Source organism: Bufo bufo, chromosome 6, assembly GCF_905171765.1.
Source record: "Bufo bufo chromosome 6, aBufBuf1.1, whole genome shotgun sequence".
Classification (NCBI taxonomy): domain Eukaryota; kingdom Metazoa; phylum Chordata; class Amphibia; order Anura; family Bufonidae; genus Bufo; species Bufo bufo.
The window spans coordinates 189,614,375-190,191,090 of record NC_053394.1 but is presented as its reverse complement, the minus strand read 5'-3'; the positions used below and the strand labels follow the sequence as shown (position 1 = coordinate 190,191,090).

The window sequence follows — 576,716 nt, the reverse complement described above, 5'->3', positions numbered from 1 at the left end:
TACCTTTCTGAGGCCAAGAGATTGACACCACGTCAGGCCAGATGGGCTCTGTTCTTGTCACGTTTTAATTACGTGGTCTCCTACCTACCCGGTTCCAAGAACATCAGGGCGGATGTCCTATCACGGCAGTACTCCGAGCTGTCCAGGGAGGAGTCGATTCCGACTTCGGTCATACCTCCGAATCAGATCCTGGCCGCCATTCGCACCAGCCTGACCTCTCCCCTGGGTGAGCAGATTTTGGCGGCTCAATCTGGTGCTCCCTCTGGGAGACCCAACGGCAGATGTTTTGTGCCTGAGGAGTTGCGCACTCGGTTGTTGCGAACCTACCATAACTCCAAGACCGCGGGGCATCCTGGAAAGAATCAGCTGTCCTGGGCTGTTTCACGTCTGTTCTGGTGGCCTTCCCTACGTTCCGACATCGCCGCATATGTAGCGGCATGCTCCGTTTGTGCCCAGAGTAAGTCCCCTCGGCACCTTCCGTTGGGCCTTCTGCAACCCATAGCCACCGGGGAGCGCCCATGGTCACACCTGGGGATGGATTTCATTGTGGACCTCCCTGCATCCCGAGGCCATACGGTCATTCTCATGATTGTGGATCGGTTTTCCAAAATGTGCCACTGTGTTCCTCTCAAGAAGTTACCCTCTGCACAAGAGTTGGCCACGATTTTTGCCAGGGAGGTCTTCCGGTTGCACGGTTTGCCCAAGGAGATTGTGTCGGATCGGGGGAGTCAGTTTGTGTCCAGGTTCTGGCGCGCCTTTTGCTCCCAGTTGGGGATTCATCTCTCCTTCTCCTCGGCCTACCACCCTCAGTCCAATGGGGCCGCAGAACGATCCAATCAGGCCTTGGAGCAATTCCTTCGTTGCTATGTCTCCGATCACCAAGACAATTGGGTTGACCTTCTGCCTTGGGCTGAGTTTGCCAGGAACACGGCGGTGAACTCTTCCTCTGGGACGTCTCCCTTCATGGCCAATTATGGGTTCCAACCTGCCGTGTTACCGGAGGTATTCTCTCCCCAGGATATTCCGGCGGTGGAGGATCACCTTTCCGTCCTACGTGCTTCTTGGGTACAGATCCAGAAGTCCCTTGAGGCCTCTGCGCAGCGCCAGAGACTCCAGGCTGATCGCAGACGAGCGCCTGCTCCTTCCTACCAGGTCGGAGACTGTGTATGGTTGTCCACCCGCAACCTCAACCTTCGAGTGCCCACTCCCAAGCTGGCGCCTCGCTTTGTTGGTCCCTTCCGAGTGCTTCGCAGGGTAAACCCGGTAGCCTATGCCCTTGCGCTTCCTCCTGGCATGCGGATCTCTAACGTGTTTCATGTCTCCCTGTTGAAGCCACTGGTGTGTAATCGTTTCACTTCCTCGGTTCCTCGGCCTCGTCCGGTCCGAGTGGGCAATCATGAGGAGTATGAGGTGAGCAATATCCTGGACTCACGCCTGGTCCGCGGTCGGGTGCAGTTTTTGGTCCATTGGCGTGGTTATGGTCCAGAGGAGCGTTCCTGGGTTCCCTCCGCAGATGTCCATGCTCCTGCCTTGCTCCAAGCCTTCCACGCACGCTTCCCTCAGAAACCGTTTTTTGCTCCGCGGAGGAGGGGCCCTTGAGGGGGAGGTACTGTCATGGTCTTACCTTCTTGCTGTTCTCCTTCGTTTGACATGTGCTGGCGGCCATCTTGGTTTCTGGGTTTCTTGTAGCCTTCCACCCTGCGGCTCCTCCTTCCCACTGGGAGGAGCTGGATGCCTAGCTCATATATATAGGAGGTCTGTGGCTTCAGTTCCTTGCTTGGTCCTTGTGTGTTCACATGCTTCTAAGACTGCTGCTGCTTCTGGTTCCTGATCCTGGTTTCGTCTGACTACCCTGCTGGTTCCTGATCCTGGCTTCGTCTGACTACCCTGCTGGTTCCTGATCCTGGTTTCGTCTGACTACCCTGCTGGTTCCTGATCCTGGCTTCGTCTGACTACCCTGCTGGTTCTTGATCCTGGCTTCGTCTGACTACCCTTCTGGTTCCTGATCTCTGGCCTCTCTAAGACTCTGCTTCGGTTTTCACCATTCGTTTGGACTTTTGCTTTACAGCTTTATTTTCAATAAAGCCTTCTTATTTTCACTTATCTCTTGTTGTACGTCTGGTTCATGGTTCCGTGACATTAGGACCAAGCCATGAGTTCTGACGGTACAGGGCCATCCTCGCTACCCATGCTGGTTGCCAGACTTGATCAGCAGGATCACCTGTTGGGTCGGTTCGCTGTGGCGTTGCAAACCCTGCTTGAACGCACGGCTCATTTCGCTCCCGTTGCCGATGGGTCGGTTGTCGCTCCTACTGCCACTCCGGTTGTTGCGCCAGAGTCTACCCCGACACCTGTTGTTGCGCCTGCGGTGTTTCGGGGTATGACCGGTTCTGCCCCTCTTCCCCAGCGCTTTGGGGGAGAGCCAACTCAGTGCCGAGGTTTCCTTAACCAGGTGGGCATTTATTTCGAGTTGCTGCCACATGCCTTTCCTACTGAGAGATCAAAGGTGGGCTTCTTGATCTCGCTGCTCTCGGACAAGGCCTTGGCCTGGGCCAGCCCTTTATGGGAGAACAACAATCCGGTGGTTGCCGAGTTTTCCGGTTTTGTTGCTTCTCTTCGGAAGGTATTCGATGTGCCGGCTCGTGCTGCCTCTGCTGCGAAGCTCCTTATGTCCATCAGACAGGGTTCACGATCCGTAGCTGAATACGCCATTGAGTTTCGTACCCTGGCAGCAGAGGTGGGCTGGAATAATGAGGCTCTGGTCGCTGCTTTCTCTCATGGTCTCTCGGATGCCTTGAAGGATGAGGTTGCAGCTAAGGACCTACCAGTGGAGCTCGAGTCTCTTATTTCTTTCATGATTTTGATTGACACCAGACTCAGGGAGAGACCTTCCTTTAAGGAGAGCCTGCGGAGGTCTTCTAACAGATTGGCGCCTACGTTTGCTGTCCCACCCGTGCCTCCCTCTCCTCCCACGCCTCCTGGGGATGACTTGTCTGGGGGTGAACCCATGCAGCTGGGGTTTGCTCGCCTGTCCGAGGGGGAGAGGGTACTCCGGAGACGCGAGGGTCGATGCATGTACTGTGGTCTCGGTGGGCATTTTCGGTTGACATGTCCGAACCGTCCGGGAAACGCTCGTACCTGAGATCCTGTCGGGGGCAGATCTTGGGTGGAGTCTCCTCGTCCCCGGTTTCCCGTGTTGACAAACCACTGATCACTGTTGTCCTCTCCTGGGTCGGGGGCTCGGTGACGACCCAGGCGTTGGTGGACTCTGGTGCTGGTGGTTTGTTCATTGATAGTGTGTTCGCTGCCGCCAATTCCATTCCTCTGCAGGCTCGAGGTTCCCCACTGGCTCTTGAGGCGATAGACGGCAGACCCCTTCTGTCGTCACACGTGACTCATGAGACCCTTCCAGTGGGGATAGCCATTGGTGCCGTTCACAGAGAGTCGGTCTGTCTCCAGGTTATTTCGTCTCCACACTACTCGGTGGTCTTGGGGTACCCCTGGCTCCAGAAGCATAATCCGACTTTCGATTGGAGATCGTCCGAGATCCTCTTGTGGTCACCGCAGTGTGGGGCTAGTTGCATCCATGGGTCTGTCAAGTTCCTGTGTACTTCCTCTGACTCTCTGTTGCCTCCTGAATACGAGGAGTACCGGGATGTATTCGATAAGGTGCGCGCGGTTGCCCTACCTCCGTACCGCCCATACGATTGTGCCATAGAGTTACAACCTGGTGCCGTTCCTCCTCGTGGCAAAGTCTATCCACTGTCGGTAGCGGAGAATGAGGCCATGGAGGAGTACGTGAGGGAGGCGCTTTCACGCGGACACATTCGCAAATCCTCGTCCCCGGCAGGGGCTGGATTTTTCTTTGTGAAAAAGAAGGGCGGTGAGTTGAGGCCTTGCATCGATTACAGGGGTCTCAATCGCATCACGATCAAGAACACTTACCCGATACCCTTGATTTCCGAGCTGTTCGATCGCCTTAAAGGGGCCACGGTCTTTACCAAACTCGACCTGAGGGCGGCATATAACCTGGTAAGGATCAAGGCGGGCGATGAGTGGAAGACCGCGTTTAACACCAGGACCGGTCATTATGAATCCTTGGTTATGCCCTTTGGGTTGTGCAATGCGCCCGCAGTCTTTCAGGAATTCATCAACGATGTTTTCCGTGACCTGTTGCAGCAGTGTGTGGTGGTCTATTTGGATGACATCTTGGTATATTCTGAATCCATGGAGGCCCACATTCTGGATGTCAGACGAGTGTTGCAACGGTTACGAGAGAACAAGCTGTTCGGTAAGCTTGAGAAATGCGAATTTCACCGATCCCAGGTAACCTTCTTAGGTTACATCATTTCCGCTGAGGGGTTCTCCATGGATCCTGAGAAGGTTTCGGCTGTCTTACAGTGGCCCCAGCCCAGTGGTCTTCGTTCCCTGCAGCGCTTTTTGGGCTTCGCCAATTATTATCGGAAGTTCATCAGGGACTTTTCCATGCTGGCCAAGCCTCTCACGGATCTGACCAGGAAGGGCAGTAATTCCCAGGTCTGGCCGCTCGAGGCCATCCGAGCTTTTGAGGCCCTAAAGTCCGCTTTTGTGTCGGCTCCGATTCTGTCGCATCCCAACCCTGGGTTGCCCTTTGTCCTCGAGGTGGACGCGTCTGAGACGGGAGTAGGCGCCCTTCTGTCTCAGCGTAGAACACCAGAGGGTCCTCTGCTTCCTTGTGGGTTTTACTCCCGGAAACTGTCTTCCGCGGAGTGCAACTATGCAACTATCAGATTGGTGACAGGGAGTTATTGGCCATCGTGCAGGCCCTTAAAGAATGGAGGCACTTGCTCGAGGGTTCGGTGGTTCCGGTTCTCATCCTGACGGACCATAAGAATCTGACCTACCTTTCTGAGGCCAAGAGATTGACACCACGTCAGGCCAGATGGGCTCTGTTCTTGTCACGTTTTAATTACGTGGTCTCCTACCTACCCGGTTCCAAGAACATCAGGGCGGATGTCCTATCACGGCAGTACTCCGAGCTGTCCAGGGAGGAGTCGATTCCGACTTCGGTCATACCTCCGAATCAGATCCTGGCCGCCATTCGCACCAGCCTGACCTCTCCCCTGGGTGAGCAGATTTTGGCGGCTCAATCTGGTGCTCCCTCTGGGAGACCCAACGGCAGATGTTTTGTGCCTGAGGAGTTGCGCACTCGGTTGTTGCGAACCTACCATAACTCCAAGACCGCGGGGCATCCTGGAAAGAATCAGCTGTCCTGGGCTGTTTCACGTCTGTTCTGGTGGCCTTCCCTACGTTCCGACATCGCCGCATATGTAGCGGCATGCTCCGTTTGTGCCCAGAGTAAGTCCCCTCGGCACCTTCCGTTGGGCCTTCTGCAACCCATAGCCACCGGGGAGCGCCCATGGTCACACCTGGGGATGGATTTCATTGTGGACCTCCCTGCATCCCGAGGCCATACGGTCATTCTCATGATTGTGGATCGGTTTTCCAAAATGTGCCACTGTGTTCCTCTCAAGAAGTTACCCTCTGCACAAGAGTTGGCCACGATTTTTGCCAGGGAGGTCTTCCGGTTGCACGGTTTGCCCAAGGAGATTGTGTCGGATCGGGGGAGTCAGTTTGTGTCCAGGTTCTGGCGCGCCTTTTGCTCCCAGTTGGGGATTCATCTCTCCTTCTCCTCGGCCTACCACCCTCAGTCCAATGGGGCCGCAGAACGATCCAATCAGGCCTTGGAGCAATTCCTTCGTTGCTATGTCTCCGATCACCAAGACAATTGGGTTGACCTTCTGCCTTGGGCTGAGTTTGCCAGGAACACGGCGGTGAACTCTTCCTCTGGGACGTCTCCCTTCATGGCCAATTATGGGTTCCAACCTGCCGTGTTACCGGAGGTATTCTCTCCCCAGGATATTCCGGCGGTGGAGGATCACCTTTCCGTCCTACGTGCTTCTTGGGTACAGATCCAGAAGTCCCTTGAGGCCTCTGCGCAGCGCCAGAGACTCCAGGCTGATCGCAGACGAGCGCCTGCTCCTTCCTACCAGGTCGGAGACTGTGTATGGTTGTCCACCCGCAACCTCAACCTTCGAGTGCCCACTCCCAAGCTGGCGCCTCGCTTTGTTGGTCCCTTCCGAGTGCTTCGCAGGGTAAACCCGGTAGCCTATGCCCTTGCGCTTCCTCCTGGCATGCGGATCTCTAACGTGTTTCATGTCTCCCTGTTGAAGCCACTGGTGTGTAATCGTTTCACTTCCTCGGTTCCTCGGCCTCGTCCGGTCCGAGTGGGCAATCATGAGGAGTATGAGGTGAGCAATATCCTGGACTCACGCCTGGTCCGCGGTCGGGTGCAGTTTTTGGTCCATTGGCGTGGTTATGGTCCAGAGGAGCGTTCCTGGGTTCCCTCCGCAGATGTCCATGCTCCTGCCTTGCTCCGAGCCTTCCACGCACGCTTCCCTCAGAAACCGTTTTTTGCTCCGCGGAGGAGGGGCCCTTGAGGGGGAGGTACTGTCATGGTCTTACCTTCTTGCTGTTCTCCTTCGTTTGACATGTGCTGGCGGCCATCTTGGTTTCTGGGTTTCTTGTAGCCTTCCACCCTGCGGCTCCTCCTTCCCACTGGGAGGAGCTGGATGCCTAGCTCATATATATAGGAGGTCTGTGGCTTCAGTTCCTTGCTTGGTCCTCCTGTGTTCACATGCTTCTAAGACTGCTGCTGCTTCTGGTTCCTGATCCTGGTTTCGTCTGACTACCCTGCTGGTTCCTGATCCTGGCTTCGTCTGACTACCCTGCTGGTTCCTGATCCTGGTTTCGTCTGACTACCCTGCTGGTTCCTGATCCTGGCTTCGTCTGACTACCCTGCTGGTTCCTGATCCTGGCTTCGTCTGACTACCCTTCTGGTTCCTGATCTCTGGCCTCTCTAAGACTCTGCTTCGGTTTTCACCATTCGTTTGGACTTTTGCTTTACAGCTTTATTTTCAATAAAGCCTTCTTATTTTCACTTATCTCTTGTTGTACGTCTGGTTCATGGTTCCGTGACATTAGGACCAAGCCATGAGTTCTGACGGTACAGGGCCATCCTCGCTACCCATGCTGGTTGCCAGACTTGATCAGCAGGATCACCTGTTGGGTCGGTTCGCTGTGGCGTTGCAAACCCTGCTTGAACGCACGGCTCATTTCGCTCCCGTTGCCGATGGGTCGGTTGTCGCTCCTACTGCCGCTCCGGTTGTTGCGCCAGAGTCTACCCCGACACCTGTTGTTGCGCCTGCGGTGTTTCGGGGGTATGACCGGTTCTGCCCCTCTTCCCCAGCGCTTTGGGGGAGAGCCAACTCAGTGCCGAGGTTTCCTTAACCAGGTGGGCATTTATTTCGAGTTGCTGCCACATGCCTTTCCTACTGAGAGATCAAAGGTGGGCTTCTTGATCTCGCTGCTCTCGGACAAGGCCTTGGCCTGGGCCAGCCCTTTATGGGAGAACAACAATCCGGTGGTTGCCGAGTTTTCCGGTTTTGTTGCTTCTCTTCGGAAGGTATTCGATGTGCCGGCTCGTGCTGCCTCTGCTGCGAAGCTCCTTATGTCCATCAGACAGGGTTCACGATCCGTAGCTGAATACGCCATTGAGTTTCGTACCCTGGCAGCAGAGGTGGGCTGGAATAATGAGGCTCTGGTCGCTGCTTTCTCTCATGGTCTCTCGGATGCCTTGAAGGATGAGGTTGCAGCTAAGGACCTACCAGTGGAGCTCGAGTCTCTTATTTCTTTCATGATTTTGATTGACACCAGACTCAGGGAGAGACCTTCCTTTAAGGAGAGCCTGCGGAGGTCTTCTAACAGATTGGCGCCTACGTTTGCTGTCCCACCCGTGCCTCCCTCTCCTCCCACGCCTCCTGGGGATGACTTGTCTGGGGGTGAACCCATGCAGCTGGGGTTTGCTCGCCTGTCCGAGGGGGAGAGGGTACTCCGGAGACGCGAGGGTCGATGCATGTACTGTGGTCTCGGTGGGCATTTTCGGTTGACATGTCCGAACCGTCCGGGAAACGCTCGTACCTGAGATCCTGTCGGGGGCAGATCTTGGGTGGAGTCTCCTCGTCCCCGGTTTCCCGTGTTGACAAACCACTGATCACTGTTGTCCTCTCCTGGGTCGGGGGCTCGGTGACGACCCAGGCGTTGGTGGACTCTGGTGCTGGTGGTTTGTTCATTGATAGTGTGTTCGCTGCCGCCAATTCCATTCCTCTGCAGGCTCGAGGTTCCCCACTGGCTCTTGAGGCGATAGACGGCAGACCCCTTCTGTCGTCACACGTGACTCATGAGACCCTTCCAGTGGGGATAGCCATTGGTGCCGTTCACAGAGAGTCGGTCTGTCTCCAGGTTATTTCGTCTCCACACTACTCGGTGGTCTTGGGGTACCCCTGGCTCCAGAAGCATAATCCGACTTTCGATTGGAGATCGTCCGAGATCCTCTTGTGGTCACCGCAGTGTGGGGCTAGTTGCATCCATGGGTCTGTCAAGTTGCTGTGTACTTCCTCTGACTCTCTGTTGCCTCCTGAATACGAGGAGTACCGGGATGTATTCGATAAGGTGCGCGCGGTTGCCCTACCTCCGTACCGCCCATACGATTGTGCCATAGAGTTACAACCTGGTGCCGTTCCTCCTCGTGGCAAAGTCTATCCACTGTCGGTAGCGGAGAATGAGGCCATGGAGGAGTACGTGAGGGAGGCGCTTTCACGCGGACACATTCGCAAATCCTCGTCCCCGGCAGGGGCTGGATTTTTCTTTGTGAAAAAGAAGGGCGGTGAGTTGAGGCCTTGCATCGATTACAGGGGTCTCAATCGCATCACGATCAAGAACACTTACCCGATACCCTTGATTTCCGAGCTGTTCGATCGCCTTAAAGGGGCCACGGTCTTTACCAAACTCGACCTGAGGGCGGCATATAACCTGGTAAGGATCAAGGCGGGCGATGAGTGGAAGACCGCGTTTAACACCAGGACCGGTCATTATGAATCCTTGGTTATGCCCTTTGGGTTGTGCAATGCGCCCGCAGTCTTTCAGGAATTCATCAACGATGTTTTCCGTGACCTGTTGCAGCAGTGTGTGGTGGTCTATTTGGATGACATCTTGGTATATTCTGAATCCATGGAGGCCCACATTCTGGATGTCAGACGAGTGTTGCAACGGTTACGAGAGAACAAGCTGTTCGGTAAGCTTGAGAAATGCGAATTTCACCGATCCCAGGTAACCTTCTTAGGTTACATCATTTCCGCTGAGGGGTTCTCCATGGATCCTGAGAAGGTTTCGGCTGTCTTACAGTGGCCCCAGCCCAGTGGTCTTCGTTCCCTGCAGCGCTTTTTGGGCTTCGCCAATTATTATCGGAAGTTCATCAGGGACTTTTCCATGCTGGCCAAGCCTCTCACGGATCTGACCAGGAAGGGCAGTAATTCCCAGGTCTGGCCGCTCGAGGCCATCCAAGCTTTTGAGGCCCTAAAGTCCGCTTTTGTGTCGGCTCCGATTCTGTCGCATCCCAACCCTGGGTTGCCCTTTGTCCTCGAGGTGGACGCGTCTGAGACGGGAGTAGGCGCCCTTCTGTCTCAGCGTAGAACACCAGAGGGTCCTCTGCTTCCTTGTGGGTTTTACTCCCGGAAACTGTCTTCCGCGGAGTGCAACTATGCAACTATCAGATTGGTGACAGGGAGTTATTGGCCATCGTGCAGGCCCTTAAAGAATGGAGGCACTTGCTCGAGGGTTCGGTGGTTCCGGTTCTCATCCTGACGGACCATAAGAATCTGACCTACCTTTCTGAGGCCAAGAGATTGACACCACGTCAGGCCAGATGGGCTCTGTTCTTGTCACGTTTTAATTACGTGGTCTCCTACCTACCCGGTTCCAAGAACATCAGGGCGGATGTCCTATCACGGCAGTACTCCGAGCTGTCCAGGGAGGAGTCGATTCCGACTTCGGTCATACCTCCGAATCAGATCCTGGCCGCCATTCGCACCAGCCTGACCTCTCCCCTGGGTGAGCAGATTTTGGCGGCTCAATCTGGTGCTCCCTCTGGGAGACCCAACGGCAGATGTTTTGTGCCTGAGGAGTTGCGCACTCGGTTGTTGCGAACCTACCATAACTCCAAGACCGCGGGGCATCCTGGAAAGAATCAGCTGTCCTGGGCTGTTTCACGTCTGTTCTGGTGGCCTTCCCTACGTTCCGACATCGCCGCATATGTAGCGGCATGCTCCGTTTGTGCCCAGAGTAAGTCCCCTCGGCACCTTCCGTTGGGCCTTCTGCAACCCATAGCCACCGGGGAGCGCCCATGGTCACACCTGGGGATGGATTTCATTGTGGACCTCCCTGCATCCCGAGGCCATACGGTCATTCTCATGATTGTGGATCGGTTTTCCAAAATGTGCCACTGTGTTCCTCTCAAGAAGTTACCCTCTGCACAAGAGTTGGCCACGATTTTTGCCAGGGAGGTCTTCCGGTTGCACGGTTTGCCCAAGGAGATTGTGTCGGATCGGGGGAGTCAGTTTGTGTCCAGGTTCTGGCGCGCCTTTTGCTCCCAGTTGGGGATTCATCTCTCCTTCTCCTCGGCCTACCACCCTCAGTCCAATGGGGCCGCAGAACGATCCAATCAGGCCTTGGAGCAATTCCTTCGTTGCTATGTCTCCGATCACCAAGACAATTGGGTTGACCTTCTGCCTTGGGCTGAGTTTGCCAGGAACACGGCGGTGAACTCTTCCTCTGGGACGTCTCCCTTCATGGCCAATTATGGGTTCCAACCTGCCGTGTTACCGGAGGTATTCTCTCCCCAGGATATTCCGGCGGTGGAGGATCACCTTTCCGTCCTACGTGCTTCTGGGTACAGATCCAGAAGTCCCTTGAGGCCTCTGCGCAGCGCCAGAGACTCCAGGCTGATCGCAGACGAGCGCCTGCTCCTTCCTACCAGGTCGGAGACTGTGTATGGTTGTCCACCCGCAACCTCAACCTTCGAGTGCCCACTCCCAAGCTGGCGCCTCGCTTTGTTGGTCCCTTCCGAGTGCTTCGCAGGGTAAACCCGGTAGCCTATGCCCTTGCGCTTCCTCCTGGCATGCGGATCTCTAACGTGTTTCATGTCTCCCTGTTGAAGCCACTGGTGTGTAATCGTTTCACTTCCTCGGTTCCTCGGCCTCGTCCGGTCCGAGTGGGCAATCATGAGGAGTATGAGGTGAGCAATATCCTGGACTCACGCCTGGTCCGCGGTCGGGTGCATTTTTTGGTCCATTGGCGTGGTTATGGTCCAGAGGAGCGTTCCTGGGTTCCCTCCGCAGATGTCCATGCTCCTGCCTTGCTCCGAGCCTTCCACGCACGCTTCCCTCAGAAACCGTTTTTTGCTCCGCGGAGGAGGGGCCCTTGAGGGGGAGGTACTGTCATGGTCTTACCTTCTTGCTGTTCTCCTTCGTTTGACATGTGCTGGCGGCCATCTTGGTTTCTGGGTTTCTTGTAGCCTTCCACCCTGCGGCTCCTCCTTCCCACTGGGAGGAGCTGGATGCCTAGCTCATATATATAGGAGGTCTGTGGCTTCAGTTCCTTGCTTGGTCCTCCTGTGTTCACATGCTTCTAAGACTGCTGCTGCTTCTGGTTCCTGATCCTGGTTTCGTCTGACTACCCTGCTGGTTCCTGATCCTGGCTTCGTCTGACTACCCTGCTGGTTCCTGATCCTGGTTTCGTCTGACTACCCTGCTGGTTCCTGATCCTGGCTTCGTCTGACTACCCTGCTGGTTCCTGATCCTGGCTTCGTCTGACTACCCTTCTGGTTCCTGATCTCTGGCCTCTCTAAGACTCTGCTTCGGTTTTCACCATTCGTTTGGACTTTTGCTTTACAGCTTTATTTTCAATAAAGCCTTCTTATTTTCACTTATCTCTTGTTGTACGTCTGGTTCATGGTTCCGTGACATTAGGACCAAGCCATGAGTTCTGACGGTACAGGGCCATCCTCGCTACCCATGCTGGTTGCCAGACTTGATCAGCAGGATCACCTGTTGGGTCGGTTCGCTGTGGCGTTGCAAACCCTGCTTGAACGCACGGCTCATTTCGCTCCCGTTGCCGATGGGTCGGTTGTCGCTCCTACTGCCGCTCCGGTTGTTGCGCCAGAGTCTACCCCGACACCTGTTGTTGCGCCTGCGGTGTTTCGGGGTATGACCGGTTCTGCCCCTCTTCCCCAGCGCTTTGGGGGAGAGCCAACTCAGTGCCGAGGTTTCCTTAACCAGGTGGGCATTTATTTCGAGTTGCTGCCACATGCCTTTCCTACTGAGAGATCAAAGGTGGGCTTCTTGATCTCGCTGCTCTCGGACAAGGCCTTGGCCTGGGCCAGCTCTTTATGGGAGAACAACAATCCGGTGGTTGCCGAGTTTTCCGGTTTTGTTGCTTCTCTTCGGAAGGTATTCGATGTGCCGGCTCGTGCTGCCTCTGCTGCGAAGCTCCTTATGTCCATCAGACAGGGTTCACGATCCGTAGCTGAATACGCCATTGAGTTTCGTACCCTGGCAGCAGAGGTGGGCTGGAATAATGAGGCTCTGGTCGCTGCTTTCTCTCATGGTCTCTCGGATGCCTTGAAGGATGAGGTTGCAGCTAAGGACCTACCAGTGGAGCTCGAGTCTCTTATTTCTTTCATGATTTTGATTGACACCAGACTCAGGGAGAGACCTTCCTTTAAGGAGAGCCTGCGGAGGTCTTCTAACAGATTGGCGCCTACGTTTGCTGTCCCACCCGTGCCTCCCTCTCCTCCCATGCCTCCTGGGGATGACTTGTCTGGGGGTGAACCCATGCAGCTGGGGTTTGCTCGCCTGTCCGAGGGGGAGAGGGTACTCCGGAGACGCGAGGGTCGATGCATGTACTGTGGTCTCGGTGGGCATTTTCGGTTGACATGTCCGAACCGTCCGGGAAACGCTCGTACCTGAGATCCTGTCGGGGGCAGATCTTGGGTGGAGTCTCCTCGTCCCCGGTTTCCCGTGTTGACAAACCACTGATCACTGTTGTCCTCTCCTGGGTCGGGGGCTCGGTGACGACCCAGGCGTTGGTGGACTCTGGTGCTGGTGGTTTGTTCATTGATAGTGTGTTCGCTGCCGCCAATTCCATTCCTCTGCAGGCTCGAGGTTCCCCACTGGCTCTTGAGGCGATAGACGGCAGACCCCTTCTGTCGTCACACGTGACTCATGAGACCCTTCCAGTGGGGATAGCCATTGGTGCCGTTCACAGAGAGTCGGTCTGTCTCCAGGTTATTTCGTCTCCACACTACTCGGTGGTCTTGGGGTACCCCTGGCTCCAGAAGCATAATCCGACTTTCGATTGGAGATCGTCCGAGATCCTCTTGTGGTCACCGCAGTGTGGGGCTAGTTGCATCCATGGGTCTGTCAAGTTGCTGTGTACTTCCTCTGACTCTCTGTTGCCTCCTGAATACGAGGAGTACCGGGATGTATTCGATAAGGTGCGCGCGGTTGCCCTACCTCCGTACCGCCCATACGATTGTGCCATAGAGTTACAACCTGGTGCCGTTCCTCCTCGTGGCAAAGTCTATCCACTGTCGGTAGCGGAGAATGAGGCCATGGAGGAGTACGTGAGGGAGGCGCTTTCACGCGGACACATTCGCAAATCCTCGTCCCCGGCAGGGGCTGGATTTTTCTTTGTGAAAAAGAAGGGCGGTGAGTTGAGGCCTTGCATCGATTACAGGGGTCTCAATCGCATCACGATCAAGAACACTTACCCGATACCCTTGATTTCCGAGCTGTTCGATCGCCTTAAAGGGGCCACGGTCTTTACCAAACTCGACCTGAGGGCGGCATATAACCTGGTAAGGATCAAGGCGGGTGATGAGTGGAAGACCGCGTTTAACACCAGGACCGGTCATTATGAATCCTTGGTTATGCCCTTTGGGTTGTGCAATGCGCCCGCAGTCTTTCAGGAATTCATCAACGATGTTTTCCGTGACCTGTTGCAGCAGTGTGTGGTGGTCTATTTGGATGACATCTTGGTATATTCTGAATCCATGGAGGCCCACATTCTGGATGTCAGACGAGTGTTGCAACGGTTACGAGAGAACAAGCTGTTCGGTAAGCTTGAGAAATGCGAATTTCACCGATCCCAGGTAACCTTCTTAGGTTACATCATTTCCGCTGAGGGGTTCTCCATGGATCCTGAGAAGGTTTCGGCTGTCTTACAGTGGCCCCAGCCCAGTGGTCTTCGTTCCCTGCAGCGCTTTTTGGGCTTCGCCAATTATTATCGGAAGTTCATCAGGGACTTTTCCATGCTGGCCAAGCCTCTCACGGATCTGACCAGGAAGGGCAGTAATTCCCAGGTCTGGCCGCTCGAGGCCATCCGAGCTTTTGAGGCCCTAAAGTCCGCTTTTGTGTCGGCTCCTATTCTGTCGCATCCCAACCCTGGGTTGCCCTTTGTCCTCGAGGTGGACACGTCTGAGACGGGAGTAGGCGCCCTTCTGTCTCAGCGTAGAACACCAGAGGGTCCTCTGCTTCCTTGTGGGTTTTACTCCCGGAAACTGTCTTCCGCGGAGTGCAACTATCAGATTGGTGACAGGGAGTTATTGGCCATCGTGCAGGCCCTTAAAGAATGGAGGCACTTGCTCGAGGGTTCGGTGGTTCCGGTTCTCATCCTGACGGACCATAAGAATCTGACCTACCTTTCTGAGGCCAAGAGATTGACACCACGTCAGGCCAGATGGGCTCTGTTCTTGTCACGTTTTAATTACGTGGTCTCCTACCTACCCGGTTCCAAGAACATCAGGGCGGATGTCCTATCACGGCAGTACTCCGAGCTGTCCAGGGAGGAGTCGATTCCGACTTCGGTCATACCTCCGAATCAGATCCTGGCCGCCATTCGCACCAGCCTGACCTCTCCCCTGGGTGAGCAGATTTTGGCGGCTCAATCTGGTGCTCCCTCTGGGAGACCCAACGGCAGATGTTTTGTGCCTGAGGAGTTGCGCACTCGGTTGTTGCGAACCTACCATAACTCCAAGACCGCGGGGCATCCTGGAAAGAATCAGCTGTCCTGGGCTGTTTCACGTCTGTTCTGGTGGCCTTCCCTACGTTCCGACATCGCCGCATATGTAGCGGCATGCTCCGTTTGTGCCCAGAGTAAGTCCCCTCGGCACCTTCCGTTGGGCCTTCTGCAACCCATAGCCACCGGGGAGCGCCCATGGTCACACCTGGGGATGGATTTCATTGTGGACCTCCCTGCATCCCGAGGCCATACGGTCATTCTCATGATTGTGGATCGGTTTTCCAAAATGTGCCACTGTGTTCCTCTCAAGAAGTTACCCTCTGCACAAGAGTTGGCCACGATTTTTGCCAGGGAGGTCTTCCGGTTGCACGGTTTGCCCAAGGAGATTGTGTCGGATCGGGGGAGTCAGTTTGTGTCCAGGTTCTGGCGCGCCTTTTGCTCCCAGTTGGGGATTCATCTCTCCTTCTCCTCGGCCTACCACCCTCAGTCCAATGGGGCCGCAGAACGATCCAATCAGGCCTTGGAGCAATTCCTTCGTTGCTATGTCTCCGATCACCAAGACAATTGGGTTGACCTTCTGCCTTGGGCTGAGTTTGCCAGGAACACGGCGGTGAACTCTTCCTCTGGGACGTCTCCCTTCATGGCCAATTATGGGTTCCAACCTGCCGTGTTACCGGAGGTATTCTCTCCCCAGGATATTCCGGCGGTGGAGGATCACCTTTCCGTCCTACGTGCTTCTTGGGTACAGATCCAGAAGTCCCTTGAGGCCTCTGCGCAGCGCCAGAGACTCCAGGCTGATCGCAGACGAGCGCCTGCTCCTTCCTACCAGGTCGGAGACCGTGTATGGTTGTCCACCCGCAACCTCAACCTTCGAGTGCCCACTCCCAAGCTGGCGCCTCGCTTTGTTGGTCCCTTCCGAGTGCTTCGCAGGGTAAACCCGGTAGCCTATGCCCTTGCGCTTCCTCCTGGCATGCGGATCTCTAACGTGTTTCATGTCTCCCTGTTGAAGCCACTGGTGTGTAATCGTTTCACTTCCTCGGTTCCTCGGCCTCGTCCGGTCCGAGTGGGCAATCATGAGGAGTATGAGGTGAGCAATATCCTGGACTCACGCCTGGTCCGCGGTCGGGTGCAGTTTTTGGTCCATTGGCGTGGTTATGGTCCAGAGGAGCGTTCCTGGGTTCCCTCCGCAGATGTCCATGCTCCTGCCTTGCTCCGAGCCTTCCACGCACGCTTCCCTCAGAAACCGTTTTTTGCTCCGCGGAGGAGGGGCCCTTGAGGGGCAGGTACTGTCATGGTCTTACCTTCTTGCTGTTCTCCTTCGTTTGACATGTGCTGGCGGCCATCTTGGTTTCTGGGTTTCTTGTAGCCTTCCACCCTGCGGCTCCTCCTTCCCACTGGGAGGAGCTGGATGCCTAGCTCATATATATAGGAGGTCTGTGGCTTCAGTTCCTTGCTTGGTCCTCCTGTGTTCACATGCTTCTAAGACTGCTGCTGCTTCTGGTTCCTGATCCTGGTTTCGTCTGACTACCCTGCTGGTTCCTGATCCTGGCTTCGTCTGACTACCCTGCTGGTTCCTGATCCTGGTTTCGTCTGACTACCCTGCTGGTTCCTTATCCTGGCTTCGTCTGACTACCCTGCTGGTTCCTGATCCTGGCTTCGTCTGACTACCCTTCTGGTTCCTGATCTCTGGCCTCTCTAAGACTCTGCTTCGGTTTTCACCATTCGTTTGGACTTTTGCTTTACAGCTTTATTTTCAATAAAGCCTTCTTATTTTCACTTATCTCTTGTTGTACGTCTGGTTCATGGTTCCGTGACATTAGGACCAAGCCATGAGTTCTGACGGTACAGGGCCATCCTCGCTACCCATGCTGGTTGCCAGACTTGATCAGCAGGATCACCTGTTGGGTCGGTTCGCTGTGGCGTTGCAAACCCTGCTTGAACGCACGGCTCATTTCGCTCCCGTTGCCGATGGGTCGGTTGTCGCTCCTACTGCCGCTCCGGTTGTTGCGCCAGAGTCTACCCCGACACCTGTTGTTGCGCCTGCGGTGTTTCGGGGTATGACCGGTTCTGCCCCTCTTCCCCAGCGCTTTGGGGGAGAGCCAACTCAGTGCCGAGGTTTCCTTAACCAGGTGGGCATTTATTTCGAGTTGCTGCCACATGCCTTTCCTACTGAGAGATCAAAGGTGGGCTTCTTGATCTCGCTGCTCTCGGACAAGGCCTTGGCCTGGGCCAGCCCTTTATGGGAGAACAACAATCCGGTGGTTGCCGAGTTTTCCGGTTTTGTTGCTTCTCTTCGGAAGGTATTCGATGTGCCGGCTCGTGCTGCCTCTGCTGCGAAGCTCCTTATGTCCATCAGACAGGGTTCACGATCCGTAGCTGAATACGCCATTGAGTTTCGTACCCTGGCAGCAGAGGTGGGCTGGAATAATGAGGCTCTGGTCGCTGCTTTCTCTCATGGTCTCTCGGATGCCTTGAAGGATGAGGTTGCAGCTAAGGACCTACCAGTGGAGCTCGAGTCTCTTATTTCTTTCATGATTTTGATTGACACCAGACTCAGGGAGAGACCTTCCTTTAAGGAGAGCCTGCGGAGGTCTTCTAACAGATTGGCGCCTACGTTTGCTGTCCCACCCGTGCCTCCCTCTCCTCCCACGCCTCCTGGGGATGACTTGTCTGGGGGTGAACCCATGCAGCTGGGGTTTGCTCGCCTGTCCGAGGGGGAGAGGGTACTCCGGAGACGCGAGGGTCGATGCATGTACTGTGGTCTCGGTGGGCATTTTCGGTTGACATGTCCGAACCGTCCGGGAAACGCTCGTACCTGAGATCCTGTCGGGGGCAGATCTTGGGTGGAGTCTCCTCGTCCCCGGTTTCCCGTGTTGACAAACCACTGATCACTGTTGTCCTCTCCTGGGTCGGGGGCTCGGTGACGACCCAGGCGTTGGTGGACTCTGGTGCTGGTGGTTTGTTCATTGATAGTGTGTTCGCTGCCGCCAATTCCATTCCTCTGCAGGCTCGAGGTTCCCCACTGGCTCTTGAGGCGATAGACGGCAGACCCCTTCTGTCGTCACACGTGACTCATGAGACCCTTCCAGTGGGGATAGCCATTGGTGCCGTTCACAGAGAGTCGGTCTGTCTCCAGGTTATTTCGTCTCCACACTACTCGGTGGTCTTGGGGTACCCCTGGCTCCAGAAGCATAATCCGACTTTCGATTGGAGATCGTCCGAGATCCTCTTGTGGTCACCGCAGTGTGGGGCTAGTTGCATCCATGGGTCTGTCAAGTTGCTGTGTACTTCCTCTGACTCTCTGTTGCCTCCTGAATACGAGGAGTACCGGGATGTATTCGATAAGGTGCGCGCGGTTGCCCTACCTCCGTACCGCCCATACGATTGTGCCATAGAGTTACAACCTGGTGCCGTTCCTCCTCGTGGCAAAGTCTATCCACTGTCGGTAGCGGAGAATGAGGCCATGGAGGAGTACGTGAGGGAGGCGCTTTCACGCGGACACATTCGCAAATCCTCGTCCCCGGCAGGGGCTGGATTTTTCTTTGTGAAAAAGAAGGGCGGTGAGTTGAGGCCTTGCATCGATTACAGGGGGTCTCAATCGCATCACGATCAAGAACACTTACCCGATACCCTTGATTTCCGAGCTGTTCGATCGCCTTAAAGGGGCCACGGTCTTTACCAAACTCGACCTGAGGGCGGCATATAACCTGGTAAGGATCAAGGCGGGCGATGAGTGGAAGACCGCGTTTAACACCAGGACCGGTCATTATGAATCCTTGGTTATGCCCTTTGGGTTGTGCAATGCGCCTGCAGTCTTTCAGGAATTCATCAACGATGTTTTCCGTGACCTGTTGCAGCAGTGTGTGGTGGTCTATTTGGATGACATCTTGGTATATTCTGAATCCATGGAGGCCCACATTCTGGATGTCAGACGAGTGTTGCAACGGTTACGAGAGAACAAGCTGTTCGGTAAGCTTGAGAAATGCGAATTTCACCGATCCCAGGTAACCTTCTTAGGTTACATCATTTCCGCTGAGGGGTTCTCCATGGATCCTGAGAAGGTTTCGGCTGTCTTACAGTGGCCCCAGCCCAGTGGTCTTCGTTCCCTGCAGCGCTTTTTGGGCTTCGCCAATTATTATCGGAAGTTCATCAGGGACTTTTCCATGCTGGCCAAGCCTCTCACGGATCTGACCAGGAAGGGCAGTAATTCCCAGGTCTGGCCGCTCGAGGCCATCCGAGCTTTTGAGGCCCTAAAGTCCGCTTTTGTGTCGGCTCCTATTCTGTCGCATCCCAACCCTGGGTTGCCCTTTGTCCTCGAGGTGGACACGTCTGAGACGGGAGTAGGCGCCCTTCTGTCTCAGCGTAGAACACCAGAGGGTCCTCTGCTTCCTTGTGGGTTTTACTCCCGGAAACTGTCTTCCGCGGAGTGCAACTATCAGATTGGTGACAGGGAGTTATTGGCCATCGTGCAGGCCCTTAAAGAATGGAGGCACTTGCTCGAGGGTTCGGTGGTTCCGGTTCTCATCCTGACGGACCATAAGAATCTGACCTACCTTTCTGAGGCCAAGAGATTGACACCACGTCAGGCCAGATGGGCTCTGTTCTTGTCACGTTTTAATTACGTGGTCTCCTACCTACCCGGTTCCAAGAACATCAGGGCGGATGTCCTATCACGGCAGTACTCCGAGCTGTCCAGGGAGGAGTCGATTCCGACTTCGGTCATACCTCCGAATCAGATCCTGATTTTGGCGGCTCAATCTGGTGCTCCCTCTGGGAGACCCAACGGCAGATGTTTTGTGCCTGAGGAGTTGCGCACTCGGTTGTTGCGAACCTACCATAACTCCAAGACCGCGGGGCATCCTGGAAAGAATCAGCTGTCCTGGGCTGTTTCACGTCTGTTCTGGTGGCCTTCCCTACGTTCCGACATCGCCGCATATGTAGCGGCATGCTCCGTTTGTGCCCAGAGTAAGTCCCCTCGGCACCTTCCGTTGGGCCTTCTGCAACCCATAGCCACCGGGGAGCGCCCATGGTCACACCTGGGGATGGATTTCATTGTGGACCTCCCTGCATCCCGAGGCCATACGGTCATTCTCATGATTGTGGATCGGTTTTCCAAAATGTGCCACTGTGTTCCTCTCAAGAAGTTACCCTCTGCACAAGAGTTGGCCACGATTTTTGCCAGGGAGGTCTTCCGGTTGCACGGTTTGCCCAAGGAGATTGTGTCGGATCGGGGGAGTCAGTTTGTGTCCAGGTTCTGGCGCGCCTTTTGCTCCCAGTTGGGGATTCATCTCTCCTTCTCCTCGGCCTACCACCCTCAGTCCAATGGGGCCGCAGAACGATCCAATCAGGCCTTGGAGCAATTCCTTCGTTGCTATGTCTCCGATCACCAAGACAATTGGGTTGACCTTCTGCCTTGGGCTGAGTTTGCCAGGAACACGGCGGTGAACTCTTCCTCTGGGACGTCTCCCTTCATGGCCAATTATGGGTTCCAACCTGCCGTGTTACCGGAGGTATTCTCTCCCCAGGATATTCCGGCGGTGGAGGATCACCTTTCCGTCCTACGTGCTTCTTGGGTACAGATCCAGAAGTCCCTTGAGGCCTCTGCGCAGCGCCAGAGACTCCAGGCTGATCGCAGACGAGCGCCTGCTCCTTCCTACCAGGTCGGAGACCGTGTATGGTTGTCCACCCGCAACCTCAACCTTCGAGTGCCCACTCCCAAGCTGGCGCCTCGCTTTGTTGGTCCCTTCCGAGTGCTTCGCAGGGTAAACCCGGTAGCCTATGCCCTTGCGCTTCCTCCTGGCATGCGGATCTCTAACGTGTTTCATGTCTCCCTGTTGAAGCCACTGGTGTGTAATCGTTTCACTTCCTCGGTTCCTCGGCCTCGTCCGGTCCGAGTGGGCAATCATGAGGAGTATGAGGTGAGCAATATCCTGGACTCACGCCTGGTCCGCGGTCGGGTGCAGTTTTTGGTCCATTGGCGTGGTTATGGTCCAGAGGAGCGTTCCTGGGTTCCCTCCGCAGATGTCCATGCTCCTGCCTTGCTCCGAGCCTTCCACGCACGCTTCCCTCAGAAACCGTTTTTTGCTCCGCGGAGGAAGGGCCCTTGAGGGGCAGGTACTGTCATGGTCTTACCTTCTTGCTGTTCTCCTTCGTTTGACATGTGCTGGCGGCCATCTTGGTTTCTGGGTTTCTTGTAGCCTTCCACCCTGCGGCTCCTCCTTCCCACTGGGAGGAGCTGGATGCCTAGCTCATATATATAGGAGGTCTGTGGCTTCAGTTCCTTGCTTGGTCCTCCTGTGTTCACATGCTTCTAAGACTGCTGCTGCTTCTGGTTCCTGATCCTGGTTTCGTCTGACTACCCTGCTGGTTCCTGATCCTGGCTTCGTCTGACTACCCTGCTGGTTCCTGATCCTGGTTTCGTCTGACTACCCTGCTGGTTCCTTATCCTGGCTTCGTCTGACTACCCTGCTGGTTCCTGATCCTGGCTTCGTCTGACTACCCTTCTGGTTCCTGATCTCTGGCCTCTCTAAGACTCTGCTTCGGTTTTCACCATTCGTTTGGACTTTTGCTTTACAGCTTTATTTTCAATAAAGCCTTCTTATTTTCACTTATCTCTTGTTGTACGTCTGGTTCATGGTTCCGTGACATTAGGACCAAGCCATGAGTTCTGACGGTACAGGGCCATCCTCGCTACCCATGCTGGTTGCCAGACTTGATCAGCAGGATCACCTGTTGGGTCGGTTCGCTGTGGCGTTGCAAACCCTGCTTGAACGCACGGCTCATTTCGCTCCCGTTGCCGATGGGTCGGTTGTCGCTCCTACTGCCGCTCCGGTTGTTGCGCCAGAGTCTACCCCGACACCTGTTGTTGCGCCTGCGGTGTTTCGGGGTATGACCGGTTCTGCCCCTCTTCACCAGCGCTTTGGGGGAGAGCCAACTCAGTGCCGAGGTTTCCTTAACCAGGTGGACATTTATTTCGAGTTGCTGCCACATGCCTTTCCTACTGAGAGATCAAAGGTGGGCTTCTTGATCTCGCTGCTCTCGGACAAGGCCTTGGCCTGGGCCAGCCCTTTATGGGAGAACAACAATCCGGTGGTTGCCGAGTTTTCCGGTTTTGTTGCTTCTCTTCGGAAGGTATTCGATGTGCCGGCTCGTGCTGCCTCTGCTGCGAAGCTCCTTATGTCCATCAGACAGGGTTCACGATCCGTAGCTGAATACGCCATTGAGTTTCGTACCCTGGCAGCAGAGGTGGGCTGGAATAATGAGGCTCTGGTCGCTGCTTTCTCTCATGGTCTCTCGGATGCCTTGAAGGATGAGGTTGCAGCTAAGGACCTACCAGTGGAGCTCGAGTCTCTTATTTCTTTCATGATTTTGATTGACACCAGACTCAGGGAGAGACCTTCCTTTAAGGAGAGCCTGCGGAGGTCTTCTAACAGATTGGCGCCTACGTTTGCTGTCCCACCCGTGCCTCCCTCTCCTCCCACGCCTCCTGGGGATGACTTGTCTGGGGGTGAACCCATGCAGCTGGGGTTTGCTCGCCTGTCCGAGGGGGAGAGGGTACTCCGGAGACGCGAGGGTCGATGCATGTACTGTGGTCTCGGTGGGCATTTTCGGTTGACATGTCCGAACCGTCCGGGAAACGCTCGTACCTGAGATCCTGTCGGGGGCAGATCTTGGGTGGAGTCTCCTCGTCCCCGGTTTCCCGTGTTGACAAACCACTGATCACTGTTGTCCTCTCCTGGGTCGGGGGCTCGGTGACGACCCAGGCGTTGGTGGACTCTGGTGCTGGTGGTTTGTTCATTGATAGTGTGTTCGCTGCCGCCAATTCCATTCCTCTGCAGGCTCGAGGTTCCCCACTGGCTCTTGAGGCGATAGACGGCAGACCCCTTCTGTCGTCACACGTGACTCATGAGACCCTTCCAGTGGGGATAGCCATTGGTGCCGTTCACAGAGAGTCGGTCTGTCTCCAGGTTATTTCGTCTCCACACTACTCGGTGGTCTTGGGGTACCCCTGGCTCCAGAAGCATAATCCGACTTTCGATTGGAGATCGTCCGAGATCCTCTTGTGGTCACCGCAGTGTGGGGCTAGTTGCATCCATGGGTCTGTCAAGTTGCTGTGTACTTCCTCTGACTCTCTGTTGCCTCCTGAATACGAGGAGTACCGGGATGTATTCGATAAGGTGCGCGCGGTTGCCCTACCTCCGTACCGCCCATACGATTGTGCCATAGAGTTACAACCTGGTGCCGTTCCTCCTCGTGGCAAAGTCTATCCACTGTCGGTAGCGGAGAATGAGGCCATGGAGGAGTACGTGAGGGAGGCGCTTTCACGCGGACACATTCGCAAATCCTCGTCCCCGGCAGGGGCTGGATTTTTCTTTGTGAAAAAGAAGGGCGGTGAGTTGAGGCCTTGCATCGATTACAGGGGTCTCAATCGCATCACGATCAAGAACACTTACCCGATACCCTTGATTTCCGAGCTGTTCGATCGCCTTAAAGGGGCCACGGTCTTTACCAAACTCGACCTGAGGGCGGCATATAACCTGGTAAGGATCAAGGCGGGCGATGAGTGGAAGACCGCGTTTAACACCAGGACCGGTCATTATGAATCCTTGGTTATGCCCTTTGGGTTGTGCAATGCGCCTGCAGTCTTTCAGGAATTCATCAACGATGTTTTCCGTGACCTGTTGCAGCAGTGTGTGGTGGTCTATTTGGATGACATCTTGGTATATTCTGAATCCATGGAGGCCCACATTCTGGATGTCAGACGAGTGTTGCAACGGTTACGAGAGAACAAGCTGTTCGGTAAGCTTGAGAAATGCGAATTTCACCGATCCCAGGTAACCTTCTTAGGTTACATCATTTCCGCTGAGGGGTTCTCCATGGATCCTGAGAAGGTTTCGGCTGTCTTACAGTGGCCCCAGCCCAGTGGTCTTCGTTCCCTGCAGCGCTTTTTGGGCTTCGCCAATTATTATCGGAAGTTCATCAGGGACTTTTCCATGCTGGCCAAGCCTCTCACGGATCTGACCAGGAAGGGCAGTAATTCCCAGGTCTGGCCGCTCGAGGCCATCCGAGCTTTTGAGGCCCTAAAGTCCGCTTTTGTGTCGGCTCCTATTCTGTCGCATCCCAACCCTGGGTTGCCCTTTGTCCTCGAGGTGGACACGTCTGAGACGGGAGTAGGCGCCCTTCTGTCTCAGCGTAGAACACCAGAGGGTCCTCTGCTTCCTTGTGGGTTTTACTCCCGGAAACTGTCTTCCGCGGAGTGCAACTATCAGATTGGTGACAGGGAGTTATTGGCCATCGTGCAGGCCCTTAAAGAATGGAGGCACTTGCTCGAGGGTTCGGTGGTTCCGGTTCTCATCCTGACGGACCATAAGAATCTGACCTACCTTTCTGAGGCCAAGAGATTGACACCACGTCAGGCCAGATGGGCTCTGTTCTTGTCACGTTTTAATTACGTGGTCTCCTACCTACCCGGTTCCAAGAACATCAGGGCGGATGTCCTATCACGGCAGTACTCCGAGCTGTCCAGGGAGGAGTCGATTCCGACTTCGGTCATACCTCCGAATCAGATCCTGGCCGCCATTCGCACCAGCCTGACCTCTCCCCTGGGTGAGCAGATTTTGGCGGCTCAATCTGGTGCTCCCTCTGGGAGACCCAACGGCAGATGTTTTGTGCCTGAGGAGTTGCGCACTCGGTTGTTGCGAACCTACCATAACTCCAAGACCGCGGGGCATCCTGGAAAGAATCAGCTGTCCTGGGCTGTTTCACGTCTGTTCTGGTGGCCTTCCCTACGTTCCGACATCGCCGCATATGTAGCGGCATGCTCCGTTTGTGCCCAGAGTAAGTCCCCTCGGCACCTTCCGTTGGGCCTTCTGCAACCCATAGCCACCGGGGAGCGCCCATGGTCACACCTGGGGATGGATTTCATTGTGGACCTCCCTGCATCCCGAGGCCATACGGTCATTCTCATGATTGTGGATCGGTTTTCCAAAATGTGCCACTGTGTTCCTCTCAAGAAGTTACCCTCTGCACAAGAGTTGGCCACGATTTTTGCCAGGGAGGTCTTCCGGTTGCACGGTTTGCCCAAGGAGATTGTGTCGGATCGGGGGAGTCAGTTTGTGTCCAGGTTCTGGCGCGCCTTTTGCTCCCAGTTGGGGATTCATCTCTCCTTCTCCTCGGCCTACCACCCTCAGTCCAATGGGGCCGCAGAACGATCCAATCAGGCCTTGGAGCAATTCCTTCGTTGCTATGTCTCCGATCACCAAGACAATTGGGTTGACCTTCTGCCTTGGGCTGAGTTTGCCAGGAACACGGCGGTGAACTCTTCCTCTGGGACGTCTCCCTTCATGGCCAATTATGGGTTCCAACCTGCCGTGTTACCGGAGGTATTCTCTCCCCAGGATATTCCGGCGGTGGAGGATCACCTTTCCGTCCTACGTGCTTCTTGGGTACAGATCCAGAAGTCCCTTGAGGCCTCTGCGCAGCGCCAGAGACTCCAGGCTGATCGCAGACGAGCGCCTGCTCCTTCCTACCAGGTCGGAGACCGTGTATGGTTGTCCACCCGCAACCTCAACCTTCGAGTGCCCACTCCCAAGCTGGCGCCTCGCTTTGTTGGTCCCTTCCGAGTGCTTCGCAGGGTAAACCCGGTAGCCTATGCCCTTGCGCTTCCTCCTGGCATGCGGATCTCTAACGTGTTTCATGTCTCCCTGTTGAAGCCACTGGTGTGTAATCGTTTCACTTCCTCGGTTCCTCGGCCTCGTCCGGTCCGAGTGGGCAATCATGAGGAGTATGAGGTGAGCAATATCCTGGACTCACGCCTGGTCCGCGGTCGGGTGCAGTTTTTGGTCCATTGGCGTGGTTATGGTCCAGAGGAGCGTTCCTGGGTTCCCTCCGCAGATGTCCATGCTCCTGCCTTGCTCCGAGCCTTCCACGCACGCTTCCCTCAGAAACCGTTTTTTGCTCCGCGGAGGAGGGGCCCTTGAGGGGGAGGTACTGTCATGGTCTTACCTTCTTGCTGTTCTCCTTCGTTTGACATGTGCTGGCGGCCATCTTGGTTTCTGGGTTTCTTGTAGCCTTCCACCCTGCGGCTCCTCCTTCCCACTGGGAGGAGCTGGATGCCTAGCTCATATATATAGGAGGTCTGTGGCTTCAGTTCCTTGCTTGGTCCTCCTGTGTTCACATGCTTCTAAGACTGCTGCTGCTTCTGGTTCCTGATCCTGGTTTCGTCTGACTACCCTGCTGGTTCCTGATCCTGGCTTCGTCTGACTACCCTGCTGGTTCCTGATCCTGGTTTCGTCTGACTACCCTGCTGGTTCCTGATCCTGGCTTCGTCTGACTACCCTGCTGGTTCCTGATCCTGGCTTCGTCTGACTACCCTTCTGGTTCCTGATCTCTGGCCTCTCTAAGACTCTGCTTCGGTTTTCACCATTCGTTTGGACTTTTGCTTTACAGCTTTATTTTCAATAAAGCCTTCTTATTTTCACTTATCTCTTGTTGTACGTCTGGTTCATGGTTCCGTGACACTCTGGCTTCATTAGACACGGCCAAAGCCTTTGACACACTGGAGTGGTTGTATCTGATGAAAGCAATGGGAAAGTTTGGCTTTGGACCTGCAATGGATCTGCAATGGATTATGCAATGGATCCGGATAATTTATAAAAGCCCCAGGGCCAATATCCTAGTAAACGGTACGACCTCTGCTTACTTTAATCTGCAGAGGGGTACGAGGCAAGGATGTCCTCTCTCCCCTCTCTTGTTTGCAATTGCCATTGAACATCTGGCCCTCCGTATCTGCCAAGATCAAACATATACAGGAGTTGAGCTGGGGGGGAGAGAGGACAGAGTAGGCCTGTATGCAGATTACCTCATATTGTTTATCAGCAGGATGGATGTCTCTCTGCCACGGGCGATCACTATTATAGAATTATTTGGAAAATTCTCCGGGCTGCATATCAACTGGACCAAGTCGGCCCTAATGCCATTATGGAGCTCTGACTGGCCCAATGTTTACCATAATCTTAGGATAGTAGACCATTTTAAATACCTAGGGATTTTTATTACTAGAGAGCCAAGGGAGGCCTATACCAAAAATATCGCCCCTTTAGAATTTATTTTCTCTACCAAATTCAAAGTTTGGAAAACCCTGCCTATATCCATTATGGGAAGGATCAACCTGATAAAAATGATCCTTTTACCCAAAGGGTTATATTTGTTAGAACATGCTTGCACTCCAATACCTCAGAGTTTTTTCGACCGCCTTCACTCCCTAATGGTCCAATTTATATGGGGTAAAGCCAGACATAAACTCGCCTTAAATACTCTGCAGCGATCCAGGATACAAGGAGGCGCAGCACTACCAGACTTCCATTTGTACTTTCTTGCAGGTCAGTTAAGGTTCCTAGCTAGTTGGGTAAATGGGGAATCCCTTATGAACATGGAATATTATATACAGCAATATCTGGAGTTATCCAGTCTATGGCCAGTGCCGGAAAAGGCTGAATCATTGTCTGGGAAATTGCTACAGATTCACAGGTTGGCACAACAGGTTTGGAGAGACACCAAATTGCGTCAATACCAAGACTGGGCAGATGATATACCCTTGTGGGATAATCCATTACTCCCCCACTTACAAGCCATAGAGGGGACTCACATCTGGTTATCTTCAGGGATTACTGCGCTGCGAGACTTATATCAGAATGGAATTTTATGTTCCTTCTCCCAAATCCAAGAGAAATTTGGTCTAGAGCGTACCCAATTTTTTAAATATTTGCAGATCAGACACGCCTTACAGGAACAGTTTAGGGACCGGAATAAGGCCATCTCCTCCTACCCCTTAATCGGGGTTATAAAGTCACAAGGACCTAGGGGTATAATATCAGCTCTCTATACTTACCTGTTAGGTTTGCAGATGTCATCACAGCCCATATTAGCCGAGGCCAAATGGAAAAGGAACATTCCCCATCTTACTGCAGAGGAATGGACGGATGCGATGGAGGCTGTCACTCGTGTGTCAATAACAGACTCATCCAATTGTTTATGTTGCACCGTAGCTATTTAACTCCTACCAGACTGCATAAGATGGGGAGAATGTCCCAGCCTAATTGTCTTAGATGCTCTTATAATAATGCTGACTTCTGGCACATGATGTGGGAATGTAACCATATCAGATCATATTGGCGAGATATACTTAGAGTACTTTCATCATTGGGTATGGGCCCAATACCACTATGTCCCAAGATATGTCTGTTGGGTATTTTGGACAATGATGGGTGGACACACTACAATAAAATACTCCTAAGAGAATCCCTGTGTAACGGACCGTTTCCGCAGACAAGGGGTTAAAATCCGTTTAGGCGATGTGCCCCTTTCTGAGAGACAGGCACAGCTACTGCAGAACACCAACTCCCGAACTGGATACAAAGTAGCACTCCAAACTGGAACCTCACGAATAGCTGCTAGTAGACGAACAGGAAAAGCATACAATCCTGGCAATCGGTCTTCTAACAGCATACAGTGAATCCCCCCAATAACGAGACAAGGCTCCGTTTTGAGGGTCAAGCAGTGGTCTGACTGTACTTGAAGTACAGCCTCTTTTATTCACAAAAAACAAACATAGTACTGCCCACAGGGGTTTGAAATACAACCAATCAGTAATTAACAACACATACAACATAACTACAGCAACCAATCGTTCACGCCCCCAGAGGACCAGAATGAAGACTGGGACATATGACAACATATCCCCACAATGCATCATGATCTCCTCCCCTCTGTCTGGAGACAACCTGAGGAGCAATCCAATTATCTCTCAGAACAAAGGGAGATCACCAATACACATGTAGATACAACAGGACAGACATCACCATTTAAACACACAATGGGACAATGGCACAATAGAAACACACCCAGCATTTTCCTCCCAAGCTGACAAGTTACAATTATTATAGATTGTTACAACTTTGTGAGTTTACATTGGCCATACATATAACTTACATTAATTCAAACAGTATAACGTGGGGACAAACTTATCCAAAATTCACTTGAATCGGTTCAGGGGTTTAAAAGTTAGTATATGGCCCATAATCCAGGGGCAAGAGGCCAGCAGCCAGTCCTCTCCAAAACACCGTGGCGAGGTTGGTTTCGCCACACATCCCCCCCCCCAGGGAAGACTAACCAGATACCTGACCTCACGCCGGTCGGTACCTGAGTTAGTCTGGCAGCCCACCCACAACCCAATACTGGACCTGTTGAATTTAGTAGCCTGTCTCTGTCCAGTGAGTCCACCCAGGTTAGGTTGGAAGCTGGTACTCCTGGTCTCTGTGTTGCTCCCTGGCTTGGAGTGGAGGTTGCTTTGTGGGCAGGTATCAGCAGTACTCTGCCCTGGTGCCAGCGCTGCCACGGAAGAAGCCTGGTTTGAGCCTGGTTGTTGGAGGGGGAGACCGACTGTCTCTACCCCCTGTGCTGTAAGTGCAGAGACCACGGTCCCATCTGCACTGTTGTGGGGCTTACTGTCTCCCCCTGGTGCGTTAAGCTGCCGCTGGGGAGAGGGGGTAACGAGCTCCTCTCCCATACATACTTCCAGCCGCTGGGGAGGGCGACCGACCGTCTCCGCTCCCAATACAGTGTCCTGCTGCTGGGGAAAGGAGACTGGGCTCTCTATTCCCTGCTGGACACTCTGCCGCTGGGGGACAGGACCGACTGTCTCTGCCCCCTGAAACTCCGCCTGCCGCTGGGGAATGGAGACTGGGCTCCCAATTCCCAAAAAATCATGCTGCTGCTGGGGGACAGGAACAACTACCTCTGCCCCCTGTAACTCCGCCTGCCGCTGAGGAGGGAGGACGCTGCTCTCCTCTCCCTGCACTTCACACTGCCGCTGGGGAATGGAGACTGGGCTCCCAATTCCCTGCAATTCACACTGCCGCTGGGGAATGGAGACTGGGTCTGTCACCTTACTGTCCTGCTGAGCCTTCTCACTGGCGTGGAACAGCTGCTGGTAGCCCTGTTCCAGCTCCATCTCCCGGGTCACCAGGTGGACCAGGTCCTGCTCAATCTCATGAGTGTCGTCCCAGTCATACCTGCTCTCCCTCCATTCCAAGAGATCATGGAACCGGGCTTGTGTAGGGCTCCCAAACTCCAGCTCTGAAAAGGTCTCCCATAACAAGCCAGGACCATCAAACTCCTCTCCCTCCGGCTTGTCATGCTCAGCTGTCCTGGGTAGGTACTGTGCCCCATACCACCAGAGCGCCTGGTAGGCATCTTCCAGCCACAGCTCTCGCCATGCTAGGAGTTCCAATTCCTTTACCCATTCCTCCCGGGGCTGCTCTCCCAGGAAGGGCATCCGCAGGGCTACTCGCTTCTGCAACCGCTGGTCTTCCGTGGGGAGTCTCTCGTCCTGCATATACTCCACAATACCCAGTACCTGGTACCAGATGCCTTTGCGGACTGCATCTCGGTCATCCATGACACCCTCATCGTACTCCACTGCTGTTTCCATTCTGGTGCTGTCAGGGTCGCTGTACTGGGACATGCGTTGCCCTCAAATTGTAATTCCAGGGAATGATGTTTCTTTGTAGCTGTCCTTCTGGCTGTAGGAACGATCCCGCTGCTTGCCACCAATGTAACGGACCGTTTCAGCAGACAAGGGGTTAAAATCCGTTTAGGCGATAAGCCCCTTTCTGAGAGACAGGCACAGCTACTGCAGGACACCAACCTCCCGAACTGGATACAAAATAGCACTCCAAACTGGAACCTCACGAATAGCTGCTAGCAGACGAACAGGAAAAGCATCCAATCCTGGCAATCGGTCTTCTAACAGCATACAGTGAATCCCCCCAATAACGAGACAAGGCTCCGTTTTGAGGGTCAAGCAGTGGTCTGACTGTACTTGAAGTACAGCCTCTTTTATTCACAAAAAACAAACATAGTACTGCCCACAGGGGTTTGAAATACAACCAATCAGTAATTAACAACACATACAACATAACTACAGCAACCAATCGTTCACGCCCCCAGAGGACCAGAATGAAGACTGGGACATATGACAACATATCCCCACAATGCATCATGATCTCCTCCCCTCTGTCTGGAGACAACCTGAGGAGCAATCCAATTATCTCTCAGAACAAAGGGAGATCACCAATACACATGTAGATACAACAGGACAGACATCACCATTTAAACACACAATGGGACAATGGCACAATAGAAACACACCCAGCATTTTCCTCCCAAGCTGACAAGTTACAATTATTATAGATTGTTACAACTTTGTGAGTTTACATTGGCCATACATATAACTTACATTAATTCAAACAGTATAACGTGGGGACAAACTTATCCAAAATTCACTTGAATCGGTTCAGGGGTTTAAAAGTTAGTATATGGCCCATAATCCAGGGGCAAGAGGCCAGCAGCCAGTCCTCTCCAAAACACCGTGGCGAGGTTGGTTTCGCCACACCCTGTTTCTAGCCCGCAAAGTAATTGCCCTTAAATGGATGGCGGATGAACTTCCTACAATAGGAATTTGGAAAAGACTAGTGAACCAGATCATCCCTTTTGAAAATGTACTGTATATGAACAGAAAGTGTCCTGATAAATTTCAGAAAGTATGGGGACTATAGTATGATTCTAATTTGACCACCTCGCCCGGATCTGCGGTTTCTATAGACCCTTGAATGTGATATAATTAACAAACCTCACACGCTTTTCATGTTTTTTTAGCTCAATTTATTACTTTGAGTGTCTGCATTACACATGTGAAGAAGTTTGGCATGACCGTCTTTATTTTACTCTATTGTATTTCCATCAGGGAGAATGTCGAAATACATGATATTGTATGATGTATGAGATTATCTTGTATACATTTGTCTGTACCATGAACGTGCCTTGTTACTCTTTTTCAATAAAACGAGTTAAAAAATATATACCATGGAACACAGTGAAGACAGTCATCATCAAGTGGAGAAAATATGGCAGAACAGTGACATTACCAAGAACTGGACGTTCCTCTAAAATTGATGAAAAGACAAGAATAAAACTGGTCTGGGAGGCTACCAAGAGGCCTACAGCAACATTAATGAAGCTGCAGGAATATATGGCAAGTACTGGCTGTGTGTACATTTTGCAAAAACACATCTGAAGTCTCCCAAAAGCATGAGGGAAAAGGTGTTATTGTCTGATGAAACCAAGGTTGAACTTTTTGGCCATAATTCCAAAAGATATGTTTGGTGCAAAAACAACACTGCACATCACCAAAAGAACACCATAACCACACTGAAGCATGGTTGTGGCAGCATATGCTTTGGGGCTGTTTTTCTTAAGCTGGAACTGGGGCCTTAGTTAAGATAGAGGGAATTATGAACAGTTCCAAATACCATTAAATATTGGCACAAAACCTTCAGGCTTCTGCTAGAAAGCTGAACATGAAGAGGAACTTCATCTTTCAGCATGACAACGACCCAAAGCATACATCCAAATCAACAAAGGAATGGCTTCACCAGAAGAAGATTAAAGTTTTGGAATGGCCCAGCCAGAGCCTAGACCTGAATCCGATTGAAAATCTGTGGGGTGATCTGAAGAGGGCTGTGCACAGGAGATGCCCTTGCAATCTGACAAATTTGGAGTGTTTTTGCAAAGAAGAATGGGCAAATCTTGCCAAGTAAAAATGTGCCATGCTGATAGACTCATACCCAAAAAAACTGTGCTGTAATAAAATCAAAAGGTGATTCAACAAAGTATTAGTATAAGGGTGTGCACACTTATGCAAGCATATTATTTTATTTTTATATTTTTTCTTCCCTCTACCTAATAGATTTTAGTTTGTTTTTCAATTGAGTTGTACAGTTTATAGGTCACATTAAAGGTGGAAAAAGTTCTGAAATTATTTATCTTTGTCTCATTTTTTTACAACACAGAAACCTGACATTTTAACAGGGGTGTGTAGACTTTTTATATCCACTATATATATATATACAGTTACAAGAAAAAGTATGTGAACCCTTTGAAATTATATGGATTTCTGCACAAATTGGTCATAAAATGTGATCTGATCTTCATCTAAGTCACAACAATAGACAATCACAGTCTGCTTAAACTAATAACACACAAAGAATTAAATGTTACCATGTTTTTATTGAACACACCATGCAAACATTCACAGTGCAGGTGGAAAAAGTATGTGAACCCTTGGATTTAAGGTTGAACCTCCTTTGGCAGCAATAACTTCAACCAAACGTTTCCAATAGTTGCAGATCAAATGTGCACAACGGTCAGGAGTAATTCTTGACCATTCCTCTTTACAGAACTGTTTCAGTTAAGCAATATTCTTGGGATGTCTGGTGTAAATCGCTTTTTATAGGTCATGCCACAGCATCCAAATCGGGTTGAGGTCAGGACTCTCACTGGGCCACTCCAGAAGGCGTATTTTCTTCTGTTTAAGCCATTCTGTTGTTGTTTTACTTCTATGCTTTGGGTCGTTGTCCTGTTGCAACACCCATCTTCTGTTGAGCTTCAGCTGGTGGACAGATGGCCTTAAGTTATCCTGCAAAATGTCTTGATAAACTTGGGAATTCATTTTTCCTTCGATGATAGCAATCCGTCCAGGCCCTGAAGCAGTCCCAAACCATGATGCCCCCACCACCATACTTCACAGTTGGGATGAGGTTTTGATGTTGGTGTGCTGTGCCTCTTTTTCTCCACACATAGTGTTGTGTGTTTCTTCCAAACAACTCAACTTTGGTTTCATCTGTCCACAGAATATTTTGCTAGTACTGCTGTGCTGTAGGTGCTCTTGTGCAAACTGTAAATGTGCAGCAATGTTTTTTTTGGACAGCAGTGGCTTCCTCTGTGGTATCCTCCCATGAAATCCATTTTTGTTTAGTGTTTTACGTATCGTAGATTCGCTAACAGGGATGTTAGCATATGCCAGAGACTTTTGTAAGTCTTTAGCTGACACTCTAGGATTCTTCTTCACCTCGTTGAGCAGTCTGCGCTGTGCTCTTGCAGTAATCTTTACAGGATGGCCACTCTTAGGGAGAGTAGCAGCAGTGCTGAACTTTCTCCATTTATAGACAATTTGTCTTACCGTGGACTGATGAACAGCAAGGCATTTGAATATACTTTTATAACCCTTCCCAGCTTTATGCAAGTCAACAATTCTTAATCGTAGGTCTTCTGAGAGCTCTTTTGTGCGAGGCATCATTCACATCAGGCAATGCTTCTTGTGAAAAGCAGACCAAGAACTGGTGTGTAATTTTGATAGGGCAGGGCAGCTGTTACCAACACCTCCAATCTCATCTCATTGATTGGACTCCAGTTGGCTGACACCTCACTCCAATTAGCTCTTGGAGATGTCATTAGTCTAGGGGTTCACATACTTTTTCCACCTGCACTGTGAATGTTTACATGGTGTGTTCAATAAAAACATGGTAACATTTAATTCTTTGTGTTTTATTAGTTTAAGCAGACTGTGATTGTCTATTGTTATGACTTAGATGAAGATCAGATCACATTTTATGACCAATTTGTGCAGAAATTCATATCATTCCAAAGGGTTCACATACTTTTTCTTGCAACTGCATATCATTTTTTGTTGTTTTATTTTTGTTTTGTTTGTGGAGGCCCCAAAACATTGGGAAATAGCAAAGAAAATGCACAAACTGCGCTGGAGTATAACAATGGCTGGGTGCGGCCAGTATAACTCTCTACTCTGGCCAAGGTATGAACAAGTCCTGTGGGATCCATGCCTGGTTCATTTTAATGAACGTGAGCTTGTCCTTGTTGGCTGTGGACAGACGGATGGGCTTGTCCGTGATCATACCACCTGCCGCGCTAAACACACGTTCGGCCAATACACTTTCCGCAGGGAAGGGCAGCACTTAAAAGGCGTAAAGGGCAAGCTCAGGCCATGTGCCCAATTTAGAGACCCAGAAGTTAAATGGGGCAGACCCATCAGTCAGTACGTGCAGACGTGTGGACACGTACTGTTCCACCGTTTTGCTGAAACACTGCCTCCTGCTAATATGTTCCATATCAGATGGTGGTGCTGGATATTGTGGCGTGCAGACAAAGATTTTCCACATTTCGGCCATGCTAACCCTTCCTTCTGATGTGCTGACGGTGCCCCTGCTGCATTGGTGACTTCCTCCTCCTCCTCTACCTCGTGTTTCCACTGAGCCCCCGCTGTCAGGTGGGAATGCCATCAGTAGTGCCTCCACCAGCATTCGCGCATCTTCCATTCTCGCTCCACTGATGGAAGTAAGGACGGCACATTGTCCTTGTGGTGGGGATCCAGCAGGATGGCCACCCAGCAATCAGCACAAGTTAGAATGTGGGCAACTCGTCTGTCATTGCGCAGGCACTGCAGCATGTAGTTGCTCATGTGTGCCAGGCTGCCCAGAGGCAACGACAAGCTGTCCTCGGTGGGAGGTGTATCGTCTGTGTCCTCTGTATCCCCCCAGCCATGCTCCAGTGAGCTGATTTGGGTGCCACCCTGCTATGAACGGGGACTCTGCTCCAAAACTGTGCCCTGGCTGGACAGCTGGGTACCGGACCGCTGTTGGTGCAGGAACCCACTTTCTGAGCCACCTGTGGACGACTGGCCTGATAACCATGGGAATGATCCCTGTTCCTCTTCCTCCTGTTCCACATCCTCATCCATCAGCGCCTGAGGCTTTTTTCAAGGAGACATAAAAGTAGGATAATAAGGCTGATGACGGCATCATCACTACTGGCCATGTTGGTGGAGTACTTGAAGCAGCGCAACACAGCACACAAGTCCCGCATGGAGGCCCACTCGTTGGTGGTGAAATGGTACTGTTCCGCAGAGTGACTCAACCGTGCATGCTGCAGCTGAAACTCCACTATCGCCTGTTGCTGCTCGCAGAGTCTCCCCAGCATGTGCAAGGTGGAGTTCCGTCTTGTGGGTACATCACATATGAGGCAGTAAGCGGGAAGGCTGAAGTTACGCTGCAGTGCAGACAGGCAAGCAGCAGGGTCAGAACGCCAAAAGTGCGCACAGGCAGCCCTCACTTTTTGCAGCAGCTCTGACATATCAGGGAAATTCTTCAGGAACCTCTGCACCACCAAGTTCAGCACATGCTCCAGGCACGGGATATGCAATTTCGCCTGTTGCCACAGACCACCAGGCCAGGCTTAACGCTCAGCACCACCAACCACTCATCAGTCTGTTTTTTCATGCCGGCCCACAGCTCCTGCGCGGTATGGGGTCTTTCCCCCAAACATATGAGTTTCAGAACAGCTTGCTGTAGTTTCCCCCTGGCAGTGCTGAAGTTGGTGGTGCAGGTGTTGCGCTGATGTGATGAAGAGCCGGTAGAGGAAGAACCGGAGGAGGAAGCGGAGTAGGCGGCAACAGGAGGTACCGAGAAACATCCAGCAATCCTCGGTGGCGGTAGGACAAGCGCCAAAAGGCTGTCCACCTCAGGTCCAGCTGCCACTACATTTACCCAGTGTGCAGTTAGGGAGATATAACGTCCCTGCCCCTACTGGTTCACGTGTCGGTGGTTATGTGGACCTTACCACTGATGGCGTTGCGCAGTGCACACCTGATTTTTCCCACCACTTGTCTGTGCATGGCCCGCCAGGAAAAGTAGTGGCGGCTGGGAACCATGTACCATTCTGCTGCGGTCATGGCATTTTTAATACCCTCCATCTCCACCAGACAGAATGGCAGCATTTCAAAGGGCAGGAATTTTTAAATGCTGGCATTCAGGGCCAGGGTTTTGGGGGGTACTTCCTCTTGCTCTCCAGTGTTTGGGGGGTGGACAGCTGAACGCTTCCATAGGGCAGTGTGGAGATGCTCGGTGACGGTGGGGTTGCTGCCACATCCTCTGTTTGCGGAGTGGCAGGTGTCACTGTGGCGGGGAGGAACATGCCAAGACGGCAGCAGTACGAGGGAGCAGGAGGAGCCAGAAGGAGACAATCTCTGTCACTTCTGGGGCAGGGCTAGGTGGGTGGCCCACCAAAACTCCACTATCAGAGTCATCAAAAAGCATAAGTGACTGCTGCATGACTTGGGGCTCAGACTGCTTGGCTGATGTGAAAGGAGTTGAGGTGGAAGATGGATGCCCATGGGCCCCCGCTGCAAACTCTGCTCTTTCAGCAGTGGACTAGGTTGAAGACAATGTGAAGGAACTGAAGGCACTCTCAGCCATCCAATATACTACCGCCTCGACTTGTTTTGGCCTCACCATTCTTAGCCTACAAAATGACACAGAATGTCCTGTCGCCTGCGTGCACCAGAGGAAGGTGTTTCATTTGGGCGCGTACCTGGCACAGATCGATGATGTCCTCTCCCAGCAGCAAGACCTCCACCAACACCAACAGCACCACGACTACGGCCACGTGCCCTAGTTGATGTTCTCCTCATTTTGTTACAGTCACCCACAAAATTGGCTGACAAACGAACAATTGAATATCCATGTCACGGATGCAAAAGAGGTGTTTAGCACAAAAAAACAATAGGTAAGGCTCACCGACCCAATTAACTATTATATATCTCTGTGACGGTGGCAAGTACAGTGCTTTTTCACTCAAAAAAATAGGTAGGTCTTACCGACCCAATCAACCGGCTGATTAACTATTATATATTTCCCTGTGACGGTGGCAAGTACAGTGTTTTAAACACAAAAAAAGGTAGGTCTCACTGACCCAGTTAAAAGGCTGATTAACTATTATATATCCCTGTGACGGTGGCAACTACAGTGTTTTTTCACAAAAAAAATAATTAAAAAAAATAGGTAGGTCTCACTGACTCAATTAACCGGCTGAGTAACTATTATATTTCCCTGTGACGGTGGCAAGTACAGTGTGTTATTACAAAAAAAATATATAGGTAGGTCTCACCAACCCAATTAACAAGCTGATTTACAATTATATTTCGCTATGACAGTGGCAAGTAAAGGTTTTTTCACCATAAAAAATAGGTATGTCTCACCCACACAATTAACAGACTGATTAACTATTATATTTCCTTGTCACTGGTGCAAAGGAGTAGGATTGCACCGACAAAAATGCCAACAGGTCACCCTCAGACTGAACAGCACGATGAAGTATGGTATTTCTGCCTCACTGGTGCAAAGGAGCTTTATTGCACCCATCAATAATGCCTACAGTTCACCAGCACACTTATTAAAAATAATAAAAACCTAACACTCTCCCTGCCTGCAGCAGCATCCTGTTCTTACCCTAGTAAGAGCAGAATGGCGGTGCACCATGTGAACCAGCATTTATGCATGCATGATCACATGGTGCGCCGGCCAACCACAGCCATCCTAGAGATATGCCCCCATTGAATGTGATGGGAAAACCCCTTTAAGCGCTTGTTGAATGGCTGCACTGAAGCCTTTCAACAAGCTTTACTTGAACTACGAACAACTAACCCGGACACGGACTTTGGTGCCAAAATCCATGTTTGGTTTGGTACACGGACACCAAAATGTCCGGTAGGGTCCCAAACGTGGCGGTCCCTGTTTGCTCATCGCTACTCCTGACCTTTTGGTATGTCTGGAATAAACATGTTACATACAGTGGGATGCGAAAGTTTGGGCAACCTTGTTAATCGTCATGATTTTCCTGTATAAATCGTTGGTTGTTACAATAAAGTGTCAGTTAAATATATCATATAGGAGACACACACAGTGATATTTGAAAAGTGAAATGAAGTTTATTGGATTTACAGAAAGTGTGCTATAATTGTTTAAACAAAATTAGGCAGGTGCATAAATTTGGGAACCACAAAAAATAAATGAAATCAATATTTAGTAGATCCTCCTTTTGCAGAAATTACAGCCTCTAAAATCTTCCTGTAGGTTCCAATGAGAGTCTGGATTCTGTTTGAAGGTATTTTGGACCATTCCTCTTTACAAAACATCTTTAGTTCATTCAGGTTTGATGGCTTCCGAGCATGGACAGCTCTCTTTAAGTCACACCACAGATTTTCAATTATATTCAGGTCTGGGGACTGAGTTAGCCATTCCAGAACGTTGTACTTGTTCCTCTGCATAAATGCCTTAGCGGATTTTGAGCAGTGTTTAGGGTCGTTGTCTTGTTGAAAGATCCAGCCCTGGCGCAGCTTCAGCTTTGTCATTGATTCCTGGACATTGGTCTCCAGAATCTGCTGATACTGAGTGGAATCCATGCGTCCCTCAACTTTGACAAGATTCCCAGTCCCTGCACTGGCCACACAGCCCCACAGCATGATGGAACCACCACCATATTTTACTGTTGGTAGCAGGTGTTTTTCTTGGAATGCTGTGTTCTTTTTCCTCCATGCATAATGCCCCTTGTTATGGCAAAATAACTCAATTTTAGTTTCATCAGTCCAGAGCACCTTATTCCAAAATGAAGCTGGCTTGTCCAAATGTGCTTTAGCCCACCTCAAGCGGCACTTTTTGTGCTGTGGGCGGAGAAAAGGCTTCCTCTGCATCACTCTCGCATACAGCATCTCCTTGTATAAAGTGCGCCGAATGGTTGAACGATGCACAGTGACTCCATCTGCAGCAAGATGATGTTGTAGGTCTTTGGTGCTGGTCTGTGGGTTGACTCTGAATGTTCTCACCATTCGTCGCTTCTGTCTATCCGAGATTTTTCTTGGTCTGCCACTTCGAGCCTTAACTTGAACTGAGCCTGTCGTCTTCCATTTCCTCAATATGTTTTTAGCTGTGGAAACAGACAGCTGAAATCTCTGAGACAGCTTTCTGTATCCTTCCCCTAAACCATGATGGTGAACAATCTTTGTCTTCAGGTCATTTCAGAGATGTTTTGAGACCCCCATGTTGCTACTCTTCAGAGAAAATTAAAAGAGGAGGGAAACTTACAATTGACCCCCTTAAATACTCTTTCTCATAATTGGATTCACCTGTGTATGTAGGTCAGGGGTCACTGAGCTTACCAAGCCAATTTGAGTTCCAATAATTAGTTCTAAAGGTTGTGGAATCAATAAAATGACAACAGTGCCCAAATTTATGCACCTGCCTAATGTTGTTTAAACAATTATAGCACACTTTCTGTAAATCCAATTAACTTCATTTCACTTCTCAAATATCACTGTGTGTGTCTCCTATATGATATATTTAACTGACATTTTTTATCGTAACAACCAATGATTTATACAGGAAAATCATGATGATTAACAAGGTTGCCCAAACTTTCGCATCCCACTGTAGTTACATAGTTGTTAAGGTTGGAAAAAGACAAAAGTCCATCGAGTCCAACCTGTAATCCTGCTATATCAATCCCTGGATCAATGTCCATTTTCCTTTTAAAAAGGGGTTGGGCCAAAGGGAAAGGGTGTGTAGAACAAGATTGCTATACATTGTCATAAGCCTCAATGTTATTTTGAATTAAAAAGTAATCTAAACCTTTTTTGAAACCATGTACTGTATTTGCTGTGACCAGCTCCTGCAGCAGGCTATTCCAGAGATTCACAGATCTTACTGTAAAGAATGCTTGTCTCCTCTTATGACTGAATCTTTTTTTCTCTAGTTGTAGGGAGTGGCCCCTTTTTTTTTGAGGGGGTTTAACACAGAATATCTTCCCTTTAAATTTTTTGTATGGTCCGCTTATATAGTTGTACAGGTTAATCATGTCCCCCCTTAGACATCTTTTTTTTCAAAGCTAAACAAATTCGGTTAATTTAATCTTTGCTCATAACTAACATCTTCCGGGCCTTTTATGAGTTTAGTTGCTCTCCTCTGCATCCTTTTTATAGGCTGGTGCCCAGAACTTAAGTGCGTATTCCAGTTGAGGCTGCACCAACGCTTTGTATAGTGGCAATATTACATCCCTGTCCCGTGAGTCCATAGCTCTTTTAATACAAGACAAAATTATGTTGGCCTTAGAGGCAGCTGACTGGCATTGCATGCTGTTATTCAGTCTATGATCTACTAATACACCCAGATCCTTCTCAACAAGTGACTCACTCAGTTTTACTCCCCCTAGGACATATGCTGCATGCAGAATATTAGAGCTGAGTCCTGACGAAGCAGTAACACGCGAAACACACATCGAGGTACGGGGGTTGGACCACTGACATTGGTCCTCCTTTGGTATGGCATTTTTTCTTGATTTATTAATGTTCTGTTCGTATTTGTTTTGAAGTATGCTCAGGCATGATTACATGTATAGCTGTATTAGGGTCATGGTCATGCAGACTTCATAATAGATTTTAGATTTCGATATACTATATGTCTTTCATCACTATAATGCCATTAGTAATGATAGTATCGATTTTTTTATTACAATATATACACTCACCTAAAGAATTATTAGGAACACCTGTTCTATTTCTCATTAATGCAATTATCTAGTCAACCAATCACATGGCAGTTGCTTCAATGTATTTAGGGGGGTGGTCCTGGGCAAGACAATCTCCTGAACTCCAAACTGAATGTCAGAATGGGAAAGAAAGGTGATTTAAGCAATTTTGAGCGTGGCATGGTTGTTGGTGCCAGACTGGCCGGTCTGAGTATTTCACAATCTGCTCAGTTACTGGGATTTTCACGCACAACCATTTCTAGGGTTTACAAAGAATGGTGTGAAAAGGGAAAAACATCCAGTATGCGGCAGTCCTGTGGGCAAAAATGCCTTGTGGATGCTAGAGGTCAGAGGAGAATGGGCCGACTGATTCAAGCTGATAGAAGAGCAACGTTGACTGAAATAACCACTCGTTACAACCGAGGTATGCAGCAAAGCATTTTTGAAGCCACAACACGCACAACCTTGAGGCGGATGGGCTACAACAGCAGAAGACTGCACGGGGTACCACTCATCTCCACTACAAATAGGAAAAAGAGGCTACAATTTGCACGAGCTCACCAAAATTGGACTGTTGAAGACTGGAAAAATGTTGCCTGGTCTGATGAGTCTCGATTTCTGTTGAGACATTCAAATGGTAGAGTCCTGAATTTGGCGTAAACAGAATGAGAACATGTATCCATCCTCTGATGGCTACTTCCAGCAGGATAATGCACCATGTCACAAAGCTCTAATCATTTCAAATTGGTTTCTTGAACATGACAATGAGTTCACTGTACTAAAATGGCCCCCACAGTCACCAGATCTCAACCCAATAGAGCATCTTTGGGATGTGGTGGAACGGGAGCTTCGTGCCCTGGATGTGCATCCCTCAAATTTCCATCAACTGCAAGATGCTATCCTATCAATATGGGCCAACATTTCTAAAGAATGCTATCAGCACCTCGTTGAATCAATGCCACGTAGAATTAAGGCAGTTCTGAAGGCAAAAGGGGGTCCAATACCGTATTAGTATGGTGTTCCTAATAATTCTATAGGTGAGTGTATGTTGGAGGAACTTGTGGTGGTTCCACCCTGTGTTGGTATTCTCATCTCCTTAACTTTTGGGGTTACTTGGATTATTTTATTGTTTATTTAATAAATAATTGATTTTATGGGGAAACAGTTCTTTAGCTCAGTTGCAATTTATTTGTTTTGATGAAAAATAGACACAGCACTATTAATCCCATCCTCTATGTCAGTGGTGCCCAACCATTTTTCGTCTGAGGGCTGCACTAGACCTGGTATAAATTTTGCGGGCCGGAACCAGGTAGCTTTGCCAGAAAGAAATGCAAACCCAGTGAGGGGGCACGTGTGAGCATTACTAAGTAGAGGGCACATATCTGGCATAACTACTGTAAGGAGGGCACATATCAGGGCTTAACTACTGTGTCGGGATTCGAACCCGTGACCAGCCACATCCCAGGCGGTAGCCCTGCTTACTAGGCTACCGTCCTCTCTGGACATTACTCCCTGAAACCTATTATGTAACCTCAGTCTTGCCAAGCCTTGCTCATCACCCTTGATTCCCCACACCTGGTACTTCCCTATATAAGTCCACCCCTTGCACTCTAGCTTGCTGATTATTGAGCTCCTGAGCCTTGATCAAGCTTCTCCTCATCTGCTGCTCTTGCTACAACTGGAAGTCCACTGCTGACCAGGAATTGCCTACCGACTACTCTTCTGCTTGTCCCTACCTACTGAACTGCTACCACCGTTGCCATCCGGATTGTCTGACTACGCTTACTGCCGCCTGCCGTGACCCACCGCCTGCCTACCGACTACTCTTCTGCTTGTCCCTACCTACTGAACTGCTACCACCGTTGCCATCCGGATTGTCTGACCACGCTTACTGCCGCCTGCCCTGACCCACCGCCTGCCTACCGACTACGCCTCTGCCAGACTTCCTGCACCTACCTGCCTGCGGTCCTTGCCACTAGGCTCCACTCCTACCTCCAGCCAGCGGTCCTCTGACTCAGGTGAGCCTGTAGGACTGTTACATACTGTGAGGGGGCACGAGTGAGCATTACTACTGTGAAGAGGGCACATATCTGGCATAACTACTGTGAGGGGGCACATATCTGGGCATAACTACTGTGAGGGGGCACATATCTGGGCATAACTACTGTGAGGGGCACATATCTGGGCATAACTACTGTGAGGGGGCACATATTTGGGCATAACTACTGTGAGGGGGCACATATCTGGGCATAACTACTGTGAGGGGGCACATATCTGGGCATAACTACTGTGAGGGGGCACATATCAGGGTATAACTACTGTGAGGAGGGCACATATCAGGGCATAACTACTGTGAAGAGGGCACATATCTGGGCATAACTACTGTGAGGGGGAACATATCTGGGCATAACTACTGTGAGGGGGAACATATCTGGGCATAACTACTGTGAGGGGGCATGTGTGAGCATTACGTCTGTAAAGAGGGCACATATCTTGGCATTATTACTGTGAGGGGGCACATATCTGGGCATAACTACTGTGAGGGGGCATGTGTGAGCATTGTCTGTGAAGAGGGCACATATCTTGGCATTATTACTGTGAGGGGGCACATATCTGGGCATATCTACTGTGAGGGGGCATGTGTGAGCATTACTACTGTGAAGAGTGCACATATCTTGGCATTATTACTGTGAGGGGGCATGTGATGTATACATATGTGTAATGTATGTGGTGCAGTATGTGATGATCACACACTGCACTACATACATTACACACATGTATACATCACATACTGCACTGTCACCATCTTCTGCAGGTCTACCTTGATGTCTGGTCTATAGGCTTCAGTCAGATCCTCCACCGCCATGCTTGCGCCGTGTGCCCAACACCAACAGGACCTGGCCATTCCTCCTTTCATCTCCCGCCGGCTTCTCCTACAGCAGGGCGCTCTATCGCTCCAGTGCCCGCCCAATCTTTCCAATCAGGGGCGTAGCTAGAAATGACTGGGCCCCATAGCAAAAAAAAATTATGGGCCCCCCCTCCCAGATTTCCCACCCCCACATACCTATCGGACCTCCCACCCCTTCCAGAGCTCCCACCCAAACACCCCTCCAGGACCTCCCACCCCAACATCCCCACACCCCTCCTTAGATCCCCCTAAGTGTCATCCACAGATCCCCCCCTCAGTGTCATCCACAGATCCCCCCCTCAGTGTCATCCACAGATCCCCCCCTCAGTGTCATCCACAGATCCCCCCCTCAGTGTCATCCACAGATCCCCCCCTCAGTGTCATCCACAGATCCCCCCCTCAGTGTCATCCACAGATCCCCCCCTCAGTGTCATCCACAGATCCCCCCCTCAGTGTCATCCACAGATCCCCCCCTCAGTGTCATCCACAGATCCCCCCTCAGTGTCATCCACAGATCCCCCCCTCAGTGTCATCCACAGATCCCCCCTCAGTGTCATCCACAGATATCCCCCCTCAGTGTCATCCACAGATATCCCCCCTCAGTGTCATCCACAGATATCCCCCCTCAGTGTCATCCACAGATATCCCCCCTCAGTGTCATCCACAGATATCCCCCCTCAGTGTCATCCACAGATATCCCCCCTCAGTGTCATCCACAGATATCCCCCCTCAGTGTCATCCACAGATATCCCCCCTCAGTGTCATCCACAGATATCCCCCCTCAGTGTCATCCACAGATATCCCCCCTCAGTGTCATCCACAGATATCCCCCCTCAGTGTCATCCACAGATATCCCCCCTCAGTGTCATCCACAGATATCCCCCCTCAGTGTCATCCACAGATATCCCCCCTCAGTGTCATCCACAGATATCCCCCCTCAGTGTCATCCACAGATATCCCCCCTCAGTGTCATCCACAGATATCCCCCCTCAGTGTCATCCACAGATATCCCCCCTCAGTGTCATCCACAGATATCCCCCCTCAGTGTCATCCACAGATATCCCCCCTCAGTGTCATCCACAGATATCCCCCCTCAGTGTCATCCACAGATATCCCCCCTCAGTGTCATCCACAGATATCCCCCCTCAGTGTCATCCTGTCACGGAACCATGAACCAGACGTACAACAAGAGATAAGTGAAAATAAGAAGGCTTTATTGAAAATAAAGCTGTAAAGCAAAAGTCCAAACGGATGGTGAAACCGAGCAGAGTCTTTGCGAAGCCAGAGGTCAGGAACCAGAAGGGTAGTCAGACGAAGCCAGGATCAGGAACCAGCAGGGTAGTCAGACGAAGCCAGGATCAGGAACCAGCAGGGTAGTCAGACGAAGCCAGGATCAGGAACCAGCAGGGTAGTCAGACGAAGCCAGGATCAGGAACCAGAAGCAGCAGCAGTCTTAGAAGCATGTGAACACAAGAGGACCAAGCAAGGAACTGAAGCCACAGACCTCCTATATATATGAGCTAGGCATCCAGCTCCTCCCAGGGGAAGGAGGAGCCGCAGGGTGGAAGGCTACAAGAAACCCAGGACCCAAGATGGCCGCCAGCACATGTCAAACGAAGGAGAGCAGCAAGCAGGTAAGACCATGACAGTACCTCCCCCTCAAGGGCCCCTCCTCCGCGGAGCACAAAACGGTTTCTGAGGGAAGCGTGCGTGGAAGGCTCGGAGCAAGGCAGGAGCATGGACATCTGCGGAGGGAACCCAGGAACGCTCCTCTGGACCATAACCACGCCAATGGACCAAAAACTGCAACCGACCGCGGACCAGGCGTGAGTCCAGGATATTGCTCACCTCATATTCCTCACGATTGCCCACTTGGACCGGACGAGGCCGAGGAACCGAGGAAGTGAAACGATTACACACCAGTGGCTTCAACAGGGAGACATGAAACACGTTGGAGATCCGCATGCCAGGAGGAAGCGCAAGGGCATAGGCTACCGGGTTTACCCTGCGAAGCACTCGGAAGGGACCAACAAAGCGAGGCGCCAGCTTGGGAGTGGGCACTCGAAGGTTGAGGTTGCGGGTGGACAACCATACACGGTCTCCGACCTGGTAGGAAGGAGCAGGCGCTCGTCTGCGATCAGCCTGGAATCTCTGGCGCTGCGCAGAGACCTCAAGGGACTTCTGGATCTGTACCCAAGAAGCACGTAGGACGGAAAGGTGATCCTCCACAGCCGGAATATCCTGGGGAGAGAATACCTCCGGTAACACGGCAGGTTGGAACCCATAATTGGCCATGAAGGGAGACGTCCCAGAGGAAGAGTTCACCGCCGTGTTCCTGGCAAACTCAGCCCAAGGCAGGAGGTCAACCCAATTGTCTTGGTGATCGGAGACATAGCAACGAAGGAATTGCTCCAAGGCCTGATTGGATCGTTCTGCGGCCCCATTGGACTGAGGGTGGTAGGCCGAGGAGAAGGAGAGATGAATCCCCAACTGGGAGCAAAAGGCGCGCCAGAACCTGGACACAAACTGACTCCCCCGATCCGACACAATCTCCTTAGGCAAACCGTGCAACCGGAAGACCTCCCTGGCAAAAATCGTGGCCAACTCTTGTGCAGAGGGTAACTTCTTGAGAGGAACACAGTGGCACATTTTGGAAAACCGATCCACAATCATGAGAATGACCGTATGGCCTCGGGATGCAGGGAGGTCCACAATGAAATCCATCCCCAGGTGTGACCATGGGCGCTCCCCGGTGGCTATGGGTTGCAGAAGGCCCAACGGAAGGTGCCGAGGGGACTTACTCTGGGCACAAACGGAGCATGCCGCTACATATGCGGCGATGTCGGAACGTAGGGAAGGCCACCAGAACAGACGTGAAACAGCCCAGGACAGCTGATTCTTTCCAGGATGCCCCGCGGTCTTGGAGTTATGGTAGGTTCGCAACAACCGAGTGCGCAACTCCTCAGGCACAAAACATCTGCCGTTGGGTCTCCCAGAGGGAGCACCAGATTGAGCCGCCAAAATCTGCTCACCCAGGGGAGAGGTCAGGCTGGTGCGAATGGCGGCCAGGATCTGATTCGGAGGTATGACCGAAGTCGGAATCGACTCCTCCCTGGACAGCTCGGAGTACTGCCGTGATAAGGCATCCGCCCTGATGTTCTTGGAACCGGGTAGGTAGGAGACCACGTAATTAAAACGTGACAAGAACAGAGCCCATCTGGCCTGACGTGGTGTCAATCTCTTGGCCTCAGAAAGGTAGGTCAGATTCTTGTGGTCCGTCAGGATGAGAACCGGAACCACCGAACCCTCGAGCAAGTGCCTCCATTCTTTAAGGGCCTGCACGATGGCCAATAACTCCCTGTCACCAATCTGATAGTTGCACTCCGCGGAAGACAGTTTCCGGGAGTAAAACCCACAAGGAAGCAGAGGACCCTCTGGAGTTCTACGCTGAGACAGAAGGGCGCCTACTCCCGTCTCAGACGCGTCCACCTCGAGGACAAAGGGCAACCCAGGGTTGGGATGCGACAGAATCGGAGCCGACACAAAGGCGGACTTTAGGGCCTCAAAAGCTCGGATGGCCTCGAGCGGCCAGACCTGGGAATTACTGCCCTTCCTGGTCAGATCCGTGAGAGGCTTGGCCAGCATGGAAAAGTCCCTGATGAACTTCCGATAATAATTGGCGAAGCCCAAAAAGCGCTGCAGGGAACGAAGACCACTGGGCTGGGGCCACTGTAAGACAGCCGAAACCTTCTCAGGATCCATGGAGAACCCCTCAGCGGAAATGATGTAACCTAAGAAGGTTACCTGGGATCGGTGAAATTCGCATTTCTCAAGCTTACCGAACAGCTTGTTCTCTCGTAACCGTTGCAACACTCGTCTGACATCCAGAATGTGGGCCTCCATGGATTCAGAATATACCAAGATGTCATCCAAATAGACTACCACACACTGCTGCAACAGGTCACGGAAAACATCGTTGATGAATTCCTGAAAGACTGCGGGCGCATTGCACAACCCAAAGGGCATAACCAAGGATTCGTAATGACCGGTCCTGGTGTTAAACGCGGTCTTCCACTCATCGCCCGCCTTGATCCTTACCAGGTTATATGCCGCCCTCAGGTCGAGTTTGGTAAAGACCGTGGCTCCTTTAAGGCGATCGAACAGCTCGGAAATCAAGGGTATCGGGTAAGCGTTCTTGATCGTGATGCGATTGAGACCCCTGTAATCGATGCAAGGCCTCAACTCACCGCCCTTCTTTTTCACAAAGAAAAATCCAGCCCCTGCCGGGGACGAAGATTTGCGAATGTGTCCGCGTGAAAGCGCCTCCCTCACGTACTCCTCCATGGCCTCATTCTCCGCTACCGACAGTGGATAGACTTTGCCACGAGGAGGAACGGCACCAGATTGTAACTCTATGGCACAATCGTATGGGCGGTGCGGAGGTAGGGCAACCGCGCGCACCTTATCGAATACATCCCGGTACTCCTCGTATTCAGGAGGCAACAGAGAGTCCGAGGAAGTACACAGCAACTTGACAGACCCATGGATGCAACTAGCCCCACACTGCGGTGACCACGAGAGGATCTCGACCGATCTCCAATCGAAAGTCGGATTATGCTTCTGGAGCCAGGGGTACCCCAAGACCACCGAGTAGTGTGGAGACGAAATAACCTGGAGGCAGACCGACTCTCTGTGAACGGCACCAATGGCTATCCCCACTGGAAGGGTCTCATGAGTCACGTGTGGCGGCAGAAGGGGTCTGCCGTCTATCGCCTCAAGAGCCAGTGGGGAACCTCGAGCCTGCAGAGGAATGGAATTGGCGGCAGCGAACACACTATCAATGAACAAACCACCAGCACCAGAGTCCACCAACGCCTGGGTCGTCACCGAGCCCCCGACCCAGGAGAGGACAACAGTGATCAGTGGTTTGTCAACACGGGAAACCGGGGACGAGGAGACTCCACCCAAGATCTGCCCCCGACAGGATCTCAGGGTACGAGCGTTTCCCGGACGGTTCGGACATGCCAACCGAAAATGCCCACCGAGACCACAGTACATGCATCGGCCCTCGCGTCTCCGGAGTGCCCTCTCCCCCTCGGACAGGCGAGCAAACCCCAGCTGCATGGGTTCACCCCCAGACAAGTCATCCCCAGGAGGCGTGGGAGGAGAGGGAGGCACGGGTGGGACAGCAAACGTAGGCACCAATCTGTTAGAAGACCTCCGCAGGTTCTCCTTAAAGGAAGGTCTCTCCCTGAGTCTGGTGTCAATCAAAATCAGGAAAGAAATAAGAGACTCGAGCTCAACTGGTAGGTCCTTAGCTGCAACCTCATCCTTCAAGGCATCCGAGAGACCATGAGAGAAAGCAGCGACCAGAGCCTCATTATTCCAGCCCACCTCTGCTGCCAGGGTACGAAACTCAATGGCGTATTCAGCTACGGATCGTGAACCCTGTCTGATGGACATAAGGAGCTTCGCAGCAGAGGCAGCACGAGCCGGCACATCGAATACCTTCCGAAGAGAAGCAACAAAACCGGAAAACTCGGCAACCACCGGATTGTTGTTCTCCCATAAAGGGCTGGCCCAGGCCAAGGCCTTGTCCGAGAGCAGCGAGATCAAGAAGCCCACCTTTGATCTCTCAGTAGGAAAGGCATGTGGCAGCAACTCGAAATAAATGCCCACCTGGTTAAGGAAACCTCGGCACTGAGTTGGCTCTCCCCCAAAGCGCTGTGGAAGAGGGGCAGAACCGGTCATACCCCGAAACACCGCAGGCGCAACAACAGGTGTCGGGGTAGACTCTGGCGCAACAACCGGAGCGGCAGTAGGAGCGAGCCCAGGAGCGACAACCGACCCATCGGCAACGGGAGCGAAATGAGCCGTGCGTTCAAGCAGGGTTTGCAACGCCACAGCGAACCGACCCAACAGGTGATCCTGCTGATCAAGTCTGGCAACCAGCGTGGGTAGCGAGGATGGCCCTGTACCGTCAGAATTCATGGCTTGGTCCTAATGTCACGGAACCATGAACCAGACGTACAACAAGAGATAAGTGAAAATAAGAAGGCTTTATTGAAAATAAAGCTGTAAAGCAAAAGTCCAAACGGATGGTGAAACCGAGCAGAGTCTTTGCGAAGCCAGAGGTCAGGAACCAGAAGGGTAGTCAGACGAAGCCAGGATCAGGAACCAGCAGGGTAGTCAGACGAAGCCAGGATCAGGAACCAGCAGGGTAGTCAGACGAAGCCAGGATCAGGAACCAGCAGGGTAGTCAGACGAAGCCAGGATCAGGAACCAGAAGCAGCAGCAGTCTTAGAAGCATGTGAACACAAGAGGACCAAGCAAGGAACTGAAGCCACAGACCTCCTATATATATGAGCTAGGCATCCAGCTCCTCCCAGGGGAAGGAGGAGCCGCAGGGTGGAAGGCTACAAGAAACCCAGGACCCAAGATGGCCGCCAGCACATGTCAAACGAAGGAGAGCAGCAAGCAGGTAAGACCATGACACATCCACAGATATCCCCCCTCAGTGTCATCCACAGATATCCCCCCTCAGTGTCATCCACAGATATCCCCCCTCAGTGTCATCCACAGATATCCCCCCTCAGTGTCATCCACAGATATCCCCCCTCAGTGTCATCCACAGATATCCCCCCTCAGTGTCATCCACAGATATCCCCCCTCAGTGTCATCCACAGATATCCCCCCTCAGTGTCATCCACAGATATCCCCCCTCAGTGTCATCCACAGATATCCCCCCTCAGTGTCATCCACAGATATCCCCCCTCAGTGTCATCCACAGATATCCCCCCTCAGTGTCATCCACAGATATCCCCCCTCAGTGTCATCCACAGATATCCCCCCTCAGTGTCATCCACAGATATCCCCCCTCAGTGTCATCCACAGATATCCCCCCTCAGTGTCATCCACAGATATCCCCCCTCAGTGTCATCCACAGATATCCCCCCTCAGTGTCATCCACAGATATCCCCCCTCAGTGTCATCCACAGATATCCCCCCTCAGTGTCATCCACAGATATCCCCCCTCAGTGTCATCCACAGATATCCCCCCTCAGTGTCATCCACAGATATCCCCCCTCAGTGTCATCCACAGATATCCCCCCTCAGTGTCATCCACAGATATCCCCCCTCAGTGTCATCCACAGATATCCCCCCTCAGTGTCATCCACAGATATCCCCCCTCAGTGTCATCCACAGATATCCCCCCTCAGTGTCATCCACAGATATCCCCCCTCAGTGTCATCCACAGATATCCCCCCTCAGTGTCATCCACAGATATCCCCCCTCAGTGTCATCCACAGATATCCCCCCCTCAGTGTCATCCACAGATATCCCCCCCTCAGTGTCTGTCACCGCCAGATCTCTGAGAAGCTCTGACAGACGTTCTTCAGTACCTCTTGCATGATGTTCTTTTGTTTTGGTTTCGCTTTGTCATCTCTTTTCCTTCTCCTAGCTGTCATCTATCTGCACTGATTGCTTCCTTTTATATCCCCTCCCATACTGCCTCACTTTGCGGTTTATACTACTTCCTGGATTGTGCTCACTGCTAGATGCTGCAACTGCTGGTTCCTAAGATAAGTCTTTTCCTTTATTTGTGTTTCCTGCTGACTTGATTCTAGGTGATCCTGACTCCCTCCGTATTAAGTGCAGGGAGCCGGTGGTCGTGTCCCCTCACTACTAAAGGGTTTTCAGGTGTCATACAGTCTAGGTACGAGGGCATGCAATTATCTATCATAAAGATCTTTGCATGGGCTGAGCAGTCAGGGAGAGCTCTAGGGCTTTTATAGGGCTCACCCACATGTTCCTTAATTTGGGATCAAGTCAGTCGGAAGTTATTTATAACTTCCAGCTTTCTGCAACACCATCCGTGACATTATAAAACGCCAAAACCGTCTTAAGCATGGATCCGGTTTCAGCCTTGATTGACTGCATGCAGGGTCTTTCACTGGAGGTAGCAGATATCCGTAAAACTGTCTCTCAGTTTCAGGTGACCGGTTCTGCTTGCATTCATGGAGTTTGTTCCGAGCCTAAGATCATGCTTCCGGATACGTTCTCCGGAGGTAGTGAGAATTTTGTTTGTTTTAGAGAGGCTTGCAAACTCAATTTTCGCCTACTTCCCAATTCCTGTGGTGATGAGGAACAGAGGGTGGAGATCATCATCTCGCTGCTCAGGGATAACGCTCAGTCTTGGGCTTTTTCGCTGCCGGTGGGGGCACGGCCCCTCCGATCGGTGGATGAATTTTTTGTAGCCCTGGGTCAGATATATGATGACCCGGATCGTATTGCTCTGGCTGAATCTAAACTGTGTCTTTTATGCCAGGGTAAACAGTCCGCAGAGATTTATTGTTCAGAATTTCAGAGATGGGCAGCTGATACTGGTTGGAATGATGCTGCACTCCGAAGTCAATTTTGCCATGGTCTTTCGGAGGGATTGAAAGATGCATTTGCCTTTCATGAGAGATCTGCCTCATTGGAGTCCGCCATGTCTCAAGCTGCTCGTATTGACAGGCGTCTTAGAGAGAGAGGAGAGATCACTCCTTCCTGTCATATTCAGTCCAAGAACAGTGGGGCGGTCTTATTCAGTGCGCAGGGGCCTCAGTCTCTCTCAATCCCCTCTGAGCAGGAGCCCATGCAGCTGGGTTTGTTTGCCTCTGATAGTAGAGGATTCAGCTCTAAGAGGAGGGTTTGTTTCTGTTGTGGAGGTATAAATCATTTGGCAAATGTTTGCCCCTCTAGGAGATTCAGGGAGTTTTCTGAGGGTAATAAAGAAACAAAAAGAAGAAAAACCCTCTAAAAACTTTCCATCTGTTACTATTGGCAAGGTTGATGCGGAAATTGAAGGTTTTCCATTTGCTTGTAGTTCCCGTTTTGTCCTACCTGCCAGGGTGGCGCTAGATAGCAGTGGAGCAGCTGTCAATCTCATTGATAATCAATTTGCTATAACACATAGTTTCCAGGTATGTACTTTGGGAAACGATATACCTGTTTTTGCTATCGATTCCGCTCCACTTTCTCAAAAATCATTAAAGGGCATAGTTCACAATATCCGTTTGACTGTGGGTGATGCTCATGTTGAGGATGTGTCATGTTTCGTCCTAAGCGGATTACCTACTCCTCTAGTGTTGGGGCTACCCTGGCTCACTAAACATAACCCCACCATTGATTGGCAAGCAAGGCAAATAAATGGTTGGAGTGACTTTTGCAGAGAGAATTGCCTCACGGCGTCTTTCAGAGGTTTCTACCAAGACTGTACCATCTTTTCTCTCTGAATTTTCGGATGTGTTTTCAGAGAGTGGTGTCCAGGAGCTACCCTCTCACCGGGAGTATGATTGCCCTATTAATCTCATCCCAGGCGCCAAGCTGCCTAAATCACGTTTATACAATCTCTCCCAACCTGGAAGGGTCGCTATGCGTACTTATATCTCTGAGAGCCTGAGAAAGGGACACATCCAACCCTCGAAGTTACCTGTTGCCGCTGTTTTTTTTTTTTTGTTAAGAAAAAAGATGGTTCTTTAAGACCATGTCTGGATTTCAGGGAGCTGAATGGTATCACAATTCGTGACCCTTATCCGCTTTCTCTGATCCCGGACCTGTTTAACCAGATTGTTGGGGCTAAAGTTTTTTCTAAGTTGGATTTAAGAGGGGCATACAACCTGGTCAGGGAAGGGGACGAATGGAAGACGGCCTTCAATACCCCTGAGGGCCATTTCGAGAATTTGGTTATGCCCTTTGGTTTGATGAATGCTCCAGCCGTCTTCCAACATTTTGTGAACAGCATTTTTTATCATTTAATGGGGGAATTTGTACTAGTGTATCTAGATGACATTTTGATTTTTTCTCCTGATTTCAAAACTCATAGGGACCACCTACGTCAGGTCTTGCTCATTCTGCGGGAGAATAAATTGTACGCTAAACTGGAAAACTGGGTTTTCTTCTCTCCGCTTCTGGTTTTCGCATGGACCCTGAGAAGGTCCGCGCTGTGCTTGATTGGGAGCTTCCTGAGAATCAGAAGGCGCTGATGCGGTTTTTGGGTTTTGCCAATTATTACAGGAAGTTCATTTTGAATTATTCCTCTGTTGTTAAGCCACTCACTGATATGACTAAAAAGGGGGTAGATTTTTCCTCCTGGTCAGTAGATGCGCTAAAGGCCTTTTCTAGTATCAAAGAGAGTTTTGCTTCCACTCCCATCTTGGTACAACCTGATGTCTCTCTGCCTTTCATTGTTGAGGTGGACGCTTCTGAGGTGGGTGTGGGTGCGGTCTTGTCTCAGGGTCCCTCTCCTGCCAAATGGCGACCGTGTGCCTTTTTCTTAAAGAAGCTCTCCTCCGCAGAGAGAAATTACGATGTGGGAGATAGGGAGTTGTTGGCCATCAAATTAGCTTTTGAGGAATGGCGCCATTGGCTAGAGGGAGCCAGACACCCTATTACCGTGTTTACCGACCATAAGAATCTGGCCTACTTGGAGTCAGCCAAGCGTCTGAACGCGAGACAGGCCAGATGGTCTTTATTCTTTTCTAGGTTTAATTTTGTTGTCAAGTTCCGCCCTGGGGTTAAAAATGTGAAGGCTGATGCCCTGTCACATTGTTTTCCGGGAAGGGGGAACTTTGAAGACCTGGGTCCTATTTTGGCTGAAGTGGTGGTCGTCTCTGCTCTTTATCCTGATTTGGAGGCAGAGGTTCACGCAGCCCAGGCAAAGGCTCCTGATCTTTGTCCTCCTGGGAGGTTGTCTGTGCCTCTCGCTTTACGACACAAGGTTTTTAAGGAGCACCACGATACTGTCCTGCTGGGCACCCGGGGAGTAGAGCCACAGTGGATCTCATTGCTCGGAGATTCTGGTGGCCGGCTCTTCGTAAGACGGTTGAGGGTTTTGTGTCAGCCTGCGAGACCTGCGCTCGTGCCAAGGTCCCTCATTCACGGCCATCGGGTCCTCTCCTCCCGTTACCCATTCCTTCCCGTCCTTGGACGCATCTGTCCATGGACTTCATTACGGACCTGCCTCGTTCCTCGGGGGAAGACTGTGACTCTGGTAGTAGTAGACCGTTTTAGTAAGATGGCGCATTTCATTCCTTTTCCTGGGTTACCCAATGCTAAAACGCTGGCGCAAGCATTTGTTGATCACATTGTCAAATTGCATGGCATTCCTTCAGACATAGTCTCTGATAGGGGCACGCAGTTTGTTTCCAGATTCTGGAAGGCCTTCTGTTCTCGCTTGGGGGTTCGGTTGTCGTTCTCTTCTGCTTTCCACCCGCAGTCGAATGGCCAGACGGAACGCGTCAATCAGAATCTGGAGACATATCTGCACTGTTTTGTGACAGAGAATCAGGAGGATTGGTGTTCTTTTTTGTCCCTTGCTGAGTTTGCTTTAAATAACAGTCGCCAGGAGTCCTCGGATAAGTCGCCATTTTTTGGTGCATATGGGTTTCATCCGCAGTTTGGGACATTCTCTGGAGAGGGGTCTTCTGGTTTACCTGATGAGGAGAGATTTTCCTCGTCTTTGTCATTTATTTGGCAAAAGATTCAGGGTAATCTGAAGAGGATGAGTAAGAGATATAAGCGTGTGGCGGATAAGAGACGTGTGCCTGGTCCGGACCTGAATGTGGGTGATCTGGTTTGGTTGTTGTTGTGGAAATTTTATTATGCAGACATTTTACTTTAGGATGTGTGTGTGTTTTTATAGTTTGTCATCTGTCTCCCTGTGTCTGATTTAGCCAAGGAGCGCTCTAGCAGAGGGTACTTTGGCTGAATCGGGACCAGTGGCAAAACCGTCAGTATGAAAACCTTCTCATTGGCTTGGAGACATGTATTAAGGCATTTGCCTGGATTTGTGGGAGGGGCTGAGGTCCGCCTCCAGCCTATTTAGGGCACCCCCCTTACCTGGCTCCTGCATCGTCTGAGCTTTGTGAGAGGAAGTCGCTTGTTGGAGTTCTGAGGAATTTACCTGCGAGCCGCTGATTTTCTGAGAGCTTTCGTCGCCGTCTGGTTCTGGTTTTGGAGCATTGCTGTTCTTTTCCCAGCTTCACTCGGTTCACTGTTGGTCGCGTTTGCCCGTCAAACTGTGAGTTATTTCGTGCGGGTCAGCAGGGCCTCACGTTTGCCCCTGTACCGGTTCATCTCATTTCATCAATGCGCACCAATGTCACGGTTTTCATTCAAGTCACCAGCATTCATTTCTGTCACACCTGTTTCATGCGTATTCATTCACAAACCGCACCACCATTCGGGTCAACAGCTCTGGCAGCATGCGGCCAATGGTTCCTGGATTAAATCCCCCTTTTCTGTTGTTCTTTTCACACACGCTGCACCCATGTCACGGCTTCTCGCAGCAATCACCAGCAGCTCATTGCTCATGCCTATTCTGGCGTCTCCCCACAGGACCGTCACTCCGGTCAGCTCCCTGATGGTTCCAGCCCCATTCCCCATTTCTGGGTTTCACCCCTCAAACATCCAACATTCATGCCCTCCTCCCCCCCTCCCTCCCCTCCTCGCATTTCATGTACACAGCACAGGGGCCAGCTGCGGTACACCCGGCACACCCACCATTCATGTCAAACTTCACTGGGCTTGCCGCGGCGCGGACATCCCCTCCCCACCGCCTCCTGCCTGTTTGCTGCTCCTCCTGCCGCGCGGCCGATGGCGCCCGGCCGCGTCCTGGGGCCAAGTCTGCGCATGCGCGGCCGGGGTTCTGCGCATGCGCGGCGATTTCGTCGGCGCATGCGCGGTGCCCCGGCGGCCGTGGGGGGACTCCGGACGAATGGGTTCAAAAATAAATGGCTTTCATTTTATTTATTTTTTTCATATGCTCCAAAATGTCACTCTTTACAAACAGTCACATATCTTCCAGCATGATCCACATGATTCACTTTCACTTCACCAACAACGTTCATGGCCCCCCCCGGTCATTTACGTGCGCAGTCACGGGGGGCAGCGGCGGTGCAACCTGCACACCCCCTATTCATTTCACCTCCACTGGGCTTACCGCTGCCCTGACATCCCCTCCCCACCACCTCCTGCCTGGTTACCGCTCCTCCTGCCGCGCGGCCGATGGCGCCCGACCGCGTCCTGGTGCCTGGTCTGCGCATGCGCGGCCGGGGTTCTGCGCATGCGCGGCGATTCTGTCGGCGCGTGCGCGGTGTCCCGGCGGCCGTGCGCGCCGCATCTGTTGCGGGGGTCCGCCGTCGGACGGCAGGGAGCCTTCCAGCACGCCCCTCCAGTCATATAACACCCCAGCAGCCCCAACAACAACAAAAAATAAATAAAAATAATCAATAATAATGGAAGCACTGGGGGGAGGAGTTATCGTTTGGTCATCCGAAAAAAAAAATATATATATATTATAATTTGTTGCATCATAATAAATAAATAGGTGGGAATTGCAGGGACACGGTCCAAAATGTTCCATTAAATTGCAGGCACGCGCTTTCCGCCTGGGCATGGCCACACGGCACGCACTGGTCTCTTTTCACACCAGGCGCAAGCTGTCATTTCATGAACAACCGCCATGATCCCCCCGGTCATGTATACAGTCATGTGAAAAAATTAGGACACCCTTTGAAAGCATGTGGTTTTTTGTAACATTTTTAATAAATGGTTATTTCATCTCCGTTTCAACAATACAGAGAGATTAAAGTAATCCGACTAAACAAAGAAAACTGAAGAAAAGTCTTTTCAAGATCTTCTGTAAATGTCATTCTACAAAAATGCCTATTCTAACTGAGGAAAAAGATAGGACACCCTTGCCCCTAATAGCGAGTGTTACCTCCTTTGGCTGAAATAACTGCAGTGAGACGGTTCTTGTAGCCATCTACCAGTCTTCGACATCGGTCTGAGGAAATTTTACCCCACTCCTCAATGCAGAACTTTTTCAGCTGTGAGATGTTTGAGGGGTTTCTTGCACGTACAGCCCTTTTCAAGTCACCCCACAGCATCTCAATGGGATTCAAATCTGGACTTTGACTTGGCCATTCCAGGACTCTCCGTTTCTTCTTTTTCAGCCAATCTTTGGTTGATTTACTAGTATGTTTTGGGTCATTGTCATGTTGCATGGTCCAGTTCCGCTTCAGCTTTAATTTTCTAACTGATGGTCTCACATGTTCTTCAAGCACCTTCTGATACACAGTAGAATTCATCGTGGATTCTATGATGGTGAGCTGACCAGGTCCTGCTGCAGCAAAGCAGCCCCAAACCATGACACTTCCACCTCCATGCTTCACAGTTGGTATGAGGTTCTTTTCTTGGAATGCTGTGTTTGGTTTACGCCAAACATGTCCTCTGCTGTTGTGTCCAAATAATTCAATTTTGGACTCATCTGTCCAAAGAACATTATTCCAGAAGTCCTGGTCTTTGTCAACTTTATCGCTGGCAAATGTCAGTCTGGCCTCGATGTTTCTCTTGGAAAGCAAAGGTTTCCTCCTTGCACACCTCCCATGCAAGTTAAACTTGTACAGTCTCTTTCTGATTGTAGAGGCATGTACTTCTACATCAACAGTAGCCAGAGCCTGCTGTAGTTCTCGAGATGACACTTTAGGGTTTTTGGATACCTCTTTTAGCATCTTGCGGTCTGCTCTTGGGGTGAACTTGCTGGGGCGACCAGTCCTGGGCATGTTGGCAGTTGTTTTGAAAGCCCTCCACTTGTAGACTATCTTCCGGACAGTGGAATGGCTGATTTCAAAATCTTTTGAGATCTTTTTAAATCCCTTCCCAGACTCATAGGCTGCTACAATCTTTTTTCTGAAGTCCTCTGACAGCTCTTTTGCTCTCACCATGGTGCTCACTCTCACTTCAACAGTCAGGAGCACACCAAACTAAATGTCTGAGGTTTAAATAGGGCAAGCCTCATTCAACATGCAGAGTAACGATCTACTAATTATGTGCACCTGGTGTGATATACCTGTGTGAGATCTGAGCCAATTTAAGAGGGAATACATGTGAGGGTGTCCTATCTTTTTCCTCAGTTAGAATAGGCATTTTTGTAGAATGACATTTACAGAAGATCTTGAAAAGACTTTTCTTCAGTTTTCTTTGTTTAGTTGGATTACTTTAATCTCTCTGTATTGTTGAAACGGAGATGAAATAACCATTTATTAAAAATGTTACAAAAAACCACATGCTTTCAAAGGGTGTCCTAATTTTTTCACATGACTGTATGTACCATATGCATTTGCACATTTCATCACACTATGTTATGTCTACCCTCCCCCTTATTTTTTTAGGCGGTCAACCTATACTGTATTTTACACTACCGTGTATCCGGAGAATTTTTGTTGGTACTAGGTACGTTCACCTGCTCATTTTACCAAAATCTTCCTTACATTTCGGATGGTCCCGTTAGGGTCAGCGTGCTGGCTTTAGGGGCACTATCATCCCACTAGGTACTCCCCCCCCCTTCTTTGGCTTCGCCGGCAGTTAGTGGTCCCGCGAGGCCGTCACCCCGCCTCAAACGTACAGAGGCACCTGCCCAACGCGCCACCTCGTTAGTAAGCCGCCTCGCATGTTGCATAGAGAGGGCCTCACCTGTCACTCCCTTCCCCTAGTCCTGTCTTACAGTCACCGAGAGGCCAACGCTCCTGCCGCTACCACGAGTGGCCTCATTATCCCCTCGCGCCAAATCATAGGTAGAGCCTCTCAAAGCCGCTTGGCAATTAGCAGGGCTTCATCTGTCACCAGGCAAGTGTAATTTTTTCGCCGTTCGGCCTAGCTAGCCAGCACGATCCTGCGTGGCCTCAAACTAATCAACTTTTTTATTGTAGTATGTCGCTGGATGGGTTAGAAAACTTCTCCCTACCTGGCACCCCTGCTAGATCTGTCACTGCTCCTCCGGGAGACGATCTAGCCAGTCCAGCGTCCATCCGGTCCTGGACAATTCCACGCATCACGGCGGAGTTGAGGAAACGGCATGTCCCCTTCCCCGCCACGGCAAGGAAAGCGGAGCTGTTCCGGCTGCTACGCGCATCAACCAATAATAGGGATGCGGGGGAAGGACCCAGCCAGTCCGGCACCGGGGATATCCATGCCATGCTGGCCTCTCTGATGACATCTATGTCAACAGTCAACACCAGGTTGGAGAGGCTAGAATCGGTCACCACGACCCTTTCCTTGGCAGGTCCGCCACCGGCGGCATCACCGGCACCGGCCGGTTTACCGGTGATCACGCCGTCCATTAGCATGGAGGACCAGGAAGTCAACCCGGCGCATATGATTCCTGAGCACTTGAAACGGGATATCCTGGAAGGTAAGGATGTAAACCTGGCCTCCCTTCTGATTGCCTCCCAGGACGTGGTTGAAAACACGACTTACGCCTATGACGAGGTGTCAGTTGTGGTCAAGTCCAGGGATGCCCGGCTCAATAGGAAATTGACCATTCCCGAATTCGTGTTGGCCTTCGGAATCTATAGAGAGGTCATCTGTGCGGTCCACACCAACAGAAGGGAGGAATTCGACCTCTACTTACACAAACTGGTGGACTTGGGCAACAAATACGGAGGGTCAGCGTTTTATGACTATCACAGGTCTTTTTCGGCGAAGGTGGCGGGGGCTTTCTCCCAGTACGGAGTCCGCTCCAACTGGGCGAGGATCAACACGGTCATATTCTGTCGCCACTTCGCAGGCCTTAGGACCCCAGCCTGTGCGCACTGCTCCTCCACGGCCCACACCACCAATTTCTGCCCGAACACGTCGGTCAGACAGGGCCTCTCCCAGGCAGCTGGTCCCTCCGGGGTCCCGGAAAGACTGGCCCGGGACAAACTGGGTCGGCCGATCAAATTTCTAGGCAAATCCATGATTTGCAATAATTTCAATGAGGGGTCCTGTAATTATAACGGGTGTAAGTTGTTACATATATGCACCAAATGTTTCCGGGCACATGCCAAGTCCATGTGTCCAAATAAAATGTTTACAAAACCGTATCTAACAACCATCAACATGCCAGTTTTTACCGCGCTCATGTCGCAACACCCCTCCAGGCATCTTTCAGATTTCCTCGTTTCAGGGTTGACAGAAGGATTCCACACGGGCATCCTGTATATGCCAACTGGCACCCTGGAATGTCCCAATCTTCTATCCGCTCTACACAACCCCACCGCCATTAACGCCCTCATAGCCCAAGAAGTAACGGAGGGTTTTGTGCTAGGTTCGGTCAAGACTCCCCCATTCGCCACATGGCGCACCAACCCCATTGGCATCGTCACTGGGAAATCTTCCCAGAAACAGAGGCTCATCATCGACCTATCGGCGCCTCACGGGACAGGCAACCCCAGTCTCAACTCCCTCATTCCCTCGGAGGAATTCTCTCTGCAGTACACCACTATAGATCACGCCATCACGGCCATCAGTCAAGCAGGGGTGGGGGCGTGGCTCAGCAAAACCGACATCGCCAACGCCTTCAAATTACTACCGATTCACCCTACACTGTGGCACCTGCACGGCATCAAGTGGTCAGGGGATTATTATTTTTTCTCCCGATTGACCTTCGGGTCCAAAAGCAGCCCGGCCATCTTCGACGTGTTTGCAGAAGCATTATGCTGGTTGCTATTGAATGTAGCAAGATGCCCGCTGGTTTTACATTACCTTGATGACTTCCTATTGGTGGAAGGAAACACTTCCCCTCCTTCCAGCCTCAGAGCCACCATCAAGCTGTTCAAGGAACTGGGGGTCCCCCTCTCCACCAAGAAGACAGAGGGGCCGGACACGATCATCACCTTCCTGGGTATCCAGTTGGATTCAGCTTCAATGCAAGCCAGTTTGCCGTCCGGGAAAATCCAGGACATTCTCACCCACATAGACGGCTATCTTCAACTCGGCACCTGCAACCGCAGAGAACTACAGTCCCTGCTGGGCTCCCTGAACTTTGCCATGCGCATCATACCCCAGGGTCGCTCATTTATTTCACGGCTTCTGCACCTCTTCCCCTTGTTCCTACACGACTCGCACAGATTGGATGCCCACGCTGCGGCTGATCTGGGAATGTGGAGGAGATTTCTGTCCACCTGGAATGGCAGGAGCTTGTTTCTCCCTCAGCTATCGGACTCTTCCCCCTCTATCTGGTCAGATGCGGCATCTACCACAGGCTTTGCGGCCATATTTGGGGACGATTGGCTGTGGGGCAGCTGGCCTCCTGAGGTCCGGGGTCTGGAGGGATTCTCCACTACCTCAGCGCTTTTTGAGATCTATCCCATCGTAGCGGCTGCCATGGCGTGGGGTCATTTATGGGCAAATCTGGCGGTCCGCTGCTACTCAGACAACCAAGCAACCTGCCAGATCATCAACAAAGGTCGTTCTAAATCCCTCACAATCATGAGGTTCATGCGAAGACTTACTTGGCTGGCCGCCTGCAATAATTTTTTCTTGCATTGTTTCCATGTCCCGGGGGTGTGCAATTCGGCTGCTGACAATTTATCTCGCTTCAAATTTCAGGCATTTCATCAGGATCTCCCATCAGCATCACCCACTGCCTCCAGCACCCCGTCATTTCAGCAACTCATTCTGGACTAGAGGCCATCATGCGGCATGGCCAGTCTTTGTCCCACTTTTCACTATCAGTTAATACACATAGTACATACAACAGAGCGTTCACGCTATTCAACAGATTCCTGGTAGAACACAACATCACGCACCCTTTCATCATGACGTCTGTTTTGGGATTTGCTTCTTTCTGCCACCTCAAACTCAAAATGTCATACAACACCATCAAACTATATCTTACTGGCATTCAACATCATATGCTAATCTTGCACCCTAACTACACCAGCTTCATGGCCTACCACCAAATCAAAACAATACTCAGAGGCATTCAGAAGACGGAACCCGCACGTCCAGCCCAGAGGCTGCCCATCAACAGTCATGTTTTCAAAGCATTATCCGACTTGCTGGACGCCACGCCTTTTGATACAAATACCAACGCTGTCATCAAAACGGCAATTTACCTAGCCTTCTACGGGTTCCTGAGGCCCGGGGAATTCACTACAACCTCCACGTCCCAAACCTCACCTTGTCTTCTTGTCTCCCACTTATCTAAACACCTGGATCACTACGTCCTGACCTTACCTCACTCCAAGAGTAGTCAGCATTCACCCGTCAACATCTCATATTACCCCACGCACAACAAATGGTGTCCGGTGAGGGTTCTGGACACCTACAGTCAGCTTCACAAGTTCCTACCCTCTCAACCGCTACTCCAACTTCATGGGTCGGTGCTCACCACGACCACCTTCATGATCCATGTCAGGTCATTTCTCACCCAACTGGGCCTCAACGCTGCCAACTACTCAGGGCACTCCTTTCGCATCGGAGCTGCATCCAAGGCCTCCAGTGCCAACATCCCTACTCATGTCATCAAGAAATTGGGGCGCTGGAAGTCATCCGCTTACGCACGATACATTCCCAATCCAGCGCAAGAATTGAGAGTGGCTTTCCAAAGCATGACGGGTTGAGCTATTCATGTATTTATTGGCTACAAATAAACGGGTTTATTTCCATTTTTGCCCTCTTCTTTCTTAGGCCTACCTCATCCTCGGTTTCGGCACACCACAACCGACTGCATTTCTTTCCCTGCATTCCAGGGTTCTTCACTGTACTACCGTAAGCACCTAACACAAGTATTAAGGCATTTGCCTGGATTTGTGGGAGGGGCTGAGGTCCGCCTCCAGCCTATTTAGGGCACCCCCCTTACCTGGCTCCTGCACCGTCTGAGGTATGAGCTTTGTCCCTCCCACCACTCCACTCATTTACAACTCATTTCTTTTATGTCTTTTCCTTGGGTGGGCCCTCTTCTTTCTTAGGCCTACCTCATCCTCGGTTTCGGCACACCACAACCGACTGCATTTCTTTCCCTGCATTCCAGGGTTCTTCACTGTACTACCGTAAGCACCTAACACAAATCTGCTTTTAAGACATGCATATCTGCCTTGTCGGTATACTAGTACCGTATACTGACAATAGCCGTAGCAATGCCTCGCAGATAATTTCAAACCTATGGGAACCAATAGAATGATCTTTATTAGATACTGATCACCTTTGAGCAGTATTGAATGAGGTCCATGCTGACAGTGATGGGGGGTGGGCGGCCATCTGGCTGATCAGACAATGGACATGACTCATCCTTCCTTATACAGGGATGGGGCGTGTGCATTATCTGCCCGGCCACATTGATTGCCCCGCCCTGTCCTTTGACATCACTTCCTGCATCCTTGTCTTGGGCCAGCCCCTTTTACACCTTTTGTTAGTAAATAAAGGTGAGCAGACTGAGAAGGGCGGAAGGAGTTGCTCAGAATTTTCAACCAAGATGGTAACGCCTGGGTTTGTCTCTGACTGGGGCTGAGAGAAGGGATTCACCTTTTTCCTTACACAAACTTTGATGCGAGCGGATTACAACTATTAATTTTTTTTCTACAACATTGTCTACTAAGAATATCAAATTGAAGGTTCCCTCCTGGAAGTTGGGTCCTAAGTTTATTGGGCCTTACAAAATCTTGTCCGTCATCAATCCTGTTGCCTTCCGCCTTGATCTTCCTCAGACTTGGAAGATCCATAATGTTTTTCACAAGTCCCTATTAAAACCTTATGTCCAACCCACTGTACCCTCCTCTTTGCCTCCTCCTCCGATTGTTGTTGATGGTAATCTTGAATTTCAGGTCTCTAGGATTGTGGATTCTCGCATTATCCGTGGTTCTCTCCAGTACCTCGTTCATTGGGAGGGTTATGGTCCTGAGGAGAGGATGTGGGTCCCAGTGGCGGACATTAAGGCCACTCGTCTTATCAGGGCTTTCCATAGGTCTCATCCTGAGAAGGTGGGCTCTGAGTGTCCGGAGTCCACTCGTAGAGGGAGGGGTACTGTCACCGCCAGATCTCTGAGAAGCTCTGACAGACGTTCTTCAGTACCTCTTGCATGATGTTCTTTTGTTTTGGTTTCGCTTTATCATCTCTTTTCCTTCTCCCAGCTGTCATCTATCTGCACTGATTGCTTCCCTTTATATCCCCTCCCATACTGCCTCACTTTGCGGTTTATACTACTTCCTGGATTGTGCTCACTGCTAGATGCTGCAACTGCTGGTTCCTCAGATAAGTCTTTTCCTTTATTTGTGTTTTCCTGCTGGCTTGATTCTAGGTGACCCTGACTCCCTCCGTATTAAGTGTAGGAAGCCGGTGGTCGTGTCCCCTCACTACTATAGGGTTTTCAGGTGTCATACAGTCTAGGTACGAGGGCATGCAATTATCTATCATAAAGATCTTTGCATGGGCAGAGCAGTCACGGAGAGCACTAGGGCTTTTATAGGGCTCACCCACATGTTCCTTAGTTTGGGATCAAGTCAGTCGAATGTTATTTATAACTTCCAGTTTTCTGCAACACCATCCGTGACGGTGTCATCCACAGATATCCCCCTCAGTGTCATCCACAGATATCCCCCCTCAGTGTCATCCACAGATATCCCCCCTCAGTGTCATCCACAGATATCCCCCCTCAGTGTCATCCACAGATATCCCCCCTCAGTGTCATCCACAGATATCCCCCCTCAGTGTCATCCACAGATATCCCCCCTCAGTGTCATCCACAGATATCCCCCCTCAGTGTCATCCACAGATATCCCCCCTCAGTGTCATCCACAGATATCCCCCCTCAGTGTCATCCACAGATATCCCCCCTCAGTGTCATCCACAGATATCCCCCCTCAGTGTCATCCACAGATATCCCCCCTCAGTGTCATCCACAGATATCCCCCCTCAGTGTCATCCACAGATATCCCCCCTCAGTGTCATCCACAGATATCCCCCCTCAGTGTCATCCACAGATATCCCCCCTCAGTGTCATCCACAGATATCCCCCCTCAGTGTCATCCACAGATATCCCCCCTCAGTGTCATCCACAGATATCCCCCCTCAGTGTCATCCACAGATATCCCCCCTCAGTGTCATCCACAGATATCCCCCCTCAGTGTCATCCACAGATATCCCCCCTCAGTGTCATCCACAGATATCCCCCCTCAGTGTCATCCACAGATATGTTATCCCCCTCAGTGTCATCCACAGATCTCCTCCCCACCCAGAGCCGCTTCCTAGGTAATTTATTCACTGCACTTGCCTCCGTGAAATTGAAGAGAAGCGCTGTAATCTCACACAGGCGCAATGGCAGAGGCCAGGAAGACGGTGCATGCGCACTTTGATGCCTCTGTCAGTGCGCCTGTGCGAGATTACGGCGCTTCTCTTCAATTTCACAGAGGCAAGTGCAGTGAATAAATTAGCTAGGAGGCGGCGCTGGGCGGGGAGATTGCAGGCACAGGCAGCATCGCTTTGCTGCCTGTGCAGTTCGCAGCGCGCCCTGTGCTGATAAAGTCTTGTTACTGCGCGGGCCGCATGACACTGCTTCGCGGGCTGCATTTGGCCCACGGCCCGTAGGTTGGGCATCACTGCTCTATGTCATTAATGAATACGTTAAATAATAGCGAACCCAGCACAGAACCTTGGGTACACCACTTATAACCGGGGACCATTCAGAATAGGAATCATTGACCACAACTCTTTGGATATGAAGAGCCAATAAACCACTTGACCTCAATTTACCCATTAGTCGTCTGTGTGGGACAGTATCAAACGCCTTTACAAAGTCCAAAAACTGAATATCGACAGTCTTACCTCTGTCCAGGCTTCTATTCACCTCCTCATAAAAACAAATCAGGTTAGTTTGACAGCTTCTGTTCTTAGTAAAAACATATTGGCTGTCACTTATATTATTGACAGTTACATAATCCTGTATATAGTCCCGTAGAAGGCTCTGAAGCATTTTTCCCACTATGGATGTTAAGCTTACAGGCCTATAATTTCCTGGTGAAGACCTAGCACCCATTTTGAAAATGGGCACCACATTCGTCTCGTGCCAGTCTCTTGGTACAATGCCTGTCATTAAAGAATCTGTAAATAATTTGAACAAAGGCAAAGCAATAACTGAACTAAGCTCCTTTAGAACTCTAGGGTGTAATCCATGTGGACCTAGGGCCTTGTTCACTTTAATTTTTTTTTGCATATTAAGGACCATATCTACAGTCAGCCAGAGTTGTTATTTGAGGTATTTACACCAGTGGCACCACCCTCTTCTTTTGTACATACAGAGCTAAAAAAAACATTTAGGAGCTCTGCCTTCTCTCGATCCCCAGTGACCAACACCCGGTTACCATCATTTAGGGGTCTTATATGTTCTGACCTTGTTTTCTTGCATTTATGTATTTGAAGAATGTTTTGGGGTTGTTATTACTTTCTTTGGCCACCTGTATTCATTGTGTATTTTTGCTGAATTTATTACCCCCTTACATAATTTATTTAGTTCTTTATACTTTTTAAAGGCTACAGCTGACCCCTCCGATTTGTATTTCTTAAAGGCCCTCTTTTTGTCATTTATTGCACTTTTTACACTATTTATAAGCCATGCGGGGTTTAATTTTATTCGCTTGTACTTGTTACCTCTAGGAATGTATTTAACAATATACTTATCCAAAGTAGATTTAACCCCTTCAGGACCAGGCCATTTTTAGCAAATCTGACATGTGTCACTTTATGTGGTGATAACTTTAAAATGCTTTTACTTATCCAGGCCATTCTTATCCTGTTTTCTCATCACATATTGTACTTCATGACAGTCATAAATTTGAGTCAATATATTTCACCTTTATTTATGAAAAAACCCCAAATTTCAATTTCTCTACTAATAGATAGTAATACTTCCAAAAATAGTTATTACTTTACATTCCCCATATGTCTACTTCATGTTTGCATCATTTGGAAAATGAAATTTAATTTTTTTGGGACGTTCGAAGGCTTAGAAGTTTAGAAGCAAATCTTAAAATTGTGAAGAAAATTTCCAAAACTCAATTTTTTCAGGACCAGTTCAGTTATAAAGTCACTTTCTGGGGCTTACATATTAGAAACCACCCATAAATCACCCCATTTTAGAAACTACACCCCTCAAGCCATTCAAAACTGATTTTACAAACTTTGTTAACCCTTTAGGTGCCCCGCGAGAATAAAAGGAAAATGGGAATAAAATTTCAAAATTTCACTTTTTTGTAGCAGAATTTTCATCTATTGTTTCTGCAACACATCAAGGGTTAACAACCAAACAAAACTCCAACAAACAAAAGATTACCTTGAATCCGGAGTTTACAGAAATACCCCATTTGTGCTAAAAAACTGATGTATGGGCGCACAACAGGCTTCAGAGTGGAAGGAGCACCATATGGCTCTTGGAGAGCGGATTTAGCTGGAATGGTAATTGGGAGCTATGTGGCATATGAAGACACCCTGAGGTGGCCCTACAGTGAAAACCCCTAAAAAGTGACCCCATTCCGGAAACTACACCCCTCAAGTAATATTTCAAGGTGTGTAGTGAGCACTTTGACCCATCAGGCGTTTCACAGAATTAGGAAACCCTTGGCTGTGAAAAGGAAAAATTTATTTTTTTTCACAAAAAAGTTGCTTTACTCCCACATTTTTCACTTTCCCAAAGGGTAACAAGATAAAATGCACCCCACATTTTGTTCTCCATTTCCCCCCTAATACGGCAACACCCCATATGTGCTAAAAAAAATTATGTATGGGAGCACAGCAGGCTTCAAAGTGGAAGGAGCACCATATGCCTTTTGGAGAGCGGATTTAACTGGAATGGTAATTGGGAGCTATGTCGCATATGAAGACACCATGAGGAGGCCCTACAGTGGAAACCCCAAAAAAGTGACCCCATTCTGTAAACTTCACCCCTCAAGGAATATTTTAAGGTGTGTAGTGAGTACTTTGACCCATCAGGAGTTTCACAGAATTAGGAAACACTTGGCTGTCAAAAAGGAAAAATTACAAAATTTTCCAGAAAAAGTTGCTTTACACCCACATTTTTCACTTTCACAAGGGGTAACAGGACAAAATTCACCCCCATTTTGTTCCCCATTTCCCCCCGAATACGGCAACATCCCATATGTGCTCAGAAAATGATGTATGGGAGCACAGCAAGCTTCAGAGTGGAAGGAGCACATTATGGCTTTTGAAGAGCGGATTTAGCTGGAATGGTAATTAGGAGCTATGTCGCATATGAAGACACCCTGAGGTGGCCCTACAGAGGAAACCCCCAAATAGTGACCCCACTAGACCCCTCAACGAATATTTCAATGTGTGTAGTGAGCACTTTGACCCATCAGGAGTTTCACAGAATTAAAAAACACTTGGCTGTGAATAGGAAAAATTTCTATTGTTTCCATAAAAAGTTGCTTTACACCCACATTTTTCACTTTCCCAAGGGGCAACAGGACAAAATGCACCCCACATTTTGTTCCCCATTTCCCCTTTAATATGGCAACACCCCATATGTGCTTAAAAAAAATCATGTATGGGTGCACAGCAGGGCTCTAGAATCAAACAGCAAAATATGGATTTTGCTGACCTGAATTGGCAGGCATTGATTTTAGGTAGCATGTCACATTTAACAGATTCTTGAGGTCCCCAGAAATTAAAAACCCCAAAATGTTTGGAAAGAGCACCCCGGTACGAACATTTTAAGTGGTAGAAAGGGTACTTTTCAGCAAACAGGTGTCTCACAGAAGGAACACATGTTAAAGGATTTCAAAGCACACATTTGTGAAAAAAAAATTACTAGCAGACCCCAATTTTTTTTCACAAGGGGTTAAAGGAGAAAATGCACCACAGTATGTGTTCCTGATTTTCTCCACATTCAGGAAACACCCCATATGTGCTTGTAGCCTGCTGTATGGGCGCACAGTAGGGCTCTAGAGGCAAAGTGCAAAATATACTTTTTGCAAGCTTGAATAAACAGACATGGATTTTAGGTGCCATGTCACATTTGAAAGATTCTTAAGGTCCCCAGAAATTAAAAACCCCAAGAAGTGACCCCATTTTGGAAAGAGCACCCACGTACAAACATTTCAAGGGGTTGTCTCACAGAGAAGAATATGTAGTGGTTGTTGGAAATTGGATATGCAAGCGAGGTGGACTAAATCAGAGATGCAGTGGATATAAAAAGTCTACACACCCCTGTTAAAATGTGAGGTTTCTGTGCTGTAAAAAAATGAGACAAAGATAAATCATTTCAGAACTTTTTCCACCTTTTAATGTGACCTATAAACTGTACTGCTCAATTGAAAAACAAACTGAAATCTTTTAGGTTAAGGGAAGGGAAGAAAAACACTAAAATAATGTGGTTGCATAATTGTGCACACCCTCTTATAACTGGGGATGTAGCTGTGTTCAGAATGAAGCAATCACATTCAAAATAATGTTAAATAGGAGTCAGCATACACCTGCCATCATTTAAAGTGCCTCTGATTAACCCAAAATAAAGTTCAGCTGCTCTAGTTGGTCTTTCCTGAAATTTTCTTAGTCGCATTCCACAGCAAAAGCCATAGTCCACAGAGAGCTTCCAAAGCATCAGAGGGATCTCATTGTTAAAAGGTATCAGTCAGGAGAAGGGTACAAAAGAATTTAGATATACCATGGAACACAGTGAAGACAGTCATCATCAAGTGGAGAAAATATGGCACAACAGTGACATTACCAAGAACTGGACGTCCCTCCAAAATTTATGAAAAGACAAGAAGAAAACTGGTCTGGGAGGCTACCAAGAGGCCTACAGCAACATTAAAGGAGCTGCAGGAATATCTGGCAAATACTGGCTGTGTGGTACATGTGACAACAATCTCCCGTATTCTTCATATGTCTGGGCTATGGGGTAGAGTGGCCAGACAAAAGCCTTTTCTTACAAAGAAAAACATCCAAGCCAGGCTACATTTTGCAAAAACACATCTGAAGTCTCCCAAAAGCATGTGGGAAAAGGTGTTATGGTCTGATGAAACCAAGGTTGAACTTTTTGGCCATAATTCCAAAAGATATGTTTGGCGCAAAAACAACACTGCACATCATTAAAAGAACACGATACCCACAGTGAAGCATGGTGGTGGCAGCCATGCTTTTCTTCAGCTGGAACTGGGGCTTTAGTTAAGCTAGAGGGAATTATGAACAGTTCCAAATACCAGTCAATATTGGCACAAAACCTTCAGGCTTCTGCTAGAAAGCATGACAACGACCCAAAGCATACATCCAGATCAACAAAGGAATGGCTTCACTAGAAGAAGATTAAAGTTTTGGAATGGCCCAGCCAGAGCCCAGACCTGAATCTGGTTGAAAATCTGTGGGGTGATCTGAAGAGGGCTGTGCACAGGAGATGCCCTCGCAATCTGACAGATTTGGAGTGTTTTTGCAAAGAAGAGTGGGCAAATCTTGCCAAGTCAAAATGTGCCATGCTGATAGACTCATACCCCAAAAGACTGAGTGCTGTAATAAAATCAAAAGGTGCTTCAACAAAGTATTAATTTAAACGTGTGCACACTTATGCAACCATTTTATTTTATTTTTATATTTTTTCTTCCCTCTATCTAAAAGATTTCAGTTGGTTTTTCAATTGCGTTGTACAGTTTATAAGTCACATTAAAGGTGGAAAAAGTTCTGAAATGATTTATCTTTGTCTCATTTTTTTTACATCACAGAAACCTGACATTTTAACAGGGGTGTGTAGACTTTTTATATCCACTGTATAAAGTGGAAATATTACAGGGAGCATAAAGGATGAAATAAAATTTATACTCCATGGATGAGTGGTAGATTTTAAAACACATATACAGAGTGCCTGGTCTATTTCTCTCTATTTTTTACCCATTTACCTGTGGCTGGGTGGGCCACTTAGACCAAGAGCACCTGATCCACATTGTCTAGCTGAAGTGATCCACAGATATTTTCTCCTGTTTCACTTTCCTTCCACCCTTTCTGATGAGCTCCTCGGCAGACAATATGGATATATGGAGTCATATTGGGATGAAAAAACATAAAGTGGATACATTTGATTTTGATGTAACACAGAACCATACGGATTCAGTGTCCGGGGTCTTTGGAGAGTTGGAGACCCTGTTACAAAAACAACTGCGGTGGGAGATAAAATCTCTCACACAATATATCAAAAATGGGAATATTCCCAAGGGTCTACAGCTCTCCAAGACCCCGGCACAGGATCTATGTGAAGACAGATTCAATATGGAATGGAATCAATTATTGAAAAATCAGTCTGTTGCATTAATAGAATTAATCATTAGAAGACGGATACAGATACTGGACGATTTATCCAACAAAATTATGGAAATTAAAGGGAAAGTTGAGACATTTCCCAAAAATGAAGAATATAATACTTGGCAACAAAAAATATGTAGGAGTATGGACGGACTAGAACAGGAAATTATCGATAAAAAAATGAAAAAGTATGGTAAACGACATATGATAAACAATAGGGCACATACAGAAACTATTTCACTAGTAGAGAAGGATGAATCTCCCACACAGCATTCAAAAGTGAAGGTAAAAACTAAACACAGAGAAACACATAAAGAGACCCACAAGGAAACAAGAGATAAAGTCAAAGATAGGAACAACACTAACCCAGACATTAGCGTTCAAACGTCAAATAAATATTACGTTTTGGGTAGGGAGCCTTTTTTAGATTACACCCCCCCCCATCACCGAACACGCGGCACCGAGCCCAATACTCTCCCAGAAGAATACCTCGCTTAGACCATCTAAATCCCCCAGTCCAGCACACATACAATTTGAGGAACAAACCAACAACACAGGATTGGGATTATGGAGAGACACCACACAGCTTAGCACCCAATCACAATTCCTATCGGAGATACAACAGGACACCAGAGAGATCACACAGGACACCAGAAAGACCCCACAATTGGACACAAAATCATCAAGAATTAAGAGGAAAACAAGAAGGGCACAAAGAAAGAAGACACAAACACAAATATTAGACACAGAATTATTATCACAAAGTTCTATAATTAATTTAAGTAAAATAAACCTGACATCACCCCAAGTTTCACTATTGACCAAAGGTCTCAAGTTTGCTCCAAGCTCATGTTTGAGTAAATTTGACACCTTATGTGGGAGTTGAAAAATTTGTGAGGAAAATCTGCCTCAAGAAATATTTCTTAAAAAATCCTATTAATACCAATGCCCAGGTGACATCAAGTTTTATCCATACAGAACTAAGGGCCAAATCGACGAAATATCCCAGAAATGAAATTAGTTCTGAAATAGAGGTCTTTAGGAAAAATGTAGAACGGGATCTTAGATCTATGAACAATGGGAATAAAAATAAAAATAGATCAAACCTTTCTAATCAGGAAATTGCGGCCATTAAGCTATTCCAGAAAAATGAAACAATCACAATCCGACCCGCGGACAAAGGCGGAGCTATAGTGATTTTAAATACAGAGGATTATAAAAGAGAATGCTATAGACAGCTAACAGATATGGAGATCTATACTAAACTGACCAAGGACCCAATAAATGAATTTTATCCACAACTGGTGAAATTATGTGAGAAAGGCGCACGGACGAACATCCTATTGGAGAGTGACGTGAATTTCATATTAAATACAAAATGCAGGCTTCCGGTTTTTTATTATTTACCGAAGGTGCACAAATGCCTGCCAAATCCTCCAGGCCGCTCGATAATTTCGGGGATTAATTCTTTGACGGCAAACCTCTCACAATATGTGGATCGTCAGTTGCAGCCCATAGTTAAGGACACCAAATTTTATTTAAAAGATACCACACAAATTATCAAAATTTTAGAAAATTTCACAGTAGACCAGAGTTGCACATTGGTCACGTTAGATGTCCAATCCTTATATACATAAATAAAACATGAACAAGGATTGGAGGCATTGACATCTCAATTGCATAAAAGTGGCAGACTTAAATCTACACAGATAGATTACATATCGGAAGCTGCCAATTTTATACTTAAACATAATTATTTCACCTTTGATGCGGAATTTTTTCTACAAAAGTCTGGTACCGCGATGGGCACCAGCTTCGCCCCCAGCTATGCTAACTTATTTATGTCGGATTGGGAGGATGAGCACATCTGGGGGCGGATCTGGTGCTCTGGACGCGGTATATAGACTACGTTGTTTTTATATGGAGAGGATCAGACTCAGCATTGAATGTGTTTTTATCTGAGATCAACCATAATAACCTGAACCTCCATTTTACATCCAATATTAGCAAAACCCATATTGAATTTTTAGATTTGAATATTGATGTCAATGCAGATAAGTTGATTTGTAGCACCTACCACAAGCCAACAGCCAAGAATAATTTTATTATACATTCTAGCTGCCACCTACCTAGGTGGCTGCTGAATGTTCCCACCAGCCAATTCAGACGCCTCAAAAGAAACTGTACAATTAACGATACATTTATGAAAGACTGGAGGGGAGGTGATCTGGTAAAAAAGATGTCCAGATTAGAATCAAAATTGATATTTGATTTTGGCTCACTGGCACCAAACGGGTTAAATGCGGATTGGGAACTATTTGTTTTTTTGTTAGTGTCCTTTTTCCCGACACGGTTGGGGTGTTATATCACCCTTCCCCCCCCCCCCCCCCCCCCCCCCGTGCTAGGGGTGTCTACAAAGGACATTCATTAAAGAACCCATTAGTTCCCATACCCAGAGGCCAAACTGAGGAACTATTGTTGTATATGTAGAGATGATACTGCACACATTGGTGACCTATTTGATATTTCTGACTTATTTGACATTTATTGAATATATCTGCACCACTTCTATTCATATTGGGTTCCATATTGAATCAAAAATATAATTCAATATAAATAAAAACAATAATATATATATAAAAAAATAAAAACATAATACTAAATTGTATAGCAAATTTACATAAATCGCATCATGGAATATTTGGATTTTATATTTACAACTGTGACTTTGTTATAGTTGCGCCATATTTTTAGCTATATTAAAGATGAAATGGACATTGTAGTGTAACTGCATACACTTTTATTGTATAATTGATGTTTTTATTATCTATTTTAGTGGTATTCAATATATTTTATATCTTTTAAACATCCATTGTGTTTTTTATTGCATTTAAGCAGCTTTGACATAGAAAACGCATTTTGACAATATAAACCGCTTGGGAAATGCATAGAAACCGCACCTTAATAAATCCGGGTTTTATATCCACCCGTGGAACATTGTTATTCCGGTCCGGTTCTTGATACTCATCTTAATATAAAAGAAGGAGGGGAAATACTGCAAGGTTACCACTGATGAAAGGGCACACCCCAGAAACGCGTATGGGCTACACCTTGCACCGGCATGCTGGCAAAGAGTCTCCCCTGGACTTGAATTAAATTTCGGAACTACAAAATAACTCTGACGCATTGTCCCACGGAGCGTACAACTCGCTGATGATACAGGACACAGTCAGCTGATATCCGCTAGACCATCAAGTTGGCGTCCAGAGAAGTGAAACGACCAGACTAAGGTAACAGTGTATTAGCAACTACAAATAGGTGGGACGCCACCACGAACGCTTACTGCATTTACCTGCTGGTCTTCCGGTCATATTGAAAAGACTGGTAACCCACCTGTCTATACTGGCATAGAGAGCTAGAAGCGGAATTACACATATTTAAATAGTCCTTTGGATTTGGAATCACCTATAAAGTCTCCTGCGACTTTCTGCTGCTATCAGTTGACATTACCATTCAAATGGACGTATAAACGCATATTCAGTTTGCGGTTTCTGGTTGGACTTTAACAGCACTGTTACTGGATTGCTGTTTGAACTTTTACCATTGCTGCGATTATTCTACATTGTTGCTATATTTATCTAACATCGGATACTGTTGCTAGTTTTTTGGTACCATTGCTGCTACATTTTATGACATATTGTTGTTTAATAGTTTATGCTGCTTTTAACAATTGATTTTATGTGTATCAAATAAAAATCTCATCTTTGACAACATATACAGAGTGCCTGGTCTATTTCTCTGCAGATTTTAAAACACTCCTGCATGCACAGGCCGTGTTTTTCAGGGCAGGTTTCACAGTGGTAAATGGTGTCTCTCCTTATCCCCCTTTTGGAACACATCCTGCACCCTTGCTGTTTGGGGGACTTGACCTGAAAATGTTGCCCTGGTACGACACGGACATCATGAGTTCCAGAAGTACTGGGACCCTCCCCGGCCTTGGTTTGAAAAATTAGGGCCTTGATAACCACCTATTGGAACTGAAGGAAAGTTCCTGTATGGCCTGCTGTCACGCCGATGACAGGTTTGAGAAGGTCTGAAAGAATATCTGCACATTAGTTATCTGACAGCCTCTTTTGGTTTCACTTTGTGTGTTGCTGGTAAGTCCACACCCCCTGTTCAGGTGTGGATCATGTGACCTTCACCTCCCCCTATTTAGTCTGACTTTACCCATCACTCCTTGCTCTGGATAGCTTTATTTGTTTTTTGGAAGAGCTGGAGTGTGGTTCGTGGTGAAGTCCTGTTCGTCCATCATCCATCAGCCTCAGAAGTTAAGTGTTCTGCTTGTTGTGTTTTGTATTCCCCCCCACCTTTGTTGTTTACTAGGCCTCAGCGAGACGCTGGTTCCTTCACCAGGGAAGGAGCGGGTTGTCTCTGCCCGGTCATTACTATTAGGGCAACTGAGGGCCACCAGGGTTTTCTAGGTTCCTGTGTATGGGCATCTCTACCATCGAGAGGTGCCCATACAGATAGGAGTTAGGGCCAGGAGCAGAGTTTTATAGGTGGTGACCCTTTTCCCTCCCTAGCGGTGAGGCCTAGTGTCTTTTCGCTTCCTTCTTGTTGTCCTTTGGTGTTCTCCCCTACAACATCCGTGACACCTGCAGACTGAAATATCACGTACGCATTACATTTTGCCATCTGTACAATGTGTACGGCTAGATTTTTGTACCACACTTTTGTTTTTCGTGTGGCACTGTAGGACTTCAGAAGTTGATCTGAAAGATCCACCCCTCACATGTGCCTGTTGTAGTCCAGGATACAAACTGGTTTGGGGGTAGTGGTTGTAGTACCTCGTACAGGAGCAGGGGAGCGTTAGTGTGAATGGAGGTCAGTACAAGGACATCCCTCTTGTCCTTGCACTTAACCACCAGCATGTTCTCATGGTGGAGAGCCCTACTTTCACCCATTCTCAGTGGTTGCCCTACCAGGGATCTAGGGAGGCCTCTTTGATTTTTGCACACTGTGCCGCAAGCCACAGTACCTCTGGCAGTTAAGGACTTGAATAGAGGTATGCTGGTATAATAGTTATCCAGATAGAGGTGGTAACCCTTATCCAGCAGTGGGTGAAGTAAGTCCCACACAATCTTTCCACTAACTTATAGGATGGGGGGGCATTCTGGGGGTTCTATCCAGGAATCTTTCCCTTTGTAAATGTGGAACTTGTGGGTATACCCGGAGCTACTCTCACAAAGTTTGTAAATATTTTTGAAATACCTTGCCCGTTTGCTAGGCAGGTACTGGCGGAATCTAATCCTCCCTTTGAAGAGTAATAGGGACTCATCTACACATACATTTTTATCTGGGTTGTTATACCTTAGCAAACTTGGTGCTAAAGTGGTCAATGACAGGTCTAACTTTGAACAGACGGTCAAATGTTGGTCGTTTTGGGGTGGGCACTGTGAATTGTCGTTGTAGTGTAGGAATTTCCTAATTGACTCAAATCGCTTCCTGGGTCATGGTGTTACTGTAAATTGGAGTCTGGTAGAAAATGTCCGAACTCCATGTGAGGGCACTCTTTGCGCGCCGATTCACAGCACAGTCGACGGCCTCTAGAGCACAGTCGACGGCGATGTAGGTGAGGAGCGGCGGCGTCCAGGAGCAGGAGAGGTAAGTGTTTTTTTTTGTTTTGTGTTCTATGACTGATGAGAGGCATGACAATGGAAACTTGGCAATGGAGGCTGATATGGGGGCTGAAATATGGCCATGGGGGCTGATATAAGGGATAAAATATGGCAATGGGGCCTGATAATGAGGGCTGAAATATGGCAATGGAGGCAGAAACATGGCAATGGAGGCTGATATGGGGGATGAAATATGGCCATGGGGGCTGATATAAGGGCTGAAATGTGGCAATGGGGCCTAATGATGAGGGCTTAAATATATGGCAATGCGGCCTGAAATATGGCAATGGGAGCTATTATGGAGGGTGAAATATGGCAATGGTGGCTGATGAGAGGTATATGGGGGCTGATGAGAGGCATGGGGGCTGATATGGGGGCTCATGAGAGGCATAGGGCTCTTATCTGCGGCCTGATTGGGGGTCATTCACATTGGAGGCTGAGCTGAGGTCTGATTGGGAGCCTAATCTGAGGTCTTATTGGGGTCTTAACATTGGGGGTCTGATTGGGGCTGTCATCTGAGGTCTGATTAACATTGGGGATCTGACTGGTGATCTGACCTGAGGTCTAATGAAAATATTTTTTTTCTTATTGTCCTCCTCTAAAACCTATGTGCGTTTTATGGGCCGGTGCGTCTTATAGGGCAAAAAATACGTGTGTGTGTGTGTGTGTGTGTATATATATATATATATATATATATATATATATATATATATATATAGAGAGAGACGGAAGAAGTCGGACTGCACTCCAAGATGATAGTGAAAATAAGCGATTTATTCACCCATAAAAATGGCACAACTTGCCATTTTTATGGGTGAATAAATCGCTTATTTTCACTATGATCTTGGAGTGCAGTCCGACTTCTTCCGTCTCTACAAATACTTGGGATATTGCCGCTATCCTGTGCTGGACGTTGCACCCATACTGTGGTTGGTGCTCCCGCTGGAGTTTCTTCTTTCTCTATATATATATATATATAACTAACTACCACTAACTGCAGTTTTCACACAAATAAAAAAAATTAAATAAATGTGCAGATGTAAATGAGCACACTACTGATTGGTGCTCTATAAACACCAATAAATGACTCACAGAGGTGAGTACCCGTGCCAAGCCTGCACGTGAAGTAAAACACCAAAAAAGGAAATGGGGCCAGCACAAATAGAAATGAATATAACCTTTATTGCAGTCTCAACACGAGACCGGATATGGTAAAATAAAAGTAAAAAACAATACTGTGGTGGGTATGGGACACACAGGAAGAAAAGCAACACCACTAGTAATGGACATTGTAACGGGGTTCCGAAGGTACACTCGGTCCCCCATTAGCCGCAGACCTGCTGCTTAGCTTTGGGAACGAGGATCTGTGTTTTACCTCGTTCCCAGGGCGGCTTTACTAGCTGGGTGGCTCCCTGCTCCTAAGTCTGCCTTGAGCGCCGAGCTGATCACTTGGTGCTCGACTGGTTGGTCTGTCGGTCATGTGACGCTGGCCACGTCACATGACCCTCACTCCCTATAAATACAGGCAGCCTGCTGGCCACAGGTTGCCTGTTAATTTAGGTTCCAACTGTGATTTGGTCTTTCCTGGCGTACTTACATCCTGCTGAATTCCTGACGATCCTCTGCCTGCTCCTTGTGTACTTTGCTGCTCTCCTGGTATTCTGGCCCCGGCCTCCTCCTGACGATCCTCTGCTGACTCCTTTGGTACTTCACGTCTCTCCTGGTATTTATGACCCCGGCTTCTCCTGACAATTCTCTGCTTGCTCCATTTGTACTTTGTAGCTTTCCTGGTATTGACTCGGTCCGTTCACGTCCTGTTGTTTGTCTGTCTGTCATCCCTGCACTTATTCCAAGTTAGGGATTGCCGTCCAGTTGTCGCCTGTCATTAGGACTCGCGAGGCAAGTAGGCAGGGCCAGGGGTAAGGGTGGAGCGCAGTGGTCACTTCCCTCCCCCCTGTGTGTGTGTGTACGCGACCATTACAGATATATATAAATATAAATATCAATCTAGCTATCCAGGCTGGTAGAATCATATAAATATAACATAGTATATAAATAAATAACAAAGGCCGGATACCCAAAATAGCAGGCAAAATCACAGATCATGAAACCGGATGGAGATCCAAAAGCAGTACAAAAATGTATAAAGTGCCGAGATAGAAGTACAAGAATCGGATTGATGAAACATCCACAATAAAGCTATGACATTAAATACCTGAGTGGTGAACTGGACAACCCCAACGCACGTTTCGCGTCAGCTTCTTCAGGGGGAAAGATGTGTGTATAGGAATAGCTAATAGGGCAGCTTATATAGCCAAATATTTTAATAAGATAGGGGACAGCTGGGCAAGGCATGTGTGGCCACACAAGGAAGGGAGGCGAATGCGCTCCAGCATGGGACGCATCGCCTCACTTCCGGTAATCGGGTGGAACGCAAATGCGTCGTGGAACGCAAATGCGTCGTGGAACGCAAGGCGTCGCTTCCGGTATATCGGAGCAAGGAAAAGAGGCTGTGCTTATCACCGGACCTAAAGAAATGTGTATGTACTAGTGAAATGAAGTATAGTAAGGTGGGGGCAGCCACAAAGTGGTGACACAGTGATGAACAAATATCAAAATGAGAATTAATAATTGGACGGACCGGAGTGCTGCCCGGGCGTGGAACGCAAAAGGCGATCACATGACCCGTGGAACGCACCGGACGTCAGATAAAAGTACAGTGCATAAAAACCAAACATATAGATGTGTCAGGAACCATCCAAAATACACACATAACTGATGGTACAGGTAATGTGTTAACGAAGACATTATATGGAAACGAAGACATATAATAATAGTGAGAGAAAAGTGTATCTCATATGTATTAACATCGACATTTATAAACATGAGGTCATAAAGGACCTGTGTGACGTGAATTAAGACAGCAGTGAGAATATCATAAAAACTATAAATATATAGGTATATTAATAGGAATAGATGGTCAAGGTGAAAGTAGTCAGTAACGCCAGCATACGAAATCCATAATGAGTCCTTCTCCAGATAAGGGGGGGGGGAATAGAAGGGAGGAAAGGGGAGGAAAAAGGGGGGGAAGGGGGAGGGGGGGTGGTAATGTATACTGTGGCCACACCTAGATGACTGACAGAGAAAAGAAGAGAAACATAATTAAAAACAGGAATACACAAAAAGTATATAAAATATATATAAAACTATATATAGCAGTCTAACCCAAGGTTATATCCAACCAGAAAGACCTAAAAGCATCCATGCATGGAGAGGCACCAAATGGTACCCTTCTAAGGCATGAAATAAACACATATATATACACAGAGCACCGGGAACACACAAAATATAATCAAGTGAAAGATGAGGAATGTCGCACCTACAGTGAGAGTGTTATGACAGTAGAAAATTATTACAAAAAGGGGGCATAGCTGAGTCCCTCGTTAAGGCCATGTGGAGTAACAGTATTAAAGCAAACCTGTCACCATGATTTTGCGCATAGAGCTGGGGACATGGGCTGCTAGATGGCCACTAGCACATCTGCAGTACCCAGGTCCCATAGCTCTCCGCGCTTTTATTGTGTTAAAAAAACGTTTTGAGTGATATGCAAATTACCTGATATGAGTCCTGTAGCCGGAGATGAGTCAAGCGGAAAGGAGCCCAGCACCGCCCCGCGTCCTCCGAATCTCCTCCTTGCCGGCTGACGTCACAGAGCTGGAGCGCCGAAATCTCGCGATGTGCGAGCTAGCGCAGAGTCGGCATCATGTTCATTCCCTGTGCTGGCATCAGCACAGGGAACGAACTACGCATGCGCTAGCTCGCGCATCGCGAGATTTCGGCGCTCCAGCTCTGTGACGTCAGCCGGCAAGGAGGAGATTCGGAGGACGCGGGGCGGTGCTGGGCTCCTTTCCGCTTGACTCATCTCCGGCTACAGGACTCATATCAGGTAATTTGCATATCACTCAAAACGTTTTTTTAACACAATAAAAGCGCGGAGAGCTATGGGACCTGGGTACTGCAGATGTGCTAGTGGCCATCTAGCAGCCCATGTCCCCAGCTCTATGTGCAAAATCATGGTGACAGGTTCGCTTTAGGCTGGAAAATTCACTTAGCCTCACGTTGGGCTAATAACCGCTTCCAGTTACCACCCCTACTACCCACAAAGACCCTATCAATGCCCCTTACCTTGAGGAGAGAGCCATCGCAAGCATGGTGAGTCTTAAAATGGCGTGGAATCGTCTTCAGGTAGGTATCATCCTCCTCATTTGCCGCAGACAATATCCCCAGGACATGCTCTCTTGTTCGGCGCTTCAATTCGCGTGAAGTGAGCTCCACGTATAGAAGGCCACAAGGACAGCTTGCCACATATACCACCCCAATGGTGTTGCAGGTGATCGTGTGGGTAATTTGAATGGTCTTGTGGCCTGTGGAGTCAGAGAAGGTGGTAGTGGTGAGAATATTGGCACATGCCACACAGTTTCCACAGGGACGGCAACCCCATTTCGGGCCCTTAGACACAAATAGTCTAGAAGGGGTGATAGCCTGGTAATGGCTATGTACCAAAACGTCTCGGATATTGCTATCTCGTCGAAAGGTAAGAGAGGGTCTGGGTGGGAGATGATGTTTCAAAATTGGATCCATGTACAGAATATTCCAATGTGCTCTCAGTGATTTTAACACTGCATTATGACCAGAGTTAAATGTGGTTATAAAACGTACCGTGCTGTTTTTGGACTGCTTTGACCCCTTAGGACGTTGCTGTAGAAGATCGTCTCTCCCAGATCGCCTAGCTCTAAAATAACCTTTCTTCAGTGAGGATTCGCTATAGCCCTGTTCCCTGAATCTTCTGGTCAACTCCTGTGCACGTTTCTCAAACAGGTCATCATTAGAGCAGATTCGCCTCAGGCGTAAAAATTGTCCCGTGGGGATGCCTTCAATCAATTTCCTTGGGTGAGCAGATCCGGCATGTAGGAGACTGTTGACCGAAGTGGGTTTCCGATGAAGATCGGTGTAGATGTATCCATCCTGATCCACTTGGAGAAGGACATCAAGGAAATCCATATCCTTACGGTCGGATTTATACGTGAGGTGGATGTTCAGCTGGTTCTTATTTAGATCAGTCATAAAGGAATCCAATTCTCCAGTCGTACCCTGCCAGATCAAGAGCACATCATCGATGTAACGGTTCCACATATGTACCCTATCGATAAAAGGAACGGGGTCAGTGAGGAAAAGGCCCCTCTCCCACAGCCCCAGGAAAAGGTTAGCGTAGGACGGCACACACGCCGCCCCCATGGCCGTTCCCTGGAGCTGCAGGTAGAAGGAACCCTTAAACATAAAGAAATTATGCCTGAGGGCAAAATCCAAAATAAAAGAGGCATAGTCACCTTCAACATCCGACATGGCCAAGAACTGGGCAACAGCTGTCATACCGTCCTCGTGACAGATGGAAGTGTAAAGTGATTCTACGTCACACGTTACGATTAACATATCCTCCTCCAGCTGTATACCATTCAATTTCCGCAGAATGTCACCAGTGTCTTTAAGATAAGAGGGAAGACTCTCAACCAGGGGTCGTAGAACATGATCCACTAGTCTGCATATTGGCTCGCACATGTTATTATTACCTGCCACAATGGGGCGGCCTGGAGGGGTGGACAGCTGCTTATGAAATTTGAGCAACAAATAAAAAGTCGGTATTGTAGGGCAGGTTACGAGTAGACAATTGAACTCCTTTTGGCTGATGGTGCCACGGTCAAAGGCCGAACGTAGTATTTTGCCTAGAGCATCCTGGAAAGAGTTGAGAGGGTTAAAGGTAAGTTTCTTATAACACACAGTGTTCTTTAACTGGTGAAAAGCCTCCCTCTCATACAGTCTGATTGGCCAAACCACCACATTACCCCCTTTTTAGAGGGTTTTATAATCAAATCCTTCATGTTGCTCAGTTGTTTAACTGCCAAACGTAAGTCACCATTCAAGTTCCCATAACGAAACCTTGTGGAGGTTTTATTCAGGTCATCAGTCACCAATTTGACAAAAATGTCTATGTTCGGAAACATAGACACAGGGGGAAATTTCTTGGATTTGGGTATCAGAGTGCTCGGCAGTCTACTTACTGGGGTAAGATCCTGGTCATCCAGCAGGTCACATAGGTCCTGTAGGGCTCTATGTTCATTCACCAAGGGTGTCAAGAGATGGTCTCCATCCTTATGAAAAATCCTTTTAAAAAACTGATTTCTGGCAAATAGATTGAGATCTTTTATCGCTGTGAAGACATCAAATTTAGTAGTTGGAACAAAATTGAGCCCCAGACTCAGGACATCTAACTGTGCATCAGTGAGATTGGTATCTGAAAGATTTATTACCTGAGCTCTAGACGGGCCGGAGTCTCCTGTGCGGTATCTTTTATTAATTTTCTGGTTATTCGGCAAATCCTTACGTTTACCCCCATATCTCGTGGGGCGGGAGCTAGCCACATCATCACCTCTAGCCCCTTCGGCATCGGTTGAAGCATAAGAAGAGACAGAGACGCTTCTACTGCGAGATATCGTTTTAAACTGCTTCCATCGATAGACGTGTTTTTGTTCATAGTCCTGGCAATCCCTCTGGAATTTACTAGCCTTCTGTTCCTTTATTTGTTTCTCCCACAAATCATGGGTGTTCTCCATCTCATGTTTGAAAGCCTCTAGATCCGTGCTGCTGAGTGTCTGTTTCAGTTGGGCGTCGACCACAGTCAATTCTTTCTCCACCTCGGTCAACCTAGTCTCATTGGCTGATATCAAAAGTTTCAGAAAGGTGATGGAGCAAACATTGCAAGCCTACTCCCAACTCGCATTTAATTGCTCTACCTCCAGACCATAGGAAGGAAATACTTGAACCCGAAGGCCCTGTGGGATTAAATTCTTGGATATGTACTGTTCCATGGAGGTCTTATTCCACAAAATACGTAACCGCTTATGTGACAAATTCCTAAATGCATTCTTAGCATCACGTGTGTTCCTTTGGTGATCGAACTCCTGTGTGCTCTCTCCACCACAATTAAAAATGGCTTTCGCCTGGGACCTCCAGGAGGCTCCCCGGGCTAGAAAATCCATAGTAGAAAAGTCTGCAAAGATAAGACAAATAAATGCCCGCAGATAATCAATAAACACTAATAAATGACTCACAGAGGTGAGTACCCGTGCCAAGCCTGCACGTGAAGTAAAACACCAGAAAAGGAAATGGGGCCAGCACAAATAGAAATTAATATAACCTTTACTGCAGTCTCAACACGAGACCGGATATGGTAAAATACAAGTAAAAAACAATACTGTGGTGGGTATGGGACACACAGGAAGAAAATCAACACCACTAGTAATGGACATATATATAAATATAAATATCAATCTAGATATCCAGGCTGGTAGAATCATATAAATATAACATAGTATATAAATAAATAACAAAGGCCGGATACCCAAAATAGCAGGCAAAATCACAGATCATGAAACCGGATGGAGATCCAAAAGCAATACAAAAATTTATAAAGTGCAAAGTGCCGAGATAGAAGTACAAGAATCGGATTGATGAAACATCCACAATAAAGCTATGACATTAAATACCTGAGTGGTGAACTGGATAACCCCAACGCACGTTTCGCGTCAGCTTCTTCAGGGGGAAAGATGTGTGTATAGGGATAGCTAATAGGGCAGCTTATATAGCCAAATATTTTAATAAGATAGGGGACAGCTGGGCAAGGCATGTGTGGCCACACAAGGAAGGGAGGCGAATGCGCTCCAGCATGGGACGCATCGCCTCACTTCCGGTAATCGGGTGGAACGCAAATGTGTTGTGGAACGCAAGGCGTCACTTCCGGTATATCGGAGCAAGGAAAAGAGGCTGTGCTTATCACCGGATCTAAAGAAATGTGTATGTACTAGTGAAATGAAGTATAGTAAGGTGGGGGCAGCCACAAAGTGGTGACACAGTGATGAACAAATATCAAAATGAGAATTAATAATCGGACGGACCGGAGTGCTGCCCGGGCGTGGAACGCAAAAGGCGATCACATGACCCGTGGAGCGCACCAGACATCAGATAAAAGTACAGTGCATAAAAACCAAACATATAGATGTGTCAGGAACCATCCAAAATACACACATAACTGATGGTAATGTGTTAACAAAGACCTTATATAGAAACGAAGACATATAATATTACTGAGAGAAAAGTGTATCTCATATGTATTAACATCGACATTTATAAACATGAGGTCATAAATGACCGGTGTGACGTGAATTAAGACAGCAGTGAGAATATCATAAAAACTATAAATATAGGTATATAAATAGGAATAGATGGTCAAGGTGAAAGTAGTCAGTAACGCCAGCATACAAAATCAATACGAATAACCTTTCTTCAGTGAGGATTCGCTATAGCCCCATTCCCTGAATCTTCTGGTCAACTCCTGTGCACGTTTCTCAAACAGGTCATCATTAGAGCAGATTCGCCTCAGGCGTAAAAATTGTCCTGTGGGGATGCCTTCAATCAATTTCCTTGGGTGAGCAGATTTGGCATGTAGGAGATTGTTGACCGAAGTGGGTTTCCGATGAAGATCGGTGTAGATGTATCCATCCTGATCCACTTGGAGAAGGACATCAAGGAAATCCATATCCTTACGGCCGGATTTATACGTGAGGTGGATGTTTAGCTGGTTCTTATTTAGATCAGTCATAAAGGAATCCAATTCTCCAGTCGTACCCTGCCAGATCAAGAGCACATCATCGATGTAACGGTTCCACATATGTACCCTATCGATAAAAGGAACGGGGTCAATGAGGAAAAGGCCCCTCTCCCACAGCCCCATGAAAAGGTTAGCGTAGGACGGTGCACACGCCGCCCCCATGGCCGTTCCCTGGATCTGCAGGTAAAAGGAACCCTTAAACATAAAGAAATTATGCCTGTGGGCAAAATCCAAAATTTGTTAAATAAAAGAGGCATAGTCACCTTCAACATCCGACATGGCCAAGAACTGGGCAACAGCTGTCATACCGTCCTCGTGACAGATGGAAGTGTAAAGTGATTCTTTGATCGGTGCTCTGCAGCTCGCACACAGATCATGCGTGCGTGCAAAAACTGTAGTATAAAAACTCACTACAGTGTTGGCAAAAATTGGCAAAAAAATCAACACAGATGTGAAAAAACAAACAAAAACCAGAATAATAATCCCCAGGTGCTGGTCAGGCAGGTATGCACTGAACAGCACTTGGCGGTCACAGCTCTCACGCATGAAAAAGCGGTGCAGAGATGGAAAATTGTAAAAAAATAAAATAAAAAGACCAAAAAAAGCGCATGGACCAAAGGACTCCCTCTATCTCCCATTGGCACCCCGCAAATGCGATCGCGGGGTGCCAATGTGTGTGAAGGCTGCCTGGGGTCTGATGTAGGCCCCAGACCTCTCTGGTGCAGCCTGCTGGTCAATGTTAGAATAGCATTGCCATTACAATGCAATGCACTATAGGGATAGTGCATTGGATTTTAAAAGCAATCAAAAACTATAAAAAATCTTGATGTACTTTCCGCTAAGCATCCGAATGCACGGATCTCGTAGGTTGAATACAAACAGATGAGATCTTACATATCTTCCGAAGGGGAGCAGTGTTCCTTTGGAACCTCATTGACAGAAATGGAAAAATTATTTAATCTCTCTTCTCCACAATTGTACCAGATCCTATTAGAAGGACAACAAAAGGATATCCCGAACATTATCAGGGGATGGGAAAAAGAGATAGGCGCATCATTGGGAAAAAACGAGCAACAAAAAGCATTTTTGTTCACACATAAATTATCTATGGCATGCTCGGCGCAAGAAAAAGATTATAAGATTATGTCCCGCTGGTATAGGTACCCGGTCCGGCTGCACAGAATTTTTCCAACGGTCCCTGATTCGTGTTGGCGTTGCAACACAGACCGACACAATGCTTCACATTTGGTGGAGTTGTCGTCTAATCAAACCGTTTTGGGAAAAAATCTTCGAAATATAAAACCTTGTCTCTAAGAACACCGTGACTAATTCTCCAAGGGTGGCGCTCCTCTCCATCCTCCCAGGCACTATTGCTTCTAAAAAAAAGACATCTTAAGATTTTGTATTACAGCAGCTAGATCAGTAATTCCCAGACATTGGCGTTCCCCCGTGGTACCGACTCTGAGAGAGTGGTATCAAGAAATGCAACTTATTGCTAGAATGGAAGAGATCTCTGCTGATTTGTCCAATACGTCTCCCAAATATTATAACATATGGTCAAATTGGATTGATTCTCAAGACTCACCAGAATTTTTGGCCCTAATTGTTTCTTGAGACCTTAAGCTTCCCCATAATAAGCCATGAAATACACTAATTATGACATTGTGGGGCTTTTTTTTTTGGGGGGGGGGGGGTTTGTTCCCTTCCTCCCCCTCCCTTTATCGCCTTACTTCAATGTCACAGTTCCCTTCTGTACCTCCTTTCTTTCCTGTACATATACTGTATGTCTTACATGGAAAGAATATCATACTGTTCTCATGACGGTTTGAAATTTACTGATATGATTCTTTTGACCTGTCTATACCGACAGATGACTGTTTCTTTATTTGTACAATATTTGAAATGACTCAATAAACATTGTTTAAACATAAAAACTATAAAAAAAAAGAATTTATTCAATAAAAAAAAATCCCATAAAATTACTTTTTAATGAAAAAAATTGAAAAAATAAAAAAAATTCCCCATATGTTTTGTATTGCCGCTTCTGTAACGACCCAGACTACATCAATAATATGTAAATTACCCCCTATGGTGAAAGCCGTAAAAAAATATATTTTTTAAAAAAAATACAGATGCTCGGATGCAGACCCAAACAACGGCCGTGTGCATGAGGCCTAAGGATAGTGTAGAAAGTAGGAATAGTTATGTACAGATTATGTACAAATAAGTTAAGTATACAGGTGTTTATATTGCTATATAGAAAGCAAATATACAGATGTACTATGGACAGATATACAAATGTGCTGATTAGGGCTGCAGCTAACGATTATTTGAATAATCGATTAGTTGTCGATAATTTCATCGATTAATCGGGAAAAAACCAAAATGACAAGAAAAAGGGGTTTATATGATTTTACTTGAAAAATTATGTTCAAAGGCCATATTAAAACAAATTTCGGAGTTATATAATTATAAAAATGTTGCCTTACAATGTAAAAAAGACATGTCCACATGGTCAGGGCTGAGGCTAGCTCTCTTCTTACACGCTATGTTGCCTGTAGTAGAGAAGAGGCGTTCCGATGATGTGGATGTACTTGGGATAGACAAGTATGATCTTGCAAGTTTAACTTTTATGGGGGATCTGTAGATGACACACTGTTATGGGGGATCTGTGGATGACACACTGTTATGGGGGATCTGTGGATGACACACTTTTATGGGGGATCTGTGGATGACACACTTTTATGGAGGGGATCTGTGGATGGCACTGCTATGGGGAGGGGGATCTGTGCACTGCAATGGCAGTGGCACTGTTATTGGGAGGGCGATCTGTGGATGGCACTGTTATGGGGAGGGCGATGTGTGGATGACATTGCTATGGGGGGATCTGTGGATGACAGTATATAGCATCTTATGCTATATGTGTCGTCCACAGATCTCCCCATAACAGTGTCTCCTGAGTCCCAATACACCGGCCCCGCTGCTCACAGCAATATCTAAAGAGTATTCCTTAATCGTTACCCTGCAGTAACTTTTACTTAAACTTTAAATCAGAGCTATGAATTGATCTTAAATACCTTACAAAATCAAATACAATGAAGCTCCAGTAACAGGCAGAGCGGGCAGCGGCATAACGTCACTCATTCACATGACGCGCCTGCTCCGCCCACTTTATGAATGACGCAGGTGGAGCAGGCGTGTCACATGAGTAAGTGACGTTACGCCGCCACCCGCTCTGCCTGTTACTGGAGCTTCATTGTAAGGTAAAATAAAGATGCGCTGATTTAAAGTAAACCACCTGCCCGCATTGCAGCGAATGGGTGATTATTCAATATTATCGAATATTATCGATAAAGTTGATTAGTCGTTGCAGCCCTAGTGCTGATGTATACATATTGTAGGAAAGCGCAAGGGGCCGTCATTGACGGAAGATATGTGTCACTGAGGTTCCTGGCTTCGGTGAGGTAAGAGCCGGTAATTTTAAGTGTCAGCGACAGCCAGGCTGGGTTTTGGTAAGGGATATAAAACCCAGCCAGCAGTCTCAGCTGGTGTGGATTATCCTCCATCTGACAGTGGAGGTTTGCCAGTCTCTGTGTTGGGGCCTGAGAATTTGGGCCGTTATTAAGGCCTGCTATCTTGTTTGGATGAAAGCATGTGGACTTATGTTTCACCCAAGGACTTATGTGTTGCTGCCTGGTGTGAACAAATACCAGACTCAAGGTGACAGTTTTTTCCTTGAAACCGACTTTTTGTTGTCACTTTCCTTATGTGTGAATAAAACACTGAACTATTTAAGTTAAAGACGTTGTCGTTGCCTCTATACTGCGTTCGCAAGCCTGTCTACCAGAGCAAATCTCCACAATTGGTGTCAGATGCGGGCAAACGCAGTGAGGCAGGCCTAAAGGGCGAATTTTTTAGTTTTTCCCCGCCACAAGTGCATGTCCTACATTAAGCCAGCAAAGTTACGACTAGTGTTGAGCGAACTTGTGTTTTAAGTTCTGCGTCCAAAGTTCGATTTTTCGATAACCCCAACCTTGGACGCAGAACTTAAAACACAAGTTCGCTCAACACTAGTTACGATCCGTGTCCCCTGACAAAATGGAGGTGGTCGTGAAAGACCTCGTGGAGGCTAACTTGCAGCAGCGGGAGGCTATCAAGCAGCAACAAGAAACTAACCAGCTGCTATTACAACATGTAAAGGCATTGCAAGCGGCAGGAGCGTCCCAGAACATCCACAATGCCCGGAAAGCTGTCCGCGTGGCGATTCCTAAGACAGACGGGATTCGAAAAGGTGGCCGTGAGGGAAAAGTTACCCCGAGACCAGTGTGCTGAGGTCGTCGTTCCGTTCCTGGAGTCTGGTCCCCAGCAAGTATTTTTTGATCTCCCCGATGATCAAGCGACCGACTACCGGACAGTAAAAGGTGAGATCCTGGCGAGACTCGGGGTGAATGTATTGGTCCGGGCCCAGCGGGTGCATCAGTGGGATTTTAACCCGGCTAAACCTGCCAGACCACAATATTATGATCTGCTGCACCGATTGCAAAAATGGCTGCAGCCTGACATATTGACTCCCACTGCTATGTTGGATCGGCTGTTGGCAGATGTGTTTTGGAGGGCTTTGCCGTACCCTCTCCAGCACTGGATCGGCCAAGGGTCTCCGGATAATGCCTTGGAGATGATCGACCTGGTGGAGCGCTACGAGGCCACCAGAAATCTGCAGGGGGGTTCTATTGGGAGGGGGCCAGTTAAACCTTGGAAATCTCCCCTCCAAACCCGGCGGCTGGTGCCAGCCAAACCTGCCCAGGACGTACCCCCTGCAGACCCAGTTCCAGTGGTCTGCTGGCGGTGTCACAAGCCTGGAAACATAAGAGCCGACATGGAAACCAACCCATGGAAACCAACAATGGCTACCACCACTCATTGTATACCAGGCAGCTGTGCGCCACAGGAACCTCTGAGACTGTAGACAATAGTCACCTGTGCCAGGTGGAAGTGGGGGACACTGGCGGTGGCACTGCTGGATTCAGGGAGCCTGGTGTCCTTGGTAAGAGCTGCCCTGGTGCGGCCCGCCGAGTATACTGTCCAAAAAGTCAGCGTTGTCTGCATTCATGGGGACTTAAAGGACTATACCACCACCCTGGTCTCTCTGTCAACGGTGGCCGGCAGGTGGACGCATGAGGTGGCCATCACCACAAAGTTACCATATGAGTTAATAATTGGGAGAGACTTCCCCGTTTTCCCGGCACTATGGCCGGATACGAAAGTTACCGATACCCGGGAGACAGATGTAACCCTAGCAGAGTGGGTGCCACAACTTTACCTTATGAACTAATAATAGGGAGAGACTTTCCGGGCTTCCCGGCCCTGTGGCCGGCTGTGAAAGTTGTTGATGCCCCTGAGTCAGGGGTAACTTCAGCAGAGTGGCCCGGCTCGGGTGGGAGACCAGAGCCCTGGGAACCTGAGTCAGAAGGGCCAGCAGTAGGAGTGGCCGCCACTTAGATGGAAGAGGGGGAGACAACCCCGCTAAGTGTGATGGTGGGAGACGTGGAGGACTTGCCACCGGGTCCTGGGCTGGCAGACCTCAATGTCTCTGGGGATAATTTTGGTAAAGCACAGCACCAGGACCTGACTCTGTCTCGAGCCTGGGAAAATGTGGTAATAGTTGAGGGTGAGGCGCAACAAATGGAGGCCGAGTCTATGTTCCCCCATTTTGTAGTTCAACAGGAGATGCTGTACCGGATAAATCAATTACGGGGTGAAAATATTGAACAGCTGGTGGTGCCCAAGGCGTATTGCAAGCTCGTGTTGGAGTTAGCCCACCAACATGTTCTTGGGGGACACCTGGGCCAGCAGAAAATGCAGGACCGGATTCTACAGTGGTTCTACTGGACCAGTGTGTTCAGAGAGGTGGAAGAGTATTGCAAGTCTTGCCCAACGTGCCAGATAACTAGCCCCCAGCCACATTTCCATAGTCCCCTGGTCCCCCCTCGATTATTGAGGTTCCATTCGAGCAGATCGCTATGGATCTCATAGGTCCAGTACCGAAGTCTGCTAGAGGACACCAACACATCTTGGTCATCCTCGACTACGCCACTCGGTACCCGGAGGTGGTGCCACTGCGTCATACATCAGCCAAACTCATAGCTAAGGAGTTAATGGAGATGTTTTCCCGAGTGGGTCTGCCTAAAGAGGTTCTGACTGACCAAGGGACCTGTTTATGTCCAAGGTCATGAGAGAACTCTGTAAGTTGCTCCACATAAAACAGCTGTAGACGTCTGTCTATCACCCGCAAATGGAAGGCCTAGTGGAGAGGTTTAATCAAACATAAAAATATATGTTAAAGGGCTTCCGGTTCCGGCGCTGCCATGTGAAGTAGCAGCGCTCGGAGCTCCCACTTGCCGCCGACTATACTGACCATTTTATAGCGTGGTGAGACATCTGATACCCCCAAGGGACGTGAGGCGAGTGACTCTGTTTCACTCCTAGCCGCCGATGGATCGCTACCTCCTACGGAGCGGTCAGAAATCTGCAGACACGCACCAGACAACCTCTCAGAGCGCAGCTAAGATGGCGGATAGCCAGTCGCTGCTATTTCAAGAAGAGAGCTCTCAGAACTCGCAGGGTGCAGGAACGCTAATGGGAAGCTCTGACCCCCTGGATTACAAAAAGCTGGCCATAGAAGTGGCGGTGCGCATTATGCCAGACATCCAAAAGACTTTGGAGACCACCATAATGGCCTCGTTCAATTCTCTAAGAGAGGAGGTCAGCCAGACCAGTCTTCAGGTCGGAAACTTAGAAAGGGAGCTGTGCTCTCTCCAGCAACAAGTTGGGGACTCAACAGCAGGCTCTGGATTACTTGATTTCAAAGGTTGATGACCTAGAGAACAGGTCCCGCCGTAATAACCTGAGGGTGGTGGGATTACCTGAATCCATCAAACAGCCAGGGCTCCTAGATCTATGCGAATGAGAACTGCCAGAAGCCCTGGGTTTAAACTTCTTCTGCAGGGTGGAACGTGCCCACAGGGTAGGCCCAGACAAAGCCTTGAACAAGGACACCACTGCAACGTCTCCTCGTAATGGAGATGAAAGACCGTGCCAAGTTATATTCAAACTCTTGGACTTTAACGATAAGGTGGCCATGCTGTGCAGTTTTCGCAGGGGCAGCACCCAATTACCCTCAGAGGTTACAGAATACTACTATTCGAGGACTTTTCGACGGAGGTTGCGAAAAAACGCAAGGCTTTCAGCCGTATCTGCACCAAGCTTTACCATCAGAACATTCGCTTCCAACTTATGTTTCCGGCGGTGTTGAGGATCCACCGTGCACAGGGAAGCTCAATTACCTTTCGCTCCCATTTTGAGGCGGAAAAGGCTATCAGCGGGATTATCAGCTCGGAGCAACGGGAGGCTGCCTCCTCTCCTCAAAGATCTTCTCCAAAGGTGCCCGCGGGACCCATGGAGAAGCCGTTCGCGAACCGGCCCAAGGAGACGTTCCAGAAGTAAAAGATGAAGCTACCAAGACTTCAGCATGAGTGAACCTGGGGACTACTGCGTTAACCTCTGAAATGTGGTAGTAGCACTCTAGCTCATATGAGATTTGTATTGTCTCATGATACCTACAGGAGTGATATTCTTGTATGTAGTCAGGATGTTGTTTTTCTAGTCTACATGTGATAGTAAAGTTAACCTCACTAGTTGTTATACCTACTAGGCGGTGCTTTAGGGAGTTCCGCCATGGCAGAAAAAAGAGAAGTCAACACCTAGATTTAGGATAGGCAAAAGTCATCTAGCCTAAGTGCCTGGCGGGTATCACCTGCAGTATCTACAGGCAGTGTTTCTGTCAGTTATTTAGTTTATTGTGTTCTCCACCTCTTTCCTCCCCTCCTCCCTCCCTACTCACCAGTTGCTCTCTCTGCTCGGGGATCCGGGGTCTCTGGAGCTATAATGAAGATTATCTCCTGGAACGTTAAGGGTCTGTGCTCACCGCAGAAACGTTCCAAAATTTTGCGACATCTAAAACGCCTACAGCCCGATATAGTTCTCCTCTAGGAGACCCATCTTGATGAAAAAGACTTCTTTCGTCTAAAGAAGTTCTGGGTAGGCTCTGTGTACGGATCCTCGGCCAGAGAGCGCAGGGCAGGAGTACTTACACTGCTCCACAAACAGAATCTCATGATAGTGAGGGTAGATGGCATAGGTTGTAGGTTGAATTCGAAGGAACCTCATATAGCATTCACAATGTTTATGCTCCGTGTGATAACAATGCACATTTTTACGCTCTTCTAGAGAACAGATTGCATGCGGATGGTACTCCCAATAGGGTTGTAGGTGGTTATTTTAACTCAGTTGCCTCTGTTCTAGAAGACCGGAAAAGAGCTGAAGGGTTTAAAGGTTCGCTAAGGCTTTCTGATAAGGTATTACAACCTTTTTTGGCCTCCACAGGTCTACATGACACATGGCATTCCCTACACATGTCCTCTAGGGTGATATCCTCCGAGATCCATGAGTTACTCAACTCTGATCACTCACCTATCTCCATATTCTTGCAGAATACTTACCCTATAGGGACTGATTTTCTATGGCGTTTTCCCTCGTTCCTTGCCCAGGATGACAACTTCAAAGATATTCTACGAGGTTGGTGGCTGGAGTTCCAGGGTGATAATCCTCGGGGTGCGTCAGATGTTTCAATCCATTGGGAAACTGCCAAAGCGGTTTTGAGAGGATGGATAATCAGCTATGTGAGTAATTTGCGTAAAGTGGTTGCCCAGCAGTATCAGGAAGCTAGAATTTTCTTCAGACAGCCACGACTAAGCTCAAGGATATATGGCTGGCAGCTAGAAATAATTTTGAATTGCTGCTTGATAGGCGGGAGGCCATGTATCGCTCAGAGTACCAGACTGATCTTTTTCGTTTTGGGAACAAGTCTGGCAAAATGCTTACAAATTTAGCCAGGGTTAGAAGGGCCCCCACAATCATCACGTCATTAAGAGATGAGGGTGGAGCATTGCAGACGAACCCTAAATTAATTAACAAGTTGCTAGGGAAGTACTATGAAAGTCTCTATCGGGACACCCCAGGGGAGGGAGAGGAGGGTAACTGCTTCTTATCCAAGATTAAGCTCCCATCCCTGACAGCGTCACAGCAGGAGATCCTAAACGCTGAAATATCTGCTGAGGAGATTCTATACACCATAAGATCGTTACATAACGGGAAAGCGCCAGGACCTGATGGGTTTTCGGGAGAGTTCTATAAGGCGTTACAGGAACATAACGTCCTCACCCTAGTGGAATATTTTAATCACCTTCTGCGTACGGGTAATTTTCCCGCCCATGTCAATGTGGCCTACATTAAATTGATATTGAAGCCTAATAAGGATCCGCAGGACCCGGGCTCCTATCACCCGATCTCACTCATCAATCAGGACCTCAAGCTTTTAACCAAGATCTTGGCGGATAGATTGAGCATCCTGATGCCCACCTTGATAGGTCCCTCGCAAGTAGGTTTTATAAAAGGACGTTCGGGGGTGGCCAACATCAGAAAGGTACTAGCTACCTTGGATTGGGTCCGGCTCCGCCATCAGCCAGACACAGCTCCCATATTACTAACCTTGGACGCGGAAAAAGCGTTTGACTCACTTCGATGGGATTGGCTGGGGTCGGTGCTTGACAAATTCAAGATCTTTGGGGACATCCGCACCTTCTTACAGGGGCTTTACAAGAGTCCAGATGCACGCGTTTATACGGGAGGGTTTCTATCTCACACTTTCCCCCTCCAGAGAGGGACCAGACAGGGGTGCCTGCTCTCCCCTCTACTTTTTGACTTAGCCATTGAGCCTCTGGCCAGATTCCTAGAGGACTCTAAGCTTTATTCGAGAATCACAGTAGGGAAAAAGGAGGTCAAGATGGCGTTATACGCGGATGACCTACTGCTTTTCATGTCTAATCCCCAGCAGCATTTGGGACCTTTGATGGATCTTCTCCATCTTTTTGGATTTTTCTCAGGCTATAAAATAAACTCCTCTAAAAGTGAGGTCCTGGAGCTACACACTGCAAATTCCCCTCATCTTTGGCCTTCTCGTGGTCTTGTCTTCAACAACGGTAAAAAGACATATTACTTATCTAGGGTTGAAGATAGGTAGGCTCCCTGGTTCATTGTATCAGCTTAATTACCCACCCCTTATCGCGAAAATAATATCTGAATTGAAAAGATGGCACTCGCTTCCCTTGTCCTTGTTAGGGAGATGCCAGCTCATCAAAATGATGAGTTTCTCCAAATTACTCTATCCCCTCCAAACACTCCCGATCCTACTGAAACATGCCGACGTAAATAATTTAAATAGAGCGTTTACGACTTTTTTGTGGTCTGGCCGACGACCTCGCATCTCCCTTTCAAAGCTCATGCTCTGGAAACCGGAGGGAGGGGTGAAATTCCCAAACATTAGAGGGTACAATCTCTCATGCCTTCTGAGACATATTTCAGATTGGGTGCACCACACTGATCATTTCTCTAATAGAGAACTAGAGAAGAATCTAGTGGCCCCGTGGAATTTGGTGGCATGCCTCCACTCGAATCTGGCCGCGCTTCCTAGGGACATCAAAACCTCAGTATTGATAAGGGACACGATCGCAGCTTGGAAGGCGATAAGGAAGTCTTTTGGTCTATCCCATTCAATCTCCAAGCTAATGCAATTGTGGGAACATCCAGAGTTCCCTCAGGGGTACCAGACAGGACTTTCGGAGCTTTGGGTATCCAGGGGGGTGGTCGGGGCGAAACATCTGATGCACCGAGAGGAGAAACGATGGTTGACCCCTTCAGAACTGAAAGAAAAATATGCCTTACCAGATTCTCATTTCTTGTTAATTATGCAGACCCTGGGCTTCTGTAAGCGGAGATTAAGAGACTTATCGAGGGAGGCAGTTACGAATCCCTTCGATGATATTCTTAATTATTCACCTCAAACAGTGTCGCTCTCAAGGTTATACAGGGCACTTTCTGGGAATCTGACGAAAGCCAAGCCTTCCCATTTCGGAGATGGGAACATATTACAATGGATGATGAGATCGGGGTAAAAATCTTAGAGGGCTGGAGCAAAGTCTGCCAGTGCGTGATAAACGAAACGTGGCGAGAAACGTATTTTAAAATGATGCACCACGCAATATATGGATTTAATTTTCCAGCCTCTCCCCGATTTCCGGATTGCATCACTCATTGTCCCAATTGTAACATGCAGGCAACTGACTTTTGGCATGGCATATGGACGTGTGCCAAGGTATGTTACTTCTGGGATAGTGTGTTATCCTATATCAAGAAACACTGGTCCTTGGACTTACCTTTGGAGTCACAGGCCTTAGTGTTTCATTACATACGCCTCGAAAAGAAACAGTCCGGTCACACTACCAAGATCCCGATTATTATACATTCTATATTACTGGTAGCTAAGTGAGTTCTACTGCAACGATGGTTAGTCAATACTATGCCAGACATTGAGGTTGTGATTTCTAAACTGAAGGTCCTGATGGGATTTGAGAGAGTGGAGGCAGTAAGACACAAGGAATGTTCAGCCTCAAAATTTTTCCACAAATGGCAGACCTTTATTGGGGCCCATCTTAATCCTGCAGACATTATTGAGTTAGTCAAACCTTTCCAGTATACATCATGGTATCTCAAATCCTCTCTACGAGGCACCTTAGGTCCTCTAGCAGTGTAGCTCCACCCACCCTACCTCACTTTCTTCCCTTTCTCCTCTTTCCTTCCCCTCCCCTTTATGTTTTTGATATACACTCACCTAAAGAATTATTAGGAACACCTGTTCTATTTCTCATTAATGCAATTATCTAGTCAACCAATCACATGGCAGTTGCTTCAATGCATTTAGGGGTGTGGTCCTGGTCAAGACAATCTCCTGAACTCCAAACTGAATGTCAGAATGGGAAAGAAATTTTAAGCAATTTTGAGCGTGGCATGGTTGTTGGTGCCAGACGGGCCGGTCTGAGTATTTCACAATCTGCTCAGTTACTGGGATTTTCATGCACAACCATTTCTAGGGTTTACAAAGAATGGTGTGAAAAGGGAAAAACATCCAGTATGCGGCAGTCCTGTGGGCAAAAATGCCTTGTGGATGCTAGAGGTCAGAGGAGAATGGGCCGACTGCTTCAAGCTGATAGAAGAGCAACGTTGGCTGAAATAACCACTCGTTACAACCGAGGTATGCAGCAAAGCATTTGTGAAGCCACAACATGCACAACCTTGAGGCGGATAGGCTACAACAGCAGAAGACCCCACTGGGTACCACTCATCTCCACTACAAATAGGAAAAAGAGGCTACAATTTGCACGAGCTCACCAAAATTGGACTGTTGAAGACTGGAAAAATGTTGCCTGGTCTGATGAGTCTCGATTTCTGTTGAGACATTCAAATGGTAGAGTCCAAATTTGGCGTAAACAGAATGAGAACATGTATCCATCCTCTGATGGCTACTTCCAGCAGGATAATGCACCATGTCACAAAGCTCAAATCATTTCAAATTGGTTTCTTGAACATGACAATGAGTTCACTGTACTAAAATGGCCCCCACAGTCACCAGATCTCAACCCAATAGAGCATCTTTGGGATGTGGTGGAATGGGAGCTTCGTGCCCTGGATGTGCATCCCTCAAATCTCCATCAACTGCAAGATGCTATCCTATCAATATGGGCCAACATTTCTAAAGAATGCTATCAGCACCTCGTTGAATCAATGCCACGTAGAATTAAGGCAGTTCTGAAGGCAAAAGGGGGTCCAACACCGTATTAGTATGGTGTTCCTAATAATTCTTTAGGTGAGTGTATGTTTATAATGGTGGCTCATATGTATGAAAAAGCATGACCTGACAAGATTTAGGAGACTTATGGTCAACTACACACTGTACCGATCTTATTTCTAGTACTTGATTTATTGTCATATATGTCTTGCTTTCATATGGTTAGGTATGGCCACCTGATTGATTTCCTCTCAATAAAAAGAATTTAATAAATATATATATACAGTACAGACCAAAAGTTTGGACACACCTTCTCATTCAAAGAGTTTTCTTTATTTTCATGACTATGAAGGCATCAAAACTATGAATTAACACATGTGGAATTATATACATAACAAACAATTGTTTCACACTTGTTTGTTATGTATATAATTCCACATGTGTTAATTCATAGTTTTGATGCCTTCAGTGTGAATCTACAATTTTCATAGTCATGAAAATAAAGAAAACTCTTTGAATGAGAAGGTGTGTCCAAACTTTTGGTCTGTACTGTATATGTTAAAAAGAGTGGTGTCAAAGGATGGGAGGGACTGGGATCTTCTTCTGCCCTATCTAAGGTTCAAAGTGCGAGAGGTGCCCCAGGCCTCTACTGGGTTCTCGCCCTTAGAACTGCTATACGACAGACACCCTCGCGGTCTGTTGGACGTGGCCAAAGAGGTGTGGGAACAACAACCCACACCGCACAAAAGTGTTGTTGAGTATGTCACCCAGATGCAAGGACGGATGGAAAAAGTGTTACCTCTGGTTAGGGAGCATATGGAGGCAGCGCAATGAGCCCAGAGTAGGGTCTATAATTGGCAGGCTTGGGTCCGGAACTTTAACCCGGGTGATCGGGTATTGGTACTGGTACCAACCATAGACAGTAAGTTCATAGCTAGGTAGCAGGGGCCCTACGAGGTACTTGGAGAGGTAGATTACAAGGTACATCAGCCGGTGAGGCGAAAGCTGGAGCAGGTGTTCCATGTAAATCTGCTCAAACCCTGGAAAGAAATGGGAAACCTGTAAGGAAGACAGCCCACGTCCGGGGTTTCTAGGGGAAGCGTATTCGGTCCCTCTGTCGGGAAGCGGCTGCCAAAGTGAAAATTGCTGACAGCCTCTCCTCTAAATAGGCCCAGGAAGCCAGGGAGTTAGTCGGAACACGGATGTGTTCTCGGACCTTCCTGGACGCACTTCCATAATCCGACATGACATTATCACTGAGCCTCAGGCAAAAGTCTGGTTAAAACCATACCGGGTACCTGAGGCTCGGTGAAAGGTCATCGTGGAGGAAGTGCAGCTAATGCTACAGCTAGGTGTCATCTAGGAGTCCGATAGTCTTAATACCCAAGCCGGATGGGACATTGCGCTTCTGTAACGACTTCGGCAAACTGAATAAGGTGTCCAAGTTTGACGCATATCCCATACCCCGAGTAGATGAGCTTATTGAGAAGTTAGGCCAAGCCCGGTATTTTTCTGTGTTTGACCTCACCAAAGGGTACTGGCAGGTACCCTTGACGGAGGCTGCCAAGGAAAAAATGGCTTTCATGACGCCAGAGGGGCTGTATCAGTACAAGGTATTACCCTTTGGTCTACATGGCGCTCCCGCCACATTTCAAAGGCTAATGGACATTGTACTCCATCCACATCGTTGGTACGCTTCGGCGTACCTGGACGATATCGTTATCCACAGCACCGACTGGGAAAGTCACCTACCTAAAGCACAGGCTGTAGTGGACTCCCTTAGGAAGGCTGGCTTAACCACTAACCCAAAAAAGTGCGCGATAGGGTTAGAAGACACCAAGTCCCTGGGGTATGTAATTGGGCGCAGAATTATTAAACCTCAGGTAAACAAAATTGAGGCAATTCGGAATTGACCATGACCTGTCACTACTCGACAAGTAAAGTCGTACCTGGGAATGGTGGGATACTATATGAGGTTTGTACCCCACTTTGCTACAGTCACTGCAACATTGACAAGCCTTTTGAAGGGACTCAAGTCAATGACGGTCCAGTGGAACGAGCAGGCGGAAAAGGCTTTCTCCACTCTGAAGTCAGCCCTGTGTGGGTCCCCGGTGTTGGTTATGCCCGACTTCAAAACGGAGTTTGTGATACAGACATATGCCTCTGAAGTAGACCTCGGAGCTGTACTCTCTTAGGACATCAACGGGGAGGAACATCCCGTTGTTTTCCTGATCCGCAAACTTACCCCAACCGAGACTAGGTACAATATAGTGGAGAAAGAGTGCCTGGCCATCAAGTGGGCACTTGAGTCTCTCCGCTATTATTTGTTGGGGAGAAAGTTCCGTCTGGTCACCGACCACTCCCCTCTCAAGTGGATGAGCCAAGCCAAAGAGAGGAATTTTCGGGTCACCAGGTGGTTTTGGTCTCTATAGAACTTAAAGTTTTCCGTGGAACATAGGGCAGGCAGGTTACAGGGAAATGCAGATGCCCTGTCCCCGGTACACTGTCTGGCGTGTGTTCACCACCTCAGGGTTGAACAAAGGGACCTATGTAGGAAAACGCAAGGGGCCGTCATTGACAGAAGATATGTGTCACTGAGGTTCCTGGCTTCGGTGAGGTAAGAGCCGGTAATTTAAAGTGTCAGCGGCAGCTAGTGCTGACTGACACTATTGGTTATTTAGTGTGGCTGTAAAGCCGATCTGGGCCGGCTCTTACTGGGAGCAGCCAAAGTGCAGGGTGGGTGGCTTCTCCCCACGTTCAAGGCCGGGATTTGGTTAGGGATATAAAACCCAGCCAGCAGTCTCAGCTGGTGTGGATTATCCTCCATCTGACAGTGGAGTTGCCAATCTCTGTGTTGTTTGGATCAAAGCACATGGACTTCTGTTTCACCCAAGGACTTATGTGTTGCTGCCTGGTGTGAACAAACACCAGACTGAAGGTGACAGTTTTTTCCTTGAAACTGACTTTTTGTTGTCACTTTCCTAATGTTTGAATAAAACACTGAACTTTTTAAGTTAAAGACGTTGTCGTTGCCTCTATACTACATTTGCAAGCCTGTCTACCAGAGCAAATCCCCACAATATATACAGATGAACTGTTGTATATTGCTATACAGACTGCAAATATACAGATGTACTATGAACCAGTATACAGATATACTATGAACAAGTATACAGATGTGCTACATATTGAGGGGACTCGCTCAGGTAGACAGGATTAGCGGACGTAGTATATAGGTAACAACAAGTTCTTTGGATCAAACAGTTCAGTGTTTTATTCACAATTTAGGCAAGTGACAAAGCAAGCAGTCATATTCAAACAAAGTCACCTTACGGTGTTGGTGGTAATTCACACCATGCGGCAATTCTGCCTCAAAGAGTTGTTGCTGATACGCCAAACAGGTAGCAAGCCTTCATCCAGACAGAGGGCTCCCAGATCCCAACACACAGACATGGCTTCTGAGCTCAGCTGCCTATTTATGGACAGCCAGGATGTCACGGATGGGGTTGCAGAAAGCTGGAACTTATAAATAAACATCCGACTGGCTTGATCCCAAACTAAGGAGCATATGGGTGAGCCCAAACCCCTAGAGCTCTCCCTGACTGCTATGCCTATGCAAACGTCTTTATGGTAGACGAGTGCATGCCCATGTACCTTATACTATGTGACACCTGAAAACCCTATAATAGTGAGGGGACACGACCACCGGCTCCCTGCACTTAATACGGACGGAGTCAGGGTCACCTACAATCAAGCCAGCAAGGAAACACAAATAAAGGAAACAGACTTATCTGAGGAATCAGGAGAAGCAGCCTCCAGCAGTGAACAACTCATCCAGGAAGAAGTATAAACCGCAGTATGGGAGGAAATATAAAGGGAGACAATAAGTGCAAATAGGTGACAGCTGTGAGAAGGAAAGGAGATGACAAAGTGAAACCAAAACAAAGAACGTCATGCAAGAGGTAGCGAAGAACGTCTAACAGACCGTCTCACAGAGCTGGCGGTGACAGTACCCCTCCCTCTACGGGTGGACTCCGGACACTCAGAGCCCACCTTCTCAGGATGAGACCTATGGAAAGCCCATAACCCATAGGTCCATAACCCTCCCAATGAACGAGGTACTGGAGAGAACCGCGGATAATGCGAGAATCCACAATCCTAGAGACCTGAAATTCAAGATTACCATCAACAACAATCGGAGGAGGAGGCAAAGAGGAGGGTACAGTGGGTTAGACATAAGGTTTTAATAGGGACCTGTGAAAAACATTATGGATCTTCCATGTCTGAGGAAGATCAAGACGGAAGGCAACGGGATTGATGACGGACAAGATCTTGTAAGGCCCAATAAACCTAGGACCCAACTTCCAGGAGGGAACCTTCAGTTTGATATTCTTTGTAGACAACGACACCAGATCCCCCCACATTCAGGTGCGGACCAGGCACACGTCTCTTATCCACCACACGCTTATATCTCTCATTCATCCTCTTCAGATTATCCTGAATCTTTTGCCAAATAAATGACAAAGACGAGGAAAATCTCTCCTCATCAGGTAAACCAGAAGACCCCTCTCCAGAGAATGTCCCAAACTGCGGATGAAACCCATATGCACCAAAAAATGGTGACTTATCAGAGGACTCCTGGAGATGGTTATTTAAAGCAAACTCAGCAAGGGACAAAAAGAACACCAATCCTCCTGATTCTCCGCCAAAAAACAGCGCAGATATGTCTCCAGATTCTGATTGACGCGTTCCGTCTGACCATTCGACTGCGGGTGAAAAGCAGAAGAGAACGACAACCGAACCCCCAAGCGAGAACAAAAGGCCTTCCAGAATCTGGAAACAAATTGCGTGCCCCTATCAGAAACGATGTCTGAAGGAATGCCATGCAATTTAACAATGTGATCAACAAACGCTTGCGCCAGCGTCTTAGCATTGGGTAACCCAGGAAAGGGAATGAAATGCGCCATTTTGCTAAAACGGTCCACTACTACCAGAATCACAGTCTTCCCCGAGGAACGAGGCAGGTCCGTAATGAAGTCCATGGACAGATGCATCCAAGGACAGGAAGGAATGGGTAACGGGAGGAGAGAACCCGATGGCCGTGAATGAGGGACCTTGGCACGAGCGCAGGTCTCGCAGGCTGCCACAAAACCCTCAACCGTCTTACGAAGAGCCGGCCACCAGAATCTCCGAGCAATGAGATCCACTGTGGCTCTGCTCCCCGGGTGCCCAGCAAGGACAGTATCATGGTGCTCCTTAAAAACCTTGTGTCATAAAGCGAGAGGCACAAACAACCTCCCAGGGGGACAAAGATCAGGAGCCTCTGCCTGGGCTGCCTGAACCTCTGCCTCCAAATCAGGATAAAGAGCAGAGACGACCACCCCTTCAGCCAAAATGGGACCCGGGTCTTCAAAGTACCCCCCTCCCGGAAAACAACGTGACAGGGCATCCGCCTTCACATTTTTAACGCCAGGGCGGAACGTAACAACAAAATTAAACCTAGAAAAGAACAAAGACTTATCTGGTAAGATAAGACCGCACCCACACCCACCCTCAGAAGCATCGACCTAAACAATAAAAGGTAGAGAGACATCAGGTTGTACCAAAATGGGAGCGGAAGCAAAACTCTCTTTGATACTAGAAAAGGCTTTAAGCGCATCTACCGACCACAAAGAAAAATCTACCCCCTTTTTAGTCATATCAGTGAGTGGCTTAACAACAGAGGAATATTTCAAAATGAAATTTCTGTAATAATTGGCAAAACCCAAAAACTGCATCAGCGCCTTCTGATTCTCAGGAAGCTCCCAATCAAGCACAGCGCTGACCTTCTCAGGGTCCATGCGAAAACCAGAAGCGGAGAGAATTAAACCAAGAAATTGAATCTCCGGAGCCGCAAACACACATTTTTCCAGTTTAATGTACAATTTATTATCCCGCAGAATTAGCAAGACCTGACGTAGGTGGTCTCGATGAGTCTTAAAATCAGGAGAAAAAATCAAAATGTCATCCAGATACACCAGTACAAATTTCCCCATTAAATGATGAAAAATGCTGTTCACAAAATGTTGGAAGACGGCCGGAGCATTCATCAAACCAAAGAGCATAACCAAATTCTCGAAATGACCCTCAGGGGTATTGAAGGCCGTCTTCCATTCGTCCCCTTCCCTGACCCTGACTAGGTTGTATGCCCCTCTTAAATCCAACTTAGAAAAAACCTTAGCCCCAACAATCTGGTTAAACAGGTCCGGGATCAGAGGAAGCGGATATGGGTCACGAATCGTGATACGGTTCAGCTCCCTGAAATCAAGACAAGGTCTTAAAGAACCATCTTTTTTCTTAACAAAAAAAAACCCAGCGGCAACAGGTGACTTCGAGGGTCGGATGTGTCCCTTTCTCAGGCTCTCAGAGATATAAGTACGCATAGCGACTCTTTCAGGTTGGGTATAGATTGTATAAACGTGATTTTGGCAGTTTGGCGCCTGGGAAGAGATTAATAGGGCAGTCGTACTCTCGGTGCGGGGGCAACTCCTGGACACCACTCTCGGAAAACACATCCGAAAATTCAGAGAGAAAAGATGCCACAGTCTTGGTAGAAACCTCTGCAAAACTCACTCCAACTATTTATTTGCCTTGCTTGCTAATCAATGGTGGGGTTATGTTTAGTGAGCCAGGGTAGCCCCAACACTAGAGGAGTAGGTAATCCGCTTAAGACGAAACATGACATATCCTCAACATGAGCGTCACCCACAGTCAAACGGATATTGTGAACTATGCCCTTTAACGATCTTTGAGAAAGTGGAGCGGAATCGATAGCAAAAACAGGTATATCCTTTTCCAAAGTGCATACCTGGAAACCATGCGTTATTGCAAATTGATTATCAATGAGATTGACAGCTGCTCCACTATCTACAAAAATCTCACAAACAATGTTCTTGCTGTCTAGCGCCACCCTGGCAGGTAAGTGAAAACGGGAACTACAAGTAAATGGCAAACCTTCAATTTCCACGAGGCTGGTCTCTCATGAAAAGCAAATGCATCTTTCAATCTTTCCGAAAGACCATGGCAAAATTGACTTCGGAGTGCAGCATTATTCCAACCAGTATCAGCTGCCCATCTCCGAAATTCTGAACAATATATCTCTGCGGACTGTTTACCCTGGCATAAAAGACGCAGTTTAGATTTAGCCAGAGCAATACGATCCGGGTCATCATATATCTGCCCCAGGGCTACAAAAAATGAATCCACCGATCGGAGGGGCCGTGCCCCGACCGGCAGCGAAAAGGCCCAAGACTGAGCGTTATCCCTGAGCAGCGAGATGATGATCCCCACCCTCTGCTCCTCATCACCAGAGGAATGGGGAAGTAGGCGAAAATGGAGTTTGCAAGCCTCTCTAAAGTGAACAAAATTCTCACTACCCCCGGAGAACATATCCGGAAGCGAGATCTTAGGCTCGGAACAAACTCCATAAACGCAAGCAGAACCGGTCACCTGAAACTGAGACACAGTTTTACAGAGATCTGCTACCTCCAGTGAAAGACCTTGCATGCGGTCAATCAAGGCTGAAACCGGATCCATGCTTAAGACGGTTATGGCGGTTTATAATGTCACGGATGGTGTTGCAGAAAGCTGGAACTTATAAATAAACATCCGACTGGCTTGATCCCAAACTAAGGAGCATATGGGTGAGCCCTATAAAACCCCTAGAGCTCTCCCTGACTGCTATGCCCATGCAAAGGTCTTTATGGTAGACGAGTGCATGCCCACGTACCTTATACTATGTGACACCTGAAAACCCTATAATAATGAGGGGACACGACCACCGGCTCCCTGCACTTAATACGGACGGAGTCAGGGTCACCTACAATCAAACCAGCAAGGAAACACAAATAAAGGAAACAGACTTATCTGAGGAATCAGGAGAAGCAGCCTCCAGCAGTGAACAACTCATCCAGGAAGAAGTATAAACCGCAAAGTGAGGCAGTATGGGAGGAAATATAAAGGGAGACAATCAGTGCAAATAGGTGACAGCTGGGAGAAGGAAAGGAGATGACAAAGTGAAACCAAAACAAAGAACGTCATGCAAGAGGTAGCGAAGAACGTCTAACAGACCTTCTCACAGAGCTGGCGGTGACACAGGTGCTGCCAAAACCCGGACTGGCACTTAAAATCCGGTCCGGTATTTGACCTCACCTGGCTGTAACTCAGCCCAGCAGCACATGCTGGGAGAAAAATACCTGTTTTCCCAGACCAAATCTCTCATTGTGTCACAATACATACAAATTTACAGTATAGTTCAGTGAGGGACTGGGTTCAGTAGGGTGACATCTGTGGGGAAGAAACTGTTCCTAAACCTGCTGTTTTTAGTCTGAAGGGTCCGGTGGCGCCTTCTGGAAGGAAGGAGCTGGAAGAGTTTATTGGCAGGATGAGAGGAGTCCCTAAGAATGATGCGTGCCCTGCGTAGACATCTCTTCTTGTGAACAGCAGGAAGTGGAGTCCCTTTAATGCGTTGGGCGGTTTTCACTACCCATTGCAGTGCCTTGTGGTCAGCAACAGAGCAATTCCCATACCAGACTGTAACACAGTTGTTCAGGATGCTCTCTATCGTATCGCACAGCGATAGAAGTTACCCAGTATGTCAGCAGATGGTTTTTCTTCAGTATCAAAAAAGAGACACTGATGTACCTTCTTGACCAGGCTGGAGATGTTGGTTGCCCAGGACACGTTCTCAGAGATGTAGGTCCCAGGAACTTAAAGCTGGAAACCCGATCAACCCCCATGTGATTTATGAGGATGGGGTCATGGGTGTCTCTCTTCTCCTTCCTGAAGTCCACAATGAGCTCTTTTGTTTTGCTGGTATTCAGGAGCAGGTTATTGTCAGCGCACCATACAGCTAGGTGCTTTACCTCTTCCCTATAGTCAGACTCATCGTTGTCAGTGATGAGACCAATCACCGTGGTGTCACCTGCAAACTTGATGATGGAATTGGATCTATATCTAGGCCTACAGTCATAGGTGAAAAGGGAGTAGATGAACGGGCTCAGCACACAGCCCTGTGGAGTGCCACTGTTGGGTGTGATGGTGTTGGAACAGTTATTTCCTGACCTAACATGCTGGGGTCTGTTGGTCAGAAAGTCCATTATCCAATTACAAATAGAGTTGCTGATTCCAAGATCCCCAAGTTTAGTGATCAACTTGGAGGGAATTACTGTATTGAATGCAGAGCTGAAATCAACAAACAGCATTCTTGCATAAGTATTCTTCTTGTCCAGGTGTGAGAGTACACAGTGAAGCGCTGTAGATACAGCATCCTCTGTACTCTTATTACTTCGATAGGCAAATTGGTGAGTATTCAGTGTGGGGGCAAGCAGAACTTTAGGTGTGCCAGGACCAGTCGCTCAAAGCACTTCATAACTATAGGTGTGAGTGATACAGGGCGATAGTCGTTCAGGCACATTGATAATGAGTGTTTCGGCACTGAAACAATAGAGGTGGTTTTAAAGCAAGCTGGTACTACTGCCTGGACAAGCGACAGGTTGAAGATGTTAGTAAAGACCCCTGCAAGCTGTTCAGCACATGCTCGAAGCACACATCCAGGAATGCCGTCAGGGCCAGCAGCCTTGCGAGCGTTGATACTGCTCAGTGCGTTATGGACATCTATTATGGTGAGAGTGAAGGTATGGCAGTCATCAGTGGGTAGGGTTTTGGCAAACTTTTCCTTATTGTCCTTATCAAAACGTAGCGTAGAAGACATTTAGCTCATTGAGGGAGGACACAGTCATGGCTGTCTGTGTGGAATTGCTGAGCTTATAGTAAGAGATGGCCTGAATGCCCTGCCACATGCGTCGTGGGTCAGAGTTGACAAAGTGTTCCTCCATCTTCAGCTTGTAGCTGTGCTTGGCCTTCTTGATGCCCCTCTTTAGATCTGCCCTGGACGTACTGTAGGCCCTTGAGCGTCACCTGATCTGAAGGCAATATTACGTGCCTTTAGCAGAAGCCGCATTTCCTTGTTTCTGATTTGGGCACATTATGATCTGCTTTTCTGTGGTAACATTGACAATTGTGGTGTTGATGTATTCCAGTACTGAATACTAAATAAGCCTAAACCAGATGTAGAAAATGATGAATGAGACGGGCCTGAGAGCCCCTCCCCTTACCTGTCAGGCCCACTTTTATACCTGACATAAGCGGGGGAAAGTCGCAAATTGCACCTGAAATCTGCGCCTGAAATACGCCTAATATAGGCATATTTCCGGTTTATAAATGATCCCCATAATGACATCTCATAAAATAGCTATTACTTTACACTTCTTAATATCTACTTTACACTGGCGAGCAAAAGGGTAACAATGTTTTGAACTTTTGACTTCCATGCCCAATATCTCACCGTCCACTACAGCTTCGAATGTGAGACTACCATCATTTTATGGACAATCATCTTGGCTATCTCATATATAAATTGGACTTGCAACTATTTAGCATAAGATCAGTTATGCAAATTCTTGTCATGTAACTGCATTGTTACTGTTTTGTACCTGGTGGTGGAACAATCTTTTCCTTGTATAGTACAAATTAAAACCTGTTCTCACATTCCCTAATAACTCAGTGTGCTATTAGGTTGATTTGCAAGTGAAAGGTCACTGGTTCCAATCCAGGAGCAGTCATAAAGAAGATTTCCCAAGAAAAAAGAAACAGCCTCATCCAGCTCATCGATAGTGGTATCTTGGCCAAGAAAATTGCCAAACTGCATCATGTGAGTGCCATGACAGTTGGAAGTCCGTTCATCCATGCCAAAGCCAAGAGGTGGACGTTCAGTCAAAATATTAATAACAATTCGGCTCATCACAAGGTCTAAGTTCTGGTGTGTGTGACAACCACCCGCCAATCCCGTTGTACTATGCCACAGTTGCCATACAGGTCTCGTCCACTAGAGACTTCAGAAGGTGAATCCACTGTGAGCACAGTAAACGTTTAAGATTGGTTGGTGTGCCCATACATGATACAAACGCGATTGTATGTACAATCGGTAAAATAAAATTATCGATTTCGCACAGGAAATCAACTTATTTGCTGCCACCACCACTGCTGCCACAAAGTATTTAATCGGAGCGAAGAGACCCCGGCTAGCTAATCCTAAAGGGAAGAAACGGTTATTTGCAACCTAGCTAACAAATCAACAATTTATAAAAAAAGAAAATGTAGTATGTCTCTTCTGAGGACAGAGTTCTTAGCGTAGACCAAATAATCAGGTAACAAGGGCAAAACTGGAACAATTAAATCGTTATTATATAAACTATACACAGAAATATACATTAAAACTGATAGGTAAATATACCTGCTAGTCGAACAGATTGTTGGATAGAAATAAGTAAGAGATGAAAGGGAATAGAATGTCAATAAGTTAAAAATTACCGTGGTAGAGTCCAGCAAAAGATAAAGTCTTTGCAAGGAATAATCCAAGATGGCGGGGTGCCCGTGTCCAGCGGGCGGTCGTGATGTTATTCGACTTCAGATGGTAGATGAAGGACCAGGACCTGAGTGGGTTGCTGTGTTTTGCCCACTATGGTAGCTGTGAGTGGCTATGACACGCACAAGTCCAGCCTTGTGTAATTGGAACAGGGGGCAATTCTTGCCCCAAATAGAGGAAATCTAGCAGAATCCTTGCTTTGCCAGTTTCTCCGTAACCATAGGTCAAATTAAGAAATAGAATTCATAATTATAATCAGTAGAACATTATGAATCATCTGATACCAAATATGACTGGAAGACAATACTGTGTGCCTGAGAACCTTTATATCTCGAAGAGGGTATCTCCGATTTGCTTGCGGATTTCCTGGAAGGTGTGTTAGAATAACCTAAACCATTTCGAGATTGTTTGTTCATTCTGTATTTTCCTAACCCATGAAATATGAAAAAAATATGGGGAAAATATGCAATCTATGGATTGGAGGTGACTTTAAGGTCATCTCCCTTCTTGTACCAACCAGCTGCGTGATAAGGATCTGGAATTCTTCTCTGAAGTTTCTGACCAGGCTTAGGGTGTTAAGACCCTTGCTGTGCTGGGCCGGTCAGACTATAGAGAGGCACTTTTATGGGGTTTTGTCAAGACCATATCAAATTGATAGATGTATAACCCGGCATGGGGTCAGGAAGAATCTTTGGCAAGGATTTGCTAATTTACCTTTGCTCTGTGTGCTGTAAATGAAAGTTTCAACTCTTTGTGTGAATGAGAGGGCTCTTGTGATTTTTTGTAATTTTAAAACAGGATGGATTATTCGTATTGCCGAGATTGCGAAGCATCACAGTGTGACAAACACAGCAGTGGAGGTGGCTCATATGCTTCAATGCAAGCACTCTGCGGCACGCATTACACAAGTCTGGAATGGTGGCACAAAAAAAGGAGAAGAAGCCTCGATTTCAATATCGTCATAAGAAGCGTCGGCTTGAGTTTGCAAAAAAGTATGAACAGTAGAAGATTAGAAATGGGTGATTTGGAACATGGGTGCAAATGGGTCTAGAAGAAAGGGGCTAATGGACTGAGAAATTGAAGGAACTGTCACGTTCGGTGGAGGAAACCTGATGATATGGGGTTGTTTCACAGCCAAAGGCGTTGGATACTTCACCAAGATCGATGGTGGTCTCAATGCACATCTATATGTAAGTACAAGACGAGTTACTTCGTACACTCGAGTACTATGGGTATGAAAAGAACAACATAGTGTTCCAGCAGTACAACGACACGAAGTATTCGTCGAGATTGGCAAAAAAATGGTTCAATGACAATAAAGTAGAGGTGCTGGATTGGCCCCACAGTCCCCAGACCTCAACCCAATAGAACACTTGTGGGTATTGTTGAAGAAAAAGCTGTGGGGCACATTTATTAGAACCAGCGTTTTAGCTCCATAGAAGTTATGAAGAGGAACAGGAGTTCAGCGCATCCAGTGCCAGTTCTAACTGTAAGACAGCTTCCGAGTAGGGTTGAGCAAACCCGAACTGTTAAGTTCGGGTTCGTACCGAACTTAAGGATTTTTGGACCCCGGATACGAACATTTCTGTAAAAGTTTGGGTTCGGTGTTCGGCGATTTCTTGGCGCTTCTTGAAAGGCTGCAGAGCAGCCAATCAACAAGCGTTTAACTGTGCGCCTACTAATGGCATGGCTGTGATTGGCCAGTGCAGCATGTGACCCAGCCTCTATATAAGCTGGAGTCACGTAGCGCTGCACGTCACTCTGCTGTGCTTAGTGTAGGGATAGGATGCTGCTGCTGTGAGGGAGAAAATAGGACAGAATCTTTAATCAGAACTCCAATTGAACTCAGCGATCTACATAGATTTTGTTGTGTGGGTGCAGTGCACAATCTTTTTACCCTGCCTGAGTCCAGTGACAGAGAAAAAGAACTTTTATCCGTCTGTTAGGTGGGCTGCGGCGGCCATTTTATGAAAGATCAGTGCACCAGCACTGCATATGTGCTTTTGTGACATTCAAGCTTGAAATACTGCAATAATAATCTGGTTTTAAAAAAACAACCTTTTTTGGCAATTGTCACGAGGGTATCGAGAACCACGCTTGACTCCGTTATACCCGGGGTCAGGAAGTCGCAGCGGTTGGCTGCACGCTCTATTTAAGATAGGGCTGTTTTCCTTATGGTAGCTTTCTGGGTTTGCTTTGCAAACCCTTTTGGCTCACTCAGGGATCCGTAGCTCCTTCTCCTCAGCTGTTCCTTGTCCAGCACTCCCAGACCTCCTTATATTCCTCTCTCACACTTCTCTGGTTGCCAGAGATAGAGCTTCCTGCCTGGACATCTATTCTGACCTTCTGGAGCTGTGTTGCTGCGTTCACTGGTAGTTGGTCCAGAACGCTACCCTCCGGATCCCTGTTGGACCTTTTTGGTTTATTGTGGTCGCCCACCTGGGTGTATGTGTTTGTCTGTCCTCTCCCTGGTGTTTCCCTCTTAGTGATAGTGGTGCTGACTAGCGATCCCACCGGCCTGTTCACTATCTAGGGCTCATATTAGGGAAAGCCAGGGTTTAGGCACGTGATCGCCGCACGGGTGAGGAACCTGTCTAGGGACGTCAGGGCAGTCAGGTGCCAGCCGCAAGGTGAGTTAGGGGTCACCACCTTTCCCTCTCCCTTGGGCAGGGCTTTCCCTGTTTTCCTCCCTGTGCGTGACGTCGGTCATTACATTATCTCTGGCCCTTATTTTGTGTAGGTAAAAAAAAAATATATATATATATTATAAAAAAAATATATATATTTTTTTTTTCCTACTTAGAATCCAGTATGGATCAAATTGCTGCTCTGTCCAAGCAATTTCATGGCCTGTCTTTGGAGGTGGTAGGATTGAAGGCGTCGGTCCTCCAGCAACAGCAGCAATTACAACTGACTGCAAGCCCAGCGGTTGCTACTGGTAACCAGGTTGATGCGGAACCCAAGGTCCCTCTCCCTGACAGATTTTCTGGGGGAAGGGACAAGTTTTTGACATTCCGTGAGGCCTGTAAGTTATATTTTAAACTGCGCCCTTACTCCTCTGGTAATGAAGATCAGCGGGTGGGGGTTGTTATTTCCCTGCTGCAGGGGGATCCGCAGTCCTGGGCGTTCTCTTTACCTACTGATTCCCAGGCTCTTCGGTCAGTGGATGAGTTTTTCGGGGCCTTGGGTCTCATATATGACGACCCTGACCGAGTCGCACTGGCTGAATCAAGATTACGGAGACTCTTACAAGGAGAGCGGCCGGTAGAGGAGTATTGCTCTGAATTCCGTAGGTGGGCTACGGATACCCAATGGAACGACCCGGCTCTCAGGAGTCAGTTATGCTCTGGGTTATCCGAAAGGGTTAAGGATGTGCTTGCATTATATGAGACCCCCTTTTCCCTTGATGCGGTTATGTCCCTTTCTATCAGAATAGATAGATGCCTTAGGGACAGGTTGAAAAAACCGGAGCAATTGGTAACCCCTCTCAAGCAGCAGTTAGTCTGTACGGACTTAGACGAGCCTATGCAGCTAGGAGGAACTACTCGTCAGGTCCGTGCTCCTGAGGCTCGCCGTAGGCGTGGGGTTTGTTTTTTTTGTGGGGAGAGGGGTCATTTCATTAATGTCTGTCCTTTTTGGTGATAAGACGGAGACTATTTCTTTCTAGACAGTGGAGCAGGGGTAAATTTGATAGATGCCCATTTTGCCCGCACTTTGGGTTTGTCTCTCTGTACTTTACAGAGACCCATTCCCATATTCGCTATTGATTCTGCTCCCCTGTCTCAGAGAAACCTCACCCACATTGTTCATAATTTACACCTTCGGGTAGGGGACCACCATAACGAGATGCTTTCAGGTTATGTTCTGGAGGGGCTTCCCACTCCGGTAGTGCTGGGTCTTCCCTGGTTGGTAGCGCACAATCCAGTGGTGGATTGGCAGGCCAAGGAGATATTGAAGTGGAGTGAGCAGTGCAGAGAAAATTGCTTAAATAGCAATTGCTTAGTCGCCTCCATAACTGCCCTACCTACATTTATTTCGGATTTTGAGGATGTTTTTTCTGAAAAGGGTTGTCAGAAGTTACCACCTCATCGTCCTAATGATTGCCCGGTTAACCTTATTCCCGGCGCAAAATTACCCAAGACCAGGTTATATAATCTTTCGGGTCCAGAGAGACAAGCCATGAAAGATTATATCTCCGAGAGCTTGGCTAAGGGACACATCAGACCCTCCTCTTCACCCGTGGCTGCAGGGTTTTTCTTCGTTAAAAAGAAAGATGGGGGCCTGCGTCCATGCTTAGATTTTCGCGAATTAAATCAGATAACCATCCGAGACCCATACCCTCTTCCTCTCATTCCTGACCTGTTTAATCAGATTGTGGGTGCTAGGTGGTTCTCCAAACTTGATCTTAGGGGGGCCTACAATCTGATTCGTATTAAGGAGGGGGATGAGTGGAAGACAGCGTTTAACACCCCTGAGGGGCATTATGAAAATCTAGTTATGCCTTTCGGTCTGACCAATGCTCCTGCCGTCTTTCAACATTTCGTTAATGACATTTTTAGTCATCTAATCGGCAGGTTTGTGGTAATATACCTAGATGATATTTTAATTTATTCGTCTGATCTGAAAACACATGAGGTGCATGTCAGACAAGTACTGCAGGTCCTACGGACGAATGAATTATATGCTAAAATTGAAAAATGTGTCTTCACCGTTCAGGAGATACAATTCCTGGGTTATTTTTTATCTGCTTCAGGTTTCCGTATGGATCCTAGGAAGGTCCAGGCAATTTTAGATTGGGATCTTCCTGAGAACCTCAAAGCACTACAACGGTTCTTGGGCTTCGCGAATTTCTATAGGAAATTCATTAAAAATTATTCACTTATTGTAAAACCGCTTACTGACATGACTAGGAAGGGGACTGATTTTTCTAAATGGTCTGACGCCGCTAAAGTTGCTTTTTTCTCTCTAAAAGAGAGGTTTACCTCAGCACCTGTACTAGTCCAACCTGATGTCTCTCAGCCTTTTATTGTTGAAGTAGATGCGTCAGAGGTGGGAGTGGGGGCGGTGCTGTCTCAGGGTCCGTCTCCTGGCAAATGGCGTCCTTGTGCTTTCTTTTCTAAAAAACTATCTGCAGCAGAAAAGAACTACGATATTGGCAATAGGGAACTATTAGCTATTAAACTTGCGTTTGAGGAGTGGCGTCACTTCTTAGAGGGGGCAGTCCACCCCGTCACTGTGATTACGGACCACAAAAATCTTCTGTACCTCGAATCAGCTAAGCGTCTCACCCCTAGACAGGCTAGGTGGTCGCTATTTTTTACCAGGTTTAACTTTGTGATTACCTATCGTCCTGGGGCAAAGAACACCAAGGCTGATGCACTATCTCGTTGTTTCCCTGGAGGGGGTAATGTGAGTGATCCGGTACCCATTCTTCAAAGAGGAGTGGTTGTTTCTGCGGTACACTCTGTTTTGTAGGGGAAGGTGTTAGAGGCCCAGGGGGACGCCCCGGTCTCTTGCCCCTCAGAGAAATTGTTTGTACCGTTGAACTTACGTTTCGAATTAGTAAAGGAACATCATAATTCGGCACTTGCTGGGCACCCGGGTAGTAAAGCAACCTTGGAGCTATTGTCTCGTCGTTTTTGGTGGCCAAGGTTGCGTCAGGATGTATTGGATTTTGTGTCTTCTTGTTCTACCTGTGCGCGCGCAAAAGTTTCACATACACGTCCTGCAGGGTCTCTATTACCACTCGTCATTCCCAATAGACCGTGGACACATCTGTCAATGGATTTTATCACTGACTTACCTTTGTCTGCGGGTAAAACAGTTATTTTGGTAGTAGTGGACAGGTTTAGCAAAATGGTACACTTCATTGCGTTACCCGCACTACCTAATGCTAAGACTCTTGCTCAGGTATTCGTCAGTGAAATCGTGAAGCTTCACGGGGTCCCCTCCGATGTTGTTTCGGATCGGGGTACCCAGTTTATTTCTAAATTTTGGAAAGCTTTTTGTTCCCGTTTGGGGGTACACTTGTCCTTTTCCTCAGCTTTCCATCCTCAGTCGAATGGACAGACTGAGCGTACCAACCAAAACCTTGAGACATATCTAAGATGTTTTGTGTCTGAAAACCAAGAGTTGTGGTCATCATATTTACCGTTAGCTGAGTTTGCCATAAATAATCGTCGTCAGGAATCCACTGGCAAGTCACCATTTCTTGGTGCATATGGTTTTCATCCCCAATTCTGTACTTTCAAAGAGGGGGGGTCTTCTGGGGTTCCCGAAGAGGAACGGTTTTCGTCATCTCTTTCATCGGTATGGCAGAAGGTGCAAGCTAACTTGAAAAATATGGGAGGTAAATACAAATGCATGGCTGATAAGAGACGGTCGCCAGGTCCGGACCTAGGAGTGAATGACTATGTGTGGTTGTCTACTAGGAATATTAAATTGAAGGTTCCCTCTTGGAAACTGGGTCCTAGGTTTATTGGCCCTTACAAAATTGTAGCCATCATCAACCCCGTGGCTTTTCGCCTGGAGTTACCTGAGACTTTTAAAATTCATAATGTTTTTCATAAGTCGTTACTCAAAAAATATGTTCCACCTCTAGAACCATCACCGCTGCCACCCCCTCCTGTTGTCGTGGATGTTAATCTAGAATTTCAGATATCCAAAATTGTTAATTCTCGTCGGGTCCGCCGCTCTCTTCAATATCTGGTGCATTGGAGAGGTTACGGTCCCGAGGAAAGAATGTGGGTTCCTGCGTCTGAGGTAAACGCCGACAGGTTAGTTCGGGTTTTTCATGCCTCTCATCCTGAGAGACCTGGTCCTGAGTGTCCGGAGGCCCCTCGTAGAGAGGGGGGTACTGTCACGAGGGTATCGAGAACCACGCTTGACTCCGTTATACCCGGGGTCAGGAAGTCGCAGCGGTTGGCTGCACGCTCTATTTAAGATAGGGCTGTTTTCCTTATGGTAGCTTTCTGGGTTTGCTTTGCAAACCCTTTTGGCTCACTCAGGGATCCGTAGCTCCTTCTCCTCAGCTGTTCCTTGTCCAGCACTCCCAGACCTCCTTATATTCCTCTCTCACACTTCTCTGGTTGCCAGAGATAGAGCTTCCTGCCTGGACATCTATTCTGACCTTCTGGAGCTGTGTTGCTGCGTTCACTGGTAGTTGGTCCAGAACGCTACCCTCCGGATCCCTGTTGGACCTTTTTGGTTTATTGTGGTCGCCCACCTGGGTGTATGTGTTTGTCTGTTTTGTCTGTCCTCTCCCTGGTGTTTCCCTCTTAGTGATAGTGGTGCGGACTAGCGATCCCACCGGCCTGTTCACTATCTAGGGCTCATATTAGGGAAAGCCAGGGTTTAGGCACGTGATCGCCGCACGGGTGAGGAATCCGTCTAGGGACGTCAGGGCAGTCAGGTGCCAGCCGCAAGGTGAGTTAGGGGTCACCACCTTTCCCTCTCCCTTGGGCAGGGCTTTACCTGTTTTCCTCCCTGTGCGTGACGTCGGTCATTACAGCAATATCCTACATCTGGTGCCTTTGCAGCATTAGTCAGTGTGCAATTTAAGCTAGAAATACAGCTATAATTTTCTGGGTTCTAAAAAACACCCTTTTTGGGCAAAATACTTAATATTGCAGCCTTTGCTGCATCTTTAATTGTTAAAAACAAGCTTGAAATACTTCAATAATTTTCTGGCTTTGAAAAAACACCCATTTTTGGCAATACCCTCCATCTGGGGCCTCTGCCGCATTAGTCAGTGTGCAATTTAAGCTAAAAATACAGCTATAATTTTCTGGGTTTTAAAAAACACCCTTTGTGGGCAAAATATACAATTTTACAGCCCTTGCTGCATCTGCACGTGTGAAATTCAAGCGTTATATACTGCTGTCATATTCTGTTAGTAAAAAAACACCCTTTTTGGGCAAAATACTTAATATTGCAGCCTTTGATGCATCTGTCATTGTGAGATACACCCTTTAGATACTATAGTTCTATTCTGCTATTATAAAAACACCCATTTTGGGCAAAAATCTTAAATTGCGGCCTAGTCTGAATTTGTACGTGTGAGATACACCATTTAGATACTGTGGTTCTGTTCTGCTATTAGAAAAACACCCATTTAGGGCAAAAAACATAATTTTGCAGCCTTTGCTGCATATGTCATTGTGAGATACACCCTTTAGATACTGTTGTTCTATTCTGCTATTATAAAATCACCCATTTTGGGCAAAAATCTTAAATTGCAGCCTAGTCTGCATCTGTACGTGTGAGATACACCATTTAGATACTGTTGTTCTATTCTGCTATTAGAAAAACACCCCTTTTGGGCAAGATCCTAAATTTGAGAAACATGAGGAGAGCGTCAAATAAGGGACATGGCCCCGGTCGTGGTGCTGCAGGTGGAGCTCCTGTTGCAGAGAGAGGACGTGGTCGATCTGTGCTACACGCACAAGTGAAAAACCTTCCTCGGGTGCGAGTAGGTGACAGAACCTGCAGCCGTATTTGGTCAGGCCTAATGCGGCTCTACGAATGGTGAGGCCAGAACAAGTACAGGCGATAGTAGATTGGGTTGCTGACAGTGCCTCCAGTTCCTTCACATTGTCTCCCACCCAGTCTCCTGCTGAAAGATCAGAGTTGGCACCTGCAGGTGATGTCCATCAGTCTTTTACCTCACCCCCTTGCAAATCAGCAAAGCAGTCTGAGCCCCAAGTCATGCAGCAGTCTCTTCTGCTTTTTGATGACTCTGTTAGCAGGGTTTCCCAGGGCCATCCACCTAGTCCTGCCCCAGAAGTAGAAGAGATTGAGTGCACCGAGGCCCAACCACTTATGTTACAAGATGAGTACATGGGAGGACCATCGCAGCACGTCTCGGATAATGACGAAACACAGGTGCCAACTGCTGGGGCTTTCGAAAGTGTGCAGACTGACAAGGAGGGCAGGGGTGAAGACTGGGTGGAAGATGATGTGGAGGACGATGAGGTCCTCGACCCCACATGGAATCAGGGTCATGCGAGCGACCTGTGTAGTTCGGAGGAAGAGGCCGTAGTCGCACAGAGCCACCAGCACAGCAGAAGAGGGAGCAGGGTGCAAAAGCGGAGCGGCCGTCCCCTAGACAGTACGCCTGCTACTGCCCACCGCAGCAAGGGACCGAGCACACCAAAGCCAGCTCCAAGGAGTCCCCTGGCGTGGCAGTTCTTAAGACAATGTGCTGACGACAAGAAATGAGTGGTTTGCACACTGTGCAATCAGAGCCTGAAGCGAGGCATAAACATTCTCAACCTCAGCACAACCTGCATGACCAGGCATCTAAGTGCAAAGCACGAGCTGCAGTGGAGTAGACACCTCAAAAACCAAGAAAGGTCTCTGGCTCCTCCTGCTTCTTCTTCTGCTGCAGTCTCGGCCTCTTCATCCACCTCTGGAGTGACAGTGCCACCTGCCACCCCGCAAACAGAGGATCTGCCAGCAACACCACCATCTGGGTCACCAAGCATCTCCACAATGTCCCACGGAAGCGTTCAGCTCTCCATCTCCCAAACACTAGAGCAGAAGAGGAAGTACCCCCCTACCCACCCGCGATCCCTGGCCCTGAATGCCAGCATTTCAAAATGACTGGCCTTTGAAATGCTGTCATTCCGTCTGGTGGAGACGGAGAGTTTTAAAAGCCTTATGGCGGTGGCTGTCCCACAGTACATCGTGCCCAGCCACCACTACTTTTCCAGGCGTGCCATCCCTTCCATGCACAACCAAGTGGGGGACAAAATCAGGTGTGCACTGCGCAACGCCATCTGTGGCAAGGTGCACCTCACTACGGATATGTGGACCAGCAAGCACGGTCAGGAACTTTATATCTCCATAACAGCACACTGGGTAAATGCAGTGGCGGCTGGGCCTGAGGCGGATAGCAGTTTGCCGCATGTCCTTCCACCACCGAGGATTGCAGGGCGCTTCAGTTTGACTCCTGTTGCTTTCTCCTCCTCCTCCTCCGCTTCCTCATCCTCTACCGGCATAGACATGTATACCGGCCTTAACCAGCCATTGTTATACTACAGCGTAATTGCTCATTCTTGTATTTTGGATATTTCACACTCTTTTGGAGTGTACCCTAATAAAAAATTATAATAATTAAAAAAAAATTTAACCAAAAACCAGTGTTGGCTACCTCGTCTTCCTCCACCGCTGCTTCCACCTACACCGCTACGTCCACCGCCTACTCAAACTCCTACTCCATAAATCAAATTATAATTTTTTTGTACGTATTTTATTTTATGTCATTTCACTAATTTGTCTGTTAAATTTTCGGGTGAAATTCACCAATTGTTAGGTGTGATATGCCACTGCTATACCTAGTAGACATGTAAAAAAAAAACACAAATTTGTCTGTTACATTTTCGGGTGAAATTCACCAATTTTTGGGTGTGATATACCACTGCTCTACCTAGTAGACAGGTAAAAAAAAATCACTAATTTGTCTGTTACATTTTCGTGTGACATTCAACAATTTTTGGCTGTGATAGACCCCTGCTCTACCTAGTAGACAGGTTAATAAATTTGTAATATAGTGGGACCGCGCTGCTCCTCGTTCACACAGAGCGTTTTTTCACGAATGCAGGTATTCACTTTATCTGGCCCAAGACAGACACCCTTCAGTTGGATGGCAATGTACTTCTACGCAGATTGAAACTCAGCATATCTATGCTGAATCTTCGTAGGCTCCTCTGCAAGATGTCATAAACCGCACAATAGTGAGAGTACCTCCGGCACAGTTAAAATATTCTGCTTTATTATACTCACAGAAATAAAATGATTTTTCAGCATCTCAATACAGCAATAGTCTTTCGCACAGCCTGACCCGGGTTTCACATATAGCTTCGTCAGGGGCGAGAATCTACCACACCTAGGGTAGGTGGATATTTAACCCCCTTTCCCCCATGTTACACAGCTGCTGATTACATTACCCATCCAATTAAAAAAAGGAGTTCTCCAAAGATGCTCATATTACAAATAAAACACAAATAAAAGCACATTCTATTCCTATTCCAAAAATCCACATACAAAATATTGCAATTGTAAAGCTTTTTCATGCTGACTTCCCCCACTGGGACTTGTAATACAAACACGGCTGGGTCGACCAATGACTGACTTCCAAGCACTTCATTCATAAAGTCAAACATCCATGTCGATCCCCCCCCTCCCTACTGGACAGTCAATTACTCTACACTTTCACTGCTCCGGTGCACTACACTGTCAATATTTAAAGTAAATTCAAACTAAACAGGGCTTGAGATGGAATTCAATGTTCATCCCTTTAGGTTGAAGGGTACTTAGTTTATATATCCATTCGATCTCTCTTCTAATAATTTGCATAACTGGATCCCCACCCCGCCAATGAGGCTTGACTAATTCCACTCCCATGAATTTTAGACCCTGAGGATTCTTTTCATGGTGCTCCTTAACCACCTCAGCCCCCAGTGCTTAAACACCCTGAAAGACCAGGCCACTTTTTACACTTCTGACCTACACTACTTTCACCGTTTATTGCTCGGTCATGCAACTTACCACCCAAATGAATTTTACCTCCTTTTCTTCTCACTAATAGAGCTTTCATTTGGTGGTATTTCATTGCTGCTGACATTTTTACTTTTTTTGTAATTAATCGAAATTTAACGATTTTTTGGCAAAAAAATGACATTTTTCACTTTCAGTTGTAAAATTTTGCAAAAAAAAACGAGATCCATATATAAATTTTGCTCTAAATTTATTGTTCTACATGTCTTTGATAAAAAAAAAATGTTTGGGTAAAAAAAAAAATGGTTTAGGTAAAGATGAATTTCCGCTTTTTGAAGCAGCTCTGACTTTCTGAGCACCTGTCATGTTTCCTGAGGTTCTACAATGGCCAGACAGTACAAACACCCCACAAATGACCCCATTTCTGAAAGTACACACCCTAAGGTATTCGCTGATGGGCATAGTGAGTTCATAGAACTTTTTATTTTTTGTCACAAGTTAGCGGAAAATGATGATTTTTTTTTTTTTTTCTTACAAAGTCTCATATTCCACTAACTTGTGACAAAAAATAAAAAGTTCTATGAACTCACTATGCCCATCACGAAATACCTTGGGGTCTCTTCTTTCCAAAATGGGGTCACTTGTGGGGTAGTTATACTGCCCTGGCATTCTAGGGGCCCAAATGTGTGGTAAGGAGTTTGAAATCAAATTCTGTAAAAAATGACCAGTGAAATCCGAAAGGTGCTCTTTGGAATATGGGCCCCTTTGCCTACCTAGGCTGCAAAAAAGTGTCACACATCTGGTATCTCTGTATTCAGGAGAAGTTGAGGAATGTGTTTTGGGGTGTCTTTTTACATATACCCATGCTGGGTGAGAGAAATATCTTGGTCAAATGCCAACTTTGTATAAAAAAATTAGAAAAGTTGTCTTTTGCCAAGATATTTCTCTCACCCAGCATGGGTATATGTAAAATGACACCCCAAAACACATTCCCCAACTTCTCCTGAGTACGGAGATACCAGATGTGTGACACTTTTTTGCAGCCTAGGTGTGCAAAGGGGCCCATATTCCAAAGAGCACCTTTCGGATTTCACAGGTCATTTACCTACTTACCACACATTAGGGCCCCTGGAAAATGCCAGGGCAGTATAACTACCCCACAAGTGACCCCATTTTGGAAAGAAGACACCCCAAGGTATTCCGTGAGGGGCATGGCGAGTTCCTAGAATTTTTTATTTTTTGTCACAAGTTAGTGGAAAATGATGATTTTTTATTTTTTTTTTCATAAAAAAGTCTCATATTCCACTAACTTGTGACAAAAAATAAAAACTTCCATGAACTCACTATGCCCATCAGCGAATACCTTGGGGTCTCTTCTTTCCAAAATGGGGTCACTTGTGGGGTAGTTATACTGCCCTGGCATTCTAGGGGCCCAAATGTGTGGTAAGGAGTTTGAAATCAAATTCTGTAAAAAATGACCAGTGAAATCCGAAAGGTGCTCTTTGGAATATGGGCCCCTTTGCCCACCTAGGCTGCAAAAAAGTGTCACACGTGGTATCTCCGTATTCAGGAGAAGTTGAGGAATGTGTTTTGGGGTGTCTTTTTAAATATACCCATGCTGGGTGAGATAAATATCTTGGTCAAATGCCAACTTTGTATAAAAAAAAATGGGAAAAGTTGTCTTTTGCCAAGATATTTCTCTCACCCAGCATGGGTATATGTAAAATGACACCCCAAAACACATTCCCCAACTTCTCCTGAGTACGGAGATACCAGATGTGTGACACTTTTTTGCAGCCTAGGTGGGCAAAGGGGCCCATATTCCAAAGAGCACCTTTCGGATTTCACTGGTCATTTTTTACAGAATTTGATTTCAAACTCCTTACCACACATTTGGGCCCCTAGAATGCCAGGGCAGTATAACTACCCCACAAGTGACCCCATTTTGGAAAGAAGAGACCCCAAGGTATTCGCTGATGGGCATAGTGAGTTAGTGGAATATGAGACTTTGTATGAAAAAAAAAAAAAAAAAAAAATCATCATTTTCCACTAACTTGTGACAAAAAATAAAAAATTCTAGGAACTCGCCATGCCCCTCACGGAATACCTTGGGGTGTCTTCTTTCCAAAATGGGGTCACTTGTGGGGTAGTTATACTGCCCTGGCATTTTCCAGGGGCCCTAATGTGTGGTAAGTAGGTAAATGACCTGTGAAATCCGAAAGGTGCTCTTTGGAATATGGGCCCCTTTGCCCACCTAGGCTGCAAAAAAGTGTCACACATCTGGTATCTCCGTACTCAGGAGAAGTTGGGGAATGTGTTTTGGGGTGTCATTTTACATATACCCATGCTGGGTGAGAGAAATATCTTGGCAAAAGACAACTTTTCCCATTTTTTTATACAAAGTTGGCATTTGACCAAGATATTTATCTCACCCAGCATGGGTATATGTAAAATGACACCCCAAAACACATTCCCCAACTTCTCCTGAGTACGGCGATACCAGATGTGTGACACTTTTTTGCAGCCTAGGTGGGCAAAGGTGCCCAAATTCCTTTTAGGAGGGTATTTTTAGACATTTGGATACCAGACTTCTTCTCACGCTTTGGGGCCCCTAGAATGCCAGGGCAGTATAAATACCCCACATGTGACCCCATTTTGGAAAGAAGACACCCCAAGGTATTCAATGAGGGGCATGGCGAGTTCATAGAATTTTTTTTTTTTTGGCACAAGTTAGCGGAAATTGATATTTTTATTTTTTTCTCACAAAGTCTCCCTTTCCGCTAACTTGGGACAAAAATTTCAATCTTTCATGGACTCAATATGCCCCTCACGGAATACCTGGGGGTGTCTTCTTTCCGAAATTGGTCACATGTGGGGTATTTATACTGCCCTGGCATTCTAGGGGCCCTAAAGCGTGAGAAGAAGTCTGGAATATAAATGTCTAAAAAATTTTACGCATTTGGATTCCGTGAGGGGTATGGTGAGTTCATGTGAGATTTTAGTTTTTGACACAAGTTAGTGGAATATGAGACTTTGTAAGAAAAAAAAATAATAATTCCGCTAACTTGGGCCAAAAAAATGTCTGAATGGAGCCTTACAGAGGGGTGATCAATGACAGGGGGGTGATCAATGACAGGGGGGGTGATCAATGACAGGGGTGGTGATCAATGACAGGGGGGTGATCAGAGAGTCTATATGGGGTGATCACCCCCCTGTCATTGATCACCCCCCTGTAAGGCTCCATTCAGATGTCCGTATGTGTTTTGCGGATCCGATCCATGTATCCGTGGATCCGTAAAAATCATACGGACATCTGAATGCAGCATGACAGGGGGGGGGGGGTGATCAATGACAGGGGGGGGTGATCAATGACAGGGGGGTGATCAGGGAGTCTATATGGGGTGATCACCCCCCCTGGAAGGCTCCAGGGAGACGCCTGTATGTGTTTTGCGGATCCGATCCATCTATCAGTGGATCCGTAAAAATCATGCGGACATCTGAATGGAGCTTTACGGGGGTTGATCAATGACAGGGGTGTAATCAATGACAGGGGGGTGATCAGGGAGTCTATATGGGGTGATAACCACAGTCATTGATCACGCCCCTGTAAGGCTTCATTCAGAAGTCCGTATGCGTTTTGCGGATCTGATTCATCTATCAGTGGATCCGTAAAAATCATGCGGACATCTGAATGGAGCTTTACAGGGGGTGGATCAATGACAGGGGTGTAATCAATGACAGGGGGTGATCAGGGAGTCTATATGGGGTGATCACCACAGTCATTGATCACGCCCCTGTAAGGCTTCATTCAGACGTCCGTATGCGTTTTGCGGATCCGATCCATCTATCAGTGGATCTGTAAAAATCATGCGGACATCTGAATGGAGCTTTACAGGGGGTTGATCAATGACAGGGGTGTAATCAATGACAGGGGGGTGATCAGGGAGTCTATATGGGGTGATAACCACAGTCATTGATCACGCCCCTGTAAGGCTTCATTCAGACGTCCGTATGCGTTTTGTGGATCCGATCCATGTATCAGTGGATCCGTAAAAATCATGCGGACATCTGAATGGAGCTTTACAGGGGGTTGATCAATGACAGGGGGGTAATCAATGACAGGGGGGTGATCAGGGAGTCTATATGGGGTGATCAGGGGTGATCAGGGGCTAATAAGGGGTTAATAAGTGACGGGGGGGTGTAGTGTAGTGTAGTGGTGCTTGGTGCTACTTTACTGAGCTACCTGTGTCCTCTGGTGGTCGATCCAAACAAAGGGGACCACCAGAGGACCAGGTAGCAGGTACACTGCGTGCAGAATTATTAGGCAAATGAGTATTTTGACCACATCATCCTCTTTATGCATGTTGTCCTACTCCAAGCTGTATAGGCTCGAAAGCCTACTACCAATTAAGCATATTAGGTGATGTGCATCTCTGTAATGAGAAGGGGTGTGGTCTAATGACATCAACACCCTATATTAGGTGTGCATAATTATTAGGCAACTTCCTTTCCTTTGGCAAAATGGGTCAAAAGAAGGACTTGACAGGCTCAGAAAAGTCAAAAATAGTGAGATATCTTGCAGAGGGATGCAGCACTCTTAAAATTGCAAAGCTTCTGAAGCGAGAAGCGTGTGGAAAAACCAAGGCGCAAAATAACTGCCCATGAACTGAGAAAAGTCAAGCGTGCAGCTGCCAAGATGCCACTTGCCACCAGTTTGGCCATATTTCAGAGCTGCAACATCACTGGAGTGCCCAAAAGCACAAGGTGTGCAATACTCAGAGACATGGCCAAGGTAAGAAAGGCTGAAAGAAGACCACCACTGAACAAGACACACAAGCTGAAACGTCAAGACTGATTTTTCTAAGGTTTTATGGACTGATGAAATGAGAGTGAGTCTTGATGGGCCAGATGGATGGGCCCGTGGCTGGATTGGTAAAGGGCAGAGAGCTCCAGTCCGACTCAGACGCCAGCAAGGTGGAGGTGGAGTACTGGTTTGGGCTGGTATCATCAAAAATGAGCTTGTGGGGCCTTTTCGGGTTGAGGATGGAGTCAAGCTCAACTCCCAGTCCTACTGCCAGTTTCTGGAAGACACCTTCTTCAAGCAGTGGTACAGGAAGAAGTCTGCATCCTTCAAGAAAAACATGATTTTCATGCAGGACAATGCTCCATCACACGCGTCCAAGTACTCCACAGCGTGGCTGGCAAGAAAGGGTATAAAAGAAGAAAATCTAATGACATGGCCTCCTTGTTCACCTGATCTGAACCCCATTGAGAACCTGTGGTCCATCATCAAATGTGAGATTTACAAGGAGGGAAAACAGTACACCTCTCTGAACAGTGTCTGGGAGGCTGTGGTTGCTGCTGCACGCAATGTTGATGGTGAACAGATCAAAACACTGACAGAATCCATGGATGGCAGGCTTTTGAGTGTCCTTGCAAAGAAAGGTGGCTATATTGGTCACTGATTTGTTTTTGTTTTGTTTTTGAATGTCAGAAATGTATATTTGTGAATGTTGAGATGTTATATTGGTTTCACTGGTAAAAATAAATAATTGAAATGGGTATATATTTGTTTTTTGTTAAGTTGCCTAATAATTATGCACAGTAATAGTCACCTGCACACACAGATATCCCCCTAAAATAGCTATAACTAAAAACAAACTAAAAACTACTTCCAAAAATATTCAGCTTTGATATTAATGAGTTTTTTGGGTTCATTGAGAACATGGTTGTTGTTCAATAATAAAATTAATCCTCAAAAATACAACTTGCCTAATAATTCTGCACTCCCTGTATATTAGACGCTGTTATCAAAACAGCGTCTAATATACCTGTTAGGGGTTAAAAAAAACACATCTCCAGCCTGCCAGCGAACGATCGCCACTGGCAGGCTGGAGATCAACTCTCTTACCTTCCGTTCCTGTGAGCGCGCGCGCCTGTGTGCGCGCGTTCACAGGAAATCTCGCGTCTCGCGAGATGACGCGTAGATGCGTGATTGTGCGCAGCGCTGCCACCTCCGGAACGCGATCCTGCGTTAGGCGGTCCGGAGGTGGTTAAAGTGCATAGAGACACTATGTGTAGTTAGACCTTTTTTGACATTCCGGATATGCTCCTGCATTCTAACTTCCAGTTTCCTGAGGGTTCTTCCCACGTACTGGAGGCCACAAGGGCACTCCAGTACGTATATAACCCCCTCATTCTTACAGGACAGACCCCCCTTCACTTTAAACTCTTGTCCACTTACTGTGGATTTCACTACCCCCACATGCTGCGTTCTCTCTTTCAAAATTAAATTTTTGCAGCCTATACAAAAGCCGCACCAGGTGAATTTATGCGTGTCACTCTTTTTGGGGACAGTCGAAATTGCGCTGTGCACTAGACGTGTGTTTAGATTAGGAGCCTTCTTATATATGATCTCTGGCCTCCTAGGTATCTCTTTCCCAAGGATGGGGTCATTCTTCAGTATTGCCCAATTTCTTTTGATCGCATTTTTCAAAAACCCTGCATCGGCATTGTATTGTGTCATGAACATGAAGCGGAAATCCCTATCTTTCTTATTCCTCCCTCTATTTTGCAAACTTCCAAATTATTTTGGCACTCTTCCAACTTCTCCTCCTCATACCCTTTTTCCACAAACCTTTCTTTAATCACTTTGCTCTGCTTTCTATAATCTTCTACTTTTGTACAGTTGCGTGCTATTCTTTTGAACTGACCTTTTGGGATGTTATTTAGCCATACATCATGATGGCGGCTGGTCCTGTCAATATATGCATTCACGTCTGTTTCCTTGAAGTAAGTTCTCGTGGTCAACTTTACATTTTCCAAGGAAATACAAAGGTCTAGGAAATTAACCTCCACATTGCTTATAATACTGGTAAAGTGCAAATTCCAGCTATTCTCATTCAAGTTCTGGATGAGTGCTTCCAGCCCCCTTTTCTCTCCCACCCAGATTAAAAGGCAGTCGTCGATGAATCTCCTCCATACCCGCAATTCACCTCCATAAATTTTCTTTTCTAGTATCGGGTTGATGTTCTCCTCCTCCCACGCCCCCATAAAGATGTTTGCAAAACTGGGGGCGAATTTTGCCCCCATTGCAGTTCCGGTGCATTGGACATAGAAGCTCCCATCAAACCAGAAGTAGTTGTGGTCTAAGCAATACTCCACACACCTCAAAATAAATGTACCTTGTATGTCTGTCATTAATGGGTCCTTCAACACCTGGTTCTCTATAGCTTTCAGTCCTAAGGCCTTCGGTATCACGGTATATAATGATGTCACATCGACTGTCGCCAGCCATACATCATCTTGATGCATATCAAATTTTTGTATCAGATCTAATACACTACCCGTATCCTTCAAATATGAAGGAATTCGTGTGACATACATTTGTAGATGAAAATCTATATACTCTGTGATCCTGCTTGTGAGGGAGTTGATACCCGAAACTATAGGCCTGCCTGGGGGTTTAGAGAGACACTTATGTATTTTTGGTAGGTGGTATATCACCGGGGTTACTGGATATTTTACAGTTAGGTACTCAAATTCTTTCTTATTTAAGATGTCATCCCTTAGGCCATCTTTTAATAATACATCCAATTTCTTCTTATATTCTTTCGTGGGGTCACTCTTTAATTTCCTATATGTGGTCTCATCTGCCAACAATCTATGCATTTCCATCTCATACTTATCCTCATCCATTACAACTACCCCCCCCCCCCCCCCCCCCTTTATCTGCACGTTTTATTAAAATCAGGGGTTAGCTTCCAGATCTTGCAAGGCTTTTTTCTCCTTAAACGAAAGGTTATTATATTTCTTTTTACTCTCTATCTTATCTACCGTATTTTTCGCCCCATAAGACGCACTTTTTCTCCCCCCAAAGTGGGGGGAAAATGCCCCTGCGTCTTATGGGGCAAATACTGGCAGTTTTACATCGCAAGCTGCGATGTACGAGCAAGCGGGGACTCGGGGAGGGACTGGGAGGAGGAGCTGGGGGCCGGCAATAGCGGCGGGGCGGTGCAGTCAGTGTACTATAGCCCCTCCCCGCCGCTCCGGTATACTAATATAAGATGTCTTATTCAATTAATAGTTATTAAACATGCCCCCTCACACCTAATAGTACCTTACATCCTAACAGCTTCAGTAGAATGCAGGCAGGCAGGCCGGGCGGGCGGCAGCGTAACTCCCTGATGTCATGTGCCTGCACCGCCTACTTTATGAATGAAGCAGGCGGTGCAGGCAAGTGACGTCAGTGAGTGACGCGCCGGCCGCCCGCCCTGCCTGCCTGCATTGTACTGAAGCGGTTAGGATGTAAGGTACTATTAGGAGTGAGGGGGCATGTTTAATAACTATTAATTGAATAAGACATCTTATATTTGTATACTGGAGCGGCGGCGGGGGGGGGGATCTGTGGATGACATTTTTATGGGGACATCTGTGGATGGCACAGTTATGGGCTGGGGGGGTCTGTGGATGGCACTGTTATGGGCTGGGGGGGGGTCTGTGGATGGCACTGTTATGGGCTGGGGGGGTCTGTGGATGGCACTGTTATGGGCTGGGGGGGTCTGTGGATGGCACATATATAACAGTGCCACCCACAGATCCCCCCTCTAACAGTGCCATCCACAGATCCCCCTGTAACAGTGCCAGCCACAGACCCCTCTGTAACAGTGCAAGCCACAGATCCCCCCATAACAGTGTCCGTCACAGATCCCCCCCATAACAGTGTCCGTCATCCACAGATCCCCCCATAACAGTGTCCGTCATCCACAGATCCCCCCATAACAGTGTCCGTCATCCACAGATCCCCCCATAACAGTGTCCGTCATCCACAGATCCCCCCATAACAGGGTCCGTCATCCACAGATTCCCCCATAACAGTGTCCGTCATCCACAGATCCCCAGTAATAGTGCCACCCACAGACCACCATTAGTTCCAAACCCACCAAACACACAGCACACCTTTTGGTTAAAAATATTTTTTTTCTTATTTTCCTCCCCAAAAACCTAGGTCTTATGGGCCGCACCTAGGTGTGTCTTAGGGCGAAAAATACGGTAACTCATTCAAAAGTCCTCTTTTAAAGGCCTCTATACACTCATTACTGGTGTTTTTCGGGAAGAATTTAGATTTTTCCCGAAGTTGGATGTGAATTATCTCCTTTTCATTACTTGCGTCTTTTGCGGACGCACCCAATGATGTATTTACTGCATTTTTCAAGGGGGCACTCAGATTGCTCATGCAATATTTCGCAATGTTCAGTTTTTTCACAAATCTATGTATATTAAGGAAAGTCTCAAATTTATTTAACTGTTTCGTAGGTGCAAATTTTAATCCCCTCCCTAATATTTGTTTTTCTTCCTCTGATAGGTTGTATGAACTCAAATTAAAGATGCCTCTTATTGTCCCCTGATTTTTTTGGGGTCTGGACTTATTTTTTCTCTTTCCATTTCCTATCCTACCTCTATGTGATTTCTTTTTTGTGGGGTCATCGTTATATTCCTTTCGGGCTCTTGCTTCCCCATCATATTCCTTTGTACTCCTTTTAGAGCCTGATGTGGAAAATTTTGATTATTGGGTATAGTTTTTCTTTCCTGTGCCTCCATTTGCGGGGATTCGTCCCTAACTCCGTAATTCTGTGGTTTATATCTCTCTTCCGTGTAGTATCTACTACGTCCGGAATACTGGTCAGAGTGGTAGTTGTGGTACCTACAATATCCTCCCTCTCCCCTATAGTTTTCATTTCCTCTATATTTCCCATAATATGGGGGTCGTCTCCCTGGTGATTGATAATATCCTTCCTGTCTGTTCCTATTCCACCAGTTATTCGAGTTCCCCTGTCTTCTGGCATTTTCATTTTGGTAATGATAGTCATTGGTGTAGCCTCCGTATCTATTTGCTCTATAATTTCCTCCTTGCTGGTAAGTTCCTTTATAGTTATTTTTATTCCTCCCATAGGGTTCAAAAGTGCCATTTTTCCTCTCTGTGCGATTGCCCTGATTTGGCAAACCTGAATCAGCGGTTCCTGCCTGCATTTCACTAGAAACTATGTTCTCTCTGTTTTTATTTTTCCATTTATACACTCTGTTGTTTTCATATTCCTCACACACTTCAACAAACTTCTTCTGTTTTTTCATTCGAATATCACTCTCATTCTTTACAACCATCTGCTTATATTTAATGCTCAAATCCTCATATTCCTTTTTATTCCCAATTTTAAAGGGCTGAATTTTATGTTGAAGTGTTTCTATGGTCTTATTGATCTGTTTCAGTTTGTTTCTGCGTATATTTATAATAAATCGCAATACCTTCAGGCCACACTCATTCATTAATTGTTCCTATTCCAATAAATCCCTCTTATCCTCAGAGTTCAGGGGTAACTGCCATAGTAGACCATCTGGGATTTTGCAATCAGCCAGATAGCGTTCTAATGATGCAACATCCCATATGGTTCTAACCTCCCTAATCAGCTCTTTTTCCAACTCTGCAAACAGACTCATTAGACCCTTATCTTCGTCTTCAACACATTTCACTGATAAAAAATCTTACATCACACTTAAAGTTTGCTCGGAAATCAAAAATGTCCATCTTATAGAAACATAGAAACATAGAATGTGTCGGCAGATAAGAACCATTTGGCCCATCTAGTCTGCCCAATATACTGAATACTATGGATAGCCCCCGGCCCTATCTTATATGAAGGATGGCCTTATGCCTATCCCATGCATGCTTAAACCCCTTCACTGTATTTGCAGCTACCACTTCTGCAGGAAGGCTATTCCATGCATCCACTACTCTCTCAGTAAAGTAATACTTCCTTATATTACTTTTAAACCTTTGCCCCTCTAATTTAAAACTGTGTCCTCTTGTGGTAGTTTTTCTTCTTTTAAATATGCTCTCTTCCTTTACCGAGTTGATTCCCTTTATGTATTTAAAAGTTTCTATCATATCCCCTCTGTCTGTTCTTTCTTCCAAGCTATACATATTAAGGTCCTTTAACCTTTCCTGGTAAGTTTTATCCTGCAATCCATGTACTAGTTTAGTAGCTCTTCTCTGAACTCTCTCTAGAGTATCTATATCCTTCTGGAGATATGGCCTCCAGTACTGCGCACAATACTCCAAGTGAGGTCTCACCAGTGTTCTGTACAGCGGCATAAGCACTTCACTCTTTCTACTGCTTATACCTCTCCCTATACATCCAAGCATTCTGCTGGCATTTCGTGCTGCTCTATTACATTGTCTTCCCACCTTTAAGTCTTCTGAAATAATTACTCCTAAATCCCTTTCCTCAGATACTGAGGTCAGGACTGTGTCAAATATTCTATATTCTGCCCTTGGGTTTTTACGCCCCAGGTGCATTATCTTCACCCTTGCGACTCAAAACCCACAAAAATAAATGCAGTAAATAAGGTAAAATGAGTCACTAGGTTTAAATGGTACTTGCGCTGCTGGTCTCCCGGAATGAAGTAGGACCGCGCTGCTCCTCGTTCACACAGAGCGTTTTTCCACGAATGCAGGTATTCACTTTATCTGCCCAAGACAGACAGTTGGATCACAGTGTACTTCTACGCAGATTAAAACTCAGCATATCTATGCTGAATCTTCGTAGGCTCCTCTGCAAGATGTCATAAACCGCACAATAGTGAGAGTACCTCCGGCACAGTTAAAATATTCTGCTTTATTATACTCACAGAAATAAAATAAATGTCACTAATATTTCTGTTACATTCTTGGGTGACATTTTCCAATTTTTATCAAAATCATAAATCACAGCAATGGGTTTCTTTCATTGATTTTATTTTCAATGGATATGCGGCAAAAAGTTGTGCAAATGTTTTCGGCCGTGTCTGGCCTTCGTCAGGCACTATGAAAGTTACAATAGGGCATTTTTAGTAAAAAATTCATTTCAGATAAATTACATCATTGATTCTCGGTCCAAGACCTCATCCAAGGGAGGTCAATGGCTGCAATGGGATGAAGCGGAAATGTGGGACAAGTTATTAAAGCAGAAGGATCGAATGAAAGGGCCAAATAAAGACGAATTTTAGAAATTTAAGTCTCTGTCACCTATGCAGAGCAGGGGGTTTTCATCGCCAGAAATGGGTTAATGTCAACCACTAATGGAACTGATTTTTTAAAAAAATTTCGGTCCCTGTCACCTATGCAGATCAGGGGTTTATTCACGGCAAAAATTTTTAAATGTTTTGTACCAAACTTTGTGGCTGTTCTGCTTTTTTATGTTGTAGATAGGGTTCCCAGCCCCGTTATCATCAAAATCATAAATTACAGCAATGGGTTAGTTTCATTGATTTTATTTTCAATGGATATGCGGCAAAAAGTTGTGCAAGCGTTTTCGGCCGTGTCTGGCCTTCGTCAGGCACTATGAAAGTTACAATAGGGCATTTTTAGTAAAAAATTCATTTCAGATCAATTACATCATTAATTCTCGGTACATATTCATGATATACATATATATTGTAAGCATGTAGTGGGTGACATCATAGATGGTAGGTATGTGTCACTGAGGCTGCTACGCTCAGTGATGTAAATCCCGGAGGTAAGTAGTGACCAGTGGTGGTAGATCACTGAGTTGGTGGTAGCTGGAATTTGGGTCCGGGATTTAGGAGTGACTGAAGAGCTTGGGTGGGAAGGTCACTCCCATACTCCATCTCGGGTGTTACCGCCACACACACAGGTGTGATGGTGATTTTAAAAAGGACACTCTGCCAGAGAGCAGGGTGTGTGGATGGTGGTCTGAGAGGAAGACTACTGAACCAAACCTCTTGGCAGTGAGGATTTGCTGGGAGAAAACTGCAGCTGGTGAGAAGCCTGTATCATTGTGTTTTGTTATTTCATTTGGACTGTTCTGTTATTTGAAGAAAGCAAGCCTGTACTGTGCTGTGTGCCTAATAAACCCTGAAAAGAGACTGTTTGACTGGTCCCGTCTCACATATGGTGGAGGATGCGGGCAATTGGTTGCTAGGAGCAACGACATGAAAACCTGTCAGTGGTGAATGTCGTGGGTTAAGGCAGCAGCAGGATTGCAACAAGAATCTGTTGAAATGGAGGAGCTCCTCAAGCAGATGGTGCAGAGCAATCTGCAGCAGCAGCAGGCACTGGAGCAGCAGCAAAGAGCCCATGCAGAGGCTTTACAGGCTCAACGGCAGGCTAATGCGCAGCAACACGAGACTAACCGTCTATTGACTGAGCAAATTGCGGCCCTCAGAGATGCTGTGACAGCACCACAAGTGGTGCATATGGCTGGGCAAGCTTCAGGTGGTGTGCGGAAAACTGTGCAGTCTGCTTTACAGAGAATGACAAATGAGGACGACGTGGAGGCTTATTTAACTGTCTTTGAACGTATTGCAGACAGAGAGAAACTGCCTGTAGATCAGTGGGCTGAGGTGCTGGCTCCATACAGGGAGTGCAGAATTATTAGGCAAGTTGCATTTTTGAGGATTAATTTTATTATTGAACAACAACCATGTTCTCAATGAACCCAAAAAACTCATTAATATCAAAGCTGAATATTTTTGGAAGTAGTTTTTAGTTTGTTTTTAGTTTTAGCTATTTTAGGGGGATATCTGTGTGTGCAGGTGACTATTACTGTGCATAATTATTAGGCAACTTAACAAAAAACAAATATATACCCATTTCAATTATTTATTTTTACCAGTGAAACCAATATAACATCTCAACATTCACAAATATACATTTCTGACATTCAAAAACAAAACAAAAACAAATCAGTGACCAATATAGCCACCTTTCTTTGCAAGGACACTCAAAAGCCTGCCATCCATGGATTCTGTCAGTGTTTTGATCTGTTCACCATCAACATTGCGTGCAGCAGCAACCACAGCCTCCCAGACACTGTTCAGAGAGGTGTACTGTTTTCCCTCCTTGTAAATCTCACATTTGATGATGGACCACAGGTTCTCAATGGGGTTCAGATCAGGTGAACAAGGAGGCCATGTCATTAGATTTTCTTCTTTTATACCCTTTCTTGCCAGCCACGCTGTGGAGTACTTGGACGCGTGTGATGGAGCATTGTCCTGCATGAAAATCATGTTTTTCTTGAAGGATGCAGACTTCTTCCTGTACCACTGCTTGAAGAAGGTGTCTTCCAGAAACTGGCAGTAGGACTGGGAGTTGAGCTTGACTCCATCCTCAACCCGAAAAGGCCCCACAAGCTCATCTTTGATGATACCAGCCCAAACCAGTACTCCACCTCCACCTTGCTGGCGTCTGAGTCAGACTGGAGCTCTCTGCCCTTTACCAATCCAGCCACGGGCCCATCCATCTGGCCCATCAAGACTCACTCTCATTTCATCAGTCCATAAAACCTTAGAAAAATCAGTCTTGAGATATTTCTTGGCCCAGTCTTGACGTTTCAGCTTGTGTGTCTTGTTCAGTGGTGGTCTTCTTTCAGCCTTTCTTACTTTGGCCATGTCTCTGAGTATTGCACACCTTGTGCTTTTGGGCACTCCAGTGATGTTGCAGCTCTGAAATATGGCCAAACTGGTGGCAAGTGGCATCTTGGCAGCTGCACGCTTGACTTTTCTCAGTTCATGGGCAGTTATTTTGCGCCTTGGTTTTTCCACACGCTTCTTGCGACCCTGTTGACTATTTTGAATGAAACGCTTGATTGTTCGATGATCACGCTTCAGAAGCTTTGCAATTTTAAGAGTGCTGCATCCCTCTGCAAGATATCTCACTATTTTGACTTTTCTGAGCCTGTCAAGTCCTTCTTTTGACCCATTTTGCCAAAGGAAAGGAAGTTGCCTAATAATTATGCACACCTAATATAGGGTGTTGATGTCATTAGACCACACCCCTTCTCATTACAGAGATGCACATCACCTAATATGCTTAATTGGTAGTAGGCTTTCGAGCCTATACAGCTTGGAGTAAGACAACATGCATAAAGAGGATGATGTGGTCAAAATACTAATTTGCCTAATAATTCTGCACGCAGTGTATTTGACTGGGGAGCCGCAGAAAGCATACTATGACCTGACCTTACAGGATTCGAGAGACTACCGCAAATTAAAAGCGGAAATACTGGCTCGCATGGGAGTCAGTCCTGCACTCCAGGCCCAGCGGGTACAACAGTGGATCTTTTGCCAGGACAAACCACCGAGGTCACAGATGTTTGATCTGTTCCACTTGGTACAGAAGTGGTTGCAACCAGAGTCGTCGTCCCCAGAGCAGATGGTGGAAAAAGTGGTAATGGATCGTTACCTGCACTCTCTTCCCGGGCCAGTACAACGCTGGGTGGCCCAGGGAGATCCCCAGAATGCTGACCAGCTGATAAACCTGGTTGAGAGGTACACTGCAGCGGAGAACCTCCTTGCAGGAGCTGAGAAAATAAAAATTACTCCCGGCAACCCCAAGGTTTATGCGGAACCCAGTAGGAGGGGGTTTAAACCCAGGGGAGAGCGGGGACAAGTGCCTGTGGAAACGAAAAAAGAATCACCAGAAACTGGTTCTAGACCTCCACCCCGCCGTCTTGTTTGTTGGAGGTGTCATAACCTGGGGCACATTGCAGCTCACTGTCCCATGACAAATGAACGTATGGATTGTGACATGGCACGACGGTGCTCCCTGTTTGCCCATCCCGCCTGCAGTGCCATTCAATACCAGGCAACCGGGCCTCATATGTGCCAGGTGACTGTCAATGCTAGCCCTGTGACTGCACTACTAGACTCAGGAAGCCTGGTTACACTTGTTAGAGAAAATCTTGTTCCCATATTGCCGGCACTTGGACAGGGCATGGGGGTGATGTGTGTGCATGGGGATGTTAAGAACTATCCAGTTGCTCAGGTCACCATAGCCACTGAATGTGGGACTGTATTGCATACGGTGGGCATGGTGAAGAACTTATTGCATGCCATGATAATAGGGCGGGATCTTCCGTTGTTTTGGGAACTGTGGGGTAAAATGTCACCCAAACAAGTAAAATTTGCACCTGCTTATGATGTGTCTCATGTTGAGGAAATCACAAACCAGGCTATGCCTAGTGAACCAGCTGAGGTAGTTGAGGGATTTCCGCTATCTGTCTTGGTGGGAGACGAGAGTGAGACCGTAGAATCTGAGCAGACCATACCTGTTCTGGATATCCCGCAAGGGAATTTTGGGACGGCCCAGGCGCAAGACCCCACTCTAAAAGGGGCTTTAGCAAATGTGACTGTTCTAAATGGTGTCCCCCAAGAGCCGTGTGCTGACCACAGGTATCCGTATTTTGAAATGCACAATGACCTCTTATATCGGGTTACCAAAGCTCACAATGAGGTGATAGAACAGTTAGTGGTTCCCGGGCCCTATAGAAAAATGGTCCTAGAAATGGCTCATACTCATGTGTTAGGGGGTCACCTAGGTACAGATAAAACCCGCGAACAAATATTTCAGAGGTTCTATTGGCCGGGGTGTTATAAAGAAATAGACGAATACTGCAAATCCTGCCCTACATGCCAATTAAAGGCCCCGCGGTCTCATTTTAAAAGTCCGTTGGTGCCACTTCCTATTATTGAGATACCATTTGAAAGGATCGCCATGGACTTAGTGGGACCGTTAGACAAATCAGCTAGGGGACACCAGTATATTCTAGTAGTGCTGGATTATGCTACCCGGTATCCAGAGGCCGTGCCGTTACGAAACTCCTCCGCTAAAACTATTGCTCGGGAGTTGTTTCATATATGCACGAGAGTGGGACTCCCCAAAGAAATCTTGACTGACCAAGGGACCCCATTTATGTCCAGGGTCATGCTCGAGCTGTGTAAACTACTGAAAATTAAACAGTTAAAAACTTCAGTGTACCATCCCCAAACTGATGGCCTCGTAGAAAGGTTCAATAAAACCTTGAAAGCCATGTTGAAAAAGGCCATTGAGAAAGATGGCAAGGATTGGGATTGTTTGTTGCCATATCTGTTGTTTTCAATCCGGGAAGTTCCTCGTCCCCAAAGACAGGAAACTAAAGAGTTGTTGCAACGTAATACGGACATATTCTCTAGCTTACCAGGTTGCATTAATGTGGTGGAACATGATGTCATCACTGAACCCCACATAAGGGTTAAAGTAAAACCGTATCGCATCCCAGAAGCCCGTAGACAAGCAGTCTCAGAGGAGGTTCAGAGAATGTTACAATTAGGGGTAATTGAAAGGTCCAAAAGCGAATGGTCTAGCCCAATTGTGTTGGTCCCAAAACCAAATGGAAGCTGGCGCTTTTGTAATGACTTTCGGAAACTTAATGAAGTTTCCAATATGGATGCTTACCCTATGCCTAGGGTGGATGAACTGGTTGAAAGGTTGGGTCCCGCCAGGTATATAACCACATTAGACCTCACCAAAGGGTATTGGCAAATACCATTAGCAAAAGAGGCCCGAGAGAAAACAGCCTTTTCTACGTCAGAGGGATGTTTCCACTATGTGAGGATGCCATTTGGGTTGAAAGGGGCCCCTGCTACATTTCAAAGGGCAATGGATGACATTTTGCTTCCCCACAGGGAATATGCAGCAGCCTACTTAGATGACATTGTTATCTACAGCCTGGATTGGAAAAGCCATTTAAGTAAAGTCCAGGCCGTTCTAGACTCACTCAGAGAAGCAGGGTTTACAGCCAACCCAGAGAAGTGTGCAATAGGTATGGAGCAGGCCAAATACTTGGGTTATGTTGTGGGAAGAGGCATGATTAAACCCCAGGCCAACAAGGTAGAAGCCATACAGAGTTGGCCCCGGCCTCTTACAAAAAAACAAGTGCAGGCCTTCTTAGGGATAGTCGGGTATTACCGGCGATTTGTCCCCAACTTTGTCAGTATTGCTGCTCCTTTGTCTGACCTCACGAAAGGGAAAAAGTCAGTTATGGTTCAGTGGTCCCCGGAGGCAGAAAAGGCGTTTGTAGAACTAAAGTCCGTTCTTTGTAGGCAACCAGTGCTAATAGCGCCAGATTTCTCCAAGGAATTTATAGTACAGACAGATGCATCAGAGGTGGGACTAGGGGCTGTTATGTCCCAGGAGGTTAACAGAGAAGAGCATCCTGTCATGTATCTAAGTAGGAAACTGAACCCCTGTGAGAGGAATTACTCGATTGTGGAACGGGAATGTCTGGCAATAAAATGGGCCCTAGGGTCCCTAAGGTATTACCTGCTAGGCAGAAAGTTCAGACTCGTCTCAGACCATGCCCCACTGAAGTGGATGAGTCAAAACAAGGGAAATAATGCTAGGGTAACAAGGTGGTTCCTGGCATCACAGGATTTTGACTATGTGGTGGAACACAGGCCAGGCAAATTGCACATCAATGCAGATGCCCTGTCAAGAGTCGATTGTTTGGTTATGGAAGGTGCCAAGCCCCCCGACTTTAGGCAGAGGGGGGGGGATATGTAAGCATGTAGTGACCAGTGGTGGTAGATCACTACGCTCAGTGATGTAAATCCCGGAGGTAAGTAGTGACCAGTGGTGGTAGATCACTGAGTTGGTGGTAGCTGGAATTTGGGTCCGGGATTTAGGAGTGACTGAAGAGCTTGGGTGGGAAGGTCACTCCCATACTCCATCTCGGGTGTTACCGCCACACACACAGGTGTGATGGTGATTTGAAAAAGGACACTCTGCCAGAGAGCAGGGTGTGTGGATGGTGGTCTGAGAGGAAGACTACTGAACCAAACCTCTTGGCAGTGAGGATTTGCTGGGAGAAAACTGCAGCTGGTGAGAAGCCTGTATTACTGTGTTTTGTTATTTCATTTGGACTGTTCTGTTATTTGAAGAAAGCAAGCCTGTACTGTGCTGTGTGCCTAATAAACCCTGAAAAGAGACTGTTTGACTGGTCCCGTCTCACAATATGAAAAACAAACAATAGCCGTCCTTTGATTATGCAGTCAATTTCATATCGATTACAATAGTATAAATATCTGGTTATTGGTTAAGGAATGGAGAATATTCCACTGTTTATGAATCTTACTTCTACCTGGTCAATTATCAGGATATTGCAATTGCTGACATTACATTTTAATATTTTTATATATATTTTTATTATATTTTTATATTAGTGCACTTAGATACATCATGTGTCATTCGATCCTATACTAATCTTATCACAAAAGCTGAAATCCTCAGTCTTATCATAATTCACAGATATACATGACAAATTGTACTTCAAGAGTGACCCTTATAATAGTATTTTTCCACCATAATACTTTCATTATAAAACAGGATTATCATGTAGCTAGTGGCTACTTACCTGTGCCGCTGGAGGTAAACGAGGGAAGATGCTGGTGCAATAGTTGCAGCCTATGGCTGCCGAAATGTGCATATACGCATAAACGCCATTCCGGTCTCTGCTCTTTTAAAGGAGCCTTAAGACCGGCATGTAGTGGCGGGGTGGGCGGGATCTGCAGGCCTGTTCACGCTAAGAAGTGAAGTGGAACGCACCGCTAGTGTCTCGGTGCGTTCCACCGGCCAGAAGTGACGCCAATGGGGAGGAGCGCACCGCTAGTATCACGGTGCGTTCCACCAGCCGGAAGTGACGTCGATGGGTGGAGCGCATCGCTGGTGTCGCGGTGCGCTTCACAGGCCGGAAGAAGGTGGGGCAGGCTTGCGTTCCACTAGATTCTTATGGCAATGTGTCACTTCTGGAAGGAAGGTAGCTAATTGGTAAATGATTGGTAAAATTACAAGCGAATTTGGCTTTAGATATATAGAAGTGGCTAATGGACTCTATTGCTATTTGGCTTATAGGTATATGTTAGATCTGAATATAAATATGACTCTAAAAAGAATAATAAAAAAGGATACCCCCTGCGGCACTGGGTGTAGTTTAGTATTCAGGGAACCTGGGGGAATTAAGAAAAGATAATATTAGAATATTATAGAATATTATCAAGTATCATAGTCCTTATGATAATAAATCATCCTGGTCAAGTGGTGGTGGAGACTCTCGAGTGTGATATTGTCAAGTGATTGAAACGTGTTTATGATCTAATGTTTCGAAAGAGAAAGAGCACGAAAGGGGAAGAAAAATCCATGTGGTTACAGTCCGGGTATAAATTTTTATTAGATAAAGGCTTATACCTCGTATTCCCTGTTAAGTCCCTGTTATAGCTTGCTGCTTTTCCAAGACTGCTTACCAAGAGCTGATTTACAAGAGCATTGAGATATTCAGGAGACCAACTTAGTCTAACTCAGAGTTTTTCCACTGTAGCAGAACTTCAGTGGTGTTTCTGGTCAATACTCAGACACTGTGTTTCAAGAGAGGTGAGAAATTTGCTAGACACAGGATCTCTATTGTCTGATTGCAAATGAGCATAGGCAAGTAAGGTGTTAATTTGCTGTTGGGGGAGGAGCCTTTGTGGGAGGGTGTGTATATATACCCACACAGTATTAGCTTGCTAATTATAGCTTGCTGCTTTTCCAAGACTGCTTACCAAGAGCTGATTTACAAGAGCATTGAGATATTCAGGAGACCAACTTAGTCTAACTCAGAGTTTTTCCACTGTAGCAGAACTTCAGTGGTGTTTCTGGTCAATACTCAGACACTGTGTTTCAAGAGAGGTAAGGAATTTGCTAGACACAGGATCTCTATTGTCTGATTGCAAATGAGCATAGGCAAGTAAGGTGTTAATTTGCTGTTGGGGGAGGAGCCTTTGTGGGAGGGTGTGTATATATACCCACACAGTATTAGCTTGCTAATTATAGCTTGCTGCTTTTCCAAGACTGCTTACCAAGAGCTGATTTACAAGAGCATTGAGATATTCAGGAGACCAACTTAGTCTAACTCAGAGTTTTTCCACTGTAGCAGAACTTCAGTGGTGTTTCTGGTCAATACTCAGACACTGTGTTTCAAGAGAGGTAAGGAATTTGCTAGACACAGGATCTCTATTGTCTGATTGCAAATGAGCATAGGCAAGTAAGGTGTTAATTTGCTGTTGGGGGAGGAGCCTTTGTGGGAGGGTGTGTATATATACCCACACAGTATTAGCTTGCTAATTATAGCTTGCTGCTTTTCCAAGACTGCTTACCAAGAGCTGATTTACAAGAGCATTGAGATATTCAGGAGACCAACTTAGTCTAACTCAGAGTTTTTCCACTGTAGCAGAACTTCAGTGGTGTTTCTGGTCAATACTCAGACGCTGTGTTTCAAGAGAGGTAAGGAATTTGCTAGACACAGGATCTCTATTGTCTGATTGCAAATGAGCATAGGCAAGTAAGGTGTTAATTTGCTGTTGGGGGAGGAGCCTTTGTGGGAGGGTGTGTATATATACCCACACAGTATTAGCTTGCTAATTATAGCTTGCTGCTTTTCCAAGACTGCTTACCAAGAGCTGATTTACAAGAGCATTGAGATATTCAGGAGACCAACTTAGTCTAACTCAGAGTTTTTCCACTGTAGCAGAACTTCAGTGGTGTTTCTGGTCAATACTCAGACACTGTGTTTCAAGAGAGGTAAGGAATTTGCTAGACACAGGATCTCTATTGTCTGATTGCAAATGAGCATAGGCAAGTAAGGTGTTAATTTGCTGTTGGGGGAGGAGCCTTTGTGGGAGGGTGTGTATATATACCCACACAGTATTAGCTTGCTAATTATAGCTTGCTGCTTTTCCAAGACTGCTTACCAAGAGCTGATTTACAAGAGCATTGAGATATTCAGGAGACCAACTTAGTCTAACTCAGAGTTTTTCCACTGTAGCAGAACTTCAGTGGTGTTTCTGGTCAATACTCAGACACTGTGTTTCAAGAGAGGTAAGGAATTTGCTAGACACAGGATCTCTATTGTCTGATTGCAAATGAGCATAGGCAAGTAAGGTGTTAATTTGCTGTTGGGGGAGGAGCCTTTGTGGGAGGGTGTGTATATATACCCACACAGTATTAGCTTGCTAATTATAGCTTGCTGCTTTTCCAAGACTGCTTACCAAGAGCTGATTTACAAGAGCATTGAGATATTCAGGAGACCAACTTAGTCTAACTCAGAGTTTTTCCACTGTAGCAGAACTTCAGTGGTGTTTCTGGTCAATACTCAGACACTGTGTTTCAAGAGAGGTAAGGAATTTGCTAGACACAGGATCTCTATTGTCTGATTGCAAATGAGCATAGGCAAGTAAGGTGTTAATTTGCTGTTGGGGGAGGAGCCTTTGTGGGAGGGTGTGTATATATACCCACACAGTATTAGCTTGCTAATTATAGCTTGCTGCTTTTCCAAGACTGCTTACCAAGAGCTGATTTACAAGAGCATTGAGATATTCAGGAGACCAACTTAGTCTAACTCAGAGTTTTTCCACTGTAGCAGAACTTCAGTGGTGTTTCTGGTCAATACTCAGACACTGTGTTTCAAGAGAGGTAAGGAATTTGCTAGACACAGGATCTCTATTGTCTGATTGCAAATGAGCATAGGCAAGTAAGGTGTTAATTTGCTGTTGGGGGAGGAGCCTTTGTGGGAGGGTGTGTATATATACCCACACAGTATTAGCTTGCTGCTTTTCCAAGACTGCTTACCAAGAGCTGATTTACAAGAGCATTGAGATATTCAGGAGACCAACTTAGTCTAACTCAGAGTTTTTCCACTGTAGCAGAACTTCAGTGGTGTTTCTGGTCAATACTCAGACACTGTGTTTCAAGAGAGGTAAGGAATTTGCTAGACACAGGATCTCTATTGTCTGATTGCAAATGAGCATAGGCAAGTAAGGTGTTAATTTGCCGTTGGGGGAGGAGCCTTTGTGGGAGGGTGTGTATATATACCCACACAGTATTAGCTTGCTAATTATAGCTTGCTGCTTTTCCAAGACTGCTTACCAAGAGCTGATTTACAAGAGCATTGAGATATTCAGGAGACCAACTTAGTCTAACTCAGAGTTTTTCCACTGTAGCAGAACTTCAGTGGTGTTTCTGGTCAATACTCAGACACTGTGTTTCAAGAGAGGTAAGGAATTTGCTAGACACAGGATCTCTATTGTCTGATTGCAAATGAGCATAGGCAAGTAAGGTGTTAATTTGCCGTTGGGGGAGGAGCCTTTGTGGGAGGGTGTGTATATATACCCACACAGTATTAGCTTGCTAATTATAGCTTGCTGCTTTTCCAAGACTGCTTACCAAGAGCTGATTTACAAGAGCATTGAGATATTCAGGAGACCAACTTAGTCTAACTCAGAGTTTTTCCACTGTAGCAGAACTTCAGTGGTGTTTCTGGTCAATACTCAGACACTGTGTTTCAAGAGAGGTAAGGAATTTGCTAGACACAGGATCTCTATTGTCTGATTGCAAATGAGCATAGGCAAGTAAGGTGTTAATTTGCTGTTGGGGGAGGAGCCTTTGTGGGAGGGTGTGTATATATACCCACACAGTATTAGCTTGCTAATTATAGCTTGCTGCTTTTCCAAGACTGCTTACCAAGAGCTGATTTACAAGAGCATTGAGATATTCAGGAGACCAACTTAGTCTAACTCAGAGTTTTTCCACTGTAGCAGAACTTCAGTGGTGTTTCTGGTCAATACTCAGACACTGTGTTTCAAGAGAGGTAAGGAATTTGCTAGACACAGGATCTCTATTGTCTGATTGCAAATGAGCATAGGCAAGTAAGGTGTTAATTTGCTGTTGGGGGAGGAGCCTTTGTGGGAGGGTGTGTATATATACCCACACAGTATTAGCTTGCGAATTATAGCTTGCTGCTTTTCCAAGACTGCTTACCAAGAGCTGATTTACAAGAGCATTGAGATATTCAGGAGACCAACTTAGTCTAACTCAGAGTTTTTCCACTGTAGCAGAACTTCAGTGGTGTTTCTGGTCAATACTCAGACACTGTGTTTCAAGAGAGGTAAGGAATTTGCTAGACACAGGATCTCTATTGTCTGATTGCAAATGAGCATAGGCAAGTAAGGTGTTAATTTGCTGTTGGGGGAGGAGCCTTTGTGGGAGGGTGTGTATATATACCCACACAGTATTAGCTTGCTAATTATAGCTTGCTGCTTTTCCAAGACTGCTTACCAAGAGCTGATTTACAAGAGCATTGAGATATTCAGGAGACCAACTTAGTCTAACTCAGAGTTTTTCCACTGTAGCAGAACTTCAGTGGTGTTTCTGGTCAATACTCAGACACTGTGTTTCAAGAGAGGTAAGGAATTTGCTAGACACAGGATCTCTATTGTCTGATTGCAAATGAGCATAGGCAAGTAAGGTGTTAATTTGCTGTTGGGGGAGGAGCCTTTGTGGGAGGGTGTGTATATATACCCACACAGTATTAGCTTGCTAATTATAGCTTGCTGCTTTTCCAAGACTGCTTACCAAGAGCTGATTTACAAGAGCATTGAGATATTCAGGAGACCAACTTAGTCTAACTCAGAGTTTTTCCACTGTAGCAGAACTTCAGTGGTGTTTCTGGTCAATACTCAGACACTGTGTTTCAAGAGAGGTAAGGAATTTGCTAGACACAGGATCTCTATTGTCTGATTGCAAATGAGCATAGGCAAGTAAGGTGTTAATTTGCTGTTGGGGGAGGAGCCTTTGTGGGAGGGTGTGTATATATACCCACACAGTATTAGCTTGCTAATTATAGCTTGCTGCTTTTCCAAGACTGCTTACCAAGAGCTGATTTACAAGAGCATTGAGATATTCAGGAGACCAACTTAGTCTAACTCAGAGTTTTTCCACTGTAGCAGAACTTCAGTGGTGTTTCTGGTCAATACTCAGACACTGTGTTTCAAGAGAGGTAAGGAATTTGCTAGACACAGGATCTCTATTGTCTGATTGCAAATGAGCATAGGCAAGTAAGGTGTTAATTTGCTGTTGGGGGAGGAGCCTTTGTGGGAGGGTGTGTATATATACCCACACAGTATTAGCTTGCTAATTATAGCTTGCTGCTTTTCCAAGACTGCTTACCAAGAGCTGATTTACAAGAGCATTGAGATATTCAGGAGACCAACTTAGTCTAACTCAGAGTTTTTCCACTGTAGCAGAACTTCAGTGGTGTTTCTGGTCAATACTCAGACACTGTGTTTCAAGAGAGGTAAGGAATTTGCTAGACACAGGATCTCTATTGTCTGATTGCAAATGAGCATAGGCAAGTAAGGTGTTAATTTGCTGTTGGGGGAGGAGCCTTTGTGGGAGGGTGTGTATATGTACCCACACAGTATTAGCTTGCTAATTATAGCTTGCTGCTTTTCCAAGACTGCTTACCAAGAGCTGATTTACAAGAGCATTGAGATATTCAGGAGAGCAACTTAGTCTAACTCAGAGTTTTTCCACTGTAGCAGAACTTCAGTGGTGTTACTGGTCAATACTCAGACACTGTGTTTCAAGAGAGGTAAGGAATTTGCTAGACACAGGATCTCTATTGTCTGATTGCAAATGAGCATAGGCAAGTAAGGTGTTAATTTGCTGTTGGGGGAGGAGCCTTTGTGGGAGGGTGTGTATATATACCCACACAGTATTAGCTTGCTAATTATAGCTTGCTGCTTTTCCAAGACTGCCCACCAAGAGCTGATTTACAAGAGCATTGAGATATTCAGGAGACCAACTTAGTCTAGCTCAGAGTTTTTCCACTGTAGCAGAACTTCAGTGGTGTTTCTGGTCAATACTCAGACACTGTGTTTCAAGAGAGGTAAGGAATTTGCTAGACACAGGATCTCTATTGTCTGATTGCAAATGAGCATAGGCAAGTAAGGTGTTAATTTGCTGTTGGGGGAGGAGCCTTTGTGGGAGGGTGTGTATATATACCCACACAGTATTAGCTTGCTAATTATAGCTTGCTGCTTTTCTAAGACTGCTTACCAAGAGCTGATTTACAAGAGCATTGAGATATTCAGGAGACCAACTTAGTCTAACTCAGAGTTTTTCCACTGTAGCAGAACTTCAGTGGTGTTTCTGGTCAATACTCAGACACTGTGTTTCAAGAGAGGTAAGGAATTTGCTAGACACAGGATCTCTATTGTCTGATTGCAAATGAGCATAGGCAAGTAAGGTGTTAATTTGCTGTTGGGGGAGGAGCCTTTGTGGGAGGGTGTGTATATATACCCACACAGTATTAGCTTGCTAATTATAGCTTGCTGCTTTTCCAAGACTGCTTACCAAGAGCTGATTTACAAGAGCATTGAGATATTCAGGAGACCAACTTAGTCTAACTCAGAGTTTTTCCACTGTAGCAGAACTTCAGTGGTGTTTCTGGTCAATACTCAGACACTGTGTTTCAAGAGAGGTAAGGAATTTGCTAGACACAGGATCTCTATTGTCTGATTGCAAATGAGCATAGGCAAGTAAGGTGTTAATTTGCTGTTGGGGGAGGAGCCTTTGTGGGAGGGTGTGTATATACAGTGGCGGAAATAATTATTTAACCCCTCACTGATTTTGTAAGTTTGTCCAATGACAAAGAAATGAAAAGTCTCAGAACAGTATCATTTCAATGGTAGGTTTATTGTAACAGTGGCAGATAGCACATCAAAAGGAAAATCGAAAAAATAACTTTAAATAAAAGATAGCAACTGATTTGCATTTTATTGAGTGAAATAAGTATTTGAACCCTCTAACAAAAAAAGACTTAATACTTGGTGGAAAAACCCTTGTTTGCAAGCACAGAGGTCAAACGTTTCTTGTAATTGATGACCAAGTTTGCGCACATTTTAGGAGGAATGTTGGTCCACTCCTCTTTGCAGATCATCTCTAAATCCCTAAGGTTTCGAGGCTGTCTCTGTGCAACTCTGAGCTTGAGCTCCCTCCATAGGTTTTCGATTGGATTAAGGTCCGGAGACTGACTAGGCCACTCCATGACCTTAATGTGCTTCTTCTTGAGCCACTCCTTTGTTGCCTTTGCTGTATGTTTTGGGTCATTGTCGTGCTGGAACACCCATCCACGACCCATTTTCAGTTTCCTGGCAGAGGGAAGGAGGTTGTCGCTCAGGATTTCACGATACATGGCTCCGTCCATTTTCCCGTTTATGCGAATAAGTTGTCCTGTGCCCTTAGCAGAAAAACACCCCCAAAGCAAAATGTTTCCACCCCCATGCTTGACGGTGGGGACGGTGTTTTGGGGGTCATAGGCAGCATTTTTCTTCCTCCAAACACAGCGAGTTGAGTTAATGCCAAAGAGCTCTATTTTGGTCTCATCAGACCACAGCACCTTCTCCCAGTCACTCTCTGAATCATTCAGGTGTTCATTGGCAAACTTCAGACGGGCCTGCACATGTGCCTTCCTGAGCAGGGGGACCTTGCGAGCCCTGCAGGATTTTAATCCATTGCGGTGTAATGTGTTTCCAATGGTTTTCTTGGTGACTGTGGTCCCTGCTAATTTGAGGTCATTAACTAACTCCTCCCGTGTAGTTCTAGGATGCTTTTTCACCTTTCTCAGAACCATTGACACCCCACGAGGTGAGATCTTGCGTGGAGCCCCAGAGCGAGGTCGATTGATGGTCATTTTGTGCTCCTTCCATTTTCGAACAATCGCACCAACAGTTGTCACCTTCTCTCCCAGCTTCTTGCTAATGGTTTTGTAGCCCATTCCAGCCTTGTGCAGGTCTACAATTTTGTCTCTGACATCCTTGGACAGCTCTTTGGTCTTTCCCATGTTGGAGAGTTTGGAGTCTGCTTGATTGATTGATTCTGTGGACAGGTGTCTTTTATACAGGTGACTAGTTAAGACAGGTGTCCTTAATGAGGGTGACTAATTGAGTAGAAGTGTCTAACCACTCTGTGGGAGCCAGAACTCTTAATGGTTGGTAGGGGTTCAAATACTTATTTCACTCAATGAAATGCAAATCAGTTGCTATCTTTTATTTAAAGTTATTTTTTCGATTTTCCTTTTGATGTGCTATCTGCCACTGTTACAATAAACCTACCATTGAAATGATACTGTTCTGAGACTTTTCATTTCTTTGTCATTGGACAAACTTACAAAATCAGTGAGGGGTCAAATAATTATTTCCGCCACTGTATACCCACACAGTATTAGCTTGCTAATTATAGCTTGCTGCTTTTCCAAGACTGCTTACCAAGAGCTGATTTACAAGAGCATTGAGATATTCAGGAGACCAACTTAGTCTAACTCAGAGTTTTTCCACTGTAGCAGAACTTCAGTGGTGTTTCTGGTCAATACTCAGACACTGTGTTTCAAGAGAGGTAAGGAATTTGCTAGACACAGGATCTCTATTGTCTGATTGCAAATGAGCATAGGCAAGTAAGGTGTTAATTTGCTGTTGGGGGAGGAGCCTTTGTGGGAGGGTGTGTATATATACCCACACAGTATTAGCTTGCTAATTATAGCTTGCTGCTTTTCCAAGACTGCTTACCAAGAGCTGATTTACAAGAGCATTGAGATATTCAGGAGACCAACTTAGTCTAACTCAGAGTTTTTCCACTGTAGCAGAACTTCAGTGGTGTTTCTGGTCAATACTCAGACACTGTGTTTCAAGAGAGGTAAGGAATTTGCTAGACACAGGATCTCTATTGTCTGATTGCAAATGAGCATAGGCAAGTAAGGTGTTAATTTGCTGTTGGGGGAGGAGCCTTTGTGGGAGGGTGTGTATATATACCCACACAGTATTAGCTTGCTAATTATAGCTTGCTGCTTTTCCAAGACTGCTTACCAAGAGCTGATTTACAAGAGCATTGAGATATTCAGGAGACCAACTTAGTCTAACTCAGAGTTTTTCCACTGTAGCAGAACTTCAGTGGTGTTTCTGGTCAATACTCAGACACTGTGTTTCAAGAGAGGTAAGGAATTTGCTAGACACAGGATCTCTATTGTCTGATTGCAAATGAGCATAGGCAAGTAAGGTGTTAATTTGCTGTTGGGGGAGGAGCCTTTGTGGGAGGGTGTGTATATATACCCACACAGTATTAGCTTGTTAATTATAGCTTGCTGCTTTTCCAAGACTGCTTACCAAGAGCTGATTTACAAGAGCATTGAGATATTCAGGAGACCAACTTAGTCTAACTCAGAGTTTTTCCACTGTAGCAGAACTTCAGTGGTGTTTCTGGTCAATACTCAGACACTGTGTTTCAAGAGAGGTAAGGAATTTGCTAGACACAGGATCTCTATTGTCTGATTGCAAATGAGCATAGGCAAGTAAGGTGTTAATTTGCTGTTGGGGGAGGAGCCTTTGTGGGAGGGTGTGTATATATACCCACACAGTATTAGCTTGCTAATTATAGCTTGCTGCTTTTCCAAGACTGCTTACCAAGAGCTGATTTACAAGAGCATTGAGATATTCAGGAGACCAACTTAGTCTAACTCAGAGTTTTTCCACTGTAGCAGAACTTCAGTGGTGTTTCTGGTCAATACTCAGACACTGTGTTTCAAGAGAGGTAAGGAATTTGCTAGACACAGGATCTCTATTGTCTGATTGCAAATGAGCATAGGCAAGTAAGGTGTTAATTTGCTGTTGGGGGAGGAGCCTTTGTGGGAGGGTGTGTATATATACCCACACAGTATTAGCTTGCTAATTATAGCTTGCTGCTTTTCCAAGACTGCTTACCAAGAGCTGATTTACAAGAGCATTGAGATATTCAGGAGACCAACTTAGTCTAACTCAGAGTTTTTTCACTGTAGCAGAACTTCAGTGGTGTTTCTGGTCAATACTCAGACACTGTGTTTCAAGAGAGGTAAGGAATTTGCTAGACACAGGATCTCTATTGTCTGATTGCAAATGAGCATAGGCAAGTAAGGTGTTAATTTGCTGTTGGGGGAGGAGCCTTTGTGGGAGGGTGTGTATATATACCCACACAGTATTAGCTTGCTAATTATAGCTTGCTGCTTTTCCAAGACTGCTTACCAAGAGCTGATTTACAAGAGCATTGAGATATTCAGGAGACCAACTTAGTCTAACTCAGAGTTTTTCCACTGTAGCAGAACTTCAGTGGTGTTTCTGGTCAATACTCAGACACTGTGTTTCAAGAGAGGTAAGGAATTGGCTAGACACAGGATCTCTATTGTCTGATTGCAAATGAGCATAGGCAAGTAAGGTGTTAATTTGCTGTTGGGGGAGGAGCCTTTGTGGGAGGGTGTGTATATATACCCACACAGTATTAGCTTGCTGCTTTTCCAAGACTGCTTACCAAGAGCTGATTTACAAGAGCATTGAGATATTCAGGAGACCAACTTAGTCTAACTCAGAGTTTTTCCACTGTAGCAGAACTTCAGTGGTGTTTCTGGTCAATACTCAGACACTGTGTTTCAAGAGAGGTAAGGAATTTGCTAGACACAGGATCTCTATTGTCTGATTGCAAATGAGCATAGGCAAGTAAGGTGTTAATTTGCCGTTGGGGGAGGAGCCTTTGTGGGAGGGTGTGTATATATACCCACACAGTATTAGCTTGCTAATTATAGCTTGCTGCTTTTCCAAGACTGCTTACCAAGAGCTGATTTACAAGAGCATTGAGATATTCAGGAGACCAACTTAGTCTAACTCAGAGTTTTTCCACTGTAGCAGAACTTCAGTGGTGTTTCTGGTCAATACTCAGACACTGTGTTTCAAGAGAGGTAAGGAATTTGCTAGACACAGGATCTCTATTGTCTGATTGCAAATGAGCATAGGCAAGTAAGGTGTTAATTTGCTGTTGGGGGAGGAGCCTTTGTGGGAGGGTGTGTATATATACCCACACAGTATTAGCTTGCTAATTATAGCTTGCTGCTTTTCCAAGACTGCTTACCAAGAGCTGATTTACAAGAGCATTGAGATATTCAGGAGACCAACTTAGTCTAACTCAGAGTTTTTCCACTGTAGCAGAACTTCAGTGGTGTTTCTGGTCAATACTCAGACACTGTGTTTCAAGAGAGGTAAGGAATTTGCTAGACACAGGATCTCTATTGTCTGATTGCAAATGAGCATAGGCAAGTAAGGTGTTAATTTGCTGTTGGGGGAGGAGCCTTTGTGGGAGGGTGTGTATATATACCCACACAGTATTAGCTTGCTAATTATAGCTTGCTGCTTTTCCAAGACTGCTTACCAAGAGCTGATTTACAAGAGCATTGAGATATTCAGGAGACCAACTTAGTCTAACTCAGAGTTTTTCCACTGTAGCAGAACTTCAGTGGTGTTTCTGGTAAATACTCAGACACTGTGTTTCAAGAGAGGTAAGGAATTTGCTAGACACAGGATCTCTATTGTCTGATTGCAAATGAGCATAGGCAAGTAAGGTGTTAATTTGCTGTTGGGGGAGGAGCCTTTGTGGGAGGGTGTGTATATATACCCACACAGTATTAGCTTGCTAATTATAGCTTGCTGCTTTTCCAAGACTGCTTACCAAGAGCTGATTTACAAGAGCATTGAGATATTCAGGAGACCAACTTAGTCTAACTCAGAGTTTTTCCACTGTAGCAGAACTTCAGTGGTGTTTCTGGTCAATACTCAGACACTGTGTTTCAAGAGAGGTAAGGAATTTGCTAGACACAGGATCTCTATTGTCTGATTGCAAATGAGCATAGGCAAGTAAGGTGTTAATTTGCTGTTGGGGGAGGAGCCTTTGTGGGAGGGTGTGTATATATACCCACACAGTATTAGCTTGTTAATTATAGCTTGCTGCTTTTCCAAGACTGCTTACCAAGAGCTGATTTACAAGAGCATTGAGATATTCAGGAGACCAACTTAGTCTAACTCAGAGTTTTTCCACTGTAGCAGAACTTCAGTGGTGTTTCTGGTCAATACTCAGACACTGTGTTTCAAGAGAGGTAAGGAATTTGCTAGACACAGGATCTCTATTGTCTGATTGCAAATGAGCATAGGCAAGTAAGGTGTTAATTTGCTGTTGGGGGAGGAGCCTTTGTGGGAGGGTGTGTATATATACCCACACAGTATTAGCTTGCTAATTATAGCTTGCTGCTTTTCCAAGACTGCTTACCAAGAGCTGATTTACAAGAGCATTGAGATATTCAGGAGACCAACTTAGTCTAACTCAGAGTTTTTTCACTGTAGCAGAACTTCAGTGGTGTTTCTGGTCAATACTCAGACACTGTGTTTCAAGAGAGGTAAGGAATTTGCTAGACACAGGATCTCTATTGTCTGATTGCAAATGAGCATAGGCAAGTAAGGTGTTAATTTGCTGTTGGGGGAGGAGCCTTTGTGGGAGGGTGTGTATATACCCACACAGTATTAGCTTGCTAATTATAGCTTGCTGCTTTTCCAAGACTGCTTACCAAGAGCTGATTTACAAGAGCATTGAGATATTCAGGAGACCAACTTAGTCTAACTCAGAGTTTTTCCACTGTAGCAGAACTTCAGTGGTGTTTCTGGTCAATACTCAGACACTGTGTTTCAAGAGAGGTAAGGAATTTGCTAGACACAGGATCTCTATTGTCTGATTGCAAATGAGCATAGGCAAGTAAGGTGTTAATTTGCTGTTGGGGGAGGAGCCTTTGTGGGAGGGTGTGTATATATACCCACACAGTATTAGCTTGCTAATTATAGCTTGCTGCTTTTCCAAGACTGCTTACCAAGAGCTGATTTACAAGAGCATTGAGATATTCAGGAGACCAACTTAGTCTAACTCAGAGTTTTTCCACTGTAGCAGAACTTCAGTGGTGTTTCTGGTCAATACTCAGACACTGTGTTTCAAGAGAGGTAAGGAATTTGCTAGACACAGGATCTCTATTGTCTGATTGCAAATGAGCATAGGCAAGTAAGGTGTTAATTTGCTGTTGGGGGAGGAGCCTTTGTGGGAGGGTGTGTATATACAGTGGCGGAAATAATTATTTAACCCCTCACTGATTTTGTAAGTTTGTCCAATGACAAAGAAATGAAAAGTCTCAGAACAGTATCATTTCAATGGTAGGTTTATTGTAACAGTGGCAGATAGCACATCAAAAGGAAAATCGAAAAAATAACTTTAAATAAAAGATAGCAACTGATTTGCATTTCATTGAGTGAAATAAGTATTTGAACCCTCTAACAAAAAAAGACTTAATACTTGGTGGAAAAACCCTTGTTTGCAAGCACAGAGGTCAAACGTTTCTTGTAATTGATGACCAAGTTTGCGCACATTTTAGGAGGAATGTTGGTCCACTCCTCTTTGCAGATCATCTCTAAATCCCTAAGGTTTCGAGGCTGTCTCTGTGCAACTCTGAGCTTGAGCTCCCTCCATAGGTTTTCGATTGGATTAAGGTCCGGAGACTGACTAGGCCACTCCATGACCTTAATGTGCTTCTTCTTGAGCCACTCCTTTGTTGCCTTTGCTGTATGTTTTGGGTCATTGTCGTGCTGGAACACCCATCCACGACCCATTTTCAGTTTCCTGGCAGAGGGAAGGAGGTTGTCGCTCAGGATTTCACGATACATGGCTCCGTCCATTTTCCCGTTTATGCGAATAAGTTGTCCTGTGCCCTTAGCAGAAAAACACCCCCAAAGCAAAATGTTTCCACCCCCATGCTTGACGGTGGGGACGGTGTTTTGGGGGTCATAGGCAGCATTTTTCTTCCTCCAAACACAGCGAGTTGAGTTAATGCCAAAGAGCTCTATTTTGGTCTCATCAGACCACAGCACCTTCTCCCAGTCACTCTCTGAATCATTCAGGTGTTCATTGGCAAACTTCAGACGGGCCTGCACATGTGCCTTCCTGAGCAGGGGGACCTTGCGAGCCCTGCAGGATTTTAATCCATTGCGGTGTAATGTGTTTCCAATGGTTTTCTTGGTGACTGTGGTCCCTGCTAATTTGAGGTCATTAACTAACTCCTCCCGTGTAGTTCTAGGATGCTTTTTCACCTTTCTCAGAACCATTGACACCCCACGAGGTGAGATCTTGCGTGGAGCCCCAGAGCGAGGTCGATTGATGGTCATTTTGTGCTCCTTCCATTTTCGAACAATCGCACCAACAGTTGTCACCTTCTCTCCCAGCTTCTTGCTAATGGTTTTGTAGCCCATTCCAGCCTTGTGCAGGTCTACAATTTTGTCTCTGACATCCTTGGACAGCTCTTTGGTCTTTCCCATGTTGGAGAGTTTGGAGTCTGCTTGATTGATTGATTCTGTGGACAGGTGTCTTTTATACAGGTGACTAGTTAAGACAGGTGTCCTTAATGAGGGTGACTAATTGAGTAGAAGTGTCTAACCACTCTGTGGGAGCCAGAACTCTTAATGGTTGGTAGGGGTTCAAATACTTATTTCACTCAATGAAATGCAAATCAGTTGCTATCTTTTATTTAAAGTTATTTTTTCGATTTTCCTTTTGATGTGCTATCTGCCACTGTTACAATAAACCTACCATTGAAATGATACTGTTCTGAGACTTTTCATTTCTTTGTCATTGGACAAACTTACAAAATCAGTGAGGGGTCAAATAATTATTTCCGCCACTGTATACCCACACAGTATTAGCTTGCTAATTATAGCTTGCTGCTTTTCCAAGACTGCTTACCAAGAGCTGATTTACAAGAGCATTGAGATATTCAGGAGACCAACTTAGTCTAACTCAGAGTTTTTCCACTGTAGCAGAACTTCAGTGGTGTTTCTGGTCAATACTCAGACACTGTGTTTCAAGAGAGGTAAGGAATTTGCTAGACACAGGATCTCTATTGTCTGATTGCAAATGAGCATAGGTAAGTAAGGTGTTAATTTGCTGTTGGGGGAGGAGCCTTTGTGGGAGGGTGTGTATATATACCCACACAGTATTAGCTTGCTAATTATAGCTTGCTGCTTTTCTAAGACTGCTTACCAAGAGCTGATTTACAAGAGCATTGAGATATTCAGGAGACCAACTTAGTCTAACTCAGAGTTTTTCCACTGTAGCAGAACTTCAGTGGTGTTTCTGGTCAATACTCAGACACTGTGTTTCAAGAGAGGTAAGGAATTTGCTAGACACAGGATCTCTATTGTCTGATTGCAAATGAGCATAGGCAAGTAAGGTGTTAATTTGCTGTTGGGGGAGGAGCCTTTGTGGGAGGGTGTGTATATATACCCACACAGTATTAGCTTGCTAATTATAGCTTGCTGCTTTTCCAAGACTGCTTACCAAGAGCTGATTTACAAGAGCATTGAGATATTCAGGAGACCAACTTAGTCTAACTCAGAGTTTTTCCACTGTAGCAGAACTTCAGTGGTGTTTCTGGTCAATACTCAGACACTGTGTTTCAAGAGAGGTAAGGAATTTGCTAGACACAGGATCTCTATTGTCTGATTGCAAATGAGCATAGGCAAGTAAGGTGTTAATTTGCTGTTGGGGGAGGAGCCTTTGTGGGAGGGTGTGTATATATACCCACACAGTATTAGCTTGCTAATTATAGCTTGCTGCTTTTCCAAGACTGCTTACCAAGAGCTGATTTACAAGAGCATTGAGATATTCAGGAGACCAACTTAGTCTAACTCAGAGTTTTTCCACTGTAGCAGAACTTCAGTGGTGTTTCTGGTCAATACTCAGACACTGTGTTTCAAGAGAGGTAAGGAATTTGCTAGACACAGGATCTCTATTGTCTGATTGCAAATGAGCATAGGCAAGTAAGGTGTTAATTTGCCGTTGGGGGAGGAGCCTTTGTGGGAGGGTGTGTATATATACCCACACAGTATTAGCTTGCTAATTATAGCTTTCTGCTTTTCCAAGACTGCTTACCAAGAGCTGATTTACAAGAGCATTGAGATATTCAGGAGACCAACTTAGTCTAACTCAGAGTTTTTCCACTGTAGCAGAACTTCAGTGGTGTTTCTGGTCAATACTCAGACACTGTGTTTCAAGAGAGGTAAGGAATTTGCTAGACACAGGATCTCTATTGTCTGATTGCAAATGAGCATAGGCAAGTAAGGTGTTAATTTGCTGTTGGGGGAGGAGCCTTTGTGGGAGGGTGTGTATATATACCCACACAGTAATAGCTTGCTGCTTTTCCAAGACTGCTTACCAAGAGCTGATTTACAAGAGCATTGAGATATTCAGGAGACCAACTTAGTCTAACTCAGAGTTTTTCCACTGTAGCAGAACTTCAGTGGTGTTTCTGGTCAATACTCAGACACTGTGTTTCAAGAGAGGTAAGGAATTTGCTAGACACAGGATCTCTATTGTCTGATTGCAAATGAGCATAGGCAAGTAAGGTGTTAATTTGCTGTTGGGGGAGGAGCCTTTGTGGGAGGGTGTGTATATATACCCACACAGTATTAGCTTGCTAATTATAGCTTGCTGCTCTTCCAAGACTGCTTACCAAGAGCTGATTTACAAGAGCATTGAGATATTCAGGAGACCAACTTAGTCTAACTCAGAGTTTTTCCACTGTAGCAGAACTTCAGTGGTGTTTCTGGTCAATACTCAGACACTGTGTTTCAAGAGAGGTAAGGAATTTGCTAGACACAGGATCTCTATTGTCTGATTGCAAATGAGCATAGGCAAGTAAGGTGTTAATTTGCTGTTGGGGGAGGAGCCTTTGTGGGAGGGTGTGTATATACACTGCGTGCAGAATTATTAGGCAAATTAGTATTTTGACCACATCATCCTCTTTATGCATGTTGTCTTACTCCAAGCTGTATAGGCTCGAAAACCTACTACCAATTAAGCATATTAGGTGATGTGCATCTCTGTAATGAGAAGGGGTGTGGTCTAATGACATCAACACCCTATATCAGGAGTGCATAATTATTAGGCAACTTCCTTTCCTTTGGCAAAATGGGTCAAAAGAAGGACTTGACAGGCTCAGAAAAGTCAAAAATAGTGAGATATCTTGCAGAGGGATGCAGCACTCTTAAAATTGCAAAGCTTCTGAAGCGTGATCATCGAACAATCAAGCGTTTCATTCAAAATAGTCAACAGGGTCGCAAGATGCGTGTGGAAAAACCAAGGCGCAAAATAACTGCCCATGAACTGAGAAAAGTCAAGCGTGCAGCTGCCAAGATGCCACTTGCCACCAGTTTGGCCATATTTCAGAGCTGCAACATCACTGGAGTGCCCAAAAGCACAAGGTGTGCAATACTCAGAGACATGGCCAAGGTAAGAAAGGCTGAAAGACGACCACCACTGAACAAGACACACAAGCTGAAACGTCAAGACTGGGCCAAGAAATATCTCAAGACTGATTTTTCTAAGGTTTTATGGACTGATGAAATGAGAGTGAGTCTTGATGGGCCAGATGGATGGGCCGTGGCTGGATTGGTAAAGGGCAGAGAGCTCCAGTCCGACTCAGACGTCAGCAAGGTGGAGGTGGAGTACTGGTTTGGGCTGGTATCATCAAAGATTAGCTTGTGGGGCCTTTTCAAATTGAGGATGGAGTCAAGCTCAACTCCCAGTCCTACTGCCAGTTTCTGGAAGACACCTTCTTCAAGCAGTGATACAGGAAGAAGTCTGCATCCTTCAAGAAAAACATGATTTTCATGCAGGACAATGCTCCATCACACGCGTCCAAGTACTCCACAGCGTGGCTGGCAAGAAAGGGTATAAAAGAAGAAAATCTAATGACATGGCCTCCTTGTACACCTGATCTGAACCCCATTGAGAACCTGTGGTCCATCATCAAATGTGAGATTTACAAGGAGGGAAAACAGTACACCTCTCTGAACAGTGTCTGGGAGGCTGTGGTTGCTGCTGCACGCAATGTTGATGGTGAACAGATCAAAACACTGACAGAATCCATGGATGGCAGGCTTTTGAGTGTCCTTGCAAAGAAAGGTGGCTATATTGGTCACTGAATTGTTTTTGTTTTGTTCTTGAATGTCAGAAATGTATATTTGTGAATGTTGAGATGTTATATTGGTTTCACTGGTAAAAATAAATAATTGAAATGGGTATATATTAGTTTTTTGTTAAGTTGCCTAATAATTATGCACAGTAATAGTCACCTGCACACACAGATATCCCCCTAAAATAGCTAAAACTAAAAACAAACTAAAAACTACTTCCAAAAATATTCATATTTGATATTAATGAGTTTTTTGGGTTCATTGAGAACATGGTTGTTGTTCAATAATAAAATTAATCCTCAAAAATACAACTTGCCTAATAATTCTGCACTCCCTGTATACCCACACAGTATTAGCTTGCTAATTATAGCTTGCTGCTTTTCCAAGACTGCTTACCAAGAGCTGATTTACAAGAGCATTGAGCATTGAGAACTAAATTAAAAACAAAGGACGGAAGGTATGTAGAAGAGAATAAAGGGCTAGCCGACTGCCTTAATGAATACTTCTGTTCAGTTTTTACAAAAGAAAAAGGAGAAGGACCTCCACTAGAAAGAATGACTATTAAATCGTTTGATGCATGTATCTTTACAGAGGAAGATGTTCTAAGTTTGCTGTCTAAGGTGAAGACAGATAAGTCACAGGGGCCTGATGAGATACACTAAAAAATTATTAAAAGAGCTTAGTGGTGAGCTGGCAAAACCGTTAACAGATTTATTTAACCAATCATTAGTAACAGGAGTCGTCCCGGAAGATTGGAAATTGGCAAATGTCGTGCCCATTCACAAGAAAGGTAGTAGGGAGGAATCGAGCAACTATAGACCAGTGAGTCTGACATCAATAGTAGGCAAATTAATGGAAACCCTATTAAAGGATAGGATTGTGGAACATCTAAAATCCCATGGATTGCAAGATGAAAAACAACATGGGTTTACTTCAGGGAGATCATGTCAAACAAATCTTATAGATTTTTTTGACTGGGTGAATAAAATAATAGACGGTGGAGGTGCAGTAGACATCGCATATCTAGATTTTAGTAAGGCTTTTGACACTGTCCCACATAGAAGACTTATCAATAAACTGCAGTCATTGAGCATGGACTCCCATATTGTTGAGTGGATTAGGCAGTGGCTGAGTGACAGACAACAGAGGGTTGTAGTCAATGGAGAACATTCAAAACAAGGTAATGTTACCAGTGGGGTTCCACAGGGATCTGTACTGGGACCGATTTTGTTTAATATCTTCATAAGTGATATTGCAAAAGGCCTCGCTGGTAAGGTTTGTCTTTTTGCTGATGACACAAAGATATGTAACAGGGTTGATGTTCCTGGAGGGAAACGCCAAATGGAAAAGGATTTAGGAAAACTAGAAGAATGGTCAGAACTCTGGAAACTGAAATTTAATGTGGATAAGTGCAAGATAATGCACCTGGGGCGTAAAAACCCAAGGGCAGAATATAGAATATTTGACACAGTCCTGACCTCAGTATCTGAGGAAAGGGATTTAGGAGTAATTATTTCAGAAGACTTAAAGGTGGGAAGACAATGTAATAGAGCAGCACGAAATGCCAGCAGAATGCTTGGATGTATATGGAGAGGTATAAGCAGTAGAAAGAGTGAAGTGCTTATGCCGCTGTACAGAACACTGGTGAGACCTCACTTGGAGTATTGTGCGCAGTACTGGAGGCCATATCTCCAGAAGGATATAGATACTCTAGAGAGAGTTCAGAGAAGAGCTACTAAACTAGTACATGGATTGCAGGATAAAACTTACCAGGAAAGGTTAAAGGACCTTAATATGTATAGCTTGGAAGAAAGAAGAGACAGAGGGGATATGATAGAAACTTTTAAATACATAAAGGGAATCAACTCGGTAAAGGAAGAGAGCATATTTAAAAGAAGAAAAACTACCACAAGAGGACACAGTTTTAAATTAGAGGGGCAAAGGTTTAAAAGTAATATAAGGAAGTATTACTTTACTGAGAGAGTAGTGGATGCATGGAATAGCCTTCCTGCAGAAGTGGTAGCTGCAAATACAGTGAAGGGGTTTAAGCATGCATGGGATAGGCATAAGGCCATCCTTCATATAAGATAGGGCCGGGGGCTATCCATAGTATTCAGTATATTGGGCAGACTAGATGGGCCAAATGGTTCTTATCTGCCGACACATTCTATGTTTCTATGTTTCTATGTTTCTATATTCAGGAGACCAACTTAGTCTAACTCAGAGTTTTTCCACTGTAGCAGAACTTCAGTGGTGTTTCTGGTCAATACTCAGACACTGTGTTTCAAGAGAGGTAAGGAATTTGCTAGACACAGGATCTCTATTGTCTGATTGCAAATGAGCATAGGCAAGTAAGGTGTTAATTTGCTGTTGGGGGAGGAGCCTTTGTTCCCCCCGGAACAATGCCAGAAGAGGCCAGTAGCACAAAGGTTAAGGAATGACAAGCTCAGAGTCTTGTCTACAAATGCTCGCAGTCTAGGGAATAAGATCAATGAACTTGAGGCTATAATGGCATCTGAGAATATAGATGTAGTGGCTGTTACTGAGACGTGGTTCAAGGGGAGTAATGACTGGGATATATCAATACCAGGGTTCTCTCTATACAGGAAAGACAGAGAAGGCAAGAAGGGGGGAGGGGTGGCCCTGTATGTGAAAGATAACATAAAATCTAATTTGATACAAGTTAGCGAGAACAATTTAGAGTCAGTTTGGGTTACCGTGCAGCTTGATAATCATAAGGTAACTCGTGTAGGTGTGATATATAGACCACCTAGCCAAGTCAAAGAATTAGATGATCTACTAGTTGAGGAAATAGCTAAAATGACATTGAAGGGGGAAGTTATCATTATGGGAGACTTCAATCTTCCAGATGTAAACTGGAAAACCAAAATAGCTAGTTCTGCCAGGAGTACAGATATTCTAAATTCCCTACTGGGATTATCTCTACAACAAGTAGTGGAGGAGCCAACCCGGAAGGAGGCCATTTTAGATTTAGTATTCACAAATGGGAATTTGGTATCTGATATTACTGTAGGGGAAAGCTTGGGATCTAGTGATCACCAGTCAGTGTGGTTTACTATAAGTACAGTGACTGAGTCACACCACACAAAAACAAAAGTTTTAGATTTTAGAAAAACAGACTTTTCTAAAATTAGATTAGTGGTATACAAGTCCCTATCAGACTGGAACAGTTTCATTGGAGTCCAGGAGAAATGGGACTACTTAAAAGTGGCACTATTGAAGGCAACAGAAAATTGCATTAGGCTTGTCAGTAAAAGCAAAAAAAGGAAGAGACCACTGTGGTACTCAGCAGAAGTGGCCAAAATCATTAAAAACAAAAAGATAGCATTTAGGAATTATAAAAAAAAACAAAACGAGGATGACAGACAAATTTATAAGATTAGGCAGAGAGAGGCCAAACAAGTTATAAGAGCTTCCAAAGCACAGGCAGAAGAGAAATTAGCTCAGTCAGGGAAAAAAGGCGAGAAGGCATTCTTCAGATACATAAATGAAAAAAGGAAACTAAAACAAGGAATTACCAAATTAAAAACAAAAGAAGGAAGGTATATAGAAGAAGATAAAGAACTAGCTGACTGCCTCAATGAATATTTCTGTTCAGTTTTTACAAAGGAAAATGAAGGAGAAGGACCTCAGTTAGGAAAGAAGACTAATGAATCTTTTGATGCATGTGTCTTTACAGAGGAAGAGGTTCTAAGTCAGCTGTCTAAAATTAATACAAATAAGTCACAGGGGCCTGATGGGATACACCCAAAGCTATTAAAAGAGCTCAGCGTTGAACTAGCAAAACCATTAACAGATTTATTTAACCAATCGCTGGCAACAGGAGTCGTCCCAGAAGATTGGAAATTAGCAAATGTTGTGCCCATTCACAAGAAAGGTAGTAGGGAGGAATCGGGCAACTATAGGCCAGTAAGCCTGACATCAATAGTGGGGAAATTAATGGAAACCATACTTAAGGAGAGGATTGTGGAACATCTAAAATCCCATGGATTGAAAGATGAAAAACAGCATGGGTTTACTTCAGGGAGATCATGTCAAACTAATCTTATTGATTTTTTCGATTGGGTGACTAAAATAATAGATGGAGGAGGTGCAGTAGACATCGCTTATCTAGACTTTAGTAAGGCTTTTGATACTGTCCCACATAGAAAGCTTATCAATAAAGTGCAGTCTTTGGGCTTGGACTCCCATATTGTTGAATGGATTAGGCAGTGGCTGAGGGACAGGCAACAGAGGGTTGTAGTCAATGGAGTATATTCAGACCAAGGTCTTGTTACCAGTGGGGTACCTCAGGGATCTGTTCTGGGACCCATATTGTTTAATATCTTTATCAGCGAAATTGCAGAAGGCCTCGATGGTAAGGTGTGTCTTTTTGCTGATGACACAAAGATTTGTAACAGGGTTGATGTTCCTGGAGGGATACACCAAATGGAAAAGGACTTAGGAAAACTAGAGGAATGGTCAAAAATATGGCAACTAAAATTTAATGTTGATAAGTGCAAGATAATGCACCTGGGACGTAAAAACCCAAGAGCAGAATATAAAATCAGTGATACAGTCCTAACCTCAGTATCTGAGGAAAGGGATTTAGGGGTCATTATTTCAGAAGACTTAAAGGTAGGCAGACAATGTCATAGAGCAGCGGGAAATGCTAGCAGAATGCTTGGGTGTATAGGGAGAGGAATTACCAGTAGAAAGAGGGAGGTGCTCATGCCGCTCTACAGAGCACTAGTGAGACCTCATTTGGAGTATTGTGCTCAGTACTGGAGACCATATCTCCAGAAGGATATTGATACTTTGGAGAGAGTTCAGAGAAGAGCTACTAAACTGGTACATGGATTGCAGGATAAAACTTACCAGGAAAGATTAAAGTAGGGATCGACCGATATTGATTTTTTAGGGCCGATACCGATACCGATAATTTGTGAACTTTCAGGCCGATAGCCGATAATTTATACCGATATTCTGGGAATTTTCATTTTTGAGAAAAAAAAAAATTCCTACACAAATCTGCTGAAAATTAATATGTTTATTGTTAATGTGTATTTTTTTTGTTTATTGTTAATGTGTATTTTTTTTTTATAAATCTTTTTCATTTATACTTAATATTTTTGTGTTTTTTTTTTACTAACTTTTAACCCCCTTAGGGACTAGAACCTTTGTCCTATTCACCCTGATAGATCTCTATCAGGGTGAATAGGATCTCACACTGTCCCTGCTGCTCTGTGCATAGTGCACACAGCAGCATGGAGCTGAACATGGCAGCCAGGGCTTCAATAGCGTCCTGGCTGCCATGGTAACCGATCGGAGCCCCAGGCTTACACAGCTGGGGCTCCGATCGGAGGAGCAGGGGAGAGGGGATCCTGTGGCCACTGCCACTAATGATTAATACTGGGTGGGGGGGGGGGGGCGCACTGCGCCACCAATGTTTTTACTATTGGCCGGGATTGGGATGGGGGTGGGGGGCGCACTGCGCCACCAATGATTAATACTGGGGGGCTTGGGGGGGCGCACTGCGCCACCAATGAAGATAAGTCTCTCGATCATTCATATACAGGAGGCGGGAGCTGGCTGCTGAATCACATAGCCGGCTCCCGACCTCTATCAGCGGTAGCTGCGATCCGCGGCACCTGAGGAGTTAACTACCGCGGACCGCAGCTATTGCTCATAGAGGTCGGGAGCCGGCTATGTGATTCTGCAGCCAGCTCCCGCCTCCTGTATATATGAATGAATGAAAGGCTTATCTTCATTGGTGGCGCAGCGGCCACAGCCCCTCCCCTCCTCTTATGTTCTATCCCCTCATTGGCGGCAGCGGCAGCAGCAGCACAGGGGGAGGAGACGCTGCTTCCTTCTCCCCTGTGCTGCGGAGGGAACACAGAGAGCGCTGTCAGCAGCGCGTTCTGTGTTCCCCATACGTTATCGGTATATCGGCAAAATTGATGCCGATACCGATAACGTTCAAAATCCTCAATATCGGCCGATAATATCGGCCAAACCGATAATCGGTCGATCCCTAGATTAAAGGACCTTAACATGTATAGCTTGGAAGAAAGACGAGACAGAGGGGATATGATAGAAACTTTTAAATACATAAAGGGAATCAACAAGGTAAAAGAGGAGAGAATATTTAAAAGAAGAAAAACTGCTACAAGAGGACATAGTTTTAAATTAGAGGGGCAAAGGTTTAAAAGTAATATCAGGAAGTATTACTTTACTGAGAGAGTAGTGGATGCATGGAATAGCCTTCCTGCAGAAGTGGTAGCTGCAAATACAGTGGAGGAGTTTAAGCATGCATGGGATAGGCATAAGGCCATCCCTTATATAAGATAGGGCCAGGGGCTATCCATAGTATTTAGTATATTGGGCAGACTGGATGGGCCGAATGGTTCTTATCTGCCGACACATTCTATGTTTCTATGTTTCTAAGTCCTTTTGGCGTCATGGTTTGCAAGGTATGGATCCAGAACGCCTCCTTATGTTTCAGCGTCTTGGATCGATCACCGCCTCTTCTTGATGTTGGAATATATTCAATTATTTAAAATTTTAATTGGGAGATCCTATGCTGTGCCTCATTGAAGTGGTATGGGAGTGGTAGCAGTAGATTTTGACGGCGTAATGTTGATTTGTGTTGACAAATTCTATCTCTTATTGTTTGTGTCGTTTCCCCCACATACATGAGGCCGCAGGGGCATTTGATGGTGTACACTACGAAATCAGTGTCACATGTGAAGTAACCCTGGATTTTGAAGGATTTGCTTGTATGGGGATGGGATATAGATGATCCTCTTTGTACATTTGTGCACTGTGCACAGTGTAGACATGGAAAGGTGCCTGTTCTCCGTGTATGTAAGTGGGTTTGTCTTGGTGGGAGTTTGGATGGTCCTATATCTGCTCTAACAAGGAGGTCTCTGAGGTTTTTTGGCCTTTGGTTGCATGGGAGTATCGGATTTTTAAATTCGTCTACCTCGGGATATGCTTTATGTAGAAGGGGCCAGTGAGATTTGATTATATTAACTACTTTCCTGGTGCTGGGGTGAAACTTGTGGACAAAGGGAATGCGCTTTCCTACCGGAATTCGTTTAACTTTGGTGTCTGGTGTTTTCAGTGTATTTTGGGGATAGCCTCTTTCTCTGAACCTATTTTTCATTTCTGTTTCCTCGTTTCTTTCTTATGGTGGGATCTGTCACTATGGATTGTGCGCGTCTAAGTTAGGACCCAGGGAGTGCTTTCATTGTGGTGGAAGGATGGAAACTGGTGAAGTGTAATAGGTTGTTTCTGTCCGTGGGTTTACGGAAGAGATCAGTGCTGAGATGTCCCGAAGGGTCTACGTGTACCATTGTGTCCAGAAAGCTGATTGATGTTTTGTCATAATGCAGAGTAAAGTCTAGTTCCGGGTAAATGTTGTTGAGATATTCATGGAATTGTGTGCACCAGCATTTATATCCGGACGGTAACCACTCAGAATGCATTAGGGCAGTACGGATGCATTCGGGGCCGCTTGTGAGCCCCTTCAAACGGAGCTCACAAGCGGACACCCGAACGCTAGTGTGAAAGTAGCCCTAGTAGCCACTAGCTACATGATAATCCTGTTTTATAATGAAAGTATTATGGTGGAAAATTACTATTATAAGGGTCACTCTTGAAGTACAATTTGTCATGTATATCTGTGAATTATGATAAGGCCTCATGCACACGACCGTTGTTGTGTTCAGTGTCCGTTGTTCCGTTTTCCGTGATTTTCTGCGGACCCATTGACTTTCAATGGGTCCTTGGAAAACTCAAATAATGCACCGTTTGTCATCCGCGTCCGTGATCCGTGTTTCCAGTTTGTCCAAAAAATATGACCTGTCCTATTTTTTTCACGGACAACGGTTCGCGGACCTATTCAAGTCAATGGGTCCGTGAAAAAACACGGAGGCACACAAGATTGTCATCCGCGTCCATTTTTTTCCTATCATTTGCAAGGAAAACTTGACTTAGATTTTTTTTTCACTTTCCTTCATGACTGGTGATCCTCCAAAAATCAAGGAAGACACACGGAAACAAAAACGGAAACGGATCACGGAACAACGGAACCCTATTTTGCGGAACGGAACAGAACAACGGTCGTGTGCATGAGGCCTAAGGCCTCTTTCACACTTGCGTTGTCCGGATCCGGCGTGTACTCCACTTGCCGGAATTACACGCCGCATCCGGAAAAACGCAAGTGTACTGAAAGCATTTGAAGACGGAGCCGTCTTCAAAATGCTTTCAGTGTTACTATGGCAGCCAGGACGCTATTAAAGTCCTGGTTGCCATAGTAGGAGTGGGGAGCGGGGGAGCGGTATACTTACAGTCCGTGCGGCTCCCGGGGCGCTCCAGAATGACGTCAGAGCGCCCCATGCGCATGGATGACGTGATCCATGCGATCGGGCCGCCCTGACGTCACTCTGGAGCGCCCCGGGAGCCGCACGGACGGTAAGTATGCTGCTCCCCCGCTCCCCGCTACACTTTACCATGGCTGCCAGGACTTTAGCGTCCCGGCAGCCATGGTAACCATTCAGAAAAAGCTAAAAGTCGGGTCCGGCAATGCGCCGAAACGACGTTTACTGTAGCTTAAGGCCGGATCCGGATCAATGCCTTTCAATGGGCATTAATTCCGGATCCGGCCTTGCGGCAAGTCTTCAGGATTTTTGGCCGGAGCAAAAAGCGCAGCATGCTGCGGTATTTTCTCCGGCCAAAAAACGTTCCGTTCCGGAACTGAAGACATCCTGATGCATCCTGAACGGATTTCACTCCATTCAGAATGCATTAGGATAAAACTGATCAGGATTCTTCCGGCATAGAGCCCCGACGACGGAACTCTATGCCGGAAGAAAAGAACGCAGGTGTGAAAGAGCCCTAAGACTGAGGATTTCAGCTTTTGTGATAAGATTAGTATAGGATCGAATGACACATGATGTATCTAAGTGCACTAATATAAAAATATAATAAAAATATATATAAAAATATTAAAATGTAATGTCAGCAATTGCAATATCCTGATAATTGACTAGGTAGAAGTAAGATTCATAAACAGTGGAATATTCTCCATTCCTTAACCAATAACCAGATATTTATACCATTGTAATCGATATGAAATTGACTGCATAATCAAAGGACAGCTATTGTTTGTTTTTCATATATATGTATATCATGAATATGTACCGAGAATCAATGATGTAATTGATCTGAAATGAATTTTTTACTAAAAATGCCCTATTGTAACTTTCATAGTGCCTGACGAAGGCCAGACACGGCCGAAAACGCTTGCACAACTTTTTGCCGCATATCCATTGAAAATAAAATCAATGAAACTAACCCATTGCTGTGATTTATGATTTTGATGATAACGGGGCTGGGAACCCTATCTACAGCATAAAAAAGCAGAACAGCCACAAAGTTTGGTACAAAACATTTTACAATTTTTGCCGTGAATAAACCCCTGATCTGCATAGGTGACAGGGACCGAAATTTTAAAAAAAAATCAGTTCCATTAGTGGTTGACATTAACCCATTTCTGGCGATGAAAACCCCCTGCTCTGCATAGGTGACAGAGACTTAAATTTCTAAAATTCGTCTTTATTTGGCCCTTTCATTCGATCCTTCTGCTTTAATAACTTGTCCCACATTTCCGCTTCATCCCATTGCAGCCATTGACCTCCCTTGGATGAGGTCTCCCTTTCTCACGCTCCCTCTCTGGCGTGGAACCCTGATTCGCCGATAACCGTGATCAACATGGTAGGCTCAGAAAAGAACATCGAAAGTTGATAGAGAAGATATCCAAATGGATCGTGGACGTCACAGGGACGTGCGATCAGGCAGAAGTTATCTAGAGTCAACAAAGCGGCAGAAGGGCCTCTCCTGGTTAATGTTTCCAAATCCAAAATACCCCAGTGACATTCCCTATAATTTTTTATTAATCATTCAAATAACAGGGCATCTTAAGAGTCCTGTATTGTTATTTATCGTCACTACCTCCCCGAGTCGCGCGCCACCTCTTTAACTTGGAAGCTTATGCTTCAATACTTTGTCCCACATTTCCGCTCGATTACATTTAATTTCAACCATTGACCTCCCTTGGATGTGGTATCCCTTTCTCAGGGTCCCTCTCCGGCCTGGAACCCTGATTCCCCGCCACCCGTGATCACCATGGTAGGCGCATAAAAGAACATGGAAAGTTGATAGAGAAGATATCCAATTGGATCGTGGACATCACGGGCAAGTGCGACATGGTGGAGCAGTATGTGTGCCCACGCCTACACGTACTGAATGATGGGTCTGCCCCCTTCAACTTCTGGGTCTCCAAATTGGGCACATGGCCTGAGCTTGCCCTTTACGCCTTGGAGGTGCTGGCCTGCCCTGCAGCCAGTGTATTGTTTGAACGTGTGTTTAACACGACTGGAGGGGGTAACCACAGGTTATATTTCCCAATGTTTTGGGGTGTACCCTAATTTAAAAAAATTAAAATAAATTTAAAACCAAAAAGCAGTGTAGGCTACCTCCTCCACCGCCGCTTCCAGTTACACCGCCACATCCACCGCCTCCTCAACCTCCTACTCCATATGGACCTCATCCTCCTAGATCAAGATTATTATTATTTTTACATATTTTATGTTATTTAAAGTAATTTCCCTATCCACATTTGTTTGCAGAGCACTTGCCATGCTCTTAACCACATTTTGATGCCATTTGCACCCCTTTAGCCCTTTCCATGACATTTTTACAGCCGCTTTAGTGCTCAAAAGTTCGGGTCCCCATTGACTTCAATGGGGTTCGGGGTCAAGTTTGGGTCCCGAACTCGAACTTTTTTGTGAAGTTCGGCCGAACCCGTCTAACCCAAACATCCAGGTGTCTGCTTAACTCTACTTCCGAGCTGTCTTACATTGAGACCATTTTCTATGCCTAAAACAGGCTCAGAAAAAGATGAATGAGTCGGGCCTACCGGCTCGGCCCCGCCAAGCCCATAATTTTACATTTGTAAGAAGATCTATGGCACACCAAAAATTCTTTTTAAGTGATGATTTAATTCATACTGTGTATATTCACATCATTTTGTACATGTTTTTCATCCAGAATCAACAATCGACTTAAAAGATTTTTTTGCTAATTCAATATTACACTTTTTTGGGGCAAGCTTCCAAGAAATTGGGAGTTCATCTGAGGGGGTAGATCATGTGATTTTTATAGAGCAGGTTATTACGGATGCAACAATACCGAATATGTCTAGTTTTTTTAAATGTACCGTATTTTTCGCTTTAGAAGACACACTTTCCCCCCCCCAAAAGTGGGGGGGAAAATGGCCGTGCGTCTTATAAAGCGGATACTTCACTGGCTGCTATGCTGCACAGCGCGGCCAGCGAAGTATCAGTGTGAAGGGAGGAGGCGGGGACACTCATGGCGGGGCCCGGTGCAGTGACTCTACTCTAATACACCGGGCCCCGCAACTGTTAAGTACATTCAATCCGATCCATATCTTAATGTATACCGCACTGTTCTGTACTTACTGTAGTACCGTATGTATAGCATTAAGACGGCGCAGTCCGGCAGCTCCCTCGGTCATGCGCCGCCTGCCGCAGATCCCTCCTCATGCGCCGCCTGCCTGTTCATGCATAAAGTGAGATAAGCAGGCAGGCGGCGCATGAGGAGGGAGCTGCGGCAGTCGGCGCATGACCGAGGGAGCTGCCGGTCTGCGCCGTCCTAATGCTATACATACGGTACTACAGGAAGTACAGAACAGTGCAGTATACATTAAAGGGGTTCTGCACTTTCATTTAACTGATGATCTATCCTCTGGATAGATCATCAGCTTCTGATCGGCGGGGGTATGACACCCGGGACCCCCGCCGATCAGCTGTTTGAGAAGGCAGCGGCGCTCCAGCAGCGGCGCGGACTTCTCACTGTTAACCTCCGGGCTGCCGGCCATTCAAGTGAAAAGAGCTTAGCCCCGCCCACGCTAGTTGATACTAGTCATGACGTCAGTGGGCCGCCCGCCCGGAGGTAAACAGTGAGAAGGCCGCGCCGCTGCCTTCTCAAACAGCTGATCGGCGGGGGTCCCGGGTGTCATACCCCCGCCGATCAGAAGCTGATGATCTATCCAGAGGATAGATCATCAGTTAAATGAAAGTGCAGAACCCCTTTAAGATATGGATCGGATTGAATGTGCTTAACAGCTGCGGGGCCCGGTGTATTAGAGTAGAATCACTGCACCGGGCCCCGCCATGAGTGTCTCCGCCTCCTCCCTCCACACTGATGCATCTGATGGGGGATCTGTAGATGACACTTATGGGGATCTGTGGATGACATAAGTGTCATCCACAGAGCCCCAACAGTGTCATCCACAGATCCACCATCAGTGTCATCCACAGATCCCCCATCAGTGTAATCCACAGATCCCACATCAGTGTAATCCACAGATCCACCATCAGTGTAATCCACAGATCCCCCATCAGTGTCATCCACAGATCCCCCATCAGTGTCATCCACAGATCCCCATCAGTGTCATCCACAGATCCCCCCATAACAGTGCATCATCTACAGATCCCCCATAACAGTGCGTCATCCAGGAGCTGGGGGCCGGCAATTGCGGCGGGGCCGGTGAAGTCACTGTACTCCGGCCCTGCCGCTCCAGTGCTGCACTATACAAATATAAAATGTCTCATTCAATTAAAAGTGATTAAACATGCGCCCCCCCCCCACTTTTAATATTACCGTACACCCTAACAGCTTCTGTAGAATGCAGGCAGGCAGGCCGGGCGGGCGGCAGCGTAATTCCCTGATGTCACGTGCCTGCGCCTCCTACTTTATGAATGAAGCAGGCGGCGCAGGCACGTGACGTGCCTGCGTTGTACAGAAGCTGTTAGGGTGTACGGTAATATTAGGAGTGAGGTGGCATGTTTAATCACTTTTAATTGAATGAGACATTTTATATTTGTATACTGGAGCGGGGGGGGGAATCTGTGGATGACAGTTTTATGGGGGACATCTGTGGATGGCACTGTTAAGGGGTGGGGGGTCTGTGGATGGCACTGTTATGGGCTGGGGGGTCTGTGGATGGCACTGTTATGGGGTGGGAGGTCTGTGGATGGCACATATATAACAGTGCCAGCCACAGATCCCCCATAACAGTGTCAGCCACAGATCCCTCCCTGTAACAGTATCCTTCACAGATCCCCCCCCATAACAGTGTCCATCACAGATCCCCCCATACCAGTGCATCATCTACAGATCCCCCCATAACAGTGCGTCATCCACAGATCCCCCCATAATAGTGCGTCATCCACAGATCCCCCATAACAGTGCGTCATCCACAGATCCCCCATAACAGTGCGTCATCCACAGATCCCCCATAACAGTGTCCTTCACAGATCCCCCATAACAGTGTCCTTCACAGATCCCCCCAAAACAGCATCCTTCACAGATCCCCCATAATAGTGCCATCCACAGATCCCCAGTAATAGTGCCATCCACAGACCACCATTAGTTCCAAACCCACCAAAAGCACACCTTTTGGTTCAAAATTTTTTATCTTCTTATTTTCCTCCCCAAAAACCCTTGGTGCGTCTATGGGCCGGTGCATCTTATAGGGCGAAAAATACGGTATGTCTATTTTAAAAATTTTTTATTAAAAACTGCTTGATGAAGTGAAAGGGCCCTTTTTTTTTTTTACTGTAAACTTTTATTTTTTGCTTATTTTTATTTTCAATACAGGGACTTAAATATTTCAGGATGTGATCCCTGTTTTAATGTAGTAAAATACATGCTGTATTGTATTACATTAACCCCTTAAGGACACATGACGTACCGGTACGGCATGTTTCCCGAGTCCTTAAGGACACATGATGTACCAGTACGTCATGGCTTTAAATAGCGATGCCGGCGCCGCGGGGGTTAATCGGAACGGGATGCCGGCTGAAATCATTCAGCCGGCATCCTGTAACAATGCAGGGGGGGGTCATTTGACCCCCCCGCATCGACGATCGCAGAAAACCGCAGGTCAATTCAGACCTGCGGTTTTCTGCATTTCCGGTCCATTCGGGTGTCCTGTGACCCGATGAACCGGAAAAAGACTGCGATCGGTGGCGTAATTATACACCACCTATCGCAGTCCGAGGATTTGGAGAGGTGGTGCTGGCCCTGGTGCTGAACACTGCTGTCCAGGGTGCTGATTGGTGCAGGGGAGAGAGGCGCGAGATTCAAACTTCCTGCGCTCCTCTCTCCCCTCCTCTTCCTGTCCAGCACCCTGACCGTGCAGCATCGTCCAGCACCAGCTCCTGTGTCCCCCTAATCGCCATCCATCACCCTCCTGCACCCATCGCCACCCAGGTAGGTTAGGGTCAGTGAGGGAGAGGCACCTTTAGGCAGGGATAGAAGGGAAAAGTTAGAAAAAAAAAAAAAAAGCACATTTATTCTAAACTTTTTTGTTTCAGCTTTCAGACCCCAGACCCCCCCCTGCCACTTGCCCCCCCGCATCCCCCCCCCCCCCCGCCCCCCCCCCCCCCGACCACATGCTAGGGGTCCCACATGCTACGGATCCTGTGGCCCACCCTAGTACGAGCCGCCCTGGGGTTCGTAATGGTTTCCCGGCCCACCAAATAAGCCCACCGGAGCCCCCTGCCGATGAACTTAGCTGGTGTCCCCCAGTGGACTTTGAGCCCGAGATTCCGGATTTTGCTGGCAATCCAGGAATCCAGATTCCCACAGTGGGGTTTACTGAAATTGACTTTTTTTGTTTTTTTTTCAGTAACCCACTGGTGAATCTGATGGTGGAGCAGACGAATCTGTACGCCCAACAGTTCGTCGCTCAAAACCCGGGCTCATTTTTGGCTAGACCCGGTGGCTGGACGCCGGTCAGTGCAGCCGAGATGAGGACATTTTGGGGCCTCGTGCTGCATATGGGTCTAGTGCAAAAACCCAGTGTCAGGCAATACTGGAGTGGGGACATATTCTACCAGACCCCACTGTACAGTACGGCCATGACACGCTCCCGGTTTGAGGCCATCCGGAAATGTCTGCATTATTCCGATAATGCAGCATGTCCCCCCGAAGTGATCCTGCCTATGACCGGCTGTATAAGATACGGCCGGTCATCGATCACTTTGGGGCCACATTTCAGCAGGCCTACGTACCTGGAAGGGAGGTCGCGGTTGATGAGTCTCTCGTTGCGTTCAAGGGGAGACTCAGTTTCCGCCAATACATTCCCACAAAGCGGGCGAGGTATGGCGTGAAGCTATACAAAATTTGTGAGAGTACCTTACAAATTTCGTGTGTACGAGGGGCGAGATTCCCGGATTCAACCCCCAGAATGTCCCCCCACTCTGGGTGTTACCGGGAAACTCGTGTGGGACCTTATGTACCCACTGCTGGATAAGGGTTACCACTTGTACGTGGACAACTTTTATACTAGCATTCCCTTGTTCAGGTCCCTTGCCGCCAGATCCACGTTCGCTTGTGGGACCGTGTGGAAAAATCAACGCGGCCTCCCTGCCCACCCCCTCCAGGTACCTATCCCCAGGGGTGAGACCCGTGCCCTTACCAGTGGAAGCCTGTTGCTGGTCAGGTATAAGGACAAGAGGGATGTCCTTATGCTGTCCACAATCCACGGTAACAGCACCACCCCCGTCTCTGTGCGAGGTACCGCGGCAACGGTCCTCAAGCCTGATTGTATCGTCGACTACAATCGGTATATGGGAGGAGTTGATCTCTCTGATCAAGTCCTCAAGCCATATAATGCCATGCGCAAAACCCGGGCATGGTACAAAAAATTTGCGGTCTACTTGGTACAGGTTGCCATGTACAACTCTTTTGTACTATCCCGAAGCGCTGGCAGCACAGGGACATTCCTCTAATTCTATGAGGCAGTCCTCAAGGCCCTGATCTTTTCGGACCGGGAAAGAGCAGGCCGGAGTACCTCGGGAACTGGAGGCGCCCGGATCGTCCCTGACCAACACTTTCCAGGTGTGGTCCCCCATACTGGAAAGAAGGGACGAACCCAAAAAAGATGCAGAGTGTGTCACAAGAGGGGGATACGGAAGGACACCACTACTCAGTGCGACACGTGCCCCGATCATCCGGGCCTCTGCGTTATCGATTGCTTCAGGGAGTATCACACTTCCATGGAGTACTAAATTTTTATAATCTCCAACAGTCCCCTAGAGAACATAAAAAACTATGTCTCTCAGACTTTGGAGACACAGAAACAATTTTTTTCCCCCCAAAAAATATTAGTTTTAGTGCAGGCATCCTCAAACTGCGGCACTCCAGATGTTGTAAAACTACAACTCCCAGCATGCCCAGACAACCTACAGCCATCAGCAGGGCATGGTGGGAATTGTAGTTTTACAACATCTGGAGGGCCGCAGTTTTAGGATGCCTGCTTAGTATCTCCAAAGGCTGAGAGCCATAAATATTGGGCATCGTCGCGTGCGTAAAAGTCGTCGCTATAAAAATAACATTTGACCAAACCCCTCGGATGAACAGCGTTAAAAATATAAAATAAAAACAGTGCCAAAACACCCATTTTTGGGCAAAATTTCCATTTGAATCCTTTTTTTTCCAGTAATAAAGCAAGGGTTAACAGCCAAAAAAACTCAATATTTATGGCCCTGATTCTGTAGTTTGCAGAAACACCCCATATGTGGTTGTAAATGGCTATATAGCCGCACGGCAGGGCATAGAACGAAGGGAACTCCATATGGTTTCTGGAAGGCAGATTTTGATGGACATTTATTTTTTTTGACACCATGTCCCATTAGAAGCCCCCCCTGATGTAGCCTAGACTAGAAACTCCAAAAAAGTGACCCCATCTAAGAAACTACACCCCTCAAGGTATTCAAAAGTTACTTTATAAACTTTGTTAACCCTTTAGGTGTTCCACAAAACTAAATAGCGAATGTAGAAAAATTTGAGAATTTTATTTTTTTGTTACCTTGCCTCAAAAAAGTGTAATATAGAGCAACCAAAAATCATATTTACCCCTAAAATAGTCCCAAAACAACAACCACCTTATCCCGTAGTTTCCTAGATGGGGTCACTTTTATGGAGTTTCTACTCTAGGGGTGCATCAGGGGGCTTGAAAGGGTACATGGTGTAAATAAACCAGTCCAGCAAAATCTGCCTTCCAAAAACCATATGGCGTTCCCCTTCTTCTATGTCCTGCCGTTTAGCCAAATAGTACCCAGTTTTGAATACCTTGAGGGGTGTACTTTCTTAGATGGAGTCACTTTTTTGAAATTTCTATTCTAGGGGTGCAACAGGGGGCTTCAAATGGGACATGGTATAAACAAAACCAGTCCTGCAAAATCTGCCTTCCAAAACCCATATGGCGTTCCCCTCTTTCTACGTGCTCCCGTTTGGCCAAACAGTAGTTTATGACCACATATGGGGTGTTTTTGCAAACTACAGAATCAGGGCAACCCATATTGAGTTTTGTTTGGCTGTTAACCCTTACTTTATTGCTGGAAAAAATGGGTTAAAATGGAAAATTTTCCAAAAAATAGAAATTTCTAAATTGTTTCTCCATCTGCCATTAACTCTTGTGGAACACCTAAAGGGTTAACAAAGTTTGTAAACCCAGTTTTGAATACCTTGAGGGGTGTACTTTCTTAGATGGAGTAATTTTTTTGGAATTTCTATTCTAGGGGTGCAAGGGGGGGATTGAAATGGGACATGGTATAAACAAAACCAGTCCTGCAAAATCTGCCTTCCAAAACCTATATGGCGTTCCCCTCTTTCTATGTCCTCCCGTTTGGCCAAACAGTAGTTTACGACCACATATGGGGTGTTTTTGCAAACTACAGAATCAGGGCAACCCATTTTGAGTTTTGTTTGGCTGTTAACCCTTACTTTATTGCTGTAAAAAATAGGTTAAAATGGAAAATCTTCCAAAAAATAGAAATTTCTAAATTGTTTCTCCATCTGTCATTAACTCTTGTGGAACACCTAAAGGGTTAACAAAGTTTGTAAACCCAGTTTTGAATACCTTGAGGGGTGTACTTTTTTAGATGGAGTCACTTTTTTGGAATTTCTATTCTAGGGGTGCAAGGGGGGGCTTGAAATGGGACATGGTATAAACAAAACCAGTCCTGCAAAATCTGCCTTCCAAAACCTATATGGCGTTCCCCTCTTTCTACGACCACATATGGGGTGTTTCTGCAAACGACAGAATCAGGGCAACCCATTTTTAATTTTGTTTGGCAGGTAACCCTTGTTTTTTTCCTGGAAAAAATTGATTATATTGGAAAATTTTCCAAAAAAATCTAAATTCTAAAAATTTATGTCCATTTGCCATGAAGTCTTGTGGAAGACCTAAAGGGTTAACAAAGTTTGTAAAAACAGTTTTGAATACCTTGAGGGGTGTATTTTTGGGTGGTTTCTATTATGTAAGCCTCACAAAGTGACTTCAAACCTGAACTGGTCCATAAAAAGTGGGATTTTGAAGATTTCTGAAAATTTCAAAATTTGCTTCTAAACTTCTAAGCCTTGTAACATCCCCAAAAAATAAAATATCATTCCCAAAATGCTACAAACATGAAGTAGACATATGGGGAATGTAAATTCATCACAATTTTTGGGGGTATTACTATGTATTACAGAAGTAGAGAAACTGAAACGTTGAAATTTGCAAATTTTTCAAAATTTTTGGTAAATATGGTATTTTTTTATGCAAAAAATTAACTTTTTTGACCCAATTTTAGCAGTGTCATGAAGTACAATATGTGACGAAAAAACAGTCTCAGAACGGCCTGGGTAAGTCAAAGCGTTTTATAGTTATCAGCACTTAAAGTGACACTGGTCAGATTTGCAAAAAATGGCCTGGTCCTTAAGGTGAAATAGGGCTGTGTCCTTAAGGGGTTAAAGGTAGTCTGTCATCAAAGTTTCACCTTTTTAACCCTTTCCATAGCTTTCTAGCAGCCTTACAGTTAATTAAAACGTTACCTTTATGAGCAATCCTGGACTTATAAAACCGACAAAAAACATCTTAGTAGCATATGCAAATGAGGGCTCGCAATTGCCCAGGGGCGGCGTTACCCTCGTAGGTGCCCAGCTAGCTCAGCCTTATCGTCGCTTCCCCCCGCCCATCCTTTCCCTCTGACCGCCCATCTACTTACTTCTTGTTTCGCCGAGATCCCGCGCCTGCGCACTCAGTCCGTCGGCCGGCGCATGCGCACTGCGATGCCCATTCCTTTTACGGCATCACAGTAATTAATGCGCATGCCCCGGCTAACGGCGCGAAAACACCACAAAGGAGGCGGTCCACTGGCGCATGCGCATTAATTACTGTGATGCTGTACAAGGAATGGGCATCACAGTGCGCATGCGCCGGCCGACGGACTGAGTGCGCAGGTGCGGGATCTCGGCGAAACAAGAAGTAAGTAGATGGGCGGTCAGAGGGAAAGGATGGGCGGGCAGAGGGAAAGAATGGGCGGGGGGGAAGCGATGATAAGGCTGAGCTAGCTGGGCACCTACGAGGGTAACGCCGCCCCTGGGCACTTGCGAGCCCTCATTTGCATATGCTACTAAGATGTTTTTTGCCGGTTTTATTAGTCCAGGATTGCTCATAAAGGTAACGTTTTTATTAACTGTAAGTCTGCTAGAAAGCTATGGGAAGGGTTAAAAAGGTGAAACTTTGATGACAGACTCCCTTTAACAGTCAGTGTAATACACTGACGGTGTGCCTGTGAGATCCAGCCTGGGGTTGCCATCGTCCCTGTCATTGCAGTGCCTCTGCGATCCTCTTATGTGCCGCGGTCAGCGTTGATTGCGGACTATTGTGTTGAGCGAAGTCGCTTTGGTCAAAACTTTGTTTGAATGCTGTACAGAGATCCGTCTCAGTACAGCATTCAAATGTTTGGGTTCCGCCAAGGTGAAATTCGTTATCACCGAAGTCAAGCGAGACTTTGTTGAATAACTTCGGACATCGATTATTCAACTTGAAAACAATTTTAAAACTGAGATCCGAAGTAGACTTCCAACTTTTGATTGGTATTTCATATGTATCATGCTTGGTTATGGCGTTATATTTATGTATAGTGGTTGCTCAAGTTACAATATTTATTGGTTCCAGGACGACCATTGTATGTTCAAACCATTAAAACTTGAGAAATCTGTTCCAAAGCCCCAAAATGTCATCCAAGATAAGAAAATTTAAGAAAAATAAGCAGATAGCTAAGACAGATTAAACAAGTCCTTAAATATAACAGGAATAGCTGGTAACTAGCAACTAATACAGCTATTTTACCACAGTAGTGCCTTGATTGGTTGGGTCTGAGTCTGAGACATTGCATGTTGAGTCTAATTTCAACTTACGATGGTTCAGAAAATACCATTGTATGTTGAAAATATTGTATCCTGAGGCCATTATACCTTGAAGGATCACTGTACTGGTATGGCACCATATCTATACCACCACTGTTTCTTAAATTGTACATTAGCCACTCCCCTAAAAGGCCACTCCTATTTTGCCACACAAGTATCACCCTATGAAGGAGTCTCCTAGGTTGACATTTCTATCATGTCTGTATGCTTATGATGAGTGGACATTAATGCAACAATTGACATTGTGACTAATGGAAAACCATACCGGTTGGACAATCCTGGATTTTGGCAGCTCTTGGTACTGGGATGGTTGAGGCATGCCCTGATTTCAACTGCATGTGCTCTGTTCATCAGGTTATAAAGGGCTAGATGAGCATTACTTTTTAAAATTGTATTAACACTACAGGGGCTTCAATACTTTAAGTGGTGCACTAAAGGGACAGCACTACTGTGTGGGTGTTAGTTATGGAGCATTCTACTGAGTGGGGGCACTAATGGAGGCATAAGTACTGTGTGGAGGCACAATGGGGGTTAGGCGTGTATAGACATGTATTAGGCAGCATTTGAGAGATGGCTTAGTGTAAAAAGAAAAAATTGGTGCTAGGAGTTTTAGACGGAAGAAATCTGAAAATGTATCATCTAAATAGACACACATGCAGACGTCTGACATTAATATATCAAAAAGTACATTTTGGCAGGATATATTTCATCTACTGAAATAAGTAAGATGAGTCTTGCACAACACAGTTGGGGAGATTTCGTTGCCCATAGCAACCAATCGGCTACCATCTTTCATTTTCCAAAGGAGCTCTGAAAAATGAAAGGTGACAGGCTTAGTTGCCCATAGTAACCGATCAGATGTTTTCCTTTACCCCTGTTTTGACAAATCTTCACATTCATGGTGTGCTGCATCTCCTAGACCAGTGATGTCGAACCTTTTAGATGCCGAGTGCCCAAACTGCAACCAAAAACCCACTTATTTATCATAAAGTGCCAACACGGCAATTTAACCTGAATACTATAGTTCAATATAGTATATATTCCATGTACTTTATCATTTAGCTATTAAAGCCTGCCTACATTCAGTGCCCTGCCTGTGCTGTTCATAGTGCGCCCTGCGCTGATGAATGGCAGGAAAAGTCTAAGGCATATTGGTACACCATAGACTTTTTTCACAGTGCGGGTGCCCACAGAGAGGGCTCCGAGTGCCGCCTCTGGCACCCGTGCCATAGGTTCGCCATCACTGTCCTAGGCTGACCACTGACCAGACACAAAGTGACTATATAATGGTCATTTATAATACAGTCAGTCTCTAGGTGATCGCAGGGCTATTGCAGTGTAATCACAAGATGATGTGAATGCACTGCAATAGCCCAGCAATCAGACAGACACTGACTGTATTATAAATTACTATGATTCAGTTTGCCGGGGAGATGCATCCGACTCACGGACGGTTTCCCGGGGCAACCACAGTTGTGTAAATCAGCCCTAATGCTTGCAAACAGTTAAAGGGGTATTCTGGTTGTTTAAAGATATCCACTAGCAGAGCGGCATGACGTGAAGACGCTGACGTGCCGCGCTCCTGCACCTCCCCCTCTCCTGTGAACCATGAGCCGCGGCATCTGAAAGGCAGCGCCGGACAACATCTTGCCTTTATCGGGCGTCCTGGAACCGAAGTAAGGGTTTGAGATGGCTGGGATCCCTGCGCTCCTTGCCGGCGTCTGGACACAGGATCAGTCGTGCTGAGCTGGCGGCCGTGCTAAGCTGGCAAGGTATATCTTTATGAGTGGTGCGGTGCTGTCTCCTTAGAGGCTGGAGGCCGTAGATGACATTGTGCGCTCGACGGGTGGCGGAGGAAGAGAAGAGGAGAAACCACAGGTACCTTCTTGTCCTCAGGTGGCCTCAGAGTGTGGCATAATCCGGATCCCCCAGTGCCGAGAGCGCTGATAAATTATAAAGCTTTTGGAAGAAGCAGCCGTAGTCGAAAAGGGCCCCAGCAGCAATATATATTACACGAGGAGACGGTGGAGAGGTGAAGGCAACTGGTGGCAAAAGGTGGAGGGGGTTAAAAGATAAGCGGCACCGCAGGAATACCTGGGATTTCGGTGCTCTGTTTAAAAAGCTTTCAAATATCCGCAAATATCTGGTATGATCCTGAAAGAGGGGGGAAGTAGAGGGGACTAACACCTGCTGAAACAGCATACAAGACTGGGGGATATAGACAAATAATAAATAAATAAAAATTGGGTCATCCTCAGCATACATCTGTTAGCCCCCGTGGACATACGTACATGTGTATTATATCCCATGTACTGGGACTATTCTACCCTTACTTTTAGGAGTGCAAGCGCATTTACAGTTTAGTGGCTTGGGGACTGGAAAGATCTGCCGGAGCGCATATTTACTCTATTCTTATTTGTCTAGTGACTGGAAAGTGACTGGAAAGAGTGGGACAGAACCACCAAAAATTCTTTTTTTTTTTTTTTTCCCCCTTTTTCTTGTCCGTTGAATGCAAACACAATGTGACGAATTCTTGAATGCACTTTATATTCATACGCATCCAGAAGAACTTCGGACTATATTATGCATTTTTCTCTTCCACTTTAGCAACTGCATTTATGTTTATATTTATGTACTAAGTATCTAGATGGACTGCTGAATGTGCCTTTTTCTGTGGAGGAGGGCACCGCTTGTCGGATATATACGTAATCGGATGAACCGCGGATTTTATTACGTATCTTCTCTCCACCTCAGCAACTTATATTTAAGTGTTATGTATTGATTTTTTTTTATGATATATTTTTTTTTTTCTTTCTCTGTGTTTTGTGAGATTGCCCTCGGTTCCTGTTGGGGGGGTTGTAGTCATGCCTCCAAAGGGTGTAAACCGAAGATCTGTTGGTACCTCCTCGCCGGGGGGGAGGGGGGGAAGGGCAACAGTGCAACAACTAGCATGGAGAAATATCTTAGATCGCCCCCAAAAATTAAGAGCTCTTTGCGGGGTAATAAGGAAAGTCAAAAGGATAGTGGAGAAGTGCCGGTTTCTGAGGAACATAGGGGGGTGGAAAGGAGTGTGGGTAGTGGAGAGGGGATGGAGGGAAGAATCAACTTGGTAGACAATAAGCTTGAGGAAATCCTGGGTGCGGTGCAAAAAACTAACCACAGTCTGGAGGAGCTGACCCTAAAGATCGCCTCAGTACAGGTGGACCTCTCCTTTATAAAGGAGGATATGAATAAAGTCAGGGAAAAAGTAAAAGAGCTGCAGATATCCTCTGGAATCATGAAAAAGGATCTAGAAGGAGTAAAAAAAAGAGTGGAAGGGATAGATGGGGAAAAAAAAACCTTCTAGAGAGAATTACTACAATGGAAGATATGTCCAGGAGGTCAAACATTAGAATAGTGGGATTCCCTGAGGGAGTGGAAGGAGAGGATACAACGGGGTTTATCCAACAGTGGCTGCAGGACAGTTTTAAAGATAATATCCTATCTCAATGGTTCTCAGTGGAAAGAGCCCATAGAATACCAGGGAGACCCACCTTAAAAGGGGGCCCCCCGAGGGCAATCCTTGCTAAAATACAAAGTGCTAAGGACAGAGATGCAATAATGAGAACTAAAAGGAAGCTGCAGACAATGGAGTTTGACGGTAATAACATAGCGATATACCCAGATTACTCTAGAGCCACTCAGACAAAAAGGCGTGAGTTCAAAGAAGTGAAGAAGAGATTAGCCGACGCTCAGATACAATATTCCCTGTTGTATCCTACTAAGCTTCGTATAATATACCGCGACCAGGCTAGGTTTTTCGGCTCTCCAGAGGAGGTAGTGGAGTGGCTGGACGCTAAAGGAATAGGAACATGAAAGGCAACAGATTGGTTCGGGGGGAATGGGGTAGGTGTAACGGTCGCGTACACACACACACAGGGGGAGGGAAGTGACCACTGCGCTCCACCCTTACCCCTGGCCCTGCCTACTTGCCTCGCGAGTCCTAATGACAGGGGACAACTGGACGGCAATCCCTAACTTGGAGTAAGTGCAGGGATGACAGACAGACAAACAACAGGACGTGAACGGACCGAGTCAATACCAGGAAAGCTGCAAAGTACAAATGGAGCAAGCAGAGAATTGTCAGGAGAAGCCGGGGTCATAAATACCAGGAGAGCAGAGAAGTACAAGAGGAGTCCTAAGAGAGTAGTCAGGTGGGAGCCGAGGTCACAATACCAGGACGGATGCGCAGTACAGGAGGATCAGGCAAAAGGATGGTCAAGGAACAGGATCAGGTAAGTATTCAGCAGTCCAACAAATAGCCAGGAACCTAGAAATTAACAGGCAACCTGTAGCCAGCAGGCTGCCTGTATTTATAGTGGGGAGTGAGGGTCATGTGACGTGGCCAGCGTCACATGACCGACAGACCAACCAGTCGAGCACCGAGTGATCAGCTCGGCGCTCAAGGCAGACTTAGGAGCAAGGAGCCACCCAGCTAGTAAAGCCGCCCTGGGAATGAGTTCAAACACAGAACCTCATTCCAAAAGCTAAGCAACAGTTCTGCGGGCAATGGGGGACCGAGTACACCTTCGGAACCCCGTGACAGTAGGGGTGGGAAGGGGTCGAGTGTAAGAGGTGGGGGAAATGTTGTCTTGGGAGCTCTAGTAGGGTTTAAGGTGAAGGAAAAGCAAGCGACAGATCTGAATGAGTAGTATTATGACATGGAATGTACAGGGCCTTGGAGACAGGGTAAAGAGGGTAATGGTTTTTGATAACGTTACTAGATATCTTCCGGCTATAGTAGGATTAATGGAGACACATAGTACAAAAGATAAGATAAATCTTTTAAATAAGAAGTGGGCCCGGTATCAATATCATTCATGCTTCTCTACGTACTCATCCGGAGTTAGTGTATACATTCATCATAAAGTAGATTACCTTCCATTTGACCAGAAAATAGATGAGAGGGGTAGATATGTATTCCTTCATTGTCAGTGGAATGGTATAATATGCATCCTGGCTTTTGTGTATATACCCCCCCCCCCCCCTTTCTCCTTAACGGTTATTCATAGACTGGTGGAGTATGCAGAGTTAAGGGGCAAATGCCCCATAGTAATAATGGGGGATCTTAATAATGTTATGAACGACGAGTTAGATAGATACTCTGTGATCCCAAAGGATAAACAAGCGACTGGGCGACAATCATTGCTGGGGAAAATATCGCAGGAACTTTCACTAATAGATGTATGGAGATATCTCTATGGTGATAAGCCAGGGTTTTCCTGTTTTAGTCGGGGAAATAAAATAATGTCCAGAATAGATTTGGCATTAGTTAGTTCAGAACTAGTAAACAAGATATCCAGCATGAGGTACGAAGCAAATAGCATCTCAGACCATTCCCCCGTTTGCCTGCTGTTTAAAACAAACTTAAGACGAACAAGCCGTGAGTTTCGCCTGAACCCACATTGGCTGAACTTAATTAAGGAGGAAGATGATATTAGGGTGGATATAGAGGAGTTCTGGAAATATAATTTGGGATCAACAGGGTTAGGTTATGTTTGGGATGCCTTTAAAGCATTTCTACGTGGCATTCTGGTAAGCAAAATTAAGGGTTTGAAAAGGGGTTTTGTAAAACAGGAGAGAGAGCTGATAGATAAGATAAAAGAAATAGAAGTAGAACTCATGACTAAGAAAATCCCTGAATTAATAGGCCAATTGGATCAGGCTAAAAGTGCACTGAGGAACTATCTGATGGATAAAGCACAACAAAAAGTGTTCTTTGAGGGGGAACGATACTTTAGGGAATCTGGGAAGTCGGGGAGATTGTTGTCCTCACTTATACAGAGCCAAGGGGGGGGGGGGGGGGGGGGGGGGGGGGGGGGTAACAGGATTGATAGTGTTGAGAGGAGAGATGGGGGGATGGCATCCAGCCAGGGATAGAGCTTGAGTTTACTGAATACTATGGGGACCTTTACTCCTCGGAGGGAGGGGGGAGGGCTGAAGAACTCGGACTCTTCCTGGAGGGAGTGCCGATCCCCAGACTCTCGGAGGAGGAGAGGGACTGGTTGAATGGCCCCATTGAAGTGGAGGAATTACGGGAGACATTGAAAACTATTCAGGGGAACTCCAGTCCTGGGTTGGATGGTCTGCCTTTTGAGATATATAGAAGATATGGAGATGTCATACTTCCAGTGTTAGTGCAGGTCTTAAATGAGTCAATGGACAGGGGCGAACTTCCGTCCTCCCTCTCGGAAGCTGTAATAAGTCTGATAGGTAAAAAGGGTAAGGACGAGAAAAAGGTGGATTCGTATCGCCCCATCTCTCTTCTCAACACTGATTTTAAAATATGTGCTAAATTACTGGCAAACCGCCTAAGAAAAGTTATTGAGAAGTTAATACACCCGGACCAATCAGGGTTTGTACCCAAACGCCAGGCTCAGTCGAATATTCGACGAACATTACTGAACATTCAGATGGGTGGGGAGGGTGCTCATTCCATCCTGTCCTTGGACGCTGAGAAAGCGTTTGACAGGGTGGAATGGGCATACCTCTGGAAGGTTATGCATGAGTTTAATCTGGGAGAAAAATTCATTAGATGGGTACAGCTTCTATATAATAACTCGAAAGTCAGGGTAAAAATTAATGGAGTAATATCAGAATCGATACCTTTGCAGAGGGGAACCCGTCAGGGGTGTCCACTCTCCCCATTATTGTTCGCCATATTTGTTGAGCCGCTGGCTTGTAAGGTCCGAGCAGATGATAAAATAAGGGGGTTTGGGGGAAATGGTGCACTGGATAAGATATGCCTTTACGCTGATGATATCTTGTTTTTTGTGGAAGGGGGGGGTACCAATGGTACTGTACCTGATGGAAATAGTAAATCAGTTTGGTCTTATTTCCGGCTTTAGGGTGAACTGGACAAAGTCGTATTGCTCCCAATTGGCCAGGAAATCGGGCTGGAGGAAATAAATCTTAAAGTCCTGAAACCCACGGAGTCGTTTGAATATCTAGGTATCAAAGTTAGCTCGAGGATACAGGAGTATCTAGAACTCAATATTGAGCCTCTTTTAAAAAGGGTTAGGGAAAAAACAAGTACCTGGCAAAAATTGTTAATCCGACAAGTGGATCGAATCGCGATTATAAAGATGGTTCTGCTACCACAGATTCTGTATGTTATTTCCTCCTGCCCAGTTTGGATAGGGGACCACTTTTTCAATTCGTTAGAGGGAGTGATAAATGACCTTATTTGGGGGAGAAAAAGGGTCAGGCTGAAACAAAAATACTTATGGCTAGATGAGGAAGATGGCGGCCTGTCCGTTCCGTGTTTTCGGGGTTATTACTATGCATCCCAGCTTCAGTGGTTAATGATGGAGGATGATAGACTGCGTCGTTTTTTTGGAAGGGGAATTAGGAGGTCTCCAATATAACATCATTAGTACTCTAGAAACTGGAGTGATAAAAATAAAGGGTAGGCAGTGCCCAATTAGTAATATGATACACCTAGTTTGGGTTAATGTTAAAAAATGATTAGGAATAAATCACACATTAAAATTTTCCCCCATTTGGGGAAATCTAAATTTAAAAGAATTTTGGAAGTTTGAAGATTTTGTATTTTGGGATAAAAAGGGTATTAGGTTTGTGCCCCAGATGGTGGTGGAAGGACAGTTGAAGACACTAGAGGAAATGGGTCTAAGTATAGATAAAGATTGCCTCACATGGTTTAGATATGCTAGATTAAAACATGCATTTGATAAAACTGAGAATAGCGAATATTTTATCACGAAACACTCAGATTTTGCTATCAGGGAATTGGGAGCAAAGTATCAATCTCACAGATTTATAAAAAAATTAAGAAGGGATTAGGGGGGGTGACTAGATTTAATAGTGAAAAGAAATGGGCACAAGAGGTGGAACCCCCAACGCTGGAATGGAGAAGTATTTATAAAAATGTAAAAAGGAGTACCATCTCCAGTAGCTTCCGATTGACGCAGTTTTTTATCCTCCATAGGACCTATATTACCCCCAGGGTATTGAGTAAGATGTACAAAACAGGGGAGGCAAAATGTTGGAAGTGCGGAGAGGAGAGAGCTGATTTTGTGCATTTGATTTGGTTCTGCTCGATTGTACAGGGGTATTGGACCCAAGTTTTTCAGGACCTTGGAAGAAAGATAGGGAAACCCGCACCTCTGGAGATCAGGGTAGCAGTACTGGGAGATATTAGAAGAATTGGGGCGGATAAAGAAAGTGAAAGGAAATGGGAAAAAGGGTTAATGCTGGCACGTGTTGTACTGGCTAGAGGATGGGGAGCGGACAGCCCGCCAAGTGTGGTAGAGTGGAAAAATGTATGTGAAAGGGTGCATAGATACGAGAAAGCTAGCCAGGTGAAACCGGTGGGTAACTAGGAGCAGAAAGAAGTAAAAGGAAAAAAAAAGGGGGGAGTATATATAAATTTTTGAAAAGAGGTCATGGAAAGGAAATACCTCGAAGATACTCCCAAGACAACCAAGAGGGTGGAGGTGAGGGTGGCGGGAGGGTGGGGGAGGGGATGGGACGGGGGGGGGGGGGGGGGTAAAAGGTTTTTCTTTTTCTGTGTTTCTGTATTTATTGCGAAGCAAATGTAAAATGGGTGGGGAAAATTTCTCTCCTTGCGATCCTTTGTAGCGCATGATGGTGTATATTTGTATATCTGCAGTGTCTATCCCCTATCTTTGTCTTGTTTTAATGAGAAGAAGAAAATGAAATGATAAATAAATATAAATAAAAAAAAAAAAAAGATATCCACTATCCTACCGCTGGGACTAGGGTGGCCACAGGCTTTACTCCATAAAGCCGGACACCACAAGCCTCGCCCCCGTTGCAAGCAAAAAAAAAGGGATGGGGTGAAGAACTGGAAGAAAGGAAGGTGAGCTGGGGGCAGCCTCAGCCAACCATGTCCGCGGGCTCTACTGACTGGGGGTTAGGGTACTTTCACACAAGTGTTAGAAGAATCCGTCAGGCAGTTCTGTTGCCGGAACTGCCTGCTGGATCCAGAAATCCGTATGCAAATTGAGATCATTTGTTTCCGGATCCGTATCTCCGGTGTCATCCGGAAAAACAGATCCGGTATTTATTTTTTTCTAATTTTTAAAGGTCTGCGTATGCGCTGACTGGAAAACCGGGTCCGTCAATGTGGCAATTTCCTGAACACTTGGTACAGGATTCGGCATTAATACATTTCAATGGAAATTAATTCCGGATACGGCATTCCAGCAAGTGTTCTGGAATTTTGGCCGGAGAAAATAAGGGACGAAACTGAAGACATCCTAATGCATACTGAACGGATTACTTTCAATTCAGAATGCATTAGGATGAAACTGATGCGTTTTTTCCGGTATTGAGCCCCTATGACGGAACTCAATACCGGAAAACTTTAACGCTAGTGTGAAAGTACCCTTAGAGAAACCTCAGTCAGTTTGTTAGATGCAGCTCACGCTCAGACAGCGCAATGCTGCTGTATGAACGTGAGCTACTGAGAAAGGAAGACATCCCTGCGTCCCTCCAGGCCTTGCACTCGACCGAGAGCTATAAAACCGGACTGTCTGACCTAAAACCATACGTCTGGCCACCCTAGCTGGGACCCCAACCAATCACAAGAACAGGTGCCCTGCAGCCACCCTGAAATGACAGGAGTGGCCCAGTCGGTCATGCGTGCAGCTGCTCCATTAATTTCTATGGGAATTCCAGAGATAGCAGAGCACTGTATTCTATCTCCATAAGAGAACTTTCACACTTGCGTTGTTGGATTCCGGCAGGCAGTTCCGCCGCCGGAACTGCCTACCGGATCCGGCAATCTGTATGGAAACGGATACCATTTGTACACGGATCCGGATCCGTCTCACAAATGCATTGCAATACCGGATCCGTCTCTCCGGTTGTCATCCGGAAAAACGGATCCGGTATTCATCTTTTTCTCCTCTGCAAAACCGGATCTGTTTTTCTGGAACACTTAGGGCCGGATCCGGCATTAATGTATTTCAATGGAAAATAATTCCGGATCCGACAATTGTTCCGTAATTTTGGAACCGTACAGTGACTGAACTGAAGACATCCTGATGCATACTGAACGGATTGCTCTCTATTCAGAATGCATTAGGATAAAACCGATCAGTTTTTTTCTGGTATTGAGCCCCTAGGACGGAACTCAATACCGGAAAAGTCTAACGCAAGTGTGAAAGTACCCTTAATCCCATAGAAATTAATAGAAAAAAGCCACGCACACGCCAGACCAGCCACTCCGATCACTTTGGGGGGCTGCAGGGGGTACGAGTCCCAGCTGGACTCACACTGATCTAATAGTTATCCCCTACCTTGTGGATAGGAGACAACTTCTAACAACCTGAAATTATTTAATACCCCTAAACAAAACAGCTTTGTCATAATGGAGAATTGTATTGATAATAAACTCCATGCGCCCTAAGGACTTTGTGATGTTACAGGGTCACGTGACATGCTAAAGTCACGTGGGTTTGAAGCGCTAGGATAGTTTCTACACCCGATACGCTGTGGTAATAAAGATTAGTAATATTATACAAACATAAAAACAACCAACCCTATTGATGGTGTTTAAGGCGAGGTGCGTGGTCACTTTCAAATTGAAGCTTTGCATGTCATATGACATCATGACGTCACAAAGTCCTTAGGCGCATAGCGTTTACACACTGCCATCAATAAAGTTACGATCATTGAACTTTTCAGCAAAGCGAGGTTCCGGTTTGCGTCAGACGCAGATCACCTTGGCAACAGAGCGAGCACGCTAGTCATGCGCCTCCAGAGCTAAAGTACCAGTGGACGCGCACGGCTTGTAGTATAGCCAATCAGAGAACGAAGAGGTAGGAAACGCGCTGGTCTTGGCAACCAATCAGGATAGAGAATTGGGAAGAGGAGGGAGTCCGTGAGCGCGCATCGCGGAGAAAGGGCGGAGGGTCCAAGAGTGGGATATCAAGAGGGTGTGAGACATGCTACGGTGTCAGGTAAGAACGGGAATTGTGGAGGCTTGTGTTGGGACTTTTGTATCCTAGCACCCAGACAAAAGGTTGACGGGGACAGTCAAAGTATTGTCTATTCCCAGCAATGGGGATTCATAAGAAATGCACCACCTTCTATCAGTGGGACCAGGTGCTCAGAAGGGAACATGTAACCTGAGATAGGACTGGGTGCAGGGCTCTGTGCGACCAGAATTGAAGAGCCCAGGCCAGGTATCAGTCCAGCTGATTTTTCACATCTCTCTTCCATTGCTGATGGATTCTGGGTTGGAAACAGTGGAGCGCCAGCTTGCTTGGTTGTTTCCAGAATACCAGGTACCTAGGGCTGGCGCTTATGGTGCTGCCACACATTGCAGCTGTGATGTGTTTTGAATGCAGCAAAAGCCATACAAACTGCTCTCTGGTTTTTGCAACAACATACCTTTTGGTTATAGTAAGCTTTCTTTCAGCAAATCACAAGCAGCAAAACTGACAGTAATTACAAAAGTTACATTAAAGTAATCTAAAGGGTGAATGGTTGCTCCTGCCAATTAGCCTGTATAAATATGCTGCTGATCACCCGATTGTGCAGGCACCCCTGATCTGCTGCTCAGAAGCCATGATTCTGTATGAGGACAAGGGATAGCAATAGTGATCCCTTGTCCTCGTATTGTTACGGAGATCATGTATGCATTTAAGTGCACGGTCTCCTTCACTGAACGAGCAGCCGACTGTCCGGAAGGAATGCTTTCTTGCCACCGATCCACCACGTAGTCGGCCTGTGTGAATCCAACTTTGCTAATGTATTGTGAATCCTGACAGCTTATTCGGTGAAGGAGACCGCTGTAGTTACATGAAAAATGAATCAAGCCAGCAAAGGAGGCGATAAGATAACCCTTATAGTCCCACCATGGGGAAATTCACAGTATTACAGCATCACAGAGAATGCAAAAACTCCAGCATAAAGGCTTTACAGTGACAGTATATTACAGATGTAAAAAAAAATAAGGGATCTAGATATCACTTGGGGTGAAGTAGTCGGTTACTGATGGTACTGCCCAATGCTATCACCATATCATGTATGCCATACATTGTATGGGATGGGAGTTATTCTCCAGCATGGAGATCAGCTTGGATAGTATCCTTCTCTCACCTACAGGGGCTCCCCAGGATGGAGCTGGCCTTCCTAATCAGTTTGTCAAGTCTCTTCCTGGTTGAGATGCTGATACTTTTAGACCCAGATCGATATGATACCGGGATTCGCTATTTTCCAATACTAGGCTGTGCTTGTGCTAGTATCAGTTGGAGAACCCTCTGCGTCTGGAGGAAAGAAGTTTTGTACACAAACATATGAGGATTCTTTACGGTAAGAGCAGTGAGACTATGGAACTCTCTGCCCGAGGAGGTGGTGATGATGAGTACAGGGGCCTGGATGTATTTCTGGAGTGTATTAATATTACAGGCTATAGCCACTAGAGAGGGGTCGTTGATCCAGGGAGTTATTCTGATTGCCTGATTGGAGTCGGGAAGGAATTTTTTTTCTACCTCATGATTTTATTTTATTTTTTTACTTTGGTCTGGATCAACTTGCAGGATAACAGGCCGAACTGGATGGACAGATGTCTTTTTTCAGCCTTATAAACTGTTGCTATTAGAGAGTTCGGTATAGAAGGTGGATGATGGCGTCCACCCCAATGCCAGGCTTATAAGCAAACTAGAGGGGATCCACAGATAAGCTCACTAGTGGGCAGAGACCTTCATCAAGTAGGACAGACACAATAAATTAGTAAGGGTCTTGTAATAACTTTATGTATATGATGAATGCTATTTAGTGAGACAACCCCTTTACGTCTGCTGTGTTTTTCCCCTTGCTGGAAGAAAACGCACAATGACTTCTATGTATTGGCGCTGTCATTTTGTGGTCCCCAATGCACAGGCGCTATCCGTGCGGCTGCTGGGACGGATCCAGACCCATTCAGCTTGAATGGGTCTGTGATCCGTCCGCACCAGAGAAAAATAGAAGAAGTCATAGAATAGAACAGTTCAAGTGAATGGGTCAGCATCCATGACCATGCGGTGAGCAGACGGCCAATGACCATATAATGCGGACCCGCTGTTTGCGAGCAGCAATACGGGCCATGGCTGGCAACGGCCATGTGCATGAGGCCTAAGAGCCATGGAGTAGCATGAGGATACATAGTATAAAGGACGGGAGAGATCACAGGAGAGATGAGAACTGATTTTCTATCACTACTAGAACAGCCTTCTTATCATTGATTTTAATAAATAAGAGCCTTAGATTTATAGAACATAAAATATATTTATGATTAACATTTCTAAACTTTTCTAAATTTATATGAAAGTTAGAGTTGCACAATATTAATAACTGACATTATTCTGGAGTCAGTAACTTTTCTACCGATTCCACCCAAAACTAATTCTACTGACTCCATAGGCCTGCTATACCATGCTGTCTGCAGATTGCACTGTTTTTCATGGTAACAGATTCTCTCTCAGGCCTCCTGCACACGATTCGCAATACATGGGCACCGTTCCGTGGCCATTCCGCATCACGGATGTGGACCCAATTCACTTCAATGGGTCCGCAAATCCAGAGATGTGGATCGAAAGCACGTAATGGAACCCTACGGGAGCACTACGGAGTGCTTCCGTGGGATTTCGTCCTGTACTTCCTTTCCGCAAAAAGATAGAGCATGTCCTATCTTTTTGCGGAACGACCGGATCGCGGACCCATTAAAGTGAATGGGTCTGCCATCCGCTGAGGCTGCCCGACGGATAATGTTTGTGCATTGCGGGCTGCAGCATGACCATGTGGCGCACACGTTTGTGTGCAGGAGGCCTAAAGCAATATCCCTATGCTGGTCTGACTGCTCTGGCAATAATCGCTTAGTTCTATCACTCTCCTCCCTAGTGCTCCTGCTCGGTGCCTGTATTGCAGACTGTAAACGGCTGGTCCGCAATATATGGACCCATTCAATTCAAGGCTGGTGCCGTGCATTTATTGTGGACCGCAGCACAAGCACTGAGCATGTACACCCGTACGCATGAGCCTTTAAGGCATTGCAATTGGCCTGCCAGAATCCTACTCCGTCCTAATGAGGGGCAATCATCCAAAATCAGCTCTCTGTGGAAGGATATTTGGCATGGCTATTTTCTTTTGTCATGTTCCGAGTCTTGCTCAAATGTCGGACTTTGACTCGTAGGGAGCCACTTCCAGAAGTTGACGCTAGAGAGATGGTTCTCTTTCCCTGGGAGATGCCTCTTTGCATATACTTTTCCATGGAGCACTGCTAAAGTCTCCATACACAGCTGGTCTCTTTAACCCCTTCAAGCAACAGCCAGTTTGGACCAAATGCCGAAGCACCATTTTTCAAATCTTACGTGTGTCAGTTTACCTGGTATTAAAGAGGGTATCCCATGACTAATGTAAAAAATGAAAATCAGACATCATATAGTACAGTGTTGGCGAACCTATGGCACGGGTGCCAGAGGTGGCACTCAGAGCCCTCTCTGTGGGCACCCACACCATGGAAAAAGTCTATGGTGTACCAATATGCCTTAGACTTTTCCTGCCATTCATCAGTGCAGGGCACACTATGACCAGCACAGGCAGCGCATTGAATGTAGGCAGGCTATTATAGCTAAATGATAAAGTACATGGAAGATATACTATATTGGACTGTTTGTATTCAGGGTAAATTGCCGTGTTGGCACTTTACGATAAATAAGTGGGTTTTGGGTTACAGTTTGGGCACTCGGTCTTAAAAAGGTTAACCATCACTGATATAGTACATGACAACCTCTTTCTAACAAAGCTAGAACCAGCCCTGTACCTCACATGGATCCAGCAATCTCCCTATTCATTGCTCTGCTATATTTATATCAAGCTGGCAGCTCAAGGGGAGTGTCTTCTCTGCTGCAGCTCAGGGGGCGTGTCCATGGTCTCCCTATCACAACTCAGGCAGTTGAAGGATGAAACTGAGCATGTGTGGCCATCTCAGTGAGCAGGACATAGAAATAAGAAGAAAAACTAACAGGTGGGGCTATACAGATACATTTTATTGACTAACTCAGTGGCTATGCTAAATTTTTAATTACATGCAATTATAAAAGTATTCAGCTCCAGGTGCTGGTTTTAAAACTGTAGAATATTTGTCATGGGACAACCCCTTTAACTCCTTAAGGACTCAGGACGTACCGGTACGTCCTAACTTTAAATCGCGATTGCGGCGGGGGTTAATCGCAACAGGATGTCCGCTGAAATCATTCAGCGGGCATCCTGTCACAACGCAGGGGGGGGGGGGTCCCGTGGCACCCCCCCCCCGTGTCGGCGATCGTCGCAAACCGCAAGTCAATTCAGACCTGCGGCTTTTACCTTTTATCTGGCGGACGGCGGTGCCATCAGGTCCCCATGTGGCTGTAGGGGGGACCCGATGGCATGGAAGGCAGCGCGATGTCTAAGGAAGGCATCGCGCTGCCTTCCGTTGACGAGCCTGTGAGATCCAGCCCCCTGGATCTCACAGGCCGGAAGCTGTATGAGTAATACACACAGTATTACTCATACAGCCAATGCAAAAAAAAGTAAACATATTGGGTATCGCCGCGTCCGTATCGACCGGCTCTATAAAAATATCACATGACCTAACCCCTCAGATAAACACTGTAAAAAATAAAAACTGTGCTAAATAAACCATTTTTTGTCACCTTACATCACAAAAAGTGTAATAGCAAGCGATCAAAAAGTCACACTCACCCCAAAATAGTGCCAATAAAACACTAAAACATGATTTTTTTTTTGCTTCAAAAAAGAAATCATTGTGTTAAACTTACATAAATAAAAAAAAAAGTATACATATTGGGTATCGCCGCATCCGTGACAACCTGGTCTATAAAAATATCACATGATCTAACCTGTCAGATGAATGTTGTAAATAACAAAACATAAAAACGGTGCCAAAACAGCTACCGGTATTTCTTGTTACCTTGCCCCACAAAAAGTGTAATATAGAGCAACGAAAAATCATATGTACCCTAAACTAGTACCAACAATACTGCCACCCTATCCCGTAGTTTCTAAAATGGGGTCACTTTTTTGGAGTTTCTACTCTAGGGGTGCATCAGGGGGGCTTCAAATGGGACATGGTGTCAAAAGAAACCAGTCCAGCAAAACCTGCCTTCCAAAAACCGTATGGCATTCCTTTCCTTCTGCGCCCTGCCGTGTGCCCGTACAGCGGTTTACGACAACATATGGGGTGTTTCTGTAAACGACAGAATCAGGGCCATAAATATTGAGTTTTGTTTGGCTGTTAACCCTTGCTTTGTAACTGGAAAAAAATTATAAAAATGGAAAATCTGCCAAAAAAGTGAAATTTTTAAATTGTATCTCTATTTTCCATTAATTCTTGTGGAACACCTAAAGGGTTAACGACGTTGGTAAAATCTGTTTTGAATACCTTGAGGGGTGTAGTTTCTAGAATGGGGTCCTTTTTGGGTGGTTTCTATTATGTAAACCTCGCAAAGTGACTTCAGACCTGAACTGGTCCCTAAAAATTGAGTTTTTGAAAGTTTCTCAAAAATTTCAAGATTTGCTTCTAAACTTCTAAGCCTTGTAACATCCCCAAAAAATAAAATATCATTCCCAAAATGATCCAAACATTAAGTAGACATATGGGGAATGTAAAGTAACAACTATTTTTGGAGGTATTACTATGTATTATAAAAGTAGAGAAATTGAAACTTGGAAATTTGCAATTTTTGACAAAATTTTGCTAAATTTGGTATTTTTTTTATAAATAAAATTTTTTTTTTAAAATTTTATTTTACCAGTGTCATGAAGTTCAATATGTACTATTTTTTTTTTTTTTCTCCCAGGCTGTGAGATCTGCGCTGCGATTGGTCAGCGCTACAGCCTAGGAGAAGGAGACGCCCACAGAACAAGGGCAGACACCGCCTACTATAACCAAGTCCCCCGAACATACCGGAGGACATAACGGGAGAACGGAGCGGCACCCAGGGATAATAGGAAGTGCAGTGAGATCCCTGGGCGCTGCTGTATATGTCATGATACTTAGTTCACAATGTCAGGATCGGTGAAAGGTCCTCTTTAAGGGGTTAAGACAGATAGTGATACATCATTTTGTAATTGTCATTTTATTTTTTAGGAGGTTGGGGTTAGAAGCAAATTTTAAAATTTTTAAGAAAATTTCCAAAAGCCACTTTTTTTTTTTTCAGTTATGAAGTCACTTTGTGGGGATTACATGGTAGAAACCACCTCTCAAGTTATTTAAAACTGATTTTGCAAACTTTGTTAAGCCTTTAGGTGTTCCTCAAGAATTTAAAGCAAAATGGAGTGCAAATTTTAATTTTTTGTTTGTGCAGATTTTCCATTTTATCAATTTTCCTGTAACACAGCGAGGGTTAACAGCCAAACAAACCACAATATTTATTAGGCCTCTTGCACACAACCGTATGCACTCCGAGATATGCGGTCTGTGAGTGGGCCATATGTCCCGGAGCGGCATTGAACAGGAGCACACAGCATTGTAGATTACAATGATGCTGTGGACGTGCCCAGCATCATTGTAATCTATGATGCTGTGTGCTCCCGTGCCCACGATCAATGCCGCTCCGGGACATATGGCCTGCTCACGGACCGTATGTCTTGGAGGGCATACAGTTGTGTGCAAGAGGCCTTACCCTGATTCTGTAGCTTGCAGAAACGCCCCATATGTGGTCGTAACCTCCTGTATGGGCACACGACAGGTTGCAGAAGAAAACGAGCGCCATATTGTTTTACGGAGGGCAGATTTTGCTGGAATGGTTTTCAGGGGCTATGTCACATTTGAAGAGACCCTGAGGTACCTCTAGAAAGAAAACCCCAAAAAGTGACCCTATTTTGAAAATTACACCCCTCAAGGAATAAATCTAGAAGTAGGGTTGTATTGATACCAAAATTTTGATTCAGTTTCAATACCATAAAAGAGTATTCGGTATTCGATACCACGCAAAAAAAGAAACACCAAAAAAGGCAGCGTGCACTCTGCATTTTATGGAACGTCCGGCCCATAATAGAACAGTCCTATCCTATTTTTTTGGGGGACAAGGTGACTATAAAATGTCGCATCTCGTTTTTTTTTTTTTTTTCTTTTACGACGTTCACCTCTTGGGGGAGATTTTTTTAATAGTTTGGACTTTTCTGACGTGGCGATGTGTAATATGTTTATGGTTTATATATTTTATATGTAAAATTGGGAAAGGAGGTGATTTATACTTAATATTTTGGTGTGTGTTTTTTTTTTTTTTTTTTTTTAAATCCCCCTCCTCTCCTCCTCTCTCCTCTCATTGGTGGCAGCGGCAGCACAGGGTGGTGGGAGGGACTGCTTCCTTCTCCCTGTGCTGCTGAGGGAACATGGCATGCGATGAGAGCAGAGCACTCCATGTTCTCTGATACTAGGCTGCGCAGTAGCACAGCCTAGTATCTGTAAATTCCAAATCCCGGTATCGAACCGATACCGGGACAAAAGTATTGATAATTCGATACCCGAGACAACCCTATCTAGGAGTGAAGTGAATGCTTTGACCTAACAAGCGTTTCATAGAATTTTGAAACATATGGTTGTGAAAATGAAGAATTAACTTTTATTTCCAGTATAATGTTGCTTTAGCCCCAAATTTTTCTTTTTCACAAGGGGTTACAGGAAAAAAATAAATATATAATTCGTTATGCATTTTTTCCTGAATACGGCAACACCATATATGTGGTCGTAAACCGCTCTTTGGGGGCACGGCAGCATTCAGAAGGGAAGGAGCGGCATCGGATTTTCTAACGTGTAATTTGCTGTAATAGTTTTTAGGGGCCATAACATTTTTTAATTTTTCACCGATGTAGCTGTGTGAGGGCTTATTTATTTTTCCATTTTGTCCACCATGACGGCTACACATGAGATTGACCCCTTGACCTCTGTAGGGGCAGGAACAGAGTTTAAAAGGCCACCACCCACTCTCACCCTCAGTGTTTCCTGTCCCTGAGAGCCAGGCTATGAGCTGAGCGCTGCGATTGGCCAGCGCTACAGCATAGGAGAAGGAGACCGCGGCAGGTTCCCCTGGGTGGAGCCTAACTATAAACATACCGGAGGCTATAACCGGAGAACGGAGCGGCGCCCGGGGATAACAGTAAGAGCAGGGGGATCCCTGGGCGCCGCTCTACACGTCTGTATAGTCAGTTTAGATACTTTATTCTGGTGAAAGGTCTTCTTTAAGTCTAAATTGTTGTGCAGAAGAGAGGGAGACTCCCAATGCCTCTGACTTGTCCATGTTGATCTTGAAGTTTGACAATTTACCAAACTGTTGGAAGATGTTCAAAACCTCAGTCATAGCATCAACTGGGTCAGTCAGCATAAGGAGCAAATCATCGGCGAATGCCGCCATCTTATGGGCGTACATACCAATGTCAAACGCCTTCTCCGCATCAGTCCCCAGTAGTACCAATGGGGTCCGATTTCTCTTAGCATGGCAAACGGCATGGACCACCCTACTGACATTGTGCCTCCCTTCCCGTCCCGGGACAAACCCCACTTGCTCTTCTCCCACAAACTCAGGCAGCAGTTTAGAGATCCTTGCACTAAGCAGCTTGGCCCACCACTTTAAATCAGTGTTGAGCAAGGAGATGGGTCTATAGCTCCCACAAACTTCTTGATCTTTCCCCTCTTTATGTATTACCGTAATATGTGCTGCCTGAGCCTGCGGGGGCAGAGTTTCACCTCGGAGCAAAGAATTGCACATTTGAACAAAATGAGGAATAAGTATATCTTTAAACTTTTTATAATCAGCAATGGGGAATCCATCCGGTCCTGGGCTTTTCCCAGATGGGATGGTGTTCAGAACTTGGGTCACCTCCTCTGCTGAAAAGGGCTTGAGTAGCTCCAGACTATTCACCTCCGAAATGGATGGGATCTTAGTGGAACTTAAAAAGTCCTTAATCTGTAGAGCCATATCAGGGCCAGGGCTGCTATCTTCATCTTGTACAGGGATTCATAGAATTTACAGAACTCCTTTGCTATGGCTGGTGTGTTTGTGAGTCTATTCCCGTCTGAGGATTTTATCGCCTGGATAAAGGACTTATCTCTCTGGAATTTTAACAGGGCGGTCCTTAGTTTGGAGCTTTTATTACCATGAAGATAATGTTTAAAGCGCAAAGCCTGTAATATTTTTGCTGTTTTAACATTAAGGAGATCTTTCACCTGTCTACGTAGGGAGATACGGGATTTGTATACCTCTTCAGACTGTGACTTCTTGTGTAGACTCTCAAGTGTGGATATTTGCAACAATAAAGAGTTCAGCTCCTTTAGGCTAGTTTCACACTTGCGGCAGGACGGATCCGACATGCTGTTTAGCATGTCGGATCCGTCCTGTGGCTGTTCGCCGTGCCCCCGCTCCGTCCCCATTGACTATAATGGGGATGGGGGCGGAGCTCCGGCGCAGCACGGCGGTGCACGGAGAAAGCCGCCGGACTAAAAAACCTGACATGCAGTAATTTTAGTCCGGCGGCCTTAAGCCGTGCACCGCCGTGCTGCGCCGGAGCTCCGCCCCCATCCCCATTATAGTCAATGGGGACGGAGCGGCGGCCCGGGGGCACGGCGAAACAGCCGCAGGACGGATCCGACATGGTGAACAGCCTGTCGGATCCGTCCTGCCGCAAGTGTGAAAATACCCTTAGTCTATGTCTCTTTATCCTGGTGCCCAGGCTAATAAGATCTCCTCTAATTACCTCTTTGTGGGCTTCCCACAGAATGGAGCTTGACACCTGTCCTGAGTCATTATTCAAAAAATAATCTCTCAGTTTTTGTGAGATTAACTGACTGTGCATGTTTAGCATCATCTATTAGGGTGGTGTTTAACCGCCAAGTCCAGGATCTACGTGACAAATCCGCAAACTTCAACACTTATACTAATGGGTGCATGATCAGAAATGACCACACTGTCTATCTTGGCGTCCGTAACTAACGGGAGTGCTTGGTTAGATAGGAAGATATAATCCAATCTCTGATACGAATCATGTACTCTGGAGTGGAACGTATAATCCTTATCCTCTGGATGTAATAACCTCCAGACATCTGACACCCCCAGATCAGACAATGCAAGATGAAGTTTGCGGAGTTGCTTAACCGACATGTTCCTGGCCCTAGATGTGGTATCTTTCCTAGGGTCAAAGATCATGTTCAGATCTCCCCCTATGATCAATAAACCTTCCGCAAAGGGTTTCAGGGTCTCAAGCGTATGTAAAAGCCATCTAATCTGGTTACAGTTGGGGGCATACAGGTTCGCCATACTAATGGTCAAGTTAAGAATCTTCCCTTTAACCAGGAGGTACCTGCCCTCTGGATCTGCGATTTTTGCTGACCTTTGGAACGGAACATTCTTCCCAACACCTATAGCTACTCCTCTCGAGGCCGATGAATGGGACGCATGATACCATAAGGGAAAATGTTTGCTGACTACATTAGGTATACACACATGTATGAAGTGAGTCTCCTATATAAAGGCGACGACAACATGCTCTTTTCTTAAGGTGTGGTATAACTGGCTTCTCTTTTGAGGTATATTAACACCATTGACATTAAGGGAGTAAACCTTCACTTCAGCCATATCCACATATACATCTGTCTAGGTGGTTAGATTTACTGTAGATGGCAAGTAAGACAGGACATAAACAATAACAATCAAGAATGCCTATAAACAAAACGGGTGGGCTACAGGGCCCAATGGCGTCTCGTGACGCTATGAAGCACACGCTGGCCAAATAATCAAGGCCAGTGGGGGGGAACATGTGTGGAGAGGCCGCGGGGACTCACCTCCATTCACCCGGCCTATCAAACTGGAAAAGAATACCCGTATTAACATCTCATAACATTATGTGAATACAAAGGGTTAAAAGGGTTAAAACGTGGTGATTAGCGGCAAGCCCCTGGTTGAGGAAGGTAGCTCCTGTACCTCGACAGTAACCGCAAACATATTTAAGGTGTCCCACAATGAAGACACACAGTGGACATTTTTAGTGCAATGAACCTCTCTTGTAGGGTCAAAGTCCTGCTCCTCAGGTGGTCCTCTTCCTTGGCGAGCGACCCTTGATAGCTGTCTGCCACTGCAGGTTCTGCGGAAGCTGAGGCAGGTCTGGCGGGAAGGACGTCGGTAGCCATGATGGGATCTCTAGTGGTTCCATCTGCAGCGCATCCCACATCTTGGGCAAATCTTCCGGTGCCCGTACAGTAAGTGGTCGACCCTCAATAGTGGTTAATCCAAAAGGGAAGAGCCATTTCACAGGGAGCTTCCTCTCCCTTTAAAGCATTAGTCAGCGGACGGAAGGCTCTCCTTTTAGCCAGCGTACTGGCCGCCAATTCCTGAAACAATAGGATCTTATGCTCTTCCAGCAAGAGGTCTCCCGCCTCTCTCGCTGCTTTGAGTAAAGCCGCCGTGTCCAGGTAGTTCAGGAGAGCACACACCACATCTCTGGGTGGTTCTGTGGCTGGCGGTTTCGGTCGCAGGGCTCTATGAGCTCTTTCGATAACAATGGCGTCTGCGCGTTCTTTGCCTATAAGCATTTCAAACACCGACTCAGGGATCCCTCTCAGACGGATGTTCTTCCGTCGTCCCCTGTTCTCTTGGTCTTCCAAGTATAAGAATGCATTATTCACCTGCTTACAGACCGAGGCAAGCTGAGATTGCATCCCCACACTGTGTTGCGGCATGAGGGTATGCGATTCCTCTAAGGCCTCAACTCTGTGACCCATATGCAGGACTTCTGTTTTAATGTCCGACAGCTCTTTTAGGACTGGCGACAAAGCTTTGTCCAGCGATTGGGCTAGCGACTCCATCAGAGTCGTCTTCCCGCTCATCCACTGTTGGCGCGGATCGCGCTGTCTTCCCTCGCTCCGACTGAGAAGAGATCTTCTTTCTGAGGTACTTGTTCATGTCGCTCTGTGAGCTTTTCAGTTTCGTGGTACTCTCCACTTCCCCTCTCCTTTTCTCTACCGATTTTCCCCATAATTGCAACGGATAGCTTTGGAATAGGCTGTAAGACCGGGGTTATGGGGAGGAGCTCAGACGCACACGTCCTCCACCATGCTCAGCCGGCTCCGCCCCCCCATTTTATACTTTGCAGTGTAAGGCTTGCATGCTTTTCGGCCTTGAAGCTCCAGGTGGCTTTTTATTGTGCTGTCACTACAGTCCAGTCTGAAGGCAGCAGCTTATAGAGCAGGGGGAGCTGAGCAGAATAATATGTAGTATTGTGGGAAAATATTAAGTAAAATTTGTGATTTATGCCTCTAAATCTCTGCTGTTTATGACCACCTATATACTGAGGAGTGTTTCTCTGTGCAAGTGTCTACAGAGATGGCTGGCGGTCACTGATAGCTGAACAAGGGGCGGTCTTAAAGAGGACCTTTCACTAGAATAAAAAATCTAAACTAAGCATACAGACATGGAGAGCGGCACCCAGGGATCTCCCTGCACTTACTATTATCCCTGGGCGCCGCTCCGTTCTCCCGGTATAGGCTCCGGTATCTTCATGTTCGGCTCAACTGGGTGGAGCCTGCCGGCGTCTCCTTCTCCCAGGCTGTAGTACTGGCCAATCGCAGCGCTCAGCTCATAGCCTGAGTTTTTTTTTTCTCTCTTTAAATATAGAAAGAGAAAAAATATTAATGTATAATTTACTGAATATCTCTCTGCTTTTGAGGCAGCATATCACTGGTGACTTAAAAGCACTATGCATCTCAGCACTTGGTGACTGCTTTCTAACTGCAAATGGTCTGCCAATTCGTAGCTTAGATGCTCCGCTTCCTAAACATTTTAACTTTGCAATAATGCTGCTCAAAGATCATTGTGAAATAACAAGAAAGGTAGAAATGTCACAAACTAATTTTTTCTTTGCAGTGGTTTCATTCTGTTACATTAAAGTGGTTGTCCAACCCCTATAATGAACCATGAACCCCCCCCCCCCCTCCCCCATGCCTGGGCATTTCATATAGGTTATACTTATCACGGCCCCCTCTACGCTCTTGATCCCCGCGCAACCGCCACTGCATCACCCCGTCATGTGGATCCGAACATCTGGGGATTTTGGGGGGGGGGGGGGGGGGGCTGTGTGGTTGCGGGTGACGCTACAGAGGCTTGTCCCTGTCCCGGCCTCCTATTGGATGACACCCGTGGAGCTAAACCGTGAGCAGGCTGCGAGGGGTCTGTCTTGAAAACCGCACAACAAAAACCTTCGGCCTCATGCACTGGGGCTCGGCGTCCCTTTGAAACGGGAGGTGGTTTCAGCGCAAATTCGTCCCCATTGTCATTGAATTCTCGCCGAAACACATGTCCAAAATCCTCAGTGTGAATGGACCTTAACTGTGATGGGATAAAATGCATTGGTATGCATAGTTTATGCAAGTGCATTATAAAAACACGGTCCCCTTGTGAGAGTGGGGGAAAAAAAAGGTTAATAAAGTTTGTGGTCAGAACCTATGCGAGTAGGAGTCGCCCAGCCGCCACCCCCCCCCCCCCCCCCCCCTCTCAATGGCCTGTGGTGTGCCTTGGCCTTACCAGGTCAGTATGCCTAAAAGGGGGCAAAAACCAACTGATAATTGAAGGACTGGCCTGACCTGTTACTCTGCCAACTTGCTGAAAGCTCGGACCAGCTCTGCCTGTGGCTCCGGGATGTATCGGACAAAGCATCCCGAACTCCAGCGCCCCAAGTGTTTGATGTGCGCTGGGACCCCCTGATTGGAAGCCACGGATGCTGCCCCGATGCGGAAGGAATGCCCCGAGAATTGTGCAGGATTCAACCCTATGTCGGTCAACAGGATGCGGATGTGCTTGACAAACTGGCTGGATGTCAGCGGACCGATGGGTAATGGGAGTAAGGGGTCAGTGGAGATGTGGAGACTAAGAGCCAGAAAGAGATTGTCCAAGACTGTCACTGGACACCATGCGTTTGCGGTCTGGAAGAACTTGACTAAGTGGCCGGGACCCACCTGCCTGGTTTTATCGTGAGGCAACTGCAACTGAAAGCTACTACCCACCTTGACTAAATCTCCCTTGCGGAGAGCCACCGCCCCCTGTCTAGCCTGTGTCACCTCCCCTGGTCTCAAAAACCCGTAGAATGCTAAATACATAGCTGATTTAATCACTAGACTGGGAAGGACTCTGAATGGTGACAGTGAAAGAACTTCCGACAGTCTGCAAAATATGTCCCCCGTGATAGGCCGACGGATCGACTTGACCGTGATCTGACTCTTCTGTATACCCCTGAGGACGACCTTGATTGGGTGAGCCGCAAATATGGAAGGTCTGTCCATCTCTTGAAGTGCCAAAAAATGCTGCACCCCCGCCAAATATACCCTTATCGTATTGTAGGATAGGGCCAGAACTGAGTGACATTACGACACAAAGGCCAACATGTACTTGACCCACTTCCGGTTCCGGCGCGCACATGTAAGGAGGTGAGCAGAGAGAGCTCCGTCTCCCCAGACACTAACAGCGGGTGTTGCCGAGACCTGGGGCTTCATCACCCCGACTATACATCTCCCCATCATAGAGGGAGGTAAATGGAGAAGTTTATAGTGCGAAACGGCACCCCGCTGACCAGCTCGCCTCTCCCGCCGCGCGACCTAGGTGAACTCCAGAGAGGCAAGATGGCGGACGCTAGGAAGATGATTACTCGCTCGTCCTCACAAACTTCCCAGCCACAAGATGCGGAGGAGCTAATGCTCACACAGCTGGAAGGGGCTCAACAGGCTGGCGATTTAGAATCTTCTTGCAAAGAAATGGCAATAGAGGTAGCAAAATTATTGGCGCCAGATATAAAGGCCACCCTGGAAGCTACGATCTCCACCTCTCTAAAGCAACTGCAGGCCACAGTTAACCAGCACTCGGAGCAAGTGCAAGAACTTGAACAAAGAATGGGACTTGTGGAAGACGAGCTGGAGAGAGTTCATACCCAGCTCAGAGACATTACACATTCTAACAAAGCGCTCCGAGACAAAGTTGAGGACCTAGAAAACAGGTCCCGCAGAAGTAATCTGCGTATACTCGGCTTACCGGGGAATATCCCGGCGCATCAACTATCTCGGATCTGCTCAGACGAGCTACCACAGGCTCTGGGACTCCAGGCTCCAGCAACGGTCGAGAGAGCGCACAGAGTTGGTCCACCGCAAGATTCTGGTGAATCCGAACCGCAAAGGAGACCTAGAACGACCATAGTAAAGTACCTGAAGTACACAGACAAAGAGGCCGTCCTGTCCAAATATAGAAGACTCAAGCAGCCGCTCAAAATACGTGGCCATCAGATTTTAATCTTTGGGGACTATTCCATGGAGGTCTCCAAGAAAAGGAGAGCCTTCTCACAAATATGCACCCAGCTGGTGAATAAGAAAGTGAAGTTCGCCCTGATTTATCCGGCGGTTTTGAGAGTGTTCAGGGCGGATGGAGGAGTGGACACTTATCTTTCACCCTCGGATGCAGCAGATGCCCTGGAGAGCTGCAATATACCAAGGGACTTAGCCACAAGATCGCCTAACAGTGGAACTGAGTCGCCAAGAGAAGGACGTTTCGATAAGGCAAGAAGCGCATGGTCAACTGCTCTACCTGTAACATCTCCGAGACGAAGACGAAACCCTGCTTCCAGCCCGGACTGGGGATAACCGCAATGAGTTTTATCTAGTTAGCGGGGAACCTCTGATCTTCACTGTGGTTGGCGACTCATGTTTGTAAAGATCTTAGTAAGAAATCTATGGGGTTTTCTCTTTTCATGTATTGATCGAGTCTAGTGGAGGGGAGGTTAGTAGGCGAGTTTAATATAATATGTTTGCATTATGTCTGGGGGGAGGCGGTCGGAATTAGAAGAAGTGGTTGTAAGAAATGGACTCTGGGCTAGAAGCAGGCAGCAGTCTAACCCAGGTCGGTGCGAAAAAAGAGGAGTCTACAAAAAATTTGCTGCTCTGGTTCAGTGCTCTCAAAGTTCTAAGGGGAGAGAGCGTTTATATGTTTACTGGGGTTATGTTGGGAAGGGAGTTTATGTTTATTATGCCATCTAATTGCTTGATCTGCCATGTCATTAACGGGCTTTATGGGGGGTTGTACGCCGGGAACCGGCCTCCCAGAGGTGCTTCTTCATTACTAACATCATATATCCAGCTCAAATGATCAAATTGGTATCTTGGAATGTCAGAGGGCTGAGGTCCCCTCATAAAAGAATAATGGTTCTGCGCCACCTTAAGAGATTGCAGGCTGATATAGCCTTGATTCAGGAGACGCACCTTGGGGAGACAGATTTTTGGCGGATGAAGCGCATGTGGGTGGGACAGGTATATGGATCTCCCTCAGATGGAAGAAAAGCAGGTGTGATGGTGTTAATCCATAAGAATCTTAGATGTGAGGTTCTATCGACAGATGGGGATGATAAAGGTAGACTTTTGAAACTCGACCTAGATACCGATGTAGGTAGGTTAACATTGTTTAATATATATGGACCTAATGCTATGCAAGCTAGTTTTTTTTCAGAACTGGAAATGAAAGTGACGCAGGAAAGTTGTGACATAATGGTAGTAATGGGAGACCTTAATGCAGTGCATAACATCCAGGAAGACTGCAGGAGAGTAGGGGCAGTGGATGTGCAGAGACGAGGAAATACTGTCCAGAGATTGACACTTAACTCCTTTTTGCAATCCACTGCCCTGAAAGATGTTTGGAGACACCTAAACCCGACAGAGCGTGAGTTTACACATTTTTCGCCCGCTCATCAGTCATGGTCCAGAATAGATTATGCACTTGTCTCACCAGGACTGATGAGGAGGGTGAAGGGAGCAGAGATACTAGATATTCTAATATCAGATCATGCCCCAGTATCCCTTTCCCTTCTGGAAAATATCCCCAGAGGCACAGATTATATTTGGCGCATGCCCAGTTATCTAGCCGCAGATGAAGATTTTCTCCTACAGCTGAAAGGGTGGTGGTGGGAATTTACAGAAACTAATAGAGAACACAGAGATAATTATACCCTTTTCTGGGACACAGCCAAAGCAGTGATCAGGGGGCGAGTAATTTCATACGTCGCAGTTAAAAAGAAAAATCTAGCTCAAAAAATGAATGCAGCAACAGAGGAGGTGAGACGCACATATACGGCTTTCCTAACTAACCCAACAGAGGCTAATAAAACCCAATGGGTCACGGCTAAGCACAACTATGATTTCTATGTTGAACAAAATACAAAACTGACTGGGGATTATAAAAAGTCGCACTTATTCAAGTATGGGAATAAGGCAGGGAAGATGCTATCAAATCTAGCCAGGCCTTATGTGCCTAACACCATTATTAAGAGCCTAATAGATGCGTCGGGACGTAGGGTTACAGACCCGAAAAGTATAGTGGATTGTTTTGGGCAATTCTATACCGCTTTATACAGTCAAACAGAGGGTGATGCTAAATTAGCAGAGGATCTCATATCTAAGGTCTCGTTACCGCGTCTGACAGATGAAATGCGCGCCCACCTTAATGAGCAGATCACGGAGGACGAGGTTAAATCTACCATTAAATCCCTTCTACGCGGGAAAGCCCCGGGTCCGGACGGATTTGGAGCAGATTTTTATAAAGGTCTCAAAGAAGAAATCTCCCCTTTTTTAACATCGCTCTTCAATAGTTGTCTAGGGGGTCAAGATATCATGAAATCTGGGAACATGGCACATATCAAACTCATCCCCAAACCAGGCAGAGATACGGATCAGCCCGCCTCATACCGACCAATCTCTTTAATTAACCAAGACCTTAAAATACTGACTAAACTATTAACTAATAGATTGGCACAACATATGCCATACCTACTGTAATAGGGCCGCACCAGGTAGGTTTTATAAAAAACAGAGCGGCAGTGACTAACATCAGATCTGTTTTGGTGGCGCAGGACTATGTCCATAATGGCCCTGAATGTTTGGGAGGGAGCCCTGCCTTGTTATCTGTCGACGCGGAGAAGGCTTTCGACACTGTAGACTGGAAGTGGTTGTGGAGATCTATGACTGCTTTCGGAGTAGAGGGACCTTTTAAATCTTTAGTGGAGAACATCTATCAGAGCCCGCAGGCTCAGGTTAGCTTGCCCGGCTTTCTGTCGGCCCCTTTCCGGCTTGGCAGAGGTACAAGGCAGGGCTGCCCTTTGTCTCCCCTCTTGTTCAATCTGGCCCTAGAACCCCTGGTACAATACCTGATTCAGTCGGACACTTTTAAAGGGATCCGGATAGGTAGGAAAGAACTTAAACTGGTTTGCTTTGCAGACGACATATTGCTATTTATAAACTCCCCGCATCTATGTCTTAAAAAAATATTTGACACCTTTCAGTATTTTGGGGGAACCACGGGATATAAAATAAATGTAACTAAGAGCCAATTACTATTCTTAACTAAGGAAAGGTCTCAAGTCCAACTGGAGCGAGACCTTTGCAATGTTGAAGTGGTACCACAATATCTAACATATCTAGGTATCAAGGTAGGGCGTCACCCATCCTCGCTGTATAAACTAAATTATGATCCCCTAATAAGGAAAATAGAAACGGAGCTAGATAAATGGACTAAATTACCGCTTTCTCTTTTTGGGAGAGCTTACCTTCTAAAAATGGTTAGTTTTGCGAGACTGTTATATCCTATTCAGACCATACCCCTCCTGCTGACACATATTGATGTCAATAGGATCCAAAGAGCGTTTGTGCGGTTCCTTTGGCAGGGAAAACGGCCCAGAATAGCATATGACAAACTTTGCCTCACTAAGTGGGAAGGAGGGCTCCAGATGCCATCCATCAGAAGATATAACTTGGCCTCGCTATTTAGACATGCTAGGGATTGGCTAAAGGGCTCCTCGTATTTCTCCAACACCCCTTTGGAAAGTGAACTGGTCGCACCTTGGGACCTAGTAGCCCTACTACACACGAGTCCGAGATCTCCCTAAACCGTTCAAAAAATATGTAGTCCTGAGAGATACTCTGGCTGCATGGCGAGGTATACGTAAATCATATAAATTACCCATGTATATTACTCCCTATATGTCTTTGTGGAATCTCCCGGCATTTCCGGAGGGTAGGCAATCTGGCCTTTTCAAAGTATGGAAAAGTAAAGGGATCCTCACATTAAAACAATTACTGAATGAAGGAGGAACTGAACTTCTCACGTGGCCTGAGGTCCAATCCAAGTATCAAATCCCAGCCTCCCACTTTTTGTCATATAAACAGATACACTCATTCTGCAGGGCTCAATCAGTAAAACTAGGAGACCCTGAAAGTTTGAACTGGTTTGGGGCCCTGGTGGGAACCCAGGATCACTCTCTATCTGACCTGTATAGAAGAATGCAGAACATTCTTTCTACCCCATTAGGAGATAAAGTATATAAGAGGTGGGAGGAAGAACTAGGAGAGGATTCAGTCACTCCTAAGTTGAGGGAAGGGATGGAGAAAGTGAGACAAGCAATTACAAGTGAAACCTGGAGGGAGATGCACTTTAGAATCCTTCATAAAGCTACGTACGCCTTTGATCTACCTTATAGGGACGCACCTGCGCATTATTTAAGATGGTGCCCGAAATGTTCACAGCAAAAGGCTAACTTACTACACGGGTTATGGCATTGTACTAGTTTGAAGTCATTGTGGGAGGAATCTGTCGAGTATATCCAACAGGTGTGGAGAATAAGACCGCAACTGTCACCTTTGCATTGCATCTTCCACTATATACCACTGGATGAGAGGGGAGAAATATCCCATTCCACTCATATTAAGGGGGTACACTTGTTCCTTTTTAGCAGTGGTAAAAACCATACTCAGACATTGGATATATCCCACAGTTCCTACTTTCCATGAAGCACTGGGGATGATGAAATATGTCATGTATTTGGATAGATTAGATGTAGAGCGTAGCAAAGAGAAATCTGCAAAACAGTTTTTCCACACCTGGGGAAGGTTTATTGCTCATTCATTGACATCAGCAGAAATATCGGAAGTGGTTATGCCTTTCATACATACAAGATGGTACCTAGAAGGGAAACTGAAGGGCACTTTAGGTAAACTAGAGGTGGTTTAGAGAGAGAAAATACTAATATGTAATACTATAATTGCATACGAACATGAAGCACTTTGTCCGGAAGTCTCAACCTGAAATACTGTCATGGCATAGGGAGTTGGGAAACAGTTGGGAGGGAGGGGGAGGATTTGTTGGGGGGGGGGGGTTAAAAATAAAAAATTCGGAGAATGCATATGCTAGTTAACTGCTGGACGGCTGTCTAACATGTTTATGATCTTGCAAGATGATATATATGATGTTCACATGCCTGCGTGCATGGATATTCTATGCAATTTATGTACTTGTATACTGCATATTCTTTTCCGAAATAAAAATTGTTTTTAAAAAAAACAAAAAACCATGTACTTGACCTGACCAGTGTCACCCCTAGGACACGTCAACTGAAACTTGGAGAAAACCACCCACGGTCGGTGGTACGCCCTCAACGTACTGGCCGACAACGATTTTGTAATGAGCGAACTGGCGACCACCATCAGAGATTCTAATCCAATACCAGCAGCCGCCAGTCCGGTACCGGGGTGCCCACTGAGTCTGCTTCTGGATTCTGTAAGAAAAAGAGTGAAAAATCAAAACGAGACAAAGCATCGGCTGCGACATTGCTCACCCCATCCAAAAACAGGGCGTGAAAATGAAACCCCTGCTCCAGAGCTATCCATGTCAATCTGCGCATGAAAGAAATGATGAGTAAAGATTTGGAGCTGCCCTTGTTTATGATCTCTGCAGTCGCCATGTTGTCAGTGTGGAAAACTACCGTGTGACCCGACCATCTGTGCCCCCAAACTATGGCAGCTGCTATGATAGGATAGATCTCAAACAATGCCGACGTCGGAAAAAACCCCGGCATCTGTAGTACCTCCATGGGTCATGAGCCGGCCAACCAATGTGAGCCAAATATGGCAGCGAAACCTCCCGAGGCTGCCGCATCGGCAAATACGTGTGGGGAATCGATGGTGGCCCTCGGAATGAACATGGAAATGCCATTCCACCCACTGAGAAATCTGTCCCACATGAGCAGATCTGCCCGGGCGTTGGCATTAAGATGAACTGATGCGTCCAAATCACTGGTTTCTTGCAGTAAGACTAACAATCTTGCAATAAACGATCTACCCTGAGGAATGGTCCTCATGGCAAAGTTTAACATGCCCAACAGAGACTGTAACTCTCTCTCTTGGTGCAAACCTGAGAAATGACCAAGGAACGGACACCTGACTTGATCCTGTCGAGTTTCTCTTGGGGCAGACTAGCCGACATCTCGTGAATTTAAGGAGATCCCTAAAAACGTGATGACTTGCGCAGGCCCTTCTGTTTTGTGGTCAGCCACCGGAATGTTTAACTCCTTGAAAACTTGCAAAAGAACTTTCAAGTCAACAGGCGCCTGTGAGGGGCTTTCAATCAACAAAAAATCGTCAAGGTAATGAATGATGTTCTGGCAACCCCGTACTTCCAACAGAATCCACTCCAGCACCTGCGCTAACTTGTCAAACAGACTGGGGCTGCTTTTGGAACCAAACGTCAATTTGGTGGCAAAATAATATACACTGCTCAAAATAATAAAGGGAACACTTAAACAACACAATGTAACTCCAAGTCAATCACACTTCTGTGAAATCAAACTGTCCACTTAGGAAGCAACGCTGAGTGACAATCAATTTCACATGCTGTTGTGCAAATGGGATAGACAACAGGTGGAAATTATAGGCAATTAGCAAGACACCCCCAATAAAGGAGTGGTTCTGCAGGTGGTGACCACAGACACTTCGCAGTTCCTATGCTTCCTGGCTGATGTTTTGGTCACTTTTGAATGCTGGCGGTGCTTTCACTCTAGTGGTAGCATGAGACGGAGTCTACAACCCACACAAGTGTCTCAGGTAGTGCAGCTTATCCAGGATGGCACATCAATGCGAGCTGTGGCAAAAAGGTTTGCTGTGTCTGTCAGCGTAGTGTCCAGAGCATGGAGGCGCTACCAGGAGACAGGCCAGTACATCAGGAGACGTGGAGGAGGCCGTAGGAGGGCAACAACCCAGCAGCAGGACCGCTACCTCCGCCTTTGTGCAAGGAGGAACAGGAGGAGCACTGCCAGAGCCCTGCAAAATGACCTTCAGCAGGCCACAAATGTGCATGTGTCTGCTCAAACTGTTAGAAACGGACTCCATGAGGGTGATATGAGGGCCCGACGTCCACAGGTGGGGCTTGTGCTTACAGCCCAACATCGTGCAGGACGTTTGGCATTTGCCAGAGAACACCAAGATTGGCAAATTCGCCACTGGCGCCCTGTGCTCTTCTCAGATGAAAGCAGGTTCACGCTGAGCACATGTGACAGAGTCTTGAGACGCCGTGGAGAACGTTCTGCTGCCTGCAACATCCTCCAGCATGACCGGTTTGGCATTGTGTCAGTAATGGTTTGGGGTGGCATTTCTTTGGAGGGCCGCCCAGCCCTCCATGTGCTCGCCAGAGGTAGCCTGACTGCCATTAGGTACTGAGATGAGATCCTCAGACCCCTTGTGAGACCATATGCTGGTGCGGTTGGCCCTGGGTTCCTCCTAATGCAATACAATGCTAGACCTCATGTGGCTGGAGTGTGTCAGCAGTTCCTGCAAGACGAAGGCATTGATGCTATGGACTGGCCCGCCTGTTCCCCAGACCTGAATCCAATTGAGCACATCTGGGACATCATGTCTCGCTCTATCCACCAACGTCACGTTGCACCACAGACTGTCCAGGAGTTGGCAGATGCTTTAGTCCAGGTCTGGGAGGAGATCCCTCAGGAGACTGTCCGCCACCTCATCAGGAGCATGCACAGGCGTTGTAGGGAGGTCATACAGGCACGTGGAGGCCACACACACTACTGAGCCTCATGACTTGTTTTAAGGACATTACATCAAAGTTGGATCAGCCTGTAGTGTGTTTTTCCACTTTAATTTTGAGTGTGACTCCAAATCCAGACCTCCATGGGTTGAAAAATTTGATTTCCATTTTTTTATTTTTTTTGTGTGTGATTTTGTTGTCAGCACATTCAACTATGTAAAGAACAAAGTATTTCAGAAGAATATTTCATTAATTCAGATCTAGGATGTTATTTTTGTGTTCCCTTTATTTTTTTTGATCAGTGTATATCATCACATCTAAGTTCCCAATGAGGGAGGGGATGTATCTCGCCATTTGGCTGCCACTAATACTCTTGCAGCTGCAAGCAAATGTGAAATAAGACGTTTAATCATACCTGAACACTTCACTTTGTCCATTAAGTTCAATAGACAAATCTGTGGAGATGGTTGTACAGGATTCTTACATATCCTTATGATTGTTGAGCAGATCTGTTCCCAATAGTCTCCAATTATCTTGCATTCCCACCAGATATGAAAAAAGGTACCTATTTCTCTTTTGCATCTCCAGCATCTCTCACTAACCTCAGGATACATTTTATGTAGAATATCTGGCGTATAATACCATCTGGTAAGTATTTTAAAATAGTTTTCTTGCAATCTCACGCAAGTCGATATCTTTGGAGTCATTGAGACACCTAATTAGTGATCTATCTCCCCTATCCAAGCTCAAGTCCGATTCCCATTTCACTAGATATGGGTTAATCTCTGAGCTTGTAAAGGTAAGTATCATGGAGTACAATATAGAGATTTTTTTTTAACAGGTTCCTGTTTCTGGAGGGCTATTTTCTCAAACCTAGTTGGGTCTGTCTTATGTAGTGGGGGTCAATGGTTGTAAGTAGTCTCTTATATATGATCTTTGTAAAAAAGACAAAGAAGAAATACTTTCCCCTCTATCCCACTCCTCTCCCAATGCACCCCATGTATCTAATAAGTCCACCACTGGTGTGGTAATAGCTTTAGCCTTTTCAGGTAAAGTTTGTGTACATTGTAGGGATGCATCTTGCAAAATATCTTCGTTGTGTCAAAGGGGAAATTGCAGAAGTGAGAAAGTGAATACTCAATTTTTGTCTCCATAGCCGTATCGTATTTTTAGTAATGGGGTTTCCAATACATGTCTCAGTTGTATACTTTCCATGCAGCAGTAGAGGCCGTATTGCAGATTGGCTAATGGCAAACTCAGATTGAATATCCAGTGTGTCACCTTTGTAGCGTAGCCATTCCAGGCATCTCATTCCGTGAACCGCCAAATAATAACCATAAAAGTCTGGTACCCCCATACCTCCTTGTTTGATAGGCAAAGAAGTGTATTGTTTTGTAAGTCTGGGTCTTTTTTTATTCCACAAGAACTTGGATAGTGTTGACTCTATTTTGGTGAAAAAGGGGCGATGGAGGGGAATAGGGAGGGTTTGGAGAAGATATAAAACTTTGGGTAGTATAATGGTTTTAATTAGGGGTGCACCGAAATTCCGGCAGCCGAAAATATCGGCCGAAAATGCACCTAATCCACTTCGGCCGATATTGTTACATATCGGCTGAAAATATGGGGTGTGGGATTTGTCACCCACCATCTGCGGGCGGGCGCTGGGCGGGCGGTTTACTTTGTCACTGCATCTTTATTTTACCTTACAATCGTGAGGCTCCAGTAACTAACAACTCTGCAGGCAGAGCGGAGGCCGGCGTAACGTCACTTACTCACGTGACGCGCCTGCTCCGCCTCCTTCATTCATAAAGTGGGCGGAGCAGGTGCGTCACGTGAGTAAGTGACGTTACGCCGCCCTCCGCTCTGCCTGCAGAGTTGTTACTGGAGCGTGACGATTGTAAGGTAAAATAAAGATGCAGTGAGTAATGCTGTGAGCAGCAGGGCCGGGGCTGTTATGGGTAGGGGGATCGGTCTATGGCACTGCTATGGGGAGGGGGGATCTGTGCACTGTTATGGGGAAAGGGATCTGTGCACTGTTATGGGGAAAGGGATCTGTGCACTGTTATGGGGAAAGGGATCTGTGCACTGTTATGGGGAAAGGGATCTGTGCACTGTTATGCCCATAACAGTGCACATATCCCCTCCCCCTCTCCATAACAGCGCCACCCACAGATCCCCCTCTCCATAACAGCGCCACCCACAGATCCCCCTCTCCATAACAGCGCCACCCACAGATCCCCCTCTCCATAACAGCGCCACCCACAGATCCCCCTCTCCATAACAGCGCCACCCACAGATCCCCCTCTCCATAACAGCGCCACCCACAGATCCCCCTCTCCATAACAGCGCCACCCACAGATCCCCCTCTCCATAACAGCGCCACCCACAGATCCCCCTCTCCATAACAGCGCCACCCACAGATCCCCCTCTCCATAACAGCGCCACCCACAGATCCCCCTCTCCATAACAGCGCCACCCACAGATCCCCCTCTCCATAACAGCGCCACCCACAGATCCCCCTCTCCATAACAGCGCCACCCACAGATCCCCCTCTCCATAACAGCGCCACCCACAGATCCCCCTCTCCATAACAGCGCCACCCACAGATCCCCCTCTCCATAACAGCGCCACCCACAGATCCCCCTCTCCATAACAGCGCCACCCACAGATCCCCCTCTCCATAACAGCGCCACCCACAGATCCCCCTCTCCATAACAGCGCCACCCACAGATCCCCCTCTCCATAACAGCGCCACCCACAGATCCCCCTCTCCATAACAGCGCCACCCACAGATCCCCCTCTCCATAACAGCGCCACCCACAGATCCCCCTCTCCATAACAGCGCCACCCACAGATCCCCCTCTCCATAACAGCGCCACCCACAGATCCCCCTCTCCATAACAGCGCCACCCACAGATCCCCCTCTCCATAACAGCGCCACCCACAGATCCCCCTCTCCATAACAGCGCCACCCACAGATCCCCCTCTCCATAACAGCGCCACCCACAGATCCCCCTCTCCATAACAGCGCCACCCACAGATCCCCCTCTCCATAACAGCGCCACCCACAGATCCCCCTCTCCATAACAGCGCCACCCACAGATCCCCCTCTCCATAACAGCGCCACCCACAGATCCCCCTCTCCATCACAGCGCCACCCACAGATCCCCCTCTCCATAACAGCGCCACCCACAGATCCCCCTCTCCATAACAGCGCCACCCACAGATCCCCCTCTCCATAACAGCGCCACCCACAGATCCCCCTCTCCATAACAGCGCCACCCACAGATCCCCCTCTCCATAACAGCGCCACCCACAGATCCCCCTCTCCATAACAGCGCCACCCACAGATCCCCCTCTCCATAACAGCGCCACCCACAGATCCCCCTCTCCATAACAGCGCCACCCACAGATCCCCCTCTCCATAACAGCGCCACCCACAGATCCCCCTCTCCATAACAGCGCCACCCACAGATCCCCCTCTCCATAACAGCGCCACCCACAGATCCCCCTCTCCATAACAGCGCCACCCACAGATCCCCCTCTCCATAACAGCGCCACCCACAGATCCCCCTCTCCATAACAGCGCCACCCACAGATCCCCCTCTCCATAACAGCGCCACCCACAGATCCCCCTCTCCATAACAGCGCCACCCACAGATCCCCCTCTCCATAACAGCGCCACCCACAGATCCCCCTCTCCATAACAGCGCCACCCACAGATCCCCCTCTCCATAACAGCGCCACCCACAGATCCCCCTCTCCATAACAGCGCCACCCACAGATCCCCCTCTCCATAACAGCGCCACCCACAGATCCCCCTCTCCATAACAGCGCCACCCACAGATCCCCCTCTCCATAACAGCGCCACCCACAGATCCCCCTCTCCATAACAGCGCCACCCACAGATCCCCCTCTCCATAACAGCGCCACCCACAGATGAATTTCATTCATGAAAAAGAATTATTAATAAAATCATTTAAAAAAAAAGTATTTTAAAAGTATTTGGGCAAAAAGGCAGTTTCGGTTTCGGTCAAGGGCATCCTGAATTTTCGGTTTCGGACCAGAATTTTCATTTCGGTGCACCCCTAGTTTTAATTAATGAGCGTCTGCCAAACCAGGATGTAAATGGCGTCTAGCGTATGTCTAATTTCATCAGATAGACCTCTATAGTTCTCATCATATATCCGAATAGGATCTGATGTAAGTTTAATACCCAAAAACTTCATGCTAGTGGCCGACCATTGATACGGGGTATTAAGATCCAAGCCTTTCTGGCTCCGGGTATCCAATGTCACATTTAAAACTTGAGACTTTGTGGGATTAATCAAGAAGTTAGCTCCCCAAAAAGTTCAAATAATGACTGTATAGCCGTAAATGCTTCATTTGGATTTGTAATTAGTACCAAGAGGTCATCAGCAAATGCTGCTAACTGGTGCTGAACCCCTTGTAGCTCAATACCCCGTATTCTATCGTCCTGCCTTATAGCCTGAAATAAGCACTATCAAGACAAATAATAAGGGCGATAACGGACAACCCTGTCTTGTCCCATTGGAAATTTGCAGAGGGGGAGAGAGTGTACCATTAACCACCACCTTAGCAGATGGCTTGGAATACATAGCCATGATAGCGTTGACAAAGTCTGTAGGGATTTTAAACTTCATCAAGGCCTTCTGCATAAACCAATCTATACGGTCAAACGCTTTTTCGGCTTCTGTCCCCAATAGCAATAAAGGTACAGATCGGCTACGTGCGTATGCAATGATGTTGATAAGGCGAGTAGTGTTCATTCTACCCTCTCTCCCCGCTACAAACCCAACTTGTTCGCTATTTATAAGATTTGGTAATAATGGTTTTAGCCTAAGTGCCAAAATTTTGGCAAAGATTTTTAAATCATTATTTAATAGGGATATGGGGCTATAACAAGCGCAGCTTGTCTCATCCTTTCCCTCTTTAGGGATAATAGTGATGTGAGCCATCAACATCTGTTCTGGCAATGGATTCCCTCTGAATGTGTCATTGCATAATGTCAAAAATTGGGGAAGCAGAACATTTTGGAATTTACGGTAATAGATCATTGGGAGGCCATCAGGGCCCGGACTCTTATGCATTGGGATTGATTTGGCTACTTCTATTATCTCCTGTAATGTAACAGGTTTGAGTAGAGAGGCTATCTGTTGGTTCCCCAATGTAGGAAGTTCCAGAGATGCTAACCAATCATCAATCCTTTTTGATCTCTGATCTCTATCCTGTGGTGTATCACTAAACCGGAGATTATAAAGTGCCTCATAAAATTCTTTGAACCGTATCGCTATTTCTTCTGTATTCCTAGCTAATGAGGATGTCGTTGTGCGAATCTTTTGTATGTATGATTTACCTTTCCTCTTTTTAATCTGTGCGAGTAAAAATTTTGAAGCTTTATCCCCATGCGCATAATATTTAAATCGCGGCAGAGAGAAAAAGCTTTGCTGTTTTTTGGTTCAGAATATTTTTGAGGGATGAGCGTGCTAGATTCAACTGTATCAGATCTTCCTCAGAACGGGTTTCTTTATGAGAAGTTTCCAAAGACTGTATTTTCTTTGTTGGGGATAACACCTGTTCTTCTCTTTTCTTTTTAAGGAATGAACCTAGACTTATAAAGTGACCTCTTATTACAGCCTTATGGGCCTCCCAAATCACTCCTTGTGCAACATCTAGAGTTACATTTAGCTGGAAATCCCAGAAGATTTTGATTAGTATTGCTTATGGGGTTATGTTTGTTTTGTGTCTAAGGGGTCTTCCAGGAAGACCTCCAGATCTAAAGAGAGGGGGTGTGTGGTTTGTAAAAAGAAGCTACCCTCTGCATGGGCGAAACCCCTTTGTCAAGGATGTGTCAGCAAGTTAATGGAGGAGGAAGCTCCATCCTTGATGAGCAGTATTAAGCAGATGATCAGGGATGAGGTCAAAGAGTCGGTTAGCGGATTGATTAAATGTCACCCCTGTACTTCTGGTGCTGCTTCTAAAGATTCCCCCTCCAGTGACATTCTATCTGGGTTGGAGGCCGCTGGGAAACTGCTTTTTCATACTGAAAACACTAACTCCCTAGTTAAGGCAGTCAGAACTACTATGGGTTTGGATGATCAACTACCTCAGCAATTGGTGCAGGACTCTGTTTGAAGGCCTGGGTCCTAGAAAGAGGAAGGTGTTTGATGTACATAAGAACATTCAGGCTATAATCGCCAGTGAATGGAAAAGACCAGATAGGAAGTTTTTCGTTCCTTCCTCTGTTAAACGGAAATATCCATTTGATGAAGAGGTCTAAACCCCCTGGGATAGGGCCCCAAAGCTGGATGCTTCCGTAGCTAACATGTCCAGAAAAAATTCTCTACCCTTTTGAGGTTCCCTTAAGGACCCAATGGACAGAAGGGCAGAGGTTTACTTAAAGAAAAATTGTGGGGCTTTTAAACCTGCTATTGCCGCTACCTCTGTCGCTAGGTCCCTAAAGGTGTGGATGGGAAAGTTAGAGTCCCACATTAAAGGAGGTACCGCTAGGGAACAGTTGCTTACCTCTTTCCCCATTATAAACAACGCCCTAGATTTCCTGGCTAATGCCTCTGCGGATTCCTTAAGATTCTCCGCCAGGGCTTATCCAACTCTGCCCATAGGGCTATTTGGTTAAAGGGCTGGAATGGAGACTCTTCCTCTAAGGCTAAGCTTTGCGCTATCCCATGTCAGGGTGAGTTTTTGTTTGGCCCAGTCCTTGACGACCTTTCAGAAAAAGCTTCCGTCAGGGGAAAAAAGGGTTTCCCTCAGCTAGTCAAACCCCTAGGAGATATTTCCGTTCTAGATTTAATAAAAAAGGGTTTAAAGGGAAGGAAAGAGCAAAGCAGTTTTCTGCTGCCACTAGAAAGAATAAGGGGTTTCTTTTTTTTTTCCGGGTCTGATGCCTCTAAGAAACAATCCCAATGAGGCCAGGCCTCCTGTCAGAGGCCGTCTGTATCTGTTTACACATCGGTAGCAGAAAATTTCTGATCGTGCTTGGATAAATTCGGTGGTAAGGGAAGGCATAACGTTAAATTTTCAAAGCATACCAAAGCAGTCTGCTATCATTAGAGGTTCTCTCTCTAATAGAGAAAAAAGTATTGATAAAAATCCCAGAGCAGGAAGTGACAAAAGGGTTTTACTCTCCCCTGTTTCCTGTCAAGAAACCAAATGGTTCATTTCGGACTATAATAAACCTAAAGTGCTTAAATCAGTATCTGGTGTACGAGAGGTTTCGTATAGAGTCCATTAGGTCAGCAGTAAGCAATCTTTTCCCGAACTGCTTTAAGGCCACTGTGGACGTGAGGGATGCATATTTCCATGTCCCTGTCCATCCCGGCCATCAGAAGTTTCTGAGAGTAGCAATCCAATCGGATCAGGAAGTACTTAATCTTCAATTTCAGGCCTTACCCTTTGGGCTTTTGCAGGCTCTGAGCGTGTTTACAAAAATCGTGGCAGAAATGATGGCCCATGTGAGGAAGAAAGAGGTAGTAGTAGTAGTAGTAGTTTCTTCCACTGTCCCAATGGCATCGGGCCCTTCAGAGACAGATTGCCTGGTTGAAGGAAGTTCTAAAAGACCTAGGATGGGAGATAAATCTAGAAAAGTCCAGTTTATGTCCAAGTCAGAGGTGCAACTTCCTAGGGATGATTTTAGACTCTAGAGCCCAGAAGAGTCGGTTACCCCTTCAGAAGGCCTTACTGATCAAGTCCAGGGTCCAACACATTCACTCACACTCGTCTCTCACCCTAAGAGAGGCCATGTCTGTGTTGGGCCTCATGACGGCTGCAATTCCAGGAGTAGAATGGGCCCAATATCATTCAAGGATTCTACAACTTCAGATTCTACAACTTCAGATTCTACAGAAATGGGACAGATGTATACTCTCACTGGACTCAGAGATATCTCTATCTCCTCGGACTCTGAGCTCCCTGAGGTTGTGGATGAATTTAGAGAACCTTCAAAAAGGGGTTCCGTGGATCAGAGAAGCGGTTCTTCCTTTGACTACAGATGAGAGTCCATCCTGTTAGGGAGCCCATGTGGATTCCCTTCTGTTGCAGGGGAGCTGGGACAGCAGAGCCTTATCCCAGTCTCACAATTTCAGGGAATTAAATGCAATCAGGTTAGCCCTAATACAGAGCCTTCCCGTTATCAGGGGCAGAAATGTAAAGATCTACTCGGACAACACAACTGCCGTAGCATATATTAATCACCAGGGAGGTACAAGAGCTCATGTCCCTTACCCATCAGATATTCAGTCTGGCAGAGGCTTCTCTATCTTCTTTCTGCGGTGTATCTCAGGGGCTCGGACAATGTAAAAGCGGACTAACTCAGTCGTCACCACCTAAGCCAGGGGGAGTGGTCCCTAGATCAGAGGGTTTTCAATAGGGATCGACCGATTATCGGTTTTACCGATTATTCAGGATTTTGAAAGTTTAAATGCATCTATTTTGCTGATTATCCCGATAACGAATCGGGAACACGGATCGCGCTGCTGTCCGCGCGATCCGTGTTCCCTCAGCAGCACCGGGGAGAAGGAAGCAGTGCCTCCCTCCCCCCCTGTGCTGCTGCTGCCACCAAAGAGGAGGGAGGACAAGGGGAGGGGCTGTGGCCACTGCGCCACCAATGAAGATAACTTTCTCATTTAATTCATATACAGGAATCGGGAGCTGGCTGCAGAATCACATAGCCGGCTCCCGACCTCTGACAAGTAGCTGCGATCTGCGGTAGTTAACCCCTCAGGTGCCGCTCCTCAGGGGTTAACTGCCGCGGATCGCAGCTACCGCTCATAAAGGTCGGGAGCCGGCTATGTGATTCTGCAGCCAGCTCCCGCCTCCTGTATATAAATTAGAGAGTTATCTTCATCGCCGCCCCCCAGTATTAATCATTGGTGGTGACGCAGTGCGCCCCCTCACCCCCACCCCAGTATTAAAAACATAGGTGGCGCAGTGCGCCCCCCCCCCCCCCCCACCCAAGCCCCCCAGTATTAATCATTGGTGGCAGTGGCCACAGGGTCCCCTCTCCCCTCCTCCTCAGTGGCAGTTCCCATCGGAGCCCTAGCATTGTAAGCCTGGGGCTCCGATTGGTTACCATAGCAGCCAGGACGCTATTGAAGCCCTGTCTGCCATAGTCAGCTATCTTGCTGCTGTGTGCACAAAGCAAAGAGCAGCAGGGATAGTGTGAGGTCCTATTCACCCTGATAAAGCTCTATCAGGGTAAATACACTGCTCAAAAAAATAAAGGGAACACAAAAATAACACATCCTAGATGTGAATTAATTAAATATTCTTCTGAAATACTTTGTTCTTTACATAGTTGAATGTGCTGACAACAAAATCACACAAAAATTAAAAGATGGAAATCAAATTTTTCAACCCATGGAGGTCTGGATTTGGAGTCACCCTCAAAATTAAAGTGGAAAAACACACTACAGGCTGATCTAACTTTGATGTAATGTCCTTAAAACAAGTCAAAATGAGGCTCAGTAGTGTGTGTGGCCTCCACGTGCCTGTATGACCTCCCTACAACGCCTGTGCATGCTCCTGATGAGCTGGCGGACGGTCTCCTGAGGGATCTCCTCCCAGACCTGGACTAAAGCATCTGCCAACTCCTGGACAGTCTGTGGTGCAACGTGACGTTGGTGGATAGAGCGAGACATGATGTCCCAGATGTGCTCAATTGGATTCAGGTCTGGGGAACGGGTGGGCCAGTCCATAGCATCAATGCCTTCGTCTTGCAGGAACTGCTGACACACTCCAGCCACATGAGGTCTAGCATTGTCTTGCATAAGGAGGAAGCCAGGGCCAACCGCACCAGCATATGGTCTCACAAGGGGTCTGAGGATCTCATCTCAGTACCTAATGGCAGTCAGGCTACCTCTGGCGAGCACATGGAGGGCTGTGCGGCCCTCCAAAAAAAATGCCACCCCACACCATTACTGACCCAATGCCAAACCGGTCATGCTGGAGCATGTTGCAGGCAGCAGAACGTTCTCCACGGCGTCTCCAGACTCTGTCACGTCTGTCACATGTGCTCATTATGAACCTGCTTTCATCTGTGAAGAGCACAGGGCGCCAGTGGCGAATTTGCCAATCTTGGTGTTCTCTGGCAAATGCCAAACGTCCTGCACGGTGTTGGGCTGTAAGCCCAACCCCCACCTGTGGACGTCGGGCCCTCATATCACCCTCATGGAGTCTGTTTCTGACCGTTTGAGCAGACACATGCACATTTGTGGCCTGCTGGAGGTCATTTTGCAGGGCTCTGGCAGTGCTCCTCCTGTTCCTCCTTGCACAAAGGCGGAGGTAGCGGTTCTGCTGCTGGGTTGTTGCCCTCCTACGGCCTCCTCCACGTCTCCTGATGTACTGGCCTGTCTCCTGGTAGCGCCTCCATGCTCTGGACACTACGCTGACAGACACAGCAAACCTTCTTGCCACAGCTCGCATTGATGTGCCATCCTGGATAAGCTGCACTACCTGAGCCACTTGTGTGGGTTGTAGACTCCGTCTCATGCTACCACTAGAGTGAAAGCACCGCCAGCATTCAAAAGTGACCAAAACATCAGCCAGGAAGCATAGGAACTGCGAAGTGTCTGTGGTCACCACCTGCAGAACCACTCCTTTATTGGGGGTGTCTTGCTAATTGCCTATAATTTCCACCTGTTGTCTATCCCATTTGCACAACAGCATGTGAAATTGATTGTCACTCAGTGTTGCTTCCTAAGTGGACAGTTTGATTTCACAGAAGTGTGATTGACTTGGAGTTACATTGTGTTGTTTAAGTGTTCCCTTTATTTTTTTGAGCAGTGTAAGACAAAGGGTTATAGCCCCTAAGGGGGCTAAAAGTTAATATATATTTTTATATATATATATATATATATATATATATATATATATATATAATTTTTTTTTTTTTACTAAGTATAAATTAAAGAAAGATTTATAAAAATAAAAAATACACGTTAACAATAAACCTATTCATTTTCAGCAGATTTGTGTAGGAATTTTTTTATTTTTTTTTCAAAAATGAAAATTCACAAAATATCGGTATAAATTATTGGCTATCGGCCTGAAAGTTAACAGATTATCGGTATCGGCTCTAAAAAATCAATATCGGTCGATCCCTAGTTTTCAAAGAAATGGATCAGCCAGCACTCACCCTGTGCATGCCGCACGGGATAGGAGCAGTCTCCACTAATAGTATAGAAGAAATCCCAGCAGTCGTGTCTTGATAGTATGATGTTTTTTTAATGCATCAAATCGATATGTCCTACACCCAGGACGCGTTTCGCAAGCATGCCTTCATCGACAGGTAAAAATGAACTCAAATGATACAGGTGTATATATAGAGAAATGATACAAGGTACCGCCTCTCATGACATCATGCCCACGAGGGCGGAAACTAATCAAACAATCACTAGATACAATTAACTCAGCAATATATGTAGAAGGACAATGAGAACAAATGAATCAAAATAACCTAAGTGAATGTGTATCAAAATACCATCTTGTCAGATGTGGGGTCCTTCAATGGACTGTGGATGTCTGAAAATAATAGTAATGAGATCATAAATCTTATGAATAAATCACCTCTCAAATATGCATGATCTCATAGTCCCTGTTTAGGCCCCTCGGATACAAAGTGTCCAACGTATGGATCCATTAAGCCTCTCGACGTCGTAATAATCTCTTAATATCTCCACCTCTCCTTGGTCTTTTAACCACCTCCGCTCCCCTAGCTTAAACCCCCTTAATGACCAGACCACTTTTTACAATTCTGCACTACACTACTTTCACGGTTTATTGTTCGGTCATACAACTTACCACCCAAATGAATTTTACCTCCTTTTCTTCTCACTAATAGAGCTTTCATTTGGTGGTATTTCATTGCTGCTGACATTTTTTTGTTTTTCTGATATTGATCAAAATAGTCCGCAATTTTCTCAAAAAAAGTGTGTTTTTAACTTTTTTTCTGGTAAAATTGTTCAAATATAATTACATTTCTATACAAGTTTGTCAGAATTTATTGTGCTACATGTCTTTGATAAAAAAAATCCAATAAGTGTATATTTATTGGTTTGCGCAAAAGTTATAGCGTTTACAAACTATGGTACAAAAATGTGAATTTCCGCATTTTGAAGCAGCTCTGACTTTCTGAGCACCTGTCATGTTTCTTGAGGTGCTAGAATGCCAGGATAGTATAAATACCCCCCAAATGACCCCATTTTAGAAAGAAGACACCCCAAAGTTTTCGCGGAGGGGCATGGTGAGTTCATGTATGATTTAATTTTTTTTCACAAGTTAGCGGAAAATGACACTTTCTGAGGAAACAAAATAAATAATAAAGTTTCCATTTCTGCTAACTTCTGGGAAAAAAATAAAAAATCTCCCACAGACTCACTATGCCCCTCAGTGAATACCTTGGGGTGTCTACTTTCCGAAATGGTGTCATTTGTGGGGTGTGTTTACTGTTCTGGCATTTTGGGCAGGGCTAAATTGTGAGCAACCCTGTTAAGCCTAAAGGTACTCGTTGGACTTTCGGTGCCTTTGCGCATCTTGGCTGCAAAAAAGTGTCACACATGTGGTATCGCCGTACTCAGGAGAAGTAGGGCAATGTGTTTTGGGGTGTATTTTTACAAATACCCATGCTGAGTGAGAGAAATATCTCTGTAAAAGACAACTTTTCCCTTTTTTTTTTTTTTTATATATATTTTTTTTTATACAAAGTTGTCATTTTACAGAGATTTCTCTCACCCAGCATGGGTATATGTAAAAATACACCCCAAAACACATTGCCCTACTTCTCCTGAGTACGGCGATACCACATGTGTGACACTTTTTTGCAGCCTAGGTGCACAAAGGGGCCCAAATTTCTTCGAGTATCTTTAGGATTTCACAGGGCATTTTTTACGCATTTGGATTCCAAACTACTTCTCACGCTTTAGGTCCCCTAAAATGCCAGGCCAGTATAAATACCCCACAAGTGACCCCATTTTGGAAAGAAGACACCCCAAGGTATTCCGTGAGGGGTATGGTGAGTTCATGTAAAATTTTATTTTTTGTCACAAGTTAGTGGAATATGAGACTTTATATAAATAAATTTATTTTTTTATATATATATATATATATATATATATATATATATATATATATATATATATAATTATATTGTGAGACAGTGACAGGTCTCACGCAGGTTAGAGGCAAGGAAGGGGTGGATAGTGCGGTCCACGCCCCTATTCCACCACAGGTGAGACCAGCTGGAGGTACTCAGCCTGGCAGAAAGCACCTCCCAGAGTGTCAGCAAGGGGGGAGTGTGTTACCTGTGGACAGAGGCCTGGAGGCTCTGTGTGGTCCAAGCCAGGAGGGCTGAGAGACCACTATTCCCCATGTGTGCTGAGACACTGGACTGGAGACAGTGGGCGTACTGTGCTCTATACAGCCAGGAGGCTGTGGGACATTGGCTGAGAAAGCCGCTTGTGTTCACAGGGTGTGAACTGTGACTTTAGGTGAGTCAGGTTATTATGTTTAGTTAGAGCCCAGCCGGGCAGGTGTTTATTTTGTACCATTTATGTTTGGTTTGCTGAGGAGCCAAATAAAGTGATGTTTGGACCTGAAACTTGGTGTCTGGTGACGATACTTGTGGGAATCACCCCCGGAGAAGAGCTAACCCCCCCCACTAGATATATAGATATATAGATAGATAGATATAGATATATATATCTATCTAAAAAATAAATACATTTTATTTATATAAAGTCTCATATTCCACTAACTTGTGACAATTTTTTTTTTTACATGAACTCACCATACCCCTTACGGAATACCTTGGGGTGTCTTCTTTCCAAAATGGGGTCACTTGTGGGGTATTTATACTGGCCTGGCATTTTAGGGGACCTAAAGCGTGAGAAGTAGTTTGGAATCCAAATGCGTAAAAAATGCCCTGTGAAATCATAAAGGTACTCATTTGGAATTTGTGCCCCTTTGTGCACCTAGGCTGCAAAAAAGTGTCACACATGTGGTATCGCCGTACTCAGAAGAAGTAGGGCAATGTGTTTTGGGGTGTATTTTTACATATACCCATGCTGGGTGAGAGAAATATCTCTGTAAAAGACAACTTTTCACATTTTTAAAAAAAAAATTTTTTATACAAAGTTGTCATTTTACAGAGATCTTTCTCTCATTCAGCATGGGTATATGTAAAAAGACACCCCAAAACACATTGCCCTACTTCTCCTGAGTACGGCGATACCACATGTGTGACACTTTTTTGCAGCCTAGGTGCGCAAAGGGGCACAAATTCCAATGAGTACCTTTAGGATTTCACAGGGCATTTTTACGCATTTGGATTCCAAACTACTTCTCACGCTTTAGGTCCCCTAAAATGCCAGGCCAGTATAAATACCCCACAAGTGACCCCATTTTGGAAAGAAGACACCCCAAGGTATTCCGTGAGGGGTATGGTGAGTTCATGTAAAACGCATACGGACATCTGAATGGAGCCTTACAGGGGGGTGATCAGGGAGTCTATATGGGGTGATGGGGTTAATAAGGGGTTAATAAGTGACAGGGGGGGTGTAGTGTGGTGATTGGTGCTACTTACAGAGCTTCCTGTGTCCTCTGGTGGTCGATCCAAGCAAAGGGACCACCAGAGGACCAGGTAGTAGGTATATTAGACGCTGTTAACAAAACAGCGTCTAATATACCTTTTTGGGGTTAAAAAAATCGCATCTACAGCCTGCCAGCGAATGATCGCTGCTGGCAGGCTGTACATCAACTTCTTAGCTGCGCGTTCACGCGAAATCTCGCCTCTCACAAGATGACGAGTAGATGCGTCAAGGAGGAATAACCCGGCCGCACGCAGGACGCATCCCTGCGTTAGGCGGTCGGGAGGTGGTTAATCTGTTCAAGTATCTGAAATCTAAGCTGGGCTATAGTATGTTTGCACTGATCAAAATGAAACGGGATGGGTAACATAAGGTTTTTTGTTCTAATTGTTGACTTGTATTTTCCAATGCGATCCCTAATTGTTTGTCGTCTCCCCAATATATAACAAGCCACAAGGACATTTTATTAAATAAACCACATTAGTGGATTCACAGGTGAAAAAACCCTCTATTATTATTTTTTTCAGACAGTCCATTGAAGGACCCCACATCTGACAAGTTATTTTGATTCATTTGTTCTCATTGCCCTTCTACATATATTGCTCAGTTAATTGTATCTAGCAGTGGCGACTCTAGGAACAATATATAGGGGGGGCACAAAGATACCACAGTCAAAAAAGAGGGGGGGGGGGCAAAAACAAAATAAGTATATAAAAATAAGATTACAAAATACGAGAGAATTGCGGTATGCAGGGATAAATTTATAATAAAACAATTTACTTACAAAAGAAGATATTCAGTCGTCTGCTGTGCCGTCCTCTGCTTGCTTCCGTGGATTCTTTCCCCTTCTTTCTGTCTCTCGTCAGTGCGCAGGTGTACTGTTATGGTGGATCTGTGGAAGACGCACTGTTATGGGGGCATCTTAGATGACACTTAGGCCTCATGCAAACGACCGTTGTTCCGTTTTCCGTGTGACTTTCAATGGGTCCGTGGAAAAATCGGAAAATGCACCGTTTTGCAGCCGCATCCGTGATCCGGGTTTCCTGTCCGTCAAAAAAAATAAGACCTGTCCTATTTTTTTTGACGGACAACGGTTCACGGACCCATTCAAGTCAATGGGTCCGTGAAAGAACACTGATGCACACAAGATTGGCGTCCGTGATCCGTGGCCGTAGGTTACTTTCATACAGACGGATTCGAAGATCCGTCTGCATAAAAGCTTCGTGAAAACTCAAATCCGACAGTATATTCTAACACAGAGGCGTTCCCATAGTGATGGGGACGCTTCTAGTTAGAATATACTACGAACTGTGTACATGACTGCCCCCTGCTACCTGGCAGCACCCGATCTCTTACAGGGGGCTGTGATCCGCACAATTAACCCTTCAGGTGCTGCACCTGAGGGGTTAATTGTGCATATCATAGCCCCCTATAAGAGTTTAGGGGCTGCCAGGCAGGAGGGGGCAGACCCCCCTCCCTCCACAGTTTGAATATCATTGGTGGCCAGTGTGCGCCCCCCCCCCCCGCCCCCCCTATAGTAATATCATTGGTGGCCAGTGTGCGCCCCCCCCCATCATTGGTGGCAGCGGAGATTCCGATCGGAGTGCCAGTTTAATCGCTCTGGGGCTCCAATCGGTAACCATGGCAACCAGCACACTACTGCAGGCCTGGTTGCCATGGTAACTTAGCAATATTACAATATTAGAAGCATCATAATTACCTGCTGGCTGCTGCGCTGTCTGTGTCCGGCCGGGAGCTCCTCCTACTAGTAAGTGACAGGTCTGTGCGGCGCATTGCTTAATGATCTGTCACTTACCAGTAGGAGGAGCTCCCGGCCGGACACAGACAGCGCAGCAGCCAGCAGGTAAGTATGATGCTTCTAATATTGTAATATTACTAAGTAACCATGGCAACCAGGCCTGCACACTGGCCACCAATGATAATACAATAGAGGGGGGGAGGGGGCCGACGGAGGCCGCACACTGGCCACCAATTAAATTACAATAGAGGGGGGGAGGGGGGCTGACGGAGGCCGCACACTGGCCACCAATGATATTCAAACTGGGGAGGGAGTGGGGTCTGCCCCCTGCTGCCTGGCAGCCCCTGATCTCTTACAGGGGGCTATGATACGCACAATTAACCCCTTCAGGTGCGGCACCTGAAGGGTTAATTGTGCTGATCACAGCCCCCTGTAAAAGATCGGGTGCTGCCAGGCAGCAGGGGGCAGTCATGTACACAGTTTGTAGTATATTCTAACTAGAAGCGTCCCCATCACCATGGGAACGCCTCTGTGTTAGAATATACTGTCGGATATGAGTTTCACGATGTAACTCAAATTTGATGGTATATTCTAACAGAGAGGCGTTCCCATGGTGATGGGGACGCTTCAAGTTAAAATATACCATCGGATTGGAGAAAACTCCGATCCTATGGTATATTGACTCCTGACTTTACATTGAAAGTCAATAGGGGACTGATCCGTTTGAAATTGCACCATATTGTGTCAACGTCAAACGGATCCGTCCCCATTGACTTGCATTGTAATTCAGGACGGATCCGTTTGGCTCCGCACGGCCAGACGGACACCAAAACGACTGTTTTTTCATGTCCGTGGATCCTCCAAAAATCAAGGAAGACTCACGGACGAAAAAACGGTCACGGATCACAGACCAACGGAACCCTGTTTTGCGGACCGTGAAAAAATACGGTTGTGTGCATGAGGCCTTATTATGCCTCTCATTAGCCCTCTTTATGCCTCTCATCACTCCAATATCAGCCCCTATGCGTCTCATTAGCCCCCATTATAAGCCCTTATGCCTCATTAGCCCCCATGCCTCTCATTTGCCCCCATATCAGCCCTTAGTGGTGAGCTGGCAAAACCGTTTACAGATTTATTCAACCAATTAGTAACAGGAGTCGTCCCGGAGGATTGGAAATTGGCAAATGTCGTGCCCATTCACAAGAAAGGTAGTAGGGAGGAATCGAGCAACTATAGACCAGTGAGTCTGACATCAATAGTAGGCAAATTAATGGAAACCCTATTAAAGGATAGGATTGTGGAACATCTAAAATCCCATGGATTGCAAGATGAAAAACAACATGGGTTTACTTCAGGGAGATCATGTCAAACAAATCTTTATAGATTTTTTTTGACTGGGTGACTAAAATAATAGACGGTGGAGGTGCAGTAGACATCGCATATCTAGATTTTAGTAAGGCTTTTGACACTATCCCACATAGAAGACTTATCAATAAACTGCAGTCATTGAGCATGGACTCCCATATTGTTGAGTGGATTAGGCAGTGGCTGAGTGACAGACAACAGAGGGTTGTAGTCAATGGAGAACATTCAAAACAAGTTCATGTTACCAGTGGGGTTCCACAGGGATCTGTACTGGGACCAATTTTGTTTAATATCTTCATAAGTGATATTGCAAAAGGCCTCGATGGTAAGGTTTGTCTTTTTGCTGATGACACAAAGATATGTAACAGGGTTGATGTTCCTGGAGGGAAACGCCAAATGGAAAAGGATTTAGGAAAACTAGAAGAATGGTCAGAACTCTGGCAACTGAAATTTAATGTGGATAAGTGCAAGATAATGCACCTGGGGCGTAAAAACCCAAGGGCAGAATATAGAATATTTGACACAGTCCTGACCTCAGTATCTGAGGAAAGGGATTTAGGAGTAATTATTTCAGAAGACTTAAAGGTGGGAAGACAATGTAATAGAGCAGCACGAAATGCCAGCAGAATGCTTGGATGTATAGGGAGAGGTATAAGCAGTAGAAAGAGTGAAGTGCTTATGCCGCTGTACAGAACACTGGTGAGACCTCACTTGGAGTATTGTGCGCAGTACTGGAGGCCATATCTCCAGAAGGATATAGATACTCTAGAGAGAGTTCAGAGAAGAGCTACTAAACTAGTACATGGATTGCAGGATAAAACTTACCAGGAAAGGTTAAAGGACCTTAATATGTATAGCTTGGAAGAAAGAAGAGACAGAGGGGATATGATAGAAACTTTTAAATACATAAAGGGAATCAACTCGGTAAAGGAGGAGAGCATATTTAAAAGAAGAAAAACTACCACAAGAGGACACCGTTTTAAATTAGAGGGGCAAAGGTTTAAAAGTAATATAAGGAAGTATTACTTTACTGAGAGAGTAGTGGATGCATGGAATAGCCTTCCTGCAGAAGTGGTAGCTGCAAATACAGTGAAGGGGTTTAAGCATGCATGGGATAGGCATAAGGCTATCCTTCATATAAGATAGGGCCAGGGACTATTCATAGGATTCAGATATATTGGGCAGACTAGATGGGCCAAATGGTTCTTATCTGCCGGCCGACACATTCTATGTTTCTATGTTTCTTATGCCTCATTAGCCACCATTATAAGTCATTATGCCTAAACCCACATTATGCCTCTCATTAGCCCCCCATATGCCTCTCATTAGGCCCCATGTGCCTCATTGGCCCCATGTGCCTCATTGGCCCCATGTGCCTCATTGGCCCCATGTGCCTCATTGGCCCCATGTGCCTCATTGGCCCCATGATAAGCCATTATGCCTCTTATTAGCCCCCATTATGCCCCCAGCAGCCACATTTTTTATAAAATAAAAAAACACTTACCTCTCCTGCTCCTGGACGCCGCCTGCAATTTTCTCTCTCCTCAGTCGACTGTGCTCTGAACTGGCGCGCACAGCGTGAGGTCACAGAGCGCCCTCACGCTGTGCGCAGCCCTGCACAGCCGACAGCCGAGGACCAGGAAGTGGTAAGTACAGAGCGTTTACCGCTTCCTTGTCCTTCGGTACTAATGAGCGCTTCCATAATGGAAGCGCTTATTAGTATTCACCGGCCTGCTTTGGGGGGTAATCAGCAGGGGGGGCAATTGCCCCCCCCCCTCTCTCCCCTGTAGCGACGCCACTAGTATCTAGTGATTGTTTGATTAGTTTCTGCGCTCGTGGGCGTGACATCATGAGAGGCGGTACCTTGTATCATTTCTCTATATATACCTGTATCCTTTGAGTTCATTTTTACCTGTTGATGAAAGCATGCTTGCCGAAACGCGTCCTGGGTGTAGGACATATCGATTTGATTTGATGCATTAAAAAAAAATCATACTATCAAGACACGATCCCTAGTTTTCAACCAGGTCACAGCATTATGGGGGATTTCAGAGAGATCTTTTTGCCACCGGATCTAACAGAAAGGTAGACGTTTTCTATTCCCTATCTCCAGGAGAACATCCGAAAGCGGTGGGTGCATTGTTTCAATCTTTGAGACAGGGCCTTCTCTATGCCTTTTCCCCCCTAAAAAATGTTACCGAGGATTCTTAAAAAGATCAGAGAGGAGGAAGCCACTGTAATAGTTATAGCCCCCTTTTGGCCGAGAAGAGTTTGATTCTCCTGTCTCTGCAGGATGCCAATAGCAACCACTTGGGTGCTGCCGACAGTTAGGAGCTTATGTCTCGGGGTCCAGTCCTTCACCCAGAAGTAAAAAATCTACATCTGACAGCTTGGCTCTTGAGAGAGAAATTTTAAGAGGTCTTTCTGAAGAGGTAGTTAACACTCTGTTGGCCAGTCGGAAGAAGGTTACTTTTGAGATCTATCTTAGTTTGGAGGGCCTTTTTTAGATTCGCCAATAGACCAGTGGATGTGCTAGAGGTTCCTGACATTCTGCTAGCGCTAGAATTCTTGCCAGGGGGTTGGAAGAAAAAACTCAGGCCTAGTACTTTAAAAGTCTGGATATCGGCATTAAAGGGGTTATCCGACTATCATTAAAGATACATTTCTGATGTACTCACTCTATTGATTTTGCGCTGTTTCCACACTGCTGATTGGGGTCATGTGACCCCCGACGTCATCAACCCTTCTCTGGCACTGACGTTTCGTTTACAAGCTTCTCCCTGCTTGAGGGAGTGGCCCAGCTCTGTAAAAAAGACGTCAGAGCCTTTGGTGCCCGCCCCCCTTTCCCTGTATCTGGCTGCTGCGATCTCATTATCATAACAATAGAGCAGCAGGGCTGTCATTACCATACACATGGCCGATAGTACTGTGCAAAACAGAAGCTCCTGTGTTGCACTGAAAGAGTGTACAGGAGAGCTCTTATAAGGAAAGGGTTACCCAGACGCTGCCAGTCGCTGTATTGCTGTGATACAGGAGCAGGAATGAAGAACGAGCAGCTTAGCTAATAAAAGGGAGAAGGCAAGTCAGGACAGCCAATCAGATGAAAGACCCACCCTCCCTGCAGTTTACACCGGAGAGTAAAGGCGTCCTTCTGCCTGGGCTCTTAGGTTTCCCGGGGAGAGGAAGGTGGGGGGACACTGCATTGTGTGTATGGAGGGGTGGGGGGGTGGGGGACACTGCATTGTGTATGGGGGAGAGGGGGGACAGTGACTACATATTATATAGTCAGAATAGATATGGCTGTAATATAGCTTAGATATAGGCGTCATATATGACACCTTTATGTATCTAAGCTATCTGATACCTATATTTATCTAAGCTATATTAGATACATAGAGCTTAGATACACAGAGCTGCCACAGGGCTTAGATACACAGAGCTGCCACAGGGCTTAGATACAGAGCTTGTGTATCTGCAATGTGACAGGATGATCTGTCTGTGTGAGCTAGGAGATGATCATGTGACTGTTTTTTTTTTATTTTTATGCAAAGTTAGGATGTGCGGAGCAGGGTGAGGGGAAGGTCAGATTGTTCACGCCACAAATAATCATGAGGGAGGGCTCAGGCTTTGTTGTTATACGCCCCCTCAGCATGTAAATACAGCAATGACAGAACCATGAAAAGTATGTGTTTCTCAATTAAGAAATCAAGCTTAACTAATGTATATGTATGTCCTGATGAGTTTTTTAAAGTTTTTTTTTTTTCTTCCATAACTCGGATAACCCCTTTAAGTGCCTTGTTTGAGTTTAGACTAGCAGTTCATCCCTGGATCAAGAGGTTTGTTACAGCTGTGTCTAAGTTATCACCAGTCTCTAAGGTCAAAACCCCTCCTTGGGATTTAAACTTGGTCCTCTGTGCGCTCTCTTCTGACCCCTTTGAGCCGATTGATAGTATCTCCCCTAAGATGCTCGCTCTCTGAAGCTTGCTTTCTTGCTTGCCATTACCTAGGCTAGAAGGGTCAGTGCACTCTCTGCTGACCCCCCCCCCCCCCTGTATTTGGTTATCTTGGAGGATCGGGTAGTGATTTCTCCTGATCCTTCTTTTTTTTACCAAAAGTCTCTTCTCTTTTACTCTGCTCTCTCTCAGGAGATAGTGCTACCTTCCTTCTGTGCCTCTCCTAAGAATGAGAAGGAATCAGAGTTCCATTGCCTAGACGTTAGGAGGTGTATTTTACAATATCTGTTACTCAGCCTTGGAGAGCCTCATCTCGTCTGCTGCTTTTGTTTCAGGGAGCTAAGAAGGGCTCTGCTGCCTCTTCTCAGACCATTGCTATGTGGATCAGACATGCCATTGCCTTAGCTTATTCTTCTATCTAAGGGACTAGATCTGCCTTCTGGATTTGGGGCTCACTCTACAAGATCAGTCTCCACATCTTGGGCAGAGAGAGCTTCAGCTTCAATTGAGCAAATTTGTAGAGCAGCTACCTGGAGTTCTCCTCATACTTTATTTTTTTTTGTTAAGGCTTTATAGACTACAGCTACCCTCTGAGGGTCTTTCCTTTGGCCGTAAGGTGCTACAGGCTGTAGTCCCGTCCTAGATAGGAATCTTGCCTATTCTCCAGGGGTGCTGTCATAGGCAAAAGAGAAATATTGGATTACACTTACCGGTAATCGTTTTTCTTTGAGCCTATGACAGCACCCGGTTAATTCCCATCCCCCCCCTTCCCCCCAAAAAATAGGGGGAAGTATTTACACAAAAAATAAAATAAGATGTTATGTTTCTTAGTTCTTGAGAAAGGACTGGAGGTGGAGGGGAGGAACCCTATTTTAAAAGGCGTACTGGTTCCTGTTTCCTTTCCAGAGGAGGAGGTCTCTGCAGTGGTGCTGTCATAGGCTCAAAGAAAAATGATTACCGGTAAGTGTAATCCAATATTTTTTTTCTCTTTTCAACCCCACCCGAAAAACTCTGAATGTTAATGTAGAAGTCCCATGTACCCCAAAGAGAACTACATCTCGATCGCAAAAAAAAACAAAAAAGCTCTCATACAGCTACATCAGGGCAAAAAACGTTCTGGAATTCGTCGATATAACGAGACGTCCTATTGTGCAAATGTATTTAAGGAGAAAAACACAAAACTGCGCATTTGGTATCGCCATTATTGTACTGAACCACAGAATAAGGGATCATGCACATTACTATATTTTCCATCTGTGTGCTATCCGTATTTTTTGCAGATAGCACACAGACCTATTTATTTCTGTGGGTCTGCAAAAAAGTGATGTTATTCATGTGTTCGTTATGCAAATTATAGAATATGTCCTCTTCTTGTCTAAATTGCACACAAGATTAACAGATTCTGTCCGTATTTTGTGGATCTGTGTTGTGTGGACCACAATACAGAAACCTTTTGTGTGCATGAGCCCTACCAGTGACGCGCTAGTAATGCAGTTCAGTGCAACAGCTTTTTTTTTTTCTTTTAACTATTACCACGCCAAAGAAGTTAATAAAAATTATATGTAACTCAAAATGATGTCACCAAAAATAAACTTCACCCCACAAAAAACAAGCTATTGCCAGAAAAAAATAAAAAATAAAACGTGGAACATCTTATTTTATACTTGTTTGTGGCAGAAAATACTCCACAAATGATGCTAAAAAGAGTATTTTTAGTCTTCTGGAAAAAAATAAAAATAAATGTAGTGTGCACTCTGATTAGCACTCTTGAATTCAGTGAATATATTGCAACGTCAATGTCCTGAGGATAGGTCATCATTATTGAAAACTGGCCAACCCCTGTAAGAAGCGTGTCCCAATATTTTTGTCCGTATAATGTGCTGCCACACTTTGTGACAAAATACATGTGGTTTCTGCAACAAATCTGAATTTCTGCAGTGTTTTCTTCCCGAATGGAAAACACATTGCAAACTTGCTGGAAGGAAATGCAGCATAAACGTGATTACGTTGTTGCAAAAACCGCATGCGTTTGTTGTTGCTAAAAAACCGCATGTTTTTTTTGCTGCACCCAAAACACTGCACAGATGTGACATTTGGCAGCACCCATAGTGTGTGAATAACCAACATCTTCCCCTGCAGCTTTGGTCCTCGAGAAATGCACTTAAGCATCTAGGTCATATATATATATATATATATATATATATATATATATATATATATATATATTTATATATATATTTATATTTTTTTTTTGTATTGTAGTCTCTCGAAGATGGTGATGGCTTCCCTGATCTCGAGGAGGATGAGGAGATTGATCAGTTTAATGATGATACATTCGGAGCTGGAGCAATTGGTAAGTTAAGTCTATTCAGAGACTAGGTTTTGATCATGCAACATGAAGCGGGTTAGTAGTTAATTTTTCTTCAATAACAGTTGCCTTTATAATAAATGAATGAAACTGGGATATTTTTTATTTTTTTTGTATGTTTTAATTTTTTCCATGTGATGCTTTCCCGATAGTAAGACTGTTCTTGTTGTTGCTGATGGTCCAGTTTCTTCCGCATTTTCCATCAGTCTTGCTCATGGGAGCAGAATGTTGATTCCTGTAAAAACGTACATAATTGGCAATAAGGAAAACCATTCATTTTCTCGTCATTGTTGGCACTTAAACCAGCCTTGTGTTCTCATTGGACAGGACTAGACCTCTTACAGGAGCTTATTACACCACTCCAGGATCCAATTTGGTTTAGTAGACAATAGGGCTGGGCGACTTTCACCAAAAAATAAAATCTTAAACTGAAAAGACTTTATAGACTGAATAAAAAATAAATAATAAATAAATATATATATATATATATATATATACTGCACTGCCAATGTATATATAAATTTATATAGGAGGAGGACTAGAGAGGGGTATGTAATGTATATGGTGGGAGGAATGGAGAAGGGTATCTATATTAATCACATACCCTTTTCCATTCCTCCCTCTATATACAGTTGCAAGAAAAAGTATGTGAACCCTTTGGAATGATATGGATTTCTGCACAAATTGGTCATAAAATGTGATCTGATCTTCATCTAAGTCACAACAATAGACATTAACAGTCTGCTTTAAACTAATAACACACAAAGAATTAAATGTTACCATGTTTTTATTGAACACACCATGTAAACATGCACAGTGCAGGTGGAAAAGGTATGTGAACCCTTGGATTTAATAACTGGTTGAACCTCCTTTTGGCAGCAATAACTTCAACCAAACGTTTCCTGTAGTTGCAGATCAGACGTGCACAACGGTCAGGAGTAATTCTTGATCATTCTTCTTTACAGAACTGTTTCAGTTCAGCAATATTCTTGGGATGTCTGGTGTGAATCGCTTTCTTGAGGTCATGCCACAGCATATCAATCGGGTTGAAGTCAGGACTCTGACTGGGCCACTCCAGAAGGCGTATTTTCTTCTGTTTAAGCCATTCTGTTGTTGATTTATTTTTATGCTTTGGGTCATTGTCCTGTTGCAACACCCATCTTCTGTTGAGCTTCAGCTGGTGGACAGATGGCCTTAAGTTCTCCTGCAAAATGTCTTGATAAACTTGGGAATTAATTTTTCCTTTGACGATAGCAATCCGTCCAGGCCCTGACGCAGCAAAGCAGCCCCAAACCATACCACCATACTTCACAGTTGGAATGAGGTTTTGATGTTGGTGTGCTGTGCCTCTTTTTCTCAACACATAGTGTTGTGTGTTTCTTCCAAACAACTCAACTTTGGTTTCATCTGTCCACAGAATATTTTGCCAGTACTGCTGTGGAACATCCAGGTGCTCTTGTGCAAATGGAAACGTGCAGCAATGTTTTTTTTTGGACAGCAGTGGCTTCCTCTGTGGTATCCTATCATGAAATCCATTCTTGTTTAGTGTTTTATGCATCGTAAATTCGCTAACAGGGATGTTAGCATATGCCAGAGACTTTTGTAAGTTTTTAGCTGACACTCTCTAGGATTCTTCTTCACCTCATTGAGCAGTCTGCGCTGTGCTCTTGCAGTCATCTTTACAGGACGGCCACTCCTAGGGAGAGTAGCAGCAGTGCTGAACTTTCTCCATTTATAGACAATTTGTCTTACCGTGGACTGATGAACAGCAAGGCTTTTGGAGATGCTTTTATAACCCTTTCCAGCTTTATGCAAGTCAACAATTCTTAATCGTAGGTCTTCTGAGAGCTCTTTTGTGCGAGGCATCATTCACATCAGGCAATGCTTTTGTGAAAAGCAAACCCAGAACTGGTGTGTTTTTTTTATAGGGAAGGGCAGCTGTAACCAACACCTCTAATCTCATCTCATTGATTGGACTCCAGTTGGCTGACACCTCACTCCAATTATCTCTTGGAGATGTCATTAGTCTAGGGGTTCACATACTTTTTCTACCTGCACTGTGAATGTTTACATGGTGTGTTCAATAAAAACATGGTAACATTTAATTCTTTGGTATTAGTTTAAGCAGACTGTGATTGTCTATTGTTGTGACTTAGATGAAGATCAGATCACATTTTATGACCAATTTGTGCACAAATCCATATCATTCCAAAGGGTTCATATACTTTTTCTTGCAACTGTACATTATATACCAACCTTAGACACACAGTGCCCCCAAAAAAATAAAAATGTATGACTAACAGGAGACATGAGCTATAAATTTACACACGAGTCACCGTAATTTCCATATCACCACCACGACGGCCATACAAGGAGATTGACCCCTGACCTCTGTAGGGGCAGGAAGCAGAAAAAGGTTTAAATACTCCCCTCCCACCACCAAACACCAGTGTTTCCTGTCCCTACAGAGGACAGGGGCGGAGAAAGGTCTCCGCAGGCAGCTGCCGTGGAGATGAAGGTCCCGAAGTGGATGGAGTCGCGTACCTGCTTTAGCGGGACCCCCCTGGGAAAGGGAGAGACTCGCCTCCGGTTGATCTGGGGCCTGCTCCCAGAGCACAGAACGCCTGCTGGTTCACTGAAACCATGCCGGTTTGTGCGCCCAGCAGCTATACAAATTTGTCACTTCCGGCTAGCTGTGACGTTTCCGGAAGTGACGCGGACGGGGGGCCGGCTTCGGGAGGCGGGAGAATTCAAATTGATCCTCCTGCTGCAGCGTCCTGCGGTGAGTGCTTACCCTCTGGCTATACTTCAGGATTTCTGCGTCTGAGCATACTGAGGCCTCTACTCTGCCGTCTGTAAGTTCCCCATAGGGGAGAGTTTTCTTCCTCTCTCACCTGGGCACATTATTGATGGTTTTTTTTTTCTTGGCTTTTCCAGACTGCTAAGGATCCTCTGAGAAAACCCAAGAAGTCATCAAAGTGTATTTCATGTCTTAATCGACTACCTGATGACCACCCTAAGAAGTTGTGCAGGGATTGCATTTCTAAAATTGTCTGTGATGAACAGCCGTCCCTCATGGACGAGATTAAGTCTATGATGCAGGAAGAGATTAAATCCTCCGTTGCGGCTTTTTCTTCTCTTCAAACAGAGAAACCTGTTGTTTCGGAGCCCCCCGCCAAACGCCACAAATCAGACGATTATATTTCATCCGATTCTGAAGTTTATGGTGGTTCGGCTTCCTCCTCTAGACATATAGAGGATGAAGATACACTCTCTGAACGAGAATTTTCAGAGAACAGAAGGAAATTTTATTTCTCCTCTGAGGATATGCCCGAGCTTTTAAAAGCAGTCAGAGCTACTATGGGAGTAGAGGAGATGCCTTCTACTCCATCAGTACAAGATGAGATGTTTGGAGGTCTCAGGGTAAAGAAATCCAGAGTCTTCCCTATTAACGATAATATCAAGGGGATGATTTTGGATGAATGGGCAGATCCGGAGAAACGGCTAGGAGTTGCCAGATCCTTCCAAAACCGGCTTCTCTTTGATCAAGAAGAAGCTAGGACCTTTGATACCATCCCTAAAATTGACGCCCAGGTAGCTAGGGTCAATAAGAAGACCAGCCTACCATTTGAGGATGCCTCTCAGCTCAAAGATCCATTGGATAGAAAGGCTGACGGCCTATTGAGAAGGTCCTGGGAGGCGGCCATGTTCACGCTTAAATCGAACATAGCAGCCACATCAGTTGCCAGATCTATGTTCATCTGGCTCTCAGAGTTAGAGAATAGGGCCTCCAGCGATTCCTCAACAAATTAGATTTCGAGTGCTATGCCCCTGTTAAGATCTGCTACAGCTTTTTTAGCGGACGCCTCCGCGGAGTCGGTACGTTTTGCAGCAAAGGATGCGGGTCTGTCCAATGCAGCTCGCCGTGCCTTGTGGGTGAAATGCTGGTCGGGGGACAAAGTGTCAAAATCCAGACTATGTGGCATCCCCTTTTCTGGAGAGTATGTATTCTGACCAGAATTAGAAAAAAATCCTAGAAAAGGCCTCCGATAAAAGGAAGGGTTTTCCGGAGGAAAAAGTCTATAAAAGGAAGTATCCCTTTCGTGCCCCTTCCAACCAAAGTAGTCAGTACAGTGGTAAGGGCAAGTCAGGCCGTTTCAGTTACCCCAAAGGGGGGAGGGGTAGGGCTCCCGCCTCTGCCCCCCAAAAAGGAAATGGAAACCAGTGACATCAGGGTAGGGGGGAGATTGAGGATGTTTTTTCCCCCGTTGGGAGGAGATATCCTCAAACTCCTGGGCTCTGAGGATTGTAGAGTCAGGTTACAGAATACAATTCTCGGATTCTCCCCCAAAGAGATTTCTAGTCACCAAGGCTGCAATCCCAGACTTCAATCATCCTATTCACGTGGGCATTCCGGAACTACTCGCAAAAGGGGTAGTGGTGGAAGTACCACGATCCGAACAAGGAAAGGGGTTCTATTCGAACCTCTTCCTAGTGAAGAAGGAGGGATCCTATCGCACAATAATAAACTTAAAGCGCCTGAACAGGTACATTACCTATCAAAAATTCAGGATGGAGACCCTAAGATCCATAGTACCTCTGCTCCAGAACAATTCAGTAATGTGCTCGGTCGATCTGACCGACGCCTACTATCATGTACCGATACATCCCAGCTCTCAACGGTTCTTAAGGTTCGCGGTCAGGGACCATCTGGGCTGAATTCTCCATTACCAATTCACCTCTCTCCCCTTCGGCATATCATCAGCCCCTCGAGTTTTTACAAAACTAATGGTCGAGGTAGTGGCTTATCTAAGGAAGGAAGGTCTGACAGTTTTTCCATACTTAGACGATTTTCTGATCTCAAACAGTTCCGCTCTTCTTCTGCAGAGAGATCCAATTTTTTTCCGTCAAACCCTAGAGGGACTGGGTTGGTTGATCAACATAAGAAAATCACAGTTAGATCCGACAACAAAGATCCAGTTCAGAGCAAGATACAGGACATCCAAAAGAAAATCTCCATCTTCAACTCAGAGTTTCTGCTCCATCAGAGACTCAATGAGTCTCCTGGGGATCCTCACTTCCTGCATACCGTCCGTTCAGTGGTGTCAGATCCATTTCCGAACCCTGCAGATGTGGATCCTCAGGGTCTGGGACAGAAGGGAATCTTCCCTAGACCAAAAGGTGATCATCCCTCAGAGGATAAAAACCTCCCTTCTTTGGTGGAAAAACAGGCTCAATATCTCCAGGGGGGCGAAGTGGTCAAAGATTCCCTATGCCCAGATCACCACGGATGTAAGCCAGTACGGTTGGGGAGCGAAGGTCGGAGATGTTTATTCAGAGATGTTGGGGGAGTCTGGCTAAAATCTTTCAGTCTCCAGACATCAAATCTTCGAGAATTGATGGCAGTCTGGGAAACTCTAAAGCAAGCAAAGAGTCATCTTCAGGGCCATCACGTAAGAGTCCTGTCAGACAATACGACAGTGATAAGGTATTTAAATCATCAGGGAGGCACGGGTTCGAGCAGCCTGCTAGATTTGTCGGCAAAGATATTCACCTGGGCCGAAGCGAATGTCCAGTCAGTGTCTGCAGTCCACCTGAAAGGGTCCCTAAATGTGGAAGCAGACTACCTAAGCCGGGCAAAGATAGACCACTCGGAATGGTCCTTAAACGAGGAAGTCTTCCTGATGATATCGGACAAGTGGGGGAGACCAACAATAGATCTCTTTGCCACTCGAGTAAACTCAAAATTGACAGTTTTTTTGTTCCCTACATCCCAGAGACAGCCCGAGATTTCTGGACGCTTTCTCTTTCAGATGGAACCGAGGTCTCCATTACGCTTTCCCTCCTCTTCCGTTAATACCGAGGGTGGTACAGAAGATCATACAGGACAGTACTTCAGTCATACTAGTGACACCCTACTGGACAAAGAGGAGCTGGTTCCCAATCTTGTGGAACCTTGCCAGCGAGGATCCTTGGATTCTACCAAAGAGACGAGACATCCTTCACCAAGGTCCGATTCTACACCCGGACCCGGACTTCCTCAACCTAGCAGCCTGGATCCTGAGACCCAGATCCTAAAGCATCAGGGACTATCGGATGCGGTAATTTCAACCCTAAAGGCTTCCAAAAAAGTCACCTTTTTCAATTTACCTGAAGATTTGGAAACGGTTCTGCTCGTGGTCAGGTTCGCCCTCACCGAATACCTCAGCTCCAAACATCCAAATGATTCTGGACTTTTTACAAAAAGGCTTTGACATGGGATTAAGACCATCCACACTCAAGGTACAGGTATCAGCCCTCAGTTGCTTTTACGACACCGAACTGGCGAACCATAGGGGGATAAAGCGATTCATGAAGGCAATAACGAGGTTACTTCCGACTCTAAGGTCTCAGGTACCTACCTGGGATTTGGACATCGTCCTTAGGGGACTATCACATCCTCCATTTGAACCTCTGAGTGACTGCTCTCTGAAGCTAAAATCCTAAAAAACTGCATTCCTGGTTGCCATCACCTCAGCCAGAAGAATAAGTGAACTACAGGCACTTTCAATTAGAGAGCCTTACCTACAGGTCCTGGACGACAGGATAGTTCTAAAACTAGACCCGTGTTTTCTACCGAAAGTAGTCTCGAAATTTCATAAGGACCAGGAGAGCACTCTTCCTTCCTTGTTTAACAACCCATCTAATGATTGGGAATCTACCCTTCATTCACTTGATGTCAGACGGGCAGTACTGGATTACTTAGAGACTACTAAAGACTTTAGGAAGTCAGACTGCCTCTTTATCCAGTTTGGAGAAAGAAACAAGGGTCAGAAAGTTTCCAAGTCCTCCATTGCCAGATGGATCAAAGCTACCATCGCTTCTTGTTATTCCTTACAGAATCTTTCCTGCCCTGATAATATCAGAGCCCACTCTACCAGGGCAATGTCATCTTCTCAAGCAGAAAGAGCAGGTGTCTCCCTTGAGGAGATCTGTAAGGCAGCCACTTGGTCCAGTATCCATACTTTTGCCAAACATTATAGATTGGACCTTTTTCAAAAAGACTGATATGTCTTTCGGACAAAAAGTCCTTCCGTCTGTGTCCCCTTCCCCCCCCCCGTAGATTCATATTTGATATACCTCCTTGTATGGCTGTCGTGGTGATGATATGGAAAGCCGGAATTAGTACTTACCGGTAATTCATTTTCCATGAGATCTCCACGACGGCCCGTATTTCCCTCCCTGTTAATCACTTGGGGGTTGATATGATGAAATATCTTCTCCTGTTTATTTATTTTTTTCACGTGTGTATCCACCACTCTTTACTCTGGTATTTTGGAAGCACTGGTGTTTGGTGGTGGGAGGGGAGTATTTTAAACCTTTCTCTGCTTCCTGCCCCTACAGAGGTCAGGGGTCAATCTCCTTGTATGGCCGTCGTGGTGATCTCATGGAAAATGAATTACCGGTAAGTACTAATTCCGGCTTTTCGCCCTACAAGATACACGTAGGTTTTAACAAAGAAAAATAAGAAACAAATATTTTATTTGCTCTGAGGTCTGCTAAAAATATTTTTTCTAATTTTTATTAGCAGAGAAAAAAAATAAAATATATTTTTCCTCAGACCTTAGATCAGACTCCTAAATCAGATCCCCAATCCTCATCCGACCTCCAAATAAGACCCCCAAGGCTCGGTTCAGACAACACAAATCAGACCCTCGGTGCTCAGATCTCCTTCCTCCCCCAATGCGAAGATCTCCCCCCTTCTCAGATCTGACCCCCCCCCCATGCTCAGATCTGACCAGCCCATGCCCCCATGCTCATATCTGACCCCCATTGCTCATATCAGAACCTCCCATGCTTAGTTCAGAGCCCTATGCTCATTTCTGTAATTAAAAAAAAATCTCTTCCCTCTCCTGATCAGACATTGGGCTCCTGCTCGGGTACCTACTACTCTGCAGGTCCGACACACTGTCCAGTGTGATCTGATGAGCACAACGTCAGGTCATAGTCCGTGTCTCTACATACTACGTTCTCAAACGGTGTGCATCAGGACATAGTGGAGAGTGAGCTGGAGCTGCAAAGTAGCAACAGTGCCCGATCAGGAAAAGAGATTTGAGCATGGGGTGGAGAGTGAGCCGCCTGACTGCTTCTCAGCTCCATAGCTAGAGCCGCACTTGAAGAAACAAGCCACCTGTTATATACCCCCGTCCAGTCCTCCCTCTATGTCGGTGCTTCTCAAATAGTGGGGCGCGCCTCCCAGGGGGGGCGCCAGGCTCCGTAAAGGGGGGCTCGTCCAGGGCCTGGAGCTGAGGGCCGGCAATAGCGGTGGGGCGGTGCGGTCACTGTACTATAGCCCCGCCCCACCGCTCCCTCCAGCCATGCTCCAGTATGGCAGGCTGCGATGTATCAGCGGGGAGGGACTGGGAGGAGGAGCTGGGGGCCGGTGCGTTCACTGTACTATAGCCCCGCCCCACCGCTCCTCCCCAGTTATAGAATGTGTAAAATTAATAATGATTCTATTCATGAGGCCCCCTCTGTAGTAGAACATTCAATATATCCATCCTACTCACAGGGCTGTTATCGTAATCCAGGCCGGCCGGGCAGACGAGCGGCAGCGTCACTGACTGACGTCACGTGCCTGCCCGGCATACTTTATGAATGATGCAGGCACGTGACGTCAGTCAGTGACGCTGCCGCTCGTCTGCCCGGCCGGCCTGGATTACGATAACAGCCCTGTGAGTAGGATGGAAATATTGAATGTTCTACTACAGAGGGGGCCTCATGAATAGAATCATTATTCATTTTACACATTCTATAACTGTACTGGAACGGCAATGGGGGGGTCTGTGGATGGCACTGTTATGGGGTGGGGGGGGGGGGGGGTCTGTGGATGGCACTGTTATGGGCTGGGGGGGGGGGGCACTGTGGATGGCACTGTTATGGGGTGGGGGGTCTGTGGATGGCACATATATAACAGTGCCAGCCACAGATCCCCCTGTAACAGTGCCAGCCACAGATCCCCCCCCCCCATAAGTGTCCGTCATCCACAGATCCCCCCCCCATAAGTGTCCGTCATCCACAGATCCCCCCCCATAAGTGTCCGTCATCCACAGATCCCCCCCCCATAAGTGTCCGTCATCCACAGATCCCCCCCCCATAAGTGTCCGTCATCCACAGATCCCCCCCCCATAAGTGTCCGTCATCCACAGATCCCCCCCCATAAGTGTCCGTCATCCACAGATCCCCCCCCATAAGTGTCCGTCATCCACAGATCCCCCCCCCATAAGTGTCCGTCATCCACAGATCCCCCCCCCATAAGTGTCCGTCATCCACAGATCCCCCCCCCATAAGTGTCCGTCATCCACAGATCCCCCCCCCATAAGTGTCCGTCATCCACAGATCCCCCCCCCATAAGTGTCCGTCATCCACAGATCCCCCCCCCATAAGTGTCCGTCATCCACAGATCCCCCCCCATAAGTGTCCGTCATCCACAAGCGGCGTCGGTTGCCTAGCAACTCTACGGCTGGAGAGAGGGAGCCCCCGGCCCCCGACAAATGATACTATTTACAGTCGCGCGGGGGGCGCAAAATGTTTTCTTCTTCCTAGGGGGGGGGCATGACAGAAAATAATTGAGAAGCACTGCTCTATGTACAGTAGTTATACTGATGTCCTGCTCGGCAGCCGTGTGCAGTCCCAGATGAAGCGATCTTGCCCAGGGAACTGCAGTGCACTCTCAATTAGGGGTCCTGAGGGGTTAATTGCGGCCGATCACGGCGCGCAGTAATTGAGGCCAGGTATGGGATATGGCCGGACATGCAGGCTACGTTTGTATTTAGGCATATTAACTATATTCATTGGTGGCGCAGTGGCCACAGCCCCTCCCTTCTACTCCCCCTCTTCTAAGTATTATATTAATTGCGGGCACCCCCCCCCCCCCTCCACACGATTAGATCATTGGTGGCAGTGGCCCCAGGGGGGTATCTTCTGATTGGAGCCCCAGCAGTGTAATCGCGGGGCTCCGATCGGTTACCATGGCAGCCAGGACGCTACTCAAGCCCTGGCTGCCATAATCTGCTCCCTGCTGCTGTGTGCACAAAGCACAGGGCAGCAGGAAGAGTGTAAAGTCCTATTCACCCGAATAGAGCTCTATTAGGGTGAATAGGACAAGGGCTCTAGCCCCTAAGGAGGCTAATAGTTATTAAATAAAAAGTAAAAAAAAAGTTTAACCCCCCCGAAATATAGAATATATTGCACACGCTTAAAATTATATCGCAATATATTTTTTAGGCCATATCGCCCACCCCTACTCTCAATAGTGTTTATTATATTGTCTGACTGCATTGCATCTGGTGGTTCAAGCAATTACCTGTGGTGATCCTGCAGCAGGTCATATGTATGGCTGTAGCTTCTCTTGTAGAAGCATTGCAAGCATACCACATGGCTGGATACTCACGAAGTAAATCCGGCAGGGGAATCCTCCGGTATATGCTAGTTGCAGTGCTAGCGGTGATGTCAGAGGGTGCCTTAGAGAGGTGGCCAGTGTACTGCCTGTGTGCTGCCCTTGGTGTGGCGCAAATTTCAAGTTCGCCTACTAAATTCCGAGTGCATACATCAAGGCGGAAGTCACCTGCTGCTCTGAGATCTGAACATAAGAAACCCATATATTCAGGGCATTTGTGGTCCTCTGCAATATGTCCGAGTTTGGTAATGGCATTGAGGCCTCTCAGTATCCAGCAACTGTAAGTAAATGTACCTATGATGGTTGTGGTCCTCTGCAATATGTCCGAGTTTGGTAATGGCATTGAGGCCTCTCAGTATCCAGCAACTGTAAGTAAATGTACCTATGATGGTTGTTCTATGGCGGAAGTGTTAAATTCTAGCCAGCTATGTTTGGTGTTTTCTCTTCCTGGTTGTTTGTGTAGAGTGATAAAACTGCACTCATAGGAAGTGTGTGATTTTGCTTGACTAAAATGCTTGATGCTTGTGGAAATAAGCTATGTCAGAAATGTACTTCAATCCTAGCTAAGGATTTGGTACCTTAGTTAAAAGATGAGTTGAAAGATGTTATCAGAGAGGAAATACGCTCAGCATTATCTGAAATATCTGGATCAAAAGAAAAAAGTCCAAAGCTGCGCTCACCTGGTTCCACTTGAAATGGATGCACGAACTGCGCAGATTTGAAGGCGCACTTGAGAATATAGAAGAAAAAAAAGTAGGGAATCCAGCTTCCAAAAAGTGACGTACTTTATTCCAAAAATTATATTCAAATCCAACATGGCAACCTGGTCTACACGTTTCGGATCTACTAATACGGATCCTTACTCATGACAGGTTGCAAGCACAAAAACTAGGGCTTATATAACTGAAGTTACTAATCACAGATAATTGGGATCAGCAAACAAGACACAACCCCATTGACATCACATTAAAAAGTTGGCGATACCACATTAATATAGACATACCTTTAAAAAATATAACTCATCAAAACAAATACCAATATAATGAGAAGAATCCATAATGCAGACTCAGATCATGCTTGCAAATTCAATCCTTGCGGGACACATACAATAGATCCAGTAGGTTTCCCTGTTCAGAAGTTTGCACTTGTGGTCTCCACCCCTGACAGGTGGATTAACGCTCTCCAAACCCTAAACGTGGAAACCTGCAGTGTTACCTTGGTGGACAACCGAATAGTGGAGACTGACGGCTGAAACATTCCTAGTCCCAGCATGCGGAATGTCTGATAGATGTAACAAAATTACAGATACGATGGCCGCACTTGTAAGTACCATGTTGCCTTAACCAATTAGCTTTTTTGGTGTCATTCCGATCCGAAAACAAACTGGGACAAATTTTCTGTGCCAGTATAGGGGCACAGCGAGCAATGCATCCGACGCCATCACCGGATTGAATCGCAAGCATGATCTGATTCTGCATTATTGATTCTTCTCATTATATTTGTATTTGTTTTGATGAGTTATATTTTTTTAAAGGTATGTCTCTATATTAATGTGGTATCGCCAACTTTTTAATGTAATGTCAATGGGGTTGTGTCTTGTTTGCTGATCCTAATTATGCTGATCCTAATTATCTGATTAGTAACTTCAGTTATATAAGCCCTAGTTTTTGTGCTTGTAACCTGTCATAAGTAAGGATTGGTATTAGTAGATCCGAGACGCGTAGACCGGGTTGCCATGTTGGATTTTAATATATTTTTGGAATAAAGTACGTCACTTTTTGGAAGCTGGACTCCCTATGTTTTTCTTCTTCTATATCTGAAATATCTACAACTGAACCACTCCCATCTACATCCAAAAAAAAGAGAAAGTAAACTGATTCCTTCAGATTATTCCTCTTCTGAGCCAGATTGAGTCAATGCTTGCACACTATAAGGATGCTACCGCGGTCTCGGACACCAGAGAGGCTGGCACTTTTCCCTAGTGTGCAAGCACGACCATCGCTGCTGGATTGCAGCAACGGTATACAGCGTCAAGTCATGGTCCTGACGCTGTATGCAGTCAAGACAGGGCAGTGCGGACCCAGGGAGAGCGAGTGCTGGCCACCACTGCTGGATTGCAGGGCGGTCGTAACCTTGGAAACGAGCAGTGTATAATGTGATGGAAAAATTAATCCAGCCAGCAAAGGAAGCAATGTGCATAATAACAATACATTAGTAAGTGTTTTGTATTGACTTTCTCTACATAATAAATGCCACTTGCTGAAGTGACACAACTTCTTTAACCCTTTCCCGACCAGTACCGTAATAGTACTGCGCAGCGGGACGTGACTTGCCGCCCAGCGCCGTACAATTACGGCGGGCTGATAGGGCGGATGCAGGAGCTGCGTCCGCCTGATCAGCTGCAGGGGTCCAGCAGTCACTGATAACCGGACCCCTGCTGTATGCGCCGTCATCGGTGAAAACACAGATGTCTGCACATTAACCCTTGATGTGCCGCGGTCAGAGTTGACCGCGGCACGTGCGATCTGTGGAGGGAGGGAGAGAGCTTCCATCGGGTCTCTGCACTGCTGTGACGGGGACCCGATGGCAGGGAAGGCAGCCCAGTGCCTTCCTTAGGCATCATGGCTGCCTTCCGTGACAGCCTGTGAGATCCAGCCCCTGGATCTTACAGGCAAGCAGGCTGTTAAGTGTATTACAGTCTGTAATACACTTACAGCCAATGCATCACAATACAGAAGTATTGTAATGCATTGTAAAGGGTATCAGACCCCCAAAAGTTGAAGTCCCAGAGTGGGACAAAAAAAAAGTTGAAAAAATTGTTTTACAAAAACAAATTTGAACTTTCAAGTAAAAAAAAAAAAAAAAAGCGTCCTTTTCCCAAAATAAAGTAAAAAAAAAAAAAATAAATCACATGACCTAACCCCTCAGGTGAACACCATAAAAAAAGAAAAAAGCGTATGCCCCCCCAAAATGGTACCAATCTAACCAGTCATCTCATCCCGCAAAAAAAATGAGCCCTCTACCTCAGACTATGGAGACACTAACGCATGATTATTATTTATTTTTTTTGTTTCAAAACTGCTTTTATTGTGTTAAATGTAAAAAAATAAAAATAAAAAAGTAGACATACGGTATTGGGTATCGCCGCGTCTGTAACATTCTGCTCTATAAAAATAGAACATGAACTAACCCCTCGGTTGAACACCGTAAAAAAAAAAAAAGTCTAAGCCATTTTTTTGTCCCCTTAGGGTACTTTCACATTAGTGGCAAGATGAATCTGACAGGCTGTTCACCCTGTCGGATCCGTCCTGCCGCTATTTCGCCGTGCCGCCGGACCGCTGCTCCGTCCCCATTGACTATAATGGGGACGGGGGCGGAGCTCCGGCGCAATCCGGCGGTCTCTTACTGTGAACTGCTGTGCTGTGCCGGAGCTCCGCCCCGTCCCCATTATAGTCAATGGGGACGGAGCGGCGGCACAGCGAAATAGTGGTCCGTCCTGCCGCTAGTGTGAAAGTAGCCTTACATCACAAAAAGTGAAATGGTCATATGCACCCCAAAATAGTGCCAATCAAACCGTCATCTCTTCCCTCCAAAAATGGTACCCTACCTGAGACAATCGCCCAAAAAAATAAAAAAGCTATGGCTCACAGACTATGGAGACACTTAAAACATGATTTAACTTTTTAAAAAAAAATAAAATTAATATTGTGCAAAACTTAAATAAAAAAAATTAAGTATACATATTGGGTAACGCAGCGTCCATAACTACCTGCTCTATAAAAATATCACATGACTTAACCCCTCAGGTGAACACGTTAAAGAAATAAAAACAGTGTCAGTCATACGCACTCCAAAATAATACCAATCAGTCATCCCCTACCGCAAAAAAATTAGACCCTACAGCTGCCCAAAATGTAAAAAAACTATGGCTTTCAGAATAAGGATAGAAATTATTATTTTTTTTTTTTTAAATGCTTTATTATGTAAAACTGAAACAACCAACCAAAAAAAGTAGTCCTATTTGGTATTGTCTCGTCCGTAACAACCTGCTCTATAAAAGTACCACATGATCTAACCTGTCCGATGAACATTGTAAATGGCAAAAAATAAAAACTGTGCCAAAATAGCTATTTTTTTGTTACCTTGCCTCACAATAAGTGTAATATAGAGCAACCAAAAATGAATGTACCCCAAAATAGTACCAACAAAACTGCCACTTTATCCCGTAGTTTCCAAAATGGGGTCATTTTTTGGGGGAAGTTTCTACTCTAGGGGTGCATCAGGGGGTCTTTAAATGTGACATGGCAAATTAAAATGATCCCAGTGAAATCTGCGTTCCTTTCCTTCCGCACCCTGCCATGTGCCCGTAGAGCAGTTTACGACCACATATGGGGTGTTTCTGTAAACTACAGAATCAGGGCCATAAATATAGGGTTTTGTTTGGCTGTTAACCCTTGCTTTGTTAGCGGAATAAAATGGAAAATCTGCCAAAAAAGTTAAATTCGGAAATTTTATCAAAATTTTCCATTAATTCTTGTGGAACACCTAAAGCAGGGCATGACAAATTTCCTTGGAATCTAGGAGCCAGCTAAAAAAGTTAGGAGCCGTTTTTGTTTTTTTTTTACCTTTTTTTATAAAGCCTTATTTTCAGCGACAAAAATAACACCTCTTAAATTAACATATAAAGAAGTCTAGAACCAAACAACATGGGAATGGTTTATTATCAGTGTACTGTGACGTCTAATCCCTGCGCTGTGACGTCACTGTGTGTATAATCCCTGCGCTGTGACGTCACTGTGTGTATAATCCCTGCGCTGCAGCTGACAGAACTGAGATCCCTTCCCCAGGATGTTTGGTCCGGGCTCATTCATCTCATAGAACTGCAGCTATGAAATCCACAGTGTATTGCAGCAAATACCAGCAAAATGGATAAGATTTTACCCAAAATCCTCACACTTCATAAAATCCACACGGAAATGAACCTAATGTGCACATTTCAAATCCGCACCGTGGTAATATATGATTTCACGATGTGTAACTGATCGTGGCTGAATTCCACAGCAAATCCACGCGCTACATGTAGAGTTTGATAAAAATCCACAACAGGTAATCCTCTGTGGAAAATATTTTCATTGGAACTGTGTGGTATACAGCCTGTCACCCAGCTTTCCTGAGGAGAATATATCTTAGTATGGGACAGGGTGGATTTGATTTAAATCAAAATGATTTAAATCACTAGTCAGTAAGGCATGATTTAAATCATAGTTTTCTACATAAAGACTAATTCTTGCTGGTATAACTTATAATATGCAAGTAGATGGAGATTTAAACAACTTTTCATATTAGTTTGATTAGGTTGATTCTGCATTCATAGGTTTGTAGAAGTTAGGATTAAGGTATTTTTCTCAACTCTGTTCATGTTATAACATTTTTGCTGTGAAGAAGAGGCATGTGATCTCTGCTGACTCAAATTCAGTTTTGAGAACTGCAAAAGTAAACCAAGCATCTGTGATAATATCTTGTAGGCAGAGAAACTGCCCAATAATCTTACAAAAACCTCTGGAAGAGCATGACATTGTGAATGGATTAATGGAATTTATTTATCAAAAAAATTACACATATAGAAACATAGAATGTGTCGGCAGATAAGAACCATTCGGCCCATCTAGTCTGCCCAATATACTGAATACTATGGCCCTATCTTATATGAAGGATGGCCTTATGCCTATCCCATGCATGCTTAAACTCCTTCACTGTATTTGCAGCTACCACTTCTGCAGGAAGGCCATTCCATGCATCCACTACTCTCTCAGTAAAGTAATACTTCCTGATATTACTTTTAAACCTTTGCCCCTCTAATTGAAAACTATGTCCTCTTGTAGCAGTTTTTCTTCTTTTAAATATTCTCTCCTCTTTTACCTTGTTGATTCCCTTTATGTATTTAAAAGTTTCTATCATATCCCCTCTGTCTCGCCTTTCTTCCAAGCTATACATGTTAAGGTCCTTTAATCTTTCCTGGTAAGTTTTGTCCTGCAATCCATGTACTAGTTTAGTAGCTCTTCTCTGAACTCTCTCCAAAGTATCAATATCCTTCTGGAGATATGGTCTCCAGTACTGAGCACAATACTCCAGATGAGGTCTCACTAGTGCTCTGTAGAGCGGCATGAGCGCCTCCCTCTTTCTACTTGTAATGCCTCTCCCTATACACCCAAGCATTCTGCTACGGTAGCATCTCCTGCTGCTCTATGACAAGTCTTCTGAAATAATGACCCCTAAATCCCTTTCCTCAAATACTGAGGTTAGGACTGTATCACAGATTTTTATATTCTGCTCTTGGGTTTTTACGCCCCAGGTGTATTATCTTGCACTTATCAACATTAAATTTTAGTTGCCAGATTTTTGACCATTCCTATAGTTTTCCTAAATCCTTTTCCATTTGGTGTATCCCTCTAGGAACAGCAACCCTGTCACAAATCTTTGTGTCATCAGCAAAAAGACACACCTTACCATCGAGGCCTTCTGCAATATATATTAAACAATATGGGTCCCAGAACAGATCCCTGAGGTACCCCACTGGTAACAAGACCATGGTCTGAATATACTCCGTTGACTACAACCCTCTGTTGTCTGTCCCTCAGCCACTGCCTAATCCATTTAACAATATGGGAGTCTACGTACAGCCTTATTCTACATAATTAAAAAACTAATCTTTATTTCATGATGGAATAACCTTTGGATGGTAATATATTTTCCTCAAAAAGCATTTTATATGAAAAAAAATCCGATTTAAATAAAAAAAAATCTGATTTTTATTTTATTTATTTTTTTATTTTTATTTTTAAAAATCATTGATTTTTATCCACCCTGGTATGGGAACATATAGAGAAGTCATCAGATGATTTGGCCATTCAGTAGTCTTAGTTCTCATAGGATCTGCAACCCGGCTTTCCAAGACTCCTGAATGGGTAAATCATATGATAACATATCTAACTGTTCCTATACTGAGATATATTCTCTTCAGGAGACCAGGAAAGCTGGGTGACAGACAACCTGTATACCACACAGCTCTCCTAGAAGCTGCCACCCGGCTTTCTGTGTGGTATACAGGCTGTCACCCAGCTTTCCTAGAAAGGGAAAGAACTAAGAAATGGCCGAATGGTAACTGCAGGGATGGAGCATGGTGCAGGAATGGCCACCAGTTGTGGCTAGCAGGAGCTCCGGGCTAATGACTGCAGCAGGTATGCAGCTTCCCGCTGGGTTCATAGCCGTGCTCGAGGCCAACTTGGCTGCAGCAGGCAGACATTACAAACTTTGTGCCTACCGGATAAGTGCAGAGCGCATCATTTACCGCTGCAGAGCCGGCCGTGCAGGGACCTGGCAGCACTTGGTGTCCTGGGATGTTGCGCTGCCCGATCATGTCCCCTGCTGTATACAGCAGGAGGAATGATGATGGGCTGATTGTCTTTCCTCCACTTGTCAGCGAGTGCAGCGCCGCTACCTGTGCTCCCGCTCTGCCTCCCCTGCACTAACTCCTCTTCCCCCCGCCGAGGCTCTCACCGGGACACGGGCTCTGATGTCTGCCGGACAGTTATCACATAAGAACCGGCCGGGCTCTGGTAAAGGCTTCGCCATTTTTAACTGCCCTGGAGATGACGCACGGCGACATCAGCACGCTGCGACCGATAGACGGCGAGAGAGAGTTGCCAAACCACGATGGAGCCGAAAGCTGAGGGGTCCGGGCAGGGTGGCAGTCTGAATCTAGGCGCAAGTGATTAAAAAAAAAAAAAAAAGTTTCATTTTGCTCGCGGTCCTAACCCTCCAGTGGCTGCGCCCGGCTGCTGGTGTGCTGGGCCTATTTTCAAGCAAGGGCAAATACCCAGTTTTGAATAGCTTGAGGGGTGGAGTTTCTAAAATAGGGTCATTTTTGGGTGGTTATGTAAGCCTCACAAAGTGACTTCAGAGCTGAACTGGTCCTTTAAAAAGTGGGTTTTGGGATTTGCTTCTAAACCTTCTAACGTCCCCAAAAAATAAAATATATACACTCACCTAAAGAATTATTAGGAACACCTGTTCTATTTCTCATTAATGCACTTATCTAGTCAGCCAATCACATGGCAGTTGCTTCAATGTATTTAGGGGTGTGGTCCTGGTCTAGACAATCTCCTGAACTCCAAACTGAATGTCCGAATGGGAAAGAAAGGTGATTTAAGCAATTTTGAGCGTGGCATGGTTGTTCGTGCCAGACGGGCCGGTCTGAGTATTTCACAATCTGCTCAGTTACTGGGATTTTCACGCACAACCATTTCTAGGGTTTACAAAGAATGGTGTGAAAAGGGAAAAACATCCAGTATGCGGCAGTCCTGTGGGCAAAAATGCCTTGTGGATGCTAGAGGTCAGAGGAGAATGGGCCGACTGATTCAAGCTGATAGAAGAGCAACGTTGACTGAAATAACCACTCGTTACAACCGAGGTATGCAGCAAAGCATTTGTGAAGCCACAACACGCACAACCTTGAGGCGGATGGGCTACAACAGCAGAAGACCCCACCGGGTACCACTCATCTCCACTACAAATAGGAAAAAGAGGCTACAATTTGCACAAGCTCACCAAAATTGGACTGTTGAAAACTGGAAAAATGTTGCCTGGTCTGATGAGTCTCGATTTCTGTTGAGACATTCAAATGGTAGAGTCCGAATTTGGCGTAAACAGAATGAGAACATGTATCCATCATGCCTTGTTGAACATGACAATGAGTTCACTGTACTAAAATGGCCCCCACAGTCACCAGATCTGAACCCAATAGAGTATCTTTGAGATGTGGTGGAACGGGAGCTTCGTGCCCTGGATGTGCATCCCTCAAATCTCCATCAACTGCAAGATGCTATCCTATCAATATGGGCCAACATTTCTAAAGAATGCTATCGGCACCTTGTTGAATCAATGCCACGTAGAATTAAGGCAGTTCTGAAGGCAAAAGGGGGTCCAACACCGTATTAGTATGGTGTTCCTAATAATTCTTTAGGTGAGTGTGTGTGTGTGTGTGTGTGTGTATATGTGTATATATATATATATATATATATATATATATATATACACACACACACTCACCTAAAGAATTATTAGGAACACCATACTAATACGGTGTTGGACCCCCTTTTGCCTTCAGAACTGCCTTAATTCTACGTGGCATTGATTCTACAAGGTGCTGATAGCATTCTTTAGAAATGTTGGCCCATATTGATAGGATAGCATCTTGCAGTTGGAGGTTTGAGGGATGCACATCCAGGGCACGAAGCTCTCGTTCAACCACATCCCAAAGATGCTCTATTGGGTTGAGATCTGGTGACTGTGGGGGCCATTTTAGTACAGTGAACTCATTGTCATGTTCAAGAAACCAATTTGAAATGATTCGAGCTTTGTGACATGGTGCATTATCCTGCTGGAAGTAGCCATCAGAGGATGGATACATGTTCTCATTCTGTTTACGCCAAATTCGGACTCTACCATTTGAATGTCTCAACAGAAATCGAGACTCATCAGACCAGGCAACATTTTTCCAGTCTTCAACAGTCCAATTTTGGTGAGCTCGTGCAAATTGTAGCCTCTTTTTCCTATTTGTAGTGGAGATGAGTGGTACCCGATGGGGTCTTCTGCTGTTGTAGCCCATCCGCCTCAAGGTTGTGCGTGTTGTGGCTTCACAAATGCTTTGCTGCATACCTCGGTTGTAACGAGTGGTTATTTCAGTCAACGTTGCTCTTCTATCAGCTTGAATCAGTCGGCCCATTCTCCTCTGACCTCTAGCATCCACAAGGCATTTTTGCCCACAGGACTGCCGCATTCTGGATGTTTTTCCCTTTTCACACCATTCTTTGTAAACCCTAGAAATGGTTGTGCGTGAAAATCCCAGTAACTGAGCGGATTGTGAAATACTCAGACCGGCCGTCTTGCACCAACAACCATGCCACGCTCAAAATTGCTTAAATCACCTTTCTTTCCCATTCTGACATTCAGTTTGGAGTTCAGGAGATTGTCTTGACCAGGACCACCCCCCTAAATGCATTGAAGCAACTGCCATGTGATTGGTTGACTAGATAATTGCATTAATGAGAAATAGAACAGGTGTTGCTAATAATTCTTTAGGTGTGTGTGTGTGTATATATATATATGTATGTATATATATATATATGTATGTATATATATGTATATATATAGTGTAATATGTAAAGAATTTTAAATAGAAATTTTATTTTTTGACTAAATTTTTCCACTGTCATGAAGTAGAATATGTGACGAAAAAACAATCTCGGAATGTCCTGGATAAGTAAGTGTTTTAAAGTTATTACCGCTATCTGGATTCGCTCTGGTAGTTGGGATAAGCGGGTACAGTACAGAGGCAAAGTACAAGTTCGTAATTCAAATGTCCATGTTCATTCACACAAGGTCAAACAAAAAACACTCTTTGCAGGGTTGGTGTTTGTTCCCATCCGAGTAGAAAGTTTGTGCATAACAAAAAAATGTCACCTTGTTGGTGGTTCTGCCTCCAGCAGTCCAAATGCAGGCTTTAGGTGGCCTGCTCTCCCAACACACAGGTTTCAGCTTTTCTGCCCAGCACAGGGCTCAGCTCAATACTAAAATAGCAAAGTGTGAATCGGCATTAGCTGCCGCTGACACCTGAAAATACCGGTTTTTACTTCACTGAGGACAGGAACCTCGGTGACACATACCTTCTGTCAACGACGGACCCTTCCGCCTTCCCACACCACATAAAATGACACGTCAGATTTGCAAAAAGCCCGGGGTTGAAAGGGTTATATCAAATGACAGCAGGAACCTATAAATCCAAGAAACTCCTTTTAAATCAAAGGAAAACTATTACATCAAAATCTTTCTGCTCAGGCTATAAGGGTCTTGGGCACATTTCTGCTTTGAGTGCGGCATTTGATGAAGAATGCAAAGCATCCCTGGGTAATAAAATTCTTCAAGGAAAATTTCCTTTTAGTTTGTATGGTAGAAAAAAGACATTCGTCCATAAAAACCCCAAGAGTTGGAAGCTAATTTTCCTCATTTTAGGGGAATTTAGACTATCAGAAGAACTCCCTGATTCAACTACCCTTTTCCAGAAATCTAATACCTATAACCTGTAATATTATTACACGACAGAAATACATCCAGGCCCCTCTTGAACTCTTTTATTGTACTCGCCATCACCACCTCCTCAGGCAGAGAGTTCCATAGTCTCATTACTCTTACCGTAAAGAATCCTCTTCTTTGTTTGTGTAGAAACCATCTTTCCTCTAGATGCAGAGGATGTCCCCTCGTCACAGTCCTGGGGATAAATAGATGATGGGAGAGATCTCTGTACTGACCCCTGATTTATTTATACATAGTTATTAGATCTGGGAACTGTAGTCCTGCCGGTTCGGGCTGTTAGAGCAGGAGCGCGGCTCATGCGAGAGCCGGGCCCCCACTGCACGATGGACCTGTGCAGTGCTTAGACTGGGCCACCATGAAAAAGCGGCGGCCCAGCCTAAGACCCCTTAGTGACCGCCGTAAAAAGGTGTATGTGTGGTCACTAAGGGGTTTATAAAAATATTGAAGAGAATATGGACCAGTGCTGACTCCTGAAGTACCCCATTGCTGACGTTGACCCAATCTGAGTATGTACTGTTAATAACAACCCTCTGTTTTCTATCACTGAGCCAGTTACTTAAAGAGGACCTTTCACTTGTATAAACTATGTGAACTGAGTATGCTGCCATATAGAGCGGCGCCCGGGGATCTCACAGCACTTACTATTATCCCCGGGGGCCGCTCCGTTCTCCTCTTATAGGCTCCGGTACCTTTGCTCCTTAAGTTGTAGTAGGCGGGTCTTCCCTTGTCCTGTGGGCGTCTCCTTCTCCTAGGCTGCAGCGCTGGCCAATCGCAGCGCACAGCTCACAGCCTGGGAGAAAAAAACCTCCCAGGCTGTGAGCTGTGCGCTGCGATTGGCCAGCGCTGCAGCCTAGGAGAAGGAGACGCCCACAGGACAAGGGAAGACCCGCCTGCTATAACTTAAGGAGCAAAGGTACCGGAGCCTATAACGGGAGAACGGAGCTGCGCCCGGGGATAATAAGTGCAGTGAGATCCCCGGGCGCCGCTCTATATGGCAGCATACTCAGTTCACATAGTTTATACAAGTGAAAGGTCCTCTTTAAGATCCATTCAGATGTCCTTAAGTGTTTTGCAGTCTCGCTCATTTTTCTATTGTTACATTTACGTTTTAACAGAGGGTGGGGTGATTCCCTCTATATGAGCTTGCAGCACCACCCTGTAACTACTAAGGAGTGAGCCACTACAACCCACTACTATTTTCTGAACGTTCTTTTCACCCCTGTGAGTGAGCTCCTCCACAGTAGATTATGGACATTTGGCAGCACATTGAAAGTAAAAAGGCGAAAGCAGAAAATTTTAAATTTGATGATATGCAGGATAATGTATTTAGTAGCGATAAAGCTATGGCAGATGTCTTTAGAGAATTAGAGGGACTGCTACAGAAACAACTCAGACAGTATTGGGAGATAAGGTCCCTACAGCAGTATATAGAACATGGTAAAATCCCTAATGGGTTAATTTTGAATAAAACCCCAGCACAAGATCTCCTGGATGAGGAGTTTGAGGGGGAATGGAATAGATTACTCTTTTCTCACTCCATCTCACTCATGCAACTCATAATTAAAAGGAGAACAGCACTATTGTAAGTGCTGAATCAAAAAATTGGAAAATTTGCGATTGTGATTATCCCTTCGAGATCTTAGATTTTCATGTGTCTTTATGCCATATTCTATTGTAACAGTCTTTCCATGTTTGTTACTTATTGAAAATTTTTCAAAAATAAAGAATTTGCAAAAAAAAATAAAAATTGGAAAATTAAAAGACCACCTTGAAAAGTTCTCTAGAAATAGTGAATTTGAAATGTGGCAACAAAGACTCTGTAGTGGATTAGATAAAATTGAGAGTGAGATCATTAATAAAAAAAAACTAAAAAACACCAGAATACACAGAGAAATCACCAGGGTGAAAGATCCAAGGAACAAGTTCCCTTATCACAAAATGAAATCCCAAAGGGGAAGAAAAAGGAAGGGGATAGGGATCGGCAGGGCTTATCAGACAGCTACTCAATCTCTGTGACCAACAGATATGAGGAGCTGTCTGATCAGCATTTTTTAGATCATACCCCAGCACATCACAGAGCACGAATACGGCACTCTTCTACAGTTTGGTGATTGTAGGGGGTTTCTTGGCCGTAACTTTGTTGCCAAGGATTTTCCATCGGTTTTCTATTGGGTTACGATCAGGTCTCTGGGCTAGCCATTTCATTGTTTTCAGTTTCAGGGAACTGCTTTAACTGCCTTTCTGTGTAACAGGGGGTGTTGTCCTGCATCAAAAATTCATGGCTGATTGGTGAACGCAGGGAAGGAACCACATGTTGTCGAAGAAGGTTCTGATAAAAATTTGCATTCACTCCTCCATGTTGCTGTATATGAGGCCAAACTGCTGATGCTGAAAACATTCCCCAAACCATGACACTTCCTCCACCTTTCACTGACTTCTTTACACACTTTTGATAATTTTTCCCATCAGACCCAAATAAATGAAACTTTCTTTCATCACTAAGGTGAACTTTGGACCACTTCTCCTCTGTCCACACATGCTCCTCAGCAAAGATAGCAGAAACATCAAAGGCTAGATTAATGAGAGGTTTGGTCACTGCAGAGTGAGCTTTCAGACAAAATGCTCTTAAATGTCGAGACACTGTATGATGAGACAGATTCTTACCTTATTCAGTTCTGAATTGGCGAGCAGTTCCAGCTGCAGTTTTGAACTGATTACCCATTGAGGTTCTCTGCATTATCCTGTTTAGGGTTGTCACGATAACAACATTTTGATACCATGTGATCGGAACCTAGTGCCTGCTCAAATCATTGAGCAGGCATCTTAGGTCAATGCGCCGGGGGGGTCCTGTAATAATACACCACCAATCACCATCCTGCGATCCTGAGAGGTGATGTGACATCACCTCTCGGGATTGGCTCTGATTGGTCGGCTGCAGGGGTGAGCAGTTCAAATTAGTGCAGTGCTCCCCTCTCACTTCTTTTCAGTCCGGGAGCCGAATAGAGAGGAGCGCTGCACGTGGATCTCAGAACCAGCACCCCCATCTGTGCAAGGATCGTCAGCCAGCACCCCATCTGTGCCCCAGCACCCCTGGCACCACCCAGGTATTTAGGGAATGGTTGGGTTAGGTAGGGATAATCAGGGAAAGTTAGTGAGAGGAAAAAAAAACAAAAATTTTTGTTGCTTCACCCTAAATCTGGTGTCTGGGGTCCACAGCACAGCTGTGTGACCCTAGACCCCTACCAGGGGTGCTGCAGCTTGCCCTCCTGCCCCCTTCCCCCAACTTTTTTTGGGGCACAAGCAGTTTTTTTTTTTTCCTGCGTACGCTGACTCTGGCCGGCACTCTTAGCGTCCGGCCACTGTTAGCGCATCGCACACCCTTTTTTGCCCTTTTTTTTTATTTTTTAAAGTTTAATTTTTTTTTTAATTATATATTTTTTCTGTTCGGTTTTAGGGTAAGTTCGCGAACACCCGTGCCCCCACACACACTAAATAAAGTTTATCATGCGCACACACACACTTACCCTATGGCCCGCCGGATGTTCTCGGCCGATGAGGCATACGCCCAGCTTGCCTCCGAGTCCGGGAGCCCCAGTGAGGACGAGGATGACCCCACTTTCCTTTTGTCATCTGCATCCTCATCATCTAGTGATGATGATGAGCCCCCAAGGCGGCGGAGCAAGGGGACTGCCATGCTAGGTACCCTGTACCCCACACTAGTACGAGCAGCTCTAAGGCTCGTACTAGTTTTCCAGCCCACCAGTTAAATCCACCGGAGCCCCCTGCCGGTGAACTTGTCTTGTATACCCACATTGCATTGGAGAAGCCTGGTTGCCCGCCTGCTCCCTTTAGGCTATGGCCCCATGTTGAAACGCTTGATTTTCCCCTGAGAAAGACATGAAAGCCGGTTCATTTGGTACTTGCCCTATTTGAACAGTGATACCCCAGATAGCTATGCCATGGAGCCCATTCGGATAACGAAAGACTATGTGAAAGAATTTGGCTCTGAACGCCATTCAGTAATAATGTGCGCTCAGATCCAAGCTATCTGGGGATATGTTGAATGTACCAGTTTTATGCAATAGCTGCACAGTTATATATTTTTATGTCTTTTATTGTCTTCTGCTACCATGTGGCTAATGGAGTTTTGCCTCTGTCCTTGGAGATAAATTGGATTCCTTCCCAATTATCTCCAGGACAGAAGACTCTATGGAAACTGGTTTGGGCTGAAAAGCCATGCTTCCTTTGGTCACAAAGGACTTCGATCTAACTTTTGACCCACTGGACTAAGTTGTATGATTTTGACGTATGTTTGTATTTGGAGTATGCCGATTCTGTAAATGTAAGTTTTATGTGAATGTGATGCATACTTTTAAACTTATGAGTATTGTGTAAAACTGTATTTTTTCCTGCCTGTGATAATTGCATTAACCCATTGTGTAAGGTAATTGTATCAAAGGCAAAGGGGAGGATTTTGTGTGTGAGTGTATTGTACGTGGTTACTGGTTTTGCAAAACCCTGTGGGTGGTACTAATGTGTGTATATAAGAACAATAAACCCACAGCTCTGGCTGACCACTGCTTGACCCTCAACACGGCGCCTTGTCTCGTTCTTGGGGGGATTTATTGTATGCTGTTCCAGTTCGACTGCTAGGAGTGTAAACCTTTCATATGGTTTATCCTATTCGGCTGTATGCAGTATTCATATGGTTTCCAGTTCGGGAGATTGGCGTCTTTAGTAGCTGCCTTTGCATCTGGAAAGGGAATATCTCCAACGGCTTTTACCCCCTTTTATGCCCGGGGTGGCGTTACAATTGGTGCCAAGCGGTGGGATCGTTCCCACAGCCAGAGGGACAGCTACAGGAGACACCATTCTGTGGATTTACAAGTTGGGGGCAACGCATGTCCCAGTACAGCAACCCTAAGGCCCCTTTCACACGGGCGAGTATTCCGCGCGGATGCGATGCGTGAGTTGAACGCATTGCACTCGCACTGAATCCCGACCCATTCATTTCTATGGGGCTGTTCACATGAGCAGTGATTTTCACGCATCACTTGTGTGTTGCGTGGAAATCGCAGCATGCTCTATTTTCTTCCTTTTTTTTATGTAACGCAGGCCCCATAGAAATGAATATGGTTGCGTGAAAATCGCAAGCATTCGCAAGCAAGTGCGGATGCGGTGCGATTTTCACGCACGGTTGCTAGGAGACGATTGGGATGGAGACCCGATCATTATTATTTTCCCTTATAACATGGTTATAAGAGAAAATAATAGCATTCTGAATACAGAGCGCTGAAGGGGTTAAAAAAATAATAAATTATTTAACTCGCCTTAATCAACTTCATCGCGCAGCCGGCATCGCTTCCCATGGTGATGGATCATGTGATGGACCATGTGATGACCGGAGTGCGTCACCACAGGTCCTGTTCCTGCACACAGCAAAGAAAGCAGACAGAAGAGATGCCAGCTGCGCGATCAAGTGGATTAAGGTGAGTAAAATTATTTTTTATTACATTTTTTTAACCCCTCCAGCGCTATTTTACTATGCATGCTGTATTCAGAATGCTATTATTTTCCCTTATAACCATGTTATAAGGGAAAATAATACAATCTACAGAACACCGATCCCAAGCCCGAACTTCTGTGAAGAAGTTCGGGTTTGGGTACCAAACATGCCGATTTTTCTCACACGAGTGCAAAACGCATTACAATATTTTGCACTCGCGTGGAAAATTTGCGCATGTTCCCGCAACGCACCCGCACAATTTCCTGCAACGCCCGTGTGAAAGAGGCCTAAGAGCAACAGAATGGAAACAGCAGTGGAGTACGATGAGGGTGTCATGGATGACCGAGATGCAGTCCGCAAAGGCATCTGGTACCAGGCACTGGGTATTGTGGAGTATCTGCGGGACGAGAGACTCCCCACGAAAGACCAGCGGTTGCAGAAGCGAGTAGCCCTGCGGATGCCCTCCCTGGGAGAGCAGCCCCGGGAGGAATGGGTAAAGAAATTGGAACACCTAGTATGGCAGGAGCTGTGACTGGAAGATGCCTACCAGGCGCTCTGGTGGTATGGGGCACAGTACCTACTCAGGACAGCTGAGCATGACAAGCCAGAGGGCGAGGAGTTTGGTCCTAGCTTGTTATGGGAGACTTTTTCAGAGCTGGAGTTTGGGAGCCCTACACTAGCCCGGTTCCGTAATCTCTTTGAATGGAGGGAGAGCAGGTATGACCGGGACGACACTTATGAGATTGAGCAGGACCTAGTCCACCTGGTGACCCAGGCGATGGAGCTGGAACAGGGCTACCAGCAGCTGTTCCACTCCAGTGAGAAGGCTCAGCAGTAGAGTTGAGCGGACACCTGGATGTTCAGGTTCGGCCGAACTTCGGCAAAAAGTTCGAGTTCGGGACCCGAACTTGACCCTGAACCACTAAAATGGCTGTAAAAATGTCATGGAAAGGGCTAGAGGGCTGCAAATGGTGTCTAAATGTGGTTAAGAGCATGGCAAGTGCTCTGCAAACAAATGTGGATAGGGAAATTACATAAAATATGTAAAAATAAAAAAATAACATAAAATACGTAAAAATAAAAAAATTAGAATCTTGATCTAGGAGGACCAGGTCCATATGGAGTAGGAGGCGGTGGATGTGGCGGTGTAGGTGGAAGTGGAGGAGGAGGTAGCCTACACTGGTTTTTGGTTTTAAATTTTATTTTTAAAATTAGGGTACATCCCAAAACATTGGGAAATATAACCTGTGATAACCCCCTCCAGTCATGCTAAACACATGTTCAGACAATACACTGGCTGCAGGGCAGGCCAGCACCTCCAAGGGATAAAGCGCAAGCTCAGGCCATGTGCTTAATTTGGAGACCCAGAAGTTGCAGGGGCTGACCCCTGTCAGTCAGTTCGTGTAGGCGTGTGCACTCTTACTGCCCCACCATGTCACACGTCCCCGTGATGTTCACGATCCAATTTGATATCTGCTCTATCAACTTTCGATGTTCTTTTATGCGCCTACCATGATGTTTACGGGTGGCGGGGAATCTGGATTCCAGGCCAGAACGGGAACGGGAGAAAGAGAGACCACATCCAAGGGAGGATTCATTTTTTCAAATTTAAAATTCGAGTTGAAATATGGGAGAAATTATTAAAGCATAAAAGTGTGACAACTTTTCAAAGTTTAAGCATTGCATGAAAGGATGTGGTACGCATTAATTACTGAATAATTTATAAAATTTTATTCCCATTCACCTATTCATAGCAGGTGTTTATTCACGTCTAAAATTGTATAATGTCAACCCAAGAATGTAACAGAAAAATGATTGAAATTTATTAAGCTGTCAACTAGGTAGAGGAGGGGTATATTACACCCAAAAAATAGTTAATTTCACCATAAAATGTAACTGACAATTTATTTTTATTTTTTTACCGGTCCACTAGGTATAGCAGTGGTACTATACACCCAAAAATTGGTTAATTTCACCCGAAAAAGTAAATGACAAAGTAGTGAAATGATATAAAATAAAACATGTACAAAAAAAAAAATATGGATTTATGAGGTGGAGTTCCATATGGAGTAGGAGTTTGAGGAGGCGATGGACGTAGCGGAGGAGGAGGATGAGATAGCCAACACAGGTTTTTGCTTTTAATTTAATTTTGTAAAATTAAGGTACGCTCCAAAAGCGTGTGAAATATCCAAAATACAAACATGAGCAATTGCGCTGCAGTATAACAATGGCTGCTTAGTGCCGGTATACATGTCTATTCTGCACAAGGTACGGACAAGTCCTGAGGGATCCATGCCTGGTTCATTTTAATGAACGTGAGCTTGTCCACATTGGCTGTGGACAGGTGGCTGCGCTTGTCTGTGATGACTCCCCCTGCCATGCTAAACACACATTCAGATAATACACTGGCTGCAGGGCAGGCCAGCACCTCCAAGGCGTAAATGGCAAGCTCAGGCCATGTGCCCAATTTGGAGACCCAGAAGTTGAAGGGGGCAGACCCGTCATTCAGTACGTGTAGGCGTGTGCACACATACTGCTCCACCATGTTGGTGAAATGCTGCCTCCTGCTAAGACGTTCCATATCAGCTGGTGGTGCTGGTTGTTGTGGCGTGCTGACAAAGCTTTTCCACATTTCGGCCATGCGAACCCTGCCTTCTGAGGTGCTGGCGGTGCCCCAGCTGCGTTGGCGACCTCTTCCTCTGCCTTTGTGCTTCCACTGTGCCCCTGCTGTCAGGTGGGAATGCCACCAGCAGCGCGTCTACCAGCGTGCGCTTGTACTCGCGCATCTTACGATCACGCTCTAGTGACGGAACTAAGGACGGTACGTTGTCCTTCTAACGGGGATCCAGCAGCGTGACCACCCAGTAATCAGCACAAGTTAGAATGTGGGCAACTCGGCGGTCGTTGCGGAGACACTGCAGCATGTACTCGCTTATGTGTGCCAGGCTGCCCAGAGGCAACGAAAAGCTGTCCTCTGTGTGAGGTGTATCATCTGTGTCCTCTGTATCCCCCCCATCCACGCACCAGTGATGGCAATGAGCTGGTCTGGGTGCCACCCTGCTGTGAACATGGTTCCTCCTCCTCCATCTCATCCTACTCATCGTCATCCTCCTGAACTGTGCCCTGGCTGGACAATTGTGTACCTTGGGTTTGTGGGTGCAGGAACCCACCCTAGGAGCCACTTGGGAATGACTGGCCGGAAACCCTAAGAAATGATCCCTCTTCCTCCTCCTGTGCCACATCCTCTTCCATCATCGCCAGGAGCGTTTTTTCAAGGAGGCATAGAAGTGGGCTAGTAACGCTGAGAACGGTGTTATCGGCACTGGCCATGTTGGTGGAGTACTTGAAACAGCGCAACAAGGAACACGGGTCTCGCATGGAGGCCCAGTCATTGGTGGTGAAGTGGTGCTGTTCCGCCGAGCGACTCACCCGTGCGTGCTGCAGCTATAGTCTGGCCAGCATGTGCAAGGTGGAGTTCCACCTTGTGGGCATGTCGCATATGAAGCAGTGAGTGGAAGGCCGAAGTTACGCTGCAGCGCTGACGAGCGAGCAGCAGCAGGGTGAGAACGCCGAAAGCGCGCACAGACGGCCCGCACTTTATGCAGCAGCTCTGACATGTCGGGGTAATTTATAAGGTATCTCTGCACCACCAAATTCAGCACATGCGCCAGGCAAGGGATGTGCGTCAAACCGGCTAGTCCCAGAGCTGCTACGAGATTTCGCCCATTATCGCACACCACCAGGCCGGGCTTGAGGCTGACTGGCACAAACCACTCATTGGTCTGTTGTTCAAGGCCTGTCCACAGCTCCTGCGCGGCGTGGGGTTTGTCCCCCAAACAGATAAGTTTTAAAACTGCTTGCTGTCATTTACCCCTGGCTGTGCTGAAGTTGGTGGTGAAGGTGTTACGCTGACCGCATGAGGAGCTGGTAGAAGATGAGGAAGCAGAGTAGGCGGAGGAAGCAACAGGAGGCAAACTGAAGCGCCCTGCAATCCTCTGTGGTGGAAGGACATGGGCCAAACTGCTATCAGGCCCAGCCGCCACTGCATTTACCCAGTGTGCTGTTATGGAGATATAACGGCCCTGAGCGTGCTTACTGGTCCACGTATACGTAGTCAGGTGCACCTTGCCACAGATGGCGTTGCGCAGTGCACACCTGATTTTTGTCCCTTACTTGGCTGTGCAGGGAAGGGATGGCTTGAAAAGTAGTGGCGGCTGGGCACGACGTACTGTGGGACAGCCACCGCCATAAGGCCTTTAAAACTATCCGTCTCCACCAGACGGAATGACCGCATTTCAAAGGCCAGTAATTTAGAAATGCTGGCATTCAGGGCTAGGGATCGCGGGTGGGTAGGGGGGTACTTCCTCTTCCTCTCCAGCGTTTGGGATATGGAGAGCTGAACGCTTCTGTGGGAAATTGTGGAGATGCTTGGTGACCCAGGTGTTGGTGTTGCTGGCAGATCCTCTGTTTGCGGGGTGCCAGGTGGCACTGTCACTCCAGAGGTGGATGAAGAGTCCGCGACTGCAGCAGAAGAGGAAGCAGGAGGAGCCAGAGACCTTTCTTGGTTTTTGAGGTGTCTACTCCACTGCAGCTCGTGCTTTGCACTTAAATGCCTGGTCATGCAGGTTGTGCTCAGGTTGAGAACGTTTATGCCTCGCTTCAGGCTCTGATTGCACAGCGTGCAAACCACTCGTGTCTTGTCGTCAGCACATTGTCTGAAGTACTGCCATGCCAGGGACCTTCTTGGAGCTGGCTTTGGTGTGCTCGGTCCCTTGCTGTTGTGGGCAGTAGGAGGCGTACTGTCTAGAGGACGGCCGCTCCGCTTTTGCACCCTGCTCCCTCTTCTGCTGTGCTGGTGGCTCTGTGCGACCACTGCCTCTTCTCGAACTACATAGGTCACTCGCATGACTGATTCCATGTGGGGTCGAGGACCTCATCGTCCTCCACATCATCTTCTACCCAGTCTTCACCCCTGCCTTCCTTGTCGGTCTGCACACTTTCGAAAGCCCCAGCAGTTGGCACCTGTGTTTAGTCATCATCCGAGACGTGCTGCGATGGTCCTCCCATGTACTCATCTTGAAAGATAAGTGGTTGGGCATCGGTGCACTCAATCTCTTCCACTTCTGGGGCTATGCTAGGTGGATGGCCATGGGAAACCCTGCTTACAGAGTGATCAAAAAGCAGAAGAGACTGCTGCATGACTTTAATAGTAGAATAGAACGACAGTATGTAAAGGGAGTGTCTCACAGGGCCTGAACCAGTGTAGGCCTGAAGTAAATATTTCTTTGCCCAAAATGGCTGTATTTCAAATGCCTGATTCAAAACCCCTGTATGTAGAGGGGGTATCTCACAGGGCCTGAACCCCTGTAGGCCTGAAGTAAATATATCTTTGCCCAAAATGGCTGTATTTCAAATCCCTGAATCAAACCCCTGTATGTAGAGGGAGTACAGGGCTCCAGACTAAAAAAAATATCAAGGAGCCGTTGGCTCCTAACCTGAAAAATTTTAGTCGCCAAATTTAAAATACATATAATTACAGTATAATAATAAAAAAAACAATAAAAAAACACAGGTCTTACCTAGGGTTGTCACGACACCAAAATTTTGACTCTATTTTGATACCATTAAAGTATTGCGATACTTGATACCACGTTAAAAAAATAAACGCCAAAAAAGCCGCGTGCATTCCACATTTTATGGAACGTCTGGACCATAATAGAACAGTCCTAACCTAATTTTTGTCGGGATAAGGTGACCAAAAAAATGGCAAATTGCACGTTTTTGTTTTTTTCCTGTTACTGCGTTCACAGCATAGGAGATATTTTCAAATATTTTAATAGTTCGCACTTTTTTCGGGCGTGGCGATATGTAATTTTTTGTACTGTTTATATATTTTATATGTAAAATTGGGCAAGGGGTTGATTTAAACTTAATATTTTGGTGTTTGTTTTTTTTAACCACTTTTTTTTTTTACTTTTTAGTTAATAACTATTTTCCCCCTTAGGGGCTAGAACCTGGGTGTAACGGATCACCTGGCACCCCGACTGAGTACCTCCGTTGACTGATGCTCCTAGTGTTTCCTGAGGGTTCTAAGCACTCTGGCAGACACCACAATCACCGAACCGAAGAAGCCTAAAAATCCTCTTCAAGCATATGAATGCTGTAGGCAGTTAAATAGGATACCATACGAATAGGTTTTCACTCCTAGCAGTCAAACTGGGACAGCATGCAATAAATCCCCCCCCCCTTCCCAAGAATGAGACGACACTTCACCTTGAGGGTTAAAACAGGAACTGACTTTATTTAGACACGGCACACTACTTTAAACCCACCAGCCTCATTTACATACAATAGGGTACCTAGGACTATGGTACAAGGAAGGGTGGGGCCAGACAGTAGCAAGGGCTGATGGGAGATTGAGGCGGGACAGAAAAGCTGGTTTAAACTGGTGTCCCTGCGACAACACATTGCTGGGGAAACAATGAGTCAGAAAAAAGGGGGCGGAGAAGAGGCACAGAACAGCCATGCCTGTAACCTAGCAACCATTACAGCAAGAGCAAGATATATACAGTCCACAACACACAGCAATACAATCCAACCAAACCCACAATAACATACATAATATTAAAGACAGCCTGAATGCAATCCGCCACACAGTCTTAAAGGGCATTGTTCCTAAAAGTCATAATATGTCCACGGATGGCCATTAAAGGGCCAGTAGCAGCAATATAAAAGACCACATGCCCAAATATTGCATTCAAATGTACCAATTTATCAGGGGCCATAGTCGGCAGGTAGGAGGCGGGCAGCCAGGCCTCTCCAATGCCCACTGGCGAGGTGGGTTCCGCCACACTGGGATCTTTCATCCCTTGTCCTATTCACCCTGATAGAGCTCTATCAGGGTGAATAGGACATCACACTCTCCCTGCAGCTCTCTGCATAGTACACACGGCACAGTAGGGGCCATCCCTTGCGGCTCTTCAGCGTACGGGGCCCCAGTGAATACTGAACAGACGCGTCCACTCTGGGGTTCACCTGAACCCCTACTTCTTTGGTGTAAGAGCGGCTCAGTCATCCCCAACTCCGGCCCCAGCTGGCTGAGCAAGGCCTACAGCTGAGCCCACCGGTAGTTATCCAGGCAGTCAAAGGGAAGGGCAGACTTCATGGGCCCTGGGGCCCCCTTGTAGGGAGGCTTCCAGTAGGGCCCCTTGGGTTTGTAGTAGGGGGGCTGTAGCCGGTAAGTGGGCCCATAGTTTGGGAAGGGCGGATAGGGAGGGTGCATGATCAGAGTCCTGCAAGGAGTAGGTGGGCTGCGAGGCTCCCCCTTTATATCAATAACAGGCTCGTTACTTTAACGACTGGCAGCCCTGCCACACTTGAGCCTCCCCAGCGTGGTGGCATCTCCCCACCGTAGACTGTACAAATGGCAGAGTGCTCCCTCATACCGCCGCACGTGCGCCAACCGATGGAACTGGTCAGAATTGCACGTATCGGGCTCACACCAGAAAAAGCTTGAGTACTCCACCAACATGGCCAGTGCCGATAACGCCGTTCTCAGCGTTACTATTCCACATCTATGTCTCCTTGAAAAAGAGGTTGTCTCCTCCTACTAAGCACGGACTATTGAAAGAGATATGGTTTACTGGCTTTTTAGTGTCTTGACCAGCGCGGGGCTCCTATTAACCCTTTTCTTCCCTTATTAAGATAATTTTGTGAGCCCAGGCAGGGAGCTCACACGGAGCACCAGCAGCGGCCCCCTGAGTATTATCAGGGTCGTAAAGACATAAGGATTAGCCTTTAGCAGCGGCAGCGCAGGGGTGACTGTGACTGTGGAATGTTAAGTATTAGCTTCTCAAGCTAACCTGTTCTGTGGAGCAGTCGGCATGGAGCGGCTCCCTGTTCTCATGACTGAAGAGCAAGCTGCTACTGTGTTCAGCGCGGGAGAATGGGGGTGTGAGAGGAGCAGCCAATGGCAGGGCAGCCCGTGGATTCTATGACCAGTCGGCAGCCTCCTCTCTAATAACAGAGCTCTGTACTGTACTATATTGGATTGCCGTCTGCCTGCTGTATGAAATCCCGTTCTTCTTAAAGCGGCAGAGCAGCGGAGGGTCTAGGCGCAAATGGCGACAAGACTACAAAGTCTTGTCGCCATTTTGCAATTCTAGGTCGCATTTGCAACCATTTTGGTCGCCATCTGGAGCCCTGGAGTATCTCACACGGTCTGAACCACTGTAGGCTTGAATTCAATATTTCTTTGCCCAAAATAGCTGTATTTCAAATCCCTGAATCAAACCCCTGTATTTCGAGTGTGTATCTCACACATCCTGAGCCAGTGTAGGCCTGAATTCAATATTGGTGCACCAAATGGCGGTATTTAAAATCTCTGAATGTAACCCAAATGTATTAAGGGTGTATCTCACAATGACATCTGCATCAAAGGCTGCCAACTATATTTTTTTGTGCCCAAACGAGTGTTTGTTTAACAACTGAATTTGACAGCAGTATATAACCCTGTAATGTGCTGATGCTGCAAGGCCTGAAAAAAACACAGAAAATGATGGGTGTATTTTTAGTTTAAATTGCACACTGACTAATCCAGATGTTGTAGTTTGCCCAAAAAAAATGGTGATTTGCAATGTCCCAAAAGCTAAGATGCAGTGCTGGTGCACTGATCTTGCATAAAATGGCCGCCGCCACCCACCTAACTAACAGAATTATAAAAGTTGTTTTTTCTTTTTTGGTCAATGGCCTCAGGGCAGGTTAAAACGATTGTGCCCTGCACCCACACAACTATTTCTAGGTTGATCGTTGAGTTAGATTCTCTCCTATTCTCTCCTATTCTCTCCCTGAAATCACAAGTCCAGCAGCATCCTCTCCCTACACTTGTAACAGCAGAGTGACGTGCAGCGCTATGTGACTCAAGATTATATAGGGCCTGGGTCACATGCTGCTCTGACCAATCACAGCCATGCCATTAGTAGGCATGGCTGTGATGACCTCTTGGGGCAAGTAGTATGAAGCTTTTTAATTGGCTGCTGTGCAGCCTTTCAAAAAGCACCGAACCCGAACTTTTACGGAAATGTTCGGGTCCGGGGTCCAAAAAACCTGAAGTTCCGTACAAACCCGAACTTTACAGTTCGGGTTCGCTCAACCCTACTCAGCAGGAGAGCAAAGTGACAGACCCAGAGCCAGACCCCTTCAGTTGGGAAGATATTGTGGAGGTTTACTGTGAAGAACCCCAGGGGGCTGGTGGAGATGGGACCGAGGTTTGGGAATTTTCAGGGAATTGGGAGTCTTCAGGGAGTCTTCATTCGCCAGCGGCAGGCTGAGTTACAGGGGGCAGAGACAGTCGGTCCTGTCCCCCAGCGGCAGAGTGTCCTACAGGGAATAGAGCCCAATGTCCTTTCCCCAGCAACAGGACACTGTATTGGTAGCGGAGACAGTCGGTCTCCCTCCCCAGAGGCTGGAGGTATGTATGGGAGAGGAGCGTGTTACCCCCTCTCCCCAGCAGCAATGTGATTTTTTGGGAATTGGGAGCCCAGTCTCCATTCCCCAGCGGCAGGCTGAGTTACAGGGTGCAGAGACAATCGGTCCTGTCCCCCAGCAGCAGAGTGTTTTATTGGGAGAGGAGAGCTTTGTCCTCCCACCCCAGCGGCAGAGTGTCCAGCAGGGAATAGAGAGCCCAGTCTCCTTTCCCCAGCAGCAGGACACTGTATTGGGAGCAGAGACGGTCGGTCGCCCTCCCCAGCGGCTAGAAGTATGCATGGGAGAGGAGCTTGTTACCCCCTCTCCCCAGCGGCAGCTTAACGTACCAGGGGGAGATAGTAAGCCCCACAACAGTGCTGATGTGACCGTGGTCTCTGCACTTACAGCACAGATCTGGTGAGTGCGACTCCTGATTGATGTATAGCACAGGGGGTAGGGACACTCGGTCCTGTCCCCCAGCAACAGGGCTGTTTAGCCAAAGGGGAGACGGTCGGTGTGCCCCTCCAGCAGCAAAACGTACCAGGGGGAGATAGTAAGCCCCACAACAGTGCTGATGTGACCGTGGTCTCTGCACTTACAGCACAGATCTGGTGAGTGCGACTCCTGATTGATGTATAGCACAGGGGGTAGGGACACTCGGTCCTGTCCCCCAGCAACAGGGCTGTTTAGCCAAAGGGGAGACAGTCGGTCTCCCCTCCAACAACCAGGCTCCAACCAGGCTTCTTCTGTGGTAGCACTGGCACCAGGGCAAAGTACCGCTGGTCTCTGCCCACTAAGCAACCCACCAAGGCAGTCTTCCAGTCCCCCACACAGCCGTGGTGAGGGACATGGACAAGCTTCTCCCTTGCTCAGGTGTAGTAACCATTTATTGTGGGTGGGCTGTACTGCTGTTTCTGTTTTGTGGGTGGGCTGCTGGACTAACAAGGGTACTGACTGGCAGGAAGTCGGATACCCTGTTAGTCTGTTTGGAAAAGGGGAGAGATGTGACTAGACCAATCTCACCACATTGCATTGGAGAAGCCTGGTTGCCCGCCTGCTCCCTTTAGACTGTGGCCCCATGTTGAAACGCTTGATTTTCCCCTGCAAAGACATGAAAGCCGGGTTATTTGGTACTTGCCCTATTTGAACAGTGATACACCAGATAGCTGTGCCATGGAGCCCATTCGGATAACAAAAGACTATGTGAAAGCATTTGGCTCCATGGCAATTGAACTGTATGTATGTGATCTGAGCACCATTCAGTAATAATGTGCGCTCAGATCCAAGCTCTCTGGGGATATGTTGAATGTACCTGTTTTATGCCAAAGCTGCACAGTTATATTTTTTTATTATGGAGTTTTGCCTCTGTCCTTGGAGATAAATTGGATTCCTTCCCAATTATCTCCAGGACAGAAGACTCTGTGGAAACTGGTTTGGGCCGGAAAGCCATGCTTCCTTTGGTCACAAAGGACTTCGATCTAACTTTTGACCCACTGGACTAAGTTGTATGATTTTGACGTATGTTTGTATTTGGAGTATGCCGTTTCTGTAAATGTAAGTTTTATGTGAATGTGATGCATACTTTTAAAGTTATGAGTATTGTGTAAAACTGTATTTTCCTGCCTGTGATAATTACATTAACCCATTGTGTAAGGTAATTGTATCACAGGCAGAGGGGAGGATTTTGTGTGGGGGTGTCTGAGTGTATTGTACGTGGTTACTGGTTGTTTTACAAAACCCTGTGGGTGGTACTATTGTGTATATAAGAACAATAAACCCACAGCTCTGGCTGACCACTGCTTCACCCTTAACACGGCAACTTGTCTCGTTCTTGGGGGGGATTTATTGTATGCTGTTTCAGTTCGACTGCTAGGAGTGGAAACCTTTCATATGGTTTTTCCTATTCGGCTGTATGCAGCATTCATATGGTTTCCAGTTCGGGAGATTGGCGTCTTTAGTAGCTGCCTTAAGGAAATATCTCTTAAAAGGCTTTTACCCCCTTGTATGCCTGGGGTGCCGTTACAGTTTCTATCATGTAAGCCTCACAAAGTGACTTCAGACCTGAACTGGTCCCTAAAAATTTGGTTTTTGAAAATTTCTGAAAAATTTCAAGATTTGCTTCTAAACTTCTAAGCCTTGTAACGTCCCCAAAAACTAAAATGTCATTCCCAAAATGATCCAAACATGAAGTAGACATATGGGGAATGTAAAGTAATAACTATTTTTGGAGGTATTACTATGTATTATAGAAGTAGAGAAATTAAAACTTGGAAACCTGCAATTTTTTCCCAAATTTTGGTAAATTTGGTATAATATAAATGAATTTTTTTGACTCAATTTTACCAGTGTCGTGAAGTACAATATGTGACGAAAAAACTCTCAGAATGGCCTGGATAAGTCAAAGCGTTTTAAAGTTATCACCACTTAGTGACACTGGTCAGATTTGCAAAAAATGGCCTGGTCCTTAAGATGAAATATGGCTGTGGGTTCACTGATAATTGTAGTAAATGGTAGGCGACTACCTAATTAATAACGTTTGACTGTATAAGTGGTGGTCGCTAAAAAGTAACTTTTTATTTATTTTTTTTAAAAAAGAACTGGTGGAAATTCTCAATACATAAACAAAACAAATACATTTACCTGGGTGGCACCCACTACACTGGAGCGTATGTAGCTGGCCTAACCCATGGTTCAATAAATTATCACCAGATAGGGCAGACTCGTGACCAGAACCCTAGGGAGGATGGACTTATTATGGTATGAGAACCTCCATCCACCCCTCTTCATCAGTAGTCCGGTCACTGACAACGGTCTGTATTCCCCACTGGGGCTAAGTAAGGCTACCTAGCTGTGTCTACTATTAGACTAAAAGGCTCTCCCCTCCATGTTTCAGGGACAGCAGTCTACAAGTGGCTCGACGCGTTTCTCTGGTGACCATTTTTGTCACTTATTTCATCAGGAGCGCTTTCAGACGCACATACACAAACTAACTATGCTGACACGCTCTGGTACATAGCGTGCAGCACGTAGCCTGCGGCACTGGGACGGCTGTAGCGCGGCCGCCCTCCACTGCCTCGGAAAAGGAGAACACCACGCCCCCTATTTCGGACGTCATCTCGCAGGAACCAATAGCATCGGGGTGCCACTGACTGCAGACGCGCCTCTGTACACTGTTCTCGGAGGCATAGAAGGTAAATATTATTAGTGAACTGACTAATAGGCAGGTATTATAGCTTCCAGGTATCCTGATGCTCACTAAAGACAATTGACTCGGCACACTTTTCAGGGATGTATATTCCGATCTATAGAAACCGCTCAGGATGACAAGTGTGAACGATGACCAATATGTAAAGACCGCTCAAGCTGACATGTATGAATAGCTACCAAGCATACCGCTTGGACCAGGGCCGGCTCCAGGTTCATGTGGGCCCTTGGGCGATAAATCCCAGTGGGCCCCCATGAGGCATTTTTTTACATTGACATGTCCCCCTGTGGCTCCTACACGGTATAATGACCCCCAGTGGCCCCTATACAGTATAATGACTACTAGTGGCCCTTCACACAGTATAATGAACCCCCAATTCCCCCCCACTGTATAATGACCACCTGTGGCCCTGCATTCAGAATAATAACCCCCAGTCGCCCCCATTTAGAATAATGACCCCCAGTAGCCCCCACACTGGGGGAATACTGTATGGAGGGGGCTCTGGGGGTATTTATACTGAATGGAGGGTCATTGGTGATCATTACTAAATGGGGGACACTGGGGGTCATTATACTATGTAAAGGGCCCTCACAGTATAATGACCCCACAGTGGCCCTCCATTCAGAATAATGACCCCCAGTCGCCCCCACACTGGGGGTTATACTGTATAGAGGGGGCACGAGGGGTTATTATATTTAATGGGGGCTCTGGTGGTCATTATGCTAAATGGAGGGTCAATGGGGATCATTATACTAAATGGGGGGCACTGGGAGTCATTATACTGTGTAAGGGACCCTCACAGTGTGATGAATGACCCCCCAGTGGCTCCCTCACATACCTATCATTGCAGGGGAGCTGGTGGTCCTGTCATTCACTAACCGCAGCTCCCAGCTCCCCACATGAACCTGGAGCCGGCCCTGAATGACCCCCAGTAGCCCCCACACGGGGGGAATACTGTATGGAGGGGGCTCTGGGGGTCATTATACTGAATGGAGGGTCATTGGTGATCATTATACTAAATGGGGGACACTGGGGGTCATTATACTATGTAAAGGGCCCTCACAGTATAATGACCCCACAGTGACCCTCCATTCAGAATAATGACCCCCAGTCGCCCCCACACTGGGGGTTATACTGTATGGAGGGGGCACGAGGGGTTATTATATTTAATGGGGGATCTGGTGGTCATTATGCTAAATGGAGGGTCAATGGGGATTATTATACTAAATGGGGGGCACTGGGAGTCATTATACTGTGTAAGGGACCCTCACAGTGTGATGAATGACCCCCCAGTGGCCCCCTCACATACCTATCATTGCAGGGGAGCTGGTGGTCCTGTCATTCACTAACCGCAGCTCCCAGCTCCCCACATGAACCTGGAGCCGGCCCTGAATGACCCCCAGTAGCCCCCACACGGGGGGAATACTGTATGGAGGGGGCTCTGGGGGTCATTATACTGAATGGAGGGTCATTGGTGATCATTATACTAAATGGGGGACACTGGGGGTCATTATACTATGTAAAGGGCCCTCACAGTATAATGACCCCACAGTGACCCTCCATTCAGAATAATGACCCCCAGTCGCCCCCACACTGGGGGTTATACTGTATGGAGGGGGCACGAGGGGTTATTATATTTAATGGGGGATCTGGTGGTCATTATGCTAAATGGAGGGTCAATGGGGATTATTATACTAAATGGGGGGCACTGGGAGTCATTATACTGTGTAAGGGACCCTCACAGTGTGATGAATGACCCCCCAGTGGCCCCCTCACATACCTATCATTGCAGGGGAGCTGGTGGTCCTGTCATTCACTAACCGCAGCTCCCAGCTCCCCACATGAACCTGGAGCCGGCCCTGAATGACCCCCAGTAGCCCCCACACGGGGGGAATACTGTATGGAGGGGGCTCTGGGGGTCATTATACTGAATGGAGGGTCATTGGTGATCATTATACTAAATGGGGGACACTGGGGGTCATTATACTATGTAAAGGGCCCTCACAGTATAATGACCCCACAGTGACCCTCCATTCAGAATAATGACCCCCAGTCGCCCCCACACTGGGGGTTATACTGTATGGAGGGGGCACGAGGGGTTATTATATTTAATGGGGGATCTGGTGGTCATTATGCTAAATGGAGGGTCAATGGGGATCATTATTCTAAATGGGGGGCACTGGGAGTCATTATACTGTGTAAGGGACCCTCACAGTGTGATGAATGACCCCCCAGTGGCCCCCTCACATACCTATCATTGCAGGGGAGCTGGTGGTCCTGTCATTCACTAACCGCAGCTCCCTGCGCTCCTTCTCTCCTCCGGCCCGCTGCAGCAGTGAGCCAGGCCTGGAGGAGAGAAGGAGATGTGCAGTGATGGAGCTAGAACTGACTGGGCCCCACAGCAAAATTTAGTACGCCCCCCTCCCCCCCAATGTGTGTTCACATTACGTTTTTCCTATCGGTTTGATGTATACACATGTGCAGCACTCCACGTTTTTGTATCCTGCAGAGTCAAGTAAAAAATGCATACGTTAACGTATATGTTTTTTTACCATGGAACTGTATGATGAACGGACGCCACTGTACGGCATCAGTCTGAGGCATCTGTCAATGCAGACATTTTCAGTATGCATTAAATGGATGGCAAAAATGTGATGTGAACCCAGCCCTAGTGTCAGAATAAGCCCCAGTACACAGCGGAGCAGCATGGAGGAGAGGGGAGGACGCCATGTACTGACAGAGCGCTACCTGGTCCTGGTGTTCAGGGATGAGGACTGTGCTTCCCAAGGATCATTTATCTATTGGGAAATCCAGGGCACAGTATAATACACTAGAATCTATATAATATAAAGATATTAGCCCCACCCCCGAATAATCATACGATTAGGGGGTCATTTATTATATAGAAATACGTCTATATTAGGCGTATTTCTGACACAGATGTGGCGCAAAGGTCCTTAACACCGCAATCTGTATCTTTTCCCACTCATGCCAGGTCTAAAAAAAGTGGTGTGGGCAGAAAGGGATACAGTTATGGCCATCCAGTTATTGGATACCACCGCCATATAGTGATAACACCGCCATATAGTGATAACACCGCCATACAAGGATAAAACCACCATACAGTGACCGGATAAAAGGGTATAAGAGGGCATAGTACAGGGAATGACTATGGGCACTGCACAGAGTGTGGTAAGAGGGCACAATGCAGGGTATAAAGGGGCACAGTACGGGGTGGGGGGCACAGTCACATGACCCTGTGATGTTAGAAGGTCCTTATGGTGAATGCGGTTCAGATGCCACCATAATGAGAGGCAGAGGAGTGAGACAGGGGCCCGGGGCCCTGGATGGACAGGAGGGGTGGACACAGCAAGTAGGTTGAAGGGGCTCTGAGGGGGATTCATACAAGTAGTGGCAGGAGGTCTGTGCAGGGCAGCAATAGGAGATAGGATGGTGGGACAGGAGCCCTGGATACATGAGGGAGGAAAGGAGACAGCAGGGGCTCCATAAGGGTGATATAGGACAGGATATGGGGGGGGGGGGCAGGTGTCATGGAGACAATCAGCTTAATAAAACAGTAACACAACTAAATAGAATGAAGCAGCAGCGTCCCCCCCTTTCCTCCTGTCCCACAGAGAAGAGACAGTCACAGTGCAGACTCACAGACTGTGTTCACACTTCTCTGCTCCAGCTCCAGCCGTGCGGTCTCTCTCCAGTCTCCTCAGGCAGCGTGTGTCCTGTGTAGAGGGGGCGTGTCCTGAGTCTCTGCAGCTCAGAGGGCCCACCAGAGGGGTACTGCGTATGTGAAAGGACAGCAGTGAGAGCTTCCATCTGTATTGATGGAAGTGCTCATAGCAGCTCAGTGGGCCCCCCCAGGAGCATTGGGCCCCGGCACTTGCCCGGGGATGCCGGGTTATGACGCCGGCCCTGGCTTGGACACTCAAATCAGCAGCCATAGTCACAGACACAGCAGTCTTAGATATAAATAGATCAGTGCCATGACAGAAAAATATGTAATCTAGCAAACATGGGCCATATTCTGTCATAAGAGGCACTTCTGACTACAGGGCTAACCACAGCATGTCACTGGATGGAAACAAACTCGTTGAATGCTGAGGCGGTATTGTCCCACAGGATAAACACGTAGTCGATGAACCTCAGCCACAGTGTAATGGATGAGGCCCATCGACTCATGCTTTCACTGAAGACGACGTGTTTCTCCCACCAACCCAGGTATCCTGTGGGACAATACCGCCTCAGCATTCAGCGACTTTGTTTCCATCCTCAACAAGAATGATCTTGGATTATACTTTACTAGTGAGATCAATGACACCAAACTCGCATTCCTTGATTTGTGTATTCAGATGGGTCCGGATAGGACAATCACCACCAACATGTTTAGAAAACCGACAGCAACAAATACACTACTCAAATGGGATAGTGGTCACCCACTTCCGTTGAAGCGTGGCATCCCGAAAGGATAATATTTGCGGGCAAGGCGAAATTGCTCTAAGTGGGCTGATTTTAGAACTGCGGCAAATGACCCAAGAACTAGATTCGGTCACAGAGGGTATCCAGCAGAACCATTGAAGCAAGCCTATCACCACGCCTCTGGATGTGATAAAGAAAGTTTGCTACATCCAAAAATGGCTACGGGTGGTGACCCTAAGGCTACGATCATAGGGACATTTGATCTAGCACATAGGGAAGTACGCAAGGTTCTAAATGACAACTGGGGCCTTCTACAGTCTGATCCGATAGTGGGACACCTGGTGGGAGATTATCCCCTAATAACATTCCGCAGAGGTGGCAATCTGAGAGACTGGTTCACAGTTCTTTCTCCACCCCAGTATCTGATACGTTGTTGCCCAACAGACCATCAGGTACCTTTTTAATTGTAGTGGATGTGTGGCGTGTAAGGACATTAAGAAAGGAAAGGAAGTAGTGCGTACGACCACGGGCAAGAGTGACCGGACTACTGAACAAGAGGGGTGGATGGAGGTTCTCATACAGAAGTCCATCCTCCCTAGGGTTCTGGTCACGAGTCTGCCCTATCTGGTGATAATTTATTGAACCCTGGGTTAGGCCAGCTACATACGCTCCAGTTTAGTGGGTGCCACCCAGGTGAATGTATTTGTTTTGTTTATGTATTGAGAACTTCCACCCGTTCTTTTTTTAAATAATTGAATAAAAGTTACTTTTTAGCAACCACCACTTATACAGTCAAACATGAAATATGGCTGTGTCCTTAAGGAGTTAAATTTAAAAACCCACCACTGATGTGTAATAAAAGAAACCCAATTTATAGGGATAAATTGGTACATGTGGATTTGGGTAGCAGAAGATACATTAAGACACAAAGAAAAGGCACTTTTCCATGCCTCCATTGTCTTCAGTGTTCACACATAATAAAAGGCTCAAAGTTTTGTCATCTATACACAGGACTTTCCTTTGATGTAGGAGGCTTTTTTACATGTGAATACACAAATGTGATCTACCTCATAAAATGCCCCTGCGGCTTGTTGTACATTGGAGAGACAATGCAGACGATCAGGGATCGGATCTGCAAACACAAGTCGACCATTAGAACAAAGAATTTACTGTTACCACTACCTCATCATTTTGATAAATATAAACATACTGTAGCACAACTGAGGTTTCAAGTAATAGAGCAGATCAAGAGACCAAGGAGAGGGGGTGACATAAAAAAAACCTCTTATTGCGCAGGGAGGCATATTGGATACATGTATTGGATACATTACATCCTAAAGGCCTTAAAGGGAGTCCGTCACCAAAATATGACATTGTACACCACTTACATGGCTCTCTAGCACACCTATCCATGATTCAAATGGTACCTTTTTATAATTTTCTTCTGAGTTTCACCAGCAGGAAAAATGCACTTTAATCCATATGCAAATGATGGCTCGCAAGTGCCCAGGGGCGGCGTTCTGTGTAGGTGCCCAGGCTGCTCTGCCTTCTTTTTACTTTAGTCCTCCCCAGCCATGCTAGAGAGCCATGTAAGTGGTGTACAATGTCATATTTTAGTGACTAACCCCCTTTAATAGAGATTATGAGGTTGTTCACCTCTGAATTTTGAGTATTTATCCCTTCAATCATTTTATATTTTTCCAGACTGCTGCTTCGTATTGAGGATCCTTATGCTGATACAGTAACAATGTTTTTTGGAATACTTTATCACTGCTGCTCTTTCGTCACTATTTGTTTTAGTGTCATTTTTAAAGGGCTTCTGTCACCCCCAAAACCCAATTTTTTATTTTTTTTTTGGGCTTGTTAAAATCGTTATTTATCGACTATTCCCTATATAGGGATCTTACCTTTTTATCTGTGGCTTCTTTTTATTAAAAAACGATCTTTTAAAATATGCTAATCACTTCACTACCCGCAAGTAGGGTGTCTACTTGCTGGTAGCCGCCGCAAAAAACCGCCCCCCTCCTCTTGTTGATTGACAGGGCCAGCAATGCTCTCCTCCTCCGGCTGGCCCTGTCAGCATTTCAAAAATCCCGCGCCTGTCTTCATTCGGCGCAGGCGCTCTGAGAGAAGGAGGCTGGCCTCCTCAGCACTCCCTCAGTGCGCCTGCGCCGATGACGTCACCGAAAGAGAAGACGTCATCGGCGCAGGCGCACTGAGGGAGTGCTGAGGAGGCGAGCCTCCTTCTCTGAGCGCCTGCGCAGAATGAAGACAGGCGCGGGATTTTTTAAATGCTGACAGGGCCAGCCGGAGGAGGAGAGCACTGCTGGCCCTGTCAATCAACAAGAGGAGGGGGGCGGTTTTTTTCGGCGGCTACCAGCAAGTAGACGTCCTACTTGCGGGTAGTGAAGTGATTAGCATATTTTAAAAGATCGTTTTTTTTATGAAAAGAAGCCACAGACAAAGGTAAGATCCCTATATAGGGAATAGTCGTTAAACAACGATTTTAACTAGCCCAAAAAAAAAAAAGGGGTTTTGGGGGACTTTTTTTATTTATTTTTTTGTTAAATAGGGTTTGTCAGATAATTAAAGGGGTTGGCCACTTTCTGGCTACTGTTGACTAGTTTGTGTGTAAGATGATTATATAACACTTACCTACAAATATATATATATATATATATATATATATATATATATATACTTACACTCACCTAAAGAATTATTAGGAACACCTGTTCTATTTCTCATTAATGCAATTATCTAGTCAACCAATCACATGGCAGTTGCTTTAATGCATTTAGGGGGTTGGTCCTGGTCAAGACAATCTCCTGAACTCCAAACTGAATGTCAGAATGGGAAAGAAAGGTGATTTAAGCAATTTTAAGCGTGGCATGGTTGTTGGTGCCAGACGGGCCGGTCTGAGTATTTAACAATCTGCTCAGTTACTGGGATTTTCACGCACAACCATTTCTAGGATTTACAAAGAATGGTGTGAAAAGGGAAAAACATCCAGTATGCGGCAGTCCTGTGGGCAAAAATGCCTTGTGGATGCTAGAGGTCAGAGGAGAATGGGCCGACTGATTCAAGCTGATAGAAGAGCAACGTTGACTGAAATAACCACTCGTTACAACCGAGGTATGCAGCAAAGCATTTGTGAAGCCACAACACGCACAACCTTGAGGCGGATGGGCTACAACAGCAGAAGACCCCACCGGGTACCACTCATCTCCACTACAAATAGGAAAAAGAGGCTACAATTTGCACAAGCTCACCAAAATTGGACTGTTGAAGACTGGAAAAATGTTGCCTGGTCTGATGAGTCTCGATTTCTGTTGAGACATTCAAATAGAGTAGAGTCTGAATTTGGCGTAAACAGAATGAGAACATGTATCCATCCTCTGATGGCTACTTCCAGCAGGATAATGCACCATGTCACAAAGCTCGAATCATTTCAAATTGGTTTCTTGAACATGATAATGAGTTCACTGTACTAAAATGGCCCCCACAGTCACCAGATCGCAACCCAATAGAGCATCTTTGGGATGTGGTGGAACGGGAGCTTCGTGCCCTGGATGTGCATGCCTCAAATCTCCATCAACTGCAAGATGCTATCCTATCAATATGGGCCAACATTTCTAAAGAATGCTATCAGCACCTTGTTGAATCAATGCCACATAGAATTAAGGCAGTTCTGAAGGCAAAAGGGGGTCCAACACCGTATTAGTATGGTGTTCCTAATAATTCTTTAGGTGAGTGTGTGTGTGTGTGTGTGTGTGTGTGTGTGTGTGTATGTGTGTGTGTATATATGTGTGTGTGTGTGTATATATATATATATAATATACACTGCTCAAAAAAATAAAGGAAACTCTTAAACAACACAATGTAACTCCAAGTCAATCACACTTCTGTGAAATCAAACTGTCCACTCAATCAATTTCACATGCTGTTGTGCAAATGGGATAGACAACAGGTGGAAATTATAGGCAATTAGCAAGACACCCCCAATAAAGGAGTGGTTCTGCAGGTGGTGACCACAGATCACTTCTCAGTTCCTATGCTTCCTGCATGATGTTTTGGTCACTTTTGAATGCTGGCGGTGCTTTCACTCTAGTGGTAGCATGAGATGGCATCTACAACCCACACAAGTGGCTCAGGTAGTGCAGCTTATCCAGGATGGCACATCAATGCGAGCTGTGGCAAGAAGGCTTGCTGTGTCTGTCAGCGTAGTGTCCAGAGCATGGAGGCGCTACCAGGAGACAGGCCAGTACATCAGGAGACGTGGAGGAGGCTGTAGGAGGGCAACAACCCAGCAGCAGGACCGCTACCTCCACCTTTGTGAAAGGAGGAACAGGAGGAGCACTGCCAGAGCCCTGCAAAATGACCTCCAGCAGGCAACAAATGTGCATGTGTCTGCTCAAACGGTCAGAAACAGACTCCATGAGGGTGATATGAGGGCCCGACGTCCACAGGTGGGGGTTGTGCTTACAGCCCAACACCGTGCAGGATGTTTGGCATTTGCCAGAGAACACCAAGATTGGCAAATTCGCCACTGGCGCCCTGTGCTCTTCACAGATGAAAGAAGGTTCACACTGAGCACATGTGACAGACGTGACAGAGTCTTGAGACGCCGTGGAGAACATTCTGCTGCCTGCAACATCCTCCAGCATGACCGGTTTGGCATTGGGTCAGTAATGGTGTGGGGTGGCATTTCTTTGGAGGGCCGCACAGCCCTCCATGTACTCGCCAGAGGTAACCTGACTGCCATTAGGTACCGAGATGAGATCCTCAGATCCCTTGTGAGACCATATGCTGGTGCGGTTGTCCCTGGGTTCCTCCTAATACAAGACAATGCTAGACCTCATGTGGCTGGAGTGTGTCAGCAGTTCCTGCAAGACGAAGGCATTGATGCTATGGACTGGCCCGCCCGTTCCCCAGACCTGAATCCAATTGAGCACATCTGGGACATCATGTCTCGCTCTATCTACCAACGTCACGTTGCACCACAGATTGTCCAGGAGTTGGCAGATGCTTTAGTCCAGGTCTGGGAGGAGATCCCTCAGGAGACTGTCCGCCACCTCATCAGGAGCATGCACAGGCGTTGTAGGGAGGTCATACAGGCACGTGGAGGCCACACAGACTACTGAGCCTCATTTTGACTTGTTTTAAGGACATTACATCAAAGTTGGATCAGCCTGTAGTGTGTTTTTCCACTTTAATTTTGAGTGTGACTCCAAATCCAGACCTCCATGGGTTGAAAAATTTAATTTTCCATTTTTTTATTTTTGTGTTCCCTTTTTTTTTTTTTGGAGATATAATGGACGGCACTCCAGTCAGATGAAAACCATCCGGTGGTTGAATAAAGGAATCACTTTTTTTTTTTTTTTCATCTGACTGGAGTGCCGTCCATTTTCTGGATTTATTGGTGGGGTAAGAAGTCGATTCCCCAGGAACGTGCACCCAACTTTTCTGTTCATAGCCAGTGCCGTATATATATATATATATATATATATATATATATATATAATATATATATATATATATATTAGCGCCTTTGTTGAAATTCTGCAGCATTTTTATTTATTTCTATTTTGTAAGGTATGTCCCCTTGTTCACCAAGGCAAATCACCTCTATGTGATGTCTCCTCAATTTGAATACACTGCACATGACATCTGCACTTGCACATGTCGGTACTTTAGTGCAGGTGTAGTATGTCAGAATGCAGGAGACATCACATGGAGGTAATTTTCATGGTCACATGATCCTCCATCAGCGGCCATAGGACTGCTGTGCGGACAGCACAAAGGACTTGACCAACAAGAGAGAATACCTTATGAAATATAGAACATTGTGCAGAATATCAGCAAAGTATATATTAGCAACTGCCATATAGTCCTCTTACAAACGCATTGGACAACAGTAGCCAGAAAGTGGCCAACCCCTTGAAGGAAATTAGCACGAGGTGCCAGATTAACACCAATAACTGGGAGGTATCTGAAATAGTTCTGTAATTTTGATTGGTGTTCATTTTCAACTATCTCATTGAAGTTTTTAATACTGTATTTCAGAATATATAATCCATGAAATCTGCTTAAAATACTGCTTTTATGCAGTGACCTTCACATTTAGGAAATTGTATGTTCTCTAATTTTGATCTCGTGTGTGTGTGGAGATGTATATTATATAAAAAATATAGGTCATAATATGCAGGTGATTGTATGTGTGAGCGGTGGTAGACTCTCCTAGGCTCTCAGTCCAGTAAGACACTGAGGAGTTGCTAGTGGAGGGTCAAATTTATTCTTCCTGTCCCTACCTGGTTAGAGAAAAGTCTCTCATGGTGATGCATTCATGGAGGGCTCGAGAAAAGGAAATTACTGGTAAGAGTAATATATATATATATATATATATATATATATATATTTTTTTTTTTTTTTTTGGACGTTAGAAGGCTTAAAATTTTAGATTTTTTTTTTTCTAGTTTTTAAGAAAATTTGCCAAATTGACTTTGAGCAACTTATAAAATAGAAACCCCCCATAAATGAGCCCTTTTTATAAACCTCACCCTTCTGATTATTCAAAATGGAATTTAGAAATCTTGTTAACCCTTTAGGTGTTCCACTGGAATGATGTCAAAATGGAGGTAAAATTTTCATCAGTTGTTTCCTATAACACAGCAAGGGTTAGCAGCAAAACAAATATATATATATATATATATATATATAGATAGATAGATAGATATTTGGCTTGTGGGGGAAATTTGATGAACCTAAAATACACTCTAACCTTTACAGGTCAACTTAATATAACCTTCTCTAAACTTTTGAATGCACATTTCTAACTGTTTAATGTTTCAGTAGTTTTTGCACAACTTGCTGTTCTCGAACATATGGATCTTAACATTAAAATTCACAACAGCCGTTTGAGCCTTGAATCGCCCAAGAAATTTCATGGTTCAACTAGTATTGGTATTTAAACAGTCCTCCTCATCTTTCTATTCACATTTTGACATCATGAGACCAATACAACACCTAACAATTTATCAACAGTACCTAGTCATTGCGAGGCTTCAACTAGGATGTTCTCAGACGGAAGTGTCCACTTAGTTTAGAGTGTCATTAGCAGGTTGCGACAGAGACTGGAAGGGAGGTCAGTGGCACCTAAGTGTCATGTCAGACCATTCAAAACTGTTTACATCAGTGCGGTCTACAAGCGTACCTGACCACAGGCGTCATCGTCTTTCATGTGCCAGGGAGAATCTATGCTGGACGAGGGACCAGTGTGCCTCAGTGCTGTTCAGTGATGAAAGTCGATTTATGCTGAGCAGCAATGATGGCCGTCAATGATGTTGAAGATGTCAAGGAAAGTGCTATGCATCAGTCACTGTCACCAGACGAGCCTTTGGTGGTGGTGGTAGTAGTAGTGTTACAGTGTGGGCAGGTATCTCTAGTCAATATAGAACTGTCCTACACTTTGCGAATGGTGCAGTGGCAAGCGCATACTACTTGAATAACATCATTAATCCAGTCATTGTGCCCCTGCATGAACAACCCAAGCTTTATTTCATCTCCATGGATGACAGTGCGCCAGCTAATTGAGGTTGCATCATTAGGGAATGGCTGCTGGAGACTGGGGTACCTTAAATTAGGGATCGACCGATATTGATTTTTTAGGGCCGATACCGATACCGATAATTTGTCAACTTTCAGGCCGATAGCCGATAATTTATACCGATATTCTGGGTATTTTTATTTTTGAGGAAAAAAAAAATTTCCTACACAAATATGCTGAAAATTAATGTTTATTGTTAACGTGTATTATTATTTTATTTTTTTTGTACATCTTTTTTATTTATACTTAATATTTTTGTGTTTTTTTTTTTCTACTAACTTTTAGCCCCCTTAGGGACTAGAACCCTTGTCCTATTCACCCTGATAGAGCTCTATCAGGGTGAATAGGATCTCACACTGTCCCTGCTGCTCTGTGCTTTGTGCACACAGCAGCAGGGAGCTGACTATGGCAGCCAGGGCTTCAGTAGCGTCCTGGCTGCCATGGTAACCGATCGGAGCCCCAGGCTTACACAGCTGGGGCTCCGATCGGAGGAGCAGGGGAGAGGGGATCCTGTGGCCACTGCCACCAATGATTAATACTGGGGGGGGGGGGGGGGGGGGGCGCACTGCGCCACCAATGTTTTTACTATTGGGATGGGGGTGGGGGGCGCAGTGCGCAACCAATGATTAATACTAGGGGGCTTGAGGGGGGGGGGGGGGGCGCACTGCGCCACCAATGAAGATACCTCTCTTTCACATACAGGAGGCGGGAGCTGGCTGCAGAGTCATATAGCCGGCTCCCGACCTCTATGAGCGGTAGCTGCGATCCGCGGCACCTAAGGGGTTAACTACCGCGGACCGCAGCTGCCGTTCATAGAGGTTGGGAGCCAGCTATGTGACTCTGCAGCTCCCGCCTCCTGTATATGAATTAATGAAAGACTCATCTTCATTGGTGGCGCAGCGGCCACAGCCCCTCCCCTCCTCTTGTCTCCTCTCCTGCCATTGGCAGCAGCAGCAGCACAGGGGGAGGGAGACACTGCTTCCTTCTCCCCTGTGCTGCGGAGGGAACACAGAACGCGCTGTCAGCAGCGCGTTCTGTGTTCCCAATACGTTATCGGAATATCGGCAAAATAGATACCGATAACGTTCAAAATCCTCAATATCGGCCGATAATATCGGTAAAACCGATTAATCTGTCGATCCCTACCTTAAATTACATAGTTACATAGTTAATACAGTTGAAAAAAGACATAAGTCCATCAAGTTCAACCAAGGGATAGGTGAGGATGCGAATCACAGAAGGAAGTGAGACTGATTTCTACACATTTTCGTAAGCATTAATGTTTACTTTTAAGAATTCATCTAAACCCTTTTTAAAACTGTCCACTGTTCCTACTGTGACCACGTCCTGAGGAAGTCTGTTTCACAGTTCTTACAGTAAAGAAGGATTGTTAACCTGATGAAGGGGACAATTTGAGCCCCGAAACGTGTTGTTTTTGCATATCTTTTAATTATGATCTAAATAAAAGAAGATTCACCAACAAGAGACTTATTGGAACTTGTGATCTTGCGCCTGATCAGAACCTTTCTACTACAAGCACCCTTTGGGGGATTGGGCACCCGATCCCAAAGACACTGCGGCTGCACTCACGGATCCTAAAGATTTATATATATATATATAAATATATAAATAGATGAAGGTTCAGGGCAGCACTCCTAGTAGCAAATGTTGGGTGCCAGTGGTATCGACACTCGACCACAGTGTCAAACAACCAGAAAAATAAATACACCGCAGCACGTCCATAAGGTGAAAATGTGGGATCCTTTATTCACCCAAGGAGCGACGTTTCGGTCCGCTTGCTGGGACCGAATTCAATTGTTTTCATCTTTTTTTTTATAAGACCCTCCATGCCCCAGTTTAGGCTACTTTCATACTTGCGTAAGTGTGATCCGGCGGGCAGTTCCGTCGTCGGAACTGCCAGCCGGATCCGCCGATCTGCCGCTGACTGAAAGCATTTGTGAGATGGATCCGGATACGTCTCACAAATGCATTGCAAGGACGGATCCGTTTTTCCGCTTGTCATGCGAACAGACGGATCAGTCTTGTATCTTTTTTTTCTCATTTTTACCGGTCTGTGCAGGCCGGAAGGACTGATCCGGCATTCCAGTATTTAGAATGCCGAATCTGGCACTAATACATTCCTATGGGAAAAAATGCCGGATCCGGCATTCAGGCATGTCTTTAGTTTTTTTGGCCGGAGATAAAACCGTAGCATGCTACGGTTTTATCTTTTGCCTGATCAGTCAAAACGACTGAACTGAAGACTTTCTGAGGCATCCTGAAAGGATTACTCTCTATTCAGAATGCATGGGGATATGCCTGATCAGTTCTTTTCCGGTATAGAGCCCCAGTGACGAAACTCTATGCCGGAAAAGAAAAACGCTAGTGTGAAAGTACCCTTAGTCGCTCTCCTCTGTACTTTTTTCAACTGCAGAACATACTTTTTATGGACTGGTGCCCAGAACTGAACTGCATATTCCAGATGAGGCTGCACCAGCGCTTTGTAAAGTGGTAGTATTACATCCCTGCCCCGCGAGTCCATGCCTCGTTTAATGCATGACCATATCCTGGTGGCCTTAGAAGCAGCTGATTTGTCATTGTATGCTGTTATTCAATCTATGATTTAAAAGGACACCCAAAGGACATATGAAGTACAGAGATTATTACTACCAAGATGCATAACTTTATATTTATCCACATTGGGCATCAACTTGGCAAATGAGGTTCAATCACTGTGTGTTCAAGTCAGCTTGTAGTATATGGACATCTTCCATAGACTGTACAGTACTACATAGCTTAGTGTCATCTGCAAAAATAGAAATGGTTCTATTAATCCTGTCCTCGATATCATTACTAAATAAATTAAATAGAGGACCCATCACTGAACCTTTGGGTACACCACTTATAACCCCGGACCATTCTGAATAGGAATCATTGACCACAACTCTCTGGACACGGTCCTTCAGCCAGTTTTCAATCCAATTACAAACTATACATTACAAGCCTATAGACCGTACTTTACCTATTAAACATCTGAGGGACAGTATCAAAAGCCTTTGCAAAATCCATAAACACTACATCCACAGCCGCCCCTCTGTCCAGGCTACTACTCACCTCCTCATAAAAACAAATCAGGTTAGTCTGACAACTTCTGTCCTTGGTAAACCCATGTTGGTTATCACTTATAATATTATTTACAGTCACATACTCCTGTATATAGTCCCTTAACCACCTCCCGTCTGCCCATTGACTATGAACGTCCGGGAGGTGGATCTCTATTTCTGAAAGCACGTTTTAAAACGTCCTGCAGCTTTCCCCCCTGTGCTCCGCCCCTGTACATAGAAACTCTGTGACTCAGCTGCCTCCTGACAGCCAAGAACATGGAGCTTTACCCTGAGACCTTTTTTGCTGGTCTCCGGGCTTTTGATCGCTCTGACAAGCAGTCAGAGCGATCACAAATGCATCTACCATCTCCCTCTTATTATTGCCAGTCAGAGAGGGAGATCGGTATTTAAACTAGGCATCGCGATCGTAATGCTTAACTGTAAGCCCTGGAGACCGATCAGCATGGTCTCCAGGGCATGTGAGCGCTGTAATTTCAAGTTACAGCGCTCTGAAATGCTTGCACCGTCTCCCTCTCTGTAGCGCTGGCAGGAGAGGGAGATCGGTACATTCACACTCCACCAGCGATCCCCCAGCAGCTGTTTACACTGGAGACAAATCAGCATAGTCTCCAGAGCATGTGTTGTGAGCGCTGTCATTTGCAGTTACAGCGCTCAGAAAGGCTTGTACTGTCTCCCTCTCATTAGTGCTGGCAGGAGAGGGAGATCGGAACATTTACACTCCCCCAGCAGCTGTTTTCACTGGAGACCAATCAGCATGATCTCCAGGACATGTGACTGTCTTAGCCGGGAGAGTGCAGGAGCTGTCAGGTCTTTCAGAGACCTCGATCAGCCCTGCACTGAGGCTGTACAGCTCTGTATACTGCTGTACAGCGCCTCTGGGGGTGCATTTCTCCTGTAACTGGGGCTTCTATGTCAGCCCCAGTTACAGGAGAAATAAACAGTGAAAAGAAAAAAAAAAAAAAAGTGAAGTTAAATGTCCCCCAGAGGTCTTGTATGACCTTATGGGGGACGCAAAGTGTAAAATAAAAAAAATAAAAATAAAATGTTAAAAAAAAAAAAAAAAGTTTTCACATGTAAAAAATAATTCCCCAAGTAAGGAATAAAAAAAATAATTTGAAAATAGAAAAAATAAAAAAAAAATTGACATATTTGGTATTGCCGCGTCCGTGACGGTCGGCTCTATAAATATATCACATAATCGACCCAGTCCAATAAACATCATAAAAAATAAAAATAAATAACTGTCAAAAAAAACCATTTTTGTCACCTTACATGACAATAAGTGCAACACCAAGTGATCAAAAAAGCGTATGTCCCACAAAATGATACCAATAAAACAGTCACCTCATCCCGCAAAAAATGAGCCCCTACATAAGAAAATCTCTCCAAAAATAAAAAAACTATAGCTCTTAGAACATGGAGACACTAAAACATCATTTTTTTGGTTTCAAAAATGCTATTATTGTGTTAAAGTGAAATAAAAAAAAAAAAAGTATACATATTAGGTATTGCCGCATCCGTAAAAACCAGCTCTATAAAAATATCACATGAACTAAACCCTCGGGTGAACACCGTAAAAATAATAAAATAAAAACTGTGTTAAAACAAGCAATTTTTATCACCTTACATCACAAAAAGTGCAACACCAAGTGATCAAAAAGGTGTATGTCCCACAAAATGGTACCAATAAAACCGTCACCTCATCCCGCAAAAAATGAGCCCCTACATAAGAAAATCTCTCAAAAAATAAAAAAAAACTATAGCTCTCAGAACATGGACACATTAAAACATAAATTTTTTGTTTCAAAAAGGCTATTATTGGGGTAAAACTTTAATAAATAAGAAAAAGTATACATATTAGGTATCACCACGTCCGTAACAATCTGCTCTATAAAAATGTCACTTGACTGAACAGGTGAACGCTGTAAAAATAAATAAATAAAAACTGTGCTAAAACAACCAATTTTTTGGTCACCTTGCCCCATAAAGTGTTATAATTAATGATCAAAAAATCATATGTACCCAAAAATAGTACCAATAAAACTGGCACCTTATCTCCTAGTTTCCAAAATGGGGTCACTTCTTGGGAGTTTCTACTGTAAGGGTGCATCAGGGGGGCTTCAAATGGGACATGGCATCTAAAAGCCATGTGGAGTTTCCTTTTCTTCTGCGCCCTGCCGTGTGCCCATACAGCAGTTTATGACCACATGTGGGGTGTTTCTGTAAACCGCAGAAGCTGGTTAATAAATATTGAGTTTTGTTTGGCTGTTAACCATCGATGTGTTAAAGAAGAAATTGGATTAAAATGGAAAATCTGCCAAAAAAGTGAAATTTAAAAATTTGATCTCCATTTTCCTTTAATTCTTGTGGAACGCCTAAAGGGTTAACAACGTTTGTAAAATCGGTTTTAAGTAACTTGAGGGGTGTAGTTTCTACAATGGAGTCATTTATGGGGGTATCCACTATGTAGGCCCAACAAAGTGACTTCAGACCTGAACTGGTCCTTTAAAGTGGGTTTGGGCAATTTTCTTAAAAATGTGAAGAATTGCTTCTAAACTTCTAAGCCTTCTAACGTCCTAAAAAAATAAAATGACATTTCCAAAATGATGCCAACATAAAGTAGACATATGGGGAATGTTAAATAATAAATATTTTATGAGGTATCACTTTCTGTTTTAAAAGCAGAGAAATAGAAATTTAGAAAATTGCTAATTTTTTTAAAATTTTTGTTAACCACTTCCCATCTGGGCCCTTTGCCCCCTTCCTGACCAGGCCAAATTTTGCAAAACGGACATATCTCACTTTATGTGGTAATAACTTTGGAACGCCTTTATTTATCCAAGTCATTCAGAGATTGTTTTCTCGTGACACATTGTACTTCATGATAGTCATAAATTTTGACTCAAATATTTCACCTTATTTATGAAAAAATCCCAAATTTAACCCAAAAATTTAAAAAAAATCGCAATTTTCTAAATTTCAATTTCTCTGCTTTTAAAACAGAAAGTGATACCTCATAAAATATTTATTATTTAACATTCCCCATATGTCTACTTTATGTTGGCATCATTTTGGAAATGTCATTTTATTTTTTTAGGACGTTAGAAGGCTTAGAAGTTTAGAAGCAATTCTTCAAATTTTTAAGAAAATTGCCAAAACCCACTTTATAAGGACCAGTTCAGGTCTGAAGTCACTTTGTGGGGCCTACATAGTGGATACCCCCATAAATGACCCCATTGTAGAAACTACACCCCTCAAGGTATTCAAAACCGATTTACAAACTTTGTAACCCTTTAGGCGTTCCACAAGAATTAAAGGAAAATGGAGATCAAATTTTTAAATTTCACTTTTTTGGCAGATTTTCCATTTTAATCAATTTTTTTCTCTAACACATCGATGGTTAACAGCCAAACAAAACTCAATATTTATTACCCAGATTCTGCGGTTTACAGAAACACCCCACATGTGGTCGTAAACTGGTGTATGGGCACACGGCAGGGCGCAGAAGGAAAGGAACTCCACATGGTTTTTAGATGCCATGTCCCATTTGAAGCCCCCTGATGCACCCTTACAGTAGAAACTCCCAAGAAGTGACCCCATTTTGGAAACTAGGGGATAAGGTGCCAGTTTTATTAGTACTATTTTTGGGTACATATGATTTTTTGATCATTCAATATAACACTTTATGGGGCAAGGTGACCAAAAAATTGGTTGTTTTAGCACAGTTTCTATTTATTTATTTTTACAGCGTTCACCTTAGGGGTTCAGTCAAGTGACATTTTTATAGAGCAGATTGTTACGGACGTGGCGATACTAATATGTATACTTTTTCTCATTTATTAAAGTTTTACACAATAATAGCATTTTGAAACCAAAAAATTATGTTTTAATGTGTCCATGTTCTGAGAGCTATAGTTTTTTTATTTTTGAGAGATTTTCTTATGTAGGGGCTCATTTTTTGCGGGATGAGGTGACGGTTTTATTGGTACCATTTTGTGGGACATACGCGTTTTTGATCACTTGGTGTTGCACCTTTTGTGATGCAACGTGACAAAAATTGCTTGTTTTGACAGTTTTTTTTTTTTTTTTTTACGGTGTTCACCCGAGGGGTTAGGTCATGTGATATTTTTATAGAGCTGGTTTTTACGGACGCGGCAATACCTAATATGTATACTTTTTTTTATTTGTTTCACTTAACACAATAATAGCATTTTTGAAAACCAAAAAAATTATGTTTTAGTGTCTCCATGTTCTAAGAGCTATAGTTTTTTTATTTTTTGAGAGATTTTCTTATGTAGGCGCTCATTTTTTGCGGGATGAGGTGACGGTTTTATTGGTACCATTTTGTGGGACATACGCGTTTTTGATCACTTGGTGTTGCACCTTTTGTGATGCAAGGTGACAAAAATTGCTTGTTTTGACACCGTTTTTTTTTTTTTTTTTTTACGGTGTTCACCCGAGGGGTTAGGTCATGTGATATTTTTATAGAGCTGGTTTTTACGGACGCGGCAATACTAAATATGTCTATTTTACTTTATTTTTTCTATTTTAATTTTTTTTTTTTTATTCCTAACTTGGGAACTTTTTTTTTTTTACATGTGAAACTTTATTTTATTTTATTTTTTCAACCCTTTATTTTTTTATTTTTTTTTACACTTTTCGTCCCCCATAAGGTCATACAAGACCTCTGGGGGACATTTGCTTCACTTTTTCTTTTTTTTTTCACAGTTGATTTCTCCTGTAACTGGGGCTGAGATAGTAGCCCCAGTTACAGGACAAATGCACCCCTATAGAGGCGGTACAGCAGCAATCCTGCGCTGTACAGCCTCACAGCAGGGCTGATCGAGGTCTCTGAGAGACCTCACACAGCCCCTGCACTCTCCGGTCACGGCGGTCACATGACCGCCGGGCCGGAACAGGAAGCGCACAGCGCTTCCTTCTCTGCAGACACAGCGCTCGGTGAGCGCTGTGTCTGCAGCGATCTAGAAGGCAGGGACACCTGGGCACTGTCCCTGCCTTGTCTTAGGGTTGCCCTGCTGTCACTGACAGCGGGCAACCCGATCAGCAGCTGCACGATTAGCGTGCAGCTGCTATTTCTGACAGGACGTTTTAAAACGTGCTGTCAGAAATAGACGTCCACCCATAGGACGTTTATATCCTATGGGCGGACGTGAGGCGGTTAAATTTGGGATTTTTCATAAATAAAGGTGAAATATATTGACTCAAATTTATGACTATCATGAAGTACAATGTGTCACGAGAAAACAATCTCTGAATGACTTGGATAAGTAAAGGCGTTCAAAGTTATTACCACTTAAAGTGAGATATGTCAGTTTTGCAAAATTAGGCCTGGTCAGGAAGGGGGCAAATGGCCCAGATGGCAAGTGGTTAAGAGTCTTCAAACATTTTTCCCACAACAGAAGTTAAACTAACTGGTCTATAATTACCTGTGGAAGACCTAGATCCTTTATTTGAATATGGGCACTACATTTGCCTTGTGCCAATACCTAGAGAGTCTTTTAAAAAATTTTAAACGGGGGCACAGGAATAACTGAACTGAGCTCTTTAAGCACTCTTGGGTCTAATCCATCTGGACCTGGAGCCTTGTTCACATTTATCTTATTTAACTTATCTTGGACCATATGTACAGTTAGCCAATTGAGTACCGTATTTTTCGCCCTATAAGACGCACCGGCCCATAAGACTCGCCTAGGTTTTTGAGGAGGAAAATAATAAGAAAAAATATTTTTAACCCAAAGGTGTGCCTTTTGGTGGGTTTGAACTAGTGACAGTCTGTGCATGACACTATTATCGGGGATCTGTGTATGATGCACTGTTATGGGGTGGGGGATTTGTGGATGGCATTATGATGGGGGGGGGGGGGTCTGTGGATGGCATTATGATGGGGTGGATCTGTGGATGGCACTGTTATGGGGTGGTGGATCTGTGGATGACACTGCTATATGTGTCATCCATAGATCCCCCCCCCCCAATAACAGTCCCATCCACAGATCCCCCCATCAAATTGCCATCCACAGACACCCCCCCCCCCCCTATCATTATCCCATCCACAGATTCCTAGGGAAGGGCTGTAGTAGGCGGGGAGAGCGGCGGGGCAGTGCAGGGGCCCCACCGCTCAGTATGTACTGTATTATACGTAGTGTAAATCATCATATCTAAACTGAATAATGATGCGCTCCCCATGTGTACTTACCGGTACACATGTCACGCTCCTGTAGTAAGCGCTAGCAGGCAGGCCGGGCGGCCGTAACTCACGGAGGTCACGTGCCTGCTCCGCGTACTTCATTCATAAACTACTACACAGGAGCGTGACACGTGTATCGGTAAGTACGGTACACATGGGGGGCAGGGGGAGCGCATCATTATTCAGTTTAGATATGATGATTAACACTACGTATAATACAGTACATACCGAGCGGCGGGGCCAGAGTACAGTGCCTGCACTGCACCGCCACTCTCTGCCTACTACAGTCCCTACTTGTTACGTAAATGAATACATTTTTTTGTGCAATTTATCCTCAGTATTATGTGACAGTAGCTGATCCCAGTCTATAGCCTGAAATGCTGCCCTCAACACAGGGAAATTAGCCTTTTTAAAATTCAGTGTCTTAGCCTGACAGAGTTTGCTTCTTATAGTGTAGGGGGAATATAATTATATTGTGGTCACTATTACCTAGTGTTTCTTGAGCAGTAACATATCCAATAAGCTCCTACTTCATTTAGAAAATTACCAGATCCAACAGAGCATTGCCCCTAGTGGGAGCTTCTATAAAACTAGCCCATAAAGTGGTCCTGCAGCAAGTTAAGGAATCTTTGCGGTTAATGCAGAACCATGGGGGTTGACTGGGGTAGTCGATGTCTGGGAAGTTAAAATCTCCCATTATGACCACTGTGCCAGCCTGCGCTGCCTGCTCTATTTTGGTTACAGTTGCATTGCTATCTCTTTTTGTGAGGTTACCTGGGTCTATAGATTACTCAAAGTATTATTTTTTCAGTGTTTTATATCCCTTTGAAATTCAACCATAAGGTTTCAACATCCTCACCATCCGCACCCACAATTGCCTCTTTCACACTTGTCTGCATATCACTCCTCCACATACAGGCACACACCTTTCCTAAATAGTGTATAACCCTTAACCACCTCCCGACCGCCTAACGCACGGATGCGTCCTGGAGGCGGTCGATTCATTCCTCCTGGACGCATCCGTGCGTCATCTCGCGAGACGCGAGATTTCCTGTGAACGCGCGCGCGTTCACAGGATCGGAAGGTAAGCGAGTGGATCTACAGCCTGCCAGCGGCGATCGTTCGCTGGCAGGCTGGAGATGCGATTTTTTTAACCCCTAACAGGTATATTAGACACTGTTTTGATAACAGCGTCTAATATACCTGCTACCTGGTCCTCTGGTGGTCCCTTTTGCTTGGATCGACCACCAGAGGACACAGGCAGCTCAGTAATAAAGTAGCACCAACACCACTACACTACACCCCCCCCCCTGTCACTTATGAACCCCTGATCACCCCATATAGACTCCCTGATCACCCCCCTGTCATTGATCACCCCCGCTGCATGATCACGCCCCTTGTAAGGCTCCATTCAGACGTCCGTATGTTTTTTTACGGATCCACGGATACATGGATCGGATCCGCAAAACACATACGGACGTCTGACTGGAGCCTTACAGGGGGTTGATCACCCCATATAGACTCCCTGACCACCCCCCTGTCATTGATAACCCCCCTGTCATTGATCACCCCCCTGTAAGGCTCCATTCAGACGTCCGTATGTGTTTTGCGGATCCGTGGATCCGCAAAACACTGACACCGCGGATCCGCAAAACAGATACGGACGTCTGAATGGAGCCTTACAGTTGGGTGATCAATGACAGGGGGGTGATAACCCCATATGCACAAATTTTTTTTTCTTTTTTTTTCTTACAAAGTCTCATATTCCACTAACTTGTGTCAAAAAATAAAATCTCACATGAACTCGCCATACCCCTCACGGAATCCAAATGCGTAAAATTTTTTAGACATTTATATTCCAGACTTCTTCTCACGCTTTAGGGCCCCTAAAATGCCAGGGCAGTATAAATACCCCACATGTGACCCCATTTCGGAAAGAAGACACCTCAAGGTATTCCGTGAGGGGCATATTGAGTCCATGAAAGATTGAAATTTTTGTCCCAAGTTAGTGGAAAGGGAGACTTTGTGAGAAAAAACAAAAAAAAATCAATTTCCGCTAACTTGTGCCAAAAAAAAAAAATTCTATGAACTCGCCATGCCCCTCATTGAATACCTTGGGGTGTCTTCTTTCCAAAATGGGGTCACATGTGGGGTATTTATACTGCCCTGGCATTTTAGGGGCCCTAAAGCGTGAGAAGTCTGGGATCCAAATGTCTAAAAATGCCCTCCTAAAAGGAATGTGGGCCCCTTTGCGCATCTAGGCTGCAAAAAAGTGTCACACATCTGGTATCGCCGTACTCAGGAGAAGTTGGGGAATGTGTCTTGGGGTGTCATTTTACATATACCCATGCTGGGTGAGAGAAATATCTTGGCAAAAGACAAACTTTTCCCCATTTTTTTAATACAAAGTTGGCATTTGACCAAGATATTTATCTCACCCAGCATGGGTATATGTAAAATGACACCCCAAAACACATTGCCCAACTTCTCCTGAGTACGGCGATACCAGATGTGTGACACTTTTTTTGGCAAGCTAGGTGGGCAAAGGGGCCCACATTCCAAAGAGCAACCTTTTAGGATTTCACAGGTCATTTTATACACATTTTGATTTCAAACTACTTACCACACATTAGGGCCCCCTAGAATGCAGGGCAGTATAACTACCCCACAAGTGACCCCATTTGGAAAGAAGACACCCCAAGGTATTCGTGAGGGGCATGGCGAGTTCCTAGAATTTTTTATTTTTTGTCACAAGTTAGTGGAATATGAGACTTTGTAAGAAAAATAAAATAAAAAAAGAAATCACCATTTTCCGCTAACTTGTGACAAAAAATAAAAAGTTCTATGAACTCTCTATGCCCATCAGCGAATACCTTAGGGTGTCTACTTTCCGAAATGGGGTCATTTGTGGGGTTTCTCTACTGTCTGGGCATTGTAGAACCTCAGGAAACATGACAGGTGCTCAGAAAGTCAGAGCTGCTTCAAAAAGCGGAAATTCACATTTTTGTACCATAGTTTGTAAACGCTATAACTTTTACCCAAACCATTTTTTTTTTATCAAAGACATGTAGAACAATAAATTTAGAGAAAAATTTATATATAGATGTCGTTTTTTTTTGCAAAATTTTACAACTGAAAGTGAAAAATGTCATTTTTTTGCAAAAAAAATCGTTAAATTTCGATTAATAACAAAAAAAGTAAAAATGTCAGCAGCAATGAAATACCACCAAATGAAAGCTCTATTAGTGAGAAGAAAAAGGAGGTAAAATTCATTTGGGTGGTAAGTTGCATGACCGAGCAATAAACGGTGAAAGTAGTGTAGTGCAGAAGTGTAAAAAGTGGCCTGGTCATTAAGGGTGTTTTAAGGTAGGGGAGCTGAGGTGGTTAATATTTACAGCCCAGTCATGCGAAGGGTCCAACCATGTCTCAGCCACACCAACTACTTCTATATGTTCTTCTAGTACCATAGCCAAATAGAGTGGCCTGCTCTTTCTCCAGAACTGAATCCCATTAAAAACCTATGGGATTAGCTGAGTCACCGTGTAGAGGCTCGTAACTCTATACTCCAGAACTTCAATGACCTGAGGGCCACCTTTCAAGAAGATTGGGATGCTGTGCCTCAGCAGAAAATAAGTCGACTTGTGAACAGCATGAGACGTTGTCAAGCTGTAATTGATGCTCAAGACCACATGACAGTTATTGAGACATTGAAATTTTTTGTGGGGGTATACCCACCACTGTTGTCGGCTTTTGCTTCAATAGGTTGTTTGGGATGAGGAAATCACCATTGCATGCTTCTACTTAAATGCCCTACTTTCATGATATATTATCACTGTAGCATTAACTTACGTTTTCCATAAATTTCACCCGAAAGTCAAATATCCCTAACTTTTTTGTGAATACTGTATATATTACCCCAATTCTGCAGTATACAGAAAAACCCCATATGTGATCATAAACTTCCCCTGGATCAGCTTGCAGTATTACAGGCGGAACTAGTTGGACAGATGTCCTTTTTTCAGCCTTATAAACTATGTAACTATGATACTAAAGTTCTGTATGGGAACACTGCAGAGCTCAAAAAGTAAAGAGCTACATATGGCTTTTGAAGGGCGGATTTCGCTGGAATGGTTTTTGGGCGCCATATTGCGTTTGAAGAGACCATGAGGTACCCATATAGTGGAAACCCCCATTTAGGAAACTACACTTCTGAAGGAATTTTTCAAGGGGTGTAGTGAGAACTTTGACCCCATAGGTATTTTCCAGTAATTAAGGTGTAGTGAATGATGAAAATTATACTTTTTTTCATTGATATGTCATTTCAGAGTCCAATATGTTTTGTCTAATTTGTGGCACTGTGAAAATGTATTCTGTTTATCCTGATTGTGAAAGCACCCTACATGTGGCCCTAAACTGTTGTCAGGCTATATGATAGGGCTCAGAAGTGAAAGTGCACCATGTACATTTGCGGCAAGTGCGATGATTTACACAGCATTGCACAACCCCGAAGTGACTCCTACTTGGAAACTTCACCCCTTAAGGAATTTATTGTGGGGTGTAGTAAGCATTTTGGTCCTGTGGGTGTTTTCTAGAAATTACTCTGGAGTGGATGGAAAAAAAATGACAATTGTAATTTTCCTTTACGCCTAAAATGGCACCCTTGAGAGATCGGCCTCCCATCCAGGACAGTAAACAGGAACCTCCGTGGAGAGCTTTAAAAAAGGGTACTGCTCCTGCAATATCAGTTCCTGTTTCCAGTCTAATGGGATAGGATGGTGGTTGCTGTGGAGAGCTAAGTGTTAGGCTGCAGAACCTCATTGTAATTATGTTGGAAGTTACCTGGAGCTGCATTCAAAGTCACTCCTGGGACTAAGGATGGGTCGGGGTTCTTTGCAGTCAGTGACTGCGGTCAACCAGGCACTCCAGATCCTGCTTGCGGTGTCTGAGGAGATCTGGGGCCATTTTACTTTGCTTTGCCTCTCTGTCTGCGGAGGCGGGGTATGTTTTCCCTGTCTGTAAGTACGAGTCGCACATGCGGGGCACGCCTTCCAGTATTTGGAACGCCCGTGGTTCTAATCTGGGCACACACCAGAAGTGATGCATGAATCTGGTTTTCTGGCCACCGGTGAATGCCAGCATTTGGTTTTAAAAGCCCTAAGCAGGAAAAGAGCTACACAGAAGGAGCCCAGCGAGCCTGTGATCCTCTTATGGAAGCCTCCCTCTCCCTGTCTGGAAGTATGGAGGAGGAAGGCAGTCAGGGTGTGCTGATGTCCTGGAGGTCTATGATGGCAGACCGTTAGTCTCTGGAGGGGGGTAAGGGGTTAACCACTCTGTTTTCTCTGAGTCTCTGATGTGCCTTATTTTCTGTTGTAGACTACCAAGGAGGGTCCCAGGAAAGCTACAGCTAAAACTAAAGGGGAGGGAATATAGAGTATGCAAGAAAAAACTTGCCACTTCCTGGCCTAAGATCTTATGCCATCTTTATGTAAATAACGTGGTTGAGGAGCAGTCCCCATCACTTCTTTAGAGCATTAAAGACATTAAGTCAGAAGTTTTTGATTCCATAAAAGCCCTTAAATGCCTCCCTCCACCACTGCAAGCAAGACAGGCCACACTAATATTTCTGATTCTGAATCCTCAGATGAGAATGAGCATTAAGAAATCCTGGATGATTCGAGCTCATCCTCTAAGAATCAACAGGTAGACCACTATTTTCCCCTGATAATACGGATTCCCTTCTCAAAGCCATAAGAGCTACAATTAAGTTGGATGAGACTAGGGAACACAAATCCATACAGGATATAATGTTTGGGGATCTAGGGCATATTACATTCCTAATTAAAAAATAATTGAAGCCTGACAAAAAAAATATATTTCCAGGAATGTTAAAAGGAAATATCCAATTGATGGGGAATCATCTTATTGGGATAGGCCTCCTAAATTAGATGCTCCAGTTGCTAAGATTTCAAAGAAGTCTACTTTACTTTACCCTTTGAGGACCTAGGCACCTTAAAGGATGCTATGGATCAGAAGGTGCAGATTTACTTAAAGTAACACTAGATTCACTGCCCGTTTTAATTCAGCTAGGAGGGCTTTATGGCTAAAGGGTTGGTCAGCTGACACAGGATCTAAAAACAAACCATAGCATATTAGAAAACAGTTTGAGAGGCACTGCGTATAACTTCCTTTGCCGGACCGGCTATGTCAAATCTGCATAATGGGTGCAAATTTCTGCTATTAGGCGGCCCACAGTAGGCTTTAAATCATACCAAACGGAGAGATAAACAGGCGGCACTCACCGATCGGTGTAATCTTCTTTTATTTCCTCCACAGCTGAATACATCAAAACTGGATACTTTAAAAGCTGAATACAAAAGTGGCTGGGAATGGACAAACATACAATGCAGTGATCAAAGGGGATGATTTAACCCCATAAGGACCTCTGCCGTACATGTACGGCGGGCTGATCCGGCGGGTGCAGGAGCTGCGCCAGCCCGATCAGCCGCAGGGGTCCGGCAGTCACTGATAGCTGAACCCCTGCTGTATGCGCCGGCACGGTGAAAACACAGATGCTGGTGCATTAACCCTTGATGTACTGCAGTCAGTGCTGACCACGGCACTCGCGATGTCTGTAGAGGGAGGGAGCTGCCATTGGGTCCACAATCATTGCAGACTGGGCGTGGAAAAGAGTCACGGACACCTGAGAAGAGTCATGGTTACTCATAAATTCTTGCTGTCCCTGCCCACCTGCTGATTGACTGGCTTCTACCTAGTTTTCTCCCTTTCTCTCTAGGAGAGAACTGCCAATCATCAGCAGATGGGTGAGTGTGCAAGAGATTATAATTTACCATGACTCTTAAGTAGATTTGACTCTTTTCAAGGTCTATGCTGCAATTATTATGATGCTGGTTCTCAACAACCACTTAGGCTACTTTCACACCCGCGTTTGGCGCGGATCCGTCATAGATCTGCACAGACGGATCCGTTCTGATAATACAAACGTCTGCATCCGTTTTGAACGGATCCGTTTGTATTATCTTTAACATAGCCAAGACGGATCCATCTTGAACACCATTGAAAGTCAATGGAGGACGGATCCGTTTTCTATTGTGCCAGATTGTGTCATAGAAAACTGATCCGTCTCCATTGACTTACAGTGTGTGTCAGAACGGATCCGTTTTGGCTCAGTTTCGTCAGACTGAAGCAGCATTTTGGTGTCCGTCTCCAAAGCACAATGGAGACAGAACGGAGTCAAACTGATCTTTTTCCATTCAGAATGCATTAGGGCAAAACTGATCCGTTTTGGACCGCTTGTGAGAGCCTTGAACGGATCTCGCATGCTGCGGTTTTATCTTTTGCCTGATCAGTCAAAACGACTGAACTGAAGACATCCTGATGCATCCTGAATGGATTGCTCTCCATTCAGAATACATGGGGATAAAACTGATCAGTTCTTTTCCGGTATAGAGCCCCAGTGACTAAGGGCTCTTTCACACTTGCGTTCTTGTCTTCCGGCATAGAGTTCCGTCGTCGGGGCTCTATGCCGGAAGAATCCTGATCAGGATTATCCTAATGCATTCTGAATGGAGAGAAATCCGTTCAGGATGCATCAGGATGTCTTCAGTTCCGGAACGGAACGTTTTTTGGCCGGAGAAAATACCGCAGCATGCTGCGCTTTTTGCTCCGGCCAAAAATCCGGAACACTTGCCGCAAGGCCGGATCCGGAATTAATGCCCATTGAAAGGCATTGATCCGGATCCGGCCTTAAGCTAAACGTCGTTTCGGCGCATTGCCGGAGCCGACATTTAGCTTTTTCAGAGTGGTTACCATGGCTGCCGGGACGCTAAAGTCCTGGCAGCCATGGTAAAGTGTAGCGGGGAGCGGGGGAGCAGCATACTTACCGTCCGTGCGGCTCCCCGGGTACTCCAGAGTGACGTCAGGGCGCCCCAAGCGCATGGATCATGTGATCACATGGATCACGTCATCCATGCGCATGGGGCGCTCTGACGTCATTCTGGAGCGCCCGGGGAGCCGCACGGACGGTAAGTATGCTGCTCCCCCGCTCCCCACTACTACTATGGCAACCAGGACTTTAATAGCGTCCTGGGTGCCATAGTAACACTGAACGCATTTGGAAGACGGTTCCGTCTTCAAATGCTTTCAGTACACTTGCGTTTTTCCGGATCCGGCGTGTAATTCCGGCAAGTGGAGTACACGCCGGATCCGGACAACGCAAGTGTGAAAGAGGCCTAAACTCTATGCCCGAAAAGAAAAACGCTAGTGTGAAAGTACCCTAAAGTTGTTTCAGTTTCATCGTTCTCACGGGATTGTTTTACCAGCTTTGTCAGGATCCAAAAAATAACAAAGAAGCAAAACTGCACTGTCTGACTTTCCTTTCTAGATATTTACAGGTTACTAGTCGGTGGACAAAATCTTCTCATCTTTTAGTTCAGTTTGGGGGCAGAAATAGAGGAGATAAAGTCTCCTTGTGGACTCTTGCTAGATGGATAGTGGGGGCTATCTCTTTAGTCTATTCTGCGGCAGACAAAACCCCCCCCCCCCATTGGGGTTTGGGGCTCCACTCTACTAGATCTATGTCTACGTCCTCGGCAGAAAAGGCTGACGCTACTATAGAACAGATTTGTAGAAGCCCTAGTACTTTTTCAGACACTATAGATTAGATCTGGGCTCCAATGACCTTTTATCCTTTGGAAGAAAGGTGTTGCAGGCAGTTATCCCTCCCTAGCTATTTACGATTCGAGTCTTTCTCTCAAGGGTGCTGTCATGGACATAAAGGAAATAGTTGGATTACACTTACCAGTAATCCCTTTTCCATGAGCCCATGGCAGCACCCAGGGTTTATTCCCACCTTATACTAAATTCTGAATGTGTGTGTGTGTATATATATATATATATATATATATATATATATATATATATATATATATATATATATATATATATATATATATAAAAAAAGAAAAAAAGGGATGGCAGCACCGTCACAATGAAATATAGAAAAAAGGGTGCACAGGCCCAATATGGATAAAAGCCAATCCAACGAATTGTATAAGATGAAAAAGGGCAGCACTCCACTGGATAAAAATAAAACAAACTTTATTTACCCATAAGGCTGTAGCGACGTTTCGGCTCTTACACAGGAGCCTTCCTCAAGCTTGAGGAAGGCTCCTGTGTAAGAGCCGAAACGTCGCTACAGCCTTATGGGTAAATAAAGTTTGTTTTATTTTTATCCAGTGGAGTGCTGCCCTTTTTCATCTTATATATATATATATATATATATAAATTACAGTTGCAAGAAAAAGTATGTGAACTCTTTGGAATGATATTTGGTCTAAACGAATAACACACAAAGTATTAAATGTTACTATGTTTTTATTGAACACACTATGTAAACATTCACAGTGCTGGTGGAAAAAGTATGTGAACCCTTAGACTAATGACATCTCCAAGAGCTAATTGGAGTGAGGTGTCAGCCAACTGGAGTCCAATCAATGAGATGAGATTGGAGGTGTTGGTTACAGCTGCCCTGCCCTATAAAAAACACACGCCATTTCTGGGTTTGCTTTTCATAAGAAGCATTGCCTGATGTGAATGATGCCTCGCACAAAAGAGCTCTTAGAAGACCTACGATTAAGAATTGTTGACTTGCATAAAGCTTGAAAGGGTTATAAAAGTGTCTCGAAAAGCCTTGCTGTTCATCAGTCCATGGTAAGACAATCTGTCTATAAATGGAGAAAGTTCAGCACTGCTGCTACTCTCCCTAGGATTGGCCATCCTGTAAAGATGACTGCAAGAGCACAGCGCAGACTGCTCAGTGAGGTGAAGAAGAATCCTAGAGTGTCAGCTAAAAACTTACAAAAGTCTCTGGCATATGCTAACATCCCTGTTAGCGAATATACGATACGTAGAACACTAAACAAGAATGGATTTCATGGGAGGATACCACAGAGGAAGCCACTGCTGTCCAAAAAAAACATTGCTGCACGTTTACAGTTTACACAAGAGCACATGGATGTTCCACAGCAGTACTGGCAAAAATCTTTGTGGACAGATGAAACCAAAGTTGAGTTGTTTGGAAGAAACACACAACACTATGTGTGGAGAAAGAGGCACAGCACACCAACATCAAAACCTCATCCCAACTTTGAAGTATGGTGGTGGGGGCATCATGGTTTGGGGCTGCTTTGCTACGTGTGGGCCTGGACGGATTGCTATCGTCGAAGGAAAAATGAATTCCCAAGTTTATCAAGACATTTTGCAGGAGAACTTAAGGCCATCTGTCCACCAGCTAAAGCTCAACAGAAGATGGGTGTTGCAACAGGACAAAGACCGAAAGCATAGAAGTAAATCAACAGAATGGCTTAAACAGAAGAAAATACGCCTTCTGGAGTGGCCCAGTCAGTCCTGACCTCAACCCAATTGAGATGCTGTGGCATTCACACCAGACATCCCAAGAATGTTGCTTAACTGAAACAGTTCTGTAAAGAGGAATGGTCAAGAATTACTCCTGACCGTTGTGCACGTCTGATCTGCAACTACAGGAAATGTTTGGTTGAAGTTATTGCTACCAAAGTAGGTTCAACCAGTTATTAAATCCAAGGGTTCACATACTTTTTCCACCTGCACTGTGAATGTTTACATGGTGTGTTCAATAAAAACTTGGTAACATTTAGTTCTTTGTGTGTTATTAGTTTAAGCAGACTGTGATTGTCTATTGTTGTGACTTAGATGAAGATCAGATCACATTTTATGACCAATTTGTGCAGAAATCCATATCATTCCAAAGGGTTCAGATACTTTTTCTTGCAACTGTGTGTGTGTGTGTATGTATGTCCGCTAAAGGAATCCCCACCGTCGCGTTTACAATCACGAAATTTGGCACACAGGTACATCATATGTCCGGGATGGTTTTAGCCCGGGTCTCGGCTCTCTAGCACGTACCGTTCCTGAGATATTCCCAAAAAATGCATTAGCCAATAGAAGCCACGACCCCTCCCACACCGCAGCCGACGGCGATTTAAAAAATGAAGGTAAAAATCAACTTCTGTCAGCTTCAGGGGTGGGAGGGAGGGTGACTTTCTGCCTGCAGCTCATGCTCAGACAGCACAGTGCTGCTGTCTGAGAGTGAGCTGTTCAAAAGGACATCCCTCTGTCCGTCCAGGCCATTCGGTGGACGGAGGACAGGGAGTCTGAATGCTGGACTGTCCACCCTAAAACAGGACCTCTGGCCACCCTAGGGGCAGGCTGCTGTGGAGGTCACAGTTAAGGGGACGGTCTGCTATGGATGTCAGTGTTAAGGGGCAGATTGCTGTAGAGGCCACTGTTAATGGGGCGGGGTGTTGTGGAAATCACAGGGGTGTGTAGACTTTTTCTATCCACTATACATACTGTACATACATACATACATACATACATACATACATACATACTCAGCTTTATATATTAGAAGAAAATATAATAATTTTTATATGGTGAAGATAAGGTAGTAAATGAAGTAAGGATCCCATCTAGACAGCAGGTCGAAATAACTCAGGCGTTATATAGTGCCAAGCTTACAATGTACACAAAAATGTCAGTATACAACACCTTCTTTTTTTCAGTGGCCCTGTCCAGCTTCAGCACTTGTTCTGAAAGGTCAACCTCCCATGTACGTATTGTAGTCCAGGCTGCAGATTCGCTTGTTATAGTGGTACCTCGTACAGGGGCAGGTGACAGCCTATTACTGTGAACTGTGGTTAGTACAAGGGCACCCGTTTTGTTCTTGTACTTAACCAACAACATGTTCTCATTGCACAATGCTTTGCTGTCGCCCTTTCTGAGTGGTTGACCAAGCAGGGACCTAGAGAGACCCCCCTGATTGTTGTGTACATTGCCACAAGCTATAGTACACCTGGATTTTAGAGAAAAAGCATGATCCAACATAATCAGACCATAATTCAGTACAGCAGTGGACACTTTGCCTCATGGCTAAAGAATATGGACAATTTCGGAAGATCCACTGTAATTGTTCTCGTGACTGATTGCCACCTACAGGCAGCGCTCATTAAGAAGTTCTTTCTGAATAAGGGTTCCCCAAAAGTATTGTCCATTCTGCATTACAGAGCCAGTGCCAAGTCTGACAGAATGCCTTATTTCCAAGAGTCCAAATCCATCGCCAGAATTTCAGTGTACATTCCTGACTACTTTTAATACATCGCATAAAGAGATTAGGGGGATACTACATAAATACTGGCCCATCCTGCTTGATGATACAATCCTAATTTTTTTTACCTGATATACCTGGGATTATATTCAGGAAATCTCAAAACCTGCAAGGCCTCCTGGCATCTTCTGCATTGAGATCCACATGTAACTCAGCTCCCCACCTGCAGGGGAACCTATTAGGACGCTATAAGTGCCGGAGTCCATCATGTGCCTACTGTAATAGTATCTCAGATGGCGTGGACATATTCTCCTCGGTTTCTACTGGGGAAGTATTTAAAATTTGCAGCCATCTAAATTGTGTAAGTAGTTTTAATATTTGCTGTCATGTACGTATAATATTCAGTACGTTGGCCACACTACCCAGCCTATGAGGACCAGGTTGAATAAACACCTTTACAATATTAGAAAGGGCCTGTTTACACACAGCGTGTCCCGACACTTTTCTCAGGTGCACAATAACGATCCAGAGTGTTTTCGTCTAACTATTCTTGAACATATCCCCCAATCAACTCTATTTAGATTTAAAAGTTTGGTAAACAGAGAATCCTTCTGGATATTTCAATTAAAGACTATTGAACTAATCAAGAATTAATTTGAAAACTGATAAAATTATACATTTTTGTTTTTTGTTTTATAAAATTTTTTGGGGGTGGAGTGGTTTATACTATTATGAATTCACATTTTTCTTGTGGTGGTATATCCTTGTATGGAAATTTGAGCCTGCTAATCCTCAGGGGTGAGGTCCATATGGGATCACACAGGGAGGCTCCCTCGGCTCTTGTCCTTGGTTGCTGTCTTGAGGGTCCCTCATCACTGGGTGGTAAGTAGGGATGAGCGAATCTCAGATTTTGAAATTAGTTTTCGCTTTGTCTTGTGGTATTTACTGAATTGTATAATGGATTCCGTTACCACGGACCATAGCACAATTCCATAACAGAATGCCTTTAGAGGCATTCCGTTATTCATTTAGTCATAATAGTCTATGGGCTGCATAACCGATTGGTCCAGTTTCCGTTATGCAGGAGAGGACTCCAGCATAATTGAAACGGGACGGATCAGTTATGCAACCCATAGACTTCTATTATGATCGAATGAATAACAATGCCTCTAAGGGTCCATTCACACGTCCGCGTGTGTTTTGCGGATCCGCAAAACACGGACATCGCCGATGTGCGTTCCGCATTTTGCGGACCGCACATCGCCGGCACTTAAAAGAAAATGCCAATAGGACATGTTCTATTTTTTTCGGGAACGGAATGAATGGGCCGCAGTTTCGTTCCGCATAATGCGGAACAAAATTGCGGACGTGTGAATGGACCCTAAAGGTCGTTCCATTATGCATTCAGTCAAGGAATTGCGCTATGGTCCGTGGTAACGGAATACATTACGCAATTCAGTAAATACCGCAACACAAAGCGAAAACTAATTTCAGAATATGAAATACGTGGAAGGCTCTTCTTCGTTGGCCTAATCCATATCAGAGGTAACAATGGTGTATGCCTCCTCAGCTGAATACCATGCTTGGGATTATTAGAACATTTTTATATAAATAGGAGTGTGTAAACGGGTATAATTCAACACGTGTAAAGTGTATATTAATTTTATTCACAGTAGTTTTTTTTTGTTTTTTTTACATGTGAAAGGGCTGTAATATTTTGGAAATAAGGAGAGAAGAGAGAGAAATAAAAAAATTTTAACAATAAATTCAGTACTGATCAGTGCTCAGCTGGCTCAGGATCTACACAGGAAAGTCGATGCAAAACAAAAGGCAAAAAAAGTACCAAAAAATTAGCACACATGAAAAGATCAGCACTTGATGCACAGAAAAATTGGTGTAGTGCTCACGGATGGTTTTGCATCCACCAAAAGCACACAGTGGGGAGTAAAATAGGGACAGGGATTGTAATTTAGGAGATGGGTAAAGGGATTCTGTAACCGCAGCAAATCAAAAATTAGATTATGATCGCTGCAGAAGTTCTAGGGGCAGTTTTTCACAGATCACAGTGGAGGTATCAAGTCCCAGCTGAAATGGCGGCATGCAGAGAGGCTATCACTAAGCTATTGGCTTGTATGTCATACCAGCCAGCCAATTGCAGCACTTACAGGGGAAGCTAAACCGCAACCTCCCCTCTGTAAACATGGGAGTACAGCACCAATCACCTTCATCTGAACCCACCTGCAGCCGTCTCACTGTCTTTAGGGCTCATGCACACGTGTAGATTTAGTATTTTGCGGAAAGTAACAGCTGGCCTCTAATAGAGCAGTCCTATCCTTGTCTGTTATGCGGACAATAATAGGACATGTTCAATGTTTTTGCGGAACGGACATACAGAAACGGAATGCACACGGAGTAACTTCGTTTTTTTTTGCGGACACATTGAAAAGAATGGTTCTGCATATGGTCCGCAAAAATAACTGTACGGACACAGAAAGAAAATACGTTTGTGTGCATGAGCCCTTAAAGGGAATCTGTCACCAATGTTATGGTGTCCTAACTAAAGGCAAGTGACAGATCCCCTTGGCAAAATGCTGGATCCCTTTAATTTCCCCAGCCGTTTTTCCAAAATCTTGTATTGAACAGCTCCAGCACATTCCAATGAGTGCCGATATTCATGAGCTCCTGGTTTTCCCCACCCATCTGGTGCTTATTCATATGGAAAAAAAACATTCAATCAGAGGCAGGTGGGCGGGGAGAGCTGTGAGCTCGTGAATATGGGGACTCGCTAGTATGCGCTGGAGCTGCCAGTGAGTCCCTTCACAGGATTTAAAAGGGAAGACAGCTGGGTGTTTTTCTAAGATGGCCTGCTGTTGGGGACACTGACTGTTTTCACAAAGGGGTCAAGTTAAATTTTATTGAGGAGTGGAACCTGACATCTATGCCAGGTTCCTGTCTGTCTATTCAATTTATTGCTTTTTATATAAAAATAATGCTTTTCAGAGCTTTCATAATGTAGTATACTTCGAGGATGAAGTTGATGTCCCTCAAGGCATAATCTCATGACTGATCTTACACTGAACTTGGAGAGACCTAACTATGCTTTATACACCCAGCGGTTAGCAGATCTTAGTCTATTTACTTGGATTAGCTGTGAATAGGGATCAGCCGATATTGAGATATATAGATATAGATATAGATATAGATATATATATATATATATATATATATATATATATATATATACACTGCTCAAAAAAATAAAGGGAACACTTAAACAACACAATGTAACTCCAAGTCAATCACACTTCTGTGAAATCAAACTGTCCACTTAGGAAGCAACACTGAGTGACAATCAATTTCACATGCTGTTATGAAAATGGGATAGACAACAGGTGGAAATTATAGGCAATTAGCAAGACACCCCCAATAAAGAAGTGGTTCTGCAGGTGGTGATCACAGACCACTTCTCAGTTCCTATGCTTCCTGGCTGATGTTTTGGTCACTTTTGAATGCTGGCGGTTCTTTCACTCTAGTGGTAGCATGAGACGGAGTCTACAACCCACCCAAGTGGCTCAGGTAGTGCAGCTTATCCAGGATGGCACATCAATGCGAGCTGTGGCAAGAAGGTTTGCTGTGTCTGTCAGCGTAGTGTCCAGAGCATGGAGGCGCTACCAGGAGACGGGCCAGTACATCAGGAGACGTGGAGGAGGCCATAGGAGGGCAACAACCCAGCAGCAGGACCGCTACCTCCGCCTTTGTGCAAGGAGGAACAGGAGGAGCACTGTCAGAGCCCTGCAAAATGACCTCCAGCAGGCCACAAATGTGCATGTGTCTGCTCAAACAGTCAGAAACAGACTCCATGAGGGTGATATGAGGGCCCGACATCCACAGGTGGGGGTTGTGCTTACAGCCCAACACCATGCAGGACGTTTGGCATTTGCCAGAGAACACCAAGATTGGCAAATTCGCCACTGGCGCCCTGTGCTCTTCACAGATGAAAGCAGGTTCACACTGAGCACATGTGACAGACGTGACAGTCTGGAGACGCCGTGGAGAACATTCTGCTGCCTGCAACATCCTCCAGCATGACCGGTTTGGCATTGGGTCAGTAATGGTGTGGGGTGGCATTTCTTTGGAGGGCCGCACAGCCCTCCACGTGCTCGCCAGAGGTAGCCTGACTGCCATTAGGTACCGAGATGAGATCCTCAGACCCCTTTTGAGACCATATGCTGGTGCGGTTGGCCCTGGGTTCCTCCTAATGCAAGACAATGCTAGACCTCATGTGGCTGAAGTGTGTCAGCAGTTCCTGCAAGACGAAGGCATTGATGCTATGGACTGGCCGCCCGTTCCCCAGACCTGAATCCAATTGAGCACATCTGGGACATCAGGTCTCGCTCTATCCACCAACGTCACATTGCACCACAGACTGTCCAGGAGTTGGCAGATGCTTTAGTCCAGGTCTGGGAGGAGATCCCTCAGGAGACCGTCCGCCACCTCATCAGGAGCATGCACAGGCGTTGTAGGGAGGTCATACAGGCACATGGAGGCCACACACACTACTGAGCCTCATTTTGACTTGTTTTAAGGACATTACATCAAAGTTGGATCAGCCTGTAGTGTGTTTTTCCACTTTAATTTTGAGTGTGACTCCAAATCCAGACCTCTATGGGTTGAAAAATTTGATTTCCATTTTTAATTTTTGTGTGATTTTGTTGTCAGCACATTCAACTATGTAAAGAACAAAGTATTTCAGAAGAATATTTAATTAATTCAGATCTAGGATGTTATTTTTGTGTTCCCTTTATTTTTTTGAGCAGTGTATATCTCTATATATATCTCTATCTAACGAAGAAAGTCGGACTGCACTCCAGAGTAATGATGAAATAAAGTGTTTAATCACCCATAGTATGGCAAACTTGCGACGTTTCGGCTCACAACGAAGTTTGCCATACTATGGGTGATTAAACACTTTATTTCATCATTACTCTGGAGTGCAGTCCGACTTTCTTCGCCTCTACAATATTTGGTATTTGGGTATAGCCGTTACCCTGTGCCGGACCTTGCACCCATACCTTGGTCGGTGCTCCCGCTGGATTTTTTTCTCATACATATATATATATATATATATATATATATATATATATATATATATATATATATATACATATATATACATACAGGGAGTGCAGAATTATTAGGCAAGTTGTATTTTTGAGGATTCATTTTATTATTGAACAACCATGTTCTCAATGAACCCAAAAAACTCATTAATATCAAAGCTGAATATTTTTGGAAGTAGTTTTTAGTTTGTTTTTAGTTTTAGCTATTTTAGGGGGATATCTGTGTGTGCAGGTGACTATTACTGTGCATAATTATTAGGCAACTTAACAAAAAACAAATATATACCCATTTCAATTATTTATTTTTACCAGTGAAACCAATATAACATCTCAACATTCACAAATATACATTTCTGACATTCAAAAACAAAACAAAAACAAATCAGTGACCAATATAGCCACCTTTCTTTGCAAGGACACTCAAAAGCCTGCCATCCATGGATTCTGTCAGTGTTTTGATCTGTTCACCATCAACATTGCGTGCAGCAGCAACCACAGCCTCCCAGACACTGTTCAGAGAGGTGTACTGTTTTCCCTCCTTGTAAATCTCACATTTGATGATGGACCACAGGTTCTCAATGGGGTTCAGATCAGGTGAACAAGGAGGCCATGTCATTAGATTTTCTTCTTTTATACCCTTTCTTGCTTGCCAGCCACGCTGTGGAGTACTTGGACGCGTGTGATGGAGCATTGTCCTGCATGAAAATCATGTTTTTCTTGAAGGATGCAGACTTCTTCCTGTACCACTGCTTGAAGAAGTTGTCTTCAAGAAACTGGCAGTAGGACTGGGAGTTGAGCTTGACTCCATCCTCAACCCGAAAAGGCCCCACAAGCTCATCTTTGATGATACCATCCCAAACCAGTACTCCACCTCCACCTTGCTGGCGTCTGAGTCGGACTGGAGCTCTCTGCCCTTTACCAATCCAGCCACGGGCCCATCCATCTGGCCCATCAAGACTCACTCTCATTTCATCAGTCCATAAAACCTTAGAAAAATCAGTCTTGAGATATTTCTTGGCCCAGTCTTGACGTTTCAGCTTGTGTGTCTTGTTCAGTGGTGGTCGTCTTTCAGCCTTTCTTACTTTGGCCATGTCTCTGAGTATTGCACACCTTGTGCTTTTGGGCACTCCAGTGATGTTGCAGCTCTGAAATATGGCTAAACTGGTGGCAAGTGGCATCTTGGCAGCTGCACGCTTGACTTTTCTCAGTTCATGGGCAGTTATTTTGCGCCTTGGTTTTTCCACACGCTTTTTGCGACCCTGTTGACTATTTTGAATGAAACGCTTGATTGTTCGATGATCACGCTTCAGAAGCTTTGCAATTTTAAGAGTGCTGCATCCCTCTGCAAGATATCTCACTATTTTTGACTTTTCTGAGCCTGTCAAGTCCTTCTTTTGACCCATTTTGCCAAAGGAAAGGAAGTTGCCTAATAATTATGCACACCTGATATAGGGTGTTGATGTCATTAGACCACACCCCTTCTCATTACAGAGATGCACATCACCTAATATGCTTAATTGGTAGTAGGCTTTCGAGCCTATACAGCTTGGAGTAAGACAACATGCATAAAGAGGATGATGTGGTCAAAATACTCATTTGCCTAATAATTCTGCACTCCCTGTGTGTGTGTGTGTGTGTGTATATATATGTATATATGTGTGTATATATATATATATATATATATATATATATATATATATATATATTATATATTATATATATTTTTTTTAAAGCCGATAATCTGAATTTACAGGCTGATAGCCGATAATTTATACCAATATTTTATATCATCATATATACTATATTAGTTGGTAGTCACTGAGGTGGTGGAAATTTGCATTTGGCACTAGTATATTATAAATTTAATTAATAAAGCCCTTAGTTGGTAGTCAATTTATAATATACTAGTGCCAAATGCCAATTTCCACACCATCCTCCCTCCTCACTGACTTTATTAACCCCTATCAGACCTCAGATGAATAAAATAAAAAAACTCCTCACCTCTTCTGCGCTGTGGCTCTTCATCTACGGGTCCGGTGTCTCGCTCCCCTGTCTTCTCCGGCCCGTGCTGCACTGTCACATGACAGCGTTCAGCGTCGGGTCATAGTGCGCGCACTACGTCCTGATGCTGTACGGGCTCAGGACAGTGCAGTGCGGGCCCCATCAAAGAAGACCAGGGAGGGTTAGTTTTGGAAGCGCTTGCTGCGCTTCTTCCCCACTCCCGGCACCCGATGCATACTAGTGCGCGCTTCCATAATGGCTTTATACGCATTATCGGTATATCGGCACAGTTAGATGCCGATACCGATAATGTACAAAATCCTGATAATATAGTCCGTTAATATCGGTACTTCCGATAATCTGTCGATCCCTAACTGGCGGTGTATGGTTTCCTTGGCAACCATACTGTGTAGCGGGCAGGAGTGTCTTTGCCCCCAGTGTCAGATACGCAACAGATTTACCCTTTTGCCTTCCTATGATGTAATAACAAGGTACTTTCTGAAATCCTCCACTTTTACATCATGGGGTTGGTGTGGAAAACCGCTATACCCGCACCATGATCAGGGGAGCTGGCTGTAACTAACAGCTACCATTCTGCTGTAACTGTGATCCCAGCCATTTAACCCCTCAGATTTTTGCAGTCAATAATCACCAGGACATCTAAGTGGTTAGACACCCATTTGGCACCCTCCCTTATTTGTTATTGCTGCGTTTGTAACTGTGTGGCCGGTTGGGCATGCGAGTGTCCGCTCCATTAATTTCTATGGGAATTCCGGAGATAGCCGAGCACTGTACTCTATCTCCAGAACTCTGAATAGAAATGAATGGAGCAGACACACAGATATGCAACCAGCTGCTCTGTTAATTTCAGGGGGGCTGAAGGAGGTATCGGGCCCCGGTTCTCGTGATCGGTAGGGGTCCCAGTGGTAGGACCTCACGTCCTCCTCCCCATCCCCATCCCCACAATCTAATAGTTATCCTGTCGGAACTATGAAGCAAATGCTTTATATAAAAGGATCAAAGGAAAAATTTCAAAGGGAATTGATCCTAGCGGTGGACATATAAAACACCTCAAAAAGAGTTTGTCGTTAATTTAATTATATTGTGCAATCAGTAAAACATGGTACAGGTGTCTATGCAAAAATATTAATGATTTATTATACAATAACTTAAAATACAATCAAAGCTTAATCAATATAAAACTCAATGGTATGCAATAATACACAGTTATATGCAGTGCCCTAAATTCGCCACTAGATGGCTCTAACACAGATACCAGCGTTCCATATTACCTCTCAAACATAAAATGTAATACAACCGTCTCGACCACAATTATGCGATATACTATCAGTTGATTATACACAGAAAACTCAATAGTGATTAGAGTAGGTACGACCCCTTGCACTGCTCAAATTATGACCAATCTCAGATATCGGGTAGTATTGCTACACAACTTATAAATTATCGGGCCTGATATTCACTATGGAATGTGAATATTCCAATCAGAGTTTTTCCGATATCAATATTAGATCTTTTATTCAGTAATATTCATCTTTACTGAATAATGATAATATTGATGTAGCACTTTTAACATTATACATCCACACTAAAGCGGGGAGTTACTAAATATCAGACCAATTAATTTAATGAATACTACACATAATAAAATTATACGTTACCCTAGAATGCAGATGATAAGCAGAGTCTGAGGGAAGTCAGCTATAAGTCCGTTCTGATCATTGGGATTTTTCTCCTGGGGTGTCCCTCCTTTCTTTCTTTTTTTTTTTCTCTTCCTTTTTTTTTTTTTTCTTCCTCCCCTATGTTGTTTATTATCCAAAAACGTATCAGTTAGACACACCTTCTGATAAGGTTTATTATACGTGTATACATACATCACAGATTTTCTGCTTCATAAATAGACCTCAAACTGTAGGGGTAATTAGTACCAGGAGACAAGAATGACTCTTCTCAGACTGGTACATCTATAGAGAAGAAACCTTATGAACAGTGTCCTTTTCCATGAACCTCTCTCGGCCGACTTTAAAATGCATACAAAATGATGAATATATCACAATATGGCCTCAATATAATCAAATCCACTATAATTATGATATTTAGACATAAATGTTATATACCTATGAAAAAGGCACTACAATCCCCTATAATTTAATCTAATCAGAATACCTGTTTAATTGGTTAACATGAGTCCATCTGATTGCTCTTTCCTCTGCAGATGATGACTGGCGGGAGGAACATGAACGTATGGCAGAGATGGAGGAGAAGATGCCCTCTTCTCACCTTTTGGCCAGAAGTACTTCTCCTATGAGTGACCCATTGGGAGAGCAACAGGAAGAGCTAGAGTACAGTCTTAGTCAACTTGTGAAGGAGATAGAAGAGCAATCACTGCCTCGTGGGACACCCACTCTGGTAATTAGATTTGTCCTCTCTAGTACAAAAGCCATCATGTGAAGACAGTGTTTATTTAGAGCCCTATTAACGGGTTGATAGAGCAGACGATTGTCGGGAGGAAAGCGTTCTCTCCCGTCAATCGCCTCCTCAGTATAGGGACAAGCGATCGCTAATGCATCGCTCGTACCTATACTGTCTCATTTTTTGCCAGCAGTAGAGCACCTATTACACGGCGCAGTCTGCCGCTGGCAAACAATGATATATATTTTTTTAACATGTTAAAAGATCCTAATTAACTGATGAACGAGCATTTGCTCATTCATCGGGTAATCACGGCAGTATTAAGCCTCATGCAGACATTCGTGGAACACTGTCCATGAGACGCCGTGTAACCAATGACGCCGTGCGCTCCTGCAATGCCAGTCCGGTAACCTAACGGACCGTGTTCCACGGGGGTCTGCATGAGGCTTTACATTGCCAGATGATTGCTAATGAGTGTTTATACGAACGCTTGTTAGCGATCATCTTGATGATAAACTGCCCATGTAATAGGGCCTTTTAGGTGTTGAACAGTTAATTTATTTGTTCTGATTTACTTGTCTTTTTATGTTTACTCTCATTTTATTGGGAATATCAAAATCAAAAATGGCTAGTGACATTTGACACCGAGTATTACAATAGAACCATTAGAGTCCAGTGTATAAAGTAACAATGAGTAAGTTGTTATCAATACAACAAATACAAAGAATGTATATAATCATCAAAAAGTGAATACAGATATAGACTCACTTGCAACATTGCATCCATGTTAACACTCCCCATGAAGCATTGTGGCCTATGGAACCACATAGCACTTTCAGAATATTTCTTGTGGCCAAACGGTCATCTCGCTGGGAGTTATCAACCTTTAGTACGACAATAACATGGGGGGGGGGGGGGGGGGACAAGAAACATAATGAAGGAGGGGGGTGGATGGGAAGAAAACATCGAGAGATATTAAAACATATGGACCTGACCTAAAGATACTGTGAGAGATCTTATAAATTCTAAAACTCATTACTGGAGTAGGGGGTCACAGCTACGTGCAAAGGATTCAGCTCTTTCTTGTTCGTTTGCTATCAACTCTTCCATACGTAGTATAAATCTTAGCTCTCTTGACCATTCAAGCAATGTGGGTGGCGAACTGGACTTCCAATGTCTAGGGATAACCATCCTCGCCGCAGATAGAAAATGCCTCAGGACTCCTTTCTTGACCTGGGCAAGAGAGCCAGGAATCAGGGATAGTAGGGTAAGTTGTGGAGTGTTAGGAATCGTTCTGTGTGAGTATTTGGCAAAGATCTGCAAAATTCGCTCCCAGAACGAATAGATTTTCGGACAACTCCACCAAATATGTAATAAGGAACCCCTATCATTTTCGCACCTCCAGCACCTGTCCGACACAGTAGGGAACATCTGATGCAATTTAGTAGGACAATAGTACCATCTCGAGAGAATCTTATAATTCTTTTCTTTGACCTGTGACGCCAGTGAGATTCCATGGGAGAACGTACATCTCTTCTCTACCTCCTCGTCTGTGAACCGGGTATGCAAATCGGATTCCCAACTATCAAAAAATTGTGCCCTTTCTCCACTTTGTAAATCAAGAAGCAATCGGTAAAGTGTGGACAAAGTTCCCTCAATTGTGCCCTGTTGCAAATATAACCAAATCCTGTCATTGGGTTCACTGTTCCTCCGAAAAATGTGGTTCCAAAAAAGGAACTTAATTGAGCATATCCCAACCAGGAAGTCATACTAATTGCTACGCTCTGGCGTAGATTCTCAAAAGAGGATAGTGTCCCCTCTGACAGAACATCTCTAATTCTCATTAGATCATTGTGTGGTTTTGATGAGAAAGAATGATGGAGTCATACCCGGGATAAATGCTGGATTCCCATGAAGTGGAGTCATAGGACCTGGTCTGAAGAAAATTTGGGATTTATTGATCCATTCCTCCCAGATTGCTAGAACATGTCTCACTAAAAATGCATATTCTTCCTGAGAGAATCTATCCTTTATATTTAACCAGGGTATGGCTTGAAGGGAGATAGGAGACAAAGATTGTTCCATAGTAACCCAAAGCTTCTTTAAGCCTTTATGCCTCCAATCCAAGAGTCTAGTAAGTACCGCTGCTTCATGATATAGGCCAGTGGTGGGCAAACTTTTTTGTCGACTGAGCCAAATATCGCCAAAACCACGATTGAAATTTATTTTGAGAGCCACATTTTTAAAACCTAAAATATATAGGAAGGAAGCGCATGCTGAAGTGAATGGGTCCATGATGCATCATGGACCCATTCACTTCAATGGGTCCAGGATCCGGGATATGAGTGCTACAGAGTGGTTCCGTGGTGCTTCTGGCTGTGCCTCCGCACCGCAAAAAATTAGCACATGCACTACTTTTTTGCGGTGCGGAGGCACAGCCAGAAGCACTCTGTAGCGCTCATATCCCGGATCCTGGACCCATTGAACTGAATGCGTCCATGATGCGGGCTGCACACGGCCATGTGCAGCCAGCATCATGGACCCATTCACTTCAGCATGCGCTACTTTTTTGCGGTGCGGGCAGTCTGATGCGGATCGCGAACCCCATTTAAGTGAATGGGTCCGCGATCCTCATGCAGCTGCTCCATGGTCTGTGTCCGTGCATTGCAGACCGCTATTTGCGGTCTGTAGCACAGGTACGGCGCCCTTACATTCGTGGGCATGAGCCCAGAGTGTGTTTTTACATACTTTTATATGTACTTTCTTTTATTTGGATCTTGATTATTATTTCATTTTATCTTTAAATTTTTTTTTTCTTTTATTAAACTTGTCTGCATAACATACTTTTGCTGTTTAAACACATGCCAAGTAAATGCTGATGCCAAATAATTGAGTCACATGTAGAAGGAGGTAGAAGGAGGTACACTGACTTTGACTTGTAGCCTGCAGCGGTGTTCTGTCTCTGGCAGATTTCACTGCCCGGAAAGTTTTCAATACCCCTCGTCACTTCCTCCTCGTTCCGACGTCTATTAGGAGGTGCGTACTGCCGGCCCTACTGTGATGCGCGTGCGCTAATACTAGTTATCTTGCCTGTGGGACGCATTTGCGTTCCACAAAGCAAGAGAGGGCGTGTCTGCTAACTAATATTAGCGCACGCGCATCACAGTAGGCCCTACTGTGATGCGCGTGCGCTTGCTTTGTGGAACGCAAAAGCGTCCCACAGGCAAGATTCGATTCCTCTGTAGTGCAGGATGGGTCGCCGTGGGAAAGAGCCGCATTGAAGGGTCTAAAATGCCGCTTGTGGCTCGCGAGCCGCACTTTGCCGACCACTGATATAGGCGGATGTCTGGTAAACCAAACCCCCCTAGGGATTTATGTTTGATCAAGACCTTCTTATTTCATCTAGGTTTACTTGTGTGCCAAATGAACCTGTTAAGGGCCCTTTGGATCTTTAGGAAGTATTTTTTAGGCACGTGAATAGGTAAAGTTTGAAATAGGTAGAAAAACCTCGGCAAGATGTCCATTTTGACTGTATTCATACTGCCGAACCATGAGAGATGCTTAAGTTTATATGTCTGAAGGTCCTGAAGAGTTCTTTTCTGGAGAGGTATGTAATTTAAGGGGAATAATTGGTGCAAATGAACTGGAATCTGAATACCTAAATATGATAATCTATCAGCCTTCCATTTAAATGGGAAGTTATGTTTGAGAGATTCAGTCATCTCTTGAGAGAGAGAAATATTTAATATTTCAGTCTTGTCCATGTTTATCTTAAAGTTACTAAGATGACAAAATCTATCAAACTCTTTAAGCACGGATGGAATGGAGGTGTGGGGGGAAGTTACATATAGTAGAAGGTCGTCTGCAAAAAGAGCAAGTTTATGTTGCATGCCTGGGGTCTCTATCCCTTTAATGTTCGGGTTGTTTCGAATAGCTTCTGCCAAGTGTTCCATTGATAGGACATATAAAAGTGGGGACAGTGGGCATCCCTGTCGCGTTCCATTGTGTATGTCAAATGGTGGGGCCAGAATACCATTAGTACGAACTCGTGCTGATGGGTGCGAGTACAAAGCTGCTACCAGTTCTACATACCTTTCCCCTATGCCTACTTGTTTTAGGGAAGCCAGCATAAATTGCCAGTGTACCCTATCAAACGCTTTTTCAGCGTCCACCGACATCAAACACATGGTTTTTTTCCGTTGCTGAGATTGCGAAATTAGGGTAATGGTGCGGATAGTATTGTCTCTAGCCTCTCTCCCCAAGATGAATCCTACTTGGTCTCTGTTGATAATATCAGGCAGTATTCCATTGAGCTAGGATTTTTGAATAGATCTTAATATCACAGTTTATTAAAGAAATTGGCCTATAGTTACTGCATATAGTACCGTCCTTATTTGGTTTAGGTATAACCACTATGTGGGCCTCTAAGGATTGTTTAGGGAAAGGACATGTGGGGGATATACTGTTGTACATCTTAGTGAGGAAGGGGAGCAATAATTCTTGGTATCTTTTAAAGAAGATGGCTATAAAACCATCTGGGCCAGGACTTTTCTTTCCTTTAAGGGCTGATATCACTGTCTTAACTTCCGTCTCTGTGAAAGGCTGATCTAAATCCGTACTCTGCTCGGCCGATATCTCTGGCAAAGCTGTTTCTGACATATATGTAGATATACGTCTCTCAAGGTCTTGTTGGGACATATCCGCAAACTGGCCCCTAATATTATAGAACGATTCATAATAAGGCCTGAAGGTATTGGCAATGTGAGAGGGATGATGTACTGACTGACCCCTATGATCTTTAATCACAGGGATATATGTGTGCGATATTCTAGGGTGTAACAACTTGGCAAGCGCACTCCCACATTTATTGGCCCTATCATATAGAAAACTCTGGAATCTTTCCCTTGAGAGGGTGAACCGTTTATCTATAGCAATGTTAAGATTATCTCTTATTGTTAGTTCCGCCAGAAGAGAGGGGGTAAGGAGTCGTTTGTGTACTGATTCTAAGTCGTGCAAGCGCTTTGTTAACTTTTTGATGTGAGCCTCCCCTTCTTTTTTCAGTCTAGACCCTTGTTGTATGAGTGTGCCTCGTACTACACATTTAAGTGCTTCCCATTGCAAAGGAGGTGCTGTGGTATCAGAAGCATGATTCACCAGAAACTCCTGGATTGAATCTTCAATTGCCTTGTTGCACACCGTATCTCTTAACAGGGTGTCATTCAGTCGCCATGGCCATTCCCTGGCCACTAAATCAGGCAGTTCCAGGGTAAGGGATATGGGTGCATGATCCGACCACAAAGCTGTGCCAATGGAAGCCTGAGGTTGGAACATTAAAGCATGATGAGAGATGGCAAACAAGTCAATCCTGCTGTAAGTATGGTGAGCTGGAGAAAAGTATGTGTAGTCTCTTTCATTTGGATGGAAGACTCTCCATACATCTATCAATCTTCTATTATGCAGAATCGTGCGTATCCTGGCTACTGCTGAGAATGGCACTAAAGACCTGCCTAGGGATGTGTCTACCTTTTGGATTTAGCGTCAGATTGAAGTCGCCCCCAAGGAGAAGAACCCCCTCAATGGAGGAGTCCAATCCAGACATTATAGAGGCAAAGGCCTTACCCTGTCCCGAGTGTGGCAGATAGATGTTACCGATAGTGTACGTTCTCCCATGGATTGCCAGCTTGACGAAGACATATCTATCTTTATCACAGGACCTGAAATCTAGAATAGAACAGTAGAAGGATTTATGAAAAGCAATGGAGACTCCCCTAGCTTTAGCCTCAGGATACGTGCTATGATACCAGGTGTTATAGGACTTTGATCGTAAACCTGGGATATGATTTGTTTTAAAGTGAGTTTCCTGTAACAGGATAATATGAGCTTTTTCTTTCTGTAAACTTGACAGTATCTTTGTTCTTTTTTCTGGAATGTTGAACCCTCGGACATTTAAGGAGACATACTTGTCTTTTTAGTATCATTTTCATGTTATAAGGACCACTTTTAGTTGTACTTTGAGTCTTCTCACAAATTCTGCTTGAGCTTTTGCTTATACAATAAAGAATTCGTACCGGATTATAATGATTAGCCATCCCAGTCATTTTGTCTGGTACGTTGGCCAAATAAATCCCTTGTCTCGTCTGTCCAGAGCCTATGTGTTCTTGGACAATCTTTCCTCTTTTATCTTATTTCTGGACAGCCAGAGGTAGCACTACATTTTTTTTCAGAAGAGTAAAAGTACTCCGCTTAACAATTTTGAGGAGTGTTTTTAGCCACGGAGGAGTACGAATTTTGCGGTAATCATATATATATATATATATATATAATACATAGTCCTACATAATGTTATGAGGCTGCTATTTATGCAGATAATCCATTACTAGTGTCCTCTGTAATGTCTTATGTGCAGAAAGAGCAAATGTAGGCAATTTTACATTTATCAATCATCATACACTAAACATAAAACCACTGCTGCGATTGTCCTAGGTAGGGTCTCATTTTTTGCGGGATGAGATGACTCTTTGATTTGGTATGATTGGTGTCCGTATGACTTTTTGATCGCTTGCTATTACACTTTTTGTGATGTAAGGTGACAATAAATGGCTTTCATTTATTTTTTTTACACTTTTTTTTTTTTTTTTTTTTTTTTTACAGTGTTCATCTCCGAGGTTAGTTCATGTAACATTTTATAGAGCAGGTTCTTACGGACGCGGCGATACCTAATATGTATATTTTTTTTTATTTAAGTTTTACACAATATCATTTTTGAAACAAAAAAAATGATCATGTTTTAGTGTCTCCATAGTCTGAGAGCCATAGTTTTTTTTTTTTTTTTTTTTGGGCTATTGTCTTAGGTAGGGTGTCATTTTTGCGGGATGAGATGACTGTTTGGCACTGTTTTGGGGTGCATATGACTTTTTGATCGCATGCTATTACACTTTTTCCACTTCGGCATACCATGAGAGATGACCCGCCTCCTTCCAGGTAGGGACAGGAAGAATAAATTTGACCCTCCTCTGGCTCCTCCACAGTGTCTTCCTGTTACCCCAGGTGGGAAATAGATTATCCTCATGGCACTTGATGTGCGTCTGCTTTCTGTGTAAGGCAGGCAAAGGTGGCAGGATAGAAGATTCGGAATGTCTTTTCCACATGATGGAAGCAGGCAGCACCCGTGCACTAATTGGGTATTGAGGTGCTGGTGAGCCGATGGAGATCCCTGCTCCTTACTTCCCGCTCTGCGCGTCGGGCGCGGAGGTTCATATGCGGACTGGACACTCAGGGAGTTCCTCCGGTCGTGTAAGAAGCTCCTCATCGCAACCCGATACTTTTGGCGCTTGCGATGATGTCACCGGAAGGCCGATGCTGTCCATGTGCGTTCCAAGAGATGCTTCTGGTCTGTGGAACGCACGTTAAAGGGAGGGGGGGGGATATAAAATTGCTGCATAGGATCAAGGCGGATGTCGCCCTCTGATCTGAGGTCTGCAGGTAAGAGTATTTAACCCCTTAAGGACTCAGCCCTATTTCACCTTAAGGACTTGGCCATTTTTTGCAAATCTGACCAGTGTCACTTTAAGTGCTCATAACTTTAAAACGCATTGACTTATCCAGGCCGTTCTGAGATTGTTTTTTCGTCACATATTGTACTTCATGACACTGCTAAAATTGGGTCAAAAAAGTTAATTTTTTTGCATAAAAAAATACCATATTTACCAAAAATGTAGAAAAATTTGCAAATTTCAAAGTTTCAGTTTCTCTACTTCTGTAATACATAGTAATACCCCCAAAAATTGTGATGACTTTACATTCCCCATATGTCTACTTCATGTTTGTAGCATTTTGGGAATGATATTTTATTTTTTGGGGATGTTACAAGGCTTAGAAGTTTAGAAGCAAATCTTGAAATTTTTCTGAAATTTACAAAAACCCAATTTATAGGGACCACTACAGGTCTGAAGTCACTTTGCGAGGCTTACATAATACAAACCGCCCAAAAATGACCCCATTCTATAAACTACACCCCTCAAGGTATTCAAAACTGATTTTACAAACTTCGTTAACCCTTTAGGTGTTGCACAAGAGTTATTGGCAAATGGGGATGAAATTTGAGAATTTCTTTTTTTTGCCTAATTTTCCATTTTAACCAATTTTTTCCACTAACAAAGCAAGGGTTAACAGCCAAACAAGACTGTATCTTTATGGCCCTGATTCTGTAGTTTACAGAAACACCCCATATGTGGCCGTAAACTACTGTACGGACACACAGTAGGGCGTAGAGGAAAAGGTGCGCCGTATGGTTTTTGGAAGCCAGATTTTGCTGGACTGGTTTTTTGACACCATGTCCCATTTGAAGCCCCCCTGATACACCCCTAGAGTAGAAACTCCATAAAAGTGACCCCATCTAAGAAACTACACCCCTCAAGGTATTCAAAACAGATTTTACAAACTTTGTTAACCCTTTAGGTGTTGCACAAGATTTAATGGAAAATAGGGATACAATTTAAAAATTTCACTTTTTTGGCAGATTTTTCATTTTAATATTTTTTTTCCAGTTACAAAGCAAGGGTTAACAGCCAAACAAAACTCATTATTTATGGCCCTGATTCTGTAGTTTACAGAAACACCCCATATGTGGTCGTAAACCGCTGTACGGGCACACGAAAGGGTGCAGAAGGAAAGGAATGCCATACGGTTTTTGGAAGGCAGCTTTTGCTGGACTGGTTTTTTGACACCATGTCCCATTTGAAGCCCCCCTGATGCACCCCTAGAGTAGAAACTCCAAAAAAGTGACCCCATTTTAGAAACTACGGGATAGGGTGGCAGTTTTGTTGGTACTAGTTTAGGGTACATATGATTTTTGGTTGCTCTATATTACACTTTTTTATGCGGCAAGGTAACAAGAAATAGATTTTTTGGCACTTTTTTTTTTTTGTTATTTACAACATTCATCTGACAGGTTAGATCATGTGGTAATTTTACAGTTTTACACAATGATTTCATTTTTAAAACAAAAAAAATGTTTGTGTCTCCATAGTCTAAGAGCCATAGTTTTTTCAGTTTTTAGGCGATTATCTTAAGTAGGGTCTCATTTTTTGCGGGATGAGATGTCGGTTTGAGTGGCACTATTTTGGGGTGCATATGACTTTTTGATCATTTGCTATTACACTTTTTGTGACGTAAGATGACAAAAAATTGCTTTTTTTACACCGTTTTTATTTTTATTTTTTTACGGTGGTCACCTGAGGGGTTAGGTCATGTGATATTTTTATAGAGCCGGTCGATACGGACGCGGAAATACCTAATATGTATACTTTTTTCTTTATTTATTTAAGTTTTACACAATGATTTCATTTTTGAAACAAAAAAAAAATCATGTTTTAGTGTTTCCATAGTCTAAGAGCCATAGTTTTTTCAGTTTTTGGGCGATTATCTTGGGTAGAGTATGATTTTTGCGGGATGAGATGACGGTTTGATTGGTACTATTTTGGCGTACATGCGACTTTTTTGATCACTTTATTGCCTTTTTTGGGAAGTAAGGTGGGCAAAATTTCAATTTCCTAATAGTTTTTTTTATTTTTTTATTTTAATGGCGTTCACCGTGCGGGGAAAGTAACATGACCGTTTTATAGATCAGGTCGTTACAGACGCGGCGATACCAAACGTGTAGGGAATTTTATTTTTTTCATTTTTAATCAGTGATAAATGTGTTTTTTGATTTTTACTTTTTTTTCACTTTTTTCACTTTTTTTTTTTGACCCAGACCCACTTGGTTCTTGAAGATCCAGTGGGTCTGATGTCTGTGTAATACAGTACAGTACAATATATATTGTACTGTACTTTACTTACACTTTGTCTGAACAGATCTCTGCCTTTAGCACAGATCTGTTCAGCACCATGGACAGCAGGATGCCTGAGAGGCGTCCTGTTGCCATGGGAACCTTCCCCGTCTGCTCAGTACTGCTCAGAACTTCGCAGACGGGGAAGGGTAAGGAGGGGATCTGTCGGGGGGCTGTCTGGGAGCTCTCTCCCTCTCCATCGGGGGGCTGCAAAGGCACAGCAGCCCCCCGATGGGAGAGGGAGGGAGCTCCCTCTTACTGTTAACTTTGTCCATACAGCGGTCCGTACGGACCGCTGTATGGAAAGGGTTAAACGGCTGACATCGCATCATCGATGTCAGCCGTTTATACCAGGGTGCCAGCAATGTGCTGGCACCCTGGTATACCCACTGAACACCAACGATTATTCAAGGGGAGGCGGGCGGGGGATCGCGATCCCGCCTGCCGCACCGCCCGCCTCCCGCACCGCCCCCACCGCCCACAACTCCCCCCCCTGCACCACCTGCCGGCAAAAAATCATATATTTTAGGGACACTAAAGCTTCTGATCCCCGCGGGCCAGAAACTGCAGAAAGCGCAGCAAACCGCAGGTCTGAATTGACCTGCGGTTTTCTGCGATCGCCGATGCGGGGGGGGGTCAAATGACCCTCCCCCTGCGTGGTTACGGGATGCCGGCTGAATGATTTCAGCCGAAATCCCATTCCGATTAACCCCTGGGGCGCCGGAATACCGATTTCAAGTTATGACGTACCGGTACCTCATGGGTCCTTAAGGACTCGGGACCCATGCCGTACCGATACGTCCTAAGTCCTTAAGGGGTTAAAGGGGTCAGAGGTAAAGTGGCCAAAAATGTCTGAGCCGTTTAAAAATCAAATGGAGACCTCTCAGTGGCCTACTATTGTAAGTTACTAAAAGTCTCTTGGGGGAAAGCTGTATATTTTTTACTTATGCTAACCCCCTTTTACCTCTGTGTCTCTCTCTCTTCCTGTATGCATGTAGAGTGATAAGGATGGGGCTTAGAGAGCTAAGACTAGTCCAAAAATTAAGAGATGTTATGTTCAATAAAATATTGGGTAGTTACATATAGTAAAAAACTCTTCAAAAAATGTACTACTAATATTGCAAAGGATCTGGTTCCTTCTATTAGAGCGAAACTAAGGGGTGTAATCAGGGAAGAGATGCGGGCTGCCCTATCTGAAAATAAATCTACCTCAAAACATAGGGAACCTAAATGGGATTACTCCAGTTCCTCGTCCTCAGATTCATAGGGTCTTGACTCTTCTGATTTCTTTGGATCTGATTTGGAATTTAAAAGCTTTCTCCTCTTTTGAGGATACAAAAGTTAATCAAAGCGGTCAGGGCGACCATGGATCTCTCGGACGAAAAGGTCCAAGATCAAATGTTTAGTGGATTAGAACAAAAGAAAAATAGTTTTTCCAGTCCACAAAAACATGCAGGCGTTAATAAAAAGGAAATGGAAGACTCCGGATAGGAAATTATTTATTCCAAAAACGGAGACGTCGCCTTCCCTTTAGTGAAGAGGATGAGGCCTTGTTAACGTCCTGCCCTAAAGTAGATGTATCTCCATCAAAATTGGTCAAGGGGAAAATGCCCTTCCCTTTGAGTACATGGGGTCCCTAAAAGAACCCATGCATAAGAAAGCAGATTCAAGTCTGAAGAAGACCTGGGAGGCTGCCGCTGCCTTATTCAAACCAAATCTATCCTAACAGTTATATTAAACTGAATGTTGAGCCGTTATTAATCGCAATGTTGGATAAAGTCAAGGCATGGTGCAAGCTACCGCTATCTGAAATTGGGAGGAGTAACCTTCTTAAAATGATTCTCATGCCCAAACTCATGTATATATTACATAATTCCCCGGTATGGATTCCTCGCAGAATATTCATAAGGATTGATAGGTTGTTTAGAGATTTGATTTGGCGCCATAAAAAAGCACGGATTGGGCTGGACACTCTGCAGAGGGGAAAAGAGGAGGGAGGTCTAGCAGTACCGAATGCATGGTTGTATTACATCTCGGCCCAGCTGCAACAGTTGAGGGGATGGGGGAGAACTCCTGGAGATGTTGCCTCGGCCAGATTGGTGGCACATATTATTGGGCACAGTTCTCCGGTGGCTCTATTGGAAAATAGCGGAATTGTAGGTAAGCTGTCGGGGCACCCCACACTTTTTATGATGTATAAGGTTTGGCAAAAATGCCGAGCGCTGTTATCAGTACAGGGGTTTACACAGTTTTCTCCTATCTGGAGGAATCCGCACCTTCCTGAAATATTCCAGTTAGATGGCTTTTCACCCTGGGAGCGCAAAGGAGTGAGATATCTATGTCAACTTCAGAGTGCTGCTGTTTTCAAGTCCTTTGAACAGCTGAGAAATGAATTTGGTCTCCCGCATTCGGCCTTCTATCAATTTTTACAACTTCGTCATGCCTTTCAGACACAGGCTAAATCTGTGTCGTTGAAATGCACTGTGGTCCCGTTGTTTCAGCAACTCCTCACAAACAGCTCCTCGAGCGGTCTGATATCCTCTATCTATAGGAACTTGTGTGTGAAGTCATTGAAGCAAGGGGTCTTAGCAGTCAAATCTAAATGGGAAAGGGAGGTCGGGCCGATCTCAGAAGAGCAGTGGAAATCGCTTTTGGCGCTCACTCCACAATTGTCAGTTTGCGAGGGGCAGCGTATGTCCCAGTTGTTTTTAATACACCGGGTGTATAGGACGCCAGAGTTTTTATGTCGGATAGGTGTTCGGGAAGGCGCGGATTGTCCTAGATGTGGCAGGAGTCCTGCATCCTTGTTACACATGTTCTGGGATTGTGCGGAGCTCAGGAACTTTTGGTCCGCGGTTTTAGCCCTAATAAAAGACGCATATAATATTGCAGTCCCGCCTGGTCCGAGAACGTGTGTGGTCGGGATATTAGACATCAAAAATCGTCATCATCGTTTGGGAGTACAGCGTCTACTATTTCAAGCTAGGAAACTCATAGCTAGATTTTGGCTTAGACCTCAATCTCCGACTAGGGGAGAATTCCTCAATAGAATGTCAGAGATATTACGCTTAGAGAAAAGTGTGTATGTTAAAAGAAACTGTGCTGGGAAGTATGACAAAATATGGGATAACTGGGAGAAATGCAGGCTACAGTGTCCGGTTTAGCCTTTCCTCGAAGCTGGACTACGGGGTAGGAAGAGGCGCAGTATTGGTTTGGGTAGGCTCTCTATCTCCTCTATCCTAATTTACTCTGGATGTATGCTGTATGCTGTATGAAGGTGTGTAGTACTATGCAGGTCGGGTGTGCAGAGGTCTGATACACAGACAGGAGGTGTACACCAATGGATGTGCCTTTGACATGTTAAAAAGATGTCCAATCTTGGAGTTTGGACCCGCTCCATCGCTTGGGTAGGGAGGGGGGGGGGGGGTACTGGGCTTTAGTTGGGTAGGGAGGGTGGGTTTCCTGTTGATAAATTATTGAATGGGAAATGTGGTTCTGTACCAGATATACTTTGTAACCAGAATACGTGATTTTATGTGCTTCTTGTATCATGGTTTATGTTACTTGTGATACTTATGTAAGTAACTATCTGTCCGATCGTGTAATGCTATGGTATTTTTGTCATCTACTGTTGCATATATGCTATACAGACTGTCTTCCTTTGTTTTGTTATGATTTTTTGAAAAACCAAATAAAAATTATCTGATTCAAACCAAATCTAACTGCCACATCAGTCACCAGATCCTTAAAAAGATGGTTATTACAGTTGAAATCTCTTCTGAAAGAAGGGGCTCCTTATGACTCTCTAAAAGACTCCTTCCCTCTTCTATTAAAAGCAGTGGACTTCTTGTCGGATTCCACGGTAGAATCGGTCAGAATGGCAGCAGGAACTACGGGACTAGCAGTAGTGGCTAGAAGGGCGCTTTGGTTAAAATCTTGGACAGATGACATCAGTTCCAAGATAAAGCTATGTAGTTTGCTCTTTCATGGGAACTTGATGTTTGGCCATGACTTAGAAAGTATTTTAGAGAAAGCTTAGGATTCTAAAAATCCTTTCCTAGGGATACAAATAAAAGAAAATTTCTCTTTTGGAGAGTTAAAGAGGACCTTTCACTAGAATAAAACATCTAAACTAACTATACAGACATGGAGAGCGGCGCCCAGGGATCTCCCTGCACTTACTGTTATACCTGGGCGCCGCTCCGTTCTCCCGGTATAGCCTCCGGTATCTTCATAGTTAGGCTCCACCTAGGGGAACCTGCCGGCGTCTCATTCTCCCATGCTGTAGCGCTGGCCAATCGCAGCGCTCAGCTTATAGCCTGAGAGGCTTTTTTCTCTCTCAGGCTATGAGCTGAGCGCTGCGATTGGCCAGCGCTACAGCATGGGAGAAGGAGACCCCGGCAGGTTCCCCTGGGTGGAGCCTAACTACAACAGATCTTGTCTCCAGGGAAGAATCCCTAGTCTCTGAACTGACAGGAGCTTCAGAAGAGGGAACCACGGCTTTTTCAGCCACAGATGGGCTATTAAAAATCACATGGGCCTTGTCTAGATGGACCTTTTTTTTAGCACCCTGGGAACTAGCTGAAGAGGAAGAAAGGCATATGTCAGCTGAAAGTCCCACTTTTGCGACAGCGCGTCTACTCCTATGTTCCCGTCGAAGGGGTTTAGAGAAAATCATTTTTTTAGTTTTGTGTTTTCTGCTGAAGCAAACAAATCCACCTGGGGAGTACCCCATAAATCTGTAATCTGGAGAAAAACTTGTTTTTCTAGGCTCCATTCTGTTGAAACTCAGCCTTTGTATTTAGGGATCCTTTTAGGTGCCGACAGGGATCTTAAGTGAACTTCTGCGCAGGAAAATATATTTTCTGTTAACATACTTGGGCTACATGCACACGACCGTTCAGTTTTTTGCGGTCCGCAAATCGCGGATCTGCAAAACACGGATGGTGTCAGTGTGCGTTAGGCAATTTGCGTAACGGCATGGACAGCCTTTAATATAACTGCCTATTCTTGTCCACAAAACGCGGACAAGAATAGGACATGTTATTTTTTTTCCGGGGCCACGAAACGGAGCAACGGATGCGGACAGCACACCGAGTGCTGTCCGCATCTTTTGCGGCCCCATTGAAGTGAATGCTGACCAAAACTCTGATGCGGACCAAAACAACGTCCGTGTGCAATGAGGCCTTAGGCCTACACTTCTTGTTTCCCCTCTCCCCCCCTCCTGATGGTTTAGATAGGCAACCACGGTCGTGTTGTCCGTCCTTACTTGAATGTAATAGGACAATGCCTTTATAGCTTCCCAGACTGCGGACAATTCACTATGATTTCAAGAGAGACCTCTGATCCTCGGACCGTTGTCCTTGGAAGGAGAGATGAGAGTAATGCGCTCCCCATCCCCAAAGGCTGGCGTCTGTCATAATAAACTGCAGATGTTCGAGGTTCCAGGAAACCCCTCTCAGATGAACTGGATTTTTCGACCACTGCAGGGACTTACTCGTAAGGAAATTTGAATTGTCTCTTCTAACAAGTCCTGACTTCTGTTCCAACACCCTAATAACCATTGCTGGAGAATCCGAGTGTGGAACTGTGCCCATTTTACTGCCGGGATGCATGAAGTTAAAGAGCCTAGTAGCCTCATAGCCTCCCTGACTGTGCACAATAATTGACTTTGGAATCTTGAGACTCTCTCGCTTATCCCGATCACTTTCTGGGTTGGAAGAAAGGTTTTCTGTTAAACTCTGGGATGGATAGTTTATTATCCAGCCTGTCTGATAAAGCGTCTGACAGGTTATGAACAGATTGTTTTCTAGGATTTGTTCTGAGCTTCCTACGATTAACAGATCGTCCAAGTAGGGAATTATTAGGATGTTTCGCCTTCATAAGTGAGCCACTACTTTTAGCATTTCTTTGGGATCACCTCTGCTCCGAGGGTGTTTACCAATGGGGAGTACTTGAAACTGGAAATGATGTAACTCTTTCCCCAGAAAGACTGCTATGCAGAGAAATTTCTGAGCTCTCTCGCATATCGGAATATGGTAATACGCATCTTTTTAAATCTATTGATGCCAAAAAATCTCCTTTTAATAGATTTATAGTGGATCTTATGGGTACCATTTTGAATTTGTCGTACTTTATGAATCTGTTCAGGCTCTTAAAGTTTGTCAGACGGAATCCCACATCAGTTTTTTTTTTTTACTAAAAAGACTGTTAAATAATAACCCCTTTTTTGTTGTAAAAGAGGAATTGAGACAATAGCTTTTTAAGCCAACAGATTCCAAATACCTTCTTCCAATTTTTGTTGTAAAACCAACGATTTCTGAAATGGGGTTATTATGAAAAAGTCTATGGGAGGAAGAAGACGAAAGGAAATATCGTAACCCCTTGATACAATATTTAGAACCCAAGGGTTTACAGTAATTTCTTCCCTTTCTTTTACGAAAAACTTTAATCTTCCTTCCACTGAAGCCTGGCGTCATGGTTTGGAAGATTCTGTATTTTTGGAGTTAAACAAGAAGCCTCTGTTTCCACTCTTGTTTTTTTCCTCTGGACCACTGTACTTCTCTAGTAGATCTTTTGGCCTGGAAGAAACTACCTTTTTTAAAGAGGACCTTTCACTAGAATAAAACATCTAAACTAACTATACAGACATGTAGAGCGGCGCCCAGGGATCTCCCTGCACTTACAGGGAGGCTATACCGGGAGAACGGAGCGGCGCCCAGGTATAACAACCTGGGCGCGGCTCCGTTCTCCCGGTATAGCCTCCGGTATCTTCATAGATAGGCTCCACCCAGGGGAACCTGCCGGGGTCTCCTTCTCCCATGCTGTAGCGCTGGCCAATCGCAGCGCTCAGCTCATAGCCTGAGAGAAAAAAAAGCCTCTCAGGCTATGAGCTGAGCCCCGGAAAAAAAATAACATGTCCTATTCTTGTCCGCGTTTTGTGGACAAGAATAGTCAGTTATATTAAAGGCTGTCCGTGCCGTTACGCAAATTGCCTAACGCACACTGACACCATCCGTGTTTTGCAAATCCGCGATTTACAGACCGCAAAAAACTGAACGGTCGTGTGCATGTAGCCCAAGTATGTTAACAGAAAATATATTTTCCTGCGCAGAAGTTCACTTAAGATCCCTGTCGGCAGTACACCTAAAAGGATCCCTAAATACAAAGGCTGACTTCTTAAGCAGAATTTCAACAGAATGGAGCCTAGAAAAACAAGTTTTTCTCCAGATTACAGATTTATGGGGTACTCCCCAGGTGGATTTGTTTGCTTCAGCAGAAAACACAAAACTAAAAAAATGATTTCCTCTAAACCCCTTCGACGGGAACATAGGAGTAGACGCGCTGTCGCAAAAGTGGGACTTTCAGCTGACATATGCCTTTCTTCCTCTTCAGCTAGTTCCCAGGGTGCTAAAAAAAAGGTCCATCTAGACAAGGCCCATGTGATTTTTAATAGCCCATCTGTGGCTGAAAAAGCCGTGGTTCCCTCTTCTGAAGCTCCTGTCAGTTCAGAGACTATGGATTCTTCCCTGGAGACAAGATCTGTTGTCGCAGGGTCCAGTCTATGATCCTAAAGTAGAAAGGTTACATCTGGCGGCTTGGAACCTGAAAGGGTGACATTGAGGTCCAAGGGCTTATCAGACGCCATAATTAACACCATGGCGGCTAGCAGGAAAGGGGTTACTTCCAAGATTTACTCTAAAGTCTGCAGAAGGTTCTGTAGTTGGTGTCCTCAATCGGGGAACTCTTCTCAAAAATTTTCCATTCAAACCATTTTTGGGATTCTTGCAAACGGGATTTGAGAAAGGGTTGTGTCCAAATACCTTGAGTACATATATCAGCATTAAAGGGGTTATCCGACTTAAATAAATCTATTCTAATTGCATTTATTGTAGACCAGTGAAAGATTCTTAAAATCGCTTTCATAACCTATCTATTACTATTTGGCCAGTTCAGTTCAGGGTCATGTGACCCCCGACGTCAGCAAGCCTGCTCTGCTGATGACGTTTCGTTTACAGGCTTCTCCCTGCTTGAGGGAGTGGCCAGGCTCTGTAAATGAAACGTCAGAGCCTCTGGTGCCCTCCCCCCTCAAGCTCTTCTAACACTGCCTCGGCTCAGAGCCTCTGGTGCCCTCCCCCCTCCAGCTCTTCTAACACTGCCTCGGCTCAGAGCCTCTGTTGCCCTCCCCCCTCCAGCTCTTCTCACACTGCCTCGGCTCTGGTATGCGATCGCTCATGTGCAGTACATACCAGAGCCGAGGCGATATCTTCTCCGGCAGCAGGGGGGCGGGGGGGCATTAGTATAGCATGTTGCAGAGCTGTGTGTGTACAGGGTGTGTAGTATAGCATGTAGCAGAGCTGTGTGTGTACAGGGTGTGTAGTATAGCATGTAGCAGAGCTGTGTGTGTACAGGGTGTGTAGTATAGCATGTAGCAGAGCTGTGTGTGTACAGGGTGTGTAGTATAGCATGTAGCAGAGCTGTGTGTGTACAGGGTGTGTAGTATAGCATGTAGCAGAGCTGTGTGTGTACAGGGTGTGTAGTATAGCATGTAGCAGAGCTGTGTGTGTACAGGGTGTGTAGTATAGCATGTAGCAGAGCTGTGTGTGTACAGGGTGTGTAGTATAGCATGTAGCAGAGCTGTGTGTGTACAGGGTGTGTAGTATAGCATGTAGCAGAGCGGTGTGTGTACAGGGTGTGTAGTATAGCATGTAGCAGAGCGGTGTGTGTGTACAGGGTGTGTAGTATAGCATGTAGCAGAGCGGTGTGTGTGTACAGGGTGTGTAGTATAGCAGAGCTGTGTGTGTACAGGGTGTGTAGTACAGGGAGTGCAGAATTATTAGGCAAGTTGTATTTTTGAGGATTAATTTTATTATTGAACAACAACCATGTTCTCAATGAACCCAAAAAACTCATTAATCTCAAAGCTGAATATTTTTGGAAGTAGTTTTTAGTTTGTTTTTAGTTTTAGCTATTTGAGGGGGATATCTGTGTGTGCAGGTGACTATTACTGTGCATAATTATTAGGCAACTTAACAAAAAACAAATATATACCCATTTCAATTATTTATTTTTACCAGTGAAACAAATATAACATCTCAACATTCACAAATATACATTTCTGACATTCAAAAACAAAACAAAAACAAATCAGTGACCAATATAGCCACCTTTCTTTGCAAGGACACTCAAAAGCCTGCCATCCATGGATTCTGTCAGTGTTTTGATCTGTTCACCATCAACATTGCGTGCAGCAGCAACCACAGCCTCCCAGACACTGTTCAGAGAGGTGTACTGTTTTCCCTCCTTGTAAATCTCTCACATTTGATGATGGACCACAGGTTCTCAATGGGATTCAGATCAGGTGAACAAGGAGGCCATGTCATTAAATTTTCTTCTTTTATACCCTTTCTTGCCAGCCACGCTGTGGAGTACTTGGACGCGTGTGATGGAGCATTGTCCTGCATGAAAATCATGTTTTTCTTGAAGGATGCAGACTTCTTCCTGTACCACTGCTTGAAGAAGGTGTCTTCAAGAAACTGGCAGTAGGACTGGGAGTTGAGCTTGACTCCATCCTCAACCCGAAAAGGCCCCACAAGCTCATCTTTGATGATACCAGCCCAAACCAGTACTCCACCTCCACCTTGCTGGCGTCTGAGTCGGACTGGAGCTCTCTGCCCTTTACCAATCCAGCCACGGGCCCATCCATCTGGCCCATCAAGACTCACTCTCATTTCATCAGTCCATAAAACCTTAGAAAAATCAGTCTTGAGATATTTCTTGGCCCAGTCTTGACGTTTCAGCTTGTGTGTCTTGTTCAGTGGTGGTCGTCTTTCAGCCTTTCTTACCTTGGCCATGTCTCTGAGTATTGCACACCTTGTGCTTTTGGGCACTCCAGTGATGTTGCAGCTCTGAAATATGGCCAAACTGGTGGCAAGTGGCATCTTGGCAGCTGCACGCTTGACTTTTCTCAGTTCATGGGCAGTTATTTTGCGCCTTGGTTTTTCCACACGCTTCTTGCGACCCTGTTGACTATTTTGAATGAAACGCTTGATTGTTCGATGATCACGCTTCAGAAGCTTTGCAATTTTAAGAGTGCTGCATCCCTCTGCAAGATATCTCACTATTTTTGACTTTTCTGAGCCTGTCAAGTCCTACTTTTGACCCATTTTGCCAAAGGAAAGGAAGTTGCCTAATAAATATGCACACCTGATATAGGGTGTTGATGTCATTAGACCACACCCCTTCTCATTACAGAGATGCACATCACCTAATATGCTTAATTGGTAGTAGGCTTTCGAGCCTATACAGCTTGGAGTAAGACAACATGCATAAAGAGGATGATGTGGTCAAAATACTCATTTGCCTAATAATTCTGCACTCCCTGTATAGCAGAGCTGTGTGTGTACAGGGTGTGTAGTATAGCATGTAGCAGAGCTGTGTGTGTACAGGGTGTGTAGTATAGCAGAGCTGTGTGTGTACAGGGTGTGTAGTATAGCAGAGCTGTGTGTGTACAGGGTGTGTAGTATGGCAGAGCTGTGTGTGAACAGGGTGTGTAGTATAGCAGAGCTGTGTGTGTACAGGGTGTGTAGTATAGCATGTAGCAGAGCTGTGTGTGTACAGGGTGTGTAGTATAGCATGTAGCAGAGCTGTGTGTGTACATGGTGTGTAGTATAGCATGTAGCAGAGCTGTGTGTGTACAGGGTGTGTAGTATAGCATGTAGCAGAGCTGTGTGTGTGTGTACAGGGTGTGTAGTGTAGCAGAGCGGTGTGTGTACAGGGTGTGTAGTATAGCAGAGCGGTGTGTACAGGGTGTGTAGTATAGCAGAGCTGTGTGTGTGTACAGGCTGTGTAGTATAGCAGAGCTGTGTGTGTACAGGGTGTGTAGTATAGCATGTAGAAGAGCTGTGTGTGTACAGGGTGCATGCCGCAGTGTAGCATAGCAGGAAGTCTGGTAGGGACTCGGTGACACGATTCTTTTAACTAATAAACTCTCAGACAATTATCTGAGTCCCTGCAATAACTATAGCCACTACATCACAGTCTGCTCCACTGCATTCACTGCAGCAGAGCTGTGTTTGCCAGGAGCGAGTCCCTCCTAACCTTCGGTTCACTTGAGAGCCGACTCAGCAAGTGAACCGAAGATTCGATGAACTGAGCATGTGCATTGATCTTCAGTTCACTTGCTTCTGCCGGCTCAGGAAGTGAACCAAAGATCCGATTCATGAATCGGTTCTTTTGAGTGAACTGATTCAAATGAACCGATTCATGAAAAAGATCCGAACTTCCCATCTCTAGCTGCAATGTGACAGGAACATCTTCTGCCAGTGTGAGCTAGGAGATGATCATGTTTGTTTTTTGTTTTTTTTGCAAAGTGCAGAGCAGGGTGAAGGAAAGGTCAGGTTGTTCACGCCCACAAATATTCATGAGGCAGAGCTCAGGCTTTGCTGTTACACGCCCCCTCAGCATGTACTTCAGCATGTAAACACAGCAATGACAGAACCATGAAAAGGTGTACATATGGGTTTTAACTTGATGAAATCTAGCTTAACCAAATTATATGTATATCCTGATGGATTTTAACCACCTCCGGACCGCTGTACGCACAGACGCGTCCTGGAGGTGGTTGATTCATTCCTCCTGGACGCGCCGGCGCGTCCTCTCGCGAGACGCGAGATTTCCTGTGAACGCGCGCACACAGGCGCGCGCGCTCACAGGAACGGAAGGTAAGAGAGTTGATCTCCAGCCTGCCAGCGGCGATCGTTCGCTGGCAGGCTGGAGATGTGTTTTTTTTAACCCCTAACAGGTATATTAGACGCTGTTTTGATAACAGCGTCTAATATACCTGCTACCTGGTCCTCTGGTGGTCCCATTTGTTTGGATCGACCACCAGAGGACACAGGTAGCTCAGTAAAGTCCCACCAAGCACCACTACACTACACTACCCCCCCCCCCCCCCGTCACTTATTAACCCCTTATTAGCCCCTGATCACCCCTGATCACCCCATATAGACTCCCTGATCACCCCCCTGTCATTGATTACCCCCCTGTCATTGATCAACCCCCTGTAAAGCTCCATTCAGATGTCCGCATGATTTTTACGGATCCACTGATAGATGGATCGGATCCGCAAAACGCATCCGGACGTCTGAATGAAGCCTTACAGGGGCATGATCAATGACTGTGGTTATCACCCCATATAGACTCCCTGATCACCCCCCTGTCATTGATCACCCCCCTGTCATTGATTACCCCCCTGTAAAGCTCCATTCAGACGTCCGCATGATTTTTACGGATCCACTGATAGATGGATCGGATCCGCAAAACGCATCCGGACGTCTGAATGAAGCCTTACAGGGGCATGATCAATGACTGTGGTGATCACCCCATATAGACTCCCTGATCACCCCCCTGTAAAACTCCATTCAGATGTCCGCATGATTTTTACGGATCCACTGATAGATGGATCGGATCCGCAAAACGCATCCGGACGTCTGAATGAAGCCTTACAGGGGCATGATCAATGACTGTGGTTATCACCCCATATAGACTCCCTGATCACCCCCCTGTCATTGATCACCCCCCTGTCATTGATTACCCCCCTGTAAAGCTCCATTCAGACGTCCGCATGATTTTTACGGATCCACTGATAGATGGATCGGATCCGCAAAACGCATCCGGACGTCTGAATGAAGCCTTACAGGGGCATGATCAATGACTGTGGTTATCACCCCATATAGACTCCCTGATCACCCCCCTGTCATTGATTACCCCCCTGTAAAGCTCCATTCAGACGTCCGCATGATTTTTACGGATCCACTGATAGATGGATCGGATCCGCAAAACGCATCCGGACGTCTGAAAGAAGCCTTACAGGGGCATGATCAATGACTGTGGTTATCACCCCATATAGACTCCCTGATCACCCCCCTGTCATTGATTACCCCCCTGTAAAGCTCCATTCAGACGTCCGCATGATTTTTACGGATCCACTGATAGATGGATCGGATCCGCAAAACGCATCCGGACGTCTGAATGAAGCCTTACACGGGCGTGATCAATGACTGTGGTTATCACCCCATATAGACTCCCTGATCACCCCCCCTGTCATTGATCACCCCCCCTGTCATTGATCACCCCCCCCCTGTCATTGATCAACCCCCTGTCATTGATCAACCCCCCTGTCATTGATCACCCCCCTGTAAGGCTCCATTCAGACATTTTTTTGGCCCAAGTTAGCGGAATTATTATTTTTTTTTCTTACAAAGTCTTATATTCCACTAACTTGTGACAAAAAATTAAATCTCACATGAACTCACCATACCCCTCACGGAATCCAAATGCGTAAAATTTTTTAGACATTTATATTCCAGACTTCTTCTCACGCTTTAGGGCCCCTAGAATGCCAGGGCAGTATAAATACCCCACATGTGACCCCATTTCGGAAAGAAGACACCCCCAGGTATTCCGTGAGGGGCATATTGAGTCCATGAAAGATTGAAATTTTTGTCCCAAGTTAGCGGAACGGGAGACTTTGTGAGAAAAAAATAAAAAATATCAATTTCCGCTAACTTGTGCCAAAAAAAAAAAATTTCTATGAACTCGCCATGCCCCTCATTGAATACCTTGGGGTGTCTTCTTTCCAAAATGGGGTCACATGTGGGGTATTTATACTGCCCTGGCATTCTAGGGGCCCCAAAGCGTGAGAAGAAGTCTGGTATCCAAATGTCTAAAAATGCCCCCCTAAAAGGAATTTGGGCCCCTTTGCGCATCTAGGCTGCAAAAAAGTGTCACACATCTGGTATCGCCGTACTCAGGAGAAGTTGGGGAATGTGTTTTGGGGTGTCATTTTACATATACCCATGCTGGGTGAGATAAATATCTTGGTCAAATGCCAACTTTGTATAAAAAAATGGGAAAAGTTGTCTTTTGCCAAGATATTTCTCTCACCCAGCATGGGTATATGTAAAAAGACACCCCAAAACACATTCCCCAACTTCTCCCGAGTACGGAGATACCAGATGTGTGACACTTTTTTGCAGCCTAGGTGGGCAAAGGGGCCCATATTCCAAAGAGCACCTTTCGGATTTCACTGGTCATTTACCTACTTACCACACATTAGGGCCCCTGGAAAATGCCAGGGCAGTATAACTACCCCACAAGTGACCCCATTTTGGAAAGAAGACACCCCAAGGTATTCCGTGAGGGGCATGGCGAGTTCCTAGAATTTTTTATTTTTTGTCACAAGTTAGTGGAAAATGATGATTTTTTTTTTTTTTTTTTTTTTTTTCATACAAAGTCTCATATTCCACTAACTTGTGACAAAAAATAAAAACTTCCATGAACTCACTATGCCCATCAGCGAATACCTTGGGGTCTATTCTTTCCAAAATGGGGTCACTTGTGGGGTAGGTATAATGCCCTGGTATTTTAGGGGCCCAAATGTGTGGTAAGGAGTTTGAAATCAAATTCTGTAAAAAATGACGAGTGAAATCCGAAAGGTGCTCTTTGGAATATGGGCCCCTTTGCCCACCTAGGCTGCAAAAAAGTGTCACACATCTGGTATCTCCGTACTCAGGAGAAGGTGGGGAATGTGTTTTGGGGTGTCATTTTACATATACCCATGCTGGGTGAGATAAATATCTTGGTCAAATGCCGACTTTGTATAAAAAAATTGGAAAAGTTGTCTTTTGCCAAGATATTTCTCTCACCCAGCATGGGTATATGTAAAAAGACACCCCAAAACACATTCCCCAACTTCTCCTGAGTACGGAGATACCACATGTGTGGCACTTTTTTGCAGCCTAGGTGGGCAAAGGGGCCCATATTCCAAAGAGCACCTTTTGGATTTCACTGGTCATTTACCTACTTACCACACATTAGGGCCCCTGGAAAATGCCAGGGCAGTATAACTACCCCACAAGTGACCCCATTTTGGAAAGAAGACACCCCAAGGTATTCCGTGAGGGGCATGGCGAGTTCCTAGAATTTTTTATTTTTTGTCACAAGTTAGTGGAAAATGATGATTTTTTTTATATTTTTTTTTTTTTCATACAAAGTCTCATATTCCACTAACTTGTGACAAAAAATAAAAACTTCCATGAACTCACTATGCCCATCAGCGAATACCTTGGGGTCTCTTCTTTCCAAAATGGGGTCACTTGTGGGGTAGTTATACTGCCCTGGCATTCTAGGGGCCCAAATGTGTGGTAAGGAGTTTGAAATCAAATTCTGTAAAAAATGACGAGTGAAATCCGAAAGGTGCTCTTTGGAATATGGGCCCCTTTGCCCACCTAGGCTGCAAAAAAGTGTCACACATCTGGTATCTCCGTATTCAGGAGAAGTTGGGGAATGTGTTTTGGGGTGTCATTTTACATATACCCATGCTGGGTGAGAGAAATATCTTGGCAAAAGACAACTTTTCCCATTTTTTTATACAAAGTTGGCATTTGACCAAGATATTTATCTCACCCAGCATGGGTATATGTAAAATGACACCCCAAAACACATTCCCCAACTTCTACTGAATACGGAGATACCAGATGTGTGACACTTTTTTGCAGCCTAGGTGGGCAAAGGGGCCCACATTCCAAAGAGCACCTTTCGGATTTCACTGGTCAGTTTTTACAGAATTTGATTTCAAACTCCTTACCACACATTTGGGCCCCTAGAATGCCAGGGCAGTATAACTACCCCACAAGTGACCCCATTTTGGAAAGAAGAGACCCCAAGGTATTTCGTGATGGGCATAGTGAGTTCATGGAAGTTTTTATTTTTTGTCACAAGTTAGTGGAATATGAGACTTTGTAAGAAAAAAAAAAAAAAAAAAAAATCATCATTTTCCGCTAACTTGTGACAAAAAATAAAAAGTTCTATGAACTCACTATGCCCATCAGCGAATACCTTAGGGTGTGTACTTTCCGAAATGGGGTCATTTGTGGGGTGTTTGTACTGTCTGGGCATTGTAGAACCTCAGGAAACATGACAGGTGCTCAGAAAGTCAGAGCTGCTTCAAAAAGCGGAAATTCACATTTTTGTACCATAGTTTGTAAACGCTATAACTTTTACCCAAACCATTTTTTTTTTACCCAAACATTTTTTTTTTATCAAAGACATGTAGAACAATAAATTTAGAGCAAAATTTATATATGGATGTCATTTTTTTTGCAAAATTTTACAACTGAAAGTGAAAAATGTCATTTTTTTGCAAAAAAATCGTTAAATTTCGATTAATAACAAAAAAAGTAAAAATGTCAGCAGCAATGAAATACCACCAAATGAAAGCTCTATTAGTGAGAAGAAAAGGAGGTAAAATTCATTTGGGTGGTAAGTTGCATGACCGAGCAATAAATGGTGAAAGTAGTGTAGGTCAGAAGTGTAAAAAGTGGCCTGGTCTTTCAGGGTGTTTAAGCACTGGGGGCTGAGGTGGTTAAGAGGTGTTTTTTTTTTTTTTTTTTTTATTAACTCTGATAACCCCTTTTAAGTTCGGTGTTTGAAAAAATTGCGGACCACCCACCATTTTTTGTAAGTGGCAGATAGATTTAAGACCTACAGTTCCTCCCTGGGATCTTAATTTAGTTCTATCAAGTTGGACAATTCCCCTATTTCACTAAAGACCCTATTTTTGGTAGCAATTACCTCAGCACGTAGAGTAAGCGAGATCCAAGCTCTAAAAATAGTGGAAACATTTTGTATAGTTTTCCCGGACAGGATTGTTTTTAGATTGGATACGACTTTAGGAAGAAAGGAGGATATTATTATTCCATTATTTTGTTCAGATCCAAAAACGGAAGGGAAAGAAGTTTCAAAGACTGGACATGCATAGGACTATCTTGTTCTATCTAGAAACCACAAAGCCTTTCAGAAAATCGGATTACTTGTTTGTACAATTCAGTGGAGCACATAAAGGTCATAAGGCCACAAAGAATTCCTTGTCCAGATGGATAAAGATGGCCATATCTGAATCCTATAGGTCCTTAGGAGTATCTCCACCAAAGTCTTTGACAGCCCACTCTACAAGATCTGTCGCAACATCCTGTCTGAAAGAGCAAGCGCTTCATTAGAGCAGATCTGTAGGGCAGCGACGTGGTCAAGCCCTCATACGTTTACTAAACATTACAGGGTAGATACTAGGGCTAGTCAGGAGCTTTCCTTTAGTAGGAAGGTGTTGCAGGCCATAGTTCCTCCCTAAATAGAAATTAATCAGTTATATCTCATGGTATGCAGTCACGGAGGATGAAGAAGAAAAACTATATTACTTACCAGTAATTTCCTTTTTCATAAATCCTCCATGATGGCATGCCCCCCCCCAAAAAAAAAATAATAACAATAATGTGTGTGTATGTATATATGTATATGTGTGTGTATATGTGTGTATATATATATATATATATATATATATATATATATATATATATCACACACTCGCCTAAAGAATTATTAGGAACACCATACTAATACGGTGTTGGACCCCCTTTTGCCTTCAGAACTGCCTTAATTCTACGTGGCATTGATTCCACAAGGTGCTGATAGCATTCTTTAGAAATGTTGGCCCATATTGATAGGATAGCATCTCTTGCAGTTGATGGAGATTTGAGGGATGCACATCCAGGGCACGAAGCTCCCGTTCCACCACATCCCAAAGATGCTCTATTGGGTTGAGATCTGGTGACTGTGGGGGCCATTTTAGTACAGTGAACTCATTGTCATGTTCAAGAAACCAATTTGAAATGATTCGAGCTTTGTGACATGGTGCATTATCCTGCTGGAAGTAGCCATCAGAGGATGGGTACATGGTGGTCATGAAGGGATGGACATGGTCAGAAACAATGCTCAGGTAGCCCGTGGCATTTTAACGATGCCCAATTGCCACTAAGGGGCCTAAAGTGTGCCCAGAAAACATCCCCCACACCATTACACCACCACCACCAGCCTGCACAGTGGTAACAAGGCATGATGGATACATGTTCTCATTCTGTTTACGCCAAATTCGGACTCTACCATTTGAATGTCTCAACAGAAATCGAGACTCATCAGACCAGGCAACATTTTTTCCAGTCTTCAACAGTCCAATTTTGGTGAGCTCGTGCAAACTGTAGCCTCTTTTTCCTATTTGTAGTGGAGATGAGTGGTACCCGGTGGGGTCTTCTGCTTTTGTAGCCCATCCGCCTCAAGGTTGTGCGTGTTGTGGCTTCACAAATGCTTTGCTGCATACCTCTGTTGTAACGAGTGGTTATTTCAGTCAACATTGCTCTTCTATCAGCTTGAATCAGTCGGCCCATTCTCCTCTGACCTCTAGCATCCACAAGGCATTTTTGCCCACAGGACTGCTGCATACTGGATGTTTTTCCCTTTTCACACCATTCTTTGTAAACCCTAGAAATGGTTGTGCGTGAAAATCCCAGTAACTGAGCAGATGGTGCCAGACGGGCCGGTCTGAGTATTTCACAAACAACCATGCCACGCTCAAAATTGCTTAATTCACCTTTCTTTCCCATTCTGACATTCAGTTTGGAGTTCAGGAGATTGTCTTGACCAGGACCACACCCCTAAATGCATTGAAGCAACTGCCATGTGATTGGTTGACTAGATAATTGCATTAATGAAAAATAGAACAGGTGTTCCTAATAATTCTTTAGGTGAGTGTATATATGTGTGTGTGTGTGTGTATATATGTGTGTATATATGTGTGTATATATATATATATATATATACTCACCTAAAGAATTATTAGCAACACCTGTTCTATTTCTCATTAATGCAATTATCTAGTCAACCAATCACATGGCAGTTGCTTCAATGCATTTAGGGGGGTGGTCCTGGTCAAGACAATCTCCTGAACTCGAAACTGAATGTCAGAATAGGAAAGAAAGGTGATTTAAGCAATTTTGAGCGTGGCATGGTTGTTGGTGCCAGACAGGCCGGTCTGAGTATTTAACAATCTGCTCAGTTACTGGGATTTTCACGCACAACCATTTCTAGGGTTTACAAAGAATGGTGTGAAAAGGGAAAAACATCCAGTATGCGGCAGTCCTGTGGGCAAAAATGCCTTGTGGATGCTAGAGGTCAGAGGAGAATGGGCCGACTGATTCAAGCTGATAGAAGAGCAAAGTTGACTGAAATAACCACTCGTTACAACCGAGGTATGCAGCAAAGCATTTGTGAAGCCACAACACGCACAACCTTGAGGCGGATGGGCTACAACAGCAGAAGACCCCACCGCTGACCACTCATCTCCACTACAAATAGGAAAAAGAGGCTACAATTTGCACGCGCTCACCAAAATTGGACTGTTGAAGACTGGAAAAATGTTGCCTGGTCTGATGAGTCTCGATTTCTGTTGAGACATTCAAATGGTAGAGTCCGAATTTGGCGTAAACAGAATGAGAACATGTATCCATCCTCTGATGGCTACTTCCAGCAGGATAATGCACCATGTCACAATTGGTTTCTTGAACATGACAATGAGTTCACTGTACTAAAATGGCCCCCACAGTCACCAGATCTCAATCCAATAGAGCATCTTTGGGATGTGGTGGAACGGGAGCTTCGTGCCCTGGATGTGCATCCCTCAAATCTCCATCAACTGCAAGATGCTATCCTATTAATATGGGCCAACATTTCTAAAGAATGCTATCAGCACCTTGTTGAATCAATGCCACGTAGAATTAAGGCAGTTCTGAAGGCAAAAGTGGGTCCAACACCGTATTAGTATGGTGTTCCTAATAATTCTTTAGGTGAGTCTGTGTGTGTGTGTGTGTGTATATATATATATATATATATATATATATATATATATATATATATATGAGAGAGCAGAATTATTAGGCAAATTAGTATTTTGACCACATCATCCTCTTTATGCATGTTGTCTTACTCCAAGCTGTATAGGCTCGAAAGCCTACTACCAATTAAGCATATTAGGTGATGTGCATCTCTGTAATGAGAAGGGGTGTGGTCTAATGACATCAACACCCTATATCAGGTGTGCATAATTATTAGGCAACTTCCTTTCCTTTGGCAAAATGGGTCAAAAGAAGGACTTGACAGGCTCAGAAAAGTCAAAAATAGTGAGATATCTTGCAGAGGGATGCAGCACTCTTAAAATTGCAAAGCTTCTGAAGCGTGATCATCGAACAATCAAGCGTTTCATTCAAAATAGTCAACAGGGTCGCAAGAAGCGTGTGAAAAAACCAAGGCGCAAAATAACTGCCCATGAACTGAGAAAAGTCAAGCGTGCAGCTGCCAAGATGCCACTTGCCACCAGTTTGGCCATATTTCAGAGCTGCAACATCACTGGAGTGCCCAAAAGCACAAGGTGTGCAATACTCAGAGACATGGCCAAGGTAAGAAAGGCTGAAAGACGACCACCACTGAACAAGACACACAAGCTGAAACGTCAAGACTGGGCCAAGAAATATCTCAAGACTGATTTTAAGGTTTTATGGACTGATGAAATGAGAGTGAGCCTTGATGGGCCAGATGGATGGGCCCATGGCTGGATTGGTAAAGGGCAGAGAGCTCCAGTCCGACTCAGACGCCAGCAAGGTGGAGGTGGAGTACTGGTTTGGGCTGGTATCATCAAAGATGAGCTTGTGGGGCCTTTTCGGGTTGAGGATGGAGTCAAGCTCAACTCCCAGTCCTACTGCCAGTTTCTTGAAAACACCTTCTTCAAGCAGTGGTACAGGAAGAAGTCTGCATCCTTCAAGAAAAACATGATTTTCATGCAGGACAATGCTCCATCACACGCGTCCAAGTACTCCACAGCGTGGCTGGCAAGAAAGGGTATAAAAGAAGAAAATCTAATGACATGGCCTCCTTGTTCACCTGATCTGAACCCCATTGAGAACCTGTGGTCCATCATCAAATGTGAGAGATTTACAAGGAGGGAAAACAGTACACCTCTCTGAACAGTGTCTGGGAGGCTGTGGTTGCTGCTGCACGCAATGTTGATGGTGAACAGATCAAAACACTGACAGAATCCATGGATGGCAGGCTTTTGAGTGTCCTTGCAAGGAAAGGTGGCTATATTGGTCACTGATTTGTTTTTGTTTTGTTTTTGAATGTCAGAAATGTATATTTGTGAATGTTGAGATGTTATATTGGTTTCACTGGTAAAAATAAATAATTGAAATGGGTATATATTTGTTTTTTGTTAAGTTGCCTAATAATTATGCACAGTAATAGTCACCTGCACACACAGATATCCCCCTCAAATAGCTAAAACTAAAAACAAACTAAAAACTACTTCCAAAAATATTCAGCTTTGAGATTAATGAGTTTTTTGGGTTCATTGAGAACATGGTGGTTGTTCAATAATAAAATTAATCCTCAAAAATACAACTTGCCTAATAATTCTGCACTCCCTGTGTAAATATGTGTGTGTATGTATGTATGTGTATGTGTATATGTATATATATATATATATATATATATATATATATACATATATATATACATATACATACACATACACACAAAAAAAGAAAAAACAGTGGCAGCACCGTCCCTGATGCAAGCTGGTGGGTGCCTGAGAAAGGTTCCTGTCTAGAGCCGAAACGTCGCATGTCCCACTGGGGTAAATAAAGACTTGTATTTTTTTACTTTTTGGAGTGCTGCCCATCTTTTTTCTGTTTTACAGATAGATAGATATATATATATATATATATATATTATATATAATATATAATTATGAAAATCGGACTGCACTCCAGATGAATCTTCAATGAAACAGTGTGTTTTTATTCACCCATACAGTGGCAAAGAGTGACGTTTCGGCTCATGTATGAGCCGAAACGTCGCTCTTTGCCACTGTATGGGTGAATAAAAACACACTGTTTCATTGACGATTCATCTGGAGTGCAGTCCGATTTTCATTCTATACAAGTGGGTAAGCTCCTGTTGCCATACTTGGACATTGCACCTGCCTTTTTTCCATTTACCTTTTTTTGGGTGGTGCTGCCAGTAGTTTTTTCTTATATAGATATATATATATATATATATATATATATATATATATATATATATATATATATATAATATATATATACATACACACAAATACCGGAGAATCGAATACCATAGATATATAAATACCAGAGAATCCCATACCATAGATATATAAATACCAGAGAATCCCATACCATAGATATATAGGTGTGGGATTGTATATAGGTGGAGGTATGTGCTGGTGTGAATAAAAAAAAAAAAAGGAAAAGACACTCTAGGCCAGGGATGGCCAAACTGAGGCTCTCCAGCTGTTACAAAACTACAACTCCCAGCATGCCCAGACTACCTACAGCTATCAGCCTACAGCAGGGCATGGTGGGAGTTGTAGTTTTACAACAGCTGGAGAGCCTGAGGTTGGCCATGCCTGCTCTAGGCTGTTGGTTCAGAAAGACACTGAGGAGAAGCCGGAGGAGGGTCAAATTTATTCTTCCTGTCCCTACCTGGATGGAGGCAGGTCATCTCTACCAGTAAGTAATTTTGGTCTTTGTTATGTAAGGTGACAAAAATGGCTTTTTTGACACCATTTTTATTTTTTTGCGGTGTTCACCTTAGGGGTTAGGTCATGTGGGGGGCATATGCCTTTTTGATCGCTTGGTGTTGCACTTTTAGTGATGTAAGGTGACAAAAAAAATGTTTTAGCACAGTTTTTATTTTATTTTTTCACGGTGTTCATCTGAGGGGTTAGGTCATGTGATATTTTTATAGAGCCGGTCGATACGGATGCGGCGATGCCTAATATGTCTACTTTACTTTTTTTTTTTTTTTGGGAAAAGGACTTTTTTTGTTTTTGTTTTTTTACTTGAACCTTTTTTAATATATATATATATATTTTTTTTGTATAACTTTATTTTTCACTTTATTTTTTGTCCCACTCTGGGACTTCAACTTTTGGGGGTCTGATCCTCTTTACAATGCATCACAATACTTCTGTATTGTGATGCATTGGCTGTAAGTTTATTACACACTGTAATACACTTCAACCTGCTTGCCTGTGAGATCCCAGGGGGCTGGATCTCACCGGCTGTCACAGAAGGCAGCCACAATGCCTAAGGAAGGCATCTGGCTGCCATCGGGTCCCCGTCACAGCAGCGCGGGCACTTGATGGGTGCTCCCTCTACAGACATTGCGCTTGCCGCGGTCAGCGCTGACCTCGGCACATCAAGGGTTAATGCGCAGGCATCTGTGTTTTTACCGATGCCGGTGCATACAGCGGCGGTCTGGATATCAGTGATTGCCGGACCCCTGCCGCTAATCGGAGGGGCTCAGCTCCTGCACCCACCCGATCAGCCCGCCGTACATGTACGGCGCTGGTCCTTAAGTCACGTCCACCAGCGCCGTACATATACGGCGGAGGTACTTATGGGGTTAAAGGGGTTTTCCGGGTTCAGGGCAGAATCTTGGTTATAAAGCTGTTCTTTATTTGTAGACTACATATAAGTGGAGGATAGGAGCATTTCCTTGCTCTGGTGCTCCCTCCTGTCACTCTGCATTGCGCAGGGCAAGGATTTGTGTGTTTTGTGCCAGTGACGTACTGGGCTTCTCATCACTATGTTAGGCTACATGCACACGAAAGCTATTTGTTTCCGTGTCCGTTCCGTTTTAGTTTTTTTTGCGGATAGGATGCAGAACCATTTTTTTCAATGGGTCCACAAAAAAATGCGGACAGCACACTGTGTGCTGTCCGTATCAGTATGTCTGTTCCATAGCCCCGCAAAAAAAAAAATAGAACATGTCCTATTCTTGTCCGTTTTAGGCATTGTTACAATGGATCCGCAAAAAAAAACGGATGGCATACGGATGTCATCCGTTTTTATTTATTTTTTTTGATTTTTTTGCGGACTGCAAAACTCATACGGGTACTATGCTAGTTACAAATATATAAACGGACCATACAAAAAATATCAAGAGAAGCTATTCTGTTTTAATCCCACCAAAAAGAAGGGGCCACTCCCTACGCCTGGAGAAAAAGATTATATACACAAGAAACTCCCAGAATTTTGAAATCAAAATTCCGGGAGTTTCTCGTTTATATATACATCCGGGGTGGGAACCCAACTCCCAGGAAGAGTAAGCAGAGTGCCATGAGGTTTACTTTCATTATGGAGAAAAAGCTTGTCGTAAAAGACGACAAGCATCCTTTACAATAAGGGCTGTGAATCTCTGAAATAGCTTACTACAGGAGCTGGTCACAGCAAATACAGTAGATGGCTTCAAAAAAAAGGTTTAGATGACTTTATTTCAAAATAACATTGAGGCTTATAAAAATATATCTGAATCATGTTCTACACACCCTTTCCCTTTTGGTTCACCCCTTCCTTAAAAAGAGGATGGAAATTGATCCTTGGGTTTGTTCTCAATGCCTGGAGTCAGGAATGAGTCAGGAATATCTGGAGTCAGGAATGAGTTTTCATTTTTTTTATATCTTTTTCCCTTTCCCTTCCCCTGGAACAATATCTCTTTTCCCCTGGAACAATATCTCTCTTCCCCTGGAACAATATCTCTCTTCCCCTGGAACAATATCTCTCTTCCCCTGGAACAATATCTCTCTTCCCCTGGAACAATATCTCTCTTCCCCTGGAACAATATCTCTCTTCCCCTGGAACAATATCTCAGGATAACAGGTTGGACTTGATGCACTTTTTGTCTTTTTTCAAACCTAAACTGCCTGTTTTGCCCGGGTCCAGCTCGGGCAGTGGGAAAAGTACTTAGTTGGTCTTATTTGAAAGCTGACATTCCAAAAGTCCAAGCAACAGAGTCGGGAATAATCGTGAGTGAAACCTGCTGTTACTTTCACTTTCAGCTGCATTCACAGCATTCCGATTTGTATTAGGGACATCTTCCCCTGTACTGAAGATATTGCTGTCATTCTGGTACTGTCTGAAAGCTTGGAATGTCAGCCTTCAAGACCAGTTGCATGTTTCTAGCTGCTACCATCCACAAGATAGCAGCATGTAAAGCAGTCCTCCCCTCTCCAGTTAGCTACTTTTCCCACTGCTGGAGCTGGACTCCGGCAAAACAGTTAGGTGGTTAAAGGGATTTTCGTAGATTTTTATACTGGTTGACGTATCGTCAGGATAGGTAATCAGTGTCTGATCGGTGGGAGTCCGACACCTGGGCCCCCCACCGATTAGCTGTTCGAGAAGGCAGCGGTGCCGGAATAGTGCCGCAGCCTTCTGCTTCTCTTAGGCAGTGTGACAAAACGTTCATCAGTCACATGGTTTACGTGCATGGGCTAAGCTGCGATACCTAGCACATATGCTATACAATGGACGGGGCTGTGCTTTGTGAGCAAGAAGAAAGCAGCGGCGCTCACAGGAGTCTCAAAACAGCTGATCGGCGGGGGTCCCCGGTGACTGATCCCCACTAATCAGATACTGATGAGCCTCCAATACTGGCAACTTTTACGAAAAAGGTTACATATAAATGTATTTGTGTGGACAACTAATAGAGGAGGAGAGGGTGATAGATACCCCCTTCCTCCTGACAAGAGGATTACGGTCTTTCTTGAGCCCGATATAGCCTTCCCTCTACCCTTTCCTTTTTCTACTTTGATTGGATATCTGTTACCTGAGCCACATCAGATCTCAGGACTTGTAATCCTTATATCCAGGGTGCACAACGAATATTGTTGGATGTGCACTATGAGATATTCACTTGCCTAGCTCCCTGTTGTTTCCCCTGATGAGCTTTACTCTCATCTGTAAGCGATTCATGCGTGTAGGGATTCTTTAGGAGAGGGCAATCTAGGGTCTTCAATTCCAGGGTTAGGTTCCGGACGGGGCACCCTCATTTTAGTGGGTGTACCGTGGTTAGGCCTATAGGGCTAGCGTAGGACTGCCTTTAGGGCATCTATAGGGAGTCCTAGTCCGGATCCCTACACGTGTGCAGTATATCTTTCCAAACCATCGAAGACTCGTGACATCGAGGGTCCGAGAGGGAATTGCTGTACAATAGGAACCATTCGACGGAGCGGTATAACAAATGGTTTATTTATAGAGTGCCGCCGTGCACCTCTATCCTACCTGTTGAAGTGATTTATGTCTCCTGTTACTCTATCATAAGTTAGTGACTTACTTCCACAGAAGCTTCATTTATCGTGGATTGATACACTATTTGTACTTTTTGTACATGACATACAACAGATCCGCTTTTTCCCTATCATCCACCATGACGGCTACCATGGAGAGAGATGGCCCTTGACCTCCTATAGGGGCAGGAACACAGAGTTTAAAAGACCACCACCCACTCTCACCCTCAGTGTTTTCCTGTCCCTATGGAGCACCTACACAGAGCACCTCCGGAAGGAGGTATTGTTAGGGGTACCTGTATACTCCTGAGGATTTTATCCTGAACTCCCTCTGCCCTACTGCGGTTCGTTTCAATGCTGGGCAGAGGTGGAGCAACGGGAGGGAACTCGTCCTCAGCTTGGGGGCCTGCTTTCCCTCCACAGATAATCTGGGGTCTTCCTTCCCTTCCATACGAGGAAGCTGACCGCAAAGTCCAGCGCTGCACGCCAGCATCACTATTGCCGCTGGCCGCGCGCTTGGATACTTCCGGGTGGGGGCGGAGTTGGAGGCAGTGGAGCGCGTGCATGCCGGGCGCGCTGTGAGGACGTCAGACGCCGCTCGGCTGGATAAAAAGCGGCACTTTCAAATTATGCAGCCTCCACTGTGAGTCCTCCCTGTTGGAGAACATGTCTACTCCAGACACCCCCAGCAAGCACCATGGATCAGGCGGAATCCCCCTCTGCCACTCCAACTGTGAGTTACCCTGTGGGGGGACATGAAACAATTGTATCTTTGTTTTTAGATGCAAATATGGGCTAATGTATAGCTGCAAAGGCAAAGATCAAAGCCAGAAACACAAGATGTGCTACTTGTGCTAAAAGGCTGCAAGAAGGTTACACTAAAAAACTCTGCCAGACATGTATTTATGCCCTAATGAAAGAGGAACAGCCACCCATCCTAATGGAGGTTAAATCGATCATACAAAGTTAAATCAAATCCTCGCTAGCCTCTCTTGAACCTGTTTCCGTACCTCCGCCAAAAAAAATGAAAATTTCAATTCCATCCTCCTCTGATCCAGAGGACATGGACTTGGGCCCTTCCGAACCTAGACCAATTGTTGGTGATGACAGTCTGTCGGAAGGTGAAATTGTTGAGGATGATAGAAAATTTTTCTTCTCATCCGCAGAAATTGATGACCTATTGGCAGCTGTACGGTCTACTATGGGCATAGAGGACGTCCAGAAACCAAAATAGGTTCAGGACGAATTGTTCGGGGGGCTCAGAGCAAAAAGATCTAAAGTTTTCCCTGTGAACGAGAACATTAGCGATATGATCTTAGACGAATGGAGTGATCCTGAAAGAAGACTAGGGGTCTCCAGGGAATTTAAACAAAGGTTACTGTTTTGACCCAACAGAAACAAAAATATTTAATGAGACACCAAAAATTGACGTACAAGTCGCTAAAGTGGTAAAAAAGACTTCCTTGCCATTCGAGGACTCCTCTCAATTGTCCGATCCTATGGAAAGGAAAGCCGATGCCCTGCTACGCAAGTGTTGGGAGGCTTCTATGTATGGTATCAAGACCAACATTGCCGCCTTATCTGTCGCCAGAACTATGTATATCTGTCTAAATGAGCTCGAAAACCACATAAAAAATAAAACCCCTAGGGAGGAAATTTTAGGTTCAATTCCCTTACTGAGGTCTGCCACTGCCTTTTTAGCAGACGCCTCAGGAGAATCCGTCCGTTTTGCTGGCAAGGATGCAGCTCTATCTAATGCCGCACGTCATGCCTTATGGGTTAAATCCTGGGGAGGAGACAGAACATCTAAAGCAAAACTTTGCTCTATTGCCTTCTCCGGCGAATATGTGTTTGGTCCTGTGTTAGACACAATACTGGAAAAGGCAGCAGACACAAAAAAGGTTTTTCCAGAAGAGAAAAAGAAAAAAAACTATTCATCCCTATTCCTCTGTCTAAGTCATATAGAGGCAAAGGTAAAACGGGTCAGTGGAGTTATCCCAAAGGAGGCAAAGGCAGAGGGTTCCTCCTCAACCCACAGAATAAACAAACCGACAAACAATGACGCCAAAGTAGGAGGGCAGATTGAGGAATTTTCTGTTACCTTGGCAGGAAGTGACCCAGAATCCTTGGGTCATAAACTTAATCCAGAGCGGATATCGTATAGAGCTTTCCTCAATCCCCCCAAGAAGGTTTCAGTTAACTTCTCACAACCCCAAAACCCTGCAAAAAATCTGGCAGGGAGTCCTAGAATTAAAATCAGCAGGCGTGATAACGGAGGTCCCCACCCCAGAAAGAGGGAGGGGTTTTTACTCAAGTTTATTTCTTGTCCAAAAACCAGACTGATTCTCCCGTGCTATAATAAATCTAAAAGGGTTAAATCAATACATATTATACCGGAAATTTAAGATGGAGTCCATTTCCTCCATCATTCCACTAATCAAAAAAGGTTCATACATGACGTCCATAGACCTAAACATCAACAGTCCCAGACCTACTTAAGATTCGCTCTGCAAGACGAAAAAGGCGTAATAAACCACTTGAAGTTTACAGCTTTCCCCTTCGGCATCTCCTCCGCCCCCAGGGTATTTACGAAAATTGTGGTAGAAATGACAGCTTTTCTCACACTAAAGAAAGTAAAACATTTCCCCTACCTAGACGACTTTCTCATCGTAGGAGACTCATCAACAGAGACACACAATATAACCGACTACGTCTTAAAAGAAATGTCAAAACTGGGCTGGATAATAAACCTAAAAAAAAAATCATGTTCAACCCCAAACACCCAAATATAATTTCTGGGAGTACTTTTGGACTCTGTGACCCAGTCATCATCCCTCCCCATAGAAAAGCTGGTGGCTTTCAGGGAGAGAGTACAAAAATTTCAGGCTCAGAAAAAGTGCTCGACAAGTGAAGCCATGAGCATCCTGGGATCCATGACATCCTGTATCACTACGGTGGCTTGGGCCCAAGCCCACTCCAGAACAATGCAGGCTTGGATCTTAAGAAATTGGAACGGAAAACAGTCCTCACTGGACAGGAAAATATTAATTCCACACTACTTAAAGGTAGATCTAAACTGGTGGAATGTAAGGAAAAACTTATTAAATCACGTAGCCTGGGAAACAACCCCAGAGGTCCAAATCATAACGGACGCAAGCAGTCGGATGGGGTGCCCAGGGGTGTGGAAATTAAAAAAAAAAAAAACTACTTGTCGAAGGACTAAAGTGGGGGCTCAATCTACTTGTCCCTCATGACCATCTACTTGTCCTGAACTTATACTAACGTTATACTGTATGGGGGCAGGGGCCACAAGGCGATGTTATACTGTATGGGGCGGGGGCCACAAGGAGATGTTATGCTGTATGGGGTGGGGGCCACAAGGAGACATTATGCAGTATGGGGCGGGGGCCACAAGGAGACGTTATGCTGTATGGGGGCAGGGCCACAAGGAGATGTCATGCTGTATGGGGCGGGGGCCACAAGGAGACGTTATGCTGTATGGGGGCGGGGGCCACAGGGAGATTTTATACTGTATGGGGGTGGGGGCCACAGGGATACGTTATATTGTATATGGGGGCGGGGGCCACAGGGAGATGTTATATTGTATATGGGGGCGGGGGCCACAGGGAGATGTTATACTGTATGGGGGTGAGGGCCACAGGGAGATGTTATACTGTAAGGGGGTGGGGGCCACAGGGAGACGTTATATTGTATGGGGGCGGGGGCCACAGGGAGACGTTATATTGTATGGGGGCGGGGGCCACAGGGTGACGTTATACTGTATGGGGGCGGGGGCCACAGAGTGACGTTATACTGTATGGGGGCGGGGGCCACAGGGTGACATTATACTGTGCGGGGGCAGCCGCTTGGTGACGTTATACTGTATGGGGCACTAGGGCAGCCCCAAGGTGACGTTATACTGTATGGGGGCAAGAGGGAGACGTTAGTATGGGGAAGTCCCCGTCCCCCCCCCCCCTATTCATGGAGGGTGAGTGGCTGGAAGTTGGAACCTGGCAGCACTCCTATTGACACTTTAATGCCAGGGAGAAGAAGCAGAGCGGCAGCCTGACAGCAGAGCATAGCTGACCCAGAGCAGTCACTACACACACTACCTGCTGGGCTATCTATCACGGCATAGGCTGCCACCATGTCAGGAGCTCCTACTACAGCCGCTGACTAACTTGTGCCTCCGCTGGGAGCTGACTTCCGGCCCGCGGCGCCCGACTTCCGGCCTGCACAGGAGTGCTGATAACACTGCGGTAAGCAGCCCGGACTTGCTGCACCGGGCTGTGTATTAGAGGAAAACCCGGCGCAACCCTAGCCCTGCTACCTGCCCGCAGGGCTAAGCTGCCTGCACAAACTACCTGCCCGGCGCCCGGAACTGCATGTCCCGGGCGTCGGGCGATAGGAATTCCACACCCCTGGGTGCCAAAGTAGACTCCTCAAATTGGCAAGGCAAATGGTCAGACGCAGTAAGTACGAAATCTTCAAATTACAGAGAACTGCGTGCAGTATGGGAAACCTTAAAAGTAGCCCAAAGCCAACTTCTAAAGAAACACCTAAAAGTATTTTCGGACAATGCGGCAACAGTAGCTTACTTAAAACATCAGGGCGGCACAAAATCCCAAGGTTTAATACGACTGGCAGAACTAATTTTCCAGTGGGCAGAAGAACATGTCCTATCAATAACGGCAGTCCACTTAAAGGGCTCAGAAAATCTAGAAGCAGACTACCTGAGCAGGAAAACTATAGATCAGGGAGAGTGGTCCCTGTGCCAGGATGCTTTCCTAAAAATTTGCGAAAAGTGGGGAACTCCTCAAATAGATATGTTTGCGTCAAAAGAAAAAGCAAAAGTCAAACGCTTCTGCTCCCTGAATCCAGGAGACCGACCGCGGGCAATCGATGCGTTCTCAACCAGGTGGACATGAAACCTGGCATACGCTTTTCCTCCCTGGTCCATAATACCCAGGGTACTCCAAAAAATCGAGAGGGATACAACAACAGTAATACTGGTGGTCCCATTCTGGCCGAAAAGAAGCTTGTTCTCCATCCTGAAAGACCTAGCCTTAGAGGAACCTTGGGAAATCCCATACCATCCGAACCTGCTGTCACAGGGCCCAATCAGTCATCAGAACCCCAGCCTGTTCCGTCTTTCAGCCTGCATCCTGAGGGCGAAATGCTGAAAAGTAAGGGTCTCTCAGGGAAAGTAATCAATACCCTAAGATTGAGCCGTAAAAAAGTAACCACGGCCATATATAAAAATATGGAAAAGGTACTGTTTAGGGATTGACCGATATTGATTTTTTAGGGCCGATACCGATAATTTGTGAACTTTCAGGCCGATAGCCGATAATTTATACCGAAATTCTGGTAATTTTCATTTAAAAAAATAAAAATAAAATCCTACACAAATCTGCTGAAAATGAATGTTTATTGTTAACGGGTATTTAATTTTTTAATCTTTCTTTCATTTATACTTAATATTTTGGTGTGTTTCTGTTTTTTTTCTCCTTTTTTTTTTTTACAAACTTTTAGCCCCCCTAGGGACTTGAACCCTTGTCCTATTCACCCTGATAGATCTCTATCAGGGTGAATAGGAGCTTATGCTGTCCCTGCTGCTCTGTGCTTTGTGCACACAGCAGCATGGAGCTTACCATGGCAGCCAGGGCTTCAATAGCGTCCTGGCTGCCATGGTAACCGATTGGAGCCCCAGGATTACACTGCTGGGGCTCCGATCGGAGGAGCAGGGGAGAAGGGATCCTGTGGCCACTGCCACCAATGATTAATACTGGGGGGGGGGCTTGGGTGGGAGGGCGCACTGCGCCACCAATGTTTTTAATACTGGGATGGGGGTGGGGGGCGCACTGCGCCACCAATGATTAATACTTGGGGGCTTGGGGAAGCACACTGTGCCACCAATGAAGATAAATCTCTCATTAATTCATATACAGGAGGCGGGAGCTGGCTGCAGAATCACATAGCCGGCTCCCGACCTCTATGAGCAATAGCTGCGATCCGCGGCACCTGAGGGGTTTTCCCATACGTTATCGGAATATCGGCAAAATAGATGCCGATACCGATAACGGTCAAAATACTGAATATCGGCCGGTAATATCGGTAAAACCGATAATCGGTCGATCCCTAGTACTGTTCCTGGAGCGGCTTTTCTGATCGCCATTACATCAGCCAGACGCCTAGGGGAAATCCAGGCCCTCTTATGTAAAGAACCTTACCTCTCAGTTTTTCCAGATAGGATAGTTCTAAACTTAGATCCCGGTTTTCTCCCCAAGGTCGTATCAAACTTCCACAGGGATCAAGAAATTATTTTACCATCTTTTCCCCCAGATGTCCTTCAGCCGGAAGACTCCCAATTTCATCTCCTTGATGTACGAGACACCATTGGGTTATACTTGGCCGCTACTAAAGAATTTAGTTAAGACAATAACCTTCTAGTCCAGTTTGCCGGTCAGAATAAAGGGAAAAAAGTATCAAAGGCCTCCATCAGTAGATAGATTAAATCTACCATCTCATGCTGCTACTCCATGGAGGGCCTGAATAGCCCAACCAACATTAGAGCCCATTCCACTAGGGCTATGGCCTCTTCCTGGGCAGAGAAGGCCGGTGTTTCGAAGGATACTATATGCAAAGCGGCCACTTGGTCAAATATAAATACATTTATAAAATACTATCGTATGGATGTTTCAGCCAGTGCAGACCTGACCTTCGGTCGTAAAATTCTGCAGGCAGCGTTCCCCCCCCCCCCCTCTACCTAGTAATCTGGTAGTTCTCCATGGTAGCCGTCATGGTGGATAAGGAAAACCGTAATTAGACTTACCAGTAATTTTGTTTCCTTGAATCCACCATGACGGCTCAGATATTCCCACCCTGGGTAAACTTTGTCAGAGAGTATGAAGTAATACTCTTTAAAAAAAAAAAAAAAAATGTATATATACTATTGTCACTGGTTGAATATGCTATTATAATATTCATTAGGCTGCACCCACTTTGGTAATCTGAACACTGAGGGTGAGAGTGGGTGGTGGCCTTTTAAACTCTGTGTTCCTGCCCCTATAGAGGTCAAGGGTCATCTATCTCCATGGTAGCCGTCATGGTGGATTCAAGGAAACAAAATTACCGGTAAGTCTTATTACGGTTTTCTGCCCAACATCCATCAAAGAAACATATCCATCCTATTTTCCATATGGAAAGTAGAACAAGAGTTTTGTATACTCATACTCTATGTATTAAATATAATTGGGACACACTATGGGCTTCACTCAGACACCTGTGTATTCTTAAAGGGGTTATCCCACTTTGCCTTTTTATACTTACCTGCTGCCAGCGCGCCGTTCACTTCCTGGATTCTGGATGGGGGCGGGATTCATCTTGATTGAAGTCTTCTCCCGGCCGCGCCGCGCGCTGGACTGAACGCGCACGCCGCCGCGCGCTGGACTGAACGCGCACGCCGCCGCGCATGTGCAATGGTGACTTATTTCTGGCCAGTATAGTACAGAGCCGGCGTTCGCAGCTCTGTACTATTCTGGCCGGGAAGAAGTCACCGTCGCGCATGCGCGGCAGTGTGCGCGTTCAGGACAGCGAGCGGCCCTGCCGGGAGAAAAGGAGTCTTCTGCGCAAGCGCGGCCATCGGGATTTTGGAGAAGAGCGGTGGCCGTAACCAGGGGAGACCGAGTCACAACAATAAGGTAAGTGGGGATGAATTTTATCCTAAATGGTGGGAATTTGTTAATCAAGTATATTTACAAAAATTATCACTGTCAAATCATTAACAGATTTAACAGTGATCATTATGATGGGATAACCCCTTTAAGGATGTCTTCCCATGTATCAACATCAATAGGACCAAGTTCCTTTTCCCATCTGTCTAAGCGGTATATTTTTAAAGAAATCATCCAGGAGTGTTAGATATGAGGCCCTTCATGCTTTTTGTCTGAGCAGTCATATCAATAAAGGCATACCTAGTTGCCAGAGTTAATAGGGGTGATCAGATTTTCTGCCTCATAATAGTAAATACTGGTAATACCTACTACATGGCAACCTAAATTCTTGCTGAAAGTTGCCTGTGTCAACTGGGAAATTTTAGACCGTCTCTTTGATCGCCACACCTCAAACCTCATTAACTTCGCAAATTCAGAATATATATTATTATTCCAGATGAAGGAGTATTTAGTATATCCTTCCATCCTTAGAAGCTGCTTAGTTTTTAAATGGTCTGAAAAGTAGGGTAAAACAACTGGACTATTGAACTTAACAGATTCTAATGCTTCCATAAGGTCCCCACCACCCCCAATACATGGTCAATAAGACTAGGTCTACATGGCAACACTGGTCGCGCCCATGGTCGCAGAATAGCCGTGGTACCATATAAATAAATGGGATCGCCAATCTCAATCTCATTAATTTCTATGCGATCACCGCTGCGCCACGATCCTGGCCGTGACAGCTTTTGTGCTACCAGTGTTGCCCTAGCCGAACTCCCGACTGCTGTCAGTCTTCAAATATATCCACGGATTGGGCAGAGGTACTCTCTCAAAATTTTTGGGCTGTAGTAATGTCTCCAACTGTATTCTTAGCGTACATTTCTTCCAAACTAAAGGATGTATTACACAGCCTGTTTCTGCAGGCGATTGTCGGGAAGGAAGCGTTCCTTTCTTGCAATCGCCTGCTCGCTAGTGTAGGAGACCTCTGCTATTACATGCAGTGATCTCCACAGCATGGGTAGAAGCGATTGTTATGCCATCGCTCATCCCCGTCCTGTCTAGTTGTTTGCCAGCAACAGATCACGATTACACAACGCAATCTGCTGCCAGCATATGAAGATTTTTACACATGCGACATCGACAGCCAGATAATACGAGCTCTTGTTAACAATAAACTGGCTGACAGTTGGCCAGTCTAATACAGGCTTAAAGGCTATGTACACCTTTGGAGGCAATTTTTGTTTATGGTTGCATGTTACTCATTTTTGGCTAAAAATCATATTTTCATTATTAAAAATGTAGCCATTCTGTCACAAAGGGTTAACTGTTTTTCTAACTCTGTGACTGGTACTTTCACTCTGTGACGGTCCTTACAGTGAGGAACAGAAGTATTTGAACACCCTGCGATTTTGCAAGTTCTCCCACTTAGAAATCATGGAGGGGTCTGAATTGTAGGTGTATTCACACTCTGAGAGACAGAATAAAAAATTAAAAAATTCAGGAATCACATTGTATGATTTTTAAAGAATTTATTTGTCTTGCACTGCTGAACATAAGTATTTGAACACCTGAGAAAATTAGTGTTCATATTTGGTACAGAAGCCTTTGTTTGCAATTGCAGAGGTCAAACGTTTCCTGTAGTTCTTGACCAGGTTTGCACACACTGCAACAGGGATTTTGGCCCACTCCTCCACACAGATCGCCTCAAGATCTGTCAGGTTTCGGGGCTGTCACTGAGCAACACAGAGTTTCAGCTCCCTCCAACGATGTTCTATTGGATTTAGGTCTGGAGACTGGCTAGGCCATTCCTGAACCTTGATATGCTTCTTACGGAGCCACTCCTTGGTTATCCTGGCTCTGTGCTTCGGGTCGTTGTCATGTTGGAAGACCAGCCACGACCCATCTTCAATTCTCTGACTGAGGGAAGGAGGTTGTTGCTCAAAATCTCACAATAAACGGCCCCATTCATCCTCTCCTTAATACAATGCAGTCATCCTGTCCCCTTTGCAGAAAAGGACCCACAAAGCATGATGTTACCACCCCCATGCTTTATAGTACGGATGGTGTACTTGGGATGCAACTCATCCTTTTTCCTCCAAACACGACGAGTGAAGTTTAGACCTAAAAGTTCTACTTTGGTCTCATGTGACCACTGTTCATATTTTCACCAAGCTGCCTGGCAATTGCCCCGTAGCTCTTTCCAGCCTTGTGGAGGTCCACAATTTTTGTCTCTGGTGTCTTTTGACAGCTCTTTGGTCTTGCCCATGGTAGTAGTTGGCGTCTGACTGTGGGGTGGACAGGGGTCTTTAACCCCTTAAGGACGCAGGGCGTACCGGTACGCCCTATTTCCCGAGTCCTTAAGGACTCAGGACGTACCGGTACGCCCTAACTTTAAATGAATATTCCGGCGCCGCGGGGGTTAATGGGAACGGGATGCCGGCTGAAATCATTCAGCCGTCATCCTGTCACAACGCCAGGGGGGGTCATGTGACCCCCCCCCTATCGGCGATCGCCGCAAACCGCAGGTCAATTCAGACCTGCGGTTTGATGCGCTTTTTGCAGTTTAGTGTCCCTCAAACATAGATTTTACTGCACCCCTGCATGATTTTTTGCTGGCGGGTGGTGGGGGGGGGGGGGGGGGGAGTTGCGGGAGGCGGGCGGTGCGGCAGGCGGGATCGCGATCCCCCGCCCGCCTCCTCTTGAAAATTCTTTGGCGTCTAGTGGGTATACCAGGGTGTCAGCACATTGCTGACACCCTGGTATAAACGGCTGACAACTGTGCAGATGTCAGCCGTTTAACCCTTTCCATACCGCGGTCTGTACGGACTGCTGTATGGAAAAAGTTAACAGTAAGAGGGAGCTCTCCCATCGGGGGGCTGCAGTGCCTTTGCAGCCCCCCGATGGAGAGGGAGAGAGCTCCCCGACAGACCCGTCCTTACCCTTCCCCGTCTGCGAAGTTCTGACCAGTACTGAGCAGACGGGGAAGGTTCCCATGGCAACAGGACGCCGTCTCAGGCATTCTGCTGTCCATGGTGCTGAACAGATCTGTGCTAAAGGCAGAGATCTGTTCAGACAAAGTGTAAGTAAAATACAGTACAGTACACTATATATTGTACTGTACTGTATTATACAGACATCAGACCCACTGGATCTTCAAGAACCAAGTGGGTCTGGGTCAAAAAAAAAGTGAAAAAGTGAGAAAAAAAAAAAAAAAAAACATTTATCACTGATTAAAAATGAAAAAAATAAAATTCCCTACACATGTTTGGTATAGCCGCGTCCGTAACGACCTGATCTATAAAACGGTCATGTTACTTTCCCCGCACGGTGAACGCCATAAAAATAAAATAAAAAAATAAAAACTATTAGGAAATTGAAATTTTGCCCACCTTACTTCCCAAAAAAGGTAATAAAAGTGATCAAAAAAGTCGCATGTACGCCAAAATAGTACCAATCAAACCGTCATCTCATCCCGCAAAAATCATACCCTACCCAAGATAATCGCCCAAAAACTGAAAAAACTATGTCTCTCAGACTATGGAAACACTAAAACATGATTTTTTTTGTTTCAAAAATAAAATCAATGTGTAAAACTTAAATAAATAAAAAAAAGTATACATATTAGGTATCGCCGCATCCGTATCGACCGGCTCTATAAAAATATCACATGACCACCGTAAATAAAAGCCATTTTTTGTCATCTTACGTCACAAAAAGTGTAATAGCAAGCGATCAAAAAGTCATATGCACCCCAAAATAGTGCCAATCAAACCGACATCTCATCCCGCAAAAAATGAGACCCTACTTAAGATAATCGCCCAAAAACTGAAATAACTATGGCTCTTAGACTATGGAGACACTAAAACATTTTTTTTGTTTTAAAAATTAAATCATTGTGTAAAACTTACATAAATAAAAAAAATTGTATACATATTAGGTATCGCCGCGTCCGTGACAACCTGCTCTATAAAATTACCACATGATCTAACCTGTCAGATGAATGTTGTAAATAACAAAAAAAAAAAAAGTGCCAAAAAATCTATTTCTTGTTACCTTGCCGCACAAAAAAGTGTAATATAGAGCAATCAAAAATCATATGTACCCTAAACTAGTTCCAACAAAACTGCCACCCTATCCCGTAGTTTCTAAAATGGGGTCACTTTTTTGGAGTTTCTACTCTAGGGGTGCATCAGGGGGGCTTCAAATGGGACATGGTGTCAAAAAAACCAGTCCAGCAAAATCTGCCTTCCAAAAACCGTATGGCATTCCTTTCCTTCTGCGCCCTGCCGTGTGCCCGTACAGCGGTTTACGACCACATATGGGGTGTTTCTGTAAACTACAGAATCAGGGCCATAAATAATGAGTTTTGTTTGGCTGTTAACCCTTGCTTTGTAACTGGAAAAAAAATATTAAAATGGAAAATCTGCCAAAAAAGTGACATTTTGAAATTGTATCTCTATTTCCCATTAAATATTGTGCAACACCTAAAGGGTTAACAAAGTTTGTAAAATCAGTTTTGAATACCTTGAGGGGTGTAGTTTCTTAGATGGGGTCACTTTTATGGAGTTTCTACTCTAGGGGGGCATCAGGGGGGCTTCAAATGGGACATGGTGTCAAAAAACCAGTCCAGCAAAATCTGGCTTCCAAAAACCATACGGCGCACCTTTCCCTCTACGCCCTACTGTGTGCCCGTACAGTAGTTTACGGACACATATGGGGTGTTTCTGTAAACGGCAGAGTCAGGGCAATAAAGATACAGTCTTGTTTGGCTGTTAACCCTTGCTTTGTTAGTGGAAAAAATGGGTTAAAATGGAAAATTAGGCAAAAAAAATGAAATTCTCAAATTTCATCCCCATTTGCCAATAACTCTTGTGCAACACCTAAAGGGTTAACGAAGTTTGTAAAATCAGTTTTGAATACCTTGAGGGGTGTAGTTTATAGAATGTGGTCATTTTTGGGCGGTTTCTATTATGTAAGCCTCGCAAAGTGACTTCAGACCTGTAGAGGTCCCTAAAAATTGGGTTTTTGTAAATTTCTGAAAAATTTCAAGATTTGCTTCTAAACTTCTAAGCCTTGTAACATCCCCAAAAAATAAAATATCATTCCCAAAATGCTACAAACATGAAGTAGACATATGGGGAATGTAAAGTCATCACAATTTTTGGGGGTATTACTATGTATTACAGAAGTAGAGAAACAAACTTTGAAATTTGCTAATTTTTTTAATTTTTTGGTAAATATGGTATTTTTTTATGCAAAAAAATTAACTTTTTTGACCCAATTTTAGCAGTGTCATGAAGTACAATATGTGACGAAAAAACAATCTCAGAACGGCCTGGATAAGTCAATGCGTTTTAAAGTTATCAGCACTTAAAGTGACACTGGTCAGATTTGCAAAAAATGGCCAAGTCCTTAAGGTGAAATAGGGCTGAGTCCTTAAGGGGTTAAGGGGTTAAAAATCATGCAATGTGATTTCCTGAATATTTTTTTTTTTATTCTGTCTCTGAGTGGGTATGCACCTACAATGTGATTTTCAGACCCCACCATGATTTCTAAGTGTGAGAACTTGCAAAATTGCAGGGTGTTCAAATTCTTCTGTTCCTCACTGTATCTCCAAACTAGTAAGAGGTCATAAACATTTATTTGAACCCGGACATACACATATTTTCACCCAGACAGCCCCCCTGATGTTAGGGCTCCAGACTAAAAAAAAAATATCAAGGAACCATTGGCTCGTAACCTAAAAAAAGTAGTAGCCAAATTAAAATTTTTAGTCGCCAAATTTAAAATACATATAATTACGGTATAATAAAAAAAAAACACGCATGTCTTACCTAGGGTTGTCACGATACCAAAATTTTGACTCTTTCGATACCATAAAAAAGTATTGCGATACTCTATACCACGTTAAAAAATAAAACGCAGAAAAAGCCGCGTGGATTCCAGATTTTATGGAACGTCAGGACAGTCCTAACCTAATTTTTGTCGGGACAAGGTGACAAAAAAATGGCAAATTGCACGTTTATTTATTTTTTATGTTACGGCGTTCACCGCATCTGAGATATTTTAAAATATTCTAATAGTTTGCACTTTTTCGGGCGTGGCGATATGTAATTTTTTGTATTTATATATTTTATATGTAAAATTGGGCAAGGGGGTGATTTAAACTTAATATATATTTTTTACTTTTTATTTAATAACTAACCTGGGATCTTTTCATCCCTTGTCCTATTCACCCCGATAGAGCTCTATCAGGGTGAATAGGACTTCACACTCTCCCTGCTGCCTTTGCTTTGTGCACAAAGCAGCAGGGAGCCGACTATGGCAGCCAGGGCTTCAGTAGCATCCTGGCTGTCATGGTAACCGATTGGAGCCCCGCAATACACTGCTGGGGCTCCGATCAGAACTGCCACTGCAACCATTGAGGAGGTGAGGGGACCCTGTGGCTACTGCCACCAATGATTATAATACTTGGGGGGGGGGGGGGGGGGTGCACTGTGCCATAAATTAATATAGTTTATGCTTAATACAAACGGCAGGCTGCGCTGCGGGTGCAGGCCATATCCCATACCCGGCACCCAGCCTCTATGACTGCACAGCCTGCGTTTGTATTAAGCATAAACTATATTCATTGGTGGCACAGTGTACCAAACCCCCTCCCCCAACCCCAGTATTATAAAGTAGAATTATTGGTGCAGAGGGACTACCTCCTTCTCCCCTGTGCTGTTGAGAAGAACATGTTTAAAGGGGTTATCCCATCATAATGATTTGACAGTGATCGTTTTTGTAAATATATTTGATTAACCCATTCCCACCGTTTACGAGAAAATTCATCCCCACTTACCTCATTGTTGTCATTCGGTCTCCCCTGGTTACGGCCACCGCTCTTCTCCGGAAGACTACAAAGTCTTGTCGCCATTTAGCAATTCTAAGTCGCATTGGCGACCATTTTGGTCGCCATCTGGAGCCCTGATCTGAGCATTTCATATTCTGATGCTCTCCGTGGCCTATGCAGGATTGCACAGGGCAAGGGCTCTTTTATTTATCATAACACACTGCCGGGCGGAGGCTTTCTCCCAACAGTGTGTTCAGTGACGTCACCGGCTCTGATAGGCTGGCTTTATCGCTGCCCTAGCCATTTTACAGGATAGGGCAGTGCTAAAGCCTGCCCATCAGTGCCGGTGATGTCACCAGGCTCACTGCTGGGCGGAAGCCTCCGCCTGGCAGCCCTAAAGAAGCCCAGTTCGTCCCTGGAACTCCAGAAAATGCCTTTGCCCTGTGCGATTCAGCGCAGGTCAAAGGAGAGTATGGGAGCATAAACTGCTCCAAAGCTCAAGTTAGGGCTGCTGCCTGAGTAAAAATGGGGATCTATCCGGGTTCAGCTCTTGAACGCAGACAACCCCTTTAAGCCACATTCTTATCAATAAGATAAGGATTGAGCTTTAATGAGTGTTTATAATGTAAGAGAGCAGACAGGAGTCCGACTGCTCCCTACATGATGGAAAAGACCGAAAATCCACAGGCAGCTAGTAGAGCACGTCTGCTCTGTACACACAAATGGATTCCATATTTTTTATAAAGACGGTAATAGAAATATTTATAGTAGAAATCCGCTCGCATCAGACTTTGTGTAAGGAAAGGTAAATCTCTTCACAACAGAGTCAGACAAAGGGTGTTATCTTTAGTTCTGCTGAACAATTCCTAGCTCCTGCCCTGTCTATTCACTTTTATTTCTTACTCACAAAAGGTGTAACAATAGAAAAGGGGCTGGCCCATCACCCGACCACTTAACAAGGATGCAGGAAGTGATGACATACAGGAAGTGATGACATGGGAAGACAAGACACCATCATTTAGAATAACATAGCCAGCTAACACCCATTACCACTGGAGTGAACTTTATCCAGCCTTGCTCAGTGATCAATGCCAAAAAAAGTTACTATGATCCTCATGCATGTTTATTTACAGGACAGCGTCATTATTTCCAGCGGCTGATGAGGCGCACTAGAGACAACAAACGCACGTTCCTTTTCATATATTGTTCTCTTAACAAATGCATCCACGCCAAACCAATAAATCCGCGTCTTGCGCACTGACCCTAGCCGGCGTCCATACATCAGCCAAGAAAACACTGCTCTGCTGAACACATCAGTCTCCCCTGGCCCACAGCCCAGTGCATAGCACATTGGATCATTTGCCGACGGAGACCTCTGCACCTGGCAGCTGTGTCTCCACATACACAGGAAGTTATCCACTCCAATGGTTTACCCTGACACTGAGAGACATGATTACAATACACAATATATTAAAAACGCATCCTAATAAAATTTCCACAACAGACCCTCCTCTTTGTTATATGCTCCCCAGTGTCCCTCGATGAATCTCGATCTTCTTTGAAGAAAACTGTCTGGTCCATGAAAAGTCCTGAATCCATAAAACAAAACAGAATGATGGAAAACGGAATCTTGAAACGTAGCTCAAAAACAAATCTTAACTCGGAGATTCTTTTCTTCGGAGCTGACTCAGGAGGTGGTGTTTCGCGCTGGTCGCCGGATGGTTTGGAATCCTCTGCATCTGGTCCATGGTTTGGTCTTCAGGGCGTCTTGTCTGTTCGGGCTTCGGTAACTCTGTCGATTAGACATCAGGAACATCTCACTCCAGCGTATAGAAGTAATGGAAACAAAAAAACATAAGTACATGTCCTATTTCCTTTTGCCCGGATCCAATGGAAAACCAGTGAGCCCCAAGACCTCCCAAAGCTTTAAAAAGGATTCCAACCCTCACTAGTCATGGCTCCGCTTCTGCCCTGCTCCTGTCAGTATGGGCCTGACTTTTGTCAATGGTGTCTGCTAGCCAGGCATAACCGTCATCTAATTCGCAGAAACCCTCCTCTGGACGCTCTACTGACGTTTCTCGGTGATCTCTCTCACTGCCTCAACGGTTTCATTGAACATCTCATCCACTATGGACGAGAAATTGTTCAATCGCTTCATAAGTCCAACTCCCCATCCCGTTCCAGCCAGAAAACAACTCCCTTCCAGCTCTCCCTGCCTTTCTTACCTCCTTCCACACCATCAGTTCCTCCCAATCGCTGCAACGTAAGATGCAGGGACAAGCTTCACCAGGACAAATGAACCGCTGGCATTAGGGGGAATTACCTTATAAGCGGCTATCCCGCATAGGAAATAGTACGGACCCGTCAACTCCACACAAGAACTTCTGACGGTGACGGGCCTCCAGTAATAACTGAGTAGACTGAGGGATCGCTCCCTGAATCTGAACGTCACATCCTTCTTTCCAGCAGATATAGTCTGGTCTATGGGTGTTATTAAAGAGATCGGGGGTTTCATTAGCAAGGTTGACCATTATACCTTCCTCACAACTGGAGGATCCCACTAACTTATGACCTTTACCACATCTACGCCTAGCTGCCCGGACACCCATACAGGATTAACAAGTGAGGAGCAGGAGCCAGAGCTATTATTAAACCTATAGCTGATATTACCCTCTAGGAATGTAAAACCAGTGCTATCAACAAATGTCTCCTTGTGGCCCTGGCTAGTTTGATGTGCGTTTCCCTCCCTAAAAATTAAACTAAACAAATAAACAAAAGTGATACTCTTCATGCTTTGACTTTTTAGTTGAGCAGCTTCTTGCAGTGACCGGTGTGGATCCAGTTGTCTCGTCCCTCGAACTTCAGAGAGGTTGGCGTCATCAGCGGCACCTGGAATGGCCCAAGATATCTCTGCTCTAGTCCCGTCCTCGGATGTTTCTTTAGCACGACCCAATCACCTGGTTGACTAGAATGAACACTGGTTATTGAGTCTGGGTCCGGGAGAGACTCCCCAACCCGGTGGTGGACATTGGGTGATAACCCGTGGGGCTGCCTGGGGGCATACCTGATGGAATAAATGGTTACAGCGGAACATTCAGGCCATGGATCGGCCGTGATTTTTACCTTCTTTGCAAAAATCTGACCCAAGTACCGTCAAAGAAGAGGCAGTCGTGATGGTTCTCAACGTGGTTCTCAACATAATTCTCTACTAGGTTAGAAAATTGATTGACATTTGGGAGGTAAGAATGGTTAGTAAAAAGATTGTTGTTTTCTGCACCACTTTCCCCCCTTCTCATCGTCCTTTAAAACCAGGACAAAGAGAAGCTGGATTCAACATGGTGCATCGTCTCAAGGTTAGATGGAGAGATGAGAGAGAGAGAAGCGACCCTGTCAGTAGTGGAGGTGGAAGTGACAGTTGGGTACTCGCTTACCTCGGGTACTGGTTGTTTCAACAAAGTCAGCCCAGATAGAGCCTCCACTGCTTCCTGCATTGGATCCCTAAACTTTTTACCCCTCAGGCCAGGCGTACATCACTCGGTTCTTCTGGATTGAAACTGGGTTCTGTACGTCCTGCTTAATTACCATGATTGACTTTTGCAGTCACCATTGCACTACTTCCCTTCCAGAGGGATACTCCAATTAGTTCCCTTGGACCACCTACTCCATTCTTTAAGGGGGTTTCATCGCCCTCGCCCCAAAACTAGATCTCATGTACTGAGCAGCCGTCTGATCCTGCGAGGGGACTATTTCCCCCCCCCTCCCCCCCTGAAAATGTATCTGCCACAACCCATCCTTGGTTAACCATACCTTACCAGTGTTGCCTGCATCCAGGGACACTCTTTTGACCATTATCGGAGGGTACCGCCTGGCTCATTCTTACGGTACGTCTGTCCGACCCCGACTTTTACACAGCCTATGTCGGACAGCTAGAAATCTCGTGCACTGAGAGCGGCCTATTGCTACTCTCAATGCTATTTCCACTCTCACAGGGCCTTTAAGCCAGAGCTCCTTTTGCTGCATTCCCAGTATGCCTCCTAAAGGGCTATACATACAGCTGAGCTACGCCTGTGTTTGGCCAGCAACGGCTACCTAATAAATGAGACCCGCTTTTCTCCAGCTCAATGTAGCTCCTCCAGTCAATCTCCTGCTGATAAAGTAAACAGAAATATGGGGTTAACCTCTGGTTGTTAAAGAGAGAAGAGTCCTGGAGAAAAATGTAAATATAAATTAATCAAAGAAATACCCAAATAAAAATAACTGAAAATAAAACCGAAAAAGATGCCAAAATATGAAAAAGGAAAAAAACTTATTACAACAATAAAACCTAAAAATAAAAAAATGGTTTAGAAGACCTGTAAAAAGGAGAGAAATAAAACATAGAAAACTTCAGTTACAGGAAGTCTTGCTATATACATTGAGATTCAGTAAAAAGTAAATTTTACCTTAAAAACCGAAATTCAAATGCAAAAAAACTTAGGAACATATACAACTGTATAGGACTGAATTAACACATCAATGTCTTAGAGGGTTCACCTTAAACCGTAAACACTGGCAGGAGAATTTCTACCCACCCAGTTATTGAAATGCTAATTTACCCAGCCCCAAACCAATTTCAGATTCATTTTACCAAAGAAGCAGGATTTAACATTACAAGGTCCCAAACCGATTTCCAGGGGAAGGGAAAAATCAATTAAAATTAGGTCTTAGAGTTCCTCAATTTTCTTTAAATACAAACAATAAAATGGTTTGCAAAGACCTTAATTTACCCTTCTCTGGCACACAAAATTTGAAACGCTACTGAATTCCAGGAACCGATCTCTTTCCTCTCTGAGCTTCACATTTTCACATTTTAACCGTTCATATTGGGATTTAAAATCTGCTTCATTGATCAATGACCTTGGCTGTCCCTGGCTTCTCTGCCTTTGCAAAGAACCATGTCTGGGACCATTACCCCACCTTGCTGAATTAACCACTTTACTTCTTGGTGTGGTTCTGGGGTACTTAACATACCTGTGCCTGTTGCCATTAGCAATGTCACAATTTCGTGCAATGTGCCCAATTTTCCTGCATGCAAAACAACGAATAGCTTGTCTCCCTGCACAATATCTCCTCTGGGAACATGGTGATTTGATTTGCTGCACAATATTAACCATCCCAGCATGACTAGATCCCACACTACTATCTATATTGAGTCCACTTACCACAGACTCATTTGAGGAATCTTCTGGCATTGTGTTACCAACTCCAGGGTCAGACAAATTGTCCATCTCCATCCCTGAGTTGGATCCACTATGTGACCCACAGTCCTCAGACTTCTCCATACCTACAGCCCATACATTTCCTCTAGCCCCAGACACATTACTCTCTAACGGTTGTTTCAATGACTCTGGCTGCACTAAGCACTGAGAATGTTCATCATCTGTCCTCCTGCAGAGAGCAGATAATTCCCTTACAGCACCCTGTGCATGCGTCAGGCTTTCATATAAACATTCATTCTCCTTGCGCAGCTCCGTATTACACCTCACAGGACATTCATACTCAGTGCTAGCTTCAGCTGCCTTCTGGACAAGAGTTCTCAATTTAACAATTTCCACTTTTAAATCTTCCACTTCTCCTTCCAAACTCAGCTTCAGCCTACAAGACTCCTGATATTTATCCGCTATCCACCCAGCAGCAAAAATCTGAGCATACTTGCCTTTCCTTTTGTGCCATTTTCTGGTACCGATCAGGTTTGCTACACAATTCTGGGCCCTTCAGCCATGGATCAGTAGATCCCTGCATAGCTTGAAGAATGGCCGCTGTGTCCTTCAACTTTGAAATATATTTACATTATTTCTACTGCTGTTACACTGTTTTTATACCTTCCTATATTTATATATCCTAAAAAAAAAAAAAATATATATATATATTTTATATCTCTAACAATTGTTCACACTGAACAACAGTGCAATGAGTTTGGTCCAAAATAATCTATAGAGGGCCTTCTAGAGGAGCTAGAGATACCTATAAGTAAAAAAACGCACCAGTGCTGAAAAAACGCATATAAAATGCAATAAAACCGCAATTTAACAAGAATCCTATCTTACACCATTAGATCCATTCCATATGTACTACAGAGCCCTATAGGAAGATATGAATATATATATATATATGAATATATATGAGCCGGTTTGTCAGACAGATCAAACGCGTCTGACGTATAAGATATATTTGATCTGGCACTACTATAACCGGCAATTAGACATTTAACATCGCTCTCCTAGCCGAAAGCGCTTTCAAGTAAAAAAAAAAAAAATAAAATCCAGAAATCACGGCAGTGATTGGCGTGCTACAGGAAGTAGCAGGAAGCTAGCTCAGCTCCATCACCTATGCAGGCATCACCGGAGACACGAGCAACGCCAAAGACACACAGGGAGCCTCACTACAAGCTGACACCGGGACCTCTAAAGAAGAGCAACGAAACACAGCAGTGCTCCATCCACCAGTCACAATAGACTGCATCTGCCATACAGATCATGTATCCATGCTAAGTGAGGTACTATCGAAGCCTCCTATTAGAGATCACAAAAGATAAGTCAGAGGTAAGCTTACCCTTTACTCACTCCACGTGGGACGCCACAAATAGGATATCATCTACATACATGTGAGTACTGGACTAACTCTCTGCAACCGCACTCTGTATCATTGAACTTTTTGATCATATTGTGAACTCAAGTTCCAGATTGCAACACTATATATGATTATCAATCGGCAACTATAAGTTACGTTTTTCAGAGAAACTACTTTGAAAATATATTACTATTGCGGAGTTCCTTCCTACAATTGGCAGTACATACATATCGTCACTTTGATTATTATTTTTCCTGTCCATATTTGCTTCATCAGCACGTTCGCACTTTAGAGACTATATAATCTCTTTTGTTGCCACACTACCCGCATTTTTTGGATTTTCTGGATTTTTATTGCATTTTTTTAACTTTTTTTTTTAACTTTTTTTTTGCATTTGTTGGATTTTCTGGATTTTGTATCCGTTCAACTTTTTATACACTTTTATATACTTTTTATATGCATTGGCCTGCATTTTTCTTTTTCCATTTGCAAAGATTTGGACTATATTTATTATACCTATCACAAATATAGGTCACATCTCTAATTGGGTATTTATCTATATATTTTTTCCACACAACTTTGTCATAAAGAAACCTGTTCACGACTTCACATCTATGATCTATTTGGACCCTCTTTGGCTTGAGATTGGAATGAACTCTTCCTTGACCTCAGAACCCGTATCTTAGTGGTTGTTCTACAAGCCTACGAGTTGATACCCATATTTTACTGAATAACTGCAGTGCTGCTACTATTTGGCTATATATGTTTTTGAATATACCTGTTCGGACATTTTATATACATATATATTTTATCTATATTATACTTGCACCCATTTAATAAATACATTTTAGTGACCAACTACATATTGAGTCTATGTGATTCCACTTATAAGGGTGCCTATTCACTTTTTCTTAACAGAACTAAAAGCACCTCCTTTCTACACTGTAGTACCCGTATTAACTATGCCAAACAATTCTACAATTCAGTGTAACAGCCACAGAAATACAAACATTAAGCAGAATCATCAACTATAGCACAATTTCACCGCTAAACTGCCACTAATGTTCACACAATGATTCCTGTTTCAGACTGGTCACTGAGCTATACCATAACCGAACACTCAACTGATATCCAGCACAAAACTTGCCAAAACAAAATCAAACTGTACATAGAAAGTTGCAAAAAGGTTACAAAAAGGCAAGATAACTATTCTGGACAAAACTGACATTTGAGCCAAAAACAACCAAATCGCTTTCCATAGACACCAAAACTAAAAGTGAACCAGCTCAAACTAAAATGAATTCCTTGTTAAAACCTGCAGCACCAAACTAACCAAGATGTCTGCCAAAGCCACATGTTCTTCACACAAAGGAAATCAAAGATGGCCGACAAAACCACATGGCTTGACACACAAAGGAAGACAAAATGGCTGACAAAACCACATGGCCTTCACACACAAAGGAAGACAAGATAGTGTCTACAAAATCCAGCAATAGAAAATCCAAATAAACAAAACAGTTTCCATATTCCCTGTGCCCCACCCCGAAACCAGAGCAAACCTCCACTCTGCGGGTGATTTACAGGCTAACAATATAAAAATACTCTCTAAATGCTGTCTCTAATGTACAAACACTAAAACAAATTGCTGCCTCTACAAACCTCTATAAAATCGCCTCTTACAAAATCACAGTAATATAAAAGATAAGAAGTTACAACAAAAAAAACACAATAGTCTGTACTGCTCAGCACACACATCACAATCTCTGTACAATCAACTCTGAGACACCAAAAACTACACAATGGAAAAGCACTTACCTCGTCCTTACACAAATAGAGCGAAAACGTTCTTTCACCAAGCAGAAATTTCCTCTCTGACGCAGCAGACAAAATTACAGTTTACTTTTCTCTCCCCTTTACCTGCTGTGCAGAGAAAAAAATCTGTTGGATCCTTCCCAGCTCGCCATATGTAATAGAAATATATATAGTAGAAATCCGCTCGCATCAGACTTTGTGTAAGGAAAGGTAAATCTCTTCACAACAGAGTCAGACAAAGGTGTTATCATCTTGAGTTCTGCTGAACAATTCCTAGCTTCTGCCCAGTCTGTTCACTTTTATTACTTACTCACAAAAGGTGTAACAATAGAAAAGGGGCTGGCCCATCATCCGACCACTTAACAAGGATGCAGGAAGTGATGACATACGGGAAGTGATGACATAGGAAGACAAGACACCATCATTTAGAATAACATAGCCAGCTAACACCCATTACCACCGGAGTGAACTTTATCCAGCCTTGCTCAGTGATCAATGCCAAATAAAGTTACTATGATCTTCATGCATGTTTATTTACAGGACAACGTCATTATTTCCAGCGGCTGATGAGGCGCACTAGAGACAACAAACGCACGTACCTTTTCATATATTGTTCTCTTAACAAATGCATCCACGCAAAACCAATAAATCTGCGTCTTGCGCAGGGGCCTTAGCCGGCGTCCATACATCAGCCAAGAAAACACTGCTCTGCTGAACACATCAGTCTCCCACAGCCCAGTGCATAGCACATTGGACCATTGGACGGAGACCTCTGCGCCCTGCAGCTGTGTCTCCACATACACAGCAAGATATCCACTCCAACCATCCATATCCACTTTAACCTGACACTGAGAGACATGATGACAATACACAATATATTAAAAACACATCCTAATAAAATTTCCACAAGACCAATTTGAAAAAATAATTTTTAGCTCAAGAACGTACAATGCAATAATAAAGGCAATGTACACCTTTGGGAGCAAGTCTCTTATCCCCTTAGTGACCACCGATACGTGTTTTTACGGCGGCTTAAAAAAGTCTAATTGCTGCACGAGTCATGAGAGCCGCGACCCCGCTCTAACAGCCCGGACTGGCAGGAGTGCCTATCTGGGCTGTTTAACACTTCACCCGCCGCATGTGAAGTTCTGACAGAGGGAGTGGACTCCTGTCTCCCATCGGCACCCCACAAATGTGATCGTGGGGTGCATATTGTGTGAAGGCTGGCTGGGGTCTCATGTAGGCCCCAGACCAGCCTTGAGTAATTTCCAGTAGGCTGCGCCTCTCTGGTGCAGCCTGCTGGTCAATGTCAGAATAGCATTTCCATTAAAATGCAATGCACTATAGGGATAGTGCATTGCATTTTAAAAGCAATGAAAATACTGTCTGTTATATAATACTGTCAATTAAAGAATTGCAAAACAAAATCTCCCCCATAGGTTTGGTGTTGCCGTGTCCATAACAACCAGACTACATAAATATCACGTAAATTATCCCCTACAGTGAACACTAGAAAAAAATCTAATAAAAAAAAACAGAATTGCAAATGTATTCTTAGTTGAAACTTAATAACAAGCGATCAAAAACAAAATGATTCCAATGAAAAATTCAAGTTGTCCCACAAACATCAAGCCCTCACACAACTCCATAGAAATAAAAATAGTTAGGGGTCTTGGGAAGCAGTGATAAAAAAAAAAAAAAAAATGGATAAAAAAAAAAAAAGGGGGGGGGTTTTATTGCAAAAAAGTAGTTAAGCTACCGTTTTTTTTGCTTTATAAGACACACCTATTTTTTTGAGGAGGAAAATAAATATTTTGAACCAAAAGGTGTGCTTTTGGTGGAATTTGAACGAATAGTGGTCTGTTGATGATACTGTTATGGTGGATCTGTGGATGACACTGTTGTGAGGGATCTGTGGATGACCCACTCTTTTATGGGGGAATCTGTGGATGACGCATTGTTATGGGGCATCAGTGGATCACACACTGATATGGGGAGATCTGTCATCTGTGGATGATGCATTGTTATCGGGGGGATCTGTCAATGACACTGTTTTATAGGGGATCTGTGGATGACACACATATAGCATCTTATGCTGGTCCCCTTATGGCCCTATGTGTTACAGTATTAAGTTATTTTGGTGTCCCCTCATGTCCCTGTATAAATAGTGATCCCATTACACCAGGCCCCACTCATAGCAGTCTTCACATTTAAAGTCTATGCATTTAATCCTCAAGCAGTGGGCTCCGCTGTGTCAAACTAACGTAATCGCCTGTAGTGGTACTCGCTATCAAAGCAGCGGGCAGACCGGCAGCATCATGTCACTCACTTAGTCCCGCTCCTGCTCTGCCAGCTTCATTAATCAAGTGGGAGGAGCATGACCGAGTGAGTGATGTGACACTGCCGGCCTGACCACTGCTTTGATGGTCAGTACTACTACAGACGATTACGGTAGTTTAAACACTGCAGAGCCACTGCTTGAGGATTACATGAATAGACTTAACATGTGAACACTTCTGTGAGCGAGGCCCGGTGTAATGGAGTACAGTAGTTGCCGTGCTCCAGCCCCTTCTACCACCCCGCGTGATAGAGCTTAAGTAACTGATACATCGCAGGCAGCGCTGTGCAGCGGCGATGTATCAGTGTCAGCCATGTAAAAATTGCACCATTCTCTTTATAAGATGCACTGCCATTTCCCCCCCACTTTTGGGGGAAAAAAGTGCATCCTATAAAGCGAAAAATATGGTATATGTATTTGGCATCACTGTAATCGTACTGACCCAGAGAATAAAGATGGTATTTATACCGAAAATGAACTCCGTAGAATTTATTACGTAAAACGCAGTGGCAGAATAGTTGTTTTTCCCATCTCTCTCGCTGAAAGAGTTAATAAAAGTTAATCAGAAAATTGTGTACCCCAAAATGGCACCATTAAAAACTACATCTTGTCCCGCAAACAAATCCTCATACAGCTATATAGACAGAAAAGTAAAAAAGTTATAGCTCTTGGGACGCGACGATGGAAAAAAAAGGAAGAAAAGCACTGGCTGGTCACTAAGGGGTTAAAATACCACTAAAATACAACTAGTTAATTTTATTTATTTATTTATTTTTAGCAGAGGAGGCATGTAAAGTTAACACGAATATGGATATGATTAACCCCATAAGGTTCAGCGCCGTACATGTACCGCGGGCTGATCAGGCGGGTGCAGGAGCTGCGCCTGCCCAATCAGTGGTGGGGGTCCGGCAGTCACTGATAGGCTACTTTCACACCTGCGTTTAGGTGCGGATCCGTCTGGTATCTGCACAGACGGATCCGCACCTATATGCAAACGCTTAGATCCGTTCAGAACGGATCAGTTTGCATTACCATGAACAAAAAAAAAAAAAAAAAATTATATTTTTTTTTTTGTTCATGATAATGCAAACGGATCCGTTTTGACTTTACATTGAAAGTCAATGTAAGCTGCGTTCAGGTGTCCGCCTGCTGAGCAGAGCGGAGGACAAACGGTGCCAGACTGATGCATTCTGAGCGGATCCGCATCCACTCAGAATGCATTAGGGCTGGACGGATCCGTTCGGGGCCGCTTGTGAGAGCCTTCAAACGGAACTCACAAGCGGAGCCCCGAACGCTAGTGTGAAAGTAGCCATAGCCGTATCCCTGCTGTATGCACTGGCATCTGTGAAAACACCGATGCCGGGGCATTAACCCTCGCACCTCGGCTGTCAGTGCTGACCACGGCATGTGCGTGATCCAGCCCCCTGGATCTCACAGGCAAGCAGGTTTAAGTGTATTACAGTGTGTGAAACACTTGCAGCCAATGCATTACAATAGAGAAGTATTGTTATGCATTGTGAAGGGGATTAGACCCCCAAAAGTTAAATTTCCAGAGAGGGACAAAAAATAAAGTGAAAAGAGAAGTAAAAAGAAAAAAGGTTTAAAACAAAAAAGGAAAAAAAGAAAAGTAGACATATTGGATATCGCTGTGTCCGTATTGACCGGCTCTATAAAAATATCACATGACCTAACCCCTCAGGAGAACACAGTCAAAAATGTTAAAAGAAAACTGTGCAAAAAAAAAACATATTTTATTTTTGTCACCTTACGTCACTAAGGTGAAACACCAAGCGACCAAAAAGGTGCATGCCCCCCAAAATAGTACCGATCTAACAGTCACCTCATAATGCAAAAAATGAGCCCCTACCTAAAACAATCGCCGAAAAAAAAACTGACTCTCAGACTATGGAGACACTAAAACATGATTTTTTTTTTTTGTTTCAAAAATATTCTTATGTAAAACTTAAATAAATTAAAAATAAGTATACATATTGGGTATTGCCACGTCCGTAACGACCTGCTCTATAAAAATATCACATGACCTAACACCTCAGGTGAACACCGTAAAAAAAAAAAAGTGTTAAAAAATCCTTTTTTTTGTCACCTTACATGACAAAAAGTGTAATACCAAGCCATCAAAAAGTCATATGCACCCTAAAATAGTACCAATCAAACCGTCATCTCATAACAAAAAAAATGAGCTGCTGCATAAGACAGTTGACCAAAAAAAAAAAAATCTATGGCTTTCAGAACATGGAGACACTAAATATTTATTTTCAAAGATGCTTTGTGATGTAAAACTGAATAAACAAAACCATATTTAGTATTCTCGCGTCCGTAACAACCTGCTCTATAAAGATACCGCATGATCTAACTTGTCAGATGAACATTGTAAATAACAAAAAATAAAAACTGTGCCAAAACAGCTATTTTTTTGTTACCTTGCCTCACAAAAAGTGTAATATAGAAAACCAAAAATCGTATGTACCCTTAAATAGTACCAACAAAACTGCCACCTTATCCCGTAGTTTCCAAAATGGGCTAATTTTTTTGAAGTTTCTACTCTAGAGGTGCTTCAGGGGGTCTTCAAATGTGACATGCCAACTTATCCCAGTGAAATCTGCCTTCCAAAAGCCATATGGTGTTCCTTTCCTTCTACGCCCTGCCGTGTGCCCATATAGCAGTTTACGACCACATATGGGGTGTTTCTGTAAAGTACAGAATCGGGGCAATAAATATTGAGTGTTTTTTTGGCTCTTAAGGCTACTTTCACACTGGCGTTTGGTGCGGATCCGTCTTGTATCTGCACAGACGGATCCGCACAAATAATGCAAACGCTTGTATCCGTTAATAACCGATCCGTTTGCTTTATTCATTAAAAAAAAAAAGTACGTCAAAACGGATCCGTCTTGACTTACATTGAAAGTCAATGGGGGACAGAACAGTTTTTCAATTGCACCATATTGTGTCAGTGAGAAACGGATCCGTCCCCATTCACTTACATTGTAAGTCATGACGGATCCGTTTGGCTCCGCATAGTCACGCGGTCACCAAAACGCTGCAAGCTGTGTTTTACTGACAGTCTAAAAAAACGCAACGGAGACCAAACGCAGCCAAATTGATGTATTCTGAAGGGATCCTTATCTATTCAGAATGCATTGGGGCTGAACTGATCCGTTTTGAGCCGCTTGTAAAAGAGTCCTGAAACAGATCTCACAAGCAGACCCAGAAACGCCAGTGTGAAAGTAGCCTAACCCTTGCTTTGTTACTGGAAAAAATGGATTAAAATGGAAAATCCGCCAAAAAAGTGGAATTCTGAAATTTCATCTACATTTTCCTTTTAATTTTTGTGGAACACCTAAAGGGTTAAGAAAGTTTGTAAAATCAGTTTTGCATACCCTGGGAGTGTAGTTTCTAAAATGGGTCCATTTATGGGTGGTTTCTATTATGTAGGCCTCACAAAGTGACTAAAGACCTGAACTGGTCCTTAACCTCCTCAGGACCGCCGTACACAGGATTGGGTGGACGCATATAAGCGTCCTTTCGCGAGAGGCGAGATTTCCTGTGAACGCGCGCACACAGGCGCGCGCGTTCACAGGATCGGAAGGTAAGCGAGTGGATCTCCAGCCTGCCAGCGGCGATCGTTCGCTGGCAGGCTGGAGATGCGATTTTTTTTTTTAACCCCTAACGAGTATATTAGACGCTGTTTTGATAACAGCGTCTAATATACCTGCTACCTGGTCCTCTGGTGGTCCCTTTTGCTTGGATCGACCACCAGAGGACACAGGCAGCTCAGTAATAAGTAGCACCAAACACCACTACACTACACCCCCCCCCTGTCACTTATTAACCCCTTATTCACCCCTGATCACCCCATATAGACTCCCTGATCACCCCCCTGTCATTGATCACCCCCCTGTCATTGATCACCCCCCTGTCATTGATCACCCCCCTGTCATTGATCACCCCCCTGTCATTGATCACCCCCCTGTCATTGATCATTCCCCTGTCATTGATCACCCCCCTGTAAGGCTCCATTCAGACGTCCGTATGTTTTTTACAGATCCACGGATACATGGATCGGATCCGCAAAACACATACGGACGTCTGAATGGAGCCTTACAGGGGGGTGATCAATGACAGGGGGGTGATCACCCCATATAGACTCCCTGATCACCCCCCTGTCATTGATCACCCCCCTGTAAGGCTCCATTCAGACGTCCGTATGTTTTTTACGGATCCACGGATACATGGATCGGATCCGCAAAACACATACGGACGTCTGAATGGAGCCTAACAGGGGTGGTGATCACCCCATATAGACTCCCTGATCACCCCCCTGTCATTGATCACCCCCCTGTAAGGCTCCATTCAGACGTCCATATGTTTTTTACGGATACATGGATCGGATCCGCAAAACACATACGGACGTCTGAATGGAGCCTTACAGGGGTGGTGATCACCCCATATAGACTCCCTGATCACCCCCCTGTCATTGATCACCCCCCTGTAAGGCTCCATTCAGACATTTTTTTGGCCCAAGTTAGCGGAAATTGATTTTTTTTTTTTTTTTACAAAGTCTCATATTCCACTAACTTGTGTCAAAAAATAAAATCTCACATGAACTCACCATACCCCTCACGGAATCCAAATGCGTAAATTTTTTTAGACATTTATATTCCAGACTTCTTCTCACGCTTTAGGGCCCCTAAAATGCCAGGGCAGTATAAATACCCCACATGTGACCCCATTTCGGAAAGAAGACACCCCAAGGTATTCCGTGAGGGGCATATTGAGTCCATGAAAGATTTAAATTTTTGTCCCAAGTTAGCGGAAGGGAGACTTTGTGAGAAAAAACAGAAAAAATCAATTTCCGCAAACTTGTGCCAAAATTTTTTTTTCTATGAACTCTCCATGCCCCTCATTGAATACCTTGGGGTGTCTTCTTTCCAAAATGGGGTCACATGTGGGGTATTTATACTGCCCTGGCATTTTAGGGGCCCTAAAGCGTGAGAAAAAGTCTGGGATCCAAATGTCTAAAAATGCCCTCATAAAAGGAATTTGGGCCCCTGTGTGCATCTAGGCTGCAAAAAAGTGTCACACATGTGGTATCGCCGTACTCAGGAGAAGTTGGGCAATGTGTTTTGGTGTGTCACCCCAAAACACATTGCCCAACTTCTCCTGAGTACGGCGATACCACATGTGTGACACTTTTTTGCAGCCTAGGTGGGCAAAGGGGCCCACATTCCAAAGAGCACCTTTAGGATTTCACAGGTCATTTTTTACACATTTTGATTTCAAAATACCTCCCACACATTAGGGCCCCTAAATTGCCAGGGCAGTATAACTACCCCACAAGTGACCCCATTTTGGAAAGAAGACACCCCAAGGTATTCCGTGAGGGGCATGGCGAGTTCCTAGAATTTTTAATTTTTTGTCACAAGTTAGCGGAAAATGATTTTATTTATTTTTTTCTTACAAAGTCTCATATTTCACTAACTTGTGACAAAAAATAAAAAGTTCTATGAACTCACTATGCCCATCACGAAATACCTTGGGGTGTCTTCTTTCCGAAATGGGGTCATTTGTGGGGTTTTTCTACTATCTGGCCATTGTAGAACCTCAGCAATCATGACAGGTGCTCAGAAAGTCAGAGCTGCTTCAAAAAGCGGAAATTCACATTTTTGTACCATAGTTTGTAAACGCTATAACTTTTACCCAAACCATTTATTTTTTTCCCAAACATATTTTTTTTATCAAAGACATGTAGAACAATAAATTTAGAGAAAAATTTATATATGGATGTCGTTTTTTTTTGAAAAACTGAAAGTGAAAAATGTCATTTTTTTTGCAAAAATTTCGTTAAATTTCGATTAATAACAAAAAAAGTAAAAATGTCAGCAGCAATGAAATAACACCAAATGAAAGCTCTATTAGTGAGAAGAAAAGGAGGTAAAATTCATTTGGGTGGTAAGTTGCATGACCGAGCAATAAACGGTGAAAGTAGTGTAGTGCAGAAGTGTAAAAAGTGGCCTGGTCATTAAGGGTGTTTAAGCTAGTGGGGCTGAGGTGGTTAAAAAGTGGATTTTGGAAATTTTCTGAAAAATTTCAAGATTTGCTTCTAAACTTCGAAGCCTTCTAACGTCCCAAAAAAAGAAAATGTAATTTACAAAATGATGCAAACATGAAGTAGATATATGGGAAATGTACAGTATTTTAGGAGGTATCACTATCTGTTTTAAAAGCAGTGAAATAGAAATTACGTTTTTGGTAAATTTTGGTATTTTTTTTTATAAATAAAAGAAATATTTTGACATGAAGTACAATATGTGACGAGAGAACAGTCTCAGAATGGCTTGGATAAGTAAAAGCGTTTGAAAGTTATCACCACATATAGTGACACATGTCAGATTTGCAAAAAATGGGCTGGTCCCCAGGGTACAAAATGGGGTTTAATGACTCCTAGTGTGAGTCTCAATTGTTGTGGCCCTTTAGCTGTTATCTCTAGAAAGCTAAGCTCCCATTCATGGCCTATTTTCACCAGTGCGATATAGCAGGCTTGATTAAACTGTAAAAAAACTGATGTGCGCACCATAGGGTAATTCTGTGAGTACAAGGGTGTAAGCGATGATAAATTGCAAGGCTCACCTTACGTGGTTGTGCAAATGTAGGCACAACACTAATGAAAGCTTATCAGGAAAGCCTGGACGCCTGGATATGGCGGTCTGCAGCCACGGGATCACAAAAGATCTTCTTGTTGGAGATGCCTGGGGTCCCCAAGAAGATAATTGGCATAAAGAAAGCGAATACGTCCCACGGCGCAAAAAAACGTCAGCCAGTCACTAGGATCAGGAATGGAATCTTTTATTGCAGCGATACAACGCGTTTCGAGGAATCACTCCCCTTCATCAGGTACAAAAAAGCTGGACAAGTTTAACAGCACAAAGCTACACATATTTATACATACAAAGTACCGTCTATAAAGGGGTCACAGGGTCAAGGGAGGTGTTCCCTAGATGGATAGATGACAGATACAATGTGTATATCAGCACGGTCCTCATGAAGAACTGTTAGTGTACACAAACTTATTTTGCTTGCACATTGTGAAACCAAAAGTAACAATGCTCTTTACTTATTTAATGAAAACCTCATGGTCACATGACGGGACGACGCCCATAAAGAGGCCGGCGCTAGAATGAAAAGCAATTAGAGGCGCATCTGAAGCGTCCGAAATCGCGCATGCTGGTGATGTAATACTACCACATGTTCCGGACCCGCATCACATGAGCGGGGCCGGGTCACGTGGGAGCCGTTGCCAAGTGACAGACGCTCCGATGACGCGACCTTGACCTTTAGGAGAGCAAAAACCCTAAAAAATCTGTTGGCACCCAGCAAATTGCGTGAACTACAACATAATAAAGTAGCAGTACCAACTGTCAGCTCCTTCCTGCCATCCAGATCAGTGGGTAGCTCAAAATGCAGACAACCCAAATGTTTGTGTTGCCTCTCCATACGTAATTCCACCTCTTTTCGAAATAATAACACTGGAGAAATTTTTAATATTAAACAACAATTGGATTGCGGGTCAAAAAATGTGATCTACGTACTTGAATGCCAGTGTGGATTACAGTATGTGGGACGCACCACACGAACATTGCGCAATAGGCTGAACAAGCACCGTTCAAATACCAAGAAGAAATTTATGCAGCATAGTGTCAAGACACATCACTGATCAAAATCAGGGTCTTTTTTCAAGTATTTCTATTTTGCCCATAGAACAGATCTATACAGACAGCCGGAACATTATGAAAACAATCAAAAGATGTGAAATGTTCTGGATCTACAAATTGAACAGCTTGAATCCCCAGGGTTTAAATGAGGCATTTGAAATTAATTTATAACCTATAGATCCATTGTAATTAATAAATAACAACAATAAGAAACATATACCATTTATAAAAGCAAGGGAAACAGGAGTTTTTGCAATTATACCAGGTTCGGGCACGTACCATTTGTATGCCGGAGATTTTTGGGTTCCCAATCCCTTTCCTATACTAATCAATGGGTGCATTATCAGGTTGTACTATTATCATCATTGCTTTTAGTGGCAATCACACCGATCAGCATCTGGAAGGGTGTGCCGATGTATGTGTGCATCTGTGTGTTTCGTTACACACATGTACATGTCCATGGATCCACCCTCATTATAAAGATGTTGCGGTGATGATTGTTAGTAATCATGTGTATTGATTATTCAATGTATTAATATATTTTTTCTGGATATGATTGCTTCACCAGAAAAAATCTTTTAGGTGGTATTTTTACTTTCATGTATTACCCCAGAGGTGTATATATATGTATTTTATTCATCTATTTATTTATTCATTTATTTATATTCATTATTATTTGTTTTTGCTCACTTTTTATCCTTTTAGAGCTATATTACCCAATTATGCCATTTGTTTTCTTACTTAGGAGCCTTATCCCTCTGTCCCCGGTGCATTATCATATCTATGATTCAACTAGCATAATTTACATTGATCGAACATCTTGTCTCTGCCTCCGAAACAGCGGACCGCTCCCACACCATCGGAGCATCCCTGTTACATGGCAGCGGCTCCCACGTGATCCGGCCTCCATCACGTGATGCTGGTCCAGGACACACAACATGTTTTTAAACAGCAGACCGCTCCCGCGTCATTGGAGCGTCTGTCACTTGGCAACGGCTCCCACGTGACCCGGCCCCGCTCATGTGATGCGGGTCCGGAACACGTGGTAGTATTACATCACCAGCATGCGCGATTTTGGACGCTTCAGATGCGCTTTCTGATGCGCCTCTAATTGCTTTTCATTCTAGCGCCGGCCTCTTTATGGGCGTCGTCCCGTCATGTGACCATGAGGTTTTCATTAAAGAGGACCTTTCACCGATTATTACACTATGAACTAAGTATACAGACATGTAGAGAGGCGCCCGGGGATCTCCCTGCACTTACTATTATCCCCGGGCGCCGCTCCCTTCTCCCGTTATGCCCTCCGGTATCTCCGCTCACTAAGTTATAGTAGGCAGAGATTTCAGTCACTAAGGTTATTTTCTCCCAGGCTGTGAGCTCTGCAATGCGATTGGCCAGCACTACTGAAGAACAAGGGCAGACTCCGCCTACCATAACTTAGTGAACGGAGATACCGGAGGGCATAGCAGGAGAACGGAGCAGCGCCCGGGGATAATAGTAAGTGCAGGGAGATCCCCGGGCGCCGCTCTACATGTCTGTATACTTAGTTCATAGTGTAATAATCAGTGAAAGGTCCTCTTAAAATAAGTAAAGAGCATTGTTACTTTTGGTTTCACAATGAGCAAGCAAAATAAGTTTGTGTACACTAACAGTTCTTCATGAGGACCGTGCTGATATACACATTGTATCTGTCATCTATCCATCTAGGGAACACCTCCCTTGACCCTGTGACCCCTTTATATGCGGTACTTTGTATGTATAAATATGTGTAGCTTTGTGCTGTTAAACTTGTGCAGCTTTTTTGGACCTGATGAAGGGGAGTGATTCCCCGAAACGCGTTGAATCGCTGCAATAAAAGATTCCATTCCTGATCCGGGTGACTGGCTGACTTTTTTTTGCGCCGTGGGACGTATTCGCTTTCTTTATTTTCACCAGTAACCGGCACATGCGCACTGCATATCAAAAACCCAATTTTTAGGGACCAGTTCAGGTCTGAAGTCACTTTGCGAGGCTTACATAATAGAAACCACCCAAAAATGACCCCATTCTATAAACTACACTCTCCAAGGTATTCAAAACTGATTTTACAAACTTTGTTAACCCTTTAGGTGTTCCACAAGAATTAATGGAAAATAGAGATACAATTTAAAAATTTCACTTTTTTGGCAGATTTTCCATTTTAAGAATTTTTTTCCGGTTACAAAGCAAGGGTTAACAGCCATACCAAACTCAATATTTATGGCCCTGATTCTGTAGTTTACAGAAACACCCCATATGTGGTCGTAAACCGCTGTACGGGCACACGGCAGGGCGCAGAAGGAAAGGAATGCCATACGGTTTTTGGAAGGCAGGTTTTGCTGGACTGTTTTTTTTTTGACACCCTGTCCCATTTGAAGCCCCCCTGATGCACCCCTAGAGTAGAAACTCCATAAAAGTGACCCCATCTAAGAAACTACACCCCTCAAGGTATTCAAAACTGATTTTACAAACGTCGTTAACCCTTTTAGGTGTTCCACAAGAATTAATGGAAAATAGATACAATTTCAAAATTTCACTTTTTTGGCAGATTTTCCATTTTAATATTTTTTTTCCGGTTACAAAGCAAGGGTTAACAGCCATACCAAACTCAATATTTATGGCCCTGATTCTGTAGTTTACAGAAACACCCCATATGTGGTCTTAAACTGCTGTACGGGCACACGGCAGGGCGCAGAAGGAAAGGAATGCCATACGGTTTTTGGAAGGCAGATTTTGCTGGGCTGTTTTTTTTGACACCATGTTCCATTTGAACCCCCCCCCCGATGCACCCCTAGAGTAGAAACTCCAAAAAAAGTGGCCCCATTTTAGAAACTACGGGATAGGTTGGCAGTATTGTTGATACTAGTTTAGGGTACATATGATTTTTGTTTGCTCTATATTACACCTTTTGTGAGGCAAGATAACAAGATTTAGCTGTTTTGGCACAGTTTTTATTTTTTGTTATTTACAACATTCATCTGACAGGTTAGATCATGTGATATTTCCACTTCACCACCATGACGGCCCAGAGAGATTGACCCCTGACCTCTGTAGGGGCAGGAACAGAGGTTTAAAAGGACCCCTCCCACCACCATTCACCAGTGTGTTCCTGCCCCTATAGTGGCCAGGACAGAGAAAAGTCCTCTCTGGCTTTCAGGGAGGTGAAGTGGTAAAAATAAGGGTAAGGTAGCTTCCAGATCTACCATTGCCCGATGGATAAAACATACTATTACAGACTGCTACAAGATCGAAGGCATCAGTTGTCCAGAGGTCATTCGGGCTCACTCCACAAGAGCCATGTCTGCATCTTTCGCTGAAAGGGCAGGAGCTTCCCTAGATCAAATATGCCAGGCTGCAACCTGGTCTAGTGTAAACACCTTCATTAAACATTATAGACTCGACTTATCCAGGTCTTCCGACCTGGCCTTTGGTTGCAAGGTCCTACAGGCTGTTGCCCCACCCTAAGACGTATATAATCTGTTATGTCTCTCTGGGCCGTCATGGTGGTGAAGTGGAAAGCCGGAATTAGACTTACCGGTAATTCATTTTCCACAAATCCACAATGACAGCATGATATCCCACCCAAAAGAATTATTCTAATGACTTGGTATGGGTTAATACAAAAAAAAAACACTTCTTATCCGGTGGTTGTTGCACTATAATCTGGAACTCACTGGTGAATGGTGGTGGGAGGGGTCCTTTTAAACCTATCTCTGTTCCTGCCCCTACAGAGGTCAGGGGTCAATCTCTCTGGGCCGTCATGGTGGATTCGTGGAAAATGAATTATCGGTAAGTCTAATTCCGGCTTTTTATAGACCAGGTTGTCACGGATGCGGTGATACCTAATATATATATACTTTTTTTTTATTTATGTAAGTTTTACACAATGATTTCATTTTTGAAGCAAAAAAAATCATGTTTTAGTGTTTCCATGGTCTGAGAGCCATAATTTTTTCAGTTTTTTGGCGATTTACCTTGGGTACGGTATGATTTTTGCAGGATGAGATGACTGTTTTATTGGCACTATTTTGGGGTGCATGTGACTTTTTGATCGCTTGCTATTACACTTTTTGTGATGTAAGGTGACAAAAAATTGTTTATTTAGCACAGTTTTTATTTTACATTTTTTACGGTGTTCCTCTGAGGGGTTAGGTCATGTGATATTTTTATAAAGCCGGTCGATACGGACGCGGCGATACCTAATATGTATACTTTTTTTTATTTATGTAAGTTTTACACAATAATATAATTTTTTAAACAAAAAAAAAAAATATCATGTTTTAGTGTCTCCATATTCTGAGAGCCATAGTTTTTTTTAGTTTTTGGGCGATTGTCTCAGGTAGGGGCTCATTTTTTGCGGGATGAGGTGACGGTTAGATTGGTACTATTTTGGTGGGCAAACGCCTTTTTGATTGCTTGCTGTTGTACTTTTTGTGATGTAAGGTGACAAAAAAAATGGTTTATTTAGCATGGTTTTTATTTTTTACGGTGTTCATCTGAGGGGTTAGGTCATGTGATATGTTTATAGAGCTGGTCGATACGGACGCGGCGATCCCTAATATGTATACTTTTTTTTTTTCCCTATTTTTTACCAATTTATTTTTTACTTTTATTTGGGGAAAATGACGTTTTTGTTTATTTTTACTTGAAACTTTTAATTTTTTGGGGGAAAACTTTATTTTTTCCAACTTTTTTTTTCACTTTATTTTTTGTCCCACTTTGGGACTTTTGGGGGTATATTCCTTTACAATGAATTCCAATATTTCTGTATTGGAATGCATTGGCTGTATGAGTAATACTGTGTGTATTAGGCTGGGTTCACACGAGCGGATGCCGTGGGTGGCATCCGCTCCGTGAAAGAGTGCCAAGACCCGATGCAGACTGCCGAGGCACGGAACATTAACATGACTGATAATGCTCCGTGCCTCTCTGTGACCTCTTTACTACGAAATCACGCTCGTGTGAACCTAGCCTTACTCATACAGCTTCCGGGGCCTGTGAGATCCAGGGGGCTGGATCTCACAGGCTCTTCACCGGAAGGCAGCGCAGATGCCTCAGGAAGGCATCGCGCTGCCTTCCATGCCATCGGGTCCCCCCCACAGCCCCATGGGGACCCGATGGCACTGCTGCCGCACCATAAAAAGCCGCAAACCGCAGGACCCCCCCCGCGCATTTAGCCGAGGTGCCTGCTCAATGATTTGAGCAGGCACCTTGTTCCGATCACCGCCCGCCGGACGGAACTCAATGCCGGAAAAGTTTAACGCAAGTGTGAAAGTACCTTTAGTATTTATAGTCAACAAGGCTATGTTCACACTGCTTACAGCAAATGTATCCATAAGCTGCCTTTCACCGACAGAGGCAAAGATTGTTCTCCGCAGACTGCATTATTCCAGAGGCATCCAATAAGAAAAGTATGATGTGTGGTATATATGTTTAAAGGGGTTATCCGAGTTATTTTTTTGTTCTTTCTATGTTCCTAACTAAGCAAATGTAACAGCTTTCCAATTAACTCACTTTATCTCCGGTGGGTGGTTTCTCAGATTTCACTGAGGGTCACATGACCTGTGATGTCAGCTTCTCTCCCTGCTCTGATAAAGTTCGTTTACAAGCCTGTAAACTAGAGTCCCTGTGCTGGCCACGCCCCCTTCACTGCCGTCTTCTCTCTCCTAGAATTCTTAACCCCTTCAGCTGCACCGACTGTCTAGCTGCAGCAGTGACAGATCTGGGCACAGGAGCTGAAGGACTAGAGAGAGCATTGCACAAGATGGTAGGGGGAAGATCCTGTGTGTATTAGCAGTGTCATTATACAGCTGGGACTTGTAGTTCTACACTTACAAGTCGCTGTTGATTCTCCCAGCACTCAGGGCAGCACTTGTAGCCACTCCCTTAGCATTGTCATTATACAGCTGGGACTTGTAGTCTTACACATACAACATACTCCTGAGTCTCCCAGCAGTCAGACATGTCACTCAGGGCAGTACTTGTATTCACTCCCTTAGCAGTGCAGGGGGAGGGGCAGAGATAGGTTTTTATTGCATGTAAACAAAGGGCCAGAAAAGAACCAGGGAAATGAGGAAATATATATATATTTTTTTGCATAAAACTTGCTTAGCTTAGTTATATATTGCTGCCCATCAGATTTTCAGTGCTATATTTTTTTTTTTTTCATAACTCGGACAACCCCATTAATGATGAAAGCCTTTGGGCCACTGATGCCTTTATACGCCTTTACAGTGGTGTACCTGGTATAATCCTCCCAACATTTACCTGTAATGTACACTATAAAATCCAAAATGAAAGTAGCCTATTTCGAGATTAGATTAAATCTTTCAGATTATTCAAGATAAACTTTGTTTTGTTGCATATGTGGTATATTGACCAATACATTGTGCCTATTGTTATTTAATAAGATGTTTTTTATTCCTTAAATGCCTCCAATTCTCACAGATTTTTATTTCTCTTTAAAGCTGTCATCCAGGATAAACTCAAGTATATGGGATTCTTCCTCACACCTACAGCCAATCAGAGGGCCCTTTCTTACAGAGGTAAGGATAAATATTTTGCCGAAACTTTTTATAAGGGCTTTTAAAGGCTATCTGCATTTTTGGGATCCTGCAGTCTGCACCATTTTGTCCATCCACATCCTTGCCCGTTAACATACTTGTAATACACTAAGGCCTCTTTCACACGGGCGTGTCCGGATTAGGTCCGGATGCGTCCCGGTGCATTGCGGCAAACCCGCTCGAGTAGGAACGCAATTGCAGTCAGTTTTGACTGCTATTGCGTTCCGATGTTCAGTTTTTATCGCGCGGGTGCAATGTGTTTTGCACGCACGTGATAAAAAAACTACTGTGGTACCCAGACCCAAACTTCTTTAAAGAAGTTCAGGTTTGGATTAGTTGTAGTGTAGGTTATTATTTCCCCTTATAACATGGTTATAAGGGAAAATAATAGCATTCTGAATACAGAATGCATAGTACAATAAGGCTGGAGGGGTTAAATAAAAACTAAAACATTTTTTAACTCGCCTTAATCCACTTGTTCGCGCAGCCCGGCTTCTCTTCTGTCTTCATCTGTGAGCAATAGGACCTTTGATGACGTCACTGCGTTCATCACATGATCCTTCACCATGGTGATGGATCATGTGATGAGCCTAGTGGCGTCATCAAAGGTCCTATTGCTCACAGATGAAGACAGATGAGATGCCGGCTGCGCGAACAAGTGGATTAAGGTGAGTTTAATTTTTTTTAATTTTTTTTTAACCCCTCCAGCCCTATTGTACTATGCATCCTGTATTCAGAATGCTATTATTTTCCCTTATAACCATGTTATAAGGGGAAATAATAATGATCGGGTCCCCATCCTGATCATCACCTAGCAACCGTGCGTGAAAATCGCACCGCATCCGCACTTGCTTGCGGATGCTTGCGATTTTCACGCAACCCCATTCATTTCTATTGGGGCCTGCGTTACGTGAAAAACGCACAAAAAGGAACATGCTGCGATTTTCACGCAACGCACAAGTGATGCGTGAAAATCACCGCTCGTGTGCACAGCCCCATAGAAATGAATGGGTCAGGATTCAGTGCGGGTGCAATGCGTTCAACTCGCGCATCGCATCCGCGCTGAATACTTGCCCGTGTGAAAGGGGCCTAATAATGACCATGCTTATAAGCATAGACTATGACGCTTGTTTTTCATTTAAGGATATGAGCCCACTGTCCATACTACACGAGTATGGCTTGGCTCCCATTCCTCCCTCCAACCGAGACAATACTGACCGAGATGCCTCGGAGAGAGCTTTACCTCGACGATCCACCTCCCCTATTATTGGCAGTCCACCTGTGAGAGCTGTGCCTATTGGGACTCCCCCAAAACATGTTGGCCCAATATTCAGTCAGCAACAGGTACCATTCATGTCATTAGTGATAATACTTCATACGAATCCTCTTCCATCTCATTTCTTTTCATAGGTTTACTAGTAATTATTGTCTTTCAGGTTTTATGCCCGAATTCCATCCACATTCGAGCAGCCTCTTCCCCTTTCAACAACCATCCGGTAAATTCTCCTAATATTCTATTCCTATACTTGTACTCACCAAGCATCTCAGACATTAAAGCAATCACTGATGATTTTTTACTTCTCTTCTTACCTCTTAAAGGGGTTGTCCGGGTTCAGAGCTGAACCCGGAAATATGCCTGTTTTCACCCAGGCAGCCCCCCTGATATGAGCATCGAAGCATTTCATGCTCCAATGCTCTCCTTTGCTCTGCACTGAATAGCGCTAGGCAAAGGCCTTTTTTTGGGGGGGAGATCCAGTGACCTATCGGGCTCTGCGTGGGGAAAGCTTGACTGAGGCTTCCGCCTAGCAGTGAGCCTGGTGATGTCAACAAGCACTAATGGACAGGCTTTAGTTCTTAGCCTGTAAAACAGCTAGAGCAGAGCTATAGCCTGCCCAGCAGTGTAAAAATATAAACAAAAAAGCCGCTGCTGTGCGCGATCCAGTGCAGGGCAAGAGAGAGCATCCGAGCATGAAATGCTCCGATACTTATATTGAAGGGGCTGCCGAGGTGAAAATGGGTATATGTCCTCTTTAAATCAAGCTTTGCTTGAAAACTTCACACATTGGTGTAGCTATTCAAATCAAGTTTTCCAAATTTCTACCGTATACTCTAAAAATGCAATAACACTTAAAGGCTTGTCCAATTTGAATAAACACTTCCCCTGCAATGGTAAGTTTAAAGGGGTTCTACAGTTTGTTTTAACTGATGATCTATCCTCTGGATAGATCATCGGCATCTGATCGGCGGGGATCCGACACCCGGAACCCCCGCCGATCAGCTGTTAGAATGGAATGGAGCTTAGCCGCGCCCAGGCCAGTTGATACTAGTCGTGATGTCACTGGGCCAGCGGTAAACAGTGAGAAGGCCGCTGCGCTGCTGCCTTCTCAAACAGCTGATCGGCGGGGGTTCCAGTTGTCGTACCCCCGCCAGTCAGATGCTGATGATCTATCCAGAGGATAGATCATCAGTTAAAACAAACTGAAGAACCCCTTTACCAAAATAGCAAACAGTCGTACTTGCCTCTCTTCTCCCCTGCCACTTCCTATGCTGCCCTCCAGTTTTCCCAGCCAGTGTTTGTTTTCTTGTTTGCAGCGGTGATGTCCCATACAGCCATGTCACCGCCACAGCCAATTACTGGCTTCAGCAATGCATTGACTGCTGAGGCCAATGATTGGCTGCACACTAACTAGGTGTGTACAGAGCATCACTGCTGAAGCCAGAAACATAGCGCCTGCAATTCAGTATTGGAGCACGCTGTTGAAAATGTATTCCTACCCAGGCCATTTTTTGCAAATCAGACATGTCACTTTATGTGGTAATAAACACTTTTACTTATCCAAGCCATTCTGAGACTGTTTTCTCGTGACACATTGTACAGTCGTGGCCAAAAGTTTTGAGAATGACACAAATATTAGTTTTCACAAAGTTTGCTTCTAAACTGCTTTTCGATCTTTGTTTCAGTTGTTTCTGTGATGTAGTGAAATATAATTACACGCACTTCATACGTTTCAAAGGCTTTTATCGTGCTAAAAAATGCATTGTTCTTTACCAAACTGTTGTTGGATTGTTGGAAGAAGTTGCTGTTGGAGGGTGTTTTGGTACCATTCTTTATTCATGGCTGTGTTTTTGGGCAAAATTGTGAGTGATCATGCACTAGAACACCTTCCCAATTAAAATATACCTTTTATTAATAATAAACTAAAATCTGGCCTACAGCCGGACTACACATAACGGGAGAGTCAGCAAGACATACAATACAATACTATAATCAATGAGAGAAGGGGTATACTGGTAGTCCCTGTAACAACATCCAAAAAGGAATCCTTGACATGTATAAAGGAGACAGCTGAGGAATCAATTGCGATACGATAAATGACAATTATAGCTCAATGATGACCTGATATTGGTTTCAAAGAAGAAGACCGGCACTTCGCAGATGTAGATCACAATGTAGATTTATTCAGTCACATATTCAAGTGGCATAGTGACGCGTTTCAGCACAAGTGTGCTTTCATCAGACTGCAATGAAACATCTTACACTCTAGCTATTTATACATAAATGAAACACTAAGGAACTGACATCATCAGAGGTGCTCCGCCTCGCTCATTAAATAAAAATTCGCATATCAAATAATCGCAATGAGAAATTCGCAATGAAAAATTCGCAATAGAAAATTCGCAAAAAAATATTGATATTGGTGGGGCCATCATAAAAAAACAGTAATGCAATATGGTCAATTGACTCGACATATATTCCGAGGTTATACACGGTTTGCTGAATTACTATACATATATTCCGTGAAAATTCACGCGTTGCTGAAATACTGAGGAAAGGTTTTGTGGTTACTCACGGTTTGCTGAGATACCAGTAGGTATGGAACTTAACGGTTTGCTGAGATGTCAGTTGGTGTAGTTCTCAATAGCCAGGTGGGGAACCAACACTGGTGAATGAAGCAATCAGGTGGATATTTAGCATTACTGATAATCGGGATGGTCCGGAGGACGTAATATTAGTGCAGCTCAGAGACGTAATGTCCAATAGTCAATGAAATCCTATCCTACATGAATCCCTCCGTGACCCTAGTTAAGCTCAGCCCAGGGACACCCCTTAAAGGTAGAGGTTCCCTGTCCTCATGCCTAATCTGACTCTCCCTGTATGCCCCTATCCTCATTAACCAATAGTATATAACATTACAGACACACTAAAGAAAACAAAAGAAAAAACACATATCCCAACGTTGCGTTTCCCCAGCCAGTATGACTTCTGACTGGTTCGTCAGGGGAAGTGGAGAACAATACTCCAGCAGCAGTGTCTCACAATGGAGGTTTTCAATTTAGCGTCCCTCAATCGAGACCCTCCAGGAATAGGAGCCCAGATGTAGGCAATAGATGACCGGTGTCCCCAGATCCTAATCAAAATCAGCGCCTTATAAAGTATCCTCCCCCAGTTAGTCCCTCCCCTTTAGACAATTATTTTCTTAGTATGGATTAAAGAGAACAAATAATATCATGAGCGATACCTTATAATATAATTATCAGCCCCCATATGTATAATAATACTGTATTTATAAGGAAAAGATCATAAATCACCTTAAAATTGAATGCCCCATTGGTACAGCATGTGAACGCCGATTTGGAACGCATATGCGTTCCAAAGACCGGAAGTGTTGTATTAAACCGGAAGTGACGTACCGGAAGTGACGTACATAGTGCTGCTCCGATAACCGGAAGTTGTTCTGGAACGCAAATTGCGTTCCACAATGCGATTATAAGGTTTAGGAAAGCAATGCATGCGGCTTCCAGTCATCCCACTATTTTAAAAATAGGAAATACCAATATTTATAGTGTGATGTTCCTCTTTTATATAATATTTCAGTCAGGATCGATCTTCTCAGAAGGAGGAATAGAACACCAATTAATCTGGGGGGAACAGGTCTAACCAAGAAACAATGAGGATTACAATTATTTAAACTTAGGCTGGGTCACACCGGACAGGGCATTTTTTCGGCCATCCATGGGGAAAATTTAATTACAAAATACACCCCATTCCGGCAACATTATATACATTAGAGGATCACTTTTGATCCGATATTTTAGATGATGACAGGATTTATGATACCAATAAAGTCACCATTGGTGGTTGGTTTATTTAGAGAGAAGAGGGAGGAGCCACACCAGAAAGGGAGGGCCCCCAATACGCGGACATTATGATTTAGTAGTCGTGTCAGAGTGGGCAAATAGAGAAACAAAGGAGTATAAGCCCTTGACAAGCTATAATTATAGGGAAATTCTAGTCGTGGTCAAGTGGGCACTATTGAAAACATTGTAGTCGTGTCCAAGTGGGCAATCTGAAACAATGTGGGGATTGTGATGAAAAGACCTTTAAGAGGGAGGAGGCTATTAGTAGCCGTTGGTTTCCTAAATGTTTCAGTACACAGTAATCCATTCCTTTTAGAGATTTTGATAGATATCAAAATCTCTAAAAGGAATGGATTACGGTGTACTGAAACATTTAGGAAACCAACGGCTACTAATAGCCTTTTACACTGGGGTAGCTTCCATCCGAACCCAGTAAAAAGAGGCATTCCGAAGGGCCAGTACATTCGGATTAGAAGGAACTGCACTGATACCCCTACATTCATGACACAGTCCAGGGACCTAAGGGATAGATTCTTAAATAGAGGTTATCCGGATGAAACATTAAAAAAGGCCTTTAGACACTCCCTTACTCATAATAGAGAAGATTTCCTGCACCCCCACAAAAAGGATAAAACACATATGCGTTCCAAATCGGCGTTCACATGCTGTACCAATGGGGCATTCAATTTTAAGGTGATTTATGATCTTTTCCTTATAAATACAGTATTATACATATGGGCGCTGATAATTATATTATAAGGTATCGCTTATGATATTATTTGTTCTCTTTAATCCATACTAAGAAAATAATTGTCTAAAGGGGAGGGACTAACTGGGGGAGGATACTTTATAAGGCGCTGATTTTGATTAGGATCTGGGGACACCGGTCATCTATTGCCTACATCTGGGCTCCTATTCCTGGAGGGTCTCGATTGAGGGACGCTAAATTGAAAACCTCCATTGTGAGACACTGCTGCTGGAGTATTGTTCTCCACTTCCCCTGACGAACCAGTCAGAAGTCATACTGGCTGGGGAAACGTAACGTTGGGATATGTGTTTTTTCTTTTGTTTTCTTTAGTGTGTCTGTTATGTTATATACTATTGGTTAATGAGGATAGGGGCATACAGGGAGAGTCAGATTAGGCACGAGGACAGGGAACCTCTACCTTTTAAGGGGTGTCCCTGGGCTGAGCTTAACTAGGGTCACGGAGGGATTCATGTAGGATAGGAGTTCATTGACTATTGGACATTACGTCTCTGAGCTGCACTAATATTACGGCCTCCGGACCATCCTGATTATCAGTAATGCTAAATATCCACCTGATTGCTTCATTTACCAGTGTTGGTTCCCCACCTGGCTATTGAGAACTACACCCACTGACATCTCAGCAAACCGTTAAGTTCCATACCTACTGGTATCTCAGCAAACCGTGAGTAACCACAAAACCTTTCCTCAGTATTTCAGCAACGCGTGAATTTTCACGGAATATATGTATAGTAATTCAGCAAACCGTGTATAACCGCGGAATATATGTCGAGTCAATTGACCATATTGCATTACTGTTTTTTTTATGATGGCCCCACCAATATCAGGTCATCATTGAGCTATAATTGTCATTTATCGTATCGCAATTGATTCCTCAGCTGTCTCCTTTATACATGTCAAGGATTCCTTTTTGGATGTTGTTAAAGGGACTACCAGTATACTCCTTCTCTCATTGATTATAGTATTGTATTGTATGTCTTGCTGACTCTCCCGTTATGTGTAGTCCGGCTGTAGGCCAGATTTTAGTTTATTATTAATAAAAGGTATATTTTAATTGGGAAGGTGTTCTAGTGCATGATGATTATTCTCCCCTCACTTATATTTACTGCAAAGCGTTTTTTTGATGTGGTAGAGTTTAAGACAAAATTGTGAGTGAGCCCACTCCCTTGGATGAGAAGCAACCCCACACATGAATGGTCTCCGGATGCTTTACTGTTGGCATGACACTGGACTGATGGTAGCGCTCACCTTTTCTTCTCCGGACAAGCCTTTTTCCTGATGCCCCAAACAATCGTAAAGAGGCTTCATCGGAGAATATGACTTTGCCCCAGTCCTCAGCAGTCCATTCACCATATTTTCTGCAGAAGATCAATCTGTCCCTGATGTTTTTTTTTGGAGAGAAGTGGCTTCTTTGCTGCCCTTCTTGACACCAGGCCATCTTCCAAAAGTCTTCGCCTCACTGTGCGTGCAGATGCGCTCACACCTGCCTGCTGCCATTCCTGAGCAAGCTCTGCACTGGTGGCACTCCGATCCCGCAGCTGAATCCTCTTTAGGAGACGATCCTGGCGCTTGCTGGACTTTCTTGGACACCCTGAAGCCTTCTTAACAAGAATTGAACCTCTTTCCTAAAAAAGCAGTGGAAAGGTTTTTTTGGGATTAAGTTAATTTTCATGGCAAAGAAGGACTATGCAATTCATCTGATCACTCTTCATAACATTCTGGAGTATATGCAAATTGCTATTATAAAAACTTAAGCAGCAACTTTTGCAATTTCCAATATTTATGTAATTCTCAAAACTTTTGGCCACGACTGTACTTCACGAATAAATTTGGGTCAATATATTTTTCCTTTATTTATAAAAAAAAATAATAAATCAAAGTGATCAGTCATCATTCCCCATATGTCTGCTTTATGTTGGCATCATTTTGTAAATGTAATTTATTTTTTATTTTTTTAGGATGTTAGAAGCTTAGAAGCCATTTTTCCAAAACCATTCATTTTTTTTAAGAACCAGTTCAGTTATAAAGTTATTTTGAGGGGCTTACATAATGGAAACCACCCATAAATGACCCCATTTTAGAAATTATTCAAAACTGGAAAATGGAGGCGAAATTTTAAAAAAATGTTATGCAGGTTTTTCATGTTTATCAAATATATATATATATTTTTTCAACACAGCATGGGTCAACAGCAAGCTAAACCTCAATATGCATTACTCTGATTCTGCAGTTTACAGAAATACCCCGTATGTGGTGGTAAACTGCTTTATGGGCACGTGGCAGTGGTCAGAAGGAAAAGAGCGCCATATGGATTTTGGAGGCAGATTTTGCTAGAATGGTTTTTAGGCGCCAATTTGTATTTGAAGAGACCCTGGCGTACCCCTACAGTGGAAACCCTTTAAAAATTGACCCCATTTTGGAAACGACACCCTTTAAAGAATATATTAAGGGGGGTACTGAGCACTTTGATCCCATAAGTATTTTACGGAATTTGAAATCACTTGGCTGTGAATTTGAAAAGTTTTATTTCTTCCAATAAAATGTTGCTTTAGCCACAATTTTTTTATTTTCACAAGGAGTAACTGGAGAAAAACCACCCAAAATGTGTTACTCATTTTCCCCTGAATACAGCAACACCCCATATGTGGTGGTAAACTGCTGGGGGGAGCGCACATGGCAGAACTCAGAAAGGAAGGAGCACCATATGGCTTTTGCAGCGCAGATTTTGATGGATTGGATTATGGGCGACATTGGTTTTTATTTTTTAAGTGATTATCTTATGTGGGGGGCTCATTTTTTGTGGTATGATGTAACCTTTTCATTGGTAGCATTTTAGGGTACATAAGACTTTTTGATTGCTTGGTATTATACTTTTTGTAATGCAAGGTAAAAAAAGGGCCGTTTTGGCATAGTTTTAAAATATACATATATTCTATCACAGTATTCACTTGAGGGGGCATATAATATGACATTTTTATAAAGCAGGTTGTTTCGGAAGTGATACCTAATATGTCTATCATTTTTCTTTTTGTTAAGTTTTACACACTAAACACATTTTTGAATAGAATTAAATCAAATTTTTGTGTGGCCATTTTCTGGCTGCCCTATTTTTTTTATTCTGGCGATTGTCTTAGGTAGGGGCTTATTTTTTGCGGGAAGATATGACTGTTTGATTGGTACCATTTTGTGCTGAATATGTCTTTTTGATTGCTTGGTATTACACTTTTTGTGAGGGAAGGTGACCAAAAAAATGCTAAACTTTATTGTAACCCCCCCCCCCCCCCCCCCCACAACTTTTGGGGGTCTGATTCCCTGTACAATGCATTACAATACTTCTGTGTTGTAATGTATTGGCTGTAAGTGTATTACACACTGTAATACACTTACAGCTTTCCTGCCTGTGAGATCCAGGGGGCTGGATCTCACATGCTTACATGGAAGACCTTCCCTGCCATCAGGTCCCTGTCACAGCAGTGCGGGGACCCGATGGCGAAGGGGGGGTAGCTTCCTCCCTCCACACAGCCCGTACATGCCGCAGTCAGCGATGACCGTGGCATAGTGAGGGTTAATGCGCCGACATCAGTGTTTATTTTTTTTGGTTGTGTGTTTTTTTCACTGATACCTGCACATACAACATGGGTTTGGCTAACGGTAACAGACGGTACCCTGCAGCTGATCGGGTGGGCGCAGCTCCTGCACCCACCCGATCAGCGCGCAGTAGTACTACGGTGCTGGTCGGGAAGTCACTTCCCGCAGCGCCGTACTATTGCAGCGCTAGTCTGGAAGGGGTTAAGAGAAAAGTTTAATATATCTAACCTGTATTTATTCCTTAACATTGCAATCTTTGTCCAGTGTAGAATCTAAAATTTATTTTTCTGCAGAGTAAACCAGCAACGCTTTTGAGACACTCGTTCCCTTCTGCCCTCTCCCCACTTCAGCGAGCGCAGCTCGTAGGAGGAGCTCAGGTAATCCTCCATCTTTTTCTTTGGCTACTAAGTTCCATGTATGTCTCTGTGTATCTTCTGCTTGCTTCTCATGAGAGGTAAAATGACTGTATAATATTTAACTGAAGGTTTTTAACCATTTAGCTAGAAATATTTAGGACTGCAAAGTTACCTCTGTTCAAGTCTGAAGGTGGTGTCTCAGTTTTTTATGGCAGTTTTTAATGCAGTGGTTTGAACTTCTCCTTACTGTTGGATCCACTTCTGGCTTTGGCTCAAACCAACAAAAACTGCCTCAAAAACTACTACAAAAATCTGTGTTTGACATCACCCATTTGTATTTCATTGAGAGCTAATTGATTCTTCTCCAAGCATGATCTACAACTCCTATTATTTAAAAGGGTTATCCGGTAATTAATAATGATGACCTATCCTCTGGATAGGTCATCATTATGACATTGATGGGGATCCAACACGTGGGACCATAACTGATCAGCTGTTAGAGGCCAGTGCTCCTTCATCACCGCGGCCTCTTCATAAGCCTTGTGACGTTGCCATACATCAATTGGAGTGAATGGGGCTGAGCTGCAGCACAGCTGCTGTACAATGTGCAGCACTGGTCTTGGAGAGCTGCCAGTAGCTGGCTGCGCTCCCTAGAGCTCTGGTGAGTGCGGAGGCGGCACCCTGAAACAGCAGATGGGCGGTGTGTAGGGACTCGTGATAATTATGAAGTATCCTGAGGATAGGTCATCCCTATCTATTCCTGAATAACATCTTTAACCCCTTAGTGACCACCCATACGTGTTTTTACGGCGGTCACTAAGGGGCCTTGGGCTGGAGCGCCGCCTTTTTACGGCGGCACTTTAGCCCAAGTTAGCGCTAAAATCAAGCTCTGTAGCTCCGTTCCCGCAGCTACCCGAGGTAGCTGAGGGCTCGGGGCAGTGATCAGAGACCGTGACAAGTGCGTGACACTTTATCACGGCGATCACCGAAAATGCCGGCAGCGGATCTACCCGCACTAAACTTTCTCCCTCCTCTCATGTAAGAGAGGAGGGAGAAAGTCTCCGGTGCTAGGATCGGGTCCCCCAGCGCTGCAGGTCCTAAGCTGGGTCCCGATCCTCACCCCCACCCCCCCCTTACCCTCAAGGAAGATGGCGGCGGCGGCCCGGCGCATGCGCAGACTTAAAGCCAGCCGCCGCCGCTCTCTGTAAGGTCCCCCCCCCATAATAAAAAAAAAAAAAAGCCACAGACATGCGCACTGGTTACTGTGCTGAAGCTCTGCCTTCATCACAGTAACCATCAGGGACCAATAATAATGGTCCCTGATCATGTGGTCTCCATGATAAACCTATCATGGAGATCAGATCCATTATATTTACAAAACATGGCCAGGACAGGGGCTGTGCTTCTCTCTCCCCTCAGCGCAGTTGTTCTGTGAGGAGAGAGAGATCAGACTTCTGTCCTGGCTCTGTGAATACTTACTGTGAAAAGAAAAAGAAAAAAAATCAAATTATAAACTATCCGTCAGTAACTGGCGGTCAGTGGATGTCCGTGATTAGGCGTCCGTCATTAGACGTCTATTAGTTACGGTCAATTATTTTTATTAGGGACCCTGTGTCCGTCTGTTACTGGCGGTCAGTCAGTGTCAGTCAGTCGGTGGGTGTCAGTGAGTTGTTGGGTGTCACTCCGTCAGTCGGTGGGTGTCACTCTGTCAGTGGGTGTCAATCAGTCGGTGGGTGTCAGTCAGTTTTAGGGACGGTCAGTTATTTCTGAGCTGTACAGGAAAAAAAAAAAATGGCTCGGAGATTAAGTGCGGAGCAGGCCTACGAATTTCTCTGCTCTGACCACTCTGAATCTGGCACCGCTTCAGAGGCGGAAATATTTTCAGATAGCGGGGACTCCGATTCCATCCCCAGACCCCATAGCCCTATGGTGGTAGAAGTCACCACCTCCTCTCATTCTCCACCCAGCGGTCCCGTCCCTTCTGCTACGTGGGTTCCTGCCACTTCATTTTCCCCCCAAGTACCCCAATTTTTATCCACTCCCCAAATTAATGTGGATGTCGGCAATTGTACCCCTTATGATTTTTTTCATTTATTTTTGGACGATAACGTCCTTGAGTTAATTGTGCAGCAAACTAATTTGTACGCCACACAGTTTGCTGTACAAAAGCCCACGTCTATTTATGTAAGACGGTGGACCCCCACAAGTGTCCCTAAAATAAAAAAAAATTTGGGGCTTACCCTGAACATGGGCATTGTAAAAAAACCCTCTGTCCGATCCTATTGGGCTGCGAGTACTGTCCACTCAACCCCTGTGTTTGCAGCAGTTATGTCCCGTAACCGCTATGAAGTTCTAATGCGGTTCATGCATTTTTCAGACAATTCCCAAGTCCCCCCCAGAACTGACCCAGCCTTCGACCGCCTAAATAAATTGAGACCCCTTATTTCTCTCCTTACAGATTTATTCTTGAAATTATATACCCCTGAGAAAAATTTATCCGTTGACGAATCCCTTTTTAGTTTTAAAGGCTGCCTTTCCTTCCGTCAATATATTCCCTCCAAGCGTGCCAGATATGGGATAAAATTATATAAGGTGTGCGAGAGCACAACCGGCTACACCTGTGGTCTGTCTATTTATGAGGGCAGAGACTCCCAACTTAACCCCCCAGGCTGCCCTGAAAATATTGGGACATCAGGAAAAATTGTGTGGGATTTATTGGCGCCATTCCTGCACAAAGGGTACCACGTGTACACCGATAATTTTTACACTAGTATACCCCTTTATAAATCCCTCCATGCTGCAAACACAGGGGCTTGTGGGACAGTCCGCAAAAATAGAGTGGGATACCCACAACCGCTGGTCTCCAAACGTTTGGCGAAAGGAACATCCTTCGCCCTCGCAAGTGACCAGCTGCTTGCTGTGAAGTGGAAGGACAGGAGGGATGTCTACATGCTGACCACCTTGCATGCAGACACCACAGTGGCAGTTAGGGAGAGGGGGGCTACGGCGGACAAGCACAAACCAGTCTGTGTGACAGACTATAATAAATTTATGGGAGGTGTAGACCTCTCGGACCAGGCGCTTCACCCCTACCTGGTGAAGCGAAAAAACAGGGCCTGGTATAAAAAGGTAGCAGTCTACCTCATCCAGATTGCTACCTACAATAGTTTTATTTTATTTAAAAAGTCCCAGGGAAACCTCAACTTCCTAGAGTACCAGGAGAAGGTGATTGAGAGTCTCCTGTTTGAGTCCCCCGCCCCTAGGCAAACCTTCGAATCGGAGGACGTTCGAAGGCTTTCAGAACGCCATTTCCCTCACCCCGTCCCTGCCACTACCAGCAAAACGTATCCCCAGAAAAGATGCCGGGTGTGTAGCAAACATGGAAGGAGGAGGGACACCCGGATTTACTGCTCCAGTTGCCCATCACAACCAGGCCTCTGTAATTACCCCTGCTTTGAAACATACCATACGGTTGCGAATTATTAATTTTATTTAATTAATACCAAAAAGAACGGGGGGGGGGGGTTCAGGAATTCAATTTATTCTCATTTTCTGTTTAGTTTGTGGGCTTTCCAGGGAGGGAGGGATCCCTTTGGGATGGGTCGTCGAGACATTGGAATAAATTTTACCTTTTCTGATTTGCTTTGCATAAATTTCTACAAAAAACTAGGGGGTCTAAATGCTCACTACACCCCTAGGTGAATACCTTAGGGGGTCTAGTTTTCAAAATGGGGTCCATTATGGGGGTTTTCTATTGTTTTGGCAGCTCAACGCCATTACAAGTGTGCAATGGGGCCTGAACCATTTTCAAGCAAATTTTGTGTTCTGAAAACAACTGGGTGTTCCTTTATGTTTGGGCCCTGCCGTTTGTCAAGACAAAAGATTAGGGCCACAATGGGGGTATTTCTGAAGACAGGAGAAACGGGGTGATACATTTTGGAGTGTACATCTTCATTTTCATGTGCTCTGTAGAAAAAAATCTGTCTTTCAATTGACACTTTTGTGTAAAAAATGAAAATTACATTTATTTTCACCTTCTTAGCATTAATTTCTTTAAAAAACTAGTGGGTCAAAAAACTCATTACACCCATAGATAAATACGTTAAGGGGCCTAGTTTTTAAAATGGGTTCACTTTTGGGGGCGTTCTATTATTCTGACACTTATAAGCCTCTGCAAACTTGGCTTGTTGCAGGAAAAAATATGTACTTCAAAAATGTTAAAATTTATGTTAAAATGTAAAGTCTCCTAAATAAAAAAATAAAAAGTAAAAAAAAATTGTGAGTGCAGCCAAAATAAAGTAAAGATGTGGAAATATATATTCTGATAAAAAAATATTGAATAGTATTTATGTATGTATATGAAATATTGCAGTTTAAAATAGGAAAATGTGCCAATTTTTACAAATTTTCATAAATTTTCACTTTTTTAATAAAGATACGCATATTTTATCGGTATAATTTTACCACCTAAGTAAAGTACAATATGTGACGAGAAAACAATGTCAGAATTACTTTGATGTGCAAAACCGTTACAAAGTTATTCTAAGCTAAAATGACACATGTCAGATTTCCAAAATTTGGCTTGGTCATTAAGGCCCAAACAGGCTTGGTCACTAAGGGGTTAAAGGTAATTATCCCATGAAAATTATTTATCAATATCGAAAGAGAATGAAGGTTCCCAAGTCCCCCTCTGAATGGACTGGTTGTGTACAGTCGTGGCCAAAAGTTTTGAGAATTACATAAATATTGGAAATTGGAAAAGTTGCTGCTTAAGTTTTTAGAATAGCAATTTGCATATACTCCAGAATGTTATGAAGAGTGATCAGATGAATTGCATAGTCCTTCTTTGCCATGAAAATTAACTTAATCCCAAAAAAAACTTTTCACTGCATTTCATTGCTGTCATTAAACGACCTGCTGAGATCATTTCAGTAATCGTCTTGTTAACTCAGGTGAGAATGTTGACGAGCACAAGGCTGGAGATCATTATGTCAGGCTGATTGGGTTAAAATGGCAGACTTGACATGTTTAAAGGAGGGTGATGCTTGAAATCATTGTTCTTCCATTGTTAACCATGGTGACCTGCAAAGAAACGCGTGCAGCCATCATTGCGTTGCATAAAAATGGCTTCACAGGCAAGGATATTGTGGCTACTAAGATTGTACCTCAATCAACAATTTATAGGATCATCAAGAACTTCAAGGAAAGAGGTTCAATTCTTGTTAAGAAGGCTTCAGGGCATCCAAGAAAGTCCAGCAAGCGCCAGGATCGTCTCCTAAAGAGGATTCAGCTGCGGGATCGGAGTGCCACCAGTGCAGAGCTTGCTCAGGAATGGCAGCAGGCAGGTGTGAGCGCATCTGCACGCACAGTGAGGCGAAGACTTTTGGAAGATGGCCTGCTGTCAAGAAGGGCAGCAAAGAAGCCACTTCTCTCCAAAAAAAACATCAGGGACAGATTGATCTTCTGCAGAAAGTTTGGTGAATGGACTGCTGAGGACTGGGGCAAAGTCATATTCTCCGATGAAGCCTCTTTCCGATTGTTTGGGGCATCTGGAAAAAGGCTTGTCCGGAGAAGAAAAGGTGAGCGCTACCATCAGTCCTGTGTCATGCCAACAGTAAAGCATCCTGAGTCCATTCATGTGTGGGGTTGCTTCTCATCCAAGGGAGTGGGCTCACTCATAATTTTGCCCAAAAACACGGCCATGAATAAAGAATGGTACCAAAACACCCTCCAACAGCAACTTCTTCCAACAACAGTTTGGTGAAGAACAATGCATTTTCCAGCACGATGGAGCACCGTGCCATAAGGCAAAAGTAATAACTAAGTGGCTCGGGGACCAAAACGTTGACATTTTGGGTCCATGGCCTGGAAACTCCCCAGATCTTAATCCCATTGAGAACTTGTGGTCAATCCTCAAGAGGCGGGTGGACAAACAAAAACCCACTAATTCTGACAAACTCCAAGAAGTGATTATGAAAGAATGGGTTGCTATCAGTCAGGAATTGGCCCAGAAGTTGATTGTGAGCACGCCCAGTCGAATTGCAGAGGTCCTGAAAAAGAAGGGCCAACACTGCAAATACTGACTCTTTGCATAAATGTCATGTAATTGTCGATAAAAGCCTTTGAAATGTATGAAGTGCGTGTAATTATATTTCACTACATCACAGAAACAACTGAAACAAAGATCTAAAAGCAGTTTAAAAGCAAACTTTGTGAAAACTAATATTTGTGTCATTCTCAAAACTTTTGGCCACAACGATACATGTTGGTCCACGGCTTCATTCACTTCTTTGGGACTTTACATCAATTTTATTCATTTATAAATTCATTACAGAAGAAAACATTCACAGTAAAATACTTTAAAAACGATTGGAAAGAAATCGGCATATGAGGAGCAAAAAGGCAAAGCTCTGCCCCATAAGTTTAAAATATATAGGCGGTACATCTGAGATTAAAGGACATCTGTCCGCAGGTTTGTACCTATGAAACTGGCTGACCTGTTACATGTGCGCTTGGCAGCTGAAGGCATCTGTGTTTGTTCCATGTTTATACAGGGAGTGCAGAATTATTAGGCAAGTTGTATTTTTGAGGATTAATTTTATTATTGAACAACAACCATGTTCTCAATGAACCCAAAAAACTCATTAATATCAAAGCTGAATATTTTTGGAAGTAGTTTTTAGTTTGTTTTTAGTTTTAGCTATTTTAGGGGGATATCTGTGTGTGCAGGTGACTATTACTGTGCATAATTATTAGGCAACTTAACAAAAAACAAATATATACCCATTTCAATTATTTATTTTTATCAGTGAAACCAATATAACATCTCAACATTCACAAATATACATTTCTGACATTCAAAAACAAAACAAAATCAAATCAGTGACCAATATAGCCACCTTTCTTTGCAAGGACACTCAAAAGCCTGCCATCCATGGATTCTGTCAGTGTTTTGATCTGTTCACCATCAACATTGCGTGCAGCAGCAACCACAGCCTCCCAGACACTGTTCAGAGAGGTGTACTGTTTTCCCTCCTTGTAAATCTCACATTTGATGATGGACCACAGGTTCTCAATAGGGTTCAGATCAGGTGAACAAGGGGGCCATGTCATTAGATTTTCTTCTTTTATACCCTTTCTTGCCAGCCACGCTGTGGAGTACTTGGACGCGTGTGATGGAGCATTGTCCTGCATGAAAATCATGTTTTTCTTGAAGGATGCAGACTTCTTCCTGTACCACTGCTTGAAGAAGGTGTCTTCCAGAAACCTGGCAGTAGGACTGGGAGTTGAGCTTGACTCCATCCTCAACCCGAAAAGGCCCCACAAGCTCATCTTTGATGATACCAGCCCAAACCAGTACTCCACCTCCACCTTGCTGGCGTCTGAGTCGGACTGGAGCTCTCTGCCCTTTACCAATCCAGCCACGGGCCCATCCATCTGGCCCATCAAGACTCACTCTCATTTCATCAGTCCATAAAACCTTAGAAAAATCAGTCTTGAGATATTTCTTGGCCCAGTCTTGACGTTTCAGCTTGTGTGTCTTGTTCAGTGGTGGTCGTCTTTCAGCCTTTCTTACCTTGGCCATGTCTCTGAGTATTGCACACCTTGTGCTTTTGGGCACTCCAGTGATGTTGCAGCTCTGAAATATGGCCAAACTGGTGGCAAGTGGCATCTTGGCAGCTGCACGCTTGACTTTTCTCAGTTCATGGGCAGTTATTTTGCGCCTTGGTTTTTCCACACGCTTCTTGCGACCCTGTTGACTATTTTGAATGAAACGCTTGATTGTTCGATGATCACGCTTCAGAAGCTTTGCAATTTTAAGAGTGCTGCATCCCTCTGCAAGATATCTCACTATTTTTGACTTTTCTGAGCCTGTCAAGTCCTTCTTTTGACCCATTTTGCCAAAGGAAAGGAAGTTGCCTAATAATTATGCACACCTGATATAGGGTGTTGATGTCATTAGACCACACCCCTTCTCATTACAGAGATGCACATCACCTAATATGCTTAATTGGTAGTAGGCTTTCGAGCCTATACAGCTTGGAGTAAGACAACATGCATAAAGAGGATGATGTGGTCAAAATACTCATTTGCCTAATAATTCTGCACTCCCTGTATGTGCCCGCATTGCTGAGAATTAAAGTTTTAATATATGCAAATGAGCCTCTAGGAGCAATGGGGAGTTACCTTTACATTTAGAGCTCTGCTTTCTCTAGACCTGCCGTACCTTCTCCACTTTGACAGGGTCAGGCGTATTATGTTTTCACCTCCTGGCCCTGTCAGTCAAAGTGCAAAGGGTGCAGCAGTTGCAGAGAAAACATTGTCTCTTGATGTAATGGCAACGGCTTATTTACATATATTAAAACATTTTTCTCAGCAATGCGGGCACATATGAACGCACAATGCGCGCACATGCAACAGGTCAGCCAGTTTCATAGGCATAAATCTGCTGACAGATGCCTTTTTAAATAGTGAAATACAACAATAGTAATAAACCCTAGTGGTAGGCATAATAGAAAAAATACCAACCCATAAGAATGTACTGCAGCACCACATTGGACCACCTCACCAGCTTGATATGCATTTCCGTTAGATTTCTCAAAGGGTAATGAAAAGTGCCAAAGCTGGCTTTATACAGGTGAAACTCGAAAAATTAGAATATCGTGCAAAAGTCCATTTATTTCAGTAAATTCTAATTCAAAGGAATTGCATTAATGCAGCTTAAAATTAGAGTTTTGTGAAAAGGTTCAATATTCTAGGCTCAAAGTGTCACCCTGTAGTCAGCTAACTAATCCATACCTCCTGAGCAAAGGGTACCTCAAAATTGTGACTTTGGGGTTTCATAAACTGTAAGCCATAATCATCGAAATTAATACAAAGGCTTGAAATATCTCGCTTTGCATGTAATTAGTCTCATATGTTAGTTTCACCTTTTTAAGTTGCATTAATGAAATAAATGAACTTTGCACGATATTCAAATTTCTCACCCATATTCATTGGGGGACACAGAGACCATGGTATAGCTATGTCCTCTAGGAGGCGTTGACACTAGATAAAGCTGTTGGCTCCTCCCCTGGCAGCTATACCCTCTCCAGCCTGGAGAGAGAGCTCCAGTTTTTTCTAGTGTCAATAGGAGGCAAGACCTCCCTGCTCTGCAGGGATCTCCTAAAGATTTTTTATTTTTTTCCTTCTTTTCCAGATGGGAAAACAGTGGACGCCTTGCCTCCCTGTTCTCCCGGGGTCGAGTTGCGCCAGTGCCGGTTACCCGCACTGCTGCCTCCCCCACAGAAGACAAGGTGGACCAGGACAGCCTCACTCCCCCAGCCAAGGGGTCACCCATCCAAGCCCCCCTTTTCCAGCGTCCTGCCACTACGGTGCCAGTAGTTGAAGGGGTGACCCTGCTGGACCAGAGGAGGGGTGAAGATGGCGGCAAGACAGAAGATGAGTTGAGTACACGGGACTAGGTAAGTATGTCCATTCTGACATGGATTAACCCTCCTGGGTCGTCTGGTCTTCACCCTCCCTCTTGGTGGCAATAGATTCTACAGGCACAGGGTTTTTAGCAAGCCCAGCACCTAACTCCCCCTCTGGTATAACCCCTGGCACAGATGCCCTGGGGCCGTCATCTTCGGCCATTATGCACCCCTTTCGGAGCAGACGCCGGGCGCGCCACTCTGGAGGGGGTTAACCGCCAAGCGATTCAGCCGGCACCACATCTGTGCCGGCCACAATGTTATTTGCCCGCCCGCGCTGTGTCCGCCAGCCCGCGGGATGGAGCCGCCGCTTCCACCTCCACAGGAATCGTCCGGAGCGGCACCTAACACATTGCCACCCCTTTCGAGAGCGGAGGTCGGGCGCACCGCTCCGGAGGGGGTTAACCGCCATGTGATTCGGCCGACACCGCATCTGTCCCGGCCACAATGTTATTTGCCCGCCTGCGCTGTGTCCCCCAGCCCGCCGGATGGAGCTGCGGCTTCCACCTCCACAGGAATCTTCCTGAGCGGCACCTAACATATTACCACCGGTGTTCCGGCCGCGATGTTGTTTGTCCAGCCCGCACTGGTGTCCGCCCGGCCCGCGGGGTGGGCGCATTTCGCGCGCTGCTCTGGTCTCTGTGGCCGGCCGATGCAGGAGCTAGCAATGCCCTAATCGGCTGTGCGCAGGGGCTTGGTTGCTAGGCCGCAAACTTCGTCCCCTGGTGTGGAATTCTTCCCGCCCTGCTCCCCCTTCCCCAGAAGCATGCTGAGTCCGCCCCGGTCCTTAAAATGGCCTTAACCCTTTCATGTCCAGCCACCTCTTTTGGCCGGCATATCTGGAGATCCACCCCTGGTGCACGCTGGTAATGCAAAGGATTTTAACCCTTTCCTGCCTCTTGTGCGCTTGAGGCCAGCATCGTAGTTTGGTTGATGATTCTCCACCTGCGCAACACAGTGATGGACCACCGCAGGATCCCAATCCGTCCTCCGGGGCTATTTGGTTGATGATTCTCCACCTGCGCAACTCAGTGAAGGACCACCGCAGGATCCCAATCTGTCCTCCGGGGCCGTTTGGTTGATTATTCTCCACCTGCGCAACTCGGTGAAGGATCTCTGCGGAATCCCAATCCGTCCTACTTCTCTGGGGAAGTGGTTATGCTGGCGACTCTGGTTTAGCTCCTACAGCTTGTTTTCCTCCACAGGTGCAGCTTTTCGCCAATGTTCGAGTTCATGGTCGCTGCAGTGGGACATCCCCCTCTGGTAGGGGTCCTACCCTGGAGCTAGCTTGGCAGTTGCGCCTGTTCAGCGCCCTTCCAGGTAGAATTTTTAAGGTTAGCTCCACGTAACTGGGGCAGTGTGGCACGTGGTTTCTACGGATAGTATCGGGCCTCTCCCTCAGTTTTTGCGCTGCTGGGGCAAGCGCTGGCTACCACTGTGGTAGTGGTATTACTTTTCCCTACATGCTTGGGTTCTTACTGCACAGCCCTTCGCTAGGCGGTGGACTCTTTAGCACTGGATCGGTGGCTTCTATGGGTGTTCCCTCCTCTACTGGGATATGGGGCTACCATTGCAGTGTGACTTCCCTTGCCTGGCTTCCTTCTCAGGCGGAGTTTTTTTGCACGGCCACTTAATCTTTGGCTACTTCTGTATAGCGTCAATCTCTTACAGGGTATGGGCTTAGACCTAACCTATTGCTTCTCCTGTCTTTTCCCCCTCTGGCTCATGGTTCATTGTCACCCCGTATGCCTTGGTAGTTCCTACGTTGCTACCTTCCCTCACCTGCGTTGCATGGGGTGTTCGTTTGGTGGTTTTCCATTCCAGACACGATCCGGTCCCAACTGGTGGGCTGTGACGCCCTCCACATTCTTCCTCCCACAGGGATTCTTCCATTGGTCCGGGTGTGCTAACTGTATCACACAAAGGCTTCCCGCTTTCTCGCCAGAGTTCCGGAAGCATCCGCCATGGAGGTCCTGATTCTCCTTGGCGGGAGTTTTTTCCCCTCCTTCTCAGGGTTCTACGGAAGATCCGGATGGAGGACATTCAGACATATCCTAGTCGCTCCGAAACTGACTCGTCGCGCGTGGTACACCGACCTCGTTCTCCTGGAGACGTCCCTTGGTCACTGTCACTCAGAGACGTCCTCCTTTCAAGGGGTTCAGTCTTACATGACCTTTTCAATGACGGCGTAGCTATTGAGACCGCCGTTCTAACGCGGAGAGGGTTTTTCGGCGGATATCTTCCGCACTATGATTCAGGACAGGAAGTCTGCATCGCCAGGATCTATTATGGGACCTGGAGGTCCTTCTGAGGCTTCTCTAAAGCCGAGACGTCCCCCTCACTTTGGGGTTTTCTCTCTCTTTTCTACTTTAAGGGTTGGACCTTTGTTTAGCCCTTGTTTCCTTGATGGGTCAGGTGTTGGCGCTTCTGTCTTGGGCAGCTTTCCAGGTTCCCTGGTGCCCGTGGGAATCTTCCTTTAAAGAGCGGCACATACGGTTCCTCTGTACCGTCGTTACATCCTTGGGATCTAAATATAGTTTTCTCAGCTTTCCTTCTTCTCCCGAAGGTGGTCTCTGACTTCCATATGGAGGTCCCTTCCTTCGCACCCTACAGAAGGGAGTTACATTATGGACGTTGTCAGTGCTCTACTCATTATTAGCAGCCTCCAGTCCCTCTCGGCGTACGGATCCCCTTTTTCTCTCAGGAGGGTCCTCGCTGGGGATTGGCGTTCTCCAAAGGGCGATTGCACGTTGGATTCGGTCTGCAAGTGCTGCAGCTTACCGCGCTCGGAGCGGGGTTCCACCCTTAGGTGTCAAGGCTCACTCCCCCAAAGCGGTGGGCGCTTCTTGGGCTAGGAGAAATCGCGCTTTGGCTGCACAGTAATGTAAGTTGGCTCCGGTCCTCCTTGCACATGTTCGCAAGAAGTTACCAGGTGCATACTTATGCATCGATGGTCGCTGCGTGGGCCGCGTGGTCTTGCAGGCGACTGTTCTTAGTTGCCTGCACGGGCGCTTGCTCCATGGGTCTGTGGTTTTTCCTCCCTGTGGACTGCTCTCGGACGTCCCATGGTCTCTGTGTCCCCCAATGAATATGGGCAAGAAAACGAGATTTTGTAAAACTTGCCAGTAAAATCTCTTTCTCGCTCTTCATTGGGGGACACAGCACCCACCCAGTATTGTTGTTCGGCCACAGTTGTGGCTGTTGCTGGTTAGAACCTGGTTCGGTTCTTGGCATTGTTGCTGTTCCACATTGTTTCGTTGGTTTACTTGCTTCTCCTACTGCTTCTTACAAACTGAAGCTCTCTCTCCAGGCTGGAGGGGGTATAGCTGCCAGGGGAGGAGCTAACAGCTTTATCTAGTGTCAACGCCTCCTAGAGGACATAGCTATACCATGGTCTCTGTGTCCCCCAATGAAGAGCGAGAAGTAGATTTTGTAAAACTTACCAGTAAAATCTCTTTTTTTCACGTTGCACCTCTATATACTATGACCAGGGCGGGAAATAAAAAAATAACCAATGGCCTGTGGTAATTATATAATCATACATGTAGGAAAAATAAATGCGTTACAAATATGAATATAATTGGAAAAGTTAATGTACACATACCTCATTAACCCCTTCCCGTCACATGACATACTATTACGTCATAGCGAGAAGTGACTTCTCGCAGTTTGGCATAATAGTACATCATGGTGATCGTGAGTGCACAGAAGCTGTGCATGGGTCGGGCCGCTGCTGTATCCGCTGACATTGCTGTAAAAGATGATGGTGACAGATTAACTCCTTCTATGCCACGGTCAGCGCTGACTACGGCATAGAAGTTGTTTTGTGGAGGGTATGGGTCCTCATCGGGTCCATGCGCCCCGGTGATGGGGACCCAATGGCTGTGAAGGCAGCCCAATGCCTTCCATTGGCATTGGGGCTAGCCTTCTACGGAAGCCTGTGGGTCTCACAGGCAAGCTGTGTATTACTGCAATGCATTACACTTGTATTGTAATGCATTGCAGAGGGGATCAGACCCACAAAAGGTGAGGTGCCACAGTGGGACAAAAAAAGTGTTTTGCATAATAGCAATAAAAATATAATTGTCATATGAAATTGTAAAAAATGGGCAAAATAAAAGCTGTGCTGTCACCTTGCCTCATAAAAAGTGTAATACCAAGTGATCAAAAAGTTATATATGTACCCCAAAATGGTACCAGTCAAACCGTCATCTCATCCCGCAAAAAAGTGAGCCCCTCCCAAAGACAATCCACCCAAAAAAAAGATTCTCGGAAAATGGCAACACAAAAGCGAGATTTTTCTTTTCTTTTTTTTTTTTTCTTTAAAAAAATGCTTGTACTGTGTAAAACTTGATTTTAAAAAAGACATTAGGTATCGCTGTGTCCGTAACAACCTGCTCTAAAAAGATATTCCATGATCTACCCAGTCAGGTGAACTTTGTAAAAAAAAAAAAAAAAACGTGCCAGAACAGTCATTTTTTTTGTCACCTCACCTTACAAAATGCGTAATATTGAGTGACCAAAAAGTCATATGTAACCCAAAATGTTAATAATAAAAACATCACTTCATCCCACAACAGATGAGCCCCCACAATCGCCATAATAAAATTATGGTTTTCACAAAATGGTGATGCAAAAACATTATTTTTCTTTATAAAAATGCTTTGTGAAAAAGTGGTAAAACATAAATATATAAACTTAGTATCTCTGTAATCGTAGTGACCAGCAGAATAAGGGTACTTTCACACTAGCGGTTTTCTTTTCCGGCATAGAGTTCCGTCCTAGGGGCTCTATACCGGAAAATAACTGATCAGGCATATCCCCATGCATTCTGAATGGAGAGTAATCTGTTCAGTTTGCATCAGGATGTCTTCAGTTCAGTTGTTTTGACTGATCTGTTTTTTTCGCCGGAGATAAAACCGTAGCATGCTACGGTTTTATCTTTTGCCTGAAGACTTGCCTGAATGCCGGATCCAGCATTTTTCCCCATAGGAATGTATTAGTGCCGAATCATTCAAAATACCGGAATGCCGGATCCGTCCTTCCGGCATGCGCAGACCGGTAAAAATGTGAATAAAAAATACAAGACTGATCCGTCTGTCTGCATGACAAGCGGAGAGACAGATCCGTTCTTGCAATGCATTTGTGAGACGGATCCGCATCCGGATCAGTCTCTCAAATGTTTTCAGTCACCGCAAAATCGGCGGATCCGGCTGCAGGTCCGACGACGGAACTACCCGCCGGATCACACTGCCGCAAGTGTGAAAGTAGCCTAAAAATGTCATTTTTTTCCCTCACGGCATACACCACAACAACAAAACCCCCCCCAAAAAATTGCTGCATTTCTTTATCCTGCTTCCCAAAACGCGAAATGAAAAGTACGGTAATCCAAAAGTTGTATGTGCCCCAAAATAGAACCAATGATGACCGCAACTCATCCCGTAAAAAGTCCTGCGCGCTTACAGCAGTTTACAACCACATATGGGGTGTTGCCATATTCAGGAGAAAATGGGTAACAAGTTATGGGGTGCTTTTTCTCCTGTTAGCCATTGTGAAACTGAAAAATATTGTGCTATAGCAACATTTTATTGGAAGAAATTTTTTTTTTCATTTTTATTGCTATTGCAAGTGTTTCTAAATTCCGTAAAACGCCGGTGGGATCTAAGTGCTCAGTACACTCCTTGCCAAATTCCTTGAAGGGTTTATTTTCCAAAATGGGGTCACTTTTTGGGGGTTTCCACTGTAGGTGTACCTCAGAGTCTCTTAACCCTTTCAAAACCTCTGCCGTACATGTACGGTCTTTAAACATGGCGCCCGCTCGCACGTGCAGCTGATCGCATATATTTTCCACTTCAGATGCCGTGGTCAAATGTGACCACTGCATTTGAGCAGTACGGAAGCGGATTAGCATAAAACTTTGTTTCAATATTGTACGTTTCGTTTCAATACCACATGGAACCGAACCCGAGTTCGGTAAATGTTTTTTTTACAGTATAAATCAATCGCTCCATACAGTTTCTCGCTCGTGGGGGACACAGGACCGTGGGTATAGCTGCTGCTGCCACTAGGAGGCGACACTAGTCTGAAAAGTGTTAGCTCCTCCTCTGCCGGCTATACCCCCTCCAGCCTGGAGAGAGCATATCCGTTTTTAGCTTAGTGTCATAAGAGGCAGACCTCCCTGCTTGCAGGGCGGCTTCCTTTTGTTATTTTGTCTTTTTCCCTTTTTAGGTAGGGAAAACACTCGCCTGCCTCTCTGTCTACCCCGGGAGCAAGGCCGGTGTCGTATTCCCTCACTGCTCGACCTCCCCAAAGAAGCAAAGGTGGACCAGGGCAGCCTAGTTCCCCTGCTTCCCGCCAGCCAAAGGGTCACCGGGATCCGGCAAGACCCCTCTGCCATTCCAGTCTCCTGCCACTGCGGGTGCCAGCTGCTGAAGAGATGACCCTCTGAGGGGGGGGGGGGGGAAGAGAAGAGGATGAAGATGGGGTGAGTAATCGGGAGTGGGTGAGTATTCTCCTGCATCCCCACCCCCACCCTTGGCCCCCGCATTCGGGGCGCGTACCTTTCCACTTCTAGGGCATACCTCCCGGCCTGCCACTCTTAACTTTAGGCTCTGGCTTCATTTCGGGCCTACCTGGATTTCAAGTTGTAGCCCGCTCTGGATTATTCCCGGGCCGTAGGTCGGCGGGCCACTATGCGTAAGCGGGCGCCTCCCGCACACCGCTTCCTGGTCGGCCACGCACCGCAACCTTAGGCCCCGGCTTCGTTTTGGGCCCCAGGCTTGTTCCCCGGGCCGCCAGGGGGTCACCCGCGGCCGGACGTTCCCTGGAAGTGCATCGCGGTCGGCCGCGGGTGGCAAATTTAGGCCGCGGCTTCAAAAGAAATAGAGGCCGCAAGTCGACACTTACCTCTAGGATGCAGGGGGCGGGGCCTTAGCTTCCCGCCACAGCTCCGTGGGAGGACCCTTTACATTCCCTGCGCTGATTCAGGCTGCCTCACTCAGCTCACGCTTCTACTGGGAAGACAGGACCTGCAATCTCCTGCAAGCTAGTATGACAGTTACATCCCTTTCCAGCCTTGACCATGTCTGAACCCACTAGCGACCTTCGCCACCAGGACCTGGGATCTCCTGGAAGCTGGTAGGACGGTTACTATCCCTCTCCAGCCCTGCGACCAGTATTAGGTTCAGTTAAGCAGCTATGTCCGAACCCACGAGCGACCCCTGCATACACCAGCCGCCACTTATTATGCATGCACTAAATGCAAAATTAAGTTCCCTCGCGGCCAGCCGGACTCTGTATGCTCCACATGCTGTGTGCCCAGACGGGTTCTGCTTCCCCAGCCTACGCAGCCGCATGGCCGCCCTGACAGTGTGGAACCGGACTAGGCCTGTGACCTATCCAGGGCAGTGGAGGACTTATCTAAAGTATCCCAATCCACCCTCATGGGTAGTTTGGTTGATAAATCACCACCTACACAGTCCGCACCTTCCTCGGGCGAGCAACTTAAGGGCAGACCCTCGCACAAGCGGCCCAGAGCAGGACATCATTCCTCCTCTGATGCCTCAGCAGTTCTGTACGCGGGGATTGGGGACTCTGATATGGATTGCTTCAATGGTGGACAGCCTAGTTACTGCTGTCCGGGACACCTTTCAGGGGATTACATGACGTCCATAGATTTAAAGGACGCTTACTATCACGTCCCCATACACGAAAACTCGCAAAAATATCTCAGGTTTGTTTTATTAGACAGCACCGGAGTGGTAAACCACTTCCAGTTCACGGCTCTACCCTTCGGAATTTTCTCAGCACCGAGAGTTTTCACAAAGCTAGTAGTGGAAATAATCTCTCCTTTCAGATCAGAGGGAATAAAAATCTTCCCGTATCTAGACGACTTCCTCATTCTAGATGAATCAAAATCTGAGGCGTCCAGTCTCACCAACTACCTAAGGCCCCTTTCACACGGGCGACATTTCCGCGCGGGTGCAATGCGTGAGGTGAACGCATTGCACCCGCACTGAATCCTGACCCATTTATTTCTATGGGGCTGTGCACATGAGCGGTGATTTTTCATGCATCACTTGTGCGTTGCATGAAAATCGCAGCATGTTCTATATTGTACTTTTTCACGCAACGCAGGCCACATAGAAGTGAATGGGGCTGCATGAAAATCGCAAGCATCCGCAAGCAAGTGCTGATGCGGTGCGATTTTCCCGCATGGTTGCTAGGAGACAATCGGGATGGGGATACGATCATTATTATTTTCCCTTATAACATGATTATAAGGAAAAATAATAGCATTCTTAATACAGAATGCTTAGTACAATAGGGCTGGAGGGGTTAAAAAAATATAAATAAAAATTTAACTTACCTTAATCCACTTGTTCGCGCAGCCCGGCTTCTCTTTTGTCTTCATCTTTTGCTGTGCACAGGGAAAGGACCTGTGGTGGCGTCACTGCGCTCATCACATGGTCCGTCACATGATCCATCGCCATGGTAAAAAGATCATGTGATGGACCATGTGATGAGCGCAGTGACTTCATCAAAGGTCTTATTCCTCAAAGAAGAAGACAGAAGAGAAGCCGGGCTGCGCGAACAAGTGGATTAAGGTGAGTTAAATTATTTTTAATTTTTTTTAACCCCTCCAGCCCTATTGTACTAAGCATTCTGTATTAAGAATGCTATTATTTTTCCTTATAACCATGTTATAAGGGAAAATAATACAATCTACACAACACCGATCCCAAACCTGGTCTGGGTACCAAACATGCCGATTTTTCTCACGCTCGTGCAAAACGCATTACAATGCTTTGCACTCGTGTGGAAAAATCACGCATGTTCCCGCAACGCCCGTGTGAAACCAGCCTAATTCATCGGTTTTCAGAGTTGGGCTGGATAATAAATCAGAAAAAATCTTGCCTGGTCCCATCAACCAAGATGAAATTCCTAGGAATACTTTTAGATTCAAGAACTCAGGTGACATCTCTTCCTTAAGGAAAAATTAACATCCTTCATAGGAAAAACAAAAAAAATTCAGACCAAGTGCTCCATATTGGGAACAATGACCTCCTGCATCATATCGGTATTGTGGTCCCAGGCTCATACCAGGATAATCCAGTCCTGGATCCTGAAGAATTGGGATAAGAAACGGTCCTTCTTAGAGAAAAAAATATCCATCCCCATTCACGTAAGATCTGATTTGAATTAGTGGATAGAAAAGACAAATCAGTCGAAAGGTGTAAGTTGGATAAAAGATCCAGAGATCCAGGTGTTCACGGACGCAAGCGGCACTGGGTGGGGGGCGATAGTAGGCTCCTCAAACTACCAAGGCAGATGGGCAAACGACATAAAAGCAAGTTCTTCAAACTACCGAGAACTAAGGGCGATCTTGGAGACGCTAAGGTCATCCCAAAAGATAGTACTCGGAAAACACCTGAATATTCTCTCTGACAATGTGACGGCAGTAGCATACTTAAAGCACCAGGGAGGCACAAGATCTCCAAGTCTAAAAGAACTGGCGGGGAGAATATTCTTTTTCGGCAGAAAAGAATGTATTCTCCATCACAGCTATTCACCTAAAAGGTACGGAAAATGTACAAGCAGACTTCCTCAGCAGAAGGACCATAGATCCTGGGGAATGGTCCCTAAATCCAGAAGTGTTCAGACAAATCTCCAAAAGGTGGGGAACCCCTTAGATCTCTTCGCAGCAAAAGAAAACGCGAAAGGTCGGCACTTTTGCTCCCTAAACCCCAGGGAAAGCCCTTGGGCGGTGGACGCATTCTCGATCAGATGGACCTGGGATCTCGCCTATGCTTTTCCTCCTTGGGCATTAATTCCCAGAGTACTACAAAAGATAAGGTCTGGCCGGGTAACAGTGATCCTAGTGGTCCGATACTGGACAAAGAGAAACTGGTTCCCGATATTAAGAGAATTAGTGCTGGTGGAACCATGGAGAATTCCCCTCCGGGAGGACATTTTATCGCAGGGTCCGATCCTCCATCAGAATCCAGGCCTATTCAAATTGTCAGCATGGATCCTGAGCGCCAGGTATTAAAAAGCAGCGGTCTTTCCGAAAAGGTCATCAATACCCTTAAATCCAGCAGGAAAAAAAGTCACCTCCGCGATATATCTCAAGATCGGGAGGAAATACTGCAACTGGCTGGGTCAGAACCCTCAGGTAGATTCTCCCCTAAACATCATAAATATTCTTGATTTTCTCCAGAGGGGGCTGGATTTGGGTTTGAGACCTAGTACACTTAAAGTACAGATCTCGGCCTTAGGAGCATGCTATGACACAGACCTGGCCAGCCATAGATAGGTGAGAAGATTCGTTAGTGCTACCTTGAGATTAAGACCATCCATAACCCCAAGGGCCCCTCAATGGGACTTAGACCGGGTCCTGAAAGGACTAATAAAACCACCATTTACCCCAGTAAAGGACATTCCTGTAAAACATCTGACGCTCAAGGCTGCCTTCTTTTTTTTTTTTTTTTTTTTTTTTGATTTTCAATAAGCTTTATTGCAAAATAAATATCAGTTACAGTTCATTCGATTCAATGAAGAAAAGGGAGGTGTGAGCTCCCGTTGTACATAGATGTTTTTACATAAATCGTTTAGAAACCATTAGTAAGCAATAAGCAACCTAACAACATGGAGGATGTATGTGAACAGATCTGTATTGTAAGGAGTTCTTATCCGTAATTTAAAGAAGGGCCACAGGTATAGAGAATACTGCGGAGCAAGGTAATGAGAATGATTGATTATATCAATGGAAGCCTCTGTAGGATCTCCATTTTTCCCAGAGAATCATAAATTTGTGGTGGGATCTGTTTTCCCAAGCTGCTATCTCTTCGAATCTGTATATAGAGTTGACTTTATTGAACCAAGGCTGCCTTCTTAATAGCCATAACGTCAGCTAGAAGTTTAGTAGAGATCCAGGCGCTCTCCTGTCGGGAACCTTATCTTTCTGCTTTTCTTGACTAAAATAGTATTAAGGTTGGATCCGGGTTTCCTTCCAAAGGTCGTTTCTGACTTTCATAGAGGCCAGGAAATTGTCCTCCCATCATTCCCTAAAGAGGTGACGAGTACATCTGAGGATCAATATCAACTTCTGGATGTTCGAGATACTGTCTTACAATACCTAAACGCAACAGAAGAATTCAGGAAGGAAGATAATCTTCTCATTCAGTTTGCTGGTCCAAACAAAGGGAAGAAAGCATCCAAGGCCTCCATTGGGCGCTAGATCAGGTCCACCATATCCTGCTGCTACCAGATGGCGGGTCTTGATAATCCTACGGAGATAAGGGCTCATTCCACAAGACCGGTGGCCTCCTCATGGGCAGAAAAAGGAGGTGTTTCCTTAGATAAAATCTGAAGTGCAGCGAGCTGGTCCAGTATTAATACATTTATTAAGCACTATCGAATTAACGTTTTGGCTTCTGCTGACTTGATCTTCGGTCAAAAGGTCTTGCAAGCAGTTACCCACCCTAATAAATAATCTGGTAGTTCTCCAGGTTAAGCCGTCATGGTGGACGAAATGGAAAAACCGTAATTAGACTTACCGGTAATTCTGTTTCCTTGAGTCCACCCTGACGGCTGATATATTCCCCCCTGAAAATTTAAAGAGGGGTTCGAGTTAGAATTAATACTCCAAAAAAAAAGGCTGCACCCACTTGGTAATTTGGAAAGCGGTGAGGGTGAGAGTGGGTGGTGGCCTTTTAAACTCTGTGTTCCTGCCCCTACAGAGATCAAGGGGTCAATCTCCAGGTTAAACAGTCATGGTGGACTCAAGGAAACAGAATTACCGGTAAGTCTAATTACGTTTTTTTTTTTTCCATCCGTTTTCGTGGCAAGTGGCTCAGCACTTCGCCCCATTTGTGCCTCCGCCTGGGTAGCTAAGGCTGTCTCTGAATGGGCGGGTCGGTTAAATCAGGACTTGGCGGCGGACCTCCCTCTAGCTGAGCTCAAGTCTTTGGCCTTGCAAATCTCACAGGCAGGGAAGTATCTCTGTGAGGCTTCCTTGGACGCGGGTGCACTGGTTGCCCGCTCATCGGCTCTCGCTGTAACCTTACAGCACGAACTGTGGCTTAAGGTTTGGGCAGCGGATTCATCGTCAAAGCGTTCCCTTACAGGCCTTCCTTTTTTCCGACTCCCGATTATTCGGGGCCCGGTTAGATTAAATCAACTCCGAGGTTACGGACGGTAAAAGTACTCTCCTCCCACAGGGCATATCCATGCGCACGTTTACGCTAAGCCTTCAAATGCCCGGGCCCATTCCTTTCGCCGCTTCCCTGGTACACGACCGGCAGCAGGAGCCACTCCCAGGGCCTCCACTTAAGACCAGAGGAAGAAGCCATTCTTTAGACCTCAACCAGCCTGGCGCCCGTAAGCACAGCCTGCTAGTCCCTCGGCCAACAAGCAGTTCTCCGCGTGAAGAAGCGCCCCCTTGAGTGGCGGGTCGTCCCCTCCTTTTTTCAGGCAGTTTGGCGGGCCCACATCAGACGTGTGGGTGCTCGAAATCATAACCTCGGTTACAAGATAGTTTGCTTCTCCTCCTCCGGAACGGTCGGGCCTTTGCCTTTTGCCAGGCGATTCGGTCTCTCCTCGCTCGAAGTGTGATCTCCCCGGTTCCCCTGGCGGAACAGTTCACAGGTTTTTATTCAAACCTATTTGTGGTCCCCAAGAATAAAGGATCAGTTTGCCTGGTTCTGGACCTCAAATTGCTGAATCAGTTCCTCCGGATTCAACACTTCAGAATAGAGTCCCTTCGCTCCGTCGTTGCTTCACTGGAGTGAGGAGAATTCCTTTCCTAGATTAGATTCTTAGCTTACATGTCCCCATTGCCCCGGCGCATCAGCGCTTCCTCCGCTTTGCAGTAGGGCCCCATTACTACCAGTTCGTCGCCCTTCCATTTGGATTAGCAACGGCACCGTCAGTCTTCACGAAAGTGCTCGCTCCTCTCCTTGCCCTTCTTCGTACCAGGGGCATCACCCTGGTTCCCTATCTGGACGACATCCTGGTCAAAGCAGCGACCTTCGATCAGAACCAGGACAGCCTACGTATCACTCCGGATTCCCTGGCACGCTTTGGCTGGCTGGTGAACTTCCAGACGTCTTCCCTAAGTCCCACCCAGCGGATCACTTCTTTGGCATGATCCTCGACACGGCCGCGGCGTTAGTTCGCCTCCCTCTGGACAAGCGGCTAGACCTTCTGCGGTCGGTTTCCCTTCTCCGGCACAGTTACCCGCCAACTCCGGGCCATTCATTTAACCCTTCTCTATTGGGCCCCTCTCCGGATCCAGTCAGGCAACACCACGGCGGTGGCTTATATCAATCACCAAGGGGGAACCCGCAGTCAAGCGGTGATGGAGTCAGCCAAAATCCTGCAGTGGGCGGAGACACATGTACCAGCTTTATCGGTGGTCTACATTCCTGGAGTGGAGAATTGGACTGCACATTTCCTCAGTCAGACCGTGGACCCGGGAGAGTGTTCTCTGCACCCGGAGGTGTTTGACTCTATCTGTCTCAGGGCCAACCGGAGGTGAACTTGATGGCATCCAGACTCTACCACAAACTCCCCGCCTTCTTCTCTCGAACAAGAGATCCCCAGGCGTGCGCCGTAGACGTACTGGTGGCACCATGGGACGGGTTCTCTATTGTACGTATTCCCTCTTCCTATCCTGCCCCGAGTCCTGTGCAGGATCAGGATGGAGGGCATTACTCCAGGTTGGCCCCATCAGGCATGGTACACAGACATCATGCTCCTTCTAGGAGATACGCCGTGGCCGCTTCCGCTCAGAGTCTATCTTCTCTCTCAGGGATCTGTCTTCCACCAGCGTTTAGAGTCGCTACATTTGACGGCGTGACTGTTGAAACCGCCATGCTGAAGCAGCGAGGTTTCCCTGACAAGGTCATGCAAACCATGATTAAGGCCAGGAAACCAGTGTCATCCAAAATGTATTATAGGACTTGGAGGTCTAGTCTGCGCTTCTGTGAGGAGCGTTGCCTCCCTCCACTGTGCTTCTCACCATCCTTTCCTTTTTGCAATCTGGTCTGGATTTGGGTCTTGCTCTTAGTTCTTTAAAGGGACAAGTGTCGGCGCTGTCAATTTTTTTCCAGCGTCTGTTAGCAGGACAGGCCCTGGTTAAGACCTTCTACAAGGGGTGGCTCACACTGTCCCTCCGTATAACCCCCCTTTGCCCTCTTGGGTCTTGGACCTTGTCCTCGGTTCCCTCCAATTTGCTCCTTTGGAGCCTCTAGACACTGTTTCCCTCCGTGTTCTTTCCTGGAAGGTTGCATTCCTGGGGGCAATCAAATCCACTGGCGCGTTTCGGAATTGGCAGCGCTTTCTTGTAAGGACTCTTTTCTTATTTTCCACCAAGATAAGGCAGTGCTCCGCCCGGTACCTTCTTTTCAGCCGAAGGTAGTCTCTGCCTTTCACATCAACGAAGACATTTGTTCTCACTTTGTTCAGCCCTTCTCCCTCACATCCTAGGGAGCGAGCTCTCCATCAGCTGGACGTTGTTCGGGCTCTGAAGATTTACCTGTCCATTCTAGTTTGTTCTGCCGTACGGACTCCCTATTCGTTGTTCCTGAAGGTCCCCGCAAAGGCTTGCCAGCCTCTAAGATGACGATGGCCTGGTGGATTCGCTCGGCAATTGCTGAGGCATAATGCTCCCGGGGCAGGGCACCGCCCCTCGGTATAACAGCAAACCTGACCAGGGTGGTGGGCGCTTCTTGAGCTCGTTTCTACCATATTTACGCTTCACAGCTGTGTAAAACAGCGACTTGGTCTTCCTTGCACACGTTCACCAAGTTTTACAAGGTGCATACTTTTGCATCAGCGGACGCTGCTCTAGGCTGCAAGGTCTTGCAGGCAGCAGTGTCTTAGGCTTCCGCGAGGATGTTTTTGAATGGCGTGTGGTTCTTCTTGTCCCGTGGACTGCTATATTGCCGCAGATGATGGCGGTTGGTTTGCCGGTAGGATCCTCAGTTCTGGTTCGGTCCTATTGGCATTAGTTGTGTTATGGGTTGCCTGATGTGTGTTTTTCTCCTACTCCTACTGATTGGGCACAAACTGATATGCTCTCTTCAGGCTGGAATGGGGTATAGCTGGCAGAGGGGGAGCTAACACTTTTCAGCCTAGTGTTGCCTCATAGTGGCAGCAGCAGCTATACCCACGGTCCTGTGTCCCCCCAATGAACTAAGCGAGAAAGAGATTTTACAGGTGAGTTCACAAAAATCTTGTTTTTATGCTAATCGACTTTGGATGTTTCATCCGAAGTCGATTCGCTCATCCCTAGGCACCACCAGAGGTAGTATTTAGTATAGGTTCCTGTCCTAAAGAGATCGCTTTGTTGTTGGCGGACAGGCTCAAATGATTTGTACAATGTATTTGCCAAGAATCTCACATTTATAACTTGGCATAAGTACATTTTATATAGTGAGTTGTATTTACTTTGTGTTTGCAGAGTGCTGTTGTATTATTTTAGTGTTTTGCTTTTTTGACTGACAGTGTTATGTTTTCTTTTTCTAAGCTGTTTCACGTTTGCAGTTATGTCTTTTTTTATTTATATATTATTTTTATTAATTGATATACTTTTGGTTTCAGGCAACACCTGGCCGGATGTCTCCCAGTCAGTTTGCTCGTGCTGGTGGCCTCCATGGTCCTGTTATGGCTAGTGTCACACCTCAAATTTTACAGGGACATGTAAGGTCAATGGTTTCAGCAGGTGGTGGAGTGTTCCGTCCCTTTTTTGGTGTTCCCTCTGCAGCTGCCCCAGGAGCCCATCTCAAGAATATAAGGTAGATTGTCCAACTAATGAATGAACGTGAGTAAAATTGAAAGGGTGTTCTGATTTCAGTAATTATAACTTATTTATTGCATAATGAAAAATTGTACAGTTTTTAACATATTTTGTTCTTGATTTTCATCACTTATTGTAGGGATAGAATGAGAAATGTCTTTTTTTTTTTTTTTACTTCCGAGGAATGGAACAGTTTATTACAGATATAGTTTTCAGAACTTTCTTTTGTAATCAGATGTCCGCCTGTCCCCCTCATCATATGACCAAAGCAGATTAGCCTAAGGAAGTATACAATGAAGACTGGCTTTAAATGACTTTGCACTGAAAACCTATATAAACATATGGTGAAATATATTAGGAAATTAGTTAAAGCAGTTATTCGAATTATATTGAAATCTCCCCAGTGAGTGTCTCTAAATGTGATAAAATAATAAATGAATGCAACGTATACCACTTTGTCCCCTGCAGTTTCCAGCAGTGAAGCTCTACTCCTTCCTTCTGCTTTCTGTTTACAGACTGCAGCGGTGACATAGCTGTATACAGTATGTTGCAGCCAGTTGCTGAGCTCATTGGTATATAGCACAAGACAGCTGAACCACTATGTCACCTCTGCAGCATGTTAACAGTAACCAGAGGTGAGTATTGGAGTGGCAGAGCTGAATTTATGAGTGCATGTTCTTTTTGGCATATTTAGGGGCACTAAGGAGATTTTCATATAAATTGTACAACCCCTTCATAAGTAGTCATGATTCTGTCGGTTTGGGTCAGAGAAGCAGTGTTCATTCCGGGAAATTCAGCCATCACATGGAATATGGTTCTCGACCAAACACGCTTGTGTAAAATTTGCCTTATTTGATGAAAGTGGAAAACCCCTTTAGGGGCACATAATCCAAAAATTGCTTGTGACCATGGTGTTATATTTTTCAGGCCTCCGCAGTTGCAGTTCCTTCCCGATACTACTCACCTGCACCCTCAGCACAGACGTTTACTTCACCAGCGCCAGCAAAACCGTATGTAAGTACTTAGTGTAAAATAGACATGGAACACTTTGCTAATATCCTCACTATGCAAAGTATTTCTTGAATTAAGACTTTTCTATTATGTCCAAGGTTATATGAAATTATTGTGTGCAGATTTATGTGTTGTTGATGGAGGGACAGAGAAAAAAGTAGATATCAGTAAAGAATATTTCCAGGTTCAGAAAATAAATGGATATTGCGTTCACTTGGAGTTATCTCTTACTCACAGGATAGGGGATAACTTATTAGGTAGTTCGAACCCCCACTGATCACAAGAACGGGATTCCGTAACCCTTGTAACCATCCCCCCTCCCCCTGAAATGAATGGAGTGGCAGATCAGGCAGGCGCACTGCTACTCTCTAGGGGAATTCCAGAGATGGCACTTGGCTATCTTCAGATCTTCCATGGTAATGAATGGAGCAGCTGCACACATCCCCCAACTATCCACTCTGTTAATTTTGGGGAGTTGGGGACTCCATGGACAGGGGGTAGCTTAATGTAACCGAAATACCCCTTTAATGGCCTATCCTTGGAATTGATGGGTATTGGACTATTCCTGCTGTTGAGTTATTTGAAGAGGCCATTTTTTACACTGCAGAACGTCTACATTGTAGCAGTGGGGCAATGTATTGCAGCTTTGTCCCATTCAGGCCAACTAGATGAAGCTGCAGTACCCTGCACCACCAGCACTATGAAGTAGACAGCGTGCAGGTAGATGGACTGATATGGACTGTAAAAAAGCATGAGCACCGCAATTTCTTTTCAGAAGGTTGATCTGAGATGTTTGTCAAAACAAGATTTAGACCCCCTAATCTGATATTCACTGCCTTTCCGAAGGATACAATATCAATTTTCTTGTCCTGGAACACCCCTTTAGGGTACATTCACACGACCGTATAAATGTATCTACTTCCGTTCCGCATTTTGCGGAATAGATGCGGATCCATTCATTCCTATGGGTGAATAAAATGTGCGGACAACGTTCAATATGTTGTCCGCATCCGTGTTTCCGCATTTCTAGTTCGCAAAAATATGAAGCTTGTACTACTATTTTCTGCACAGATCGGTCCGCAGCCCCATTCAAGTCAATGGATCCGCAAATTGCAGATGACATACAGAATTGTTTCCGTATGTCATCTGTTTTTTTTTTTGGATCAGTTTCCGTATTATTGAAGGCCTTAGGGTCCATTCACACGTCCCAGCTGGCACCCCCATAGAACTGCCTATTCTTGTCCGCAATTGCGGACAAGAATAGGACATGGTCTGTTTTTTTCCGGAGCCGTGGACCAGAAGATCGGGGGCGCTCTCCGGAAATGCGGACATCCATTCCTGCCCCATAGAGAATGAATCGGTCCGCACCCGTTCCGCATTTTGCGGAACGAATGCGAACCTATTCTACGGATGTGTGAATGAACCCTTAATAATACAAATTTTTTTTTTTGCGGACCGTAAAAAACGGAAGACATATGGAACACAAACGGAAGTCATTCAACCGCAAAATGCGGACACACGGTTCCGTTATTTTCGGACCGCAAAATGGAAAGGATTACACACGGTCGTGTGAATGTACCCTTAAATAGATTCTCTGACCCTGTATTCAAATCAGTTGTTGACTGGAATATGCTTTACATAAAAATAAAAGCCACTCATGTTTAACAGTGCTCCATCCCCACTGCCTCTTGTCCCTTCTGGAACTCAAGCGCAACATTCCATCCATCATTAAGCATACCACTGCTGCTATTCACTGACCTCAGTGGTCACGTGCTCTGCAGGGACATCTCACCGCTGAGGCTAGTGAACGGCTACAGCGGTGCATGGAACAGGCCCCTCATTGCTGTAACAGAACACTGGTGAACAGATTGGCTTTAGTTTTTATGTTAAACGTGTTCCGGGCAAGAACTGAACCAATTTTTTTTTGCCATAGTTAAAGGAGTTGTGCCACTAATATAAATGTATTGTAATGTATAACAGATATCGCTGTTATATCATTTTCCCCAAATACCACCATTTATCAAAACTGCACCCTGTGGCAAAACGGTTTCATTTGCTGTTGGTTACGTCCGGTAGTGGAACCTTGTAATACAGATCACAGCTCGCAGCACTTCTTTTCCTTCCCTACAATAACAACTCCTCTATGTGCAGGGTCAGATGGATAGAGCAAAATTCATCATTACGTTTATCTAACAAATGATGGACATTAGCACAAGTTATGTCTGTTATAATTCAAGTTACACAGAGCATTTTGAATATGTGGAGGTAGAAATGAACAGTTTAGTGTCATATACCCTGCTTATGTCAGGACAGATCTCGCTGCCCTAAGGCATCATGCGACAGCAGTCACATGACAAGCCAGGAAGTAGTATATAAGCAAGGGGGAATACGAGAAAACTACAAATGAGGTAAATTTGAAAAAAGAAAAAAAAACTCCAAGGAGGAATGGAATGTAGAGTAGTAATTGATGAAAAGAAACTTTAAAGTAAAACGTGGTTCATGGCACAACCCCTTTAACTCTATAATGGTTTCTCGCCCATATTCATTGGGGGACACAGGAACCGTGGGTATAGCCATGTCCTCTAGGAGGCGTTGACACTAGTAAAAGCTGTTAGCTCCTCCCCTGGCAGCTATACCCCCCTCCAGCCTGGAGAGAGAGCTTCAGTTCTTTCTAGTGTCAATTTGCAGGGTAGCTCCTGAAGATTTTTTTTAAATTTTAGTTTAGTTTATTTTTTTCCTTCTTTTCAGGTGGGGAAACAGTGGTCGCCTCGCCTCCCTGTTCTCCCAGGGGGAGCATGCCAGCGTTGGCTCGCCACGCTGCCTTCTCCCCCCCACAAGAAGACAAGGTGGACCAGGGCAGCCTCGCTCCCCTGCAACCCGCCAGCCAAGGGGTCACCTAGGTCCGCCAAAGAGAAGACCCTCCCGCCATACCAGACTCCTGCCACTCCGGTGCCAGCTGCTGAGGAGGTGACCCTGCTGGAGAAGGTGACCTTATAGGCCCACTTAGGGAGGGTAAAGAGAAGAGGATGAAGATGAGGTGAGTACACTGGATTAGGTAAGTATGTTTTAACACTCTTCCCCCTCCCTCCCTCTCTCTTTGGTGGCAGGCACCAGGAAACAGGCACGAGGCTTTATTATAGTAACTAGAGGGGTTCTGCCACAGGATGTGGCGGACTTGCTGTTAATTGGGCCTCACTATGTTCTGCCAAAGAATGGCTTACAATTGCCAAGTATGGACCCTCAGATATTAGGTGGCAGCAGATTTGTGCCACACTATTGTGTTATAGCACCAGGACCCCCTCTCACTTCCCCTCTAGGCCGACGGCTACGCGGCCACTTAGGGGGTTAATAACATCCTGGCAGGCGCTGCTTACTCGGCAGGCCACAGTCATGCACCGTGGTGTCCCAGGCCGGGTTCCAGCACAGGACCTCTGGGTTCCCAATCCGTCCTCCGGGGCCATTTGGTTGATAATTTTCCACCTCCGGGATCCACCCTTTTGGGAGCCGGTACCAGGTAGCGCCACTCCGGAAGGGTTAACGCCGAAGCCGGCCGCTGCAAGAAAATTCCGGCCCACAATCTTCCCAGTCCAGGGTTAAATTCCCCAGCCGGTAGGCGCAAGCGGCCGCTCCGCTCTCTGCTCAGGTCCCTCTGCGCCCCGGCCGACCGACAGCTCCGGCCGGCCGTGCACGAAAACTTAGACCCGGCCTCAGTGCGGAAGTACCGCTGCAGACCGGGACCATGCACCAGGCGTACAGGCAAGAAAGGGAGCGGAGGAGACCCCCCACTCCCCCTATGTGATCCGCTGGGGCACTTAGAGGGTTCATCACATCTCTAGACAAGGGGTGGGGGTGCGCTGTGGCGCGGATTCTTCCCGCCTCACTTTTCCTCTCCCACAAGCCGCAGGGCCCCGCCCCCGGTCCTTTAGACGGCTTAACCCTTTCTGGCCGGCCACCTCTGTAGCCGACACCAGATATCTGTGCATCCTATCTGTGCAATATGAAGGGAGGACAGCCACTTAATGTTGAAAAAGTTAACCCCTTCCTGCCTCTGCCCACTTGACGCTGGGCATCCCCCCCCAAAAAAGGAAGAGAAAAATGTGCGTTCATATGGGCCCCCCTCCCCACCCTGTCTGTGTGGTACCAGGCTGGGCCCGTGTCCTATACGGACAAAGGAGGACCTCTCATAGTTCCCAATCACCCTCCTGGGTCGTTGGTCAATATTCCCCCACCTGCGCAGATCCAGGGAGGACAGCTGAAGTTTTCCCAATCCACCCTCTGGGTCATGTGGTTGATAGTTTTCCAGCACAGGACCTCTGGGTTCCCAATCCGTCCTCCGGGGCCGTTTGGTTGATAATTTTCCACCTGCACAATCCAATGGAGAACCTCTGAAAGTTCCCACTCCATCCTCCGGGGTTGTTTGGTTGATAATGCTCCGCCTACGCAATCCGGTGGATAGACCTCTAGATTCCCACTCCACCCTCTGGGTAGCTGGTTGATATATCCCCACCGGCGCGGCCTACAACTGCCACGGACAAGTTTCTGAACAGGTAGAACTGCGCGCAAGCGGGCCGGAGCAGAACTTCTCCTCCGTCACCTGCGCACCCCCAAGGGTACCGCTCAGACGCTGGAGAGGTTCGGTCCGAGGAGGGGGGAGTAGAATCAGTGATTCGGGCTCTGACTCAAATCCGTTGCAATCTTCTGAGATTACGCCCGCAGTAGCCAGCAGTTCTTGTCGTTTGCATTACCCCCTTCCTCAGGTGGAGTATTTGCACCACTGCTGCATACAATACTTACCTTAGGAATTACCTCCTTTCAAAGGTGAACTAACTGCTAGAGCGCTGTTTTTAGTGACGCCTGTAGGTTTTCCCTCTTCCATAGGGGACGGAATTGCATTTCCACTGGGTACAGTCCGTACAGTATGCATTAGCCTCTTCCATAGGTGGAGTTATGGCATTATCACCGGTTACAGTGTTTACCGTAGGCATTACCCCTTCCTTTGGTGGAGTAATTGCATTCTAACAGGGTACTGGATTCGCCATATGCATTACCCTTACATAAACGATGTAATCTCTACTGTTGCATTCAGTTCCTGCTGTATGCAGGACCACTTCCGCTGCAGTTCTTTTGTATGCATTGTCCACTGCCGTAGGTGGACTGAGTACAATTACACTGGTTTCAGTGCCGGACGTATGCATCCCCCCTTCGGTAGGGGGCTGCATTGCATCTCCACTGGGTTCTGTACCTGTCGTATGCATTAGCCTTCTCGCATTATCATGCTTCCTGTTGCATTTTCCCCTTCCACAGGTAATCTGTTTACAGGGGAATACCTAAGCATCTTGGATTGCTGCAGTTCAACTACGCCACGGCTCTAGATGCCTTAGCACACGGCTCTAGATGCCTTAGGACATGCTCTTTCACAGTGGGGCATGGTAACAGTCGATACCGCAGGTGCTGGTGCTTGCATCTGTGGTGTATGGGTGCTGCCAGTGGATACGGTAGCTGTTTCCACATGGGCTCCTTCTTATATTTCGGTTCTGGTTTGGAGCATGGTTGTGACATCCTTTGTCTTCTCAGAGGAGTTGCCTAGCAACACTGTGTCCTAGAGACCACCCATCTCTATGGGCCTCCTCGGCTCCAGTCGGTCATGATATGGTCCTCATCAATACGTGGTGCATTCGCCATTGCGAATAATATGGAGAGTATGTTCCAGCGAGTCGAGTGTTCACTGACTCTGTAGTCCCCCTCAGCTGGGGGTTCTGCCCTGACGCTAGCTTGCTGTGGCTCCTGTTCAGAGCCCTTCCAAGGTGAAGTATTCAGGCTAGCTCTGCTTAACTGGGGCAGTATGGTACCATGGCTTCTACGGGATAGCCTCACGCCTCCCCCTCAGTTTTGCACCGACAGGGTGGGCGCTGGCTACTTCTGGGGGAGTGGTATTTGCGTTACCACTACATACTATGGTTCTTACTGCACAGCTCCTTCGTCAGGTGGCGGATTCTTCTAGCACTGAATTGGTGGCCTCTGCGGTGTGGCCCCTCCTCTGCTGGGGTATGGGCTAGCGATACAGTTGTGGCTCCCCCTGCTTGACTTCCTCCTCTGGCAGAGTTTTGGCACAGTCACTAAATGCCTGGTTGCATCTGCATTTGCACGGGGTATTCTTTTGTGGCCTTCTATTCCAGAGTTTCGGACCCGGCTGGTGGGCTGTTGCGCACTCCACATCTCTCCTTCTACAGGTGAATACTTCCCATTGGCCCTGGGTGTGCTACCTGTATCTACATTACCTCTCTTAAGAAATGTCTAATGTCTAGGTTACGTCAGCCCTCAGGTGATCATACTTTCCACCACCCATTCCGTGGGTAGGCTACGAGACTCCCCACACCAGACGAAGCGGAGTTGCTGTCATGTCTTGCCACGCTGATAGACGTTTCATTCCTGGAACGGAACACCCTTCTATTTCTTCTTCCTCCTCGAACAGAATGGCTCCCGGCCTCTCCCTTCTGTATTCCGGGACTGTGGAAGGTGTTCGAGGCGATCTGTCTGCGTTTGAGTCGCCCGGACGTGGACTTGATGGCTTTGAGACTGACTCGGAAGCTTCCCACCTTTCTCTTCCCAGCAAGGGGTCTGGAAGCTTGCGGCGTGGACGCCCTAATTTCCCCTTGGCAGGAGTTCTCCCTCCTTGTGTTTTTTTCCCCCCTTCCCCCTCTTTCCCAGAGTTCTACGGAAGATCAGGATGGAGGGTATTCTGATTATCCTAGTCGACCTGGGGATTGGCCGTCACACGTGGTGCGCTAACCTCATTCTCCTTGGTCACTGCCACTCAGAGAGGACCTTCTTTCGCAGTCCCCGGTCTTCCATTAGTATTTCAGGTCTCTTCGTTTGTCGGCGTGGCTATTAAGACCGCCATTCTACGCAAAGAGGTTTTTTTCGGCAGATGTCATCCGCAAGACTGCATCGTCCAGGATCTATTCAGGACCTGAAGGTCCTTCCTGGGTTTCTGTGGAAGCCGAAATGTTCCGCCAGTTCGTTTTTTCTCCCCCAACGTTCCTGTCCTTTCTACAATCTGGGTTGGACCTTGGTCTAGCCCTTAGCTCTTGAAGGGTCAGGTGTCGGCGCTTTCTATCCTTTCCAGCGCCCTCTGCCCCCCCCCCCCTGGGGCCTGTAAGGACCTTTCTTCAGGGAGTGGCACATACGGTTCCTCCGTTCCATCCTCCTTTAACTCCTTGGGATCTAAATTAGTCCTCTCAACGTTCCAGGTTTCCCCTGGAGCCCTTGCGAGAGTTTTCTCTCCGACTCCTGTCCTGGAAGGTAGTTTTTCTGATCGCTATCTCTTCCATCAGACGGGTTTCTGAGTTGGCAGCGCTCTCTACAGAGAACCCTTCCTGGTTTTTCATAGGGACAAGGTGGTTCGCCGGCCTGTCCCTTCTTTTCTTCCGAAGGTGGTCTCTGACTTTCATTTTAACGAGAAAATTGTCCTTCCCTCACTGTGCCCATCTCCTTCACACCCAAAGGAAAAGGAGGTACACCATTTGAACATTGTCAGAGCTCTGCAGGTTTATTTGCAGCCTCCGGTTCCTTCCGTTGTACGGATCCCCCTTTTGTCATTCCGGAGGGGTCTTCGAATGGGACTGGCCGCTTCCAAGGTGGCAATCGCATGCTGAACTCGATCTACAGTTGCTGAAGCATACCGCGCCCGAGGCAGGGTTCCGACCTTAGGTGTCACGGCTTACTCCACCAGAGCGTTGGGCGCATCTTTGGCTCGGAGGAATTACGCATTGGCTGTACTGTCGTGTAGGGCGGCTTCTTGTCCTCCTTACACACATTCGCATGATTTTACCAGGTGCATACTTGCATCTGCCGCCGCTGCCTTAGGCCACATGGTCTTGCAGGCGGCAGTTTCGTAGATGCCTGCAGGGACGATTGCTTCCATGGGTCTGTGGTTTTTCCCTCCCTGTGGACTGCTTTTGGACATCCCACGGTTCCTGTGTCCCTCAATGAATATGGCAGAGAAAAGGAGATTTTTGTATGACTTACCAGTAAAATCTCTTTCTCGCTCTTCATTGGGGGACACAGCACCCACCCAGTATTGTTGTTCGACCACAGTTGGGCAGTTGCTGGTTTGAACCCCGTTGGGTCCTTTGGCATGGTTGGTGTTCCATGTTTTTTTCTTTGGTTGGCTTGCTTCTCCTACTGCTTGTACACAAACTGAAGGTCTCTCTCCAGGCTGGAGGGGGTATAGCTGCCAGGGGAGGAGCTAACAGCTTTTTCTAGTGTCAACGCCTCATAGAGGACATAGCTATATCCACGGTTCCTGTGTCCCCCAATGAAGAGCGAGAAAGAGATTTTACTGGTAAGTTATACAAAAATCTCCTTTTTGCACATCAAAGTAATTCTGACTTTGTTTTGGTCTTTTTTTGTCAATTCATTTGGCAGTTATTTAAAAAATAAGTTGTCGTCTTTATTTTTAACTGCAATATGTTGCAATATACACTGTTCATGAAAAGTTTGGGATATCTGGCTTTCGGGCAAAATTTATGGAAAACATAAAAAGTTCACGCTACAGTGATATTATATCATGAAAGTAGGGCATTTAGTAGAAGCATGCAATGGTGAACACCAACAATTTATTGAAACAAAAGCCAACAACGGTGGTGAGTATACCCCCACCAATGTCAATGTCTCAATAACTTGTCATGTGGCCTTGAGCATCAATTACAGCTTGACAACGACATCTTATGCTGTTCACAATTTGTCTGCTTAAGCATGGCACCCCACTTTTCTTGAAGGGCGCTGAGGTTCTGGGGTACAGTTACGAGCCTCTACTCGGCGATCCTATACAGTGTGGGCAGTTGTGTCTAGTCAATACAGAAATGCCCTACATTTTGTGAATAGTACAGTGACATGCCTATTCTACTTGATTAACATCATTAATCCAGTCATTGTGCCTCTGCATGAACAATACAGTTGTTGGCTTTTGTTTCAATAAATTGTTTGAGATGAGGAAATCACCATTGTATGCTTCTACTTAAATGCCCTACTTTCATGATATAATATCACTGTAGCGTGAACGTTTTACGTTTTCCATAAATTTGACCCGAAATATCCCACACCTTTTGTTAGTGTGTGTGTATGTATGTAAAAAAAATAATAATAATTTGTGTGTGTAGAGGTAAAAAAAAATACCTTTTGCCCCATGAGTATTGCATTGCATCATACTGTTATATATTTTGTAAACATCTATTAGTATCTTTACAAACAAGTATTTGTTCTACGCTCTTTAGCCAACACAGGGGGGTTAATGGGTCCGGAGGGGATCACTCTAGCAGGTCCTCACACACGGAAGCTCATCGGCGCGACCCCTATGCAGGTCTTATGCTTCAGCGAGAGAAGGAGTGGGTCTGCCGTATTCAACTCCTCCAGCTGCAGAGCACAGACCCCTATCATGATGATTTCTACTACCAGGTAAATGGTCTGAAACACAGATCTTCAAAGGTTATGTACACCTTCGGAGACATTTTTTTATGATTGCATTTGACTCATTTTGGGCTAAAAAACAATTTTTTTTTTTCACTTGGCATTAACAGTTTTTCGAGCTGTGTGACTGGTACTTTCACTTTGTCTCAGTCATCCAATAAACCTCATCTCTAAATTACTAAGAGATCATAAACACTTAGGCCTCTTTCACACTGGCGTCGCGGGTGAGGGCCCGATAGGATGCGGGTGCGTTCAGGGAAAATCGTTGCGTTCCTCTATTTTTTCCGCGCGAGTGCAATTCGTTTTGCACGCACGTGATAAAAAACTGAATGTTTGGTACCCAGACCCGAACCCGGACTTCTTCACTGAAGTTCAGGTTTGGGTTCGGTGTTCTGTCGATAATTTTTTTTCCCATTATAACATGGTTTTAATGGAAAATAATAGCATTCTTTAATATAGAATGCAAAGTCAAATGTCAATAGATGGTTAAAAAATAATAAAAACATTACTCACCCCATCCACTTGATCGCGCACCCGGGATCCTCTTCTTGTTCTTCTTGAAGGATCTTCGCTGATGTCATCGCGCTCACCACGTTTTGCAGGTCCTTCAAGAAGAACAAAGAAGAGGATCCCGGCTGCCCGATCAAGTGGATGGGGTGAGTAATGTTTTTATTTTTAACGCTCAATTGACATTTAACTTTGCATTCTATATTAAAGAATGCTATTATTTTCCATTATAACCATGTTATGATGGAAAAGAATAAAATAAATGGGGTACCGGGTCGCTCATCCCTCGTCTCCTTAGCAACCATCCGTGAAAATCACATCCGCACTGGCTTGCGGATGCCATGCCATTTTCACCCGGCGTTGCGTGAAAAACGCAGACTATAGAACACGCTGCGATTTTCACACAACACACAAGTGATGTGTGAAAAACAGCGCTCATGTACACAGCCCCATTGAAATGAATGGGTCATGATTCAGTGCGGGTGCAGTGCGTTTCCCATCACGCGTTGCACCCGCGCGGAACACTTGCCCGTGTGAAAGGGGCCTTATAGTAAGATAAGAATTGAGCTTTAATGAGGGTTTTTAACACCTTAAGGACCTTGCCATTTTTTACCTAAAGTGCTCATCCTAAAGGGCCGGTACTTACTGCGGTCCCGGTCCTTGACCCGCCCCCCCACGGTGTGCGGTGCCGCAATCAGGGGCAGAGATTCGGCTGCATCCACTAGCATCAGTGATGCTGGGTCTCCTAGGCAACTGTTAGCGTCTTAGGCTACTTTCACACTTGCGTTCGGTGCGGATCCGTCTGGTATCTGCACAGACGGAACCGCACCTATAATGCAAACAATGGTATCCGTTCAGAACGGATCCGTCTGCATAACAGCTTTTTCAGATCAGACCCCCCTCCCTCCCCAGTTTTAAATTCATTGGTGGCCATTGCGGCCCCCCCCTCCCTCCCCAGTATTAAATTCATTGGTGGCCATTGCGGCCCCCCCCCCTCCTCCCTCCCCAGTATTAAATTCATTGGTGGCCAGTGCGGCCCCCCCCTCCCTCCCTCCCCAGTATTAAATTCATTGGTGGTCAGTGCGGCCCCCCCATCATTGGTGGCAGCGGAGAGTTCCGATCGGAGTCCCAGTTTAATCGATGGGGCTCCGATCGGTTACCATGGCAGCCAGGATGCTACTGCAGTCCTGGCTGCCATGGTTACTTAGCAATTTTAGAAGCATTTTACTTACCTGCTATGTCTGTGGCCGGCCGGGCGCTCCTCTTACTGGTAAGTGAAAGGTTTGTGCGGCGCATTGCTTATAGCACAGACCTGTCACTTACCAGTAGGAGGAGCGCCCGGCCGGTCACAGACAGCGCAGGTAAGTATAATGCTTCTAAAATTGCTAAGTAACCATGGCAGCCAGGACTGCAGTAGCGTCCTGGCTGCCATGGTAACCGATCGGAGCCCCAGCGATTAAACTTGGACTCCGATCGGATATCTCTCCGCTGCCACCAATGATTGGGGGGGGGATTTTAATTAGGGGGGGAGAGGGGAGACCGCACTGGCCACCAATGAATTTAATACTGGGGAGGGAGGGCCGCACTGGCCACCAATGAATTTAAAACTGGGGAGGGAGGGGGGTCTGGCCCCTGCTGCCTGGCAGCTCCTGATCTCTTACAGGGGGCTATGATACGCCCAATTAACCCCTCAGGTACGGCACCTGAGGCGTTAATTGTGCGGATCACAGCCCCCTGTAAGAGATCGGGTGCTGCCAGGCAGCAGGGGGCAGTCATGTACACAGTTCTTAGTATATTCTAACTTGAAGCGTCCCCATCACTATGGGAATACCTCTGTGTTAGATCGTGAAAACTCAGATCCAACAGTATATTCGAACTCAAATCCGATGGTATATTCTAACATAGAGGCGTTCCCATGGTGATGGGGACGCTTCAAGTTAAAATATACCATCGGATTGGAGAAAACTCTTATCCGATGGTATATTAATAGGGACTCCTGACTTTACATTGAAAGTCAATGGGGGACGGATTCGTTTGCAATTGCACCATATTCGTCCCCATTGACTTGCATTGTAAGTCAAGACAGATCCGTTTGGCTCCGCACGGCCAGGCGGACACCAAAACGCTGCAAGCTGAGTTTTGGTGTCCGCCTCTAGAGCCGAATGGAGGCGGAACGGAGCCAAACTGATGCATTCTGAACGGATCCTTAACCATTCAGAATGCATTGGGGATGAACAGATCAGTTCGGGGCCGCTTGTGAGAGCCCTCAAACGGATCTTACAAGCGGAACCCCAAACGCAAGTGTGAAAGTAGCCTTACAGTGTAAGACACTAACCGTTAAATAGAGCACAATACAGATGTATTGTGCTGCATTGAAACATGGATCAGAGCCTGTAATGTTGAAGTCCCAGAGTGGGACAATTATTAAAGTTAAAAAAAGTTAATAAAATTAAAGTTTTGCAAAAAAAAATTAAAGTTTCAAGTAAAAAAAAAACTAAAAAAAACGTCCTTTTCCCAAAATATAGTAAAAAAATAAATTGTGAAAAATAGGGAAAAAAAGAAAAGTAGACATATTAGGTATCGCCGCGTTCGTATCGAGCAGCTCTATAAAAATATCACATGACCTAACCCCTCAGGAGAACACAGTCAAAAAAATAAAATAAAAACTGTGCTAAAAAAGCAATTTTTTTTGTCACCTTACATCACTAAAAGTGCAACACCAAGCGATCAAAAAGGCATATGTCCGACAAAATAATACCAATCTAACCGTCGCCTCATCCCGCAAAAAATGAGCCCCTACCTAAGAAAATCGGGCAAAAAAAAAACTGTGGCTCAGAATATGGAGACACTAAAACAATTTTTATTTAATTTTTTATAAACAAAAACGGTCATGTGCATGAGTCATAAGGGGGGAACAAAGGAGCAGTGATGACTGATTTTCTGTTGCTGCCTCAACATCCTAGTAATGACTAGTTTTGATAAATGCGATATAGCAGGCTTGGTTAAAACTGTAAAAAAACAGATGTGCGCACCATAGGGTAATTCTGTGACAACAAATTAGTAAACGGAGATAAATTACAAGTCTCACCTTGCGTGGTTGTGCAAATGTAGGCACAACACTAATGAAAGCTTATCAGGAGGACCTGGACGACTGGAAATGGCGGTCTGCAGCCACGGGATCACAAAGAATCTTCTTATTGGAGATGCCTGGAGTCCCCAAGAAGACAATTGGCATAAAGAAAGCGGATAAGTCCCTCGGCGCAAAAATCCGTCAGTCAGTCACCAGGATCAGAAATAAAATATTTTATTGCAGCGATACAACGCATTTCGGGGAATCACTCCCCTTCATCAGGTTCAAAAAGCTGCACAAGTTTTAGGAATAGAAAACCACACATATTTATACCTGCAAGCACCACCTACATGGGGGGTCACAGGTCAAAGGAGGTGTTCCCTACATGGGTTTGTGACAAATATATTATGCATTTCAACACAGTCCTCATAAAGAACTAATAGTGTCTGCAAACTTGTTTTTATTTCACATTGAAAGACCAAATATAACAATGCTCTCTACTTATTTGAAACAAATCCCGTGGTCACATGACAAAACGAGGTCCATAAAGGGGCCGGCACTTAAATGAAAAGCAATCAGAAGCGCATCTGAAGCACCCGACATGGCGCATACTAATGATGTAGTCCTACCACGCGTTCCGGACCCGCATCACATGAGCGGGACCGGGTCACGTGGGAGCCGTTGCCGAGTAACAGAGACGCTCTGGTGATGCGGGAGCAGTCTGCTGTTTATGATTGTACCACGTGTTCCGGGCGTGCATCAGATGATCGGGGCCAGGTCACGTGGGAGCCGCTGCCAGGTAACAGGGACGCTCCGATGGTATAGGAGCAGTCCACTGTTACGGAGGCAATAACAAGAAGCACGGGCCGTGCAACTAACACTAGGAGAACCAAATTGAGTCATAAATGTGGTGAGACTCCTAAGTATGTAGAGACGAGCGACATCTTTAAATGATCTGACTGTAAAATCAGAAAGGTGAACAAATACAATTAAATAATTAAACGATAAAATACATATATCTCCCTCTGGGTAATACATGGATAAAAATACCACATAAAAAAACACATAAAAAGTTTTATCTGGTAGTGCAAGCGTCAATGCACATCCAGAAAAATTAATAAAATGTTGAATAATAATAATCCAGGGTCATGGTAAATAATCACCCCAACATCTGTATAATGAGGGTGGCTCATGGACACGTGCATGGGAATGCACAGATGCACACATACACATGCACACACTCCCAGATGCCGGCCAGTGTGATTGCCACCAAAACCATTAGTAAAACCTGATAATGCAACCATTTATTCATATAGGAGGGGGATTAAGGACAAAAAATTCTCTGGTGTAAAAAATGATGCATATCTGGACCTGGTATAGGTGATGAACAGTATTGCAAAAATCTTTTTACCCTACTTTTGTAGAATGTATATGTTTATTATTAGTAGTAATCTTACAATGTATCTGGAGATTACAAATTGATTTTTAATGCCTCATTTAGACCCTGAGGATTCAAGCTGTTCAATCTGTACATCCAGAACATTTCACGTCTTGATTGTTTTCATAATGTTCCGGCTGTCTGTATAGATCTGTTCTATGGGCAAAATAGAGATACTTGAAAGAAGACCCTGATGTTTGTCAGTGACATGTCTTGACACACTATGCTGCATAAATTTATTTTTAATATTTGAACGGTGCTTGTTCAGCCTATTGCGCAATGTTCGTGTGGTGCGTCCCACATACTGTAATCCACACTGGCATTCAAGTACGTAGATCACATTTTTTGACCCGCAATCCAATTGTTTGATATTAAAAATTTCTCCAGTATTGTTATTTCGGAATGAGGTGGAGTTACATATGGAGAGGCAACACAAACATTTGGGTTGTCTGCATTTTGAACTACCCACTGATCTAGATGGCAGGAAGGAGCTGACAGTTGGTACTGCTCTTTTATTGTGTTGTTCACGCATTTTGAACTACCCACTGATCTAGATGGCAGAAAAGAGCTGACAGTTGGTACTGCTCTTTTATTGTGGTGGTCACGCATTTTGAACTACCCACTGATCTAGATGGCAGAAAAGAGCTGACAGTTGGTACTGCTCTTTTATTGTGTTGTTCACACAATAAAAGAGCAGTACCAATGTGATCTACATAATGCCAGTGTGGATTACAGTATGTGGGACGCACCACACAAACATTGCACAATACGCTGAACAAGCACCGTTCAAATATTAAAAATAAATTTATGCAGCATAGTGTGTCAAGACATGTCACTGACAAACATCAGGGTCTTCTTTCAAGTATCTCTATTTTGCCCATAGAACAGATCTATACAGACAGCCGGAACATTATAAAAACAATCAAGACGTGAAATGTTCTGGATGTACAGATTGAACAGCTTGAATCCTCAGGGTCTAAATGAGGCATTCAAAATCAATTTGTAATCTCCAGATACATTGTAAGATTACTACTAATAATAAACATATACATTCTACAAAAGTAGGGTAAAAAGATTTTTGCAATACTGTTCATCACCTATACCAGGTCCAGATATGCATCATTTTTTACACCAGAGAATTTTTTGTCCTTAATCCCCCTCCTATATGAATAAATGGTTGCATTATCAGCTTTTACTAATGGTTTTGGTGGCAATCACACTGGCCGGCATCTGGGAGTGTGTGCATGTGTATGTGTGCATCTGTGCATTCCCATGCACGTGTCCATGAGCCACCCTCATTATACAGATGTTGGGGTGATTATTTACCATGACCCTGGATTATTATTATTCAACATTTTATTAATTTTTCTGGATGTGCATTGATGCTTGCACTACCAGATAAAACTTTTTATGTGGTATTTTTATCCATGTATTACCCAGAGGGAGATATATGTATTTTATCGTTTATTTATTTAATTGTATTTGTTCACCTTTGTGATTTTACAGTCAGATCATTTAAAGATGTCGCTCGTCTCTACATACTTAGGAGTCTCACCACATTTATGACTCAATTTGGTTCTCCTAGCGTTGGTTGCACGGCCCGTGCTTCTTGTTATTGCCTCCGTAACAGTGGACTGCTCCTATACCATCGGAGCGTCCCTGTTACCTGGCAGCGGCTCCCAAGTGACCTGGCCCCGATCATCTGATGCTGGCCCGGAACACGTGGTAGGACTACATCATTAGTATGCGCCATGTCGGGTGCTTCAGATGCGCTTCTGATTGCTTTTCATTTAAGTGCCGGCCCCTTTATGGACCTCGTTTTGTCATGTGACCACGGGATTTGTTTCAAATAAGTAGAGAGCATTGTTATATTTGGTCTTTCAATGTGAAAGAAAAACAAGTTTGCAGACACTATTAGTTCTTTATGAGGACTGTGTTGAAATGCATAATATATTTGTCACAAACCCATGTAGGAAACACCTCCTTTGACCTGTGACCCCCCCATGTAGGTGGTGCTTGCAGGTATAAATATGTGTGGTTTTCTATTCCTAAAACTTTTGGTACCCGAACTTCTTTTGGTTAGGTGTTCTATAGATTGTATTATTTTCCCTTATAACATGGTTATAAGGGAAAATAATAGCATTCTGAATACAGAATGCATAGTACAATAGGGCTGGAGGGGTTAAAAAAGAAAATAAAAAATAATTTAACTCACCTTAATCCACTTGATCGCGCAGTCGGCATCTCTTCTGTCTTCTTTGCTGTGCACAGGAATAAGACCTTTTGATGACGTCACTGTGCTCATCACATGGTCCAATCACATGGTTCATCACCATGGTGAGGGACCATGTGATTGGATCATGTGATGTGACGTCACCACAGGTCCTTAGCCGGCGGCTCAACATTACAGAAGAAGACAGAGATCCGCAACTACGCGATCAAGTGGACTCGGTGAGTTAATTATTATTATTTTTTTAACCCCTCCATCTCTATTTTACTTTGCATTCTGTATTCAGAATACTATTATTTTCCCTTATAACCATGTTATAAGAGAAAATAATACAGATCGGGTCCTCAGCCCGATCGTCACCTAGCAACCATGCGTGAAAATCGCACAGCATCCGCACTTGTTTGCGGATGCTTGTGATTTTCACGCGGCCCTATTCTATTCTATGGGGCCTGCGTTGCGTGAAAAACGCAGAATATAGAGCATGCTGCGATTTTCACGCAACGCACAAGTGATGCGTGAAAATCACAGCTCATGTGCACAGCCCCATAGAAATGAATGGGTCAGGATTCAGTGCGGGTGCAATGCGTTCAACTCACGCATTGCACCCGCCCGGAATACTCGCCCGTGTGAAAGGGTCCTAACAAATGCATCCGTTTGCCTGCCGTAATCCTCTGCCGCAAGTGTGAAAGTACCCTTATAGAACTAATAAGTGTAAATTATGTTTATTTGTAATTGTTGTAACATAACATTGTTGAAATCCAGAATTACTTTGAGAAGTTGGAAAAGCTTTCCTCCAGTCAAGATAGGCCAAGTGAGGGTCCCAAGAAAGAACGGACAAAATTAATCACACCACAAGTAGCCAAATTGGAGCATGCCTACAAACCAGGTGAGTGTTGGCAAATTTTAATAGTGGAATAATTCCAGGAAGCATGCACTGTTGTCTGAAAGTTGAGGGGATCATGGGGGCATGGGGGGATCATTGTGAAGTTATTGTCTGGCTTCTTGTGCGTTTACTGATATTTGAGTCTCCAGGGTATAACATGATTGACTATAACAGCACAAGACATTCATTTTAAATGTGCAGTGCAGTTTGAAGGCTCTCTTGGAAAGCTGACTGTATCCAGTGTGAACAACCCACGAAAGATGATTGATGCTGTGGCAACCAATCGCTCTGATGAAGAGGTAAACTAGCCAGATCTTCTAATCACTGGGAATATTGTAGTAATAAAACCCATCACATTGTTGGTTTTCCTTTTTTCACAACAGGAAACTCGGGAAAAGCAAGTGCGTGACAAAAGACGCCAAACTCTTGTTGTCATTGAAAAGGTAGGAGATTTTTTGTTGCACTGTAATAAAGGATGAAAAAGACCTGAAGGGCTAATATGAGGTTAACAAAAATAAATAAATTGTGTGCTGAGGTCACCACCAATTGCTAAAATAAAATGCATGGTTTAAAGTTATCAGTATGCCCTTAATAACATTTAAGGTTACATTTTGACCCAAAATTTTGGTTGCAGGCATTTTCTGTACTGTTAGAGCTGGAAGACTTTGAAAGGCGTTTTTCTCTCTGCTGTGAACATGAAGAGCAGGAAGCGCTGAATAAAGAACGTAGACAAAAACTGCTCCAGCTCTGTGACATCCTCAGGGTTAGGGAAGGAAGCGAGAGGTAAATTTTCACTGGGAATATGGGCAAAACACATTGTAAAAGGAATTTTCTAATCCAGAAAAACTGAAAGTACTAGTACTTGTACACTGCCATGGAACACAATACCACAAAGATCACTAGCTTGATTAAATGCTAATACTCCACGCAAACAAATAACTCCAATAGTGCCACAGTAAAACACTAGTCGTATGTTACATTTGATTACCTACTTTAGTGGCATAATTCTTTTGTTCCTGGTGCTTTAGTCCCACATGTGGTATTAGCTGCTGTAATCTTTGTGTGGTGAAACTGCCAAAAGGTTTCCCTGCTGAGTTTTCATCTTCATCTGCTCTACTATACACAAATAAAGCTCTGCTACACACACCGTTCCATTACACACATACAGCCCTGCTATACACACACACACAGCCCTGTTATATACACACACACACAGCCCTGTTATATACATACACACACACAGCCCTGATATATACAGTCGTGGCCAGAGGTTTTGAGAATTACATAAATATTGGAAAAGTTGCTGCTTAAGTTTTTATAATAGCAATTTGCATATACTCCAGAATGTTATCAAGAGTGATCAGATGAATTGCATAGTCCTTCTTTGCCATGAAAATTAACTTAATCCCAAAAAAAACTTTCCACTGCATTTCATTGCTGTCATTAAAGGACCTGCTGAGATCATTTCAGTAATCGTCTTGTTAACTCAGGTGAGAATGTTGACGAGCACAAGGCTGGAGATCATTATGTCAGGCTGATAGGGTTAAAATGGCAGACTTGACATGTTAAAAGGAGGGTGATGCTTGAAATCATTGTTCTTCCATTGTCAACCATGGTGACCTGCAAAGAAACGCGTGCAGCCATCATTGCGTTGCATAAAAATGGCTTCACAGGAAACGATATTGTGGCTACTAAGATTGCACCTCAATCAACAATTTATAGGATCATCAAGAACTTCAAGGAAAGAGGATCCATTCTTGTTAAGAAGGCTTCAGGGCGTCCAACAAAGTCCAGCAAGCGCCAGGATCATCTCCTAAAGAGGATTCAGCTGCGGGAGCTTGCTCAGGAATGGCAGCAGGCAGGTGTGAGCGCATCTGTACGCACAGTGAGGCGAAGACTTTTGGAAGATGGCCTGGTGTCTAGAAGGGCAGCAAAGAAGCCACTTCTCTCCAAAAAAAACATCAGGGACAGATTGATCTTCTGCAGAAAGTTTGGTGAATGGACTGCTGAGGACTGGGGCAAAGTCATATTCTCCGATGAAGCCTCTTTCCGATTGTTTGGGGCATCTGGAAAAAGGCTTGTCCAGAGAAGAAAATGTGAGCGCTACCATCAGTCCTGTGTCATGCCAACAGTAAAGCATCCTGAGACCATTCATGTGTGGGGTTGCTTCTCATCCAAGGGAGTGGGCTCACTCACAATTTTGCCCAAAAACACAGCCATGAATAAAGAATGCTACCAAAACACCCTCCAACAGCAACTTCTTCCAACAATCCAACAACAGTTTGGTGAAGAACAATGCATTTTCCAGCACGATGGAGCACCGTGCCATAAGGCAAAAGTGATAACTAAGTGGCTCGGGGACCAAAACTTTGACATTTTGGGTCCATGGCCTGGAAACTCCCCAGATCTTAATCCCATTGAGAACTTGTGGTCAATCCTCAAGAGGCAGGTGGACAAACAAAAACCCACTAATTCTGACAAACTCCAAGAAGTGATTATGAAAGAATGGGTTGCTATCAGTCAGGAATTGGCCCAGAAGTTGATTGAGAGCATGCCCAGTCAAATTGCAGAGGTCCTGAAAAAGAAGGGCCAACACTGCAAATACTGACTCTTTGCATAAATGTGCTGTCCGATTTTTTTTCCAGGACCCATTGAAAATGAATCTTTGCACACATTGTGCTGTCCGATTTTTGCACACATTGTGCTGTCCGATTTTTTCCAGGACCCATTGAAAATGAATTGGTCCAGATCTGTTCCGCAAAAAACGGAACAGATCAGGAAAGAAAAAACGGACGTGTGAATGGACCCTAAATGTCATGTAATTGTCGATAAAAGCCTTTGAAAAGTATGAAGTGCGTGTAATTATATTTCACTAAATCACAGAAACAACTGAAACAAAGATCTAAAAGCAGTTTAGCAGCAAACTTTGTAAAAAACTAATATTTGTGTCATTCTCAAAACTGTTGGCCACGACTGTACACACACACAGCCCTGATATACACTCCCCTAAAGAATTATTAGGAACACCTGTTCTATTTCTCATTAATGCAATTATCTAGTCAACCAATCACATGGCAGTTGCTTCAATGCATTTAGGGGGGTGGTCCTGGTCAAGAGAATCTCCTGAACTCCAAACTGAATGTCAGAATGGGAAAGAGAGGGGATTTAAGCAATTTTTGAGCGTGGCATGGTTGTTGGTGCCAGATGGGCCGGTCTGAGTATTTCACAATCTGCTCAGTTACTGGGATTTTCACGCACAACCATTTCTAGGGTTTACAAAGAATGGTGTGAAAAGGGAAAAACATCCAGTATGCGGCAGTCCTGTGGGCGAAAATGCCTTGTTGATGCTAGAGGTCAGAGGAGAATGGGCCGACTGATTCAAGCTGATAGAAGAGCAACGTTGACTGAAATAACCACTCGTTACAACCGAGGTATGCAGCAAAGCATTTGTGAAGCCACAACACGCACAACCTTGAGGCGGATGGGCTACAACATCAGAAGACCCCACCGGGTACCACTCATCTCCACTACAAATAGGAAAAAGAGGCTACAATTTGCACGAGCTCACCAAAATTGGACTGTTGAAGACTGGAAAAATGGTTTCTTGAACATGACAATGAGTTCACTGTACTAAAATGGCCCCCACAGTCACCAGATCTCAACCCAATAGAGCATCTTTGGGATGTGGTGGAACGGGAGCTTCGTGCCCTTGATGTGCATCCCTCAAATCTCCATCAACTGCAAGATGCTATCCTATCAATATGGGCCAACATTTCTAAAGAATGCTATCAGCACCTTGTTGAATCAATGCCACGTAGAATTAAGGCAGTTCTGAAGGCAAAAGGGGGTCCAACACCGTATTAGTATGGTGTTCCTAATAATTTTTTAGGTGAGTGTATACACACACACAGCCCTGATATATATATATATATATATATATATATATATATATATATATATATATATATATACACATACACACACACACACACACACACACACACACACACACACACACACACACACACACACACACCCCTGATATATACACACACACACACACACACACACACCCCTGATATATACACACACACAGCTTTGATATATACACGCACGCATACAGCCCTGCTATATACACGCACATACAGCCCTGCTATACACACACGCACACAGCCCTGCTATACACACACGCACACAGCCCTGCTATATACACACGCACACATCCCTGCTATACACACACGCATACAGCACTGCTATATACACACACGCATACAGCCCTGCTATATACACACACGCATACAGCACTGCTATATACACACACGCATACAGCACTGCTATATACACACACGCATACAGCCCTGCTATATACACACACATACAGCCCTGCTATACACACACACACATACATACAGCCCTGCTATATACACACACACACACATACATACAGCCCTGCTATACACACACATACAGCCCTGCTATACACACACACACATACAGCCCTGCTATATACACACACACATACAGCCCTGCTATACATACACACACACAGCCCTGCTATACATACACACACACACACACAGCCCTGCTATACATACACACACACACACACAGCCCTGCTATACATACACACACACACACACTATACATACACACACACACACACAGACCTGCTATACATACACACACACACACACAGACCTGCTATACATACACACACACACAGCTCTGCTATACATACACACACAAACAGCCCTGCTATACATACACACACACAAACACAGCCCTGCTATATATACACACACACACACACCACTGCTATATATACACACACACAGCACTGCTATATATATACACACACACACAGCACTGCTATACACACACACACACACACACACACAGCCCTGCTATACACACACATACATCCCTCTAATACACACACACAGCCCTGCTATACACACACACACACACAGCCCTGCTATATACACACACACACACACACACACACAGCCCTGCTATATACACACAGCCCTGCTATACACACACAGCCCTGCTATACACACACAGCCCTGCTATACACACACAGCCCTGCTATACACACACACACACACACACATACAGCACTGCTATATACACACACACATACATACAGCCCTGCTATATACACACAGCCCTGCTATACACACACAGCCCTGCTATACACACACAGCCCTGCTATACACACACAGCCCTGCTATACACACACACACACACACATACAGCACTGCTATATACACACACACATACATACAGCCCTGCTATATACACACACACACATACATACAGCCCTGCTATACACACACATACAGCCCTGCTATACACACACACACATACAGCCCTGCTATATACACACACACATACAGCCCTGCTATACATACACACACACAGCCCTGCTATACATACACACACACACACACAGCCCTGCTATACATACACACACACACACTATACATACACACACACACACACAGACCTGCTATACATACACACACACACACACAGACCTGCTATACATACACACACACACAGCTCTGCTATACATACACACACAAACAGCCCTTCTATACATACACACACAAACACAGCCCTGCTATATATACACACACACACACAGCACTGCTATATACACACACGCATACAGCCCTGCTATATACACACACACATACAGCCCTGCTATATACACACACACACACAGCACTGCTATATACACACACGCATACAGCCCTGCTATATACACACACGCATACAGCCCTGCTATATACACACACGCATACAGCACTGCTCTATACACACACGCATACAGCCCTGCTATATACACACGCATACAGCCCTGCTATATATACACACATACAGCCCTGCTATATACATACATACATACATACAGCCCTGCTATATACACACACACATACAGCCCTGCTATATACACACACACATACAGCCCTGCTATATACACACACACATACAGCCCTGCTATATACACACACACATACAGCCCTGCTATATACACACACACATACAGCCCTGCTATATACACACACACATACAGCCCTGCTATATACACACACACATACAGCCCTGCTATATACACACACACATACAGCCCTGCTATATACGCACACACACATACAGCCCTGCTATATACACACACACACATACAGCCCTGCTATATACACACACACATACAGCCCTGCTATATACACACACACACAGCCCTGCTATACACACACACATACAGCCCTGCTATACACACACACATACATACAGCCCTGCTATATACACACACACATACAGCCCTGCTATACATACACACACACAGCCCTGCTATACATACACACACACACACACACAGCCCTGCTATACATACACACACACACACTATACATACACACACACACACACAGACCTGCTATACATACACACACACACACACACAGACCTGCTATACATACACACACACACAGCTCTGCTATACATACACACACAAACAGCCCTTCTATACATACACACACAAACACAGCCCTGCTATATATACACACACACACACACCACTGCTATATATACACACACACAGCACTGCTATATATATACACACACACACAGCACTGCTATACACACACACACACACACACACAGCCCTGCTATACACACACATACATCCCTCTAATACACACACACAGCCCTGCTATACACACACACACACACACAGCCCTGCTATATACACACACACACACACAGCCCTGCTATATACACACAGCCCTGCTATATACACACAGCCCTGCTATACACACACAGCCCTGCTATACACACACAGCCCTGCTATACACACACAGCCCTGCTATACACACACACACACACATACAGCACTGCTATATACACACACACACACAGCACTGCTATATACACACACGCATACAGCCCTGCTATATACACACACGCATACAGCCCTGCTATATACACACACGCATACAGCACTGCTCTATACACACACGCATACAGCCCTGCTATATACACACGCATACAGCCCTGCTATATATACACACATACAGCCCTGCTATATACATACATACAGCCCTGCTATATACACACACACATACAGCCCTGCTATATACACACACACATACAGCCCTGCTATATACACACACACATACAGCCCTGCTATATACACACACACATACAGCCCTGCTATATACACACACACATACAGCCCTGCTATATACACACACACATACAGCCCTGCTATATACACACACACATACAGCCCTGCTATATACGCACACACACATACAGCCCTGCTATATACACACACACACATACAGCCCTGCTATATACACACACACATACAGCCCTGCTATATACACACACACACAGCCCTGCTATACACACACACATACAGCCCTGCTATACACACACACATACATACAGCCCTGCTATATACACACACACACAGCCCTGCTATACACACACACATACAGCCCTGCTATACACACACACACACATACATACAGCCCTGCTATACACACACACACATACAGCCCTGCTATATACACACACACACGCACACACACATACATACAGCACTGCTATACACACATACATACATACATACAGCCCTGCTATACACACACATACATACAGCCCTGCTATATACACACACACACAGCCCTGCTATACATACACACAGCCCTGCTATACATACACACACACACAGCCCTGCTATACATACACACACACACACAGCCCTGCTATACATACACACACACACACACACACAGCCCTGCTATACATACACACACACAGCCCTGCTATACATACACACACAGCCCTGCTATACATACACACACACACAGCCCTGCTATACATACACACACACACACACACACAGCCCTGCTATACATACACACACACACACACACACACAGCCCTGCTATACGTACACACACACACACACACAGCCCTGCTATACATACACACACACACACAGCCCTGCTATACATACACACACACAGCCCTGCTATACATACACACACAGCCCTGCTATACATACACACACACAGCCCTGCTATACATACACACACACAGCCCTGCTATACAGACACACACACACAGCCCTGCTATACATACACACACACACACAGCCCTGCTATACATACACACACACACACAGCCCTGCTATACATACACACACACACACACACACACAGCCCTGCTATACATACACACACACACACACACACACACACACAGCCCTGCTATACGTACACACACACACACAGCCCTGCTATACGTACATACACACACACACACACACACACAGCCCTGCTATACGTACATACACACACACACACACAGCCCTGCTATACATACACACACACACACAGCCCTGCTATACATACACACACACACACAGCCCTGCTATACATACACACACACACACAGCCCTGCTATACGTACACACACACACACACACAGCCCTGCTATACGTACACACACACACACACACACAGCCCTGCTATACGTACACACACACACACACACACACAGCCCTGCTATACGTACACACACACACACACACACAGCCCTGCTATACGTACACACACACACACACAGCCCTGCTATACGTACACACACACACACACAGCCCTGCTATACGTACACACACACACACAGCCCTGCTATACGTACACACACACACACAGCCCTGCTATACGTACACACACACACACAGCTCTGCTATACGTACACACACACACACAGCCCTGCTATACGTACACACACACATACAGCCCTGCTATACACACACACACACACACACACATACACATACAGTCGTGGCCAAAAGTTTTGAGAATTACATAAATATTGGAAAAGTTGCTGCTTAAGTTTTTATAATAGCAATTTGCATATACTCCAGAATGTTATGAAGAGTAATCAGATGAATTACATAGTCCTTCTTTGCCATGAAAATTAGGGGTGCACCGAAATGAAAATTCTGGTCCGAAACCGAAAATTCAGGATGCCCTTGACCGAAAACCGAAACTGCCTTTTTGCCCAAATACTTTTAAAATACTTTTTTTTTAATGATTGGCGCTGTTATGGAGAGGGGGATCTGTGGGTGGCTCTGTTATGGAGAGGGGGATCTGTGGGTGGCGCTGTTATGGAGAGGGGGATCTGTGGGTGGCGCTGTTATGGAGAGGGGGATCTGTGGGTGGCGCTGTTATGGAGAGGGGGATCTGTGGGTGGCGCTGTTATGGAGAGGGGGATCTGTGGGTGGCGCTGTTATGGAGAGGGGGATCTGTGGGTGGCGCTGTTATGGAGAGGGGGATCTGTGGGTGGCGCTGTTATGGAGGGGGGGGATATGTGCACTGTTATGGGCATAACAGTGCACAGATCCCTTTCCCCATAACAGTGCACAGATCCCTTTCCCCATAACAGTGCACAGATCCCCCCTCCCCATAGCAGTGCCATAGACCGATCCCCCTACCCATAACAGCCCCGGCCCTGCTGCTCACAGCATCACTCACTGCATCTTTATTTTACCTTACAATCGTCACGCTCCAGTAAGAACTCTGCAGGCAGAGCGGAGGGCGGCGTAACGTCACTTACTCACGTGACGCACCTGCTCCGCCCACTTTATGAATGAAGGAGGCGGAGCAGGCGCGTCACGTGAGTAAGTGACGTTACGCCGCCCTCCGCTCTGCCTGCAGAGTTCTTACTGGAGCGTCAAGGTGAAATAAAGATGCAGTAAACCGCCCGCCCGCAGATGGTGGGTGACAAATCCCACACCCCATATTTTCGGCCGATATGTAACAATATCGGCCGAAATGGATTAGGTACATTTTCGGCCGATATTTTCGGCTGCCGAAATTTCGGTGCACCCCTAATGAAAATTAACTTAATCCCAAGGTAAACTTTCCATTGCATTTCATTGCTGTCATTAAAGGACCTGCTGAGATCATTTCAGTAATCGTCTTGTTAACTCAGGTGAGACTGTTGACGAGCACAAGGCTGGAGATCATTATGTCAGGCTGATTGGGTTAAAATGGCAGACTTGACATGTTAAAAGGAGGGTGATGCTTGAAATGATTGTTCTTCCATTGTTAACCATGGTGACCTGCAAAGAAACGCGTGTAGCCATCATTGCGTTGCATAAAAATTGCTTCACAGGCAAGGATATTGTGGCTACTAAGATTGCACCTCAATCAACAATTTATAGGATCATCAAGAACTTCAAGGAAAGAGGTTCAATTCTTGTTAAGAAGGCTTTAGGGCGTCCAAGAAAGTCCAGCAAGCGCCAGGATCGTCTCCTAAAGAGGATTCAGCTGCGGGATCGGAGAGCCACCAGTGCAGAGCTTGCTCAGGAATGGCAGCAGGCAGGTGTGAGCGCATCTGCACGCACAGTGAGGCGAAGACTTTTGGAAGATGGCCTGGTGTCAAGAAGGGCAGCAAAGAAGCCACTTCTGTACAAAAAAAACATCAGGGACAGATTGATCTTCTGCAGAAAGTATGGTGAATGGACTGCTGAGGACTGGGGCAAAGTCATATTCTCAGATGAAGCCTCTTTCCGATTGTTTGGGGCATCTGGAAAAAGGCTTGTCCGGAGAAGAAGAGGTGAGCGCTACCATCAGTCCTTTGTCATGCCAACAGTAAAGCATCCTGAGACCATTCATGTGTGAGGTTGCTTCTCATCCAAGGGAGTGGGCTCACTCACAATTTTGCCCAAAAACACAGCCATGAATAAAGAATGCTACCAAAACACCCTCCAACAGCAACTTCTTCCAACAATCCAACAACAGTTTGGTGAAGAACAATGCATTTTCCAGCACAATGGAGCACCGTGCCATAAGGCAAAAGTGATAACTAAGTGGCTCGGGGACCAAAACGTTGACATTTTGGGTCCATGGCCTGGAAACTCCCCAGATCTTAATCCTATTGAGAACTTGTGGTCAATCCTCAAGAGGCGGGTGGACAAACAAAACCACTAATTCTGACAAACTCCAAGAAGTGATTATGAAAGAATGGGTTGCTATCAGTCAGGAATTGGCCCAGAAGTTGATTGAGAGCATGCCCAGTTGAATTGCAGAGGTCCTGAAAAAGAAGGGCCAACACTGCAAATACTGACTCTTTGCATAAATGTCATGTAATTGTCGATAAAAGCCTTTGAAACGTATGAAGTGCGTGTAATTATATTTCACTACATCACAGAAACAACTGAAACAAAGACCTAAAAGCAGTTTAGCAGCAAACTTTGTAAAAACTAATATTTGTGTCATTCTCAAAACTTTTGGCCACGACTTTACAGCCCTGCTATACACACACACACACACACACACACACAGCCCTGCTATACACACACAGCCCTGCTATACACACACAGCCCTGCTATACACACACACACACACACATAGATACAGCCCTGCTATACACACACATAGATACAGCCCTGCTACACACACACATACAGCCCTGCTACACACACACATACAGCCCTGCTATACACACACATACAGCCCTGCTATATACACACACACATACAGCCCTGCTATATACACACACACATACAGCCCTGCTATATACACACACACATACAGCCCTGCTATATACACACGCACACATACAGCCCTGCTATACACACACATACAGCCCTGCTATACACACACACACAGCCCTGCTATATACACACACACATACTGCCCTGCTATATACACACACATACAGCCCTGCTATATACACACACATACAGCCCTGCTATACACACACACACACATACAGCCCTGCTATACACACACACACACACATACAGCCCTGCTATACACACACACACACACACATACAGCCCTGCTATACACACACACACACACACACACATACAGCCCTGCTATTCACACACACACACGCACACATACAGCCCTGCTATACACACACACATACAGCCCTGCTATACACACACACACATACTGCCCTGCTATATACACACACACACACAGCCTTGCTATACACACACACACACAGCCCTGCTATACACACACACACACAGCCCTGCTACACACACACACACACAGCCCTGCTATACACACACACATACAGCCCTGCTACACACACACACACACATCCCTGCTATACACACACACAGCCCTGCTATATACACACACACAGCACTGCTACACACACACACATACAGCCCTGCTATACACACACACACAGCCCTGCTATACATACACACACACACACACACACACATACAGCCCTGCTATATACACACACACACACAGCCCTGCTATACATACACACACACACACACACACAGCCCTGCTATACATACACACACATACAGCCCTGCTATACACACACACAAAGCACTGCTATATATACACACACACACAGCACTGCTATATACACACACACAGCACTGCTATATACACACACACGTACATACAGCCCTGCTATATACACACACACACACACACACACACAGAGCCCTGCTATACACACACACACACACACACACACAGAGTCCTGCTATACACACACACACATACAGCCCTGCTATACACACACACACACACACACATACAGCTCTGCTATATATATACACACACATACAGCCCTTCTATATATATATATATACACACACACACATACAGCCCTGCTATATATACATACACACACACACACACACACACACACACATACAGCCCTGCTATATACACACACACACACACACAGCCCTGCTATATATATACACACACACACACACACACACAGCCCTGCTATATATACACACACACACACACACACACACAGCCCTGCTATATATACACACACACACAGCCCTGCTATATATACACACACACATACAGCCCTGCTATATATACACACACACACACACACACACTAGAGTGAAAGCACCGCCAGCATTCAAAAGTGACCAAAACATCAGCCAGGAAGCATAGGAACTGAGAAGTAGTCTGTGGTCATCACCTGCAGAACCACTCCTTTATTGGGGGTGTCTTGCTAATTGCCTATAATTTCCACCTGTTGTCTATCCCATTTGCACAACAGCATGTGAAATTGATTGTCACTCAGTGTTGCTTCCTACAGTAAGTGGACAGTTTGATTTCACAGAAGTGTGATTGACTTGGAGTTACATTGTGTTGTTTAAGTGTTCCCTTTATTTTTTTGAGCAGTGTATTTTGGTGACCTAGACTTTAGACTTGACCTGGATAATAAATATGCCAGTACCTCATCTGCAAACAGCTGTTTCAGGTTGACCTATTTAAAGGGTCGAACACTAACTTAACCCTTTCAGGACTGTTTTTATTTATTTTATTTTTTTTGCGTTTTCGTTTTGCGCTCCCTGCCTTCCCAGGGCCATAACTTTTTTTATTTGTCTGTTCACATAGCCATATGAGGGCTTGTTTTTTGCAGGACAAGTTGTACTTTCCAATGTTGTACTTTCCATCATATTGCATATTATGTAGTGTGAAGCGGGAAAATAATTCCTTATGGGGTGAAATTGGAAAAGAAAAGCAATTCCACCACAGTTTTAATTTTTTATAATTTTTATTACGACGTTCGATGTACGATAAAACTGACCAGTTACTTTTATTCTACAGGTCAGTTCGAATCCGGCGATACCTTTTTATATGTATAGTTTTTCTTTCATTTAGATTTTTTTAATGTTTTTTTTATTAATTTTTTTAAACTTTTTTTTTTTTTTTTTTTATAGTTGATATAGATGATTTCACTACTTTCCTATGGAGCCCTATTACAGGCAAGGGCTCCATGGGAAATCCTATGCAGCAGCCTTGTGTCATTCATAAAGACACGGGCTGCTGCATACATGCTCCGGCTCCTCCAATCGCCACACAGGGGAGCCCGGAGCACTTTCGGTTTCAGCGCGCTCAGATGCAGTGGTCAGGATTGACCATGGCATCTGAGGGGTTAAATGTCCCCGATAGGCATTACTGCTGGTTGCGGACATGAGCCGCGGGTCTCTGCTAAAAGAAGCAGGCGGACATGAGCCGCGGGTGTCTGCTAAAAGAAGCAGGCGGGCGCCATCTTTAAACACCTGCCCAGCGCTGTACATGTACGCCGCTGGGCGTGAACGGGTTAAAGCAGGGATGCCCAACCTGCGGCCCTCCAGCTGATGCAAAACTTCGACTCTCAACATGTATGTTTGCTCTACTGCTCCAAATTAGTCTTAATCATGCAGGCATGGAAGAAACGGCACTGACACCAGGCAAGGGTCAAAGCAGTTCTCCTTTTATTACAGGAAGCTAAGCAGTTTATAAGTACATCAGAGGGGGCCCCCACTTGAGGCTTGTGGCATTGTTCCATTAGCTAGATAACAAAAATAAGAAAAGAGATAACACTTGGCATCTGCGCATTGAGCATTGTTTTACTAAGGCTACTTTCACACTGGCGTTTCTGGGTCCGCTTGTGAGATCCGTTTCAGGGCTCTAACAAGCGACCCAAAACTGATCAGTTTAGCCCCAATGCATTCTGAAAGGATAATGATCCATTCAGAATGCATCAGTTTGCCTCCGTTCAGCCTCCATTCCGCTCTGGAGGCGGACACCAAAACGCTGCTTGCAGCGTTTTGATGTCCGTCTGACGAAACTGAGCCAAACGAATCTGTCCTGACTTACAATTTAAGTCAATGGGGACGGATCCGTTTTTACTGACACAATATGGTGCAATTGAAAACGGATCCGCCTCGGATTGACTCAGTGCAAGTCAAAACGGATCAGTTTGCATTATCATGTTCATGGGAATGCAAACAAATCCGTTCTGAACGGATACAAGCATTTGCATTATAGGTGTGAAAGTAGCCTTACTCTGGTATGTAAACATCTAAGTGCAAGCGCCATATTGTAATGGCTTCACACTAACAGCAGTACAGCATACGTCATATATGACACATCAGGGAGGAGGGTCCTCTTGGAACTTGAGTGAATAAGGCGTTAGCTGAGAGCTGGAGGATATGGGGGCCATCTTCTTTTTTTTATAATTTTTTTTTTTTTATTCATTTTTATTTTATATCCATATCATAACATTTTTTACATACATAATATTATACAAATATAATAAATACACATACATTTGACAGCCTTTTCTTTTCATGTATGCCAAACATAATAGAAAGAACAGGAAAAAAGAACTTCTCTAAAACACCAATCTATGAAGTCATGTGTCTTGTCCATAAACACCTCTTTATCTTTAGTGGACATTAACGCGTGTTTAACCTGGGAATATTTATACTTATCTAATATTTTAACATCCCTGTGTCCGAATATATCCGATAAGGTCCTCATCTCACCATTGTGTATCATTTGCTCTACCCTAGTGATTCCCTTTCTTTCCCAAAATTCAATATCCTCCATCTTATTAAATTAATTAAAGTGTATATTATACCATAAAGGGGTGAATTTAAATATGTGTTATTCCCAAGCTAACTTTAAGTGAATTCCAGCCCAGTTGCATAGAGTGCGATATAATACATTCCCCCCCCCCCCTCCCATATGTCCAGTTTCTAAAACACTAAATATATTAGATTGAGATCCTCTGTAGTTTCTATTAAGTTTAGAAAATATATGCAATGGGGCTGAGATATACCACTGTATTTGGGAGGCTAAGTAATAGCCCTGTAGGCAAGGGAGGGACAGACCACCGCTCTCCTCTGCTAACCATAAATAATTCTGCTTAATGCGCACTCTTTTCCTGCCCCAGATTAAATCATTAAATAATCTCTCCAGGGCTTTAAAATGTGCGTCTTCAATCCATATGGGGCAGGGGGTCAATTGATAGAATATCTGCGGAAGAAGAACCATTTTAATTAATGAGATCCTATCCGCCTGTCCCAATGTCAACTTTTGCCACACGTGTATTTTTTATTTTATTTTATCTATCAATGGGATAATATTCAGTTTGGTATATTCTTTCACCATGGGACTAATCCAAACCCCCAGGTATTCCAGTGAGTCTGTTAACGATAAACATCTATAACATTAACTAGGGGCATTTTATTTAACGGAAGTAAAGCTGATTTCTGCCAGTTCACTTCGTATCCAGAGAAGAGGCCGTATTCATTTATTATCTTCATCACATAGGGCAAAGCCAGATATCCATTCCTTAAATATATAAGGACATCGGCGTACAAGCTAATTTTATCATGTACATCCTGGGTCCCAAAGCCCGAGATACACGTGTCCTGTCTAATTCGGCAAGCTAGGGGCTCCAAAAAAATAGCAACTAAAAGAGGGGATAAGGGGCAACCCTGTCTAGTACCCCGTTGTAGTTCCAGGGGATCTGACAGATAGCCATTCACATTTATCCTTGCCCTAGGCGATGCATTCAACAGCTTAACCCACTGGACGAAATTGGGGCCGAAATTCATCCTGTGCATCACTTCCCACAGAAAGTTCCACTCCACCCTGTCAAACGCCTTAGCGGCATCTAAAGACAGGATGGAGTGGTCCTCTCCCTCTCCCAGATGGATATTCATTAAAGTTCTTCGGATATTAGTCTGGGCTGAGCGCCTTGGTATAAAACCTGTTTGATCAGTATGAATTATCTTAGCTATTACCCTCTTAAGTCTATTAGCCAGCGCCTTTGCGCCGATTTTATAGTCAGTATTAAGTAAGGAGATGGGTCTATATGACCCCATCTCAGACTCATTTTTTCCCTTTTTTAAGACCAGTGTGTTAATAGCTTCTGACATTGATGCGAGCAGACGGCCCTCTTTCCAGGACACATTTAGTACCTGGAGCAGGTGAGGTAACAACACCTCACTATACCGCCGATATAATTCAAAAGGGAGGCCATCTGCCCCAGGGGAGGAGTTACCTCTAGTTGCTTTCAGTGCCTCTTTCAACTCCAGAGGTTGGAGGGGAGTCTCCAGCATCAATCGGTCCTCCTGGGAGAGGACGGGAAGGTTAATCCTATCCAAGAATATCTTATGATCAACCTGTCGCCCATTTAATTCCAAACTGTATAAAGGGAGCAAAGTAGCTGGCAAATTCTTGTTCAATATCCGCCCTATCTATGCATATCTTTCCTGTACCCGTTTTGATACTTTTGATTACAGTGGTAGTTTGTTGATTTTGTATTAACGAGGCTAGTAATCTCCCTGGCTTACCCGCTTCACAAAACTGTCTTTGCCCTGAAAAAAAATATTTTGTTGACATATATCTTGCAAGTGGTGATTATATTCCTCCCTTGCCTTAAGTAAGCCCCGCTGTACCTCTGGTCTTTGGTCCGTCGCTATCCTCCCTTGTAAAGCGTGTACGCACTGTTCCAGAGCAATCTCCTTTTTAATATAGGAAGCTTTAGCTTTTTGAATTCTAGAGATTTATTTAACCAATCATTAGTAACAGGAGTCGTCCCGGAAGATTGGAAATTGGCAAATGTCGTGCCCATTCACAAGAAAGGTAGTCGGGAGGAATCGAGCAACTATAGACCAGTGAGTCTGACATCAATAGTAGGCAAATTAATGGAAACCCTATTAAAGGATAGGATTGTGGAACATCTAAAATCCCATGGATTGCAAGATGAAAAACAACATGGGTTTACTTCAGGGAGATCATGTCAAACAAATCTTATAGATTTTTTTGACTGGGTGACTAAAATAATAGACGGTGGAGGTGCAGTAGACATCGCATATCTAGATTTTAGTAAGGCTTTTGACACTGTCCCACATAGAAGACTTATCAATAAACTGCAGTCATTGAGCATGGACTCCCATATTGTTGAGTGGATTAGGCAGTGGCTGAGTGACAGACAACAGAGGGTTGTAGTCAATGGAGAACATTCAAAACAAGGTCATGTTACCAGTGGGGTTCCACAGGGATCTGTACTGGGACCAATTTTGTTTAATATCTTCATAAGTGATATTGCAAAAGGCCTCGATGGTAAGGTTTGTCTTTTTGCTGATGACACAAAGATATGTAACAGGGTTGATGTTCCTGGAGGGAAACGCCAAATGGAAAAGGATTTAGGAAAACTAGAAGAATGGTCAGAACTCTGGCAACTGAAATTTAATGTGGATAAGTGCAAAAACCCAAGGGCAGAATATAGAATATTTGACACAGTCCTGACCTCAGTATCTGAGGAAAGGGATTTAGGAGTAATTATTTCAGAAGACTTAAAGGTGGGAAGACAATGTAATAGAGCAGCACGAAATGCCAGCAGAATGCTTGGATGTATAGGGAGAGGTATAAGCAGTAGAAAGAGTGAAGTGCTTATGCCGCTGTACAGAACACTGGTGAGACCTCACTTGGAGTATTGTGCGCAGTACTGGAGGCCATATCTCCAGAAGGATATAGATACTCTAGAGAGAGTTCAGAGAAGAGCTACTAAACTAGTACATGGATTGCAGGATAAAACTTACCAGGAAAGGTTAAAGGACCTTAATATGTATAGCTTGGAAGAAAGAAGAGACAGAGGGGATATGATAGAAACTTTTAAATACATAAAGGGAATCAACTCGGTAAAGGAGGAGAGCATATTTAAAAGAAGAAAAACTACCACAAGAGGACACCGTTTTAAATTAGAGGGGCAAAGGTTTAAAAGTAATATAAGGAAGTATTACTTTACTGAGAGAGTAGTGGATGCATGGAATAGCCTTCCTGCAGAAGTGGTAGCTGCAAATACAGTGAAGGGGTTTAAGCATGCATGGGATAGGCATAAGGCTATCCTTCATATAAGATAGGGCCAGGGACTATTCATAGGATTCAGATATATTGGGCAGACTAGATGGGCCAAATGGTTCTTATCTGCCGACACATTCTATGTTTCTAGAGTAAAAAATGCCTCGGGTAAAGGCTTTGAGGGCATCCCAAACATAATGTTCGTGAGTAGTACCTACATTAAGATTCCAGAATTCTTCCAACTCCCTCCCTATGTCTCCCTGTTCCTGAAGTATATTGAACCAATGAGGGTTCAATCTAAAAGTACGAGGCCTTCCAGCACCCTCCCACCTTTTTATTACTAGGAGAATTGGGGAATGATCTGAAATCGTATGTGACTCATATTTCATACGAACAATCCTTTAAATAAAGTTAGCCGTTGTAAAGGCCAGGTCTATCCTGGACAGGGCAGTACAGGACTGGCTGAAGCAGGAGTATACTCGCATCACCATACAGGTGTCGCCAAATATCTATTAACGCCATTTCCTGACATATATTGGCTAGTGGCGATATTCCTCCTGTTCCCGAACTGTTCCGAAATTCAGAGGAGAACCTGTCCAAACCGCCGTCCATCACCTCATTAAAATCTCCTAGCAATATAATTGGACAGATATCCCTTTGGTTTACAAAGTCAAAGAGTTGGGAGATAACATACAAAGAGAAGGGTGGGGGGATGTAAACAAACGCCAATATACATATTGTCTGGGACTATCTGCAATGGAGAAACACAAACCTGCCCTCCTTATCTATTCTTTGTCCAATAGGTTCATACTGTACTTTATTATGTATATACACACTGACCCCACGGGAGAAAGAAGAGAGACAGGAGTGATACTCGGCCTGTGCCCACCTTTTTTTCATACACGGCACTTTCTCAGGAGTCAGGTGCGTTTCAACTAGGCACACAATCGCTGGGAGGTGTTTACTTATAATATGAGCGACAATCACTCTTTTAGTTCTATCCGCTAGACCACGGACATTCCATACAAAAAGTCTATCTGTCATTAGTTTGTGATTATCCTGATTCTAGGTCAGTCCTTAATAGTACTGCCTCTCCAACCTGTCCGCCCTAGTTATGCCACCAGACAACGCGCCCCCTCCCAACATCCCACCATTCTCCCATCCCCCATCCTGGTCACCAGAGAGTAGCATCCCTCCCCGATAGCATCTTCCTATTTGCACTCCACCCTCGCTGCCCATAATCGCTCTATGTTTAATTAGCTATGCCCTCCTGCTCCATCCATGATACCAATCCATCCAATTTGGGGAAAAACAAAGTCTTTCCTTCGTATACTAATCTAAGAGTTGCTGGGTACATCATAGAGTATTTAATTTTTACAGATGCAAGCTGTTTTTTCACCTCTCGAAATTCCCTGCGTTTATCTTGAGTAGTTTTAGAGAAATCTGGATAAATCTCTATCCTTCTGTCATTAAACTGCAGGTCTTTAATGTCACGCTTTCCTCTCAGGATCCTATCCCTATCTTTTTCTGATAATAATCTGACCAGCCTTGTCTTCGGGGGGGCCCAGGGTGGCGGTTTTCTAGCTGGAATCCTACGCAGAGAGAGGACGAAAGGGATTCCTTTCCAATAATATTTAATAACCAGCCCTGTACAAACTCCTCTGCCGCATCACCCTCGACCCCCTCCGGGAATCCTATCAACCTCAAATTAGATCTTCTGGACGTGTCCTCCAGGGAGGCCAGTTTCTCCTTCAATATTTTGTTCTTGGATTCCAAGACATTGGCTTTCCCTGAGGTCACGTCCAGATCCTTTTTCATTTCCTTAGTAGCATCCTGCAGCTCCTTAACTCTGTCTCGTATTTTATTCATTTCATCTTTTATGATGGAGATGTCAATTTGTACCGCGGCAACCTTTAGGGAGAGGTCCCTCAATGACTGGTTAGACAATTGGACCGCAGCCAACATGTCTGCCAATTTATTATCAATCACATCCATCTTATTTTCTCCCCCCATATTCCCTTCCATCTCACTCCTCAGATCTATTTTATCTGAGATGCCAGGGGTTTCCTGGGATGGCTGTGATTTCTGAGCTTGTCTTGTCTTATGCGGGGAAGCTTTTTAAAAAAATCTATCTATTTTTGCTGCAGGACTACTCGGGCCTGAGCTTTTAGGTGATGAGTTCCCTGTAGATTTCCTATTGACCGGCTTTGGAGGCATCTTCCCTTTATGATATCAGACTATCAGAATATAAGACCTATCACAATTAAAAAAAAAAGAGGATAATCTTAGTCACGGTATTCCGCCTCCTCCTCCTCCGCAAGGGGCGGGGGGGGGGGGGGGACCAGAGGGGGAAAACCAGTAAATGTTCTAAGTGCCTGCAAGAAAGTTAATTGTTAAACAAGACACAGAGAGTGGTGCACTTTGATAAAATAATGCTCTGGTGTCTAGAGCCAATGATATCAAATGTCCCACTCTCGTTACAGTTCCTGTACAAAATTCCACGCATATAAACTCATAGATGTTAATGAAATAAAAAACTGATAAGGCAGATAAGCAACCGAGGAAAAAGAGTTAGATAGCAAAGTAACAGATTAATAACATGTTAATTATCGGAGTCCAACGATGGTAAGATTTGAGAAAAATAACGCTCTACTGTTCAGAATATAGTAATGTTATCCAGCGATACTGCGTGCATTAATACCGGTAGATTTCTGTGCCCTTTTCAGCTTATATAACCATCCGTCCGTCAGAATGGACTCCGCTTACAGTACAATACAACTCCGGCGCAGAAATCCCAAGCATATACACTCATCAACAATATCTGAGTGAGAGGTTAGGAGAGTTAGTGGATTAGTGGGTGCCAGGAAAATTGAAGGTTGCGGAATTAATGCAGTTACGGAATCAGCGTTCCGATATCCCGGTACTCAAAATATGCGTTACTCACGATACATCAGCTGAAAAGGATGAGTCCATGTCTTTTTTTCCTCCTTGAGCTTTCATCCAGAGCTTGCACCGACTCAAATAGTTCCCAGTGGGAGCATCTGCTGGTAAATAGTAGGTTGGTTATGGCAGCATTAGTGACTGGCTTTAGTTAATTATCTCCCCAGTCAGAACTCAAAATCAACAGCCACAAAAAAGGTCTCCCGTCCAACTCGCCTATTCATCCCACTGATCTCAGTAACACAGCCTTATATCATACAGGAGCGAGCGTCACATACAGTTATGAAGTGCTGCTTGAGGTAATTCAAGTATGTGTGAGCTTCCTCATCTGCCCGGCCAAATTCAGGAGAGTACGGCACGTCTACGCTACTACGTCATGCCGTCGGCCCCAAACCTTGATTGAGGTTTCTCAGGGGCAAATTACTTAATGATATGGGGGCCATCTTAGTTGATCAAAAATGATTTCCACATCTCTGTCCCCCCTTTGAAGCCATTTCAATTGGCTTGACGCTGTCCCTAATCTATGTAGGTTCTACAATCTGTCCCATTGTACCTGTTGGTTGTTTCACCACTTTGGAGACAACCTATCCCTATTGGATAGACTCCCTTGTAATGGGAGTACAATGGGAAGTCAGATTGATACAATGGGAAGTCAAATTGATACAATGGGAAGTCAGATTCTCATCTATCCCTAATACAGAATATATGGGGGTGATGTTGAGTGGTGGATGCTTAGTTGGGTTTCAGTCTTCAACTTCTCGATTATTGTGAACATAAGAACTATTAATACTGAGAATTTTTGGGAAATACTATCCATGGGTCACTGGTTTGTAACAGCTTTGTTCTTCCTTTACACAACTTTTTCTTGGCCCAGAAACCTATTTTTACTATCTCATTTGAAATCCATATTCTTTGAGTCAGGATCAGCAGTCACACAAGGGGGAACAAGAAACGCTATCCTTTCAAGTCTCCAGACTCAACATTTTCTTGCAATGACTGGCGTAGATCCAATTAGGCTTTCCTTTGAGCTTCACTGATGTGCTTGTGGTCAACAACACTTGAAATGGACCATCAAAACAGGGTTTGAGGACTTACCTAACGTCTTTTTTACCACCTCCCAATCTCCAGACACAAGTGGATGGGTTCCTTGTACTTTATCAGGATCTGGAAGTGAAGCAAAAACTCAAATGTATTTTAGTCAAATGCTTGTGCAAACTGATCACATAATTTGTTAGACAACCATGTTGCTTCTGGAGCTGCTGTGGGAAATACAATCCTGTTCTAGGGGCTGACCCAAAAAGGACCTTATAGGGACTAAGGCCTGTCTTACGGTTAGGGGTATACCTTACTGGAAAGAGGGCTACCAGCAGGCACTCTGTCCATGGCTTACCTGTCTCTGCCATGGCTTTTTGAATCTTTAACTTTAGTGTCCCGTTCAGTTCCTTTTTTCCCTACCCTACCGCTGCTTTGTGGATGGTACAAAGCATTCAAGGCCTGTTCTGCACCTAAAATCTTCATTATCTCCTACATCACTTCACCTGTGAAGTGAACACCTTTGTCACTTTAAATGGTCTCAGGTACTCCATACCTGCATACAACTTTGGCCATAATCTTCTTTGCTGTGGTCTCAGCTACTGGGTATGCTTCTTTCCATTCTGAAAACAAACCATCACACACCAATACATGCTCATACACGCCCACCTTGGGTAGTTAAATGTAGTCTGCAAGCGTTGAAACAGATACAAAGGGCAAGATGTGTGTTTCTGGGGTACCTTAACCACCTTGTCTCACGTTGTTCTGGGCACAAATCATACAACCTTAAGTATATCTGGCTGCTACAGTGCTGAACCCTGGGGCGTACCATGTACTTAATCACACACAGCAGTTTTTTGACTGGTGCGTCACCCCATGGGTTGCCTGTGCCATGGTGGGTTAGAGTGACCTGAAAAGGCAGAGTTTCCCTTGAAACTGTATTAGGCCTTCCTCATTTGCAGTCCCCCCCTTTTTACATCCACTAGTCCCTTTCCTCCTTCCCCGTTTGGTTCTGTAAGGTCTTAAGAACTTCCAGGGAGACAGGAGGAGTTATTTCAGGGACCTGAACTGTGCCCACTAATATATATATATGAGTGAGGAAAAAGAAACCAAAAAATGATGATGAAGAGGGAGGTTACAGAAGCGCCAGGGAGACTACTGGGTGGTGAAAAAAGATTTAAGAGAGGCGTATGACTGTTCCTGAGGCAGCACCTACTCGTATGCACTGCAGGTGATTGTAGTTAGAGAGAAAAAAAAAAAAAAAAGGTGTGTGCTAGGTGTTCCCCTGAGTGGCGTGGTGGTGGAGGGGGGGATTTGGCACTGGGGCGCCAGAAAGGGGGTGGTGGGATTACCAAAATCTTATGTTAAAATAATATATTAAAAAGGAAAAATATAGGTATAAAAATATATGTATAACAATATATGTATAAAGTTATATAAATTAATATACGAACAAAGGGAAATATATATATGACACCTATACCCTTCCCTCCCCCGCCGAGATCGCTTGATAGAGTGATATGAACTCGCCTCCACGTCCCAGAAGAATGACACCAGGGTTCCAAGTGGAGAGTTGTTTAATGGTTCTCAAGAGCAAATAAAATACAGGAGTGTACATGGTGACATACATATATAGGGGTGGTAATCAGTCAATTAGGTATCAAATGGCAGCCAAATTTGTCGCGGACCGGATGTGGGCGGGGCTTCACTTCTGGTCTAATCAACCTAGTCATGTGACCTATAGTGATTGAATTAATGATTAATTAGTGATTAGTAATAATGTTATGCCTCTAGGGTGGCGGCGTGTGAGCGTCTCTGTTGAAATTTTAGGGTCCTTGGGGAGAGCTTTCTCTTATCTGTGCTGTATCCTCGGCTGTAGTAGTCCATCGTGCGTTCCAGAGTGGAACGCACAGGACGACTTCCAGTTCTTATTGTGTGCGTTCCAAGGTGGAACGCACGCCCGAACTTCCGGTACACGGCCGGAAGCTCAGAGGTTCGGACGCATCCTCACTCCGCCCTGAGGTGGAGCGCTAATGGGAGACACAGTGAAGTTGTGTTCCACAGTGGAGCGCAACATATGAGCAGATTGGTATGAATAAGGAAAAGAGTCGAGACGGGGATTCATGTTCATGGGGAAGAAGAGGTCAATGTGGGGATATAAAGGAACATATTGGCGTAACCTATCTATTGGTCTAAAAGGGAAGTACTGGCATATCCATTGATCAAGTACACATATACACTCACCTAAAGAATTATTAGGAACACCATACTAATACGGTGTTGGACCCCCTTTTGCCTTCAGAACTGCCTTAATTCTACGTGGCATTGATTCAACAAGGTGCTGATAGCATTCTTTAGAAATGTTGGCCCATATTGATAGGATAGCATCTTGCAGTTGATGGAGATTTGAGGGATGCACATCCAGGGCACGAAGCTCCCGTTCCACCACATCCCAAAGATGCTCTATTGGGTTGAGATCTGGTGACTGTGGGGGCCATTTTTAGTACAGTGAACTCATTGTCATGTTCAAGAAACCAATTTGAAATGATTCGAGCTTTGTGACATGGTGCATTATCCTGCTGGAAGTAGCCATCAGAGGATGGGTACATGGTGGTCATGTAGGGATGGACATGGTCAGAAACAATGCTCAGGTAGCCCGTGGCATTTAAACGATGCCCAATTGGCACTAAGGGGCCTAAAGTGTGCCCAGAAAACATCCCCCACACCATTACACCACCACCACCAGCCTGCACAGTGGTAACAAGGCATGATGGATACATGTTCTCATTCTGTTTACGCCAAATTCGGACTCTACCATTTGAATGTCTCAACAGAAATCGAGACTCATCAGACCAGGCAACATTTTTCCAGTCTTCAACAGTCCAATTTTGGTTAGCTCGTGCAAATTGCAGCCTCTTTTTCCTATTTGTAGTGGAGATGAGTGGTACCCATTGGGGTCTTCTGCTGTTGTAGCCCATCCGCCTCAAGGTTGTGCGTGTTGTGGCTTCACAAATGCTTTGCTGCATACCTCGGTTGTAACGAGTGGTTATTTCAGTCAACGTTGCTCTTCTATCAGCTTGAATCAGTCGGCCCATTCTCCTCTGACCTCTAGCATCCACAAGGCATTTTCGCCCACAGGACTGCCGCATACTGGATGTTTTTCCCTTTTCACACCATTCTTTGTAAACCCTAGAAATGGTTGTGCGTGAAAATCCCAGTAACTGAGCAGATTGTGAACTACTCAGACCGGCCCGTCTGGCACCAACAACCATGCCACGCTCAAAATTGCTTAAATCACCTTTCTTTCCCATTCTGACATTGTTTGGAGTTCAGGAGATTGTCTTGACCAGGACCACATCCCTAAATGCATTGAAGCAACTGCCATGTGATTGGTTGACTAGATAATTGCATTAATGAGAAATAGAACAGGTGTTCCTAATAATTCTTTAGGTGAGTGTATATGTATATATATAATTGCATAGAGATATACATATGGATGAAGTGAATAAAAATGGGGTTGAATGGAAAAGAGACTGAATGATGGGATAATGGTCCTATACTGTCTAATGGATAAAATAATGGTCCTATACTGTCTTTTGGATAAAAAAAAAAGGGCTGTATTGTCAAATGAATAGTGGGGTATAATACGTAGGGTGTGAGTGACTGGTAGAGATAAACTGTAGGGGCATATCCAAAAAATGGAACATTGGATTAGACCATCTGGGTGGGCGTATATAGGGCGTTGGGCGAACATATAATAAACAGAACATGTTTGATGTAGAATTTGTATAGATAGATGAATAAGTAAATAAATAGTATGGGAACATACACTCACCTAAAGAATTATTAGGAACACCTGTTCTTTTTCTCATTAATGCGATTATCTGGTCAACCAATCACATGGCAGATGCGTCAATGCATGTAGGGTTGTGGTCCTGGGTTGTGGTCCTGGTCAAGACAATCTCCTGAACTCCAAACTGAATGTCAGAATGGGAAAGAAAGGTGATTTAAGCAATTTTGAGCGTGGCATGGTTGTTGGTGCCAGACGGGCCGGTCTGAGTATTTCACAATCTGCTCAGTTACTGGGATTTTCACGCACAACCATTTCTAGGGTTTACAAAGAATGGTGTGAAAAGGGTAAAACATCCAGTATGCGGCAGTCCTGTGGGCGAAAATGCCTTGTTGATGCTAGAGGTCAGAGGAGAATGGTCCGAATGATTCAAGCTGATAGAAGAGCAACGTTGACTGAAATGACCACTCGTTACAACCGAGGTATGCAGCAAAGCATTTGTGAAGCCACAACACGCACAACCTTGAGGCGGATGGGCTACAACAGCAGAAAATCCCACCGGGTACCACTCATCTCCACTACAAATAGGAAAAAGAGGCTACAATTTTCACAAGCTTGCCAAAATTGGACTGTTGAAGACTGGAAAAATGTTGCCTGGTCTGATGAGTCTCGATTTCTGTTGAGACATTCAAATGGTAGAGTCCAAATTTGGCGTAAACAGAATGAGAACATGTATCCATCATGCCTTGTTACCACTGTGCAGACTGGTGGTGGTGGTGTAATGGTGTGGGGGATGTTTTCTGGGCACACTTTAGGCCCCTTAGTGCCAATTGGCCATCGTTTAAATGCCACGGGCTACCTGAGCAATGTTTCTGACCATGTCCATCCCTTCATGACCACCATGTACCCATCCTCTGATGGCTACTTCCAGCAGGATAATGCACCATGTCACAAAGCTCGATTCATTTCAAATTGGTTTCTTGAACATGACAATGAGTTCACTGTACTAAAATGGCCCCACAGTCACCAGATCTGCATCTTTGGGATTTGGTGGAACGGGAGCTTCGTGCCCTGGATGTGCATCCCTCAAATCTCCATCAACTGCAAGATGCTATCCTATCAATATGGGCCAACATTTCTACAGAATGCTATCAGCACCTTGTTGAATCAATGCCACGTAGAATTAAGGCAGTTCTGAAGGCAAAAGGGGGTCCAACACCGTATTAGTATGGTGTTCCTAATAATTCTTTAGGTGAGTGTATATGCGTGATGTAGAATTTGTGTGTGTGTGTATGTATATATATATATATATATATATATATATATATATAATTAATATACTGCTCAAAAAAATAAAGGGAACACAAAAATAACACATCCTAGATCTGAATTAATTAAATATTCTGAAATACTTTGTTCTTTACATAGTTGAATGTGCTGACAACAAAATCTTTTTTTTCAACCCATGGAGGTCTGGATTTGGAGTCACACTCAAAATTAAAGTGGAAAAACACACTACATGCTGATCCAACTTTGATGTAATGTCCTTAAAACAAGTCAAAATGAGGCTCAGTAGTGTGTGTGGCCTCCACGTGCCTGTATGACCTCCCTACAACGCCTGTGCATGCTCCTGATGAGGTGGCGGACGGTCTCCTGAGGGATCTCCTCCCAGACCTGGACTAAAGCATCTGCCAACTCCTGGACAGTCTGTGGTGCAACGTGACGTTGGTGGATAGAGCAAGACATGATGTCCCAGATGTGCTCAATTGGATTCAGGTCTGAGGAACGGGCGGGCCAGTCCATAGCATCAATGCCTTCGTCTTGCAGGAACTGCTGACACACTCCAGCCACAGGAGGTCTAGCATTGTCTTGCATTAGGAGGAACCCAGGGCCAACCGCACCAGCATATGGTCTCACAAGGGGTCTGAGGATCTCATCTCGGTACCTAATGGCAGTCAGGCTACCTCTGGCGAGCACATGGAGGGCTGTGCGGCCCTCCAAAGAAATGCCACCCCACACCATTACTGACCCAATGCCAAACCGGTCATGCTGGAGGATGTTGCAGGCAGCAGAACGTTCTCCACGGCGTCTCAAGACTCTGTCACGTCTGTCACATGTGCTCAGTGTGAACCTGCTTTCATCTGTGAAGAGCACAGGGCGCCAGTGGCGAATTTGCCAATCTTGGTGTTCTTTGGCAAATGCCAAACGTCCTGCATGGTGTTCGGCTTTAAAGAGGGCCTTTCACCGATTCTTACCCTATGAACTAACTATACAGACATGTGGAGCGGCGCCCGGGGATCTCACTGCACTTACTATTATCCCCGGGCGCCGCTCCGTTCTGCCGCTATGCCCTCCAGTATCTCCGCTCACTAAGTTATAGTAGGCGGAGATACCAGTCCCTAAGTTATGGTAGGCGGAGTCTGCCCTAGCGCTGGCCAATCGCAGCGCAGAGCTCACAGCCTGGGAGGTTATTTTCTCCCAGGCTGTGAGCTCTGCAATGCGATTGGCCAGCGCTAGGGCAGACTCCGCCTACCATAACTTAGGGAACGGAGATACCGGAGGGCATAGCAGGAGAACGGAGCGGCGCCCGGGGATAATAGTAAGTGCAGAGAGATCCCCGGGCGCCGCTCCACATGTCTGTATACTTAGTTCATAGGGTAAGAATCGGTGAAAGGTCCTCTTTAAGCACAACCCCCACCTGTGGACGTCGGGCCCTCATATCACCCTCATGGAGTCTGTTTCTGATCGTTTGAGCAGACACATGCACATTTGTGGCCTGCTGGAGGTCATTTTGCAGGGCTCTGGCAGTGCTCCTCCTGTTCCTCCTTGCACAAAGGCGGAGGTAGCGGTCCTGCTGCTGGGTTGTTGCCCTCCTACGGCCTCCTCCACGTCTCCTGATGTACTGGCCTGTCTCCTGGTAGCGCCTCCATGCTCTGGACACTACGCTGACAGACACAGCAAACCTACTTGCCACAACTCGCATTGATGTGCCATCCTGGATAAGCTGCACTACCTGAGCCACTTGTGTGGGTTGTAGACTCCGTCTCATGCTACCACTAGAGTGAAAGCACCGCCAGCATTCAAAAGTGACCAAAACATCAGCCAGGAAGCATAGGAACTGAGAAATGGTCTGTGGTCACCACCTGCAGAACCACTCCTTTATTGGGGGTGTCTTGCTAATTGCCTATAATTTCCACCTGTTGTCTATCCCATTTACACAACAGCATGTGAAATTGATTGTCACTCAGTGTTGCTTCCTAAGTGGACAGTTTGATTTCGCAGAAGTGTGATTGACTTGGAGTTACATTGTGTTGTTTAAGTGTTCCCTTTATTTTTTTTGAGCAGTGTGTATATATATATATATATATATATATATATATATATATATGTGTATGTGTGTGTGTATGTGTGTATATATATATATATATATATATATATATTATATAAATAGTATGGGAACATATATGCGTATAGGCAAACATTAGATAAAACATATTTGATATAGAATTTGTACAAATAAATTAATAAATAAAACACATGTACGGAGATACGTGCATGTGTAAAGAAGTTTGGATAAGTTAAGTAATGTAGTCACGACCCTATTGTATTGAGCCTAGGATCCAGAGGTTCGGGTCATTTTTCTTGTGGATTAATGGTAGAATGTAGTTGATTATTAGTATTTATTGTGTTCTAAGGATTCATTGAGGCCGGACGGGATAGGAGTTAAAGAGGAAAATCCAGTACATTTATTTTTGACATAGTTTTCGAAAGGAATTCGGGATCCATTCTATAGGGGTCAAACTCGGGAGAGATGCGTTGCCAGAGTGGACTTGCACGAAGTGTCTCAAGACACTTTGTTTCATGTATTTTTTTGTTATATTTGAGCGGTGGGAATTGATAGTCTCTAAGGCTCTGGGTGGTGTGGCCCACGTATTGGAGTCCACATGGGCACTGCAGCATGTATATTAGATAAGATGTGTTAATTTACAAAATCCTATTGTGAAGGAGCAGCGTTAAGAATTACCATTATAGCTTAGGCTGTATTCCAACAGCTAGTTTACTCTTTTTCCTCAGCCACATTGATTGTTAAAACTTCACCTTTATTTTGTACTTAATAACACCTACTATATCAATGAGAACCTATAGTTAAAACTTCCAGGGTGAGCTCTAATCTCACTGCGATTCAGTACTATCTTGAGTAGCGTCTGTGGCTGCGCACTCACACTGACGCCTCTATTCTAATATCCTATTAGCTATATTCATTCTCATAGCGCTCACTTCCTGAACTAAAACTGTAACTTAGAATCTGCCCCCCAACATGTTTCGCCGAGTACCAGCGTGTTCAGGGGCTGGGCAGCCTAACAATCAATGTGGGGGAGGAAAAAGCGTAAACTTGCTGTTGGAATACAGCCTAATTTAGATAAGATGTGCTTCAGTCCATGTGGCTCTACTACTTTTAGCCCGTTTTTGATCAAGAGGCAACATTTACAGCAGCTGTGTCCGCATTTGAATGAGCCTTAGGGTTTAGTGGTTGCGGTGGTCGTGATATTGGTCAGTGGGTTAAGTTTGGGGCAGGATGGTGCTAGCATCTCTTTTAAAGATTTAGCTCTGCGGAAAGTTAGATGTGGTTGTGTGGCGACAGTACTACCTAAAATGGGGTCCTTCTGTCAGATAGGCCAGTGGCGGTCTAGTATTTCTTTAATTCTGGTGTCGGCCGAGTTGTGGCGGGTCACGAAATTATATTTATATTTATCCCCTGTTGGTGGTATAGCTGACTGGTCTTTGTGTTTGGGCTGTTTTTTTATGAGATAATCTGATTGATTCTCCTTTTCTTCAATCAGCCCTTTGGGGGTAGCCTTTCTCTAAAAATCTTGTTTTTAGGATGCCTAGTTGTTGTCGCATGACCTGGTCGTTCGAACAATTCCTCCTAATCCTTCTCATCTGGTCGTACGGAATGTTACGCTTCCACTTGTGGTAGTGACAGCTTTTGTAATCTAGGTAACTGTTTGCATCTACGGTCTTAAAGTGTGTGCTTGTATCAATTCGGTCCCCATGGATCAATAGTTCCAAATCAAGGAAGGTCGCATGGTTTGGGTCTATATGGGCAGTGAAATTAAGATTCCAACTATTGGAATTCAGGTTGAGGACACATTGTTCCAGTGTAGTGTGTTCGCCTTTCCAGATAAAAATTATATTGTCGATTTTACCGTTTATAGAATAAAATATTGGGGTGGTGTAGAAGGCCTATTGTCTCCTGAAACGCTCCCATGAAGAGATTTGCGTAAGATGGGGCAAATTTTGTACCCATCGCAGTACCCCTTGTTTGGTTAAAATTTATTTTCATATTTAAAGTTATGGTTAAGAATGAATGAAATGGAATCTAAAATGAAATTCTAATGCGTGGGGGGCATAAAAGGATCTGTGGAGAGAAATCTATCTACTGCGTTTATGCCCAACTCGTGGATGATGTTGCTGTACAGTGCCGATACGTCTAGGGTAGCCCAGAGCATATCGCTAGACCAGTGGATCTTGTCTAATAGTGTGATGAGGTGACTTGAGTCTCTAAGGTAGGCAGGTAGGTTGACAACATATTTTTGTAGGAGGTTATCTACATAGGCGGATAAGTTGGAGGTAATGGAGTCGATACCGGATATGATGGGCCTGCCTGGTGGGTGTGTAGTGCTTTATGGATTTTGGGGAGAAAATAAAAGTAGGGAATGTAGGGGTGCTCAATTAAAATGAAGTTCTTCTCGTGTTTGTTCAGTGTTTTCTGTGCATGACCTGCCTGTACTAGCTCGATACGTTTTTTTCTTAAATGAATCTGTGGGATCGAAAGATAGTTTTTGATAGTAATTGGTATCGGAGAGGATATTCAGAGCCTCTCTGGTATAATAGGTTGTGTCCATAATGACCACCCCCCACCTTTTATCAGCGTTTTTAATAACAATCTCCCTATTTTTGGCCAGCCTGGTGATGGCCTTCTGTTGGTTTTTGGAGAGATTTTGGGTGTGGAAGGAGCTAGATTCGCTATTGGCTGGGGAAAAGGTCTCTTTTAGGTCACTGAGTACTAGATTGTAAAAGGTTTCTAGATGTGGGCCCCTACTATCTAGGGCAGTGATGGTGAACCTTTTACAGACTGAGTGCCCAAACTGTAACCCAAAACCCACATATTTATTGCAAAGTGCCAACACAGCAATTTAACCTGAATACTACAGTCCAATATAGTATATCTTCCATGTACTTTATTATTTAGCTATAATAGCCTGGGTACATTCAATGCGCTGCCTCTGCTGTTCACAGTGCGCCCTGCACTGATGAATGGCAGGAAAGGTCCATAGACTTTTTCCAGGGTGTGGGTGCCCACAGAAAGGACTCTGAGTGCCGCCTCTGGCACCCGTGCCATAGGTTCGCCACCACTGATCAAGGGGATAGAATGTGGATTTTGGTTTTAGGGAAGATTAGATCGGAGCATTAATTAGTTCCTCTAAAGGGAGTTCGATGTCGCTATCCCCTGTGTCGAGATCGTCTGTGGTCATCAAATCTGTAACAGAGGGCATGGTAGTGGGCACAGTGGGGGGTGGAGGATGGCGATAAAGTTTAGCAGTATAATGTCGTTGGAGGGTGAGGTTGCGAATGAAGCTGTTAAGGTCCACAAATAATTCAAATAAATCTTGTCCATTCGTAGGGCAAAAAGAGAGGCCTTTGCTGAGGACTTCTATTTCCTCTCTTGAAAGTGTGTGATGGGGTATATTAAAAATACCTTTTGGATTTTAAAGCCTTAGGGAAATTTAGATCAAGTGGGGTTTGGCTATTTTGGAGGTGTGATTGTTTCCGACCTCCTCGGCATCCCCGTCTACTCCGTTTGATCTTGCTTTCCTCTTGGTTTGTTTTGGTGTGGTTATTGGGCTGTAGAAGTGAGTGATTTTCCCTTGTGGACGGACATAAGATGAAATGGGTATTTTGGATTGGACTATCCTTTGTGTTAGTAGGGGTATAAGAAGTTGGATGCTGGTCATGACAGATCGCGGAGGGGTGGGGGTGGGGGAGAGGTCTTTTAGCGGGGGGTTGTCAGATGGGTTGGGGGGTAGGGCTAAAAAAAAGCTCTGGTTCGGAGTTGGATTCTGAGTCACTGTATGTGGATATGTTGAGAAGGGTTGTTTTGGGAAATGTGGTCGGCATTGGTGTTTTGGGGTAGGGGGTCCGGCCCGTAATGAATGGAAATGTCATTGCTGCCAGATGGGCGGGGGGTGGCGGATAGGGATTCCGACTGGTGAAGGTGGGGCTCATGGTTAAGTGGTGAGTGGACGGTGGGCTGCTGTTAAGTGCGGTAAAGGGTGGGGTGATGTCCAGGTTGGATGAGCTGATATTGGTGTTGGCCTCCTGAGGGGGTGGAGGGGATGGAGTGGGTGGGTCTGGAGAGGTTGGGGGGAGAGGTGGCGATCGCGTGCTGCGGGCATTGATGTTGACATGGGTGGTCGGTCCTGCTAGATGAGGCAGCGGCATGTGTTCAGGTGTGGGGGTGTTCCCCTGGACAACGGATGGTATTGACGGGTATTGTTGAGGGCGATTGAACTGGCTGTTATAGAAGGTCCTTTTTCTGGTGGTTGTCTCAGTGGGGATGAGTGATGGAGGGTGAGGGTATTTTTGGGCATGATGAGGGTTGGATTGATGGGATAGGGAGGAGTAGGTACTTCTCCTGTCCCATGTGCGAATATGGCTGTGGTTGTAGTCTGAAATATCCCTTAGTAGCTTATGGCATTTCTTCCTTACCCAGGTGTATTCTAGTTTGCGGAAGAATAGTCTCCCTGGTGAGATGGTGGTGGGCACTGTGCATGGATGTGTTAGTGGTTGTGGGGTTGTCTGTGCTATCATAGTATGGCACAATGTTCTGCATAGGGATTTCCGTTTGTTGATGACTAGTGTAATCATATTCCTGGAGCAATCATCTGACATTTTGAGCCAATTAGATGTGAAATCCTCATCATTAGTGAAAGCGGGTTTTAGAGGCAACCGCAGCCCTCTTGGGATCATGTTTAAACATAGATGTTGAGAAAGTACCAGTCTATTTCATGATGTAGAAAGTCCTGTGTATTCTTGTTGAGGTTCAGGCTATTGATGGATGGTGCCGGAGTGGTCTTGGGTTGTTGGGGCCAGGTGGATTGGGTTACGTTTTCCGGGGTCTGCCTAGGCAATTTGACAGCCATTGTTGCTGCCTGATCTGCCTTGGCTTTTCTTTTTGCCTCCTATTATTCTGTTTTACAGTGACCTTTGTTTTCATCACCACCACTCAAGTTGGCGACATGAGGGCTTCCATAAGAGACCTCACAGCTTCCCCATTTTGATAGGTTTACCTGAAACTGTCAGGAAGTCTTTGGCTTAGTCATGGGCAATACCTGGAAGCAGCGTAAATGTTGGCTGCTTTCCCATCTGCATATCTGCAAACCATCTCCAGAGCCCTTAGCTCTGCTTCTTGGGTAGACGTGTTGTGACTATGCTTTTTTTCACCGGCTTCTCCACAACGGCACTCCAGGAGGATGAAGTCTCCGCCTTCCAGGACAGGAAACAACGTAGAAGCACAAGTTTAAAAGGCCCCCTTCCCTTACCTGCTTCAGTTTTTTGTTGTTTCCTGTCCTCAGGATCGCGTGGAAGCCGCTCCTGCCATGCAGGGGTTAAATGAATATCGCACGGCCTGTTACTACTGCCCTGTTCCGGGATGGCCGTGCAGAGGATGGGTGCAGTGAGGAGCTTTCTCTAACCTGTACCTTGGTCTTGGCATAAGCCCTTCTATGAAGGCAGCCCCAGGTTTTCCGTTCCCCTGCTTCTGGCATCGCGGGGAACGAGGGATCGCGTTCCAGCGTGGAGCGCAAACAGGCCGGAAATTCTCTTGGGCCGAGATTTCCATTGGCCACGCCTCTGCGCGTCACTTCCGTTGCTCGGTTGACGTCAGAGGACTGGCGTATTTCAGGGATGCCGGCAGCAGGGAGCATGGCGCTACTGGCGTTGTTACAGCATGTCAGCCTGTGGATCCTCCTACCGCCCAGAGCCCGGTAAGCCTCCTCCCAAATATGTTATATAACTTGGTGGTAGAGTGAAGGTGGGGGGCACAAGTGTTAGCAATTCCCCACTGGTGTGGTGCTGGTGGTGTGCATGGTCCTTCTCAATAAAGATCCCTAAAACTATCTATATTACCTTGTAGGGCAGGGAAACCAGTACCACAAAGGCCTCTGATATATCTCTAGAACGGAAGAAGTGTGCAATATGCAGGAAGTCCCTTCCGTCCAAGACTAAAAAAGCGTTATGTCCCAGATGTACAGACAAAGTAGTGACTGAGGAGTCACCTTCCTTCCTTAAATCTATAAGGAGTATGATAAAGGAAGAGGTTAAGACAGCAATTGACACAAGATTACCGCCAAGTTCTCCACGACCCTCTATCTCGCAGAGATTGCAAAAGTCGGATCCTCAGGAGGAACCCAGCTCTGATGAGGGATAGATTCTATCAAATGATGGGCCCGATGGATGACTCACGGAGACGCTTCTGTACCCCAGAGGATACAGAAAGATTATTAAAGACCATATGAGCCACCATGAATATTGAAGAAGTTAAGGAACCTCAGTCCACTCAGGACAAAATGTTCCAGGCATTAGGAGAAAGGAAAAGAAAGGTCTTTCCCATTCCTGATAACCTAAAATAATTAATTTCTAAAGGATGGAAGGATCCAGAGAAGCGGAATATAATTCCGAATTCCTTTAAACTGAAATATGCCTTCGCAGATGAAGACTCAGTCTTGTGGGACAAAAAATACTTCCTTGCCTTTTGAAGATATGGGTCTTTTAAAGGACCCCATGGATAAAAAGTGTGAAGGTCTTTTATAACGTGCATGGGAGACAAATACGGTCATGCGAAGACCCAGTATAGCTGCCACATGTACCTCTAGGTCCCTGTCTGTCTGGTTGATACAACTAGAAGAGCACCTGGCGGCAGGGACCCCAAGGGAGGAGATCCTAGCTTCAATTCCCATATTAAAACAAGCCTCAAATTTTCTCTCTGATGCCTCAGCAGACCTTGTAAAACTTTCAGCCAGATCCGCAGCCCTGTCGAATGCCACACGAAGGGCTATATGGCTCAGGTCATGGTCTGGAGACGCCACGTCAAAGAGTCGGCTATGCTCCATTCCATGTGAAGGGGATAAGCAGTTTGGTTCGGTCCTTGAAGATATATTGGACAAGGCATCAGATAGGAAAAAAGGGTTTCCTTCTGATTCCAGATTCTACCAACAGCGTCGTTCCTTTCGAGGTCAAAGAAAGGCTAGGCCAGAGCAAAGGAGGAAAGAGTGCTCTGGAAGATGGCAGCCCTACAGAGGAAGAGGGTTCTTATCGAACCCTGAATCCTCTACAAAGCCTACCCAATGACGCCAGGTTTCAGGTGGGCGGCAGACTGAGATCTGGGGAAAAAAATCAGCCTCGACATGGGTAAAAGATACACTAAGCATGGGATACAAACTCGAGTTCAACACACCTCCTCCAGATTACTTTACCTTCAACAGACCATTAAGACAAGTAGAAAAACAGCAATCCTTGGAATCGGGGATTGTATCCCTTTTAGAAAAACAAGTCATCACCCCGGTTCCTATAGATCAGGAAGGAAAGGGGTTTTATTCACCCATATTTCTAATCAAGAAACCAAACAGGACCTTCAAATTAATTATCAATCTAAAGAAATTAAACAGATATGAGCTACAAAAAGTTTAAGATGGAAACTATCAGATCTACAGTAAACCTCCTGTCTCAAGACTGTTACATGGTAACGATGGATCTTTCAGATGCATACTACCATGTGCCTATTAACAGAGGATACCAAAGGTTTCTCAGAATCGCAATATCTCTAAAAGTTCACAGATGTCCCTTCTAGTTCCATGAGCTATCTTTCCGGCTGTCATCAGCCCCAAGAATATTTACAAAGATCATGGCCGAAATAACCGGGTTCCTTCATCTCCAAGGGATACTAATTATACCATATTTGGACGATCTTTTGATTTCAGCCCCATCCCTTCAGGATCTTCAAATACATCTAAATATCGTCCACGAGAAATTAGTTGAGCTGGGCTGGTTGGTGAGTATTCAGAAATCGGATCTAATTCCCAGCCAAAGGAAGACCTTTTTAGGAATCCTTCTAGGTTCCCACAAACTCATGTCTTTTCTCCCTCAAGAGAAACAGATTGCCCTGGGTCAAAGGATCTCACTATTCTGCGAATCCAGGAGAGTATCAATCAGGGACATCATGGCGTTACTGGGTCATATAACTTCCACAATTCCTGCGGTCAGATGGGCCCAACACCATACAAGGATCCTACAGAAGTTCCTCTTAGAATCCTGGGACGGGAATCAGGACTCTTTAGACAGGAGAGTAAAAATTCAGTTAAAAGTAAAATTATCCCTCTTCTGGTGGAAAATAAGAAAAAAAAACTTCAAAAAGTTTTTTGGGGGCGACCATCAGAGCAAGTCATCATAACAACTGACGCCAGCCGCAGCGGGTGGGGAGGCCACACCAGAAATCTGGTGGTACAGGGCACTTGGAAACCAGAGATGACCTTAGCCTCGTCAAATGTAAGAGAATTAATGGTGGTGTTCAGAGTACTTCTGTCTCTGCATCCCTCCATAAAGTCCCATCATATAAAGATTCTATCCTACAATGCGACCACAGTGGCCTACCTAAACCGGCAAGGAGGGACAAAAAGCAGAACACTACAAGATCTGGCAGGAAGTATTTTCCATTGGGCGGAGAAGAATTTAACATCATTAGTTGCTGTCCATTTAAAAGGCAAAGAGAACAAGTTGGCAGACTATCTCAGCAGAACGGATTTAAGAGCAGGAGAGTGGTCACTAGACCCCGATATGTTCAGACAAATAGCAAAGAAGTGGGGAATTCCAAAGGTGGACCTTTTCGCAAGCCGAAAAAAAACTGACCGCTCAAGCTGTTTGGTTCTCTCTCCAGCCAGGACCAGCCATTAATGGTGGATTCCTTATCAAGCCCATGGCCAAAAGATCTCCTTTATGCTTTTCCCCTTTACAATCTAATTCTGAGAGTATTGCCAAAAGCATTGGAGGAAAAGGCGCAAGTTATACTAATCACGCCTTTCTGGCCAAAGAGGACTTGGTTTCCGCTCCTATTCAGTCTGGCAGCGGGACGGTTCTGGTCTCTCCCAATGTATCCAGGACTTCCACGACAAGGGCCGGTGTTCCATCTAGATGTGACAAGATTGCACTTAACAGCCTGGAAAGTGAGCAAACTCGATTAAAACAGAGGGGTCTGTCGAAGGCAGTAATCTCCACCCTTTTATACAGTAAAAAGGAGTCAACCTCCAAGATCTATACTAGAACATGGAAAGCCTTTGTGGAATTCGCAGGAGACAATTGCTACGACAGCCAAAATCCAAATATTCCTCTCATATTGGACTTTCTACAAGCAGGCCTTGATAAAGGGCTCAAACCAAGTACCCTTAAAGTGCAAGTCTCGGCATTGAATAGCTTCTTAGAGGTAAGACTGGCAGACTTGCCGTTAATTAAGCGGTTTATAAAAGGCGCATCCAGACGATGTCTGTTTGTACACTCCATTGTTCCACCATGGGACCTAAACCTAGTGTTGGAGGTCTTAATGGACACACCCTTTGAACCGATAGATGAAATCTCTCTCAAACTCTTAACTCTTAAAACCACCTTCTTACTAGCAATAACGTCAGCTAGAAGGGTAGGAGAAATTCAAGCCTTCTCCTGTAGGGCTCCTTACCTGACGGTATTAGAGGATAGTATTATTCTTAAACATCCGCCTGTGTTCCTTGCCAAGGTTGCCTCTAGATTTCATCATCTGCAGGAAGTCTCTCTCCCGTCGTTTTGCGAAAATCCATCATCCGATCGGGAGAGAAAATACCATTATTTGGACGTCAGAAGATGCCTACTGAGGTATCCAAAGAATTTAGGCACTCTGATCATCTCCTTCTGCAATATCAGGGTCAACACAAAGGACCAGCGGCAAGCAAAAGTACCATTGCCAGATGGATAAGAAACACTATTGAGTTGTGTTATCAAAAGAACTTGACTCCCCCTAAGCGGATAAAGGCACATTCTACCAGAGCAGTCTCGACCTCATGGGCTGAAAAGGCCTCTGCTTCGGTAGAGCAGATATGTAGAGCAGCTACATGGGTAAATCCAAATACCTTTTTTAAACTTTACAAGTTGGATGTACTTCTAAATCATGATTTATCATATGGCAGAAAAGTGCAGTAGTCCCACCCTAATAATTTTGTTTATCTGTAAATCCTCCTGGAGTGCTGTTGTGGAGATGCTGGGGAAAATAAAAAATTACTCTTACCATATGGTCAAATCCCTTTTGTCTCTCGTGACATCTGCAAACAGTCATGAGCCTCTTCCTCTGGATCTGGAAGAAAAGTTTTTTAAATGCCCTAACTCTTCCCTCCCTCTTGCTCCAGAGGCAACAGGGTGACTGGATTCAAAGTATTGCACCTTTGGACAGTAACATTGTTGGGCAACAAAATGGAACACTGCATTCTCAAATGGCGGGCAACAAAAAGATTTTTGGGGTTGTACTTTCATGAGGATAGATGTAATATGGGGAGCAAGCACTGTCACTTTGTGGTTCAGGACTATCTCAGAGCTTTTATCACAGCTTTTTATCAAGCATGGCTTGTACAACTGCTATAGCTTTGACACAGAAAAGTTAACTCTGGACACGGGTTAAGTCTGGCTGAATAAGGCCTCTTGCACACAAACGTATACGAAACCATTCATTTCAATGGATCCGCAAAAAAAAAAACGGAAGATGCTCCGCATAAAGGACAAGGATAATACTGTTCTATCAGGGGGGGGGGCGTGGCCTGCACGCTGATGGCGCCGGTCGCATAGCGCTTCTGCTCCGGGCTTAATCACTAACAAACGTCTCACAGCTACTACTCCTGCACCCTACCACAGCAAATTGAAGCCCTACATGGTGCTCCAGACATGGGGAAGGTCAGAAGGCGCCCTGCTCCAGCAAAATTGACCGAATTCTTCGGTAAAACGACGCCAGCAGAGTCTGGCCAGAGAGGGACTCCACCACCAGCTTGCACGTTGGCCTCTCCTGCGGGAACGCCATTACCACCTACGCATAGCTCTGCTGACAGACGCGGGACTGAGCAGGAAACCCTTGAACCTACTCAGCTTACACCGGACATTATGCGCTCCATGCTGGACAACCTATGTACCTCTATGAAAGAGGACATGCTGGGGCTTCTGAAAGACCTCCGAAAAGATATTCAGAGCATAGGTGAACGCACGTCTCACTTGGAGGTCAAAATGGCCGAGTTCGCACCTGCTGGAGGCCAGGGCCGGACTGGGGATAAAAACCAGCCCTGGAAAAAGTTGCATACCAGCCCCAAAGCGTTACGTCATTATTTACTTGTTTATAAAAGGGGAAAGCATTTATTGTAAACACGTGTGTAAACACGAATATGAACTTTGCCCCACGATAGCTCTTTTGTAGAACCCCATTGTTCATATTACCGTTTTACTGGCTAGGGCAGCGCTAAATCCCGGCCATCAGTGACGGTGACGTCACTGGGCTTCCTGGCAGCCCCATGGAGAGCCCCGGTACGTCACCAGATCTTCAAAAAATGCCTTTGCCCTGCGCGATTTAGCGCAGGGCAAAGTAGAGCATCGGAGCATGAACTGCAGGGGGGCTGCCGGGGGGAAAATGGAGGGACGTCCGGGTTCAGCTCTGAACCCGGACAACCCCTTTAATTTATACTCAGATATAGTCCTCCTGTAAGTACCTGGCCTTCCCCCTCTTCCTTACCCCCCCTTCCCCTTCTGTCCCCCTTGAATGTATGTCAGCAGCAGCACCAGGAGAAGGACTGGAGCTGCAGGCTGCACAGGGACAAATGAGTGACTGGCAACCCCTTCCTGCTGTCACAGAGTTGCTGGATTCTCCTGGAAAAGTTGTTGAAGTGCAGCTGCCTGGAGGTGGTGGGCTCCAAGCTTCTCACAGCCACTCTGACCATCATGCATGGAGTTTCAGCTGCCTGGAAGTGACCTCCAGGCTTCTATGTATGAAGGCACAGTAGACTGCTGGGAGCTGCCTGTGTGGAGGCTGAGCAGCCTGCTGGATGCAGAGAGCTGTGTGATCACTGTCCCCTCCTGTACAGAGAGCAGCAAGGGACTCTCCAGGAGTGGCATCAGCTGGGCAGATCAGCTTCTAGGATATGGGCTCCATGGGCCCTCTGTAGCCCTCACATGCTTCTTTATGCATCACAGCAAGGAGATGATTGGGGCAGTTGACAGCAGGGCTCTGGCTGGAGGTAGCACTTTGTGAAAGGTTGTCACACAGGTTGTCAGGGGCTGGGAGGGGAGAACATCTTGGTGTGTAACCTGGTGTCACTGTGCTGTACCAAGGATCTGCTGGGCATGGTGCCTCCACAGAGGGCAGGGAATCAGATGGACTGAGGAGGGCTTGTACTTTGGAGAAGAATATGTGGCTTCATGTGACAGAGCAGAGGAATCGCACAGAAGAGTGTGTGGATGAGGATACGTCGTGTCTCCAGGAGCTCTGCCCCTGACATCTCCAAGTGACAGACACTGCTGGACCCCCCTGGCACCCTGCACACAGAGCCTTCCTGTATGTATGGCTGGTGCCAACTTGTGATCAGATCTGACAGTCTGAAGCCAGGAAGCGCTGCCACCCTGTCCCCAGGTCTGCTCTGTGCATGCACCCGGAGCCCTCTGTGCCCACGCCGGTGATGCCATGTCCCGCAACCATAGTGGAGGTGATGTGGGAGGCTCTGGATAAAAAGCAGCTCTGGAGGTAAAGGTAGGGGCAGGGACCGTTACTACGGGTCGGGGCAACAGGGTGCTGTTAAACTCCAGTAGAGGGGACGGGCTGCTTTTCCTGGGCACCAGTGACACTGGCAGGGGCAGCGGTGTGGGACCGGAGGGGGCTTGCAGGAGAGCCGCCGGGGGAAGCAGGGAGCTTGCATGAGCTTATTGGGGAAGCCGCTGTCGTACAACAGCAGCCAGAGCTGCCGGAGGAACGTGAAGTACCGGAGGCTGCATAACTACCTGTGCAACGTGCTGGAGAGACCCCGGGGCTGGGCATTTGTCTACCACGTCTTTGTGTGAGTACCGGACACCGTGCTGCTGTGTATAATGCACCGCCACTTGCCACATGTGGGCATGGCCCTGGCATCCAATACATATCAGGGAAAGCTATACTGTGCATTTATATTGTGTGCAGGGTGCCAGGGGGGTCCAGCAGTGTCTGTCACTTGGAGATGTCAGGGGCAGAGCTCCTGGAGACACGACGTATCCTCATCCACACACTCTTCTGTGCGATTCATCTGCTCTGTCACATAAAGCCACATATTCTTCTCCAAAGTACAAGCCCTCCTCAGTCAATCTGATTCCCTGCCCTCTGTGGAGGCACCATGCCCAGCAGATCCTTTGTACAGCACAGTGACACCAGGTTACACACCAAGATGTTCTCCACTCCCAGCCCCTGACAACCTGTGTGACAACCTTTCACAAAGTGCTACCTCCAGCCAGAGCCCTGCTGTCAACTGCCCCAATCTCCTTGCTGTGATGCATAAAGAAGCATGTGAGGGCCACAGAGGGCCCATGGAGCCCAGATCTTAGAAGCGGATCTGCCCAGCTGATACAGTCTCCTGCAAACTGGAGACTGTATGTACACTAATATACACTACATAACCCTGACAGCCTGCACAGTCACATGTGGGCACAGCCCTGGCATCCAATACATATCACAGAGAGCTATACTGTGCATTATAAGCTATACTGCACAGTATAGCTCTCTGTGACATGTATTGGATGCCAGGGCTGTGCCCACATGTGACTGTGCAGGCTGTCAGGGTTATGTAGTGTATATTAGTGTGCATACAGTCTTATAAATTATAAGACTGTATGTAAATAATATACACTACATAACCCTGACAGACTGTCACATGTGGGCACAGCCTGGCCCCTTCTTACCCCCAGGGCTGTTTACATCGGCGGCGACGGCATACACAGGGGTCGGGCTCTGCTTCCGGTCTGCGGCCTGGGCCCGGCATATTTGAATCTGGTAAGGCGGCGGGAGCCTGAGGCCACTTAGGAAGAGAGGGGCGGCCACACACAGTCAGGACAGCCAGCCAGGCCGGGCCAGGAGGATCACGGGCTGCCGCTCACAGCGACACCAGGTGGTCGGAGGGAGCAGTGCCGCTCCCACGGAGGCCGGCCTGCTGTGCTGGCCGGCTCAGCTCCACCCACCTGCCAGTGCGGCCACCACTACAATGCATCAGACTGAGGCTAGCTTTCGGATTCGGCCCGCCGGCCGCAGAAAAAGTGCAGGCACATCTTAAAGCGGCCCCAGGGCCGGCGGCCCACCGGGAAATTTCCCGGTATCCCGGTAGGCCAGTCCGGCCCTGCTGGAGGCCGAATCGCACCTGCTGGAAAAAGATGCTTTTAGATGTAAACACAAGAATTTCCCTGTAATACACCATTCCCATACAAGAAAAAAGAGAAAAGCAGGGGTATTCATTGGTGTAAGATCTACAATCACCTTCTCCCTAAAGAAATGTATAACGGATTCAGCAGGGAGATATATTATTTTAATTTGCACTCTTGATGGTAGACCATTTACTTTGGTGTCTGTATACGCCCCCAATGTCGGGCTGGTGGCCTTCTGTAGGAGGTTGTTCAACAAAGTGGAGAAATTAGCAGGTGGGAGAGGTGGTAGTGGGAGGAGACTTTAACATCCCGATTAATTCAGTATTAGATTGTAAATCTGCGCAGGGGTGTCGCCACACAGAGCTGCAAACTACTCTGTATGAGTCTGCCTTTCACGACATCTGGCGATATCAGCATAGTGATGAGCGAGATTACACGTTCATATCAACTGCGCATTTATCTCAGTCGCAAATTGATTACATTCTAGTATCCAAAAGCCTTCTGCACAGGGTCACGAGGTCCGACATTGGGGGAGCGACGTGGTCGGATCACGCTCCAGTGAGTATTGTTATTGAAGATGGTCTCCCTAACCTCCCGCGTCCGCAATGGAGAATGAATACTTACCTACTCAAATGTCCTGAAAGAGTTAAAGGGATCACAGATACTTTGCAAGAGTTCCTGCAATTTAATGATCTGCCCGACACTAGTGTAAACACTCTATGGCTTACACATAAAGCATTCATGAGAGGGATCCTGTTAGTTAGCGGCGAGAATGAATAAAAGTAGAAACAAAGCTTTACAAGATGCCCTAACCCGACTGCAAAATGCGGAAAAGTCACAAACTAATTAACAACCCTTTAACGTTAGCCTCTCTCCAAGAGTGTAGAACTGCACTCAGAACCCTTCTTTTATACCGCCAAGAACTAGGTCTGAAGCGAATGCAGACAAACTTTTATCACACAGGAGATAGAGCAGGTGCACTATTGGCACGTAGATTAAAAAACAGAACAGCTGCAGCTAGAATAACCAGCTTAAAGCACAATAACAAAGTGTTTACACATCCTCAGGAAATAGCTGATGCCTTTGCGCCATATTACTCCTCCTTATACAACTTGTGGTTAGATGGTAACACCACCCAGCCATCTGTGGAGGCAATTTCAGCATATCTAGATTCCCTTAAGCTCCCCAAAGTATCTGCAGATGACTTAAGCGTTCTGAACAGGCCAATCACCTCTGCAGAAATTCTCACCACCATTAAAGCTACTCCATCTAATAAGGCCCCAGGGCCAGACGGATTTCCAGTGGAATATTATAAAACATTTCAATCTACGTTACTTCCTTACTTAACTAAGCTATATAATACATTTCTGACTTCTGGGAATATCCCCCCTGAAATGTTAAAGGCCACTGTAGTTACTCTACCCAAACCAGGGAAAACTCCTGATGCCCCTGAGAATTTCAGGCCAATTTCCCTGTTAAATGCTGACCTCAAGCTGTTTGCTAAAATACTGGCCTCCCGCCTTAATAAGGTACTACCTGCCCTGATAAATCCTGACCAAGTGGGCTTTGTGCCAGGAAGACAGTGTAGAGATGGCACAAGAAAGATGATAAACTTAATTCAGATTGCAGGGTGGTCCAGGATCCCCACGATCTTTGACTCCTTAGACGCTGAAAAAGCGTTCGACAGAGTGCACTGGGGGTTCCTGGCAGGGCCGTTTCTTGGAGCGGGCGGGCCGGGCAGCCGCCCGGGGCGCTGACAGAAGGGGGGCGCCGGCAGGGCACAGCAGGAGATGAGCGCTGCGCTTCCATTGTGGAAGCGCTCACTCATCTCCAAAGTCATCTCATCTGTATCGCCGTCCTCGGGACGGCGAAACAAATGTCTGTAATGCGGCAGTGCAGGGAGAGGTGTGTCCCCTCCCTGTTCCTCTGATAGGCTGCCAGCACTAGGCCGGCAGCCTATCAGGCCGGTGCAGGCGGCGCGATGACGTCATCACGCCCCCTGAGCCAGCGAGGGACACAGGCCGGAAGAGGCCTGCATCGCATCCTGGAGGAGGTAAGTATAAGTTTATTATTATTTTTTTATATGTAAAAATGACAATCCTGGCACATAAGGGGGGCTGCTGGGCTGGCACAGACATAAGGGGGGGCTGCTGGCACATATGGGGGGGCTGCTGGCACATAAGGGGGGGCTGCTGGCACAGACAGGGGGGGGGGGCTGCTGGCACAGACAGGGGGGGGGGCTGCTGGTACAGACAGGGGGGGGGGCTGCTGGCACAGACAGGGGGGGGCTGCTGGCACAGACAGAGGGGGGGGCTGCTGGCACAGACGGGGGGGGCTGCTGGCACAGACATAAGGGGGGCTACTGGCACTTGATTGGGGGGCATCTATTGGGGCATTTATTACTGGCACATTATTGGGTGGCACTATAGGGACATCTACAGAAGCTAAAAAGAAGGGGTATTTTATATGGGGGCTCTGTATAGGGGCATTTTATACTGGGACACATTATGGTGGGTACTATGGGGAAGGGGGGAGAGGAGCACTATGGGGTCATCTACAGGGGCACTGAGAAGGGGTATTTTATATTGGCACATTATGGGAACATTAGCTCAACTGGGGGCATTACAAGGGGGTATGTTTTGCACATTATAAGGAGAATTATTACTACTGGGGGTGCATTATGGTGGGCTTTATTACTCCCCCATGGTATGACCCCCTAGTAGCAGCACCAGCCTCTCTCTGCTCTGCTCTGCTATCCCTCTGCCCCTTAATCCTTATTATGAAATCTTTCTCATTAGGATAAAACACATCAGCTCCGCGGAGCCCCCGGCCAAAGTGTTGAAGTTGTGTCCGAGATCCCCAAGGGCCAAGTAATTGTAAGTTTTCATGTGAAATATGTTTGTTATACACACATAGCATACATAACATACACTGTGCCACACAATATACAGTATACCTCTACACTGTGTAGGGGTTAGGCTCCATTCACACGTCTGCAAAATGGGTCCGCATCCGTTCTGCAATTTTGCGGAACAGGTGCGGACCCATTCATTCTCTATGGGGACGAAATGGATGCGGACAGCACCCAGTGTGCTGTCTGCATCCGCAATTGCGGAGCGCGGCCCCGATCTTCCGGTCCGCAGCTCTGCAAAAGATAGAACATGTCCTATTCTTGTCCGCAGCTGCGGACAAGAATAGGCATTTCTATAGGGGTGCCGGGCGGGTGTGTTGTGGACCCACAATTTGCGGGTCCGCAACACACCACGGACGTGTGAATGGAGCCTTATATGGTTTATTGTACAGCATGGAGCAGAGGTTGTATTGTCCGGCATGGTGTAACCTCCATACATTTTATGTACAATATACAGTAATCTGGTTTTATATGTTGGTTTTTGTACATTTACTTGCGTGTGCTAGTTGAGACCCGCTGTGATTGGGTTTTAGTTAGTTATTAAATGCTAACATGACAGTTTTTTGGTTTTGCACATTATTGATGATTGTATTTCATGACTACTCTTCTAAGGGTATTGCCTTCCTTTTATTCTGCAGTTCTCCTGTACCACTCTGCCTGCAACTTTTAGCAGTTTAAGCAGTAATTTATGATTTTCTTTTGCTCTCAATAAATCTTGTGTTAAAGGGAATCTGTCACTGGGAAATAAAACTATTTGATACATATGCAAATTAACCTGAGATAAGTCCTGTCCCTGAGATGAGTCAGGGACAGGACTCATCTCAGGTTAATTTGCATATGTATCAAATAGGTTTTTTTACACAATAAAAGCACACAGAGCTATGGGGACTGGGTATTGCGGATGTGCTAGCGGCCATCTAGCAACCCATGTCCTGAGCTCTATACACAAAATCCCGGTGACAGGTTCCCTTTAAAGGGGGAGAGGGGGGGCGGGGGGGTTTGACACTCGCCCTGAGAGAAATTTTACCTAGAAACTGCACTGGTTCCTGGATCAGACTCTCAGGAAATTTGGGTTTAATGGGCATATTTTACAGACTATCCTAGGATTGTACTCAGCACCAAGGGCGAATGTTTTGGCATCAGGATTCTTGTCTGCACCTTTCTCGATTACCAATGTGACTAGGCAGGAGTGCCCATTGTCGCCTCCGATATTTGCATTGGTGATGGAGCCATTGGCAGAAAAAATACGCAATTGTACTCAGATATCGGGGATTACAGTAGGGAAATGCTCACACTGCATTGGTTTGTACGCTGATGACGTTATCCTGACGCTCTCTAACCCCTTGTAAAGGGGGAATATTAATCACCAATATTTATGCAAATATCAATAATTAATCATAAATAGGAGGAGCCGTCTATTGATGATTCCGCACATTTATACCTTTATATAACAATATTACAATACTTTGCCTTTACCTTACACTAATCACTAAGCTAGCTGCATGCGCCTTACTAAACTAACTATCGCTAATAACCACACATTACACAGATAGTTATATATAAAACACAGTATTTATTATTACCAACAATACACTAAGCACTCAATACACTAACAATACAGTACTATAAATACAGCACTAAACTACACTACACGGTTCCCAAATTCCACCCACAAACTAACTATACAATACACACACACATTTATATTAGCAGCCCACCCACCTGGTTCTACTTACTGTCCCTATTTGGGTACGACAAGGGAATAGGGGGTGTTCAGGGCTGTACAGCAATGCAGGGGTTAATACCCTACAAGTGTACAGTGAGGAGGTGTATGCAGGCCACAGACACAAATACCAAGGCTGCAAAGCAATGCAAGGGTTAACCAGGGGGGGGATATTCGTACAATTATGGCACTGCAGGAGTTAATACATACAGGCCAAGGAACATGGGGTAGTAACTATGCAGGGGTTAACCAGGGGGGGTATAGGGGTAAACCAGGGGGGGGGGATAATCGTAATCTAATTATACGCTATATCTATATATATTTATAGATCAATGGTTATAAATATATATACATATAGACGTACACACCACAATACAAACCTAGCTACACTAGACAATTCCCAATTCCACCCCACACTCTAGCTGTACATACATTCTTTAGCAGCCCACCCCAAAACACACACTCAGCTGCTACTGGAGTAAGCAGGCAGCAGTGAAGGGATAAGATTACAGGGAGTTGGAGGCAGGGAAGGGGTGAATATGGTTGGCACTGCAAGGGCAGAGGTACAATGCCATGCCAGCGTATACTCAGCCATCTCCAGGGGCAAATGGGCCTCTCTTCCTTCAGGGACCTCTTCCCATGTGTAGCTCTCTCTGTAGTCCCCTTCCAAAAGCCCCTCTTCCTGGCTTGAGGCTCCTATATCCACCTCAGAACCAGCCCACCTCCCCCCTCCTCAGGGATGTGACGACATAGTGTGACTGTGACGTTATGCGTGCACTCAGGACAGCCAGTTGGCCCCCTGAGGCTAGCAGCACCACACGCCCAGCCATGTCACAAACACAAGGTGGGGGAGAACATAGTAACTAGGCTGATAAACTCAACAAAAGGCCTCAGATCTATTGATCCCTTAGCCTTTGAAGTCACCAGCCACCCCACTGCAGGAACTGGCTAAACGCTGTCCCTATGGGGGGCATTTAAGTATATATATGTATATAGATACTTGGGGCGCATCTATATACACATATATACTCATTATAAACCTGGGGCATACATGGGCAGTTATAGGCCCATATATATATATATACACTGCTCAAAAAAATAAAGGGAACACTTAAACAACACAATGTAACTCCAAGTCAATCACACTTCTGTGAAATCAAACTGTCCACTTAGGAAGCAACACTGAGTGACAATCAATTTCACATGCTGTTATGAAAATGGGATAGACAACAGGTGGAAATTATAGGCAATTAGAAAGACACCCCCAATAAAGGAGTGGTTCTGCAGGTGGTGATCACAGACCACTTCTCAGTTCCTATGCTTCCTGGCTGATGTTTTGGTCACTTTTGAATGCTGGCGGTGCTTTCACTCTAGTGGTAGCATGAGACGGAGTCTACAACCCACACAAGTGGCTCAGGTAGTGCAGCTTATCCAGGATGGCACATTAATGCGAGCTGTGGCAAGAAGGTTTGCTGTGTCTTTTAGCGTAGTGTCCAGAGAATGGAGGCACTACCAGGAGACAGGCCAGTACATCAGGAGACGTGGAGGAAGCCGTAGGAGGGCAACAACCCAGCAGCAGAACCGCTACCTCCGCCTTTGTGCAAGGAGGAACAGGAGGAGCACTGCCAGAGCCCTGCAAAATGACCTCCAGCAAGCCACAAATGTGCATGTGTCTGCTCAAACGGTCAGAAACAGACTCCATCAGGGTGATATGAGGGCCCGACATCCACAGGTGGGGGTTGGGCTTACAGCCCAACACCGTGCAGGACGTTTGGCATTTGCCAGAGAACACCAAGATTGGCAAATTCGCCACTGGCGCCCTGTGCTCTTCACAGATGAAAGCAGGTTCACACTGAGCACATGTGACAGATGTGACAGTCTTGAGACGCCGTGGAGAACGTTCTGCTGCCTGCAACATCCTCCAGCATGAGCGATTTGGCATTGGGTCAGTAATGGTGTGGGGTGGCATTTCTTTGGAGGGCCGCACAGCCCTCCATGTGCTCGCCAGAGGTAGCCTGACTGCCATTAGGTACCGAGATGAGATCCTCAGACCCCTTGTGAGACCATATGCTGGTGCGGTTGGCCCTGGGTTCCTCCTAATGTAAGACAATGCTAGACCTCATGTGGCTGAAGTGTGTCAGCAGTTCCTGCAAGACCAGGCATTGATGCTATGGACTGGCCCGCCCGTTCCCCAGACCTGAATCCAATTGAGCACATCTGGGACATCATGTCTCGATCTATCCACCAGACTGTCCAGGAGTTGGCAGATGCTTTAGTCCAGGTCTGGAAGGAGATCCCTCAGGAGACGGTCCGCCACCTCATCAGGAGCATGCACAGGCGTTGTAGGGAGGTAATACAGGCAAGTGGAGGCCACACACACTACTGAGCCTCATTTTGACTTGTTTTAAGGACATTACATCAAAGTTGGATCAGCCTGTAGTGTGTTTTTCCACTTTAATTTTGAGTGTTACTCCAAATCCAGACCTCCATGGGTTGAAAAATTTGATTTCCATTTTTTATTTTTGTGTGATTTTGTTGTCAGCACATTCAACTATGTAAAGAACAAAGTATTTCAGAAGAATATTTAATTAATTCAGATCTAGGATGTGTTATTTTTGTGTTCCCTTTATTTTTTTGAGAAGTGTGTGTGTGTGTGTGTGTGTATGTATATATATATATATATATATATATATATATACAGGGAGTGCAGAATTATTAGGCAAGTTGTATTTTTGAGGATTAATTAATCAACCATGTTCTCAATGAACCCAAAAAACTCATTAATATCAAAGCTGAATATCTGGGGATATCTGTGTGTGCAGGTGACTATTACTGTGCATAATTATTAGGCAACAAAAAACAAATATATACCCATTTCAATTATTTATTTTTACCAGTGAAACCAATATAACATCTCAACATTCACAAATATACATTTCTGACATTCAAAAACAAAACAAAAACAAATCAGTGACCAATATAGCCACCTTTCTTTGCAAGGACACTCAAAAGCCTGCCATCCATGGATTCTGTCAGTGTTTTGATCTGTTCACCATCAACATTGCGTGCAGCAGCAACCACAGCCTCCCAGACACTGTTCAGAGAGGTGTACTGTTTTCCCTCCTTGTAAATCTCACATTTGATGATGGACCACAGGTTCTCAATGGGGTTCAGATCAGGTGAACAAGGAGGCCATGTCATTAGATTTTCTTCTTTTATACCCTTTCTTGCCAGCCGCGCTGTGGAGTACTTGGACGCGTGTGATGGAGCATTGTCCTGCATGAAAATCATGTTTTTCTTGAAGGATGCAGACTTTTTCCTGTACCACTGCTTGAAGAAGGTGTCTTCCAGAAACTGGCAGTAGGACTGGGAGTTGAGCTTGACTCCATCCTCTACCCGAAAAGGCCCCACAAGCTCTTCTTTGATGATACCAGCCCAAACCAGTACTCCACCTCCACCTTGCTGGTGTCTGAGTCGGACTGGAGCTCTCTGCCCTTTACCAATCCAGCCACGGGCCCATCCATCTGGCCCATCAAGACTCACTCTCATTTCATCAGTCCATAAAACCTTAGAAAAATCAGTCTTGAGAGATTTCTTGGCCCAGTCTTGACGTTTCAGCTTGTGTGTCTTGTTCAGTGGTGGTCGTCTTTCAGCCTTTCTTACCTTGGCCATGTCTCTGAGTATTGCACACCTTGTGCTTTTGGGCACTCCAGTGATGTTGCAGCTCTGAAATATGGCCAAACTGGTGGCAAGTGGCATCTTGGCAGCTGCACGCTTGACTTTTCTCAGTTCATGGGCAGTTATTTTGCGCCTTGGTTTTTCCACACGCTTCTTGCGACCCTGTTGACTATTTTGAATGAAACGCTTGATTGTTCGATGATCACGCTTCAGAAGCTTTGCAATTTTAAGAGTGCTGCATCCCTCTGCAAGATATCTCACTATTTTTGACTTTTCTGAGCCTGTCAAGTCCTTCTTTTGACCCATTTTGCCAAAGGAAAGGAAATTGCCTAATAATTATGCACACCTGATATAGGGTGTTGATGTCATTAGACCACATCCCTTCTCATTACAGAGATGCACATCACCTAATATGCTTAATTGGTAGTAGGCTTTCGAGCCTATACAGCTTGGAGTAAGATAACATGCATAAAGAGGATGATGTGGTCAAAATACTCATTTGCCTAATAATTCTGCACGCAGTGTATATATATATATATATATATATATATATATATATATATATGTATATGTATACACCTGGGGGAGAGCCATGGCAGATACACATATATAGATGTATGCACTGATATACACACATCTCCATTTACATATATATATATATATATATATCTCTACATGAGAGGGACAGGAAATATATACTAACTATAAGGGGACACAGATCATATAAGGGGGCACAGATCAACCAGGGACCACATATTTCCCACAGGCCCCAACATGAGCCCCTGTGGGCCACTAAGGGCAGATGTGCGCAGATGCTGGGCACATCCGCGCACAACATCCTATGAAGTGACCATTAATGCATGTATATATATATCATACATGCATGCACATGTTTGCATGTATATATATGCATGCGTCTCAACCCTTCCTCAACACCCCTGAACATCACTTCGGGCAGTAAATGAAATACTTGACCAATACTCCTCGATATCGTATTATAAGCTAAATATTAGTAAGACCAATGTACTTCCTATTAATGTACCAGAAAGCTTACAACATGACTTAAGCGGAAGTTATCCCTTCAACTGGGCCACTGAATCGATAAGATATCTAGGAGTTGAGTTGACTAGTTCGTTGTCTGATATGTTTCCCCTCAACTTTAAAAAATTGAGGGCCGAATTACAAGAAGACTACTCTAAGTATAACAAAGCACTGCTCTCGTGGATAGCAAAAATTAACACAGTTAAGATGCTAATACTCCCAAAAATCCTATGTGTATTCAGATGTATACCCCTGAAAATTCCTAGAACTTGCATCAAGCAATTGCAAACTGACATGCTCAGTTTCATTTGGGGAGGCACCCATTCTAGGATCAATAAAAATGTGCTATACCCTTCTCTCCGTAAAGGAGGTTTAGGGGTCCCAGATTTATACAGTTACTACTTAGCCAATTTGTTAGATCAGGCTATGGAGTGGTGGTCCCCAACTTCACCCCATAAGTGGCTTAGCATTGAAGAGAACTATGTTAGAAGGAGACCCTTAAAGTCACTACTGGCAGCTTATCTGTTAAAGCCTTTCATCTTCTCTATGCCCCTAGGCACAATGCAAGCCTCCATATTTGCATGGGCACATGTATTCAAAACGAAAACACCTTTTCCCCTGGAGAAGAAACATTTTACCATTTCGGCCATTGAATACCATATAACTACACTCCAAATCACTAACTGGCTGAACTGTGGGATAGATACATTGGGGAGCCTATTTGAGCAATCCACCCTACAACCTTTTGAGACACTGCACTCCACTTACAACCTGCCTAATTCTCTCTTTTACCAGTACTTGCAGATCTGCCACTTTTTTTCCTCTCTCACATTAGATGTAGTAGTGAATGAGAGGGACACAATCCGCAGGCTACTTAAAGCAGACACCTACTCCCATTCCAGCCTCTCATTTTGGTACTCGTCTCTGCTGTCAACAGACAAAGAATGTAAAAAGCCCTTTATGACTAGGTGGGAGGCTGAAATGGGGAAAGAATTCCCACTAGATAAATGGACAGACGCTATGTACTGGTCCATGAAATGTTCAAAATGTATAAACCACACAGAGCAGAGTATGAAAATTCAATTAAGGTGGTACCTTACACCAAATAGATTGGCTCATACTATCCCGAACTATTCTCCACTGTGTTGGAGGGGATGTGGTCAAATAGGCTCTCCGTATCATATGTGGTGGGCGTGTCCTGCACTAACTCACTTTTGGGCTTCAGTCTCGAGGGTTTTAGAAGAGATAACTGGGATTAAAGGAATACTAAGCCCGGAGTTAGCAATTCTAAGCATAGGCTTGGTGGAAATTCCCTGTGGCAGTAGAGGTATAGTAGCGCATATTCTCTTTGCTTCAAAAAAAGTGATTTCTCGCCAATGGAAAGGTTTACAGTCCCCACTAATTAGTGAAGTCTTCAAACTGGTAAACTACCATATGCAATGTGAATTTACCTTCGCCTCCTCGATTAAAGATAGAATAGCAATGCATAACTCATGGTTACTATGGTTGTCCAGTTCGTACGCGGACCCACTCCCATACTGCCTTCTATAACTGAAATACTCTGGGGGAAGCTAGCTAGTTACCAGTACACGTCCTATTTGCACAAGTAACATCTTCAACTTGACAAAACTTTTGTATTCATGTATGGAACCTTTTATTTATTATTTGTTACCTTCCTTTATGTCTAATATGTCTATTCTGTTTAATTGACTCAAGTACAAAATCCTTTATTCAATAAAAACTTTATTGACTAAAAAAATACTGTTCTATCAGGGGCCAGCGGTTCCGTTCCGTTGCGGATCCGAAAAAGCCATATGGTCGTGTGCAAGAGGCCTAATATGGCACAGGGCGTTGTTGCTGGCCATGCAGTTGGGTGAGGACAACCGAGGCATGGCCATTTACTTCTATACAATACAATCTAAATGTAATGATCTGATAGGCCCAGTGCGGGCTGTACAAAATTGCCAGGTTTAGGGCATAAAAGGTGTCTACCACCTAATCTGTGAAGTGGAAGGGACTAAAAGACAAACAATCATAACGAGGCTGCATCAAACTTGCATATCCAAGGTCTGCAAAAAGGAACAAGGCCCAAAAATGTCGTCAGTGCATTTATGTTTCCTGGCAAAGTGGTGTCCTCCACAGCCTTCTTACGTTCAGATGTTTCACCCTAGTAAGTAATGCAGCAAAACGTAAGTTTTTTGACACCTTGCAGCCATGATGAGTTAAAAAGGGACAGGCTGCAGTATACATACTAGGCGAGACCTGGGCTCCCTGCGGCAGTACCACCACCACCCAGGTGTACTGTTTTACCCTCGTGTGAAGGCAAACAACTACCAACTCTCTGAATGTAGTGGTACTGAAAAGAAAACATTTGCCAAATCAATCACAGTGAAGTGGGTAGAGGTAGCGGGAACCTGAGCCAACAAGGTGTGTTTATTAGGTACAATGGGGGCTGTTAAAAACGGTGGCTTCATTGACAAGCACGTAGGTTACGTACCATCTGGTACTGGCTGGGTTTGCCCTTCTCACTTTTCTTTTTCACAAATCTCCTTGATAAAGCCCCCATTCCCTTCTTTTGCAAAAAGTCTCGGACTGTTTGAGATATGGCATCTGACTGTGCCATACTCAAGAGATAATGCAACTTCCTGGGAAGTGGACGCCAGGTTTCATCTCCACTTCCACAGGAGGAACTGGGAGCTTGCCAATGCCCGTGAGTTAAGTAGCCTACAGATGGCCCGACATTCCCGCAAGCAGGGCTTCTCATCTTCTGGGAGTACTGACACAAACATGGACCACAGAGTTTTATCACTAACGGCCAACAAACAAAGTTCCTGGTCATGGAGGGCACCTGTGAGTTTCACATCCTCCTGGTATGAGATGCTGGCAAGCAACTCTGCACCCAGGAGGCAACATGTTGTTACTGACTAGCAAACGGGCAAGCACTTCCTGGTTAAATGGGTTGTCCGGGATCACAGTCTTTTTAACTAACATTAGTATTCACCTTTAAATGTATCTGTAAGGTTACCTGAAGGCTTCCATTTATTTTTATTTTTTTTGTGTTTACATTGCAGTGCGCTCTGTCATTTCCTGCCGCACTGCCTTATGGGTCCCACAAGGCAGTGTGACTCCCACACCCTCTAATCGATATTCCTCCTCCTGCCATTCCTCCCCCTCATTTGTAGGGACATGGGAGGCGTGCCTACAGCATTTGAATATGCATAATCCATGTGGCCCCATTGAGTCTAAATGCAGTTGGGAGGCAAAGAGAGGCATTCTCTAGCTCTGCCAGTTCCCTACAAAACGGCCTCCTTGAGCGCTCCAGAATGCCTCTCTGTGCCGGTGACGTCACTGGGCTCTTTACTAAGCGGAAGACAAGGCTTAGTATTCCAGTAAGGAACTCGGTATGTCACCGAAAGAACAAAAAATCACACTTCTGGTCCGCAAATCCAGTCTGAGGAATGAGGACATCAGAAGAAAGAAAGAAAGGTAGAACCGACATATATGTAGGCTGTTCGTGAAAAGCAGCCTATTAACCAATAATCAGCAAACATGGATAACCCCTTTAAGGGCAAATCTAACACGGATGGGTTCTATTAAAAGGGGAGTGTACTACTTTCCCATCCACTGCTACACAAGAACGGGACATTAAGTCAGGGAGGACATGTTTGATGTGCACAACTGTCTTGGCTGCTCCATTATCAATCAAAAACGGGACTACTTCTTTATCACCCATAGTGAGGGATATCATTGGGGCTGGACTTTAATCTGCTGAAATGTTTAAGGGCACAGCTGATACTGGATTGCCTGTTTCCTAAACTTGGTCTAACTTTTCCACTTTTCCCCCTCACCTGTCTGTGTCAGGTTCACTGCTTCTCCAGCAATCCCTAAAAACATGGGTGTCTGTGGGGACAGTGATCCGGCACGGTCAACAAAGAATACAATCCTCTCATGTGGTGTGGACGAGGAGTACCACACACAACACAACACTCTCCCATCTGGGTTCTGGATCCCACATACTCTGCAGGTCCATCCCCCAGGACCATTATAGGGTGGCAGACTTACTTTTTCCTTTCTCTGTGGGGAGGTGGTTTAACATTGTCATGATAACATTCATAATAATACTTCCCACTTTCTCTGTCTCTCTACACCTCCTCTATATACTTTCCTCACTACTCACAGCCAGAATTCTGCCTGTTCTGTGAGCTTTAGATCTTTGTCGCACTCTGTAGGATTTTCTGGAAGTAGGGTTCCAACCCTGTTTATACACTGCGTGCAGAATTATTAGGCAAATGAGTATTTTGACCACATCATCCTCTTTATGCATGTTGTCTTACTCCAAGCTGTATAGGCTCGAAAGCCTACTACCAATTAAGCATATTAGGTGATGTGCATCTCTGTAATGAGAAGGGGTGTGGTCTAATGACATCAACACCCTATATCAGGTGTGCATAATTATTATTGCAAAATGGGTCAAAAGAAGGACTTGACAGGCTCAGAAAAGTCAAAAATAGTGAGATATCTTGCAGAGGGATGCAGCACTCTTAAAATTGCAAAGCTTCAGTTTGGCCATATTTCAGAGCTGCAACATCACTGGAGTGCCCAAAAGCACAAGGTGTGCAATACTCAGAGACATGGCCAAGGTAAGAAAGGCTGAAAGACGACCACCACTGAACAAGACACACAAGCTGAAACGTCAAGACTGGGCCAAGAAATATCTCAAGACTGATTTTTCTAAGGTTTTATGGACTGATGAAATGAGAGTGAGTCTTGATGGGCCAGATGGATGGGCCCGTGGCTGGATTGGTAAAGGGCAGAGAGCTCCAGTCCGACTCAGACGCCAGCAAGGTGGAGGTGGAGTACTGGTTTGGGCTGGTATCATCAAAGATGAGCTTGTGGGGCCTTTTCGGGTTGAGGATGGAGTCAAGCTCAACTCCCAGTCCTACTGCCAGTTTCTGGAAGACACCTTCTTCAAGCAGTGGTACAGGAAGAAGTCTGCATCCTTCAAGAAAAACATGATTTTCATGCAGGACAATGCTCCATCACACGCGTCCAAGTACTCCACAGCGTGGCTGGCAAGAAAGGGTATAAAAGAAGAAAATCTAATGACATGGCCTCCTTGTTCACCTGATCTGAACCCCATTGAGAACCTGTGGTCCATCATCAAATGTGAGATTTACAAGGAGGGAAAACAGTACACCTCTCTGAACAGTGTCTGGGAGGCTGTGGTTGCTGCTGCACGCAATGTTGATGGTGAACAGATCAAAACACTGACAGAATCCATGGATGGCAGGCTTTTGAGTGTCCTTGCAAAGAAAGGTGGCTATATTGGTCACTGATTTGTTTTTGTTTTGTTTTTGAATGTCAGAAATGTATATTTGTGAATGTTGAGATGTTTATATTGGTTTCACTGGTAAAAATAAATAATTGAAATGGGTATATATTTGTTTTTTGTTAAGTTGCCTAATAATTATGCACAGTAATAGTCATCTACACACACAGATATCCCCCTAAAATAGCTAAAACAAACTAAAAACTACTTCCAAAAATATTCAGCTTTGATATTAATGAGTTTTTTGGGTTCATTGAGAACATGGTTGTTCAATAATAAAATTAATCCTCAAAAATACAACTTGCCTAATAATTCTGCACTCCCTGTAGTAATGAATACAACTACAGCATCAGGGTTTTAATTTTGATGAGACATTTTTATTTTACATACGGCAATATTCAAGTGTGACACGTTTCGGCACGCAAGCCTTCCTCACACTGCCCGTAACAAAGAAAACAAAGAAAGTAAAGTACTGACCAGAATACACATCAATATATGGCCACCATACACATGGTCATAATATATAGGAAAAACCTAATTCTCATATAATATTCACCAATTTAAGTTTAGCGTTAACTTTTGCATTGGTAATTTACAATGCTAGAGCTAGTGTTACTGGTACATGACAGAAATGTTTTACAGAATTGTATTTCAAAGAAACTGAGGAAAATATACATGTCTTGAATATGGCGAGTACTATGTGGTTCCATTTCCTTCAGAATGCAATATTATGTTTTGTAATGTTCTGTGAGCTTGTTATCTTTAAGCCACCCTTGCTTTTTCTCACTACTCTGGATTCCGTTTACCATAGTTGACCATTTCCATCACAATCCCCTCTTTTTTGTGATTCTAGCAGATGGGCAGGACCCCCAGGGCCGCGTACTTCACTTGACCTGGAGTCCTGAACATCTGCTCCAACCACAACAACGTGTTATGAATCGAGACGAAGTTGCCTCCAAGTGCTGACTTAATCCTAGTAAATGAAACAAAAACATGGAAGTTAAGACATTTCATCTAATTACAATGAAACAATACTACAAGTAATAACTAATTATAGATATGTGTATATCCTTCACATACTGAGTTCAGTACTCTATGTAGTGCTACTTAGATCTATGTGTATTTTTTCGTGATTGTAGCCGTCTCAGGAAAAAATACTAGTGACCAAGATGACTGCTGGGCAGTAGGTTGTTTCATTTTTCCAAAGATGTGATTTGCATATGACTTTGCTTACGCCCCAAGTCTCAGTGATGTAAGATATATATGCCAAATTTCAAGAAGATTGGATAATATTTAGGGGTTACACACATTGATCACTTTTATTCTACTCACTCCTGTACCTAGGAGGTTGGTCTGAAAACGACTTCAGTTTCAGGATCCCAGGGGCTCTGCATCAAGCAAGGTGGATGGCAAAGGCAATATATGCAATTTAAATTGTCATCTTCACTAAACAGTTGAATATTCCTCAACGAGAATTGAAAGGAATGAAACAGGTTGCACATTTTGTCAGCCTCATATATGTTACCTTTTTTCACGAGGCAATCAGGCTCGGACTGAGCCACAGGGGTACAGGGGAATCCCCCGGTGGGCCCCTGAGCAAGGTGGGCCCGTAGTCTCACAGTAGACTTACTGCACTACTTATATATATATATATTCAATGTACAGCACCTCAACCAGCCAATGTTCATATAAAAAACTTTTTAGATTATTTATTATATTTGAATGTATCCATACGGTGGGCCCCCAAAATAAATTTTACTGGTGGGCCCTAGGTACCCCAGTCCGACACTGGAGGCAATTGTAAGTCGATGGGCTCCAAAGAATGATTTGGATATGCTACAGCTTCTGAGCACTTGCCCAGATGCAGACGTCAAAAAGTACTCTCACAGTTGCTAAGAGACACCTTTGGTATCTGTCAGAAACAAACGTAGGATTGGCTTTTTTAGAGGGTAAAAACCTAGATTTTGAAGGAAAAGACTTGAGCTATTTTGTTACTAATAAAACAAAGATGTTCTTTGAATTGTTTGGGATCCACGATGTGACAGAATATTGCAGTTATTCTCTAAGTAGCCATGTGAACGCTCTTAAGGTGGTCAATGATACCGCAGAAAGAGGAATTGCTCTGATAAAGTTTAATGAATCGGTCAGGGACGAACAACAAAAACAATTCTTGTTGAGGGTAGTCGAGCATCACAGAAAAGTCGTCACCAAGCTAACAAAGGAAGGGATTGCATTGTTCAAAGTTGATTAATATAACACATGTTTTGCATATCATACTACCTATTAGGCCTCATGCACACGGCCATTGTTTTGGTCCGCATCCGAGCCGCATTCACTTCAATGGGGCTGTCCGTTGCTCCGTTCCGTGGTCCGCCAAAAAAATATAACCTGTCCTATTGTCCGCACTTTGTGGACAAGAATAGGCAGTGTTATTAAAGGCTGTCTGTGCCGTTCCGCAAATTGCGGAACGCACACTGCCGCCATCTGTGTTTTGCGGTTTGCGGACTGCAAAACACAACGGTCGTGTGCATGAGGCCTTAATCTTAGTGTCTAGTTTTAATATTTTAAGTTTGTGACTTCTATTTTTCCCAATAAAAGTAATTAACGTTGAAAAATCATATTTTTTTGCCTTCTTTTACAAAACTTATCAAAGTGTGCAACCTCTAAATATTATCCAATCTTCTTGAAATTTGGCATATTTATCTTTTACATCACTGAAACCCCCTACTGGACAGGGAGTGAAGTTCCCTCAGTTAAGATGGCAGTCAGGCCGGAAATTGGATTAGTTAAGATGGCCGCTGGTGAAGAAGTTACCTCAGTTAAGATGGCTGCTGGGGGCGCTGCAGGGTCTCTCAGCGCCATTTTGGAGGGTAGTATCGGTGGCGTGTAAAAATAATTACTTGTTTGTTCATCATACATTTCTGTCCAGCCTAATTCCTTGTACTTATTTTCATGCTGATGCCTGCGTTATTTTTCATAATATCTAAAATAGAATGTTCTAAATTCAAGGCCGAATGTCCTGTGTTCACTCCTGTGAGAAACTTTATAATAATTTCACTCCTTTTTTTTTTTTTTGCCTAAAACCAGAGCACACACCTCCCTTTGTCTCTCCTGTGATTTTCTTTTTCATTCTTGATTTAATTTGGCCTCATCACATCAGTAGAGGTGATTTCGCTAACAGTAAACTTGGCTGTGTGACACAAGGTCAGATTCCTGGTCCACACAGACATAACATTCAACATAAAACAGACATAGAAACAGACGGACATAACTGAACATTTACCATACATTAACACACACACTGCCTTGTTAGTATTGCAGACATTGTACTCGCTATCACACATTCCAATATCGTGACATCACTTCCCTCACAGCTGCGGCCCCCGCTGTCTCCTTTCATACACCTCAGCCACCAGCTGCAGGGCGGTATATTCACCAGGCAACAGAGACACAGCACCAGAGTTGCTCTGTCTGATTCCCAGGGCGAGCCCTCTCGCAAGCGTCCGCGTTCTAGGATCATTACCTCTGGATCCGAGGATGCTGACGATAAAGCTTCTACTTCCGCGCAGTGGGAGGATGATCTCTCTCTCTCTGAAGGAGAAATCTACGAAAGTAATAGGAAATTTTATTTTTCCTCAGAAGAGATGGGTGACTTACTAAAGGCAGTCAGAGCGACAATGGGGATTGAAGAAACCCTTAGGTCCTTATCCATTCAGGATGAAATGTTCGGGGGACTCAGGATAAAAAAATCCAAGGTCTTCCCCATAAACGAACATATTAGAGAAATGATTTTGGAGGAATGGTCGGAACCAGAAAAACTACTGGGGATTTCCAAAGAATTTAAAAATCGACTATTGTTCGACCCCTCTCAGTCTAAATTGTTCGACGAGACCCCTAAAATAGACGTGCAAGTGGCGAAAGTTAACAAAAAAAACTGCCCTGCCGTTTGAGGATGCCGCTCAATTGAAAGATGCTATGGAGCGGAAGGCAGACGCCCTTTTAAGAAAATCTTGTGAGGCCTCCATGTTTAACATTAAGACCAACATCGCAGCAATGTCTGTTGCTAGGTCTATGTACTTATGGTTAGGAGAGCTTGAGAACCACCTAAGCAGTAAGACCTCCAGGGAAGAAATCCTGCAGTCCATCCCGCTACTTAAATCAGCTACGGGATTCCTGGCAGATGCATCGGCTGAATCTATTAGATTCTGTGCTAAGGAGGCGGGGCCTTCCAATGCGGCTCGTCGGGCTTTGTGGATGAAGTCTTGGTCGGGCGATAGAATTTCTAAACAAAAGTTAGTATCTATCCCCTTTTCAGGAGAGTATGTATTCGGGCCGGTCCTAGACAAGATTCTTGAGAAAGCAGCCAACAAGAAAAGGGGATTCCGTGAGGAAAAGTCCTTTAGAAAGAACCAGTCCTTTCGGTCTTACGGTGGACAAAACAAGGCTGTTAGAGGGAAACGCAAGTCAGGCCACTGGTCTTATCCCAAAGGGGGTAAAGGAAGAGGCTTCCTTCTTAAGCCCCAATCTAAATTCGAAGACAAACAGTGACGCCATTGTAGGGGGGAGACTGAAGGATTTCCTAGGTCCATGGGCACTAACATCAAAAAATTCTTGGGCCTTGGATATCATTCGGCAGGGTTACAGGATCGAGTTCACCTCTCTCCCCCCTCCAAGATTCGTCGTCACAAAGATGCCTACCAGATCCTCCAACCTAAATATTTTCCAAGGAGTCCAGGACTTGGTGAAGAAGGGTGCAGTAATCCCAGTTCCCGCGTCTCAAAGAGGTCGAGGGTACTATTCAACCATATTTTTAGTAAGAAAGAAGGAAGGAGACTTCCGGACCATTATAAACTTGAAACAACTGAACAAGTTTATTCTTTACAGGAAGTTCAAGATGGAGTCTCTCAAATCCATAGTACTTCTGATAAAGCTAGGAGCATTTATGTGCTCGGTCGACCTGAAAGACGCTTATCTGCATGTCCCCATTCACCCATATCACCAGAGGTTTCTAAGATTTGCGATCCTAGACCCTTCCAATCGGCTTCTTCATTTCCAATTCATAGCACTACCCTTCGGGATTTCAGCCGCTCCAAGGCTTTTCACCAAATTGGTGATAGAAATGATAGCCCCACTCAGACAGGAAGGTTTAAATATAGTGCCGTATCTGGACGACTTTCTAATTATAGCAGACTCAAAAGAAATCCTGCTGTCGGACTTGGAAATATTTCTGTCCCGCCTGTCTCAACTGGGATGGATAGTGAACGAACCCAAGTCAATGTTAGTTCCATCCGCAAAGGTGAGGTTCCTGGGAGTTACACTAGACTCCGTAACTCAATCAACCTTCCTACCACAGAGCAAGATCCAGTCCCTGGTAAACAAGATGAGGCACTTCCAACGCCGGAAGAGATGCTCAGTGAGGGAAGCAATGAGCCTACTCTGCCTCCTAACCTCCTATATACCTTCTGTCGAGTGGGCGCAGGCTCACTGTCGAGTAATACAGAACTGGCTATTGTCCCACTGGAACAAGAAGAAGGGCTCTCTGGACTCCAAGCTTCCAATCCCAGGATCAGTAAAGAGATCTCTCTCATGGTGGATGAAGGAGAAGAATCTTTCCCAGGGAGTTCCATGGATCAAATCGCCTTCAATTATGATCTTCACGGATGCCAGCCAATCTGGTTGGGGAGCGAAAATCGACAGAGCTTATTTCCAGGGAACGTGGAAACATCTGATATCTGCCCAAATTTAAGGGAGCTGTATGCGGTAAGAGAAACTCTACTTTCCGCCAGACAGCTGATAAGAGATCAGCACGTGAAAGTCCTATCGGACAACTGACCGTGGTCTCCTACTTGAAACATCAGGGAGGTACTCTATCAAGGAGACTCCAGAGTATCTCAGAGGAAATATTTGCAGAGAAAGAACTAAAATCCATCTCAGCAATGCACCTGAAGGGATCCCAGAATCTAGAAGCGGACTTTTTGAGCAGACAAGTCGTAGATCATACAAAGTGGGCACTGAATCCAGAGGTCTTCAATATGCTAACCCAGAGATGGGGGCTTCCTACAATAGACCTGTTCGCATCAAGGAAAAATACGAAAGTACAAACATTCTGCTCCCTAAATGCTGGAGATCATCCCTGGAGAATAGATGCCTTCTCCCTAAAATGGTGCTGGGATCTAGGGTACGCATTCCCTCCATTGCCTCTCATCCCGAGTGTCATTCAGAAGATTCAGGAGGGAAGAACCACAGTAATATTGATTGCTCCGTTCTGGCCGAAGAGAAGTTGGTTCGCTCCTCTCTTGAAACTAGCAATAGACGAACCAGTGAGACTCCCACTCAGAGGGGACATCCTATACCAGGGTCCTTTGTTACATCCTCATCCGGAGTTCCTGAAGCTCACGGCTTGGATCCTGAGGTCTCCCTCTTAAAGTCTGTCAGACAAGGTTATAGCCACCTTGAGATGTTCTAGGAAAAAAGTAACGTCTGCGATATACCTGAAGATCTGGAAAAGGTTCTGTTCATGGTCAGGTGAAGAGAATCCAAATCTGGTAGGGCCTAACATTCAGAAAATTCTGGAATTTCTACAAAAAGGTCTGGACATAGGCCTCTCTCCATCCACCTTGAAGGTTCAAATTTCGTCATTAAGCGCCTTCTTTGATGCCGACCTGGCAGACCATAGATGGGTCAAACGATTCATAAGAGCTGCCCGTAGACTTAGACCCACGCTAAGATCCCGCACCCCAACCTGGGACTTAAATTTAGTACTCAACAACCTTATGTGTTCCCCATTTGAGCCATTGTAGAGCTGTTCAATTAAATTGCTTTCATTCAAAACTGCTTTTCTTATAGCAATTACCTCTGCCAAAAGACTAGGAGAGATTCAAGCCCTCTCTATTAGGGAACCATACCTTACCATCACTGACGATAAGATTGTGCTTAAATTAGACCCAGGTTTCCTGCCAAAGGTAGCCTCAGACCGCAACAGCGGCCAGGAGATCTTCCTTCCATCCTTTTTCAACAATCCCAAGGATCAGGAGGAAGAGAAATGTCATTACCTTGATGTTAGGCGTACAGTCCTTAGATACTTAGAAGCCACTAGGGACTTCAGGAAGTCTGACAGCCTGCTTGTCCAATTTGCTGGAAAAGATAAGGGATCCAGGGTCTCAAAATCCTCAATTGCAAGATGGATTAAAGACACCATTACCCTATGCTATAAGAATCAAAATCTGGATCCTCCTTCCAATATTAGAGCTCACTCTACCAGAGCTGTCTCCACTACTTTTGCTGAAAAAGAAGGGGCCTCCCTGGAGGATATATCCAGGGCCGCCTCCTGGTCTAATATTCACACGTTTGTGAAACACTACCGCTTAGACTTATCTGGAACCTCTGGCCTCTCCTTTGGTCGGAAGGTTCTTCAGGCGGTTGCCCCCACCCATAAAAAATAATTTTATAACTCTCCTTGTGGCCGTCATGGTGATGATATGGGAAAACCGGAATTAGACTTACCAGTAATTCAGTTTCCATGAAATCACCATGACTGCCCATATATTCCCTCCCCTTCTTTTGTTGAAATTTTTTCACAGTTTTTTCTGGTATGATGTTAATACTGGTAAATACTAATACACTTCTGGCACTTTATGTCTTTGGAACACTGAGGTGTGGTGGTGGGAGGGGGCAATTTAACCTATTCTCTGTTCCTGCCCCCACAGAGGTCATGGGTCAATCTCCTTGTGGCCATCATGGTGATTTCATGGAAACTGAATTACCGGTAAGTCTAATTCCGGTTTTCTCAGTCTAAGGTCCTAGGGACTCGAGATTTCAACATCAGCCCGAAGCTGGTACTTACAGTGTTGCCATCGTCCAGCAGAACAGATCAGCACAGTGGGGTACAACAAGAGGCAGACGAGAGAACCAGTTTTCTTACCTTGTCTCTGGGGCTGCAGTCCCCGTCCTCAAATGTCAACCACCGTGCTCTGGGATTCTAAACCTTCGGCTAGCGATGCTTCCTTCTCTCGAGCCCCATGTTGGGCACCACACTGTTAAAGATGCCCTCAATCAGGGCTTATTACGTTTGCTCTACTGTTCCAAATTAGTCTTAATCCTAGGATTTTACATGCATGGAAGAAACAGCACTGACACCAGGTAAGGGTCAAAGCAGTTCTCCTTTATTACAGGAAGTTAAGCAGTTTATAAGTACATCAGAGGGGGCATCGCCCCCCTGAGGCTTGTGGCATTGTTCAATTGGCTAGAATACAAAAATAAGAAAAGAGATAACACTTGGCAACTGCGCATTGTAGATTGTTTTACTAACTCTGGTATGCTAACTATGTAAACATCTAAGTGCAAGCGCCATATTGTGATGTCTTCACACTAACAGCAGTACAGCATACGTCATATGACATATCAGGGAGGAGGGTCCTCTCGGAACTTGAGTGAATAAGGCGTTAGCTGAGAGCTGGAGGATATGGAGGCCATCTTAGTTGATCAAGAATGATATCCACATCTCTATCAGGGTCATAGGACAGCACGCAGCATGAAGAGCAGGTGCTTGATCCCTGGAGCTGCAGTGGTGTCTGTAGTAGGAGAGTTAAGTTGATTTATTGTTTTTGTCTGATCTGAGTGTCTGAAAAGGGGTTGTCCCACAAAAAAATATTCTAGAGTTTTCCAACCAGCACCTGGTCTTGAATACTTTAGTAATTACATGTAATTAAAAATTTAGCAAAGCTACTGAGTTATTCAGTAAAATGTATCTGTATAGCGCCACCTGCTTTTTGCTACCTGAGCTGTGATAGGAAGAGCTGAGACACGCCCCCTAAGCTGCAGCAGAAAATACACTCCCCTTCTAGTCTAGTAGAGCAGTATATGGGGAAATATCTGGATCCATGCGAGGTACAGGGCTGGTTGTAACTTTGTTACTATATGATGTCTGATTTTCATTTGTTACATTAGTCTTAGGCTCTGAGCTGAGGTCTGAAAACATTTTTTTTATTATTAAAAATATGGTCGTTTTTATACCGAAAACAATAAAAATAAAAACTTTTTTTATCATCATATTCTGACCCTTAGAACATTTTTGTAGTTATGTGTATGGAGCTGTGTTTTTTTGTGGGACCATCTGTACTTTTCATTGATACCAGTTTGGGGGGTTGGTGACTTTTTTGATCACTTTTTTTCATTTTTTGTGGCAGAAGAAGCATTTAATAAAAGAATGAATTGGCCATTTAAAAAAAGAAATATATATATATATATATATATATATATATATATATATTTTTTTTTTTTTTATAGTTCCCATAAGGAACCATAACAAGCAGTCATTTAGATTGCTTCTTTCATAGATTCCAATGCATTAGCATTGGAGTCTATAGGGATTATACTATGTTCTTGTGGAGCCCTACCACAGGCATAGGCTCCATAGGAACTAATGTGCCGCAGCCTCCTGTCACACTGCATGCGAGAAGCCGGAGCACACCCGGAAGCGCATCCAGATGCCGTGGTCATGTTTTACCTCGACATCTGAAGGGTTAAAAGTCCACCCCCGGCATTACCGCTAGTAGAGGACATAAGCCGCTAGTGTCTACTGCATGAAACAGGGCTGCCTTTGGGCCTGTGCCCGTCTGGATGGCCGCCTTTGGCCCTGTGCCCGTCTGGAGGGCCGCCTTTATAAGATTATTCTAGATTTAAGTATAATGTCCGGTATTAAAAATTCCTAGAATGTTATTGATCAGACCCTTTTTTCTTTAGGTTCCGACCTCTAGTTAGCTTTTAGATTCCCTATACTTCCATCTGGGTATCCTTACCTTTTTGTTACTTTTCAAGCACTTCTGATAAGCCCAGGAATCTAAAGGAATAAGTTGCCACTGTCCGGAATTTTCGGAGATGCCTTATACATTACCTAGGGGTAACTAAGGATTGGAGAAGTCCGTCAAAGGGTCAGTATGCCAAGGCAGTATAAAGTCAAGTATAGAGTATTCACAGAGTACCACACTAATTCAAACATAGCCTTTATTCAAAGCGCTAAAACTGCCCAACACAAAATATGCAAAGCAAAAAAGAAATATTAAATCAAAAGAAAGGCTGTGTAAACTCAGCAGTCATTCGTATTCCACCATACGGGATAGGGCAGATTTCTAGGCAGGATGGTGATAGTCTGATGGGGGACCTTTCCCTGATTCTCACCCTATGCTATCGATCCCTGTCTATAGAACGGAATGGCCATCTCTACCTTACTGTCACTATTGGCTCCAGCTAAATTCTGCCTCTGTTCTTCTGTCGGTAAGAAGTTCTGCAAGTGGTGCCCCCCACCCTCCCCCCATAAGGAAGGGGTATTCTACTCTGTAAATCCTCTCTGTGGTGCGGTCGTGGGGGAAGGGAAAAATGATTACACTTACCGGTAATCAGATTTTCCAGACCCCACGACAGCACCCTTCCTTATTCCCTCACTGATGTAAATTGGATTTTCCAGACCCCACGACAGCACCCTTCCTTATTCCCTCCCTGATGTTTCTGGTTTCTTGACTTGACCTTCTTATTCTGCAGGTTTCCTGTCCCTGGGGGCGGATCTTCTCTCTGTGGTGCTGTCGTGTGGTCTGAAAAACCTGATTACCGGTAAGTGTAATCATAATTTTTCTTGCGGACCGGAATATCGGGGCAGCGATCCGGAAATGCAGATGCGGAGAGCACATAGTGTGCTCTCCGCATCTCTTCCAGCCCCATAAAGAATCAATGGGTCCGCACCTGCGGAATGGATGCGGACCCATTCTACGGACGTCTGAATGGAGCCTAAGTGACACATCACATTTGCAAAATTTGTGAAAAATGGCTGTGTCCTTAAAGGGATCCTGTCATCCACTTTATGCTGACCTCACTTAAGGCACCATAAAGTAGTGACAGAAATGCTGATTTCAGGGGTGTGTCACTCATGAGTAATTGGTTGCTGAGAATCGGCTTCATAATCATTGCAGCACAGGCCTTGAGAAGAGTCCTGGTTATTCATAATCTCCTGCTCTCCCTGTCCATCTGCTGATGATTGGCAGTTCTTTTCTAGGGAGAAAACTAGGTAGAAGACCATCAATCATCAGCAGGTGGGCAGGGAGAGCAGGAATTCATGAATAACCATGACTATTCTCAAGTGGCTGTGACCCTTTTCCAGGCCCAGTCTGCAATGATTGTGATGTTGGATCTCTGCAACCACTTACTTTTAAATGACAGACCGCTGAAATCAAATCACCTGTCTCTACTTTATTCTGCTGTTAGTATGGGCAGCATAAAGTTGACGACAGGTTCCCTTTAAACGGGTTAAACATATGTCACACACACAAATTAAAGGGATTCTGTCACCAGGATTAACGATATGTAGATATTTATATGTGCCAATTAGTCTTCATGCAGTGTTTACAATGATCCCTCTGTTTATGCTCTGTGTGCCTTATATTCTTATAAAAAGTGATGTTATTCATATGTAAATCACCTCTGTCAGGAGCCCAAGGGGTTGTCCCACGAACTCCTGGAGCCCAGCACCGCCCATCGATCCGGAGCCCAGCACCGCCTACCACTTAATTTATTCACTGCACTATCCTGACGTCATGTAATCTCTGCTCCGTAGTCTCGCGCAGGCGCAGTGGACACTGTAGTCTGCGCCCGTGCGGACTACTGGCACCGGCTTCAACTTGTCCACTGCGCATGCGCCGGCTCCTTGCGCACCCCAATCGGACCGGAAAAGACTCTTTCTCTCCGCAAGTCGGTCCTAGGCTGAGGAATCTTCTGGCAGAAATCGCTCCTTTGACAATTTTGACCGACTTGCGCAGAGGAAGTAAGTATTTTCCGGTCCGATCGGGGTGCGTAGGGAGCTGGCGCATGCGCAGTGGAGAAGTTGAAGCGGGTGCCAGTGGTCCGCGCAGACTGCAGTGTCCACTCCGCCTGCGCGAGACTACGGAGCAGAGTTTACATGACGTCAGGATAGTGCAGTGAATAAATTAAGTAGTAGACGGTGCTGGGCTCCGGATCGATGGGCTGTCTTGGGCTCCAGGAGATCGTGGGACAATCCCTTGGGCTCCTGACAGAGGTGATTTACATATGAATAACATTACTTTTTATAAGAATATAAGGCACACAAAGCATAAATAGAGGGATCATTGTAAACACTGCATGAAGACTAATGGGCACAAATATCTACATATCGTTAATCCTGGTGACAGAATCCCTTTAAGTAGTCTACATCCTTGGGATTAAAGCAGGGAGTTGAGCTGCATTTTAATTGACACTTTGTGTTATGGAGGACAGGTATCATTGAAATGAACAGAAGGTGGAGTATGTAGAAAGACTGGAATCTTATTTCATTGTGAAACAATGATGAAACACTAGTCAGACCACACATGTAGTATTTGGTATAATTCTTGGCTCCTGTGAACAAGAAAAACATAGCAGAGCTAAAGAGGGTTCAGAGGAGGGCAACTAAAGTAATAACTGGAATGGGTGGACTACAGTACCCAGAAAGTATCATAATTAGGGTTATTCACTTTAGAAAAAAGATGACTGAGGGGAGATCTAATTACTATGTATAAATATATCAGGGGTCAGTACAGAGATCTCTCCCATCATTTATTTATCCCCAGGACTGTGACGAAGGGACATCCTCTGCGTCTGGAGGAAAGAAGGTTTGTACACAAACATAGAAGAGGATTTTTTACAGTAAGAGCAGTGAGACTATAGAACTCTCTGCCTGAGGAGGTGGTGATGGCCAGTTCACTAAGAGTTCAAGAGGGGCCTGGATGTATTTCTGGAGCGTAATAATATTACAGGTTACAGTTACTACATTTCTGGAGAGGTTGTTGTTCCAGGGAGTTATTCTGACTGCCTGATTAGAGTTGGGAAGGAGGGTTTTCCCCTAAAATGAGGAAAATTGGCTTCTACCTCATGAGGTTTTTTGCCTTCCTCTGGATCAACTTTCAGGATAATGAGCTTAACTGGACGGACGTATGTTTTTTTTGTCAGCCATATAAACTATGTTACTATGATTTTATGGAGTGGCGGCTTCCTCCTTAGCGATCTAGTCACCAGCTGGGGCTTCCCACTTGGTGAGTGTAGCTGAAGACTAAGCAGGGGAACGATTTGGCAGTTTCACCACACAAAGTTTACATTGGCTAATACCGCTTGTGGGACCGAAGCAAGGAACTAGAGAATTACGCTGCTAAAGTAAATTTTTTTATTATACTCCCTTATATAGTGCTGTCATATTCCGCAGCGCTTTACAGACATTAGCAATCTATGGTACCTATCAGTATGTATTTGCAGTGTGGGAGTAATCCCACACAAACATAGGGAAAACATACAAACTCCATGCAGATGTTGTACTTGGTTGGATTTGAACCCAGGGCACCGCAAGGCAACAGTTCTAACCACTGAGCCACTATGTAATGCTGGTAATCACTTACGACTAGTGTTTTATTCTGGTACTACTAATGTCATACACAGTTTCTCAGTATGGAGTATTAGCATTTATTTGAGCCAGCGATCTTGGTGGTATTGTGGTCTGTGTCAGCGTGCAAATGTGAGTACTGTTATAGTTTTTAAAGTATTTTTATGCACATGGTGTAAGGGCTGGGAATAGAGAGGTAGCGCTTGTGCATCAGTATTGTTGTAATTTTCAAATCTAGTGGATGGAAAAAGTGGAACAGTGTCCCGCTTATATGTGTGGTTCCTTAAAGCAGAAATGTCAGCTTCTTTACAACAGATTTTTTTTAAACTACCCTTTTATTTGTCAGTTTTCTCTATTACTTGTAGTCTGCCAAGAATCCCAAAATTCCAAATAGAGATGTCAACTTTTTTTTGTTATAGTATAAGCAGGCATTTTTGGCATTTTAAAAAAAAAAACTTCTATAGAGATGCCTAAGTGAAAAAAAATCTTGAGCATGCTGTTTTGCCCTGTAAACACACGCTATGGCAAAATAAAATGCCATTAAAATAACGCTTTGGTGCATTTTATATATTTCTATCCACATACAAATCACAAAGAAAATGCAGCTAAATGCAATTGTGAAAACATAAGGTAGGTAAATTATGCAAGTTTTGCTTTTTGTTCATTGACTTTTAATTTTGCCCACAGAGCAGCCGAAGAACAGATTGTTCAGATCATGTGTATCCGAAAGGGAAAACGCCTGGTGGCTCGGATATTCCCTTTCCTTCCTTTGCAAGAGTGCACATCTTTGATTTCCACTGCAGCCCACAGTTTGCCCTTTCTCATCAAAAAGGATGTTCAAGATCAGGTGTCTATTCTTTTTTTAAACATTTCCAAATTTGCACTTCTAGTTGCATGTTTCAAGGAAATGGGCTTACAACCAATCTCTTCCAGATACTGCCTTTCCTTGCTGCTCCATGCGCCCAAGTGGTTGGTCAGCTGTCTGGAACCACACTCACTTCCCTACTACAGTGTCTCTGTGGATCTGGGGTTACATCCCCTCAACAGCAGCTTACAGCTGTTCTCCAGAATAAAGTAAGTGTCTCAGGGTGTGGTGTCTAATAATAATTATCTTTTATATAGTACTCTGCAGTACTTTACAATCAAGGGGTTCAAGTATAAACAGTTATAAATAACATAGGAGCAAAGAGGTCGATAATTAAAACAAGAGGAATGAGGAGATGGGAGTGACACAAAAGGTAAAAAGTGCTTGTTTTGTACAATGGTACAGCCATCTTAAACACAATAGGGGAGTAGATATAAGCCTGCATAAGTCAGTCACCAGACGATATCTGTAGTGCTTCTGAGTGCATGGGGAGTGGTGGATTCTGATGGCTTATGTTCAGAAGAATGATACTAACGGAGTGGTGGGGGAGGGTGAATGGAAAAGTTAGATCAAGGAATACTATAGGCTAACCTAAAAAGATGTGTTTTTAGGGAGCACCCAAAACTGTAGTTTATGGATCAGCAACGTTCAGCACGCCAACGGTTCTGAAACTTCAACTCCCTGAATCCTCTTTTCACCTCTATGGGAGTTATAAGAACAGCAGAGTACATTTGCATGATGGGAGTTGTGGTTTCACACCAACTGGTCTGCCGAAGGTTTATGATCTCTGCTGTAGATGTTGTGAATTAACCTAATTGCTTTCTGAGGTTCGGATCGCAGTGGAAGGTAGTTGTAAATCATTAGCTGAATGGAAAGCGCAGGTAGGATAGTAAACAGAAATGTGGGAGGATATGTAGGGGTGCAGCACTGTGGAGCGCTTTTGTGGGTGAGAAGTTTAAATTGAATTCTGTACTCTATGGGCAACCAGTGCAATGACTGGCACAGGGCGGAAGCATCGGAGCAGAAATTAGACAGATAGATGAGCCTGGCTGTAGCGTTCGGGATATATTGGATTAGGGGAGAGTCTAGTTAGGGGGAGGCCATTTAGTAATGTTACAGTAATCAAGACTGGAATGGTTCAGGGCAGCAATGAGTTATTATTGTTTCCACAGTAAAATGGTTGGATTCTAGAGATGAGCTGGCAACAGATTGAATATAGGGGATAAAGGACAAATCGGTGTCAAACATAATACCGAGACAGCAGGTATTCTGCCTATCTGCTGATAGTCTGTCCAATAGGGGATGTGAAGAGAGAAAAGAGGAAAGGACCAAGGACTGAACCCTGAGGAACCCCAACAGCAAGAGGGAGAGGAGGGTAGGCAGAGCCAATGAATGATGCAATGAAAGAACAGTCAGAGATAAGAAGAAAACCAAAAGAGAATGGTGTCTTTAAGGCCTATGGATTGGAGCATGGGGAGGAGTAGATGGTGGTATACAATGTCTAATTCTGCAGAGAGATCAAGGAGAATTACTAAAGATTAGTCACCATTGCATTTAGCGGTCAGGAGGTCATTGGTCACTTTGGTAAGGGCAGTTTCTGTAGGGTGTGTAATGAGGTAAGCTCCTACAACCAGTGTTGGAGAGGCAGGGACACAAGAAAGTCATTTCAATCCAGTTTATTGATATTTCCAACCAATTTACAGGGTAGTGCAGCCGGGTCAAGTAGTCGGTCCAGAACAAAGTAATACAGACTCGGGTACTCAGGGCAGTGTTACTTCACACACACACGTCTTGTGCTCTGAGATCTGTAAGCCTCTCACTCATACAGACACACTATGCTTTTTGCTGCTGACTTTTAAATGAGAATCGTGGATATGGGCCACCTGTAAAACCTGGAGTGGATCGTGGAGAATAAGCACCCACCCAGCACCCCAATAAAAGCCAGGCCCGGATTAGCTGAAACCAGATATGCTAAGTAACAACAGCGTCCGCCATCTATCCTAGCGGACACACTAGCTACTGGCTTTTACTCTACCAATGCCGGGCACTTTGGTGATACGTCTTAGGCTACTTTCACACTTGCGTTTGGGGTTCCGCTTGTAAGATCCGTTTGAGGGCTCTCACAAGCGGCCCCGAACTGATCCGTTCATTCCCAATGCATTCTGAATGCATAAGGATCCGTTCAGAATGCATCCGTTTGGCTCCGTTCCGCCTCCATTCCGCTCTGGAGGCGGACACTAAAACGCAGCTTGCAGCGTTTTGGTGTCCGCCTGGCCGTGCGGAGCCAAACTGATCCGTCCTGACTTACAATGCAAGTCAATGGGGACGGATCCGTTTGACATTGACACAATATGGTGCAATTGCAAACGGATCCGTCCCCCATTGACTTTCAATGTAAAGTCAGGCGTCCCTATTAATATACCATCGGATCAGAGTTTTCTCCAATCCGATGGTATATTTTAACTTGAAGCGTTTCCTGCACCATCACCATGGGAACGCCTCTATGTTAGAATATACCATCGGATTTGAGTTAGATCGTGAAAACTCAGATCCGACAGTATATTCTAACACAGAGGCGCTCCCATAGTGATGGGGACGCATCAAGTTAGAATATACTAAGAACTGTGTACATAACTGCCCCCTGCTGCCTGACAGCACCCGATCTCTTACAGGGGGCTGTGATCTGCACAATTAACCCCTCAGGTGCCGCACCGAGGGGTTAATTGTGCGTATCATAGCCCCCTGTAAGAGATCAGGTGCTGCCAGGCAGCAGGGGGCCAGACCCCCCTCCCTCCCCAGTATTAAATTCTTCGGTGGCCAGTGCGGCCCCCCCTCCCTCCCCAGTATTAAATTAATTAGTGGCCAGTGCGGCCCCCCCTCCCTCCCTCCCCAGTATTAAATTCATTGGTGGCCAGTGTGCCTGCAGTAGCTTCCTGGTTGCCATGGTAACTGATCGGAGCCCCAGCGATTAAACTGGGACTCCGATCAGAACTCTCCGCTGCCACCAATGATGGGGGAGGGTGATTTTAATTAGGGGGGGTAGAGGGGAGGCCGCACTGGCCACCAATGAATTTAATACAGGGGAGGGAGGGGGGGCCGCACTGGCCACCAATGAATTTAATACAGGGGAGGGAGGGAGGGGGGGCCGCACTGACCACCAATAAATTTAATACTAGGGAGGGAGGGGGGCCGCACTGGCCACCAATGAATTTAATACTGGGGAGGGAGGGGGGGGGGTCTGGCCCCTGCTGCCTGGCAGCACCTGATCTCTTACAGGGGGCTATGATACGCACAATTAACCCCTCAGGTGCCGCACCTGAGGGGTTAATTGTGCGGATCACAGCCCCCTGTAAGAGATCAGGTGCTGCCGGGCAGCAGGGGGCAGTTATGTACACAGTTCTTAGTATATTCTAACTTGAAGTGTCCCCATCACTATGGGAGCGCCTCTGTGTTAGAATATACTGTCGGATCTGAGTTTTCACGATGTGAAAACTCAGATCTGAAAAAGCTGTTATGCAGACGGATCAGTTTTGAACGGATACAAGCGTTTGCATTATAGGTACGGATCAGTCTGTGCAGATACCAGACGGATCCGCACCTAACGCAAGTGTGAAAGTAGCCTTAGGTGAAAACATAGCAAATCATAAAATACATCTCCTCTAATAAGTTTCCTGCACCATTCTAGGCCTGTCATTGCCTCACAGGTGTGAAAAACATATTGTAATGGATCAAGGAGAGAGTTAGTGGAGTGAATGCAGGAGGAGGTGAGCGTAGTCCAGAAAATACCAGAAGGGTTGAAATGTGAAGAAGGTGGTCTGTGGTTATGAGAGATTTGCCGCTAATTTCAGAGGATAAGTATGAAGAGAGAGCAAATGGTTGTGTGATTTGTAAAAGTGCTCATTGTGCTCTACCCTGGGACATGATGGGTTGAGATGAATCAGAAAGCTGAATAAAGCATGTGAGAGATGAACATGGGAAGGGGAGAGGGGCTGATGTGGAGAGAGTGAAATGGATGGGTAACAGGATGGTGAGTGTGGCGGAGAGGAGCACGTAATAAAATGGACAGAGACAATGAACAAAACTGTTCATTCATTTTATGTTTAACCCCTTCTCGACTGCCATACGGCTATATACATGCTATTTGCACATGCCCCGTGCAGCTAGCACGTGTATAGACGTCATGGCAGCTCTTTAATCCAAGCGCTGCAAAACGCTTGGATTAAAGCTTCTGTCCCTGCACTGCTGCTGTCACGAACAGCATACAGTGCAGTAATGCAGGCAAGGGACCAATCAGAGTGGTCCCTTGCCGGAGATCGACCTGATTGGTTAGTCTGTGCAGACTAACCAATCGGATTGTGGCAATGTAAAAGTGCCTGTTTTAGGCTTTGATCTGCATTCTGAAGATCGGAGCCTGAAATCAGGGAGTGTATGCTCTGTGCCCCCTGATCTGTAGGCCCCATCTGCGCCCCCTACATGAATCTGACCATTGATTCCCCTCCAACTCCCCTGCACCTTGTCTCTAACCTATTCGGCTGCCATGCGCTCTTGCGCACTTCTGTCCCGGCATCTGTCCCATCTGTGCCCCCTCCATGCTGGCGGTACCCCCTCCTTTCCGGCCCTGCCCCCATTTGTGCCCCCTTCCCCCGATGCGGTCTACCTGCTGTATTTGATGGCGGCGGCCCCGGCCTTTCAAAGGCGTCCTGTGTTGCCATCTATCAGGAAACCTGATAGTACTATACTTTGCAATGCAAGAGCATTGCAAAGTGTACTACAGCCATCTGCCCCACTGGATCTTCAAGATCCAAGTGAGACTTGATAAAAAAAAAAATGTGAAAATAATAAAAGTAAAAAAAAATAAATAAATATGTAAATTAAAAATAAAATTGCCTTTTCCTATAAAAAAAAATACAAAATAAAAATAGACATATTAGGTATCACCGCGTCCATAACGACCGGCTCTATAAAGATATCACATGATCCACCACGTCCGATAAAGACCATAAAAAAAAGCCTTTTTTGTCACCTTACATCACAAAAAGTGCAACAAGCGATCAAAAAGGCGTATGTCAAACAAAATGGAACCAATAAAACCGTCACCTCATCCTGCAAAAAATTAGACCCTACATAAGAAAATCGCTCAAAAACTTTAAAAAAATATATAGTTCTCAGAACGTGGGCACACTAAAACTATTTTTTTTTATTTTAAATATGCTATTATTGTGTTAAAGTGAAGTAAATTTAAAAAGTAGACATATTAGGTATCGACGCCTCCATAACAACCTGCTCTATAAAAATATAACATGACCTAACCCCTCAGGTGAACACCGTAAAAAAAAAATAAGTGCCAAAAAAGCTATTTTTGTAACCTTACATCACAAAAAGTGCAACACCAAGCGATCAAAAAGGCGTATTATTATTTATTATTATTTATTAAAGTGCCATTCATTCCATAGTGCTGTACATATGAATGCCCCCCCCCCCCCCCCAAAATAGTACAAATTAAACAGTCACCTCTTCCCGCAAAAAATTAGACCCAACAATCGGTCACAAAATAAAAAAGCTATGGCTCTCAGACTATGGAGACACTAAAACATCATTTTTTTGTTTCAAAAAAATTATTGTGTAAAACTTAAATAAGAAAAAGTATACATATTGGGTATTTCCACATCCGTAACGATCTTCTCTATAAAAATGTCACATGACCTAACCCCTCAGGTGAACGCTGTAAAAATAAATAAATAAAAACTGTTCTAAAACAACCAATTTTTTGATCACCTTGCCCCATAAAGTGTAATAATGATCAAAAAATCCTATGTACCCAAAAATTGTACCAATAAAAACCTAAACTCTTTCTGCAAAAAAACGAGCCCTGCATGTGACTATCGGCATAAAAATATATATATATATGGCGTTCAGAAAATGGAGACACACAAACATAATTTTTTTTTCTAAAATGCTTTATTATGTAAAACTGAAACAAAGAAAGTAGACATATTCGATATAATTGTGTCCGTAACAAACTGCTCTACAAAAATAGCACATGATCTACCCTGTCAGATGAATCTTGTGAAAAATAAAAACGGTGCCAAAACAGACATTTTTTGGTTACCTTGCCTCACAAAAAACATAATATAGAGCAATTAAAAATCATATGTACCCCACAATAGTACCAATAAAACTGGCACCTTATCCCCTAGTTTCCAAAATGGGGTCACTTTTTGGGAGTTTCTACTGTAAGGGTGCATCAGTGGGGCTTCAAATGGGACATGGCATTTAAAAACCAGTCCAGCAAAATCTGCCTTCCAAAAACCATTCAGCACTCCTTTTCTTCTACGCCCTGCCGTGTGCCCTTATATCAGTTTACGACAACATGTGGGGTGTTTCTGTAAACTGCAGAATCAGGATAATAAATATTGAGTTTTGTTTGGCTGTTAACCCTCAACGTGTAAAAGAAAAAAATGGATTAAAATGGAAAATCTGCCCAAAAAGTGAAATTTAGAAATGTCATCTCCATTTTCCTTTAATTCTTGTGGAACACCTAAGGGGTTAACAAAGTTTGTAAAAATCCGTTTTGAGTAACTTTGGGGGGTTTAGTTTCTACAATGGGGTCATTTATGGGGGGGGGGGATTCCACTATGTAAGCCACAAAGTGACTTCAGACCTGAACTGGTCCTTTTTAAATAGTGGGTTTTGGAAATTTTCTTAAAATGTAATAATTGCTTCTAAACTTCTAAGCCTTTTAACGTCCTAAAAAAATAAAATGAAAATTACAAAATTATGCCAACATGAAGTAGACATATCGGAAATGTTTAGTAATAAATATTTTATGAGGTATCACTTTCTGTTTTAAAAGCAGAGAAATAGAAATTTAGAAAATTGCCAATGTTTCTAAATTTTTGGTAAATGTGGGATTTTTTCATAAATAAAGGTGACATATATTGACTCAAATTTATGACTGTCATGAAGTACAATGTGTCACGAGAAAACGGTCTCTGAATGGCTTCAATAAGTAAAAGCGTTCCAAAGTTATTACCACATAAAGGGACACATGTCAGATTTGTAAATTGTGACCTGGACATGAAAGGGTTAATATAAAAAAAAATAATTGGTTACTTTTAATTTTCCATGTCACTATTTATATTTAATCTAAAAGCAAAAATCCTGCATTTTTTGCACTGGCAACTATGTTTAACCTGTTTAGGACATAGGGCGTACCGGTACACCCTGATTTCCCGATCCTTAAGGACACAGGGCGTATGGGTACCTCCTATGTATTTCCGATCACCGGCGGGCGGTGATCGGAACAAGGTGCCTGCTCAAATCATTGAGCAGGCACCTTGGCTAAATGCGAGGGGGGGTCCCGTGACTCACCCCCCCCCCCCCCCCCCCCCATGTCTGTGATCGCCGCAAACCGCAGGTCAATTTCAGACCTGCGGTTTGCGGTTTTACCTTATGCGGCGGGCAGCGGTGCCATCGGGTCCCCATGCGGCTGTAGGAGGGACCCGATGGCATGGAAGGCAGCGCGATGCCTTCCTGAGGCATCTGCGCTGTCTTTCGGTGACGAGCCTGTGAGATCCAGCCTCCTAGATTTCACAGGCCGGAAGCTGTATGAGTAAAACACACAGTATTACTCATACAGCCAATGCATTCCAATACAGAAGTATTGAAATGTATTGTAAAAGGTATTAGACCCCCAAAAAATAAAGTTTCAAGTAAAAATAAACAAAAACGTAATTTTCTCCAAAATTTGGTAAAAAAAAGTTTACATATTAGGTATCGCCACGTCCGTATCGACCGGCTCTATAAAAATATCACATGACCTAACCCCTCAGATGAACAGCGTAAAAAAATAAAAACTGTCCTAAATAAACCATTTTTTTGTCGCCTTACATCACAAAAAGTACAACAGTAAGCCATCAAAAAGGCGTATGCCCACCAAAATAGTACCAATCTAACCGTCACCTCATCCCGCAAAAAATGAGACCCCTCCTAAGACAATCGCCCAAAAAAAAAAAACTATGGCTCAGAATATGGAGACACTAAAACATCTTTTTTTGTTTGTTTGTCTTAAAAAAGCTGTTATTGTGTAAAACTTAAGTAAATTAAATAAAGTATACATATTAGATATTGCCGCGTCCATATCGACCGGCTCTATAAAAATATCACATGACCTAACCCCTCAGATGAACACCGTAAAAAAAATAATAATGGTGTAAAAAAAAAGCCATTTTTTATCATATTACTTAACAAAAAGTGTAATAGCAAGCGATCAAAGTCATATGCACCCCGAAATAGTGCCAATTGAACCGTCATCTCATCCTGCAAAAAATGAGAACCCTATCTAAGATAATCGCCCCAAAACTGAAAAAACTATGGCTCTCAGACTATGGATACACTAAAACATGATTTTTTTTTGTTTCAAAAATGAAATCATTGTGTAAAACTTACATATGTATAAAAAAAATAGTATACATATTGGGTATCGCCGCGTCCATGATAACCTGCTCTATAACAATACCACATGATCTAATCTGTCAGATGAATGTTGTAAATATAAAAAAAAACGGTGACAAAAAACGGCTATTTCTTGTTACCTTGCCTCACAAAAAGTGTAATATAGAGCAACCAAAAATCATATGTACCCTAAACTAGTACCAGCAAAATCTCCCTTCCAAAAACCGTATGGCATTCCTTTCCTTCTGTGCCCTGCCGTGTGCCCGTACAGCAGTTTACGACCACATATGGGGTGTTTCTGTAAACTACAGAATCAGGGCCAGAAATAATGAGTTTTGTTTGGCTGTTAACCCTTGCTTTGTAACTGGAAAAATTTGATTCAAATGGAAAATTTGCCCAAAAATTTAAATTAGGAAATTTCATCTCTATTTGCCAATAACTCTTGTGGAACACCTAAAGGGTTAACAACGTTTGTAAAATCAGTTTTGAATACCTTAAGGGGTGTAGTTTCTTAGATGGGGTCATGTTTATGGAGTTTCTACTCTAGGGGTGCATCATGGGGGCTTCAAATGGGACATTGGTGTAAAAAAAAAACAGTCCAGCAAAATCTGCCTTGCAAAAACCGTATGGCATTCCTTTCCTTCTGCGCCCTGCCGTGTGCCCGTACAGCAGTTTACGACCACATATGGGGTGTTTCTGTAAACTACAGAATCAGGGCCATAAATATTGAGTTTTGTTTGTCTGTTAACCCTTGCTTTGTAACTGGAAAAAAATATATTAAAATTGAGAATCTGCCCCTTACCCCTCCTCTCTACAATTAGATGGACATGCTGCCGGGATCGCACTCTTCTAGCGCATCCGCGGTACCTGCCTGTTACAGCGTGATGGCCGGGCACGCGCGCGATTAAACTGTCCGGCGCATCCGCAGTCGGCAAAATGCAGGGGGGTGAGTGAGGATCGTGCTGTAACAAGCAGCGTACCGCACATGCGCTAGCAGAGCGCGATCACGGCAGCATGTCCATCTAATTATAGAAGGAGGGGTAAGGGGCGGGCTTAGCTTTACTTTAAGCAAGGAGGCCGCTGCCCTCTTGACTTCAAGCCTGACTCAGAGACGGCGCCAACCGACATTACAACAGCGTTTTTACCAATGAAGTATTAAAAAACACAAAGATTAAAGAAAAACATAATTAGCAACACACTTGGGGGATACTGTAAGGTACTGTGGTCGGTTTAATATGCGTTTTGCAGGTGACAGGTTCCCTTTAAAGGAAATTTGCTCTCGCACAGCTCCGTACACCTAAAAGTAAGTTATGAGCGTCAGAATATGACGATGAAAAGAGAAATTGTTTTTTTCCAAAGTTTTTATTGTTTAAGTATTAAAACACAAGAAAACGTATACAAACTGTAATTGTACTAACTCAATGAATGGCATGTGTCAGTTTTACCGTAAAGGCAACGCTGTAAAAACAAAACCCATAAAACTGTGGCGGAAGTGTCAGAGAAGCATGATTTGTCATTTCACAGAACGCTTTTCCACTGCTCCAGAGTCCACCGCTGGTGTCCTTGACGCCACTCTATCCATGTTTGGCACTCTGCTTGGCGATTGATGTAAGGCTTGCAAGCAGCTGCTCGTCATGGAAGCCGATACCATGAAGCTACTGATGCAGTTTGTGATGATGTTAATGCCAGAGGAAATTTGGACCTCTGCAGTTATTGAGTCACAGAACGTTGGCAACTTTTATAAGGCTCCATTCAGACGTCCGTATGTGTTTTGCGGATCCGATCCATGGATCAGTGGATCCACAAAACACATACGGACCTCTGAATGGAGCCTTACAGGGGGGTGACCAATGACAGGGGGGTGATCAGGGAGTCTATATGGGGTGATCACCCCCCTGTCATTGATCACCCCCCTGTAAGGCTCCATTCAGACATTTTTTTGGCACAAGTTAGCGGAAATTGATATTTATTTATTTATTTATTTTTTGTTTTTTCTTACAAAGTCTCATATTCCACTAACTTGTGACAAAAAATAAAATCTCACATGAACTCACCATACCCCTCACGGAATCCAAATGCGTAAAAATTTTTAGACATTTATATTCCAGACTTCTTCTCACGCTTTAGGGCCCCTAAAATGCCAGGGCAGTATAAATACCCCACATGTGACCCCATTTTGGAAAGAAGACACCTCAAGGTATTTTGTGAGGGGCATGGCGAGTTCATGTAAAATGTTATTTTTTGTCACAAGTTAGCGGAAAGGGAGACTTTGTGAGGAAAAAAATAATAATAATCAATTTCCGCTAACTTGTGCCAAAAAAAAAAACTTCTATGAACTCTCCATGCCCCTCACGGAATACCTTGGGGTGTCTTCTTTCCAAAATGGGGTCACATGTGGGGTATTTTTACTGCCCTGGCATTTTAGGGGCCCTAAAGCGTGAGAAGAAGTCTGGGATCCAAATGTCTAAAAATGCCCTCCTAAAAGGAATTTGGGCCCCTTTGCGCATCTAGGCTGCAAAAAAGTGTCACACATGTGGTATCGCTGTACTCAGGAGAAGTTGGGCAATGTGTTTTGGGGTGTCATTTTACATATACCCATGCTGGGTGAGATAAATATCTCGGTCAAATGCCAACTTTGTATAAAAAAATGGGAAAAGTTGTCTTTTAGAGAGATATTTCTCTCACCCAGCATGGGTATATGTAAAAAGACACCCCAAAACACATTGCCCAACTTCTCCTGAGTACGGCGATACCACATGTGTGACACTTTTTTGCAGCCTAGGTAGGCAAAGGGGCCCACATTCCAAAGAGCACCTTTAGGATTTCACAGGGCATTTTTTACACATTTTGATTTCAAACTACTTCTCACGCATTAGGGCCCCTAAAATGCCAGGGCAGTATAACTACCCCACAAGTGACCCCATTTTGGAAAGAAGACACCCCAAGATATTTCGTGATGGGCATAGTTAGTTCATGGAAGTTTTTATTTTTTGTCACAAGTTAGTGGAATATGAGACTTTGTAAGAAAAAAAAAAAATTGTGACAAAAAATAAAAAGTTCTATGAACTCACTATGCCAATCAGCGATTACCTTAGGGTGCTGCTTCAGAGCTGCTTCAAAAAGCGGAAATTCACATTTTTGTACCATAGTTTGTAAACGCTATAACTTTTACCCAAACCATTTTTTTTTACCCAAACATTTTTTTTTTATCAAAGACATGTAGAACAATAAATTTAGAGAAAAATTTATATATGGATGTCGTTTTTTTTGAAAAATTTTACAACTGAAAGTGAAAAATGTAATTCGTTTTGCAAAAGTTTCAGTAAATTTCGATTAATAACAAAAAAAAAGTAAAAATGTCAGCAGCAATGAAATACCACCAAATGAAAGCTCTATTAGTGAGAAGAAAAGGAGGTAAAATTCATTTGGGTAGTAAGTTGCATGACCGAGCAATAAACCATGAAAGTAGTGTAGTGCAGAATTGTAAAAAGTGGTCTGGTCATTAACCACCTCCGGACCGCCTAACGCAGGATCGCGTTCCGGAGGTGGCAGCCCTGCGCAGAGTCACGCATATATGCGTCATCTCGCGATGGCCGAGATTTCCTGTGAACGCGCGCACACAGGCGCGCGCGCTCACAGGAACGGAAGGTAAGAGAGTTGATCTCCAGCCTGCCAGCGGCGATCGTTCGCTGGCAGGCTGGAGATGTGTTTTTTTTAACCCCTAACAGGTATATTAGACGCTGTTTTGATAACAGCGTCTAATATACCTGCTACCTGGTCCTCTGGTGGTCCCATTTGTTTGGATCGACCACCAGAGGACACAGGTAGCTCAGTAAAGTCCCACCAAGCACCACTACACTACACTACACCCCCCCCCCCCGTCACTTATTAACCCCTTATTAGCCCCTGATCACCCCATATAGACTCCCTGATCACCCCCCTGTCATTGATCACCCCCCTGTCATTGATTACCCCCCTGTAAAGCTCCATTCAGATGTCCGCATGATTTTTACGGATCCACTGATAGATGGATCGGATCCGCAAAACGCATCCGGACGTCTGAATGAAGCCTTACAGGGGCGTGATCAATGACTGTGGTTATCACCCCATATAGACTCCCTGATCACCCCCCCTGTCATTGATTACACCCCTGTCATTGATCAACCCCCTGTAAAGCTCCATTCAGACGTCCGCATGATTTTTACGGATCCACTGATAGATGGATCGGATCCGCAAAACGCATCCGGACGTCTGAATGAAGCCTTACAGGGGCGTGATCAATGACTGTGGTTATCACCCCATATAGACTCCCTGATCACCCCCCCTGTCATTGATTACACCCCTGTCATTGATCAACCCCCTGTAAAGCTCCATTCAGACGTCCGCATGATTTTTACGGATCCACTGATAGATGGATCGGATCCGCAAAACGCATCCGGACGTCTGAATGAAGCCTTACAGGGGCGTGATCAATGACTGTGGTGATCACCCCATATAGACTCCCTGATCACCCCCCTGTAAAGCTCCATTCAGATGTCCGCATGATTTTTACGGATGCACTGATAGATGGATCCGATCCGCAAAACGCATCCGGACGTCTGAATGAAGCCTTACAGGGGCATGATCAATGACTGTGGTGATCACCCCATATAGACTCCCTGATCACCCCCCTGTAAAGCTCCATTCAGATGTCCGCATGATTTTTACGGATGCACTGATAGATGGATCCGATCCGCAAAACGCATCCGGACGTCTGAATGAAGCCTTACAGGGGCATGATCAATGACTGTGGTGATCACCCCATATAGACTCCCTGATCACCCTCCTGTCATTGATTACCCCCCTGTAAAGCTCCATTCAGATGTCCGCATGATTTTTACGGATGCACTGATAGATGGATCGGATCCGCAAAACGCATCCGGACGTCTGAATGAAGCCTTACAGGGGCGTGATCAATGACTGTGGTGATCACCCCATATAGACTCCCTGATCACCCCCCTGTCATTGATTACCCCCCTGTAAAGCTCCATTCAGACGTCCGCATGATTTTTACGGATCCACTGATAGATGGATCGGATCCGCAAAACGCATCCGGACGTCTGAATGAAGCCTTACAGGGGCGTGATCAATGACTGTGGTGATCACCCCATATAGACTCCCTGATCACCCCCCTGTCATTGATCAACCCCCCTGTCATTGATCACCCCCCTGTCATTGATCACCCCTCTGTAAGGCTCCATTCAGATATTTTTTTGGCCCAAGTTAGCGGAATTTTTTTTTTTTTTTCTTACAAAGTCTCATATTCCACTAACTTGTGTCAAAAAATAAAATCTCACATGAACTCACCATACCCCTCACGGAATCCAAATGCGTAAAATTTTTTAGACATTTATATTCCAGACTTCTTCTCACGCTTTAGGGCCCCTAGAATGCCAGGGCAGTATAAATACCCCACATGTGACCCCATTTCGGAAAGAAGACACCCCCAGGTATTCCGTGAGGGCCATATTGAGTCCATGAAAGATTGAAATTTTTGTCCCAAGTTAGCGGAACGGGAGACTTTGTGAGAAAAAAATTAAAAATATCAATTTCCGCTAACTTGTGCCAAAAAAAAAAAATTTCTATGAACTCGCCATGCCCCTCATTGAATACCTTGGGGTGTCTTCTTTCCAAAATGGGGTCACATGTGGGGTATTTATACTGCCCTGGCATTCTAGGGGCCCCAAAGCGTGAGAAGAAGTCTGGTATCCAAATGTCTAAAAATGCCCTCCTAAAAGGAATTTGGGCACCTTTGCGCATCTAGGCTGCAAAAAAGTGTCACACATCTGGTATCGCCGTACTCAGGAGAAGTTGGGGAATGTGTTTTGGGGTGTCATTTTACATATACCCATGCTGGGTGAGAGAAATATCTTGGTCAAATGCCAACTTTGTATAAAAAAATGGGAAAAGTTATCTTTTGCCAAGATATTTCTCTCACCCAGCATGGGTATATGTAAAATGACACCCCAAAACACATTCCCCAACTTCTCCTGAATACGGCGATACCACATGTGTGACACTTTTTTGCAGCCTAGGTGGGCAAAGGGGCCCATATTCCAAAGAGCACCTTTAGGATTTCACAGGTCATTTACCTACTTACCACACATTAGGGCCCCTGGAAAATGCCAGGGCAGTATAACTACCCCACAAGTGACCCCATTTTGGAAAGAAGACACCCCAAGGTATTCCTTGAGGGGCATGGCGAGTTCCTAGAATTTTTTATTTTTTGTCACAAGTTAGTGGAAAATGCTTATTTTTTTTTCATACAAAGTCTCATATTCCACTAACTTGTGACAAAAAATAAAAAGTTCCATGAACTCACTATGCCCATCAGCGAATACCTTGGGGTCTCTTCTTTCCAAAATGGGGTCACTTGTGGGGTAGTTATACTGCCCTGGCATTCTAGGGGCCCAAATGTGTGGTAAGGAGTTTGAAATCAAATTCTGTAAAAAATGACCTGTGAAATCCGAAAGGTGCTCTTTTGAATATGGGCCCCTTTGCCCACCTAGGCTGCAAAAAAGTGTCACACATCTGGTATCTCCGTAATCGGGAGAAGTTGGGGAATGTGTTTTGGTGTGTCATTTTACATATACCCATGCTGGGTGAGAGAAATATCTTGGCAAAAGACAACTTTTCCCATTTTTTTATACAAAATTGGCATTTGACCAAGATATTTATCTCACCCAGCATGGGTATATGTAAAAAGACACCCCAAAACACATTCCTCAACTTCTCCTGAATACAGAGATACCAGATGTGTGACACTTTTTTGCAGCCTAGGTGGGCAAAGGGGCCCACATTCCAAAGAGCACCTTTCGGATTTCACAGGTCATTTACCTACTTACCACACATTTGGGCCCCTAGAATGCCAGGGCAGTATAACTACCCCACAAGTGACCCCATTTTGGAAAGAAGAGACCCCAAGGTATTCGCTGATGGGCATAGTGAGTTCATAGAACTTTTTATTTTTTGTCACAAGTTAGTGGAATATGAGACTTTGTAAGAAAAAAATAAAATAAAAAATAAATCATAATTTTCCGCTAACTTGTGACAAAAAATAAAAAGTTCTATGAACTCACTATGCCCATCAGCGAATACCTTAGGGTGTGTACTTTCAGAAATGGGGTCATTTGTGGGGTGTTTGTACTGTCTGGGCATTGTAGAACCTCAGGAAACATGACAGGTGCTCAGAAAGTCAGAGCTGCTTCAAAAAGCGGAAATTCACATTTTTGTACCATAGTTTGTAAACGCTATAACTTTTACCCAAACCATTTTTTTTTTACCCAAACATTTTTTTTTTATCAAAGACATGTAGAACTATAAATTTAGAGCAAAATTTCTATATGGATGTCGTTTTTTTTGCAAAATTTTACAACTGAAAGTGAAAAATGTCATTTTTTTGCAAAAAAATCGTTAAATTTCGATTAATAACAAAAAAAGTAAAAATGTCAGCAGCAATGAAATACCACCAAATGAAAGCTCTATTAGTGAGAAGAAAAGGAGGTAAAATTCATTTGGGTGGTAAGTTGCATGACCGAGCAATAAACGGTGAAAGTAGTGTAGGTCAGAAGTGTAAAAAGTGGCCTGGTCTTTCAGGGTGTTTAAGCACTGGGGGCTGAGGTGGTTAAGGGTGTTTAAGCTAGGGGGGCTGAGGTGGTTAAAGGGAATGTCATCAGAAAATGACCTGATATTTAAATCACTTTTATGTTTAACATTTTAAAATAATTTTTGATGTTATTTTGAATTTTCAATATCACTTTTTATATTTGAACTAGAACAAAAAATCCTGCAGTTTTTGCATAGGCCACTATGTCTAATAATTGACACGACTTCTTGGTTTGTACAGATCACTTTTTACTTCAGTTAACTCATTCTAATCCTGCTGGTAATGATATTATCTCTGTGTATAGATAAGACAGTATCCACCATTCACAACATGTGATTGTTAAAGCTTTATCTATTCTTTCCTTGTACAATGAACTCTGCACAGGTCACATAGCATGTCTAGAAAACTCTCCCATAGAACTGAAGTCACTGAGGTTCCCTCCTGTCCGCTGTGTCTATGGCCATGGGTCTGCTGTAAAGCAATTTTTTTTAAACGCTGTTAAGAACAAACAAAAATAAATAAAATAAAACGGATTGGAAAAAAATGTGATTTTAACTGACAGATAAACATTTTGGTGACACATTTCCTTTAATTTCACAAATATTTGTAAAGGCAGACTGCATGGCTGGGTGATTGGTTTCATACACTTGTGGCAATGGGACTGAATTAAACACCTGAATTCACTGTGCCATTCTAGCCTGTGAGTGATGGATGTGTTAAATGGATCGCATCAATCACTTTTAGGCTATAATGACATCTATTTAACAGACTTATCATGAAAGTTAACAAAAAGCTCATGTTGTATCCATTAAACAGATGTCAGTGGTGATGGATGCTACTTTTGGTCATTGGTCCAATTTAGCCTATTTCTTGGGACCTTTTTCCAGCGTTGAACTAAAACTGATAAAAAGAACTTGATGTGAACAGGGCCTAACTGGAAAGTGTCAATGCATATATGGTTAATTTTCATTTAAATGGATGATTTTAAATGGCAGGGGCGTAGCTAGGTTAAAACATTCGGGCCCTGGACCCCTGATGTTTTCTCCCAGGCCCCGAATGTACTGCCTGCCTGCTAGATACAACTGTATTGCCATCCTCAGGACGGCAATACAATTGAATCTAATGCCCTGCAAGAGCTGAAGGTCATGTGATCAGTGCTAAATGCAGTAGCTGAAAAGGACCTGCGATGATGTCTGTCATGTGACCAGTGCAGGAGAGGACGGCTCAGCAGTGAAGAGAAGTCCTGGGAAGAAGCTGTGGTGAGGTCTGCTACCTGAGGAGAGGTAAGTGAAGAGGTCGATCACTCAGTGTGAGAGGCAGAGCAATGTTGGGAGTTGTAGTTATTTAACTGGGACTGTATGTTAGGGCTGAAGGGAGGGAAGTTATTTACATGGGACAGTTGGGTGGAGTGGTGTTATTTACATGGGACTGAAAGTTGAGGGAGTGATGCTATTTACATGGGAATGCATGTTGGAGGTGGCTGGGGCAGGGTGATGTTATTTACATGGGACTATATGTTGAAGGCGGCTGTGGGAGGAAGTGATATTATTTACATGGGTCTGAATGTTGTGGGGTGATGTTATTTACATGGAACTGTATGTTGAAGGCGGCTGGGGAGGGGGTTATGTTATTAACGTGGGACTGTATATTTAGGGGGGCAGGAGAGATGGTGTGATGTTATTTACATCGGACTGTATTTTAGAGGGGGCTGTAGATAGGAAGGGATGTTATTTACATGGAACTGTATATTGGAGGGGGCTGTAGAGATGGTGTGATGGTATTTACATGGCACTCTATTGCGGAGAAGGGAAATAATGTTATTTACATTGGACTGTATGGTGGAGGGGCTGAGGAATTATAATTTTTAAGGACAGTAAACGGAGGAATATAACTACAGGGGGCATTATAAATACTGGGAGGGCTTGAGGGTGAGCATTATAACAGTAGGGAGCAGTAGAATAACTGGGGGCACTGTGGGGGCATTATAACAGTAGGGGGCAATATAAATACTGGGACACTTCAGGGTGAGCATTATAACAGTAGGGGGTATTATAAATACTGAGGGTAATGTGGGGGCATTTTAAATCCAGAAGACATTAGGTGTTCTTATTACTACTGGGGGCTCTATAGGAGGGACTTATAGATCCGCATTATTTCTACTAAGAGCACTGTTGGGGTCTTATTACTACTGACGGGTCAGTATATAGCTTTATTACCACTGGGGGAACAATAGTGGGGCCTTATTTCTACTAGGGGCTCTATGTAAGGGCATTATTAATACTGGAGGGCTCTTCTACTAATGGGGGCACTCTTGGGGAGCATTATCACAGTTGGAGGCACTGTAGGGGGCAGTATTACTAATGAGGGCATTCTAAAAGGGAATTACTATTGGTGGGACTATAAGGAGCACTATTACTATGGGGGCACTCATTTTTCTTCAGGATAGTATTTGGGGGTACAGAAAAATGAGGTTATCTGTGTGTCACACTCTATAGAGACGAGGCGCGGCTGAGAGACATTGTCCGGACGGAATGGAGAAGATGATGACAGAGAAGATCTACATCAGAGGAGACGTAAACTGGGAGAAACTGAATGTGAGAGGTACGTGCTGCTGTATAGCTATAGCGGGCTTAGGGGTCGGTTGGTCGACTTAGAGAATTGGGCCATATCAGAGCTCCAGATGGCGACCAAATTGGTCGCCAATGCGATTTAGAATTTACAAATGGCGACAATACTTTTTAGTCATGTCGCCATTTGCGACTAGACCCGCCGCAGCTCTGAATACAGCAGCGGGACACAGGAGCTGATAGTTCTCTGCCCCGCCGCCGATGTTCTTCTCAGCAGCGCAGTGGTGGAGTCTCTCCCTCCCCCCTGTGCCGCCGCCACCGCCAATAGGAAGAGAGACAGGAGGGGAGGGGCTGTGGCCACTGCGCCACCAATGAAGATAACTGACCTGTTAATACAAATACAGGAGGCGGGTGCTGGAATCAAATAGCCGGGACCCGACCTCTGACAGGGAGCTGCGATCAGCGGCAGTTAACCCCTCAGGTGCCGCTCCCTGTCAGAGGTCGGGTGCCGGCTATTTTATTCCGGCACCCGCCTCCTGTATTTGTATTAACAGGTCAGTTATCTTCATTGGAGGTGCAGTGCGCCCCCCCCCCCCCCCCAGTATAACAAACATTGGTGGTGCAGTGCACCCCCCCAACACCCCAGTATAATAAACATTGGTGGCGCAGTGCCAATGAGGGTTAAATAAAAATTAACTCCCCTCCTCCAATTGATTGCGCAGCTGCCGGGGTCTCCTGTTCTTTCTTCAGGACCTGTGGTGATGTCACTGAGCTCATCACATGGTCCATTACCATGGTGATGGATTATGTGATGTATACCATGTGATGAACATAGTGATGTCACCACAAGTCCTTTGACAGGTCCTGAAGAAAGAACAGGAGACCGGCAGCTACACGATCAATTGGAGGAGGTGAGTTATTTTTTTATTTTTTAACCCTCAATTGACCTTCTACTAAGCATTCTGTATTAAAGAATGCTATTATTTTCCCTTATAACCATGTTATAAGGAAAAATAATACAGTGAATAGAGTTTCATCCTAGCAACCATGCGTGAAAATCGCACCGCATCAGCACTTGCTTGCGGATGCTTGTGATTTTTACGCAGCCCCATTAACTTCTATAGGGCCTGCGTTGCGTGAAAAATGCACAACATAGAGCATGCTGCGATTTTTCACGTAACGCACAAGTGATGTGTGAAAATCACCGCTCATGTGCACAACCCCATAGAAGTGAATGGGTCCGGATTCAGTGCGGGTGCAATGCGTTCATCTCACGCATTGCACCCGCGCAGAAATCTCGCCCATGTGAAAGGGGCCTAAGGGTGAATAGGACAAGGGTTCTAGCCCCTAAGGGGGCTAATTGTAAGTAAAAAAAAAACACTTACACAAACACTAAGGCCCCTTTCACACGAGCGAGTTTTCCGCGCGGGTGCAATGCGTGACGTGAACACATAGCACCCGCACTGAATCCGGATCCATCTCACAAATGCATTGCAAGGACGGATCCGTCTCTCTGCTTGTCATGCGGACAGACGGATCAGGCTTGGATCTTTTTACACATTTTTTGTATATGCCGGATCCGGCACTAATACATTCCTATGGGGAAAAGTGCCGGATCCGGCATTCAGGCAAGTCTTCAGTTTCTTTCGCTGGAGATAAAACCGTAGCATGCTACGGTTTTCTCTTTTGCCTGATCAGTCAAAATGACTGAACTGAAGACATCCTGATGCATCCTGAACGGATTACTCTCTAATCAGAATGCATGGGGATAAAACTGATCAGTTTTTTTCCGGTATAGAGCCCTAGGACGGAACTCTATGCCGGAAAAGAAAAACGCTAGTGTGAAAGTACCCTAAAGTATGAAGTTTAAATCCCCCCCTTTCCCAATTTTACATATAAAATATATAAACAATAAATAAATAAACATATTACATAGCGCTGCGTCCGAAAAGTCCAAACTATTAAATTATTAAAAATAATCTCCTATGCAGTGAGCGCTGTAACAGACATAAATAAATAACCATGCGATTTGCCATTTTTTAGTCACCTTGTCGCCCCAAAAAATAGGATAGGACTGTTCTATTATGGGCCGAACGTTTTATAAAATGCTAAATGCACGCTGCTTTTTTTTTTTTTTTTTGCGTGGTATTGAATATCGCAATACTTTTTTATGGTGACTAAAGCAAATCAAAATTTTGGTATTGAAACAACCCTACGCCGATCTGATCTGCGTAGCGTTGTCATTGATTCCGTTTCGATTTGGCGACTAAAAATTTAATTTGGCTCCTAAGTTTTTCAGTTCGGGAGCCAATGGCTACTAGGTATTTTTTTTTGTCTGGAGCACTGCATATGCATTTGGGCTTGGGCCCCGGATCTTTTGAGACCCTAGCAACGCCCCTGGGAAATGGTCTAATTTAGAAACTAAGTCAGTTTTAGTTGTATTGCTGAGAGCATCTTGGTGGAGGATTGTTTTCATATACATGCATGTATTGAGCATGATGTTGCTAGTTCTGTCAGCTGTGAGTGCAAGAGACGCTTTCAGAATAGGAAACCATGCAAAAAGAGATGCGCATATGGCTAGGACCGCCAAACAGACAGTGGATACTCACTTGTGTGTGTTGTGGAGTAAGCTAAGGGTATTTTCACACTTGCCACAGAGGATACCGGCAGGCAGTTTTGTCACCGGAACTGTCTGCCTGATCCACTCAAACGCATGCAAACTGATGGCATTTGTCAGACGGATCCGGATCCTGATCCGTATGACAAATGCATTGAAATGCTGGATCCCTCCAGTGTCATCCGGAAAAAACGGATCCAGCATTTTTATTTTTTTTCACATTTTTTGCAGTCTGAGCATGCGCAGACCGCAATGCCAGATCTGTTTTGCCGGAACACTCGAGGCCGGATCCGGCATTAATGCATTTCAATGGGAAAAAATTGCATTCCGGCAAGTGTTCAGAAATTTTGGACGGAGATAAAACCGCAGCATGCTGCGGTATTATCTCCGTCCTGAAAAGTCAAAAAGACTGAACTGAAGACATCCTGATGCATCCTGAACGGAATGCTCTCCATTCAGAATGCATTAGGATAAAACTGATCAGTTCTTTTCCCCTCACCCATGCGACCAGGACCTCCCATCCAGAACAGGAAACCTGACTAGATAAAAAAGGTTCACACCCCCACCACACCTCAGTTCAGCTTTCCGTCCTCCGGATAGGAGGTACCTAAGGAGTTCCCTCTAATTTATGGTTCTCACCTTGATGGCTGGGGAAGGTCCGGGTCTACTATACCGTAACGGGACCTATCCCTGGCGGCATAAGTCTCCCATTGGAGCCGTCGCCTAAGTCTGCCCTTCAGCCTGCCTCCTCCCAAGCCTCTTAGGGAGTCACTGTGGCCGTGTTCAAGTGGCTCCCAGTCTATGGCAGTGGCTGTGCCGGTGTCCCATTCCAAGATGGCGGTCGCGCCAATCCCGTCAAACCCTCGAGGCCCACAAGCCCGGTATTGGACCTGAGGAGGGGGAAAGATTGACACTACGCCTTGGTGAGACTGATCATCTACTAATTCCCCTTTATTTCTGGGTGTTGTATGCTTTTTCATAGGTTGTTAAAGTTCCTAAGAAAGCTTCTGGCAAATCCAAACATGGATGTGAAGTGCCCTTGTCTTCTACATATGTTAAACCACTATGTCAATCATGTTTTGATAAGCTAGTGATGGAAGAGTCCCATAGCTTTTCAAAATCAATTAAAGCCTTCGTTCATTCGGAAGTTAAATCTTTAAATAAAATCCTTCGAGCGAGGCTGGCAAAAATCACCAGAGAGACAGGCCTATAACTAGGGCCCTGACTCTGCTGCTTCTGGAATAAATGAAGACCTAGAATCAGGCCAGGATTTGTCCTCTGATTATATATCTTCTGATGAAGATACAGCAGGGAAGTCTCATTTTCCCCCAGAAGATGTAGAGCCCTTATTAAAGGCCGTAAAAACTACTATGCAATTGGAGGACGTTAAAGAAACAAAAACTATCGCTGACCAGGCCTTTGAGGGTCTAGGCCCAAAACGCCATAGATTTTTTCCATTCACAAGCACATTGAAGCATTAATTAAAAAGGAGTGGAAAAATCCAGACAGTTTTTTTTTTTATTATTCCAAATTCTGTCAAGCGTAAATACCCATTTGAGGAATCAGTTTCTAATGTTTGGGACAGAGCTCCTTCTGTAGATTCTCCGGTTGCAAAAATCGCCAAGAGATCAGACCTTTCCTTCGAAGATTTAGGCTGTTTAGGAGACCTCTTAGACAAGAAGGCGGATGTTTATCTAAGACTATCATGGGAATGTGCCTCGACAAGTCTCAGACCAGCTATTGCGGCCTCGTGGGTATCTAGGTCTTTAAGAATATGGTTGGGGCAGTTAGAATCTCACATCAGAGACAAAACACCAGGAGAAGATTTACTGGCCTCTCTACCTACCTTACACAAAGCGGCAGATTTCTTGGCAGACGCCTCAACGGATGCAGTTTGGTTCTCTGCCCCAGCAGCGGCCATGTCAAATGCAGCTAGATTTTTTGGTCCCCCAAAAGAATCCCTTTTTTTGCAAATGTAAGACTAGGCTTTAAAGGGCAGAGGGGTAAGCAGTAGTAGAAGTGAAAGAGAGGAAGTCTGGGGATTTTCTGTTCAGAACCCAAGACAATAAACCCAAAGACAAATCTCAATGACGCCAGAAGTCAGGGGGGAGGAAGATTGTCTGGCTTCCAGCCTGGAAATCAGTGTCCCAAAACAAATGGATTTTAAACTTGATAGAAAACTGATTCCGGCTGGAGTTCCTTTTTCGTCCAGTCTGCTCCAAAAATCGGGAAAGAGTGGAGGCATTACAATCGGAAGTTCTTACTCTTTTACACAAGGGAGTAGTTTGCCCAGTTCCTATAAGGGCCCAGTTCTATTTCTCTTGGTTTCTGGTAAAAAAGCCAAATGGATCATTCAGGGTTATCCTAAATCTAAAAAAGCTGAACAAATCCCTAGTGTACAAAAAAATTCAGGATGAAGACAATAAAATCTACGGTGAATCTTCTCTTCCAGAGTTGCTGGATTGCAACTATGGACCTAGAGGACGCATAATATCATGTCCCAATTCATCCCTCATCACAAAAGTTTTTAAGAACAGCGGTATGGGTTCTGGGGGAATTATTACATCTCCAGTACAGAGCTTTTCCCTTCCGTGTGTCACAGGCACCAAGGGTCTTCACCAAGGTGATAGCAGAGGTGGCAGCCTTTCTAAGACAGTCAGGCATTTTTCTAATCCCCTACCTGGCCGATTTTTTTTGATTTAATTTTTTTTATTCCCCCCTTCCCCAGTCAAAAGAAGGAAAAAGATATCAAGTTCCTTTGCTCTACACTAGAAGTTATATTCTTGTCTACAAAAGAGCTTTCTTTCACCACAAAGAAAGGAAACAATTCTAGAATTGATACTGTCAATTTTCCTGGCCTATTGATGTACTTTCAGAGAAGCGATGGCGGTACTGGGACAAATTACATCTGCAATCCCGGCAGTTCCATATGCACAGATCGCTAATATCCTGAGGTGGTGGGATGGTTTCCAGTATTCTTTAGATCAGAAGTTCCATGTATCCTCAAAAGCAAGGCACTGTCTGACGTGGTGGATGATACCAGAACACCTCTCTGCAGGTGTCCCATGGAGATTCCCAGATCAAACCATCGTGACCACTGATGCCAGTCCTTGGGGCTGGGGTACCCAATCCCAGAGCAGGTATTCGCAGGGAAGGTGGGACCTGAATACAAGAAAGGAATCCTCCAATTTCAAGGAATTAAAAGCAGTAAAATGGCTCTGACGACAGCACTTCCGGAAGTAAGGAACAAAAAGATAATCCTTTATTCGGACAATACAATAGTAGTGTCCTATATAAACCGTCAGGAGATTTTTTATTTAGCAGAGTCAAGGATGCTCTTCTTTTCAGCAATTCACTTGAAGGGAAAGGAAAATACTGTAGCAGACTTCTTCAGTCGAGTTTCAGTAAAACTGGGAGACTGGTGCCTGAACAAAGAATTTTTTTTCCAGATAGTCCAGAAGTATGGTCTGCCTACAGTAGACCTGTTTGCCTCCTGAGCCAACAGGAAGGTAGAAAGATTTTTTCCCCTAAACCACTTAGACAGCCCATCAGCAGTGGACGGATTAGCACAGGACTGGAGTCTAGAGTTGGGGTTTGCCTTCCCTCCATTTTGTTTAATCCCTCAAGATAGAGAGAGAAGGAGCTTGAGTCATCTTAATAGCCCCAAAGTGGCCCAAGAGTTCCTGGTACTCGAGTCTCCTGAAATTGTCAACTCAACCGCCCTGGACTCTGCAATTGAGGGAAAATCATCTTTTCCAGGGCCCGCTACTTCACCCCAATCCAGAAGTCCTTTACCATGGAGGTTGAAAGGGAAATCTGGTCAGGAAGGGGTTTGTCAAATAAAATGGTCTCAACAATACTAAAAAGTAGAAAGGAAGTGACCACTAAGAAATATATAAAGGTTTGGAATGTTTTTTCTACCTCCTTAGGTTATAGTCCAGATCCTCTTAAGTCTCCAGAAATTCCAAAAGTATGAGTTTCTACTGGCAGGCCTGGGCAGACACCTTAAAGCCTCAACTTTGAAGGTTCAGGTAGCTGCCCTAAGTTACTTTTTTGATTTCAGGTTAGCAGAACATCCTTGGATAAGGAGATTTTTATCAGCTGCTTCTAGGTCTGAGCCATCCCTCAGATCCTTGTCCCCTCCCTGGGATCTAAATACAGTTCTTACGGCTCTATCCCAGAGACCGTTTGAACCTTTAAGTGACATATCAATTAAGATTCTCTCTTGTAAATTGGCCTTCCTTCTTGCTATAACCTCGGCCAGAAGGGTTTCTGAAATACAAGCTTTTTCTGCATTCCCTCCCTACTCTGCCATCCTAGAAGACAAGGTTATCATCAGGCCCATCCCTTTTCAGCCAAAGGTGGTTTCAGATTTCCACATAAATCAGGATGTGATTCTTCTGTCCTTTTGCACTAACCCAGCCAATGCATTAGAAGAGAGATTCCATTGCTTGGATGTCAGAAGGTGTCTACTTTTTTACTTCGATTCCACTGCTCCTTGGAGGATAGATGAAAACCTCCTTATTCAGTTCCAGGGAAAGTGCAGGGGCCATAAAGTCTCATCTATTGTAATAGCTAGATGGGTTAAGAATGCTATTTCAATGGCCTATTCTTTTCTTGACCTTCCCCCTCCAACAGGGTTTGGAGCTCATTCTACCAGGGCAGTAGCTACCTCGTGGGTAGAAAGGGCTGAGGCTTCATTTGTTCAGATCTGTAGAGCGGCTACTTGGAGTTCTCCCCACACTTTTTTCAAACATTATAGGTTGCATCTCAATTCTGATACGGCCTTTGGGAGAAAAGTGCTTCAGGTCGTAGTCCCCGTCCCCCCTAGTTTTTTTTACTTATATTTTATTCTCGCATGGGTGCCGTCATGGGTGAGGGGAAAACAAAAATTGGTCTTACCTTTAATTGGTTTTTTTTAAACCCATGACGACACCCCTAGTTTCCCTCCCTTTTTTTTGTTTAAAAAATTATAAATTTTTTTTAGAGATATATGTATATGAACCTAATATATATATATACCATTTACAGTTCCCCTGGTGGAGTTACTAAATTTGTTTTCTACTTTTGTGCTTTCTTCTTTGCTTTGGTGTCGGCACGCCTCCGGAGTTCGGTTTATTATAATCACTGAGGTGTGGTGGGGGTGTGAACCTTTTTATCTCGGCAGGTTTCCTGTCCTGGATGGGAGGTCCTGGTCGCATAGGTGCCGTCATGGGTTTCAAGAAAAACAATTGCCAGTAAGAGCCATTATTGTTTTCCGGTATTGAGCCTCTAGGACGGAACTCCATGCCGGAAAAGAATAACGCTAGTGTGAAAGTACCCTAAGCCTATAATGTCCACCACGGGATGCTGCATACTCATTGTTTTCAGCCACCTGGAGCAGGCTGAACATAAACCAGGGCGAATGAGGAATCTAAGCGGCGCTGCGTGTATCTGTGGATCAAAATCCTAAAGAGAGCTGTGTAAAATACTCTGCAATAAAATACCTCTTAGGCCACCTGAACATGTTGTGGAATACATGTGGTATTTCCAAGTGTACACTGTGGATTTTTTCTGTGCGGAAATTGACCTGCTATGAGGATTTCCAAATCCGCAGCATGTCGAGTATGTTTGTGGTTTTAGCTGTGGATTTCACCCTTTTCCAATGAAGGGTGAGATCTGCTGCAAAACCTAATCAAATCCACGCCCAAAAAAACTGTTAGAAATTGTGGATATTGTGCATAAGTGCAAATAAATCCTCATGGAAATAAGTGCGGATCCAATGTGCGTTCATCTGCAGTTGTGTGCATGCAACCTTTCATCCACCGATTAAGTGCAGAGCTGTCTGGATTCCGCACTAGCCCTAAAGTTGTTGTCGATTATTATTGATTTGCAAATCTGACATGTCACTTTATGTGGTGATAACTTTAAACCGCTTTTACGTATCCAAGCCATTCTGAGATTGTTTTCTCGTCACATATTTATTGAGCTTCATGATAGTGGTAAATAGGAGTGAAAATATTTCATTTTTATTTATAAAAAAATATATATATATATATTTACAATTTTTTTTGAAAAAGTTGCTATTTTCAAAATTTCAATTTCTCTGCTCTTAAAACAAATAGTGATACCTCCTAAAATAGTTATTACCGTATTTTTCGCCCTATAAGACGCACCGGCCCATAAGACTCACCTAGGTTTTTGGGGAGGAAAATAAGAAAAAAATAATCTGTGGATGACGGACACTGTTATGGGGGGATCTGTGGATGACGGACACTGTTATGGGGGGATCTGTGGATGACGGACACTGTTATGGGGGGATCTGTGGATGACGGACACTGTTATGGGGGGATCTGTGGATGACGGACACTGTTATGGGGGGATCTGTGGATGACGGACACTGTTATGGGGGGATCTGTGGATGACGGACACTGTTATGGGGGGATGTGTGGATGACGGACACTGTTATGGGGGGATCTGTGGATGACGGACACTGTTATGGGGGGATCTGTGGATGACGGACACTGTTATGGGGGGATCTGTGGATGACGGACACTGTTATGGGGGGATCTGTGGATGACGGACACTGTTATGGGGGGATCTGTGGATGACGGACACTGTATGGGGGGATCTGTGGATGACGGACACTTATGGGGGGATCTGTGGATGACGGACACTTATGGGGGGATCTGTGGATGACGGACACTTATGGGGGGATCTGTGGATGACGGACACTTATGGGGGGATCTGTGGATGACGGACACTTATGGGGGGATCTGTGGATGACGGACACTTATGGGGGGATCTGTGGATGACGGACACTGTTACAGGGGGGGATCTGTGGCTGGCACTGTTACGGGGGGGATCTGTGGATGACACTGTTATATATGTGCCATCCACAGACCCCCCACCCCATAACAGTGCCATCCACAGTGCCCCCCCAGCCCATAACAGTGCCATCCACAGACCCCCACCCCTTAACTGTGCCATCCACAGATTCCGTGTGCTCCACAGACCCCCCCCCCCCCTAGTATACAAATATAAAATGTATTATTGAATTAAAAGTTATTAAACATGCCCCCCTCACTCCTAATAGTACCGTATATCCGAATTTCTTCTGTATAATGCCGGGCGGCCGGCGCGTCACTCACTGACGTCACTTGTCTGCGCCGCCTGCTTCATTCATAAAGCAGGCGGCGCAGGCACGTGACATCAGGGAGTTACGCTGCCGCCCGCCCGGCCTGCCTGCCGGCATTATACAGAAGAAATTAGGATATACGGTACTATTAGGAGTGAGGGGGGCATGTTTAATAACTTTTAATTCAATAATACATTTTATATTAGAATACCGGAGCGGTGGGGCGGGGCTATAGTACAGTGACCGCACCGCCCCACCGCTATTGCCGGCCTCCAGCTCCTCCTCTCAGTCCCTCCCCCCGGCCGCCGCTCCGTACATCCAGCAATGTTAAACTGACAGCATTCGCCCCATAAGACGCAGGGGCATTTTCCTCCCATTTTTGGGGAGGAAAAAGTGCGTCTTATGGGGCGAAAAATACGGTACTTTACATTTCCCATATGTCTGCTTCATGTTTGGATCATTTTGTAAATTACATTTTCTTTTATTGGGACGTTAGAAGGAATAGAAATTTAGAAGAAAATCTTCGAATTTTTAAGAAATTTTCCAAAACCCAATTTTTAAGGACCAGTTAAGGTCCTTAAATAATAGAAACTACCCATAAATTGCCTAATTTTAGAAACTACACCCCTTAAGGTATTCAAAACTGATTTTACAAACTTTGTTAACCCTTTAGGTGTTCCACAAGAATTAAAGAAAAATTTAGATGAAGTTTCAGAATTTCACTTTTTGGGCAGATTTTCCATTTGAATCCATTTTTTTCCAGTAACAAAGCAAGGGTTAACATCCAAACAAAACTCAATATTACCCTGCTTCTGTAGTTTACAGAAACACCCCATAAGTGGTCGTAAACTGCTGTACGGGCACACTGCAGGTCGCAAAAGGAAAGGAACGCCATATGGTTTTTGGAGGGCAGATTTCACTGGGATAATTTTACGTTGCTATGTCACATTTGAAGACCTCCAAAAAAGTGACCCTATTTTGGAAACTACGGGATAAGGTGGCAGTTTTGTTGGTACTATTTTAGGATACATATGATTTTTGGTTGCTCTATATTACATCACATATTGCGGGTAAGGTACCAAAAAATAGCTGTTTTGGCACTGTTTTTGTTTTTTTACAATGTTCATCTGACAGGTTAGATCATGTGCTATTTTTATAGAGCAGGTTGTTACGGACGCGACGATACCAAATATGACTTTTTGGTTGTTTTACATAATAAAGCATTTTTGAAAAAAAATATTTTTAGTTTTAGTGTCTCCATAGTCTGAAAGCCATAGGTAATAATTTTTTTTTTTTTTTGGCGGGGGCTCATTTTTTTCGGTATGTGATGGTTTGATTAGTGCTATTTTATGGTGTATATGACTTTTTGAGCGCTTGGTATTCCACTTTTTGTGATGAAAGGTGAAAAAAAATTGCTTTTTTGACAGTTTTTTTTTATTTTATTTTTTACGGTGTTCACCTGAAGAGTTAGATCATGTGATAATTTTATACAGTAGGTCGTGACGATACCGAATGTTTACTTTTTTTTAAACAAAAAAAAAAACGTTTTCTGAGAGCCATAGTTTTTTTTTATTTTTTGGGCCATTGTTTTAGGGGCTAATTTTTTTTGCCGGATGAGATGACTGTTTATTGGGTACTATTTTGGGGTGTGTACGACTTTTTGATCGCTTGGTGTTGCACTTTTTGTGATGTAAAGTGACAAAAAAATTGTTGTTTTAGCACAGTTTTTATTTTCCTTTTTCTACGGCGTTTAGGTGAGTGGGTGGATCATGTGATATTTTTATAGAACCTATCGTTACGGATGCAGCAATACTCAATATGTGTGGTTTCCTTTCATTTTATTTTTTTTTATTTATTTATGTTTTTTTTTTTTGTTTTTTTTTACTAGAAAATGTATTTTTATTAAGAAAAACCCATTTATTTATTTTTTCATATTTTTATTTTTTGTCCCATTCTGGGACTTCAACTTCTGGGGTCTAATCCCCTCTGCAATGCATTACAATACATCCGGTATTGTAATGCATTGACTGTCCGCTTTTATGCTGACAGCCTGCGTGTGAGACCCAACCTAAGGGCTGGGTCTCACAGGCTTCCGTAGGAGGCAAGCTCTGATACCTATGGAAGGCATCAGGCTTGCCTTCTCTGTCAACGGGTCCCCGCCACTGCAGCACGGGGTCCCGGCGGAGATCCATGCCGCGGTCAGCTTTAACTGCGGGTCCGTGCTGCTGATCAGGCGGATGCAGCTCCTGCACCCGCCTTATCAGCCCGCCGTACATGTATGGCGCTGGTCCTTAAGTCACGTCCAGACTTCTTTCTGGAGTTTTATTATTTATTGTGGCATTAAAACCAGTTGTTTCTACCATTTTCCCCACAGCTCGGCCTGACCCTTCTATGCCAGATTCTTGAGCGAGGTGAAGAGTTAATGAGTTCTGAATGCCCTACTGCACCAAAGCAATCTCTTTGGTATGTTTGTTTTGTACTGTGTTTTTGTATTATTTTTTGCATATGTTTCACATGTAATTTAGAAGCATACTTTTTAGGTAATAAATAAATAAATTTTAGCAAGAAATAATAAAACTGTTTGACAAGTCACAAATAGGGTTCAAACCACCTCTGCACAAAGAAACTTTTATATATTGGCCAATTTTGGTTTTAAAGGGGTTATCCAACCGCAAAAATGCCCCCCAAATGCCCGGTCCCCTCACACAGATTGTACTTGCCTTGCTCTCACCTGCGTCGCTTCTGCTGCCCACACAGGCGCTACTGCATCTCCAACATCCGATCAAAACATCCGTCGAGGGAAGGGGGTGCAGCCAATAGCAGGTCACGACAGGAACGAGCCTCCTAGCAAGTGATCAGTTACACACACACACACACACACACACACACACTTCAAAATGGTATCACTGAAAAAGCGCAGAAAGTTTTTTTTTTCAAGGTTTTGTATTGCTTTCAGTATTAAGTGTGGTATCGTTTTAATAATACTGACCTGGAGAATTAAGGTAACGGGTCAATTTTACGGCATAGTGAGCACCTTAACAAAGAAACTGGCAGAGTTGTGTTTTTTTTGTTTTTTTTCCAATTCCACTCCATTTGGAATTTTTCCCGCTTCCCACTACATTGTATTCAACTGTAAATTTAGCCATTAGAAACTTGTCCCTCAAAAAATAGATCCTCATAAGGGTATGTGAATGGAAAAATAAAAGTTATGACTGGGAAGGCAGGGAGTGAAAAATGAATAAGCAAAAACTGAAAATCACCCGGTCCTCTAAGAGTTAACTGTTTTGCCGGAGTCCAGCTCCAGCACAAAGGGAAAGGGGGCGGGGTCTACTGTAGCTGCTTATATCTCTGGATTGGTAGCAGCTACCAATTTCCTGGTCAGCAGGAGATTTTGCTGTTAGAAATCAAGTCAGGAATAAATGTGGTAACTGCTTTTATTTTCACTTTCAGCTGCATTCACTGCATCCGGATTTCTAACTGCAATATCTTCCCATGAAGATAAAGCCTCATTCACATATCAGTGTTTTGATCAGTGATTTCCATCAGTGAGTGTGAGCCAAAACCAGGATTGGAGCCTCCATAGAGAAGTATTAATGGAAAGATCTGCACATGTTCTGTGTTTAGAGCCGCACCTCATTTTGGCTCAAAACCAGTGGTGGAAATCACTGACCAAAACACTGTTGTGTAAATGAGGCATAATGCTGTGATTCTAGTACAGTCTGGAGGAGGAGAGGGAGCAGTTGCAGAGCTGACAGCCTGCAGGAGGATAGGAAAAATATATAGAAATGTGGCATGATCATTGTACTGACCCACATACTAAAATTGTTAGTCATACCACACATTGAATGCTGAAAATACATTCCACAAAATAATGTAAAAATTGCTGTATCTTTCCCATCTAAAATCAAATATGAAAAATTATTTAATACACTATATATACCTCAAAATGGTTTATAAACTACAACTCATCTAGAAAAAAAATTACTGGTCCTTAAGGCTAAAATAAAAGGGTTTCTGGCACCGCCCCGCCCCCCCCAAAAGTCATTTTTCATTTTTGGGCTAATTAAAATCCTTATTGTGCGATTACTCAATATATAGTGCTCTTACCCTTATCTGTTTTCTAGTTTCTTTAAAAACTGCACTTTTATAATATGTTAATTACCTTGCTACCAGCAAGTAGGGCGGTTACTTGCTGGTAGCCGCCGCATCCTCCTTTAAAAAAAACGCCCCCTCCTCTTGTTGATTGACAGGGCCAGCGAGCGCTCTCCTCCTCTGGCTGGCTCTGTCTGCGTTCTAAATCTCGCGCCTGAGCCGTACCGATCTTCAGTCGGCGCAGGCGCACTGATAGGAGGACGCTCGCTCGGCCGCTCCTTCCTCAGTGCGCCTGCGCCGATGATGTCACATCTACACCCGGCGCAGGCGCACTGAGGAAGGAGTGGCCGAGCGAGCGTCCTCCTATCAGTGCGCCTGCGCCGACTGAAGACCGGTATGGCGCAGGCGCGAGATTTAGAACACAGACAGGGCCAGCCAGAGGAGGAGAGCGCTCGTTGGCCATGTCAATCAACAAAAGGAGGGGGTGTTTTTTGGAAAAAAGGATGCGGCGGCTACCAGCATGTAACCGCCCTACTTGCTGGTAGCCAGGTAATTAACATATTATAAAAGTGCAGTTTTTAAAGAAACTAGAAAACAGATAAGGGTAAGAGCACTATATATTGAATAATCGCACAATAAGGATTTTAATTAGCCCAAAAATGACTTTTGGGGGTGAAAGAAGCCCTTTAATTATGTCACTAAGGGATTAAAAATGCAATTGTGTCCCATGAGTTGTGCACCAACAAGATTTACTTCAGACACACATTAAAAATCTAAAATAAAAAAGTGACATTTTTGGGAGGGTTTTTGCTATTTTAATCAGACTTTGCGAAGGTTAAGAAAATATCTAGACCTTTTTTTACCATGTATAAAGTATGTAATTATACATACACATGCTGTTTTACATGTTTTTAACACTTTTCTGCTGTCATTTAGGACACCTCTGGTTGCACAAGTTGCTCATTGCTTTTTGCCGATTCAAGCAAACTCCCTGCCCCAACTCCTATGCTCCCCAGTCACAGCTCTGCTCCACTTTTCACGGTACCTCAATGAACAGAGTCTCGGCAAACTACGGTCAAAGTTCAGGTGAATATGAATTAATACAACTGCTGTACAAAGCCATATTATGCCACTCTGAAACCAACTTAGGTTTCTACCTAAATGTATCTTTTACTAAGGCTATAGAGATAAGATATAGGCTAAGGGATAGAGATGAGCAAATCAATTCTTCTTATCCTGTGGGAGACTGTCCCCGTAGGTGAAGAAGTGTCTACCTGACACAATTTCCTGCCTGTAATATTGAAATACCCTTGCACTCTCTTGGGTATGATGCAAGTAAAATAACTTTTATTGTAAATCCTCCATTAAATCAAATGCAATGATATAATGACATTGAGCTCACACGTGACTTTCAGTTCTGACGTTTCGGTCCTGGAATCGGACCTTGGTCACAGTGTCACTACAGGGGGAGATTAAATAAACCAACATAAATTCATCGAAAATATATATAGGTCTAGAGGGATTAATATATGACCAAACAATGTATAGTGAGGAGAGGTGCAAGGATGCCATAATTATGAGCATTTTGGTCTATCTGCTAGTTCAGGGATCAGCAACCTTCGGCACTCCAGCTGTTGTGAAACTACAATTCCCAGCATGCTTCATTCATTTCTATGAGAGTTCTTAGAAGAGCAGAACAAGTATGCATGCTGGGAGTTGTAGTTTCACAACAGCTGGAGTGCCGGAGGTTGCCTACCCCTGTGCTAGTTAGATGGTGCCAGGTGGCTATAATGTAGGGATGTGATTGATGCTTGTCTACACATATACTCACTATTGCAACCCTAGAAGTAAAGCTTCAGGGGTGTAGAGACTATAGTAAATTAAAATAGCATAAGGTTATCTATGAAAAAGGGATAGGTCTAAGGAAACTATGTACCTTAGACATACTTAAGCTGGGGAGCACCCCAGTGTCGCCTTGCACACTTACCAAGAGGAGGATGCAGGAGAAGAGGAGGAAGACCTCAAAGAACAGCAGTGGGGTGGGCGCATGCAGTACTGATGCGTGTATTGGGACGCCATGACTGGCGTCCTATGAGTCCCAGTGCGGCTGCGTTATGGGCGAGATCGCACAAGATTACACTGTTAAACCTCATGCACACGACCGTATGTATTTTGCGGTCCGCAAAAAATACGGATGATGTCTGTGACTAATACCATGCCCCGACTGACGCCGGACGTCAACTACGTAGAGCTCACGAGATACGGTATGGTCACTGGTTACCAAGGCGTGATGTTACGCCCTCCTGGAGGAGCGGGTAAGGTCAGTCTTGGTACATTTTTCACAGACTCCTCCTGTCCACACGGGCAAACACAGGCAACAAGCTGAGAGAGCCTTTTCACTGCCCCAGTGAAACAGCGCGTTCTTAGACCGGGAAGACTGCCACCAATTTCTTGTTTGATATAAGCCCGATCCGCTTATATAGAGTAAGAAACCAACCCGCGGTCGTGTATAACTACGCCGAAACACGGACGTGGGGATTCGTGATCGAGATACAAGACAGCACAAGATAAAATTATATATTTAATCGCCTTAAGGGCTCACTAGAAATAACACTATACACACAAGGAATATATACAGTGGTCTGAGGTTACAAATACAGGTGGTATGGTACAACCAGGGTTAAGCAGAAAAAGTCAGTTTACCAGATGGATGAGTCCTTTTGAGTTGTGATGAGTTCTTAGCTGTATTCACATGGAGGGTAGTGATGTCAGCTGGTTGCAAGTCCCTCTGAACACATTGCACAACACATTCTCCTTCAGAGAAAAGACATGCCTGCTTGCTGGCACAAGCCTTTTAAATTGTAGCCGGCCCATCCTCTTCTCGCCTCTGGGAAGGATCCCCCCTCCCTGCTGATCCTGGCAGCTCAATGACCCACAAAACCCTTTAGGGTTCATAGCTCCAGACCAGAAGGTCACAGGGAGATGGTTCTGGGACCAACAGACCCGCCTGGGTTCCGGCTACAAGTAGAGTCCAAGCATGGTACCATTATTTAGTTTCTCTGTGGAGATATGTATATCTACCTTCCCTGGCCTCCCACCGCCAGACTATGACCATGTGCCTGTTTATCGTGGCCACAAGGACACAAATATGTATCCGGTTTGTGCCTGTGATGGCTGGGGAATTCATAATTCTTTATAAACCATGGGTTCCATGCTGTCTGCTAGATTTGATTGAACTAGGGAATGGACTACACCTTCTGCAGAGAGGTCTTTCCTGTTCCATTAGCTGGGTTCCTGGCTGGCTGAATGAAAGTGTGAAAAGTTGTAAACACTGGTGGACTGCTAGAGGTCCTCTGCCATCTGCTGGCTTTGAAGCAGGGCCCTCCTGTGGAGTTCACTACCTCTGCTATCTGACAGCTGCATCAGGTGCTCTAGGTGATCCTCCCATGTGGGACTGAAGACGGCAATGTCATCCAGGTACGTGGCTGCGTACTCGTCAAGTCCTTTAAGAAGCGTGTTGACCATCTGCTTAAAAGTGACAGGGGCATTCTTCATGTCGAACAGCATCACAGTGGATTCGTACAAACCAAAGGGGGTAATAAAGGCAGAGCGTTCCCGCGCCTCATGGGTCAGGGGAATCTGCCAATACCCCCGGCTCGGATCCATGATGGTCATCGATGTGTGGCATTGGGTAGGCATCGGTGACTGAGACAGCGTTGAGTCCCCTGTAGTCCACGCAGAACCGGGTGGTCCGGTCCTTCTTTGGGACGAGGACCACAGGCGATGCCCAAGCATTGTTGGATGCCTGGATGACCCCCTGCTTCAGCATCTCGTCAATCTCCTGGTGCATGTGCTGCTGCACCTCCAAGGAAACCCGATATGCTAAACGCCGGATTGGGGGTTGATCCCTGGTATCCACGTGATGGGCGGCCAACTCTGTCCTTCCGGGATTCTTGCTGAACAACTCCCGGAAGGGGTGAAGGGTGGCCCATAGCTGAGCTGTTGGCCCACCTCCACATCCTCGATGGACCCACCCGCCTTCACCAGGGCGAGCATGTCCAGGAGGGTTTCCTCCTCGCCCTCTTCTGGAAGGTTCCAGACAGGGAGGGCACATGCCTCCCTCTCCTGATGTGCCTTCATCATGTTCTTCCGCCTTCCCCGGGCGTGGTCCAGGGTGACCAGGTACGTCACGGCGTTGAGGCGCTGATGCACGAGGTACGGGCCTTCCCAGGCCGCCTGAAGCTTGTCCTGAGGTACGGAGACCAGTACCCATACCTTTTGACACACCTGGTAGGTCGTCTCACAAGCGTTCTGGTCGTACCATCACTTCTGGTCGGCCTGGGCCCGCTCCATATTATCGTGCACCAGCTGCGACAAGGCCTGCATCTTGTTTTGGAAGAGCATGACCTACTAGATGACCGACACTCCAGGGGTGGCTACATCTCCCTCCCAGGCCTCTTTCACCAGAGCCAGGGGCCCCAGCACACGTCGCCCGTACAGAAGCTCGAAGGGGAAGAACCCCGTGGAGGCCTGTGGGACCTCCCGGTAGGCAAACAGCAGATGTGGGAGGTACCGCTCCCAGTCACGCCTGTGGGAGTCGACCAACATCTTAAGCATCTGCTTTAAGGTGCCATTCAGGCCGTTGGTCTGTGGGTGGTACGGGCTGGTCACCAGATGTTGCACCTGGGTTTGCCTACAGAGGGACTCCATCAATTGCGACATGAACTCGGTCCCCCGGTCGGTGAGCATTTCCTGGGGAATGCCCACTCTGGAGAAAATCTACAGCAAGGTGGTGGCCACCTTGTTGGCCCGTATGGATGACAAGGCTACCGCCTCCGGGTACCGGGTGGTGTAGTCTACCACCGTTAATATCAAGCGTTTCCCGGAGCTGCTGGGAATGGACAGAGGTCCAATCAGATCCACTGCCACCCTCCTGAAACGCTCTTTAATTATGGGCAGCGTTACCCAGGGGGCTTCCACCGCTAGTAGTGCCTGCTTCCTCTCTGCCAAGTCGCCAGTCCAGACGGACTAAACTGGCCCTCGGACATCCTGGTTGTGGAGGAATCCTGCACTGAGGCTTTACCTCCCCCGCACTTGTCTGCCCCCTGCTTGTCCCTTCAGTAGCCACACCTGGGGACAACAGGTTCCAGCTTGCTGGCCACACCCTGGGGCCTCAGCACAGCTGGCGTGAATGACCCCCTCCCCACTGAGGGTAGAGGTACAAATTACGTCCCCCACATCCCCATCAACAGGCATGTTAGGTACATTAACAGTAGCAACAGGGGGCTTCCGGTTCCGGCGCCAGAATTAGCGGTCCCGCTTGTTAGAGCTCCGCTGCACTGGCTTGCGAAAAACTTTGCCCCCATCTAACCAGCACTGGCAAGTTTTCCCAGTACTGGGCGAAAAGGAAACACTTACAGGCACCGGACTATATGGACCGCTATATTAAACATATGGGGAGCAGAACTCGCCAAGGGAATCGACACAAATCAGCAGGCGCAACCACCCTACCACCCAAGATGGCGGATCCTGCTCCTCCGATAGATCCAGACTGTATACCTCCAGGATCGCAAGAAATCCAAGAAGATCTGGAAAACAACGAGAATATAAATGACCCTGTGAAGGTGGACTACAAGCGACTGGCTTTGGAGGTTGCAGCTAGAATCCTCCCTGATTTACAATACTCTTTAGCCAGCACCATATCTGACTCCTTATCAAATCTGCAAAAGGAACTGACAGATCATCTTAGGCGTCTAACTGAGGTGGAGGACAGAATCGCCAATCTGGAAGATGAGCAATATCACCTCGTACGCACTAATGACACCTTACTCATAGAAAATAAAAGAATAAGCGATCAATTGGATGATCTTGAGAATCGCTCCCGGCGAAATAATTTAAGGCTGGTGGGTCTACCAGAGTCTATCCCGTTACAAGACCTAAAGATCCTATGCGAAAAAGACATCCCTGAAGCGCTTAATATCTCTTCTACGTGCAAGGTGTAAAGAGCGAACAGAATTGGTGCACCTCCAGCCGTCCAAAATCGCGGAGAACTGGAATCCACCTCTCATCCAGCACTCAGACAGCGTCCCCGGCAAGTAATCACTAGATACCTGGACTTTTCCGATAAGGCTGCGATTCTTAGGGCTTATAAACTCCATCAGAGCCCACTGGAGATGAGGGGTCACCGAGTGCTAATCTTTGAAGACTTCTCGACAACGGTGTCAAAAAAGAGAAAATAATTCTCCTCCATTTGCTCTGATTTATTTCATGCGCAATTTAAATTTGCTCTGTTATTACCCACCATTTTACGGGTATACACTGCGGATGGATCTTATGTTAACGATCATTCGCCACAAGAGGCGATACAAGATGGCGCTCTTGAGGGAGAAAATTCGAGACAACGAGGATACAACCGACGCAGATCTGCATCGAACCCGTCCTCAAATGCCATACCGAGAGGAAATGAAAGTGAAGACCAGATACCCAGAGACTACCGCAAAAGGCAGAAGAATCCGGCGGAAACGTGAACTTTTTGAATGTCACATGTGGTAGCGTATGTTCGTATAGCCGTATGTTCAGATATCTGTATATCCATATATTCTTATCCACTACACTTAACACTTTTTTTCTGTTACACATCTAACTCAGATGTTATAAGGCGTCATGTTCAGCAAGAACTTTCAAATTGTATTATGACAACTTTCTTCCCAGTCAAAGCAAGTCAGAGAGATACTCCTACCAAAGTGTGTACTGTGGGAAGTTTGGGAAGAAGTGAAGTCAGCAATTTCTGTTCCAATAGGGACTTTATTTTGTTATATTGCAGTTACGTTAATGAGGTTATTTCAACATGTTGTGGGGAAACTGTCTGTCTTACGCACAAACCATTTAGCCTGCATGATAATATGAGATTGCTCCTACATAATTGTCTTAAAGAGCTTATAAAATGTTGAGGTTTATTACGTGGAATGTGAAGGGCCTGAAATCTCCACAGAAAAGATTGATGATATTGAGACATCTAAAGCGACTTGGGGCAGATATCGCTTTATTACAGGAAACGCATCTTCATGCAGAAGAATATTCTCGTTTACAAAGGCTATGGGTGGGCAGGGTTATAGGCTCGCCAGCAGAAGGGAAAAAAGGTGGGGTCTTAATTTTAATACACAAAAAGCTTGCCATATGAAGGTTCAGCACTTAGAAACTAAGGAGGGACGTTTGATACACATACTTCTCAGCTCATCGCTGGAATCTTGGAGCATATATAACGGATATGGTCCGAATTACACCAATACTGAGTTTTTTGGAGAGCTAAGGGAGATGTTACTCACAGATACGATAGCTAACAAAATCATTGCAGGGGATATGAATACGGTTATGTCACATGCAGAAGATCGCCACTTAAGCATAAACAAAACTATAGTTCCCAGACATAGAGACAAAACAATGCAGACTGTAATGTCGTGTGTGGGATTGAGCGATGTATGGCGAAACTTCAACCCAGAAGGGAGGGAGTTCACACATTTCTCCTCGCCACACAATTCTTGGTCGAAGCTTGATTATTTCCTAGTTTCAGAGGAAACATTACGGAAAACAGCTGCCATAGAAATAGAAGATTTGCTCATTTCCAATCACTCTCCAGTCATATTAGACCTTCTAGACTCAATTAAGAAAGGTAACGATTTTTTATGGAGATTTCCATCTGACTTATCCAATAATGTGCAATTCTCTGAGAAGCTCGCACACTGGTAGGTTGAATACTGGAATGCTAATTCACAAAGTGGTGATCCCCAGTTGCTCTGGAGGGCAGGAAAAGCGGTAATACGAGGCCAGATACTGGCTTATACTAGAGGCTTAAAAAAATCCATCCAAACAAAGATACAAAAATTGTCGAAAGCATTACAAAGTGCTTATACCCAGTTTTAAACATACACTTCCCCTTTAAATAAACAACAATGAGTAGCAACAAAGTCAGAATATGAAAGTTGGCTAAAACAAAGAGGAGTTTTATGGTTTGAAAAGAGAAGCCCATCTTTTCAAATTTGGGAATAAATCGGTTAAACTCCTAGCTTCATTAGCAAAGGGACAGAAATACACCTCAATGATTTCCACCCTGAAAAATTCCCAAGGGAAAACATGTCATAACCCAAAGGAGATAGTGGAAATATTAAAATACTTTTATAAATCCCTTTACACCATTAACACCCCAGATGAACAAAAGATAGATTCACATCATTATTTAACATCATTGACACGAGTTACTGAGGAAGATAGAGATATTAAACCGGTCCATTAAGGAAGAAGAAGTCCTAAATATCATACGTAACTCGAAAAATGGTAAAGCCCCAGGTCCGGATGGATATACAGATTTATTTGACAAAATTTAAGCTCACAAAATCTCCCCTACTCTCACATCTTTATATAACCAAATTCTACAGGGACTCCCGATACCTTCAGATATGAATACAGCTTACATAAGTTTTACCGAAGACAGGCAGAGATAATACTTTACTGTCATCATATCGCCCGATCTCGTTAATTGATAACGATATTAAATACCTTTCAAAGATAATAGCAGATAGATTATCAGTGATAATGCCCAAAATTGTGTCAGAACATCAGACCGGTTTCATTAAAGGCAGATCGGCAGTATACAACATAAGAAAGGTATTGGCAATCCTAGATGCCATTAAAATATCACCGCATCTTCATACATCCCCTGCTTTACTCGCAATAGATGCGGAGAAAGCATTTGACAATGTTAGTTGGATATGGCTCAACAAAGTATTAGATGCCATAGGATTTAAAGGCTACTTTAGGACATATATTTCCTCCTTATATAACACCCCTACGGCTAGGATTGCTATTCCAGGTCATTTATCACAGACCTTTAACTTACAGAAGGGCACAAGACAAGGGTGACCCTTGTCACCCCTACTCTTAAATCTAGCCCTGGAACCGCTTTCCAAACAAATTGCAAAATCTTGAATTAATCCCAGGGATCAAAATGGGAAATCTCACTTTGTCACACGCTCTATTCGCAGATGACTTGCTTATATTCTTGTCACAACCTCAGTTAGAGCTTCCACCAATTTTCGATCTATTAGCACGTTTCGAAATATTATCTGGTTTCAAAGTAAACTTAACCAAATGTGAAATATCCCCGGCCCAAACTCTCAACAAAACTGCTTTAAGAGATACCCCAGTCTCTATTGCGCCTCTCTTCATAAAATATCTAGGAATACGTATTGGCAAAACTCCAGAATCATTATATTCGCTTAATTACCCTCCAATATTCACCAAAATTATAACGGAGCTCAAATCATGGGTAAACTTACTTTTGGCATTTTTAGGTCGCTGCCATCTCCTGAAAATAATACGTTTCGGCAAATTTTTATATCCTATGCAAACACTGCCAATCCTAATTAGGCACGCAGATATTCAAAAGCTCTTTAAAGAGTTCCGTTCTTTCATATGGAAACAGGGAAAAGCGAGGATATCGCTCAACTCACTATCCCGATCAAAACTGAGGGGGGGGGGGGGAGGAGGAGGATTCCCGGACATTAGACGGTACAATCTAGCAAGACTGAATTAGCTAGACCCTGGAACCTAAATGCTAGTTTACACACAAAATACTCCTGGTTACCCCGGGCGCTAAAAACTTAGTGTTTTGATTCGTGACACAATAGCCATGTGGAAAGCGGTCAGGAAACTCTATAACCTTCCGTATCAGTTGTTTAATCACATGAAGATATGGAAACACCCTGAATTTTGGGCATTATCAATAAATAAACAATTTTCTCTCTGGGCAGGATTGGGAATTAGGGAAGTTAGACACATGATGAACCTGAAGGAAAAAAGATATCTGGATTTTAGGGAGGTCCAGGATATGTATAGCATCCCGAGCTCTCATTTTCTTGCCTATCAACATCTCCTTGCTTTTCTAAAACCCAGAGTACAAGACCTATCCAATGAATGTGGAACAAATCTATTTGACTCTGGTCATTTCAGGAGCAACAACAAGATCATTGGCCTACATTTATAGATGTATAAATGATATAATGTCAAAAAAAGGGGATATAGGTCTGTTTAAAGGTTGGTGCAAAGAGTTCCCGAAACTATCCATACCAGATGATATATTGGAGGGTTGGGAGCGAGTCCGCAAACATATAGGAAATGAAATATGGTGGGAAACGCAATTCAAAGTTATACACAGGGTGCTATATGGTTTCCATGTTCCTAGAACTCCCGAGAAAAATAAAATAACATTGTCCGAAATGCAAAACACAGATATGACACATGGTCTATGGGCTTGTCCTAAGGTAAAAGAGTTTTGGAACTCTCTTATAGCCTTTATTGAAACTAAAACCCAAATAACACTTCCCTTGGACCCGATTTTATTTCTATTTCATATGCAGACAGAAGCATGTAAGGTCAAGTTTTACCAGTGTTTCATGTGATATTGTTAGCTGCCAAAAGGAGTTTGTTGAGGCCCTGGCTAAACCCAAGTGTCCCACAAATTTCTGAACCATTGCAAATGACCACAAGATGTCTAATTCTGGAGAAATCAGAAGCTGATTACTGTAAATCTGAATCAACCATATCTTTCTTTGGAAGATGGAGACCATATGTTTCAAATTTTCTTAAGACAGAGGAGATCCAGGAAATTGTACGACCTTTTAAACACAGAGTGGTTTCTAAAATTGGATCCATCAGACCCTTGGTACACACTTTTTTCCAAATAGTATATATATTTGAAAATAAAAGTAATCAGAATTTAAGATATTTCATCAAGAATAGGAGATCTTAGATACTAGGCGGGCAAGGAGTAAGATAGACAGAAATAGGGGGGTGGGGGGGGGGAGTTTTCCAATATGTTTGGTTTGGTTTAATTATTAACCATAACTTATGACCTATGATCGGATATAATAGAAAAATTATACTTTGATAAATTTACATTTGCTTCTAACATCATCTCATATTTACTACTAGAAGAACATCATTACCCATTATGTATCAGATATGTCTATGCATAATTTTACTGTATATGAACGCTCATTGTATGGCGATTACTATCTAAAGTCCTAATAAAATAAAAATTATGGTTTAAAAAAAAAAAAAAACAGTAGCAACAGGGGTGGACATGACATCACTTTCTGGGGGATCGGACCTCGGGGTGTAAGCAGCCACGTACTTGGACACAAGCCGTCCCAGGTCCGTCCCCAGCAAAACACTGGCAGGGATATTTGAGGATACCCCCACCTCGCTTACTCCTCGACTGGCGCCCCAGTCCAAATAGACCTTGGCGATGGGCAGTGCCGGTTCTACTCCAATCCTGGAGATAGTAAGGGATCTCCCGGGCAATAAATCATAGGGTGCCACCAGTTCAGGCCGTACCAGAGTCTTCTCAGCGCCGATGTCTCTAAGTCCCATGGCCACGGCCTGGCCCACGCTGACAGATTTAAAATTGTCAAGGGACCTCCCACTACCCACACACAACACAGTGGATGGTTTCTGGGTCGATGACTGGGACGGGTCCCACTGGCGCTGGGGACACATGGCCTTGTGAAGTGTCCTGGCTGCTTACAGAGGTGGCTGCTCCAGCCGACAGGTTTCCGGGCCTCTGAAGTCTGGTTGTTGGTGTACTAGTCGGCCAGGGCTGCTGTTGCCAAGGCCCCCTTTGGCTTCCGGTCACGGAGGTATTGCTGGAGGTCCTCCGGCAATTCCACAAGAACTGCTCTGTGGCAATGAGCTCCTTCAGCTGCTGGACGGTGGTGAGCTCCAATCCTGTGGTCCATTGGTCGACTGCTCTCAGCAGGGCCCGCATGTGATCGGCCCAGAGCTTTTTCCGGTATGTCTCGGAGTCAAGTTGTACTGCCGGACCAGAGCCTGCTTGATGTCGTCATAGCTCAGGATGGTCTCGCTGGGCAGGTACCCGAAGATTTCAAGGGCTTTTCTCCTGAGACGTGGTGTTCGGAATCAGACACCACTGGTCCTCCGGCTGCTGGTACTGATGGCAGGCCGTCTCAAATGCCAACAAGAAAGTGTCCAAGTCCCCATCTTTGTACAGTAGGGGAAAGTCCTCCGCCCGTAGTTTTGGAATCCAGATCTCTGGAGACTCACATAGGCCTGGAGAGGGCTGCTAGAGTTGGAGCTGGAGAACTTGCAGCTGATGCTCACGCTCTGCCTGCTCGCGTCATTCTGCAGCTTGCTCACAACGTTCTGCAGCCTCTAATTGTTTGCGACGCTCTGCACCTGCAATGAGGATCTCATAGGAAGCCTGGTCTCCGGCCTGGAGACGGTCTAGGGCAGCCTGTAGGAAAGCAGCCAAGCCTGCTTGGCTGGGGGGACTGGCAGGTGGAGTAAGGCCCACCGCGGACCTCACCTCCGGCAACTGGCTTCTTGGAGAGCTTTGGCTGTGCTCCCCCTCCCCTTGAATAAAGTTGCCTTCCACCTCCTCTTGGCCCCCTTTCTGGACTGCATCCTCCCCGCCACCATTCATAGCATCGGCCATCTCCTTAGCTTTGCTCCTTGTGATACTGGCTGTCATTGCAACTGATGATCACTGACACAGACTGCAACCTGATGCACACACACACCTTATCGTATTTGCACTCAGACTGTCTAGTGTTGAGCCTATCTTAAGACTCCAGCGGCAAAAGCTATTGCTGGTAGTCTTTAGTGTCTGGGAGTATGGGTCCCACACTCTCACACACTAGTATCTCGATCCCACTTTGCTGCCACCAATATGTGACGAATACCATACCCCTCGTGTCCCGACTGACGCCGGACGTTAACTACGTCGAGCTCACAAGATACAGTATGGTCACTGGTTACCATGGCGTGATGTTACGCCCTCCTGGAGGAGCGGATAAGGTCAGTCTTGGCACAGTTTTCACAGACTCCTCCTGTCCACACGGGCACAGAGAGGCAACAAGCTGAGAGAGCCTTTTCACTGCCCCAGTGAAACAGCGCGTTCTCAGCCCGGGAAGATTGCCACCAGTTTCTTGTTTGATATAAGCCCGGTCTACTAACGGGATTATATAGGGTAAGAAACCATCCCGCGGTAACCTATAACTAGGCCGAAACACGGACGTGTGGATTTGTGCTCGAGATAAAAGACAGCACAAGATTAAATTATATATTTAATCGCCTTAAGGGCTAACTAGAAATAACACTATACACACAAGGAATATATACAGTGGTCTGAGGTTTCAAATACAGGTGGTATGGTACAAACAGGGTTAAGCAGAGCAAAAGTCAGTTTACCAGATGGTTGGGTTGTGATAAGTTCTTAGCTATATTTACATGGAGGGCAGTGATGTCAGCTGGTTGCAGGTCCCTCTGAACACATGGCACGATGTGACCCTCCTTCAGAGAAAAGACACGCCCGCTTGCTGGCACAAGACTTTTAAAGGATTTCTGTCATGACAAAAATCGTTATGTAGCTGACTGACATTAGCGATGTGCTAACGTCAACAGTACATAACAGTATCTTCTCACCCTTTGGCGCGCCCTTGTACAGTTGATTGACAGAGTTCTCCTTAGTGTCCTGTAAATCCTGCGCCGTCCCGTTTAGTATTCAGCGCAGGCGCAGTGAGTGAACGACATGCTCCTACTGCCAGCTTCCTCACTGCGCCTGCGCCGAATACTAAATGTGATGGCGCAGGCGTGGGATTTACTGGACACTGAGGAGAACTCTGACGTCAATCAACTGTACATGGGCGTGCCAAAGAGTGAGAAGACGGGGCCTCTAGGTGCTGCAGCAACGCCCTACTAGCACCTAAAGGCTCATTAGCATATTATAAGTCTTTATTTTGAGGGAACGGCGGCAGACAGGGAGTTAAAAATCATACTGTTATGTACTGCTGATATTAGCACATCAGCTACATAACCCTTTAAACTATAGCCGGCCCCTCCTCTTCCCACCTCTGGGAAGAGCCCCCTTCTGATCCTGGCAGCTCAATGACCCACAAAACCCTTTAGTTCATAGCTCCAGACCAGAATGTCACAGGGAGATGGTTCTGGGATCAACAGACCCTCCTGGGTTCCGGCTACAAGTAGAGTCCAAGCAAGGTACAGTTATTTAGTTTCTGTGGGGAGATATGTATATCTCCCTTCCCTGACATCCCACCACCAGACTATGACCACGGGCCTGTTTATCATGGCCACAGGGACACAAATATGTATCCGGTTTGTGCCTGTGATGGCTGGGCGATTCATAATTCCTTTTAAATCGCCGGTTCCATGCTGTCTGCTAGACTTTATTGAACTGGGGAATGGACTAGACCTCCTGCAGAGAGGTCTTTACTGTTCCAGTAGCTGGATTCCTGGCTGGCTGAATGGAAGTGAGAAAAGTTGTAAACACTGGTGGACTGCTAGAGGTCCTCTGCCATCTGCTGGCTTTGAAGCAGGGCCCTCCTATGGAGTTCACTACCTTTGCTATCTGACAGCTGATGCCTGGTGTGGGAACATGGCGGACATAAAATATTAATCCATATTCCTCACAACGTCCGTGTGTATTCCATATTTTGCACAACGGAACAGCTGGCCCCTAATAGAACAGTACTATCCTTGTCCATAATGTGGACAAGAATAGGACATGTCAGAACGGCAAAGAAAATGGAGCTTGAGGTGCCAGATAATAATGTTATAAATATTTTATTGTAGCATAGCAAAACATAAAAATTGCATACAAGAGATGCAGGTGGACAGGGAACATGAAGGGGCAGGGAAAGGGAAGAACAGCGCCACCCTGGGAGGGACACTCCGGTCATAAATACTGGAATATATAGGATCAGCGGGATGTGTACATGGAGAAATAATAAATAACCCGCCCGCAGATCAACTATATGTACATAGTAAAAGGTGAGTCACAAAGTAAACACGGACATGAACATGGACACCCGGCCATACAAAAAGTGAGCCTAACAAGTAAGTAGGCATCCAGATGGAGAGAAACCGGGGGATGAAATAACAAATGGGACTCACCAAAAACAGACCAGGAGTGGAACAACCAGGGATGGCGCTACCCCAACGCGCGTTTCAGCGTGCCTTCGTCAGGGGGTAACTTCCGTATTTTTTATTTTTTTGCAGATCCATTGAAATAAATGGTTCTGTATACGGTCTGCAAAAAAAAACTAAACTGACGCGGAAAAAAAATACGTTCTTGTGCATGAGCCCTTATGCGAATGTATTGTGATGTGACGTAGGGGGAGGTGTGTCTGTTGACTATTGTGCTGACTGCAAATGTAGCGAGTATAGATCAGGGATGGCCAACCTGCGGCTCTCCAACTGTTCTACAACTCCCAGCATACCTAGACTGCCTACAACTATCAGCCTACAGCAGGGTATGGTGGGAATCGTAGTTTTACAACAGCTGGAGAACAACAGGTTGGCCATCCCTGGTATAGATCGTGAGACTGGGGCTCAATGTAAAACAAATGTGAGAAAGAAGGATGTTAAGAAGCGAAGTTGTATTTGGTGTATATAGGTGAAGATAAGGCAGAGAAAGAAACAGAGTAGGAAAAAAGGAAAAATAGCCAGAGAAAAGGGAAAGTAAGGGATAAAGAAAGGGGGGGGGGAAGGAAAGAAAATTAAAAAAAATGGGGAAAGAAAGCACAGAAGAGAAAAAAGGGTGATGAGAAGAAAAGTAAAAGACAAGAAAGAAAAAATAAAGAAAACAAAGGACAAAAAGAAGAGGGCACGGAGAAATAAGAGAAGAGAAAGAGGGGGGAAAAAGGAGAGAAAAATATTAAAAAAAGGATAGAGAAAAAAGGGGTAAGTTAGAAAAAGGAAAACCATTTCCTGCCATCACCTCTGCTCCGATCAGCAGAGCTAGGACACACACGCTAAATGTCCAGTTCCTGATGCAAATTAATTTGCTTATCTCTAGATAGGGAAAAGTCTGGTTTAAATCTTGCTAAGCCTCCTTGCCAGTTTTATGCCTACAGTTCAGAGGCAATTCAATGCTTAAGACCTGAATTATCTGGTTGCCAGGGGCATACTGTCCAACTACACTGAAAGTACAGTTTATCCCTAGTAACTGCACAGAAGCTTGAAAGCATATTTACAGAATACAAGTTCAGCAGATTATGTACTAAAAACTTGCTCTCCATCCAATTTCAGCCTCTGGGGCATCATTTTGTCAATGTGTAGTTTTTTTTTTTGTTTTTTTGTATAAAGCGCTTTTATTGATTTAAGGATTTTTCTTCCTTGAAATTCAGGTCGGCTCCCAGTCCCTGAAAAAAGCTGCACCTTGGACCTGCCACAAGCTTCCTTTCCAGTCTTTGCTTCTGGGGTTTTATGTGAGGTTTTATTATGTTCCCGCTAAGGTCAATATGAGCATTGCAGTAAAGGGAAATTCCTGTTAAAAAAAAAATTAATAAAAGGCCTGGCGGCTCTGCATCGCCATCTGCAGGACAGAAGTGACTTTGCTGATGCAAGACAGAATATGAACCATGCTGGAGCACATACCATTGTGTAGGATTTTAAAGAATTGCTGTCTGAGATCCATCATTGCTAATGCCACTGGAAGGCTCTTTCAGATTAATCCTGTTTTGTGTATGTGTGTGTGTGTATATATATATATATATATATATATATATATATATATATACATACATACATACCACTGTGTAAATAAATATAAAGTATTATTAAACTGGACTCTTAAATGACATTGCATTTGTACATGTGCCTTAAATTACTGGTTCTTTTTATATACTATATATATATATAATATATATATCTATATGACTGTACACTTATCTAAAGAAAAGTTCTCATAGGTCCTCAGTATTTTTAAACTATTAAAGTCCAGTTGGTAACTTGTTGCTATTGTTCTTACATAGTCTGCAGTATACAAAGTTTGTTGTGTACATGCTGAGTAAACTAAAGAAAATTGAATGTACTGTATAAAATATGTGACCTGCTCTCTGAACGGAAACTAATTCTTAAAGGGGATGTCTGAGAGCTTAGAGATTTTATAAACCTTCTAAAAATAATCCATCATACTAAAATTAGAACCTTTTCCTATATACTGTTAAAATTGACATCGGTTCGTCTGTCACTGGTCTTGGTCCACACTGACTTTGTAACTGCAGTGGCCAATAATTATTATTTTTCCTTAAGGGCTGTTTCACACGAGCGAGTCCATTGCGGGAATCACGCTCCTTGTGTGAGTGTGATCCTCCACTCTGGACTTGCAGGAGCGCACGGCATTATCATAATTTATAATGCTATGTGCCTCTGCATGACCTTATTTCTACAGAATCATACTGACAGCTCTACACTCACATACGGAGCGTGATTCCCGCAATGGACTCGCTCGTGTGAAACAGCCCTAACTCCCTTCAAGACATAGACAATTTTCACCTTCCTGATTTTGCAAATCTGACAGTTAACAAAGAAAAAAATAAATAAAATACCTTAACCCCTTAAGGACACAGCCTTATTTCACCTTAAGGACTAGGCCATTTTTTGCAAATCTGACCAGTGTCACTTTATGTGGTAACTTTAAAACGCTTTGACTTATCCAGGCCATTCTGAGATTGTTTTGACACTGGTAAAATGAAGTAAAAGAAAATGCATTTTTATTTATAAAAAAAAAAGACCAAATTTGCCAAAAATTTGGAAAAATTTGCAAATTTCCAAGTTTCAATTTCTCTACTTCTATAATACATAGTAATACCTACAAAAATAGTTATTACTTCTCATTCCCCATATGTCTACTTCATGTTTGGATCATTTTGGGAATAACATTTTATTTTTGGGGGACGTTACAAGGCTTAGAAGTTTAGAAGTAAATCTTGAAATTTCAAAAATTTTCAAAAACCAACTTTTTAAGGACCAGTTCAGGTCTGAAGTCACTTTGTGAGGATTACATAATAGAAACCACCCAAAAATGACCCCATTCTAGAAACTACACCCCTCAAGGTATTCAAAACTGATTTTACAAACATTGTTAACCCTTTAGGTGTTCCACAAGAATTAATGGAAAATAGAGATACAATTTCAAAAAAAATAGAGATACATTTTTTTGGCAGATTTTCCATTTTAATATTTTTTTCCAGTTACAAAGCAAGGGTTAACAGCCAAACAAAACTCAATATTTATGGCCCTGATTCTGTAGTTTACAGAAACACCCCATATGTGGTCGTAAAAATAGGGTGGAAGTTTTGTTGGTACTAGTTTAGGGTACATATGATTTTTGGTTGCTCTATATTACACTTTTTGTGAGGCAAGTTAACAAGAAATATCTGACAGGTTAGATCATGTGGTATTTTTATAGAGCAGGTTTTCACGGACGCGGCGATACCCAATATGTATACTTATTTTTTTATTTATGTAAGTTTTACACAATGATTTCTTTTTTTAAACAAAAAAAATCATGTTTTAGTGTCTCCATAGTCTGAGAGCCATATTTTTTTTAGTTTTTGGGCGATTATCTTGGGTAGGGTATGATTTTTGCAGGATGAGATGACGGTTTGATTGGCACTATTTTGGGGTGCGTATGACTTTTTGAAAGCTTGCTATTACACCTTTTGTGATGTAAGATGACAAAAAATGGCTTTTTTTTACACTTTTTTTTTTTTTTTTTTTTTTTTTTTTTTTTCGGTGTTTACCTGAGGGGTTAGGTCATGTGATATTTTTATAGAGCCTATACGGACGCTGCGATACCTAATATGTATACTTTTTTTAAATTTACTTAAGTTTTACATAGTAAGAGCTTTTTTAAAACAAAAAAAATGTTTGTGTCTCCATATTCTGAGCCATATTTCTTTTTTCTTTTTTTTGGGCGATTGTCTTAGGCAGGGTCTCATTTTTTGCGAGATGAGGTGACGGTTAGATTGGTACTATTTTGGTGGGCATACGCCTTTTTGATCGCTTACTGTTGTACTTTTTGTGATGTAAGGTAAAATGGTTTATTTAGCACAGTTTTTATTTTTTATTTTTTACGGTGTTCATCTGATGGGTTGGGTCATGTGATATGTTTATAGAGCCGGTCGATACGGACGCGGCGATACCTAATATGTCTACTTTTAAAAAAAAATAAAAAATATTCCAAATTTTTTTAACTTTATTTGGGCAAAATGACTTTTGTTTATTTTTACTTGAAACTTTTAATTTTTTGGGGAGAAAACTTTATTTTTTAAACTTTTTTTTTACTTTATTTTTTGTCCCACTTTGGGACTTCAACTTTTGGGGGTCTAATCCCTTTTACAATGCATTCCAATACTTCTGTATTCGAATGCATTGGCTGTATGAGTAATGCAGTGTGTATTACTCATACAGCTTCCGGCCTGTGAGCTCCAGGGGGGTGGATCTCACAGGCTCGTCACCGCAAGGCAGCGCAGATGCCTAAGGAAGGCATCGCGCTGCCTTCCATGCCATCGGGTCCCCCCTACAGCCCCACGGGGGACCCGATGGCACAGCTGCCCGCCGCCGCCCGCAACATGAAAAGCCGCAAACCACAAGTCTAAATTGACCTGTAGTTTGCGGCGATCGCTGGCACGGGGGGGGGGTCACGGGAACCCCCCTCGCATTTAGCCAAGGTGCCTGCTCAATGATGGTATTTTATTTGCTCTTGAGAAAGGGGAGTATACACCCCGAAACGCGTTGAGCTACTAACCAATAAAGAATTCTCCACTTGGAACCCTGGTGTCATTCTTCTGGGACGTGGGGGCGAGTTCATACCACTCTATCAAGCGATCTCGGTGGGGGAGGGAGGAGTATAGGTGTCATATGGTTATCCTATACTGCCCTCCCTGGTGAAGCAAGTCCCCTATCTCCGCCTTATATATATACGCATTTATATATTACACTCTTCTCCAGTACTACAATTTCGTACTGTTATTGTTTTAATACCACTAATTCCAGATTTTAATACCCACAAACACAGACTTCTTTTTATAGGAAAATATGCATATATACATATCTCCTGGCTAATTTATTTAACCCCTTAGGGACGCATGACGTACCGGTACGGCATGTTTCCCGAGTCCTTAAGGACCCATGACGTACCGGTACGTCATGGCTTTAAATCGCGATTCCGGCGCCGCGGGGGTTAATCAGAACGGGATGCCGGCTGATCATTCAGCCGGCATCCTGTAACAACGCGCGGGGGGGGGTCATTTGACACCCCCCCCCCCCCCCCCCCGTATTGGCGATCGCAGAAAACCGCAGGTCAATTCAGACCTGCGGTTTGCTGCGTTTCCGGTCCATTCGGGTCTCCGGTGACCCGATGAACCGGAAAAAGACTGCGATCGGTGGCGTGATTACACACCACCAATCACAGTCCGAAGATTTGAAGAGGCGGTGCTGGCCCTGGTGCTGATTGCTGCTGTCCAGGGTGCTGATTAGTGCAGGGGAGAGAGGCGCGAGATTCAAACTTCCTGCGCTCCTCTCTCCCCTCCTCTTCCTGTTCTGCACGAGCACCGTCCAGCACCAGCTCCTGAGTACCCCTAATCGTAATCCATCACCCTCCTGCACCCATCGCCCTCCAGGTAGGTTAGGGTCAGTGAGGGAGAGGCACCGTTAGGCAGGGATAGAAGGGGAAAGTTAGTTAGGGGGGGGAAAAAAAAAAAAGCACTTTTATCTAAACTTTTTTGTTTCCGCTTTCAGACCCTAGACCCCCCCACCACCACTTTTTTAACACTTGCCCATTTTTTTGCATGGACTTTTTAGTACGTGAACACCCGTGCCCCAACACACGCGCACATACAATAAAGGTTTACACACACACACATACCCATGGCCCGCCGGATGTTCTCGGTGAAGGAGGCATACGCCCAGATTGCCTCCGACTCCGAGAGCCACAGTGAGGATGAGGATGACCCCACGTTCCTTTTGTCATCCGCATCCTCCTCATCATCATCTGATGACGATGAGCCCCCAAGGCGGCGGAGCCAGGGGCCCCACATGTTAGGGATCCTGTGGCCCACACTAGTACGAGCCGCCCTGGGGTTCGTACTGGTTTCCCGGCCCACCAAATAAGCCCACCGGAGCCCCCTGCCGATGAACTTAGCTGGTGTCCCCAGTGGACTTTGAGCCCGAGATTCCGGATTTTGCTGGCAATCCA

The 576,716-nt window shown here is 45.2% G+C and overlaps 1 protein-coding gene across 3 annotated transcripts; it reads left to right on the top strand.

Annotated features, from left to right (window-relative positions):
* The first annotated feature begins 191,129 nt into the window (after positions 1-191,129).
* On the top strand, positions 191,130-572,320 carry PATL1 (PAT1 homolog 1, processing body mRNA decay factor). Of its 3 annotated transcripts, XM_040435046.1 has the most exons (19): positions 191,130-191,219; positions 238,088-238,178; positions 320,843-321,036; positions 396,429-396,506; positions 397,668-397,868; positions 397,961-398,020; positions 406,311-406,394; positions 431,453-431,646; positions 432,576-432,662; positions 441,935-442,115; positions 450,135-450,258; positions 450,457-450,554; positions 450,639-450,698; positions 450,890-451,038; positions 522,971-523,130; positions 523,217-523,357; positions 553,923-554,011; positions 556,577-556,726; positions 571,861-572,320. In XM_040435046.1, the coding sequence occupies exons 1-19, from the start codon at positions 191,205-191,207 to the stop codon at positions 571,877-571,879; spliced, it is 2,175 nt and encodes a 724-aa protein (XP_040290980.1). In that variant the 5' UTR covers positions 191,130-191,204; the 3' UTR covers positions 571,880-572,320. The 3 variants fall into 3 exon arrangements, with proteins under 3 accessions (XP_040290980.1, XP_040290981.1, XP_040290982.1); XM_040435047.1 differs by lacking the exon at positions 406,311-406,394; XM_040435048.1 differs by lacking the exons at positions 397,668-397,868; positions 397,961-398,020.
* Positions 572,321-576,716: the final 4,396 nt, after the last annotated feature.

What these genes read in the sequence shown, in the direction of transcription:
- PATL1 (XM_040435046.1), top strand. An exon ending in ATTCGGAGCTGGAGCAATTG is followed by an intron (nt 238,179 to 320,842) that starts GTAAGTTAAGTC and finishes TTTCCTCTGCAG; the next exon opens with ATGATGACTGGCGGGAGGAA. An exon ending in GAGGGCCCTTTCTTACAGAG is followed by an intron (nt 396,507 to 397,667) that starts GTAAGGATAAAT and finishes TTTTCATTTAAG; the next exon opens with GATATGAGCCCACTGTCCAT.